The 512,377-nt window shown below is 34.7% G+C and overlaps 9 protein-coding genes, 4 long non-coding RNA genes, 1 other non-coding gene and 1 pseudogene across 19 annotated transcripts; 5 read left to right on the forward strand and 10 right to left on the reverse strand.

Annotated features, from left to right (window-relative positions):
• The first annotated feature begins 2,906 nt into the window (after positions 1 to 2,906).
• On the forward strand, positions 2,907 to 2,978 carry TRNAT-UGU (transfer RNA threonine (anticodon UGU)). Its single transcript has one exon. It is a non-coding gene; the product is annotated as a tRNA-Thr (tRNA).
• Positions 2,979 to 32,851: 29,873 nt separating this feature from the next.
• LOC141481576 (uncharacterized) lies at positions 32,852 to 34,580 on the reverse strand. The gene is made up of 2 exons (XM_074173309.1): positions 34,145 to 34,580; positions 32,852 to 34,081 (listed from the first exon to the last, which is right to left on the reverse strand). The coding sequence occupies exon 2, from the start codon at positions 34,075 to 34,077 to the stop codon at positions 32,956 to 32,958; it is 1,122 nt and encodes a 373-aa protein (XP_074029410.1). The 5' UTR covers positions 34,078 to 34,081; positions 34,145 to 34,580; the 3' UTR covers positions 32,852 to 32,955.
• Positions 34,581 to 53,746: 19,166 nt separating this feature from the next.
• snu (ABC-type transporter snustorr) lies at positions 53,747 to 270,222 on the forward strand. Of its 5 annotated transcripts, none has more exons than XM_074173312.1 (10): positions 129,998 to 130,153; positions 155,921 to 156,028; positions 212,145 to 212,366; positions 244,767 to 245,081; positions 247,827 to 248,028; positions 258,932 to 259,219; positions 263,331 to 263,862; positions 265,729 to 265,915; positions 267,337 to 267,425; positions 269,173 to 270,222. In XM_074173312.1, the coding sequence occupies exons 2-10, from the start codon at positions 156,018 to 156,020 to the stop codon at positions 269,649 to 269,651; spliced, it is 2,325 nt and encodes a 774-aa protein (XP_074029413.1). In that variant the 5' UTR covers positions 129,998 to 130,153; positions 155,921 to 156,017; the 3' UTR covers positions 269,652 to 270,222. The 5 variants fall into 5 exon arrangements, with proteins under 5 accessions (XP_074029412.1, XP_074029413.1, XP_074029414.1 ...); XM_074173313.1 differs by having other exon boundaries at positions 130,067 to 130,274; XM_074173311.1 differs by lacking the exons at positions 129,998 to 130,153; positions 155,921 to 156,028 and adding an exon at positions 53,747 to 54,339.
• Positions 95,934 to 97,191, forward strand: LOC141481577 (uncharacterized). Its single transcript, XR_012465045.1, has 2 exons — positions 95,934 to 96,234; positions 96,561 to 97,191. It is a non-coding gene; the product is annotated as an uncharacterized lncRNA (long non-coding RNA).
• On the reverse strand, positions 97,296 to 98,731 carry LOC111510043 (uncharacterized). Its single transcript, XM_074173310.1, has 2 exons — positions 98,483 to 98,731; positions 97,296 to 98,428 (listed from the first exon to the last, which is right to left on the reverse strand). Exons 1-2 carry the CDS (start codon positions 98,499 to 98,501, stop codon positions 97,614 to 97,616), a joined length of 834 nt encoding a protein of 277 aa, XP_074029411.1. The 5' UTR covers positions 98,502 to 98,731; the 3' UTR covers positions 97,296 to 97,613.
• A 2,533-nt stretch (positions 270,223 to 272,755) lies between the features above and the next one.
• On the reverse strand, positions 272,756 to 280,227 carry LOC111510174 (retinol-binding protein pinta). 2 transcript variants are annotated; one of them, XM_023166062.2, is made up of 2 exons: positions 280,072 to 280,227; positions 272,756 to 273,699 (listed from the first exon to the last, which is right to left on the reverse strand). In XM_023166062.2, the coding sequence occupies exons 1-2, from the start codon at positions 280,091 to 280,093 to the stop codon at positions 272,897 to 272,899; spliced, it is 825 nt and encodes a 274-aa protein (XP_023021830.2). In that variant the 5' UTR covers positions 280,094 to 280,227; the 3' UTR covers positions 272,756 to 272,896. The 2 variants fall into 2 exon arrangements, with proteins under 2 accessions (XP_023021830.2, XP_074029416.1); XM_074173315.1 differs by having other exon boundaries at positions 280,036 to 280,075.
• Positions 280,228 to 317,785, forward strand: LOC141481578 (uncharacterized). The gene is made up of 2 exons (XR_012465047.1): positions 280,228 to 280,578; positions 317,535 to 317,785. It is a non-coding gene; the product is annotated as an uncharacterized lncRNA (long non-coding RNA).
• Positions 284,697 to 290,684, forward strand: LOC111510177 (uncharacterized). Its single transcript, XR_012465046.1, has 3 exons — positions 284,697 to 289,578; positions 289,637 to 289,933; positions 289,985 to 290,684. It is a non-coding gene; the product is annotated as an uncharacterized lncRNA (long non-coding RNA).
• Positions 312,545 to 313,973, reverse strand: LOC111510175 (retinol-binding protein pinta). The gene has a single exon (XM_023166065.2). It carries the CDS (start codon positions 313,860 to 313,862, stop codon positions 313,023 to 313,025), a length of 840 nt encoding a protein of 279 aa, XP_023021833.1. The 5' UTR covers positions 313,863 to 313,973; the 3' UTR covers positions 312,545 to 313,022.
• LOC141481579 (uncharacterized) lies at positions 316,180 to 327,199 on the reverse strand. Its single transcript, XR_012465048.1, has 2 exons — positions 324,488 to 327,199; positions 316,180 to 324,418 (listed from the first exon to the last, which is right to left on the reverse strand). It is a non-coding gene; the product is annotated as an uncharacterized lncRNA (long non-coding RNA).
• A 2,311-nt stretch (positions 327,200 to 329,510) lies between these two features.
• On the reverse strand, positions 329,511 to 343,979 carry LOC111514193 (retinol-binding protein pinta-like). Its single transcript, XM_023170434.2, has 2 exons — positions 343,814 to 343,979; positions 329,511 to 330,525 (listed from the first exon to the last, which is right to left on the reverse strand). The coding sequence occupies exons 1-2, from the start codon at positions 343,833 to 343,835 to the stop codon at positions 329,732 to 329,734; spliced, it is 816 nt and encodes a 271-aa protein (XP_023026202.2). The 5' UTR covers positions 343,836 to 343,979; the 3' UTR covers positions 329,511 to 329,731.
• A 20,661-nt stretch (positions 343,980 to 364,640) lies between these two features.
• On the reverse strand, positions 364,641 to 373,160 carry LOC141481580 (retinol-binding protein pinta-like; annotated as a pseudogene).
• A 138-nt stretch (positions 373,161 to 373,298) lies between these two features.
• LOC111514194 (uncharacterized protein C2orf42 homolog) lies at positions 373,299 to 389,805 on the reverse strand. The gene is made up of 6 exons (XM_023170435.2): positions 388,893 to 389,805; positions 388,193 to 388,333; positions 387,903 to 388,027; positions 381,928 to 382,143; positions 374,014 to 374,136; positions 373,299 to 373,959 (listed from the first exon to the last, which is right to left on the reverse strand). Exons 1-6 carry the CDS (start codon positions 389,638 to 389,640, stop codon positions 373,699 to 373,701), a joined length of 1,614 nt encoding a protein of 537 aa, XP_023026203.2. The 5' UTR covers positions 389,641 to 389,805; the 3' UTR covers positions 373,299 to 373,698.
• A 6,123-nt stretch (positions 389,806 to 395,928) lies between these two features.
• On the reverse strand, positions 395,929 to 420,607 carry LOC111504077 (cilia- and flagella-associated protein 58). The gene is made up of 11 exons (XM_023158565.2): positions 420,410 to 420,607; positions 418,487 to 418,848; positions 414,460 to 414,634; positions 414,089 to 414,403; positions 410,180 to 410,650; positions 409,849 to 410,120; positions 409,697 to 409,793; positions 409,490 to 409,640; positions 405,192 to 405,474; positions 400,946 to 401,117; positions 395,929 to 396,295 (listed from the first exon to the last, which is right to left on the reverse strand). Exons 1-11 carry the CDS (start codon positions 420,524 to 420,526, stop codon positions 396,050 to 396,052), a joined length of 2,661 nt encoding a protein of 886 aa, XP_023014333.2. The 5' UTR covers positions 420,527 to 420,607; the 3' UTR covers positions 395,929 to 396,049.
• A 5,908-nt stretch (positions 420,608 to 426,515) lies between these two features.
• On the reverse strand, positions 426,516 to 443,851 carry LOC111504078 (lateral signaling target protein 2 homolog). Its single transcript, XM_023158566.2, has 4 exons — positions 443,528 to 443,851; positions 439,261 to 439,539; positions 433,072 to 434,492; positions 426,516 to 429,669 (listed from the first exon to the last, which is right to left on the reverse strand). Exons 1-4 carry the CDS (start codon positions 443,564 to 443,566, stop codon positions 428,964 to 428,966), a joined length of 2,445 nt encoding a protein of 814 aa, XP_023014334.2. The 5' UTR covers positions 443,567 to 443,851; the 3' UTR covers positions 426,516 to 428,963.
• Between the last annotated feature and the right edge of the window lie 68,526 nt (positions 443,852 to 512,377).

A 512,377-nucleotide genomic window follows, 5' to 3' on the forward strand; every position in this document is an offset into this window, starting at 1 on the left:
GCACTCTCACATCTCAGAACTATTTAGACACTTTAAGGCAAAATGTTGAACTCCTTGTTGATGAATTGTCGATATGAAAAGGTCATTCACAATTTTTGCCGATGATACCACATTGTTATGGCATGAAAAAAATACTAACAACTTGAAACAAATGATATCATTAGATTTAGAAAAAGTCAAACAGTGGTGTGATTCTAATTTACTCTTCTTCAACGTAGACAAGACCAAAATTGTAAACTTTAAGTTTAGCTATGACAAATTGCTATTAGATGGTAGGAAGATAGAAGAAACGACTCGCACTAAATTTATTGTTCTGCATATTGACAATAAGTTAAAATTTGAATAACATATCACGTCTTTATGCACAACATTGGCTTCAGGATCATTTGCTGTCAGAATTGTCTCCAATTGAATTGATATATTCACTGCTAGATTGACTTACTTTGCCCTAGTAGAGTATCATCTAAGGTATGGCATTGCATTTTGGGGAATCTGTAGTGAGCAACTATTGAATCAGGTCTTCGTGTTACAAAAGAGATCTTTGCGGTTTTAATGTGGGGCAAACCATAGGGATAGCTGTAGACAACTTTTCGTTAAATACCGAATCCCCACTCTATTCAGTATCTTTATTCTCGACGTTGTTTGCCTGATTCATAAAAGATATAACACTGATTCTCCAGATACACATAGAATCCACAACAAAACAGTAGTAATAATATCCATCTGTCAATACCCAGATTGACTCTAACAAAACACTCTAACATGTACGAAGGAAAAAAAAATGTTCCACTATTTACCACAAGTAGTTAGGGATATAATAGAGCAGAGACGTTTCAGGGAGTCTGTCAAAAATATAGTGCTCATGAAAGCTCATGATGACAAATTGTAAATATTTTCAGTGTTCTGCCAAGATAAGCTTAGCAATACCTTGTATGTATTAATGATCATGTTTTCATCATCATTATAATTATACATATGTTCTTGTTTTATTTCACATTAATATGTGTACTCGTATGTGTAAATTAAACTGTGATACAATTGCATTTATAATGGACATGCAAGGTTTGTTTTTTTTTGACAAATATATGTCACATACTTTTTAAGTTACTGTTTTACTTATTGATATTTACATATATATATATATATATATATATATATATATATATAATTTTTTAGCTGCAAATTTTGGTAATAATTGGATAGCCAACCAAGGACCCAACCGTTGGCCGGCCAGGACACTGGACCTAACGCTTATGGACTTTCACCTCCGGGGAAGGTTGAAAAATCTTATCTTTAAATTGCCGACCAGTTCTAGATACGACTTGGAAGTGGCAGTGATGCAAAAATTTGCTTCAATCACTCCTATAGAACTAATTAATTCGACAAAAAACCTTCAGAAAAGGTATCGCCTGTATGTAGGAGAACCTGGAGAAGACATTTCGAACACCTTCTCTGAAAATGTATTTCATTGTTTTTTCTTTATCATTATTATTATTATTGTCAAAATTTCATTTATTAGTAGTAAATATAGTATAAATTGTTGTCAATTTTATTGAAACTATACGTTTTAATTATTGCTGTGAAAAGCTTTCTCAACATTTGATAGCTACTACTGAACAATTTCTTTCTGTTTTATCACCCCGTCGTTCAAAGCCTACTTAATCAAAGTGTGCGTTTCAAAGTCTATATGAAATAAATATAGTTTAGAAAACTAAAAAACACGCTTTTAAAGAACATCGAACTAAAAAGTTGAAAATATTTTTTTAAATAAGCTTAAAACGATAACGAACGAAAAATACTAGTATTATTGTGAAAAAAGCGACGGGCGCTTGATATACAAAAAATATGGCACAAAGCGCCCACGCTTTTTTCACAATAATACTAGTATTTTTCGTTCGTTATTGTTTTAAGCTTATTTTCAAAAAAAAAGTATTTACAACTTTTAAGTTCGATGTTCTTTTAAAGTGTGTTTTTTAGTCTTTTAAAACTATATTTATTTTATCTAAACTTTGGGATCAATCAGCCGTATACTGTTCAGAAAAATGACCATTGATATTTTCCGATTCCGGAGAGGGAGCCTGAAAATCAGGTACCAAGCCCAAGGCAGCAGGCGTGTTAATACAAAAAATACTTTTTTTCAAATGAAGAAATACATATAAAGTGTATGTATATCAAGGAGGTTACGTACATCGCCATCTGCCCGCGAATAGATCAAGCAATAATGTTGATATATGAAGGAGGTTACGTATATCGTCATCTGCCAGCAAATAGATCAAGCAATAATGTCGATAATTCTGTCAAATACAGATCCCGAGTTTTAGAGTTGCAAACAAACAATCATACATACATTCAAGTGAAGCTTATAAAAGCGTATTAAATTAAATAATTGAAAACCTAAACGCTAAGTATTTCAAATATTGACTCTAGCAAAACAAGTGTGCTACATTTTTGGAAAGGTAATTTTAAGCTCAGTTGAAATATGCAGGAATATAGAGGGTGTCTCATTGAGAAAATAGTTTTCTATCAATAACTATTGATATCTCTAGTATTTCAAAGATGAGTCTAGCAAAACATCAAGTGTGCTACATTTCTGAAAAGTTAATTTTAAGCTCTTATTGTGCGAAAACAGTACTTTTACTTTCAAGTGTAATAAGTTAATCCTAATGTAAATGCCAATGGTTGAATGCCAATGGGTTGAATGTTCACACCTTTGGTTTAGAAAATCAAATAAGATAGTTACACAAGTCGCTGTGGCAGGCAATGCATTGATATGTAATCAAGAAAAAAGTTTGCGAAACACGATAATGTTATTTATAGATTCTGAATTTGAAGACTGCTTTTGCTTCGATTCATAACGCTTGTTACACATTTACAACAATCCTAAATGTGAATTTTTTTGGTATGAAGCCTCTTTAGCTCAGTGGCAGAGCACTGGTCTTGTAAACCAGGGGTCGTGAGTTCAATCCTCACAGGAGGCAGTAAAGGCAATTTTTTTTTCAATCAAATATAAATATGGGTTTTGTCATCCAGCATACTGAAAACAGAAAGTCATATGGTTAGCTAAATTTTTTTGAACATTAATGAATGGAGTTATATTCGATGGACCAACTTTATACTATTGAATATCAAATACATGATGCGACATGTATTTCAATTATTTCGAAGTGTTCAGGTTATTATAGATACTTGCAAAATACTTCACAGTTAATTTTTATCTTCTAAATGAAATATCAGCAATAGTAACACTCCACATTAATACATAAGTGATTGAAATGAAGAAATAATAGTAATGTATAAGAAACGGGTGATTTTCATGGGTAGGCAAGCCCAGCAAACACGTTACATTGCTTGGAGGTTGTGGGAGCTCACATATTATACATATATTCCAAAATTATTGGCCGTATTCATTCAAAACTTAATTATTTTGAAACATCTCTTCATTCATAAATATAGAAAGAAACTGAAATTACATGTTTTGTACATATTCCAATAATGTGAATGTGATTCCTGTCGGCCAGTTTCCTCAGTTCTTCTCACCATTTTCAGAACAACCTCGATGTCACTTTTGAGATTAGTGCCTCAAGTGCAACTTGGCTGTCTGGGAAAATATTGATCCGCTTATTTCGTCGAGACTTCAAATTAAGGTTCCTTGCGCATGGCAAGATTGCATACCTTCAGCCTGGAAGACGAATGTGTACTGACCAAGTGGGCAACTGAAATGAAGACCCTTCCCCCCCACAATAAATTACAGCTTCCATCCCATGCTAGGTTTTCGAGCCGTGTGTATACCAGATGTTTCTGCCGAGCATGTTCTCAATATGACTGTTCATTCCCCACTGTTTGCGATTTCAGGCCTTATTGGCGAATATTGTGTTGAACATGTCATATGATTCGTGAACATGTTTGATGTTCGTTTCTTCTCACTTATTCTGAAATTTCTGTTTTGACCGAAGCAATGTAGCTTGGTGAATTTTACAGTTTCAATTGGTCCACCCTTGCTTCCCCCATTAATACTAAATATATAGGAGCAAGATTCCAGAGTGTATCCAATGCAGCTCTAGGAGTGGTTTTCATTGCTCCCGTTAGTCCCAAACATGCAAGTCTTTGCATACTGCTTAGTTTGTTGATATCAGTGGTTCATTCTATCTTTGGCCACCAGACCATAGATGAATATATTATCATGGATTCAATCACCATGGTGTGGAGCCACTACATCATGTTTGGTTTGAGCCCCTATGGCTTTTTGTGGGTGCGCCTTATTTTCAACTCTTCTCATTTGTTAGTTAAAGGTCAGCTTGTGACCTAGAATCATCCCCAGATATTTGATCATCCCCAGATATTTGATCACCCCCAACCGGACAGATCGGACCACATCGGAGTCGATATCATTGGGCCATTAAGTTATAATATTCAGGGCTTGACTAAGTCGTCTGCATAGAATAGTACTTTGTGTACATTATGATCCAGAAGTCATAGTAACTCACCCAAATAAGGTTCCATACTATTTGGGAAGAATTTGTCTCCCGAGGACAACCCTTTGCTTTCCGTGCCACTACTGTCCCTCCCATGATAGATGTGCATACCAATTTTCCTATAAGCATGTAATCATAGACCTGCAGCTTGTGTTGTCGATCCCTTTTCTCGTCGATGCATGGATGATTGTGTTCTAGAAACGCAGATATTATTAAATCGGCTAAAAACACTTTCTTGTTCGTGTAAGCATAACCTTTGTGAGGACCGCCGAAGCCCCCTTACAGTGTAGTAGGATGGCTTGCACGATTACCACTTTTATTGTAAGTCAGCGGAGTCGCTCTGGGACCCCCTTCTTTTGTTTATAGTTGTCGTCCATTTAGTTCCCACGAGTATGGGGAAAAATCTTGTCCACATCCGTGGAGCCCTCTGCAGGGATGTAAGGCTAAATACTCTGAGAGGTCGCTTGGTACATCAGAGGCTCCAGCATTCGTCGCATAACATCACGGCATTAAGCTCCCTTTTTAGTTGCCCCTCCCAAAAGGAAAAAATTACTTCCAGTGCCACAGGGGTGGTACCCTTCTTCGTTTGACTTTTCTCCCTAGACCCACCTGGCTTGAGAGGCTCAATCAGTGTTTGAGCTACCGCCGGAATGGCGTGAAAAATAATATACTTTTCTGGACGCACTTTCGCTGGTTACAAATAAAAAATTGATGTTCCGCTTTGAAGGTGTCGATTCAGATTTAAAATCTCGCAAAATGACCGACTCATAAAATTCAAAAAAAAAATGTTTTCTTGTAATATCCGAGCATGTTTTCCATGTTACAACAGAGTTTCCAGTGTTCTGAAAAACATACTATTTTAATATGTTATTTTTGTAATAATTTCATCTTCCAAAGCCCATATGTTTAATCCTGCTATTAATTTATTTTGCTTTTTGGATAGCAGGTTTGTGTTATAATGAGTATTACAAAATATTGATTAGTTATTAAACGAAAGTCATTTTTTTGTGGAGGAAAATCAGTTTATTTAAAGACTTTTTTGTGTATTTTCACCTTCCACAATCTGAAAATTATAATGGGGAACTTTAGACAGATGTAGAAAGGGCAAACTATTTAGTTCACTCTGATAAGTTACTACGTAAAATCAAAGTATTTTTCCCAAAGAATTTTTTTTGTATTTATCAGTATTCAATAATTTTGCCTATCAAAAAAATAGTTGAGAAATAATACAATACTTATATCTTAACATATTTTTCATATTATAGAAGGTGAAAATACCCAAAAAAGGTCGATAAAAAATATTGATTAGATATGTGACAAGTGTTTCTAGTCAATAATCGAATTAACAGTAAAAACTTCATAAAAACTACTATGCTGCTTGTTCTTCTATTTTAGATATGTACTGGCCATTCATAGAAAGCTGACTCTTACATTTACGTAAATAAATATTACAATGAATAAATGAAACGTTGTATGATTTATAATAAAATTTAGATTAAATTCTCAGACAATGACTAGATGTTGCCAGCTCCGTGATCCTCCCTTTTCAACGATAGAAAACTTCATAAAAATACTCAGCTCTGCTGTTGTCCAATAGATGTCACCTGTTAGTAAATCCGAAATATGAAAGCAAAATATATTTGCTTAATATTATCATATTACAATAATTCAATAATGAATTCAATTGTTATAAGGAACTCATATCAATTCATAATTGAAGAACAGTTTACTTCACCTTGGTCTCTTTCAATTTCATCTTCAGAATTTTTACATACCTATACGTTTTTAGAGTTCAGAATAAGAAAATCATAGCATGTTGTGTGTCACTGACAGTAAACACGTCAATTTCAAATTCGGGGTTCTTAGATACGTTGTTTTTGTTTTAAGAATAAAATTATAATAGTATGCTGAGGATCACGGACAATAAACACTGCGAGTGATTTTTAGCGTGCAAAGTCGCTACGTTAATATTTTTTTTAATGGAGAGCTATTCAAGTGATTTTGAATTTCCAAATACTCCACCTAATATTAAGAAGTAAGCCAGCATAGCGTCATTAACCTTACTACCACAAAATCTGAAGACAGGTATGAAGAACAATATGAGGACAACAAGACAAATAATTATTTAAATAATCCAAAGTTGATTGCATTTTCAAAACCCAAGAACAAGAGAAGAAATATATGAATTCTCAATGGAAGCCACCGAAATTAAATCTCATTCAAATATTTAAATGATGAAAAATGAGAATTATATACCATTTGTATTTGTAACTAACGCTACTGTAGTTTCGTCAAACGAATACAATAAACCGTTTATTGTATTCGTTTGAGAATGTTCTTGTAGGATGAAACTGCAGTAACGTCAGTTACAAACACAAGTGATATGAAACTATACTATACTCGTACTACACTGTATCCAAAGTACCATAAAAATTACAGAATACGAGTATCTTAGGCACAGTTCAAGAAGGACTACAACAAATCTGGTAGTAAACGCTGAAGAAAATACTTTCGTTCTACAACAAAACGGCGCAAATAAAAACAAATTTCTGTTCAAATTATGGGAAATACGGGAGTAAGTGCCTTTTTCTCCCTTGGATGTTTACTGCTCTCCACTTCGCGTTGGGCATCCTGCGAGAGATAAAGAAGGAATTTTCTTCCTGGTAATTGATATTTTGGATGCAATTCAGCAGTAGGGTATTCCGGGAGAGCGAAGTTCTAGGGACGTACCAATGCATAATGTCGGACTGGGCCGGCAAGACTTGGATGTCAGATCGCTTTCCAGGAGCCTTCACTTCGGCTAAAACTATGGTTGGGCCTGATAGATTTTACTATATTGCCTCTATTCTATTTTTACTGTTTTGAATAATATAAAATGATACTCCGAAGCAATCATCAAAATTACTACTTTTTATTATCTGTCATACAACTGACTTTTTACCAACCATACAATTTTACCAACTATACAATACAAAACTAAACTACAATCAGTAGATAACGACAGTATGATTCAGAAATTATTATTTCAGCTTTCTATTTTAACACCTTCTCTTAATAATTACTGAATCATTGGGTCAAATTAACAACATAAAAGTAATTCAACAAAAGGACAAATACATAAAGTTATTCCGGAATACCACACATCAATGTATTCCTGAATCTTTGAAATTTGTTTACATCCAAAGGTTTTGTGAATATATCAGCAGTTTGCATGTCAGTTGAACAATACAAAATACTTATTAAACCTTCTTTGATTTTCTCATTTATGAAATGGAACCTAACGTCTATGTGCTTAGAACGTTTATTGCACTGATTATTTTCAATTATTTTTATAGCACTTTGATTATCCACGTTCAATTTTATTCTCTCTTCAACATTTGTGAGTTCTTCAATTAAATGTTTCAAATATACCAGTTCCTTGACACACTCTGCAGCAGCAATGTATTCTGCTTCAGTACTGGATAGTGATACTATTGGCTGTTTTCTTGAACACCAAGAAATAGGGCCACCACAAAACATGATTACATAGCCTGAGGTGCTTTTTCGTGTTTCAGTGTCGCCCGCAAAGTCACTGTCACTGTAAGCAGTTATTTCATTTATTCCATATGTTTCGCAATATGCAATATCTAGATTTTTTGTTCCTTTCAGGTATCGGAGCACTCTCTTCATATTGGATATATCTTTATTTGTTGGATTTTCCATTCTTCTACTTCCATATCCCACAGCATATGAGATGTCAGGGCGAGTTTTGTTTGAAAGGTAAAGCAAACTTCCTATTAAGTTTCGGTAGGGAAAGTTTGTGTTAAATACACTTTCGTCTTTTGTATCAGTCGCTAGAGGTGTTTTAGCCGGTTTCGCATTTTCCATATCAAATGATTTCAAAACATTATTTACATAATTTTCTTGACTTATGATTATTGAATCTGCTTTCTTTTCAATTTCTAGACCAAGAAAGAATTTCGGATTATCTTCTGAAACAGTTTCGAATTTTTTGTCTAAGTTTTTCAAGAGATCATTCATTTCTTCTTCATTCTGTCCGAACAATATTCCATCGTCCACGTATATGGCAAGCATAAGTGAACCGGTATCATTTAAAAATATGCAGTTCTCACTTTTGAGAATGCGAAGCCCGTTTAGTTTCAAAAAATTGGTAAAAGTTTTATTCCACTCTAAGGGGGCCTGTTTTAGGCCATAAAGGGATTTTTTGAGTTTGCATACCTTGTTTTCTTCGGAATAGCTTTCTGGTATCTTCATATAGATCTCTTCAGACAATTCTCCATAGAGAAATGCAGTTTTTACATCAAATTTTTTGATAATATAGTTGTTGTGAGCTGCTAATGCAAATAAAATTCTCAAAGAGCTCATATTTACCACGGGACTGAATGTTTCTTTGTAATCCAGACCATATTTTTGCTCACAGCCTCGTACAACAAGTCTCGCTTTGTATCTTCCATTTTCTTTTACTTTGAAAACCCATTTACTGGACAAAATCTTCTTATCTTTCACTTCATCTTCATTCACGAACACCCATGTGTTGTTTTTCTTTTGTGATTCTTTTTCGTCTTCTATTGCTTTCAACCATTTGTCTTTTTCTTCACTATTTATTGCTTCTTCATAAGTTAAAAGTACATAATCATCGTATTTTTTTGGTGCTCTTACATCTCTTCCTCTGACAGTTGTTTGGCCTTCTCTGAATCTTAACATTTCATTGTTTTCATAAAATTCTTCTTCAGTCTTTGTTTCTTCTCTATTTTCTGGGTCCGATTCATTTTCTGATTCCAAATCGTTATTCTCATTTATTGGTATTTCTGGATCTGTCAGTTTCTTACATTCATCATCTACCCATTCTATATTTATTTTTGATACATCCTTTTTATCCAGTAAGTTGCTATCAATCTTGTCTTCAAAAATAACATCTCTATGTATAATTATTTTACCTTTTTCATTGTCCCACAAACGGTATCCTGTTGGGGAATATCCAATGAAAATATATTGTTTACTCCTTGCGTCCAGTTTCTTTAAATAACCAAGTACCTTTGCATGTGCTTTACACCCAAATAAGTGCAGATCTGACAAATTTGGTACTTTATTAGTCCATTTTTCAGCTGGTGTTACATTTATCGTTTCAGTTGGACATCTATTCAGCAGATAAACAGCAAATCTTACAGCTTCGCCCCAAAAACCTTTATCAAGGCCAGAGTCAAAGATTAACGCTCTCGCCTTTTCCATAATTGTTCTATTTAATCTCTCTGCTTTTCCATTCAGCTGAGGAGAGTGGGGTATTGTGGTGTCCATGATGATTCCCTTACATTTGTACCAATTTTTGAGGTCTGAGTCAAGATATTCACCTCCATTATCACTTCTTATTTTTGATACTTTAAGATTATGGTAAGCTTCTACTTCAAGTACATATTGTTTCAGATAATCTGAAACTTCACACTTATTTTTCAATAAGTAAACCATAGTGAAGTGGGTAAAGTCATCTAAGTAGGTTAAAATGTACCTTTTATTATCCCAAGTAACAGGATCAATAGGTCCACACAAATCCGTATGAATTATTTCAAGTGGTCTCATTGCTCTTGATCTGATTTTGTTGAATGGAAGTCGTGTTTGTTTTGCTTCCAAACATGTTTTACATGGTTTGCCTATTTTTTCACAGTCTGCTTTACTAATATTTATCCCTGTAGAAAGATCCAAAAGTTTTTTAATATTAATAATACTTAAATGACCCAATTTTTGGTGCCATAGTTCAGCATTTTCTTCTTTCTCAGTAAATAAACTTTCTGAATTATTGTCCAAATTCACTACGTAAAGTCCATTTTCTTTTTTCTGTCCTTCAAGAATTTTTTTGTTGTTTTTATTATGGTTACTTTTTCCTTTTCGAATATTACTTTTCCTTCCTTTTCAGTGATTGCGTTGACTGAAATAAGGTTTTTACCTAGTACTGGGATGTAAAGAACATCATTTAAAACACAGTCAGTTCCTTCAATGGAGCCAATACCAAAACTTTTCATATCTTCACCTTTTTTAGCAACTAATATTTTGGATGTAGTTTCTTCCAAATCATTGAATATTTTTATATCATTACACATGTGACTTGACGACCCTGAATCTACCACAAAATTTTTCAATGTTTCTTTTGTTTTTATTTCGCCTTCGGTCAAAAATGCAACTTTTCTGTCATCTTTCCTTTTTCTAAAAAAACAATCTTCTTCAACATGATTGGTTTTTTTACAGATGGAACAGTTCCTCCGTTGATTTTCAGTATTTTTCGTGCACGATTTTGCAAAGTGCCCAAAATTATTACATTTATAACATTTCACCTTTTCTGTGGTTCTTGTTCTGGAATTGTGTGATTTATATCCTCCTTTCTTTTCTTCATAGGTTTTGAACGCAACTGCCCCTTCTTCTTCGTTATTTTTACTTCTGGCTTCTTCAGCAATCAGTCTTGATGTTAGTTTTGTGAGTGTTCTATCTGAGCTCGGAGAAGAGTCCCAAGCAGTGTTGAAATATTTGTAACGTTCTGGTAGCGTTGATAAAATTTTAGACATTATCATTTCATCGTCAATGTTTTGTTTCAAATTCTTGAGTCGGTATGCCAAGTTTTCAATTTTGCTTATATGAAGTGAAATGTCTGAACCCTTTGTATAGGAGAAGTTGAAGAATTCTCGTAGAAGGGTGCATTTCTGATCTTCTGAGTCCTTTTCATAGATGTTGTGTAGTTTTTAATACATTTCATATGATGTTTTGCAGTTTAATATATGCATTAATATTTTTTTATCGACTGTTGTGATTATTACTCTTTGACCTTTGGCGTCCTTTTTCATCCAATCAGCTTTTTTTTCTGCATCGGTAATATTTTCTGCCAATAATTCTCCATTAACTATTTCCCAAATGCCTTGTGACTTGAAGATTACTGTAGTTTGAAATTTCCATAATTGAAATGATTCACCATCACTCAGTTTTTCAATCGATGACAACTCTTCCATTGTCGTGTTGTTGGCGGCCATTTTTCGATATTATAGTTCTTACTTTTTGTCGTTTTTTACGTTTTAGTTTTTCAGATCGCTTCCACTATTTACTTTTGGAGCATCTGGGCCCATAACCTGATAGATTTTACTATATTGCCTCTATTCTATTTTTACTGTTTTGAATAATATAAAATGATACTCCGAAGCAATCATCAAAATTACTACTTTTTATTATCTGTCATACAACTGACTTTTTACCAACCATACAATTTTACCAACTATACAATACAAAACTAAACTACAATCAGTAGATAACGACAGTATGATTCAGAAATTATTATTTCAGCTTTCTATTTTAACAGGGCCGAGTAGTAGTGTGAGAGGCCCGCCTTACAGACCTGGGATGAAGCCATCTTTCAGGGACTCGCTATCCATCCACTAGACGAGGATAAGTAGAGTCGGAGACCTGCGGTAATTTAAGGAGTCCGACCCATGAGCCTAAGATACAGTCGTCAGCGGGATAGAAGACTTCCACATGCCGAGAAGATCAGGCGGTAGCGTGAGGAACCTGGCTGGCAAATGTCACCCTGACCATATGACCAGCGCGACCACGCCCTGGCCATATCAAAAAGGCAGTCTGCTGGGTCTTATGAAACATTGAAAATTAATGATTATACATATAACTCATCAATACAGTTTACTGTAATTATCACTATGAAAAGTGTACCAAATCGCAAAATCGAATGGGGATGAGAATAACCAGCTTCAATTCAATGCCACAAAAACCCAGACATCGGTTGTCTCCAAAAAGATGAATATCTCCGAAACGAATATGATAATATCAGGAAAATTGCGCATTTCACTTCGATAAGTTTGCCAAGGCACAATCATGTCGCTGGAATTGCAAAGGCTGCTTCTCAAAAGCTTGGAACACTGTTCCGAATCAGAAAACTGTACACACCTCAGCAACTCTCGATGTTTTATAAAGCTCAGATTAGACCTCCTTTGGAGTATTATTCTCATGCATGGAGCTCCGCCCGTTATATTTGCTAGTTATATTTGAGGTTCAAACAACGGTTTATATGGAAAAAATGAACATCGATGGCTATATGTTAGTAACGCTCTTTGAGAAAGCTGGGGAGCCACGACCAATTGCTATTTGACAAGCCCTAATACTGTAAAAGGCATTGGAAATGTCAGGCGCAATTGTATTGAACCAAAGGTTGATGCAACTGTATATAAAATCCCATAATTATAGTCGCCTATGAGGTTGAGGTATTCCAAATATTCAAGAGTAAGTTCATCAGCAACTTCTTTCTCCACAATTTTCGATATCACTGATTGAAAATCAAGTGGTCTATATTTTCTGGCACTTTATCGGTATAGGTTTAACTCCAGAAGTTTATCAACAAGAAGATGCAATTCCTTTTCTAGAACAATGATGCAAGTCCATTGGTGCATTTTTGATTCGAACTCTTTAGTAGGTGAATTAAACATTGGATTGACAAGTGAAAATACCATAGTTACATTTTGCTTATTGCTAAAATGAAATATAAAAATTATTAATGTCCGTAAAATATAAGAATACTTGTATAAAACTACCCATTAGAATTCAAATCGTCAATAGGACTCTGACACCACATCGTGAATTCCTTTATATCATAGAATGCATTCGGAAGAGATTTCAGTTTAGACTTGAATCTGCACAGGTTTGACTGGTTTTTCAATTCATGGGGTAGAAAAATTGTAGAAATTCGCGCCTGCATATTTTGGGGATTTTTTGTAATTGTTTTATGTGACTAGTTCTAGTCTAAACTCATTTTCATTGCGAGTTTGGTAGTTGTGAAATTTTGAATTTTGCATGAGACTGTTTTTGGGAATGTAGGAGTGACTCAGAAGTTTGTATAAATGAATACTCGTGTCTAAATTCATTTTCATTGCGAGTTTGGTAGTTGTGAAATTTTGAATTTTGCATGAGACTGTTTTTGGGAATGTAGGAGTGACTCAGAAGATTGTATAAATACTCGTGAAAGTTAGAAGTTTTTTCTCTTTGAAGATATTTCTGCAGGATTCTCGATAATCCAAATGGAACATCAGGCGAGTTACCCTTTTTTGTGCCAAAAAGACTCTGGTACTATCGGTGGCCAAACCATAAGCTAAAATGTTATAATTTATAGTCGAGTAGACCAATGCATAGTAGACAGAAATTATACCCTCCGCATCAAGGCAACTTATCAGATTTTTTATTGCGAAGTAGTGTTTATTCAATTTGGAGCAGATCATAGTGATGCATTCCTCCCATATGAGATTGCTATCAACAATTGTAACTAGAAATTTGCAACTTTGTTGAAATATTATTTTCTGATTATTGATGTTTAGTTGTTCTGTGAAAAGTTTTCCTGTTTTGGATCTCTGGAATTGAACTGCAATGGTTTTGGAATAATTTATGATCAAACGGTTATTTTTACATCAATTATCAAATTGGAGAATAACGTTATTTGTTTTTCTGAGTAGTTCATTTGTATCTGGATACTATTGTAGTATCCAGCCATATAGTCATATAGTCCTCTCCGTCATTTATGTAATCAGGAAGGTCATTGATGAACAATAAAAAAATTGAGGGGCCGAGAACGCTCCCCTGGGGAATACCAATGTCGATTAAGTAATCATCGAAAGTTTGCTCACTAATTTTCACTATTAGCTTACGACCTTCTAGAAGTGAACGGATTCATTGTGATATGCTTCCATGAATCCCAAGTGCATTTATTTTTGTTACGATTAAATCAAAGTTTTGCGTGTCGAATGCACGTGACAGGTCGAAAAAAAGTCCAATAATGGATTATTTTCTCTCTATATAGTTTTTCGTTTATTATTTGTATGAACTCTATTGTTGCCGTTTCAGTGGAATGACCTTCTCTGAATCAATATTGTTTTTTATTCAGTAGGTATATCAAACTTACATAGAAAGCTATTTATTCTTTTTGATATACCTTTTTCTAGAGCCTTTGATAAAGTGCTCAGAAGCGCAATAGGTCTGTAGTTCATGCGGGACATTTTATTTCCTTTTTTGTAAATAGGTGTCACTAACGATACTGTTCATTTGGGTTCGTTTGGGCACTTTTTAAGTACGATGACGGGCACTTCATCGGGACCAAACGCCTTGTTGATACTGAATTGTTTTAAAATTTGCCTGACTAGACGTTGTCGAAAAGTAATTTTTGGCATTGTAGATTCAAGGGTGGGGATAGTGGGTGGTGTCTCTGCCAGAAAATCGACTGTGGAATGGGAGGCAAATTGTGCGCTTGTGTTAGTGGTGGAATTGTGGATTTCGTAAATTTTTGATTGACAGATCTAGCTACCGACCAGAAGGATCTAGACCCGTTGGGATTGGGAAGCAGTTTATCTCTAATTCTCTGATTTTAGAGTTCTTTGCTTCTAGTATGCAGCTGTTGCGAGCATCAACAAACCTTGTTCGGTTTCTGGCACTGGGATTTTTGCGCCACTGCCGGTAGGCGAGATTTTTGGAGGCGACAGATTGCTCGCAATTTTTGTTGAACCAAGGTTTGCCGTTAGAAGTTCGTTTCATTGAAAAAGGAATACATGCATCCATGGATGATAGAATAACTTCCGTGACTTCAGAAGCACAAGTTGATGGATCATTAGAGCTGAAGCAAACATTAAGCCAGGGAAATTTTCGTTAAATAGTCTTGAAAATCTTCCCACTCGACTGATCTGTAATGCCAAACTTTGCGCGGTTTAGATTGTTTCCCAATATTTATCGGTAATTCACTCAATACAGAAATTAATTTGTGGTCAGAATTACCCAATGGAGATCTTACGGTGACTGTGTAAATTTCTGGATTGGTTGTTAGGTATAGATCCAGAAGACTAGCATATTCTCAATCAGGTCAGGATTCCTGGTTAGTTCACTTATAATCTGAGTTAAGTTAGCTGCTTATTGCCTCAGCTTTGCAAATTGGAAAATTTGAGCCATTTCATATTGTGGACATTGAAGTCGTCGAATATGGAAATTTCGGCAATGGGATCATTGATTTGCAGAACGTGAATGGTGTTTGCAATAAATCACTTTTCTGGTCTCAGGTTGGTGTTTGAGTAATAACGATGACATCCCCCCTTACGAAGTCACCAGATAAACGAGGATCCCCAAGGCAGTCCATTGCATGACCAAACTTCGACCGCCGAACAAGATTCGTCGTTTGTCTGTCACTGCTTTCACTGCAAGGCATTTAGTTGAAACCAGTGCGCAGCGAGCCCAGCGATGGGTCGTTGTTTTTCGGCTATAATTTCAATTCGGTAATTTTCATCTTGTAGTTACACCGGTGGAATCTTCCGAAACTATCACTGTGGACTAGGAATTTATCTGTTGAAAATTGTATTGTAATTTAAGTATTATGTGTGTTAAGTCACGGACTTCAAATGATAATTTGTCGTTAATCGATGTCTGGACTTTTACACCATTCAAAAAATAAATGTCCTAATCAATTTACAATAAGAACTAATGGAACTGAAGATATCTTATAGGACAAATTCATTAACTTTTTAATTATACAATTCCTGTTCGAAGATAAGGTGAAATGAATTTTTTCCAAACCGCTTAGGAAGCTGAGAAAGACATTTTATCCAACTCAAAATTCAAACAGTCTCAAACTCTTTCATAATCCTGGACGTATTCTCATTCTCGGACTTTTACTACATGTGGCTTTTCAAGAGTTTTTAAAAACTATTGCTCTTAATCTTTTTTCTCCTGACACTGTTTTTGCTATTGTTGTCTAACTTTCATTGACTCTGACTCGTTTTTGATTTCCAATGAGATACAACAGCAATTCAGGTCCTCTCATCTATGATGTTTTTACAATTGTCGGCATCGATTTTCTTCCAGCTGGAACAATTTTACAATTATCTTACTTCGTGTTCACGAAAAATTCTCTCCATAATCCTCAGTCGCTTGTCAATTCTTGAATATTTCACATGATTGAAAGCCCCAGTCTGAAACCTTCGAGTTGATTTCATACTTTTACTTCTACTTTATTCAATGTTTCATTGCATTTTATATTTTTTTACATATTATTAATGATTTATATAATTTTCGCACTGTAGATTTTCATGATATTGCTGATGGTATTTTTTGTTTCTTAATTTTTATGGATTGTCATTTGCATTCTCATTTCTGCTCAGTTTCTATACCGGGCAAATAAAAGTGTCTGTAGATTTTCATGATGTTAGTAGTTTTTTTCTGTTTCTTAATTTACATGTAATGATGACCTACTTGTCGTTTGCATTTTAGTTTCTCCTGAATATTTATACCAGGCCAACAAAAGTTTATAGATATTGTGATTTTGGCTTTTTGAAATGAAATCTTTTGTGGTATTTCAATTAATTTTTGTTTGTTTTAGTGGCCTAGCCTTCAATTTTTTATCATAATTACGTTCATAATGATTCAGAAGTATGACTAGTATATGCACGTATACAAAGAACTATTGAAACATACTTTATTAACTTTCAATAAATTGATGGATGTAGCTCTTACTACGTGGCAGGAGACATGAAGAATGAGAAATGAAACTTCCTATGTTTTTATATCATTTGTATTTGTATCTAAAGTTGCTACAGTTTCGTCCTACATGGGTATTTTCAAACTGATTCGTTTGAAAATCAGCAGTCATTTTAGTTACAAATACAAGTGGCATAAAAACATAGGAAGTTTTATTTCTCATTTGCATTTGTTTATTTTTGTTTTTTGTACCTCTCTGGAAAATATTCAGGTGATATTTATTGTAAATTCATATTCTGTAAGTTTTGAATATTGACAGTCTTCAATATCTCATAAGGATATTGCAAGTATATACTTATTGTTAATACGTCACATGGTACATAAGTACATACTGTACTTGTTGTTTCTATACTCGCATTAGAAGTTAGTCCTTTTGCATCGTAATAGGAAGCAACTGTTGTCTCTTAACTACTAGTGAACAATAAATTGCACATCTGCTCAGTGAACATCAAAAGAAGTAACACCGTTTGTTTATAAAATCATAGTAACATTTGGAAATACTGGTTATTCCAAAACGACTCGAATATGGTTATTAAACATGATTCTTAGATATAATCTAACTTATTATGTTTGGAATTAAAATAATTCCACTAACTTTCACTCTGACTTCCAACAAACCTACTTCGCAATTTTTGTTACAAAACGCTTATGCAAGAAAAGAATATTTAAAATACATTGATTGCCTATTTTTCTTCGTAGTTGAACGTTAAAAATGGTTTGATATTATGATATCCCGGATGAAAACTTGAGACTGAATATAATTATTAAAACGTTTGAATAATTTTTTTTGGAAGTGAATTCAATTCACCCCAGACAAGGTTATCGATGGTTCTAGACTGGGGCATTGAAAGTTTCAAGGATGAAAATATTGTGAAAATTTATGGGGGGTAGGAGAAACAGTAAGTGGAGAAGAAGAAGAGCGCCGACAAGAGTAGGGGCCACTTATAGAGGAGAATGAGGTTGAGTTGGTTGTGAACAGGAAAAACAGCGTCAGTAGAAAGATCGATGTCGACCAGCAGGAAGAAGAATGTGGACCAGAAGATTGAAAGTTAATTTGATTATATGTAAAAACAAGAGAAAACAGAAAGGCCATGGAAAAATGCGAAATAGAAGATCATGTTTTATTCATACAGAAATAAAAGAAAAAAATTGCTACTGGAATAGCAGAAGGAAGATGAAAAAAAGAGACACCATCCTTCGCTTGTTTACTCGATGAAAGATTCATCAAATCTCATACATAGACGGATATGAAAATATTTTCATGCGGATAAAAATGAATTATTTTTTTGACATATTTCACTTATTTCTTCATCAAATAAATGTTATTCAGATCAAAAGTTAGAAACTTAAGAAATATGCCTACTATGGTAGGCAGATTCTGATATTGTACCTGCTTCAGACTCGGAAACACTATCCTTAGCAGCCTCACGAAAACCAGGCCACCAAACGCAGATTGCGATTCCAAAAATTGCATTTACCGAACACCCTCAGTGGAAAATCCTATATCGGTGAAACTAAGAGGCCATTGAATGTCCGCATTGCCGAGCACAAGAAACACACACAGCGTGGGAAAATCAGCAGATCAGAAATAGCGGAGTGGTCACAAGCTGAGATCATGCACAGGGAGGAATACTGGTTTAGGAGGAAAATCAAAAAAGCTGCATACATGTTGTCAAACAATATATTCAGCCAAGCTAGCGTAGAGATATGCAGCATATGGAAACCCATAATTAAGTGAAAAATGCCAAATGGTCATCTCCCGCAATACCGGTGAAGCGGAAAGAGGAGACAAGTGAAAGTATTTGAATGACCCATAAATAGTCATCTCTCGGAGGAATTAGTCCAGTCATCACCTGAAGATCTTTTATTTTTATTTCTTGTTTAACTGTTCAATTTTTTACTTGTATTTTATTTCACTGTAATTTTATTACTGGGTTTTTTTGCTAAATTTAATTGTTTTTTTCAGCTATTTTTTTTATTTTCCATTTGTATTGGTTCTTTCAGGGATTTTGAATCATTTTATATAACATTAGAGAATGGAAGTCCGAACTAATGAAACTCATCATGAAACATTGTCAATCAAAACGGACTACCACAAGTTCCTTAATTAGCAAGTTAATTGAAATTCAAGCAATGGATCCATTATCTGTTGATAATCCAATTATTTTAGCGTTTTTAATCCACAGTAGTAGGGTGCTAATGCCGACTGAACGCCTCCCCCCACCCCTTTTGACCTTGAGACGTCACACGACCTTGAATGACGTCACCTAACCTTGAACGTCGTACACGTAGTATGAGCTTGAATGCGGTGTTTGACCTTGAGTGTGGGGTTTGACCTTGACGTTCGACACTTCGACTACCTTGAGCTTGCTCCATGGCATTGAATGTTGACCTTGAATGAAATCGTGACGTGTACAGAATATAACCTTGAACAGTGGGCGTTCGGCGTTGTCCACTCCCTTGTTGGTAATTCCTATATAAGTTCAGAATATCGTATGACGTCACCTAACCTTGAACGTCGTACACATAGTATGAGATTGAATGCGGTGTTTGACTTTGAGTGTGGGGTTTGACCTTGACGTTCGACACTTCGACTACCTTGAGCTTGCTCCATGGCATTGAATGTTGACCTTGAATGAAATCGTGACGTGCACAGAATATAACCTTGAACAGTGGGGTTCGGCGTTGCCCCCTCCCTTGTTGGTAATTCCTATATAAGTTCAGAATATCATGCTTCCACATTCAGTTTAGACACTCTAAAATACCCAAATAGGTAAACAGAAGTATTTGTCGAATTCCAAAGTGAAGACAACGAGTATCAACCCATCCGAGAGGGCGTTTTCGTCAGTGAGGTGAATATATATTTTATTTTAATTAACCGTAATTTCACTATATTTATGAATATGGATAATTTGAAATTTGACATTGAAAAAATTAATTTTTCTATAATTCAACAAAGTGAAGCTTTAGAGCAGAAACCTATAAACGCTCTGGTTATTGATAAAGAATATAAAATTGAAAAAATGTCAATGTATTCCACACGATATGGTAAATCAATTCAAGTAGTTTTATTGGATGAGGAAAGTGATACTCCTTTTAAAGCATGGCTTCCAAAACGTGTCACAGAGCAATTACCAGAAGACTTCATTCGTGAAGTGAATTCATCCAAAGCCAAATTCACACTTACTTATATGGGTCAAAGTTCGCAGGATTATCCTGGTGCTAAAACCCGATCATTGATGAAATTCAATGTTTTAGATTGAACATTTTGAAATTATGAATTTTTTTTTGTAAATAGTGAAAATATGGTAGATTAATATAAAATATGTATCAACTTGGTCACTTCATAGACATAGTCAGATTTCAAGTGAGTATTTTTTTTATATTATTTGCAAACTAATGAATGCCATTTATGAATTTTCAGAACTCACCATTCTATAAATATGTGGATGCAATATTCAGCCCAAGAGTGGCCGGAAGCAGTGGATTTGGATTCCGCCATAAGAAAAATGGCTTGGGAGATGGCTGATCTGAGTTTTGATGCTCTACATTCATCAAATTATGATTTGAGTGTATGTTACGATGCTGAAGAGGTGCGAAAACTTTTGGAGCTTAGTGAGAAGTATGAACTCGGTGTGGCATTGTGTCATAAATATTCATATGGGAGTAGAAATTTGGATGAGTTCTGTGAGTTAATAATTGAAGCAGACTTGAAACATTTTCTTCAAGACATATGCACCTACCTACCGCAAAATATCATAGAGAAATATCAATTGGAACCACAGAGTCCCAACCCGCAACTGGAAGAAGCGATAAATGATGGTGTTGTAAATATTTGAAATCTGTTGTATATGTTTGTGAATAAAATAATGTTTCAATCCATATTTGTTTGTATCTAATTGTTTGGTGAATAAAAGATATAACATAATTATTGAGTGTTTTATTATTCATCAATATCGAATATTTCATAGCATATTACATGTCAATCTTATTACAATCCAGTTTGAACAGAGCCATTAAGAGCATTATATGATAGAACAGCATCGTGGAGGATGAGTGCATATACTTTGGTGTTTGCTGGAAACTTCACCTTGCGTGTTTCGAATTCTATTTTGATGTCGACAGTGGATGACTTCATAGCTTCGGGTTGATGGGAGCAGTCGATAATGAATAGTGGGTTGTTGCGAAAGCTACCAATATCCATCATCGGTTCACTCATAGTTTTATAATAGTAGCTACGTTGGAAGTTTTCATATGCATAGTAAGCTGATGAGTCTAACTTCTTGTCGAAATCCAGATTCCAACGCTCATATGGGTATACTTCAGAGTTCAGAGATAGTCGAATATTATTAATATTCACATGTGTGAATTTCGTTACATCTTTTGACATATTTTCGGATTGGTCGGTGTTTTGAAAGCCGATGATGATATATCGTGGTCTTTCGAGGCTGCTGGTTGTCTTCACCGCCCATATATCCGAGGATGTATCACGAAGTGTGGGTAATTCATAAAGGTCCCACATACGATAAGCCACCTTCACTTTAGCATTATTACCATTTTTATTTATGCGATTCAATAGTTTCAGTTTCTGTCGATCTTCCGGCACAATGTGCCTGATTCTCCATTCTATTTTATTGATTTCCAAATCTGCATCGACTTCCCCAATGAATGAATTTTTGAATGAGCGAGCTATAATCAAAATGAGCTCCTGCTTCACATTCATTATCCCCTTATTGTAATCTTCAGCAAAACCCATGAGATACTTCAAGGGTAATTTACCACTGAATACATTGCTAACGGGATCGAAAATATCTTGTTTATTCACATCGAGTCCCCATCCTATCGGTAGTAGCGAATTTGCATGCGTTTTTCCGAATGATATCATCGTTTTCATTGTGGTAGTTATGCCGGGTTTTCGAACAACAACCACTTGCTCACCACCCATTTCATAGCGAATTTCGTCGAAGAGAAAGGCGAGAGCATTATTGGATAGGTAGCACCGCTTTGTGGCATCAGATGGTGTGAACTTCCCCTCGATATAAATGTAACTATCTGCAATATCGAGTATGAGATCTTGATAATTGATTGGAATTCGTATTTCATCTGAATTTTTGTAATATGGTGAACCATACGGCTTATATGTATGCTCATGAAGGCTGATGAGGGAATGGTCGAACATGGGCTCCTCGAACACTTCCAATTTATCACTTGTGGTGATTGTCGCCATGTTATTACTATTTTTTATATCGCACCTTCAAGCCAATAGATTTGAGAAAGTTCAGGCTACTAGCACTTATTCTATATCTTGACCGTTTGGCAGATATACGTGGAATGAATCGACTGCTGGATTTTCGCTTCTTTAAATGCACATGATCATAGCCTCCACCAAATACATTATGCTGACTCAACTGCTGCCGCTGCGGCAATCGCTGACTATTGAAGCACAACCCCATTTTTAGAAACGATAATCACAGAATTTATAGTTCCATCAATGAATATCACCTGCTCAGCGTTAGGAAGTAACAAATACTGAGTAACAATTTGATCAACTTCAGCTTTATATTGACTTTTTCACAGATGATCATCGCTCACCATCGTTTTTGCTCGATCGTTCGAATGCTTATCGAGGGTTGTTTTTTCAAATCAGATTGCAGCGATTTGATATCCTTATCCATATGCTCATACTTTTTTACAAATTCTACTAATTTCAGTCCAAGCGTAATGAGATCTTCCCTCACTGATACGGAATATTTTTCTACTCCATCTAATTTCAAATTAATTTTGTCAATATCAGTATCTAATTCTCCTCTCATCTTTGAGATGTAAAAACCGACATATCCTCGATTAACACAATCCGTACTCTCTTCAGGCTCTGCTATATTTTTCAAACGTTTATTTTCCATATCAAAGTTTCCATCGGTTGTTAATTTGAAACCAACACCAGGCTGCCCACGCAAAACAGTATTTGAAACTGCCTTACTTCTGCGACCAAACTTATCGATGCTTCCTTTACTCATTTTCTTTATGATACACTAATGACAGTCATCGATGTTCTGAATCAACGTATGAGAAACGATGATTGTTACTAATGACTGTCGTCGATGTTGTGAATAAATATATGAGAAATGATGATTATTATAGCTTTATCAATTCCAATTTGACTATTATTTTTTCACCATTGAAATTGATCAGATTACCATTATCATCCAATATGCGAAGAGTGATATTGTCGAGGTACTGACGACCACCAGGTCGGATTGGCATATAAATAATATTTTGTGGCTCCTTGGTGAGTTTGTAACCGGGCTCTACATCAATATCAAATTCAAAGATGCTATGGATTTCATCGCCATTCGAATATGCTCCAGCTGTGACATTACAATCCACACGAATAATCCTCACCTTATTGATATTCACGGGCAATGTTGATTCATGTATTTCACCACAATTGAAAACATTGTCATCGAATCCTAGAAGTTCAGCAATGCTGTTTTCATGTTTGAGATGAATGTAATATTTCGATCGCATTTCACATTTCAGAGTGTTGTTGTTTGCACGTAGGAGAAATACTTCGTCGATATTTTCTTCAATTCCATTTTCTAGTTGCACTTCTTTGGATTTCATGAATCTTTGAATCACCTTATTAATTTCATCAATTTCATATGCCCCAGGTGGAATTTTTATAATAGTGGGGGGTGAGATAATTGTCTTCGAATAGCCGATAACATTATTCTTAGCATCTACATTGAATATGGAATTGTAGGAGTAGAAACCATGTAATCCCAGACCATAATTACTATTGGTATCCAATTCGATGGGTGGGTAGAAGTTGGCACTCAACTCGCTAGAGTATCCCGACAATGAAAACGTGCGTGACATGACTGACGAATTTTCGATGATTCATGTCTTTTTATTGCTGACAGCAGAAATTGTGGACCAATCGTCGCTTTTTCGGTGGTCTATCCATATCATTATGTGTGACTACATTCACATCATTCACTTTACAATAACAACAAAAAATTTTTCTTGTAGGTGGACCATCATTCATATCGGAATTACTACTGCTACCGCTGGAATCATTGTAATGCTCTTGACAGTACTGATACTTCAAGACATCAATATCATTTTGTAGGTTTTGTGGTAACTTATCCCATACAGATGCAATTTCATGTGATGCACACCCAATCAACACCTCTTTCGGCATATCAGCGAGTTGTTCTTTACTCATTTTTTGTAAAGTGCGTACTCTGGAATATGCGATCAATGAATGACTCATCCTCTTGATACTCTCCCTATCCTGTACTGGTGTTAACTCCATGTCTTGTTCTGAAGAAACTTCAAACACAAATGGCCACACCATACTGTGTTGAATCGTTGTTCACGCTTATAGTTATATGTGATAGTATTGATAGGATTCGAACCCATATAAAAATAGTGAATCAGTTCTTTGGGAGGGGGTAAATCGCCAAAACTATCAAAATATTTTATCGAAGTTCCCCTTTTTCTATATGCTACCCAATGTGTCCCTTGACCATGTCGACTATCCAAATTTACTATGGCAGATTCATATCGGAGTGGTCCTGATTTTGGTAAATCGTCACGCATATATACCCCCCGAAAATATGGAATCGTCATTTTCTTAGCGTAATAGTTGAGGTCGATATTGGAGAGAGCTCTTTTAGGTAGCAAATTTATGAGTTTTTTGAATTTTGAGGTTTCAAATAGACTCCTAATCCTTTGCGGTAAGGCTTCAAGTAGATACCACTTCCTTGTTTACCTATAGCAATTGCCTCCATGTGTTTATTATGGCGATTTGTCTCACTCAACTGCTCCCTACTCGCTTTTGCTGCTTGAACTGCTTTCGTTATACCAGCAGTAGCACCGGCTAAACTACCTAGTGCTGATAAACCAGCAAAAATTGGAATGAGTGGTAGTATTCCACCAATTTTAGGAATCGGTATGATTCGCGGTGTGCGAATTTTCTTTTTCCCACCTGCAGCCCTCATATATTTGCGTGCTGCTTTGAGTGCAATTTCAGCTGCTCTTTTAGAATTTTTGACAACAAATTCACTTCCACCCGCTTTGTGTAGAACATCACGCACTTTCTGAACGATCCCAGAACCAAAAGCTATCACCTTAGAAGCTTTCAATATTTTTTTAACTTTTTTTTTCTTAATAGAACGCTTTTTCTTCGGAATGTGTGACTGCTTGGGGGATGAGTCACAACCCATACCAAATCGGCGTTTCCCTTTCATTATATTCGTAACTAGCCAAGCAGCTCCTTTTTCTCCAATAGTAGCGTCTTTTGCTTTGACACGATTCCAAGCACTTTCTGCAAGCTCCTTATCCGCTATGTGTCTAGCTGCAAGATTATCGGGGTTCTGTGAATATGCAATATCGTGTTTTTTGCATGCAAAATCCAGCTGATTGACACCCGAATCACCTCTCAACAATCTTTTCTGCAATTTGGTGCCCGGACCGCAATACTGATAGCCAGGTAAGTGTAATTCAAATGGTAGATTATTGATGAGGGAATTGATCAATCCTCTACCAGTTTTATTTGAATGAAATTCAGTAGATCTGCATCGACTCATAACCCCTATTTAAATAAAGGAATCGATGTGGAACCCTGCTTATATAGTCTCCAACTGTCATACAATGCGCATATTGAAGCAGAAGCAGCAATTTTCCATCGATAATTTCGATGAAAAAGTGGGTGGTGGATCGGGAAGCGGTGTCAAACAACGTCACGGATCTTTACTTCCACTTTCTATTCGCGGCCTGATTATTGGACCTTCTAACTGTGGCAAGACAAATGTTATGATTTCTTTGCTAACGCATCCTCTAGGATTACGATTCGCAAATGTTTATCTTTATTCAAAGTCTCTTTATCAACCTAAATACGAGTATTTACGTGAAGTATCTCCAATCGAAGGGTTGGGTTTTTACACTTTTGCCAATAATGCAGGTGAAATAGTAGAGCCTTCAGACGCCAAACCTGATTCGATATTCATTTTTGATGATGTTATGTGCGAGAAACAGGATGTTATACGATCATATTTCAGTATGGGTCGTCATAAAAATGTGGATTGTTTCTATTTAGCCCAAACATATTCACGAGTTCCGAAACAATTGATACGAGATAATGCAAATTTTATCGTAATGTTCAAACAAGATGATATGAATCTCAATCATATTTTTTCCGACCATGTATCACCAGATGTAACATATAAGCAATTTCAAGATATGTGTGCGAGATGTTGGGAAGATAAATATGGATTTTTAGTAATTGATAAGGATCGAGAAGTGGTAAATGGACGTTATCGAAAAGGATTCGACGCTTTCATATATCCTTGACGTTCTTGAAGAATTGAATCACTTGAGTGCTAGATAGTGGAGATAACACTTCATTATACAAATTCTTGGAGTGAATTATGGAGGGAAAAAATGATGATGAAATATGTTTAAAAAGAAAGTTAATTGAAGCAACGGATGCCGTTCGGAAGAAATTCAATTATATCAAAAGTAGTCGTCTAGGTGATCAATCAGCACTCGAGAGGATCTATGAGCCAATAATAACACCTTTGAAAGTAATATCTGCCAATACTGAAGGAGCATCTCAAATGAATCAAGTGATGCAGAAAACAAAGCCTGCTACACCATTAACAGCCAAAACTATAATTGAAAGTGAGTGGAAACCGAAATTTGAAGGGGCTTCCTCGAAGGATCTTCAAACCTCTCAATTGACAACTTTAGATTCACAATCACCTAATGTATTCGATGATGGTGATGAAGTGCAAAAGCATATAAAAAAGTTACTATCAGGAAATCCCTCTTACGATACAGTCTTTGGAGTACACATGAACACTGAAACGGGAAATTTACAAATGGGAGTAGCTGATGTGGAATTTATCGATGAGAAAATTGTGTTTATGAAAAATGGTAAAACTATTGGCTCTTATCAGGGCACTCCAAAACTATATAACTTGATATTCATGAAAGTACCATCGAGAAATATCCCCTCTTCCGATATGACCACATATGGTGATATACTCAAATTAACAAAGGCTGCATATAAATACAATGAGAGAAAACAAGGTCTTCTATCGAATAATTGGAAGAAATATAGAGAAATAATCCTACCATTATTATCCAATGGAAACCCTAGTAGAGAAGGTGCTGGCATGATCAAAATACCCACCCAGAAAAAATATATCAGAAATAAGCATACAGATTATGTTTATTGGAATGAACTCGAAGAATTGATTGATCGCCTTCGACTACTTTGGAGTTCACGACTGGCTGGACATACCGGACATGATAATGAAATATTAGCCATAATTGAGGAATTACGTGAAGAAGGATTAGTCTATTGACCGCAATATCATGAACATGATATGTGAAACTGGCTCAGTCGATCACAAACGATCTAACTATGCATACCACAATTGATAAATTTGGTCGTAGAAGAGGTGGTGTTAGTAAACCAATAGTTGGAAGATCTGGTGTTGGATTCATTCTCACACCAAATGGTGATTATGATATTCAGAATAAGCGGTTTCAAAATGTTGGTGAACCTGTAGACAGTAAAGATTCTGTTACTAAAGGATATGTTGACGATCACATTAGAAAAGTCAATGAGACAACTCTGAAGTATTTCCAAGAATTCATTGCATCAACGCTACGTAACATCGGAAAACATATTGATTCAAAACATAATGAGGTGCAAATAATCATTGACAAAAATGCACTCATCACTTCTGCATTAGCTGATCAATTGAATAATGTGGAAAAGCGAACTGACGTAATAGCTAAGTTGGTTGATACTTTTACTGAGCGAGTCATTGAAGTTTAATAGTCAATCGTTACACTTGCACCTGAACAGTAGAAAAGTGATTCCTCAATTTTATCATCTTGAAGAAGTCTTAGAGCAGTAATATGAGTAATGCAAAATGGCAGGTTGTGAAAGAAATACACAAGCCGGCGCGTCGAAATTTCCCCCGTCGGAAGACAATAATAAAGGGTTTTTCTGACTTGTGGCAGATGGATTTGATGGAAATGCAACCATATTCTAAAGAAAATGAGGGATGTAGGTACATCCTTATAGTTATCAACTGTTATTCAAAGTTTGTATGGTCAAGGCCGTTGAAGAATAAAACTGGTGATTCAGTTACTGCAGCTATGGCAAGCGTGTTGAAAGATGCTAAATATACTCCAAAAAATTTACAATCTGATCATGGTACTGAGTTCTATAATTCGAAATTCTCATCGTTAATGAAGAAACACAACATCAATCATTACTCAACATTCAGCACAAAAAAAGCTGCAATTGCAGAACGAGTAATCAGAACATTGAAGAGTTGGCTTTATAAGGAGTTTTCACTTCAAGGTCATTACAAGTGGTTGAACATTCTTCCTAGAATTACTCGTCAGTATAACAACAAAGTTCATCGTACGATTGGTATGAAACCTGCAGATGTGAAACAGTCTACTAAATTGTCAATGTATGCCGAATCTAAGAGTCCACATGTGAAACGTAAAAAAAGTACGTTTAACATTGGGGATAGTGTTCGAATCAGCAAATATAAAAATGCATTCGATAAAGGTTATACAGCAAATTTTACAGCTGAAATATTCAAAGTTGTGAAAGTTAATAATACAGAACCTATAACTTATGCATTAGAAGATGTGAATGGGCAACCAATCAAAGGCTGTTTTTATGGGCTGGAGTTGAATAAAACGAAAGATCCCAATACGTATTTGGTGGAGCGAGTTTTAAAAAGAAAAGGACATCGCCTCTATGTAAAGTGGCTGGGGTTCTCTGAAGATCACAACTCATGGATCGATGAAAATTCTTTAGTGTAATGACATTATCATGATTGTACTCAATATTAGATAAAAAATAAAAAAATAGTGTATTAAAATTGTTTTATTTATTAAAAACTAAATAGAATAATAACCTTAGAAATGATGCAAGTAATATGTAAACTATTGGTTTTATTTTTCATAAATTCAACATATTGAAATCACTTCAAGATGTGTATGTTAGCATAAGATTTCCATGAATCCTCCGTCTCTCTATCCGCTCTTCATGGGTTAGACACCAGCACTCTCGAAAGTGGACATCTCTGTTGGGGTGAAATTGGCCGACATTCTCACACAATTGCCAATCATTTCTACAAGCACTGCATAAATTGTTCCAACAATCCACACTATATTCACCACATTGTAGACATCGCTGGACTAATGTATCGCAAGTCGCTACACAATTTATGCATATATTCCTTGAAATGCCCATATTATTACACATAATCTCTTTCGAACATTCTCTGCACTGCTGGCGGTAGTCACTTACTTCTAGAGTTGAACCATTTATCCTCTTCCGAAGTGGGTCTGGATTCCTTGCCACAACACATCTACGACACAGGCCGGTACATGGGTTGATATATGTTTCAGGCCAATACCCATGGCAGTTGTAACACACTATATGTTTGCCAATTTTGATTGGAAAGCCGCGTATTGTCGGTTTTGTATCCCACTCTTTAGGGAAAGACATATTCACTGATAGATGTACAAATATTCAATCGATGAATTTAACTACACTCTCACGCTCCCATGTTTCCCTCTTATAAACAGGTACTGTGAAGAGTGGGGTAGAGTGGAGGGAGCTACCACCACCACTGTCAAAAATCATATAAAAATCGGTGAGTGATTGTAAACTTCAGTCAGTATTCAAGTATCACCACAAGAATACATTAATATGTCTGCCCAGAGAGCTGCTGTGTTAGCATTATTATCTCAGAGAGATATTAATAACCATGAGCTGGTGGAAGAGTTTGAAGACGTTGGACAGATAGTGGGTGTTGACGAAGAAAATGATGGTGGAGATATGCAGTATGAGGTGAATGAGCAAGGTGCAGAAGGTGGCTTAAATATCGAAGACGATGAGGCAATTGAGCAAGGTGTTGGGGATTTAGACATTGATGATGATGAAGAAGGTCTTGTTGAAGAAGAAGATGAAGGTATCGCAACAGATTCGACTCACGAGATTGACGACAGCGGAGTAGTTATTGGCAATGTTGAGTGGTTGAATATCACTGAGACATTGGATGATCCGTTAGATTTGTATTGTGTAACGGATAGCCATGTCAGGATCAAAACGATTGACGGTGAAATAGAGAAGTTGTGTTGGTGTTGCTTCCGCTTTTATTCTGTGCGGAATAACAATGGAGGGTATTATGAGCACGTCGACATTCATTACACCGCCCGCTTCATGGAGATGGGGCAAACATGGTGTAAAGCATGTGATAGGCCTTTGACCAACTTTAGGAGAATAGCCGTCTGTATCATATGTAACAACACCCCACCTCTGGAGATGTAACCGTGGACCTTCGGGTCAACAAAAAAAAACAGCCCTTTTCAGGGCTACATTATTTAAACAAAGAGTAGATATCTCATAATGAGATTGCAACAACACCCCATCTGCGGAGCAGTTACCGTGGACTTTCGGGTCAACAAAAATACAGCTCTTTTCAGAGCTACAAACAAAGTGTAGATATCTAATAATAAGATTGATCACTCAGTCAAAGAAATAGAATATTTTGAGTGTCACATAATCATACGAAGAGTAGTTTGTAATATATGGATATACCTCTAAAATGTACATCCATATACATATGAGGTATGCACAAATGTGTTATAGAATATGTAAGTTCTCTGAATATCTTATCTTTGTAAAATAAATCACATTGAAAAATGATTGTTTAAGCGTCCGAGTGGATTTGAATCTGTTTGATAACATACTAGCTCTCTCTTATCTGAACAATTGCAGAATTCATGTCAAGATTTGGAAATATAATTTTCATAAGACAATATTTCAAATTCGAGGGGTGTTTATTCAGAGTAGTCAATAAGAGTAATTGGTATTGTAATTCAGAATATTTATTTCAAAGGTGGAAAGGAGAGAGGGAGGTAGACACTGCCCCAACCACGCAGTGTCTCGTGTACACCAACCAAACAAAATGTGTACTCCGAGGAAGGATAAAGGATGGGTGAAATAGGGAAAAAAATAGGGAAAAAAAAGGAAAGGATTTCAAGTCGTCGTCGTCGTCGCTGTCATCGGGTCGGGGGAAGTACTGCCACATCACCGAACCCTCAGAAAACGCCATTTCCTCCGCAAATGCGTCGTCGTCCCAGAGATCGTCATCATCATCATCCGAGCTGCAAGAGTCTTCGGAGTGGTCTTCGGTACTGGTCACATGCAGTACCTGGACCGAAGATGTGGAAGGGTGATGAGGCGTGGTGGTTGAATCGGCCTCCATATCTGGATTCTCCATATCGGAATCCTCCAACTGAAGATCCGGGAGTGGCGCTGTAGGTTCTTCCGCCTGGGGTCCGGTCGTGGAATCGGCTTCCTGGTATGTTGACATGCTGACGATAGCTACTCAACTGAAGATTACATTGAGGAACTCCTACATTTATACTCTTGCACAGGAGGGGGTATAGTGGGAGGCGGAGTGGGGGGGAGGTGGGGGTCGCAAAAAACGCGCCCCGGATGCAAGTGGTGGATGTTGAGCGCCCCAGGCCGCGAAGCGGCCTGCTGAGCGATCGCTTCACGATCGCGAAGCGATCGCTTCGCGATCGCCTATACAACCTTTCCCTTCGTTACTTATCCGAATATACATTGCTTGAAATTTCTTTATGATACGAATTTTTATCAACATTATTGAAATAATGTTCCAAAGATATTCAAAGATAATGATTAACTGTTTCCATTTTCTAATTAGTTAATTTTATAGCGAAACAACTAACGTTTCACCGCAAGGGTGTACCGATATAGCCCTATTTTTTTCACTACTACCAAATAGAGTGGTTAGGTTGAATGCTGCCCCACCCACGCAGCATTCCGTGTGCACCAACCAGGTACTATGTGCACTCCGAGGAAAACCTAACCTAACCTACCTGATCATCATCATCATCATCTATAATGATGATGTCAGGTTCGGGAGAATCAACCACCACGATGATATTTGGTGGAGCGATTTGATGATCTTCAAGCCACAGTTGATCCACAAGTTCTGGGCTGGCAAATTCATCATGTTCAAACTCATCTTCGTCTGAGGTTACATCTTGTTCTTCATTCAGCTCTATTGTTGTATCTGAATACCCATCGAATTCATCATCGGGAGATGTTGAATCAACTACAGCAACTTGAATGTCACCATAGGACCAATTCTCTGGTGGGGCAAAATGAGGTTCACTGGTGGAATCAGCTTCCCGAATAATTGGTGTTGCTTGATTCATGATGAACGAACAAGTTGAAGAATATTGAGAATACAATCTTATTTATATGATTTGAAGAAAGTGGGGTAGAGTAAGGGAAGGGGAATATGTGAAAAATAAAGACCCACTAGGTTATTTATTCAAGTATTGATGTGAGAATTGGGGAATAAATCCAATATAATATTCATTAGATTCATGATTTCATTTTTACACATTCACATAAATGAAATTTGTTTGAATAATGTTGAGAGAAGTAATGATGAGAGAAGTGTCAAAAGGTTTTGGAATTATACTCAGAGCATTACTAGAATCACCTTTATTTATTCTCTAGAAAAAATAACTATTTTACAATTCACACACTTTCAAATGATGGAAATTCTATACAATTATTCTATTTAACTAATTTTATTCTATATACTACATGTGACTAGAAAATGACTAGAATGAAGGAATAAATACTGCCCCAACCACGCAGTATTTTGTGTGCAACAACCAAAATAGATATGCACTCCAATATTCCTTATTTTATTTTTTCATTCATAACATTCATAACCTTAAAATTAACATGCAAGTTTTTATTATATTCCTAAAATTACAATTTTTTTATTCTAAACATACATCTAACTTAAACTAAACAAAAATATATTTACAAAAGGGGTTAGGTATTAAGGAACCCCTGGCACATGGCATCCCATTCCTGAACAAGAGGTCCATATTTTTGGATGTAAGCCAAACTCTTTCCTTGTTGCGAATCTTCTTCTTGAAGTTTCGCCCTAAGCAAAGAGAGTCGCTTCTCTAATTCCAGTTTCTGGGCCTCGATGGTGGAAATATCCGCCATCAAGGCCCTTTTTCTGGAATCAGAACCATCCACAACCTTCTTTTCCCTCAAATATCTCTTTTTCACAGACTGTGCATAGGTAATAGACTCTTTGAGTTCATTACCCTCTACCACAGTCTGTGAAAGGACATTTTCCGGGCCAACCTCTTGTTCGGAATGCTCAACACGTACCTGGGGGGTGACTGGAGGGGGTGACGCATTCCGATGGACCTGGGGGGTGGCTGGAGGGGGTGACGCATCCCGATGGACCTGGGCGACGACTTCCACCAAGTTCTGCACCTCCATCACTGGAAGGGGTGCTGTAGGCCAACCACCGTAAGGTGAGTTCTTTTCACACTTTTTGCGAAAAGCACTCAACTTACCACCCCTCCCACCTTTGGCTTTGGATGCCTTCACAGGTGCGGACTTCTTCACAGGTGCGGACTTCTTCACAGGTGCGGACTTCTTCATCTTCTTGGCCCTCTTCACCGGTTTCTCGAACTCATCCCCTGAATCGATGGGGGATAATGGTTCGATGGGCGATAAGAAGCTTTGAAGATGCGATAAATCCGCCAGAGACTCGTCCAGGTCCGGGTTGTAGACATTCAGTAAATCTTCAATTTGGGGTGCTGACGAAGAAGTTGGTCCACTGAATGTCGACAAAGTTGGTGGGGGGTCAATCTCCTCCTCCTCGGGGGTTGGTTTGAAGTCCTCGAAAAAGAACTTCAAGTCAGGAGCCGCCACTTCCTGGGTGGAAGTCATCCCCGGTGGTGGAATGGGAGTCGCCACTTCCTGGGTGGAAGTCATCCCCGGTGGTGGAATGGGAGCTGCAGCTGGTGTTGCAGCTGGTGGTTGTACCATGATGTCCTGTAGGACAACCACCCTCCTCCGCTCTACATCCTCCAACTGTCTCTCACTGAGAGTGGTAATCGGGGTCATCAGAGCATTCCTCAGAAAAGACATGATTCTAGAAAGAGAAAATGAAAATATTAGACAATATAATATAAATAGTATGGAAGTGTGTACTTACATCAAGCTGCTTGGAATTTTCAACTAAGTTGGCTGGCAGGTATCTCAGGTTGGCTGCTTCTTTCGAAGGAAGACTGCAATCGAATGATGAACTGTGGCCTCCTCCTCATGTTTTATAGCCGTATGCTCCCTACCACTTCGGGTGGGAATGGGAGTGGGGGTGGAAGTGGGGTAGGATAATTCGTTTGAAATATTCGACAAGTATGAATTTTACAATTTGTTGAACAAACCAGGTAATGAGTGAAAAAATTCAATTACTCGATTGCTCTTCCAATAAGGCAATGAGTAAATTTAATTTCTTGTCACTTATACTGTTTTCATCTTTCAGTACATTCAAAAGAATTCTTAAATTTTGTTCGGAACTTGTCTGATAGAATTCAATATCGTTGTGGCCCCAAGGTAATGTCTTGGTGGTATTAGGAATGATGAATCGCTTATCATCATTATGTGATAGCGCGACTTTATTGCACATCAACGTGTAAATATCATGTAAATCACTCCTGAATACATTCATCTTTCTAAATATTATACCGCCTGTTTCAACAATCCTAATGTAATCTTCAATTGAAATTTGATTTTTTATAACGGATTTTTTAATACCTTTTGCTTTCTTTATTTCATCAGACACACTTTGTACATGATATGCTTTCGCACCGGTGCCATGGAAACTGATGATGGGATCACTCGGAAGTTCATCCTTCATATTTCCAATCACCGATTTGCTAACTGGCACATTGAATTTATTACCCAACCTATAGTTAGAAGTGTCAAATTTGTCAACATTTGCAATCATAAAATTATAAAAATTATCCGTCATTATTTTCAGTATCAAAGAATCCGTATCGGTATAGAGAAGAGAAGCTTGTGGTCCGTAATGTTTTTTGATGACATCATAGAAAAAATCATAAATGACTGTTTTCGACATATCCAATATACTGAACCCCAAATACAATGGTTTATTATAACAAACCTTAACTTTATCCATATGTATGACGACAAAGTCTTCCGAAAATATGGATAATGTTTTGAAATTGGGACGAGCTATCAAAGCATTGGCACCCATACCTCTTCTTATGGATTCCCAATGTGTGACAATTCGAATGTCTCTTCTATTGTTTACATTTTCCATCGTTTTGCCAAATATGGAATTTATATTCAATTTGAAGTAACCCTTCTCAAACTTATTGGTAGCCTTATTTCTCAAATTTGTATTTAAATCGATATATTTTTTCAGCCACGGTGACTGATTGAATCTGAGAATTCTATGAGTTTTCATCACCATCAAACCATTACGGACCGCTTGTTTCAAATTCCTATAATGAACGATATATTTCTTTTTATCATTCAAATTAGGAATAAGTTTGGGTATTTTGGACTTTGAACCAGGTGGTATAATACTTTCAACCAAAAATGGTAAATCCGAATGTAGATCGTGTAACTCGACAGGATAATGCACATCTACTTCAAGTATGTATCCTTGGGGGCTATCATCTGGAATACTATTGATATCCAACTGACATATTTCACTGGCGGTCAACCAAGTGAACCCACCAAAAGGTAATGATTGAGACATGCTATGACCATACAGATTTGTTGCATCCAAATACATTATGAAAGATGAAGGTTCTTTGGGATTATAATTTGGAAGAAACTGATTGTTTGCAATATGCTTTCTCTCCGAACACTGGCTTACACCACCACGTATACCGTTTTGGAGAAAATGCACCATATCGATATCAGTTAATAATTCCAAGTTGACACCCGTATACTTCAACATAGCATCCCAAGAAAGACCTGGAGAAGTGAAATAGTGAGCAGGATCCAATTTATATGTATCTAAACTCATATTTCTAAAATTTTCAAAAATATCGCACAACAGTAGAACATCAGATTTTAGGTATATGTCAGAATATTCACCCAAATCTTGACAATTGAATGTGTTCCATACCTGCTTTACTCTATCATAATCCTCATCAGAAACATGTTTTTCATTTAATTTATCATAAAAGTCCACCTTTGATGGTATACTAGAATAATTTAATTTATCTAAAGAATCGATAAAACTGTACGGAAAAACACCTTTCTGCCTCATAAGTTTGAATTTATCCTGTTCCGGAAAATATTTTCTTGTTTCCACAAAATGTTTTTCATCTAAATTGTCACCTAACTCTTGAAGGGAAGCAGCCATAAATTTAAAACTATCGATGAACCTTAATTTCAAAAACTTATTTTTCGTCACTCCATTGTGATCTACTATTCTCTCCATAATTATATGTTTCGTGAAGGAAACATACTTTTCTTTAGTTTGAGCAATGACATCAACTTTTGTTTTGTTTGTGCATAACTCTTTTATGAACAAATGACAGTCATACCCACTGAGATTATGAAAAATTATGGGTATAAAGTTGGGCAATTTGAAATTGAGGTTACAAATACTATGTGCAGCTCCATTTCTTTTTTTCCCCGTTAGATGGCAGTGGTCACGCACCTTAATATCACCATCACCAAATGGTTCTCCACATATACCACATGTGGCGGCAATATTGAAATCATGCTCTTCCTCATCAGTCAATGGACTCATTGGAATGACTTTCTTCAAATATTTGTGATAAATATTGGTGACATCAGCCTCCAAGTTTGACACAAACACTTTAGCTGCATCAGCATCTCTATATAGTACAAATTTAGATATAGAATCATCAAAAGAGCACTTTATGAGGTAAGAAAAAGCATATGGTTCATGAAGATATGTTCGATTTGTATAAGAGTTAGCAGGATTTGGCTCATTAGTATGCACTGGTTTCAGAATAGATTCGAAATCAGCATATACAACGAATGGAACCCTCAACTGTTTCTCGATATTTTCAAATTTCAAAATATTCTCAGGTACCCTTTTACCAAATTTATCAACCCTGAAATTTGTGGATGGTGTCGTTGTCGATATGTGATTACAATCATTCAACTGATGTCGCAATAAAGTTCGTTCATTATCAAAGTACAATAAACAACCATCACAAAAATACTTTTTATGACCACGGGCAGATATTTGTGATGATACTAGTCTCGATAAATCCTTAATCCAACAATAATGACTATTACCAGAATCATCTGTAATAATCAACAGATTAACATGACTATTTAATCTACGTTTAGAATAGTGTAACGGACCCACAACTTCATATTCAATTCTACCATTTTTAAAAACATTTTCCAACCCATAAACATTGATAGAGCAATCGTTCATAACCTCAAACTTAGGAATATCTTTCAACTTAACTGGAAATTCCATACCTGCTACATTCAAGACGGTTGAGAAGTGGGGATATGATGAAATTTCATTAAGTTTCTGACTGGCAGGGTATAAAGCTGAAGTCACAGCCCACGAAAAGCAGGACTGATCTTGATTAAGAACATTCACCACACTTTTCTTCAATTCGATGAACCTTGGCAATTTGATGTATGAAGACCCTCCGAAGGGGCTATACTTGTTGATATTCACCTCCAAGTACAAAATTTTCTCAATGGTCCAACCTGAAAATATGGGTTTTCTCTATAAGTCCATCATCATCAACATTTTGACTAGATCACATACCTGAATCCCGATCTTGAAATTCCGCTGCTTTAACAGTTAAACTATCTGCAAAACTGCTATAAACCACATCCAAATCATTCGATTGATCAATTACTTCATTGGGACTATTAAATGATTTGATGTCTGAAAGATCCTTAGTTTGCAGACTGTACCGCCCAAACACTTCCATGTTCACTTTCATGCATTTATGGATATCCAACACTTCTTCGAGTAGTTTCACTACTTTCTGCTTAATTTCATTGAAGAATGTTGGGTAATCCATGTGGTGGTTTTCACTGTCCACTCGGTAGCTCACAATTCGACACTTGAAAGCTGTATTGACAATTTTCACACCTTCCCCATATTGAACACATGCATTTGTTCTGTGCTGCAACGTCCTCCGATGTACATTCATCTGATCGCTTGCAATAGTCAAATTGCAGCAAACGCATGTTTGCAGTGTTGGAAGTGCTGGGGGTGTCAACCGTTGCCTCTTCGATGTTGGAGGTCCATCACCATTTGCGGGTGTGCAGGAATCCCGCTGATGACGACGTAGGTTGTCACTACGAGTGAAACTTTTTTTACAATCAACGCACGAATACATCTTGTATATAGAAATATATACCGTACGATAAGGAGAATTTGAAATGAGTGAAACGTTCACACCACACTCCTTATAAAAGCCCAACTCCTCCCCCCCACCATAACCCAAATGAGAGCTACAAGGTCAACATTCAATGCCACAGAGCAAGCTCAAGGTAGTCGAAGTGACGAACGTCAATGTCAAACCCCACACTCAAGGTCAAACACCGCAACGCCTAATCCCACTGTATATTCTGTACACGTCACGATTTCATTCAAGGTCAACATTCAATGCCATGGAGCAAGCTCAAGGTAGTCGAAGTGTCGAACGTCAAGGTCAAACCCCACACTCAAGGTCAAACACCGCATTCAATCTCATACTATGTGTACGACGTTCAAGGTTAGGTGACGTCATACGATATTCTGAACTTATATAGGAATTACCAACAAGGGAGTGGACAACGCCGAACGCCCACTGTTCAAGGTTATATTCTGTACACGTCACGATTTCATTCAAGGTCAACATTCAATGCCATGGAGCAAGCTCAAGGTAGTCGAAGTGTCGAACGTCAAGGTCAAACCCCACACTCAAGGTCAAACACCGCATTCAAGCTCATACTACGTGTACGACGTTCAAGGTTAGGTGACGTCATTCAAGGTCGTGTGACGTCTCAAGGTCAAAAGGGGTGGGGGGAGGCGTTCAGTCGGCATTAGCACCCTACTCACAGTCTGCAAAAATGTTATTGAAAGTCAATGGTCACAAAAATCATTTCTACGCGAATATTTCGCGTTTTTCCACTCGGAAATCAATAAAGGTTATTTACGGAATTGTTCGTCGTCCGATTATCTATGAAAAATATCCTCTGCATTTTTTGTGCGATCAACCGTTCTGGAGTAGAGTGCAGAAAAAGCGACTAGAACACATTCACATGACTAATTGATTACCCAACACCAAGGAGTAAACTCTATTGTTTTTTATTCATGTTTTGAGGAAAGTTTCTGCCGGTCAAGAAAAACTTTTATCTCATCGTTTGAACAAAAAAATTATGAGCCTATTCAGAAGTTTGTAGAAATTGGTACAAGACAACCATGTGATGTGCTGTTAATTGTTGAAACAACGAATGGAAATCAATCAATAGTATCACAATTAATCCGAAACATCGAAAACATCTTATTTCGAAACATTTATGTCCGTCATTGAGGATGACAGTGTTCCATGTAAGTGAAATTTCATGTTTTTTGAGAAATAAAACTTCCTATGTTTTATACCACATCTCTATACACCAATGTAGGTGATAACAGATGGTCCTTAATGACTTTATTACCTGTATTTTGCTTTCCTGTGGCAATGTAGACTAAGTAGTCATTCAGTAGGTTACATTCGCATGTCTTATGCTTATGAGTTTCAAACCTTGCTTGCATAGTGCAAATGTTCCGTATCGTTTATATTCGGGAACTTGTGGTTGCATTCCAAGAAATGGTATGAAAACGTAAAATAATTTTTCTCAGACTGAAGGTCCTTTCATATTCAGCATACCGTTTCAAGAAATGTCGGCCACATTGCCCCACACAAACACTATTACAATTTGAACACTAAAACTCATGGCATTCCCACCATTCAGTCATGGCCCATTTGTTTTTCTGACAAACGTAAGTGTAAGTGAGCTAGACTCCAACCTGTCTGAACTGAAAATGATTGATTGGTGGTATCTTTGGCATTAAAACAGAAATTGGATAATCTGGCACATGACCCGAATGCCACTACCACATTGTTTTTTTCTAAAAAATCCCGCAATTGTCTCTGTTCTTTTAGCAAAATTCTTTATTTTTGATTGTTTGATCTGGGGTTATAATAATCTGTACGTGAAGTTGATGCTTTGTTTTCTGACTTACTTCTGGATTGTGTCTGCGTTAAAATCATCATCATGTCCTATCTATATAATTGTTTCAATGTCCCTATCTAGATTGTTAACAGACAAAGGTAAGGAGAATGCTCTGTTCAAGGTTGCTAATTTATGACTGTCACGATGGAAAGAATCACTTGGGATTGTAATGTATGTATAGCTCGAGTTTCTGAATACATTCAACTCAGATTTATGAGTGTGAACTATATGTTTCTATGGACATTATTAATAAATGTCATAAATTGTTTCATCTGTCTCCTAATACCTGTGAAACAGGCGAGAATATAGTCTACATATCTGTACCAAAAATATATATGTTTTTTTACCCAGGTCGGAATTTACTATAGTGGTCTCCAAGCTATTCATGAATATGTCTGCTAAAAGTGGACTAAGGGGTGAGCCCATTGGTAAATCTGAATCCCGTTTATAAAATTTGTTATTGAACTGTAAGTGTCATGGTCTACTCTGACTTGAGCTAATATATTTAAAATGAGAGACCTACATTCGTTGTACGCTATGTTATTGAAATTTTATGTCTTTCATAGACAATATTGTGTAGCAATCTTGTACGTACATTCGTTGTACGCTATGTTATTGAAATTTTATGTCTTTCATAGACAATATTGTGTAGCAATCTTGTGAATGGTAACTGATTCAATTCCATAACGAGTACAAACTAAATAAAAGAGAGTGTTTTTTGTATAATTCAATGCTCATATGAAAGTAGTTGTTTCAAAAGTACTCTTCTTTCATGAAAATCTATGTTTATATGAAATTAGTTGTTTTGAAAAAGCTTTATATTCCAATTCGTGTCTGAAAGTAATTTTCATATATGATATGCACATCTTTGTGGAGAGTTTATTTCGAAATTAATTACTCTTCTATTTTTGCAGTGAAATACAATACAATTTTCTACTCAACAATTACTAACACTTCCAAAATACAAATCATGAAATTATAAAACAACAACAAAATTGAATTGGCGCTCCGGGGCGACTTCATTGATTCCAGTGGCTCATTTGCTTTTTCAGCTGCAGGAAAACCCGGAAAAACCTGCAGCACCACATCATCTGAAAATCTTGATCCGCCAATGTCCTCTCTCATGAAATAAAATGTAGGGTTTCTCCAGAGGCTCCAATAAATTTAATACATCGCCAGAACACATAGTGACATGACTATCGTCAAACTTAAACCAGTCCGTTTCTTTTTTGACCAAGGCGTAAAAATGACCAGTTTCAACGCTAGAACCACAGGTCTTCACATTTTTTGTATGGAGATAGAGAAGTAGAAAGCCAAAACCTTTCTTTTCAAAACATATTCTTTTCTGACAATATATCCATTTCAATTCAGACATAAGAACATTTTTCATTCTATAGTATGAATTTTCTTATAGTATAGTAAAATTGTGAAAGACTCATAAACACGGAACTAGGTTCATATATAAAAAATTCTCTAACAGACTTGCTGTTCTCGATAAAATTATCATCCAGACAACAATATGATATCACAAGTACATGTATATGTCGAAATACTTATCTATGATAAATGTTCATGATTGACTATCAGAATTATCAGTTTAATTTTGAAGTGAAGTATCGAAATTTGGGAAAATGAACACATACGATCGGTGGATAGAGTGATTCAAAAACTTGTAGATTTAACATTCGATGTTTTCATCATCCTTACCTGTTTAATATCATAACTACACCATTTATTGGACTGTAATGGAAGGAACAAAAAATGATTCACATTTATTCAAAATTATTTTGGAACCACCAATTTGTGTGGTTCTTTTTGTCTTCTGTCTTGTCATTCCATCACATCATAACTTCTGCATCATGAAGAGATTGCTTAGGAATTGTAATTTTTCTTACTAACGGATTTCTTGAGATACTGCCCAGCTACTTCTGAGGATTTCCATCATCTAAACTAATTCAATTTTAGGAGGTCGCAATAACCAGTGTAGTTTCAGTTTTTCCAAATAAAAAAAATTGGTAATCACCCGTAGGACGTTTCAAATTTTATGAATTCCTACAGACTCTCGAGTGCATTTATCGTTTCTGAAGGTAATAGAATATGCGGCATATTGAATATTTTCAATAAAAAGTACAACTTTTGGAAGCAGTATCCTCTTCTGTGATGATGAACTAATACCGGTTTCATTCATTTTTCCTATTCTTGTATGCCACAATTATAGATTTGGCGATATTTTGAATATTGTCAATTGTCAGCTCCTCGTGACGGCACGTACCAAAAATTCCAAATAAACCAACGAAACCACTCAGATCTGTAATGAAGTGAGGATATATCTTCATTCTCATTTGCTCTTGATAAACCGAATAGGAATCTTCGGCTCAAAAAGGATTTATTGAAAATATTAACTGGGTTAGCATCATCAGAAGATGATTTAAAGTCATTTTCTGATAGTAACTGCTGGAGATATCAATATTCTCATACAGTTCAAACATGTCTTTATAATGAAAATATTAATTTTCGTTTGAATTCAACAAACGTTCAACAATAAAGAATCTCATGTGTTTTACACAAATCGTCAGCACTGCGTTAGATAAACAGCTATAGCTGGATACAATATAAACATACTTCTCAAAGGTCTTTGATGAATTGAACCATCAAATTCTACTAAATAAACTTTTTTCTGTTGGTCTCGACTGTCAACTGTTGAATTTACTAGTCATATGATCAGAATCTTACGCTATTTGTGGAATACAAAGGACACAAATAACTCGAGTTCACTCCAACTAATGCTGGTCCTCAAGGAAGTAATTTAGCTCCTCTTCCACTTTCATTGTTTTTACAAGATATTATTTCGAATATCTTTAGCTGATGCTGATGACTTGAATATTTTCAGACCCATTGAATCAATAGAGGGCTGTCTTATTCTGCAGAAGGAAGTTAATTCGATACATAAATGGTGAATACTAAACAAGCTTCCACTGAATGTTAAAAAATGTCAATTTATGAAATACACCCTTGAACACAACAATAAACAGTTCCGGCTATGCAATAAATAACGCCGTATTAGAACAAAGCACAGAAACTAAAGATCTGGGCATCATATTCGATAAGAAACTCAGCTTAACGTGACAAATTGATCAAATCACATTTTCTGCTGAAAGACGTCAGGACTAGAGACATTCAAAATCAATAATTTTGCTCGTATATAGTCTGTGGGCATACTTGAAGACTGGCTATAAATCCAATCATCTTAAGGAACAATTCGTTCAGACTAGTCTCAACTCCATACACTGTAGGTTAATAGACTGACACCCACTCCCCTGGCTAATACCATGAAGGGCGTTGGATTATATCCGACAGGTGTCAGTTATTCTTGCATATATTGGATATAATAAATAATAAATAAACCTTCAGTGTTTTCTTTGGGCGTCAGCAATCACATGCAAATGAATGAAAAATGAAAATTTTTGCAACCTGTCTAACAAATATGTTGTTGCTTGTTGTACGCATCTTGGGTTTTCCACCGGCCCTGCAATAATAATTGCAACAAAGTAACAGGTTATTGTGAGTTTTTTACTAAACAGTTTACCAAAACCCAACACGGGTTTGAACACGTCTGGAAAAATTATTGTACAAGGCGGTTTGGTCCAATGTTTAGTGGAAAACTCGAGTGACACCTAAATAATGACAATTGTGGATATTGAATACAATAATGAAAAAGTACAAATGTGCAAAAATATATATTAAATAGACAAATTTTGCCCTAACTGAATCTTATACGAATGTATTCAGTTTATTTTTGGGAAAGAAAGTTTTTGGCTTTCTACTACTCCATCGTGATACAAAAAAGAAGATGAGGGAGTCTCAAGATGGAGTAGTAGAAAGCCAAAAACTTTCTTCCCCAAAAATTAATCACTCCTAAAAAATATAACCCCTTCAATTCATATTTAGTTTAATATTTGCCTTGTACAATTCGTTCTACTTGAGTATTTTTTTAATGTGTATGCCGCGTAGATATAATTTGGCCAAGTATAGACTGTGGAGGCTATCAACTACAAGCTCTTCAGCTTCCTGAAAGAACGTTCCGTGCAAGTGGCCGTTGATGGATATCTCTCGAATACTCTCATACTTTCAAATGACTTGGCACATTTGATTCCACCAGGAGCGGTACATATCAGAAATACGCAACGGACTGTGGCTGCTCATCGTTTTGAGGTTCAAATCAGTACACCTCGTACTTCACTATTTAAGAACTCTTTCATCTGACGAACTGCGTTTATGAGGAATAAACTTCCTGAGAATGCTTTTCCAAATGGATTTAATCTCCAGCGATTCAAATCCAATGTGAATCGCACAGGCACCGCTCTGAAAGCGCCTTAAGGATTTTCCTGTAGTGTAGGATTTGAACATGCATGAAGAAACTATTGTATAATGAAATATGTTTTGCAGTTTCGAGTCCCAGGCACATTGCAGTTTGGGGTGAATCTTTCATGTGATGTGAGAGGTAATTCTTCAAAACCAGTCTGTAGGTGATTTATTAGATTAATATGAGCGTGGCCCTGCTGGTGGATAAATGAGAAACATCTGCAAGACTGACCTCTGTGAGGAATCTTGCACAAATATCTATCAGATATAATTCAATGTCCAGCGTGATATTAGCAGGGTAAAAAGTTGCTCTCCATAACCTACTGTGTATGTAAGTTGGAAGAGATGGATATTTCGGTACAGTTTTCAGACTCGTTTTGAGGTAAAAGAAAATCGTCATTTGTGAAACACTTTGTACATGAATTTGCTTTTGATCATATCAAATCCACTCACTGACTTATCATTTATATCATAAACTAAACCCGGATGTCACGCAGTTAGCTAAAGATGCCTCGTGGCAACTTCAGTGATATCTCGAGGTTCATCAACATTTTTGTTGAAGCTCATGATAATAATTTAAATAACGGCCTACGTACTTCTCATATTCTCCTTTCTATCAAAAAACGCCCATGAAATAACGATGTTCTTGAGCTTCAATTTCCTTCTTTTTATCTAATACATCCAAAAATGCCATAGAGAAGTGAACGTATATGGAAAAATTTGAATGATCTAATATTATTCGAAAAGAGGATAAGAATTAACTTTGTATATAGTGTATGGATAGATAAAAATACAGTTTCTTGATGGGTTCATATTACGTTCATATTAATGAAGAGTAATTATCCCATTATTTTTTATCAAGGAATTTAGACAATCAATTAATGAACAACAGTTCAATCATTCGAAAGAAATTGAAAAGGGATATCATTAAGTCTCATTCAGTCTTCAACACCTATCAATTTGAATATTACTGGAGTTTTATCCAAACCAAAGTGTAAGACCTTGACAAGTGTTTCGATCATCAAGTGATCGTCTTCAAGAGGAAGATTAAAGAGTTTATTCTTTCGTGTAATGACGTGTTTGTAGCTTCATTAAGAATGTTCAACCTAACACTTGTTAAGTCATTCCTTACAACGACTCCGGTTTCTTACAATAATTTGTTCAATAGGCTTCAAATCTCTTGAAAAATCCTCTTATTTTTTCTCGGGCTTCTATTTTCTTTCCATTTCTGTAGCATATTTCTATATCCGCACTACTCATCTTTTTCATCATTTTCGTATTGAACAGTTTGATTGTCTTCTCTTTAAATTTCTGTCTCAGTTGAATATTCGTCCGTTGTTTCACTTTATGCCTTGTTCCATATTATCAATTTTTTTTGTCGATAGATATCCTGACCGCTTTGGCCACACAACCAGTAATAGTTGTCATACATGTCTGGTCTTTCAGGAACTTGGACGTGGGCATGGACCCTTTTCGCCAAGACACACAACTACACCTACACAACTTTCCAGATTTGTTTATCTTAATTTATACGAAATTTCTTATGTTACTGTAGGAGCGATCCAACACACGATTATTCGCAACTCACTATGGTTGCTATACACTTGGAAATATCATAAGATTCTTGTTCATTTTAGTTACCTAATGACGATATTTGTTTCTGTTTTACTTTAGTTCAGAGTTTATCATTAAATGTTGTAAATAATCTGGAACATTGTTGGACAACAATAGATAGTTACAGTGCATAAATATCTTCCACATTCTCAGAAATCCTTTTGGATTTTTAAATTTGTACCTGATCAAGAGTTAAATTTTACGTAACAATTAAAAAAGTGTTTATTTAATGAGTGATTTTGCACTATTTTTAGTTGCTAGTTTGTTGAATTCCTGTCAAGAGTGGAAACTTTTTCAATCAACTCGGTGCCAAAATCAAAACAATTTGCATAGATGATTCTTCAGCATTCAGTGGAATATTCAGTACGATAAAAATACTTTTGGAATGTAGAACTTTGAATCAGTAGGTACGTAATACCTTCACCATAGTAGATAGATCATAAACAACTTAAGCCAGAATAATGTACTTCACGCGTGTTCACAATTAGACATTGTAAGATAACTCGAACAAATTAATCATCAGGACACCAGTAAGGTTGCATTTTTTTATCGTTTCTATTACATTGAAACTCATAATATTCAGAACTGGTTAGTAATTAATTAGGAGACATTGAACTTTGAACTCGAGCACCGCTATTGAATCAATTATTTATGTATTGAAAACCATTCTCATCGGTTCATCGAATAACTATTTTCTCAAAATTAATAATTTACGAAAAAAACTTATCGTACGCCGACCTAAAACTGGAAGACGATTACTAGAAAATATTTTAGTATTCACCCTTTAATGTTAATGAAAATTGTATTCCTTCTATGTATGTATTTTTGAACATTTTCAAATTGAAACTTCATTTAAGTTGAAATATTCAAATTGAGAAAATCTGAACCAAGATTTGAACATTAAGAGGATGTCAAACTGTAGAATAAGTGTAGAATTAAGCTATATACAGGGTAGGTAGGCAGGTATGTGCAAAGAAAATACGTCCCAGCTATTCTTACACGACTAAATAATAATAATAATGAAAGCTAAAACTGGAACATCTGCTGTGGAATGAATCCAAAACAAGCACTGTTCCCAAAGACTAAAACTGCAACACTATTCTCAATGCGCGTTTCGCCAACCAAGTTGGCTTCTTCAAGAGTTGGAGTATAGTAATTCTGGTCTCTATTTATATCTAATATGGTTCACTTTCACTGTGATACACACATCAATTATTTCAGGTAGAAATCAGAGGGGAGTTTTCTCGTGAAAATTCTGGCTGATTCAACAGAGCAATTGATATGAAGATACACAATGGGATGTTTGAAATGGTACTTTTGTCACTGTTCATAGTTTTCTTGCTATACTTTGCTATTTCCGAAATCATCCAAAAATCTAGTATGGGGTACTGATCCCAATAATTTCAGATAGTTTTAAATTATTTTATGTCCGTTTTTCAAGCCGTATTGAGCGACAGTAAATTTTCCTGATTTCCAAAATAGGATATGTAGTGGGTCTTCCAACAGGGACTTCTGAACATTGATAACATGATGTAAATCATCATGGATGAACGATCGACCAACACCCGTACGTCGACGAAACACAAGATCTGCTGAAAACATCACTGCTGTCTGTGAGAATGTGTAGGAGAATTTGAGGCAGTCGATTTCGCGTCGCTCACAAGAACTCGGCCTTTCGCAGACCACAACCACGACTTTTGCATCGTGACCCATACAAAGTCATACACAATTCAATGGACCCAGGAACTGAAGGTAAACGACCATAGACAACGACGTGTGTTCGTTGAATGGGCTTTGGAGCAGTTGGCAACTGACCCTAATTTTCATCTTCAGCGATGAGGCCCATTTGTGGATGAATGGGTACGCGAACAAACAAAATTATCGACTTTAGGACGATACCAATCCACATGAGACCCAAGAGCGTCCAATGCATCCCGAAAAAGTACCTTTTTGGTGTACAATTTAAGCTTTCAACGTCATCGGTCCATTTTTTTTTGAGAACGACGTTGGCCAGAAAATCACTGTCAACGACGAGCCCTAGGGGTCGATGATTACCAACTTCTTTTGAGCTGAATTATATGGTCCGGATACCAACGACATGTGGTTTTAATAGGACGGCGCTACGTGCCACACAGCTCATACCACATTGGATAATCTGCAGAAGATTTGAGGGCATGATTATCTCACGTGGAGGTGATATGAATTGGCCACCGAGATTGTGCGATTTACCTCCGTTAGACTTTTTTTTGTGGGATTTTTTGAGTCGCAGATACATGCGAATGAGTCACAAACCACAGCGGTTCTCAAACTAACATAATCTATGCCATCGATCAAATGCAGACTGATTCATGCGCCAGAGTAATGGAAAATTGGATGTTTCGAATGCGTTTCACCCAGAGAAGCCGTAGCAGATGTTATATTTCACACATAAAGGCATCAATAAGTCTTCGATCAAATCTGCTTGTAATAGTTTGTTTTCCTCGAAACCAAACTTGGGATATAGATTCTTATATACATATTCATTGAAACATCCTATCTGTGTTTCAATATTCAAATGCATACGAATCGTATTTACTGGTATCTCTTTTTCGCATTGTTCACCACCGCTATTGGAATCGCCAAACTGGAAAAAGTCTGCGTTGTTATCACACCCCTTATTACTATTAGTACTTGTCCAAGGACGCCATATTTTAAACACATAACAAAAATTTTAAGTAATTATAACAGCACCAATATCAAATTTCAACGCTCAAATCGCGATCAGTTCCTGAACTGAACACGACGGCGATAACCATCCCCGCATTCCCGATTTCTATTCGTCACCATAACATGACTTCAAATTTAAAACTCTGTTGGTAAAAATTATCCAATACGAACCTCCAAGTCTACAGTCCACGCGGACTAGTTCGCTGCCGGTTCATTTCTATGTATTGGTTTTTTGGCCTTTGAGAGTGCCGCCAACTTCAAGAGTGGCCAATATTGGTTACTTTGACTATACCAACATTTGTTGGAGTGATCAAAAAGATTTGAAGGCTACTTTTAAGTTGAAGTCTTTAAAAATTCGATCTGATCCGTAGTTAGGTTCATACGAAACGACAATGAACTTTGAATCGATGTATTTCGAAAAATTGAAGATTCTTCCTGAATTTCCGCTTCCTAATTAACCTATCTTCTGCATTTGAAAGATATCTGTTGCATTTAGCTAAGTTCCTGATACCATAGTTGAGAAGAGTGTTGCAGTAGTGGTGTTTGGGCATGATGATAAAATTGTATTAACTATGATAGGTATACTAGGTAAATGTGGTATGTCATGATTTCGTTAAAACTACATATTTATATGAATTGGTAAAAAATCAATAATTACAAACGTACTTATATGATTATACATGTTATTTTCTAATATAACATACATTTCTATCACAATAATTGGAAACAAATGACAAACAAATGATAATAAATGATAAGTTCAATTGGTGAGTGATCTTTCAAGTCAGATATCAAAAATGAAACTCTACCAAACACCTAAAACCTTATTCGGTCCGGGTTGCCGACATCACAGAGTATGTGCTCTACTTTTTCATTATATTTCAACAAAGACGCGTCACGCCAAGTATTTTCGTATAATGCTAACGAAAGTGGATTATAATTAGGCCTATTAGACAAGGCCTAATTCACGAAGGTCATTCCTGCTGTGACGTAAAAACTGTTTGGTATCATACTTCGGAGGATTTGTTGATGTTTAGAATGAACGAATCCTGGTAGATTTTCCGGAAGTCCGAAACCGTTTTTGAAATGCAGGTATGCAACCAGCAATCCAGGTCAGAGATAATTTGTTGATACTGGCCAGAAAAATTGATGTTGGAATCGACTTCTATTATTTTTATACATCAAATCAAAGTTGAAACCAACTTCAAAAAATGAAAATTTCAACAATGGCTGCATCTTGTCGAGAACGAATAGCAGGAAGAGTTATCAACTCCTTAACCAAAATTTTCATGGACTCATTATGGACTCATGATAAGACTCATTGAATTTTCACAATAAATTTTATTCATTGTTTTAAATAAATTTATTGTGAAAATTTTATAATTTTTATAATGGATAAATTTTTGAAAGTAAGTAGATTTATAAGAATACATCGTTTTCAAATACTCCAAAACTGGCTGTTGGTCCCAAGATTTTGAATATTTCGACTGTGATGAATTTGACTTATAAATGATTATTACCAACATGCCCATTGTCGTTATCAATATAATGTAACAAACAGAGCGCATTGTTGATATTGGTTCATATACCAGTAACAACGACATAAATCTTCAAAAAAATATGATAGGTGATAGAGACATAACACAAATCTCATAGTGACCTAGGTTCTTTTATAGTCTAGTATAAGCAAGGACGGATCCAGCCAGGGTGCGTCAGGGGAGGCTCCCTTGGACAGTCTTGTCCATTACCAAACCGCAACCGATAACCAGATACCTGCATAAGTCCTTTCAACTTATTTGAAGGAATCATTTGAAACCCTTATCATGTTTACTAAACATCTCAATTTTCATTTATTCATAGTGAAAATGTGATCTCAAGTGCCCCCCCCCCCTCCTAATAAATTCATAGACTCGCTCCTGAGTATAACAAACATTGCACTAGCCAGAATGTCCCCTCATGAGTACCTACCTACTGCTTGTCTAATAGTCTCTCAATCATTTACTTGAGTTGCTGCGGAAGAAGACAAAAACAAGTCATGGCGGGGTCCAAAATAGAGAGTTTTTGTAATTAACAATTGTTTAAAAATTGGGATCCATGGTTGTGATGGTCGTTATATTACAACAACTGTTCTAACTAACCGGAGACTCTTATTATTGGAGAAAAAATTGAAAAGCACGAACAAACCCTGAATTCAAAGATATCGACAAAGGTGCAATCTGGATCTGGAATCCATGAGAGAGATATCTTGATAATTTACTATTCAATTGAAATGCAAACGGGTCCAATTTTATGATTATATTCTGTTATTTTTTTCAGTTCGGTTCATATTCTGTGACAGAATCTTGATTCAGATTACTTGCCCATTTCTTAATTTTTCCCGTGTTGAGATATAAGATGTAAATAGGTGTTTTTTCACACATTCCCTTATTTCTGTAGTAATATTCCCTAATTTTGAATATTGTTCGCTTCCTTTTTTGTTGATACATGCAAAAGCTGTTATTATCGTTTGATACTGTTTTTTGGGTTTATAACCTTCCATAATCTGAGAAAAAAAGCTAAATCAATAAATAATCTGAAGTTCACCCTGAAAAGTTACAGCATATTCTCTATTGATTTAGTTTTTATTTTTAAGATTGTGGAAGGTTATAATCCCAAGAAAACAGTATGAAATATTGAGTCCTCCACAAAAAAAATATCGTTACAAGAATATTTACTGTTGCTATCAATTCTCAAAAGTATCAAACAATCTCCACGACTGTAGGAAAATTAATTGAGCCCATTAAACGCTACTAAGAGATCTGAGTAATTTATACGAGATATGATCTCTATACAGAATCATAAAACTCTTGTGTTTGTCCCCAATGGCATACTGCCCCCCCAACAGACAGTTGGATTTTTTTTTGGTTTTCCACTGAAAAAATATGATCAGAAAAATTCTACTGACTCATGGCCACATATTGTATCGGTCCTATTCTCTCCTGCTAATCAAGGCCGTATCTACATTTTACATGATTTCGAGAATGCCTGTTCCTATAAAAAGAACATTTTTCTTTACGAAGTAACGGATGACGCGATATAGCTGTTACATGCATATATTTCGATCAATCATCTTCATAAAATTTTTATTTTCAGTACGAAGATGAAAAATGGTGCAAAAATGTTCAAACGTTTTTGAGATAATTTTGTTGATACTAAGATAGGTACAGCTTACTTCGTTTCTTATTTTTATTGCCTTCTTGATTTGAAGAATAGTCATACTTTGATGTTTCGATATATTTCACGAATTCTAAATAAAAAATAAGATTTTTTCATCTATATCCTACGGCTGAAGTGATTACTGGATGGATGCTTTCAATGCCAAATAAATTATTATTTTTGAGCCCACTTGATCAGCGAGAACGTTTCAAGAAGCACATTATTTCTTGCTCTTTTCTCTACAAATTTAACTTCTTGTGATTTTATTGAGAACATTGTGTTCAGGACTTTGTATAATGAATAATGAATATATGTTGATGAGTACGAGTTAACGATAATACCACGAGTTTGATTTTTGGGGAAAACAAAGCGAAGGAAAATGGGCTCATATTCATATTATATTTTAACTACTTCACTAACATTGAAAATTACTCATAATCCTATTTCAAAAAACCCTTTTTTAGTATTTCAGGTATATTGTAAAAACTGGAACTGCTTAATATACTTTTATCTCTAGAGGAAGTACGCTGATTCTTTGAATTTACTCATCCTCATCTTATTCACTCACCATTTATTCTCTCTCATCTGAACAAATGTAGTTGTTTTTCATTCGGAATGAATTATTATTCTTATAATTATTATAATTGATTGTCATTATAGGATTTTGAAATTTAAAAATCCTGTAATGCCTACAGGATTGCTCTACCGAGTTAATGTACACCGTCACCATTTTTTTTCAAAATTATGTCGAAAAATCTCAACAAGGTCAATACTAACATTTCAACTACTGTGACTTCATATATGGGTCATACTTATATGATTCAGATAAAAAAAGAATACAAAAAGTGCAAAATTCTTGTTGATGCCTAATTTATGTACTTCGTAAGTATGATTCAATTTCTGAAGCCTTTAAAAACTCCCGCTGACTCAACATGAAAAACTGTATGATTTATCATTTGGGTTGTTTTGTTCATAAATTGATTACCCTGCCCCATTCTTCCTGTTCAATACAAAAACTAATTCTGCCTGAATATATTCACTCAAGAAACATTAGACATAAAAACAAATTAACTATACCACAACATCGCACTGCAAAGTTTCAGAGATCATTTCTTTTTGGTGCTGTAAAACTCTACAATTCATTGCTCGAGCAATTGAAGAGATTCAATATCAGGAGGTTCAAATACGAATATAAAAATTATATCTATGATAGTCAGTAATGTCAACTTTTTCTCATTCAATTATTATCAACTCTCTTTAGAGGATAATCACAAATTATTATTTTTATTTATGTTTCTTATTTCGTGGTACCATTACTGTTAATTGTTTTTTTTATTTCTGTATGTTCCCGTGCATTATGGAGTGGTGTTAGCTAGACTTCTGCAATAAGTACCAGAATCTCCTGTAACTTATTTTCATTTTCAAATGTATCTTTGTATTGTTTTTTTTTGTATTATCAATAAAGCCGATTTATTATTATTATTATCATTATTTGTTATTTGAAACATGCGTGGAAAAACACTTCAAATCAATTTGACATTGAAGAGTTATCACACGTCTGTGATAAATATCGGTGATAATGTATCAATTTGAATAATTTTTGGCGCAAAAACCCACTTCAACTAACAAATAGAACAATTGGGTCGTATCTACTATTAGCGAACTACTGGAAAATATAAACATCGTGCGTGTAGCTCACATACATTTTCGATTACGTTTGCAGTTATATCAGTTCGATACATTAAACATCTGATTGAAACCAAAAGCATTTCCCTCTCTGTCGGCGCGTTGCTAACTTTCTTTTCACTTCAAATAACGTACGTATACTCGACATCCGCAACAACCAATGGAGCTGTAGAAAGGCGTCTTATTCTGGTTTCACTTTCTACTATCGCGACTGAAAGCGACTTAGTAGCGGCCGAAGAAAATCGGAAGTTCCAAGGTTCGTGTACGAAATTGTAACAGCCCCGTGAAAAATCGTACGAAATTACCGGTACAGTGCGTTGACTCTGTGGATAAATACAAAATTGATGAGTCCATATCGATTCTGAATCCGTCGGTTTAAGTGTCTTGTTTCGAGTGCTTCGCTCACATTTATATCCATATCTACGACATGGTCTAACCTTAGAATTTGACTAGTGTTTTTCAGTGTTCCGGGAAAAATTGAGAATATTTTGCAATGAGTGCTGTTGAAGATATTTCTGCTGCAGCTTCTGCTCACAACAACAACAATTCCGATGAAAAAATTAAAAGGATGTTTTCTTGGACCAACAACAAAGTCAGGTTAGTTTCTCTTGAAATATTTTCAACTAAAAACCATATAAATTGAAATCATAAACGCATTTTCAATTAACTCACCAGAAAATTGCCTAGTGGATGTAGGCTGCAGAAAGCAAAAAATGTTTACCTTGAGTAATTCACATTTCCTTCTATTCCTTTCGAACCACAAGGACAAAAATTGTTATGAAAGGAAAGAACTGAATGTATCACCAGTTCTAATTATTTCAATGTACATTTCCTAACAATAAAATCACAAACAGAATGATGTTTTCAAGAAACACTTTATTATGAGGATTTCACTAAACAGTTTTACAAAAACACACCGCGTGTTCCGCCATACAATGGCTTCTTCAGGTGTGTCTTTACTGAAAAAAAAAGATGTTTGATTGATGAGTATACAAAGTATACTGTGAGAAAATTCAGTTGAACCTTCTGCGTTATCACAGGGGTGATGTAAAGAATATAGCAACGTTTGTGAAGTATGGAGCAGTGAAACAGAAGTGGTATCGCAAAATTAAGTAACAAGGTCACAATTGCAATCGCAGTTAGCAATTGGCTTCTTCTGTATTTGATGTACATGATTTTTTAGCGATCGGACGAGACTCTGTAGGGGTTTCTAAACGACTTTTGATGCACGAAAATAACTAAATAGAATTTTTTTATGTTTCATGATGTTGAGTCGTCATAACAAAAATATTTATTTTATTCTCCGAGGCAAATATTTTAGATTGTTTATGAACCGATTTCACATTTACATATTCAAAATTGTACGGGATGCTTCACAATTATTTCAATTACGATACTGAAAAACATATGCTTCTTGAATATTATTTGAATTGAGTTTATATTTATCAAAAACTTTTTTCATAAGTTTTTAATCTGACTTGGTCTGAGTCTCTATCATGAATTAATGGCAGGTTTTTGAAAACTTAATATAATAGCAGCATTCAACATTTAACAAGTGTTAAATGAACCTGAGAACGAGACAATGGGAATTTAAAAATCTCATATTTAATTTTGTATGAACCACTCTCCAGTTACAGAGCTTTCAACTTCGCCTTTGACAGTTAATTTTTACTTTTTGAAAATTAATAAAATTGTTTTTTCTTCTATCAAATCTCTGATGTGAAACATACGCGAATCAATGTGTTTTGACCTTTCGGAAATTTTATTTTTTTCGGCTAGTTCAATCGTACCTTGATTGTTTTGTCGATAAAAATAGGAAAACAATCACCAAAAAATTGTTTCTTGGATATTTCATGAGCCAATGTCTTCAAAAAAAGCAGTTCTTTGGCTGTTTTTGCTCAAGGCGATAAATTCTGATTCTATAGTACTTAGTGCAACACCGTATTGCTTACGGCTTGACCAACTCACAGCTCCTCCTCCAATTTTGAAAACATAGCCCCTGTAGGACTTTCTGTCTGTTTCATTTGATCCCCAATCTGCGTCACTATAGGCATCCATAATAATTTTTCCAGTTTTTGAATAATCTAAACCAATGGTTTTTGTCCCATTTAGATATTGGAGAATATGTTTCATACTCTTCCAATGGTGCTTTGAAGGTCTATGATTGCACTGACTCATAAATGTAGCGGGAAATGCTAAATCCAGTCTTATCGAAACTGCCAAATATAAAAGACTCCCAATAACTCTCTGATATAATTTTGTATCTTCCTCATTTAAGGGTTCATCGTCATCAATTTTAAATTTTTCTCCTACGGGTAGAGGAGTAGATACCTTCTTTGCTTCCAACATGTTCATTTCTCTCAAAAGTTCGATGGCATATAATGACTGGTCTAATCTTATTTTATCCTGATCTCTCATAACTCTGATTGATAAAATATTTTTCACTTCCCCCAAGTCTTTGGTATCAAAATTTTGTTTGAAACTGAACTTCAATTTGGTTATTTCATCTCCAGTTCCAAAAATTAATATATCATCTAGGTAAATGGTGATTACAACTTCTTCTTTACTTTTGAAATAAACACATGGATCAGCAATAGATCTTTCAAAACCTTGGCTTTTGATGAAATTGTCTATTGTTTTATTCCACATCAGTCCTGACTGATGCAATCCATATATACTTTTATTCAGTTTACAAACAAATCCGTCTTCTTTTCTATAATTCAAAACTTTAGTTGGAAATTTATTCTTCAATATATTTTGTACACTATTGTATCCCTCTGGAATTTCTATGAATATTGTCTCTTTGAAGGTCAGCAGATAAATATGCAGCAGTGATGTCCATTTGATGTATTAACCAACTCATCTCAGTGGCAATGGCAAACAGCATCCTCATAGTTTTCTTCTGAACAACTGGTGCATATGTTTGATCGAGATCAATTTCAGGCCTTTGAGTATTTCCTAGTGCAACAACTCTGGCCTTAAATTTTTCTATCCGTCCATTTTCATTATACTTTATTTTAAAAACCCATTTTGTCTTGATTGTTCTAGTTTCGTCTGTCCGCTTTACAAAATTCCATGTATTATTTCTAATGAGATTACCAAATTCTTGAACAATAGCATCTTGCCAATTTAATCGGTTATTTCCAGTTAATGCCTCTGTTAGATTCAGTGGATCATGGTGTCTTTCTTCCATCGTTCTAGAATTTTTAGCTTCAGTACAAAATTTTGATGTACATGCTTCTTCGTCGACTATGTAATCTGACATCCAATTAGGTTTCTTCGATATTCTGCCCGATTTGATAGTTTTTTCTGCATTTTCTCTCTCATTTTTGTTATTTGTGTTGTCCATGTCATTGTGAAGTCTAAAAAGTTCATCCAATTATTGGTTTCTAGTTCTAAGTACTGTTTGTGTGGAGTCGTTCTAAGTACTGTTTCTATGAATATTTGAATTTTTTTAAATAGGCGGCAGATCGAAGACAATAGTTTTTGACTACGAAACTGACAGGTTTACTTCACTAATATGATAGACATGTTTTTTCTATGTTTAGCAGCAAAAATACTTCAACAGCAATAAATGAACTTTGCAGTAGCATATATACAAGCTTCAATAATAACAGGCAAATTCCGGTTGGCTTACCTTAGCTTACTCCTGGAAAAACTGCTTAGAATTGGACTCAGGGGAGTTGCCAATGACTCGGTTGCTTCATATATAAAAATAGGACATAAGTGGTGATGATTGATTCGATGAAGTTCAACCCTGGTGTCAATTCTTTTTATATTATTCATGAGAATATTCAAATATGTCACTACAAAAAATCTATGCAGATGACACAACTCAAATGTTGGCACGAAATGAGTTATCTATTTCCGTAGAAGCAGCAAATGCGGTATCACATTAATTCTCCAAGTGATGTGAAAATAATGGGCTAACAGTCAATGTCACCAAAAAGGTATCTATGATTTTCCAAAATTCCTATGGAAATGGAAAGCAGGTCCATTGAGCTTGTAAGTCACTTCAAATATTTAAGTCTACCCATTGACCAAAACCTAACATGATGGGAAGTACACATAGAAAATATAAGTAACAAAATTGAGCAGCATATGTTTTGTGATAAAACATATGCTGCTGAAATATAATATTTCGCAGGAAAGGTCCACAGTATAAATAATATGTCTAATTCCATATAAAGGGTTAGACAATATAAGTCAATATCAATCGTGAATAATTCAATTCCACTGATGTGTATGCAACTGTTGAAAATAAATTGCTACACGTTTTATTTTAATATACCTCAATATTCAAAGAATGTTTTTATTTTCAGGTAAAATACAATCCATGTAAAATGATTTCAGCTTTGGAAGCATTTTTTTCCCAGACACAAACGTGTCTATGTATTCTTTCTATGCTGAAATCATTTTTGGTATATATAACAAAATCGCAATATTTTTTTTGGTTATGTTCAGTTGTCCTTGGATTTGATTAAAATAATTGATGATTTTTCTTCAACCTAGAATAATTATTGAAATTATAAAAATTAGAAGATATGATTCAAATGAGCAATACCTTATTCCATTATCAATGATCTCATAACACCAGGGGGACTTGTTGTTTTCATCTTTCAATTTTCCGTTGATGGAATATAAACATTCCACTTCGATCAGTCCATCTTCTCCTACTAATCCATCGGGAGAAGCAGCAAGAAATGGATTGTCTTCGTCGATTAATAAACCATAATTATTAACTTTACAATGCATTGCTTCTTCATATATTTTTATTGCTACTTTCTCCTTTTCTCTTCCAAATATAACTGCAACAGTATTCAGTTGTTTTTTCTTATATAAGAGTATTTTGACCAAATTGTGACAGGGTAAGTTTGACTTTCTTTTAATTACCGTTCCAAATGTAGAAGCAGTCAGATAATTTAACCTGAGTTCGTGCCACATCCTGTACTCGTGTTGACCCCTCGTCTGTTCTTCTATTCTTTTCCTTTTATCTTCAGTTGAAATTTTTTCTTTCAACTTTGCCAGAAACTGTTCCTTTTTCAACTTTAACTCTTCTTCGAGAATACCCGGTTGAGCTGCTTCTGGTCCATAATGTATATCGGGTCCAGAAATTCCCTTCTAAGGCTCTTTCATTTTGAGCAGTTTTCCCTCTGTGCCAATAACTTCTTCTGTCGCTTCAAAAACACTCTTTGCATTGCTGTTTTCCAAATTTTGGTATGCCAACTTGGCCCTACTAAATGAGATAATGCAGCCCCGTGAGCTCTGGCAGAAAACGAAACATTTTTTGTATAGTTAACCCTTTTACCACCAGAGAACTTGGCCACCAAACACATATATCGAAAAATCAAATACCATGTTATATTGGACGATATGAAATTGAATGTAAGTATGATATACCTTTCTGCTTGATTTGTAGTCTGATTGTATGACAGTTGATTTGCTTTGCTGACGCTCAAGACATGAATCCTGATTTTGAGTTTCAATTTAAAAGTCCGAACGTAATTTAAAAAATGGTTTGCCCACGATCAACCTGTTTTCTTCGTCTAAGTCCAAGGTATTGTGGACTTATGTTAATTAAAATAAATTAGCATAGTTCATGGTAAACACAGTGAATGGCAGGTATGAATGTTCTATTCAAATAAATTTTCAAGATATACCAATATTTATACCACATATCAATAATAAAATTAATGAGCGACCGTAATGGATTGTTCTTATCGTATTTATCATGTTACATATTATAAGTACGCGGTAGCGATATTAACTCCCCCAATAAATTGGATGATATATCAAATAGTATAATAAATTAAGTAATACCGAGTGGGTAAAAATTGAGTATACATATATTCTGTAATTTCTTTATTTCTTCAGAGCACTTCATTTCATCAAATATAGAAACTGAAACAAAAAGTACTTCCTGTATTGACCTTATTTTCACTTGATTAATTATAAACTGTTCTTAGAAAACAAAAGTCGCTGCATATTGCAAGAATACTCTTGTACTACGTGTTCTATTTCCTCTCACCTTAAACTGAGATAGGTGCATAAATACCAACATAACTAGCAATCAAAAACTTATTTACATACGTGTCCCACTTGGCACAATAAAAAAAGAAACCGGACTCCGTTCAGTTGTCTATTAAACAATGACCGATTACTCGAAAACACTACTCACAAGTAAAATTGAACTCTTAAAGCACTAACCGTGCCTATTCACTACTATTAAACATTTCAATTTCGGCAGTTGTATCGCCTACATCGTATGCAGGAACAACTTCAGTGAAAACTCCTACACTGACACCTGTCGTACATAATCCAACGCCCACCTTGGTATTAGCCAGGGGAGTAGTTGTTTTCTGATAGGTGTCAGTTCATCAACCTATACAGTGTAGGAGTTGAGACTGGCCTGAACGAATTGTTCCTTTAGATGATTTCATTTCAATTGATCTAAGCTGCGTACTATCGTTGCTTTTAATACAGATATAAAGATTATTCACCATTAACAAATTCTGTATATTACCTCAATTAGGTACTCCTTCTCCTTGAAAAAATGTTGATGCATATCTTGATGTATATCTTCTGATCTTTCACTAGCCCATTTTAAAATATAAAAATCAGTTCTACAGTGTGTTCCTTAAACACATGTTAATATTTAAGGAGGTAATTCTTAGACCCATTTTAAGGAAAATACGTCATATGGACGTATGTTCTAAACGTCTTAACTTTTGAGATACAGGGTGGCAAAGTTTTCAAAAATAACCAGTTTTTCAATAATAACTGAGACAATTTTGTAGACATCTTTGGCATATTTGGTACATATGTTCCATGCCTCAAAGCGCATTTTCTGATGTACACAAATTTGTATTTTTTCAAACAGTGGCATCCCAACGGATTTCGCATTGAATATTTTTGGAGAAAAAGTACTACGCCTATGCTTTCTTTTCGAAATAAAATCATTTTTAAAATTCTCATTTATTTTTGAGAAAATTTGATCTCCTGGTATTTCTTTGTCCGACGTATGATTTTCACTCAAAAAATAAAAATCGACAGAAAGCAAATTAAGAAATTAGATCAATTCTAAAATGAATGAGAATCTGAAAATTGCTTCATAACGCATTACTAATCCCCTAATAATATTTGAAAACATAATCTGCAAAAAAATAAATTTTTCATAAAACGCCACTGCTTTATCTTGAATTGAAAATTATTTTTAAAATCTCCATACATTTTTGAGCACATTTGATTTGCTGGGTTTTCTTTGTCCGACGCATGGTTTTCGCTCAAAAAATTAAAAATCGCTTAAAAATCTGATGCGGTATCGGCATCGACTGAAAGCAAACTAAGAGATCAGATTTGTTGCAAAATAATTGAGGATCTAAAAGGTATTTGTTTGTTGTCAGATGCAATGTTCTCAATTAAAATTACGTCATAACGCAGCACCGCTTAATAATTTTTGAAAACATAAATTTTGTTATTCTGGAATAAATGACGTGTAGCAGAATTTATTGACTGCACCTCTTGGAAATATGGAGTTTGTCGATATGTGATTTCTTTTAAAGATTAAAAGCAGAAAAAACAGCGTACCCACCATAGCAATAAAAAACGAATTCTCTGTATGTACAAACGTCAGTAGCTAATATTGATGTTGGTTTAAAGTAAGGTGTTGGTGTTAAAAACTGTCACAGCACGTTTTGATTGATTTTGAAGTGTAATTGAAGTTATTTTGGTAGTCCGCTGTTTTTCTGAATATCAGTAAATATAATATGGTAAATTATACGAATGTGGAAATGGCGCAAATGCATTACGTATATGGCCTTGCCGATGGTAATGCAACAGAAGCCAGGCGAATTTATCAGGAAAGATATTCTAATCGTGCCTTACCAGATAGCCGAACCTTTTCAAATATTCATCGTCGACTTGGGAAAACTGGTAGTTTCAAGAAAGGGACTCCGGAAGTTAGACCTCGTGTAGTAAGAACTTCTGAAATTGAGGAAGTGGTGCTGCTTGAAATTGAGGAACATCCTGAGACGAATACGAGAAAGATCGCTAGAACTCTGGATATTTGTCATCAAATTGTTTGGCGTATTTTGGTTGATTTTTTGTTATACCCATACCATATTTCAAGAGTGCAGGCATTACTCCCCAGAGATTTTCCACAGCGTGTGAACTTCAGTCAGTGGTATATACAAAGTATTGCACTAAATCCGCAGTTTGAGACACACATTTTGTTCACAGACGAAGCAAATTTTTCTCGGAATGCCATTTAAAATTTCCATAACAATCATGTATGGGCTGAAGAAAATCCCCATGCAATAACCGAAACCCATTTCCAACACCAATTTTCGGTTAATGTATGGGCAGGAATTATAGGTGATCATCTAATAGGCCCATTTTTTCTACCAGGACGCCTTGATGGTCGGTCTTAGTTACACTTTGTCGAAGAAGACTTACCTGAGTTATTGGAAGATGTGCCACTTGCGTTAAGGAATTGAATATGGTACATGCACGATGGCGCCCCTGCTCATTTCAGTGTTATTGTCCGAAACCATTTAAATACAGTTTATCCTAATCGTTGGATAGGTCGCGGAGGACCTCAGCAATGGCCAGCAAGATCCCCCGATCTCAACAGTTTAGATTTTTTTTATGGGGTCACCTTAACACTCTTGTGTATAAAACTCCCGTTAATACTTTACAAGATTTAAGAGAGCGAATAGTTGCCTCGTGTGAAACTATACGAAATACGCCGGGAATATTTGAACGGGTGCGTAATTCCATGCGTAGAAGGGCGGAAGCATGCATACTAAGTGCAGGTGGCCACTTCCAACAATTTGTATAATCAGTTTCGATATTATTACTAATTAACAAATTTGTGCTATTCGTTTAGACTTACTGTCACAAAATAAAATAAAACTCGTTTTATGAAAAATTTATTTTTTTGCAGATTATGTTTTCAAATATTATTAGGGGATTAGTAATGCGTTATGAAGCAATTTTCAGATTCTCATTCATTTTAGAATTGATCTAATTTCTTAATTTGCTTTCTGCATGTCGATTTTTATTTTTTTGAGTGAAAATCATACGTCAGACAAAGAAATACCAGGAGATCAAATTTTCTCAAAAATAAATGAGAATTTTAAAAATGATTTTATTTTGAAAAGAAAGCATAGGCGTAGTACTTTTTCCCCATAAATATTCAATGCGAAATCCGTTGGGATGCCACTGTTTGAAAAAATACAAATTTGTGTACATCAGAAAATGCGCCTTGAGGCATGGAACATATGTACTAAATATGCCAAAGATGTCTACAAAATTATCTCAGTTATTATTAAAAAACTGATTATTTTTGAAAACTTTGCCACCCTGTATCTCAAAAGTTGAGGCGTTTAGGACATACGTCCATTGGACGTTTTTTTCTTAAAATGGGTCTAAGAATTATCTCCTTGAATATTAGCATGTGTTCAAGGAACACCCTGTATATACACATTACGTGTACATTAAATAATTGGCACCATGATATTTCCATTCTGCTAATGAATCAATACTAAAGGTGTGTTTCTGTATAGGTTTTGAGCTATGTAGCTCCTATGTAGCTCCCGCTATATTGGATTTAGAATGACGTCACTTGGCTTGTCGAATTACGCTTCTCCAAATTTTTTATTTGATACCCTTATTATAGAGGTTATCTGGAAATTATAAATAAATTGCCGTAACTCATTTAGATTAACAACACATTGCTTGTATTTCTATCACATTCCCTTTCATTTTATATTCATGTTATAGAAGTTATCATGGAAATGATAAATCCCCATATTGCATTGAATACACTTCAGCTATCTCCATAGAAATTAACTGGTTCAAAATTCACACAAAACTTTTTCAAAGGGATAAAAATTGCATCCATCATATTGCTTAGCACTGTAATAAACGAAAATAACTTAAGTTTTACGGTTGAGTATTTGGAAGTAGAGATTTCACATTTGTTGTGGTCCTTTGGATGTGATTTCGATTCAGAATCGGCAGAATCTCCTTCTAATAATAACAATCATAACATTTATTTCCCATAACTCATAAGATATAAACATGTTTTGAAATAGTCGGTATGTGAATACAAAAAGAATGATTCAGTCACATTAAGAAATTTTTGAACGGTATAGAAACTGATATTCAGTAAAAACATTTTCGAATTGCGTTTGAAAATATGAATTCTATCAATCATTCTAAAAGGAAGAGGTAACTTGTTAAACATTTTGTATCCCAAATGAAAAGGGGACTTGGCAGATAGTTTGTATTTATGGGGTTTAACGTAAAAGTTATTATGATTTCTGGTGTCAATACTATGATAGGAGCTATGTCGTATAAACTTTAATTGATTAGTATAAATATAAACGCACATTTCAAATATGAGTACATCCACAAGAGCTAGTATTTTGTATTGCTTGAATAGGTCTCTGCATGATGCTTGTGTGTCAATTCCAATCGTCGAGGAATCGGCAAGTTTTCGATGGCGCGGAAACTCACGATAATCCGTAAGTCAGGGAAGCTATAGATTACGCTGTAGACGACCCCTCCCGATATAGAAGGCCCCGACACTCTGTCGAATGAGGCCCCTATGTCCTCCGTTAATAGATGAATAATATCTTCATCCATCTCACCCCAGCCAAGTAGGGGTACACCGCGAATGGCGGTACTGATGTCTGAGGATAGTCATGCCGCCATCATAAAATCAGTTATGACGCATTTGTCTCTCTGACAAAAGCCAGTTTAAAGGGTAAGGCTCCAATAACCCGAATGAAATCAAGATGTAACAGTGGTCTGATGTAAGCCCTGAAAATTTATATTCACTGATATTTAGAAAGTACAATGTTGTTGGCATTCATTTAAATACCAGAAAAAGTTTTTTGTTTATGACGGAATCGAATAGAAAAGGTTTTTCCAGAATTGAAATATAGATAATTAGAATTACATCATGAGACTAAATTTGTTTCGATTGGCTTTCGGAGTTTGCTGTGGTCTTCTTTGGTTATTATTCCTAAATGTTTCAACTCCAGCTGCGGCAGTCATCTTCAGTGGCCCCAATGAAGTTTGGAGATTATAACCAAAGAAGACCACAGCAAAACCCGGAAGCTTAACAGTAGGATTTCTGACTGGCCACTGTCAACTAAAGAAACACCTCCATAATATGGGGCTAGTGGACACACCTCTATGCAGGATGTGTGAACAGGACGATGAAACTGTCAGGTATGTCATATACGAGTGCCCGGAGTTATCGTTAATAAGAGAGTGTGTGTTCGGCGAGTCTTGGCCTACATTTACCGATATAGAGGAGATGTCCCCCAGTGACCTGTCCACCTTCTTGGAAAGAACAGGATGGACTATGACCTAAGAGGACAACTCCTCGGGAGGATGTACAATGGGTCACTTATGGCCTAAGTGCTGTGGGCTTACACTCACCTTCCCTACTCTACAGATACAGAACCCGGAAGCTAATAAAAACATTGAAGTCTGCCATGAAAGTCTATATTCCTATATGAGCGAGAATTATTTAGTATCCGGTTACACTCCTGCAAAAAATATCGCATTTATTAGATACCAATAATGAAGTGTCATTACAATATAATATAAATAGTATTGGTGCCAAAACAGACCCTTGGGGGACCACAATTTTCAAAATTTGAGTTTCGGATTTGATTGATTTCGATGTTCATTTGTGGTTGACAATACATAAGTATATGAGGAGGTAACCTGTTATAGGCTTATGCCTCTTCAGGGTTGGCTTCTTTCACAAATAATTCAAATTTGAATTATCAGAGTTTGTAGTTGCGTTATTCGTTGGAGTGTCTGGGTCCATGGCTGTGGTCGTTCTTGAGGGTTCAGGTTTTTGTTGAGCCGGGGGAAGTATCCCTGAGACTTCAGGGTCTTCCATGCCGTGCGCTATCCTCTATCTGATCGCCAGTGGGTACTCTTCAAGGATGTCCTGGATTTTCTCCTATGAGTATGGCTGGGGGAACGGTAGCTTCTTCCATGTTATCCTTCTGGGTCCTCCATATGACGTCCAAGGGGTGGTGAGGAAGCTGTTGGCAGCGGTGTTGTTGCTTCTCATGGCGTTCGCAGCGGGTCGTCTTTGTAGTTCCTGAAATCTCTAAAGAATGAGTTTGAGAAGCCGGGACTCGTTCTCACACAGGTAGGTTGTAGGAGGTAATCTTTTCGGTTCAGGTAGCCACTTCACTTAACTATTACTATTTGCTAACACGTCTTATCGGATCGACTGCTGGCACAAGGACTGTCCGGAATTGAATATACTCAAAGAGGTATATCTTCAAATTATTTAATACGAAGTGAATTAGGTAGGCAGTTTCATTAAGTTCTCTAAGGTCATGTTCAAGTGTTTTCCTAGCTTAGATCTATAATAAATTTGTCCACTTAAGGATTTTGTATTTAGAAAATAAAGACTATAGTTATACTATAATATGTAAGTATTGTAGTGTAGAGAGGACTGGATCCTCCGGGAGAAGGAAATAATAAGATCAGATAGTTGTTGGTTCACAGATTGATCAAAAACACCTTCCGGTTCTGGTGCAGGTGTTTTCAGTCGCAGACCCAGGACAAATATATCAACCTGCCTACGAACCTAGGCGACTTTATTTACGCTACTGAATTGTGTGCAAAGAGATTGGAAGAATCCAACCTCATACACAAGTCAACAAAAATATTCTCGGACAGTCACGCGGCGTTGGAAGCTCTTGGCTCCTACCGAGCAACGTCTAAATTGGTAGCAAATTGTCAAAAACGACTCGCCTCGATAGGAAGACAACAGATTGTCTCTGGTCTGGCCACACTGGTCTGAGAGGCAATGAAGCTGCTGACTCCCTTGTAAAGGGGAGTGCTGCAAGCAGTTTCATCGGACTAGAACCTGTCATTGGCATCGCTTTACGTTTTGTCAAACAAACATTGAACACCTGGATGGCAAGAAGATTTATTTACTTCTGGCAGAAATTTCCCGGATTGGCTCACTCCAAGGCGTTCATAGTTGTTATAGGGATGAACTACGATGTCTAACAGGCCTTCTCACAGGTCACTGTGATTTGAATCATCATATGCTGATGAAACAGCAGAGCGCATCATTTGTGCCTGCTCTGCTGGGGTCCGAATCAGGTTTTTAGAGTTCGACAGAGCCGTACTCATATCGTCTGACCTGAAAGACCACTCGCCATAGAAACTAATCGGCTTCATTAAGAAGCTGGGTTTATTTGGTCGAGTGTGAATAGGTGTGAGCCACAATAAACCCTTGCGGGTTTCGGTCGAGATCGGATAGACCCATTCACTTTGGACCTAACCTAACCCAACCTAAGTAGTTGTAGTATTAACTACATTTGACATGGGAGGAATCAAGAATGAATTTTCAGTCAGCAGCAGTAAGAAGTTTTTTAAGAGCAATTTTTATTACGACTCGTTTTGGAAAAATTGAAGTTGATCTGGTGCGCGATTCAAATAAATGCTGGCATATTATTAAGAAGGATTAATCTAATATTGAACAAAAATAATCTTCAATATATATTCTTTTTTCATCCAACATCTCTCTGGTTAAAACAATGTTAAACTACTAGTCATACATTCCGACGATAGTTTGAACTGATGGTATATTGAACAACTTAACGTTGAATTGTCGAAATCGGGAGGGTGGGGGTGGGTGGACCCCTCCTCAGAAAATGTACAAGTTTTGCTGAAATCTTCAAGGATTTCTCTAAGATTTCCAGCGATTTCGTTGAAATCAAATGATATTTCGGAGGATTGCCAAGGGTTTTGTGAAAATCCATGAGTTAGGAAAATTCAGTGAAGAGTTGTTACAAGTCAGTTCATTAAATTAATATGTTTATTTCCAAGATTTTTTTTGTCAATTGGATAGATTTTTTTGAAATAATTAGATTAGTGAAATAGAATTTTATTTGATAAATTTCAGTTGTATTACATATTTCGAAACGATTTTCATAATGTGGAGATTGTACAAAATTTATTTGAAATACATCATCTAGAGGAATAATAACATTGAAAATCTTCTTAAAACAAAAACCTCTTAAGTTAAAACTAGATTCATACAAAAATCCCTGGTTAGTTCAGAATTTGTTTCCAAAGAAATCTTTAATCTCTTCAACATTATTCATGGAGTGATTTTACTCAATTTATAATTGACATCGATTGAAACTCATAACAACACACTTATCTAAATCCAACTCTAAGCAATTTTTCTGCATCTGCATCAAAACATCAATCTTTCGAATCACTCCGTTCTTTGGTGATAACCGTTTGAGAATCCGTTCGGTAGTTTTTGAGTTTATCGACAGCCATACAGACAGGCAGCTAAACGCGGCGTTGGAACTCATAATTTCGTCATATATTATTTGTTTTGACGTTAATAAAATATCTACATGAATTCATTTAAATAAAAATTGTATGAAAGTGAAAAAAATGGCGTTTGAATCATACATTTATGAAAACTTCTAAACACTCTGATGGATATCTTTTAATTTAAGTATAAGGCTGGAGAAAGTTAGTCGCTTTCCTGACTCGCCAAACCTTACATAACTGAGCACACTTCGTGTAGTATAAATATATTCTTCTGAATAGCACGTGCAATAGCAAAGAAAAAAATGCTGATTCGCAGACCAATGTTCGTCGAGATGTAAGAAACAAATCCAATGTATTAGAAAAAATTCTGAGATCTAACCTTACTCATTTATTAGTAGTTCTACACTCTGTTCAAGGGGGCAAGGTTTTTAGAAACGGTAAAATATCGGAAAAATTGCAATTTACTTTTTTTGGCTTTTTGAAAAGCCAAAGGCATTGTTTTTCATAGTCTCATTTAGAGAAAAAAAAATGATTAGACGGTTTATTCCTCATATATTATCTTCAGGTCCATTTTTAACATCGACTTGATTACTTTACCAACATTCTGAAACTTCATGGTCGTTAAATAACTTAGTTAATTTCATTTTAACCAAAATCTGATATTTCGTTCTGAAAATGTGCATTAACGATTAATTTGACGCCATTTTTTTCATCCAGTCCTGCTATAACACTGGACGCCAATCCTCTAACTTTAAGTCTCCGGAAGAAACTGCAGCCACCTGGGTTTATTGCCCTTTCATGCCACCTATCACAAAAATCTCATTTTCTGTACTGGTTTGTACAGATTCTTTGTTAGATATTCGTTGTATTATTTTGGACATAATTTTGGTTCTATAGAAACAATTTTTCTTTATCAGTACAAATATGATGTCTCTCGACGCGCGTTTCGATATCCAAGTAAGCATCATCAAGAGATTTATCGTACGCCAGAGGTTCCAAATTCTACTCATCAAGTTATAATTGTGGATGACGATAAATTGCTTGCTTCCTGTGATCCAGTTCATCCCAAACTCTATAACCTGCAAACGCCTCTAAATCATAGAAGCAAGTTTTGGAGGCTACAATGGGGTTTTTACTAATGAAAACTATTGTGGTTAGTTACTTTCGGAGAGTGGGTCGTGGAAAAATACTCTAAAGTGATAGGAAGTAGATGTATTGTGTGCAAGCTGCAAGTAGACTTAACTACATTGAATCATTCAAATCCACGTGGGGAGAAGAAGGAAATGATCATTTGATACCCCTATGTATATATACAACAGAGTTTACATATATGAACTAGTGATTCAAATCACTGATGAAGAAGTTACTGTGCTAGCGAAACATATCGTGATATATTTTTTCAAATGAAGTTTTATGAAGATCGAATCGTGAGGTGTATGTAGTTTATGAAAAAACTAGTAAGTGGTAAGTAAATATAATTTCAATGAGTTGTCATATTGAGTTAATTGTATTCTTTCTTCCAAAATCACTGGTAGATAAGGCTTCACAGCCGAAAGGTAGCAATCAAAAGTAACCAATAAACAGGATAATTGACAAGCAACATCAGGTGTGATATTAATAAAAGCAAAGCAATAAAAATGATAGAGAGAGCTCGCCAGATCGAGATATTCTCTTCGTTCGAAACCATGTAGAGATCTGGTGTCTTCATAAATGATCTTGAGATTCTTTGGTAAGTGGTGCAGTTGTAATTAATGATCTTCTGATTACCAGAGACTTCTTGTAGTATCGTAACAAAGGTAACGATAAAGCGAATTGTCAAGATGTAACCAGGGAAGCGTACAAAGGAGGGAAAGGAACATAAAGAGAAAAAGAAAAAGGCCTGAAACAAAGAAAGTGAAGCCTTGTAATCAAACATTTCTATGATATGAACGTAACAGAAGTGGTACAGATTGCCATTGTAACTCAACAGTGATGTAAAGTTACATTTTGATGAACTAAATATTAGAATTTTAGGTTATTTATTTCTCGTATTTGTATTTCACAGGAATCTCAGAGTACACTTGAAGCACCAATTATTACAAGGCAATTACAAACATGAACTGATTGATGGTAAGTGATTGAATGATATATAGATGAAATTGAATATACAGAGCGTATTATTTTCAGGGTACAGAAACCTAGAATTTAAACGATCTCATGAAAGCCCTATTTCAAAAATGTCATAACAATAAATAAATAAACATCGAAGTTGTATATAATTTTTTCTAGGAAATTCAACTAAGTATTTAAAAGTAAATTAATACGTTACAACTTATAAAGCCTAACAAAACACTCAATGTTAAAATGTTTTTTGGGGCGGCCGAGGTTAGAGCCTTTATTTATTCAGATGTCACCCAAATGAACAGTGTTCAGTGAGTGGTACAGTAAATGTCTTACAAGTATCCTGATCTGTTAAATCAGTTCTCTAGTTATTTTTTCTCATACAAATTTTCATTCTATGTAAAACTAATCTAATCTGAAAGTCTCTTCTAGTTTACACACCTCTTGTTGATTGAATAATATTTATATCTTCCCACTATTTTATGATTCTTTGTAATATATTCAGATTAAAAAAATCCTTTCAATTTGAGATCTAGAACAGCTACATGACAGTGCATCATTATTATCATTTGCATACTAAAAAACAGACTACTGCGATGTAACGAAATATTAACATTAATTTTCATTCACTACGTAATTGATTTTTCAAAGTAATCACCCGTGCTAACATCATTTATTAAAACGATGTCTTCAGCTCACTTGTTTTGTAGACACAAGGTGGATATTGAGTGACATCGCTCAGTGTGTCACGTTGTGCAATTGTTTTCATTCCTGACTTGGATAGCATGGAAAACTTGCGTGTCGCGCTATTTTTCCTCAAATGTCAATAAAACTCTTCCATTCATTATCACAAAGATACATGTTCACTGGCTTCTTCAAACAAAAATGTATATTCTGAGAAATTCTCACCTACCAGAAATTTAAAAGATTTTTACAACACTCTTTCTCAGAGGTTGTTGACGTTATAAGTCGGTTGCGTCGTTATCTACCATAACTAATTGTATTGGTATTGTCGAATTTCACAAAATGAGGTCAAATTGATGTATTTGAATATTTTAAAATAAACGTGGGGTCAATTTTGACAACAAAATATTATATATCATTTATCATTATTATTATACTGACCAGTTACTTTGATGAAAATTAATAAATCCGTGATAATGGAACAATTTTCATACTATCATCTTTACTGAGGGCGCGTTTCGCTACATATTAGTTTTTTTTCAGTTGAACTTGTACATTAAACTAATCTACAATTGATTTTATCAGTAGTTCCAGAATCTACTTAGTTCATTTATCAGTCGCACAGTTTAGAAATTGAATGTGATGAATTTTTTTCGAGTTAGTGATTTTGAGCAAAATATATTCATTTTACTGGCAACGTTATATTGCATATGCCTGTCTACATACAAAACATAAGTCAGTTTGAGTGAACTTGCTTCATGAATTTTCAGTCAATTATTGAGAATAGTGATGTTGTGAACGTGTTATTTGTATACTATAATAATGTGAATATTACTGGAGTTTTTTCTCAACACCAAAATGTTATTTCAACATCTCGACACGTGTTTCGATCACCAAGTGATCATCTTCAAGAGGAATATCAAACCAATTCTGCCTACAAAGTTATCCTTATTTATACCATAGGTACCTCTTCTAGATACCTGCGTCTTAAGTGTCTTAGATTAATTTCACAATATTGATAACAAGCTATATAGTACACTGTTAGGTATTGGACCACCATCGTTATAATATTATTATAACGATGGCATCTAGGCATCTAGATGATTGTCGTTGTTAACTTGTCCAACTAATCTTAATGAACTGAAGTCTATGGAATGGTTTCGTTGCAAAATATGATGGGCAACTGCTGATTTTTCAGGTCTTCCATATATTAAGTCTGCTAAGTGTTCCTTATATCTTATTCTAATAGATCTTTTTGTCTGTCCATAATATTTTGCATCGCATTCCTTACATTTAGTTTCGTAAATTCCAGACTTTTCCGGATTCTCGACTTTGTCTTTTGGACTTCCTAAAAGGCTCTGTAGTGTATTGGTGGTACGGAACTGAGATATATTTATCTTGGTTTTTGTCGTTTTTAAAAGTCGAGATTTCGTTCATTCTTAAAAAAAAATTTTTCATCCTTATTTTGTGTATATGTCATCCACAATACCTCTCGAGGGGTACTGTAGATGACATACACTTTTAAAATTTTTAAAATTTTAATTATTAGATTTACCTGAATATTACATAAGTACACATTGTGAAATTAATTTAAGACTAGTAGATAAGCCAATATGTGAAATTAATTTTATATAGCTTGTTGAAATGATATTTTAGTTATTAGATTTACCCGACTATTACTCAAGGATATATTGTGAAAATAATATAAGACTGGTAGATGAGGCAATATTGTGTAATTAATTTAAGACACTCAAGACGGAGGTACCTAGAAGAAGTACCTATGGTATAAATAAGGATAACTTTTTAGGGAGGATTAGTTTGATCTTCCTCTTGAAGATGATCAATTGGTGATCGAAACACGTGTCGAGGTGTTAAAATAACGGTTTGGTGTTGGGAAAAACTCCAGTAATATTTATTACTACACCAAAGGTTCCAAACAGTGTATAACAAGTACTATAATAATGTTTTAGATTTTGTGGAACACACAATAGAAATAATGGATGAATCATCGAAATGTTTGGCTGTTTTCTTGATCTTCATCGAAACTATTTGTCACAGAGAACAAAAGGGTAAGATAGGGGAAGAACTCAGCAGTTCAGCAAATATATCTATTCATGTGCCTCAGGGTACGGTTTTGGGTCCGATTCTGGTTCGGATATACATCAACAGTATATCACAAATCAGTGGTTTTCGTGGGCACATTATTTGTTATGCAGAGACGAAACCTGGGAAACTACAGGAAATGATCTTAGAAAAATACTAATTTGGGTGAATAATAACTTTATAAGCTTGGACAATGGTAAAACCAAATTCATGACATTCTCGCTTAGTACTCGGGATAGTCCTTAGATCGATACCCTAAAAATACACAAATCACATCTCCCGTGAAAGTATCTATGAAAGAGAGACAAATCTCCAACCTTTCTTCGATGTTCCAGACTATCAAGGATGCAAGTGATGTTCGAGTCTCCAGTCAGGCGGATGGCTTTTTTCTGGGTGGAATCCAGCAGCTTCAGGGTATGCTTAGAGGCGGAGCTCCATACATACATACAATACTCCAAAGAAGGTTTGATCAGAGCTTAATGAAGCATCAAAAGTGTGTATGATGTGTGTATAGTTTTCTGGTTTGGAACAGTGTTCCAAGCTTTTGAGGAGCAGCCTTTGCAATTCCAGTGACATGATTATGTCAAGACATATTGGTGTCCATTTCAACTCCCAACAAACTCATCGAAGCAGAAAGCGGAATTGGATGTCCTGACATTATTATATCCGGTTCGGAAATATTTATCTTTTTGGAGAAAACCGATGCCTGGGTTTTCGTGGCATTGAATTGAACCTGGTTACTTTCACCCTAATTCAAAATCTCTGTTGAGTTTTATTTTAAATAAGAATCACTTTGTATTTGTTTTGACATTTTGAAAAATAGTTGAATGACAGTTTTTGTAAACGAGAAGAATAAAAAACCGCTTTTGAAGAAAAAGTAGTCAGAAAATCTTGTGATGTCTGGTGAATATTCAATTCTATGTGAAACTGTCAATAATATGAATTCATGTTTAAGTTCGAAGGTTTCTGGATTTTCTTGAATTTCTTCGTCCTTGTCTATTCTTTTTTGTTCCATTGGCCAAAATTCTTGTTTATTGTATAAAAATTCCGGACCTTGAAACCACTGACTGTTTTCTTGTAGATTTATGTCTTTTGTATCTCGAGTAGCTTCATCTGCTATATTCAGATTGGAAGGAATCCAATGCCAATCAGGCATTTTCGTGTTCTCCTGAATCTCGCCCACTCGATGCGTAATAAAAGTTTTGAACATTCTTGGTTCTGATCTCAACCAACACAAAACCGTTTTCGAGTATGTCCAAAAGTGTGTTTGATTCACTTCGAATGAATGTTCTTTCCTTATTGTTATTGCCAATCTGGAACCCATTACAGCGGCTTGAAGTTCCAAACATGGAATTGTTATTGGCTTTAGAGGTGCTACTTGCGTCCTTGCCATCACCAAAGAGACATGAATGTTTTCGTTCTTCTCAAATCTGAAAACGCTTGCTCACTTGCGTCACAGAAGATGTGAAGCTGTAAATTAAAATCATAAATGAAGTTCAATGCATAACACCTAGGTATCTTGAGATCTTCAATAATATTCTGATTATGAGTTATCTCATCATCCCAACCTATGCCACTTCTCCATATATCCTGTAAAAGAATTTTTGCTCTAACGACATAGTGTGCGAGGAGTCCTAGAGGATCATAAATAGACATCACTATTTTGAGGATCTGCCTCTTTGTTGGATTTTTTCCTTTCGAAATTATTTTTTTCATTTTTGAAGAATTCAAAGAAAACGCCAAATGATCGGATGATGGAATCTATTTCAAACCGAGAATTCTCTGCGACAAATTGTTTCTTTCTTGCAGAAGTTTTTCATCACCCCTAAGTTCTTCTGGAATATGTCTATAAACTTCTTTCGAATTGCATACCCAACCTCTCAGTTCAAATCCTCCTTGTCTGTGGATGAAAATGACTTCCTTTATGAGGCGAATAACTTCTTCCTTTGTGTACACACTGTCCAGATAATCATCCATATAATGCCTATTTATTATTCCATTTACAGTTTGAAGATACTTATTCTGGAACTCTAATGCATTTCGATTTTTAATATATTGTGCCGAAAAAGGCGAGCCCACAGAACCAAAAATTAGCACCTTCATTTCATAGGTGCTAGGTTCTTCATTGGAATTATTTCTCCAGAGAAATCGTTGTCCAGCACGATCTTCTTTTCTGATAACTATTCTGTGGAACATATCTCGAATATCTGCTGAGAAAGCTACATCTTTCTCTCTGTATTTGAAAATAACTCCAACAAGAGAATTCAATAAATCAGGTCCTCTCAATAAAAAATCATTCAAACATTTCCCTTCCACCTTGGCAGCCGCATCAAAGACGAACCTCAATTTGCCGGGTTTATTTTCATTTACGACTCCAAAATGTGGCAAATACCATACCTTACTTGATTCTTCATTTCCTTCTATCACTTTCTCTGCATAGTCTTTCTCTAAATATTCTTCTATTTTCTGTTTGTAGGTCATAGCGAATTTCAAATCTCTAGTCATTCTTCTTTCAAGATACTGAAGTCTTTGAAGAGCTTTATACTTACTTTCTGGTAAAGTTGAACTATCATCTCTCCATAACAAACCAGTTTCCCAACGGTCTCCATTCCCTATTCTTCTTGAAACTGATTCTATTATTTGAACTGCTTTTTTGTCTTCCGAATTCATTGATCTATCTTCAGAAATTTTGACGCCAAATGACTCCGTGGAAAACTAATTCTTGATTTTTTCATGTAATTTTTCATCACAGTTCATCTGATTATGGAAAATATGAAAAACAGTATTGCTATCTTGTCTACCTCTGAATTCTCTCAAATTTCCATGTGCTATCCATCCCAATTTAGTTTTTGATAACGCTGGCGAGTTCTTAGGACCTTCAATTACTTCTCGACTTGTGATTAGATCCCAGTTATCTTGTCCTATCATCAATTGCGGTTTTGCTTGAGCCATACTAGCAAAATCTATATATTCCAGATGGCTCCATTTTTCTTTTAGTCTTTTTCCATCAACCGTTTGCCTAGGAAGATCCATGTCTTTCACTGTATATGCATTTTCCATCTGATAAAATGTGGTCCTATTTTTGTCAGCTATTTCAAAACTTACTTTTTTTGAAAATAATCTCTTGCAAGTGTCTTCGTGGGTCCACTTCAAACCTAACTCTGTTTCTTCGCCAACGAGGTTCATCTTGTCTGCTAAATCTTGATCAAGAAGAGTGACCGTTGAAGCTTCGTCAAATAATGCATAAATTTCAAGTTCATTCTGAGAAGATCTTATTATAACCGGAGCGATTTTGAATAAAATTTCTGTACTGAATGATTTTGTGGTATGAGCAACTATTTCTAGACTAACAGTATCATTTTTCTCCTTATTTTTATCAAATGCGTCATTATGAAGACTTTTATGATGTATTTTTTCACAGTCGTTTACCCCACATTTCTTTTTGTTACGACAAAATTTTATTTTGTGAGATGTTCCCAAACAAGAAAAACATATACCATTACTTTTTACGAAATCTGTCTATAGAGAGATCAAAAAATGTTTTGCATTTATCTATTATATGTTTCTCTTCACACATGATACATTTGCGAACTGAAGTACTCTTCTCTTGAGAAGTAACAAGAGTTGTTTTGAATCTCTCTTTATGAGGCTGATTTTGAGAGAACTTACCAGATACCTGATTTGTAGAAGGCTTACCCACATTCATAGATTGAGCGTAGCTTGCTGCTTCCGACTTTCTCCACAGCCACTTTTTAAATTCTTGTAAAGTGCTCTTACCATTCTTCTCAAGTACTTTTTCACCCCATGAAAGCTGCATGTTGTAGGGTAACTTTTGTAGAATTTCCTCCAGAATTTGAGGGCAATCCAAATAGTTCTGCATGTTCATGGTTTCTAGGGTAACCACCAGATTTGATACATTTTCCGCAAAATGTGTCAGAGACCTGAAATCATTATTTTTCATTATAGGAAAATTCTTGGCCTTATTGACCAGACTTTTCACAATCAAATCTGCTCGACCGTATCTACTAATCAAAATGTCGATAATCGGTTTGATTGATGAAATAGATAACAACAATCCCTCCACTGATCGTCTAGCATCCCCTTTCAAAGCTTTGAGGCCAAAAATAAGCAACTCCGCCATTGAAATTGCCAACGTTTGATTTACCATTTTGTCATGAAATATGAAAGCAGCGGTTAGTTTCTTACCATACCTTCAATTATATTCGTGAATTTGTGAAATATATACAGGGTGTCCCTGGACTTCCTCTTTTCCTCTCGGGAATGTATAGATGGGGTCAAAATATCACCAGTACTTCATATAACTTTTTTTCCTAAAATCCTTCGTTACCAAGTAACGGGCCCTCGAAGTTACAAAATGAAAAATGTTTTTCTTTGATAACTTTTCCAGTGAATATTCAAAATCATCCAAATTTTGGTAATTGACTAAACAAATGAATTCCTTCGATGAGCTTTCATGCAGGAGTCAGTTGTTTTGCTACAAAGTCAGGAACGGACTACCCCCGATGGTCCACACCCCAAAACTTTGAAATGACAGATATTTTTCAATATTTTTCAACAAATTAAGGTTACTTGGACAATTTTATGAATAAAAGTACTCGTGTGGAAAGTCGATCGGAGCAACGAGTCTTGATAAAAATGTAGTTTCACTCGACGACATCAAACCCGCTCGTCCACCATTATTTGAAATGAATAATTATCAAAGCAGAAATAATAATGATAACGTTAATTCAAAACCATTTATCCTGAGATGTCTACCATTATTCGAAAATATTAGTTTTTAAGGAAAATGGAAATGATAGGTAAAATGTTCATAACGAATTTTTATAATGCAAACACGTTCAACTAACGAAACTCAAGAGCCTCAAGAGCAAACAGAAATGAAAAATCCGCTACAGAAACTGCTCGATATGACCACCTTCTCTCTCTCTATACATTTTCTTAGTCTGCGAAGACACCCTCTCTGTACTTGAAATAGCATTCCAGGGTTGTTTCGTATGGCTTCACAATGTAATGTTATTCTATTCAACAATGCATCTCTTGTGTGAATAGGTGTAGCGTAAACAAGGTTTTTAGATGCCCCCACAGAAAGAAATCCAATGGATTTAAATCCGGAGACCGCGATGGCCATGAATATGGCCCACCTCTACCAATCCATCTATTGTGGAAAATATGGTTCAGATGGTCACGCACAATCAAACTAAAATGAGGAGGAGCGCCATCATGCATAAACCACATATCTCTTCGGGTTTGCAATGGAACATGTTCCAAAAGTCCTTTCAAATCGTTCTGAATGAACTCCAAATAACGTTCTCCATTCAATCGGTCCTGTAGAACGAATGGTCCTATAAGATGGTTTACTATGATACCAGCCCAAACATTCACGTTGAATTTCCGTTGGTGTTTGGTTTGCAATATCCCATGGGGATTTTCTTCGGCCCATATATGGAGATTATGAGAGTTGATAACTCCATCTCTACTGAAACCTGCTTCATCAGTGAATAAAACTCGATTAATAAAAGTCAGATCCTCTCTTTGCCTATCCATGAACCAATTGGCATATTCCAGTCGTGCTGGAAAATCTTGAGGTGTCATGGCATGTACCTTCTAGATGTGAAATGGGTGGAGCAGTTGTTCCCTAATTATTCTATGAATAGTGGACTTGGATGTATGGAACTGTTCTGATAGATTTCTAATGCTCATTGAAGGACCATCAGCGACGGCTTCCAAAATATTTTCCTCCAATACAACGGTACGTATAGCCCTAGGAGCGCCCTCACCATCTCGTTTTGGCAAAACTGTACCTACAATAATATCGAAATAAAACAACGTGCTCAAATTAATTATCAATTATTACATACCTGTCTCCCTCAAGCTGCGATCGACACGTTCGAATGTTTCTCTTGACGGTACCGTTCGATTGGGAAAATGCTCGGAATACAGACGACGAGCTTCTGCAGCATTACAAAATGCTCGTCCATAAAATACATGCATATCTGCATATTCATTGAATGTAAACTGTTCGGCCATATCAAAAAAATTCAAAATATCCTATAGAATATTGACAATACAATGATAGTCATATGACAACGCACCACTCAACAAAACAAAATCGCATTCCAGTTTCTCATTTTTTATCAAAACTTTCTAAAAGGTTTTTTTGTCAACATCTGTGAAAGAAATGGAACATAATTATTCCCTAGATATTTTCCACCTGATCATGTGCAGCCGTTTTTGTAGTTCATTCGTTTGCTTTTTATTAGTATAGTAAATATTTTTTCCGATGTGCGTTTTTTCAGCTAAATTTAGATTCGTGTTAAAGAATTTCTCCCATAAAATTATAATTATCAGTGAAACTCCTCAACAGTTTAGCTGTGAAGAAGAATTTGAAACATTCGAATGTTGAGTTTCATGAGATTCAGATAACTGATCAACACGAAACGTGATTATTCCACACGTATTATGTACATACAAAATATGGAATGAATTCGATATTTCATAGTAGAGTAGCTTGTTAGTTTAAAAACACCACGAATCTACAGAACTTGATATTTCTTTTGAAAAAATATCTGCTATCACAATTGTGACTTAAACTTCCATATAGGTACTGTACTTTTTGTTTACGACTTCATTTTAGCATACTTTGTATTATTCCTGTTATAAATGTTGTTGAATTAAAGTTATCATTATTATTTCTGCTTTGATAATTATTCATTTCAAATAATGGTGGACGAGCGGGTTTGATGTCGTCGAGTAGAACTACATTTTTATCAAGACTCGTTGCTCCGATCGACTTTCCACACGAGTACTTTTATTCATAAAATTGTCCAAGTAACCTTATTTTGTTGAAAAATATTGAAAAATATCTGTCATTTCAAAGTTTTGGGGTGTGGACCATCGGGGGTAGTCCGTTCCTGACTTTGTAGCAAAACAACTGACTCCTGCATGAAAGCTCATCGACGGAATTCATTTGTTTAGTCAATTACCAAAATTTTGATGATTTTGAATATCCACTTGAAAAGTTATCAAGGAAAAACATTTTTCATTTTGTAACTTCGAGGGCCCGTAACTTGGTTACGAAGACTTTTAGGAAAAAAAGTTATATGAAGTACTGGTGATATTTTGACCCCATCTATACATTCCCGAGAGGAAAAGAGGAAGTCCAGGGACACCCTGTATAGTCTCCCAGGAGTTTTGTTAATAAAATCTAAAGAAATGAACTTCAAAAGTTCAAGCCAGTCTCGAATATACCTACACATTAGGTTGAATGGATTCATGCATATCAGAAAACAACTACTCCCCTGGCTAATACCAATAAGGGCGTTGGATTATATCCGACTGGCGTCAGTGCAGGAATCTTCACAGAAAATTTCCTGCATATGCTATTGGCAATACAACAGAAAGAGCCGACCTTCAATTTTGGAACGGGCACAGTTGCAGACCGGTTTCGGGCTCATTAGCCACTCATCAGTGCGAGATAGCGGCCATCATCGACCTAAAGTCAATGATATTCCATAAGTGAAAATCGGAATTCTTTCAGAGTATTTCATTCCTCTTCCTAATTTGGAGCGAACAACAAAATGTCACTCCATCTAGTGGACGAGGTACTAACCAACTGCATATCAGTAATTTGCCCGATTCCTCTGAATAAAACTTCCTCATTAGTCAATGGGCTATGCTTGAAGACTGGCAGTAAACAAATCTAAAAAAATGAACTTCTAACGTTCAAGCCAGTCTCGAATATACCTACACAGTAGGTTGAATGGACTGACGCCTATCAGAAAACAACTACTCCCCTGGTTAATACCAACTTAGAAAGAGGAATGGAATACTCTGAAAAGAATTCCGATTTTCAATTATGGAATATCATTGACTTTAGGTCGATGATGGTCACTATCTTGCACTGATGAGTAGCTAATGAGTCCGAAACCAGTCTGCAAGTGTGCCCGTTCCAAAATTGAAGGTGGACTCTTTCAGAGTTGTATTGCCAATTGCATATGCAGGAAATTTTCTGTGAAGATTCCTGCACTAACGCCTGTCGGATATAATCCAACGCCCTTCAAGGTATTAGCCAGGGGAGAAGTTGTTTTCTGATAGACGTCAGCCCATTCTACCTACTGTGTAGGTATATTCGAGACTGTCTTGAACGTTTAAAGTTCATTTCTTTAGATTTGTTTACTGCCAGTCTTCAAGCATAGACCACTGACTAATAAGAAAGTTTTGTTAATGTTGAGTTGTTTACGAATTTAGTTATTCAATAACTAGAGAAGTTGATATTGACTGTATATGGATGAAGATATTCGGCTCGAAACGAAAATTGTTTTTAGCAAATGAAATGTATAATTCAGGTAAAGTCAAGTCACGTGACAACGAAGATCAACGGAAGTGTTTTACCACTTGTTCACAAACATCATCGTTGTCAAAGACTACATTTGTTGGATAACATTACTTGAAGAGTTCGCAAAGGATTCTGAGAATTTTTTTCATTATGGAAAGTCGTTTATTAATAATTGATTCCTATGATGTGAATATGGTTCGATAGCTGATCAAAGATTTTAAAATTCTCTATTGAAAAATGTTGTCGCTTTCAATTAAGATAAAACAAATTAAAATCATGTGGTTACCGAAATTCGATAAAATATACTCAAAACTTATTACAAATCCTTTGGAAAACTGTAAATAATTTCCGTGGCAACGTTAGTTTAAAACACCTTGTCAACTTGTTTTGTAGGTTATAGCATTAGTTGTAAGTATTTTAATTTGAGTTTAAAGTTCTTTAACTTCAAGACTGACAAATGGTTAGATTACCGGAAATGCTTTAAATAACAGTTTTACAAATGATTGGGTTAGGGAGATAAAACCCAAACACAACAGGAAGTAGCTCGCGTATTTTATGAGAAATTAAAGGAACAATAATCAAAATAAAGAAGCAGTTTCGCAAGCTACATTCAATGTTAGCCATATATCGATAGTAAACATATTGAAAGAAATTAAAATGCATCCTTATAAAATGATACCTACTCAGGTGCTCATGGAAAACGATTTTGATAGAAGAACTTATTTTTATCAGCAAATGATGTACATGTTGGATAACAATATCATCCAATTGCAAGACATTATGTTTTTTGACGAGTTTACTTTGTCTTTTAACGGTCATGCTAATGGGCCAAATTGCCACTACCGGTCAACGGAAAATCCTCACTGGATGAGAGAAGAACACACGCAATATCCTCAAAATGTTAATGTTTGGGCAGGGATTGTAGGAAACCATACCATTGGTCTCTTTTTCATTGAGGGCAACTTGAATTCTGATAATTAGGTATTTGGCACTACTTCGAAATGATGTCATTCCAAGTTAAGCAAATTTATATCCTTATCTAGAAAACCTTCAAGTTTCAGTGAATACGATATGGTTTCATCAGGATGGAGCACCACCACATTACCAAGGTAATTTCCGGCAATACATACAACATTTCCCAATCGGTGGATAGGGATGCGAGGATCGATTTAATGGCCAGCGCGATCACCTGATTTTCATCATTAGATTTTTTATGGGGCAATGTGTTCAAAACTAAACCTTCAGATTTGAATAACTAAAAGAACGAATAACGCGATTAGGTCGTTCACGCCTGATATGTTAAATAATGTTAAAAGACAGTTTTATTTGAGATTTGGATGCTGCCAAGACGTTCGCGGTGAACATTTTGAACATCTACTTCGTTAACATCTATAGTTCTTTTTCGTATTCTACATTTCGCATTGCATTTTAGTTTTTGGGTGTATTTTATCGAATTTCGATAACCAAATTATTTTAATTTATTTTATCTTAATTGTTGCAATAAACTCGATAGTGATAACATTTTTGAATAAAGAATGAAGAGACCTTTCAAACGATATATCATAAACCAATACTTCCTATTTAAAAAATTGGGGGTTGTACCTGTCATTCGAAGGGGGTTGAAGGTAGAGGTGGCATTTTTACGTTGAAGAATGTCAAAAATTATAATTTACATTTAACGAGTCTCGGAATTTTTTTAAATATGTACAGTAACCGAAATAATGAATTTATTCCATTTGGCTTTTACATACTCGATATGAATAACGAAAACCGGTTACTGAGTTGCTTTTAAATGTATTACCAACAGAATATTACTAGCACAGCGATGAAAATTAATGACGATAATCTGATTTTTTCTAAATGTGTCAAGACATTCACCAATAACACAAACTTATTTCACAAGGACTTCTGAATTCATTTGAATACATGAATATTAGGATGAGTACATATTCCTAAGTAATTTGAATGAGAATTATATTAGTTATACACATATAATTATGTTTTTCCGCAATTTTTTTCATGACAATTCAAAAGTAAAAGTTACTGAAAGTTCAATAACAGAATTTTGAAGTGAAATTAGAGGACACGTCAACGTGTGAAAATTTGATACGTATCAATGTATCACCAATGAATTGCAGGGGCTTGTACTCAATCCACTATAAAAATATTGGAAATACCGAAAAATCCATTAAGACCTGTTACATTTCATAAGGATATGTCCAAAGTGTGATTTATAATTACTGTGTAAAAGATTTTAGAAAATAGAGAGAAATCTATATTTACAAATACTTTGTAACTGTTGATTAACTTCATAATGCTAACAAGAGAAGCTTTTAAAGTTGAGAGATAATTTGGTATATTAATCATAAGTATTGTACGAGTGCGGCGCCCTGGTACATTAAAAGGGACAGGTGTAAGAATTTCGGGACTCTTTAATTTACTATTGATCACCTTGTACAGAAACATAATAGCAGATAGATTTCTTTGTTGGTCTAAAGACATTATTTTGAATTCATTTCTGAACTGTTGATCTAACTGTATTATAGTCAGACCACGATCGGTATTTCCTATAATACAGTATTCTCAAAAATGTATTCTGTACTCTCTATGTAATGAAGACGCATACTCCGAGAACCACAGTAATGATGCAAACTCCAACTTAGACCTTATTATTGCAAAATAGAGTAGTTCCATTGCGGTAATATTTGTGCAGATTTTTGCAGATTTGTGCAGATTGCCTCATCACATATCCTAGTGTTCTGTTAGCGGTTGATACTATATTTCCTTTATGCTCCGCAAATGAAAAACAATATTTTAGGTTACACCAAGATCCTTAATTTCTGTACATCTGATTAGTTTCTCTTCTCCATCTCATAGTTAAAGATAACTGGCTCTTTAGGGCGAGTTACATTCATCACTTTACACTTACTGAGATTGAAATACAGTTTGCTAATCAGACTCTATTCATAAATACTATTTATGTCCTTCTGCAGCATAACACAATGCCGTACTGAGTGCATTTTTTATATACTTCGAGGTCATCTGCAAATATGAGGCATTCTGAGTACTTAATAACCGAAAATCGGTTATGAATATAATGAAGAGGTGAAGTGGGGTGGAAAAAATAAGTTCGTACACCAAACAGAATAATTCGGGTTAAAAAGGTTTTATTCCCAGTTGATCGGTTGTATGACAGATTGCGTTGGAAATACGACTAAGTTTCTATAAAATAAAATCAAGAATATAAATAATATGCCTAAAGTTTAGCTCAATATTTTACATACCTAGACCAGGCAGAAAAGTTCAAATTAATTCCCTTTCCAAATACCGCTAAGGTTCCAGAAAAACTTATTTGCAGTTCCAATACACGAAATCAACTAGAACGAGTCCACTTGCAGATGGATCCAACGTTCCTGAACTTTTTACCACAATACTTTTTCAAATAAAGAAATGTGTAAGAAAAACGAGTTCTAATTATACCGAGAAAGCTACTGACAGCGCCATCTCCGCGCGAATAGGCCAAGCCAAACTTTGTTGATAATTCTGTCAATACAGATCCCTAATCCCTAGCATTTACACAGGAATGAAATGAAAAATAGGTTAACGTCGATAACGAAAAGATGTAAACAAACATGATACACTGAGTATAAATGACAAACGAGGACAAACTAAAAACGAAAACATATTACATTATGAAATCACGAGCGGTAGGGAAGTTACGCTACAGAGGAAAGGCCCCAAATTGGAAACCTGCGGCACTCCAGAGTTTGCATGATATTATCCTGATACATTTCCTTCGTCTCTGACAATATATTCCTCATTTTACGAATAACTCTTCAATAATTCAACAAAATTCTTCGTTAATACGAACCATGTCAACTTCTTCAGAAGTACGTTATGGTTTACACGGTCAAATGTTTTGCGGGAATCGGGAAATACCTTATCCATTTGGGATTTACATCCGAATGTTTCAAATACCCGGCTTCCAAAAATAAATAAATTTGTATTGATCGACTTATTTGCCATGAAACTATGCTGCTCGGATATTAAATAGTTTTCAACATATTTATAATTTACTGTATATGATCTATTCGAACAGTTTGGACGGAGCACACATAATTGAAATGATACATGTTCCAATAATACACTGGTGTTGAATTTTTTTTCGAAAAAATAACTACATCAGCCATTGGCCATTAACGCGATCAACTCGAAAACTATCAAAGCGATTTTCATACAGTTTTCATTAATAGATGAAGTGAATCAAGAGAAAGATTTTTTAGTCTAATCTTTATGAGATATTAAAAAACTATCCACTACATGCATCGAAATACTTTTCTCATACCACAAGAAAATACTGTAATTTTAATTTTGTGCAAGAGGTTCCACAAATGAGTGGTTGAAAATTTGTATCCATCTAATTAATGAAAGAAAGTCGCAAACTCAAAAACGACAGGCCTGAATTTCATGATATTTCATTTGTAGGATTTTTCTCCGCCAGGAAACAATTGAAATATAAAGCATTAAACAAATTGACGACTTTTGGTTTGATAGGTTATAACAGTTGTTGCCATGATGCGCGCAAAGACAATTGAGGCTATAATTTGTTCGCGCATGAATATTTTTTACGTCAAAATACAAGCAAAATCGGTAATATTCATCACAGTATTACTCGTAGTTACAATGCCGCGAGAAAAGAGATTGTTTCTTTCAAAACGAAGCCGTTATGCAATTTGACTACGGAAAATTGAGAATCAGTCCACTGCAGATGAAGAAGAAATCGTACGAAAGGAGCGCAATGTTCAGTGTTGCCAGGTCTATTGTTTTTCCAGTTGATTTTCTGTTCTGGATCCCGAGTTACTGTTCTACTGTTTGGGGGTTAAAATGTACTGATGACTGACTTCACCTAGTACTTAAAATGATAAAAATTACCATGTTTGTAGTATGTATCTGAAAAATAGATTTTCCAATATTTATTGTATCAATCTACTGTCTTTCTGGCACAAAATCGGCTGCTCAACACAGTCCGTGTTAGAATGGCCGACTTTGAGCCTGACAAACACAATATAAAAAATTTAATACAACTCAGCTGAAAACTTTTCACATTTATTTATTCTAACACGGTCCGGATATCGCCTGGTCAGCTAGTTATAAACAAAATATTATATTGGGGGATAATACTTTAGTTATATCAATGCGTAATTTAAGCATTTTGAATTGGGTGGCAAAGATCATAGAAAGAAAATATACGTAAAGGTCAAAAGTAACAATATTACAAGTATTGTTTCGTGGGGGAGGGGGGAGCTTCCCCTAATTTACACCTATGTAACATACTTCTGTTCGAGTAAATACTATCCAGTTATTAGCAGAGGTACCCGCTCTTACCTAGGGAGTTAATATGAAATTGTGTGGTGATTGAAATGAAAGTATGAACTTCGAATTTCAAGAGGTCGACGAATCAGGGGTATATAAAAAGCCCCTCCCTATACAATATTTCCCACCTATACAAAAAAGGATTTGAATGGTACACAATGATGCAGAAAATGACCGGGATGTCCATGAAAATTCTAAGTCTATCCCGTACATTCCACGAAATTTCAGAATGTTCTGGAATGTTGTGGAATTCTATCAAATACTTTAGAATGTTCTGAACTGTTCTCACGTCTAGCCCTCATATGTTCATAAGCACGTCCAATAGGTGGAAATGAAACCTTCTTCATTATAAAACTTCCTTGATGGTTTCACAATGATATGGGGTATTTCAGGACTATTTCTGACTATTCATTGCAGACTATTCCTGAACACTCCAGAATGTTCCAAATTATTTCAGAACGTTGTGGAATTTCCTCGAATATTCTTGGTGTTCTGGAATTTCCTAGGAGATATTTCTAGCCCTAATATCTTATGAAGCACGTACTTGTCATACACTGTTTGGAATCTTTGGTGTAGTAATGAATATAACTGAAGTTTTTTCCAACACCAAACCATTATTTCAACACTCCAACACGTTTTTCTGATACTTGAGCGAAGTAGGGTCGGAATACCTATAGATAATATAAGCACCATCAGATCAGCAGTTATTCACATTATAGTCTGAATAAAACCTTAATTTCTCAAAATCACCTGATAATATTGTTTGTGTTATGAAATGTTTCATTCATATCGGAGGAAATGTTGTTGTTGAGTCTGCCAGTTGAGAAGAGCGGACACTTAAACAATACATGATCAACAGCCATAGACACTTCATACGCAAAACATTCTGGTTGTGGTTCGATTTTAGAAGATATTCATGAATTAAACGAGTGTAATCTGAGTAGTCTAGTAACAATAACTTGAGAAGTTCTGGTCCCAATAATGATTTTATCTTTATAATATCACCGTGGAGAAATGATTTCAAGTAAGAAATGTTTTCATAGTGAGAGTAGATGTTGGAGCTTCTAGAGCTTCTCACATATAAGGGCTAGTTTGTTACCAATTATCCCAGAATATCAAGGAAACCAGAGTCACTGATTTGGTATTTTTCATTTGACCATATTCATTTGACCATATATATTTGACCATATATATATATATATATATATATATATATATATATATATATATATATATATATATATATGTTGACTCGAAGATTCTCACGGATAAAGTATGATGAGCTGTTTTCTCGGGTTTCGCTCCGTGTTCTGTGTATTTTCTCCCCATAAGGATTATGGGGAGAAAATACTGACTGTGTCTCAATTTATAGGGATGGATGTTTCCCTTTACCTGCGTTGCTGCCACTACCTGTGTTTGCTCGACTACCTGTTTTGGTCTTATTACCTGAGCTGCCTCTCCTGTCTCTGTTATTGTACCTGTATTGTCCTGTACCGAGTTTTGCCTCTGGAGTTGAGCAGTCTGATTGCTTGTGCGAAGTGATAAAACGGATCTCCATGTTGATGGTAATCTTTGCGCATCATCCCTCTTGTTCATATTATTAGGTCGTTTTTCAATTTCGATTGCCTCTCTGATTGTTCGTGAGTAAAAGTTTTCGTTGCTTGCTAGCATTTTTGTGTTGTCGAAATTGATGTTATGTCCTGTTTGAAGTACGTGTTGGAAGAGAGAAGACGTGGTGACTTTTCCCTTCACTGCTAGTTTGTGTTCGCAACATTCGCAAAGATGAACACAAACTAGCAGTGAAGGGAAAAGTCACCACGTCTTCTCTCTTCCAACACGTACTTCAAACAGGACATAACATCAATTTCGACAACACAAAAATGCTAGCAAGCAACGAAAACTTTTACTCACCAACAATCAGAGAGGCAATCGAAATTGAAAAACGACCTAATAATATGAACAAGAGGGATGATGCGCAAAGATTACCATCAACATGGAGATCCGTTTTATCACTTCGCACAAGCAATCAGACTGCTCAACTCCAGAGGCAAAACTCGGTACAGGACAATACAGGTACAATAACAGAGACAGGAGAGGCAGCTCAGGTAATAAGACCAAAACAGGTAGTCGAGCAAACACAGGTAGTGGCAGCAACGCAGGTAAAGGGAAACATCCATCCCTATAAATTGAGACACAGAGTTCGAATTAATCAGTCTAGTTGAAAAAACCAGACATCACCAGAAGATGGCAAATGAGACTTTGCCGAAACGTTGTGAAAATAATCCTTATGGGGAGAAAATACACAGAACACGGAGCGAAACCCGAGAAAGCAGCTCATCATATATATATATATATATATATATATATATATATATATATATATATATATATATATATATATATATATATATATATATATATATATATATATATATATATGGTGCAACTAATATTTTCAGTATTTTACTATTGATGTGAGTTACATTATCTATCTGGTCAGAAAGAAGAGTGCCTAGAAGAGGACAGCACGACCACCTGTCGAAAGCGCTCGCAGATAATCAAATATATATATATATATATATATATATAATATATATATATATATATATATATATATATATATATATATATATATATATATATATACAGGGTCCTGCAACAGTGGCGCGGTGTTCCATATCTCTATATAGGAAGCAGATAGGAATCTAATTTTCTATAATATTACCTTATTGCTCGAGCTCGACAAAATAAAAATATTGGCGGTCACACAGGGTGTTCGATTTTTTCTGGGCGAATCCCAACTGTGTCTTTTTAAATGGCAACCTATATTTTTTATCGCTTTTTCGGTTTCTTCATAGAAAATCAAATAAACTTTATGTATATCTGCACTTCGAAAATATTGATGGTTTTCGAGATATCTAGCATGACAGGTTTTTTTTCCAATATTCGTCACTCAGAATATTTGAAATTATAAAGTGGTGCCAAGTCCAGTTGAAATTTTTTTTTAGTCGAATATTCTACATTGGTAACTCTCTCAAACGATATATCTGAAATCGACCTGTGATATACAGGGTATGAAAAACCGCTTGCCAAATATTGTAAATGAAAATTTGCAAAATCTTCCTTATATTAAATGGAACACCCTGTATATTATTGATCCATAAGAAGCGCCAACGAAACCTCTACAAATTTCATTAAGTATTCCCTATGGCTAAGTTCAATAGTTTTTCTTAAAAGAGCATTTCTTTCGAAAAATGGTCATTTTTTCAAAGCGAAATCCATTTGACGACTGATAAGAATATACAAAAAATACCCTTTCCTTAAAATATCGCCCATTCCTAAAATTACCTGTTGCTAGATAAACAAGTTGCGAATTACACCACAAAATGGACGTTCTTGAATAGTTACAATAATTTCAAAAATCTCGGAATTTGTGCCATATTCTTTCGGTCTAAAACAACCTTTCAGCGAATGAAATATTTATTGGAAATCAAGTAGTCTGGCAAATGACAGAACAAAATATTTGGCTGCAAATGAATATTGAAATTTTTAGTCAATCGTGAAGTTGAACTGTCGGTATAATTTCATCAGAATGTTGTTATCAAAAAGTGATTTGATTGATATGATTTTCATATTAGGTGAATCAGACAGGAATTGTTTATTGGCAAGTAGAATTTATTCTCAACGGTATCCAGATAGAAGGCATCCAGATGAAAGATCTTTCCGAAAGGTCTTGGGACGATTCGTTGAAACTGGATCTATTAATTATTCCAAACATGAGCGCATCAAGCCAGCTACTAATGAAGATAATGAATTGCAAGTTCTTCTTGCTGTTGAAGAAGATCCTAGTAGGAGTCAACGACAAATTGGGGAAATAGTGGATATAAGTGAGAGATCAGTGCAACGAGTATTGAAGAAACATCGCTTGCATCCATACCACGTTCAGTTACATCAAGAACTACTGTATGCTGATTTCGAGAAAAGAGTGAGATTTTGCAATTGGGCCATGAACAAAATTCGTCGAAACGAATATTTTTTCAATAATATTTTATGGTCGGATGAATCGACATTCCATAAAAATGGATTTGTAAATCGACATAATTACCATTATTATGCGACAGAAAATCCTCACTTATTGAGACAGGTGGATTATCAACATAGGTGGTCGATAAATGTCTGGGGAGGCATCATTGGAGAATATGTAATTGGTCCATACTTTTTTGAGGGACATATGAATGGTGCAATGTATCTCAATTTCTTACGAAATGATTTACCAGGTTTGTTAGATGATATTCCTCTTGACCTCCGCAATAGAATGTGGTTACAACATGATGGTGCACCTGCTCACTATTCGGCAGAAGTGAGAGATCATCTAAATGAAGTATTTCCCAATAAATGGATAGGACGGAATGGGCCTGTACGGTGGCCCGCTAGATCACCAGATTTGACGAAACTAGATTTTTTCTTATGGGGATACATAAAAAATATGGTTTACGTTAAGCCACCAACTTCTCCCGAAAATATGCGACTTAGAATAACGAATGCTTTTCGCAGCATTACACCAGCTGTCTTGCGCAGGGTAGAACAGTCTTTCAAACATAGACTTCAGCTCTGCATTCAAGAAAATGGAAGACATGTTGAACATATTTTATAAAAGTTTCATTATCAACCTTAATTAAACTCTCCCTTTTGTAGTTTTGTAATTTGCCAGTTGACAAATTTGAATATCTAGAACTCAAGCTCTGAATGAATATAATAACATGAAAAAAATAGTTATTTATAATGTTTCTTTCTTTTAAATTGTTTGGTTTGATATTGCACGATTTATGAGTGAAATTCTGCATCCAATGAAAAAATAATTTTCCATTTAGCAAAAAGTGATAGGTACATACATTTATTTCGTTAAAAAATATTTGTTTGGACACCTTCTAATGTACGAAATTGAAACAAGATATCTTTCGTATATTTTTATCAGTCGTCAAATGGATTTCGCTTTGAAAAAATGACCATTTTTCGAAAGAAATGCTCATTTAAGAAAAACTATTGAACTTAGCCATAGGGAATACTTAATGAAATTTGTAGAGGTTTCGTTGGTGCTTCTTATGGATAAATAATATACAGGGTGTTCCATTTAATATAAAGAAGATTTTGCAAATTTTTATTTACAATATTTGGCAAGCGGTTTTTCATACCCTGTATATCACAGGTCGATTTCAGATATATCGTTTGAAAGAGTTACCAATGTAGAATATTCGACCAAAAAAAAATTTCAACTGGACTTGGCACCACTTTATAATTTCAAATATTCTGAGTGACGAATATTGGAAAAAAAAACCTGTCGTGCTAGATATCTCGAAAACCATCAATATTTTCGAAGTGCAGATATACATAAAGTTTATTTGATTTTCTATGAAGAAACCGAAAAAGCGATAAAAAATATAGGTTGCCATTTAAAAAGACACAGTTGGGATCCGCCCAGAAAAAATCGAACACCCTGTGTGACCGCCAATATTTTTATTTTGTCGAGCTCGAGCAATAAGGTAATATTATAGAAAATTAGATTCCTATCTGCTTCCTATATAGAGATATGGAACACCGCGCCACTGTTGCAGGACCCTGTATATATATATATATATATATATATATATATATATATATATATATATATATATATATATATATATATACAGGGTGTCCCTGGACTTCCTCTTTTCCTCTCGGGAATGTATAGGTGGGGTCAAAATATCACCAGTACTTCATATAACTTTTTTTCCTAAAAGTCTTCGTAACCAAGTTACGGGCCGTCGAAGTTACAAAATGAAAAATGTTTTTCTTTGATAACTTTTCGAGTGAATATTCAAAATCATCCAAATTTTGGTAATTGACTAAACAAATGAATTCCGTCGATGAGCTTTCATGCAGGAGTCAGTTGTTTTGCTACAAAGTCAGGAACGGACTACCCCCGATGGTCCACACCCCAAAACTTTGAAATGACAGATATTTTTCAATATTTTTCAACAAAATGAGGTTACTTGAAAATTTTTCTGAATGAATGTTGTTTATCATTATCAGAAATATTCAAAATTTTGGTCCCATAGAAAACTTAATTGTAATTATGTACATCAATAATTTAAGTTTCCTGGTCACACTTAACTATCGAAATAGAGTATCAATATCTCGATTTCAAAATACAGGTTGCAATTATATTAATAATAACCTAGTAATTATACATAATGATTGTGCTGAATGATTTAGCATAAAATGAAACATTTCACTTTTATTCATAAACAAGCATAAACTATCTATCAGAACAAATTGATTAACATTCACTATTCATGTCCATTCCAACAAATCCAGGAAAAATTTGTGAGTGAATACCGAAAACACAAATAACATTTGAAGAAAAGACAAACATTCCAACACGATTGAAATAATTTACTTCAATCGTGTTGGGTGCTCAGGAAAATAAAGTTTTGCTGCGAACTGGTTCATTTTGTGCAAAAAACCCACGACACATTTTTTTAAAGAATAAAACAGGCTATCGGAAATAGATTTTTAAATGATAAACAAATAATAAGACCAGAAGTTACGTTGGGAATACATTTTAGGGGTTGCGTTTTCCACCCCTTACAACCATAGGGTAAACAAAATAAATTACTGGCTAAGTGTCTCTTTGGTGGTACAAAATGTCATGTCAATTTCAATATTGTAACTTTTTCAGTGACAAGGGATGGTCCAATGAAGTTTCTTTATATGAAAGATACTATCTTTTTTTCGATGAGGAATCACCTCCTTGAATGTTTCACACTCATTCAGTTACACCCTGTATATGTACATAACATATATTCTGTATCTGTAGAGTAGGTGAGTGTAAGCCCACAGCACTTAGGCCATAAGTGACCCATTGTACATCCTCCCGAGGAGTTGTCCTCCTAGGTCGTCGTCCATCCTGTCCTTTCCAGGAAGGTGGACAGGTCACTAGCAGACATCTCCTTTAGGCTGGTGTAGGCCAAGACTCGCCGAACACACACTCTCTTATTGACGATAACTCCGGACATTCGCATATGATATACCTGACAGATTCATATTATTGTTCATACATCCTGCATGGATGTATATCCATTAGCCCCATATTATGGAGGTGTTTCTTTAGTTGACAGTGACCAGTCAGAAACCCTACTGTTCAGCATAGATTTTTCCTGGTCATCGCCAGATATTTGTTCGGCGCCAGCTTCCCAGTATCGCCCAGGGTGATTTTGGCAAAATTGTATCCTTTGATTACACCCCATCTCTTTAAGGATTGAGCATTAGTGTAACGTTTGGCTAGTTCCGCAATTGTCGCAGTCATTAGGCCGTAGGTGCCACTGGGTCCTAAAATTCTTAGTCCAGCCGCTTCTTTGGCTAAAGATTTGGCAATGCGATTACCTTCACTCCTGGCGTGCCCTTCAACCCACCTCAGGATAATGTTATTATCTTCCGTGGCTTTGGCTAAATCTTGGTGACACTCTGGTACTAGCCCTGAGGTAACACGTTGTCTGTTTAAGGCTAATAGGGCTTGTCTGCTATCAGTGCATATTGTTATGTTTTAGCCAGGAATTCTTTTCCTGGTTATTTCTTTTGTGGCGATTGAGATACCACCCAGTTCTGTTTGAACCATGCTGGTATTTTTTCCCATTCTCCACTACATAACATAAATTACATGCCCAAAATTCAAGTGAAAAATACCTACAATTTTGTAGGTACGTGTGGCAGATAGCTGACGGAAAGACAACAACTAACCCAGCTAATTCCGCGCAGAAAGCTGAAGTAAAACCATCAGACACTTGTACAACGTCTTCCATTCTGAAGATTCGTCGCAAGTTACTTCCTACATATGGAAAGCAGAAATTAATTTCACTTGGTACGACCAACCGATAGACCGGTTTTGGGGTATCTATCCTTTGGTCGTACCGACCCAGTGAAATTAATTTCTGATTTTCATATAAAGGAAGTAACTTACGACGAATCTAACAAATGGAAGACGTTGCACAGGTGTCTGATGGTTTTACTTCACCTTTCTGCGCGGCATTAGCTGGGTTAGTTGTTGTCTTTCCGTCGGGTATCTGCTACACGTTCATACAAAATCGTGCAGGGAAAATTCATGGACGAAGCGCTCAAAGTATAAGCAAACCGCAGACACGTGTTTCTAGCTCATTAGCTGTTATCAGTACGGTATAGTCGAGTGCAGGGTTAGGCAACACTTGGTTGCAGAAACAACATAAATGCATGGAGTCATCAACAAGCCAACCGCAGTTTGTGGTTTCAGTCAGGTCATCTCAGGTTAGAGATTTCACTGAAGTCACCACGAGGCAGGTTTAGCTACCTGCATGCCATTCGGGTCCAGTATTCTTCCAATAATTTTCCCTGCTTTCGAATATACCAGATTCATTCATTAAATTATGATCTAGTAGTTGAACTAGTAGTTGAACTTTCGTATAATGAATTTCAAAAATAATCGTTGCCGTTTTTGCAGGTTCTGTGATCTTAATATTGAAGTATCCTTCGGTATAGTTATCACAAGCATACAGGAATATGCGACCTGTAAAAAATTTGTTAAACTAATAATAGGTTTGTTCCAACAACACATCTGATCGGTCATAAACTGTCAGAAGCATGCGCATAACAAATATTCCGTTCCAACAAGAGTCGATTCCGAAATTCTGACTAGGAATGTCATGTTCCAACTAAAACTCTGATCGATTTGCAACTGATTTCCAGCCGCTTGATCAGTCCGAAGATTTTTCTCGGATTGCTGCTGACGGACCTGCGCAGTTGCTTTCTTACGGCAAAGCTGAGCTAAATTCAAAATGTGATGGTATGAAAACAGCGGGTTTTGTTTGGGTTAGGTTTAGGTTAGGTGTTTCTAAAGTTTCTATACACAGTGGTCAGTGGTTAGAAGTGTATCTGTCAGAATGGTAGATATATCATCAAGCTCTGGTTCCAGTGAAGATCTCAATGAATGGACGGATTCATCCGACGATGAAATTATGTTGGTGGAAAATAGGGCAAGGCCCAAAAACCAGGACTTTTTGGAACAAACAGTTTCACAATATAATAATCAAGAATTCATGGAACATTTCAGAATTAGTAGAAGGCTGATGGCTCAAATTGTGGAGCAGTACCAAAATGCAGATTCATATAAACATCACTCTGGAATTTATGGTAAAATCAGTGCATCAAGCCAAATTTTAATTTTCTCATGGTTCTCTGGTCATGCCACAGCTTCTTTTCGAGACGTTGCAGATCGGTTTAACATTTCTATAAGCAGCTTATTCCGTATCATAAAAAGAGTTATCCATGTTTTAAGTAATCTATCTCCCCAAATTATAACGTGGCCATCTCATGAAGAGAAACGAGAAATTGAGATGTTTTTTCTTGAAAAACACTTCCCAGGTGTTATTGGGGCTATTGATGGAACACATATTCGGATTGATAAACCCGAAATCGATCCTGATTCTTATTTAAATAGGAAAAAATATTATTCGTTACACGTAAGTTCAGTATTCAATTATATGAATATTTCATCGTTTTGAAGACATTATTTGAGTTTTTCCTTCTCGAAAATAATATTAAACAAACTTCTATAGTGACTTTTCCATTATTCAACGCCAGACATGCAATAAATATACTTGTCCCATTTGGGTATGAATGAACTGTCTGTGATTGATATAAAAATCCCCCTGAGAGTGTTATTAATATTAATAGTTCTATTTTTTTAAGAAGCTATACTGGTTTATTGGGGAAGAAAAAACCAAAAGTTCTTCAGAACTTTCAACAGAAATATATTTTTTCACTTCTGATTGTATTTTCTTTTCAGATGCAAGCTGTTTGTGACAATAAAATGAAAATTAGAGATATATTTATAGGATACCCAGGATCTGTTCACGATAGCAGAGTTTTCCGAACATCAACACTTGCCGACTCCTTGCCTCAAAAATGTGGTAACAATTATTTCATATTGGGAGACAGTGGATACCCATGTCAACGGCATCTGATAACTCCATTCAAAGATAGAGGCCACCTAACTAGAGCACAGAAGGCCTTCAATAGTAGAATTTCAACAAACAGATATGTGATAGAGCATTGTTTTGGCATACTCAAACAAAAATTCAGACAATTATACCATATTAAGCTGAGAAAAATAGATAACATTGTTCATTTCATTCGAGCATGTTGCGTGCTGCATAACCTTGCACTGGATGATGGTTTTGAAGATGCCGGGGAACCTCTAGGTGCAGCCGATATTCCAATATTGGAAGAAAAAGTAAATATACCAGACATTGAAGAAGATGAAGTAATTAGAGACGATATCAATGGAGTTTTATTTCGAAATCAATTAATGTATGATATACTTTGAAATAAAGACAACACAATGGTATACCATAGCCATACAGTAGAAACAAGGTAGTGTATGGCTATGGTATACTGGGGTAACACCAAAGACAAAATTCTCTATGGGTAACACTAAGAAAAGGATTGTTTTATTTGAAGAAACATCTATTGAATAAATATCGTATTATTTGGCACAAGTTACTAATGAAATTAAAAAATATACCAACCCACTGTACTGAACACTATTTATTTAAGTAAGAATTAACACATGAATATACTCTTCAATACAAATAAATAACTATTGAAAATAATAACAATTGGAATTGATCCCAAAACAAGACAATATAACATTCTTAACTTGAATGAAAAATAATTAGGTTCACAACAATCTTAGTAAGAATAAATAACTACATTGAACATAATACAATTCATAGGAACTACAAAACAAAATCACATTTCAATACCAACAATTGGAATAAACCTGGAAACAAATTAACATTACTGAGAGATAGTCTTCCTAAACCCCTACAAAATCTATTCATATATTCTCATTGGGGAAAGGAATGTTTTTTTCGATACATCGTCTAATTAAAGCATTCCTTTCCTCTATTAGATCATTTTTACGTTTCTTTTCTTCAAATTTTTGTTTCTCTAGTAATATTTTCTCCTTTTCTATACTTAATCGTTCAGTATTATATTTTAGTTTATCACATCTAATTTTTTCTAAAATATCATTTCTAGTGAACTTCACTTTATGCCTTTTTATTTCGAAGCGTTTTTCTTTGGTTTGAGGGTTTGGACTGTTTCCTTGTTTGTCAGATTGATCTTGACAAGTGTTCATAGATTCTTCTTCGTTATCTATAGTTTGCATTGAAACTTCACCTGCTTGTTTTTCCTCTTTGTTTGTTTCTATCAGTCCGCAGACACTTTCTGATGATAACAGCATCAGTGGTTTTACACTTTTTTTGTGTCCTAATATTTCCTCCATCTCTTTTTCAAATTCGAAGTGAATCCTTCCCCTTCCAGTCTTGTTGTTATTGTCAATTAATTTTTTATAATTTCTTTCTAGAACCCTCCACCTGTTTTCACACTGTGATGGGGTTACGTTCACTCCATATTTACTCTTCATTAATTCAGCTAACAACTGCCATAGCCTCCGTAAGCTCTTAACTTCCAGGGTGCCCACTTTCTTTCGATTTTCTTGAAAAATCTCTATTAAATTTAATGTGAACGAGCGTGTCCATATATAAATCTGCGGGTCTTTCGACTTTTCCTCATTTACTGTTACTGCTTGAAAAGGAGGCGAAGAAGCACTATTTGTTATATTTCTCAGAATTATGAATTCTGATAAATCTGAAATTATTAATTACTTATATTACGGCAAATTACAATTTTTTGTTATCTTACCGTCTAGTTGTTCACTCATTTCCAAATTTTCCTAGTTGATCGACAGAAAATCACAATTCAACACCTAGGTAATCTTATTAAAGTTCACAAATTCAGTTTAACCGGTCTGACGTTTGACAATGTGATTTGATAGTTTGGTTCTGGTTGCGTTCCAACAGTCCAGAATCACGGATTAGTTCCCAACTGGTTTCTGATCGAGTATGCGCAATAAAGCAGTTCATCAAACGGTTTGCAAACTGTTTGCAATCGTTTGTTGGAACAAACCTAATGGTACCTATTGTTATGTAGATATTATTTATTTTCATCGAGTGAAAGCTATCATAATTCAGAAAATCAGTCTCTAGGATTTTATGTGATGGAATTGACGAATACTTTCACTAACTTCATACTATTATATTAACAAAGTTTGTATGAAAGTGTAGTAAAACAGATACAGTGGTTTTGTGAACTGTTTTGTTGTGTGTTTTGTGTTAGTATGATCTCGTTCAATAACATTTTCGAAGGGAAGGAGGATTTCTGCGTTTATTGCGCAATGCTTAGATACCAGGCAGGGCAGGTTTTCTTTGATAACACTGATTCAATCAAACAATAACGATAAGCAGAATTTGGAACCTCTGTCACCAGAATAAAAATATTGTCTCTCGACGCACGTTCCGCTAATCAGGTTAACATCATCAGGAGGTGATGTCTCTCGCGCGTCGAGAGACAGTATTTTTGTTATGGTGTGAGTGAAGTGTTTCGAATAGATTTAAACGAGAATATCAAAGTACTTATTATCCAGACCTGTCTTTGACTTGTGATCTTTGAAAAACGATTGGTGCAGTACCTACACGATGGTCTACGAGTATTCTGTCTCAAACGAATTTTGCGTAGAAATAGGGAATATCAAGGAATGCAGTAATCCTGTATAACTGCAATGTCCTGCCAGGCACAGTTTCACAGGTTGGGTCCTTCATAATCCAGTCTCACAATTATTGTTATAACTATTATCAGATTCAGTCTCTCTATCAGTATTAAATGTTTTGAACAATTTTCATTCTCAGAATCCAATTTTATTCTCATCGTCCTTATGCATGCTCTTCAATTTTCCTTTGTAATTTGTTGTTCTTAACCTTCTCTCGGTTAATCGCGAATCGTCCTTTAACTTGGCCAATATCCCAAGAATATGAATATGCGAACTGTGAACCCAAATACGCCTAATATAATATAGGCTCTTCTGACAGGGACTTTAGTATTTTGACAATTGATAGCGGCCAGTTTATTGAAGCCATGTCTGTCAAATTAGTTGTTATTTATTCAGTCTGTTTTGCCAAATAACCATGAGCGGATATATCATTCAACAACACGTGTAAATGATAAAATTGTTTCATCAAAGTGGGTGTTCAGTTCTGGCAACGTACCGCGCGCTTCGCCAATTTACGGTCGCCATAATCGTCTTATCGAGATGACAATTCGCAATGTGGTGGTTGTATTTGAGTCTGGTGGTCCATATTTCTTTGAGAACGACGTTGGCAAGGCTATCACTGATATAGGTCGATGATTACCAACTTCTTTTGGCCTGTGGTTTCAACAGAATGGCACTACATGTCATACCGCTCATGCCACATTGGATATTCTGCACGAGAGATTTGAGGGAATGGTCATTTCACGTGGAGGTGATGTGAACTGGCCACCGAGATCGTACGATTTGACCCCGTCGGACTTTTCCTAATTCGTAGGTACGAATAAGCCAGAAACCACAGCGGTCCTCAAAGCCAACATGACCCATGCTAACGGTCAAATTCAGCCTGATTTATGCCTTAGAGTCATGGAAAATTGGACGTTTCGGATGCGCTCCACCCAGAGAAGCCATGGCGGACATTTGAACGATATTATATCCGACACATAATATCTCACACACACTTTGTTTTATTTGAATTTAAAGATAGGAAGAGGTCGGCTGGTAGCTGGTCGGTTCGACCTGGGTGCTTTGTTCACTCACTCTAATCGACCGCTGTGTTCGTCGGTGGTTCAAGCCCCAGACCTAACGATCGATTTTCACTTGCTATCTTGAAACCCGTGTTAGGAATCACACGTTGAAAGGTAAGACCTCGTTGGTCCTTAGCTCGCACAAGTTTCGACATCTGAGGGTTGTCGTTCGTAGGGGTGCGACAGCAGGTTAACGGAAAATCAGATTTTGAACAGCTTAATGAAATATCCTATATATGAAAGACTCACGATATAAAATTTTATTTGGAACACATCTTCAATGGCGAACTTTGATGTTAGTAAGCACCTATCTGGATAATATTACATTTCATTTATAACTTTACGAATGTATGTTACGGAAGAGACGTATATACTCATATCAGCACGTAAAGACATTCATGCGTTTATTTGATTCAATTCCAGTTACAGGAATCTTGTTTAAAATATTTTGTCATTCATCTCAGTAACTCAATTATATGACCGTTTCTTGTTGTTTGAACAAGCACAGAACACAGACCAGCAAACTCATTACAGTTGTGTTTGAATTATGTTCAATAGCAAGTTGTTGTTGTTCTGGAATTGGCCGCGGTGGTAGTGCGCCCGACTCACGATCGGAAGGCCGTGGGTTCGATCCAGCCTCGACCAGATAAATTTCTCGAGAGAATTTATCTGGTTGAAGATGAGATGATTCTGCTACCGTGTTAGGAATCACACGTCAAAAGGTAAGACCACGTTAGTCCTTAGCTTGCACAAGTTTCTCAACTTCTGAGAAAACAGATTTTAAACAGATTTTTTCAAGTCTTTAGAATTCACATACATCATATTTGTTCTGAAGCACCGAATTCAGAAATCAAATTGATAGTTCGTTTTAAAAAATATATAGTTTCTAACCAAGTGTACCTTACCCCAACAAAAATTTGTAATGTACCGAAGAGATTAATGTTTTTCAAAAGTTGAGCACTTAATAACAGAATTAGAGTATTTAGAAATTTGACTAGTTGTATGTTACACTAATTTATAAATAGTTTAGTGGAGAAATGAGCTTGTGAGTCAATGACTTTGTGTTCACTGATTGCAATTTTTATTATCAACCACTAATATGGTTCACAAATAAATTTCATTTTTAAGTATTCCTGGTACAGTGGGCTTTTCAAAAAATAAAGCGAATTTTCAAATTTCGCAGGCTACGTACAGTCGATCAGCTATTTTTTATTTTTTTATGTTGGTCCACTTGTCTCGAACTTATTTTCACAGCTTCAGCTGTTTAGCATGTTTAGTTTGTTGGTGAGAGGCATGAAAGGTAGAAATGTTTTGCGTGTTCGGCGATTTTCTACTATCGAATAAAATGAATCTAAGAATTTGCATAAACTCTTATGAAAAAAATGGAATTGAGTGCTCAAAAACACTTGCAATGTTGACAGTGGCATACGGTGATTGTTTACAAGTGATACAAGATTTTCACAGAAAGTCGAGAAGATGTGAATGACGACGCTCGCCTTGGACGCCGGAGCACATCAACAACCGACGAAAATGTTAAGAAAGTGAAGAAAATTGCCATGGAGAATAGTCAAATCACTATCAGAGAATTTGCAGAGAATATCGGCATATTGGTTGGCGCGTGCCATGCAATTTTTTTATCAATTTTGGGCATGAAGCATGTGACAGCGAAGTTCGTTCCAAAATTGCTGAATTTTGAACAAAAAAACCGTTGCATGAGCAACACTCAGGAAATGTTGAATGACGTCAACGGCGATCCAGATTTGCCTGAAGGGTAAGATGTGACGAACCATGGGTATACGGTTATGAAATCGAAACAAAAGTCTAATCGTCCCAGTGGAAGAGCCAAGACCAAAATAGGCTCCCAAGTTCGCTAAAATGTCAAGGTTTTGCTCACTGTTTTATTTTATTACCTTGGCGTAGTCCACCAGGAGTTCTTGCCACATGGTCGTACGGTCAATGAGGAGTATTACCTTGAAGTTATGCATTCCTTACGGGAAGCAAAGCGAAGGAAACGTCAGGTATTGGGGAATAATTATTCTTGACTTTTGTATCATCATAATGCATCTTCTCACTTGTCATTGCTTGTTCGTAATTTTTTTTGACAAAAACAACACCGTAATCATGCCTCAGCCACCGTATTCACCAGATTTGTCTCCCTACGCCTTTTTTCTGTTCCCGAAATTGAAGAGATCCATGGAAGGACGGCGTTTTGCGACGATGAAAACCAGAGCTCAAGGACATACCAAAAAGTGCATATCAGAACTGCCTCAAAAGTACATATCAGAACTGCCTCAAGGTTCGGAAAAAACGCTGGCACAAATGTATTATATCTGGAGCGACTACTTTGAAAGGGGCAAAATAGAAATTGTTGAATATATAAATATGTTTTGAACAGAAAAATTAAAACAAACCTAATTTTTTGAACTGAGTAGAAATCATGAAGAAATATAGTATTTTATACCAAAAATTGTAGTTGAACGATTCACCATTATTATTTCAGCACCTTTTCCATTCTCAGAATCCATTAATGAAATACTGCATTTAGCAATGTTCATCTATTCACAAATTGATTACCATATTTCTCAGCCACAATAAACCCTTATGGGTTGCAGTGGAGGGTAGAATAGAACCACTCACTTTAGACTTACCATATTTCTAAAAGGTTAGTAGTCCTGATGATTCTTAATATCGCAATATGCGAACAAAAACTTGATGATTTAAATGAAATATTCACTCTTCCTATTTCCAGTGCCCGCCTACATGAAAACTAGAATCCAGTTATTCGCAACTGATTATGAAAAAATTTTGAAATTTGAAATTCCTCAATACGTTTGTACTCAACGGAAAACAGTGACATAACAAATTGTTGGCAAACTGTGTTGCTACAAGAAAACGTGCTAAAGCACTTTAATGTATGTATTACACTTGAAGCCATACTAATTGAAACAATGTGATGACTAACGAAAACGAGGTTGGAATATTCTGTAATGTTTTGGAACATTTTGAAAAATTTATGCGCAAATATATTGGATATATTTTGATTCGCAGATATGCATGCATGCAAGATCTGCTATTTTTTACAACGAGCAATATTTGGTTCATTTTCTAACTTTATATATTATATATTTATATATTTCAATAATGTATCTAGTATATAAATAGTATAATTTTTCATAATTGACTGTAATCTTTCAGATCATGACAGGGCAACTGTCAACTGTCAACAAAAATATGTTGAAGTGTCATTATAACTCCAACTAACTACAGGTAGTCACTCTGAGAGATGCTTCCATCTATTTTGAATTCCATGCCTCATTGACATAATTTTGACTTGACTTGGGCATGTACTTCATAAAAAAGCCCTCAAAATGTTTTTTTTTATTTCGAAAAAATTATTTCAATTTTATTTGATGTATGATTGTTTCCATGTGTTTACTTCAAATTTTACAATGTAACAAGAAAAACATTTTCATGATGGCTTCATATTCATCACCTCACCTTTTCCAAGAACTATTTTTTACTTGTTTTGCAATTGTTTTTTCTTGTCTCTGACTGCAATACCAATAATCAGGCTATTTTTTTTTGTTGTTCATGTCTAACAAGAAATGGATTTAAATTTCTTTTATAGAACATCAGCGAAAAAAAGTAATGGAAACGAAAGAAAACAGAAAAAAGTAATGGAAACGAAAGAAAACAGAATTTCGAGTTTGTTGTCGAAACTAAAACAAGGTTTTTGTTTATGTTTTTGAAAACGAAACTAAGTCGCAAGCGAGTCCGTTTGGTGAAAATCCGTCGTAAGAACCAACAGCAAGTAATATTTATTGTGATTTTTCTTCATAAACTATATAATTTTTGATTTCTGAAACACTGGACTCTCAAGGTTTATATTCGCAGGATTTTTATAAAGTTTTCATTGATACTGAATTAGTTTTCACTCAAGTCCTCGATCCATCCCTTATATCTTCAAAACACGTATCACAGGTGAAAAAAACCGGAATTTATTCACGTAAAACTCCCCATATCGTTCGAAAAGTATCTGGAATGTTCCAAAATTTTCTCGAACTTTCCATTCTATTCTCGGACATTTCAGAATGTTCCGGGATGTTTTGGTAAATTGTGGAATGTTCTTGAATAGTTTCGACTGTTGTGAACGTTTTAAAAATTTCTGGAAGATAGAAATTCTAGCCCTTATATCTTCAAAAGCATGTCTTTCAGGTGAACGGAAAGTTTTACCACAACACATAACTTCCTTGATCATTCGTCAATGATCATGGATGTTCGTGAATATTCCAGATCATTTCCTAAAATTCCATCACATTCCAGAATACTCCAGGATGTGCTGGAAGGTTATGAAATATTGTGAAAAGTTGTTGACACTTTCAAATTAATATTCTATATTGTTTCAGAACTTTATAGAGGACTAAACTTCCAGCCATTGTTTCCTTCGAATACGCCTTTCAGCGATTCAAATCCGATGTGATTCGCTACTTTCGCACAGGCACCGCTCTAAGAGCCCCTTAAGAATTTCCCTGTAGTGCTTGTGTTTTGTCCTTAAAAAGACACCATATAACTCCCTTGATCATTTCCATGTTCCAGAATTTTTCACAACGTTCCAGATTATTCTCAAACATTCCAGAATATTCCGAGATGTTTCAAAATTACCGTGGAATGCTATCAAATACTTTCAAAAGTTCTGCACTATTCCAGAACTTTCTTATGCCAATATAGAATGATGACTGGTTCGTAGATAGAAGTTTAACTTTAACCTTTTGATTTTATTTTCAGTTAAAATGCTACATACTCGTACACTTCCTAACGAAATTTTTCTGGGGTAGAACTTTCACTACAGGAATTTCTTAGAGAAAAAGAATTTTATGTTTTTGCCATGCGTTGACTGGCAATGTAGTCAATATTTATTTTGAGGTTTCAGCTTTTTCTCCTACTGTGTACTGAAAGAAACCGAAGAGGGTCTAAACTGTTTTCCACATTCGTTCTATGATGAAACATTTTCAAATAATACTCCTTTTGAATCATTTTGTATATTATTTTATTGGTTATTTAAATTCTTAGTGACGCACTTCTTCTGAAAATACTAAGAATTATACCTACATTAAACCTGCATCAAATAGTCGTTTTGATATATTGCTATCGAAAATACCGTTCGTATTCCTGCTATTTCTGCTGAATTAAAATGCAGGTAATAACCTTGCCAGTGGATCTCAATATAAAATCGTACGCAAGTAACTTCGGGTTATGTTCCTTTTTTTGTTTGTTTATCATGTTTGGAACCAGTTTCACGGCCTCGCTGACGTCAAAACGCCCATGATATTCTCTTCATACGACAAGTTAGCTTGATGAAAAATCATGATAACGTATTTAGGTTATCGTGATATTTTTAACTAAATAATTCACAAAACCGCAACATGTCTGTATTAACGGTAGCTATTTCTCTAGTGTAGAAAGAAAAAATGTTTCGAATGAAAATTGTAAAGAAAAATGAAAGCTGGGTTTCGAAAAATATACAAATATATAGAATGCTCAAAAAAGTGTGTTTTTTATTGAAACATTTATGTATTTTCACTTCTGACTAAAGAAATGTTCTCAAAACTATGAGTTTGTTTGAGTTTATATCGGTTATTTAGAAGTGCTGGTGAGATTTATATAATGATAATAATAATATTAATTTTTCTTTTTGACATATAGAATGTTTAGCAATAGTCAGATATAAAATAGAATGAAGTTCATAAAAAAAACAAAAATACCACACAAAAGATTTGTCAAAAAGTACATGAAAATTCGTTAAACAATCACGAATTAATATTGAAACTTTCCTTCAAAATACTCATCAAGTGAGTAAAAATATTTTTCTAATGGAGAGTCATTTGAAGTCTTCGGAGCGAAATGAAATAATGCCTTTGTTGCTTTAATAATTTCGGGAAGTTGATTATGTATCCTAGGTCAAATACAATTAGGAGAATTTCATGTAATATTAACTCTCGCATATGGAACGTGAAAATCATCTTTTTGTCTTGTATGAATATGTATGAATATTGTGAATTGAAGGGGTTATATTTTTAGGAGTGATTCATTTTTGGGAAAGAAAGTTTTTGGCTTTCTACTACTCCATCTTGATACAAATAAAGGATGAGGGAATCTTCCAAAGAATATTGAATTTTTATAAAAGTCCTCAGACGTCTTCAATACTAATTTATTGTTTATTGATTTTATAGAATTTTTTTGAAATCTCCGAAATCAATAAAATCTCTACCATTATTCAAGAAGAAGTGGGTTTTTTGAAACGACTTGAATTGTTATAAACAAGAATCTCGCGTGTCTTGGGTTGAAAATTTTCAAAAAATCTGATAGTACGTTCAGGTGAGGTGGTTTACTGTGAAGTGATGTAAACGTTGCTATCCCATTATCTGAAAAAAAGGATGTTTTTTGAAAATAGGTTACAACCTGCAATCTACCTACCTTTGACTATCTTCCTTTCTGAAGGACGTCTCCGATCTTCTGCTCGTGGTATTCTATTCGTCTGTAGACAGAATCATTATGATGTATCTCTCAGTTTGTTAAGATCCCAATTTTGATTAAAGCGAAGTTTTCTTCACTAAAATATTACTATTGGTGTTTGTTACAGGTATATCCTTATGGCGCACTTGAGCGTTCTGTGTGTATGGAGGTTTATCCAATATTTAAAATATGACGCAGTTTCAGGAGACTGAGCAAACTTTGTCCGCATTTTCTTAAAGCTAACTACTGTTTATAGATGTCGTCGCGTCTCAATAATTCACATAGTTGATTTTTAGGTTAGGTTTGTAGTTTGGAATTTGTTCGTTGTGATTATAAGTTTAATTGTTTGTATTTGTATTATAACGGACGATATAAATAAAGCTGGGCCTACAGGTGTAAAAAGACATGAGACTGTGCGAGTGAGAAATGAACAAAAACCGACTGTTGAGAAAATGAAGCAGTTGTGTGATGTGATGTGGTTTGAAATTAATATTTTTAGTTCGAATTGAAAATGTTTCTGAAAGTGACTCTTCAGGAAGTGATACTGAGGATGATGTACAGAACATAGCGAATAATACTGACTTACAGATTACAGAAAATGAATGGACCGAAACAACTAGCGGTATGAGACAGATTCAGTTTTCAAAAAGAAATGGATTGTTAGTCGATAGTCCTGGTGATTGTACGTACGATTGGTTTAGGATGTTGGTTGACGATGAGCTTTTAAATATGATTGTCTTACAAACTAAGAGTTATGCAGTTGAAGTCCTTTCTACCAGCAGAGGATGTGACCGTTCAATGATTCCTCTTTCGAAGGACCTGACAATACCGGAATCGCTAATATTTATTGGATTAACCTTCCATACTGGAACAGTACAATTGCCTAACATACAAGACTATTGAAAGAAAAATAGACTATTCTCGACTTGTTTTTCTACAGACATGAGTAGGGACCGCTATTTGCTTATAATGAGATGTCTTCATTTTATCAAAAATGAAAATGAACCAGTCCCAGTAGATCGTTTAAATAAAATAAGACCACTGTTAGATCATTTTAACAATAAAATGAAGACAGTATATTACCCAGGCAAATATTTATCTCCTGAGGAGTCTATGATTCTGTGGAAAGGGAAACTGTTATTCAAGCAATATCTCCCTAAGAAACGGCATGAATATGGAGTAAAGCTTTATATGCTGACAGAAGCCGATTCTACAATTTTAGACAACCATATATATCCTGGTACAGGTGATATAACAGGTGGTAAGTCTCACACAGAAAGAGTAGTACTCCACCTAATGCGCAATTTTTTCGACTATGGATATTCGGTCCATATGGACAACTATTACAATAGTTACAACTTGGCAAAATTACTACTGGATAGAAATACTTTTTGTACAGGCATTCTTAGAAAAGATTGAAATGACTGTCCGAGAAACGTCGTAGATGCAAGGTAAAAAAAGGCCAGACCAAAAGTATGTACCGAAACAATGTAATGCTTGGCAAATGGCGAGATAAGAGAGATACAATATACATCTCCACTGAATATAAAAATGAGATGGTAACCGTAAGAAATAGACAAGGGGATGAGAAAGTTGAGCTACTACCAGTCGTTCAATATAATAAATATATGGGCGGAGTAGATCTTCAAGACCAAATGTCTTCTTATTATCCGCCGATAGGCAAAACTTTACGTTGGTATAAAAAAATTGGCATACATATGTTTCAGCTATATTTGCAGAATGCTCATAAATTATATAATAAGCACCATGAAAAGAATAGGAAAATATCATTTCATAAGTTTCGATTGTCACTACGTGAAAAGTTGTTACCAGAAAAATGTCAAGAAGTGGAAACTTTTTTAGGTGTAAACTACATACATTCAAAAATCGAGTTACGTAATGAACATAGAAAAACTTTTAGAAAAAATGTCGGATTTGCAATACAAAGAATATTCGTAAAGATACTATATATCATAGTGTAGAACGTCCCGATAAATCTGGCCTCGGATTAGGCATTTGTTTCAAAGAATATCATGTATCAATATAGAGAGACATCATTTTACAGTTTTAAATTCTTGTTTTTATGAACAAAATTTTAGTTTGCATCAAAAAATTTGTATTTGATTTACAAGAATTTTTATCAAGCACACTAATGCGTCCTTCGCATTTTTAAAAGAAATTCTTCGAAAACTGCGTACATTCAGGATAAATTTATAAGAGTCGGTATTATTACATGTATAAAAAACAATGGTTTAACAAATATCGAGTTTAGTTTTAAAAAACTATTGCCGCAACGGTTAGCGGTATGCATTCATTTGATGCAGCGAAAGGGATATTGGATATTCATTATCAGTCCATTCATATTATGATTCAAAAACTGATATTCTTTGATTAATTACTTCACTTAGTCAACAGATGCCTTTTTTATCTTTTCCACCACTCGTCTCTCAAGGGATAGAATATATTCACCGTTATGTGTCGATATGCAGGTCTATTGAACAGGTATATGAAAAGAGTATTTTTTGGTCAGTCCATTTATGTAATTCTATACTGAAGCAACCAAGACGGTTTTGTGGAAAATATTTTGGTTGTCCACTTCTCTATCTAAATGAAAAAAGTTGTGGGAAACTCCCCAAAGAAAGAAGAAAGCCATATTCAGATCAGAATAAACGTTTCGCAAAGATGTATAGATCTGGTGGAGCAAAAAGCCAGGAAGCTATTTTTACAGACTCTGGATAAAGACCTTACTGGCCTTCTACATATATATTATTATAAAAACTCTTCACAACGATATGAACAAAAAGCTTTCCCAAAACAAAAACTTTCACATGAACATTGAACTATACGTAAAAAATGTTATTTAGAAACAACTAGTTTCATATGGACATTGAATTATATGTCCATTCGTTATGGAACAAAAACAGATATTATTCTTAGGAACGCTACACAATATAATATATGAAAGATGCACGATATAAAATATCACTTACATGGAACACTATCATCCTCAATGGCGAAGTTTCGGAATAAGATACTTGTCTTATTACCTCATCAGCATCTTTTTGGATAACATTACAAGATGTTCGTGTCTCCAATGAGACGGATGGCTCTTCTGGATGGAATACAGCAGCTTCAGGATATGCTTAGGGACGGAGATCCATACATGAGAACAATACTCCAAAAAACGTCTGATCTTAGCTTTATGAAGCATCAAAAATTACTGAGCTGTGTACACTTTTTTGGTTCGAAATAGTGTTCTAAGCTTTTGAGAAACAGCCTTTGCAATTACTGCGACATTATTATACCAAGAAATATTGGTGTCCATTTTGACCCCCAACAAACTAATCGAAGCAGAAAGCGGAATTTTCTGTCCTGAGATTATTATATTTGGTTCGGAGACATGTATCTTTTCGGAGAAAACCGATGTCCGGGTTTTCGTGGCATTGAATAGAACCTGGTTCCTTTCGCCTCAATTGAAATTCCCCTCTATAGATCCCCACTAAAATATGCAACCTCCTGCTGCCGGTGAAGATAAGCAACCGCAGCCGATGTCCTGGAATACAAATCGAAAGACGGGGCAAGTGTGCTGTCATCAGCAAAATAATATATTAGATTCTTGGTTTTTTCCAATAAGTCATTAATACCTATACAATAAAAAGAGAGTTGGAGACAATATGGATCCGTGAGGAACACCAGTGTTGACGGTAAAAATAATCGAGAGATATCCATCGAGAGCCACTTGCAGGAAACGTGAAGCTGGAGAGCTATACACAGAAATGATACGACAAGCCATACAATCGAAGTTTGGCCAGCAAACCCTCATGTCACACACGATCAAATGCTTTAGGAATATCAAGCGCAACAGCTCTTGACTCTACATGTTTCACAATTGCTTCATTCCAAATATGGGTGACATACGATAGAAGGTTTTTGTTGTTGATCTTTGTTTACGAAAGTCATATTGGTGATCGTTCAAGATGTTGAAGACTTTCAAATATTTATAGGGTTTAGGGCTTTCTCCATGATTTTTGATGTCACTGATAGCAATGCGATTGATCTATTTGGAAGACTTTTCTTGCCTTTTTTGGAATATGCTCAACGCTAGAGCAATCTTTCAACACGAAGGAAAAACCTCTTCCTTCTAAGACAGGTTGAAAAGTCTGCAAAATACTGGTGCGAGTTCATTTGCGCACTTTTTGAGTACGATGATGGGCACTCCATTAGGACTAGATGCCTTGTTGATATTATTCTGTTTCAAAATTCGCCTGACTAAAGGTTGTCAAAAAGCATTTTCCGATATTGTGGATTCTATTGTGGAAATATTGGATATTTGTATATAAACAAATTATATCAATTTTCAGATACTACCGAGAATATAAAACTATATTTCTGAATACTGCTATCTATATATCTAACCATTAGAAATACCGTTTCCCATAATTTCAATTTTTTTTAAAGGAGTCTAACTGTTCTGGAGGAGTACAATGACTCATTGAATAAATCATTTTCAATAATCGATTATCAGCAGAAAACAAATCATTCCAAACTAACTTTAAAAACAATTTGGAATGAATGCCACGTCTTGTGTTAGCCATTATCCATATAATAAGTCATAACTGTGTCTGTATAAGTACGCAAACACATAAATTGCAGTTTTTTTGGAGGGTGGTCGTCAATCTAATGGTGTAATTTGGAAATCCATATTGGTGTTGATAACTGAAAAGTCATGAAATGAGTTTTTTGATACTGAACAACAGTTGTGTTCAGAATTGTGATGAGATATTTTTCTGTCAACAACTGATGACGGTTGCTATCCAGAAGTGCGTAGTAGAGGTCCGTTTTGGCATAACTTCCTTCAGTTATCGGAAATTGATTTATGTTTAGTTGAGTTCGTCGACTTTAACTGATTATTTTCGAGGTATGAATTTGAGATATTGTTTCCAGAAACGTTTCCAAGATGCGTTTCCTGATCTAAGGACCCCAATTTTACATTTAATAATGTCAAAGTAGATAATTACCAGATATATGGCAGAGGCATGCATTGTCCAAGCTATATTTTACTTTTACTTCATTCGGTCCAGATCAATTATCGTTTATCTACAGTAATCGACACAGATAAATGTTGCATCAAGCTTTTATATCTCATAAATTGTATAATGTATTAAATTAATGGGTCTGATTTATTTTTCAGTTCATTTTTTTCTTGTTATATAGGAAATGTGGATGTAACCTTGTTATGAAAAATGTTTTAGTGTCAATTTATTTTTTTTAGTTATCGCTGGATATAATTCTCAGTATTCTATTCTCTTCTCTTTTATTTGATACTGATATCATAGAAGTGCACAAAAAACTAGTCCGTTATTTTGGACGGTCTGTCATTTTGAATTTAGAGTGACGTCATGTTCTTTTCCGGATAATTTCCGGAAAACTTTTTCATTTGATACCTATATCATAGAAGTGCATAAATAAATTAGTCCACAATCTTGGGCGGTTCGTCATATTGGATTTAGAATGACGTTACTTAGCTAACCATGTATTGTGGTCCAAACTGAACGTGTATGCAACACTTTAGTTCAATTGTTTGAGGATAACTGTTTCAAAATTCAATTGTATACATAACATATACATTGCAAAGTAGGTAAAATTTTTAACGAATGGAATGTGTGATTCTTTTCAAGCGTTATTCGCTAAAAAAAAATCGAAATTTTGTAAAATTATTCATTTCTCTCGATTCTTCTGTCTGATTTATTTTTACATTCTGAACAGAACGTCATCAATTTTCTGTAAAACAGAAGTGATTATAAATAATCAATAAAATCACCTGAAAAATCGAACTATTTACTTTAACCAGGTCTAGAATTCACCTGCATCAGTTAGAAATGTGTATGGACAATAAACTATATATTTATGGTACTACTTGTGCTACTACTACAAACCATTATAATCAAAATGCACCAGTAAGTAAGAATACATTGACCTGAAAGCGAGTTCAAACATTCGCCAATTGATACGGTTCGATAGATATATTTCATAACAATTTTTTAAATAATCATTTCAATACACAAGTAAGAATTGATTGGACTTGGTAAAGCATGCATATCCACCGACATACCTTTCTTCCTTCATTTTTATGGTTTATGCTTTGGTGATTCGTGAGGTTTCTTTTAGTTTTCCCATCGATATTCAGCAGTACAATATACATATTTCTTCACATTTAACTGAGGTTTCTGAAGCATAATTATTACACCACCATATCCCTAAATATTATGAAGGCTTTCACATCTTGAGCGATCATCAATACGGCTTTTGGAAACAAATATCAACAGGCGACCTTCTATCGTATGTTACCCATATTTGGAATAACGCAATCGAGAAACATGGAGAGTCAAGAGCGGTAGCGCTTGATATTTCTAAGGCCTTTGACCGTGTGTGGCATGAGGGTTTGCTGGCCAAACTTCGATGCTATAGCTTGTCGGATCAATTTTGTGTATGGCTCTTCAGCTTCCTGAAATAACGTTCCCTGCAAGTGGCTGTCGGAGGATATCTCTCGAATACTTTTACTATCAATGCTGGTGTTCTCTAGGGATCTATATTGTCTCCAACCCTCTTTCTATTGTAATACAACCGACTATATTGGCTTCGCTGACGACAGCACATTTGTGTATTTTTGTAAATACTATATAGTCAACATTTTATATATTTTGAACATTTTATGTATTTATAAACATGACACCCTTTGTCGACAAAATGTTTTACATTTTAGACAATAAAAATCTATCTATCTATCTTTTTCTGTTGTTTTTTTGAGGAGGAGGGGAAATCTTCATAGAATCTGTGCCGGATTCCTACCGACTAATACCCCTCCCCCGTTGCTCAGCAATACGTACCGGAAACCGCTCTCGCGTTACTTCGATACGTATGCCCTGGGCAGTGTTTGTGTGAAACACTTGAAGTTATTATCACGAACTTTTGGCAGTTAACTATCACATTTAGTAATCGATTTGTGCTCCGACTGAGCTCAAGTTTTGTTGAGCTTATTAGCCGTGTTTCTTGTCACCTGCTCTCTCTTTCCTCAGTTTCGATGATTTCTCTTATCGTCCTATAGGTTTTGTTCCAAGTCTCCTCTCTATCTATCTATCTATCTATCTATCTATATATATATCAAAAATGAAACAATTCGTGGACACAACACTCCAAAAAAGGTGGGCAAACCGCGGACACGTGTTTCTGGCTATTGGCCTCATCAGCGCGGTGCAGCCAAGTGTAAAGATTGGCAACACTTGTTTGCCGAAAGCAGGAAACAACACATACACACGGAGTCATCTAGTTGCGGTCGATGCCGACGGACCGCTTTTGGGATCCTCTTTTATCGTTGATTTTCGTGGTTTGAGTTCTCTGATGATCTCATAGATCTCCTTCTGCTAAGGAAAAACATTTTTGGGTTTTACATAAAGCCAAGTTGTTGATATTAACGCGAAGGCTGTGTTACTTGGGCAACATACCTGGTATTCAGTAATGAGTAAACCATGTCTCTATTTTTGAATGCGAAATGAAAAAATATTTAAAAACATTCTAATAACGATGTTAATTTTGAAAATCTAGAAGACACCTTTGTGAAGAAATTGAAGAATTATCACACCAGCGTGGTAAAACTAACGTTAAAAAACTTATCACTTTACATACAACGGACATTTTCGACGGTTCAGAAATTTTTGATGTACTACGTATAGTATATATACAAAGTCAATACGAATGGCATAAAAACTGAATAGTTACCGAACGTCAGACCATCTTTGGAGCATTGCTTCCATGTATTTTCTCATGAAGGTCTACTTATTATTTTTATGTGGGAGGTTTCATATGGTATTAACTTGTAAGTTTATCAGACCCGGTACATTACTCTTTTATTTAACTGTTCGGATTGACTTCATATAGACTATATTTTGTGTTCGCAACAGATTTTAATTTAAATTCTGACGAATTTTGTGATACCATTCACCTTCAGTTCTGTATTGAAATAATGATTTGTAATAATACTTTTATCGGTTGATATTTATAACCGACTATTCCATTATCATTCAAATATCTGTTCGATAGTATAATTACGAAGTAGCTATTTTTATTTTCGGAAAATGTGTCCAATGTTCCTTATTGCATCATCAGCTGAGGATATACGATATTGAAACTTTCGATAACAAAGCCAGGTACCAGTTAATTACTATTTATTGTACTTTGCTGAATATTTTGTCGCAACAAAAAATTACTTTTTTGTACTATTTACGTCATGGAAAGGAATATCATCAATGTTAGTGCTACGAGTACACAAAAAATGTTCGTTCATTCGTAATTACGTTCATTGACAAAATTTTATCGCCGGAATGGTTATTCAGATGGAGTTTATTCAGATGGAGTGTCTAGTCTCACTCAGAATGAGTGAGATTAAACAGTTTTTCACAAATATATTTCACTTCTTAATATTTTCTTGAAAATATATCAATTTGTTAACCAAGAATTTTGGAAAGATTAGGATTAATTTGTAACGGAACCCTTGTCTCTGTATGAGAGACTAGACACTCCATCTAAATGAAGTTTCCCATATTGTATCTTCAGGTTTATGGCACCATGTATCGGTCTAAATACTTTAGACACTTTGTATATAAAAAATTTTCCAAACTATGTTCAGCAACACTAGGCTCTTCTAATTCATGAAATCAGATGTGTGCTGTGTTTTTTTAGGGGAGTTTAAATCGGTCGTTAACTTTGACCAGAATATTTTTGTATCGCAATGATCATAAAAAAATTACCTTGGTTTTTACTGAATTGTTTTTCTGATTGCTTAGTACTTGATGAGGTAGTGGAAAGTCACCTAATATGGGGGTAGTGCCTAATATGTGGTAGTTCAATTTTAAGCAAGTACTTGTTCCGACACCTATTGTGAACATTAAAAACTAACCACCGACTTCCTAGAAATCACCCATTCACGTTTTGGAGCAAACTCGTGTTGCGTTTCGATGATTTAGGTTATGGTAATTTTGTGTATGAATAAAAATTTCTGGTGACTGTTGCATTTTAAATATTTAAGGAAACTTAAAGGTAAGTTTTTAAAAACTTAATAATATCATTCAATACAGAATTTGGCGTAGTTTATGGAAATGGTTTTGATTTTTCAAGAAAACATCACAGTTTTTTCAAAAACATTCCCCTTTCAAAAATCTAATTTGTTCGTAATATGAGGTAGGTACCTATCAATTCCTAATATGGGGTACCCCATATTAGGGGACTGTGTACTTTTCCGTATAAAACTAAAGTGTTTTCTTTCAGATGCCTAAAAAATGAGAAGTTTGGAACAAGGAACAAATAAATGATTTCAGATATTTTAGCTGTTCGGCAAGGCGATATGTGCTACAAGAAGAGTGCGCAGACGCACAGTATATCTCAAATGACCTTAGAAAGGTACGTAAAGATGAAGGGAGTGCCTGAAGACATTGTGAATTCTTCGTTAGGAAGGATAGTCTTTCCATAAGAAATAGAGTCAATGCTCGCAAATGACTCCTTAGAAATGGAAAATTTTTTTTTGGAATTACTCGAAAAGACGTGTGCAGATTGGCATACAGCTTATGCAAGGCTAATAATATAAAAAATCCATTAAGCGTAGCAAAAGAAAGTGCTGGGAAAAAATGGTTTTCTGGATTTATTACAAGGCACAAAGAATTGTAATTGACAACGCCCCAAAGAATATCATATGCGCGCATTAAATCATTTACCAGAGAAAATGTTGCAGCATTTTTTTATTTGTATGATCCACTTTTCGAAAAAATAAATCAAAGTCCAGCCAAGATCTTCAACTGTGATGAAACTGGCCTAATCATAGTCCAACACAAGCATATTTAAGTTGTGGGAAGAGAAGGAAAAAAAACAAATTGGTGCAATTACATCAGCAGAGCGCTGATACCCAACATACCCAAAAGAAAAAGAAATAGTCGGTTGCTGAAGAAAAAGCAAACAAACGCAAATTGGTATCCTGGAGTTCTTCTTCACATTTGGCCCCTGAACCCGAATATCAAGATTCAGATTACTAGCAGGTAGAACACTTTGATGATGATTTTGTATTTTTTGCGGAAATCCGTACTCCGAAGATGTCAGAGGCGAAAAATGTGTAATGTGTCAAAGCTGCTTGAAATGGGCTCATGTTGAATGTGCTAATTGTGAAAGAAATCCGTATATTTGTGACTTTTGCATTTCTAAATAATTTGTTGTATGTTATTTTTGGATGAGAATTTTGTTATGTTCATGAGGGACGAAACTTTTCATTAGATGTACTTTTTGCATTTCCATAAATGAATATTTCTCAAAAAAAAACAAATAATACTTACTTTGAAATTTTACATATTAAATTGGGTACCCCATATTGCGAACATAGTGTACCCCATATTAGGATATCATATGCCCCTAATATGGGGTAGTGCACTTTTTTATAAATTCTGCATATTTTCATCTGCTTTTTCAAAAAACACGTTTCTTCTTATTAACTGTTTGATAGTATATCCAACGAAACATGAAATATGGAAATAATACTTTAAACTTCCTCAATTTTTTCATTGCGGTGTTATGAAAAAAACTACCCCATATTAGGAGACTTTCCTCTATACAATTTGATTCGAAATCTCAGATTTTCCCATCCAAAAATTGCTAAAAAATCGATTTTGACCCTACATATCGAATTTCAACGCTAAAATCGAATTTCATATTCAAGTAAAATTTTCAATGAATGGTCCACAATTGGAAGTTACGAAAATAATAAATTCGTTATGATATAGGAATAAGAATGGAAAATCTAATATTCACTATGATTACATTTATTTAATTGATTTTGACAATTTAATCATTTCAGAACCGTTAATTGAAAATCGGTCCTGAATATGAAAATTACAAAAAAATATAATTTCAACTCAGGCGAGTTTGTACAGTGTGAGTATGACCAGGTCTGAGAAAGCTATTGTATAGTGAAATACGTGTTATGGTTTTGGAAATGTTCACTGAAAATCTCACAATAAAGTGTTACTTGAATAACATATTGTTGGAACATATGAATCTGAAAATATGGATTAATCAATGAGTGTAAACTTTTAGGGCCGGATATAACTGTCAAAGATATGGTGTGGTATATGCCTGACATTTCGTCTACTACTGCGGTAGACAGTATAAAATGCACTAAATCAATGAACGAAGTGCTCGGGTTTCCTTATGACAGATACTACAATCGGCAGTATCGTCGGTTTCGTTTCATTGCTAGTGGGCATGGCTTCGTTTCTATTGATTATCATTGATTCAAATTTCTTTTTTGTTCTTATTTTTCTGATAGGGTAACTGAAATTAGAAAAATTCGCCTCTCCTACGGAGTAGGATCTGTCAAATATATGGCACAACGGACATTAAATTATATCAGACAGTTATTTGTACAAGAACAAGTAGTATCTTAAAAAATCTCCTCTGCGGGGATAAGTTGGCAGGATCAAAATCGATATCTGGGCAACTTTTTCAAATAAATTAGTTCGGTATCTCCAACGCGAAGCAAAATATTCAGAATTTGCCCTTTTCTCGGGATTGCAGTAGTCTGGGTTTATGGCAGTCACTCGGGCTGAGTATTGCGAAAAAGTTTTTTTCACAGGCACTACAGAAAAATCCTTAAGGCGCTCTAAGAGCGGTGCCTGTGCGAAAGTAGTGATTCACATTGGATTTGAATCGCTGGAGGTAAAATCCATTTGCAAAATGAAAGAGTTATTGAACAGTGAAGTTCAAAGTGTACTGAGTTGGACCTCAAAACGATGAGTAGCCACAGTTCGTCGCGTATTTCTGATATGTACCGCTCTTGGTGGAATCAATTGTGCCAAGTCACTTGAACACCTCCCGTGAAAGTATCTATAGAAGATAGACAATTCTACAACTTTTCTTCGATGTTCCGGACTATCAAGGTTGCAAGTGATGTTGGCGACTCCAATCAGGCGGATGGCTCTTTTCTGGATGGAATCCAGCAGCTTCAGGGTATGTTAAGGGGCGGAGCTCGAAACAGTGTTCCACGTTTTGAGAAGCACCTTTTGTAATTCCAGCGACATGATTGTGCCAAGACATATTGGTGTCCATTTTAACTCCCAACAAACTTATGGAAGCAGGAAGTGGAATTGTCCAACCTGACATTATTATATCTGGTTCGGATACAATTATCTTTTGTGACGTTGAATTAAACCTGGTTAGTTTCACCCCGATTCGAAACCAGTGTGCTGTCGTCAGAAAAGCAATATATAAGATTCTTGGTTTTTTCCAATGAGTCGTTGTTATTTAATAGAAAGAGGGTTGGAGACAATATAGATTCCCGGGGAACACCAGCGTTGATGGTAAAAATATTCGAAAAATATCCGTCGACGGTCACTTGCAGGAAACGTTTTTTAGGAATCTGAGAAGCCATGCACAAAAATAATCCTACCAGTCATAGCTTCGAAGCTTGGTCAGTAAACCCTCATGCCACACATGGTCGAAGGCCTTAGAAATATCAAGCGCTACAGCTCTTGACTCTCCATGTTTCACGATTGCGTTATTCCAAATATGGGTGACATACGGTAAAAGGTCGCCTATTAATCTCTGTTTCCGAAAGCCATTTTACTGATCGCTCAAGATGTTGAAGCTTTCCAAATATTACAGGATATGGTGGTTTGCGGCTTCCTCCATGATTTTTGATATCACTGATAGCAAAGCGACTGGTCTATAATTATTGGGCAGATTTTTCTTGCCCTTTTTTGGGAATAGGCTGATCGCGAGCAATCTACCAACAAGAAGGATAAATCCCTTTCTTGTAAGACAAGTTAAGAATTCTGCAAAATAATGGTTCTAGTTCATTTGCGCACTTTTCAAGTACAATGACGGGAACCTCATTAGGACCAGCTGTTTCCAAATTCGCCTGACTAGACGCTGTCGGAAAGTAATTTCCGGCGTTGTAGATTCTAGGGTGGAAATAGAGGTACCTTTTCCAGAAAGTCGACTGTGGAATGGGACGCAAATTGTTCAGCTAGTAGATTTGCTTTTTCTGGAAGTATCAGGTTAATAGTGTCCAATGTTCAAAGATTGTATTGAATTTCGTCAGTTTTGAAGTTGGAAACCTGAAGATTTGGGTTGATAAAAAAATATTGTAATTATTTGTTTGAAATGGTCTGTCACGAAACTTAATGTGACAAACCAAATTCTACGCGGCGAAGGCGCGGGCGACAACTAGTCTTACATATTTCTGTTATAGAATATAATGAGGATACTTCAATATACATCTTCAATTTTGTCGATGAATAAACGTAAGTCAACGGCAATTTCGAGAAAACTCCGAGTTATTTTGGGGATTTGCGAGGAAACAATTGGTCGCTTATTTTGCAAGCTTAAAACAAACTGAAAATTTTAGATGTTTCAGGATAACAGATCTGTCATATCCTGTTCACAACCAGTTGAGTAAGTTATTATATTTTTTGAGAGGATACTTTACTTCTGAAACTGTACTAGTCAATAAATAACTTGAAAATTCAGTATGAGGACTGTTTTTAATCAAATTGTCTCGCAGTAATAAGATTTGTACCTTATCGCCGTTGTCTAAGAGGAAACGAAAGGAAATATTTTCTTGCTGAAATTTTTGATAAATTTTTATCTTTTGTCAATTGCTATTATTAACTTATTTCGTGGAATTACTACCAACTTATATTCGAATTTTCCCGAAAAAACATCATCGAGGTGTTTTTTTATAGTGTTTTTGTTGGTTTTCGAGTTTTGCCGTGGTCTTCTTTGGTTATAATCTCCAAAAGATTCAACTGCAACTGCGGCAGTCATCTTCAGTGGCGTGATCGAAGTATTCTTCTAGACTCATCAACTGAAACTGAATTTCAGTTGATACTACTACTTTGATGACTGCCGCAGTTGCAGTTGAAACTTTTGGAGATTATAACTAAAGACCACGACAAAACCAGAAAATCAACCAAAACAATTTCCAAAACAAGTTTTGGAAATTGTTGTACATGAACAAATTACTAGGTACTTTACTGAAAATAACCTGTTTATAGGATTTCAATCCGGATTTAGAGAACACCACTCGTGTGAAACTGCTCTTCGATTAACAGTTTCATAATGGAAGAATGAAATCGATATCGATAAATTTATAGTAGTATTGTTCCTTGATTTCAAGAGAGCATTTAGGCAAATATTACTTCGTAAACTGAGATATTATGGAATACATGGAACAGCCTTAAGTTGGTTCAAAAATTATCTCAATGACAGGTCACAAATAACTAACAATATAGGCGTACCTCAAGGGAGTGTCCTGGGACCACTGCTGGTCCCAGCCTGAATTTACCTGAATGATGTAAATTATATACAAGGTTATGATTTTTTGAATTTATTTGCAGATGACACGTTACTTGCATCGATCGTTGAAGAAAATTGAAATATATCTAAATGAAAATAAACTAAAAATCAATATATATATATATATATATATATATATATATATATATATATATATATATATATATATATATATATATTCTTAATGATTATCATTAATTTCGTTTTCTCTTAGACAACGGCGATAAGGTACAAATCTTATTACTACGAGACAATTTGATTAAAAACAGTCCTCACACTGAATTTTCAAGTTATTTATTGACTATTACAGTTTCAGAAGTAAAATATCCTATCAAAAATTATAATAACTTAATCAACTGGTTGTGAACAGGATATGACAGATCTGTTATCCTGAAACATCTAAAATTTTCAGTTTGTTTTAAGCTTGCAAAATAGGCGACTAATTGTTTCCTCGCAAATCCCCAAAATAACTCGGAGTTTTCTCGAAATTGCCGTTGACTTACATTTATTCATCGACAAAATTGAAGATGTATATTGAAGTATCCTCATTATATTCTATAACAGAAATATGTAAGACTAGTTGTCGCCAGCGCCTTCGCCGCGTAGAATTTGATTTGTCACATTAAGTTTCGTGACAGACCATTTCAAACAAATAATTACAATATTTTTTTATCAACCCAAATCTTCAGGTTTCCAACTTCAAAACTGACGAAATTCAATACAATCTTTGAACATTGGACACTATTAACCTGATACTTCCAGAAAAAGCAAATCTACTAGCTGAACAATTTGCGTCCCATTCCACAGTCGACTTTCTGGGAAAGGTACCTCTATTTCCACACTAGAATCTACAACGCCTGAAATTACTTTCCGACGGCGTCTAGTCAGGCGAATTTGGAAACAGCTCAAAATCAACAAAGCGTCTGGTCCTAATGAGGTTCCCGTCATCGTACTTAAAAAGTGCGCAAATGAACTCGAACCAGTATTTTGCAGAATTCTTAACTTGTCTTACAAGAAAGGGATTTATCCTTCTTGTTGGTAGATTGCTCGCGATCAGCCTATTCCCAAAAAAGGGCAAGAAAAATCTGCCCAATAATTATAGACCAGTCGCTTTGCTATCAGTGATATCAAAAATCATGGAGGAAGCCGCAAACCACCATATCCTGAAATATTTGGAAAGCTTCAACATCTTGAGCGATCAGTAAAATGGCTTTCGGAAACAGAGATTAATAGGCGACCTTTTATCGTATGTCACCCATATTTGGAATAACGCAATCGTGAAACATGGAGAGTCAAGAGCTGCAGCGCTTGATATTTCTAAGGCCTTCGACCGTGTGTGGCATGAGGGTTTACTGACCAAGCTTCGAAGCTATGACTGGTAGAATTATTTTTGTGCATGGCTTCTCAGATTCCTAAAATACGTTTCCTGCAAGTGACCGTCGACTGATATTTTTCGAATATTTTCACCATCAACGCCGGGAATCTATATTGTCTCCAACCCTCTTTCTATTAAATAACAACGACTCATGTCGATGTTTATGATTCACACCATCGAATTGCTTTATTGGCTCGAGCTTTTATGTCTTCTGTACACATTGTGTTACATTGTGATATGTTGAATATTTCATTACCTACCCACCTACCTACCCATTACCTACCTAGGTAGGTAATGTAGGTAATATAGGTATATATATATATATATATATATATATATATATATATATATATATATTATTTGAACATATTTTATTGTTAGTAGAATTTTTGTACTATTTTAATATTTTTTATACAGCATTATATCATTTTATATACCATTATATACCAAATAAATGAATAAATAAAAAAAAATTACAAGACTCCTTTTTTCATCAAAAACTCAATATTTTTTTATGTATTTCACCACCATTTATGAACAGTCGAGATGAAAATCAAGTTTTTTATCAAAACAGTTTCAGAAATGAAAAGTCATTGAAAAATTGTATAATGAATATGTGTCTTGTGAAACGTCTTCCTTCATGAAACATTCAATAATAATATGTGTTTTTTTTATTTTTAGGTATGGAACAGTATTGAAGATTGGTTAACCGATAAAATTGAAACAAGTAAGTGAATATGGATAGAAATTACACATCAAGTAACGAACGTGTTGGACAATCTTATTTTGATTTTCCCAAAACTTATGGACCAAATTCATTATCAAGTAATATAATTTACGAATATCAGTTTTCGAATTTCTCTTAGGGAAACCATAATAATGAAAACTTGTTGAAGTAGAAATGGAACTCCCGGAATGAAATTCAGTGAAATTAAGTAAAATTCAGTGAAAACCCATTTTCTCTCATCAAAAATGTGTCCTTTTTAAGGACATGTGTTTCACTAAGAGATGAATCAAATGATTCAGATCATCTTCTGATGACGCCCATATGGTTGTCCAGAAAAGGTTGAAGATAGACAGAGTTATATTTGATACGAAATGCAATGCAATTCAGCTCAACTATAAACATTTTAATATGTTCTCACAGGTCAACACTCATACCTTGGCGTTACTTGAACCCTTTACCAAAAATTCATTAGGAATGATAATTCACTATGTCTCTTGACTTTTTTGTACTTGTACATGTGATTTATTTACCCAAAATCGTTAGGGAAATTGCAGTATTTTATTTTTCATTCCATTATTTACCGCGTCAATTATTGAATCATAAGTAAATAAAGTTAAAACCCAAAATCAACATGCCACTAAATCAGAGCCTTCATTCTGGAGGAAGATGATGTGGTCAATCGTGATAACCAAAAATAGAAAACATAATTTCCATTGATAAAATCTATGATCAAGTATCATAATTCAATTCTCGAAAGCAATTTTGTTTGGATTAACCTGTCATTATCATATCGGACGTATTTTCACGAAGAACATTTTCCGCTTATCTGATGTATATTAGTATTACTATCAGGTTATTTTTTTCCAATTTGGTTACAGTTTGCTAAGAAAATCATTTGGATTTTCCATTATGCGTGATTGAAATGTAATACATGCTCAGGTTGATGCCCGCGATTAATAATACACTATGTAGCAATGGAACTTCCAGAACAATGAGCTCAGAGAAATTCAAGGTGTGGAAATTCCCGTACGAACCAAATCAATCGGTAATAGTATTTTAGAATTAAATTGCAATGTTATGAAAATGTTTGAATTTTTTCCAAATTTGATATAAAAAATGGATATGAGGAATGGGGTAATATTTGGAAATTGTACCATTGTTCCTACGCTACTTCTTAACTTAGCCTTAACCTATCCACTTCAATATCGAAATTTCGATTTTGAACACGTAATTTTGAATTTGAATCCATAAACAAATGATGAAAAGATAATTTTTTCATTACACTTTCTAAAAGTGCACCTATACTTTTATCTTTCCGAAACTAATAATAATTGAAAAACTGATGCCACATAAATATGTATATTGGGTGTCGCATCTAGAACATGTTACCTTCAATTGTTTTTGTGAATATGTTTTGTACCCAAGAGAAGCGAAATACGTTTAAGATTATATCAAGGGAGGTACTCTATGCGTCACATTAATTTAATCTTTTCACCCTTTGTAGCCACCTTAGCTTTTTTTACTAAAAAAAGGGTCGAAACTTTGACTTTAAAATCTCTATACGACCTTGTTTTGGTTTTGCCTTTTCACGAATATTTTCTCGAGGAATGAAAATGAAGGTGAAAAGTTGAATTATCTATTTCTCCTATTTTTTTTCCTATCATTGAATACTTAAACTAACTCTCGATAAACTTCCTACAGAAATACAATGGGTATTTCATATTACCCAACATTTATCATTATTATCAAACAATACCGGTTATAAATCTATTTCATGAATTTCCACCGGATTGATGCTTTGGTTTTTGAGTGTGTGAAAGAAGTCTACTGGTCTGAGATAGGATAATCCAGGAGAACATCACACGGTACCTCTCCTGTTATTTCGCAAGTGTGTGTGTGAAGGTGCCCTTCCCTTTTTGAACATAAATTCGTTTCTTTTCAGTTATTCTGGAGTTGATTTCATCACGAAAGAGTTGTTGAGGAGTCGAGCTAGGGATTGAGGTTTTACCTTCCAACGTGTCGGTCCAACAATATGATCACCCAAAGATCGAGCATTGCCTTTTTTGAGTTTGCTACGTGCGTGTTCCTCGACATAAATGAGAACTAGCGTTGTTCCATTATCGTTAGTAGTGTCTATCCACTTCATGATGCAAATTAAACAAGCATTAGTCAAGAAAACAGGTGTTGTATATCATATTTCATTCAGATGTATCTGTACTGTTTTATTCAGATTTGTACTCTTCACAAAAAAGCACCCAACGGGACAGTGAGGTGCGAGGTTTTATTTAGAGTTGCTACAAATTTTTTTACGAATGGTACTTTCAAAATACCATATGTGTTAGCGACCATGCTTCTAAAATCTCAATTTGTACCACTTCGCTCCCCATTACGAGCCTGCCTGTAGAAACTTTTTTATCACATCGCCATTGTTCTGATAATAAAAATCCACCAAGTCAATTCTGTCCCATAATGTGGCTCTCCTGGGTTCTTCCATTGGGACGATTGGATTTTGGTTTCGGATGTCTTAACCATATACCTATAATTCGTCACCAGTTATGACCGTTTTGCGCAGATTTGGATCGCCTTCTGGATCCTGAGCGATGCTAATGTAGCGGTTTTTTTTGTCAAAATTAGTCAATTTTGGAACGAACTTCGTTGCCAAAAATTAATAAAAAAATTGCATGGCATGGGCCAACCGATATTCCCAGCAACTTCTCTAATAGTGATTAAGTGATTCTTCATAACCATTTTCTCAACATTTTCATCGGTTGATGATGTGCTTCGACGTCCAGGACGAGCGTGGTCATCCGCATCTTCCCAACCTTCTGTGAATAGCTTTCATCACTTTTTCTTAGATTATTTTTTAGAGTATTTAATTTCATTTTAACAGAAAGTTTAATACAAAGTTTCTGGTCCAATTTTGTCACATAATACTCCTCAAGCTATTATGCCTATTACCAACAAACTAAACAGCTGAAACCGCTAATCGAATGTAAGTAGCCGATGGAATTCACCCTAATTTTTGAACAGACCTTATATAACGTTTTGTATTATTCCAATAAAAGATCTATTTTGAATCAATTACGAATGGTTGAAGTACAAACTGAATAAGAAAGGGTGATTTTTGTGTGACCCTTCTCAGCCTCCGTAGGATTCGACATGATATTTCTCTCGTCACAATGTTTTTAGTTGACGATTGATGTTGTTACGTTGCACAGTTAATCGGACTGTGAAGAACCATAAAGCTTTCTAGGCGGCTTGTGACCATAGTTTTCGACACAAAAATGTTAAAATTTTGCTTAGTATTATTTAAAAATTTTCCCTACACCGTTTTAAATTTTCGTTGTCAACTCTTAGACTGGTAGGTAATCCTATTTACTTTAAATAAATCAGAAATGGAGATTTTTTATTATTTTTTGAATGAAAATCTGATGATGAAAAAAATTTTCTATACTAAATGTTCAAAAACGTTTCCACCAACTTCTATACAATGGTACAAACCAGCTTCCATTGCCGCCTTCACACGGTTGAGAATCTTTGCAGTTATTTCTCTTCAATGCTTCATGCATTGAAATGCACTGGAGCTGCATAATGAGGAATTGAACCATCCTGCTGAAAAACTATTTCGTTTTCGAATACATTTATATCCTTCCTCAATTGCCCAATTGATGCACGGTATTATTCGATTCTTCAACATATTCAAATATTTATTACTAGTCAAATTATCATCGATAAAAAAAGGACCTATGATGTGGTCACCTGAAATTCCTGCCCAAACATTCAGTTTTTGAACTCGTTGGGTATGAACTTGACGGTATAAATCAGGATTCGTATCACTCCAATATTGGCAATTTTGCTGATTCACCTCTCCATTCAAACTAAACGTACATTCATCCGAAAAACAAATTTTATACAAGAAATTCTGATGCAAGTTGATCCGTCTATCGAAATCATCTTAGTTCAATTCAAGAACTAGTCTAATCTTATATGGATGAAATTTTTACTTATGAAGGATCCTGAAAAAATTTGTACGACTGCTTCCATCAATTAGTCCAACGAGCCTTAAAACTACAGTAGATACAAATAGTTTCATCGTTGACAACTCCTGAATGATTATGCTTTTTATTCTTAACAGATCCAGTTTTCATAAATGTTTTCAATAATTCCGAAACGTATTCGTGTCGCTCTAGCACTATTTCGATTCTGGTAGTACAAACTCACTATTTCAATCCGTTCTCGAACAGTATAAACCATTGCTTCTCAAGAATTAACAAAAACAGAAACACCAATTGTAATTTCACCTGGTAGATAGTCGTTATTGTAGAATGAGACAAAAACAAAATGACGAGAATATCGAATTCAAACTTAACTAGGCAAAATAAGACTTTTTTGAAGTATATTCCACAAAAACACCTATGAAACCTAGGTAACAGATTGTACAGAAGTAATTCAGGGTGACTCGTTTTCAACTCAAATAATTTTTAGCTTTCAAACTATGAGCTTCAGACAAAAATGTATTCTACTTTGTTGAAATCTGTTCATCATGAAGCATTTGATAATGCGGAAGAATACAGGGTGATCCATTTAAAAAAATTGGTGACATGCTCTGGGGGTTCGATAGGGGAAGTAACATCAAATATGAATATGTCAAAATGTGTCCCCCTGTATATTATGGTTGACGTGTTTTATTATTTTTCCTGCAAATCATTGTACCAAAAGTTATTCAGGGTGGCTCGTTTAAAATGGAATGCACTGTATAATAACAACTGTGGATATATAAAATTTCGAAATTCCGATCTTCAGGGAAAGGTAAAACGGGAACCTATGGCGTAGAATGAAGGTTATGAAGTAAGCTATTTTTTAAACTGGTAACTATTCATATCTGTTGAAAATATATTCTACGAAAGTAAACTTCCGGAAGTCGAAAATTGTGCGAGCTAAGGATAAACGAAGTCTCACCTTTTACTGTGCGATTCCTAGCACGGAATGGACGATAGCAAGTGAAAATCGAATGTTTGGCCTCGCGGCTTGAACCACCGGTTCACATCGCAGTAGATTGAGTGAGCGGAGCTAACCACCCACGTCAACCCAACCGGCTACCCGCTCACACGGTACACATTTCAAATCACTGATTTCGGTTGGAAATTCGTTGAAAATCTTATCATGAAAGCTCTTGCTAATTTCAACAGAGCGTTCATAGCTCTCATGCCACAATGTGGTATATTTCTAGATTTTCGAAAGCATTTGAAATCCAGTAACAATCTCACAAACTACCGGCAGTTTTCATTTATTTCATGACCATTCTTCAAGGTATGTTGAGCGACACTAAATTTGTCTGGTCTCCGAAATCGGATATATGCCGCGTGTTCTTTGAAACGAGTTTTGATAGCTCGCTTTCTTGCTAAGTCTGACCAATGTATTTTTTGTCATAGTCTGCACATCTTATCTTCAAGATGATGAAAATAGTTTTTTGAACAAATTCTCATTTTCTTTCAATATATCCCACACGTCAACAATTTCATCAATTTGTATAATTCGTTAAAAAAAGTGTGGTCCGCCTTGAGAACTGCGCAGTACTACTCCTGAAACTCGTAATATAATAAAAAGCCCGTGTAAGTTAAATGTGGTGATATTGTAGATTATTTATGTGATTATGAATAGTTATGTGGGTTATATTTCTTTTTTCATTTTTTGGAAACTATTGAAATGTTTACTAATGAATGATGTCGATTCAAATGAATTTTGTTAATGTTGTTATGAAAATACTGAAATTTACTACATTATTTTGGTTTCAAACTTCAGTTCGTTCTCTGGAATTTCTCAAGATTCCGACCGTTAATTTTCCATACCTGAAAAGTCATATGTGAGAGTGTCCAAAAATTGAAAAAGGACTTGAACTGAAGCAGAAGAAAGTACTACTCTGTAGTATAAAAATGTACATGGAAGTTAAATCTGGTAATATTGTAGGCAAGTAGTTGAGATCTATTGTGTGATTCAGAGATGAAATAACTTTGCCTGGCATAACGGCTGTAGAGGATACTCTTCTGATCGATTTCAATTACAGAGAAAGCTGTACAATTACTAATGTTACGCAAAGCCTTGCGAAAAAAATCAAATAAGGTTTAAAATGATATTCTATTTTACTTCATTTCCACTAAAAATTGAAGAAGCGTTCGTAGCGGGTGAATAACAAATAGTTACAAATTTTTTTGTTCTCAATACATTATCATTTGCTTATTTCGAATGGAAAATTTTCAAATTGATTTCCTGTATAGTTGTTCCTATATAAGTTACCATAACTTTTCTTTTGGTTTCTTGCTGACCAATCTACTAAAAATTGTTGTCGACTCAAATTACTCTTGTTAATATTATTACGAAATTACCGAAATTGTCTCCACGACTATGAAACTTCAATTCCGAATAAATGATCCAACCTTCGTTCTCTGTAATTTCTCAACATTCCGACCATGAATTTTCCATACCTGAAGAGTCATATGTGAGAGTGTCTAAAAATTCGGCTGAGGCAAGCCAAGATCGAAAAGGTGCTTACACCGAAGTAGGGGAAGACGAAGCCGTCTTACCACTAAGTGGACTTGGACAGTCAGTTCGACGACTAACCTTCTCACTGACCACCGTAGTGCGTGTGTCGACTGGAGTTTGTTTTTACTTTGTTTTATCTGTGTCGCATGAAACTAAGGTACTTTCAATAAGTGCAAGTGATGCATACAAGTGGATGAATTTGTTTGTTTGACGCGGTTTCAAGGAATACTGGTCGATAGCGAAAAATTTTCCTACTGTCCAGCCGGTCTTTGACATCTGTGAGTTTGGCGTGAGCCTTTGTGTAGAAAAATCAAGAATATTTTTTCGTTGTATTCGATTCTGGTACATTGTAATATCGTGAAGGATCAGTAATTATTATAACAATCACTAGTCGTTTTTCGAATACAATACTTTTGTAGCGAAATGTGAAGAACCCAAAGTATTTCATTCAAACAAGATCTGCTCAAACAATGATTTGGTTCTAATTTCTAAAGTTCATGTAAAATGAGGATATCGCTTTCAACAGCAACATTTTTTAAAACCGTTTCTGTCTCCCTTCATTAATTTTTAATATCACGGCCGTAAACAGAATGTGAAAATAGGAGGAGTGTTCCGGAAAAATATAAAGTTTGGTGTACCCTAAGGTGCGGTGCTTGGGCCACTTCAATTCAACTTATTTAAATTCATCTCATTTCACATAAAAACACACGTTAGATGAGAAGTTTGAGAATGGAAACCGAATTACAAGATATATTCAACTGGTTCAATCATAAATTACTCATAATAAATTTCGAAAAATTCTTTATACCGTTTTTCAGTTATAAGCCAAACCTTCCTGATTTTCAGGAATTGACAATAAATCAGAATGGAGCAGGTGAAATTAGATATTTGGTGGTTACCATTGATTGCTATGCATGAGATGGAATTATCACATTGTTGGAGTAACAAAAAGTTTCAGACCTATGTTGTATAGATTCAAATGTATAAATGAAAATAATTAAAAAATAATCCATAGATAGTCCATAAATAAAATATTAGGTATTTCGCTTTATTATGCTCTCGTAGTCTTAACTACAATCCGGTGTCGTCAGTTGGGAAAGAACCAATCTATATAGTATTCTACAGAAAAAATTTACTCTTTGAAAAAACTTTTTGGGACTTCGATTTGCTGAATCTGAGTAGGTTTTGCTTGCACAGTTGGTACTGTTATATTTTTCATAAAAATAAATCATCCAGTTTTGTCGAAGGAATGAAACAAAGTTATTTGTAAAAGTTAACACGTCAAAAAAAAAGGACGACGATATTTACCTTATTTAGGTAATAAGTTCTTCAACTCTTTGAACGAAATGTATAAATGCCTACTAAATATATTCAAAAAGTATATTTGAATTCAGATACAAATGCTGTTTTGAGTATAATTGAACCTGAATGAACAATTATGATTTTTTGTTTAGCTATTGCCCTTCATTTTGTTATTATTTACTTTTTTCAATTCAAAACTAATTAAAAAAACTAATATTTATCCACTTTCCTTCACATATACTCATATACCTACAAGATTTGCGCGGATAACACCGCCGACCCGAGTTCGCATGGTTTGCAAGCAAGCTAATTTTGTACTCCATTCCAAATTTTGTTCATTTTACGGGGGTAAAATGGGTTCTGCCAGCCTATCTTCAAGATAGCAGAACCCAATCGAATGAAAAACATTTTGTCGAATCGGACTGCAACATTTTAGGCTCTCGTTTTGGGCTCCTCTTCAATTTTCCACAGATTGTTTTGCTTGTTCAACCGATAAACTGGTGGAACCAAATTTAAATCCTTCACTTTTTAGAAGTTTCGAATTTGCAATAATTTTAGGATGATTAAGATCCGTCTATGAGACTATAACATTTTTATTTACCCTCTTTTGAACTTTTCCCCATTTTCCACTTCTACCCAGTTCTCTCTCAATAATTTGGCCTGATGAAATTGAATAAAAATAGGTAAAATTTAAGGTCTCTTCACATTTTTTTTTCTCTTTGGAAGTGGACACCCATTTATCGAGACTGCCGAAGATAGATATTCCAATGACAGGTCTAACAAGTTTTGATCTCGATTTAAATCCTTCACTTTTTAGAAATTTCGCATTTGCAATAATTTCAGGATGATTAAGATCCGTCTATGAGACTATAACATTTTTCTTTACCCTCTTTTGAAATTTTTCCCCATTTTCCACTTCTTCCAATTTCTCTGTCAATGATTTAGGCTGACGAAATTGAAAAAAAAATAGGTAAATTTTAAGCTCTCTTCACATTTTTTTTTCTCTTCGGAAGTGGACACACATTTATCGAGACTGCCGAAGATAGATAATCCAATGACAGGTCCAACAAGTTTTGATCTCGATTTTTACTTCAATTCAAAATGTATATTTCAAACTCAAAATCTGAACTCTGAATTCAGCTTTGTAACGCGAAATTTTTCTCTCAAACAAGGAATTCAATGAAATGTGGATACATAACAAAGAGTTTGTAAGAGAAGCTCGACGGGAACAAGCAATTATTTTTTTTTAATTATTGGTTTAATGATACATGATTTTGAAATTCATCTACATCCATTACATTCAAGACATTGGTGAGTTGAGAGTCTGTTGTGATACACTGCGTATTTGATATTGCCACTTTTTTCATTCCGATTTCGAATTAGTCAATCTATAAAATATTATGCACGATCTGGAAGTAAATTTATAGTCAAAAATGATGAAACTGTGGGAGTGAAACAGCATTTTTAATTTACCCAACATTCATACTTACATTATTATTCGAATTTGAATATGTATTATATTTGTCACTAACAAATAAATTGAATACGCAGTCATTCTATTTTTCCAAAATGATTCTTTGTTGTTTGTTCACCTAGAAACTTTAATAGTTTGAACATATTTTGGCTCGCAGTCTCACCATCTGTCAAAGTGAGAAGACTGCAAAGTAGAACATGGTGAAAAATTTTATCCATTAATTTTTTTGGAAGACGAAATATGCGGAAAGTGTATGCGCAATAAATGAAAAATGTAAATGTTAATGTAGTTTTTAGGGACCTTTTTCTATTCTTTCTAACAACTTGATTGATGCCATTGATGTAACGAAAAGTTTAGAAACTTCAACAAAAACGCTTTCACATATTGAAATTGTAACACTGTTCTCGACGTGCGTAACACCAATCAAGTTGGTGTTAACAAGAGATGATCTACAGGGGTTCCAATTCTACATTTCGTTTTAGTCTTTGTTTTTTTTTTTATAAAAAATGAATATACATTTCACACATCCCTGAATTATCCACCAACTGATCTTCTTTTTAAGTATAATGATGAAGTTATTCTGGCCTTCATATTCGGTATTCTAACAAAAATGAACGATGCATGACTATCTAAATCATGTTACAAAGTTCATATCTTGTTAATTCTCCAGCTTTCTGAATATCGAGCTACAAAACCTAATTCTGGTATTTTTTATAGTTTAATATAAATTACATGAATCTCGAATCCAGTAACTGATCTTTTTTGTGGTAGTTTTTTCGGTTAAGATTTTTCCAATTATAGTATTTTAATAAGAATTTATGATCCATGACCAATGACCATACGTCCTGTTGAATTATGTTATTTACAGAAATGTATAATTTTATATATATATATATATATATATATATATATATATATATATGTGTGTGTGTGTGTGTGTGTGTGTTCATCGTATTGTGTCTATTACACATCTCCAAATAACGCTGATTTTCCAATTTCGAAGATTTTCTGAGGATCACGGAATCGCACCTAATATTCTAAGCATGTTCTAGTTTGTTATTACAATTTTTCCTCTTTTTCGAAAAATATTCGTAACTTTTCTTCAACCAACACAAGTAAACTACTTCAAGAAGCATTTCAACAACAATTTGGGACCTCACTACATTACGACTCTAGCCATCTTTGTTAAAGTGTTTACATATTCACAATGAATATGTCAAAATTTCAAATATGCAATCTGAAAATTCCCGATTGTATATAAAGCAAAATAAGTATTTTGATATATGATGGAATTGACCAATACTTGATGAAAATCCATAACGTATTCGAGTTATACATAATTTCACTGGACAGTTTACAAAACTGCAACACGTGTTTCGCTATACAATAGCTTTAACAGGCGTGTATGAACACGTGATACAATTGATCTTGGAGTCGTTAATTATTTAACAACTCATTAAGTTGTAAAACTTCGTCACTATCCACTATCACCAAGTGATCATCTTCAAGAGGAAGATCAAACTATGTGTCCCATACTCGTTTTTAGTTCAATCTCCATCTTGAAGATGATCACTTGGTGATCGAAACTCGTGTCGAGGTGTTAAAAAAGACGGTTTAGTGTTGGGAGAAAAATCCAGTAATATTCATTACTACACCAAAGGTTCCAAACAGTGCATCACAATCATCTTTCAATTGCTAAGAAAACATTATAACTATGTAGATCAAATAGTCACTCTATGAAATTTGGAGTTGTTCAATTATCCGAATTACTATATGCCTTCTCATTGTCTGTCACGTCTGGTGGTTGAAACAGCGATAAGCTAACATTTCACGTAGGTTAATGTATAATATCAGTTACATGAAGTAACTATATAAAAATAAATATGAACTGAAATGAACTGAATCTAATATAATGAAAACATACAAAAAAATACCGACTCTCGAGGGGCATTTCGCTAACCAAGAATAACCTTTCCAGTTAGAAACAGTCTGTTTTATTTTCATTTGAAATTTTCCATACAATTGAAAGGGATATATTTTTAGAAGAGATAAGTTTTGGGAAAGAAACGGTTTCGGCTTTCTACCTCACCATCTTCATACAAAAAATGTGAGAAACTTCCAAAGGAAGAAAGAAAGCAATTAATTTCATAATAAACTCTTCCCAAAAATGTGTCTTTTATATTTTTTTATAGAAAAGGAGAAGTAGAAAGCCAAAATATTTCTCTCATCATTACTATCTACACTAGGATGTAACTTCAAAATACAAAATCAATATGTTACAACGGTCGGTAGCCAGTCGGTTCGACGTGAGTGCTTTGGTCACTCACTCAAACGACCGTTGTGTTAGTCGGTGGTTCAAGCCGCAGGGCTGAACGAGCAGTTTTCACTTGCTATCACCCAACTCGTGTTAGGAATCACACGTTAAAAGGTAAGACCTCATTAGGGCTCAGCTCGCACAAATTTCGACTTCTGAGAGTTGTCTTTCGTAGAGGTACGACAGCTGGTTAACGAAAAAACATATTTTGCATAGATTTTTTGAACATATCCACCACGACGCACAAAGATTTAAGTGATTTTTCAATTCATTTTGAGGGTTATTTCATTTGGCTATTCATAGTGAAAAGTTGATCATCTGGTCCTGATATCATCTAGATACAGAGTAGGTATTTGCAATATAAAAACGGTTTCTACTATACTTCAATTGGTGTTATCAAAACTGATCTCAATGAAATGTCATGGTTTCTCAGAAACATCGATCTGAAAGCTTTTCATGAATTAATTTTTGCTTCATAGGTTCGAATGTGAACAAACAAATCTGTTCATCACATTTGTTCTAATGAGCGATGATCGATAATTTATCAGCAAAATTGTATACAGCAAAATGATAGTCATACGTTTCAGAAAATCCCGTTCATTAACATTATGAATGATTCAAATATTGAAAACTGTGCTTTTATGGTATTTCCATAACCACTCAAATCTTGGAATATTCAAAACCACTTGGTCTCGTTTGTGTATTCTAGGAATAATGACTGACATTCTACCAATGAATGTGTAATCACAAATGCATTGTCTCATAAATCGATACGATCTAGGTTTTATGCTTTGTGATGAATAAACACAAATCTAATGGGAACCAGCTATTTACCAAAATTAAATTAGGCAAATATGAGTAAAATATCAAATAACTGAGTGATTTAAAAGAAAACAAACATCGATTAGATAATTAACAAGGCATATGAATAGTAATTGTCAGGATCGGTTTCGACAATCCGACTATGAATGATCAGAAAAAATGTAAACCTTATCTTGTTCTTGACTTGAACAGGTGAGATAAATCCAGGAATAATCATATGAAACAGTATCTACCTTCTTTTTGGATTCAAATTTTAAAATGAGTCTTCTAACTGTATACATATGTACAAGAAAATGAATATTGTGATCTGGTAAATGCCTGCCGTGGTATAAGTCAGGAAAATTGTGAACTTTGAAGGATTGTTGGGAGAAGTGAATGTTTCGAGGTTTCATTTCGAAATATTCATTTTCATCTATTCCAGCTTATGATTTTTTCTAGATTGAATATAGTTGTAGTGAAAAAGAATACATGGATTATCAGCTAACCACAAACATACTGATTTGGCAGTACTGGCTCCTCAGTAGTCAGCAATGCACATCAAATCATGAAACATTGAAATAAGGTTTTCAATATACATTTCCAAAAGTTAGTCGAAAAGTGCAGAAATTCATCATATTGAAATAGTGTCAGCTCTATCTAGCTCTAATAAAGCTAAAATTCTAAAAACAAGTACTTTTGCCAATCAACAGAAATACTCACCAACCAAGATTTTGTCTTCATGAAATAAAGAAAAAACCACAATTGGGAAAATATTCTATTTCGACAAAGAAAACATTGAAGATGTCTAAAATTTTCTGCCAAAGGGGCGAAAATGAATAGAAAAGTCCAGTATGATAATTAATATCATTCTTTCGGTTCATGTATCTTATCAGTGAACTACTGTCTTCCGGGTTGAACCGCGTCAATAATTTTCATCTTTTCGACGTTTCGGCATCTACTTGAAGCCACTTTCAGAAACCACTTGGAACTGAAATGCCAGTAGTTTCAGTTCCAATTGAATCTTGAAAATCAAAAATATTGGAACATTTTTTATTAATTTATTTTTATATATTCACAACATGAATTGCGTTTTATATCAAGATATTTTATTCAACTCTAGAAAATAAGCATGAGGTTCTATTTAGTTTTCGAATATTCCAGTATTCAACTATGAATTCCATGAAATTACAAAAACGGTTCATTTCTTGTACAGACATTATATATTGACAAATATTTTGTATCAGTGAAATTGGTTGAAAATCAATAGTGAAATGTGAAATCTTCTATATTCTCAAATTTTACTCATTCATTAAACAATGTTCAGCTCTTCACAAGTTTTAGTATTGATTAAGAAATGTTAAAGAAAAGTCAAGGTTCTTGTCAAGGTTAATATTCCGATTATACAAAAAGTAATGTAAGTAAAATTATTTCTCAAGAGGCAAATAATTGAATGGTACATTTGTTAATAATGATTTAAGAACTAATGGAAGTAACGAGAAAGGCTTACTTTACTAATTTACTTCTTGAAGGAAAAGTTAGTGAAATAGCATTCATAAAGTATGATTCTGAATTCTAATTTCCGGATAATGGAATTATACAGTGCGAGTCTCTAACTCTAATCAATGGTGTTGTTTCTTCCGTATATATGCTCGGACACGTCGATTAGTATTTTAAATTGCCTTTATTTTAATGCAAAAAAAATTATACAGTATGTCTCAAATATGAGATATGACGTCATCGATAATTTTTTCAAATGACAACCCTGTTTTTTAATGACTTTTATTAAAGGGTTCAACAAGTTGCACATGACTGCCAAATTTCAATTTTTTACTCCTTGTCCTTGGAAAGATATTTAACAAATATTATCTAATTCAAAAAATGAATTCAATAGTCTTTCTTCAACAGGTGTTCAAAATGTTGTCAATTTACTAACTGACAATACTCTAAACGTAACTGAAACTCGTTTTGAACATTTCTGATTACTTCGCCGGAAATTAGCCTACACTCCAATAACGACAATTTTGACGATTTACCACACCATTCAACATAAACGTTGATTCGACAGAAAATAGAACGTTTTCTTTTTGTACAACATTCCTGTCTAGTTGATCTATCATTTGTTCGCAAAACTGGAGTCTTCTATCTGCCATGGATCATCTTCGGTGAGTTCCTGGAGGATTGTTATTTTATATGGATGTAATTTTTCAGCTTTAAGAACTCTTGCCACTGAAGACTTGCTAATTTCGAGTTCCCTAGCTATCTGCCTAGTGGAGACATGGATTTTCTGCGACAGAGAGAAGAAAATTTATTTTGACCTCTTCACTGAGCACACTCTGACAATTATTATTTGTTTTTCTCAAATGCCCATTTTCCCGGAACTGTTTTTCGATCTTGCTTACGGTACTTCGCGATATGGGTGGTAAGTCAGGATACTTCTCTCTGAATAAATGGGTAACTTCATTTTGTGTTCTTGTCCTATCTCCGTAGCCAATCATCGTTAGAATTTCAATCTTATGTGTTTCAGTTAAGTACGGCATTTTACTAATGGCGAACAACAAACTGTGAGACGACTAACAGTTTTTGTGCACAAATATGATTGGAATGTGATACTAGATACTCTTCTTACTTTTTTTTTATAACTTTTTTAAGAAAATGTCACTGTCAGGTATCCCTGACATTCTAAGCATTTATTGAAGGAAGACTATTGAATTTAATTCATTTTTTGAGTTAGATAATATCTTTTAAAGGACAAGGAGTAAAAAATTGAAATTTGGCAGGCGTGTGCAACTTGTTGAACACTTTAATAAAAGTCATTAAAAAAACAGGGTTGTTTGTCATTCAAACAAATTATCGATGAAGTCATATCTCATTTTTGAGACACACTTTATAATTTTTTTTTGCATTAAAATAAGGGCACTTTAAAATACTAATCGACGTGTCCGAGCATATTTCCGAAAGGAACAACACCTTTTTATTTAGTGAATTTGTTCCATGTTAGAGACTCGCACTGTATAGTGTTTACTAAAGCCGACTAACGCGGTACTACTGAATAAAAATGGATATTTAGAAGAATTTTCAAATAATTCTAAATCTATACATAGGGCAAAGTTATTATTTCAGGTATTTGTTATAGACAGCGCCCTTACCTAGATTATAAACGTAAAAATGAAATTTCAACCAATCCTGAGTTCTACAGAGTCACCGTATATACCTATATCACGTAAAGTTTGGTACTTCAGATCTTTCAAACAGGAAGATCTATGAGATCAGTTCTGAAATTTCATCCGGCAAGACATTCATTTCAATTCTGATGATCCATTAACATGTGTTCCCAAAGTATTGAGGCTGTTCTATCAGGGATGTTCCTTTCTCGAGAAAGTGATCCTCGAACAAATCACTAAACATAGCAAGCCCTCTATCTCTAAAAATCTGGTTTACTGACAGAGGCGTGAAAATATCGCCGCCAAAAACTAGAAAGTGACTATTTGACCAAGTTCATAATTCCACCACTAACAAAAAGAGGCTGCTTCAATAGAATCAACAGTTACAAAAAAAAAACTTACTGAATAATTTGCACCCTACTTCATTCACAGTTGAGTTTTAAATAAAAACACCACCCACTATTTTACAACAGTTCAACATCAACGAAATTTCTGGTTCTGATGATGGACCTGTCTTACAAAAAACTGTTTTCCTTAAGATCGCTGAAGATCACCTAAAAATCTAAGAAAAATCTGACAAACAATTACTATCAGCGATATCGAGAATCATGAAGGAAGCTGTAAAACATTATACTCAACAATATGCTTCAACAGGTGATCTTCAATACGGTTTCTGGTTACTAATGAAATCTAATGAAATAATAGAAATGAGAAACAGGAATTATCTTAGGCTATTATTTTACTACTTTCAATATCCAAAGACCCCACCAATTTCATCTTAATTTCGAACAGGTTGGAGCCTGGCTCCCTTGCCCTTACGGCTGGTGTTTGCTAGAACGACAAATGGGTCATAACTGATCATGGGATGGCGGCATGAATGTCTTTAGACATCAGAACCGCCCTTCACGGTGAAACCTCTGCCTGGCTGGGGTGTTATGGATGAAGGGATTGCTCATCTGTTAACGGGGGACATGAGGGCCTTATTCAACAGAGTGTCTGGGCCTTCTATATCGGGAGGGATCGTCTACAGCATAATCTATAGCTTCCCTAACTAACGGAGCCAAAGACCCCAGAATCGCTAGACCTAGGTATTTTAGCAGAGCTTATACAACAATAATAAAATTCAATATTCAGTTGAGAATGTGTGAGTAATCGAAAGAGAATCCTTTTTATCGCGCTTTTATTAACTTCACCTGTATATATGTATGTTTTTTTGTTTGTTTGTAATTCTCAAGCTCGTGATCTGTTTTTGACAGAATTATCGCTTTATCTATTCGCGGGCAGATGGCGATGTACGTAACCTCCTTGATATAATTCGAACTCACTTTACATGTATTTCTTGTGAATTATTGTGAAAAAAGCGTGGGCGCTTTGTGCCATATTTTTTGTATATCAAGGGCCCGTCGCTTTTTCACAATATTACTAGTATTTTTCGTTCGTTATTGGTTTGAGCTTATTTAAAAAAATATTTTCAGTTCGATGTTCTTCAAAAGCGTGTTTTCAGTTTTTTTAAACTATATTTATTTTTTACAGACACCAAAAGATCTTTTTTGAATATCTCAACGTATGTTCGCTGTAATAAATATGACATTGTTCCTAGTACTAAAAAAGGAATTATATAACAATAACATTTTTGTCAAATATCGATACCTAGGTACAATCTATTTTCAGTAAAAAATACCTTATATTGTCACATTCTGAGAACAAAATGACATTTATCAATAGCAATGTCTGGTAGATCTTGGTGTTCAAGGCCTTTGTGTCTAGAGTTTACTGAATGAACTTTGGCTATGTAAGATCACTTTTGGTCGTGGTTCTTCAGGTTTCTGAAAAATCATTTATTATAAGTAGCAGCCGATGGTTCTCTAACGGATAGTAGCAACAGATGGTTCTCTAACGGATAACTCTACCATCAACGTTCGTGTTTCCTAGACATATGTGTTGCCCCAAGCCTTTTTCTATCGTTCATCAATGGGCTGTAGGAAAACACCAGAAATCCAAAATACAGCTGTGCTAACAACAATTTTACATTCCCATGTAGATAACACAAAAACAGCTGCCATCAACGACAAGATGTTTCATAGTTGAAGCAAATTTGCTGGCAATTTTGGTAATGAAATAGAATAGAACGTCGGAAAAACTTAGGCGTGAATGTTCTCTAAGAAGGTGAATGTAGCAGAAAATAATAATGCTGCGTCGATATATTTGTTGGGTATCAAATTGGATACCAATACGTCTTAGCATATTCACGTTACTGAATAGCGAAAAGGCTGCTTCTCAGAAACTTGGGACACTATTCCGAACTTAGACAATTCTACATGCCTCGAACCGAATCTTCATTTTTTTTTCATTCCTTGGGAGCTGTCTGACTTGTCCATTCAGTCCAAGTCTCCAGAAAACACTGCAACCTCTTGGGCTTATTGCGTTTATTCTCCCATCTTCTCATGACACCCATTCCATCAGTCTCGTTCCCTGTACTAGTTTGTACAGATTTCGTGTTGGATGTTCGTCATGTTCTGCTGGACGTAATTTCGTACGTCCATATATTGTCTGCCTCCTGTGATTCAGTGTCTCACATTCGCATAAGATGTGTAGACATGTTTCTATTCCTTCGTTGCCTAATCTTCATCTGAGGTCTCCGTTGTACAGCCCCATTTTATTCAGGTATCCTCTAAGCGGACAATGACCGGTTAGTAACCCTGTAATTATTCTGAGCCGATCCCTACAAATTGCAGTAGTGATTTGATTCTTTTCTCGGACGGTTCCCTAATTAAGGTTCTACTGTGTTTGTTGCCAGGTACTTTTGTCCAGTACTCTGTGTGCTCCTTATTGGTCCATGTCCTAATTCGGTTTCGTATCAATGATTTTGGTACCCCCAGAGCTGGTTCAGGACCTATATAAGAAGTTGATGATTCGCGTCTTCATGCTTCAATAAGCTTCATTCATCAGAATGGTGCCGAAGTGGCTGCTAGATTTAATTCAGAGAAGAATCATCCCATTGAAACCCAATCTGACCTATAAAGTTGTTGAACAGCAAACACAGCTCCTCAGAACCGTGTTAGGAATCACACGTTAAAAGGTAAGACCTCGTTAGTCCTTAGCTCACATAAGTTTCTCAACTTCTGAGAGTTGTCGTTCGTATGGAGGCGGAAAAACAGATTTCAAGCAGCGGCTACTAGAGGCACAAGAAACCTTGACAACCTGGTCATATGTACCGACCTCTAATTGCTTTTGCACAAAAAATCTGTACCATTCACAACCCTTAATTGCATTTTATTACCCGTTTGCATTTCTTTTTTCCAAATACTTTCTCTCTCTAACACAGACTATTGTTTGCACAGCCTCCCACCAATCTTTTCTTATTCTGTGTTTTTGTCACCTTTTCTCTCCCTTCACTCTTTTTCTTATTTCATAAATATATAATTTAAAATTTAAATTATTACATTGTCATCCTAAGAGCATCAATGGTGTCTCAAGCACTCTCTCCAGTCAGATTTACAATTTATGATTTGAACCTTCAAATCACTTCGTTGAAGCTCTCCTATTTATTAATTTTCATACCGTATTTGGATGCCTTGAGGTTAAATAACGAATCATGTACTTGAATTGACATGGCGAATCCATCACCAACAGGTTAGTACGTAATGTCCGATATGGTCAGAAATATTACGATGCACTTTTAAGTGTTACAAGTTCATTCGCAAGTGTAACGTTCATAGAAAGTGAATAGTGTAAGCTTTCCAATGACATAATTACGAATCAGAGCCGCAAGGAGAGTTAGATAATGCTGTTTTTATATAATACGAATGAAGAATTTTAAAGTTGATCAATAGGATGATCGTTAAAAGTTGTCATAGGTCTGTGAATAGGTGATTATATTTCCGAGCAGGAGCTGTTTGATATTCATTAATGATATTCTGTGAATACTTTTGTTTGTAGTCTTTTTATTTGAATGTTTTGGTTGGTGGTATAAACCTAGAACAGAAAAAAAGAAATTTAAATCTGTATCATCAGCTACCCCAATGTCCTCCTAAATTAATCATTGAAGAAATTAAGATGAACAATAAAAATATTGTTGTCGTTGTCGAAACAAAAAAAAATGCATTTCAGCATTGTTACCAGTCATATCAATTATAACTCAATCCAAAATTATCCAGACTTGAATTAGTATAAATTGTTGTAGGTCATACAGTTTGCAGCCACTTCATAATGTCTAATGCATCTAGAACTGTCCACTCCTGCTATTATCATTCGGGAGATCGCTAATCAGGTACAAGAATCACATCTGAAAGAAAATAGCCTACTGGTAAATCCCCTCTTCGTATCTTGAGTTCAAATTGTTTCAATGATCTCTGACTGAGTTACAATCTATAGTAGTAACATGAACCCTCTCAAGGACGTTGTTGTTATTATTGAAAATCTGCATTTCATTAGGCAAAACGTAACAGTATTTCTCTTCTTCTCAAAGAATTTGTACAACTGGATATTTTCCGAAACTATTGAAAGTGGGTTTTAGGCGAGAATTCATGAGAAATGAACTGTATTTATGAAATATATATATATATATATATATATATATATATATATATATATATATATATATATAGACAAAGATATATAGTATATATATATAGGTTATTTTTGAGTAGGTATTTCAGTCAAATCTGGCTATAGAAACACTATTTTCTGCTATTCAAGCTTTCAGAAATGTATTTTTTCCTTTATCAAGAATATCTACAAAAAGTATGATGCAAACATTATACAGTAATAAAATATCAAAAAAGGACTCACCAAAGTTAGTTATATATATTTATATAAGTATACAGGGTCCTGCAACAGTGGCGCGGTGTTCCATATCTCTATATAGGAAGCAGATAGGAATCTAATTTTCTATAATATTACCTTATTGCTCGAGCTCGACAAAATAAAAATATTGGCGGTCACACAGGGTGTTCGATTTTTTCTGGGCGGATCCCAACTGTGTCTTTTTAAATGGCAACCTATATTTTTTATCGCTTTTTCGGTTTCTTCATAGAAAATAAAATAAACTTTATGTATATCTGCACTTCGAAAATATTGACGGTTTTCGAGATATAGCATGACATGTTTTTTTTTCCAATATTCGTCACTCAGAATATTTGAAATTATAAAGTGGTGCCAAGTCCAGTTGAAATTTTTTTTAGTCGAATATTCTACATTGGTAACTCTCTCAAACGATATATCTGAAATCGACCTGTGATATACAGGGTATGAAAAACCGCTTGCCAAATATTGTAAATGAAAACTTGCAAAATCTTCCTTATATTAAATGGAACACCCTGTATATTATTGATCCATAAGAAGCGCCAACGAAACCTCTACAAATTTCATTAAGTATTCCCTATGGCTAAGTTCAATAGTTTTTCTTAAATGAGCATTTCTTTCGAAAAATGGTCATTTTTTCAAAGCGAAATCCATTTGACGACTGATAAGAATATACAAAAAATACCCTTTCCTTAAAATATCGCCCATTCCTAAAATTACCTGTTGCTAGATAAACAAGTTGCGAATTACACCACAAAATGGACGTTCTTGAATAGTTACAATAATTTCAAAAATCTCGGAATTTGTGCCATATTCTTTCGGTCTAAAACAACCTTTCAGCGAATGAAATATTTATTGGAAATCAAGTAGTCTGGCAAATGACAGAACAAAATATTTGGCTGCAAATGAATATTGAAATTTTTAGTCAATCGTGAAGTTGAACTGTCGGTATAATTTCATCAGAATGTTGTTATCAAAAAGTGATTTGATTGATATGATTTTCATATTAGGTGAATCAGACAGGAATTGTTTATTGGCAAGTAGAATTTATTCTCAACGGTATCCAGATAGAAGGCATCCAGATGAAAAATCTTTCCGAAAGGTCTTGGGACGATTCGTTGAAACTGGATCTATTAATTATTCCAAACATGAGCGCATCAAGCCAGCTACTAATGAAGATAATGAATTGCAAGTTCTTCTTGCTGTTGAAGAAGATCCTAGTAGGAGTCAACGACAAATTGGGGAAATAGTGGATATAAGTGAGAGATCAGTGCAACGAGTATTGAAGAAACATCGCTTGCATCCATACCACGTTCAGTTACATCAAGAACTACTGTATGCTGATTTCGAGAAAAGAGTGAGATTTTGCAATTGGGCCATGAACAAAATTCGTCGAAACGAATATTTTTTCAATAATATTTTATGGTCGGATGAATCGACATTCCATAAAAATGGATTTGTAAATCGACATAATTACCATTATTATGCGACAGAAAATCCTCACTTATTGAGACAGGTGGATTATCAACATAGGTGGTCGATAAATGTCTGGGGAGGCATCATTGGAAAATATGTAATTGGTCCATACTTTTTTGAGGGACATATGAATGGTGCAATGTATCTCAATTTCTTACGAAATGATTTACCAGGTTTGTTAGATGATATTCCTCTTGACCTCCGCAATAGAATGTGGTTACAACATGATGGTGCACCTGCTCACTATTCGGCAAAAGTGAGAGATCATCTAAATGAAGTATTTCCCAATAAATGGATAGGACGGAATGGGCCTGTACGGTGGCCCGCTAGATCACCAGATTTGACGAAACTAGATTTTTTCTTATGGGGATACATAAAAAATATGGTTTACGTTGAGCCACCAACTTCTCCCGAAAATATGCGACTTAGAATAACGAATGCTTTTCGCAGCATTACACCAGCTGTCTTGCGCAGGGTAGAACAGTCTTTCAAACATAGACTTCAGCTCTGCATTCAAGAAAATGGAAGACATGTTGAACATATTTTATAAAAGTTTCATTATCAACCTTAATTAAACTCTCCCTTTTGTAGTTTTGTAATTTGCTAGTTGACAAATTTGAATATCTAGAACTCAAGCTCTGAATGAATATAATAACATGAAAAAAATAGTTATTTATAATGTTTCTTTCTTTTAACTTGTTTGGTTTGATATTGCACGATTTATGAGTGAAATTCTGCATCCAATGAAAAAATAATTTTCCATTTAGCAAAAAGTGATAGGTACATACATTTATTTCATTAAAAAATATTTGTTTGGACACCTTCTAATGTACAAAATTGAAACAAGATATCTTTCGTATATTTTTATCAGTCGTCAAATGGATTTCGCTTTGAAAAAATGACCATTTTTCGAAAGAAATGCTCATTTAAGAAAAATTATTGAACTTAGCCATAGGGAATACTTAATGAAATTTGTAGAGGTTTCGTTGGCGCTTCTTATGGATCAATAATATACAGGGTGTTCCATTTAATCTAAGGAAGATTTTGCAAATTTTCATTTACAATATTTGGCAAGCGGTTTTTCATACCCTGTATATCACAGGTCGATTTCAGATATATCGTTTGAGAGAGTTACCAATGTAGAATATTCGACCAAAAAAAAATTTCAACTGGACTTGGCACCACTTTATAATTTCAAATATTCTGAGTGACGAATATTGGAAAAAAAAACCTGTCATGCTAGATATCTCGAAAACCGTCAATATTTTCGAAGTGCAGATATACATAAAGTTTATTTTATTTTCTTGAAGAAACCGAAAAAGCGATAAAAAATATAGGTTGCCATTTAAAAAGACACAGTTGGGATCCGCCCAGAAAAAATCGAACACCCTGTGTGACCGCCAATATTTTTATTTTGTCGAGCTCGAGCAATAACATAATATTATAGAAAATTAGATTCCTATCTGCTTCCTATATAGAGATATGGAACACCGCGCCACTGTTGCAGGACCCTGTATATTTTAAACTAACTTTGGTGAGTCCTTTTTTGATATTTTACTACTGTATAATGCTTGCATCATAATTTTTGCAGATATTCTTGATAAAGGAAAAATACACATCTGAAAGCTTGAATAGCAGAAAATAGTGTTTCTATAGCCCACAGAGATTTGACTCAAATATATATATATATATATATATATATATATATATATATATATATATATATATATATATATATAGTGATGTTTTTAGTGATATTAAAGTTTTAAACTTTCTTAAACCCCATATTTAGTGTTTTTGAAGGTTTTTTTACGAATTTCGCATCTTGTAATCTCTAAAGTTTTCTATATTATCTGATCCATCCCCAATTTTTATCAAGACAAGAAACATATTTCAATTTATTTTTTGGATCTTCAGCGTTGCCCCTCTCTACATTTTTGATCAATCTATATTTTTTTGTTGTGCCTATTCCTTGTTTCTACTTTTTCTGTTTAGAATTGGTAAAAGCTAAGAACTGCTTCAAAGAACTTGTAAAATGGATAATAGGAAAATATGAATAAATACAATATTCAAATGAAGTAACTTGAAATGTATTATACTAAAAATCACAAAGTGCAAAGGAAGTATTGATAACAAATTACTTAGATCAGTCTTTCTATCAATTCATATTGACTGTTTCTCATTCATCACAGCATTGTTATTACTACCAAAATCTTCACATTTTTTTCTATAAATGGAAGAATGTTGTTATAAATAATATGTATATCGCTGTCGTAGTATTTCTTTCTTCATACAGCTATCCTTTTTTTGTGAAAGGTGGGATATTTCGAGTATTGGTCATTGTGTACTCGCAATGAATTAGGCACAAGTTAACTTGCCAAATATACAGCGCACTAGATGAAACAACTCCTCTCATTTTCTCTGCATCTTCGTCGATCTTTCCAAAGCCAAAGATAAGCGGTTCATTTGAAAAATCTACCTTTTCGATCGAAAACAAGAAGTGAAAATAGATGGGGTTATCAGCGAAACCCGATTGATTATTTATGGTGTACCACGAGGGGCATTTTTGGTTCCCTTATATTTCCCCATTAACTCAATGTTAATTCAGTTTTTTACAGTAAATCGTTTTCAATTATACATCCATGTATTATCAAATACCGTGTAATACCATGTATTATAAATTCCTTCGGTGTCTACGACATCATTAACAATCTCGTATTCTTGGTAGGTTATATTAATAACTCCCCAGATAACTCAGCTTGATAAATTCCTCATTTTCACTAGAAAATGATTCATTCATCGGAAAGTGACATCAAAATTTTTTCATTTTGAAGAAAAACCGAAATTTCAAAAATGACTGTGTCAAAACCATTGAGACCCCTCTCTTTCAAACCACGTTCCAAAATGATTATGATATTTGCCAAACAAAAACAAATATGCATGAATAACTATACGATATATCTATTCAATTAGAAATACCAAATCGTGATTTGAAATGCTTCTTGATTTCGGAACTAACCATCAAATCGACCATCCACCATCAAATCGACCAAATAATACAATATGAATATCTTTCACGGTGTTGTCAAGTTCATTTCGAATGTGACGTTACGATAATCGTTTTTACTCGATTTTGAAAAACCAATGATCATAAAAATGTAAAAGATATAAAACGGTGGGATCAGTATCTTCGAAACTACAACGTTCAATCCTGAATATCATTGTCAATTCAAGAGCCAACTCATGTTTCGTGAAGTGATATTATTCCCGAGGTTATTCATGATATTTATTCATCTTTATATTCCGGTTCTATAGATATTCACCATTTGAATTCAAATCCACGAAATATTTTAGTGGCCTTCATTCGCGAATAAATACCAAATTCAAATTCGAAAAACTTGACTTCAAAACCACACATATATTAAGGACAGATTTACGTTTCGATAATCCATTCGTATTCCAAAAGTCTGATGATTCATCATAAAAGGAGAAGAACATCTATTCAATGATTAAAGAAATTCAATATGCTAGTCGGAAGCGATTACAACTAAACAAAATTGTATGCCAATATTATTATTAGTGTGGTTCTAGTCGTTCAAAGATCAGCAAGGTTATAGCTTCAATTCTGACTGACGTTAACTGTCGATATTTACTAAAATAAATGTATATTAACGATTAATAACGAGCATTATATACAGGGTGTCAATTTGAAAACTTCCCACCCTTAATATCTCCCTTCCAGTAAATAATATGAGGAATCAAAGAAACAGGTCAATTTTATAGGAGGAACACTTTCAAGAAATATTTGTAGCCCTCATGGTCCAACCCCCAAAGAGGGATAAATGTTACCCTCAGAATCTTGAATGGAAAGGGATTTCATCATTTTGATTGGCGTCCAATTCTGCTTCCAATGATACCCTGAGGTTTTATTTTTTGATGAGCAGTTTCCGACAAATAGCGTTCTAAACTTACGCATGTAATTAGAATTTGCCAGTTTTGAGATGCATTATTGTATTGACTCCTTTTAATGAAATTGGTTAGAAGAGTAGGTGGCACCGTTAAAACCTTTGAATGACAGGAATAAATATATACGCGTGGGATTTTTTATTTGTTGGTTATTGTTCTTTCACAAAATAAAATTCAATTTGCGAAAAAGACATTTCAATCATAAAATATACTTACGATTACTTTATGAACTGTTCGAAATATCATCCATTCTGCTCTTAACGGCAGTAAAGCCTGTTTTAGAACTCTCCTCTAACATAACGGGAAACTTTACTAAAAATTGACTAGCATGCTGCTGTAATTCGTCTTTTAAGTTCTTCGAAATCAGAGGGTTGTGTTTTATAAACAACGGATTCAAGATACCCCAAAAAAAATGTAAGGGTGGTAAATCCGGTGATCTTGAAGGCCATTCAACTGCTCCCCTGTGCCAATTCAACTATCCGGAAATATCTCATTTAACCACTGTCGGACGGGAAGAAAATAAGTGGAGCACCGTCCTGCTGAAAATGTAACAGATCCTTCTGCAGAAGTTCATCCATTTGAGTTTCTATCGCGTCAGTTATAAGAAGATAGATGTTCTCTGCAAGCATTTCGAAGTACAGATTGCCAGTCGAATTTGGTTCCAGGAATAATGAATGAATAATGGCATTTTCAAGTAAACCAGCTCAAACATTAACTTTTTGTGGGTGTTATGTATGCCTTTCCAGAAAAATATGTGGGTTTTCGTCACTCCGGCAGCGACAATTTTGCCTTTTAACATTACCATTCAGAAAAAATGAATACTCATCGCTGAATCAGATGTTTAACTGAAGATTAGAGATGTTATTAACTCGATGAGACATGATTTCACAAAATTATATTCTTCTATCATAATCATCATCGTGGAGCTCTTGAAGAATCTGCATTTATTGAGGATGAAATTTATGGATTTTAAATGCTTTTTTTACAGTCTCGCGAGACATTTCCATCTGTTCTGATACTGATCGTAAAGAGCTCGTGGGCTCTGCAGCAAATGTTGGCAAAACTTCAATTTGAGGTGCTTCATTCAGTACTCTGGGGTTATTTCTGTTTTATTTGTCACTGAACCTCATTCACCAAATCAAACACATACCGGTGACTAACATTACAATTTGGAGGTCTTTCGTTAAAAAGACATGCCGCCCTTTGTGCGCCCTTTCCAACTTCTCCATAAATTACAATCATTTTAATTCTGTTTTTTGTCTGAAAACAGAAACTTTTTACTGCAGAAGTAGCAAAAAAGGATGGCTATCTACACACTTTTTGCGATGAGAATTAAATATTCAATACAACTTCACCACCATCTACGTTTAACCACTAGACTATTTCTTGATATGAATCAATTTGAATACATGACTAATGTTACCCCTAATAAAGGGTTGGAACGGTACCACCCAATATTCTTACCAGTTCTGGTCAAACCATGCATCTCAGTATAGGCGTACTAATAATCGCATGTTAGTTCAGAACGTTATTTATCGGGAAATGCTCATCAAAAAATAATAAATCAGGGTACCATTGAAAGCAGAATTGAACGCCAAATAAAATTATGTGCCACTTGACACTCCTTCCCTTTAAGATTCTAAGGGTAACATCTTCCCTTACTAGGGGTCTGAACCACGAGGGCTACAAATAGTCCCTAAAAGTGCCCCCCTTGATAAAAAAATTGATCTGGTTTTTCAATTTCTTCAATTGTTTACTGAAAGGAAGATATTAAGGGTGAGACGTTTTCAAATTGATAGTCTGTATACGTTTCAAGTCTGAACATATAAATTACTAGGTGGCGAATAGTGATGAGAGAGCTTTGGTCAAATGTCAAGGAATTTTAGTGACCTGATTCTTTGTTATTTGGAAATGAAATAACTTGCTTTAGAGTTTCCGATTTATCTCGGTACGGAGTATGTAGTTTTATGTAGTTCTATGTTATATGTATGTAATCCTCATGAATAGCAAATGTTAATTGTTCAAATAACACAAAACCGCAACAAGTATGAATATGCCTGAGGAAGCTATTGTTTAGCAAACCGCGTGTTGCCGTTTTGTAAAATGTTCAGTTCATCTCACAATGAAGTATTACTAGAATACGTTGTGAAGTTGGCCAATTACATCACATAAATTGGATTTATTTTTTGTTTAGTTCATTAACTCCTATGAGAAAGATAGCTTATTAGTTAGATGTTCATAAAATGGACGGAACTTCTTTTGTGAGACTTTCTATGGGAATTAAATTGATGTGAATTTTTTGAAAACAAAACAGGAATATTACAAGAAAAGCAGTTATGATTCAAAAGAAAAAATAAATAAATAAACTTCTACCTCAGTAGAAAAAATAAATAAATAAACTTCTACCTCAGTACTTTTGGAAACCGGTTTCAGTGACTAGGATAGGTTAGGTCCAAAGTGATTGGGTCTATTCGACTCTCCACCGCAACCACCAAGGTTTTATTGTGGCTCAAACCTATTCACACTCGACCAAATAAACCCATCTTCTCAACGATGCCAATTAGTTTGTATGGTGAGTGGTCTTTCAGGTCAAATGGTAAGATTACGGCTCTGCCGAACTCCAAAAACCTGATTCAGTCCCTAGTGGGGCAGGCACAAAGTATGTGCCCTGCTCTTTCATCATTTCCCAAACAGAGGCGACACACACTGTCTTCCGACAGTCCGAGTCTCTGCCTTTGCTGATTCAAATAACAGTGAGTTGTAAGGAGGCCTGTTAGACATCGTAGTTCGTCCCTACTGTAGTCCGATAACTTTTTGGTATCAAGCTTCGAAGGGTGAATAAACGCCTTGCAGTGAGCCAATCCTGGAAAATTCTGCCAGAAGTTTATAAATCTTCTTGCCATCCAGGTGTTCAATCGACAAAGCCTGAAGCGATGCCAATGGCAGGTTCTGGTCCGATGAGCTGTTTGCAGCACCTTTCTTGCAAGGGAGTCAGCAGCCTCATTGCCTTCCAGGCCAGTATGGCCAGGAATCCAGACCAGAGACAATCTGTTGAGTCTTCCTATCGAGGAGAGTCGTTTTTGGTGATTTGCTACCAATTCAGACGTTGCTCGGTAGGAACCAAAAACTTTCAACGCCGCTTGACTGTCCGAGAATATTTTTATTGACTTGTGTATGAAGTTGGATAGCGTAAATTTCCGCTTGAAATACAGTCGCATAGGTTTCTAGGCAGGTTGATATCTCTGTCCTGGGTCTGCGACTGAAAACACCTGCACCGGAACCGGAAGGTGTTTTTGATCCATCTGTGAACCAACAACTATATGCTCTCAATATTTCCTTCTCCCGGAGGATCCAGTCCTCTCTATTCGGGAACAGTACTTTATATGGCAGTTCGTTCCAAATGGAATGACCTCACCATTGAGCGAAAGTGGCATTAGATCGTCTAATTTTCTCCTCCTGATGAAGGGGATTATCACAGTTTTGCTGTGGTTGACAGACATCTGCTCCCTCAGGCACCAACTGTGAACAACGTCCATCGTGCTTTGGAGGATATTACAAGCTACCCTTTTCGACGTGGACCTTGCCAAGATGACAGATCTACTTCTCTTCTAACGAGGGCATCAAACAGACTATCCATCAGGAGCGACCATAGAAGGGGAGATAGTACCCCACCTTGAGGGCAGCCTCTGTTGACCCTGAACCTAATGGCCTCACCTCGAAGAGTCGTAGTTGCAGTTCTGTATACCAGCATGACATAGATCCAGCCAGTTATTGTCCTAGCCAGAGATGATACTATAGATTTAGGTAGTGCATTGTCAAATGCTCCTTCAATATCGAGAAATACAGTAATAGTAGTGACTAAGTACCTATTTATTTCCGTTAGTAAGAAGGGGTTAAGGTATATCAATGTTTCCAAAATTACCTGTATATTCCTTTAGATTTTTATTTTTAAGTTTAAATCTGCCATGTTGTCATTCCGATGAACGTCCTGAAACTAGCATTTGTGTTTTATCTGTGACAGAATAATTCATAATTAATACGTTAAATATGAAAATAAAAGAAGCACATTCGTACAAAAATTCTCAGAATATTGAATAATATATTTATATTATTTTTTGATTCCATGTTTAGACCACTCTTCATTTTACAAAGCTGTTCTTTTATGATATCATTCTTTTCTTAAAAAATCTGCTGAAATCCATTTTCCGTTAACGAGCCCTCGCCTGTCTTACTTTTCAACCTGCGATTTCTAAATGCTGCATTTATGCAGCATTTAGAAATCGCAGTGTAACGCTTCAAATACTGCGATGCGAAATTTTCAATTTTATCATTATTCCAAGTACAAGACGTATCTCTACTGTCTGTATATTCCACTTCCACCACTATAGACCATGAAATTTTTAATATTCTCGTTACTAGTTTAAATAAGTTTATAATGAACAGACACGGACATGTTAGTTGAACATCCACTTCGATAATAATCATTTCAAAAGTTGTAGACAAAATTAAAGAACTCAAGTTAATGAATACAATATTTTGAAACAAAGATTTGGAATATTGATGGAAAAAAATGGTATTTCAGTAATCAACTAAATTTCCTGGTCACTATTAACTCTGCATTACTTCGGGACTTCAAAAAGGATCTAAATGACATCCATACGAGTATATCGTTTAGCAACATATATTCTAGTTCATCAATTTCAAAAATTCCTTTAAATTCTCGATGAAAGTTTTGACCGAAAGACAATTTTTTATAAACGTAATATTAAAATATAGTATGAATACAGTAATATTGAGTGTTTATAGACGGAATACGTAGTAATTATTCATTAGGAAAAATAAGTACCTGTTTCGAGCCGAAATAACGAATGGAATTTGATGGTCGATATACCGGGTGACAATGAAATCATTGTACATGGCGCCATTGAAATAAGAATATTTATCTGTCAACCCGGAAATGAACACAAGTTAAGTATTTCAAATGGAATTCTGTAAATTTGATTAGAATATTTGATAGAGTTAAAAATTTTCTTTCCAACGTAGAATTACAAGGAATAATTTCCTTTCAAAATGAAGCTGAAGGTGCCATTTTATACTAACTCAGTACGTCGAAACTGTGACGTCGTTCATGGAAATATTGTCAAACAACCTAATATTGTGAGAAACAAAAGACGGTATTCAAATGAAAATTCCACACTTGTAATTTTGAACCAATCAGAATACGTTATTTTGACAAATTACCATGGCAAAGAATGTATTTTAGTGGAAATGTTTTTCTCGTGGGATACCCAACAGCGAATTATACTGGTAATTTTTTGACATTTACAATAGCATACCATTTTTTACAGATTAGTTTTTATTTGTTCACATAATACCTATTTAGTTTTGATACATTTTAATTACAAAGCTAATATGTTTTCTATATTCTTCGGACACCTCCTCTCTTCGCAAAACGCAAAAAAAAACAATTTCATACCACTTGTGGCTACTCAAAACTTATGTAAAATTGAAGAAAATACCATTTTCTATCTTGAAATGGTATTCTCATGCAACTACAACGAGTAGTTACCATGGCAACTCAACAATCAAGTCGACCAACATTTTATGTCTCGCTGGTGACTTGATGAAGAAAATAATTTGCATTGTTGAGAGTGGAAAAAGTAATTTTGAAAATATTTGATTTTCCACCACAATTCGGTTTGGAATTTTCTTTGGAACAATTACATTTATGTGTATCTCTTTGAATTCATGTTTGATTTCAGAAAGCGGGCTATAACAATGGGCCACCCTATAATTCAGATTGATAAATGAGAACCTACTCAAAAACATTTGTGGTGATTTACAAATTATATTGTTATGTAACATATCTATGAATTGAGAGCAGTACTTTTTTTGAAAACGATGATTTCGACGAAAAATTAACATCCGGAATTTTTTGCGAATAATTCCATGGTGAATAAAAAAGTTGACATAATTTATGCTGCCATAGCTATGGTAGTTTTTCAGATTATCTATTTTCATTGCATATAGCGACTATGCATTTTTGAGATACTCTTTTGTGAAGGATAAACAAAAAAAATATATCGAAACAGTGTAGTTCGTTTTATCCTGCAATTGATAGTTCGAGAGAGTAATTGAAAAAACCCTGTTCAAACTTTGACAATGAATTAAAAAAGGACCACTCAAATTTGGGTAGTTTCCAAAGGTTTGAGAAAGGACTCACCCGACTTTAATTTTATCAGCAGATAGCCTCTATTCCAATAATTGCGAAATAAAGATGATTCAACCAATTTTATTGCTTTGATTACTAAATATATTTTAAGAGAATGCTGAGGAAGTTCAAGATAAAGATAATGTTTATACAACGATGAATTAAGTATTTATATTGCTACCGCGGAAATAATGTTATATTGTTTATGAAATTCTTTTAGTACAAACAGATATCTATAGACTTTGTATCTTCCTGCGATATGAATCCATGCAATGTATACATATAAAAAACACTCGTAAAGAAGACAGAGAAACGTGATCGATCAAACAGATTCATTCACTTGTAGACAAGCATTTTTTTTTTTTTCATTTTTTGTCTAAGTGCCGTCTGCATCCTTATCATTATCTAATTTGCAGTAAGAACCATTTTATCAACAGAAGGATGTTTAGTAATCAGTGAAAGTTTGTGTGAAGTCTTCATATCGACCGCGACCTACTAAGATAAAAGTGCGATATGTTGGTAACGTAAGTAATTTTTTACAATTTTCCTTTAACTATTTTATATTATTTTTTCAGCAATTTCAATAGATACTTTCGAAAATTCCTTTCGGAAGAGGTGACAACTCATCAGAAAATGTACATATATTACCAAATTTCGGGAAATTTAGTACAGCTTTCCTGTCATTTGACTTTTTTTTTCCAAAATTCCAAATAGTTGTGAGATAAATTAGAGTGGTATTACATATTTTGAAATAATTCTAATAGTATCATGGAGATAGTATGAAATTTACTTCTAATGGAGTTTCTTGCTCTGATATTGTTATCTGTCCCATTTTTATAATATTCATATGTTCGTTCAGTCACATACTTATAAGGATCATTGATTCTTTCCAATATAACTTTTGTCTGATGAACCAAGTTTAGTATATAGGTGGAGTTATATCATAATTTTCCATTGCCATTTGTGACTCTGGAAGTCACAAATGTCAACAATACTGAATCATGCCTGAAAAATAATGATCGACATTGAACAATAAGTGATGATTATATAGGCCTTTGTTGAAGTTTCCAATATCGAGAGGAAATGAAAATATTTATTACTTATCAAAGTCTTAAAAGGCAGATGATTGTACCGATTGAGTTCCCTGGTTAAGAGAGAGGAACTATTTTGCCGGCTTCATCCAATTATTTGTTTGATGTCAAATTGGATAGCAATACGTCTTGGCACATTTGGATTTCTGGAAAAACAAAAGCAGCTTCTCAGAAACTTGAAACGACTTTCCAAATTTGAAACTTGAACACGTCTCTATAAATTTCAATGGTTTGTGAAGCTCGAGTTAGATATTTGCTCTCAGCTATCTGACCGATTGGAGACAGAAACAACTCTGACAGAGCATGATATCAAAGGAAGGGACTGATTTACTACCTGATTTACGAGAGTTAGAGATTAACCAAAATATCCTTCGAAAAGAAATTTCTTACGATGAATAACCTTGAAACGATAACTTAGTTATATGTATTAATATAGATACTAGACGACAAGAACAAATTAAAATTCAATTTCAAATAAAAGAATTGACTCAAGAACGTCTCACACTCATTCCCAGTGGACATCAAAACTGTAATGTATCTACAAAAACAGTTTTGCCATTATTCTTGACACATTATTGAATCATTTTCACTTGTTATATTGTGTCATGGTAAAACACGTAATCATAATATAACCTGCAATCAATGAATATTCTCGGAAGAATAATTGACACCATTATACCACTTTCTGTAATTCTGATTTTGTTGCCATAAATATAAACTGGTCAAAACTGATTGGGAATATTATGTATAATCATATTCCACGGGTGTGGAAAGCAATCGAGTTGAAGGGTTGAAATGAGAGTATCTAATAATTTATTTATTAATGAAGAACAGAGAATTGAAACTTTCTGTTTTTTACCACTTTTATTTGTAAGTAACGTTAACGCAGATTCGTCCTATAAGGTCTTTTTCAAACTTACACTTTAAACCAACAATGGTTGATTACATTAGCCCGTGTATAGTACCCCTGTAGGTAATAATTGAGGTACTAGCCTTGATTGAGTACCCGAATATTGTTTACTAGTTACAATGCGGATATGCTAACTAGTAAACAAAATTCAGATACTCATTCAAGGCAAGTACCTCTATTATTACCTACAGGGGTGCTGTATAAGGGCTAATCTAATCAACCATTGTTAGTTTAATGTAAGGACGAAACTGCAGTAACGTTAGTTACAAATGAAAGTGGTAAAAAACATAGAAAATTTAAATTCTCTTTTCTTCATTATGATCTCCTACCACGTAGTAATGGCTTCATCCATCAATTTAATGTACATGTATTCTTTGAAACATTGAACACGAAGAAAAATAATCAGTGTTGTGTTCATTCTCCAACTATAGTTAATTTGAGAAGGTGTTACATTAGATTTCATTGGTATCAGATGTGTCTCGGAGTGACACATCTGACAACTACTGAATGAAATTCAGTCCTATTACCAGATCCAAAGAGTTGTTTCAGGTGAAGTTCGAAGATATGATAAATTTTTGGTATCTGTTCATTGGTGCTTAGGTTTATAACAACATGGATACAAAAACAAATGTAGAACATTTCAAAAATGGGCTATGATTCGATCGGTATAAGAAAATTACTCAAAGCATCATAGACAATTTCTCAAAAAAATGATATTTTGATAGTTCCAAAAGAATATATATCAAATTCACTTAGTACGAGTAGTATATACATTATATAATGTTTAAAGCAGCTGACCGACTTACTCAGAGGAAAAATTTTAGAACTCTTCTTCCTGAGTCTAACATTGTGAAGCAGCACTGGCAAACAAAAGATGATCAAACTTTGACATCTGTCACAGTCGAAAGACCAATTTCCGGAATATTTTCTACCGAATCAAAAATGGGAGTGAACAATGAGTTTCTATTGTTATTTCATAACAGTATTAGTGAAAATAATCCGTTACTTGAAGAATAACAGTGAGATAGAGGATTGGTCTGCATTGAAATCCTCTCTTCACGGAGTGATTAACCATGGTGGTATCTCCAACGAATATGGATAGATGGTGTTGTGGCTGCAGTTGTAAAGGAAGTCAGTTATCCTCATTCAAAAGAGTTTTCTTGCGATTTTCTATAAAAGAATATCGCAATAGATATAATATGTGACAACGAATATTTGAATATTCGTAGCTTGGGTTCCTAATGGTAATAATCAATATTTTTCTTAATTCAGACATTCGAATTATAAAACTAGCTGTCGCAAACTCTGTGATCCTCCGGATTATACAGTGCATTTCTTTAATGATCCTCCCTTTTATTTTTTCAACAGGTCAACTCAAAAAACTGAAATTTGGGATAATGAAATTAATGCATGAATACTTTATTTTGAAGTGAAATTGACAGATGAAACTCTCAAGATGGCGACTGGGCGGGAAAGGGGGGGTCTTGTGACACATCTTTTTGAAGCTCCTGACAAATGCTTCACAACTCTTGAATATAATGTCAATATCTTCAACTACTACAATATGACGGAACTTTCAATAATTGCCTGAATACATTAACATATGAGGTAATAAGCTTGTGGTCAATTCAGAAGATGCTCGAAATGGTTTCCTTGAACTGCTTGGCATATGAACAACCTATCCGATATTTCACGGCGAACATTTTCGAACACAGTAACGTCAATATCTCTACAAATATTCATTATTCTCTGGCGTATATCCAATATTGAGGCAGGTTCAGTTTCGTATACTTTTTGATTCAAATAGCCCCATAAAAATGTCCAAAGGTGTCAAATCTGGCGAGCAGGCTGACCATTCTGTAGGACCTCGACGGCCAATCCAACGACCGGAAATAGTAGTATCCAAATAGTTTCTTACTTGTCTGGAGTAATGTGGTGGTGCTTCATCTTGTTCGAATATAATATCCATATCAAATTCATTAGGATTCGCTTCGACGATTTCAGTGATGAGAGAAATACAGTAACCCTGTTAAATTTTGATCAATAAATGAAGGTCCTACGATATGATTTCCCGATATTCCTGCCCAAACGTTAATTTTTTCTGGATATTGGGTATGTGTGTCCAATAACGGCAATTTTGTCTCTGAACATTGCCGTTTAAAAAAAAAGTACATTCGTCACTAAAACAAATATTGTGGAGATGGGTAGAATGCCTTGCAATGGTTTCCGTCATGATTTCGCAGATTTCTGTTCTTCGATCAGAGTCATTTTCAGTTAATTGGTGTATCATTTTAATTTTGTATGAATGATACATATTTCTCTTCAAAAGTCTCCACACAGTAGAAGGAGACACCTCACAAACATTCGCGATGGAATAAGTAGACTGTTCAGGATTTACTACCAGTTCACCAATTATTTACACTTGCTGTTCTTCCGGAATGGACGGATGACCTGGGGGCTTTTTGTTTTGTACACTACCGGTAGTTGTGAATTTGGATACAAGTTCCCTCAAATATTTTCTACAGATAGGACGATTCGGAAAACGTTCATTGAAAATTTTTCGGTCTCGTGAAAGTTACGCGTCGCACTGTAAATAAAAATCGCTTCAATGTTTTTTTCCAATGGACGAGAATTGACCATTTTAGAGATTGTTGACGTGGTACCTTTCTACTAGTAAAACCGAAAACTAAATGAGAATATTCTAACTGAACAATGATGGTCATTGTCGTAGTGACATTTTTTGTCGGTTTTATAAACAAAAAATAACTCAACAAACCTTATCGGGTTGTTGGATATTAGTGTGTTCGTCTTCAGGAAATTATTGAATGTTCAGCCATTTTGTAGTAGGTTGAGCTATTGACTTCATTTTCTAAGGTTGTGAAGTATTCGTCAGGAGCTTCAAAATGATGTGTCAGAAGACCCCCCTTTCCATTTATTTTTTTTTCACTTCAAAATGAAGTATTCATGCATTAATTTCATTATCCGAAATTTCAATTTTTTGAGTTGACCTGTTAAAAAAATAAAAGAGGGGGATGTTTAGGAAATGCACTGAGTAACGGAACTTTGGAGTACCAAAATGTTTGTTCAGATTTGCAGAGAATGAAGTATCCTCAACTCTTTTTGATCAGTTTAGCAGGTTCGTTTAGAATCGCTGATCATTCATCACATATAAATTAACATCCTTACAAAAGGCGTGGAGAAAGATGCGATCATGACGTCAATGCTTCATTTACATACTATCACCGTCTACATCTATAGCTTGAGGCACTCCTCCCAATTGTGAATTTTGAATGAGATGGTCATGGCTTTTTAGATAATGTATACAAGGTAACTAAAATGGTATACAAGGTGGTCAATATGGTGTTGAAACATATCAAATTGAAACCTTCTACTCACTGACACGTAGAAGTATCGAGTTGAATATAATAAATTCTTCTATTCTTGAATTGATGGAATTGATTGACAATCGAAATTGTCTGTATCTGGTGTGAGTGAAGAATACATTCCTAAATATCGGTATTTTAACAAACTTATTAACCGTCAATGATTCAAAATTATCCAAACGAGGTGTGTTGACGTAAAACCCGTGAAACTTTCTTAGATGTCAACAGTCTCAAAGGAGGTGATAGCTTCCTGTCTAAAAAATACCTAAAAATAATTGAGTGGGTGCTGCCAAGAGTTAGTAGCAATTCACGGTAATTTGTATCGAGTTTTAGGGAGGTGAATTTAATAACATCCACAAATTACACCGAGAAAAAAAATATTGAGTTATTATTTTTTCATTTGACGACATTGAAAACACATAACATTTTTCGATATGATACGCTTATTGATTGCGTCAGTGGAAAGAATAACCCTCTCAGCTTTTAAGCTGTTTGAAGGGGTGAAAATAGGGTGGAAATATTTAAAGTATTCGTAACATGAAGAATCAACTCTGTAGACCTCTCAAACAATTTATTTATGATAACAGATTCGATAAAAAATATCACGTCAGAGTTTTCAAGCCCATCTGAGGGGGTGGAAATGGGGTGAAAACTTTAAAAAAATCTTATCGTGGAAAGTAGAATGTGTACACCTACAAGAATGGGATATGTTATTACTGATGACGGATTCGAGAAAAAAAGCTTCACGTGAGAGTTTCCAGGCCGCCTGAGGAGGTGGAAATGGGATGAGAACCTATAAATAACCGTATCATCGAAACTTGCATGTGTACATTCCACCCCCTAAAACGGCTTGGAAAACTATGATATGAAGTTTTTCTTGCCGAATCGGTCATCAAGAATAACATATCCCAATCTTGTAGGTGTACACAATCAATTTTCGGTGATACGATTTTCAAAAGTTTCCACCCCATTTCCGCACCCTCAGACGGCATGGAAAACTATGACGTGTTGTTTTCTTTCGTTGAGTTGGTCATCAGAAATAATATATCTCAATCTTGTAGGTGTACACATTATATTTTCGATGATACGATTTTCAAAAAGTATCCACCCTATTTCCACCTCCTCAAACGACTTCGAAAACTATGACGTGAAGACTTTTGTTTTATGGGGCATCAGGAGTAAAATATCTCAATGTATACATTGAATTTTCGATGATTCGATTTTTAAAAGTTTTCACCCCCTCAAACGGCCTGAAAACTATGACGTGAAATTTTTCCTATTGAATTGATTATCATTAATAACATATATCAATTTGTTAAAAAGCTATGAAAGCTATGACTGTTTTTTCCCACTCAGTCAGTCAATGGGCGTATCTTATTAGAAAATGGTAGGTGCACAAAATCGTTGAATGAAAAATAATTATTTTGTATTTTGATTGGCTTCTTTGGTTATAATCTCCAAACATTTCAACTGCAACTGCGGCAGTCATCTTCAGTGGCGTGGTCGAAGTACTCTTCTTAACGTGTTTGAGTTTCAGTCGATACGTGAAGAAAGTACTTCAACCACGCCAATGAAAATGACTGCCGCAGTTGAAGTTGAAACTTTTGGAGATTATAACTAAAGAAGGCCACGGCAAAACCCGGAAGCCAATCAAAACATTGACGCCAGCCGTGAAAGCTTACATTCCTATAATAATTGATTATTTTTTTCTCACTGAACTTCGTGGATGTGGATAACTGCAAACAAGCAAATAATGAGATCTTTGAACTGGTTGTTCTCCAGTAACTCGCTCGCTTCTAATTCAGATAAAACAGTATTTATTCAATTTTGTAATTATCAAAAATTCCTGATCCACTATACAGGGTGTAACTAAATAAGTGTAATAAAACATTTAGGGAGGTGATTCCTCTTCGAAAAAAAGATAGGATTTTTCATATGAAGAAATTTTATGGGAGCATTCCTTGTTAAGATACAACCCCTTGAAGGGGGTATATAAAATTTGTATAACAAATTTTTTACAAGCACTAAAAAAGTTAAAAAATTGAAATTAACCTGACGTTTTGTACTACCAAAAAGACACTAACCCTGAAATGTATTTGGTTTACCCCATGGTTGTGGAAAACGCAACCCCTAAAATGTATTTCCAATGTAACTTTTTGTCTTATTATTTGTTTACCATTCAAAAATTTATTTCCGATAGCCTGTTTCATTCTAAATAAAAAATGTCTCTTGGGTTTTTTGCTAAAATAAACCAGTTCGCAGCAAAAAATCATTTTACGAACAACTACAGAGATACATCGTCATAAATACGAAACTAATCTATCTAGTAGGTCGCTATTAACGATAGTGACAATTAAAATGGTATGACGCTGTCAGTTTGTGAATTTTCGAAATTGAATTAATACTAATTGTGTGCTGTTGTTCTGTTCTTAATTTGTTACTTTAATAATTCACTTGTTATTGAAATGGCATACACAAATGAGGAAATGGCTGATATGCATTACGTTTACGGTCTGTCGCAGGGGAATGGGTTAGAAGCTTCTAGAAGATATGCTGAAATGTATCCTCAACGGCAGCATCCTTCACATAGAATATTTGCTCAACTTCATCAACGATTACGAGAATATGGTTCATTCGACAAAAGAACACAGGATTGTGGTCGCCATCGAGAAGTACGAACACCACAGGTTGAGGAAGCAGTACTTAATTTGATTGAAAAACAACCTACCACTAGTACTGAAAAGATTGCTTTCCAGGTAGATGTTGATCATGTGACGGTATTTCGAATTTTGAAGGAACAACACTTATACCCTTACCATCTGCAACGAGAACAGGCACTGTTACCGTGAGACTTTCCGAACCGTCTTGAATTTTGCAATTGATAGAAGACGATAGAATTTACAGACGAATGTAGTTTTTCTCGGGACAAGATTATTAATTTTCATAATTACCACATATGGGCTGGTGAAAACCCTCACGCTATTGTCGAAACTAACCATCAAGAACAGTTTTCTCTTCACGTGTAGCTCGGAGTTATTGGGGATGATTTGATTGGGCTTCATTTTCTACCTCCTCGATTAAATGGTGAGGCATACGTTCAATTTTTAAGAGAAGTGCATCCAGTACTGCTGGAGGAAGTTCCTTTGGGCGTCAGAAGGGATATGTTTTTCATGCATGGTAGGGCTCCCGCCCTTTTTAGTCAAGTAGCACGTCAGCATTCAACTGAAACATATACAAATCAGTGGATAGGTCGGGGAGGTCCACAGAACTGGCCCGCTCGATCCCCGGATCTCGATCCTCTCGATTTCTCTGTTTGAGGCCATTTACAGCATTTGTTTTATCGTACTCCTGTTCGCGATGTAGAGGACTTAAGAATCCGCATAATCGATGAGTGCAGGGTAATCAGAGAGACTCCAGGAATATTTGAGCGAATACGTGGCTCAATGCGCCGACGTCCAGACGCATAGGTAATGTCTGAAGGTAGACATATTGAACATTTACTATGATTTCTACATGTTATGTGTTTTGTTATTGATAAATTAGTTTTGTTTATTACCCTTTAATCGTTTAATGCAGGTACTAACTACAAATTAACAATGAATCCAGTTCGCATTTATGACGATGTGTCTCTGTAGTTGTTCGTAAAATAATTTTTTGCTGCGAACTGGTTCATTTTGGGCAAAAAACCCAAGAAACATTTTTTGTTTAGAATGGAACAGGCTATCGGAAATTAATTTTCAAATGATGAACAAATAATAAGACAAAAAGTTACATTGGAAATAAATTTTAGGGGTTGCGTTTTTCACCCCTTACAACCATGGGGTAAACCAAATAAATTACTGGCTTTGTGTCTTTTTGGTAGTTCAAAACGTCAGGTTGATTTCAATATTGTAACTTTTTCAGTGCTTGTGAAAAAAATTGTTATACAAATTTTATGTACCCCCTTTAAGAAGCTGTATCTTAACAAGGGATGCTCCAATGAAATTTCTTTATATGAAAGATCCTATCTTTTTTTCGATGAGGAATCACCTCCTTGAATGTTTTACACTTATTCAGTTACACCCTGTATATTGATGCGGATAATCAGCTGCTTCCATTGTCAAAAAGTACTAAGTTTTTGAGTGTTGAGATTGACAAAAACCTGAATTTTAAAGCACATTGCGATGAATTTATACCAAAATTGCATTCTTCAGCATTCAAGCTGAATATTAGCTATATTCTCAGTCTAGATCAACTAAAAATCATATACTATGCCGAAGTGAAGTCCAGGTTGCGCTATGGTGTCCGTTTCAGGGGTTGGTCAACCAACGCAAGTGAAATTTTTGTGGCTCAATAAAACACCATCAGAAGTATCACCGGTATAAGTTATATTGAGTCCTGTAAACTTTTTTTCAAAAAATTAGAAATATTTACTTCACCCTGCTTGTACATAATGGAAATTTGTGTCTACGTTTTTCAAAATAAAAGTCGATTTTCTTCCGCTAGCTCAAGGGCGGATTGTTCTCAGAGGTCCCAATGTTGCAGTTCCTCGTTTGTGTAATGTTTTATCAACCGAAATAAAAGAAAACGGTTTAAAACAAAAATTGAATGTCTTTTTAGTTTGGAATTCGTGTTACAACGTTAATGATTATTTAACGTAAGTGTATGTGTGGTGTGTGCTTTAGTTTGAGTGTAGTAGTTGTTTTTCTAATACAATTACTTATAAAATTCTCAAAATAAAATAAAAAATAAAAATAAAATAAAAAATAAAATTGATTTGATTTGATTTGATTTGCTTTGAACACCCGTTACTGAATATATCACAGAGTAATGGTGGGACGGTAGCCGGTTGGGTTGACATCCGTGGTTTGTTCTGCTCATTCAGTCGACCACTAGCTGAATGGCCGGTTCGACCCCACAGGCCAGATGATCGATTTTCAATCCTTATCATCCAACCCGTACTAGAAATCGCAAGTTGTTATGCAAGACTTTGTTAACCTTCAGCTAACGCAAGTTTCGATTTCTGAAGGTTGTCGTTCATACGGGGCGACAGCTCGTGAGACAAGTAGGCTACTCTGGAACCGCCCTCGGGCATTTCTTCGGAATAGCAGACTATAGTGGTGGTTCAGGGATCTTCCTTCCTCATCATTATTGATTTAGTTCTTTTCTTTGTCAGGATGGTCTGAGAAAGTTTACTAACGGATTTCCATTGTTTGTCGTCATTTTTGAGTTTCGTCTCTGTTCTTCCCAACGTGTGCATTCAAAGACTATGTACATTTTTTTTCATGTCTATCATTCGGCAATACTTGCACTCTTCTGTGTTACTCACTTCAAACATAAACAGATATGCCTGAAAACACCCATGTCCCGGTAGGACTTGTGTGAGAAAGTCATTCACCTCTATCCATTTTCTGTTCATCCATGATTATATGTCACTTATCAGTTTTCTTGTCCAGTTGGCTTTTCCGTCATCTATCTCCCAAGATTGTTGCCATTTTTTAATAATTCATGACTTCGCTTACCCTTTTGGAACGTTGTTTTGTACCATTGTTCTCTCTTCCACTAGCAGGTTGATGCTGTTCTATATGCACATACTATTTTATTTTTTGGGAAAGAAAGTTTTTGGCGTTCTACCACTCCATCTTAATACAAAAATGTTATGTCTGCTTTTCTCAGGACATTTAGTAATATTCTTCTATATATCTTTTCCAGATTTTTGTGCCATAGAGCATGATCGTTTGGGCGACTGAGCCCCCAACGTTGGACTGTTAGTACTATTAGCTGAAATATAAAAAACAGTGAAAATCTCAAATGGCTCAGAACATCTTAAACTACTAAAAAGGATTCATTCAACTACTTAGGAGTCTCAAGTCCCCATTATGGCACCTATTTCATTCATGTTTGCTCTAAATGAAATAATTCTGAGTCAATTCCTGTTTTCTTGAAGAATTCAGATTGTCCCTTCATGAAAAGTTTCATGTGTTCTCAGATGTAGTTTACCAATACTTTGTTCCTCATAGACCCAATTCCTTGTCTGGTCCCATACCATCTCTTTCGGTACCCACATAGTTGATTCAGGCCACATATGTGAAGTTGATGATTCCATACTCAGCTTTTTTTACTGACTATGATGGCGCCTCGTATAGAATCATTTTATTCAGGTAGGTCTGCCAGTTTCTTCAGTTCTCACGGCTTTCCCAAACCAGTTTTGGAGTAATTTTTGAATTTATCAATGTTCCGAGTACAGTCGCGAATTTAGATTACAAATATTACATCATTGGGTATATGTGCTATCAGTTCCATTTATACATAAGTAACAACATTTTCATTATGAAATTTAACTACGCCCTTGATTACATGCATAGGATATTATTTTTCATAACCCATCATGTAAATTGTGAAAAATATCATACTCGTACGATATCTCTCCTGGTCCATTAGTTACAATTACCGTTGAAGTACCTATTGAATAGATGTGATTTAAATTCAACTAACATTGATACATATCGTACTCTGATGTACAAACAAACACATTCATATTGAATCAACTTGAAGCCAAAAAAGGTATGGCCTGTTCCACAACGATGGTTAACTAATTATCAAGCGACAATTATGCAAATATTGCTTCATATTATTATTAATGTAAGAGATGCAAGGTCTTTCGAATGTTTCCACTTCTAATTATAATTGCAAAAATTATTAACTTTTCGATTGATTTCCAGCAACAATGCAATTAACAATTGAGAGCGTGAAATAATCTATCGGTAAAAAATGATTATCATGTTTGTTTTCATTTTCAATTACATTGCATTAAAAGAAAATATTCCGTGTAGTGCACAAGAAAGACATGGTGATTTCTTAACCGGGTTCTTTCAATAAGAGGGCCCTTCTAAATTATAATATACGGCCCGTTTTTGAAGAGTATGCAGTATTAATTGGGTTATTATTATCTCGTAGATGGACAAATATCTTCTAAAGGCCGCTCTTAAAAAAGCAATCAATCATTAATAAAACCGATGTGGAATGGAAAACACATTCAAGAAGACCTCACTATTGATTTAATAGTATTTCATCTATATTTATAAAATGTTTTTATTTCACATGCCTGAAATGCATGTTTGGAGGCGGAGCAAAAATAATTCCGTTTGGAAGTGATGAAACATTCAAAGTTGCAGATGTGTCTAGTCTGAAATAGCGTTCCACAACATTTGCTACCCAGTGTTCTTAGCTAAAACAGCCACTAGAACAAGATAAATGAATTGGAAGTGGGAAGAGGAATAGGATTATTCCGAGAGCTGAAAATTTACTGAGATCTATGGATCAAGCTATGAAACTACAGTTGAGTTAATACACTATGATTCCGAATACAATCAGTTTCCTTAGAAATATCGAGCTCAATAATTTATGTGTACCAATGACCAGAACCATAGAATTCATCTAGTGCTTATTTCTTAAATGTGAGGAAATTCCAGAAATATACACATCTTACATCGTCTCTTTTCAATACGAATCGTGGCATCGTGTACTCGTTCACCACCATTCAGGGTTTTGAATTAAGAACCCGCAGTCAAGTGGTAGTGAATCCTATATAGTTATTAAAGAATAAAAATTTTGAGGAAACGTGGTCTTTGAGAATAGGGACTCAACCCATTTCCAAGGGCAATAGAAACATTTGAATTATTAAGAATGTTAGTGATCATTGTTGAAACTGCGAAACGGTCCAAAAATCACGTTGATTGATTTTATCCTTCTGGAAGGACACCATCCAATTAGTGGTTTATCCACAATACGTATACGTATTGCAAAGATGTTTATTTCTCAGAACCGTTAACATTAAAATTCTATTAATACATTCGTTGTTGATGATTAGTGGTAGTCTTAAAGTTGAAGTCCAATACTACTGAAATAAGATAAATATCCACAATTTAAAAAAATTATAGATGCCAAGAAACGCTAAAAACATGTGTGGCGTCGGCAGACCGTGAGTCAGTCGAATTGGTATGTTTTTCATACACTCATCTATAGATAAATAGGGTTAACCTTGCAAGTTTTTCCCGTTTAATCTTCCTCTTGAAGATGTTCACTTGGTGATCGAAACACGTGTCGAGGTGTTAAAAATAACGATTTGGTGTTGGAAAAAACTCCAGCAATATTCATTACGACACCAAAGGTTTCAAACAGCGCATCACAAGATCATAGAGATATTGAAATTTGGTGATATGTATGTCTATAATACTGTTTTATCAATCTTCCACGAAATGCTTACAAGAAATCACGTAAAAAAAACTCACAATGAATGTTGTGAAACTTAGGTTTGTCAAAAGTAAATCTGTTTTGGATCAATTTCAGTCTTTATAATAATTTTGTCATTCACCTCACTTTGATGCAATTAACGAAAGCATTAGACGTTGAAAATATTATTTTTCGATCACGCAATCATATCAGGAAGGAGTTTTCATTACCTATCATTTTGCAATTTAGTCATCAGATGTTGTCTTGAGTAAATTATTATACAATACTATAGGTAACGATAACAAATTGTGTCGGTTTGTTTGTACAAGGACCCCAATAATAGTCAAATAAATTGTCAAGTTCCTGTCCCATCAGAAGGTGCGTGATAATTTGCATGCTTTGAAAATTATAAAATAAAAAATGAAGAACATTTCAATAATAGTGTGTCCTCATCTGTAATTCCAAAAATATATAATTTTCAATGCTCAACAGATTTTTTTCATTATATTGACAGTAGACAGGCGATTGACTAGCTGATTATATCTGGTATCTTGATTATTAATTATTATATCTATACGAATAAATAATCATGGGATAAGTATTTTTAACTGTAGTGATATAAAATTGAATTTTCACGAGTAACATCAATACATATAGTAAAATTGTAACTGATCGCTGTCTGTATATGGAAGATATCTGAGAAAATAATTTTTGAAGATTATCAACGCAATTGATTCCAATGCTTTTTAGTATCTCTATCTGTCAGATTGATAGTGCGTTTGTACGCGCTAATCTGAAAAAGGCTTAACCGACTCGGATAAGGTTTGCACTAGACTAATTGCGAGTAAGCTCCACTTTTTTAGAGTCTTGATAGTGATTTAGTATTGGTATTATGATAAGCTTTGCTTAAGATTTAGTGTTTGATTCATTTCAATCGATTCATAAATAAAAAAGTTATGTCAAATTGAAGAATGACTTATATATTTGTTTAAAATAGTGAAAAAATGATAGGCTTAACCGATTTTGGTGAGGTTTTCACAAATGAATTGAGACAAGATTCACTTTTTCAGGATTATGATAGTGTTTTAGTGTCAGTGCTGTGATAAGCTTCACTTAAGATTCAAGGTTTGATTCATTTCAATCGATTAATAAATAAAAAAGTTATGTCGAATTGGAGAATGACGTTATATATTTATTTGAAATAGTATCAAAATACTACTCAGTTGATTTGTTTGGAACTTTCGAATATATGTAGAGTATATAAAACGATTACCTTATTGGCACACGCCAATTATTTGGTGTGTGTACCTAAATCTCAGAAATCATCAGGTATGTCGTCAAAAGCCATTTGGAGGTGGAGTTCCCAACTTGGAGTCAATTTAGATTCCTGGAGAACTCCAGCGTTGATGATGAAGAAGTGACAAGAGGAACAATCTATGAAAAAACCCACAAATACACAAACATAACATAGAAATTTGAGTAAAATATACTTTCAAGCCAAACATGATCAAAGGCTTAAAAAATCAAGCGAACCTTTTCGAAATTTCACTATAACGATGAAATAAGAAAAATTAACTGAAACGCTTCGAATATGAAATAGTTCTAAACACGAAACTGTGTTTTTCTATGACTTTGCAGTTTATTAAACATTAGCTACTGAATGAGAATTAAATAAATGTTTCTATCATTATTTACTAATCAATAAGTGGACTTCGGATTTTTATAAGAAATGTTGACGAGTACGTAATAATCTAAAGCGAAAGTCCTTGCTTTTTATACCATTATAATAAGAATAAAAATACTTCTCATTGCATTCACTGAATAGTAATAGGTTCGCCGTATCACAATGCAATTATCAAGTATCCATTAATGAGTAAACTGAGAACACCTGGTTTGAAAATAATTGAATCTGACTCCATTGTCCTCTTTCCAAGCAAGATATTTTTGAATCGAGCAGTAAAAATTTGATATGTATTGGAGATTATACAACTCACTTCATTTTGTCAATAATTACTGAAGCTAAGATAAGTATATTCAAACAATATCAACTTCGGAAATATTGTAATATTATACAGCGCGGGCGTGAAAAGTCCCCCTCCTCTTAATTTTTGAATGGGACAAGTTATTAAAGTTGGACAAAATTTACGTAAAAAGGTATCATTTTCAGTAAATTTTGATTAGGAGGATAATAGTGTCGCATCACTTATCGCAGAGAGGGTGTTATGAACTTTTTTTTTCAATTGGAAAGGGAGCTCCTGTGGTAGGCATTTCTGTGTCCATTTGATTTCATTCATTTACTTCCTTGACCAATTTAAACATTGTAAAAACAACAAGCTTCTCGGATTGAAAAAAATTCATGAAATAATCCTTTCCAAATCCACGGAATACCTGCTAGACCACAACTGCAAGGTTCTTATGGTAGTAGTAAGATTACTAACAGGCCAGTATCGGCTCATTGAACATATGAGCATTATGATCCTGGCGTAAAAAACTCTATGCGCGTTCTCCTAGGAGGGAGAAGAATCCGCACTGCAAGGCTAAGGCATGGGTATGGCTATATGAAGGAGCCAATATCATGGCTCTACAGTCTCATCAAAGCTAGATAAAGAGATATGATAACCAAAAATCATTATAATAGATCTGCAAAGATTGTAGTCAAACAGGCCGCATGCCAGCTACCCTATCAATTTAATCTAACAACAACATATAGAGTTGTGTGAAGATTTCCCAATTCTATATTTGAATTTCTTGATATTCATCTCGCCCCTCAGTGATAGTAGTAGATGATTGAAGATTTTGAGTGGCAGTATATATGAGCTGCTCGGAGTTTTTGCCACTCTAACACTATATATGAAAAGGTCTTGCCTGGTTTACTCACCTTATGGCATCCCGTAAATCGGATATATGTTTGTGGACATATATTGCGGCTTGGTGACCTCATTGTTGGAAGTGACTGATTCGTTTGAGTTTCACCATAGAAAATACTCAGAACTAGCAGCATTTGTTACGAGACTATTTTTCTGTGATAATTTTAACCAAGGGTGAGGTTTCGAATGTATTGAACTGGGGCATGAGATCTACAAGATTATTTATTGAAATGATAAATAGAAGGGATCTCCTACAGCTGAGAAGTTCATATCTGACACATCTACTATTTCAGTTGAAACAATGTGTTGTCACCTTGAAAGGAACGATTCTGCCCATGTTAGAGATTTACCCCGAATGCCATATCGTTCTGATTTCGCTAAAATCGTAGAAGATACCTGCACGTAATACTTCATTATCGAGAGATTCGAAAATATGAATACATGGAAGTTTATTGCTCTATAAGTGGAGCATCCAGTTATAAAAACAGGTTTTTGTTGAAATATTATTATCTTTGACGTATGCTCTCTCGAATATTGAAAAGTACTTCAGATTGGTTTTTTTTCTGGAAATCGAATCAGCCGTTCCTGAATAATTATTGGTTTCATATTTGTTTTGAAAACCTGAAAATGAACGATAAATATCATAAATAAAACAAAATGTTTTCAAAACCCATTTCTGTTTATTCGAATGAATTTTTAAAATATTCACTTGTGATGCACTGTTTGGAAACTTTGGTGTAGTAATGAATATTACTGGAGTTTTTTCCCAAAACCAAACCGTTATTTTAACACTTTGACACGTGTCTTGATTACCAAGTGATCATTTTCAAGAAGAAGATCAAACTATACATACGTACAAAGTTATCCTTATTTATACCATAGGTACCTCTTATAGGTACCTGTGTCTTAAATTAAGTTCACAATATTGCCTTATCTACTACTCTCAAATTAATTGTACAATGTATCCTTGTGTAATAGTCAGGTGAATCTAATAATTAAAATATTATTTCAACAAGCTATATAATATACTATTAGGTATTGGTCATCATCGTTATTCATAATATTATTTTGTTTACTTATTTTACTTTCAAGAAACTAGGTATGAAGGTGGTTTTTAAAACAAGTCATACACTACAGAGCCTTTCAAGAAATACAAAAAACAAACTCGAGAATTCGGAAAAGTCTGTAATTCACGAAATTAAATGTAAGGACTGCGATGCAAAATATCATGGACAGACAAAAAATCTATTAAAATAAGATATAAGGAACACTTAGCACACTAAAAATATGGAAAACCTGAAAAATCAGCATTCGCCCATCATATTTTCAACAAAACCATTCCATAGACTTTACTTCATTAAGATTAGTTAGACAAGTTAACAACAACAGGCATCTAGATGCCTATGAGAGTGCAGAAATAAGTAAACATTATAATATTATGTTATATTATCAATAACGATGGTGGACCAATTCTTAATAGTATACTGTATAGCTTGTTAAAATAATATTTCAATCATTAGATTTACCTGACTATTACACAAGGACACATTGTAAAATTAAGATAAGGCAATATTGTGAAATTATTTTAAAATACTCATGATGCAGGTATCCAGAAGAGGTATCTATGGTATAAATAATGATAATATTATGAGTATGTTGAGTTTCATCTTCCTCTTGTAAGTGATCACTTGGTGATCGAAACACGTGTCGAGGTGTCAAAATAAAGGTTTGGTGTTGGGAAAAAACTCCAGTAATATTCATTATTCACTCCTCGACAAAAATGAAAACTGTTTACGAATTTATGAAATGTTCCTGAGATAATTTTGCTTCAAAACTCACTTTCAGTAAATATTCTTCGAGTTCTGAAATAAACTGCGGTTGTGTATCTTATACTTAATATATCACTTATCCCTTAGAGGCGTCATATTAGGTGATATAATGGACCCTTCAAAATTACCATGTCTGGCTATCCACCGGTTTGAATAATTGACAAACCCAAATGAGTTCTTCAGTTACGTTTCAATAATATGAGGTACTTCATTATCACGACAGTGACTAGATGACAATTATCCAAACCGATGGATAGTCGAACGTGGTCTCTTACAGCTTGCTTGAACACCTGATATGATGCTCTTAGATTTTTTGGTGAGAATCCGTGAAATCTAAAGTATACCTTACATAACAACGGTTTATTCTAGAGCCTATGGATATAATAACATTTCATAATTTTTGTCAGGTAGAGAATGGTGAAAATTTTAAACATTTATTGAAATGATATCAGAGCCCGAAGACTCAATTTACGAATATCAAAGATAGACGAGGCTTACCAAGGCGGTCCATTGCAAAGCGAAGCTTCGGCATTGACTGCCAAACGAGATTCGTTTTCCGAAGCTTTTCACCGAAGATCAAAGTCTCATCAGCGGTGCCAAATCTGAAGCCTTCTATAGATGGCGTAAGTGGAGATGTCATCACCTTCGGGTTTGTTCTTTAAGGGCAGTTGAGCGGTTCAGCCTAGCACCACCGATGAGATCTTGGAGGGCCAAAATAACACTGTCTGGTGTTAGATCAAGAGCTTCGTGCTCTGGTTTCATCTAGTGTCCTTGCAATGAAAGCTGATCTTGATATCTCGTCTCGTTCAATAGTTAAGAGCGGGGATTTTTTACGACCGCACTGTATATTAATTTTTTTCAAGAGAGTGCGTATACGTTTACACTTCGCCAGAAACTGAAATATGTAAATACTTTCCTGAGAAAACATATGACATATGAAGTATACAATAAAGTAATATAGGTCAAACTGGCAAAAGTCTTCTAAAAATCATATAAATAAATTGAACAAAACCAATATAAGTAAAGACGAAGATGTGAAATAAAGCTATTTGTTATATTAACGATATCCATCGTAATTTCATTTGTGAGGAAGAATAACTTTTTATCAATCTTATTTGATGTTTCCCTTGATCAATAGATATAATGTAAGTAGAGTATGGTTAGTTATGTGTTCAATATGAGTCTCATATAAAACTATCATTCTCGACAGTTTCTCATTGTTTACATTTACACATACCACGATAAATGCTGATAGTGAACTACTGTATGAAACAAGATCACTGTCAAGTAATAACTATGCCAATGACCTATTTTTATATAACCTTAGAGAAAAAAGATCTGAACACCGATTCTACACCGATAGTACCTATCGATAATAATAAAGTCGGCACAACCAGTACACAACTAGACCACACTGGCAATGTTAATATTATTGTAAAAATTAGAAATATCAACATCAAACTGATTATGAAAAAGTCACTTGCAGTGCAACATTGTTGTGCGTTGTCAAATTAAAAAAATATACGCACTCATGAAGCAATTCAATTGAATTTCTTCCTGACGTTTTGCTGGCCGAGTGGCTAGCTTCCTCAGAGGTTTATACATTCTGAGTTACCTCCGATGACTTGATATTACGGCTTAACGCGTATTCATGTTGACTCGGAGGGTAGTGTGGTGTGCTATTACCTGTATCTGGCATAGGTAAATTAAGTAAAAGGTGTTTATATTGATTCAGGTAGTCTGGTGTGAAATACCTGTACCTGAATTTGGTAAATTGGTAATAACCAATTAACAATTTGGTAAATTGGTAATAACGTTCGTTGACCCTGCCGTCATGTCGTTTGCTATTCTTGAACTTCTTAGAAAGGGATTCGATATTCGATTGAGGTTCACTACTTCTTTTTTTCTGTTGAAATCATCCGGGTGTTTGTGGATTTCTTTTGTCTCCCACACCAGTCGGCTATGGCACGAATCTTTTTTTTTTTAGGAAATTTAATTTTGTGTAAATCACGCTACTTTGCGGGATCTGCCTGTCATTATGAAACTTCAGTGATATATGAAGACTCACGATGAATTTCATTAGTTCGGACTTATATGTCTGATATTATATAAAATGATTGGAATCCCTGAAAGAACTAACAAGAAGATTTAAAAATGAATAGCTGAAAAAAACAATTATACAGGGTGTTAATTAAGTATGTACCATAAATTTAACAGACAATTCTTTAGGTAATTTCAAGACAAAATGTTAATATGAACATGGGTCCGCAAATCCTTCGTTCTCAAGATACAGGGAGTTAAAATAAAAATTAAAAAAAAGTTATTCGTAAATATCCTAAATATCCTTTACCTAATTTTGTTGTGATTTGGTAATGCTATTTGTAACATTAAGGAGCTAATTTAGCCCGAACGTGATTGAATTTATTAAGTCCAGTAGCGTCTCGAGCGGGATTTGAACGAATATGTTTGACTTAAATATGTACGCCACTGACTTTAAGTGCAATTTTCATTATTTCTTTGAATTAAGCAATCAGAAATACAACTTTTTTGTCTCTTGAGAAAAAGTCGACCTAATTGCATATCCCTGGACCTCACAAGGAATAATATGAGGAATTAAATGTTTCTTTTGGAAATTATTAATTTTACAATTTTTCATTACTAATTATGTAACAATAACAACAAATATTAAATAACATTAACATCTAGACTAACGAATTGCACTAAATTAAGTGTTGGAAATGGCTTCCTTCGGCTTCAATACAACCTTCTAGCCACCGCATCATTGAATTTCGCACTCTTCTGAAAATACCTGGCGTATTTTTTATTATGTCACATGAACTAATGATTTTATTCTGAATGCTGCAAGACGCATTTACCATAAAAGATTTCCTCAGCGTGTAGTGCCTAATAGAAGAACTTTTGTACGTCTCTATGCACGACTTTCTGAAACAGACAGCTTTAAAAGATCGACGGTTGTCATTGGGAGGCCTGCAACGGTACGAACATTTCAAATTGAAGAAGCTGTTTTAAATGAGATTGAAGTAAATCCTCATACCAGTACTCAGAAAATAGCTGAAGAACTGAATATTACCCAGCATGTCACAGTGTGGCTGATTTTAAGAGCCCAGCAGCTATATCCATATCACATGCAACGTGTACAAGCTGTATTGCCCAGAGATTTGCCTGTAAGACTAGCTTTTTCTGATTGGTTACGCGGTAAAATAAGAAGAAATCTAGGTTTTCTAAGTCGAATATTGTTTACAGATAAAGCTTGTTTTTCTCGCAATTCAATTATTAACTTCCACAACAATCACATTTGAGCCAAAACAATCCACACGCCTTGATAGAAAATAATTTTCAAGAACAGTTTTTTTAATATTTGGGTTGGAATGTCGGTGACCATCTCATTGGGCCTCACTTCCTTCCACCTAGACTTAATGGAGAAGAATACCGAAGCTTTTTAGAATTTGTTTTACCTGGACTTTTAGAAGAAATTCCAGTCATGGAAAGATTCCGTATGTGGTAAATGCACGATGGTGCTCCACCACACTTTAATGTAGTGGCTCGGCAATTTTTGGATGAAAATTACCAAAATCGCTGGATTGGGAGAGCAGGTCCACACCCATGGCCACCTCGCTCGCCCGAAATGAATCCCTTAGATTATTTTCTCTGGGGACACCTTATTCAAAGTGAAGAGGATTTACGGAATAAAATCATTAGTTCATGTGACATAATAAAAAATACGCCAGGTATTTTCAGAAGAGTGCGAAATTCAATGATGCGGCGGCTAGACGGTTGTATTGAAGCCGAAGGAGGCCATTTCCAACACTCAATTGAGTGCAATTTGTTAGTCTAGATGTTAATGTTATTTAATATGTGTTGTTATTGTTACATAATTAGTAATGAAAAATCGTAAAAATAATAATTTCCAAAAGAAACATTCAATTCCCCATATTATTCCTTGTGAGGTCCAGGGATATACAACTAGGTCGACTTTTTTTTCTAAAAACTAAGCAAGATACGAAAAAAATTCAATAGACAAAAAAGTTGTATTTCTAATTGCTCAATCCAAAGAAATAATAAAAATTGCGCAAAAGTCGGTGGCGTAAATTTCTCAAGTCAAAAATATTCGTTCAAATCCCGTTCGAAACGCCACTGACTTAATAAATTGAATCACGTTCGGGCTAAATTAGCTCCTAAACCAATGTTCTTCCTTGTGTATAATAGTTTGGGATCACTCGATGTTATCTTGATGGGTCCAAACATGCTCTGCTATTCCTAATTTGCTGGTTTACCCTCGCTATGTGTGTTTCTTGGGTTCAGCCATGCGCCTCATAGTTTTACCGATATAGTATTTTTCGCACTCACAGAGTATCCACTTAATGCAATTCTTGGAATCGCAGTCCGCGTTTGGTGGTCTGGTTTTCGTTAGGCTGCTACGGATAGCGTTTCCGGATCCGAAGCAGGTTCTGATGTTGTACTTGGATCCAATTCTTCTTATCCTTTTCGATAATCCTCTGATGTAGAAAAGTGCAAGCACTAGTTGTGACCTTGCGAGGCTCCTGCTGTCTTTTAGCCAAAGTATGTTCCACCATCGCTTTGGAGTAGCCATTCCGTTGTAAATAATTTTTGATGATGTCTAGTTCCGATTCGAGACCTTCCTTCGTATTACAGAGCCCCAAAGTACGGTCTAATAGAGTCTTGATGATTCCTCTTTTAGTCGATTGATGGTGGTTGGATTCGTGGTTCAGATACTGTCCCGTATGAGTGGGTTTTCGGTATACAGATGTTTCCCACTTAGTGTCGGTCCTCTTCGCCAACACCAATACGTTTAAGAATGGCAATTCGTTGTGGACTTCCTCCTCCATTGTGAAAGTGGAAGAAAAAGGCGTCTAGTTCAGTATTCCCATGGTTCCATATTATGAAGGTGTCGTCAACGTATCTCAACCAGACACGAGGTATCTTGTGGGCTTCTTCAATGGCCAGAGTTTCAAACCACTCCATATATATATGTTGGCTGTGACTGTTGAAAGTGGCGATCCCATTGACAGTCTCGCATCTTGTGTTGGAAATAACAGTTTCGTACACATCATCCTAGTAATTTCATAAATACTTCTATAGGTGAATTCGTTCTAGCTTTCAGGTCCCCGTCTTCGGGTAGCTTCCTCTGTATGTTTTAGAGTGCTTCTTTGACCACAAAAGACTATCTTTTTCCTTGTAATGGATGTAATTCATATCAGGTTTTTTTGCTTGATATAATTGTTATTTTCAGGTTCTCATTTTTGAATTTCCTTTTTTATTAGTTCTTTCAGAAATTTCAAATCATTTTATATAATATCAGACAATAGAAGTTCGAACTGATGAAATTCATCATGAAACATTGTCAATCACCTTCAAACAAAAGAAGAGTCACTATTATGAAAATTCAGTAAAAAACCCATTTTCGTCATCTCTCACCTATATTATATATTTGTAATAAAAACTACTGAAACTATTTGAAATTTTTCACTAGAAAACTTACTACACTTTCTTCAGTGTAAATAATTATCTATTTGTTTTCTTCGATGAGGTGTGGGTCCGGTGGACTTCGAATGGATGTTACGAAATGTCCAAAAGTGATGAATTACATAAAGTAATGGTTCGTGGTCATAGCTGAAGGCGATCCGACCACTTTCATTATTTAAATCGCCGTAATACGTCTGCACGATTTTCGAGCGAATCACCTTGCCGACTGACATACTTATAACTAGGTATGTATCAGTTTTGGTAGAGGACGATTTAGATATTTGTTGAGTAAATTATAGACAGGTTGATGAAAATTCGATCAATTCTTCGAAAGTAGTGCAGGTAATGTGTAAAAAGGATCAAAACTCAGCATATTCAAAATTATAGATGATCGACAAAAAGGTTAAGGTTTTCGCGGCCAAGGTTTTCAGTGTCACTATTTTTCGGGTTTGAAGTTCGTCGATTTTTTTAATTTCTTCCTGATGTTTCGTTGGCGCGAATGGCCTGCTTCTTCAGACGTTTATACATCCTGAGTTATCTTCGATGACTCTTCAGGTAGTTTGAGTAGTTTGGTGTGCTATTACCTGTGTCTGGTAAATTACGTAAAGCGTGTTTATATGCATTCAGGTAGTCTGGTGTGGTAATACCTGTACATGAATTGGGTAAATTGTCAATTTCCTACCTCCTCATGCTGTTTGTTACTCTTGAACCTCTTAGAATTGAATTCCATATCTGATTGAGGTTCACATCTTCTTCTTTTCTGTTGAAATTATTTGTGTGTTTGTGGATTCACATTGCCTCCCATACCAGTCGGCTATGGTATAACTGGTCGGGGGCAATGAGTTCCGTGTTTTCAAACAGAATCCTGTGGTTTCTTTCACTGAGTGCTGCTTCAGCTCTGTTTCCATGAATCTTTCAGTGGTTCCGATGTATACTTTCCCACAAGTGCACGGTATACGATATACTCCTGCTGCTGATAGTGGATATATTTTGTCTTCAACCGACTTGAGACTTCATTGTACCTTCTTGGTGGGTTTGAAAACCGTTCAAATGTTGTGTTCCCCAAGAGTTTTCCAATTGTAGATGATTAACGATTCCTCAGAAAATTTTCACCTGGCTACCGAATATTATGGAAATTACTTACTAGAATCCTGGAAAATCATCAAGGAAGCTCAGAATGGTTATACTGGCAATGCCATACCTTGTCTACAAAGTGCTGAAGATGGTGACATTCTTTCTGATAATTTTGCTATATGCAACCTTTTCAGTGATTATTTCTCAACTCTCAGTAGTGGCATATCCAAACCAGACACTAGAAATATCAGTTATATGTCATCTGCTCATCAAAATATTTATTTATATCCAGCAACTGAAATGGAAATTGAACAAGTTATCAAAAAAGTTTGTAAGGAAAAATCGTCTGGTATTGATGAAATTCCTGGTCATGTTATTAAAAAGGTTGCCAATGTGATTTCTGAGCCTGTGACTCATATAGTTAACTCCACTTTCATTGAGGGGAGGTTTCCTGATATACTGAAAATATTTTGCCAATATACAAAAATAAGGGCTCTCGATCTGACTGTGCATCTTACAGGCCTATATCGCTACTTAGTCTGTTTTCTAATATTATTGAATACTGTTTCTATCGGCCAGTATTTTATGACGATGTTATGTTTTTTTGTCTAATGTGATTGTGGAGGAAAGATTCATTAAATGTTTGATTGATTGATTACGAAATACAAATGTTATCAAATTTCGCCAGGGTTCACAAAAAACGCAATGGAAATGAAAGCTATCAGATTGGAAAAATTCCACATTGATTTTAATCTTTTTCAACAAAAAAAAATCTTATTCGCATACGTAAAAGGAATCAACAGAATTTCATTAGAGGTATCCAATTTAAGACATATTTCGGTAACGTCAAACCCATTTTTGTAAACCTTATAGAATATATTCCTTTCAGCCTTTACGCGAACTCTTACTTTGCACATGCTGTCATTTGATATAAAAACCCCAGTCCAACAAAGACTGGGGTTTTTTATATCAAATATTCGATGGCCAATGCCATCACGCAAATTTAGCACGCACATTTTTCATTCAATCAAATCATTTGTTTTGTTCATGTTTTCATGACGAAAGTACAATTATTTTTATTTTCAATCAGCAATAAGGATACTTCCGAAGAATTTTAATTGACATTGAGAAAATGAGCAAAATAAAGAACTCAATTAACGTTCCGGAAACAAACAAATTCAGCAATCTTTAATAAACATAAAAAACAGACGACCTTGAATATTTCACATATTGATTCCATCAAAACATGTTATTGATTTTACTTTTTTTAGGTAATATTTGTTTTTTAAGTTTTTGCATGTTTCATGAAGACTAATGCATATAAAATACGCACCACTTGTAACTTCTTATGACGAGAGGAAACTGTTAGATAGCGTAACGTTTTCCCACCCGTGGTAGGAATTACGTATTGAAAAGTTAGATCTCGTTAATCATTAGCTTGGAGAAGATTCACTTTCAAGTGATGTCTGTACCAGATGAGGACATCAGCTAGTAAGTCTATTTCAAACCCCATTCAAACACCGTATATCACAAAATTGGTCTTCTTGGTAGATCTTCGAATATGTCACACCTTTCTTCAATGTTTTTTGTACCCTTTTTGAGTACTTTTCAGCACTATCTTACGTTAAGGTGCGTATTCACCTCAAAAGCGAGCAAGAGCGAACAAAAGTTAACGAGCATTCTGCATCAATAATCGTCTGGTGAGTACGGGCTAGCGAGCGAGCGAATGTATGCTTCTTTGCATTCAGAAAAAATCGAGAAGAAGGCGGTACATCAAAAGATGCTCGCACAAAGTAGATGGATCAACTACGACTACGAACTTGAAGATATCTGCTCTGGTGTGGACGAGACATCAATAAGTCGAGCAAACACGAGCGAACACGAGCAAGCATACACGAATGCTCACTCATGCTCGCTCGTGCTCTCTTTTTTGGTGAATACGCACCTGTAGATAGCTACAAGATATTCAAAACGCAACACCTTGTTCATTTCATGTTTGAAACATCAGCACAAAAAAGGTGAGACGGATAATGTTAGAAAAATTGGGAGGCTACAAAAAAGAGCAACCTATCAGCATGTCACTCGAATAGCAAAGCTCTTTTTGTTCATTTATGATAAATAATACCACCACGTCAAGAGTTACGTTCCCTTTCAATTATGCTTCCTACTTATCAGTATACAATTCGTGTAAAAAGTTGATGGAAGTGATAGCAACTTCTCGCCGTAAATGTGTTATATATAGTGATTATACTTTTGTATATAATTTAAAATTTCTCAAAAGTAGGTAACAATGAGTCCAAAAAGTATAGTTTTTCAATAACCAACTCACTCAATCATTTTTTAACTACTGAATTCATCATGTGAATTCTACAAAAAATCAATATCTTAATCGCAAACTATGATTCAAACTATGACGTTGATGAACATTTTTTTATTGCTTCTGGGAGTAAACAAAAACACTCCATGAATATTTCCTGGTTTTTTGTTATGTTTGAATTATAGTTTTTCAAATATTTTTTAAGATTTTCTGCTCGGACCAAAATTTTTTTTTAAATTGTTGGTGGTAAGTTTTTCAGGAACTATTTCCTTCCGTAACATTATCAAAAATCATTATATCAACTGTAAAACAATCAGGTTTTCAACATAAATGCAAGTTGTTAGACTTTGAACTCTACTGGAAAATGTATATTCACTTTAAAATTTCACCTTGACTGAAATCAAAAATACAATTATATTGTTTCAAAATCAAATCACTATTCACCCTATTTAATACTTCTGAAAGCCAGTGTCAGCAAATGATAGCACTATCAGTGGCACTTTTAAGATTTTTAATTTGAACTGCTTTGAATGTATATTTTTGTTGACTTGTATTCGAAAAATAATAATTATTCAGTTGAAAGTTACAAAAAATGAGGAACCCATTTCAAAAATACGGTCGACGTTGGTACTCGAAAGTATTACTTAATACGTGATAGCCTTTCGTTGCCTGATATCTTGATTTGGACAACCTTGTATAGAATTCTGATATCACAAATCCTAGGTCGAATTTTGAAATTTTCAAGTATTGACGTCGAAAATCCCAGTACTATCAAAACAAACGGTGATATGTTGATGGATAATAACGAAATTATTGCACGAAACGCCAATAAATATATCAATTACGTTTTGTTGCTGAAAGTTTAAAAACGGAAACTGCGTGTAGGATATCTACGTTGATACCAAAACAACGCAAACTGAATCTAACTGTCCTGAATAATATTTCGAAGAGGCAGAGTTTTGCCTGCACCGGAAATTTAGATTCAATTCTATGATTCCATGAAATGATTCCATTGAAAAATGTCAAAAAAAAAATTTTCATATCCTCAACAACTATTTATTCAGCCGACCAATATAACCCATTTCTTAATAAGACAATAATTTTGAAATGGGCTCGACGAAACCCAACTTCTTAACGAAGCCGATTAGTTTGTATGGTGAGTGGTCTTTCAGGTTAGGTGGTAAGAGTACGGCTCTGTCAAACTCTGAAAATCTGATTGAGTCCCCAGCGGGGCAGGCACAAAGAGTATTTGCTCTGCTGTTTCATCAGTTTCCAAACAGAGGCGACACACACTGTCTTCCGACAGTCCGAGTCTCTGTATATGGTGATTCAAATGACAGTGACCTGTAAAAAGGTCTGTTAGACATCGTAGTTCATCCTTACTATAGTCTATCAACTGTTTGGTATCAAGCTTCGAAGGGTGAATAAACACCTGGAAGTGAGCGAATCCTGGAAGATTCTGCCAGAAGTCCATAAATCTTCTTGCCTTCCAGGTGTTTAATGTTTGTTTGGCAAAGCCTGAAGCGATGCCAATGACGGGTTCTGGTCTGATGAAGCTACTTGCAGCACCCTCCTTTGCAGGGGAGTCAGCAAGGGAGTCATCTTCATTGCCTTCCAAGCCAGTATGGCCAGGAATCCAGACCAGAGACAATCTGTTAAGTCTTCCTATCAAGGAGAGTCGTTTTTGGCAATTTGCCCCCATTTTAGACGTTGCTCGGTAGGAGCCAAGAACTTTCAACGCCGTTTGACTGTCCGAGAATATTTTTATTGACTTGTGTATGAAGTTGGATAGCGTAAATTTCCGCTTGAAATACAGTCGCATAGGTTCCTAGGCAGGTTGATATCTCTGTCCTGGGTCTGCGACTGAAAACACCTGCACCGGAACCGGAAGGTGTTTTTGATCCATCTGTAAACCAACAACTATCTGCTCTCAATATTTCCTTCTCCCGGAGGATCCAGTCCTCTCTATTCTGGAACAGTACTTTATATAGCAGTTCGTTACAAATGGAATGACCTCACCATTGAGCGAAAGTGGCGTTAGATCGTCTAATTTTCTCCTCCTGGTGAAGGGGATTATCACAGTTTTGCTGTGGTTGACATACATCTGCTCCATCAGGCTCCACTGTGAACAACGTCCATCGTGCTTTGGAGGATATTACAAGCTGCCTTTCCGACGTGGACCTTGCCAAGATGACAAAGTCATCTGCATAACCTTACTACTTCTCTTCTAACGAGGACATCAAACAGACTATCCATCAGGAGCGACCATAGAAGCGAAGATAGTAATCCATCTTGAGGACAGCCTCTGTTGACCCTGAACCTAATGGCCTCACCTCGAAGAGTCGTAGTTGCAGTTCTGTTTACCAGCATGACATAGATCCAGCCAGTTATGGTCCTAGCCAGAGATAATCCTATAGATTCAGGTAGTGCATTGTCAAATGCCACTTCAATATCGAGAAATACAGTAACAGTAGTGACTAAGTACCTATTTATTTCCGTTAGTGGGAAGGGGTTGAGGTATATCAATGTTTCCAAAATTACCTATATATTCCTATAGATTTTTATTTTCAAGTTTGACGTTGCTTGGTAGGAGAGGAGAATATTTTCATTGGCTTGTGTATGAGGTTGTTTTCTCCAATCTCTCCGCACACAATTCAATAGCGTAAATTTCTGCTTGAAATACAGTTGCATAGGTTCCTAGGGAGGATGATATATCTGTCTTGGGTCTACAACTGAAAACACCTGCACCGGAACCGGAAGGTGTTTTTGAGCCATCTGTGAACCAACAACTATCTGCTCTCAATATTTCCTTCTTCCGGAGAAACAGTTCTCTCTACTAACATGTTACATGTTAATAATATCTTCTTTTGTTATTGAGATCTTTATTATTTAAATTGCATGTATATTAGGATGAGTTTGCTATTCAAGATTCATTCATAAAATCTGCTATTCTGTTTGCCTTTCTTCAGCTCTTGATGATCAAAGAGACCAAACTGATGACATGCTATCTACAAACTAGAAATTGATACTTGATGTATTGTGAAATATACAGCACTGAAAACTAGTCATTTCTCCAATTCAGTGTTTAGTAGGATGAATTACCACTTTTCTTTGATAACCATTTGATACCATAAAAAACATTTGAAAATAAACATGATAAATGGATTTCTCCGGGCTAGATTCATGTTGCAAATAGAGTTCTCTATACTATCCATACAATCACTAACATTTTGTTGAATCATTTCGGTATTACCTTCAATCTAGCAGATAGTTGATTCATTTCAATTACTTCGTAGATGAATTGATTTAATAATCTTATGAATCTTTTGTTTATAGAATGAAAGGTATGAAATGATTATTCCCAGGGAAATAATTTTTTTCAACATTATCGTAAGATGTAAAACTCGCCGTCTTTTGTCTTCTCTTCACTCAATTTTCAGATTAATCACATCCACTCTTGCACAATCATACTTTCCAGTTTTCACTTTCGAGGTGTACTAGTTTGAAAATAATTGTTTCCGATTAAATTCGATATAGCACGCAAACACCTGTTTTCGTGTCTTGCCAATATTGTGCATCTGAATGAGGATTGCTACCATTTTTTGTCAAGTTTTTTTGTTACACTTCACACTACTCTTTTTTTTTGTTTCGCAAAGAATAATCTGTACGAAAAGTTTTAGGAAGGTGTTAACGTTAATTATCCATATAATTTTCATGCAGATACTTAACGGAATGTGTAAAAACTATATGAAAAAATATTATGATCAAAGTAGACTGTGATCCGGAGTATTTGATTTATTGAAGTATTTTTTTTTATAAAATATAATTCCATTCGCCCACGGCCTATTAACCCGAATTTTTTTCTTTAAACGTTACTGCGGCTTTAAAGCTTATATTTCTATAAAGTAAACATAGTCTAAATTTCAAAAAGGTAGGTATTGTTGAGAGAATTGATTATTGGGATCATGGGATCCGACATGGATTAAAAAAACTGAACTGAGTTCAGTTTCATATCGAATTTTTAACCTAGTTCTGTTTTTCATTATACAATATTTTTCAGAAAATTGGGTCATATGAGATCTGTTTGAATTTATAACAATTTTCGTGGATATTTTGGAAAACGTGGCCTCTGACTATCAATAAAATAGGTCAAGTGCCTGAAAAGATATTTAGTATAAAAATATCTGAATTATTTCATTGAACCCTTTCATAACCAAAGAGAAAACTGTATTTATTATAACCTCTCACCTTTCATCAAGTCGGCAGAAAAACTTGACAATTTAAAAATTCAAAGCTGAGATGTTGGAACACAATTTTTCGAAACATTGATTTTCATGTTTTCCTATGTTCAATATTTATGTTGAAAGAAAAATACCAGCGTTTATTTTTAGAATTGATATGAAGTATACGAATCAAAGTAATATACAGTTTTTCCACTAGTAGAAGCGAGAATAATATGTTTTTAGGCGAGTGGTAAACTGATATAACTAGCAGTTCGGTGAAATATTCTACACCAGAAATATTCCGTAAACAACTTTATCAAGGTAACATTGAAAAATTCCGAAACCGAATGAGCACTCATTCAATGTGTGTTCTAAAGTATCTACCCCCTGATTTTGAAAAGATATATCTTCTACAAAAGTTTCAGTTACCAAGTTGAGTGTATTATTATATTTTGATATAGATTAGTATTTCCCTTATAGTGGTTGGTTTGTAGAACTAGACAAACAGAAGTGAAATAGCGAATATTTCAAATGAAATCAGTGGTTCACTTGCAAAAACTGAGCTAAGCTGAACTAGACTTGATTTCTTCAACGATGTAAGAATTTCAAACTGTCTATTACCTCCAGTATGACTCTTCATTGCTTGGTTTACTTCTTGGTATCAGTTAGATGCAACAAATCAAGTCAATTCTTGGTCATTAAGTAGAGGTCTCTGAAGCTTTTAGCAAATTTCCTCTCTCCTCTGATGAACTTAATTTCCTCATTAAAACTTGTGTCAATGACACTCCTCAATTTAATTGGGACAATTGACTCAATAGTTTTGCCTGGTTTGGTGATCCAAAATATTTTCAAAGCCGGTTTTTTCTATTGGTTGGGAAAGGGATCGAAAAATGTTCGTAGATAAACAATTTAGTTTTATGCCAACGTTTCGGACTTTATTAAGTCCATCATCAGGGCTCAAACATTATTTATCCCTGTCAAAAAAAATGTTTAAAATATATGTCGTGTCAGACAACATAGGTACAAACGAAAATGAGAACTAACCAAATGAAAACGCATACACCACAGACACATTAGTATACCCAATAGAACTTTCGATTTCGGGCAAATACACCTTTTGAAGTTGAAATATCCCCATCTATTCTACTGGTCTGCAGCTGGTCTAGTACATCTCCGACCTGTGCCCGTGAAAAGATTGGTGTGGATATATTATAGTTCATGAAGAGTATATAGAACTGAAACCTCTAGCGGAGAATGAATCCAAAACAAGCACTATTCTTAAACACCAGAACTGCAACATTCTTCTCCACACACGTTTCACCAATCGTGTTGGCTTATTCTGCTCCATCTCCTGATGAAGTTTTGCATTTGTTTTCACTGGTTCTCTCTCTAGTAATACAATAAATAGGTCATCGCTCATGTATAGGAAGTACCACTGAATACAATGACTCTGCACATATTTGTAGACTCGCCACATATTTGTAGACTCGCCACCAATCAGACGTGACATTCCAGTCGAGTCGGCTTTTTTTTTAACTATTTCTTGACAAATCCATGATTCGTAGGACAGATCATAACCTTAAACCTATACTGACAGAATAAAGGCCCAAAAGCTTGTTCAAAATGAGCCCACTAAATTCTGTTTCGTCTTGAACTTTCACAAAAATGCACCAAGTTATTTACAGACTAGCTATCAGATGAAAAAACTTAAAACACCTTACTGATACACATAAAACCATACTTACTTTCATAACATTTGAGGTTCTTACCTTAGTTCATTTAATAACATAATGACATATTTTTAACGAGTGCAAAAATATCCATCCTTATTGTATGCAGTCTGGTTTGTTCTTATCATTCCACCTATCTGGTATCTGTAGAGTATGGAGGGTGAGTGTAGATTCACAGCACTTTGGCCACATGTGACCCACTGTACATCCTTCCGAGAAGTTGTCCTCCTTGGTCATCGTCCATCCTGTCCTTTCCAAGAAGGTGATCAGGTCACTAGGAGACATCCTACTATTTGCAGGTGTAGGCCAAGACTCGCCGAACACACACTCTCTTTGGCAACCTTGAGATGTCTCACGGTGGCCTCCGTGAAGGTTTTGGAAGGTGCAGCGATATTACTGTCGTTACGCGGCTTCTTCAACTTTCTTAAGGTTTCCTTCGTGGAGGTGCACAAGTGAGGGACCTTTTCTGCAGGGAAAGCCGGTTCCTTGCCTTCATTCGAAGCAAAGCTCTTGACGCCCGCCTCGAGGAGTTCCCTTGCTGTTGGAGGTGATCTGCTATGTCCAGCTTTATTCGAAACGGTAGATTGGGAGTGGACATTTCTGTTTATCCCCAGCCACCGCCCTAGATTAAGGTGAGCACTTCTGTTCAGCCTCGGGATTGGTTTTTGTTGTTTCTGTTGTTTCATTCATGTATGTTCCCACGATTAGCAAGGGAAGAGTTGGTCACCTCTGGCAGAGCCCCGCATTACCAGAGGTAAGCTGATTACAATGAGGTTTCAACCCAGTTCCCAAAGGGTTTCGTTCTTGACCGCATATCACCCTGCGGCTTTTCACCTGTCGGCTCGATTTCTTACACCTTAGCTTAGGTAAGCTGGTCCCCGGTGGCATGTTTTGCAAAGGCTTTTGGGGTGTTTTATTTCCCCTCACCCTATTTATTTCTGCCACTGACCAGGAGTTTGGCGACCCCGTCCGTAAGACATTGTCTTCCCGGACAGGGCCTTCAGTCTCCTGGTCGTTCCCCTATCCGCCACCTGGGGACGCGCCCGATAGGTAACCCACTCCACGGGATCATTCCACCTATTTCAAATTCATTGTTTTACTGGCAAATGACAAAGGGAGATGATACATGCGGTAACTACTACTTGTTTATTTTCAATTTTATTTAATCAGTTACAATGAACTCATGATTACTCTTTGTTTATCGTATAAATGTTATGCATCTATGAGTAAATCGCATTGAACAAAACTGTATGAAGTATATGCTAGATTGATATCGACTGTCAATAGTACCCGAAAACGATGTAAGCATTTCTTCATTTAAATTTCACTATTCACACAACAAAACAAGTACTTTTCCCAAACACCAGTGCAACTTCAACTTGGTTGCTGAAACGCGTGTCAAGTAGAGTATTGCGGTTCTGGTGTTAGTGAAAAGTGTTTTGGATGTTTTTCACTAGTTCGGACTTCCATTGTCTACTATATAAAATGATTTGAAATCCCTGAAACAAGTAAAAAAGAATAATTAAAAAAGAATAGTTGAAAATAACAATTATATTAAGCAACAATAAACCTGAAATGAAATGATAGTGAAATAACCTACAAATAAAAATACAATAATTGAATAAAAAAATTAAAGGAATGAAAAAATAAAATGATAAAAAAATAAAAAAGTGTAGAGATTCCAAGTCACGTTAGTTCACGACGTTTCGATTGTTGGTATCTACAATCGTCTTCGGGTGATGACTGGACTGATTCCTCCGAGAGATGACTATTTTATAGGTCGTTGAAATACTTTCACTTTCTCTACTTTCCATTTTCCGCTTCACTGATTCCGTGAGAGATGACCGTTTTGGCGGGAGTTGATCGTTTTTCGTTTGATGATGGGTTTCCATATGTTTCGTATATCTACGCTGGCCTGGCTGAATATGTTGTTGGACAACATGTATGCGGCTTCTTTAAATTTTCTCCTGAACCAATGTTCCTCTCTGTGCAAGATCTCAGCTTGGGACCACTCGATGTTGTGTTGATGGGTCCAAACATGGTCTGCTATTCCTGATTTGCTGGTTTCTCCTCGCTGTGTGTGCTTCTTGTGCTCGGCAATGCGAACATTCAATGGCCTCTTAGTTTCACCAATACAGCATCAACTTTGCAGGTGATGTTGAAACCCGTCTCACAATCGATGAAGTAACCGACAGCGATTACTTTGAAGCTTTAAAGAAACTTAAGCCAAAAAAATCTGCAGGAAGTGATAAAATACCACCATATATTATTAAAGGATGTGGAGTATGGCTAAAGCAACCTCTTCTTTATATCTATAATTCATCAATAAAATCAAATACGTTTCCAGACTTATGGAAGGAAGCATTAGTGACACCTATCCATAAGTCTGGCAGGGTTTCTGATATTGAAAACTATAGGCCAATAGGAGTGCTGTGTGCTATTGCGAAACTGTTTGAACAGATCATCTATATAAAAGTGTTAAGGGGTTTTGGCGAAAACATTTGTGATGAACAGCACGGATTTGTACCAAAAAAGTCGACATCAACAAATCTACTAACATTTACTCATCATGTCCTCAACCATCTAGATAACAATAAACAGGTTGATGTTATTTATACAGATTTTCAAAAAGCATTCGATAAAGTTAATCATGATGTGATACAGGAAAAGTTACATAAAAATGGCGCTGATACCCAAGTACTCAAATTGCTGGCATCGTATTTGAATAATCGACACTTCAGAGTCAAATATGAAGGTAATTGTACAGGGAAATTTCGCGCAAACTCTGGAGTTCCTCAAGGATCAAACTTGGGTCCATTACTTTTTCTTGTATTCATTAATGATCTAACTCAAAATATAAAGTACTCTGAGTTTCTCTTATTCGCAGATGATCTTAAATTTTATAGACAGATCGAAAACTTACAAGATTGTGTCAAACTACAAGAGGACATCAATAGTGTTTATCGATGGAGTGTGAAAAATGATCTTCCGTTCAATATATCCAAATGTTCTGTCCTGTCTTGTACCCGAAAACTGAATAAAACACTATACAATTACTTAATGAATGGTATTGAATTATCCAGGGTAGAGACTGTCAAAGATTTAGGTATATACTATAACTCCACACTCTCGTTCAAACCTCATTTGGATTACATAGCATCTCAGGCTCTAAGAATTATGGGATTTGTAATGAGACAAAGTGCACATTTCAATGATATTAAAGTGATTACTACACTTTATAATAGTTTGGTCAGACCTAAACTTGAATATGGGGCTGTAGTATGGCATCCTTCCTATATTGTTCATAAAAATAGATTGGAAAAAATTCAAAACAGATTTCTGAGATTTTTATATTACAAGAAATATAAAGTATACCCGGATTATAATACAATTAGAACAGTAGCACTACGAAATGAATTTAAAATACCCAGTTTAGAAAATAGAAGACAGGCAACTATAGTGTTAATGTGTTATAAAATATATAAAAAAAATTATAACTGTCCCAATCTCAAATCTTTACTGAAAGAGAGAATTCCCAAAAGAACAACAAGACTCATTCAATTCTTTGATGTACCATATGTATCAACAAATAACTGTTCACCTATCATTACAATGATCAAAATAACAAACAACTTCCTGTTAATGTCAGATATGAACTTTGTTCTCCCTCCCAAACAAGTTTATAATGGTGTAAAAAAATACTTTTCAAGTTTAGAATAACTATGTTTCTTCCTTCCATTCGGCTTTATGTAGTAACTGCTCGTAGATACAATGTAACTGTATTCACGTATAAATATTAGAAATATTAGATGATTTAGACTGTATTGACATTTTTATAAGAATAATTATTTTCATGTAATGAGGTTTTTACCTGTTTGAAAATAAATAAATAAATAAATAAATAAATATAGGATTTTCCGCACTCACAGGGTATCCGGTAAATGCAATTCTTATAATCGCAGTCCGCGTTTGGGGGCCTGGTTTTCGTGAGGCTGCTACGGATAGTGTTACCGGATCTGAAACAGGTTCTAATGTTGTACTTGGAACCAATTCTCCTTATCCTCTCCGATAATCCTCTGATGTAGGGAAGTGCAAGCACTGGTTGTGACGGCTTCTCTTCCTTGCGAGGCTCCTGCTGTCTTTTAGCCAAAGTCTTTTCTACCATCGCTTTGGAGTATCCATTCCGCTGAAGATCATTTTTGATGATGTCTAGTTCCTTCTCGAGACCTTCCTTTGTATTACAGAGCCCAAAAGCACGGTCTAATAGAGTCTTGATGATTCCTCTTTTTGTCGATTGATGGTGGTTGGATTCGTGGTTCAGATACTGTCCCGTATGAGTGGGTTTTCGGTATACAGATGTTTCCCACTTAGTGTCGGTCCTCTTCACCAAAACGTCTAAGAATGGCAATTCATTGTGGATTTCCTTCTCCATTGTGAAAGTGATGGAAGGTCTCACGCTGTTGATGTGTTTCAGAAAGGCGTCTAGTTCAGTATTCCCATGGTTCCATATTATGAAGGTGTCGTCAACATATCTCAACCAGACTCGAGGTTTCTTGTGGGCTTCTTCAATGGCCAGAGTTTCAAACCACTCCATATATATGTTGGCTATGACTGGCGAAAGTGACGATCCCATTGGCAGTCCCTCATCTTGTGTAAAGAATTCGTCCTTCAGTTGGAAATAACAGTTTCTTACACAGCATCCTAGTAATTCCATAATTACTTCTATAGGTAGATTCGTTCTCTCTTTCAGGTTCCCGTCTTCGGATAGCTTTCTCTGTATGATTTGGAGTGCTTCTTCGACCGGAACGTTGGTATAAAGGCTTTCCACGTCGAAACTAATCAGTTGATCTTCCTGTGTGACTTCAATTGACCCTAGTAGTTCGACAAAATGCCTTGAATTCTTCACAAAAGACGATGTTTTTCCTTGTAATGGTTGTATTAAGGGAAGTAAAAATCTAGACAAGTTTTGAGTAGCCGAATCTCTGGAGCTAATGATCGGTCTAAGCGGAACGTCCTTCTTGTGGATTTTGGGTAGACCATACAAGTGAGGGGGCTTACTGTGGTGCGGTGTTAGCCATGATCTTTCCTTGTCCGAAAAATAGACTTGGTGTTTTTTCAAAATCTGGTACAACTTCCTTTCGATTGATGCAGTAGGGTCCCGTACGATCTTTGTGTATCGTCCCTTCTGCAGAACCTCTTCGATCTTCTGTTCGTAGAGAACGGTATCCATTACCACAGTAGCGTTTCCTTTATCTGCAGGTAGGATCTTGATGGTGTTGTCTCTACGTAGGCCGTTCAGAGCTCTACGTTCTTCCTTGCTGATGTTAGATGTTGGAACTGGTTCTCGATCCAACTGTTCTCTAAGTTTCCATCTGAACTCTTCTGCCTCGGTCTGGTCAATGAGGGAACTGGTGGATTCAGGGATTTCAAATCATTTTATATAGTAGACAATGGAAGTCCGAACTAGTGAAATTCATTACGAAACATTGTCAATCACCTTCAAACAAATGTTTTGGATGTATTCTACGCCAGATGTCCAAGTTTTACCTTTCATTTCATTCAACCTTCAACCTTTGGACTCAAAGAACACTTATTCCATGGATCACTTCATTCTAGTCGCTGTCTTCCCACGATATTTGTATTCCTTTAAGCAAAGAAAAGGTTTCTGCCGATTTCAAAACTATTGCTTATAGAATCTTCGAGTCACGATACGATAATACTTATATTGATAGATAGGACTGTGCTTGATCTATTCGCAGAAAGATTACTCATTTTCGTCAGAATCCAGCCATATAATTAAATTTTTGTGAAGAAATGGAATACAAATCATTGTCGAAAATATATTAATTCCATCTTCCAATTATTACTAATGAGAGAAGAAATGCTCATTTTACTGCTGCTATAAAGTCAAGGACCACATAGAGAAAGAATCGTTTTTCATTTCCACCACCAATCACAACCCCTACAATTACCACCTGAAAGTCCCAAGCAAACTCATGTGCAGCGAAAGCGAAGGTCTTATCTTTCAACCTGCTACCCCAAGCATATCATCCAAAATATTGTTGAACTTACTGAGAAAAAATGTGTAGATAAAGTATACTATCAGTAGAAAACTCATCAACATTATTTATGATCATTAGATGTTTCCAGTTCTGAGAAATATCAACACGGAAAATTTCGGATATTTCATAGTGGAAAGTCGCCAGAACTTTCGAATTGTCAAACGGAGCTACGTTATAATGAGGTCTTCGAAGTAGAAGTTAATGGTAATTAAATTATCTATGGTATATTAACAATCAAGAACGAATAACAATACAATTTACATGGAAGTTGGAGACGACCGGCAAACTTTCCATTTCAGTTTGTCGAAAAAAGAAATTACCCAATATATAAAGGACCTTTTCATGTACGTCATTTATTGAATGTAAAATATTAATAATTGTCTATGGTTTGCCACTTCCTTGAGTGCTATGTCCGATTAAAAAACTCCTTTATCTATATCAAGACACTCGATAATCTTCGTATTTATATATATATATATATATATATATATATATATATATATATATATATATATATATATATATATATATATATTGATTTCAATTTAAGAGCCACCGGTAGACAGCTGTTTCAGTCTATTGGGCATCGTCAGTAACGGGCAGGTGGTCCCCGATTGAAGACAAAATGTAAGAAACCAAGAAAAGTACTCAATAAAAATAACTGGAAAAATAAGTGAAACCATCTATTGGTGTGCCACCCAAGTCAACTTGCCAAGTTTTTATGAGAGTGTTGGTGGTTTGACCAATCAACCGACAACTGCTGTGGCAGAAATTTGGGAAGCAGTTATTTCTATTGAGTACTTTTCTTGGTTTTTCACATTTTGTCTTCAATCGAGGTACTGCCCGGTACTGACGATGTCCAATAGGTTGAAACAGCTGTTTACCGGTGGCTCTTAAATTGAAATCAATATGGGAATAATCAAAATAGTACATATCTATATGTCTTTTAATTTTCATGGAAAATCGATTGGTGATTGGAAAAAGTGCTTGTTTTGTAAATTTTCCATTCATCACCTTTCAAATTAATAAAAGAGGTCAGATGGAAACATGGCGTAATTTCCTATTGTAACCCTGTAGAATGGCAACATGTTACATGATTGATCACGTTTTTTTCCTCACTATCAGTTAGCCATTCCAAAGTTTAACATGTAAGAAATTATGAAGGATACTAGAAACAGTAATTAGCCATGGACTCCATAATCATTACTGCAAAGAACATGAAAAATTAATTATATTTCGTTGTAAAAGTGTCATTATCGATTTCGATTTATATTTTGTTTTTGGAATCATTTCTATTCTTTGAGAATAGTTAGTTTCGTTCGACACGAGATGAAGGACGTGCGGCGGGTTCCCACTAGTTCTTAGTTGAATTCATGGCTTTCTTATGTGGAGTTTGAACAACCTGTTGAATGTTCTGTTTCGATTAGTAGGATTAAGAGAACCAGTTTGGAGAATGTGAGTCTAACAATTTATTTTCCGAAACTTCTTTAGAAATTTACATTGAAAAATGGGGTTACAATTCAAAAATTCAAACCATGGTTTGCCTGAGTTTTGGGGCACTGCTCGGTTATCTATTTATGAAGTATGTTGTAGCGAAACAATTGATTGAGAATGGTTTTTAACCAAAAACAGAGTCGATTGACATCATCTTTTTTTGTGATTCATAAGAAGAAAGGAGCACTGAAATAGGTATGTCTAATGCCAAAGACAACAAGTCATACATAAATAAGTTTGTTTGAATAACAAAAGTTAATGTACTTATTTCGAAACCAAATGAAAACATTATTTTCTGCCCTTGAAAATTTATATTCAAATAGTTGACTATTTTCTATTTTAAAAATACTTTAAGATTATCGAAATCAAAATTGGAAATACAACATTTCAGGACAGTGACTGTAGATACTTTTTGTGTTGTATTATATTCGTACTCTTCATTTTTTAATCAGCTACTGAAATGAATTTTAGTAAATGAATTCAATTCACATCATCTTGATATCAAAAGCGATATACAGGGTGTTTCCTAACTATAGTGCAAAACTTCAGAGGGTGATTCATTAGGTCGTTTAAAAAAATTCCAATAAACATATGTCTGGAGTTGCTTCGTTTCTGAGCTACAGGGCGTTAAAGTTTTAAAAAACAGTATTTATAAAATATCATGGATATCCTTATACCAAAGCCAACAATATTAAATAAAAAAGAACACTACTAACTTTTTTGTATTTTTGTATTATTTTAGATTAAGCAACTGAAAATACAACTTTTTCGTCACTTGTGTTTTCCTTATATCAAGCTTCGCTTTCGAAAATAAAATCACCTCTTTGATTCGTTAGTATGCAAATTGAACTTTGCACAATAAAATTATACCTGATAAACTTGCTTGAAAAATGTATTTGAAGATAATAAGGACGATATTACTATTACTATTATTATTAAGTACCGGCACTTCTTGTATGGGTAAATAATCTAGCAAAAAGTCCGTGTGGGATTCACCTGTTAATCTTGCCGGTAGAAAGAATGGGCCAATTTAATGGCCATTTGAAATTTCAAAGTTCAGGGTTACCCAAATTGGACTATACCTTGTATAAAATGATGTTATTTTTACATATTCGAAAATAAAGAGTTGACATAATTGATGCAAACTCACCTATCGATAAACAACGTATTATTTATGATTTATTTACTATTTATTCACTATTTACTGTGTGGAACGTCATTTTTTTCATGAAATAACTTTGAACGTGAGAGCAAAATTTTAAAAAATAGGAAAGGAAAAAAGGCTCATTTATTCTGTTTTATCGAATTATTGCAACTGGATACATGGAAAAATAAAAAAAATTAATAGTAGAATAATTAGAGTCAAATTTTTCATGGTCATTTGAAAATAATATTGTTTGTTGATCAAAAAGTTCAACTTAACTCTATTAAATCGATAAGAATAAGGAAGAGCTTAACAAAACAATACAATAGACTTATTCAAAAACTAAATTGAATTTTTGGAAATACCACATTTTGTTTCATTTCTATTGGTATAACAAAAAATTAGATAAAAATATATTGAATGACAAATAAGCTTGGAAGTATTAACTAAAATATTATAACTACATTGGCCAAGAAGTTGGATTGTTTTTCACAAACCCAAGAAAATTTTTAGTCATGGTAAAAACAAGTGTCAAATAGTTAAGACATCATATTTGACAACCAGCTGTCAACCAGCTGTCAAAATGAATCGTAACCTTAATTGATTTTCCTGAAACTTTTACAATCCAACTTGAATACTAGAATACTGATAACTGCAATAAGATCATTAAGTTAATATTCATTCATTCAAGAAGAGAATACCCAAGTTATCAGCATTCTAAAGACTACCTCTAGCATTCCTGATGAGTGCAGTTAAAATAATTAATTACAGGTTACTCAATAAAGCCCAAGGTTGAATTCCAAATGTAAAAAGAATGAATTTGATTAGTGAAACAATGAAAGAATTTTCATTTCAAGACAGTAGCGTTTTTGATGACTTTTAATAACTTGTACAAACAATAAACTGAAATGAAAAATATTCCATAATAATAAATAGTTAAGTGATCTGAAAAAGTATTAGTATGGAGGATATTACAAGGTACCCACTGTTTTGGAAAAAATAACCCACAAAGATGGCTGAAAATTATTGGGCCTGTTCAAACTTGAATTCCGAAATATTTTTCAGCATATCAATGAGTCGTCATATTAATGTCATTATTGTTTTCATTATTTATTTGTTCTGGCCTCGGTTCTACTGATTATAATTTCACAAATACTCCTGAACTATTTTTGGTGGAACTAATAGAGTTGAGAAAAAGTCATTCTGAACTTCATTCTAGAACTTGATTACCCCTTCAGTGTTGGCTATCCTTGTTCATCTTCCACTGCCTGAACCACTGTGCATGCTGTTTTTGGTGAGTGCATTGGCTTGGGATGTGATGGTTGAGCAAACCGGCCATCGGATGTCTGCTTATAAGTAGCCCCGCTGGATTCGGGAATGACAGAATCACTTGTTGTGGAATGGCATCCCAACGATGGCTTAATCCTAAGGTGTTTCTATCTATGCCAAGAGGATGAATGACATTAAGCCTATCAGCTGCCTCTACGGAACCTTCGAGATACCGGACGCCCTCTCGTCGTAGCATCGCCTTGTCACGGCAATGCGGGGCTCTGCCGTGATTAACCTTCTTTCCCTAGCTACTTGTGAGACTTTTATGGACAGAGTAAACCTAAAAGTCTTTCTGACGCTGAATCTATAGAAGAGATGGATGTCGAGCTTACGACTCCAACTGACCTCCCTGTAAATTTAGATCAGGAACGAGTCCACAGAGGAGATGGATGTCGAGTTCACGACTCCAACTAACCTCCCTGTAAATTTAGTTCAGGAGCGAGTCTACAGAAGAGATGGATGTCGAGTTTACGACTCTAACTGACCTCCCTGTGAATTTAGTTCAGGAGTGAGTCTACAGAGGAGTTGGATGTCGAGTTTACGACTCCAACTGTGCTCCCTGTAAATTTAGTTCAGGAGCGAGATCTTTTCAACTACCCAACTACTGATCCAATAACTGAAACTTAAAAAAAATAGGTTTGGTGGTGCAGCCAGGAAACGACTGAGTCGTCTCCTCAAGAGCGGGGTACCTTATAAAACCGCCTTGCACCAAATTCTTGAGCGGCGTGCGCACAATCTGTCTCAGGTGGAGGAAGAAACCCCCCATGAGCAGGTTAGCAAACTTTTGTGCTCAAGTGATGATTCATTAAAACCAGAGGCAGAAAAGCCCTGCACTATTGAATCTAAAGCATCGTCAGGTGTAGCTGACGTGCAAAAAACCCTTATATGGAAAGGTTGTCGCAGGTGTCAAGGAGGGAATCTTGCACCTTGACTATCCTACTACCTCATTAACGGTGAAACAGCAGAGTATATACGTTGTGCCTGCCCCGTTGGGGACCGAATTAGGTTTTTACCATCTGACCTGAAAGATCACTCACCATACAAACTAATCGGCTTCGTTAAGAAGCTGGGTTTATTTGTCCGATTGTGAATATGTGTGAGCCACAATAAACCCTTGCGGGTTGCGGTGGAGGGTCGAATAGACCCACTCACTTTGGACCTAACCTAACGTAACCCCTTTAGTCGTTAAAAGATTTTTTCTGTATCCTCAGTCTCAAATTTTCACGAGAAGTTCTAGGTATTTTTCGTTTTTCATGCTGAACACACTGTGAACCTATTTTCACGCGATCTTCGTGCTTGTTATAATTACTTTACTTCGCAGGGCTCTGCGTCATTTGACTTGTTTCTCCTTTATATTTTTTCAATTACCGCTTTCCAAATTTCATATTTCACTTTGTTCCACTTGCTTTTCTCATTTCTGTTATTCGTTTAGTCTAGCTTTTTTAGCAGAATACTTTGGGTTTTTGGGTTCTTTCTTGATTATGACAAAATTTTAATAGAGGGTAACATGAACCATTAACATTTCGAGTATAATACGAGAGGACATGAAAAATTAGCACTATAAATTAACTAGATCAGTACTAATCCTGATTTGGCATAACGCAACTGAAAAAAAATATTGTGTACCATTCAGAATTTCAGATTAATGTTAAGTCTCATTTCCAACAAACAAAATTTACTTTGAGGATTTTCAGAATTTGATCTCACTGGAAAGCTTTCTCAAAAACACATGACGGCCTATCAGGCGTTTCTTTCTGTTGAGGATTCCTGCTTTCTAATGAAAACAAATGTTATCATTCGATATAATAAACTGTGCACTAGCAAACAAGCTAGCCGTTATCTTGTATGTATAACACTCCATATAAAAATGACAAATTGGAAACAGTTCTACAAACTTTTTTTTCGATAAGGCATTTGAATATTTATTTGAAACTAATCATAAATATAACGAATTAATGATGAGTTAGTTCTATATATTTTTGGCCATTGATTTGAAAATACTCAATGAATTGAGTTCAAATTTTACGTATTAACAACTTTCCACGATTGTCGCATATTGCCAGAAAAACTTACCGAAACATTTTCTAATTGTGTTCGATTCCTGGTCATTTATAAGATTGAAATATCCAGTTATATTCATCACCATGTTGATGATATCACTACCTCATTCGCTTTCTCAACTGATTTGTTCATTCTTATTTGTGCATTTTAAAGTGCATTGTTTAAAAATCATTCATTAGCCATTACAAAATAGAGGAATAATGACGGTGATTGACGTTCTGTAATCACCATTAACTTGTTAGAAAGTAAATCATAAAAATAACACGACGAAAATCCATAATATAAATTTATTGTTATTGTTTGTTGTTGAGTTATTTGACAAGAATATATAAATCTAGTGTAATAGTCCAATTAACGAAGTCCAGTAACGACCAAATCACTAGAATAAATAGAGATAAAGTCAAAATTGATACAAATGGAGTCGTCATATACTTGAATAATTCACATAAAATTGTCTACAAAAAAGATTTTTTGACTCTGATCGCCTTTTCGACTGGGATCTATACTTGGGGATAGGAAAATAGAAAACTTGAAATCGATTTTTGTGATTAAGAAACATCATGTTCGATGTTTTGCATAAGTCAAACTGGAAAGTCATTTACGTGACTCATAAAAAAACAGAAACAATTTTCGGAATGAAAAAAAGACCTCAAGTTACCTACTCACCTTCTTAAAGAGGGTGATGAGTCAAATCATAAATTCAAAATCCTTCACGGAAAGTTTTAAATTCAGCTTTTTAAATGATATGGAAATTAATAAATCAGCTGATTAATAATTCACTCGGAAGTATATTGTTCTACCAATATTTTAAAAATGTATTCAAAAGAAATTAGTAGAATAGTGTTGAGAAATTTGACCAAATTAAAATTGATATATAGGTTGGCCAAACCAAAACGAAACAAAACCGTAATCAGGACCTGCATCAAGTTATTTTGGAAAACTGACTGAAAAAGAACACTATTTTCCTATATTTTTTACTCTTTCACTCTCACCACCAATCGACGATGAAAATCACATCAAAACTTTCAAATTTGAAATTGTCAAAATGCCTACGTATTAAACAGTCCAATAAATGTTTGAATCGATGATCATTAGCCATCGTACAAAAATAAAATAAAATTGAAATGCTCTCCAAGTCACTCGACACTCGCCGAATTTTTACCATTCTGGTAATCCACACAAAACGAAATGAAGAGGGTCCAAATTTGGTGACAGTAAAGGCCATCCAATGAAGGTCTGTAGCGATAGAGGGGAATACTTCTTGCCAGTTAGGTGTCCTCGTACCTAAATGATGACTCACCCTGAGGTGTGTGTATAGGTGCTCAGTCGTGGCAGACCTATTTTCCCTAGCTACTCGTAGAACGCTATGGAACACGAAGAAACCAAAGATTCTGACTCTGCGTCTACAGAGGATATGCAAACGACTCAACAAGTTCTCCCTGTAAGCGGCTAAGCGGCTAACGTCAATGCCCATTATAAAGTGGGTGGCTACACTTAATACGATCAACGTGAATGCCCATGATTGGCGATAAAAACGGCGTTAATTTTACTTGAAAGATGGACGTTGACAGTGACACTGACGTATTGTGCCGCTTTATCGCATTAATTCTCGCGTTAATCTCTTTGATGTACCGCCACTTTAGCTATCGCCTAACGCCAAACGGCAATGTTACTGCCGTTGTCAAATTATCGCGTTAAGTCGTGACTACAGCTAGGGGTAACGTCCATTATCGCGATAATTAATGGTATTTCTCGTTAGTGTGGCCCCAAGAGCTTCGCCGTTCACCAATTCTCAATTCTGCTAGGAGGTTAGGTGATGCAGCCATAAAGCGACTTATCGCCTGCTCAAGGGCAAGGTATCTTCCAAATTTGCCCCGCACCAAATTCTTAAACAGTAAAAGCGGAAACTGCATCAAGAGAGGAGGGTCAGCAAACGTTTACTCTCCAACGATGGTTCACCCAAACCAGAGGCAAAAAACCCTACATGGCCGAATCCCTTTTATATCGTCATGTGAAACTGACATACAGATGCCGTTATTGTAAAGAATTGATGGTGACATTGAGGTGGATATCTTCCATCTTTAACATTCTACAACCTCAATATCGACCAATTGACTCGAATCACTTGCCATAATGGCTAAAATATAAGATATACCAGAAAATTGTCCAGAGGTACGATTCTAGAGCTGCACATTGTGGCCTGGATGCGTCTTCTCGCTGATGGGTGCAATTTGTACACCGCCGTCTCTTCGACATGCATCACAAAAGACCAACATCTCAAGCCAGACATTCGTGTTGCTAGCTCACCTGACGAAGGTGGTCGCAGAATGACCGCCGATTAGGTCCTCATTGGATTCAGGAAAATATATCATGGTCTGGTAGCAAAGCACATACTTTTTGCCGGCTAACCGTAATCGATTTCGTTAAGATGCCGGATTCATTTGATCGAGGATAGCAGTTGAAGGTTGACTATACTCACACACTTTAGACCTACTCACTCTACCCACACATATAGCGTGACAAATGTTGAACCAATTCAACAGTAAGATAAAGGAAATATTATGTTCCTACTACTTGCTTCTTCGCAGTATGACCTGATCAGTAACATTCTTCACAGCGCTAAATTGCAAGAAGTGACATGGTTACTGTGAAGAAAATTTCAACTGCTTTGAAACGACGCGACGTAATACTTAACCCTCATGCTGTTTTAAAGTTTGAGCCTGATTGTGACCGTCACTGGGCGTTGGAAGTGACGAAGTCAATATCGAAGGCAACTGTTTTTCTTCAAAGGAATATCGGTGAAGTCTTGCGTTTTGTTGTTGTTTTGTCGACGCAGATCCTGATAATTATATGTAACCAAAATCTATAATGTATTACAGTTTACAAAATCACAACACGTGTTCTGCTATAAAATGTTATATTGTAATTTATTTTATTTTTCTTTTAAATAAAGAACAATGTTCGCTGTAAATATACCTATGGATTATTCACCGTGAATTCAAGTATTCAAACTCTTGCGAGTGATTTTAGATTTAATGTTTCATAAAACTATAAATCTGGGAGAAGTGAAGCTCAAATGAAAAATAAGGTTAGAACGATTCATGTCACTTTCTTCGAATATCATAACATTGATAGATGTTCCCTTTCACTTTTGATTTCTTACGATGAGTGAAGACGGTTGTTGGTAATTGTATTTGTAAACATTGCATGCACACTATTATAATGCGACTAGAGAATCTGGGCCAGGTGACCTACTTCTAACGAAGAAATTAGGTAACAAACACCATGGTCACTCACACAAGTTATTTTTTATAAAAGTATTATGGACTACTATAACTTGACAAAATCGTGATATTTTTATAAAGGAATAAGATTTTCTAAACTGATTTGAAACTTTTAGGTGCAAATATTTTTTTGGATACTTCATTGGAATGAAGTATTTTCCATATATCAACGTAATTTGTAAAACAATTCGAAATCAATATTATTATTTGATTCAAGTTGGAATTGAAGAGTTTAAGACTTATCGTAATTACAGTTTAACCAGCGTAAGTGGACATTGAAATATATATCTATATCTTTATCAATCAGTTCTCTTTAGGAGAGTTTCTCAACATTGGATGCAATCAATTGACCTTTTAAAGCTACAAATATTATGAAGAAATATAAATGTTCATCTATAGTAATTCGAAATATCAAGACTGAGAATAGAATCAAAATCTTTAGAAGATTTCCCTCATATGACCTGTCTCATTTTCAATTTCGTCATAAATATTAATAAAATACGAAAATTAATATCAAGTGTGTAGATAATATCAGATGTTAATGAAAAAGAACAGGAAAGTTGTGGAGAAGTAATTGAATATCATTTGAAGCGCTAAATTTTTAAAGCACTGTTTGAAACCTTTGGTGTAGTAATGAATATCACTTGAGTTTTTTCCCAATTTCAAACCGTTATTTCAACATCTCGACATCTCAAGAGGAAGATCAAACTTCTCTTGAAGATGATCACTTGGTGATCGAAACACGTGTCGAGGTGTGAAAATAATGGTTTGGGGTTGAGAAAAATCTCCAGTAATATTTATTAGATATACTTCAGCTAATTAACTAATTTTTACAAGTTTTAAATTTACATAAAAACCCTGATAATTCTCCAAACTAAAAACCTCAAGTTTTGTTCACTTCTTGGAGCTTTTCTTGAAAGCTTTCAAAAACGATTTTCGTTGGAAAAATTGAAAAATTTTGATTTTCCACTTTGTTACTGATAATCAAAAACATTAAAAAGTGAAAAATTCAATTGAAAAAATGAAAAAAAATTAATAAAAGAGTGGCGCGCTTAAATTTTACCAATGATAGGCTATATATTTGTCAATAAAATTTCAATCTCAGTTAAAATATCAATCTTCGAAGCACAGTTTTATGAGTACAAAAGTGAAAATATTAAAATTGTCCCAACGTTTGTTTGTTTTCAGTTGCTGACATATCTATTATATTTTCATAGTGTCCAATACAAAATTACTTCTTGCACCTTCCAGAAAACATTTTGAATACTTTTTTATTTTATCGTTATCGTTTTAGGCTACATTATATTTTATAAAGCTTACTTGGAATCACTAAAAAAATGTTATAAAATTGTATTTCGATTATTTTATAATTTTTTGTACAAATAATGTTAGAAAAATTTCATAGTACCTATGCCGAAATGTTTATAAAACTATTTTGTAGTAATTGTAAAAGGCCTTACAAAATATTTTATGAAACGGTGCCAATTTCCTACTTATAGCTGTTTTATAAAGACATCGAAAACATTTTTGGGAGAAATACAGTTTCATGATTTTTTTCTCCGAAACGTTTTCACAACCATTATAAAATATAAAATTGCTAGTTTGGAATAGTAGGGGTTGCTGAGGGAATAAGTGGCTTGACTGGGGATACTGAGCGCTTTTCTTTTTTCAACAAGTTTGTACATAAGATTGATGACAAATTTTAGCTGGGACAAACTGTATTTCTAACCACGTGTATCTAGTTTAACACTCCAGAAACGTTTTCCGAACGTGACCGTCAAAACCGTTCGTGTCAATTCGAATTCAGAACATTTAAAATTAGTTGTATCGTTACACATGCATATCAATTCATAATTAAAATGTGTATACATCTAATTATTTCTGATAAAGGGCACCCCTATTATTGGTGTGAATCTCATTCCTTCGAACGGCTTTTGCATATTCTGTATAACAGTCAAGTTCGAATCATCTCATTGCTTTTCAAAACAAAACAATGGTTCGCCCGTAAATTTGACCCTCCACAATTGAGGGTGAAATTTACAACTATAGTACTAACTACCGAGAAAAATTGCATGTACTTACTCTTGTCCTATAGTTATGAACTGTTTGAAAATGTTAGAAACGGAGAAAATAGATAGCTACCTTGATATAACGGATATGGAGACTATAATTAACTGCACAGCAGTGATAAGTTTCTGATTTTTGGAAATAAGAAATCTTTTGAATTGTCAAACGAATAATATGTTTATGCTCATCAGGATGCAAAAAGCAAAAAAAGAGGGGCAGCATTTTCACCTCGTCTCTTATGGAAATTTTTTCATATCAAAACACGAGTGAAAATTACTTTTATATTCAGCGAGTCCACGAAAATTGCCGTTTTGAAGCCTACTATGATAACTAGCTAGGCGACAATGTCAAGGATTCCAATCTGCCTTACGTGACAGTACATATAATTCTCAAAAACATGAATTCGACTCCCTCATCGAGTAATTCGGACAGTATTGGCAGAACATCCTGAAAGAAAAATTTTTTTTGATCATTGGTGAATACCAATGTTTTATGAACCGATGAAGCCACTTTTTCCAATTTGTTTGTATATGAAAGCAACATTTATGCATGGCCTACATATCTTTGTGAATAATTTATTTTGATTGATTGTTTATATAAATAGTAGAGATAAGTAAAAAGCCAAACAGAATAGCTCACAAATCACCAGATCATAGTGATAATTATTTCAAGCATTGTAATAAGTAGAGTAAGCTGTCCCTAAAAGATAGACATGTGCCATCGGTATTTGACGTAAGAATGCCTAATATACATATAAATATTAATAATTATTATGAACAAGTAATCCTGACTCCACGTCGCAGACCCAGGACAGAGATATCAACCTGCCTAGGAACCTATGCGACTGTATTTCGAGGGGAAATGTACGCCCTTGAATTGTGTGCGGAGAAATTGGAAGAATCCAACCTCATATACACAAGTCAATAAAAATATTCTCAGACAGTCAAGCGGCGTTGGAAGCTCTTGGCTCCTACCGAGCGACGTCTAAATTGGTAGCAAATTTCCAAAAACGACTCTCCTCGATAGGAAGACTTAACAGATTGTCTCTGGTCTAGATTCCTGGCCATATTGGCTTGGAAGGCAATGAGGCTGCTGAATCCTTTGCAAAGGAGGGTGCTGCGAGCAGCTTCATCAGAACAGCACCTGTCATTGGCATCGCTTTAGGCTTTGCCAAACAAACATTCAACACCTGCATGGCAAGAAGATTTATGGACTTCTGGCAAAATCTTCCAGGATTGGCTCACTCCAAGGCTTTTATTCACCGTTCGAAGCTTGATACCAAACAGTTGTTGGACTACAGTAGGGATGAACTACGATGTTTAAGCCTTCTTACAGGTCACTGTCATTTGAATCATCATTTGCAGAGACTCGGACTGTCGGAAGATAGTGTTTGAATCTGTTTAAATCAACGAACAACAACTCTCAGAAGTTGAGAAACTTGTGCGAGCTAAGGACTAACGAGATGTTACCTTTTAACGTGTGATTCCTAACACGGTTGCAGAATCATCCCAGCTTCAACCAGATAAATTCTCTCGAGAAAAATATCTGATCAAGGCAGGAATCGAACCAACGGTCTTCCGATCGTGAGTCGGGCGCACTACCACCACGGCGAATTCCACATGTATCGTCTCTGTTCGGAAAATGATGAAACTTTCTGCCTGCCCTGCTGGGGACTGAATCAGGTTTTTGCAGATCCGTACTTAAGAGTACGGTGGTCTTTCAGGTCAGATGATAAGTCATCTGACCTGAAAAACCACTCATCATGCAAACTAATCGGCCTCTTTAAGAAGCTGGGTTTATTTGGTTGAGAGTGAATAGGTGTGAGCCACAATAAACCCTTGCGGGCTGCGGTGTAGGTCGAATAGGCCCACTCACTTTGGACCTAACCTAACCCAACCCACCTCCACACGGGAGCGTATGTGCCTACATTTTTCTGTTACAGTATCACATCGGCTTGTAACTGATAATAACTCAAATAAAAGTGTGTTCATAACTGTAAATTTTTTTGTAAAATAGGTGAGTATCTAACTACCTAGAGACAATACAAGAGGAAAATGCGACCTCAACTTTCAAAGTGATTCACTATGTAAAACAAAACCAACGCAACTGCATCTCTTCATCACGCCTGCCTCATCGGTGTGTGTAAGACCACTTGAATTTGTTTCCCTGCTCGATAGTTTCAACTTTCCGACAACTACTAAAATTTTAATCAAACTTGTATTGTGTAAAGGACAAAAATAATTTTCATGAAATGCTTATATGTCTAAAGTATTTAATTTGAAAAATATTGCCGTCATATCTTTTTAAATAACTTTCTAATAACCATATCAAGTTCGACTGATTTTTTAAAAGGGGTAATCTATCTTTAACTATTACAGAAAAATCTATCTATATGACATCGCGAACTTTTCTGTACATTTGTGAGAAAAAAACAATATTATATTGCTTTCCTGCTCCGAACGGATAGCCCAGCCGTCCTAACTTCACACCGATTAATTCATCAGACAGACAGAAGCGTTGGGGGGTGAAAGTGTTTCATAATTTAATTCATAGCGATAGTAATGTAGAATGTATCAAATAATATTTTTTCTGAGATATTGAGTTTTACATTGCTCAGTAACATTCCCGAAAAAAGGATTTTGTTGGTTGAAAAGAAGTTGAATTCCTCGAAGACAAACTAGATACAACTAAAACAGGCATTGCGATGATTCAGCTGTAACTGCCAACCAACAATTTTCCATGGATAAATAATTACCCGTCTGATCATCATTATATTTCGATATAATTGGGATCAAAACCTTGGAAGGTGTATTCGTTTATACCGACGCCATTTAGAAAAACTTTACTTTCGTGGAATGAAGTCCAATGATTCATGGAAATTGTTATCTACAGAAGTTTACCGTGATGTGCCTACTATACATTGGTTTTTCCAAAATGATGAAAAACGAATGCTATCATTTAAGTAAGTGCCTCTTCTTGATTTTTGAATTAACATTATGAAATAATCATTCATGTTAATCATAAACTGTTTTTCATTGCCATTCAAGTACCTGAATTATATATTCCTTTACTGTGAATTGAATTCTTCTGGAAAGGTTATGCATCTTTTGAAAAACTTCGATACTCAAGTCCGGAAATACCAATTGACATTACTTCAAAATCTCGGATAATTCACACGCATTCAGTGATTAAATTGTCCATTACTTGCATTCCATCAACATTCCGACATGCCTAATTAAAATTAACATTCCGACATGCCTAATTGAAATTAATGTCATCGATCTCAATTTTTATTGACACTCATAATTTTCCACGTCTAAGGATGAAGTACAGGAAGAACCTATCAGCTGCTCTCCAAAAGCAAACCAAAATTTTTGTGTTTTGATTAACAAAATTGGGTACCAGAATACTCAGGAATCACAGATATCGACATAGTTGATGATTGTGGCATCTTGAAACAACAGCTACATATATTGGTTCTAAACTAGCAGGAGGATACTGAAAATTTTGGTATCTGACCAGATCAGAAAAGGTTCGATACAAAAAAAAGGTCATCTTCATCTAAGAGGATTGCTTGAAAATCAATGCTTTACTAACTTTGTATATCCGCAACAATTGTTGATTCTAAATGCAAAAGATACTTGATATGTTGAGTAATTATATATATCATTAAAAAAAATCCATTCTTGAGCATAGTATTGGAATACAAAAACAGTGGGTTATTGACGTAATAACCTTGATGCATAATTGTGATTCGAATAGTTACTCTTGAATTGAATATCATTCCAAATTATATCGAATCCATTGTTATTATCTCATGATTATATACTTCACTTCTGATCATAACTGTTTCTGTGGAAGAACCATCAGTGAGAGTACTGGGAAAATAAACCTGGAAATACACACGGGAAAATGTTCATATAGGGAATTTTCGCGAAGAGAAATGAGGAAAAGCTTCGACAAAGTCGGGATCAAAACAATTATAAAGCTACTCACTGAGACTTTAGCTATACTTATTATTACAGGCAGTAAACAAATCTAAAGAAATGAACTTTAAATTTTCAAGCCCGTCTCGGGCTTGAACAGTAGGTTGAATGGACTGACGCCTATCAGAAAACAACTACTCCACTGGCTAGTACCACGAACGTCGTTGGATTATATCCGACAGGCGTCAGTGCAGGAATCTTCACAGAATATTTTCTGCATATGCAAATGGCAATGCAACTGAAAGAGTCGACCTTCAATTTTGGAACGGGCACACTTGCAGACCGGTTTCGGGCTCCTTAGCCACTTGTCAATGCAAGATATTGACCATCATCGACCTAAATTCAATGATATTCCATAATTGAAAATCTAAATTCTTTCATCAGAGTATTTCATTCCTCGTTTTAAGTTGGAGCGAACATCAAAAATGTCACTCCATCTAGTGGTCGCGGGACTAACCAACATTAGGTCTATAATCGTCACTATCTTGCACTGACGAGTGGCTAAGGAGTCCGAAACCGGTCTGCAAGTGTGCCCGTTCCAAAATTAAAGGTCAACTCGCTCAGTTGTATTGCCAATTGCATATGCAGGAAATTTTCTGTGAAGATTCCTGCACTGACGCCTGTCGAATATAATCCAACGCCATTCGTGGTATTATCCAGTGGAGTAGTTGTTTTCTGAGAGGTATCAGTTCATTCAACCTACTGTGTAGGTATATCCGAGACGGGCTTGAACATTTAAAATTCATTTCTTTAGATTTACCTTAGCAATAGGCAATACAACAAAAGGCACAGGAGGCGAACTATTTATGGACAACCAGAAACATATGACAAACATCAAACTGGTACGGGAAACTACGGAAAACTTTTGAAATGTGCACTGTGAATGAACTGTAGAGTAACTCAGTAAGCCGTTATGACTACAAAAAAAGTACAATTCAGACAACTACTAAACAACGGTCAAAAAGCATGCCACTGCATAATTTTTTTTCTAATCATTAGGAGCATTTCTAATCTCAGGAAATGTATATTTTGTTATGGAACACGATTTCATATCATGCGGATAGATACTAATACAAATGTTTTTGATGACTCAACAGTTTCCTTTATTTGTATCGCACGAAAGCGAGTCTGATCGTCACTTTATTTGTGGTGAAATTAAATCAATTGAGGTCAGTGTCTGCCGCGATACTCAGAAAAGCCTTATTATAAGAGGTATCATGCTGATAATCAACTATTTCATTACAAAATTCCTTATGCTAAATCTTCTACCGAAAGCGTTTAATTTGCAGTCAATAAAATAAATTACATTTCTCTTAAGATATTAATATATTGAATATCTACTTTTGTTATGTCGGCATTTTAGTATGAACATAACTTACTAGTCGAGAATGTATTATTACTTTTTATTCGCAGACATTCAAACATTCATCATGCATATGTTCTAGTAACGTACTATATTGTTCTAAAATTCCCATTTTAAAGTCTTTTTGAGTAAGTGATGAAACGAATTGTTGAAGAATTTAAATGAAGAACCAACCAGTTGGTTGACTGTTACATAATGTGATTTCGAATTCAATACAGTCTTCTTTTTTGGGAATACATTAAAGCTGTCTCATTGAACTACTTGTTGAATTCTGTTGATGTTCCTTCAATTCATTTTGAAGACTAATAGGGTCAGCATACAAGACACGTCTAGCATAAGTACTTAGGTCATTGGCATAGTTTATTGATGTGAAATGAAAACTCAGTTCCCTCAAATGTATTATCAATAATATCATATTGAATGGCATCGTTGGCTAACAAACTTAATATGAGATTCTTCAAAAGTAAGAGGTGATTAGTAGTATGGAGAAAAATATGCACTCAGATACAAATCCAATCCGCCAACATTTCTAGGAATGGTTTTGAGAGCAATACTGATAGAAAGACTGACTGTGCTGGCAAAAACTGTAAGGTTAAGACTGCAAATCATTCCAAAGTATTTTTTCAATCTGTGCTTTACTCCAGGATATTTAGACTTTCATGTTCAATCTTTATCATTGTGTAAGTAACAATATATTATTTTTGTTTCAGTGAGGGATCCGCAATGGGTGAACGGGTAGAGCCTACCACGCCAGGGCCGGACCTAGTTGGAGTAAACGTCGAGCGACCTCCGCTTGTACATCAGCAATCATCAGTCTGGAACAAAAGGCAGCAGGCCGTCTGCGTGAGGCATGCATATAAATACTATGGCTCGAAAAAAAAACCTAACCATGTTCTGAGCGACTTGAATATGACTGTAGCCAAAGGAACAATGTAAGTGTTCAATTAGGTAATTACCAAATTGCAGATGTCTAAGTATTTGGATCAACTGTCTAATATGATATAAATTGGTTTCAAATCCCTGAAAGAATCTGTAAAAAATTAAAAATATTAGCTGAAAAATTAACAATTCTATTGAGCAAAAAAACTGAAATTACAATGATATAAAATACAAGCAACAATAAAAAAATAAAAAATTGATCTACGAACACGAGATGAAAATTAAAAATTACTAACAAGAAATTAAAATTAAAAGATTCCAAGCCAAGTTACTTCAGGACGTTTCGATTGTTATCGTCTTCGGGTGACAACTGTGATAACAGTTATCAGAGGTATCACAATCGTCTTCGAGTAATAACTGTGATAATAGTTGTCACAGTTATCACCCGAAGACGATTGTGGATACTAACCATCGAAATGTCGTGAAGTAACTTGGCTTGGAATCGTTTAATTTTCATTTTTTGTTAATAACGAAAATCAAAAATTAAAAATTCCAAGCCAAGCTACTTCACGACGTTTCGATTGTTAGTATCCACAATCGTCTTCGGATAATAACTGTGATAACAATTTTTTATTTTTTGATCGTTGCTTGTATTTTATTTCATTGTAATTAATTTTTTTTTGCTTAATATAATTGTTAATTTTTCATACATTCTTTCAGGAATTTCAAACCAATTTATATCATATTAGACAATAGAAATCTGAACTAATGAAATGCAACTGGATCAATATATGGATAACGAAACTTAACCAAAATAGATTCATTTTCATGTGAAGAATATCTGAATAAAGTTTGAGTATCAAAAAAAAAGATTTGATTCTAATACTAATGCATTTTTTAAATGTAAACTTTTGAAGTAAGACACTTGGGTGGTGAGTCAGGAAATGATCTACACCCACTTTGCGATCTATGAACCGTATTGTTTGCATAGTAAATTGTCTATCTAGATAGTTGGAAATCAGGTAATTTCAGTTCCATTGTAGATAGTTCATCAGTGAAGTAATAGTTTTCATAAATTGAATAGGCTGGTGCCGATGGATCATTATTAATTCTATTGTCTAGTCTAGATGATAACCGGGTGAAATAATTTTCATAGAAGAAAAGTCTGGCACATTTTACATAATTCTGAAGACCAGCTTGGGTGGACTTCAGAATTATCACACGGTAACCTAGTTATTTAATCTCTCAATTATAACCTTGTACTTTTTTCAAGTTCAAAGTTTCACGTTTCTCAATAAACATTGAAGTTTGATCAGATTGATCTATTTGTTACACGTATTTAGTTTTGATGAAAATAGAATTTAATACATGCATTTTAATCTGTATCATTGTAAATTCAAGATGGCCGCAGCAACAAAATGGTGGATTACAAATTTTATCACAACTACTATAATATGAGTATCAAATGACAGGACTTGACTAGTAGAATAGTAGTACACTTTGAAAAAGATGCAATTTCAAGATGGCCGACCGCAGCTGCCATGATGGCGGATTGCATATTTCACAACTACCTCAAATGACACTTTGAAAAAAAAAGCAAATTCAAGATGGTCGTAGATACAAAATGGCGTATTACAATTTTTTTTATAACTACCTCAATATGGGTATCAAATGAGAGGGCTTGACTAGTAGGATAGTAGTACACTTTGAAAAATGATGCAAATTCAAGATGGCCACAGCTACCAAATGGCGAACTACATATTTTTTCTCAACTGCCTCAAAATGGGTATCAAATGATACGACTTGACTAGTAAAATAGTAGTACACTTTGAAAAAAAATGCAAATTCAAGATGGCCGCAGCTATGAAACGGCGGATTACATATTACTTTGTGAAACTGAGGCCCTGAATGAACTAAACAGAATGAGAAGAATTGACAAACAAATTAGAAACTAAAAATAAGTGAAAAAAAAAATGGTAAACGGTGTTATTGAAAAAAATATATTAATGATGTAGATAATATACTGAAAATTAATGCGGAAGGTCCTAGGTAGCAGTCAGCACACCACTCTCCTAAGGAATCTACGGTATTGATCAGATAAAAAAATAATAAAATCGTTGACCGCAGCCTAACCTGAGTAAATATGTCAATACTATGCCCAACGATTTCATTATTTTTTATCTGATCAATACCGTAGATTGGCTGAGAAGGATGGTGTGATAACTGCTAACTAAGACGTTCCTAATCATTTTTTAGTTTAAGTACATTATGGACATCATTTTTTTTTGACAGTCAAAATTATCGAATACGACAAATTACTGATGAGTAGAGAGAAGTGTATCCTTTCCATATCTATATTATTTATATTTTTTAAACATCATGAAAAATGAAAAGTCTCAGAAAGTTCAATAAAAACTCGGACATATCCATAAAAATAAATTTTGTTTTATATATTGAATAGATCGTTGAAAGATAACCTGATTTTGTTTAATCATTCTTCCAAACATTAGCATATTGATGATCTAATCAACAAAATTATCTCATATTTTATTCGATTCAATTCTCATTTGTACGTAAGTCGAACTTTTCAAAAATAATTTATAAACCATTAAAAAATAGAGGAGTAATGAGGGTTATGACGTTATGTTACCATCATTAACTTGTTTCAAAGTGAATCGTAAAAGATAACGACAAACATCCATAATATTGATTTAATATTATTTTAAATACCAATTTCATAATTCTCAAATGGAACAGTAATAAAAATACTCAGCCATTCAGCCATTCACAATAATGAGTGAACTGGTATATTCGATAATACAAATCGATATTTAAGCAGTTAAAAAATGAATTAGTTGGTTAACCATCCTATATCCTTGATTTGTCACAAAGTCTGAGAAATAAATTAAGATGTCAACAATTTGATTACCTACTGGTGGAATTTTACAAAATCAATAAAAGAAATAAAGGTTCTGTAATGAACTTTCATACAAAAGTTTAGGTGGTCTTAAGTCAGATTCAACCAACTGTTTATTTTCGGTGCAAGTTCCAGCAAGACAGAAAGCGATTTCCCATTTGTCGGCAGATGCTGAAGTTCAACTTTGCCACACATCGCCATTATGACCCACGTTCATTGTTACTTCATGCCATAGATTGCGTCTTCGTCATTGTCTTCTTTGTGTTAACAAATATTTCACAAAGAACATGGTACCAAACCATCAAAGGTCGGCCGGTGTAATCAATTAAATATTCACCGTTTCAATTTATGTATATCATTAATTACGTCTGTAATTGAATACTTATGACCTCTTATCATCAGAACGACGAAATAATAACTTGAATGGATTCACGAAAATAGAAATATTAATTAGTATTGATGGGAGCAAAAAGCCAAGGACTCCTATAAACGGAGTCTTTCCGTAATCTAATGTATGCAAAAGTCTTCGAAACAAAATTTTACTAATTTATTTCCCTATCTACTGATTTTCAAACAATTTTGTGGACCCCACACTCTTGACAGAAGTAAAAGTTATTTCATTATTGGACTTGAAAAAACGTAGACTGTACAAAGACTTTTCAGTATTTTGCAACCTGTCTTACAAGGAAGGGGTTTTTCCTCCTTGTTGGGAGATTGCTCGGGTTCAGTTTATTGCTAAAAAAGGCAAAAACACACAAATAAGTATAGACCAGTCACTTTGCTATCAGTGATATCAAAATTGATGGAGAAAGCCGTCAACCAACATATCCTTAAATATTTGGAAGGCTTCAACATCTTGAGCGATCATCGATATGGCTTTCGGAAACAAAGATCAACAGGTGACCTTCTATCGTATGTTACCCATATTTGAAATAACGCAATCGAGGCCTTTGACCGTGTGTGGCATGAGGGTTTGTTGACCAAACTTATGGTTCTCCAGAACAATCGAATCCGTAATTTGCGTATCGGACGTGTGTCGTTCCAGACTTTTCGTAATCCCACTGAAAGATTACATTTTGATTCCGAGGAAAGAACCAACCACGTACCTCGTAATTCTACAGAAAAATTCCAATATCGTGTGATCATGGAACAGCTTAATAATATTATAAACAATTTTCATGTTCGCGAGTTCGCTTTAACAACGACCATTGATGAAATTGAGGTACAAAATCAAATTTATTTAGGAAAGTTTGAGATTTCAAGGTTAGTTTTTTGAATCGTACACCATATTAGAGAATTATCTTAAGAAATGGTATTTTCAGATTTGGAAAATTATTTGTGTTCTTGAGATGAAAGCCTGATGAATACACACCAAAGAAATCAAAAATTTTGTCTGAAGAAGAAGTAACTGGATTTTGTTGGAGGCAGGTAATCATACATGGTTGCTTGAAAAAGTTATATAATGTGTGGTATTTTTGGCGCCTGTAGACGTGACGAACTTGTTAAGCTGACTGTGGATGATTATGAAACCACCAATACCAGAGTTTTGGTTACACTGAGGTATACTAAAAACAAAAAGAACAGGGTATTGGTTAATCTTAAAGAAGGACATCCTTTTGATGCCTATGGTAGTAGTTGTTTACAGCTGATTCTCGGCCTCCCCCCACCACTATGACGTATTAATTGCTTTTTTTATTGGTTGTTGTTTGGTGAAGTTTTTTTGTTGTGCAGTGAAGTCAAGGCGTTGTGACCTTGAAGTGTCTGGTGCATGGATCGTTCAGATTTTTTTTCATATGAGATTTTGTGTGTTTATGTGTGTGTGTGTGTGTGTGTGTGTAGGAGAATGCACGGTACAGGGTTTCATCATGTGCTTGTTTGTCTATGTACAAACATACGTCTGCATACTTCGAAGATCCTCCAAGTAATAAATGCTCCATCGGTGTTAGGGCACCAAGTTAGTAGTGGAGTGACGTCAGCAATAACCGTTCAACGGCTAGAGAGCGACATGTTCACTCCACGACGTGTGGCAGAGTAATGCGTATTCATCGGTCTGCCCTCACCTCTCCCGAAGCGATGAAGGTTCGCTCTAGCCCCGCTATCGATGGTGACACAACGGCAGCCGAGGACCGTTTGCCTAGCGTCTACCCTCTCCGAGACCGCAACGACCACTGCTTGCTCGTATATCGACATCTGTTATCGCATTCAGTTGGGAGGTAATCTTGGCGCATGTAGTTGAGAAGTGGGGTTGGCTATGACGTCTTGACGGGTCCTATCAGAGTGTATTTAAGAAGCGTACGAGTGTTGGCTATGTCAGTTTACATCAAGTGAGTTAGTGAGAACTATTATATAAAATGTATTCCTGTGACTGTGGTAAATCTTTCACTCGTAGTGATAATCTTCGTCGGCATCAGCTCCAGAGTTGCCAAGGAGGGCCTGCAGTGAAACGGGTGAGAGTGGATAATGCAACACCTATGTATACGTGCAATTGTTGTAATGTGACAATTCCTATGACCCAAGTGAATTCTCACCGAAGAACCATGAGTCATAAAAATAATGCATGTGTTCAATTGTCTGACGGTGTTCAAATTATAACGAATGCATTCAATTGCCGCATTGCTACATACAGGGTGGAGAGTTCGATTGTAACCAGTGACTACATGTCATTTTTCAATAAGATTAGGCAGAAGGTCATTGAATTACTGGAATCAGCCATCAGGATCCATAAAAGCATCAAGGTGAATATGGAAGTTTTTGGGAATTATATTCTTCAGACTGATGATTCGAGGGACACGAAGTCATTTAATTCCCAAAATAAAATAGTGGACCAATCTTCAGATTTGAATGCTGTTTTTGATGGATTCCGTGATGTAATTGTGGCTCAAACGACTGAGTTCCAGGATCGTGACTCAGGTATTTATTTTTTAAAAATTTCAATAAGATTGAATAGTAATATTTTTTTTTTATAATTCAGGTTGGACTTGTGAAAAAATATTGTTTCTCGAGGTCAACATTAATAAATACAGTCCACTGGAAGGACGTTCATATGTGAAGCTGCCTCAATGTATTCAATGGAAGAAAGCTGTTGTGAATGTTCGTAATGAAGATCAATATTGTTTTGCTTGGGCTATAACATCAGCATTATATCCTGCAGATAGTCGAGTGTCCGAACTTACGTCATATCCACATTTTTCCACTGTTTTAGATGTCACAGGTATGGATTTTCCGGTTAAAGTTAATAATAAGAGTATCGAAATATTCGAAGATAGGAATGATATTTCAATTAATGTTTACGGTTTAGAGAGTACATTTGAGAAGGGTAAAATGAAGTATGAAGTGATTGGTCCATTGCGATACTCACAGAGAAGACTCCGGAGACATGTCAATTTGTTGTTTATAACTGATGACTCCGGTAATGGTCACTATTGTTGGATCAAAGATCTTTCAAGATTAGTTTCTAATCAACTATCAGCTCATAGACAGAAAAAATATTTTTGTGACGGATGTTTGATATATTTTTCTGATGAGAGATTGCTTTTACGTCATAATATGTATGATTGTAATCACATTAGTACCACAACACCAACTACTAATTTAAAGATCAATAAATATGGTAGAATGGTTGCGGAAAATAAACTAATGTTTGAAAACTTTGAGAGGCAAATGAGGGTGCCATTTGTAGTGTATGCTGATTTTGAATCAGTGCTTAAACCGATTCATGTGAATGAGCCAAATCCTGGAAGTTCATACACGATTAAAACATTCAAACATGCCCCATATTCATTTGCTTATTTGATAAAGTGTTCATATAATGATGATTTGACAAAATTTGTTACATATAGGGGTGTAGATGCAGCTCAGAAATTTGTGAGTAGCATTGAAGATGATTTGAAAGAGATACATGAAAATCATCTCAGAAACCCTAAACCAATGGATACACAAACTGTCGAAGAAGAAGAACAGTTTGTTGCAGCCAGAACTTGTGGTATATGTAATAAAGCATTTACTGATGGTGACGTCAAAGTAAGAGATCATTGTCATGTCACAGGAAAGAAAAGATCACATGCCGCTCACTCGAAATGTAATTTAAATTTCAAAATACCAAACTTCATACCTATCATTTTTCATAATTTAAGTGGTTATGATTGTCATTTATTCATAAAAGAATTGTATAGGAATAAAGAGAAAGTTGATGTTATCCCGCAAACTAAAGAGAAATATATATCTTTCACGAAGCATCTCTTTACACACAGCTATACCGATAAAGATGGTGTGGTTAGGAAGAATTATCTCAAAATGAGATTTATCGATAGTTATAAATTTATGACTAATTCGTTGGAGAAGTTGGGTGCAAACTTGACCTCCGATCAATGTTTGGAGATGCACAAACATTTCCCACAAATTGAGAAATTCAATTTGATGAGACAGAAAGGTGTATTTCCATATAGTTTTGTTGATGACATTGACAAATTGAATTATCCATTACTTCCGACAAAAAATCAGTTTTATGACACACTCAATTGTGAACATATATCGGAAACTGATTATGATAGGGCTAGAAATGTTTGGAATTTATTCGAGTGTCAGAATTTGGGGGAATACTCTGATTTGTATTTGAAGTCGGATGTATTGCTACTATGTGATATTTTTGAAAATTTCCGCACCACAAGTTTAGAGATATATAACTTAGATCCGGCACAATATTACACTGCACCTGGATTATCATGGGATGCCATGTTGAAGTTCACTAATGTTGAATTGGAATTACTAACTGACATTGATATGATTCACTTTTTTCAAAAAGGTATACGAGGTGGAATTAGTCAATGTAGCGAGAGGAAACATATAGCAAATAATAGATTTTTACCCAATTATAATCCCAATGAACCTTCCACATTCATTACATATTTAGATGCAACAAATCTATACGGTCACAGTATGTCACAACCTCTACCAACAAGTGAATTTACATGGTTGACACCAAATGAAATTCTTAATCTTGATGTGATGGATGTGAGTACTGATAGTCCGTATGGGTATGTATTTAAAGTGGACATTCATTATCCACAAGAGTTGCATGATAAACATTCTGACCTTCCATTTTTAGTCGAAAAAATAATACCACCTCGTACACAATCGAAAATTCCCAAATTAATTCCAAATTTGAATGATAAAAGAAAATATATTGTTCATTATAGGAATCTACAGCAAGCTGTCAAAAATGGATTGATTGTAATGAATACACATAGAGTATTGAAATTCAAACAATCATGCTGGATGAAACCCTATATAGATCTTAATACTGAAATGCGTAATAGGTCTAACAACAAATCTGTTAAAGATTTCTATAAACTAATGAATAATGCGGTGTATGGAAAGACAATGGAGAATGTAGATAATCGAATTGATGTTAGACTCGTTACACATTGGGAAAATATAAAGAAAAATATAGGTGCCAGCACTCTCATAGCCAAACCAAATTTCAAAAATTGTTCAATTTTCACTGATAATTTCGTTGCCATTCAATTGGGTAGAGTGAAGGTTCATTACGATAAACCATTATATTTGGGATTTTCCATATTAGAATTATCTAAAACAGTCATGTATGACTTTTTCTATGGATGCATCAAACAACACTTTGATGAAAATGTCTCTTTACTTTACACAGATACCGACTCGCTCATTCTTAAAGTAAACACAGAAAATTTTTATGAATTCATAAAAACTAACATAAGTAGATTTGATACATCCAATTACAGTATAGTTAACCAATTCAATATTCCAGTAACAAGTTCAGTCTTGGGTAACTTCAAAGATGAATTTCCAAATGATCCAATCATGAGTTTTTATGGTACAGGTGCTAAAGCATATTATGTGAAATCTGTTGATGGTGAATTTAAGAAAGCCAAAGGGGTTAAACGATCTGTAATAAAGAATGAATTGACATGCGAAGATTATCAAAAAATCGTCGAACAAGGTGGTATGATATTCAGAAAGATGAATTCATTTAGAAGCGTGTTACATGATATGTATACTGAATTAAAAAATAAAGTTGCATTATCATATCACGACGATAAACGATTTATCATTCCGAATACTACCCACACTCTTCCTTGGGGTCATAATGATATTGAATTTTATGAAAACGATCCAAATGAGAACATTCGTTGGATAAGTAATATTATTCAACAATCACAATCTCAGGAGACTCCATTGGATCAATTGATTAATTTATTATCTGCCGAGATCAATGATTGAAATATCATTCAATATCTTCAAAACCGGAAAATTCAATATTGATATTTATGTAGCCATTTATAATTAATAATATATGATAGAAGTAATGTGATATTAATGTATTATGTATGTATGTATATGTATTACTGTAATGAATATAAAATGATTAAAATTTTATTTGTATTATTTCTATTTCCCTAATCAATTACTGCAATATATAGTATAATGTAAATGACAGAAATATCAGTTTGAAGAGAATCATCGTAGAGTGCACAATGTCTAAAACAATCGATAAGTTTGGTAGAAAAAGAAAATGGGGTGGTAATGTCATTCGAGGTCCTCCTGGGAATGGTTTTAAATTAACAAAAGATGGTCATTATGACATGCAAAGGAAAATATTGAAAAATACAAGTGAACCAATTGACAAGAGTGATTGTGTAACTGTATCATATCTTGAGGGGGAAATTAATGGAGCAAAGGAAGTTATACTTCTAGCCCTACAAGCTGCAATACAATCCACAATAGGCAATATTGCTCGGGACGCCCGGCAAGCATTTGACGATAAAATTGCAGAGGCTCGGATAACTTTCACTCGTAAATTTGACAAACTTACAAGTGATGTAGACATAAAAATGTCTGACATAACAGCGTCTACAAATAAAAAATTTGATGCTATGTCAAACATAACAGGGACTACAATGAAAAAGTATGATGTACTGGAACAGAGAGTTGAAGTATTGGAGAAAAACCATAAAGTAAAGAAGTTTTGGAGAGAAACTATAAAGTCAGGCCATCATCATCAGGTGGACTGGGATATCCAGGACTGAACATTAATCCAAATCATAGAATAATACAACCAAAACCAAAACCAACTGATGATGTATTAATGGAACCAACATGGTGAATGTATTCCCTCGTTAGGTTAGGTTAATAGTTACGTTAGGTTAGCTGCATAGTTACGTTAGGTTAGGTGTTAGGTTAGTATTCCCTCGTTAGGTTAGGTTAGGTTAATAGTTACTGTAGGTTAGGTTAGGTTAGGTTAGGTTAGGTTAGGTGTTCGGTTGCATAGCGGTAGGTTAGCGTACTAGGTTAGGTTACGTTAATACATACGATAGGTTAGGTGTTCGGTTGCATAGCGGTAGGTTAGCGTACTAGGTTAGGTTACGTTAATACGTTAGGTTAGGTGTTCGGTTGCATATTATGTTACGAACGCGCGCGAAGAGGGCGTAGATGTCTCTCCAGATGTCCCGCCTACCTGGGGCCGGAGGCCCCACCACCTGGGCGGAGCCCAGGCAGTGGGCGTGGCCCGTTAGGGCCACGCCCCCCCCCGTCGCCACCAACTTTTCGGATACCCCGCCCCTTTCCGAAGCCCCGCCCCTCCCCTCCCCGAAGCCCCGCCCCCCCGACTCCCAACATTTGCGCATGTACACCCCTACCCTCATCGCGCATGTGCGCTCCCACCATTTTCCCACCGCTCACGCATCGAAGTCGATACCCTCCGGAGAGCACTCCACAACATTCAGTTCGAGAAGTCATCTCATCGAGAGCAGTCCACTCCACAACAAGGCAGTACGTTCCAACGACCAACTTGATATTTGAGTAAGTACATTAGGAATGTTATTTTTTATATCAACTAACTTTGTATTATTTCTTCTTTTTCAGAATGGCAACCAATACACAGGAGGTGAATAATGCTGTGGCGTCTATTCTGCCGGTGTCCGCTGACCAGGAGGAGGCAGCACCTTCGAGAGCGGTGACGGTTGACCAGCCAACCACTTCGCGTTCGCGAGTTAGGTGCAGATCTTCTAGCCCTGACTTATTCGAGGAGGAGGAGGAAGTCAGGGCTGTGAAGAAGGTTTGCCAACGACCTGCAGCAAAGGTTGGTCCTATTTCAAAGTACCGAGCTACTTGCAATAGGACTAATCCTTATGCAGGTAGTTTTTCGACCTCTCGTAAGAGGGCCTCCACACCAGCAGCAGCACCAGCAGCAGTGGAAATTCCGAGGAGTCCTTCTCCGGAGTTGGTGATATTGTCGCCGTTGGTGACGCGACTACCACCGCTGCCAGCGACACCGGCGGATCCTGAGGTGTTGGTGCCACAGCCTATCGGAGAGGTTAGTGAAAAGATGAGTGTTTTTCTGCAGAGATGCAAGAAAGCAGAACGAGCTGCCCGATCTAGCGAGGCCGCGTTGGTTACCATGAAGCGACAAATGGCTGAAATGGATAACCGACGGAGGGAACTCCAAAAGGAAATGGCCGAAATAGATCGGAAGTATGCATCTCTGCAGGAAAGGTGTGAAGCAGAGACCTCTTCGATAAAGCTGTACAAAAAAATAGTGACAGTTATGGACACTCTTTTTGTAGATGAAGTGTAAATATAAGATTAGTTTTAGGTTAGTTAGGAGTATTTAATTATGGTAGTTTTAAGTTTATATTTGTTAAGTTTATATTGAATAAAGGAAAAGGAAGTGAAATAAAGGGTGTACACTGTTTTTTGGTTTGGTACACATTGAACAATGCGATGGTTGGAGCATTTTTCTTCACTTCCTCTTATTATTATTATTATTTTTTTTATTTCAATTCCAAGTTCTTCTAGACAAATACCTCACATCAATTTTTGTGTTCTCTAATCACTTGTAAATAATTTCATGTGAAGAAAATTTAAAAAATAAAAAATAGACATGTTTCATAGTGAAATCGACAAGTATATTTCATTTGTATTTTATCCATTCAAGTATCTCTTTCATTAATATGTCTTATGTCACTTTGCAATTTACCCCTACTCATTGAATATGTCTTATGTCACACTACAATTTACCCCTACTCAATGTTCCACTCCTCTCCCACTCCCTCTCGAAAGTATAAAAGTAGAAATCATCTGATGAAACATTCAGTTGATCAGCTAGCATCGAGATGGAACCCGATTCAACCTCCGAACCCTATAGCTGCCCGGATCAGGGGTACAACTTCAATTACTGGGATAACAGCCAGGTACAGGTTGTCTCTTCCACCACGGAACCCCACAGTCCGCCATACGAATACCGGGATCACGACATCAGGATGCAAGTTCAACATGTCACTGGCAGTGACGAAGGACACTTGGATGACTCGGAATATCCAGATCCTGACGGATGGTGGGACCCTGCTTATGATGACATTGTCCCAATGAGTAGCGACGACGACGATGATGACGACGACGACTCTGGTGATGATGCTGATGACGAGCTTGACGTTAGACGTCCTCCACCATCCCCTATCCTCATCGAGGATAGTCCTCCGCCATCCCCAATCCTAATCGATGATGATGTCCTCAATTCCGATGATGACATATAATCATCTACTCGTCCATCATTTCCTTTCCTTTCCTTCCACGGAGTACACACTTTTTGGTTGGTGTACACGAGGCACTGCGAGGCTGGGGCAGTGTCTTCCTCCCTTCCTCTCCCTCTTATTAGTTTTTTTTTCCATAATAATCACTAGAATTTCTCCTAATAATCGCTCAGAGTTTCATTCTTGATGTTTTCGAATCTCAAACACTGTTCTACATTTCACCCCCTCCATTTCATTTCTTCCAATATAAATATAGCAACAATCCCAGTTCTATATCATTCTTCCACAATGTCGAGTACAGGACCCATCCAAGTACATGAAATAGATTCAACGTCTGATCATTTGAGTACAACCTTCGCTCAATTTCTGCAGCGAATCTATGATCTTCCTGATGATTTCGCAGAACGAGTGGAACAAGGTATTCAGGACGACATAGATGCTGTTGACGATAATAATGCGGATGATGTGATTAGTATATCATCTGATTCAGCTGATTATGACGACGACGACATCATGAGTATATCATCTGATTCAGATGACTACTATGAGGATGATATCATTAGTATATCATCTGATTCAGATGACGATACCATAATTATTGTTTCTGATGATGAGGAGCGTTAGTCCATATCATTGCATGGATTAATAAAAAAATAACAGCCCTTTTCAGGGCTACAATTAAAGACTGAAACAATAAAAAAAATAGCTCTTTTCAGAGCTACCATTATACTTTCAAACAGAAACAGATTCATACCATTGTTAACATTATGTTAACATTATAATCTCAAACGAAATATATGTATGTGAAAGTATTCATCATTATATGCATATGAATGATTGACAAATGCCAACTTCAACTTTCATTTAAAGTAGTACTCATCATATGCATAGATATTCAATGACTATCAAATTCCAAATTTCGACTTTTCAGTCAAAGTAGTAATTTATTTGTCATATAATGTATAGATATTCAAAGACTAACAAATAGTAATTTATTTGTCATATAATGTATAGATATTCAAAGACTAACAAATTTCCAACTTAGACTTTTATTAGTCAAAGTATTCATTTGTCACATAATCTATGAATACTAATACAACTAACTACTGTTTGTGTGAATAATGTAGCCCTGAAAAGGGCTGTTGTTTTTTTTTGACCAGTAGGTCCACGGTTATTGTGCCACAGGTTGGACATTATTACATATAATACATGTAGATACTCGGGTGAAGTTTGTTAGTGGCCTCTCGCAAGCTTCACACCAATTCTGTCCCATTTCCATAATTGAGACAGTGTTGTGGGTGTTGACATGGGCATACCACCCTCCATTATTGTTTCTATGCTAATAAAACCGAAAGCAGCACCAACATAGTTTTTTGTTCTCTCCATCTATTGTGCTGATCAATACGTATGCATCCAATGCACAATACAAATCCAAGGGATCTTCCAGTGTCTCACTGACATTGAGTGTTCGCATACCGATCCTCATAGCACCATCACCTTCAGTTGTGTCAGCTTCTATCCCTTCATCATCTCCTTCTTCATCCATGACCCTCTCAAACTCCATCACGTCATCATCTTCGTCGCTTTGGTTGGCCTCGTTTTCAACTTCGTCTATCTCATCTTCATCGACTCCAACATCTTCTGCTTCAACTATTACTTCCTCTAGCGGAACATTGACATCCTCATCATCTGATTCGTCTATCCAATTGTTTTCATCAACAGCAGCTATTCTATTTAATGCAGCATTTATTTTTGCAGAATTCATCTTGTTGTTGTTTGCTCACAGTTGTAGAGAGTGAATGAATGAACTCTAGGTTTGCAAGTCAACTTATATAGGAGGTGATGCGACTCCCACTTGACTCGTTTAGAGTGGAATAGTAGGAGTAGTTATCCCACTATACTTCCACATGATGTTGATTTGTATAAATAGAGATCGTAGGTATAGGAGAGAGTATTCAGAGTTTCTGTAAGTCATCTCTTTATATTTCTAATCGAATTAGTAAAATGCCGTTTCCAAAAGAGTGGAATGAAAAACCAAAAGTGTGTGTCTACCCAATGATGATTGCAGGGGCTATTGTGTGCTACTTTTGTCAAATAAGTAGACCTAAGGATTCAATCAATCCATGTACTGGTATGTGTAGTGATTGCGTGTTGCGGATTCAACTATCGCCTCCTTCTCATCCACCGAAGCGAACAAAATCGGATTATCGTCAACAACAGTTACAGTGTCTGAAGTGTTCCGAACCTATAATATTTAACAATATAGGTATCTGTAGAAATATTTGTGGTACCTGTGCTGCCGTTCCAACTCCACTGCAACGTTGTTTGCGTTGTGATACATATTCCATGAATTGTTGGAATCATGTATGCAATGCATGTAGAAGTACTTGGGATCTGTGTGAGAAGGTTGGTCAACTCTACCCCAATAGGAGAATCCATTTTTTTCAATGTTGGTGTTTGACGCACGAGCAACAACTATTGAGGAATAGAGTCAAAGAACGTTCCACATCCACAGAGACATATTAACATTTTTCATTTTTTATTATCGTTATTGTCCTCTATTATTAATAAATATATATATATTTTGAATTTATTTGTATTATTTTCTAACATTTAAAAATACATGCATGCAACACAAAGTTTTCCTCTTAAATGACAAAGATTGTTACATGCGTGAATAGTTTAGTGAGAGAGCGCATGTGCCAGTTGATGAAAGAGCGCATGCGCTAGTTTATTTTCTTCTATAAATGGTGAGGTCTCAGTAACATCATCACCTTTCCTATCCACATTCTATTGCTATCACATATCATTCCTCAGACCTTAATAATCATGAGCTCTATGCCGCTATTGATTGCTGAAGATGGTTCACCACTTGTTGATATCGATCAGACTGATTTTGAAAATATTCCAGTATTACATTTATCGAGTCAAGATTCGATAAATGATTTTGATATTAACGACTTCGTTAACTTTGCAGATGTGCCAGAACCAAATGAGCAAATTATTATTGAAAATCCGATCGTTTCGCAATTATCATCACTCAAACACTCTTCATCTACCCTTCCTCTTGGTGTTGATAAGAAATCTAGAACAATCAAGAGGAAGGTTACTAAGGCATCTTCATCGATTGTCACTGACTTCAAAGAAAAGAAAGAATCCAAAAGTGTTGTGCGACAGAAAAAACCCGCAACGAAAAGTGACAGATCGAAGAGGAAGCCAAAAGGTACTCCTAAAGAAATGAAGAGTGATTTGAAAGCTGAACCGCTATCTTCTTTCAGTCCCCTCCATCGGTTTGGGGAAATGAAAAGGAAAGCAAAATGCCGTCTTGTAAAGGCACAGATGACTATTGCTGAACTTGAAAAGAGTGAGCGAGCTATTAATGCTAATAATGAAACTCTTGAAGCATTAGATGCCAAGATTGCATTAGCGAAGGTTGAATTGGCTAGAATGTCTAAAGATGCTGATGAACTCCGTTCAAAAATTGGTAAAGATAAGCAATTCCATCAACGTTCGAGAATGCAAGCTCAGGCTGAGCTTGAGGAGTCGACTAAGCTTTATGAGACAGCATTATCAGTGAGAGATAATTGGCAAAAAGAGTTGGATACTGCATTTCAAAGTGACGGCGATTAGTTTTGGGAATGATAATGTGTTTTCAATATCGTGAGTTGAAAAATATAAGCGGGAATGGAGTATACAATTAATTTGGTTTGGTATACACAGAACATTGCGAATGGCTGGGGCAATGTTTACCGCTGCAATATTTTTCAGTTCACATACTTATAATTGAAATGAAAACAATAATGAACTTTAATATTACTTTATTCATAAAAGTCACTATTATATACATTTAAACCATATTTGATTCATCAATCCAAGAATTTTGTTCGCTAGGAAGGCCTAACCACTTTACATATACTTTATTTTTTCTTCTCTTCAACACCTTCTCAATCAGATATACGTCAGGATTCTCGGTTCGTAATAACTCTTCTTCGTAAAAACATCCTCTAATCGGCTGTTCATTCATATCTTCAAGATTATAAGTCGTTGGGATGGTTTTATTAATTTTAACAATCTTGAATAGCTCCGTGGTAAAATTCGCAGTGTAAGACTTTTCAAAAATATGTTTGTATTTACTTATACGTACAATATCATTTAATTGGAATTTGGGTTTACTTTGTCTTCCTCCAATTCCATTGATACCCTTGAATTTTAATTTTGTTGTTGAATCAACATTGATGGGTGCCATACCTATTGTACGATGAACTTTATTATTATATCTACTAGTTATAATTGGAAGAATATCAAGCCATTTGTGGTGACCTCTCATCGAAAATTCCTTGTAGAGCCATGCCTTTATTGTACGAATCACTCTTTCTGCTATAGCTGCCTTCTTTGTGCTAAATGTTGAATAATGATTGATATTATATTCTCGCATGAGAGATGAGAAGCTTTTATTGAAAAATTCTTTCCCTTGATCGCTTTGTATGTGTTTGGGGGAGTATTTGGCTTCTTTCAGTACATGTTTCATTGCATTAGTTACTGTACTACCTGTTTTATCTTTAACTGCTACAGTCCACAGATATTTGGAGTAACAATCTATCACTACAAGTATATATCGGTATCCTTCATTACTTTTTGCATAAGGTTGCAGTTCAGCTAAATCTATTTGCCATAGATCTGCAAAACCTTTGATGGTGGTTATTATTCTACGAAAATTACGTCTTGCAGGTTTATGTAATTCATTAACAACTTGTCGTTTGACATCACTTATTTCATTAGTCATTCTATTTCAATATGATTAAAGAGAAAAGGTGATAATGTTACTGCATTGAATGATGATGTGACAGTGATCATTACATGTGAATATGTTAATATATTATACCTTCTTCACGTAATTCTTCAATTATTGAAATTATTTCATTATCATGTCCGGTATGTCCGGCTGACTTTGAAGCTACCAATAGTCGTAGGCGAGCAACTAACTCTTTCGGTGAATTCCAGTACACATAATTCACAGGTTTAGAATTATATATTTTCTCCATTTTCACTCGTTTGAGTGCTCCACCAATTTTACTTCTACTTCTTATTGGATATTGTCGTGAGTCTAATAGAGGTTTGATAACTTCACGAAATTTTTTAGAATTTGTATTTTTAAAACCATTCTTCAGATGATATTGTTTATATGGAGCATTCGTTATTTTCAATATTTTGGAATATACTTGACGAGTTTCTTCATTATCAACATCTTGTGGATTCTTCAAAAAAATCATATCATACAATTCTGGACTACCTGCGCATTCATATTTTTTCACTTTATTAGCATCCCAAAATGAAATGTTTCCATCTTTGAAATTTACCACTAGACTTCCCATTTTCAGCTTTTGTGTAATTGGATCCATACGTACGCCAAATGTTCCATCATATGCTGGATTTCTAGATTTTATATTATTCAAATGTTTCATCAAAACATCTTCACCACTTTCATTCATAACAGGTGAGATGTCAGGATCCGAGGAATCGATGTGGGACGATGATGGTGTTTCGAATAGAGTTGTTCTCATATCGTCTTGAAGTGTGCTCGTGTCACTATTCACAGATGATACACTACCAAAAGATTGTTTTCTTCCTATTGGAGTACTCATGGGATAATTTGAAGTAGATTGAACAGTTCCATGATTTGGTGATAACACTGGTGATTTAGAAGTAGCGTTTGATGATAAAACATTCAATGGTTTCATTATGGGCTCATACAATCTTTCAAGTGTCGTACGATTTTCAATATTATCATTCTTGATAGAGTTGAATTTCTGCCTGACAGCTTCTGTTGTCTCTACTAGTTGACGTTTCAAATTTATTTCATTGTTTTTATTTACAGGATCTTTTTTTGTATTCATAATGCCCTTTTTTTTGAATTAAAGCTTAATTCGTTGGTGAAGTGACCACTACAATATTCAGTGATCGAATAAGTTCCAAAAACAAGATCATGGGTATATAAAACTATCGAATCCTTTGCGATATCTACCTTCATCTATTTTTCTATCCTTATCAATGACTAGAAATCCATATTGGTCCTCCCAGCATTTAACACACATCAATTGGAATTGTTTGAATGTTACATCGGGTGAAACATGATCTGAATAAATGTGATGTAAATTCGTCTCATCTTGTTTGAACATTATAATGAAATTGGTATTGTCACGCACTAACTGTTTGGGTACCCGTGAATATGTCTGTGCTAGATAAAAACAATCAACATCCTTATGACGTCCCATACAGAAATATGATCTAATAATATCTTGCTTTTCACATATCACATCATCGAAAATGAAAACAGAATTAGGCTTAGCGTCGGAGGGTTCCACTATTTCTGCATTATTGCTGAATGTATAAAAACCTAATCCTTTTATAGGTTCCAAAACACTTCGCAAGTACTGATATTTAGGTTGATTGAGTGATTTCGAATAGAGATACACATTTCTAAATCTCAGTCCTTGTGGATGTGTTAATAGTGATATCATTGCATTCGTCTTTCCATAATTTGAAGGTCCTATAATGAGTCCTCGAACTGATGATGGAAGTAGTGGACCATGTCTGAATACCCTTTGTCCATTCAATCCACAACCAAATTTCTCATCTAGATTATCTACAGCAAACTTTTCTTTCTGTTTTACAATGCGCATCGTGCCGTGGTTGGAGACTATATAAATGTTATTAGCTTATTCATTTCAATGTGTACCATCAAACGATACGGACGTATTGAAAGTGATCGTAAAATTAAAAGAGGTTGTGGTTTTGTTAATGATTTAATAAACAAACTTCCTTTCGAATTACATCTACCCGGAGGTTATCAATACTGTGGACCGGGTACAAAATTGAAACAACGTTTAGCTCGTAACGACCCTGGAATCAATAAATTAGATATTGAATGCAAAAAACACGATATTCAATATTCTAAGCATCCATCCGATCTTGCAGCAAGACATTTAGCCGACAAAGAACTTGAATACAGCGCTTGGGATAGGGTTAAATCGAAGGACGCGAGTATTGGGGAAAGAGCAGCTGCATTACTTGTCACCAACATTATGAAAGCGAAAAGACATATGGGCATGGGTTGTAGTACCAATAAGAAAAAATGTAATAGGAAACAAACGAAGAAAAATAAAATTAAAAAAGTTGCATTTGGTGCTGGGATAGTCCATAAAGTGCGAAATGTATTGAAGAAAGCTGGTGGGAATCAATTTGTGACGAATAATAGCAAAAAAGCTATCACTGTGGCATTGCAGGCGGCACGTAAATACCTTAAAGCTGCCGGTGGAAAGAAGAAAATCCGCACACCACGCATAATTCCTGTTCCCAAGATCGGTGGACTTTTACCATTGATACCAATTTTTGCTGGACTATCCGCACTAGGAAGTTTGGCGGGAGCCGCTGCTGGTATTACCAAGGCCGTGAATTCGGCAAAAGCCAGCAGAGCGGCTTCAATGGAAGCCAATCGTCACAATAAAACCATGGAGGCTGTAGCATTAGGCAAACGCGGAAGTGGAATATATCTCAAACCATACCGTAAAGGTTTAGGACTATATTTAAAACCATACAAAGCCACAAACAAAACAAAAAACTAATTGAACCCCTACCTCAGAGGCCTCTTACTGATCTCGATCTCAGTTATTATGCACAAAAAATGAAAATTCCACATTTTCGTGGTGTTTTTATGCGTGATAGATTACCATCTTCAGGTCCAAAACAAAACGAGACAGCTATTGTTAATTTAGATGGAATAAATGGACCAGGAACACATTGGGTGGCATATAAAAAATGTGGGAAAGAAGTCACATATTTCGATAGTTTTGGAGATCTACCCCCACCATTGGAATTGACTCGATTCTTTCGAAAATGTTCGAATGTAAAAATCAAATATAACTATGATCGACAACAGAAATTTAATACAGTTCTCTGTGGTCACTTGTGCTTGCAGTTTCTCTCTAAATAATTTTCCAAATAAAAATGGATTCAACACCAAAACTGGATCGGGAGGCTATCAAGGGAATGGGGTTTTCACTTAGAATGTTTTCAAAATATGGTACCTTGAAAAAAATGGATAAAGTGATGCTTGCAAATATGCCTAAGGAAGTGATACTTGCATGTGTTGCACATGAGATTGCATATGTTTGGGAAAAGTTGCCTAAGCATCTGCAAGATGACATCGATATAATGAAACATAGATATTGTTATGAGCACCACCACCACGATCAAAATTCAGAATCGGATGTTAATGACGGTCCTATACCTCGGAAATCTATGTGTTGTATTTGTAATATAGAGGATGTGAATATTGGTATCAATAAAAATGATACTTATTACAATACAACACCTTCCAAAAAGTGTAAATTGTCTCAAATGTGCTGTTGCTGTGTACAATAATAAATTGAAATGTGTTTCAAAATATTCATCAGTCATGTCACGAAAGTTCGAGCTACAAGCTGTCGGGACAAGTGTCTTGAGTGCGGATTTTTTTCCACCAATTGAATTGGATAGGAACAGTCGTTATGGATTAGGACTTTTGGGATTCTATGGGTGCAATACAATCAATAATATAACTGAAGCTAATAACTTAGTTAGTTTTAGAATCAGTAATGACAACTCATCGATACCCCAAAAGTTGACAATTGAAATTCCATGTGGTGCTTATGGAATAGAAGAGATCAATGCCGTCATACAGAAACATATCATGTTCAGATTGTTTCATGATAAAAAACCAAATGATGTCGTTGCAGATGATATTTTCTATCTACACGCCAATAATAATACATTCAAATGTGAAATGCGATCCAAATATGAAATTGATCTGACACATCCAAATTCAATAGCAGAAATGATGGGGTTCGCTCATGAAATATTTCCACCAAATCAGATACATGAATCATCATTACCAATAAACATTACAACTGTGAGACTTATCCGCTTAGATTGCAATATAATATCTGGTTCATATATAAATGGTGAAGAATCCCACATTCTTTTCTCATTCGATATTGATGTTGAACCTGGCTACAATCTTACTAAAGAACCACACAGTATTATATATATGCCTGTCAGTCCAGAAGGTCGTCAATTGATTCACAACATTACAGTGCGTATTTTGGATGAAAAAAATAACCTTATCGATTTTGGAAGTGAAGAAGAGATTTTCATTATTTTGGAATTGAAGAAAATCGAATAACTGTTGTTATGGGTTTCATTTATAATAGACAAAATCGCATTGAACAATCCCAAACGAGTTGCACTATCAAAAAGAAAGGTGTGCATAAAAAGAAGCTCATTCCACAAGTGTATGCTAAACAGTTAGCACATAACGCTCTGTCTGTGAGTGATCTTAAATTTTTGAAATCGATTGGATTGAAAGTGAGAAAATAACAATGGTGCTCGAAACAAACAATGAAAAGTTGAATATATTCAATGACCCAGTGCTCGATCATTCTCTCATAAGTTTACATGAGCACACATATAAGCCCTATGGATCACCGCTATTCAGGAATTCGGATGAAATCAGAATTGCAATCAATAATCAAGATGTTATACTAGATATTGCCGAGAGCTTCATTTACATAGAAGGTAAATTCACCCCCAAAGATGTAGCGAAAACATGCTATCTCTCGAATAATGCAATTGCATTTCTCTTTGACGAAATTCGTTATGAAATGGGAGGTGAACAAGTGGCTGTTGTTAGAAAACCTGGGATAACATCTACAATGAAAACCATGATATCATTTGGACAATCTCATGCTAACACATTATTGACATCTGGTTGGGGACTTTCACAATTGAAGCAAGATATCTTGGATACAAACAGTCATGTTTTTAGTGGAAAACTACCACTGAAATATTTGATGGGTTTTGCTGAAGATTACAACAAAAGTATCTTGAATGCCAAACAGGAATTGATTTTGATTATCGCTCGATCATTCAAAAACTCATATATAGGTGAGGTTGATGCTGATTTGGAAATAAATAAAATCGAATGGAAAATAAGGCATATTGTACCAGATGATAAACACAAGCTCAAACTTTTGAGTAGAATAAACAAAAGCGGTCTGAATGCCAAAATCAAGTTGGCGTATCGTATGTGGGACCTCTATGAACTACCATCATTACGTGGGACTTCTTCAGACATATGGGCCATCAAAACAACTAACGCATTGGAAACTCCTCGTTTTGTCATCATCGCATTCCAAAGTACTACCACATCTGAAGATAGAACACAAGATATTACAAAATTCACAACTGCTGATATCAATAGTATTCGAGTATACTTGAATTCTGAAGTTTATCCATATGAGCGTTGGAATTTGAATTTCGATAAAAAACTTGATGCTCCTGCTTATTATGCTTTTGAGAGTTTCCAGCGAAGTTATTATGATAAAGATATGAGTGAACCTCTGATGGACATTGGACAATTTAGAGAGAATCCACTATTCGTCATCGATTGTTCCCATCAACCGAATGCAACAAAATCATCAACTATTGATATAAAGATTGAGTTTGAGACGAGGAAGACCAAGTTTCCAGACAACACTAAAGTATATGCATTAATTTTGCATGATACAGTTTTAACATACAATGCATTGGATGGTTCAGTTCATAGCAGATATTGACACTTTTTTTTTCACTCTATCATGTACTGTTTTATGATCTTTTTTTTTTATTTGTAACTGACTTATATCATGTATTGTATTTTATATCATATTTATTGTTTTGTAATCATTTTCTATTGTATTTCATCAGATTTAAATAAATAAAACATGAAAATAATACAAAGTTTTTTATTTGACATTATTTATGATTCACAGGAACATACAGACTATCTAAAATAACTTCTTCCTCATAATCATCATTTTCGCGACCATCTTCAATTTCCTCTCGATTTTCATCATTCAATTCAAAGTGATGAATAATCCATTCTGGCAAGTATGGTTGGAGGCTATACAGGAATCTTCTTAGGTTCAGTTCAATCATAACCTCACAAAGTTGCCACAATTCCAATTCATTATCCAAAAATTTGTTGCAAACTTCTGCACCACTCCAATAGTTCTCAGCATCACGAAGGCATAATTCGATTTGTTTTTCATCATAGCATACACTCATATCATAAACGCTTGCATGTTCGGCTCCATCACCCAACACCTTCAATTTAGACGACAAATGTTGAACCGATGATTTGAGATCTACAATATCGACCCAATCTTGACTTGCGTACTGCATCCACATCTTTAAATGGTGGAACTGAAATCGAACAAAAAAAAAAACAATGAGCAACCTCCAATTTTTCAGTGATATAATACTCACATTCCCATTTTACTTGTAGTTACAAAGTGAGTGTATTCAACTAAGTTAGTAATGTTTATATTTCCATATAATTATCATCTAATATATGAATATTAATAAAACAATAAGAAATTCATTATAATTACTATTATTATTCAATCATATTGAATTTGACTAGAGTTATCGTTTTCACACCAAAAAAAAACTTTGTAAGCTATGACCTAAAGAAATTCACTATAAATTATTACTATTATTCAATCATATTGAATTCGACTAGAGATCGCGTTTTCATGCCAGCAAAACTTTGTTGGCTCTGTCCTAAATACATCATCGTATATTTACCACCTGATGAGTTGATACAAGATATATCGTCATCACTGAATTGCAACGAAATACGTTTTGGTAGCCATGTTTTAAATAATTTATCATTGCTCACATCTTGCAAAGTTAATAAAATTGATTTACCAAATCGTGTAGAATAAGTTGACATATTTTTAATTATGTACACTTCATCAATTGGCAATGATGATAAGGCCTTTTGCTCTAGTATTTCAACCTCCTGTACAATCAAATTATTAATTTTATTCAAGTCTACTTTTGAAACGGACATGATGAAAATATATATGAAAATATAAACAATTTCCAACAGACAAATACACTCACCGTCTTCCTTCTATTACGAACTGAATAACACTCTACCAATTGCTAACTGCTGCAGATATATTCGTCTACTGATTTCATAGTGTGCCAGGCATTTCTTTTATATTAAACAGTGTGAGTCACCCCCACCATGAAACCGTGAAAGATTCACATTGCTAGTTGCTATCCACTAGAGATGCCTGACGTCACAGCCAAGCCCATCTCCCAACTTGATGCGATAACAGTTGCCGGTACGAGCAAGCAGTGGTCGTTGCGGTCTCGGAGAGGGTAGACGCTAGGCAAACGGTCCTCGGCTGCCGTTGTGTCACCATCGATAGCGGGGCTAGAGCGAACCTTCATCGCTTCGGGAGAGGTGAGGGCAGACCGATGAATACGCATTACTCTGCCACACGTCGTGGAGTGAACATGTCGCTCTCTAGCCGTTGAACGGTTATTGCTGTGACGTCACTCCACTACTAACTTGGTGCCCTAACACCGATGGAGCATTTATTACTTGGAGGATCTTCGAAGTATGCAGACGTATGTTTGTACATAGACAAACAAGCACATGATGAAACCCTGTACCGTGCATTCTCCTACACACACACAGACACACACACACATAAACACACAAAATCTCATATGAAAAAAAAATCTGAACGATCCATGCACCAGACACTTCAAGGTCACAACGCCTTGACTTCACTGCACAACAAAAAAACTTCACCAAACAACAACCAATAAAAAAAGCAATTAATACGTCATAGTGGTGGGGGGAGGCCGAGAATCAGCTGTAAACAACTACTTATGGTTCATACTAAAAATACGTAGATTTGCGGCCTTCTAATTTGGAAAATTGGCCATTCTTCACTGGTTATAGGAATGATAAATGTGTAAAACCAGTTGTGGGCATTTATACTATTGGAGCTGTTCCAAAGAAAATGGCCGCATTCTTAAAATTGAGAAACCCTCAGCTCCACACAGCACACGCGTTTCGCAGATCCTCGGCTACTATGCTTGTAGAAAATGGTAGCGATCTAATATCGGTAAAAGAACTTGGGGGGGTTGGAACTCCTCTGCGGTGGCGAAGTCGTATATGGAGAATTCAGTTTCAAAGATAATGAAGATGAACGGCCGCCGGCCGTTAAAAATTCTTAACGGACCGAGGCTGCTAACATTAACTTTTCAATTGTCTTCAGAATACTGTTGAATCAAAATGACTGTATGGGATTACGAAAAAAGATTCTCCGAAATCAAGTACAAACTCATGAAAAAGCATATCATAGCGAGATTTAAAAACATTAACATTGACAGAAGTATATCACAAAGTAGATTATTCCATAGATGGTGTTTTGCGAAAGGGACCCTTTGATTTCTAATGCTTGGTTGGTCTCCTTGCAAATGCCTGATGATTTCTAGAGTTAGTATATACAAGTATAGGTCCTCTCTCGTTATTCTTGCGAAGAACTATTGTCGTATCAATGACAATTTCTACATCTGTCCCTCGCTCTCCACGTTCAGATTTTCATCTCTCTCATCGAATACCACACAATATTCCCAAACTCGAGAACAAGCTGCACGAAGGTTTACGGACTTCGTAAATAATATTTTCAAAGCATTTGCTAGAGACAAATGCCCATGTATTCACAATGTATGCGCAGTCTTCGCGACAATACATCAGACCGAGGTTATTTTTGCAAAGATCAAAAACTGCACCCTCAAAATATTCAGCGGTACAGATGCCGCATTTAAGTTAATAATACAACTGAGCTATGTAATCAACAAATAATAGTAGGCCCAGCACTGATCTCTGAGGTACCCCAAAATAATACATTTTTCTTCATTGTGCAAGGCACCAATAGCCTTCCTAAATTTTAGATGGCTCAAAAATGATTTAACGAATGATTTTTCAAAAGTAATTTTTTGCTGAGCGTTGAAAGGACTGATACCACTATGGATTCACAATCACGATATTAGGGTAAAGAGACAGATTGTAATAACTTATCCATAATTATGAAAAGAGGTATGGTCAGTACAATGTGCCAGGATTTTAATAGTACGGGAGATAAATTGTCGTTACCAGAAAATTTGTTTGTATTGACTTTTTCAGTAAACTGATTTTGTTTTGATATGGCGAGATATGTTAAACTTGTAAATACTCAAAAAATGCAATGCATACTTTCCTGTGGTGAGCATTTAAAGATACCTATAATAAACAACTCATTAATACAGTTCATTTTATGATTTACACTAAAAATGATTTAACAAAAACCGCTGACGTTTTGTGTAGGACAAACTGGAAGAACATTCAAATCCCGCATAAAGGAACACGAAAATAGTTTCCAGAAGGAAAAAATTAACTGCACATATGCCACTCATTCAAACACGGAGGGGCATGAGTTCAACCATGAATTCAAGCCCCTCAATTTTCATCAAGTATCGGACAGTTGTAATCAATTATAGAATATGAATAATCTAGGAATACTCCAAGATCTAAAAAGATTGGTATTGGATGCTAAAACTCAGTAAAGAATTGATACTACTTGGTTTAGGCGATAACATGTATTCATTGTTACGATTTGTTGATGTAAAGTAAATAATAAACTCAAAATCTTGACATTTATTAGTAGAAGAACAAGTTATATCTGGATATAAGAAGTCATAATAACAGTTTTGTTATTCAAAATGATCTGGTGGCAAGTTTTGTTAATTATCAGAAGTTGGTGGTATTCTCAGAGGCTGGACTTACACATATTTATCATTTTTCTTGATAAAACATTATTTGCATATTTTTCTGCAGAAAGGTGCGGTGTGAGAATTAATGGAATGTACACACATTAGTGAACAAATCGTGAAGAATCTTCAAACTTTGTAACATTATCGAGAATTCTTTTTAACATTTCCGCTGTGTGCAAATATTTGAAACTGAAACAATTCTTTTGTTTGTTGAACATATTAGGAAACATTATAAATGTTCCCTTGAGCTCAACAAATTCAGATACGAGGAACTATGAAGTTATATCAATTCAGATTTGTTTGTCGGAGATTGACATGCACATACAGGCTGATTCAAATTAAGTGGTCCTCATAAGTAACTTTATTGGCATTAGTAGATTTCAACATCCATCAAAACGAATACATTAAACAAATCACTGAACATTTTTAGGACTTCTCCAATTTCTAGTGAAGAATGATAATCCAATTATGAATGGATGTGACAACTTTATGGAATATAAAAAATAAGGTTAATTTAAGTGGTTATTTCAAGACATACATCAACTCAAATATTATAAATCAGTCAAAATGGCAATGTCATCTCAGTAAGTGATCAATAACGCCACCCTTTTCTTCATGATATGTTAACTCGTTTTCAAATATTCGTATACTTTTCAACACGATCCTGCAATCGACATCTTGAAACTTTGTCGTTAGGCGGAATTTACACTATTTGTTTTCACCGGTGCGTTTGAAACATACAGTCAGATCTATTACACTGTAGGTACTGCTGGAAGAGCTGGTAGAAAATTAGTGCCAATTGTCTATTGATTATTTAGCGAAGAAAATGTACTACATGGCCTGAACAGTCTCGAGCCTAAAATATAGATAGCGCTAGTCTCATTGCATTTATAGCTCTTCAGTTAGTATTAAACTTCAAAAGAGAGCCGTTGAAATTTCATGATATTCCACCCATCAGCTTGTGAGTTATTGTGGGAAGAATGACACTACTTTTATTATTCTCAAAACAATGGATCAAAAACAATTTTGTGTTTTAATTTTACACTGCTTTTTGATGGGAAAAAACCGTTCTAGCTAAGCAATACCTTGAAAAGTGTTATAAGGACTTCGCTTCATCAGAAACAATAATTAAAGGTTGGTTTGCTGACTTCAAAGATGGTCGTATGTCATTACACAGAAGTGCATATAAATACATACGTCACATATAATAGATTCAAAAAGTAAAAATGTATAAATGTAAAATATCACAGTGAACAAATAAAAGTAACACAATTTGTCAAATAATAGAACATGTATAGACACACTAGGTACATATGTCTTGTAAATAAATATCTTCCTTACGAATATAACATAGACCTAACAGACAATAATCATTAATAAAAATTAATTACATATAAAAATGGTAAACCTGAGGTATATATAAAAGTCAACATGATGAGTACTGAAATTCAGATATAATATCATAATAGGCGGTTTGAAGGAGGTGATGCTTGAGTACTAGTTTGAATTTAGCTAATGGGGCATCTTTCAGTGGTTGTGGAAGGGAATTGAATCATTTAATTCCTATCAACTGGGTGGATGTCAACCTGGTGTGAGGAATTGCTAAATGAGATCTGGTCCTTGTGGAATAGTTATGGTTATCTCCATTCATCCGGTACTTATGTCTGTGTGTTTTCACATGAATCAAGTTATAATATATTGAAGCTGAGGGAAGTGTCAAGATCTTGAATTTGATATACCATGGTTTACAAGTCTTAGTGTTTGGTATGTTCTATAGAAATGTTATATGTAGTAGGGCTAGAATGATTGTGTGGCTCTTAATGGAGATCACGTTGATGAATGAAGCCAATTTTGAACAAAAAAATGCGTTGTCTTTCTTAGGCCATGGACTTTTCATCCCAGGTGTTATATGATGACGATTCGCTGGGCTGAATAAGTGGTTCCTGACCGTCCCTATATTAGTTGTGAAATTTTTTGTTTATCAGTGCTCAGTTGGATTTTTTCTCATTCATATTTACATGGGTATAACTGTGTAATATTTTTTCGAAATACCCGAATGTTTCGTTATTGTGATACAACTCAAATACCGTGTTGATAAGCTCTGAACAATTCCAGAACGTACTTCAGGAAATCAGGGATAACATATATTTTTTTGAAAACAACATGCATGGGGCTGTACGGAATGAAGTAATAATGAAAATGTTAATAATAATAATGTCTGCAGCATTGACTGCAAGAGTTAATGGATCGAAAATTCAATGAAACTATAATTACCTTGTTATTCATGGCTTTGATGAGGGTAATTCCAATCCATTTGGTATTATTTCGATATATAGACTGGGAAAGAATCCCAAAAATCAATGAAACCTAGAGACCAGTAGTCATTAAGTTCAGCCGTCGTTGTACGAGAAATTAAATATTTGGTAAAAAGAATTTCGAATGAACATCTATTATGATAACAGAGTAGCTTACTACAGAAAGTTTCAATTTATTCAAAAAGGTTTGAGCTCATTTTGATTAATCATGTTGGACGTTTGATTGCCATGTGTATGCTAACTACAAAAGTTATAAAACACTTTTAAGATTTGAATCAAATCTCGAGAAACCCCTAATAGAATCATGAAATGTTTTCATCTGTAGCAATGAAGCAATATTTTTTGTGTCCTTTCATATTTAGGGTCTGTTAACAATCTTCTGTGGGTACTAATTGATTTTTGATTATTTTAGAGCTCTTTCTTGTTGGTGAACGATACTACTGAGTAGTTTTTGTATTTCTCTCTTTTTCTGTGATTTATTTCTGAAATATGTTTTATCTTCATTTGAACTTTTGCTGAATAATTCAAAAATACGTTGAAATCTTGATTCCTCTTTTGGTATTCTCCATATTAATGAGATTACTTTTTGAAACTTTTTTTTTATTCCAACAAAATGAATGGCACTTAATTTGGGTCAGTCCTTTATTATAATCAGTAATATCGCAAAGAATGATATTTTGAATGATATTGCTGACGCAATTTATCAGAAAGTCTACGGTAACATTTTGATTATATTCAAGTACCTTGTTTTTCATTATTTAATCTCTAAAAAAACTTTGACCCGTTTTGTTCACTTACATTTCTGTAGATCAGTCAACATGAATTATCGCCACGTTCTGTTGTTTATGAATAAACAGAAAAATAAATTAAATTGTAATGTCTCGTTTGATAGGTCTTTCAGTCGAACACTTCTCATTTTTTCCAAATGAAACCAGCCATTTCTGAGTGATTAACAGTTTTACATTACGTTTAAGAAACTACAAACAAACAATAAATATCATAACTCAAAAGAAAATTTAATTGGAAAGTCATCCCAGTTTATCCTACTAAATGTTCCCATTCACTTCCTGACAATAATAGAGTGTGTTTATAAATTCATTGGAATGTTTCTAGGGTAATCTCGTTGAAAGCACCTCTTATTCTATCTATGAGTTCTGGAACCGACCATGGATGTATAACTTATACATCAAATTTCACAAATCCCCTCGAAAAATTGAGTGTCATATCAGTTGATCTGGTAGGCCATTCTTAGGGACCATTTCTATCTATTCACCAATTTGAACCATCCATCGAACCAACACGTCATAGTGCACATCTTTTTCAGATGTTACTTCAGTTGAACACTAATTTTTCTGAACTATTTTTTTGTTTTATTTTAAAGAAAGTTGCGCATCAACCGCTAGGGTTATTAGCAACGGCATAATACAAATAATTCAATTAGTATATGATGTTTAAACTTAATTCATATACTCTGCTAGCTTAGAGGTGTAATTGTACCACTGATGTTGCCAATTGTTGATGATCTCTTGTTTGTAGAAATATTTTTGGGTTTAGTATAAGTCAATGGATTTGATATGGCTGCTTTCGCCAATTGATCTGCTCTTTCATTACCTGGGATGCCCACTTGAGATGGGACTCACATGAATCTGATTACTGCTTGCTTTTGTTTGAGTACATGAAGCTCTCGTTTTATGGAAAGTATAATGGGATTTTGGGTGTTTGATTGATTCATTGCCAGAAGAGCACTCATGGAATCTGTTATAATGAGGCATTTTCCATTTTTCAAATATTTATGTACTTCAAGGCTTTCCATGTAGCGTATGTTTCTCCAGTAAATACCGTGCTTTCTCTTGGTAGTTTGTACGAAGCTTGAAAACCTGCGATAGTGAAAGCTGATCCGACTCCGTCTATAGTTTTGGATGCATATGTGAAGAGGAAGTTGAAGACTGCATATTGTTCTAGAAGACGATGAAATTCTAAAATTTTTCATCAATACGATTTTGCAACATATTCAGGTACAGAGGTCCAGTTAAACTTTCTTCCAAAAACCTTTCACAGACTATGTGACCTTCTAGAAATACATGTAGGTTTATGTCAGACCAATAACGTATTGTAACGAATCTGAGTATGTTTTGCAATCTTCTATATGGATCATTTTTGTAGGAGTAAAATTTATGTTTCTCAAACGGTTTTCAGTGGTGCTGAAGAGACCAAACAAACTACATATAACCTAGGTTTTCTTTTCGATGTTTCTAATCTAGATACACAACTAGTAATCTGAAACTTTCTGACGAATTCTCCCAACTATATTTGGGAGATAAAGATTTTGGCTTTCTACTTCTCCATCTTTGTACAAAAAATGTGGGAATTTTCCAAAGAAAAGAAGGAAGCAATGAAATTCAAAACATATTTTTACAAAGATGTGTAGATTATATTCGAAGAAATAACTTTTAGACACGAAAGAAAAAGCCCTCTTAGAAAGTAGTACCATCCAAGGTATGTTAAGTTATTCTCAGGTATTGTCCAATTTCCTAATAATTCTATTTATCTCAATTACTGCTGTTCTGATTTTCAAAAATGAACCAGTACTAGATAGATGATTGGAGAAGACCAATTAAACAAGGTATCGCAAGACTCTTCTTTCCTAGTAAAAGTAGGTAGTGTTCATGGGTGACGAGTGATATCACACAATTAGCTTTTTCATCAAAAAGTACTAAAAATGTTCATCCTGTTCATCTAGTCATGTGTAAAAGTTATGAATACTGCATAGTACCCGTATCTTCATTGAAAAAAATGGATTCTCGGCCACTGTAATTTGTAACATCAGTGAACGCATCACTGAGTTTTTCCCAATTGCAAGAACACAACATGTCTGAAACATTTCTCAGTATAATACCTGCCCGAATTCATGTAACATCAATTACATCAATCGAATTGAGAGTTATTCACTTTCTCTTTCAGATACGGTTTACTGGGTGCATCAGGATGTGGAAAAACCACGCTTCTCTCTTGCATCGTCGGCAGAAGGCGACTCAACACCGGAGAAATTTTTGTGCTGGGCGGAAAACCCGGAAAGAAAGGATCCGGTGTGCCCGGAAAACGAGTCGGGTACATGCCCCAGGAGATAGCCCTCTACGGAGAATTTACCATCAAAGAAACGATGATGTATTTCGGATGGATTTTTGGTATGGAGTCCAAAGAAATCTATGAAAGACTGCAGTTTCTGTTGAACTTTTTGGATTTACCTAGTCAAAATCGTATGGTTAAGAATCTGAGGTAAGTTCAAGCAACACTCGGTGGCATACATTTCACCAAAGATAGCGCTACAAAAGCGACACTTTTTTATCGATGACGGTGAAGACCTACAATTATCATTTATTTTGATATGATCCACTTGAATTTTCCATGTACTGATTTTCCTTGATATGATTGTTTTTTTTTTGTGAAAATTCAATGTTCACTGAGAATACACTATTGTTTTGAAAATAGTGTAATGACCGAAACTAGTCAACAAATATAAAACTATCGTGGAAAATATACAAAATTGTATTTTTATAGTGTATTTTCTGTGAAAATATAGTGATGAAAATAGTTCAATTCTCTTTCCAAATAGATTGAAACTGTTCTCATGAACATAGTAATTGAATTCGAGAAACACAACTTCAGTGAGGTATACCGGGTGTTTCCTAATTGCGGTAAAAATGTAAGGGCATTTCCCCAGGTAATTTTATGCAAAAACAATGCATATGATTAAAACTGTATTCGATTTTGGTGAGATTTGACACTGTGATTTTCGGTAACAAGCCCTGCTCAGATACAAATTTCGAGTCCAGATACAGATAGGAATTCAGTTTATCCAACAATATCGACCAAAAAATGAACGACACTAACATTCAATATTGTCCAAAATAAGCACTTTTCTCAGTCACCAAAAATGAAATCATCTCCTCTTCTCGTTTCGTCAATCAAGTTGGCGTCTTCAGGACATAAAGAAAAACTACAATTTTGATATATTCCACGACAGAAGTTCCAGTTTTACTTTTCATCATTTAATTTTGTGTTGGGTAACACATCCTTTGTTTCATTTTCATAACTGTCTTTGTTTTCTAGAAAAAAAAACATATTTGGAGAATTAGTGTGCTCTGCATTAAAAAAGCCAAACAATTATTAGTTTATGATGATTGCCATTGTCAAGTTACATTTATTTTTGTGACAACGGATATTTACAATATTGATACGGAAAAGGAATCTATTGAAAAAGTTCAACACCGTGTATCTTGGAAACAATGCATTTTCTGATGTACGTTTAATGAACTTTTCTTCATAAAATTAGCTCCTCAACACGGCCATACATTTTTTCACCGCAAACAGGAAATACTCTGTACATTATTTAAGTGACATCTGAATTCTCGACTGAAATAAAGGGGTTCAAATTCAAAGTCATTTTAATGTATAATTTTTGGGGGGAAGATTATGTGATACCTTTGATTGTTTGATTTGTCAAGAGTGAGAACTATTCTTGTGTTCAGTTACAAATATATGAAATATATGACTGAAATATTGCAGTCCTTCCATAGATTGATATAATGCCTATATAATAAATTGCTGTATTGAAACATCATATTTTCCTAGGAAGGGCTCTGTTGGCATATCTCTCCCAAAAAAAATAATCCTAAATCCTTTGCAGATTTTTGAATTATCAGCTTTCTTCCAGCTACATCATCAGAACAACACAACTTGAAACTCAATTCTGAAAAATCCAAATTGTTTTATTTCGGTATGAAAATAATATGAACTTCTTAAAGAATAATACTCCATTATAAATCTGTAATACAGACAGAAAACTTGGTTTAGGTATTAGATACAGACATGCGTTTTTCTTAGCTAATAAAATATCTTATTGGTAAATTTCTGAAACTTATTTACAGTAATCGTCATATTGTCAACTTCGAAATGAAGCGAACGTTGTGTGAATCACTTGTCACTTCAACTATTGTGATTTCCTTTATGGACCATGCCTGACAAAAGTCGATAAGGATAGAACACAAAAAGAGCAAAATAGCTGCGCAAGACTGAATTATGGTATCATAAATTATAAACATATTTCACATAATTGTTGAATGCACCTCAATATGTACAATAGAAGGCAGCTCCACATGGGTACTTTTACTCACAAACTTTTGAATGATCCTTACCCTCCAGCATTGATCAATAGATTCATTTCTCGATTCAAAGTACATTCACAAAGTATCAGACACAAATCTACCTTCAGCATAAAACTGCATTTTTTCAAAGGTGTTATGTCTTCAATGCCTTCAAAATATACAATACTTTGTCTGATGAATTCAAATTATATAATATAAATAAGTTCAAATATAAATTGAAGCCTCATTTACATGGTAAGCAGTAAGCATATTTAAGCTCATTCTTCATTTCAATTTATCATAATTTGTATTTTCAGCTATGTATGCACCCATAATTCACAATCTATAATGTATTCTTTCTTTCATTTTACGTTCTTTTATTTATTCAAAGTTTGTCAGTCAATTTATTAGTATATAAATAGAATAGCTTTGAGCTAGACTTCGCCAACTGTCTATGAATAAACCATTCGTGTACTGTCTCGAATAACAATGAAAGGCGTTTATTATTATTACTATTATTTGTTGTTATTGAATTGAGTTTTGGACGAACTGTTGTTATGTTTAGCCACAACTACTCTGATATTCAATCCGTTGCCCAATTTTTTTCAAAATGTCAACAACAGATAACCGTCTTCCACTATCACAACCTACTTGCAAAAGAAACTTGGATATGTAATCTTCATTGTATTCTGTATAGTGAAATTAATATTGTTGAATACGTTCAAAGAAATAACGAAACTATAGAAGTACCGATTATGATTGAATACAGTCCACTCACAAAAATGAACTGTTTTTTCTGTTTTTCACCTCGGATAACAGAAAATCATTCCATACTAAACTAGAATCATTCTCAGTGCAATGAACGTTATTTTTTCAGTGGTGGTCAACAACGAAGGGTTTCTTTCGCAGTAGCTCTAATGCACGACCCCGAACTCCTTATTCTCGATGAACCGACAGTAGGTGTGGATCCTTTGTTGAGGCAAAGTATATGGAATCACCTCGTACAGATAACGAAAGATGGCAATAAGACTGTTATCATCACGACACATTACATTGAAGAAGCTAGACAAGCACACACGGTAAGCAAATTATTTTTTTAAGTGTGTCTACCATTGTAATTAATGGGGAATTTAGTACGAAGGTGAAAAGGGTCTTTCAGACCTCTTATGCAACTTTACATGAATAAAGGAGAAATAATCGACAGTTCCCTAACTTCTAACGAAACTTGTTTGACCTTTTTAGAAACTCGTCTGATCTGATGAAAGCTAGAACTAGAACCTCTAGCTCAGAATGAATCCAAATCAAGCACTCTTCCCAAACACCAAATCTGCAACACTCTTCTCGACACACGTTTCCCAGCCAAGTTGGCGTCTTCTCGACAAACTCGCCGTTCTGGTGTTTGGGAAAAGTGTTTGTTTTGGATTTATCTGATCTAGTTAGTTCACTAAGATGGTTAGGTTAGGTCCAAAGTGAGTGGGTCTATACGACCCTCCACCGCAACCCGCAAGGGTTTATTGTGGCTCACACATATTCACACTCGGCCAAATAAACCCAGCTTCTTAACAGAGCCTATTAGTTTGTATGGTGAGTGATCTCCGGTTCAAAATAAAAATAGTGTTATCTGAACAAAGTTATTCTAAAATTGGATGTAGAGCTCAAAAATGTTGAAATATACAGGGTGTTCCATTTGAAAAAATTGAGTTCCACTCATTTTTTCATGAGATCAAAATATCTGCATTTTTTGAAGACCCTGTATGAGGCAAATGAAAATATGACTCGGAGTGAAGATTCTCATAGTATCACTCCACTCCATTTCAAATTTGATCGTTTTAGTGCAAGGGAGTTCAAGATTATCAGCATTTAGAAAAGTTCATGTTTGGTAAAAAAAATATCGAAATTAATTTATATCTTCTAAACGGTAATAGATAGGTATAGGAAAATAGTATATGAATTTGTTGACAAAGTGATAATGAATCATAATATGTATGATACGATAATATAATAATATGTATATACGGAGTGTTCCATTTGAAAAATCAAAGAAGCCGCTACTTTATAGTAGAAGCGACAACGCCGCTTTAGTTTGTCAGAAACGGCTAATTAACGCTCATCATGAAAAGCCCTGTATATAGGCCCTGAACCAGTTATGTTTGGTGTCAAATTGGGAAGTTGAACAATAATAAACATAAAGAATACTGGAAAAATATACTCGAGAACACACACGTTCACATCTGTACAAAGGGACTGTTCGAATAGAAAACTACAGAATTTCTCAAATAAAGCTCAGTGGGCACTGTTCAATGGGCCTTACAAGTGAGAACTCAGCTGCAACTAACGGATACGGATAACTAATGGAGACAGCTCGTCATTTTTGCAGATGTGAGGCAAACAATTCATGAACAACTCAAATTATGTCCAGCAAGTAACCTGAAAAGACTAGTATGGGAAGTTAATACACTGATCAGTTATTTATTGAAAATGAATAACACTGTCCATCCTGGTGGAACAATTTATTTATTATCATTGATAGTATTACAGGGAACTAGATTGGTTGGAATGAGTGTTATGAAAAACACAAAGCATGAGACTGATGTGTTTTCCAGATACTTGGAAGAAATGGGGAAGTCCAATGGCTCCCAAATAAAGGGCAAAACAATATTTTCAATTTTTATTTCAAACGACATATTTTTTTGGATACGTCATTAAAATACTATCAATCCTTCCAGATGTAGTTAATATATTCGATTGTCTTTGCGAGAAATCTTTTTTTGGGTCATATATGCATTTTAGCAGGGTTCTTCTATTTGAGGCGATCACTGCCTGAAGATGTTGCATGGTGCAAAACTCAAAAAACGAATATTAGCTTATTTCACAAAAATTCTTTCAAACTTATTGTTGTGAAAGTATTATTTAATAATCCGTTATTTGGAAGGTCAAACTGGACCGGCGGTCCAAAGTGAAGTTTTCAGGGTCAAACGTGATATTTTTGAAATATTGTTGATAAATATTTCTTGTTGAAAGTTCAGCATAGATGGAGAAAAATATTTTAATTTTTTCTGAAATGAAACAATTGAAATCAGCAATTTCTGTTTCGATAGAGAAAACTAAATTTCAATCATCTTCAGAATATAATGTAAGAAACAAAATAAGCAGTTTTTACCTTTTTGCCACCTACTCAACTACTTCTAGGAAACAAATTCAGTGATAATGATAATTTTTTGAATAATTTTCGTCATCATATTGGATGAAGATATATAAATGTTAGTCACTGAATAATGGATTGAGTGTCGACATTTTATGATAAAAATAAATTAAAAAATTTGTTGTCACTTCCTGTTTTCAGAACGTCATGAGTTTGGTTGAGCCATTAAAATATTTTTTTATTTATGAGGACAAGTTTCGCAAAGCTGTAATTATGCAAATATCATTGTCAGCAAAACTATCTGGTAATAATATCTATAAACTTCAACTATATTTGTGGACATTATCAATACGACAAAAAATTATTGCGTATATTTGTGGGATAGATTATCAATTATCTTTCACTAGTGAGATCATAACAATACATTTTATGGCGGGAATAATAATTAGTTTACTATATTTACATTCAGCACAAGTCCAAAGGTATCTTTAACATCGTAAATATTTCCTATAAATGACAGAATTCATGAAAATTTACACAGGTTCACAATTTTGGCAAAAATTTACTGTTTTTTTTATGAAGTCGAACACATCTGATGAAACCAAAATATGTTTGAAAACTGTTTCAAGAAGTGATACTATATACTGAGAAAATAGATATTTAAAAATAAAATTCCAAACTGCCACAGAATGGATGGATCGTGTTTATTTTGAAGTTAACTACTTTCTTCCTTTGTTTGGAAGTTTTTCACATTTTTTCACCATTTGAAAATGGTGAAGTACAAGGGCAAAAAACTCTTTCCTGTTACAATAAATCCATATGATAATTGACAATATGCTACTAGTATATGCCAATTAAACCCCTTTCTTTATCATTACCATAATATGTTCACGTATATCTGTTGAACAAAAATTGACTCATACATAAATTCTACGACTATGAAATTCTCACTTCTTACTCCTTTATCTGTAGAGTAGGGAGGGTGAGTATAGGCCCACAGCACTTAGGCCACATGTGACCCATTGTACATCCTCCCGAAAAGTTGTCCCATATTATGCCCCATATTATGGGGCTAGTGGACACTGGTCATCGCCACATATTTTTTCCAGCTTCCCAAGGTCGCCCATACTGATCCTGGCAAGACTGCATCCTTTGATTCCATCCCATCTCTTTAGGGATTGAGCATAAGTGTGATGTTTGGCTAGTTCCGCAATTGTCGAAGTCATCAAGCCGTAGGTGTCACTGGGTCCTAAAAGTCTTAGTCCAGCCGCTTGCTTAGCTAAAGAGTGGGCAATGCGTGGGCCTTTACTCCTGTCGTGTCCTTCAACCCAACTCAGGATAATGTTATTATCTACCTAGGCTTTGGATAAATCTTGGTGGCACTCTGGTACTAGCTCTGAGGTAACACGTTGTCTGTTCGAGGCTAATATGGATTGTCCACTATTAGTGCAGATTGTTATGTTTTTGCCAGAAACTCCTTTCCTGGTTATTTCTTTTATGGCGATTGATATGACAGCCAGTTTTGTTTGAACCACGTTGGTATTTTTTTCCATTCCCTACTTAATCATTAGGCTTAGTGATCTGGAGTAAACCCCACACCCTGAACCTTCTTCGGTTTTTGAGCCGTTCGTATATATGCGTATTGCATTTGTAGCATCTGATTCTATGTTTTCTTTCATTTGTATTTTGTAGGGTTTATTGAACACGAACCTGGGTTCAATTGCATCACTGGCTGCCTGCGACAGAGGCTGCGCAATAGACGCTTATCGTCATAGACTTAGCCTCAATTGACCCATTCCTATTTCGAGGTTCACACCAGCCGTGGGCAATCATAACATGGTCATCAACGTAACCTCCTTAAGGTACAGGTCCAGAGGGTTCAGACCAGTAATTAATTTCATTGTCGCGGTTGGTGTTGTTCTCATGGCATCTGTGATGTTTAAACAAGCCTCTTGCTTGTAGAACGTTCGGTGCCCATGCGATGGCTCCGTACGTTAACATCGGTCTTATTATTGCAGTGTAGATCCAGATGACTACACGGGGTGAAAGACCCCATGTGCATCGCACTGTCCTCCGACATTGCTCATAAACCACATATGCTCTTTTTGTTCTACTCTATAGGTGAGAGTTCCGTGTTAGCTTCCTGTCGAGGGTAGTACCAAGGTATTTCACCTCTTCAGAGAAGTTTACTTTGCTTTTGGAGATTTCGGGAGGTTTTAGGCCCGATAAACTTTTTTTCCTGGTGAAAAGGACTTCTCAGTCTTCTTGGGATTGATCGACAATGTGTGTTCCTTACACTATGTTTCTATTTATTCGACCCCATCCTGCGCTCTATTGCACATTGTGTTCACAAATTTGCCGGTCTGCAAGATAACTGATTGGTTGGTGACACAACTCTGTTTAGAGCACGCAGTATCATAAACGCATCCATACTTTTACAATACAGCATAATAAAATATATTATTTTTCTAACGAATCTCTTCACAGAAACAGCAAAATCATGTGACTGAATTTTGTCTAATAACTCAAAAGTGACACCCCAGAACACGTATTATATCAACACTCTGAAACATTAAAAAACCCGTCAAAAAGAATACTGCAAACGAGTTATAAATGAAACAAATGAACGCAAACAAGTTGGAGAAAATAATATCAGAATGAAATATATGAATGGAAATCCTACACTGATACATTTTTAGATAGATTACCTAATTAGGTGCTTCATACAATCTTTACTAGCAGCATTTTAATGGTTCAAATTCAGAAATGTCAGAGTTCAACACAGCATAACTGGATCGTCAAAATAATCTAGAAGTCATCTGTTTAAGTGAAACCTGTCTCACTTCAGAAATCTACAATGCCGCATTGTTTCCACAGTGTCTTCAGAAAAGATATATGAACCTAACAAATAAAACCAAGGGCGGAGGTTTCCTTGCATCTGTAAAAAACTTATATGATTTTTATCTCTTGGATCTCTTTGAAGTGACATCGGCAAAACCAAATATATAGACATTGCAGGAGGTAAATTAGGTGTAGACATGCATCTGTGTCTGTAGAGTAGGGAGGGTGAGTGTACCACATGTGACCCATTGTACATCCTCACCAGAAGTTCTCCTCCTGGGTCATCGTCCATCCTGTCCTTTTCAGGAAGGTGAACAGGTCACTAGGAGACATCTCCTTTATATTGGCGGGTGTAGGCCAAGACTCGCCTAACACTCGCCCCACTCTCTTTGGTCCTTGAGGTGTCTCACGGTGGCCTCCATGAAGGTTATGGAAGGTGCAGCGACATTACTGTTGTTGAGCAGCTTCTTCAACCTTTTTGGGATTTCCTTCGTGGAGGTGCATAAGTGAGGGAGATTTCCTGCAGGGGCAGCCGGTTCCTTGCCTTTATTCAAGGCGGAGCTCTTGGCACCCGCCGCAGGAAGTGCCCTTATTGTTGGAGGTGGAGTGGGTGAGGAGGAGGGTGCACTTATAGTTGCTGCCACTCCTGCCTCCTTCGCTCTCTTTCTCCTTTTTGCCTCGGTGCGCCAAATGAGTTTACACCTTGGCCTTTGTATTACATCACGAGCTGATCTGCTATGTCCAGCCTTATTTCAAGCGGTAGATTGGGGTGGACATTTCTGTTCATCCCTAGCCACTGCGCGTTTTTGTTGTTTCTGTTTTTGTGTGTGTTTCATTTCATGTATGTTCCCACGAGTAGCAAGGGGTTGGTCACCTCTGGCAGAGCCCCGCATTACCAGAGGTAGGCTGATTACGAAAAAGTTTCGCCCAGTTCCCCAAGGGGATCGTTAGTAACCTCATATCACCCTGCGGCCATTCAGCTGTCGGCAAGATTCCTTACATCGTGCATATCATGTTCCTTTACGTGATATACATTCCTCCCAGGAGGTTGAATAGGACACCAATATGTCTTGGCACAATCATGTCACTGGAATTGCAAAGGCTGCTTCTCAAAAGCTTGAGAGACTGTTCCGAACCAGAAAACTGTACAAACCCCAGCAAATTTTGATGCTTTATAAACCTCAGATTAAACCTTCTTTAGAGTATTGTTCACATATATGGCATATCCTGAAGCTGGTGGATCCATCCAGAAAAGAGCCATTCACCTGATTGGCGATACGAACATCACTTGCAACCCTGATAATCTGGAACATGAAGGAAAAGTTGGAAATGCATCTCTCTTTTATAGATACTTTCACGGAAGGGGTTCAAGTGACTTGGCACATTTGATTCCACCAAGAGCGGTACCTATCAGAAGTAGGCGACGGCTGCTCATCGTTTTGAGGTTCAACTCAGTACACATCGAACTCTACTGTTTAGGAACTGTTTCATTTGGAGAACTGCCTTTATATGGAACGTTTTCACAAATGAATTTAATCTCCAGCGATTAAAATCCAACGTGAATCGCTACTTTCGCACTGGCTTCGCTCTTAGAGCACCTTAGATTTTCCTGTAGTACTTGTATTTTGTCCTTGAAAAAATACTTGTCAATAACTCACATTACAAGCCTATCATAATAATAGAAGATTTTAAGACTTCGCATTTTGGTTTTATTGAAATTGATTCTAAATATGAATTAACAAAAAATGTTATTGGAAAGTTTGTCGTGAAGCGATATAATACTATTTCAAACCAGAGTAATCGCTTACTAGATTTAATTCTCATTAGCATAGAATGCCACCTACATAGGAATCTTCAACTACATGAAAACGTTCATCATTCATCTTTATCGTTCAGTCTTCCAACCATTATTCACAAACAGGGCAACTTTCATTTCAATTAACAAAGACAGAATATATTCAACTCCAGACAAATTTTCCTCTGATGTATGAATTAGTAACAGCCGTCCACTGGAGAGGGATACTTCAATGCTCGCACTTTAACAATGCTTGCGATGAAATTGAAATTTTGACACGAATTCTTCAAATATCCATTTCTCCCAAAATCATTAATAATATAATCGTCGGTACCCGGTTAGTACAGTGGTGAAATTATAAAAACTATACGTAAGAAGGAACGGGCATTGAAAAACTATAAATACTTCATTACACACTTTTATTTCGATAAGTTTTGCACATCAAGAAAAGAAATAAAAAACACTGTCAAGAATGATCGCAAAACATTTGCTAATGAGGCTGAAAAAATATTTCTCAAGATCCCTTCTAATTCTGGAATTATTAGAAATAAAAAAGGTAACTCTAGGATACCTGGTGAAATGAAAGATGAAGATGAAAAGACATCTTATTCAAACCTGCAGGATATTGCTGATACTTTCAGTTCTTACTCTGCTTCTGTATCAATCGATCAAATACCGAACTCTGTAACAAACTTGAAGTCAAATATAGCAATGTATCTTTTATCGGCCTAACAGAAATCTCCGAGGATATTATCAAAAATAAACTGATTGTAGAACCTGATTAGATTCTTAGCTTTTAGATAAAGGATTGCATTTCTGTTTGAACTGCAACCTTTGAAACATATATTTTACCTCATTCTAACAAGCAGATAATTGGAAGATAGCTTGCTGAAAAAAAGGCGATACGAGAATTGTACAGATTTATCGAGGAATCTTAATATTATGCAATTTGTTATCTTATATTTTATTTATGATTCAACTAAAAACATAGTATCTGAGGAACAACATGGTTTTTAGATAGGAAATCTTGTTTAACAAACCTTTTATGTCTACCCCAGTATGTTTGCGAAGTATTTGAAGAAAGAGGTCAGGTGAATGTGATATACTTGGATATTAAACAAGCGTTTAATCGAATTGACATGTTTATTCTTATTAAGAAGTTATGTGCTTTTTGTTTCTCTGAAAAATTAGGTGAATGGAGATGTTTGATCGCAAGCAGTATGTTGATTAAAAAGAATATGTTCCTTCCAACATCAGATCTACATCTGAAGTTCCTCAAGGATCAAACTTAAGACCTTTGTTATTTCTCCTTTCAATAAATGATCTCTTAATGTGAATAGACTGTTTCGAACTTATACATGCCGATAGTCGTGAAATTTCTCATGAAGTATAAATATCAATATTATTATAACTATTATTTTTTAATATAAGTTTGGGAATGTCAGACCCTATCCTCCAAAGCAGTGTTTTTCAACCTTTCCCATGACACGACCCCCCTAGTAAAAAAAAATATTATGCGACCCTCCGACTCTTTTTTCATGTATGTTATTATTTTATGGTAAAAATATTCAGGAAGTGACACGCGTAATTGTCAGCCGTTCAGTTGTTTAGCGAGCGCAAATCATTGTTTTCCGTTTTTCACGTATTTAGTTGAAGTGATTTGTAATGATTGAAAATGGATAAATTCCAGAAAAGACCAAAAGAACCGTCAACTTCTAGCGGAAGTGATGGATCAAAAAAAATCGTCCTAATGATGACAATTATTTGAAATTCGGGTATACTGTGCATTATTTGCTTTGAAACTTTGTCAAGAGAAAGCATGAAGCCATCGAAGTTAGCACGCCACCCAAACACAAAACATTCAAATGAAAAAGAACCTGTGGAATTTTTTGAGAGAAAATTAAAAGCTCTTCAACATCAAAAAACTACTATAGTACAAATGTCTAATTCAAATGAAAAAGCGATGCTTGCTAGTTATCGAGTAGCTTTTCGTGTGGCTAAAACAGGAAAACCCCCCACACAATTGTCGAAAGTTTGATTTTACCGGCGGCTTTAGATATAGCAGAACTTATGTTTGGCAAACAAGAAGTAAAAAAGCTTAAAAGTATACCTCTCCCAGACAATATCATTCAACGCAGAATAAGCGATATGGCGACATACGTTGGAGACAAAGTCATAGAAAAAATTAAAGAAAGTACTTTTGTGTCCTTGCAATTTGATGAATCTACGAATATTGCGGGTTGTGCGAAGTTTGTCGTTTTTGTGCATTCTGAATCCAATGAAAAATTGATGGAAGAGATATTATTTTGCAGAGCACTTCCCTCAAACACTACAGTCAGTGCTTGCATAACATGTTCCTTGAAACTACCCAAGATATGAATATCGCTTGGGAAGAAAAATGCATTGCTATTTGTAGTGATGGAGCGAAAGCTATGACTGGTGCAAAAAGTGGATTTATTGCTAGAATGAAAGAACAAATGCCAAACGCTTCTTGGATGCATTGCTCCATTGCTCCATCGCCATGCTCTTGCGGCCAAAACCTTGCCACAGGAATACAGCCAAGTTCTAAATATTATTAAAAAAAATTGTGAATTCAATTAAAGGAAAAGCGTTGCAGATACGATTGTTTCAGATTATTTGTGAAGACATGGGGGCACTCCACCAAAATTTACTTTACCATACAGAGGTTAGGTGGTTGTAGTATTGACCATCAGAGTTATGGAACTCCAAGCTGAACTCTCAATATATTTACAGCAGATCAAGTCGGAATACTCTGAATTTATTTGTGACCCGGATTTTCTTTTGAAATCAGCTTTTCTTTCAGAAGTATTTGACCATTTAAATATCTTGAATGGAAGTCTTCAAGGGCAAGATGGAAATGTCATCACTGCAAAAGACAAAATACATGGCTTTACAAAGAAGATTGAAATTGAAGAAGTCGGATGTGAGATAAACATCAAGGAGTATATCTGTGCAAGAGATATCGAAAAACATTAAGCAAAGTTAGATCTTGAATCCATTTTCAAGTGCAGCTATAACAACTAAGCTCAAGCAAATTTAACAACTAAGCTCAAGGAAAATCTGAAAATATATTTAGAATTCAAGTCTGCCAATTTGGATAGCTTTTGGTTAAAAGGAAAAACATAATACCTGGAATTAAGAACTGAGGCCTTGAAGTGTTTGATTCAATTTGACACCTCGTATTTGTGTGAGTTGATATTTTCATCAATGGCCCAAATAAAAAGCAAGCAAAAAAATCGCTTAAATTTAGAAAATGACTTAACCCCCCAGGGGGTCGCGACCAACACGTTGAAAAATGGTGCTCCAAAGCCTCGGAACATTCAGGAGGGACTGCCAGCATTATCGACCAACACAACTTTCTACACCATGGGATAAGTGATCAGTGGGCCTTGAACGCAGTGAGCCAAAAATGACAGTCTTCTCCATTCGGACAGTCGCCCGGCTAAGATTTCTGCCTTAATACGGTCAGCCGGTGAGAGTAGAGGGGACATCATTCCATCAAGAACTACAATAATTAGAACCACCGTCTTGACAGAGTGGTCTAGATAAAGTCTGTGGAGTTCGAAGAGAAACAATATTCGTCTCGCTTCCAACTACGAGCTGCACATCCTTATTATTACATCCAATTACATCCATTATTATTATTATTACTATTATTATTTTTACGAAGATTTCCGCTGGTCAGGCCCCATCCCTAAAGCCATACATTCGGATTTCGCTCCAGCATTATCAGTCAACGACCACTCCCCACACCGTGGGGTAAATAATCTGAGAATCATGTGCCCTGAACACGCGCAATATTATTATTTTTATGACAGTACGGTATGATACAATTTGATCAGAAGTTGCTGATAGGGAGTACAGGTCACAGAAATGTTTTCACCACGTGATCAATTCAGATTTTGACGCTCCTCTAAGTAATCGAAAGTGCACTTATAAGTATTCACACTGGCAACTTATTAAAGCCAACGACTCTCATACATTAATTCTAATGTCGAAAGTGTTGGATGCAATTGTTTTCTACTATATATCTCATTCTATATACATCTAGAATCAAATATAAAGGATTATTATTTGTGACAGATGAACGTTAGGGTTGCAAATGCTAGGATTTTTTTTTTCAGTCAGGATCCAATAAATTCAAAGGAATAAACAAGATTCAATAATGCAAAAAATTTTACAGATTGGCTTGATGAGAAGTGGTAAACTACTGGCAGAAGAATCCCCTCACGTCCTACTCTCCATGTATGGATGCACTTCTTTGGAAGAGGTATTCCTGAAATTGTCCAGAAAACAAGTGCAAGTCGGCGCCTCTCAAGTGGAACAAAACATGTCAAATAACATCAGTTTAGCTACTATGAACTGGGGAAAGAAGGACTCGATTTCTGTGACCGAAGAAAGTGGAGTGGTTGGGTTGAATTTTCATCAAAGTAAAGAAGTTTTGGTTACGGATACTAACGGACATCTAGATGTAAGTAGAAGTATAACATTGATTTTTATTCAGTGGTGTTTTTGATTCACTGGTAATGAGTGAATAATTATAAATTCCTTTCATGAATATTACAAACTATTATAGTGGTTTTCGCAAATTAATCTAATAATTATCCCAATGAGAAAATATAACGGATTCAAATTGATGACTTTAGTAGGGCAATGATTTTGAGATTTTTAATTTTTGACAATATTGATCTGAGTAGAATATGTATATTTCTTTTTCGATAATACTATTTCAATAAGTGACTTAAGTTATGTCCTTTTTCATAAATCGAAATATTCAAGTTGAATCCACTAGAGATTTTTCACCAATGAAAAAGAATTGTGTTTATTCATTACATACATCTGTGCTACTTTCATTAATAAGTCAACACAAAACACTAGGCGTGTATATGAGAAAAACTGATTTCTTTATATCTGCCTATCACAGTGGAAGATAATTATTCGAGAGAAATTTGAATCATCCGGTATCCATCAGTGATATAGACGTAATAACTGCGTAACTAAAACATGGAATGTGAAAATTAACGATACTTAAACTCACTGTCCTCAATAAACTGAAATAAACCTAGATAAATCTCAGGGTCGAATTGAATTTTTCTCATAGCTGTGCCAAATCCCTTTTAATTATCATTACACAGAGATAAACACACGTATAAACCCTAATTTCCGTATATTGTGGATATTGTAATAATTTTTCAACAATAAAAAGTAAATGACTGAACCATAAAATCATTCAGTTATCATGCTGTCAATCAGCAGAATCGTAGAAATATTTTTCTATCAAGGTACGAAAAAATAAAATTAAACTTTTTATTATATTTGAACACTAGAAAATAAATTTCGTAGGAAAATCTCGAAATATTCACCTTTCTCAACTATCTACACTATATGTTCTGGTGAATGCCTGCTAGAAAACAACTACTACCCGGGCTAATACCACGCTGGATATTGAATTATATCCGACAGTCATTTATGCAAGAGGTTAGTCTAGTACGTATTATCTCTTCTCGATACAGTCTTTAGACGTGGTTTGATATCTGTTAAAGTATTGGTACATGGGATGTACACATGGATGTACACATGGGAGTGTTCACGAGATGGAGCTGTTACTAGTTAACAATATTTCTCTTGAACGAAAGTTTCATACATGCAGTTGAGCCGCGTTGAAATTAATCGAGTCCAGGCACTTTGCTGTCTGGCTTGGATCTTTCCTCGAAACCGATCTGTAGGTTATCTACTCGAATAATTTCAACGTGGTCCTGCTGCTAGATGAACGAGAAACATCTGCGAAACTAACATCTATGAGGTTTCTTGCATAAATGTCTGTCGAATATAATTCAACATCCATCGTGGTATTAGCCAGGAAATCAAGTTGTTTTTCGACAAGCATTATCCAGAACCTACGGTTTAGGTAGTTGGGAGAGATGAATATTCGGAAATATTCATTTTCTAGTACGCATGTACTAGAAAATGCTCTGCTATTCCAAATTTGCTAGCAAATCCGGAATAGCAGAGCATATTTGGACTCATCAACATAATATCAAGTGGGCTCGAGCTGAAATCATCCACAAGGAGGAACACTGGTTTAGGAGAAAATTCAAAGAAGCCGCGTATATGTTGTCCAACAACGCATTTAGCCAAGCTAGCGTAGAGATACGTAACATATGGAAACCTCTAATCAAGCGGAAAACGACCAACTCCCGCCAAACGGTCATCTCCCTCTAAAACCAACGAAGAGAAGGAAGAGGGGATAAGTGAAAGCACTCGACCTAAAAATAGTCAGATCTCGGAGAAATAAGTCCAGTCATCACCCGAAGACGATTGTGGATGCTAACAATCGAAACGTCGTGACATAACTTGGTTTGGAATCTTTTAATTTTCATTTGTTGTTGATAACATCTTTTAAATTTCTTACAGATTATTTAGGGGTTTCAAATCAATTTATATTATATTAGACAATGGAAGTCCGAACTGATGAAATATACCACTTTCAAATGTTTCGTTTATTGTTCCTGTCGGCAATCAACTCGACGTTTTCTTCAATTTGAAGTAATTCTCTAATTCACACTCGAATTTATCTTTGCAAATCATCATTTGCAGCACGTAAATATTCCTCTACAAGCTGAAAAGACATTTTTTTAAAACGATCAGCGTCGTAGAGAGTGAACTTTTCATCAACGTTCCCTTCATATAGAACTTGACTACATTTGGCAAATAATAAAAAATAAACATAGTGTCTATAGTGATGTTTTTTCATAGATAGAAACAAACATTCTTATTACAATTTCCTCAGAATCATTTGAAACGCAATATAGACCTTCCGGTTGCTGCCCAACATAAACGTCCATGGCCTCGATGTTGATCATTCGCATTTTCCATGGCAAATATTTTTCTCCCATATTTGCTTGCTTTGGAAGGGAACCTGCAACGTCCTCTAAAAGCATCCAACTTCTCATCGATAGTAACGTATTCCGAGAGGAAATATGATTTTTTACAATTTTCATTTAATATTTCGAATAATTCTCTATTTGGAGACAGTTCATCAGTTTCTAATCTGCCGCTCTTGGGTCTTCGTTATCAAATCTAATGTACTTCAATAAAAATTTAAATCTGTTCATTGCCATCATCGACCTGAAAAGTTCAAAGAGGGCCGCTTTTATCACATATAAGAGCAAAAATTTCAGATGCATTGGTCGACTACACATCTCTCTCTCTCTTTCGAGAATATTGGTGAGCTTTAGGAGTCATAAACGTATTTGTATATTCAACAACTTTAGACATCACTGTATAAATGTTTCCAGCATTCCAGATGACTTCTTTTTCCTTTTGAAATACCAGGAAAGTGGGATACCATATTGTGAAATCTTGTTCTAATATTTTTGTTGAATTGCAGTACTTTCCACTTCATATTCTCTTTAGCTTAAGCTGCCTTGCCAAGTTAACATGATTTTCTTCCGTAGAATTTTCATTACTAGTGTCGTTTCCATTAGATAAATCCTGTGACAGAAGGAGAATTGAAACTTTTCAGTTTTTTACTACATTTATTTGAACCTAACGTTACTGCAGTTTCGTCCTATAAGGACATTTTCAAACTTATACATTAAACTCCTGTTATCGTCGACCTGCTATTCATATGACGCTATTTCATCTATTAGAAAAATAACCCCATCATTCCTGAACTATATCGAATTATAAACACCGAAACCTCACCAAAGCCAACAAAATCTTTATTACTTATACAAGCACTGGTACCCGCAGTGTACCTGACAGATCTAACTAACGTCTAGCCCTAAGACTAGAATTGCTAATACTGTGTTTATTTGTCACCGGTACTTCGACCAATAACAGGAAGCTACCGAGTATACACGAGAAGAGTATTGTGGTCATCTCTCTGATCAGGAGCGGGTACCGAAGGGTTAATTCTAATAATAATAGATATGTAACGTTTATGTAAACTGAATATCCAGCACTAATTTAGATTTGTGACAGTATCACTGATGAGCTCCATGTCTAGTTCTTTCAATATGGTCTATAAACTAGCATTGAACATAGTGTTTTTAACTCTGTCGATTACTCAAAACCATCTCAGATGAAAACACTCATAGAACCCCGAAAATTATTCCACTTCTCTGGCTACAAGAAGATTTGCCAATGCATTGGATTTCCATTAGCAATTTTGAGGATCTTGTTTATCAAAACATCTGATTTTTGTCTCTCTCCTATCGGATGGATTGAAGTGGAAGAGCAAAATGCTTATGATTGGCGTCAGGATTCAAACGAAGCTGAAAAGTGCCAAATTTATCTCAGCTAGCTATGATTCAATGAACCCGATAAAGTTTCTCTTTACCATTGAAGACGATATATGTTAATTTTTTGTCTGCTTACGTTCTCAGAGGAATGATGACACCCCTATTCACCTCTGAGGATCAGAGGCAATTATTGCCGGAAAGTAAAATGAATGTAGTGGACTTAGCTATATTTTCAAAATGTATAGCAAATCATCAGTGAATTAGATAGCTTATCCTGTGTTTTTTCAGATGAACTATTCAGTTTTTATTTGAAAGCAATCATTTATATCATTTCAGATGGGCAAAGCGTCATCATCCACTCTAGGTATCCAAGAAGCATGTGACGACTGTGGCAACTGCACAGAATGGACTACCGTAGGAAAACTCAAAGCTCTGCTACAGAAAAACTTTCTACGAATGTGGCGAAATGTAGGGGTGATGTTATTTATTTTTGCGCTACCCGTTATGCAGGTCATCCTCTTCTGTTTGGCTATAGGAGGTGATCCTAAAAACCTGTATTTAGCTATAGTCAATCACGAAATGATTTACGAAAACCTGACATTCCAAGCATGTAATTTCGACCTGGGCTGTAAATTTGGAAATCTGAGTTGTAGATACCTCAATACCCTTAATACGTCGACTATAGTGAAGCAGTATTATCCGGATCCGGAGTCGGCTAAAATGGCTGTTGAAACTGGAAACGCTTGGGGAGCCTTGTACTTCACTGAGAATTATACTGATGCTTTGGTAGCACGTATGGCTTTGGGAAAAGATGCTGATGCGGAAACTTTGGATCAGAGTGAAATCAGAGTCTGGCTGGATATGTCAAGTGAGTATCTTATGACCATGGCTACACTGCCGTTAAACAATAACTATTGAGCAGGATTATTTATTAATCAGATATTTCCACACCGAAATCTTTAGCACTCATCTCTCCACATTGGAGACTTTCATATTCAATATTTTCACGCTGCTACCGTTTCACACCAGCATATCAAACTATCTGACCAGTAACGTATTACCTCAAGCAATAATTGAACAAATGGCGTGAGGTATCGGAAAAGTACTTTTTTGAACTTTTTCATAATCCAGTAGGATGAAATCAGTCTAATTCTGACGCTAACCAAATTATTATTACTCACATTGAAACACTTCTGCAGGCAATGGAGCTGTTCCCTTGAAGTAAAATATAGCAAGGTTGATAAGGAATTTGAGGTCGGAAATCATGTTTTTGGAATATTTCACACAAATTGATAATGAAGGATTCTTGCTTCAATGTTATGCTTCATGAATCATGCTATTTTTGAATGGTAGGTGGCGTCTTCAAATCTTCTCCATCATTGTTTGATCAAATTTTCACCATTCAAGGCTACAGACACAAGAAGTCGTTTCCACCAGTGCATTGTTCGACAACCACCGCGACAAACCAGAAACATAACAGGCAGCACAGAGACCTACAACCAGATCTGAATTCGAAGATCGTCGTGACTGACTTTGAAATAATTTAAAGAATAACATTACAGGGAGACTTTCCAAACTCGGATAGACGAATTATTTTCTGCAACAAAGTCGATGAAATTATTTCAATACTTTGAGCAAACCTGGATCGAAACAACTATTCGTCGCAGAAATGTAGAAATTGTTTGCTATCTTTCTCTGAAATTTCTTCTAATCTGTATTGCAAGATCTTTTAAAAGCAAATAACCCTTGTGATGTTCATCCAACTATAATACAAACTCATGAATGGATTCAAAGATCAGCCAGCAGGCTCTGATAGAGATGACGATCCAACAGATTGCGAAACACTTGAGAAACACCTAGAGAAAATAGCTGGCATAGATTTTTTACGCAGAATCTCATATTATATTTTACTCAATTTTTTTAAATATGTGAACCGTGGTCCTGGTCCTTTATGTAGGTGACCCCGTCCATACGATTCTCTTGTGGAAATATTTGGGTGTGAAAGTCCCTGTTGTGAATGGATGTGCTCGAGAAGAATCTGATTTTGAAATATGAACCAATAGATGGTTGTGTGAAAGTTGGTGTTGAAATACCTCTTGCCATCATTTTTCCTATAGTAGGAAATTAAATAATATAAAGTTACTTTGTAAAGTTGATTTACCGAAATCATAATCTAAATATTATATTTGTCCTTGTGATATATTGTTTGAAACCTTCAGTGTAGTAATAAATATTACTGGAGTTTTTTCCTGACACCAAACCGTTATTTTAACACCTCGACACGTGTTTCAATCACCAAATGATCATCTTCAAGAGGAAGATTGATCTTCCTCGTGGAGATGATCACTTGGTGGAAGATTAATCTTCCTCTTGAAGATGATCCCTTGATGATTAACACATGTGTCGAGGTGTTAAAAATAATGGTTTTCAATACCTCGACAAGTGTTTCAATCACCAAGTGATCATCTTCAAGAGGAAAACTAATCTTCCTTGGTGGTTGAAACACGTGTCGAGGTGTTGAAAATAATGGTTTGGTGTTGAAATATAACTCCAGTAATATTCATTATATTTGTCCTGTAGCAGGTGATTCCCATCACAAATGAGTCTTTACAAGTAAATCCTAAAATGTCCCTGTATTTATTCGGAAATGGTAAAGTAATCTACCTCCAAAACTTCCTATTCACATTAAATACGAGAATTGAAAAAATGATCATGTAAATTTTTTATATTTCAGATCAACAAATTGGTATAATACTTCAAAGAGATCTTCAACTGGCCTTCCAAAACTTCACGAAAGACATATTCAGGGATTGTGATTACAACGCAGATCTTGCCGAAATTCCTATTTCATTTAAAGAACCTATTTACGGATCTAATGAACCATCTTTCACCGACTTCGTAGCACCTGGAGTAATATTAACGTGGGTTTCAAGTGTAGCTCTTATCAAACTTTTGAATCGATTCCATCATTAGAAAATATCCATGATTTTTTTAAATATGCTTTCTTCGATTGAAGTGTTTTGTGAGGAGAAATTATTTTTCTAAGAATATACTACTCATACTATTATTATTATCATTATCATTCTTTATCGTTTTCAAGATACGCGAGAACACTGAAAAATGTGAAAAATATGATAACAGTAAAAATGGTTACCATACTCACGGTTATCTGCCCCCTATCAATACAAATACAAAAATTCAGACCGTTACCACCGCCAGTCAAACAATATAATGACATGAACATTCTAGATTATACTTCATTAAAATTCATACCAGTAACCCTTGGATGCTTTATTTTTCCGTTGGACTTGTAACATTTCTTTCATGATTCTGGAAATATTGCAATTCCGTGTGGTTATTGCCTTCTCTTCCTTTTCTTTATGACAACCTTTCCAGCATTCTTTTGCTCTGTAACAATTTCTACAGATTTCTACAATTTTTCTACAGATATTTCTTCTGATTTCAGTATTTCTTCAATTATCCTTTAATTAATAATTATTATCTATCTCTTTTGAATTCGTACCTCAAATTCACATAAAGGCATTTCTCGCTCTGTTCCTTTCTAGGACTGTTCTCTCACGAAGGTTTTTTAATTTTTTTCATTTACCCATTTTCTGATATTGTTACAACGATTCATATATCCCCATAGCTAGTTCGAGGCTAAATAACGACTTGATGAACCTGTCATTAACTTTTCATTTCCCATGATTCCAGAGTGTATGAGCACTCGGTATAAAGTCGATCTATTCCTGTCTTTCAGTATTCACTTCTTCATAATCATCGTCCGGGTAGTTTGGATGTAAGCTTACAAGCAGAGAAGCATACCTTGCACGAATATTTATATCTTATCAGTATTTCAAGTCACCAATGTCCTTGTAATTGCCGTATCAATATAGAGAGGGTACCGGGCAATGGTTTTATATCTATCAAAATCTTTCGACTAATAACATCGGGATTATATGGTAGCGTAACAGAGGATTCAGTTTTTGAATCAGCCTTGTTTATTTTTCACAAAAATCGTTTTTTTGATATGATTTTTTTTTCCAATTCCATAGCATGATATTATCCTACTTGGGCGTCCTAGTTTTCGCCATCGATCACCCTTAACGAGAGCTATTTATGCAATTGTGTTGACCTCATTCAGCTGTTACTGTATCAGTATCCAAAAAATCCAAAAAGCTATGCTTTGTTGAAGTGAAATAGGATACGATGATAATCTCACAATAAAGTGCATGAAACTTATTGAAATAATAGGAATAATTTACAAAAATAATATTGTGAGCAAGTACCTGAATATGATATTAAATTTAAACTGAAATTCTGAAACCATATCTGTTTTTAGGATCGTTTTCTTTTTGGCTGTGGCACTGACATCGTCAGCATTGATCATAGAGAGAATGGAAGGATTACTCGATAGATCGTGGGTTGCAGGTAAGTTGCAACACTACAATTCCTCGTTTTCATTAAAATTCCCTGTAATTGGATTGGAAGCAATTTTATTAGAATCGATTAATGAGTTTAACAAATTTTAGCTTTTCATTCGTTACACGTGCTTATGTATCAAACTTCATGCCGAATGATCAACACAAAATATTGGCTAAGGCTGTTCCAATAAATAGATAAATGATAATTCATCCGCAGGTGAAAAATTAATTAGGTAAACCAATCTATTGATGGATGCAGCCGTTACTACGTGAAAGGAGATCATCATGAAAAATGAGAAATAAACCTTTCTATATTTTTTTTTCTAGTTCCATTCAGTATACTGTTTTGAGAAATTTTGACCACATTGTCTCACATAAGTACTCCGGACACTTGAGCTTATAAACTCCAGATTTCTCCATCTTGTCTACTTTATTTTTGACATTGAAGACAAAATTGTCTATGTTCTTTCAGCAAAACATGTTGCTTTCTGGTTGTTTGATCTCGAGATATGTTAATCTGTAAGTAAATTTGAGGCTTTGTTTACTGACTAACTTCTGGATTGTGTCTGCGTTGAAACCATTATGTCCTATCTGTATAATTATTTCAATTTCCCTTTCTAGATTGTTAGCAGATACAGGTAGCGAGAATGTTCTGTGCAACATTGAACTGTAGGCTGTTATTGAGATTATTCATAAATGTTATAATAGAAATATACAGTTCACACTTGAAACGGAGATAGAGAAACAGATACATTTCTTAGACCTGACCATTACATATAATCAGAATGAATTCGAGTTCAATGTATATAGGAAACCGAGCTATACAGACATTACAATCCCAAGTGATTCTTTACATCTAGACAGTCATAACAGCCTTCAATTCAATGTTGCCCAGAACATTCTCGCCACTTTTATCTGCTTACAATCTACATACGGAAAGTGAAATAATTATACACAAAACATAATGATGGTTCCAACGCAGACACAGTTCAGAAGTTAGTCAGAAAACAAAGGATCAAATTTACTTACAGATTAATATATCTCCAGATCATACAACCAGAAATCAAGAAATTCTAACATATTTTGGTAGAAGAACATAGACAATTGCGGGTTTTTTCAGAAAAAAATATGTGGAAGTGGCGTTAACGCTACATGCCAGATGGAGAAATCTAGAGTTTATACGCTCAAGTGACTGGGGTGTTTATGTGGGACACATTTCTCAAAACGGTATGCTGAACATGAAATGTCCTTAAAACTAGGTGAAAATGATTCGGCGTTTTCAGCCTATTCCTTGGAATGCAACCACAGGGTCTCGAATCTAAACGACACGGAAATTTTGCACTATGCAAGCAACACTAAAATGGGAATGAATATTTAATCTTCCTCTTTAAAGATGATCACTTGGTGATCGAAACACGTGTCGAGGTGTTAAAAATAACGATTTGGTGTTGTAAAAAACTCCAGTAATATTCATTACTACACCAAAGGTTCCAAACAGTGCATCATAAGTACTAAAATGAAAGTCGGTGAATCATGAATACGTTTGATGGAACAGGCCCGTTGAAGTGTAATTGGCACTGGCAACATAACCTTTCAATAAATTGATGGATGTAGCTGTTATTAGAGGATAGGAGGTGATCATGAAAAAAGAGAAATAAAACTTTCTATGATTTTCTAGAGTTGTCATTTCTCATGATAACCTTTTAAAATTATTTGTCCAATCACATTAAAATTAATTGATAACTTTTTTCCAGGTGTGACTCCCGGAGAAATTCTGTTTTCCCATGTGATCACCCAGTTCGTCGTCATGTGTGGCCAAACAGCGCTTGTACTAATCTTCATGATATTAGTATTCGAAGTAGAATGTAAAGGCAACCTTATTCTTGTTATTCTCATAACTATTCTCCAAGGGCTGTGTGGTATGTGCTTCGGGTTCGTCATATCGGCAATTTGCGAATTGGAGAGAAACGCAATTCAGTTGGCCTTGGGTAGTTTCTACCCAACCCTGCTGCTGAGCGGCGTAATCTGGCCAATAGAAGGCATGCCTACAGGTCTGAGGTACATTTCGACATTCTTACCTCTCACCTTAGCGACAACATCGCTAAGATCCATGATGACCAGAGGATGGTCTCTGTGGGAGCCAGACGTGTATTACGGTTTCATCGCAACCATCGTTTGGATACTTATTTTCTTGACGATAAGTTTAGTAGTTTTAAAAGTGAAACGGGGTTGAATTATGGTTTTAATAGAAAAAAGGACTATTCTTTTGGGGTGAACTGGAAAATTCATCCCCAATAAATTTTCATTTCTAACAAGTTTATTTTTATATTTGGCATATGGTAGAAAACGTAGATCAAACATCCATTTTAGTGCAATGTAAACCTTCCTGGTTATAGTCAAAACTTGCCCTAAAATTAAATATCTATATTTCTAGTGATAAGAAAAATTAATTTGTGTCTTTTAATCGGGTTATGTGAATTTTTTCACAAACTATATGAAAAATTCCGAGGATTATTAAAAGAGATATTTTCGTTGAAAAAAAAGTAAAGTTTCAGTGTCATGGAATGTACATGATTACTTACAGAACACATTAAAGTACTTGATTCAACTGTCATCGAATTAATATCCGAAATAAGGAAAATAAGGAAATAAAAAAATATTCTTCAACGAAATTTCGTAAATATGAGAAAAGTAAAATATATTAATTGATTTTAATAGTGCTCAAACTTTAATTTAGTAATGTTATCAACTGGTATTGTGATGTATGTTTGTTATATAGTAAAAATAAAAAATCCGAATTAAAATGTGGTTTCAATATTTTTCTTGCTTTTGAAATCGTAAAAAGAACCAACCAAAATCAATCTCACATTGAATATTTACCGAATCATTTTCTGATTCATGTTTGCTCCTAATACAGCTTCATGTTAAACTGGTGGACACTGATCGCTGCCATGCAGTGAGAAGTGTCTTGAATAAAATGTATTGTTTGTATGATGAATAATATCAATAGAAATAGTCTTACCTTACTGTAATTTTGAAGAGATAATTATTTTATGCATGAAAGAATAATGCATGTAACAAAAAAATTGTACGCTTTCAATGCTTTTACGCTTTTTATGATTTTGTAATCTTTATTATTTTGTGCTGTTATGATCATGATAATTTTGCTTGGTAGAACTATAATACAAAAAAAATGATGACTCAACGGTTAGTTGTAATCAACAATTGCAAAATATGATTTTATATATTCCACTTTTGAATCAATATTCATGAATACCTCAAAAAGTTAAAGTTTATTCTGATGATCATGATTATGATGATGATTTTCAAAAATGTTAATCAAATCACCACTACGTGCCCTCTATGTGGAGCCAAGCACAGAAAAGATCTTTTCAAAATTTCATTCTTCACACATTGAATCGGTATCGATTCAAAGTTCAGGCAATGCTACCACCTGCTACATCCGTCCCTTCAACACAAGGAACCCACCGATTCCAAGAATGACATTACTAAAAACAGATATCTCTGTCTGTACCTCACTTCTCACTCTACTTCAATCACTATGAAAAACAACTCCTCTATGACTGAACAAAAGAAGAAGATTACTTGTTGACGTCAATTCATATATCTTACTCTGACATGAATGAAAATGATACAAATACACAATATGGGACAAATCCCAGATCTGCGAATATAGGAATTTTCAAATGATTGGTGAAATATATTTGTTCGGTCTTAAAATGAAACACATACTGCTATGTATCCGTTATATTACTGCGAAAAATGTGTATCGTAAAATACAAGCAAGAAGTCTGCTTTTTTTCACTATTCGGGTCGTGATGGGAAGACATGCGCACACTGCTGATATCATGGCAGCGCCGGGGGCAACTGCCGCACATTAGAATTCATGTACATTACAATTGGTATGTTACAATATACACTTCAAAAATGATAGAAAGCGGTTTATTTGTGTTTAAATTGTCTTTCGAATGGAAAAAGTGGAGATATTACAAGCCACTGAGAGAAATCTTAAACCGTTTGGACTGACATAAAGTTCGTTCTTTGACTGTGCAGTTCTTTATTTCGATTATTTTCAATTTGCTTTTGTACCATTTTATACACAGCGATTTTTGTGCCAATGTCGATAAGTGAAATTTTAAAACCGTGCTTTTTGTTGGACCATGGTTTGTCATTAGAGGAACGATTCATTGAGAAAAGGAATATCTGCACCCAAACCTTCAGTTACTTGAGAAACACAGGTTGGCAGGTAATCGGATTTGAAAATCTTTCCATTTAGCATACCTTTAGTGGTCAACTTGGATTTGGATTGTTCTCCAATACTTATTAGTGATTCACTGAAAACTGAGATAATTTTCTGGTCAGACTACTCCAAAGCAGACTTCACAGTGATTGAGTAAATAGTTCGGGATTGATTGTCGAGCATAGATCTCGATCAGGAATACTATTGTTGGCTCGTCTTCAATCTGAATAAGGCGCTGCTCATTGCAAAAGCAGATAGTAAAAAACGTTTGGAGAAAATAATTCGAACTGGAATAAGTATCAAGAAAACGCACCTATTGTGTAGGAAAGCAGGAAGCTTCTTCGTGGCAGCATTCTTTTTCGTGACGAAACGTGTGTCTCCAGGAAAAATAGACCAAGCCGCACTTTAGAATTTATTCGATTTATTTTGAGTTTCAGTTGTCTATTATATGAATCACAAACTAAAAACAGGTGTGTCGTCATATTACTCCAAATATGGTTGGAACCAAATTTATAATATATTTCCTAAAACTTCTCAAATATTTTTTTGAAAGAAATGTTTACAAATAATTCAATTAAATTGTGTTAGCAAATAATAATAATGAAATAAAAAGATATGAAAATCATTGAATGAAACTATTGTTTGATACAAACACGAATCTTATAAAAAATCAGAAGAGAATACTGTTTTATAGTGAAAAATACAATATAATACTTTTCATATTGAAATAAATGAATTATCCTGAGCAACTGTTCTACATTTGCTTCTCTCCATCTCAATATGAATAATATGTAATACTTTTACAATGTATTTCTATCCAATATAGAAATTTTACAACTGTTTCAAACTCAAAATAGGCCACAAAAATATCTTACTCCTCCAGAAAAATAACTATCATTCAATTGAAAAAACAGTATCTTGGTCCTTTGAAGATTTCCAGAAGTTTGATAATTTCAAAAGTCGAGAATATAAACCCTTTTTTCGTTGAAATAATAAATATAATAGAGTTAGACCATTCCCAATATATAAATCTAGTTTTGTTACTGACCATCAATATGTTATGAATATGCATGAAATGAAGTTCTGGAGAAAAATCTTTTTATTGTTGAATTTCGTACTTTGCAATTTTTTGTATTAGTATGCCAATCATTTTCAGAAGCACCTCACTTTCTCGAAGTAAACACTATTTTGATAAACACATAAAAGTTATATCACCCTCATTCAGCTCTGTATTTTTCGTCTTCTAGAAGCCAATCACGATAACTCAACAACTTTTCGTTCCAATATAGAATCAAACTACTCAAGCTCTCTCCATTGCCGCCATATTCCACAGGTAAAATTGTCTTATCGAAAACTTTATGAAAACTCTCCAGACCTTTGTGCACTCTCACTTTTCTCTTCATCTCTTCGGACATGCAACTCTTGAAAAGATTTATCATCACATTCAAATAAAACGGAGCGTTCACGAATTCAAACTGATCCGGAGGCAGAAGATAATTTGTCCACCCGAACACCGATCTCTTGACAACACTGGGTGTCAGCGGCTTGGCATGCCAAACTGTTACACCTTTCATGTCGAATATCGCTATAATACCATCGATCGTGCTGCAGTCATATTCCAAAAAAGTAATGATATCAGTCAACATCTGGCCGGTTCTGAATACATTGTCTTGCGTATGCTTTTTTGGATCGTGAGCACCAGTTCGTATGATGACCACCAAATGATTTTGATACAACTCTCTCAGAGGTACGTACACCCCTAACTTCACTAGTTCCTGTATTTCATCCAAACTGGGATCCCGTTTTCGGTACCAAACTACTTCGTCCTTTTTCATAGTGTAATAGTTGATCATTTTGGTTTTAGTCTTTTCCAAGTCAAAGTGGCACCCTCGCAAGAAAGTCAATAAATATTTGTCTTCCAAACGTGCATGCAGGTTTTGTTTTTCTTCCCGCAGCCATCTTTTGATTTCTTCTAATGCCACTGCCTCAGTACTAGGTCCATTCAAGTTGTCATCTTCTCCTGAAAAAAACACAACTTTTTGAGACATATTGACGATTTAACGATCATAAACGTTAGATATATAGCAGAGTTGATGAAAGGTCGACTAAATAGCGTAAACAAGATAGAATGAGGACATGAGTTAACTAACACACTGTCGTGAAATCAAAACATTTGTGATCCGACTGAATAAATATTAAAATATCCATGAACAATATTTTTTCACATCGGATAGCAAAGCTATTAGGCATGGGCAGTTAACTTAGTAGTTTGGGTTCTCACAAATTCATATTGGAAACAACAACACTTTTATATACAAGGTGTAATTCATAAAACAATCAAATAACTGTATTCACGTTCGACAGAGAGTACCTACCACTAGCAATTTTTTGTCAATTTGGTTGAAAAATGACTTCTTCATTCAAGAATAGTTTTTGAATCAGCTTACGTTTTTGCTGTGAGGCCAAGTGTGAACAGTTACAACAAACAAAATAAACATGAGAAAATAATATTATTCAGGCTCACATTCATATTCAGCTACAGATTTCAGTATTTTAGTTATTAATCATAATTTCCCCCACCGAAAAAAACCCAAAAATCAACATTTGATACATCGATATGATCAGTTCATAAAGTCATATTTTTGGAAACTTTTAGGTTACGATAATTTATTCGTTTGCTCATAGAAAAAATACTTGTAGCTCATTACATAAAAAAAGTTAATTTTAAAAAATTGTTATTGGAATTATTTGTATTTTTCATAGAAGGGATGCGTTGGACGCTCTTTGATCTCAATTGAATTGGTATCGTCCCAAATTCGACAATTTTGTTTGTTCACGTACCCACCGACTGCCTTGGATTCTCCTGGCAAATGTGAAGTGTTGTAGTGCTTATCTTTTATATCTTTGGAAAGAAAGTTTCTGGCTTTCTACTACTTGTGACGTGTAGATCATGCAAAGAAGTAACTTTCACACAAACTTAAAGAAAAAGCCCTTCTGAAACAGCAACTTCCATATAAACATTAAATTATATGAACACTGAATTATACAAAAAAACACTTTTCTCTACTCAGTTTGTATTCCAAACATTCGTTATGGAACTGAATCAGATATCAAGATGGAGTAGTTGAAAGCCAAAAACTTTTTTTCCCGAAAATTACTTACTCCTAAAAAATAACCCTTTCAATTTTAATTTTATATCTCTTATGAAATTTTACATTGGGTTTTATGAAATTGAATATGTGGATCATACTGAAATATTTCATCAGTTCGGACTTCCATTGTCAAATATAATATAAATTGATTTGAAATCCCTGAAAAAATCTGTAAAAAAATTAAAAAGATTAGCTGAAAAAACAATGTTATTAAACAAAAAACTGAAATTACAATGAAATAACATACAAGCAATAACCAAAAAAAATGAACTATTAACACGAGCTGAAAAATTAAAAAAATTATTAACAAGAAATGAAAATTAAAAATATAAAATTAAAAGGTTCCAAACCAAGTTACTTCACGACCTTTCGATTGTTTGTATCCACAATCGTCTACGAGTGATAACTGGACTTATTCGGTGGAAGTCATCTTGAGTTTAGACAGGTTGGAGCCTGGCTCCCTTATCCTTTAGACTTGGACTTATTCCTTCGAGATCTAACTATTCATAGGTCATTCGACTGCTTTCACCTATACCCCTCTTCCCTCTCTCCGGTTTATTGGTTTTAGCGGTAGCTGACTGTTTGGCGGAAGATGATCGTGTTTCGCTTGATTAGGAGTTTCCATATATTATGTATTTCTACGCTAGCTTGGCTAAATGCGATGTTGGATAACATATATGCGGCTTCTTTGAATTTTATCCGAAACCAGTGTTCCTCCTTGTGGATGATTTCAGCCTGAGCCCACTTGATGTTATGTTGATGAGTCCAAGCATGCTCTGCTATTCCGGATTTGCTGGTTTCTCCTCGCTGTGTGTGTTTTTTGTGCTCGACAATGCGAACTTTCAATGGTCTCTTAGTTTCACCAATGTATGATTCTCCACACTCGCAGGTTATTCGGTAAATGCAATTCTTGGAATCGCAGTCCGCGTTTGTTGGTCTGGTTTTCGTGAGACTGCTACGGATAGTGTTCCCAGATCTGATACAGGTTCTGATGTTATACTTGGACCCAATCCTTCTTATCCTTTCCGACAATTATCTGATGTAGGAAAGTACAAGTACTGGTTGTAGAGCTCTTACTCTTCTGGCTAAAACCTGTTCCACCATCAGTTTGGAATAACCATTTGGTTGAAGGTCATTTTTGATGATGCCTAGTTCTTTTTTGAGACCTTCCTTTGTATTGCAGAGCCCGAAAGCACGGTCTAGTAGAGTCTTGATGATTCCTCTCTTAGTCGATTGATGGTGGTTGGGTTCCTGGTTTAGGTACTGTCCCGTGTAAGTGGGTTTTCGATATGCAGATGTTTCCCATTTGGTGTCGATCCCATTCACCGATACGTCTAAGAATGGCAATTCGTTGTGGACTTCCTTCTCCATTATTAAAGTGATGGAAGGAATTACGTTGTTGATGTGCTTCAGGAAAGTGTCTGGTTCTGCATTCCCATGGTTCCATTTTATGAAGGTGTCGTCCACGTATCTCAACTAGTCTCGGGGCTTCTTGTGGGCTTATTCAATGGCCATAGTTTGATACCACTCTATATATATACAGGGTGTTCCATCTCAGACGAGCCACCCCGTATATTTCTTATCCCATAGTGAGTGGAGAAATTTCTCGAAACACTTCGAATGATTTTGTTTGGGGGACATCTTTTGACGTATATTTTAGGCTTGAACGAGCAACCCCCTAATAAGGGGCTCTTCAACCCCTCAAACTTGAATAGGGGAGAGGGTTTGAGTGCTACTTTATTTGAAAGGTCTTGGAAGCCTCTTTACAACAGTGTATGAAAAACCTAAATTTGATGAACCGTTTTCTCCAAAAATCAATTTTGCAGCTCGAATGAGCCACCTTGAATAATTTGGTTAGTTTTACACATTCTTGAAAAAATCGAATTGTTTCATCATCATGCTTACAATAAAAAAACAAATCTACGTGTTTGAATCAAATGCTCAAATTGTCCTCCATTGACTTCCATACAATAATACAATCTTGATTGAGAACCGTCTCTGACATGGTTCAGCATAATTGGAGTTATTTGACGACACTCATTCACAATTCTTTGGCTTAGTTCGTCCAAATTTTCAGGGTGAGTCACAAAAATCTTGGCCTTGAGATGTTGTTGGGAAGAAGTACAGAGGGTTCAGGTCAGGAGATCGGGCAGGCCACTCCATAGAACATCTTCTTCCAATCCAACAACCGGGTATTGTAAATTGAGGTATTGGCGAACTGGTGCGGCGTAGTGCGGAGGAGCTCCGTGTTGTTGAAAATGCAATTGTTGTTCAAGTAGTAGACGATTGTTCAGTTATTAACCGATCAATCGCATTTTCCAGCATTTCAAGATAACGTTCGCCAGTTAAATTACCAGGAATAAACAGAGGTCCAATTAGGTGGTCTCTCAAAATTCCTACCCACACGTTTAACTTTTCTGGATATTGAGTGTGAGCTTCTCGAAATACATGAGGATTTGTATCGCTCCAAATTCTACAGTTATGCCGGTTAACCTCTCCATTGAGTAAAAAAGTGCATTCGTCAGAAAAGCAAACGTTGTACAAGAAATTTGGGTTATTGTTGATACGCTCGCAAAACTTTTGCCTTCGATCCCAATCATCATCATTTAATTCATGAATTAATTTAATTTTGTATGGATGGAACTTGTGTCTATGTAAAATTCTGAAAACGTTAGATTGACTAATACCGGAAACTGCAGAAAGTTGTCGTACAGATTGCGTGTTTGGCATAAGTCCATTACTGAACCCGTCCCCACAAATTTCGAAATCAATTCCAGAACGTACTTATGGCGAACGCTACGTTCAGGATGGTTTTGGTTAAATATCCTTGCAGCCGCTCGGGCACAATTTTGTTTTTGGTAATAAAGGCTAACCAGCTCAACACGTTCTTGCAATGTGCACACCATATTTTTTGAAATTTTAAACAAATCAGCAGAGTAGTAATTCAACAGATTGATTTCAATTCTGAAATGATCGAAGAAACGTTACGACCAGATAATCACCTTCCAAGCACAAACAAATTAAGGCAAGATAAGGAAATGTTTTGCTGTTTTTTTATTTATTAGTTTAAAAGAAGGTATTATTGTATGGAAGTCAAAGGTGGACAATTTGAACATTGGATTTAAACACGCAGTTGACAACTGATCAAGTGTCAAAGTTCGGAAGTCTCTGTTGGAAGACCCGTTACATAATCTGCAATTAACATCCGAGATCTATTTTAGGAACAACGGAAACAACAATATACCCGAGAGGCCATCATATGATCACATTCCATTTCTTTAAAACATTTCTAAATCTTCATATTCCAGACTCATCATTACGACAATTTCTATGTGATGGAATTGGTCGATACTGGATGAAAATCCATACGGTTTCCTTTATTGACTTGTTTCATGAGTTTTATGTTCTCTGGTGGCATAAAGTTATGTTTGTTTTATATGGCGTGTGTTACGAGGTTTGATTTATATATTATTGAGTTTATGTATGCCTTTTTGTGCTCGTCGTTCCTTTGGATCAGTTTTTTCTTGGTTTGGCCGATATAGAATTTCTTGCAGTACGAGCATTGTATGCTGTACACTCCGTTTAGGTTTTGTCTTCTTCTTTTTTATTTATAGCTGTTTATTTTTTGGATTATTTTCGTGTTTGGATTGTATGTGATGTTCAACTACCTGGACATAACTATCGGATATAACCACAATAAAACACAATTCCAAATGGCAATATACAGGAAACGTACACAAACAAGCTCCACCATACCCGCAAGTTCAAACCACCCACCGTCACACAAAATGGCTGCCTATAACGCATTCATATAGAGTATGTTAAGGATACCATTTAGCAATGAAGCCCGGAACAAGGAAAGGAATATCATATACCAAACAGGGAACGAGAACGGATACACCCAAAAGACAATAGATAAATTAGAAAACAGAATCAAACAAAAAATACAGAACAAGGATCAAACTACTCCAACAGATAAAACAACACAAGATGGACTGCATTCACATACGTAGGTCACCAAACCAAAAAACTAACAAACATCTTCAAACCCCTGAACATCAACATCACATAGGTACAAGCCAAACACGAAAATAACACAAAAAATAAACAGCCATTTTGTGTGACAGTGGGTGGTTTGAACTTGCGGGTATGGTGGAGCTTGTTTGTGTAGGTTTCCTGTATATTGCCATTTGGAATTGTGTTTTATTGTGGTTATATCCGATAGTTATGTCCAGGTAGTTGAACATCACATACAATCCAAACACGAAAATAATCCAAAAAATAAACAGCTATGAAAAAGAAGAAGACAAAAACCTAGACGGAGTGTTCAGCATACAATGCTCGGGCTGCAACAAATTCTATATCACCAAACCAAGAAAAAACTGATCCAAAAGTACGACGAGCACAAAAAGGCATACATAAACCCAATAATATATAAATCAAACCTCGCAACACACGCCATACAAAACAAACAACTTTCCTCCACCAGAGAACATAAAACTCATAAAACAAGTCAATAAAGGAAACTGTATGGACATCTGGGAAAACTTAGACATCCATAAATTCAAAAGTCATAATTCACTTATCACAAATACAAATCAAAACACAACAAGACCTAACATTCTATATACTACACAATACATTACACATTAAACAGTGAACCTAGAGAAAATCCAACACAAAGGATATTACCCAAATACAGCGAAATTTACCTGCAGTACCTGCACTAAGACATTCTAACCCTAATAAAAGAACAAACAAGAGGATGAAACGTTCAGTTTGAGTAGAGCCAAGAAGATGATAGCACGACCAGCTGTCGAAAGCGCTCGCATATAATAAATATCATCACTTTTTTAGATAATATTGAAAATATTTTTGTTTGGATCATTTCAAAATGATTTTTCTTGATAAAAAATGTTGAATTTTTTTTTTCCGGAATCATAAAGTTTTGATCCTAGTTAAATATGTTTTTTCGTTAGCAACTACGTGTTTCAAAGCTCTATCTGAGAACAAAATAATTTTTTAAATGGTTTCAAGCAAAAATTAAATAAGGGTGATCTGAGTTGAAGTCCGACACATTGTATTGTATGTTTTGCACTTCTTCACTTCTTTCACACTACACTTCAAAAACTTCCTTTTTTGACAAAAAGGCAAATATGGAAATTGACCGAACCTAACCCGATTATCAACAAATAGGTATTTACCGACTATTGAAATCGACACAAGCATTCTTATATTACCTGAAGATGAAAGTGACTCCATAACAAGAGAACTAAACTGTGAAGCAAACAATCTAAAAACTCGTAACGTACTTATCTATCTATTAGCAAGTAAAGATAAAACATGTCGAAACGATATAATTCTAAGTGGCCTTCAATATAAACGTAGAGATTTGCACTTTCATTGAAATGCAACATTTTAAAACCCTTGAATACAAATGTAAGTTGTCAGTAGCGTAACTATCAGGAAACATGAAGCGTTTGGGCATTACAAGGCATGATTTTTTCGTTCTCGCTATCATAGAAGATAAGATCTGAATTTGGACTGGGTACTTTATATGGGCCACACCCTAAAATTGTCTAAACTGCAGCTATCATACATCTCCGCATAGTTCAAACTGACTTGGATAACTATCTGAACATTTTGCTCACAATTGAAGGCAACGGTTTGGCCAGAATAAGTGTGTCAAGTAATGGCTGCTGATTTTGCAATTTTGTTCTGAGTTTTTCAAAGTGGATGTTATACAGGTACTTCTTTAATTTATTTCATTCAATTTACATAGTGTGTAGAAAGAACAATGATGATTAACACGCAGTTTCATTTTGCACGCTGATGATGATTTTGAATTATTTTTTCTGCAAATGATGGTTTGTTTGAAATATGGAACGTGGTACATATTAGGACCCTTCGAATAAATTTATCTATAATAATGTTTGTATGTGAAAATGCCAATAATAAATGAACAGAAATATATTTCGAAACATGCAAGTGAGCTGTGAGGAATTGAAACCATGTTTCTTGCCATGAATGCTGTTATAGAAATGACATGACTTGTAGTTAAGGCAACCAAAATATCCAAAGTACCGAGACCTAAGATGCAAAAATCAGTGAGCTAGAACAAAAACTACCTGATTATATTATTAACATGGAAGCTAAATTTTATGGACTGACTAGGAGACACATCAACATGCATACATATTAGCAGTTAGTAACAGAATTAAACATTAATTCAAAGATAGAGTTGCAGTAAAAGCTGGATTGATGATTATTTACGCAGATATAAACAATTTATGTCAGTCAAATAACCGACTGGAGCGTCTTTTGTAAGGACGCTTAACTTAAACAATAACAATACTACTCTTTTCTACAACAACCTTGAAAAACAATATGATAGCCACAATTTGCCAGCATTTAGAATATTTAACGTCGACAAAACAGGCACATCTATTCTCCAAAGCAAAATTCTTCAAATTATTGGTAGAAAAAGCAAAAGGCAAATTGCAGCCATCACATCTACTGAAAGCGAGTCACTAGTGGTTTCGACAATTCGTTAACTTCGTAATACCAACTTCATAAAACATGTTCTTACTAATATTAGATGTCATTACAGCCATACTAGAAATATAGATATCAATAATTTAGCGAGAGAAAACCACGTGTCTATCTTTTCGGTACCAGCGCATGGAAATAGCTTTCACGGGATAATTCGAAGCATACTATAGTGGAGAAATTCATCAATGGATGAGAATAAATGAGTGCGCTGTTACGGTTTTTGATTCAGCTGAACTTCTGGGCAAAGCATGTTTCAATTCACAAACTGCTGAAGTTGCCGTAAATGGATTCAGGCATATTTTTGCAGAAGTTGATTAATTATCCAAAAAAAAGCATCTAAAGGAACATTTCGTTCAGGCCAGTCGCAACTCCCTACACTGTCGGTTAATGGACTGACACCTACCAGAAAAGAACTACTTCCCTGGCTAATACCACGAAGGGCGTTGGATCATAATCGACAGGCGTCAGTGCAGGATTCTTCACTGAAGTTATTCCTGCATATGCTGTTGGCGATACAACTGCCGCAATAGATTTTCAATTATTGGAACACACTAGCAGACCGATTTCGGGCTGTTTGGCCACTTGTCAGTGTGAGGTAGTGTCTATCATCAACATAAAGTCGATGATTTCCGATAATTTAAAATCGAATGCCTTCAAAGCATTATTCCTCGAACTAGGCTGAAACGGACAACAACAGCCGCATATCCGAAATTTACCCAATTACTCGTATAAGGAGTATATATAGTATATATAGTCAGAGGGCATATTTGAAGACTGGCTATAAATCAAATCATCTAAAGGAACAATTCGTTCCATTAACCTACAGTGTAGTAATAGGGGAGCCCAGGCGGGGATTTTGGGATTTGCTGAAGCGCGGCAGATTAATATACAGGTTAAGTACCTCCACCGAATATGATCCCCATATATAAGGCCGCATGTGAGGGATGAAGGATCAGATTAGTAAAAAAAAATGATCATCAGAAATTCTCGAGCGCGTCAGATTGAGGTAGGGTGAGTTAAATACCTGATAAAAAGTCTATATTCCACTAATCTGACAATTTGAGAGTGACGTAAAGAAAGTGGAGGGCAGCAAAGTTGTAAAAAAATAACGTCATTTCGACATTCTCGAGCGTAGCTATTTTTTTTTATTTTGAAGGAAACAATTCAAGGATAACGAAAAATATATAATCTGACGATTTCCGCAAGCCAAAATAACAAAAATTCGTCGATAAAGTTTAATGCGTGCAGCTGTGTGATACCTATATTTCCTTCTCCGAATTTCTATTCCACTATTCACTTTTTCTCTATCTATTACTCTCTCACTCCGTCCCCACTCTGAATTCTGTTGCTATGACGCCATCACAGCTGATCACAGAGACTATTAATAATCAAAAGTGAAAAATTCAATTGAAGCAATGAAAAATTTTTTTCTGATATTCAAATTCATTCGCATTCTTATTATTTAAAGTTACATTAAATTGATTTTTCATAATTTTCAGCTCTATTTGTTTAAAAAATTGTTATAAACAAATTTGAATTTTTTTTGGGGAGATTTTATCAGTGATGAATATTATAATTTTAAAAAACAAACCGTTTCTTCAAAAAAATGTTATTGCTTTAAAACGCATATTCATGTTGATTAAACACGTCAAGTCTATTTGTTCTCCTCTTGATAATTAACAAATAACATTTCAAACAAATGCTCTAACCCTATCATTTATCAACTTTTTTGATAATTATTTCAAAAAAACACTCGAAATCTCATTTATACGACTTTTCAACTCAATTATTTCTTAAACTATTGACATAAAATATTATTTATAATTTCGTAATCTAAAATTCTTTATTAACTACAAGTAATTATAAGATAAAGTATAATTTTCATAATTTTATTAATTTATTACAGATTTAAAATTGACAATTTTTGTTTGCTTCCTCTTTTTTTTCATGATAATCTCTTTGATGTCTTTTGCGGTGGTGACTCGCAATCTTCAGTAAGTTTTTCAATTTCTCTTCCTTCTACTTCTTTCTATTGTATTCCGGTTGCAATTTCTTCGTCTTGTACATCCTCCAGTAATATTTCGACGTACTCTTCAACCAAAAATGGATTTCCAGTTGAACTACATCCATCATCATTGTCTTCAAATGGACTCGTAGGAAGATAATTATGGTTGAAATCATCACTATTATTTGAAAAAAGGATTTTGTGACCCAGACTCCCAGACTATTTATGCTTTTAGGGATAACTTCAATGAAAATCAATAGAATTGGGGGATATATCTTCTTATTCGAAATACGTATGAAAATAACGTCATAAAATGCAGATGTAGAAAGGTTCTAACTCTTAAACAAAACTAAAGTACAAAGGTTGACAACATCTACAGTAAAAGTTGTCTTTTCGTAATTTTTCAGTGCCCAAAAAACGGATGGACGACAATTATACAAATCGGTTGATGAATAATCAGACGCTGGATCTCCTGATATGACTCGCTTAGAATATGTTTTTGTAGATAAATTAAATGTGTACAAATGCGGTGTATAAGCATCTCAATCTTGAATCAACCTAACTCTATAGAACACTTGATTTCACACGTTATTGTATGAACATTACATATTTCAAATGAGGAGTGACATAACTTATTCAATTGGAATTTCAAGGGGATTAGGAGACTTATTGAAAATGAAGTATTTTTAACCAGTTTTTGCGACAGTTCATATGAAATTCAATTGTTTCTTTTACATTCATTATCATCTCAAGGTTCTCTTCGAAAATAATCATTTCAAATACAGATAATTGGCTTTATTATGTGATTGTTTTCGAAAACAAACATTTTTCCAAGAAAAAAACGGCAGTAGCTAGTAACTCGTAAAACCTAGAGTTACAAAGTGAATGTATATTGAAGAGTAATCAATTGACTAATCATAATATTACCTTTGGTTTAATCGGTGATGCTATCAATTCTGTCTTTTATAAAATAGTTCGTATTTTATTTTCCATTATGCAATAAACGAACATTCTCATAAAAAACGACAACCAAGTGTTTGAATAATAGAAATCTAGGAAATGTTTCTATTTAAAATCATCCGCATCAACCTGATGGTTATTAGCGGCGGAGTGTATTTATTACAAATCATTAGGTAGTATTTACAATTTTATAATAAGGTTGAGAGCAGTTAAAAAGCAAATAAATATGTTTCACTTGATGTCGTCCTAGAGCTTCTTTCAAATCTTGAGGTATATTGTAATTGTCTCTTTCTATTTGGAACATCAGACATTCCTTTATGATGTGTTTTACTGTTAGTAAAAGAGATATCAGGTATTCATAAGTAAGCCTTGTATATCCTATTTTGAGTCGAGTCATGATCAGTTGTTCTCTTCTCGGCAGATTTCCATTATCCCACGGTCCTACCGCTGTTTTGATTTCTTTAAGTTTGGATTGTGTATTTTGCCATTTCCTGTTCCAGATGTCCCTCAGATTTTTTTTTTATATATGATTTCAAATCTGTGTAGGGAGTGAGCTGTGAGGCTTTCTGGTTCGGATTTATTATTGCCTCACGTGCGCTTCGGTCGGCTGTTTCGTTGCCTCTTATTCCTATATGGAAGGGGACCCAAAGTAGGACAACTTGCTTATTCAAAATTTGCAAATTATATAGTTAGATAATTTTACCGATTGGATGTCTCACATACATTTTTTCGAGTGTTTGCAGACTATTGATCGAGTCTGAGATTATTATAAATTTATCAGCTTCATCTGATTTTGCATAGAGAAGTGCTTGTAGAATGGCAAAAAGTTCCCCTGTGAGGATTGTTACTGTTTTCGGATGTTTGAAAGTTAAATTCATTCGATCAATTACTACTGCAGCACCTACTCCTACATCAGTTTTTGAGGAATCTGTGTACATTTCTTTGTAGCCCTTATACTTAATGATCAGTTGCCTGAAGTTCTGGATAATGATGTTAGTATTTGTGGCATATTTATTGAACTGGGATAGTTGGTAGTTGAATATGGGTGGGTTTATCAGCCATGGTGGTGGAGTACTAATATTTGTAGGATATATAGATGGAAATTTCTGGATTTGGATTGAGTCAAGATATCGTCTGATCCTTTCGTAATAGGGGGGGTCAGTTCGTGGTCGGTCATATGAGGTAAGAAACCGATTTGCTATCGTGTTCTGGTAAGTTGGAGGGTTTTCATTTGATGCAACTGCTGATGCATATGATAAACTCAACTGCATTCTGCGATGACTCAATGATGGTTCCCCAATTTCGCAATATAAACTTCCTACTGGACTCGTTCTGTATGCTCCTAAAATGATACGTATGGCAGAATTATGTATTGTGTCCAGGGGCTTCAACGTAGTTTTCTTGGCTGAGGCATAAGCAATACTTCCGTAGTCTATTTTTGAATGTATCAGTGATCTGTAAAGTAGAAGTAAAGTTGAGCCTTCCGCCCCCCATTGTCTACCAGCTAAGTGTTTAAGTAAGTTTGAACCCTTTTGGCATGATAAAACTAGGTGGTTAATATGAAGCTTCCAATTCAGTGTTTGGTCGAATATCATTCCCAAAAATCTTATGGTGGTAACAGAAGTCAAAGTTACATTGTTCAGTTTAATAACGGGGATTGTTTCACATGGTTTTTTTGAAAATAATAGGCATTTGGTTTTTTCTGGCAAAAATCTGAGACCCGTGTGTTTGGACCAATTTTCAAAGAGTTTTATTTGCTGTTGTAAAATAGTTCCTAGGTTATTGATGTTCTTTCCTTTTGCAAACAGTATCAAATCATCGGTATATAGCCTCGCCTGAGCCGGTTTTTTAGTGATTGTAACAAATTATTGATTGCTATCAAGAACAAAGTTGGGCTAATAATGGACCCTTGTGGAATGCCATTATATTGATCTTTCTGTTGGGATAGTAATCCATCAACTCCAACTCGATATTTTCTATCTCTTGAGAAGTTTTGAATGAAGGATAATATGTTACCTTGATAGCCCCATTCTTGTAGTTTGGTTAGGATATAGTGACGCCATGCTGTGTCGAAGGCTCTATTAATGTCAAAATAAACAGCCATACATTTTTGTTGATTAGCAAAGGCTTCGTGTATTTGACTTTCTTGATCTACGATATTATCCAGAGTACTTCTGTGTGGTCTGAATTTGGATGGCTCGGGGATGATTTGGTTTTTACTTTCGAGTGTTCACATCAGTCGTTTATTCACGATTTTCTCCAGCAATTTGCACATTGTACATGTCAGAGAAATAGGTCTATATGATTACATTCGTATTGCAGATTTGTTGGGCTTTAAGATGGGAATGATTATTGCTTCTCTCCATATACGAGGAAATTTCTGTTTAGTCCATATCAAATTGAATATTTCTATAAGCATATTTTTCGCGATTCTAGGCAAATTTTTCAAGAATGGTGCCGGAATATCATCTGGGCCTGGTGAGCTGGCTTTTATTATTTTGCGCGTTTTTGCTCTCTGTTTTTTATATTCGATCATGAGTTCCTCTGTTTTGAACCTTTTGAATAATTGCTTAAGAGCATGTTTACTGGCATTTATTGCTGCACAACATTCATTATTCCACCATGGTACTGGTTTATGTTTATGTAAATGTTTTGTTTTACCAATTGCTTCATTTGCAGCCTGTCTTATCAAATTATTGAAGTTCTCTATTGTCAAATCGATGTCATCGGAAATTTCGATTCGGGAAATATTGTCCTCAATGAAGTTGGAGTATCGAAACCAGTTTGCATTTTTCAAATTCCGTTTTGAAGGTGATTTGTAATTCTCAGGTCTAATGTCTCGTTTCGTCATGTCAGTGATTAATATGGGATAATGATCGCTTCCATAGAGATCTTCCATAACTTTCCAGTTCAATTGGCTCAAAAGATTTGGGTCGCATGTTGATAGGTCTAGCACCGAAGAATTTCCGTTGGAGGAGTTGAATCTGGTATTCGATCCATCATTCAAAATGGCAAGGTTTGAATTATTGAAAATATTTTCCAATTTGAAAATTTGAATTTCCAATTTGAATTAAACGCGGTGTCGGAATTTGGCCCAACAATTGTTCCATTTCTTGTTCGTCTAGTTCGATGTTTGGTGGTATATAGATATTACAAATATGAATTTTTCTTGGTGTGAAGATTTCAACTGCAATAGCCTCCACATTTGTTATTAGGTGTATTTGGCTAGCAATCATATTAGATTTGACATATATGGCTGTTCCTCCACTAGCTTTTCCATTGAAAGTGCGATTTTGAAAGAATCCTTTGTACTGTTTTAAGGGTCTTCATCCCTAAAAAAAAAAGGAGTCAGAAACGATTTTTCTTATTCTGATTGAGGAAAGATTGTATGAGTGTATAAAGGAAAAATAATAAAAAAAATATTTTTCGAATATTAGATGAATAAAAAGTATTCTCTCTCTCATTTTTGGGCATTTCTCTTCAATTCCACCATCAAAACTAACGAATATTTTGGTGTTATTCCATTTTGGTATTGAAGCCTATCATTTTCTCAGTTTAACGACTTTCTCATTTTTTTTTAATGTTTCTTTTATTTTGTTATTAATTTAATAAGAATGTGTTATTTATACGAATTTGATTTCCTTGCATTATGCCTTTCGAAATGGGAAATATCAAATTTTATCAAAGTCAACTAATAAAGTTTTGCTTCAGCCGTCGACTAGTGAAAACTAATTATTACTTTTGAATCCGGAGTCAGAATAGTAGATGAATTTCTTTTAAATGACACGCCCGTCAGGTAGCTCCTCCCACACGTCTGGTGAGGGTGAGAGAGAGTATCATAGAGCCATTGTAAAATGTAGCACAGGGTCGGATTGGGAATAGGAAAAGATAAAAGTTATTCTGACCGAACGAAAGATTGAAATATTAAAATTTTTACAATTACCAGATAGTTTTCAACTTACCTATCTGTATGTTTGCGTGTTACACGTTTGTATCAAATGTTGCAAGTCTAATATCTTCCGATTGGCTTGAAATTTTACAGGTACATATTCATTACTAGGGACAAAACTTCATGATATTTTCATATTAAGAAATACTAAGATGGAAGCTCTAGAATGTTGGACGAATTTCCTTATTTTTGATTTGATTACAATCAAAATTGGTAAATAGGAGCTTCTGGGTTGTGATGCCATGCTTTTTTTGACATTTCAGAATTTCACCTGACTCAAAAATCTATTTTAAATTGTGGGAATTGTTGGAGATCATGACTTTTTTGTCGATATGTTCTAAATTGGTTTCCAATAAAACGGTCTTTTCGGCGGCGCCTTTGATATCGCTGTGAAGTGAAAACGTTACAGTGAATTTTCCATCGAGATCTATGTTTGTTCCTTTGGCGGCATTTATATAGAGAATCATAATAATTAGAATTCATTCACTTCAGCTGAGATTTGTATCCACTATTATCACATTGTATTGGCAAAATAGCCAGAGTGAGTTCCTGCGAAATGTGCATTGTTCAATTATTTCCGTTCGTTGTATTCGTTTGAAAATGTCCTTGTAGGTTTTAATTATGATTTTATACTTTATCGAAAGTTACTTTTTCATTTAGTCGACCGTGAATTATCTTCAGTTATGTTTTCAATAGTGTTTGTTTTTCGATTGGTGACCTATGTATTTTGTATAAATCCAGCTTTCATTTATTCTATATTCAAAAGTGTTTCTTGCGATTTAAATTTTTCTGACAAAAAAGTGTAGGGACTTTTCCTACAACTGCTTAAATATAAAAATATGTAATTTTTTTATTGTCAAGCAGTCATCCAAATCGAACACTGTAATGGAACACTCGAAAATCGAGTGGTCGAATTCTCGAAATGTGTGTTGGCTGAACTGAATTTCCGTTTCGCCACCTGGGTATAAATCTAGAGACGAGTCTTTTCTGGTGCAATTTGTCGAACGAATAACATCGATTCTGTTCACTGAGAGTAAGTCCTTCCAAGCCACGTGGCCCCTCATATTTTTCTTGTTATTTTGTCGTACTGTTTTTGTAAATGTGTTTTGTGTTAATAAATGTTATCGTTGAATACGTCTTAACAATAATTTATCTATCACAGCCCCGACAAAAGTGTTTTTTAATCGCGATGCCCAAGTCTACGATACCCTTATCTAGACGTCATAAACGAACTCGACGATCGTTAGCGGTGAAGCGTCAGTTACAAAATCTTCATGAATCGTAGGTATCTTGCTGAAGTTATTTTGCATGGATATAATGGTTTATTTATTATAATTAGGAGAAATAGTGATCAGAATCGCATTGCAGAGGAGATTCATCAGCCCGAAGGGGCACTCGAAGGGTGAGGTATGGTAAATGTGTGTGTATGTTCAGTAACAGAATATATAATTGATTCCGTTCAGATAATTTTTTTAATATATCTGATTATTTCGCACATTCTGCAACAAAAAGAGTACAGAAGTGAACTTGATACCGACAATTGAAGATTTTTTCTCGAGATCAAAAAAATATTGGAGCCACTGGTCAGCAAAGCAAATCAACTGTCATACAATCAGACTACAAATCAAGCAGAAAGGTATATATATTCAATTTTATATCGTCCAATAACATGGTATTTGATTTTTAGATATATGTGTTTGGTGGCCAAGTTCTCTGGTGGTAAAAGGGTTAACTATACAAAAAATGTTTTGTTTTCTGCCAGAGCTCACGGGCTGCATTATCTCATTTAGCAGGGCCAAGTTGGCATACCAAAATTTGAAAAACAGCAATGAAAAAAAAATCCTGGAAGTATTATGCAAAGAGTGTTTTTGAAGCGACAGAAGAAGCTATTGGCACAGAGGAAAAATTGCTCAAAAAGAAAGAGACCTAAGAAGGGAATTTCTGGACCCGATATACATTATGGACCAGAAGCAGCTCAACCGGATATTCCCGAAGAAGAGTTAAAGTTGAAAAAGGAACAGTTTCTGATGAAGTTGAAAGAAAAAATTTCAACTGAAGATAAAAGGAAAAGAATATAAGAACAGACGAGGGGTCAACACAAGAACAGGATGTGGCACGAACTCAGGTTAAATTATCTGACTGCTTCTAGATTTGGAACGGTAATTAAAAGAAAGTCGAATTTACCCTGTCACAATTTGGTCAAAATACTCTTATATAAGAAAAAACAACTAAATACTGTTGCAGTTATATTTGGAAGAGAAAAGGAGAAAGTAGCAATAAAAATATATGAAGAAGCAATGCATTGTAAAGTTAATAATTATGGTTTATTAATCGACGAAGACAATCAATTTCTTGCTGCTTCTCCCGATGGATTAGTAGGAGAAGATGAACTGATCGAAGTGAAATGTTTATATTCCATCAACGGAAAATTGATAGATGAAAACAACAAGTTCACTAGGTGTTATGAGATCATTGATAATGAAATAAAGTATTGCTCATTTGTATCATATCTTCTAATTTTTATAATTTCAATAATTATTCTAGGTTGAAGAAAAACCACAATTATTTTTATCAAATCCAAGGGCAACTGAATATAACCAAAAGAAAATATTGCGATTTTGTTATATATACCAAAAATGATTTCAGCATAGAAGTACACGGAGACATTTGTGTCTGGGAAACAAAAATGCTTCCAAAGCTGATGAAATCATTTTACATGGATTGTATTTTACCTGAAATTTTGGATGGGCGTCTTCCTAGAGGAATGAGAATCAGAGATGCTTCTGATAACATTGAGGCCAGATAAAAAATGCAAAAAAATAACATTCTTTGAATATTGAGGTATATTAAAATAGAACATGTAGCTAAAACATTGTTGGATTTCATTTATTTTCAACAATTGCATACACATCAGCGGAATTGAATTATTCACGATTGGTATTGACTTATATTGTCTAACCCTTTATATGGAATCAGACATATTATTTAAACTGTGGACCTTTCCTGCAAAATATTATATTCAAATCATTCAATTTTAAAAATATATCTGGCAGTATGAATTAATTTTTAGGAAAAATATAAGTAATTTACCCCGGAGAGCCCTATAGATGAATTATTTTTGAGGATCCGACTATGAATCATAAAATCTTTCCGTCATTTCGAACTAATGCTGAAAATTGATATTGTGAAAGGACCCTTACTTGAAAAACAAAATCTGATACTTGATTTTTCAATTTTTTATTCATAAGTATCATCTGATTTTCTGAACACCCTGCTCATATATTCGAAAAAATAAATTTTGAAGAAAACACGACTATAAATCACAAAATAACCCATAGCCATCTTCATGCTGCTATTTTGAATTCTTGAAATTTGATGAAAAACTCATTATCTACAACCTCAAAATACCGGTGTTATATATAATTTGACAATTAATAACAAAAGTCGTTTGCATCTCGAATTTCTGAATTCCAACAGAAAAATAACCATCTTCGAACCTTAAAGCCAGTCTTCCATAGAGCCCGACCATATATCACAAAACTAGTCCGCCCTCTTGAATTTCCGAAATTCAATAGAAAAAATCACGCCTAGAGACTACAAAATACCAATTTTAAATCGAATCGGTCCATAATCGCAATACTCGTCAGACATCTTGAAGCCGCCATCTTGAATTCATTAATTTTAACTAAAGATTCATAATGTGCGACCCCGAAAACCCCATATTGTACCAAATATGAATCGGATAACACAACTTGTTCGTCACCTTGAATTCATTAATTTTGACAATACATTTATACTCTACAAGCCCAAAAAAATCCACATACTAATTTCAAATCGATTCGGACCATAATCACATATCTCGTTCGATATCTTGGAACCGTCATCTTGAATTCGTTAAGTTTGACAAAAGATTCATAATCTCTGACCCCGAAAACTTCCTTATAGCAAGTCAAATCGGTCACTAATCACAAATCTCGTCCGCATCTTGAATTTATCAATTTTGATAAAAGATTCATAATTTTCAAATAATCTGCAATTTTCGTGCAAACTTTGAGATCAACACGGAAACGAACATGTTTTAATCTAAAATGTAATTTGGATGAACAAACACGTCGGCGAATAGAGTTTGGCCCTGGAATGCCCCGGCCTGGTCAAGTTAGTTTGTATTTATTTCATCGGGCGAAATCGCACTGCCATCTGGCGGTATACGTTTTCGTAACTAAAGGCTAAAGACACTTAAGTGGTGAATATTATTTTCATGAAAATGGGTTTCCTGTAGGCAGATAATACCTGGGAAATGTTCTGCTAGCAATATTTGAAGCATACTCAAATGGACATGATTATCCATTCAAGTTCCATTGTAGTATGGTATTGAATATTATTGGAAGAAAACGTTTTTAAAATAGCTGATCTGAGGAGTCACTTTGTGTCTCGTACTTTTCGGATTCGACTTGCCTCTGTAATTTTTTCCTCAATTTCGTGCACCTCCCTTTCAAGTGTCTTGTCTTCAATACTTGGATGGATATCAAGTAACATGTCTATCTGTCCTTGGATGTCATCTGTAAAGTCCTTTGCTATACTCAATACATCTTTCGATCCATTCCATGTGTGTTCTCGAACAGGTCCTTCAGTTGTTCTGAATTTATTACAAACTCTCTTTGTTGCTAGTCAATGTAATCTTTGATAGGTTGAATAAGTACTTGACTTATATTGGTTTCATGTTTTGATTTTTTAGTATTGCCTGTATTCTTGGGTGTTAGGAATTCTTGATCTTCTGACGGAGTCAAGATTTCTGAAAGGTTCCTCTTTTCGGTATTCTTACTATTCTGCTCTGTAGAATTGTCTACATTTTCGTTCGTTTGTTGACTTGTAGATGCTTGATTTGGTATTTCCTCTGAATATTTTCTAGTGTCCAATGGATGTGGTAGGAAGTTATTTTGGGAAGGGGATGTAGTCTGGGTTGTGCATTTGGAGGCGATATGACCTATTTGTTTATATTTGAAATAGGTTTGGTTATCTCTGGATAGAAACACACGATATGTGACATCATCATGAAATATCTCAATTGATTCTGGAATATCCAGATTTTCCGGTGGTGTTATATAAACCTGCCTTCTAAAACTGAGTATATGGCTATATTCAGGATTTGTAGCTCCAATTCTCAGAAGGGTTACTTGTGATATAATTGTGAGTCCAATTTCTTTCAGTTTGGTGATAAGAACGTCGTGTGGTATGGTAGGGCTAATATTGGATATAACTAGTATTTCTGCTGGAGATATTAGTCTCCGAGCTTTAATAATTTCAACATTTATTTTTATAGAGCCATAGTCTTTGAGAAATTTGTCTACAAATTGCTTGTTGGATAGGTATATACAAATTCAGTTATTAGAAATTCTGGACGAGAAAAGTATGTTTCTAGGTTGAACTAATGGACCGAGTTGTAGAAGATAATCTTGTAATTTTGCATTCTCGATAGCGGTGACAATTGCTTGATCTTTTGTAGGGAACTTGATGGGTAAAGATTGACTTAATGCTGAAGAATATGATCGACTGGAAAGGTTTTGACTTGCTTGAACGGTAGGGTTACTTGTGGTTTGGGGTTCTTGCATTATTTCGCTCAATATTTCTTCATTCATCGTTTTCAGCCGTTCGATTTAACCATAATTCCAATAATTATCCCAAGTACGGACTGGTTCCAAAAAAGTAAGGCAGCTGGGTCACTTACTTTCCAAAACCTCCCGAAAAAAAGAACAACTTTTTTGAAACGTATGGAGAAATTCACTGGATGTAAATAAATTCAAATATACAGATACGATAAGGTTTAGAAAAAGCAGTTAACACTTTTTAAAACAACACTGCGGACAGATCGACCGATCAGCACCAAATCTCAACTGTGAATAATCTAGGAAATTGTTCTTGAAGAATTTGACAAACATTTCAGGAAAATTCAATATTATGTTTATTACCGCTATCGTTCAAAACGTGTTCTCTTAAACAATATTTACAGAATATATAACAGATTTGAGAAAGAAAGATTTTGGCTTTCTACTTCTCCATCTATATATAAAACAATGTGAAAATCTTTCAAAAAAATATACAGTGTGTCTCACTTCTCATGGAAACACCCCCGTATCTTCCGTAATATTCGAGGTAGAACGATGAAACTCTCAGGACTGATGGAAATGCTCAAAATGCACCTACCACCTGCATGGGGTTGGCCAAAGTGATATACACTGTCCGCCACTCGCGATGGAACACCCCATTTTTACGGTAAAATATATTAGGGGGCAAAATAGGCTCAAAATTCCTTCAGATTCGTGATCAGGACTACCAACTCACTACGAATACACTTTTCTCTTGAAAAAATTTCAGTCCTGAAAAATTCGAATTTGTCTCACTTTTTATGAAAACACCTCCGTATCTTCCGTAATATTCGAGGTGGAACGATGAAACTCTCAGGACTGATGGAAATGCTCAAAATGCACCTACCATCTGAATGGGGTTGGCCAAAGTGATATACACTGTCCGCCACTCGCGATGGAACACCCCATTTTTACGGTAAAACATATTACGGCGCAAAATAGTTCGCTTCCAATACCTGAACCCCTTCATTCTATCTGGAGAGTACTCTCAGGTATGAAAGATACAGATACTGTGAGATGCTATCATCCATTTTGAGCCTATCTGAAGAAAATGTCACAGCACCACATTCTCAGATTATCGAGATAGTGTGAAGCAGTGTATGAAAAATTATCGATGGCGGCATCTATTATAACTGAAGAAGATTATTCGTAAAACTAATTCTGGTTGCTGAACATCCAAATTCTAACCCAACCAGAAGTTAGAGCTCTCAATTGATGAGCAAAAAATGGAAAAAATCTATATTCAAAGGTTAACATATCAAAAACTACAATTCTGAGCTTTGGCTGTGTACACTTTCAATCAGCACATCAAGAAACATCAAAATTTCGGCAAAATTCAAGGCAAGCCATTTCACATAAGAAATGTGCGGGGTCCTTCATCAAAATATTGAGGAAACATTTTACCATCCGAAACAAATTAATCTTCATACTCATTGCAACACCGAAACAACTGTTAATTTTTAAAGAAAAAATCGCACTCGGTGAACAGGTAGAATTTAGATTATTTTACCTACTTGCTGAATTGTTGTCTGAAATCATTTGAAGGGATTGAATTACATCAGTTTCATTGAATCATACGGTGCCCTGAAATCACCATGGAAAACAGTTGCTCACTGATATTTACTGTCAACCTGACAATATTGTTGAAAAATCTTATTGTATTAACCCCCAGACCAGTTTTCATTGTATTTGTTGTTTCTAGTATTGTTGTTCTTTGAATCACCGTTGTTCCTGTTGTTTCTTCCGTGGTTTTGTTCCTATTGTGTTTATTGTTCCTGTATTTGTGTTGGATATTGTTCCTGTGTTCCAGTTGTTTTCTGTTCGTGAGTACCTGTTCATATTTTAATATTTCTGAAATTCCCATTTTAACTGATATCAGCTCATTTTGATTGACAAAGTTCAACATGGCACGTCTGTCACTTCAAGCAAAAATTGAAATTGTTTTAATTGTTGGTGAAGGGGTGAGGTCTCATCGTGAAGCGGCCGCTAAATTTAATAGAAGACACCCGCTAGAGGTAGCTGTACACCCTGGAACTGTACATAAAATATTCGTGAGCACCGGCCAAGTAACAAAGGACAGAAAAATTGTAAAACATCATATTGATGATGATACGATATTGGCGGTTCATCAAGCTGATCCTAGAATTAGTTTGAGAAAATTATCGCTTCAACTCAATATGAGACGCAGTAAAATATAGAGGTATTTAAAGAGGCATAAAATGCATGCGTTCAAACCCAAATTTTTACACACTTTGCAAGAAGGACGTGAAATCAGCCGTATGGAGTATTGTTTATTGATGCAGAGAAATTATCTCAATGACAGGAATTTTTTAAAGTATATCTTATACAGTTATGGTGTTGTATCTTCCCAGAACATGAGGTTTTGGGCTGAACAAAATCCAAATTGGGTGGTGAATTGTAGAGACCAAATATCTCAGAAACTTAATGTGTGATGTGGAACTACCTTTGGATGTGAGACACAGCATGATTTTTCAGTTAGATGGTTCACCAATTCACAATAGTGGCATAACAAGGGTTTGGTTGAATAGGAATCTACCTATGAAATGGATAGGACCCAATAGCCCTCTCGTAGTATGGCCACCACGATCCCCAGATTCAACTCCACTGGATTTTTATTTATGGGGAAACTTGAAAAATAAGGTTTATAAGGATAGGTCAACAAATAAGGAAGATCTCCGTGCAAGAATTTTACAAGCGTGTGGAGAAATCACACCTAGAGAACTGAGAAGAGTTGGAGGAAATAATAGAAGGCGCATAGAAAAATGTGTTCGATTGGAGGGAAATTTCATAGAAGGCACGAAAATATAAAATTGTCAACAGTTAAATCATTTGAAATTGATTGTTTTGTTTTTTAATTGAAAATGTTATTTTGAAAGTAGTACTTCGAAAGAATTTTGAACTACATAACATTTTTCGCCACGAAATATCCTTGTTTTTTTTAAATAATGGGAAAATGAGAATATGAACTAACGTTAACCATCCTAAACTCTCACTGATTACATGTTTCCGTTCCTCTTACAAAATTGCCATTTTCTCTCTTATTAAGAAGGAATAACTTTCCTGACAAAAAAATTAAAAATAAATTATTTATGTGAAAACAAAAGTCGAGTTTCTCTCAAACAATTTCGTTCATGTTTTGATGTCAAAACCAAAAAAAAAATCTACTTCATTTATTACGGAAGATACGGGGGTGTTTCCATGAGAAGTGAAACAAATTCGGATTTTTCAGGACTGAAATTTTTTCAGGAAAAAAGTGTGAACGTAGTAAGTTGGTGGTCCTGATCACGAATATGAAGGAATTTTGAGCCTATTTTGCCCCCTAATATGTTTTACCGTAAAAATGGGGTTTTCCATCGCGAGTGGCGGACAGTCTATATCACTTTGGCCAACCCCATTCAGGTGGTAGGTGCATTTTGAGCATTTCCATCAGTCCTGAGAGTTTAATCGTTCTACCTCGAATATTACGGAAGATACGGAGGTGTTTCCATAAGAAGTGAGAGAAATTCGGATTTTTCAGGACTGACATTTTTTCAGGAAAAAAGTGTAATTGTAGTAAGTTGGTAGTCCTGATCACGAATCTGAAGGAATTTTGAGCCTATTTTGCCCCCTAATATGTTTTACCGTGAAAATGGGGTGTTCCATCGCGAGTGGCGGACAGTGTATGTCACTTTGGCCAACCCTATTCAGGTGGTAAGTGCATTTTGAGCATTTCCATCAGTCCAGAGAGTTTCATCGTTCTACCTCGAATATTACGGAAGATACGGGAGTGTTTCCATGAGAAGTGAGACACACTGTATCATTTTCAATTAACATAACAGGTATTCTCCAATTGAATACGAAGTCAATCCGAACAGCTAAATGAAAGACTAATGTAGCTGGTCTGATAAATTTACTAGGTAATACCATATAACACATCCTCCCACATAAAAATAATGATTAGACCTCGAATGCATTTCCACGCCTCCCATGCCATACAAAGAAACTGCCGACGTTCGGTAACTATTTAGTTTTTATGCCATTCGAATTGACTTCGTAAATACTATACATCTAAATATTTTCAAAATTATGGAACGTTAAAAACCCAGAAAACTGGGCGAGGGGAACTAAAACTCCCCAAAAGCCTTTGCAAAACATGCCACCGTGGACCAGCCTATCCAAGCTAAGGTGTAAGGAATCGTACCGACAGCTGAATGGCCGCAGGGTGATATAAGGTTACGAACGATCCCCTTGGGGAACTGGGCGAAACCGCATTTTAATCAGCCTACCTCTGGTAATGCGGGGCTCTGCCAGAGGTGACCATCTCTTCCCTTGCTACTCGTGGGAACACATATGAATGAAACAACACAAAAACAGAAACAACAAAAACAAAAACCAATCCCGAGGCTGGACAGAAGTGCTCACCTCAATCTGAGGCGGTGGCTGGGGATGGACAGAAATGTCCACCCCAATCTACCGCTTGTAATGAGGCTGGACATAGCAGATCACCTCGTGATGTAATAGAAAGGCCATGACAAAAGGAGAAAGAGAGCAAAGGAGGCAGGAGTGGCAGCAACTATAAGTACACTCTCCTCCTTCCCCACTCCACCTCCAACAGCACCTCCAAGAGCTCCGCCTTGAATAAAGGCAAGGAACCGGCTGCCCCTGCAGGAAAGCTCCCTCACTTGTGCACCTCCATGGAGGGAACCCCAAGAAGGTTGAAGACAGTAATGTCGCTGCACCTTCCAAAACCTTATCGAAGGCCACCGTGGGACACCTCAAGAGAGTCAGCAGCTTCATTGCCTTCCAGGCCAGTATGGCAAGGAATCCAGACCAGAGACAATCTGTTTAGTCTTTCTATTGAGGAGAGTCTTTTTTGGCAGTTTGCTACCAATTTAGACATTGCTCGGTGGCTAAGAGCTTCCAACGCCGCTTGACTGTCCGGGAATATTTTTATTGATTTGTGAGTGAGGTTGGATTTATCCAATCTCTCCGCACACAATTCAATAGCGTAAATTTTCGCTTGAAATACAGTCGCATAAGTTCCTAGGCTGGTAGATAACTCTGTCCTGGGTCTGCGACTGAAAATAGCTGCACCAGAACCGGAAGGTGTTTTTGATCCATCTTTGAACCAACAACTATCTGCTCTTAATATTTCTTTCTCCCGCAAAATCCATTCCTCTCTACTCGGTAATAGTACTTTATGAGGCCGTTCGTAGTTGTCAGTTGGAGGCATAAAGTCAGAGGTCATTTCCAGAATGTTGTGACTTCCAATGTCAACCAACAGTCTGTTGAAATCTGCATTGAGTTGATTCGTGCAATTGGCAATATGCACAAGTCTGTATGCATCTAGCCTCTCTTTCCAGAAAAATGTGGAGAGGAGGTAGATCTAGAATGATCTTCATGGCCGCTGATGGTGTGGTACTGATGGCACCACTGATAGCCAGACAAGCCTGTCTCTGTAAGCCAGAGAGCTTCGCTTGGGCCGTTTTCTGTAAAGCCTTCGGCCACCAAGTAATTGCACCATACGTGATCATTGGTCTAACAATCATCACATAAATCTAATGGATTTGTTTGGGACCTCAACCCCAAGTTTTACCACAAATCCTTCGACATGTCCATAGAGACACTCTGGCTTTGTGTAAAACTTTTTCCAAATGAGCGTTCCAGGTGAGTCTTTTATCAAGGACAATGCCAAGATATTTCACCTCCGTTCCAAATGGAATGACCACACCATTGAGGGAAAGTGGCGTTAGATCGTCCAATTTCCTTCTCTTGGTGAAGGGGATTAATACAGTTTTGGTGGGGTTGACCTACTACTTGCGTTCCAATTATTCCACCCCACACATTAACCGACCATCTGTGCTAGCGATCAAGGGTTCTAAAAATATTAGGGTTTTCGTCACTGTAGTAGTGAAAGTTGTGAAAAAAGCACTTAATCAAAAAAATTTTCTTCATCACCAAACTTTTGTAAAACCCATAAACGAAAATTCAGTCGTCGATCATAATCTTCTTCAAAAACCTGTTGATGCAGTTGAATGCGATACGGGTGGAATTTGTATTCTTTGGATACTCTGACTGCTTATTCCAGTTGTTTCACATATTTTTCATTGACTTGTGTGAGGGTGTTCAATTAGAGATAACATCACTAAATATCCATTTTCTTTATTTCCAGTAACCGGTTTTTGCCGTTCTTGCATATTATAAGATACACTGCCTGTTCATGGGAAAAGCTGCAACAACTTTTCCAATGAACGCTTGTTAGGATGACACCTGTTAGGAGACCTTTGGGCATATGAGTACTCTTATTTTGATAAATGCTTTTTAATATTTCAGAAATATCAATAAATTTGAGTTTTTACATTTGCCTACATTTTACTTTAGATAAACCTTATTTTCAAAAATTTAAACTTGTTCTTTTAACGAATCTACGTATTCTTTAATAAAAAGGTTTTTGAAACGCTTTTCATCACAATACAGCGTGTTCCATTTCAAAGATAAAAAAATTACTTATAAGCAAAATATAAATACGCCTTTTGTGTAAAAAGCAGAGTAGATAGGTATAACAAACCTCAATATAGTTTTAAAGGAAATCTACTTCTGTGTCAAATTACGCCACTAAATATGGGTGTTCCATCCAACTTTAAGAAGTTATTTAATAAAATGTGTGTCTAAATTTTGAGGCAAATTTTTTCGCCACTCTGAATAATGCATTAAAAATTTCATGTGGTAGTTAACTTTAACCTTTGAGCTAAGCAGTACATTTAATTACGAGCAGCTCGTTACACGTTACAGGCTGAAAAAAATTTTGAAATTATAGTCTGTATTTTTAAATTTCTCAGAAACGGTCAGTTTCAAGTATGGTTGATATAATAGTAACTCACCTTTATTTTGTCTGTAGTATCTAAAAATATAAAAAATATAGGGTGTTCCATAAGAAAAAATATAACTTTGGTATGTAACTTTTTTGGGAGTCACTCTATATATTTCAAAATAATTTTGGGAAATGCTCCTCATGGACCCACATATAACTGTGCTGAGAGTTTTTCCCTAACTCTCTTCATTTCTCGTAGAAATACCGAGGCTATTGTGGTGGGCCACCCTGTATAAAAAAATCAAGCAGTTTTTATAATTGTTAGTTACCTAAATATTTTTTAATTTTTATCAAGAAAAAATGAGTTTACAAAAAACTTTTGTAAACTCATGATATATTCTGTATGATGCAAAGATAATTGAAATATCGTAAAAACTAAATTTCTTTGAATTTTCCATTTCGATAAGAACAATTTATATTTCAGATAGTTTTTTAATTTAGGATCGCTACCTTCTACAGATCTATAAAATAATCAAAATATTGAATTTAAAAATAAGTACAAATGAAGAAAGGGCAAAACATTACTGCATTTGATAAATCAGCTTTTGAAAAAAAATCTATAACTTGAATTTATAAAATTTTACATATAAAAGTAAATTTTTATCATCTGGTGACGTTTCAAAGATTATCCATTTTCTTTATCCAACCTATTCAAATAAAAATCTTATAATTAGTAGTTATAATTCATCTTTTGATGAAAATCAATTTGATATTATCATTTATGACACTGATAATATCAAATTGTTCGACGTTTCGGCTTTCGGCTATTTTCAGTAAGTAGAAAAGTGTGGCTATACTGAGAGACATCATTTTGGGTTTTCATGTTCTAGTCTTTTTATTCTGGACGGATATTGTATTCTTGAAGAATTATGAACATTCATAACAATTGTTTCTTCATTTATACCCATTTAATGCTGACAGTTTCGGACGCTTCACGGTTCCCGAACAACTAGCTTCCATGTTGTATAGTTTTTCATTCATTGCGCTCTCGAAGTAAACTGAAGGTTATCTCTGAGACTAAGATCATGGCCTCCATGATGACCTTCAATATAATATTTTCTTTCTATGGAAAAAGTCAAGTCGGTCCTATTGATGGGTGCAGTGTGTCTGTTGACGGTATAATTCAAAGGAAAATATATCAATGTTTTTTTTCAATTGAATACTTATTTGTTGTAGAATGTCTTGGTTACTACTGGACAAATTTTCACATTTGTAGTAGTTGATTTGTTATTTTGTTTGTTATGAATGAGATTTTTCAAGAATAATATATATTTCTGGGCAGACTATAGTCATAATCTCTATCCTGGATATTTCGATTTTCATGGTCCCTTTTGGATTTTTCAAACGTTGTTCGATGGAAAAGCCAAAAATTGTTACATATACTGTACCGAATTATCTGAGATGTGTCTTTGTCAATAAATGACGAGCCATTTCACGAATTGAACGAAAGGTCAAAGACTAATCAGTGCTGTTAATTTCCCATCATCATTAACCGACGATATGATAGTTGTTTATATTGGTAGAACAAAAAGATATTCTTAATGAATGATATTTAAAAATATTATAAACATTTCTTAAAACGGATAAAGGATAACCATTTAGTATGAATCATTTCATACACAGGTTTTGAAAATATGCATATGTTTGCTACAAATAAATACATACAAAAGAAATGAGAAATCTATCTACAAAATTTCTCAGTTGGCACTGTCTTAAATTGAAGTATTTCGACCTGCGTCGAAATGATATAGAAAAATGAAAGAAGTATAGTTGATTAAATTGAAGGGGTTATATTTTTTACTAGTGATTAATTTTTATAGTTGATTACTTCTATAACAGTCACGGGTATTTATTTGTGTATTTATTCAAAATCTGTTCACAATTAACATTTCCAAAACGAACATTTCTCTCAGTTCTATATACAGTGCATAATGTTTTTGAAACATTACGCGACGATTTTTTCTAATTGTGGACAGTTATCCGATAATTCATTGGTTATCATTATGAATTTCATTAGTTCGGACTTCCATTGTCACAACCAGTGCTTGCACTTCCCTACATCAGAGGATTATCGGAAAAGATACCAAAAATTGCATCCAAATACAACATCAGAACCTGCTTCAGATTCGGAAACACTATCCGTATCCGCCTCACGAAAACCAGGCCACCAAACGAGAACTGTGATTCCAAGAATTTTTTTTAAACAGATTTTAAATCCTGTGAGTGCGGAAAATCATATATCGGTGAAACTAAGAGGCCATTGGATATTCGCATTGTCGAGCACAAGAAACACACACAGCGAGGGGAAACCAGAAAATCAGGAATATCAGATCATGTTTAGACCCATCAACATAACATCGAATGGTCCCAAGCTGAGATCAAATACAAAGAGGAACATTGGTTTAGGAGGAAATTCAAAGATGCGCATACATGTTATCCAACAATGTATTCAGTCAAGCTAGCGTAGAGATACACAACATATAGAAATCCATAATCAAGCGAAAAATCGCCAACTCCCGCCAAACGGTCATCTCCCACTAAACCAGTGAAGCGGAAAAAGAAAAGCAGAGATAAGTAAAAGTACTGAAATAACCTATAAATAGTCAGCTCACGGAGGAATCGGTCCAGTCACCACCAGAAAACGATTGTGGATATTAACAATCGAAACGTCGTGAATTAACTTGGCTTGGAATCTCTTAACTTTTTAATTTAATTTTATTTATTTTCCGTTCAATTTGTTCAATTTTATTTGTATTTTATTCCACTATTATTTCATTTCAGGTTTTTTGCTTAATAAAATTGTTTTTTTCAGCTATTCATTTTTATTATTTTTTTTTTATTTTAATTCTTCTTTTTCAGTAATTTCAGGGATTTCAAATCATTTTATATAATATCAGACAATGGAAGTTCAAACTAATGAAATTCATCATGAAACATTGTCAATCACCTTCAAAAAAACGTTGGTTATCATTACTTTAATCATCAACTATAAAAAAATTGGAAAATACAGTTCACCCAGAAAATGATGAAATTTATTTTATAAAGTTTCGATGTTCATGCCAAATCTAAAATGCTTCTTTCAATTTATTTATTTGAAATTATCATACCTCGATTATATATCGTAAAAAACGTAATTTTATAGTCTAACAAATAGTCTGAAAATTCTTGATTCAGATAAATCAAAATAAGTTTCCGATTGATTTTTCATTCGAATTTACCTTCAGAAAGGTGGTTTGAGTATTTTGTAGGTGTGCAAATTGTTCTCAATAAACATTTCTCTTGTAATCTTGCAGGTCAGCAGAAATTCTTGCAGGTTGGGTCCCCCAGACATGAATCTCGACCAGATTATTCATTTTTGCCCAGAAAAAAGTCAACTCCCACCCTTTGTCTATGAAACATTTTTCATAAAATTGAAAATAAATTTTGCAGGTCGGCAGAAATTCTTGCAGGTCAGGAGTGATTATTCTGGTCGAAAATCATATCTGTGAGAACCGATCTGCTAGAATTTCTGCTGATCTGCAAATTTTACTTTTAATTTTATGGGTAATGTGAAATTTTTTTTCATACACGAAGGGTGGAGGTTGAAATTTTTTGTCGAAAATGGTTGATCTATTCGAGATTTATTTCTGGGAGACCCCACCTACAAGCATTTTTTGTCGTAAATGATTGATCTTCCTACAAGATTACAAGAGCAATGTTTACTGAGAACAATTTGCTAACCTGTACATTTGCTGCAAAATAGTTCGATCCCAAGATAAATTTTGCTCCCGACTTCATCCGCGTGAACTACATAATATAATCAATTCATAGATAATGTACTTTCGACATAATATAACAGCAACGTAGTAACATTGAACACGTAGGTGTTAAACTCGCTGATAGTACTCTGCAGAATATAACACTTCGCTCTGCACGATTTGGACAATTTGTTGAGCATTGGCAATAAGGTGTTGGTAGTGGCGCGAGTAGTACTGCCACAATCGACCTAACGTCAATGGGAGGACTCTGTGGGAATACAACAATATTAAATTCGAGTTTCCAGATGAGCCGACCCACTATCCTTGGAATAGTTCGTTGCTTACCACGATTGACCTTGTCCTCAACAAAAACGTCAAGGACACAGTGGACGAGCTGAGTACTGTCCGGTGCTCTTTAGTCTTACTAGAGATAATCCGAGAGCTAGGAGACTAAGGTGTGACTACCAGAGCACCGACTAGGGGGAGTTCAGATCGATTATAAAAAGCAGCATATCGAGAGATGATCTCAATATGGTCTGTGAGCAGTTCGTGTGAAACATTTAAAAATCTAGGAAAATCATGGTGAAAGGGCATCGAGGTATTTTTCCAATGGACATTGTTGAACTCATGAAGGAGAAAAACCACCAATGTAAATGGTGGACTACCAATAGGCTCAGTTGTTCGGGAAATACTTTGCGGGGTCAACCGTGTAAAATCCGACGATTGTATCGAGCATGAAAATTCCACCAGGATCACCGATATGGTCAGGAATAGACCTGTTCTGACCGTGACGGAGCAGACCCTATTAGAGTGGTTTACTAACTCGCAGTTGACCGAGTTGTTCACGGGATAAAGGAATCTTTCCATCTGGGAAAGAATACAGTTATGATTCTGCTGGACAATCAGAAAGCCTTTGACAACGTATGGATGAAAAAGTTGGTCACCGAAATGTGGTCGGCAGGCATGCCTTCATTCGTTATTAGAATTTTGAATCCTGTCTGAGCAACCAAGCTTTTCGTGTTAGAGTGCACCAAACCACATATGCACACTATCCAATTGAAGCAGGTGTCCGTACTCATTATACAGAGCGGGCCAAATTAGACACTTTAAAAAGGAAACTGATGACTGTGTCTGACGATCAAATTTAATGATCAACTCAATGGTAAAAACCGCATATCGATGTTCATCATCGATTCCGAGTTACAGCACGTTTTTTGAAAAGTTGCTTTAACTTTTTCCATGATGAAAATTTCTTATTTTTATGAAAACAATTTCGAAGCAATTTTTTTGAGTAGAATTCAATGGTGTAAAAAACATATTTTTTCAAATGAGATATCAATAGTTATTGATGGAAAACTATTTTTTCAATGAGACACCTTGTATATTCCTGCATATATCAATAGAGCTTAAAATTACCTTTCCAAAAATGTAGCACCCTTGAAATACAGATCTTTTAGGTTTTTTTATATAGACTTTGAAACGTACACTTTGATCAAGTAGGCTTTGGACGATGGGACGATAAAACAAAATGAAAATCTTTACTAGTTGCTATTAAATTTTGATTCAAGCAGTGAAGACGTTCTTCAATCAGTGGTTTTTGTTGGAAGAAATAGTCATTGTAGGAGCTGTTGAAAATAATCGTAAAACGTCAACGCGAAATTTGGAAATATCAACAGGCCTACCAAGAAGTAACATTAGGAGGATTTTGAACAAAATACAAATTCAAACAATACAGGACAAGAAGAGTTCATCAACTCAGACCAGGAGCTTTTGAACGCCGCATGGCTTTTTGCCAGTGGTTCCTGGAAAGTTGTAACCAAGTGCATGATTTTTCATTAAATCGTATTTGGACAGACGAATCCTCATTCTATTGTGGAGCAGAGAAGTCGAGATGATGGATATCGATATGCGGTTTTCATCATTAAGTTTGTCCTAAAATTTTACCCTCAGAAACAGCCATCAGTTTTCATCTATCTAGTTTGGAAACAGGAGTTTTCCTTCAGAAGTGTCCAATTTGGCCCAATTTGTACACGCAAGATTTTCCCATGTTCTAGGGAACAAATGTAGGTACTGGGTATCTTCGCGGACGATACCGCAATTTAGGCACACTCGTTCTCAAGTGAGGTGGTTAAGAAGCAACTGCAGATCCACCTCGACAGGATGGTCGTGGCGTGCTTTAACATGAACCAAATTGAGATGAACACATCGAAAACTGAGCTCGTCAACTTCACGAAGAAATTTCCAGCGTAAAGATCTTCGAGAAGTTGCGAATCGAAGGCAAAAGCGGAGATGAGCAGAGAAGCGCGCGATATCTGTGTGTTATTCTGGATAGACGCCTGAATTTACAGGAACACTTGAGCGTGGCGATCCAACGAACGGCTGCGCCTGTAAAACGCAAGTATCCGCTCATTGCACGGAACTCCAAGCTCAGTGTTGACAATAAGTTGCTTATTTATAAACAATTAAATAAGACCAGCTATGTTGTACGTCTGTCCCATATTCTGTAGCTACGGAGACTCGACAAGATGCAGAATAAGGTGCTCAGTATTTGCACGAATAGTGAAAGATACATTTCATTGGTTGATCTGTTAGATCTGGCTGAAGTTGAGACAGTCACTGAACATAACAAGAGACTGTCTCAGAAATATTTCAAATTCTTTCTGGCAAAAAGCACGCTGGCAAGCCCCGTAAACACGGGCTGATCTATGATTCATTAGATATCTTCCGCGAATGGCGCGAACGCGATGGCACTTGGTTCATGGAAAAATTTGGATAAGACAATTCACGCCTTAGCGTGATCAACGAATTACTCTTACCTGTTTTTCATTAACTTTTTCCAGGGGGTTCCAGGCAACTCTAACATTAGCGTGGGCATATCGAAATCGAAACGCAAGGATAACTCTCGCGTAAGCTTCGGCAGGAAGCGAGATGGCATAGACAGAGGCTGGAGTGAAACTGTTGAGTAGGGAGCCACCCGCCAACACCAGCAGAGGCGCCTCTTACTGTCCAATCGTGGGACTCTATGATGGCGTGTTTTTTGTCGTCTTTCTGAGCAAAACAGTTGAGTCATCCTTCAGCCATTCCCCCCTTTTCATACCTATCCACCTTTCTACCCTCCCCTGACTTCCGTATGTTTCTGTATTCATTGTAAATAGATTTCACTAGTGTTATAACGAAAATGGAAAATAGAGGAATTTTGGTTTTGTTTTGCATGGAGTCGAGTGGTGGTCTGGCATTCTAGAATCATTAGACACAGTGGCATGCTATATCATTGCAATTTTTGTATATTTTAAGACCATGAGCAGAGCGGATTTTAGCATATATTGTGCGATGTAATAGTTACGTTGTTTTATAGCCTATGGTGATATTTTGGAGGAATCAATGGGCAGATGTGTGGTTATTCCAGTCAAAAATTTATTATTTATGTTTGAGACACTCATACCAAATTTGGATAGATCTGACATAATTGGTGACTTCTTCCAATCTTATCAAGTAAATATTATTTTTCATAATGTCGTGTCCGAGGCAATAATTTTTGAGAGAACTGAAGAGGGAGGAGGAGAAAATATTTTTAATGTTCACAGTTGGGACACCTTATCTATCTTTTTGATATGTATCACTTCAATGGATTGATAGATGTAACCATTGCGGGTGCAACCTGTTAAATGATCAAATCGGTCTAGTTTACTCACCGGTTTTCAAATTAGCGTATCTAGATTGTCACAGATAAATAAAATTCAGGTAATCAATTAGGTTAAATACCTCTGTTATTACCTACACTGGTGTTATATAAGGGCTAATGAAATCGATCATTTTTAGTTTAACGTATGTCCTTATAGGCCGAAACAGCAGTAACGTAATAAATAAATGTGGTAAAAACATAGAAAGTTTCAATTTCCATGTTTCATGATCTATCACTTCATTGATGAAGTAAAAAGTGCAGTTTGTAGTCTGCATCAGGTTGAAATGATTTTCATTAGATTTACTTTAAAACATACAGAGGAGATACTGAAAAGAAATAAAGAATATTCCAAACATATTATCTAAGAATCGAAAGAAATTTGAATTTTATGAACTATGTGTGAATCATTCTCTTTTCTTTAAGGACAAAACACAAACACTACAGGAAAATTCTTAGGGCGCTCTCAGAGCTGTGCCTGTGCCTTGATGTTGATAATGAATCACAATAAAATGTCACATTAGATACCTACTGTATATTTCCAATGAACTGAAAAAAGAATCCTAGGAACACATAAATTCAGCATAACGTCAGAATACAATAATTGAATAAAATGTTGCAATATGATAGAAGTTTTTAAGTTATCGGGTTTCTCATTTGTGATCTACAGGTTTTTTGGCCTGCAACAGCAGCAGACTTTATCGAAAGCGATGCGCAAATGGTTTACGTACGATAGACAAACTGAAAAGTGTTCTTGATATGTTGGTATTCATAATGGGACCGCAAGTCAGACGTTCGCTTGAGTTCCTACCTGCTCGGCCTGATTCGCACGATTTTAAGCATCTTAGCATCCTCTCGTGGTTCCGCTGTAGAAAGAACTACAAGTATACTCCTGGGACTCGATTCTCTAATCACTGACATAAGACCTAAGCTTGTTTTTCCATGATATTTTCCACAGAGATATGGAAACGTTCAATCTCTGAAATACATGGTAATAATAAACACTTACCTATATCCATGTGATTTGAAATATTCTCAAGGGTTTCACCACGAAGCGCATATTATTGTGGTTAACAGTTGCAAAGAATATACTATCCTATGTCGTTTTTTGTATATCTCTTGAGTTTTGTAGAAATTTTGCGCGACGAGAAGAGTATTGCATTTCTGGTGATTAGGAAAAGATTGTTTTGGATTTATTCTACGCCACAAAGGTTTGAGCTTCAGTGAGTATGTACTTCTGTAATATAACAATTATCTTTGTGAAGAAAACAAATCTTGACTTGAAATTTATTACCGAAATACTAAACAAAATTTTCCAAAATTGCCTGAAATCAAATCGTGAATTTCTTTTTCGGAAACAAAAAGATTGAATGAACAAATTCCGGTTACCCCTTCATCTTTCTTCAATATGTTCAACATAGAAATCCAAGATTCACAGTAATTTGATTGGTAAACTTTCGAATTCCAGCTATCTATTTTGAGAGATGTGTAAATTTTTGCTCAATTCCATTTGCATTTGAGAATTTCATCTTGCATTTGTATGGGAAACATAAAACTCTGTGAGAATATTCACATAATACCAATAATAAGGTCCTTTTAGAGAACAACGACGATTTGAACATGGATATATTACATACAGAAAATAAAGGACAAAAATTAAACATTTCTGAAAATCAATAAACATGAACAAAGTTTATCAACATATTGATAAATTACTTGTTTTTCTAGAAGTAATATAGTACTATAATTGGTTTTTCAAAATCTACCCGTTTTACTAAAAATAATCATGCATCCAATTGAGTTTTGTGATAACCTACTGTTATACAAAATACATTATAGAATAAGAGTTTTTGGCTTTCTACTACTCCATCTGATACAAAAAAAAGGGATGAGAGAATCTTCCAAAGAAAGGAAGGAAGTAATCAATTTGAAACTCTATACATGAATGTGTAGATCATGCAAAGAAGTAACTTTCAGACACAAACTGAAAGAAAGTCCTCCTGAAACAGCTACTTTCATATAAACATTGAATTACACGAAAGAAAATAATTCTTTCGAAACAAATACTTCTATATGAACACTGAATTATACAGAAGATACTTTTCTCTACTCAGTTTGTATTTCAAACATTTGTTGTGGAATAAGAATCAGATATCATTCACATGAGTTCTACTTTGAATGAATGGTAATAAATTGTACTCACATAGAATATTGTCACCCTCACTGGTATACACCGATGTTTCGCCTTAAGACACTTGCCCTAAGGCTCTTCAGTACCAAATTGGATAACATTATAGAAAATACACACACTTCATTCATGAATTACGATTTTGAATGTCACGGAATAAGCTTGATCTGCTTATGTCATCGATGACATCGTAATGACATTCATTCACCTATTTGATTTAATCCCAGCCAAGAGGAATCTTATTTGAATTGAAGGGGTTATATTTTTAGGAGTGATTAATTTTTTTTGGGAAAGAAAGTTTTTGGCTTTCTACTACTCCATCTGATACAAAAAAAAAGGATGAGAGAATCTTCCAAAGAAAGGAAGGAAGTAATCAATTTGAAACTCTATACATGAATGTGTAGATCATCAGTTTGTGTCTGAAAGTTACTTCTTTGCATGATCTACACATTCATGTATAGAGTTTCAAATTGATTACTTCCTTCCTTTCTTTGGAAGATTCTCTCATCCCTTTTTTTGTATCAGATGGAGTAGTAGAAAGCCAAAAACTTTCTTTCCCAAAAAAAAAAAATTAATCACTCCTAAAAATATAACCCCTTCAATTCAAATAAGATTCCTCTTGGCTGGGATTAAATCAAATAGGTGAATGAATGTCATTACGATGTCATCGATGACATAAGCAGATCAAGCTTATTCCGTGACATTCAAAATCGTAATTCATGAATGAAGTGTGTGTATTTTCTATAATGTTATCCAATTTGGTACTGAAGAGCCTTAGGGCAAGTGTCTTAAGGCGAAACATCGGTGTATACCAGTGAGGGTGACAATATTCTATGTGAGTACAATTTATTACCATTCATTCAAAGTAGAACTCATGTGAATGATATCTGATTCTTATTCCACAACAAATGTTTGAAATACAAACTGAGTAGAGAAAAGTATCTTCTGTATAATTCAGTGTTCATATAGAAGTATTTGTTTCGAAAGAATTATTTTCTTTCGTGTAATTCAATGTTTATATGAAAGTAGCTGTTTCAGGAGGACTTTCTTTCAGTTTGTGTCTGAAAGTTACTTCTTTGCATGATCTACACATTCATGTATAGTTTCACAAACTACACTTAAACGATTTGATCTCCACTAACTTTATTGAAAATAATCATAACATGTTTCGCTAAAACATTAGCTTTTTCAAATGATTAATACATCCAAGCATCCTTACATTCATATTTATATACTACAGGTAACCACAATCGAGACTACCTGTAAGAAATTACCTGAATCTCTACATCACATACCTGCTCGATTATGCTTACCTAAAGCAAATTGCCTACCATCTACATCAATAATAATTCTTTATGGGTTTTTAAGAAAACAAGTTCAATAATGGTGATCTATTCAAATCTAATTGGTCATTCATTAGAATATTTGAATTTTTAAGTTTATTAATTTCCATTGCTTCTAAATGATTCAGTTTGAAACCTTTATTTTCAATGTGCAAAATTTCGAATTCTTCATTAAAGATGTGATTTTCTTCTAGAAGATGATTTGAATACGTTGAATTTGTTTTCTTGTTTACATAGCTCTTATGATGTTCCTGGATTCGATTCCTAAATGTCCTGCCAGTTTGACCAATATATACCTTAGGGCACGTTCCACACTTTAATTTATATACCCCTGATTTCTCGAATTTAGATGTCTTATCTTTATTATTTTTAACTAGCTTTCCCAACGTATTACTTGTTCTATATGCAATTTTAATATCTCTATTTCTCAAAAATGAAGCCACTTTTTCCGTTGGTTGTCCAAAATAGGTTAAAGCTCTATAATTTTGATTATCTACCTTATCAATGGGAAAAACGTCTCGCATCGCTTTTGTGTAGACTTTCTTGGCAAGTATTTTGTTTATTAATTCGGCTTTAAACCCATTGTTTACCGCAATTTGCTTGATGATATTGAGTTCTTTATCAAAATTATCTATTGAAAGAGGAACATTGACTAATCTATGAATCATGCTATTATAAGCTGATACTTTGTGTTGATACGGATGGGTAGAATCGTAATGTATCGTAATATCCGTATAGGACGGTTTGTGATAAATTGAATAGAGTTTCAAATTAATTACTTCCTTCCTTTCTTCGGAAGATTCTCTCATCCCTTTTTTTGTATCAGATGGAGTAGTAGAAAGCCAAAAACTTTCTTTCCCAAAAAAAAAATATTAATCACTCCTAAAAATATAACCCCTTCAATTCATTATAGAATAGTTTGCCTACCATTTCAACTGATGTACCATGTAGTGGAACACGTCCTAAATAAAATGTAGAGCTTGAGTATCGATAAAATATCGAGCACACATATTCTTCTAATAATTCAAGTTGAGTCAGACCGAGCAGGTACAAAAAGCGGACGTCCGATTTCCGAAATAAATACATTAACTTAAAACCACTTTTCCGTATTGCTGCTGGGTAGATCACTTCAAGCATTGTCTTATCGCCTTTGACAATGTCTGCCGCAGTTGCAGATGAAACGCCAGGTAAAAAACCTGCAGACCACTGATGAGAAATCCGAAATCATCAATTGATTTGCTAGACACCGAAAAGAAAAGATAGGTTTACTCGGCTTTGAATTGTTCATCATTTAGAAACCAGTCTCGATAACTCAAAAACTTGGTGTTCCAGTACTTAATCAATTCTGACATAGTTTCACCATTTCCTCCGTAGTCCACTGGCAAAATATCCTTATCGACAGCTTCATATAAAGACTCAATCCCATTGAAATGTACTCTTACCCTATCTCTCATTTTTTTGGACATGAAACTCTTGAATATATTCAAAACGACTCCTATGAAAACCGGAGCATTGATGAATTCGAGCTGCTTTGGTTTACAATGGTAGTTCTGCCAGCTGAACACGGCCTTTTTTATCATTCCTGGTGTCATCTGTTTGCCATGATTCGAACTTATCCCTGCCATATCGAAAATCGAAACCACTCCATAAATTTGAGCAGAAATGACATTTTCCATTGAGGCGACGTCCAACATCATATTTCCGGCCTTGAAAACGTCATCCTGTTTATGCAGTAATGGATTGTGTGCGGCTACCCTAATAATAACAACTAACATGTTTTTATGGGTCTTTCGCAAGGGAACAAATATTCCCAATTTGATCAACTCTTGCATTGTATCTAGCTGTGGATCTCTATTTTCAAACCATTCTGGAATATCCCTTCGCATTGCATAATAGTTTTTCAACTTCTTCTTTGTTTTTTCCAAATCGAATTTGCAGCCACGCAGAAACGGAAGTAAATATACATCTTCCAGTCGGGCATGTAAATTTTGATTTTCCTCTTGCAACCATTTTTTGATTTCTGAGAGACAATGCTCTCTGATAATTTTCGTTTCGTTCAGGTTCTCTTCTGCAAACTTTTTGTCACCTTCAGACAGATCAAACATGTTTGGAAATGAACCAATAATTTAACGGTGATGAAGCACCTTCTTTCAATGAGCCAACAAACTCTACTGAAATTCAAAATAGATTCAATATACAACCGAACATGTTATCTTATCGAAACCCATAAACAATAACTATGGGTAATGAACATTAATTGGATAACAGTGAGATTGCTTCTTAGTAACCAATCCCAAATAAATAACACATCAAAAATAGTTGATAATTTTTGAGAAAGAAAGTTTTTGGCTTTCTTCTACTCCATCCCCATAAAAAAATGTGGCAATCTTCCAAAGAAAGAAAGGAAGTAATCAATTTGAAAATAAGTAAATATACATGGATGTGTAGATCATGCAAAGAAGCAACTTTCAGACACAAACTGGAAGAAATCCCTCCTGTCACTTTCATATAAACTTTGAATTACACGAAAGAATAAAAAAATTCTTTCGAAACAAATACTTTTATATGAACACTGAATTATACATAAGATACTTTTCTCTACTCAGTTTTTATTCCAAACATTCGTTATGGAATAAAATCAGATATCAATCACAAGAGTTCTACTTTAAATGAATGGTAACAAATTACACTTACATGGAACACTGTCGTCCTCGCTGGTAGACACCGATGTTTCGCCGCATGATCTACACATCCATGTATAGTTACTTATTTTCAAATTGATTGCTTCCTTCCTTCATTTGGAAGATTTCCAGACTTTTTTATCAAGATGGAATAGTAGAAAGCCAAAAACTTTCTTTCTCAAAAATTAATCATTCCTAAAAATATAACACAGTTTTTTCCAACAATGTAGAAAACTTCGGAGAATAAGTATGTGTCGGGACTGGTGGTAGGTGAATTATTAATCAGACGGACACAGCGTTTACAAATAATAAAATTTATATGAACAAACAAAAAATAACAGTATATCCTCGTGGCAAGGAGAATCTGAATTAGGATTAGTTTCCAGCGGAAATCCCTGAACAGACTGCCCGCATCGGCTAAGAACATGTTCACTGTAACTCTTGAAAAATCACCACTGGTCGGGGTCATAAATATAGACAAAAGGGTCAACCACTTGGCTCAGATATCTTTGGGTAAATCGATGAGAGTATTGACGATTAGTATAGTCGAAGTAACTGGTATTGTCCATACTTAAACTGTCGGCGCCCTCAAAGGCCAAAAAAATCAATACAAAGAAATAAAGCTGCTGCCAACTAGTACACGTGGACTGAATAATTGGTGGTTCGTATTGGATGATTTTTACTAACCGTGTTTTATGATTGGCTGAAGAGTCATAAAATTAAATTTTGAAGTCATGTTACGGTGACGAATAGAATACGAGCCGTCGTGTTGTCAATGTTCAGTTCAGGAACTGATCGCGATTTGAATGTTGGAATTCGATAGTGGTGCTGTTATAATTACTTAAAATTTTTGTTATATGTTGGAAATGGTCTATCCTTGGGCAAGTACTAATAGTAATAACGAGTGTGATAAATTCGGATGCATTTGAATATTGAAACACAGAGAGTATGTTTTAACGTATATAAGAATCTACATCTCAAGTTTGGTTTCGAGGAAAACAAACTATTACAAGCAACATCAGATTTGGCCGAAATTCCTTTCTCAACTATATGTAAATTAGTCAAAAACAAACCTTATGAACGCAAGACACGATGTGATACAGGATTACCAAAACTTTTAGATGTTCATCTAATAAAATCATTGAAGAAACAGTATACGACTGTTACAAAAGCGATGAGATTCCTACAATTGAAATCATAAGGAAGAAATGGAATAATTTTGGCCATAACGTGTGCTGCTGTGACAACTCTTCAGAATTGGATAAAGAAACTAGGATTCAGATTTGAATAATAAACAAACGTCAAGCAGTTATGGAAAGCAAAAGAATAGTGGAATTGTGTAACAAATACTTAGAACAAATAACTAAATATAGACAAGAACAACGGAAAATTTTCTATTTGGACGAAACTTGGTATGACACTCACGATATAGTTACGAAAGGGTGGACTGATGGTTCGAGAATGTGTACGCCTAACATGCCTGCAAAAAAAAAGGATCGTGACTAATCATTGTGCATTGCGGAGGAAGTGAAGGATGGGTTCCGAATTCTTTGAAATTTTGTGGAAAAAAACTTGAGGACTGCAATGTTGACTATCATAAGAACATGAAAACTTATATTTTCGAGGAATGGTTTGAAAACCATTGATCCCAAATTTGGATGCGAATAGTGTAATAGTTCTTGACAACGCTTCCTCATTCGTGACTGCTCATCAAAGTACCGAATAAAAATTCGAGGAAAGATGAAATACAAAGTTTTTTAATGGATAACAATTTATATTTTGAAGATTACTATACCAAAAACCAACTACTAAAAGATTTACAGACAAAAACATTTGAAAAAGTGTATGCCCTTGAGAGTATTGTTGAAAAGTAGGGACATACCATACTGAGACTTCCCACTTTCAAAATTGATGTTCTTTTTTTATATATTAGATCAAGCTTTATCCTCTTAGACGGAAGATTCAATTTATTAAATAATCGCAATGACCTGTTCAATTTTTTATTTAAACTAAGTGATGACCAAGATCAAAGTCGATTGAGAAGTAGCTGAAAATGCTTCATTGAATATTAACGCCGATGATTTGTGTGAAGAAATTGTGTTGTGTCAGTCTTTTTTCAAAAAATTTAATAATGATATGGTGAAAATTCTCGAATTTATATATTTGAACAATTTGACAGCTTTTTGCTGTCATTACGAATTTTGCTAACTATGCGAGTTACCGTAGTAAGCGCGAAAACGTCCTTTTCTAAATTAAAACTTATAAAAAATTACTTGCGCTCAACAATGAGCCAGGAAAGATTAACAAATTCAGCAACAATATCCATAGAGGAGGCCATATTAGACCATATAGAGTGGAAATAAGAGTGGAAATATAATTTGAGTATGTTTATATTCTTACATATTTTACTGTTGTTGTTTTTTTTTAAATATCATACGTAATAGTTAAATTAGTATTATTAGAAAAGTAAGCTATTTTGTTATCATTATCTGAATATACAATTAGATATAACATCATAAATAAAGTAGGTAGGTAAAAATTTAATTCATGTTTTATTTTTCTCAGTAATTGGCAAGCTGAAGCTAACTAGTTTTACCTATTTAGGAAAATAAAATCTAGAGAACATTTATTTCGGTCAAAATTAACAAATACACATGCGCTGTGGGGGGTCGGCGCGGCCCTGGTTCTATCCCAACACCAAACCATTATTTTTACCACCTCGACACTTGTTACAATCACCTAGTGATCATCATCTTCCACGAGGAAGATTGATCTTCCTCGTGGAAGATAATCTTCCACCAAGTGAGATGATCACTTGGTGGAAGATTAATCTTCCTCTTGAAGATGATCTCTTGATGATTGTAACACGTGTCGAGGTGTTGAAAATAATGGTTTGGTGTTGAAATATAACTCCAGTAATATTCATTATATTTGTCCTGTAGCAGGTGATCCCCATCACAAATGAGCCTTTACAAGTAAATCCTAAAATGACCTTGTATTTATTCGGAAACGGTAAAGTAATCTACCTCCAAAACTCCATATTCACATTCAATACGAGAATTGAAAAAGTAATCATGTCAATTTTTGATATTTCAGATTAACAAATTGGTATAATACTTCAAAGAGATCTTCATCTGGCCTTCCAAAACTTCACGAAAGACATATTCAGGGATTGTGATTACAACGCAGATCTTGCCGAAATTCATATTTCATTCAAAGAACGGATCTAATCAACCATCTTTCACCGACTTCGTAGCACCTGGAGTAATTGAATGATGACTTGTCATCATGTAAATTGAACTTCGCCTTTTATTTTCATATAATAAATGTTCAGTATTTGTATTCATTATTATTTGTTTACTCTCTCATTTACCTTGTATATAATTATATTTAGTTTATATTTCAGTTGTTGTAACAAAAACAAGGAGAATAAAAAAAAACTTTTTTGACTGACATTGAATTTCAATATTTCGTTCTTCGAGACCGGATTTAACTTAGATATTTCAGGTAAAACACAACATTAATTGATCCTTCTACGCCTTTACCGAATCAACCTATTGAGACATGTCAGAAAGTCGAAGAAGCGAGAGATTAGCGGAAAAGGGGAAATGGAAGCGATTCCCATCAGTAGTGAAAGGGAACAAGACAACATTTCTTCTCGTGGCTTACATTTGGAGCAGAGTAATGACATTGATGACAAAAACTCCACTTGTAGGTACTCACATGCAGACAGCAAGAAGAAAATGTCACGGCAGGGTTCCATTCAAGAAATGAAATCGATTAAGTCCAAAACTAGTAGCGCCCGTTCAGAAAAAGTCAAAAAAGAATTGATGATTCAGGCAGAAATCAAGAAGAAAGAATTGGAGCAGAAATTATTAAAGAAAGAACAAAAGATTCTCGACTTACAATTAGCCTTCAAGTTGTCACAAATAGAATATGAATCTTCGGATGCATCAGTGGAAGATGAGTCTCCATCATGTGGATCAGGGTCAGTGATTAACAATGGTTCGAATGTTCAAAAATGGGTAAACGAGTTCACTTGGAACGGTAATAATGACACAAAAAATTGCACGCCTTGCTGTTCTCAGGTATGTGAACCATTTTCTACATTGTCACACGCAGAAATAGATCCTATTCCTAAAAATGCAAACAACTGTCAAAATGACGTTGGGAAAAATTTCAATTCACGTGAAATGTCTAGTCAATCAATTGACAATAATGACGTAAAGAAAATTTTGACTAGACAGAGTGTTCCGAAAGACTTGCCAATTTTTAATGGGGATCCTATAGAGTGGCCCAATTTCATTCACCAGTTTGAAAATTCTACTGCTTTGTGTGGTTATTCAAAAGAGGATAATCAAAGCAGCAGGATACAGAAATGTCTTGAAAGTCCTGCCAAAAAAATAACACAAGCATTATTAATACTTCCGCAAAATGTTGATAAAGTAATAGAATTATTGAAAAATAGATTTGGTCGATCTGAACATATTATTTCTTTATTACTCGATCGTTTGAGAAAATTTCCAATAATTGAGGAAGACAAATTATATATTTTCATAGCATTTTCAGACGAAGTTAAAAATGTTGTATATATTGTCCAGTCATTGAAGGAGAATGAACACTTATGTAATCCTTTGCTATTACAAGAACTTCAGAATAAATTACCGACTTTTTACAAATTGAAATGGGTAGAATATATTACTGAGAAAACAGTAAAAAATAAACTTATTGAATTTTGTTCATGGTTAGGATCTAAAGCTAATGCAGCTTGTCAACTTCAAATTCCACAAATTTCAGAATTCAAGGTTAATAAAGAAAATTACAGAAATAAAGATATCACTTCAGCTACAAAATTTGTTGGCAAAATATGCATTTGCTGTAAAGATCAATTTCACGGTTTATTTTCATGTCATGTTTTCAAGTCGCTTTCCGATGATGAAAGATGGTCATTTGCGACAAAGAATAGAATTTTCTTTTCCTGTCTGACACCTTTTCATGGTTTGAAAAATTGTAGAAGGAAAAAGATATGTACAGTAGATGGATGTAAGAGAGTAAATCATGAACTTTCACATAAAAAAAATCTGTTTTTTCCGTTAACCAGCTGTCGCACTCCTACGAGCGACAACCATCCGAAGTCGAAACTTGTGCGAGCTAAGGACTAACGAGGTCTTACCTTTTAACGTGTGATTCCTAACACAGGTTGGACGATAGCAAGTGAAGATCGATCGTTCAGACTAGGGCTTGAACCACCGACCAAAGCGGCAGTCAATTCGAGCGAGTGAACAAAGCACCCACGCCGAACCGCTTGGCTACCGACCGACATAAAAATGAAGAGAATAGAAAAACAAATTCTACTTCGCAAGTCACTGATATTGAAACCAGTTGTCATATTTCATCAAATAAACGAGTGTTACTGAAAATGTTAACAGTCTCTATTTCGAATGGCAAAAAAGAAATTGATACATATGCTCTTTTGGACGATGCTGGTACCATAATTTTAATTGATAAAGATCCCGCTGATGATTTGGATCTTGATGGTCCTCAAAAAACTTTGTGTATCCAATGGACGAATAATCAGACAGAAGAGCAGGATGACTCAAGAATTGTTACTTTCAAATTATCGTCAAATTCTAATTAGAATTTTTATTTGAGACATGTACGAACGATCAAAAATCTTTCACGTCCTAAAATTCTGATTGGTCAAGACAATTGGCCATTGTTGGTAAGCAAGAAAATAATTTCGGGGCCTTGGCATGGACCCGCTCTCACGAAAACATTGTTAGGTTGGGTAGTTCACGGAAATCATAGTAACGATGATATGAAGAAGTTTGTTTGTTTTGTGGATTTGAAAGAAAAAGATGAATTATACATTCTCCATGACCTGATTAAAGAACAATGGAAAATGGAATCATTTCCTACTTCAAGACAATCTTTATCCAGAGAAGACATTAGAGAATTTGGTCGAATGTATTGCGAAAAGTTTGAAGACAAGATTAAGAAAAATTATATATCGAAAATTTCTAATGCAGAAGATAACGACGGAAAAATCTGGTTTTTGCCACACTTCGGTGTCATGAATCCAAACAAACCCAATAAATTACGAATCGTATTTGATGCCTTTTCGAAAAGTAATGGTAATTCCTTAAACGACTTTCTGCTGACAGGACCGGATTTGTACAATTCACTTCAGACAATTCTTCTGAATTTTAGAATCAAAAGATATGCTTTTTCAGCAGACATCAAAGAAATGTTTTTGAGAGTAAATGTCCGGAAAGAAAACAGATCAGCACAGAGAATTTTATACATAGGAAAATAAATGTGGCATTTTTTGGTTCATCGTGTGGCCCGTGTTTAGCCCAAGAGGCCAAGAACAAAAATGCCAAAGAATTCCAAGAAGAATATCCTGTAGCGGTCGAAGCCATGATCAGTGATCATTATATGGATGATTATTTTGGGGGAGCAGATAGTGTCCAGGAGGCAAAACAATTGATAAGGGACGTAATATATGTATAAGTAAAGGTGGATTCACTATATGTAATTGGATTTCCAATAACCCGATTTTATTTCAAGACATAGATGACTCACTATTGGCCAATCTTCACAAAAAATTTGACGAAAATTTGAATTCTTCAGAGGAAAGAATTTTGTGTATATGGTGGAACCCCAAAAAAATATATCTTTCAATTCAAAACAAAATTCCATAAAATTGACCAAAATTTATTGGAAGGTAACAGAAGACCGACAAAACGAGAAGTACTCAAGATCGTCATGTCAGTCTTCGATCCCCTCGGATTTCTTGCAAACTTTCTGATACAAGGTAAAATCATATTACAGAATACATGGAGAAGTCAGATAGGATGGGACGACGAAATACCAGACAGATTGATTATCAAATGAGGGAAATTCATACAAGATTTGAGAAAAGTCGATGATTTTAAATTGCCAAGACGATATTGTGAAATGCATAGGTCCGATTCTGAAATTCAGCTTCATATCTTCTGTGATGCCTCTGAAAATGCGTATGCAAGTGTCGCATATTTGAGATGGTCTGGAAAAGATGGCATTAAAGTTTGGTTTTTGAATGCACGAACCAGAGTATCACCAATAAAACCACTATCTATACCAAGACTTGAACTACGGGCAGCATTAATTGGATCACGGCTGGGTTCCAGCTTAAAAAGCGTTTTGAACTTAAAAATTGATGATACAATATATTGGACTGACTCGAAAACAGTATTATATTGGATTCGATCGGAAGCTCGACGCTTCAAAATGTTTGTAGCGCAACATTTAGGAGAAATTCAAGAGCTCACGAATACTTGTGATTGGAGATATGTTGGAACAAAAGAAAACGTGGCAGATGAAGCAACAAAGCAGTACTCGAAGATGGATTTTTCTACTGACTGTAGGTGGTTAAAGGGACCAGAATTTTTGTACATGACTTCAGAATTTTGGCCTGTTGAAGTACAAATAATAATGGACAAAACGAAGACATGGAAGAAAATAATGTACTGGTTCATGTAGATATAAACGATAAAGGAAATGTAGTTACGACTGATTCAAATAAATTCTCTAAGTGGCAAAAATGATTGAGATCAATAACTTGGATATATAGATTCATACAAAATTGTAAAACAAGAACAAAAACTCCAAAAACCGATAATTTTAGACCCGAAACACAAAATTACTAAACAGCTTATATTTTATCATCACGAGAAGTTCAATCACCATGGACAAAACACTGTATTCAATAGCATGAGATAAAAGTTTTGGATACCACGTATGCGACAAGCTATCCGCAGTTGCTGGGCAAACTGCCAAAAGTGTAAGAACAGGAAATCCTTGCCGAAACCTCCGATTATGGGACAGCTTTCAACATGTAGAACATGTGAGACCTTTTATAAAAACCGGAGTTGATTATTTTGGACCACTTGTATGGTGACACGAGCAATTCACTTAGAGATTGCACACGACCTGAGCACGGATGGTTTCATTCATGTTTTTCGACAATTTGGTAGGTTTTCCGCAAGAGATTTATAGTGACAATGGAGGGAATTTTAAAGGAAGTAACAGAGAAGGTTTGGAATCGTTTGACCAAAATAAAATAAAGGAATTTTGTACGCTGAAAAATGTGATGTGGTTTTTCAACCCGCCATTAGCTCCTTTCCTGATTAATTTTCTTTGAATGTATTAGAAGATAATAAAGACGATATTATTATTATTATTATTATTAACGTGAGTTTTAAGTATAACTTTTATCAAACTTTTGATTCAATTTCGACATCAAAAAACATCCATGATCTTTTAAAATATGCTTTCTTCGACTGAAGCGTTGTGTAATTTTATTTTTTTTTTTAGTGATATACTAGTCATACTATTATTATTGTCATTATCATTATTTACTGTTTTCAAGATATGCGAGAACACTGAAAAATGTAAAAAATATGATAACAGAGTAAAAATGGTTAGCAAACTCACGGTTATCTGCCCCCATCAATACAAATACAAAAATGCAAACCATTATCACCGCCAGTCAAACAATATAATAAGGACATGAAAATTCTGGATTATACTTCACTAAAATTCATATCAGTAACTCTTGGATGCTTTATTTTTCCGTTGGAAATTTCTTTCATGATTCTGGAAATATTGCAATTTCATGTGGTTATGCGTTCTCTTCCCTTTCTTCATGACACCCTTTCCAGCATTATTTTTCTCTGTAATAATTTCTAAAAAATTTTGTCTTCTGATTTCAGTTTCAACTATCCTCAAATTATCTATCTCTTTTGAATTGGTACCTCGAATTCTCATAAAGGCGTTTCCCGTTCTGTTATTTTTTAGGACTGTTCTGTCACGAAGATTTTTTAATTTTTTTCATTTACCCATTTTCTGATATTGGTACAACGATTAATATATCCCCACAGCTAGTTCGAGGCCAAATAACGACTTGATGAACCTGTCATTAACTTTTCATTTCCCATGATTCCAGAGTGTATGAGCACTCGGTATAAAGTCTTCAGTCATTTCAGTTTTGCATAATCATCGTACGGGTAGTTTTGATGTGAGCTTACAAGCAGAGAAGCATACCTTGCACGAATATTTATATCTTATCAATATTTCAAGTCACCAATGCCCTTGTAGGTAATTACCGTCTCAATATAGAGACGGTACCCGGCAATGGCTTTATATCTATCAAAATCTTCCGACTAATAACATCGGTATTGTATGGTAGCGTAATAGAGGGTTCAGTTTTTGATTCAGCCCTGTTTATTTTTCACAAAAACCATTTCCTGGGGCGTCCCAGTTTTCGCAATCATCACCCTTAACGCTATTTATGCAATGGGGATGATTACGGGAAACTCATCCGGCAGAGTGCGCTGAGTGTTTGTCACATTGGTCAATAGCTGTCAAAGTTTCCACCGTTATTTATTGATTCATTTGAAAGTTTCTTATTTAAATTGCTTGCAATTCAATATGTATTCTACATGGCGTATCGCTCAGTTGCAGGAGGAGTTGCAGAGGAGAGGTGCAACCCTAGGAGGGAAGAAAGCTGATCTAGTGGAAAGGTTCATAATTTTGCATATTTGAACAACTCTCTCATTATAAAGACAGTTTTTGCATCCAATTTGCTCCCAAGAAATATATTAATGAAAAAAACCCACATATTTTGTGTTTTTTTCACTAATTATCAATGAACATTATTCTAACCTCAAAAACATGCAAGTTTTAAGGTTCAATTTTGTTTTCAGACTAGAGGCTTATGATAGACATTTTAATTTCGACAATATCCCTCAAGAGATACCTGCATAATAAAGAACAGATTTTTTGTTCATTAGAAATTCATCATTGCAAAAAATTCTGAATGAAGTTGTTGTTTGTGTGGACTGGCTGATTAGGTGGCTTTCCTTATCAGGATTATCTTCCTCGGTGGAAAGTAACTTCTGAGGCAATTTCTTGTTGGAGTTCTAGATAATTTATATCTGAAAATCAAATGAAATATAGTGGTGGTTGAGCAGTCAATATAATAAATTTATTTATTGGATACTTACCATTGAGAGGAAGCTGGTTATCTTTATCTTCGAACATTTCAGATGATTCACTACTAGCTGGCTTCAAATCACGTTTACTATTCCTTTTTTCTAATCTCAACATCCGTGGACTAATAGAATTCGAAGTACAGCGAAATATGGAAGGTACAGCTGATTTTTCAAAAAATTTCCTTGGAAGTGAAAATCCTATAAAATTTTATAAAATTAATATCACATATTAGTGCTACTTACCAGTTATCTTTGAAGTAGTCTCAAAATCAGAATCTTTTAAATGTTCACCACATAACCTAGAATGATCAGTACATTTGAACTTTACTATCCTCAAAGATTTTTCCCATTTTCTTTTCTTTTCCCTAAATAAGCACAACGACCCATTTCTCTGAATAAAAACGAAAAATCACAAATGTTCCCATATAACCAATGTATCTTTTGATGACAAACACTTAGCGCCCTCTATGTACAACAAATTGACAGTTTGCTTCCCCATTGACTTAACCTCATTCAGCTGTTATGAAGCTCAACATTACTGTATCAGTATAAAAAAAATCCAGAAAGCTATGCTTTGTTGAAATGAAATAGGATACGATGGACAAACCCCAGATCTGCGAATATAGGAATTTTCAAATGATTGGTATGTTACATTCTACAGTTCATAATGATAAAAAGGGGTTTATTTGTGTTCAAATCGTCTTTCGAATGGAAAAAAGTGAAGATATTACAAGCCACTGAGAGAAATCTTAAACCGTTTGGACTGACATAAAGTTCGTTCTTTGACTGCGCAGTTCATTATTTCGATTTTTTTCAATTTGCATTTGTACGATTTTGAACACAGCGATTTTTGTGCCGATATCGATAAGTGAAATTTTTAGACCGTGATTTTGTTGGACCATGGTTTGTCATTAGAGGAACGATTCATTGAAAATGAAATATCTGCACCCAAACCTTCAGTTACTTCAGAAACACAGGTCGACAGATAATTAGATTTGAAAATATTCCCATTTAGCATATCTGTAGTGCTCAACTAAATCAGGTGAAATGGCCCACCAGTAGATAAGGTAAAGTGACCTGATGAGTCTCCTTGGTGCTTATTTTATCTGCAAACAAATAATGTTTTGTGTTATTTTAGGTATGCCAAATAAATACACACGGACGTCACAGCAGCAAGAATGCAGTTCAAAGGCAATGGATAAAGAAAGCTATACAAGCTGTACGAAAAGGTTGAATGGGCTTCTTGAAAGCAAGCAAAACCTTCGGTGTTCCTCGAACAACGCTCAAACGGCGTGTAAACGGAAAAAACAAAGATGCCGTTGAGAATATAAAAATACTGGGGTCTCGTCGTTCAATTTTTAGTCCAAAATAAGAGGAAGAATTGGTGCAACATAAGTACCCAGATAACACCAGCTCCAGTTACTCCACCAACATCTGATCCTTACTTAAACCCACAACCCAGAACATGGGTTGCCTACACTAGAAATGTTATTAGAAAGAGAGGGTGTACGGTAATTTCAACCAGCAGCCCATATAAAAATGAGATGCAAGAAGAAACAATACAGCAAAAACAAAAAAAGTTACAAATAGTTAAAAAAAGCTACTATTAAACTAATCCCAACTAAAACTGCCAAAAAACTTTAAACTAAAATAAAAAAACGTGGCACGAACGTTGCTAAAAAGAAAAGTGACAAATATACTGACGACGATGATAAGACAGATGATGACTCTGAATGCTTTCACTGTGGCGAAATTTGGTCTAAATCAAAACATGGATACAGTGGATACAGTGTTCTAGTTGTACGCGACGGGCCCATGAAGCGTGCTCGAGTTTTGATGACAACGATGGTAACTTTCATAGTGAATTTTGTTCCTAAGAATAATTTCTATTAGGTACGATTATGAATGAACAAATACAAATGATGAGGTTGTTACTTATATTCTATAGATTAGTAACTAAAAGTTGAATTAATTTGTTATTAATGAATAATTGAGAAGAAGCTAACAAATAATATAACAGGCTGTTAATAAGTAAAAGTAAGTATATTTAGATTAAGAACTATAAAAAACTGTTGATTGTTGTGAATTAATATGTAGAATTAAAATACTTTTTGAATTGAAAACTGTTTTTTAAGTTAAATATTTTTTCGATACAAAATTTCAATTAATCTTTATTAAAAAAATATCTGTTTAGGATATGTCTTTCCGTTAACCAGCGAACGATAACCCTCAGAAGTGCGAGCTAAGAATTAACGAGGTCTTACCTTTCAACGTGTGATTCCTAACACGGATTAAAATAACATAATTTTGATATTTCATTTGAAGTAGGCCACTTTACCTGTTTATGAATTTGTATATGCCATTTTACCCGATCAGGCTAGGTAAAGAGGTCAATTTATGCTATGGTGATATGGTCAAATTATGCTAAATATAATATATAGTGTCACCGATAAAGTCCGCATCAAATGGGAAACTTTTTTATTTATCGTTTTATGTGAAATTTGATTTTGGCAGTAGATTTTGCTTAAGAAATGATGTCAAATGGCGTTTACAAAATAGGTCACGTGATTTCCTTAACCTGTCAAAATTGACATTTAAAAAAATAAACATCGAAAAATGACATTATTCTTCAAAATATCCAAAAATATCAAAGGATGAAAACATTTTCTTTTGTAATTTTATACCCACACACCAATTTTCAAACCCATAATAAGTATTTTATATTTTCACTATTTTTCTGCACTCCTGCTTTTTCTACTTATCAAAATTTAAGCACACCTAGAGTAAATCATTTATTTTAACTAAACTAGTCACCGAATTTCTTTTTTTGTAATATTATAATATTTTAAAAGCCTCTTTGATGTTAAAAACAAATTTTGAAAAATAAAAGTTGTCAAACTTGATGCAAAGTTCATCTAGTTTCAACGGGGCTTTCAAAACTATACAGTACTTGAGTTTTTTAATGAGCAAATGGCCTCACAATATGAATTAGAACAAAACGGAACATTAGGAAACATCATTTCGTGATTCTTGAAGCCCATTCAATAAAAGAAAAAAACTCATAGTATTTACATTTACCTACTCCGCTAACAACACTAATTTAAAAAACTGGGTAGGCTGTGAAAAAATATGAAACTACATAATGTGTTTTAGAAAACGTCACCGTCACTGAATAAATTAATGCCCGTTAGTTCAATGTAATGTATGAAAATTGAAATAATATGTTATCTTTACAAGAAAAAATTGAAATTGTGCTAATTTGTGGTGAAAACACATTGCATCGACAAGTGCCTGATATTTTTAACGCAAGACATCCTGGTAGACATGTACAGCAATCCACTGTAAGTAGGATTTTAAAAAAAATTAAACTGAGTGGTTCAGTTGAAAATACTTTTAAAAAACGTCATAATCCATCACGCAATAATGATGAGGTTCAGTTGGCTGTCTGCCTGGATGTTATCGAACAGGGAAAATCAAGTATTACCAATATTGTAGATAGAACTGGCGTTAAAAGAGAAAGCGTAAGAGCAATTTTACATAAAAATAAATTCAAACCCTACAAACCCAAATTTATAAATACCTTAAATGAAAGAGATTTCGATGTTCGACTAGATTTCTCTTTCTGGTACCAAGGAGAAGTAGAATTAAACGGAAAATTTCCTTACAAAATCCTATGGACCAACGAAGCAACCTTCACATCGAACGGCGTAGTCAGTTCCCAGAATTGTAGGTGGTGGGCTCAGGAAAATCCTCATTTTGTGATAGAATGTCGGGACCAATATTCATTTAAAACAAATGTGTGGTGCGGTGTTTTAAATAATCAGGTAATGGGACCATTCTTTTTTAGACACAATTTAACTTCTCAGGATTATTTGCAATTTCTAAATACTGAGATCAGTGATATAGTGGACAATATGCCGGTTGAAATAAGACACAGTCTGTGGTATCAATGTGACGGGGCTCCTATTCATAGTTCAAGACAAGTCAAAGAGAAACTATTAGAAATGTTTAGGGGCAAAGTTATTGGGCGAAACATGGAGCAAATATGACCGCCTAGGTCGCCAGATTTAACCCCACTAGATTTTTTCTTGTGGGGTTACTTAAAACAAGTCGCTTATAAACAAAGACCTTTTCGTGACGTGAATCACCTAGAAACTGTTATTAGAAACTCTATTTTAAACATAAACCCTGTGACTATCAGCAACTCAATAAAATATATATCAAGAAGGACAATTATCTGCATAGAACGCGATGGAAGACATACAGAAATGTAGTGTATTTAATGTCGTGAGTCTTTTTTTCGTGTTTGTTAGCTATTAGGTATAGGTACATGTTTATTTTCAGTTCCTTTTAATTAAGATTAAATTCCACTGTATTTTTTGTTAAAAAAACAATAAACACTCTAAGATATTGTTTCCTAATGTTCCGTTTTGTTCTAATTCATATTGTGAGGCCATTTGCTCATTAAAAAACTCAAGTACTGTATAGTTTGGAAAGCCCCGTTGAAACTAGATGAACTTTGCATCAAGTTTGACAACTTTTATTTTTCAAAATTTGTTTTTAACATCAAAGAGGCTCTTAAAATATTATTATATTACAAAAAAAGAACTTCGGTGACGAGTTTAGTTAAAATAAATGATTTAGTACAGGTGTGCTTAAATTTTGATAAGTAGAAAAAGCAGGAATGCGGAAAAATAGTGAAAATATAAAATACTTATTATGGGTTTGAAACTTGGTGTGTGGGTATAAAATTACAAAAGAAAATGTTTTTATCCTTTGATATTTTTGGATACTTTGAAGAATAATGTCATTTTTCGATGTTTCTTTTTTTAAATGTCCATTTTGACAGGTTAAGGAAATCACGTGACCTATTCTGTAGACGCCATTTGACATCATTTCTTAAGCAAAATCTACTGCCAAAATCAAATTTCACATAAAACGATAAATAAAAAAGTTTCCCATTTGATGCGGACTTTATCGGTGACACTGTATAATACCGAAACTTAATAATTACATGGATAATAATAAACAAACAAACTGTAAAAAGGTTTACATTTATTCGGTTGGCGTGGGTTCAAAGCTTAGGGTGGCCACTTTACCATACCTTCCCCTATCTATGCCAAATGCCAATCATTTTCAGAAGCACTTCACTTACATGGAAACTCGGCATAAAACCAAAAACAGTTTTTAAAACAATAATTTCAGAGTAAACACTATTTTGATAAACACATAAAAGTTATGATAGTTGTTTACGTCTCATTCAGCTCTGTATTTTTCGTCTTCTAGAAGCCAATCACGATTACCCAACAACTTTTCGTTCCAATAAAGGATCAAACTATTCAAGCTCTCTCCACTGCCGCCATACTCCACAGGTAAGATTGTCTTATCGAAAACTTTATGAAAACTATCCAGACCTTTGTGCACTCTCACTTTTCTCTTCATCTCTTCAGACATAAAACTCTTGAAAAGATTTATCATCACATTCAAATAAAACGGAGCGTTCACGAATTCAAACTGATCCGGGGGCAGAAGATAATTTGTCCATCCGAACACCGATCTCTTGACAACACTGGGTGTCAGTGGCTTAGCATGCCAAGCTGTTACACCTTTCATGTCGAATATCGCTATAATACCATCGATCGTGCTGCAGTCATACTCCAAAAAAGTAGTGATATCGGTCAACATCTGGCCGGCTCTGAATACATTATCTTGCGTATGCTTTTTTGGATCGTGAGCACCAGTTCGTATGATGACCACCAAACGATTTTGATACAACTCTTTTAGAGGCACGAACACCCCTAATTTCACAAGTTCCTGTATTTCATCCAAACTGGGATCCCGGTTTCGGTACCAAACTACTTCGTCCTTTTTCATCGTGTAATAGTTGATCATTTTGGTTTTAGTTTTTTCCAAGTCAAAGTGGCACCCCCGCAAGAAAGTCAATAAATATTTGTCTTCCAAACGTGCATGCAGGTTTTGCTTTTCTTCCCCCAACCATCTCTTGATTTCTTCTAATGCCACTGCCTCAGTATTAAGGCCATTCAAATTTCCTGAAAAAAACACAACTTTTTCAGACATGTTCACGATTTCTAGTTCAGATCATGGACTTTATAAAGCAGAGTTCATGAAAGGACAACCGAATATCGTAGACTAGATAAAATGAAGACATGAGTCAACACACTGCCATAAAATCAAAACATTCGTCATCCGACTGATAAAAGTTTGGGTTCATAACATTTTATTTTGGAAACAACAACAGTTTTATATACAAGGTACAATTCATAAAACAATAAAATAACTGTATTCACTCTTAAAAGAAAGAGTAGCGCTCGCAAATTTTTTGTCAATTGGTTGAAAAACCACTTCTCCATTCACGATTAGTTTCTGTTTAGTCAAATAACTTTTTCGTTGTGAGACCGGGTGTAAACAGTTACAAAAAACGAAATACACATGAGAAGAGAATATTATTTAGAATCACATGCAATCAGTTATAGATTTCAGTATTTTAGTTATTAATCATAATTTCTCCCTCCGGGAATATCCTTAAAATCAACATTTGATACATCGATGACATCAGTTCGAAATATCATCTTTGTTTGATTACACAAGAAATACTTGTAGCTCATTATCGTATTCTAGGTCATTACATGAAAACAATGTAAATATTAAAAAAAAAATTATTAAAGTCATTTGTTTTCTTTTTAGAGACTTTTAAAGGATTTTTTTATTTCAATTGTTTTTGTTTTACGATATTACTATTATACCCACCTAGTTCGTCAGTTGGTACTGATCTGTCACTGAGTTTAGTTGAAGAATAAACAGTCCAGAACCATATTTTTCTTACTTTCTATTAATTCAGTTTTTAATTCATATCATGCAAACGCACTCCCCGTTTCATAAATGAATAACTCCAAGATCTATTGTAGAAACAAAGAAAACGACACTATACTTATCATAAAAAGCATATCCAGAATCAAACTTATCTCTTCTAAATGTAACACGTCGTATTCATGATTGAACTCATTTCCTCCTGCTAAAAGGCGATTTGCACATGTGAAATTTGTCTTTTTATTCAAAAAACTACTTCTTTGCTCCTTAATTCTTCGGTGAAAAGTTCTTCCTGTTTAGCCAATATAAAGTTTTGGGCAAGAGCCACAAGTCAGCTCATATATTCCTGATATATCCAACACCAAAATTTTGTCTTTATTGTTTATAATAAAATTACTTAGACTATTATACATTCGGTAAGCTACGTCTACGCATTTTTTTTTATAAAAAATGGGCGATATTATTGGTGGGTGCACCAAAATATGACAATGTCCTGTAGCGGACGTTATCGTATCTTGAATTTGGGTAGACCTGGTTCATTGCTTGTTTTTGTAGTTTTTTGGAATGAAGGGATTCGATGATATCTACCTTATAACTATTGTGAAGCATAATAGTGAATGCAGCTACTTTAGTAAGGGTGTGTTGAGGAATTATGTATGACAATGTCTGTGTGTAAAGGTTTGTGGAAAATTGCAAAATCATGTTTATTATTTATTTTCGTAATACTCGAGTCAAGGTGATATATTGAATCATGTACCTCCCTTTCAGTGGTGAATTTTATTGACAATACAATACTAGTATATTATGCAACGATCATGTAATGATAGTTATTAAGACACGAGCATTAACCGGGATACGAAACGAGCCGAAGGCTAGTTTCGTATGGTATATGCGAGTGCATTGATAACCATTACATGAGAGTTGCATACGCTATTTTTTCTAAACCCGATAAATAATGAAAAACTATAAAAATAATTATAAAATTAAGAAAGAAATGAAAAAAATGACAATAAAAAGACGGCTTGCAAAGCCGTCAAGATCGAAGTCAACTCCTTAGCTCGCTACGCCACGAGGTACCAAGTTTTGCGAAATTAATAAAATATATCATGCATATGTCAAATAGAAAAAGTAATTATGACAAAATAAGTATTTAAAAATATAATGTTAGGTAGATATGTACTTACTTTTATAAATAAGTATATTTCATGGGGTGCTTCGTCGATAAACGTTTTTAATTGTTCAGGTGAAAATATTTTTGACTTTTTTCCAACATATCCTTCGGACTTTCGTTTTAATAAAGCTTGTAGCTTCTTATATTTTGAAATGTCTATATTATGGTTGATGTTTATCAACGATTTTATTATTGAGTAATGTGTCTATATACTAGATGATTTCATAGTTTCCATCAATCTTGAAAATAGGCAATCAAAACATTTTCCGAGAATGTCGAAATATTATTTGTATTTCTCCAGTCCATAAACCGTTGATATAGTTTTTCGTACACTTTCTTAGATTTTTGGGGTAAAAGATTTTTTGTTGCATTTTCTGCTTTCTCCGATATGTGTGGAGGAGTCGATGGTATTCCTTCTATATCGTTGTTTTCAGAAATTTTGATAATATAGGTAGGTAATATGAAAACTGATTTTGACAAACAAAGCAATTAGTTACTTTGGTTAGAATCTAGAACAAACAAAGGAACAGGATTCTTGATTGAAAAATTATGGGTTTCTATTGGTTGATTATCTGTATCGTTATGAAAAATCTGTATCATAATGGATATCATTATGAAACGGATTATGGTCATATAAGTGTATTGTTAGAGTACGGGTGTAGAAAAAATACTTTATGGGTGAATGGAATTGACATATTCGACAAACTTACCTAATTGCTCATCTGTTCCAGTAAAACAGACTAAGATATCATCTACGTATCTATACCAGTACAAGAATCTGTTATTCAACTGATTACTATGGATTTCATTCTCCATGAAAACTTCAGCTAGCAAAGGACTCAACGGGTTACCCATTATTAGTCCTTCACTGCATAAATAAAACTTTTCGTCAAATCGGAAATAATTTTGAGATAGACAATTAGTAGATGAATATGAAATTTCCTATTTTATTAGTGGATTCACATGGTTTTTGTCTAAGAGACGCTCGACCAGTTAAATTGTTTCAATAAGCGGAATACAATATCCTTTATATCCTTTATTATGACTATAATATTGATGGAAAAGTACTCGACAGGGTAAACGAAATAAGACACCTTGAAATTACTTCAGATCATCAACTGAAATTGAAAAGACACTTCAATAATGTTTCTGCAAAGGGAATCAAAATATTAGGATTTGTTCTTTAGTTAGATCAGCACCGGAATATGCCTCAGTTGCATGGTTCCCATATTACAGATGTGACATTGAAAAAATGGAAAAATATTGAAATTCGATTTCTAAAGTATATATCCTTCGATATAAAGACATATTTCAACTTTAATATTATTCACTGATTGATGAGTATTATTTATCGCGGCTTGATATTGATATAGGTTTGAATTTCAAACGACACCACCGGTGTGGTTTGGTTTTGGAATTATGATCAATACTCCGCATTTTTCTTTCCAGTCATAATTATTGTCTTTTTCTGGTACATACTTGAAGAATCATTCCGCAGAATATCGTAGCTTCCTGAATTAAGGAAAGCTAGTGTTTTGCCTACGTAGCCACTTTTATGTCGGTCGGTAGCCGGGCGATTCGACGTGTGTGCTTTGTTCACTCTGTCAATCGGCCGATATGTGAGTCGATGATCCAGCCCCAGGCTGAACGCTCGATTTTCAATTGCTATCGTCCAACCCGTGTGAGGAGTCACACGTTAAAAGGTAAGAACTCGTTAGTCTGTTTGAAGGTGATTGACAATGTTTCGTGATGAATTTCACTAGTTCGGACTTCCATTGTCTATTATATAAAATGATTTGAAATCCCTGAAACAAGTAAAAAAGAATAATTAAAAAAGAATAGTTGAAAATAACAATTATATTAAGCAACAATAAACCTGAAATGAAATGATAGTAAATGATCGAAACGTCGTGAACTAACGTGACTTGGAATCTCTACACTTTTTTATTTTTATTATTTTCTTTTTGCATTCCTTTAATTTTTATTTATTCAATTATTATATTTTTACTTGTAGGTTATTTTACTATCATTTCATTTCAGGTTTATTGTTGCTTAATATAATTGTTATTTTCAACTATTCTTTTTTAATTATTCTTTTTTACTTGTTTCAGGGATTTCAAATCATTTTATATAATAGACAATGGAAGTCCGAACTAGTGAAACTCGTTAGTCCTTAGCTCGCACAAGTTTCGACTTCTGAGGGTTATCATTCGTAGGGCTGCGATAGCTGATTAACGGGAAAAACATATTTTAAAATATAAACATGTAATGCAATAACCGTTCGACCTTTATATGCTCTCGTAAAAATCACTTCATTATCCTTAGCTTTTTGTTTAATTAATTTTGCAATTTTCATTTCTACATTAGACTGAATTTGATTAACAGGTTCTGATTTCATAATATTTGCCGCGACATGTTCATTATAGTTTCTATACCTAAAGATCCTATATATGGTTTTATGTTATAACTAAGGCATTTTTCTAACAATTTAGTTCCATTTAGTGTGAACTTCGTGTCGGATAGATATACAAATCTATTAAAAAGTTTATGATTAGAATAGTTTTACAAACTTTGGGCTTGTATTCTAGTATTTGCGTATGATTGGCAGATGAGGACTGTTTTTTAGTTTACATGAGAATGAATGAAGTGCTAGCAATATAGAATGAAGAAGAAGAATAATAGGTTAGGTATAAATAACAGTACAGGATGAAACACTTCCCCTTTTTTCTGTTGTCATTTTTATGTTATCAGATGTAAGATAGCATGTATTGTAAACGTAAGCAATTGAATATAGGTAGTGTGAAAAGCAAGAAACGAGTCTTGCTTTATTAAAAAGAAACTATCACGATAAATAACATGATCATGCTTTTTATTCGAGATATATGACCGTATTTCATTTCTTCAAATCATTTCTACAGCTTTCTACTCCAGACTCCTCAGTAGGCCGAAATGACAACTGTTTCATGCCTCACCATTGTATATTCAGACGAGAGAGTGAGAGTACTAAACTGAGAGTGGTATTCGATGCGTCGCGTCGTCTATAACTTGATATACAGGGTGTCCCTGGACTTCCTCTTTTCCTCTCGGGAATGTATAGATGGGGTCAAAATATCACCTGTACTTCATATAACTTTTTTTCCTAAAATCCTTCGTTACCAAGTAACGGGCCCTCGAAGTTACAAAATGAAAAATGTTTTTCTTTGATAACTTTTCAAGTGAATATTCAAAATCATCCAAATTTTGGTAATTGACTAAACAAATGAATTCCTTCGATGAGCTTTCATGCAGGAGTCAGTTGTTTTGCTACAAAGTCAGGAACGGACTACCCCCGATGGTCCACACCCCAAAACTTTGAAATGACAGATATTTTTCAATATTTTTCAACAAATTAAGGTTATTTGGACAATTTTATGAATAAAAGTACTCGTGTGGAAAGTCGATCGGAGCAACGAGTCTTGATAAAAATGTAGTTTCACTCGACGACATCAAACCCGCTCGTCCACCATTATTTGAAATGAATAATTTATCAAATAATTATCACATTGGCTCCCCATTACCAAAATGTCAAGAAATGGAAGTTGTCCTTTATTTTCTAACTCACACGTAAATTTTATTGATAGAAATCTGTTATTTAAAAAAGGAAAAGAAATCCTCAGTATTCGATTTTTTGTTATCGAATATCGCGAATACATCATCCACATACCTCAGACTTTTCTTTGGTTTCCATTTCGAATTTTCTCATGAACAGGTAGGGGGACAAGGGGTCCTCCAACCAGAAGCAACACAACAAAGTTTTTGTTTCGGGGTTGAAATTAGATGATTTTAATGTATTTCCACGTGTTAAAACCGAAAGTGACCATAAAAATGATATATTAGCTCTTGTTTTCAAGATATAGTATCATTATATTATATATATATATATATATATATATATATTGATATATATTGTTAGATCGAAGGTTTTTCACGGACAGGAATATGATGAAATGATTCTTCGGGTTTATTCCGTGTGGTGTATTGTCATCCTCGGTGGGAATGAATTTCGCAACGTTTCGACAAAGTCTCATTTGTCATCCTCTGGCGATTTTTGTTAAGTGTTCGGAAATCATCTGACCCTACTCAGATGACTTCTTACTATGTGGGTATAATGATTCTGTTACATATATACCGTTGGTTATTACCTGAATTTGGTACCTGTATGTTTTGGTACCTGAGTTCTTCTTCTTCTCGATATGACCTCTTCTCCCCGTTAAGGTTTGAAATGTTAGATCGAAGGTTTTTCACGGACAGGAATATGATGAAATGATTCTTCGGGTTTATTCCGTGTGGTGTATTGTCATCCTCGGTGGGAATGAATTTCGCAACGTTTCGACAAAGTCTCATTTGTCATCCTCTGGCGATTTTTGTTAAGTGTTCGGAAATCATCTGACCCTACTCAGATGACTTCTTACTATGTGGGTATAATGATTCTGTTACATATATACCGTTGGTTATTACCTGAATTTGGTACCTGTATGTTTTGGTACCTGAGTTCTTCTTCTTCTCGATATGACCTCTTCTCCCCGTTAAGGTTTGAAATGTTAGATCGAAGGTTTTTCACGGACAGGAATATGATGAAATGATTCTTCGGGTTTATTCCGTGTGGTGTACACTTAACAAAAATCGCCAGAGGATGACAAATGAGACTTTGTCGAAACGTTGCGAAATTCATTCCCACCGAGGATGACAATACACCACACGGAATAAACCCGAGGAATCATTTCATCATATTCCTGTCCGTGAAAAACCTTCGATCTAACATTTCAAACCTTAACGGGGAGAAGAGATCATATCGAGAAGAAGAAGAACTCAGGTACCAAAACATACAGGTACCAAATTCAGGTAATAACCAACGGTATATATGTAACAGAATCATTATACCCACATAGTAAGAAGTCATCTGAGTAGGGTCAGATGATTTCCGAACACTTAACAAAAATCGCCAGAGGATGACAAATGAGACTTTGTCGAAACGTTGCGAAATTCATTCCCACCGAGGATGACAATACACCACACGGAATAAACCCGAAGAATCATTTCATCATATTCCTGTCCGTGAAAAACCTTCGATCTAACATTTCAAACCTTAACGGGGAGAAGAGGTCATATCGAGAAGAAGAAGAACTCAGGTACCAAAACATACAGGTACCAAATTCAGGTAATAACCAACGGTATATATGTAACAGAATCATTATACCCACATAGTAAGAAGTCATCTGAGTAGGGTCAGATGATTTCCGAACACTTAACAAAAATCGCCAGAGGATGACAAATGAGACTTTGTCGAAACGTTGCGAAATTCATTCCCACCGAGGATGACAATACACCACACGGAATAAACCCGAAGAATCATTTCATCATATATATATATATATATATATATATATATATATATATATATATATATATATATATATATATATATATATATATATATATAAATAGATAAGTACTCTTTGATCATTCCCATATTGATTTCAATTTAAGAGCCACCGGTATACAGCTGTTTCAGCCTATTGGGCATCGTCAGTACCGGGCAGGCGGTCCTCGATTGAAGACAAAATGAGAAAAAACCAAGAAAGTACTTGATAAAAATAGCTGCGTAAACGCAAGCGAAACATAAGTGGAACCACCTATTGGTGTGACTGCATTAACCTTTCTAGATTATATATATATATATATATATATATATATATATATATATATATATATATATATATATATGTATATTGAGTTGTCAACAAATGAAATATCTCATCACCAACAGTTGGTACACATGTTTGTTTACATAACACCCCTCTCATCAGCTGTTCTTAAGTAGTAAACATAACCTATGTGAGTTTGTCAATTGTACGCACGTGGTTGCTATTGAAATTATCGTGTGAAGTTGATTTTTAAATTAATTTAGGTGCTGATCTGAAATGCCTCGAAAGTGTGTGAATTCTGTCGATAGCTTTTGCTATATATGTGGTGAAATAACATTTAAGGCTCAGAAACGTAAAATGACACCTATCGTTAAAACAGCCTATGAACATTATTTTGGTGTGAAAGTTGGGGACCAAGATAAATCATGGGCTCCTCATATATGTTGTAATTCTTGTTCCGTCATATTGCGAGAGTGGCTGAAAAATAAAAACCGGGCAATGGCTTTTGCAGTACCTATGGTTTGGCGTGAGCCTACCAATCATACAGACGACTGTTATTTCTGCTTAACTCCTCCCATTAAGCAAGGTTTATCTAGGAAGAAAAGAGGAACGGTTAAATACCCTAATCTCCCATCTGCTCTTCGGCCTGTACCACACTCAGACAATTTGCCAGTCCCTTCTCCACCCCAAAACTATGAAATTTTAGAGAAAGGTGATGAAGACTGTTTAGAAGGAGCAACCCATCCTTCTACATCCTATGACCCTGATTTTGAGATAAGCGATAGGTCTAGTGATCCGCACAGAATTAGTCAAGCAGAGTTGAGTGACCTTATAAGAGATCTTCGCTTGTCTAAGGAAAAGGCTGAGCTGTTAGGGTCAAGACTACAACAGTGGAATCTTCTAAAACATGATGTGAAAATATCTCAGTACAGACAGCGTCAAAAAGATTTGCTTCCTTTTTTTGAGAAAAAAGAAAACCTCGTAGTTTGTCTGATGTTAATGGTTTGATGGACTGCTTGAATTTGGATCACACTCCATCTGAATGGAGACTGTTTATAGACTCTTCAAAACTAAGCTTAAAAGCTGTACTTCTGCATAATGGAAATCAGCTACCCTCTATTCCTATAGGTCATGCAGTTCACATGAAGGAAACGTATATAAATATGAAAACACTTCTCCAATCAATCAAATATGAACAACACAAGTGGCACATCTGTGGTGATCTGAAAGTCATTGCTATACTCCTAGGAATGCAATTAGGGTTCACCAAGTACTGTTGTTTTTTGTGTCTGTGGGACAGTCGGGATAGAAAATCTCACTATAAAAAAATGAACTGGCCTACACGAGACCTAAACCCTAATGAGAAAAATGTAGTTTACGAGCCTCTTATTGGGCCTCAAATCCGTGAAATCGTAAATGATCCTGCTTTTGACATGATTTTAACAGGAAATGAAAAAAGGGCCTGGGAAGCCTTTAAGGGGGTTGTACATGGGTTTTTAGGTAACAAAAGAGATGATAACTTCACAGCATTGGTTAAAGAGCTTCTTCAAGCTTACCACCAACTTGGATGCAACATGTCCTTAAAAATTCATTTTCTTCACTCTCATCTTAATTTCTTCCCACAAAACTGTGGAGCTGTGAGTGACGAACATGGAAAAAGATTCCATCAAGACATTGCCTTAATGGAACAGAGATATCAGGGCCGTTGGAATGAAGCAATGCTTGCAGACTACTGCTGGTCTGTATGTAGGGATGCTCCAGAAGTGTTTTATAAAAGACAAGCTAAACGACAGCGATCTTACAATGAATCGGATGGACTTAATTGAAATTTGGTGGTACAAACTTCTTTTATTTGTCAAAACACTAAGAATAATGTTTTTTTTATTAATTTTGTACTTAAAATATTCTAAAAGAAACATAACAATATTGTTTTATGTACTTTCACTTTTCACGTATAGTATAACTACTCTTTAAGATTAAGTACTGTGTATCTCAAAAACCAGAGCTAATAAAAATTTTTCATTGTTATTTTCGTTTTTATCACCCCAAAATTAGTAGAAATTGACTAATTTAGTGTAGGAAACATTCAAAAAATATTTTTTTGTTGTGTTGTGAATCATCGGATCAAATCGGGGAGGTAGACCTGCTAAAATTATCTCACCGATGAACTCGTCTTTCAACGGATTACTGATATGGGCTAATTTTTGTGATGTTGACAATACTTCTGGTCAAGACTGCTGAAATATTCTAACTTCATGCGAAAGCGGGATTTTAATAATCCTAAACATCGAGTCCCACGCTTCTCTTGCTGATTTCGCTGATATAACATTAATGTGACAATTGATTTTCACATTCAGACAGATGGTGGCTGAAGCTTGTTGATCTTTTTCGAAATCTAATGTAGCGAGGTCATTTAATGGCTCAACCCAATCCCAAAGATCCATTCCAATGAGAGTCATCCTCATCATAAACTTCCAGGTACTGTAGTTGCTCATACCATTAAGTTTTGGTTCTATATTCGGAATTGAACCGGAAAACACCAGATGGAGTACTTGATACATATTCACTTTCGTTGACCATGACTGTTTCACACCTTAACTTTCGAACTTCTCAATTAGTAAACGAACGGTACTATTTATAGATTTCACTTAGTTTTGGAGTACTGTGCCCATAACCTGTTGTAATTTGGGAATAAAGGTCAAGGGTAATTTTCATGTTACAGGTTTTTTTACGTTTTATTTCAACAACTCATCCCATAACAACAGACAAAATATAAAACATATACAGTGCATTTCTTTAATGTCTCCCTCTTTTATTTTTTGAACGGGTCAACTCAAAAAATTGAAATTTGGGATAATGAAATTATTGCATGAATACTTCATTTTGATGTAAAATTGACAGATGAACCTTTCAAGATGGCGACTGACGAATAATTTACAACCCTAGAATATTAAGTTATTATCTCCACCTACTACAAAATGGCAGAACACCATCCTGAAGACAAACACATTAATATCGATATTTCTAGAAATATTCTTTTTAAACTGCCATATGGCAATTCCACCTACACGATAAGGTTAGTTAAGTTATTTTTTGTTCATAAAAACTACAAAAAATGTCAGTACGACAATGAACACCATTGTTCAGTTCCCATTTAGTTTTCTAAATTGACTCTAAAATAGTCAATTCTTGTCCATTGGAAAAAAAAATTGAAGCGATTTTTATTTACGATACGACGCGTAACTTTCACGAGACCGAAAGGATTTTCAATGAACGTTTTACGAATCGTCCTATCTGTAGAAAATATTTGAGGGAACTTGTATCCAAATTCACAACTACCGGTCGTGTATATAACAAAAAGTCCCCAGGTCGTCCGTCCATTCCAGAAGAACAGCAAGTGCAAACAATTGGTGAGATGATAGTAAATCCTGAACAGTCTACTTATTCCGTCGCGAATGTTTGTGAGGTGTCTCTTTCTACTGTGTGGAGACTTAAAATGGTTCACCAATTAACTGAAGATGACCCTGATCGAAGAACAGAATTCTACGAAATCATGACGGAAACCATTGCAAGGCATCCTACCTATCTCCACAATATTTGTTTCAGTGACGAATGTACTTTTTTTCAAACGAAAATATTCACAGACAAAATTGCCGTTATTGGACTGACACCAACCCTCACGTTTTCCGGGAAACACATACCAAATATCCAGAAAAAATTAACGTTTGGACAAGAATATTGGGAAACCATTGTAGGACCTCTATTTATTGATCAAGATTTAACGGGGAACTGTATTTGAATATGCTGGAAACTACTGTTGACCCTCTCAATACTGAAATCGTCGACGTGAATCCTAATGAATTCGATATGATGGAACATGATGGAACACCACCACATCACTCCAGACAAGTAAGAAACTATTTAAATACTACTTTTCCCGGTCCTTGGATTGGCCGTCGAGGTCCTACAGAATGGCCAGCCCGCTCGCCAGATTTGACACCTTTGGACTTTTTTTACAGGGCTATTTGAAACAAAAGGTGTACGAAACTGAAACTGCTTTAATATTGGATATGCGGCAGATAATAATGAATATTTGTAGATATATTGACATTACTGTGTTCGGCGTGAAATATCGGATAGGCTGTTCATATGTCAAAAAGTTCAAGACAACCATTTCGAGCATTTTCTGAACTGACCTCAAGCTTATTGCCTCATATTATGTAGTTAAATGTCAATGTATTCAGGTAATTATTAAAAGTACCGCCATTTTGTAGTAGTTGAAGATATTGACATTATATTCTAGGGCTGTGAAGCATTTGTCAGGAGCTTCAAAAAGATGTTTCACAAGACCTTCCTTTCCATTTAATTTGTTTTCCCCAGATGGCGTCCAGTCGCCATCTTGAAAGTTTCATCTGTCAATTTCACTTCAAAATAAAGTATTCATGAATTAATTTCATTATCCCAACGTTCAATTTTTTAGGTTGACCCGTTCAAAAAAAAAGGGGGTGGGGACATTAAAGAAATGCATTGTATATATATTCATCGGTTTATTGAAAACTGTCTCAAAAAAATTTCTCTCATCTCACATTTAGTGAAATTCATTAAGCTACTCTCTCATCAAACATATGCCAAACAAGTATTTAGAACTCATTAATACAGTTTTTTGTATAGTGTATAGTGGAAATCATAGAATAAACTGTATTAATGAGTTTTATTATAGATTTTCATCAAGTATCGGCCAGTTCTATTCAATTAATAGTAGTTCTTGGTGGTACAGAGTGTTCAAGAATGTATCTACCTCAGTTTATTATCAAACAATAAAATAAGTCACAAATACGAGTAAGCCATTGAGCCATTGACGAATTTATTAGGAGAAATCCGAAGCGTATATCCATACTGGACGACGACGCTTTATGAAGTAAATGAGTTTTTTCGAGAAACTGATTTCGTGAATTGCCAAAAAGGTAGGGGCAAATAGAAAAACTGATAATGAAATATTAACAGCATTTCACAAAGGTATATGATGTACTGTAAGAAATATGTCCAACGATTTAAAGTCCAAAGACAAACGACATGTGTCTAAAATAAACTTTAAAATGTTACGGAGAAGGTGTAAATGATACATCCTGTACATGACCGTTTGGGAATATTCCAAAGAACTTTTTCGAATAAATCATCTGATAAAGATTTGCTGGATAAGAGATATTAATTTGGCTTCAAGCAAAAATATTCAAGAGGATCGTAGTGATACACCCAGTGAACATCACTGTTTTGAATAATATGGAAAATATTGGTGTCTTAGGTTTCGATCAATTCAAAATTATTTTCCTTGATAAAAAATGTTGAATGTGTTTTTCCGGAATCATTGAATTTTGATCCTAGTTAACTATGTTTTTTTCGTTAGCGAATATACGTGTTTCGAAGCTCTATCTGAGAACAAAATAGTTTTTGAAAAGGGCTTCAAGCAAAAAATGAAAAAGGGTGGTCTGAGTTGAAGTCAGACACATTGTATTGTATGTTTTGCACTTATCTCATTCACTTCTTTTACACTACACTTCAAGAACTTCCTTATTTGACAAAAAAGCAAATATGGAAATTGATCGAACCTATACCTATTACCGACTATTGAAATCAATACGAGCATTCTCATATTACCTGAAGATAAAGGTGACTCCATAACAACAGAACTAAACGTTGTATTATTGTACTGTGACTAAACTATGAAACAATCTTAACACGCGTAACGTACTTATCTATTAGGAAGGAGAGATAAAACATGTGGAAACTATAATTCACAGTGACCTTCAATACAAACGGAGAGATTCACACGTACATTGAAATGCAATATTTTAATTTTAAAGCGGTTGAATATAAACGTCAGTTGTCAGTAGCGTAACTATCAGGAAACCTGAAGTGTTTCAGGATTACAAGGCATGACTTCTTCGTTCTCGCTAGTATAAAAGATAAGATCTGAATATGGACTGGGTACTTGATATGGGCCACCCTAAAATTTTCTAAACTACAGCTATCATATATCTCTGCATAGTTCAAACTGAACACTTTGCTCAACTAGCAATTGAAGGCAACGTTTTGGCCACACTAAGTGTGACAAGTAATGGCTGATGATTTTGCAATTTTGTTCTGAGGTGTTCAAAGTGGATGTTACATAGGTACTTCTTCAATTCATTTCGCTCAATTCACTCAGTGTGTAGAAAGAACAATAATGATTAACACGCATCATTTTGCACGCTGATGATGAATATGAAATATTGTTTTCCGTAAATGATGGCTTGTTTGAAATACGGAACGTGGTACATATTAGAACCCTTCGAATAAAACTATCTATAATAATGTTTGTAGGTAAAAATGCCAATAAATCAATACAAATACTTTTAAAACCATGCAAGGAAGCAGTGAAGAATTGAAACCATGTTTCTTGCCATGCATGCTGTTAGAGGTATGTCTTGTAGTTGCAAAGATCAGTGAAGAAAGATGAAGATTCCGAAGAAGTGGAGAAAACTTTTCTTAGTAGAAAAACTGTCTGGGGAGATAAGCATCACGTTTGCTGAATGCTGTTCCACCAAAGTTGATTTATCCTAGAAAGAATAGAAATGACGAACTCATATGTGGCGCTCTGCCAGGCTGGATGCAACAGAATTTAGGTTTTGGTTTCGACAATTCCTTAACTTCGTTAGACCAACTGCAGAAAACCTTTTCTGTCTAACATTAGATGTCAGCCTGTGTGGAGATATAAATATCAATAATTTAGAGAGAGAAAACCACGTGTCCATCTTTTCGTTATCAGCGCATTCTTTCCACAAAATGCAGCTTCTGGAAATGATTTTCATCGCTTATATTGTCTGTAATTTTTACTTGTCCGATGGAGTTAGAGGTAAATTGTGGGTCCGTTGTAGTATGTGCAAAATGTGGGCTCCGGAAGCATGAGCTGACACTGAGAAAGATGAATACATATGTGACTTTTGTAAGTAATATGTCAGATGTAAATTCAGAATTTGTGATTTTTTATTCATTTTCATGGATGAAGTGACTTTTTTCTATATGGTGGCTCATATTTCAAATACTTTTTTCAAATGCACATGGAAAATACTTTTTTGGAATTTGCAAAAAAATTTCAAGAAAGTCGTGTTTTTCCAAAACTAGAAGTCTTAGAATTGGAAGATACACTTGCAATTATCACATCTCGATTGATACAAATTAGCAATGTCAAAGGAGGATTCATTCAAATACCGACGAACCAAATGAGAGTCCATATTTGCACCTTCTCCTCTGTGATAAAAAATCTCTCATATTGATTTTTCCTCTTTTTTTTATTTCTGCTTCATAAATATGAGAGATTTTTCAACTGGCAAGTCAATACTTTTCTTAACGCGGTCCGTGCGTCTATCCTTCTGTAGCATTAATTGATATCCATTTTCTTGAGAACGAGTTGTGATATCGACTCCAAATCTCACACGTTCTCTAAAGAGATCTGAGGATCTTGAATACGTTATGGATTTTCATCAAGTATCAGCATCACATAGATTTTAAATATATATATATATATATATATATATATATATATATATATATATATATATATATATATATATATATCTATTTTAATATTATTATGAGTCACAAAAAGGAACTCCTATTTAATTATATGCGAGCGCTTTCGACAGCTGGTCGTACTGTCATCATCTAGGCTCTACTCAAACTGAACGTGTCAACCTGTTGTTTGGCCTTTTATGCGGTCCGAACGCCTCAGTGCAGGTACTTCAGGTACTTTAGGTGAATTTGCCTGTATTTGGGTTACAGCAGGTAATATTCTTTGTGTTGGATCTTCTCTAGATTTACTGTTTCTAGGAGTGTGTATTGTTTTATTTAATATTTTGAATATTAGGTCTTGTTGTGTTTTGATTTGTATTTGTTCCTCGATAAGTGATTTATGACTGTTAAATTTATGGATGTTTACGTTTTCCCAGATGTCCATACGGTTTTCCTTATTGACCTGTTTTATGAGTTTTATGTTCTCTGGTGGGGAGAAATTATGTTTGTTTTGTATGGCGTGTGTAAATCAAACCTCGCAACATACACCAAGAAAGAATTTTAAGAATGCAAACATGCCGGTAGATCAAAGAAAGCAACATAGTCGTCTTAAGCAAGTGACACTGCAATTGATCCACAAAGTCCTAAGATATTTCTACCCGTTATGCCCCTTGAGGACCCCGCTAAGGAGCCATTCAAATAGTGGCCGTGCTGTTTATCATATTGCGTTAAATATAGGACTAATAGGCGTCGGACTGGGGGTATTAATGTACATTTTTCAATGATATCTTCTCTATCATGCGAAGATAATTGAAATATCGTGAAAACTAATTTTATTTAAATATTTTATTTCGAAAAAAAAAAAACAATTTATATCTCAAATAGTTTTATAATTTAGGATTGTTACGTTCTACAGATCTATAAAATAATCAAAATATTAAATTCAAAAATATAATTAGTGTGAAGTTAGCCACGCTTTTCCATCCACAGTTCCTGACGTGCTGACTGTCGATGTTGGGATAGGGGAGATATTGTAAGCAGTGTTGCCAAGTTTCTCATAAATCTAAGGCTGGTATTTAATTGGGCGATATCATACAAATGAGCCGAACAAATCAAGAAACATTTTCTAAACGTATATACAAAGAGAACTTGAAATGAAATTTGTCACTGATAATTATTCATAACCGTATTGAGTCAGTATAGGAAGCGTATTGACAGTACCGATTTTGACACGCATTATTATTTTTTTTGAAGATGAATACCTACTTCCTATTCTATGACAAAACTTCGTATTTTAAAAATAACGGCAAGAACTTCGTGAAATTTTGTGGAATACCTTTTAGTGAACTAATAGAGTGAATCATTAAATCAGCGTGACGTGCCGTATCGCCTTGATTACAATATTTTATACTTAGGAAAATAAAAAAAATCATATTTTCCTATTTACGATGAGTAACCCCATGGAATTTGGTAGAAAACCATTTGCTGATGTGTACTAACAGGGTGACTCCTCAAATTAGCGTCACCTGCTGTACCAACTCTGATACAAATTTTTATTGGTGGGAGAATAAAAAAGTCATATTTTCCAATCTACGATGAGTACCTCCATGAAATTTTGTGAAAGACAATTCGGAGGGGTGTGCTAACAAGGTGAATCATCAAGTTAGCGTGACATGCCGTACGGACTACCATACGTATTTTTATTGTTTGAAAAATTAAAAATTCGTATTTTCCAATCTACGATGAGTACCCCCATAAAATTTTGTGACAGACCATATAGAGGGGTGTGCTAACAGAGTGAATCATCAAATCAGCGTGACATACCGTACGGACTGCAGTACGAATTTTTATTGTTCGAAAAATAAAAAACTCGTATTTTCCAATCTACGACGAGTACCCCCATGAAATTTCGTGACAGATCAATAAAAGGGGTGTACTAACAGGGTGGATCATCAAATCAGTGTGACATGCCGTACGGACTGCGATACGAATTTTTATTGTTAGGAAAATGAAAAATTCATATTTTCCAATCTACGATGAGTACCCCCATGAAATTTCGTGACAGACCATTCAGAGCAGTGTGCTAACAGGATGAATCATCAAATCAGCGTGCCATGCCGTACGGAGCGCGAAACGAATTTTTATTGTTCGAAAAATAAAAAATTCGTATTTTCCAATCTACGATGAGTACCCCCATGAAATTTTGTGACAGATCAATAAAAGGGGTGTGCTAACAGAGTGGATCATCAAATCAGACCAATAAGAGGTGTGTGCTAACAGGGTGAATCATCGAACCAGCGTGACATGCCGTACGGACTGCGATACGAATTTTTATTGTTAGGAAAATGAAAAATTCATATTTTCCAATCTATGATGAGTACCTCCATGAAATTTTGTGAAAGACAATTCGGAGGGGTGTGCTAACAAGGTGAATCATCAAGTTAGCGTGACATGCCGTACGGACTACCATACGTATTTTTATTGTTTGAAAAATTAAAAATTCGTATTTTCCAATCTACGATGAGTACCCCCATAAAATTTTGTGACAGACCATATAGAGGGGTGTGCTAACAGAGTGAATCATCAAATCAGCGTGACATACCGTACGGACTGCAGTATGAATTTTTATTGTTCGAAAAATAAAAAACTCGTATTTTCCAATCTACGACGAGTACCCCCATGAAATTTCGTTACAAACCAATAAGAGGGGTGTGCTAACAGGGTGAATCATCGAACCAGCGTGACATGCCGTACGGACTGCGATACGAATTTTTATTGTTAGGAAAATGAAAAATTCGTATTTTCCAATCTACGATGAGTACCCCCATAAAATTTTGTGACAGACCATATAGAGGGGTGTGCTAACAGAATGAATCATCAAATCAGCGTGACATACCGTACGGACTGCAGTACGAATTTTTATTGTTCGAAAAATAAAAAACTCGTATTTTCCAATCTACGACGAGTACCCCCATGAAATTTCGTTACAAACCAATAAGAGGGGTGTGCTAACAGGGTGAATCATCGAACCAGCGTGACATGCCGTACGGACTGCGATACGAATTTTTATTGTTAGGAAAATGAAAAATTCATATTTTCCAATCTACGATGAGTACCCCCATGAAATTTTGTGACAGACCATTTAGAGCAGTGTGCTAACAGGATGAATCATCAAATCAGCGTGCCATGCCGTACGGAGCGCGATACGAATTTTTATTGTTCGAAAAATAAAAAATTCGTATTTTCCAATCTACGATGAGTACCCCCATGAAATTTCGTGACAGATCAATAAAAGGGGTGTACTAACAGGATGAATCATCAAATCAGCGTGATATGCCGTATGGACTGCGATACGAATTTTTATTGTTAGGAAAATGAAAAATTCATATTTTCCAATCTACGATGAGTACCCCCATGAAATTTTGTGACAGACCATTCAGAGCAGTGTGCTAACAGGATGAATCATCAAATCAGCGTGCCATGCCGTACGGAGCGCGATGAGAATTTTTATTGTTCGAAAAATAAAAAATTCGTATTTTCCAATCTACGATGAGTACCGCCATGAAATTTCGTGACAGACCAATAAAAGGGGTGTGCTAACAGGATGAATCATCAAATCAGCGTGATATGCCGTATGGACTACGATACGAATTTTTTTTCGAAAAATAAAAAATTCTCATTTTCCAATCTACGATGAGTACCCCCATGAAATTTCGTGACAGACCAATAAGAGGGGTGTGCTAACAGGATGGGTCATCAAATCAGCGTGACATGCCGTACGGACTGCGATACGAATTTTTATTGTTCGAAAAATAAAAAATTCGTATTTTCTTATCTACGATGACATCATGAACCAGTTGAATTTTGTATGAATGCCATTTGTTTCTTTTAGATACTTCCAAATGAAATATTGGCCAAGTTAGTGTTACAATGCATCTTCACGTCTTGGTTATGTGAGAATTTTCTGTTTATAGAACGTCCACTTGATTGTCTTCAGAAATTGCCGTTTGAACTTTTCTGGCGTTATCTTTTATGTAGCCCAACTCTCGTTATTTGTTAGGTACTCAATTGATAGCATAATTGGTCGAACAGGTCCCAAACTTCTTGTTGTGTCTGAAATTTGTCACCGAAACCAATCAGCATTAAATTCAATCTCTCCGTGTTTCACTTGAACGTACAATTTCTCATTTGAGTTACGAAGAGCACATCAGATAAGAGCAAACTTATCAGATAACATCAAATGATAACCTAATCCTAATCCGCTGTGCAAAATTCAGCAAATATCGAAGTATGAAAATATGTAAGTATGAAAATTCGCATCAGAGTCGGTACGGCATGTCACGCTGATTTGAACAATAAAAATTCGTATCGCAGTCCGTACGGCATGTTACGCTGATTTGATGATCCACCCTGTTAGCACACCCCTTTTATTGATCTGTCACGAAATTTCATGGGGGTACTCATCGTAGATTGGAAAATACGAATTTTTTATTTTTCGAATAATAAAAATTCGTATCGCAGTCCGTACGGTATGTCACGCTGATTTGATGATCCACCCTGTTAGCACACACCTCTTATTGGTCTGTCACGAAATTTTATGGGAGTACTCATGGTAGATTGGAAAATACGAATTTTTTATTTTTCGAATAATAAAAATTCGTATCGCAGTCCGTACGGTATGTCACGCTAATTTGAGGAGTCACCCTGTTAGTACCCATCAGCAAATGGTTTTCTACCAAATTCCATGGGGTTACTCATCGTAAATAGGAAAATATGATTTTTTTTATTTTCCTAAGTATAAAATATTGTAATCAAGGCGATACGGCACGTCACGCTGATTTAATGATTCACTCTATTAGTGCACTAAAAGGTATTCCACAAAATTTCACGAAGTTCTTGCCGTTATTTGTAAAATACGAAGTTTTGTCCGAGAATAGGAAGTAGGTATTCATCTTCAAAAAAAATAATAATGCGTGTCAAAATCGGTAATGTTGATACGCTTCCTATGCTTACTCAATACGGTTATGAATAATTATCAGTGACAAATTTCATTTCAAGTTCTATTTGTATATACGTTTAGAAAATGTTTCTTGATTTGTTCGGCTCATTTGTATGATATCGCCCAATTAAATACCAGCCTTAGATTTATGATAAATTTGGCAACACTGCTTACAATATCTCCTCTATCCCAACATCGACAGTCAGCACGTCAGGAACTGTGGATGGAAAAGCGTGGCTAACTTCACACTAATAGAAATATATACAAATGAAGAAAGGGCAAAAAATTACTGCATTTAATAAATTAGCTTTTTGAACAGAAAATCTTCGAGAAAAAAGTTTTCGAAACGTCACCAAATTTTAAAGGCATTTTCAAGAAGTAGAAAAGTGTGATTGTACAGACATAATTTAGGGTTTTGTTGTTCTGGTCTTGCCAAACCTTCGAGAGGGTATGACCCTCATTGACCCATGTTTCATCCAAATAAAAAATAGATTTACCCAGTGTTCTGGCTTTCTTTATTTCTCTTAAATAGTTTTCTCTCCATTCTGAAATCTCTGATTTTTTTATTAACATGCTCTGTCTATCTTGTTTTCCAAAAGTGAAGTTCAGCTCTTGTAATAGATATCTTCCATAATCTAGTTCTTCTCATTTCAGGAAAAAAACTGTCTTCATGAATAACTGACAAAACTTTATTTACTGTAAATATTTCGTTCTTTATATAAAAAGAGTGTACTATTCTCCTAATAGAATTCTTGACTCCTTCGTCGATAACCAAACACTTTCTCTGCCAGTGGATAGTTTCGGCTCCAAAAAGCTGTTGTTTTTCTTGAGTTCCTTGAGAATTCTAAAAATTGACGATCTTTTGAAACCGCTCATACTCGCGCATTTATGCACTACTTCCTTCTTATTTTTTATTTCGGGGGGATATTGTAGGTATTCTCTAAGAATTGTAAACATTCATAACAATTGTTTTTTTATTTATATTTAATGCTGACAGTTTCGGAGGCTTCACGGTTCCCGAACAACTAGCTTTCAACGTATTCAAAAAACAAAAAAGCCAAGTCGGTCCTATTGATGAGTGCAGGGTGTCTGTTGACGGTATAATTCAAAGGAATATCTATTTATACCGCCTTCAAAAAAACAATGTTTTTGCAATGCCCTTCAACTAAATACTTATTTTTTAGAGAATGCCTTGGTTAATACTGGACATAATTTCATATTTATTGTAGTTGATTTATTATTTTGTTTGTTATGAATGAGATTTTTCAAGAATAAATATTCATTTTTTCAATTCGTTGAGAGTTAATGATTTAACTGCAGTACGCCTATGGCACTAATATATTGCTAGACAGACTATAGTAATAATCTCATTCCTGAATATTTCGATTTTCATTGTCTACGTATTTTGGATTTTTCAAGCGTTATTCGATAAAAAATTGTTTTATATACTGTACCAATTATCTAAGATATATCTTTGTCAATAAAGGAAGAACCGTTTCACGAATTGAACGAAAGGTCAAAGACTAATCAGTGCTGTTAATTTCCAATAATGATTAATCGACGGAATAACAGTTGTGTATATTAGAACAAAAAGAAATTCTTAATGAATAATATTTAAAAATATTTTAATTGAATGGGTTATATTTTTAGGAGTGTTTGTGTCTGAAAGTCACTTCTTTGCATGATCTACACATCCATGTATAGAGTTTCTTATTTTCAAATTGATGACTTCCTTTCTTTCTTTGGAAGATTCCCTCATCTTTTTTTGTATCGAGAGGGACTAGTAGAAATCCAAAAACTTTCTTTCCAAAAATTAATCACTCCTAAGAATATAACCGCTTCAATTCAAATATGATTCCTATTGGCTAGGATTAAATCAAATAGGTGAATGAATGTCATTACGATGTCATCGATGACATAAGCAGATCAAGCTTATTCTGTGACATTAAAAATCGTAATTCATGAATGAATTGTGTGTATTCTCTATAATTTTATCCAATTTGGTACTAACGAGCCTTAGGGTAAGTGTCTTACGGCGAAACATCGATGTATACCAGTGAAGATGACAGTGTTCCATGTAAATGCAATTTGTTACCATTCATTTAAAGTAGAACTCATGTGAATGATATCTGATTTTATTCCACAACGAATGTTTGAAATACAAAATGAGTAAAGAAAAGTATCTTCTAATTCAGTGTTCATATAGAAGTATTTGTTTCGAAAGAATTTTTTTCTTTCGTGTAATTCAACGTTTATATGAAAGTAGCTGTTTCGGGAAGGCTTTCTTCCAGTTTGTCTGAAAGTTAGTTCTTTGCATGATCTACACATCCATGTATAGAGTTTCTTATTTTCAAATTGATTACTTCCTTCCTTTCTTTGGAAGATTCCCTCATCTTTTTTTTGTTTCGAGATGGAGTAGTAGAAATTTAAAAATATTATTAACATTTCTCAATATTTTATACACACGTTTAGAACATAGGCATATGTTTGCTTCAAATATATACAAACAAATGAAAAGAGGAATCTATTGTAACGAATTAAAAGTCTTAATCAAATTCATTTTTAACAATATTTCACTATCACAACTAATTTATATACAACTCTTAGTAACTAACGCCTAATTTATCTTCACAATTAGATTCCTTTCTTTAAACGCACGATTTACTTTCTAAGTACAGACTACTCCTCGGGACGGAGAGCGACCTTTTTATATAGTCAACGAACGTTCCGGATTTCTCTGCGGATTTCGGGACCCACCCACACCTTCCCGCTGTTTCGCGGTCAGACATGCGTTTGCTGACTGGGACATCGGTCAGGGCCGGCTTCAGATTCATTACACTATCTACAAAATTCCTTAGTTGGCACTGTATTATATTGAAGTAATTTTTTTCTTCTCGACTTGCGTTACAAATAGATACAGAGAAATGAGAGAAGTACATATAGTTGATTATTATCTATAACCAAAGTTTCTTTCAGTTCTGTATATGGTGCATAAAGTCTTTGAAATATTCCGCGATATTTTTTTCTAATTATGGACACTTATCCGATAGCTCATTGATTATTGTTACTGTAAGGATTGTTTTCTCATCAACTATAGAAAAATTAAAAAATACAATGTGCTCAGAAAATAATCTTTAATGAAATTCATTTTATAAAGTTTCGATGTTCGTGCCAAATCTGAAAAAGGTTCTTTCAATTTCTTTATTTGAAATTATCATAACTCGATCATGATAATTTAATTATATCGTAAAAAACATAATTTTATACTTTATCAAATAGTCTGAAAAATTCGCAGAGTTCTATTTTAAATTCTTGATTTGGAATTGTTTCTGGATAAATTAAAATAAGATTTCGATTGATTTTTGCATTCGAATTCACCTTCAGTTTGAAATTCAGATTTTTGACACAGAAACAACTGAATGGCGTCATGTACAATGATTTCGTGGTTACCAGGTATACCAAGATGAGGGTTCAAGTATTTTGCAGGTCTGCAAATTGTTTTTAGTAAACATTGCTCTTGTAATCTTACAGGTCGGCAGAAATTCTTGCAGGTCCTGTCTCCTAAACATGACCAGATTATTCATTTTAAACAAAAAAATTCAACCACCACCCTTCGTGTATGAAAAAACTTAACAATTCTCATAAAATTGAAAATAAATTTTGCAGGACGGCAGAAGTTCTTGGAAGTCGGGTCTCCCAGACATGATCAGATTATTCATTTTCGAAAAAAAATTCAACTCCCACCCTTCGTGTATAAAAAACTTGACAATGGGCTTGTTTCATGATTTTTGGTTTATAGTTCATTTGATAGTAATTTCAAATTGAAAAATAGTGCACTTTGTTTCAGCTTTCTGAATACCGTTGTTCTCACGTAATTAATTATTAAAAATCGGATTTTCTAGGCCCGTGACGTCAAGTGCCTAGTCCCGCTTCTTGTTTGATTGACCAATAGGAACAATACAAATAATCAACATTGCCAAATCGTAAAATTCACGAAGTGTATAAACAGTTTCGGAGATTCAAAGTAAAATCACAGTCATTATTGACAACTGAATCTCAGATACAAGTACAAGAAATGCATTGGAAGAGAAAATTAATTATACATGGGATCCAAATAACACAAAACGCAATAAAAACGTTATTTCCAAAATATCTCCGGCAGTAGACATTTTCATGTTGATATCACAGGAATTAAAGTGTATATGAATCCGTTAACTTTCAAATTAATGAAAACATTCTCCACATGAAATAAAATGTACTTGAAAACCATGGTTGGAAATGACCTAACCTACGTTTTGTAAAAGGAAACGTTCTTTAATTAGAAAATTGTAACAAACAAATCGTATTATATCAGTCGTATTCACACCGAGTTGACAACAAAAATGGCGTCTGTTAAATCACTATATACTATACTATATCACTATATTTTAGTTCTGTGATTGGATATTAAAAACCAATACACTAGGCAACACCGCTGTAGACACGATAAATTTTATTGGTTAACAGACACGCGGGCAATTCAAACTCTTGCTTCTCGAATTGTTTTTTTTTTTCTTCAAATATGAAGAGATCTTGGTACCGATTAGGCTTGATAAGTATAATATACCAACTAACTCGATCAGTCTATAAGCAAACCGGTATCGTTTTCTATAGCATAAAACAAGCCCATTCTCATAAAATTTCCCCTAGACATTAATCTTGACCAGATTATTCATTTTCGCCAAAAAAATTTCAACTCCTACCCTTTGTGTAAAAAAATTGAAAATAAATTTTGCTGGTCGTGAATGATTAATCTGGTGGAGATTCATATCTGGGAGACCCGATCTGCAATAATTTCTGCCTACCTGCAAATATTATTTTTAATTTTATGAGTAATGTGAAGTTTTTTTCATACACGAGTGGAGGTTGAATTTTTTTTGTCGAAAATGATTAATATATTCCAGATTTATGTCTGGGAGACCCAACCAACAAATTTTTTTTTGTCGTAAATGATTAATCTGGTCGAGATTCGTATTTGGGAGACCCAACCTGAAAGAATTTATGCCTTCCTACTAGATTACATGAGCAACGGTTACTTAGAACAATTCGCTGACCTGCAAAATAATTAGACCCAATGGTACTTTTGCGCACGAGTTCAACCGCGTGAACTACATTATACAACTAATTCATACGCGTAAATCCCGATCCCGTGGGGGTATTGGGTTGGAAAGTAGTCTATGTTATTGGGAAAGAAAGTTTTTGGCTTTCTACTACTCCATCTTGATACAAAAAAAAGGGGGATGAGGGAATCTTCCAAAGAACGGAAGGAAGGAATCAATTTGAAAAGAAGTAACTCTATACATGGATGTGTAGATCATGCAAAGAAGTAACTTTCAGACACAATGTTGTTATTATTATTGTAGGGTTTGGTAAACGTCTATCGGAAAACAACTACTTCCCCGACTAATACCACGCTGGATATTGAATTATTTTCGACAGACATTTCGACAGAGGCTAGTCTCGCAGATGTTTCTCGTTCATCCAGCAGCAAGACCATGCTAAAATTATTTTAGTAGATCACCTGCAGACTGCGGTTTCGAGGTATACCTCGATTTCCTTATTTGTTATATTGTTGTTTAGAGAGTACTCTCACAGAGTCCTCCCGTTGATGTTAGGTTGATTGTGGAAGTTCCACAATCTACACATCCATGTATGAAGTTTCTTATTTTCAAATTGATTACTTCCTTCCTTTCTTTGGAAGATTCCCTCATCCCCTTTTTTGTATCAAGATGGAGTAGTAGAAAGCCAAAAACTTTCTTTCCCAAAAAATAATCACTTCTAAAAATATAACCCCTTCAATTTAGTCTATGTTACTTCTGGATAATGTAAGCTTTCGACAGAATCATTGAATTGCTGTAACTTCAAGATGAGTTGATTTCGAATATAAATCCTGGCTTTGCACATGTAGATATACAGCGTGACTCACGGTCGATGGTAGGTTAGACGTTTCTGGAAAATGCAAAGCATGATTTTTCTGAAAATTTCACCTATCACATTTCCTTACCTGTTCTATCGATTTAAAATATTTTCAGCGTTGCGGCGTTGCCACTTCCCTCCTAAAAGTCCTAGCAACTTTATTTTTTCAAATGGAACACCCCGTACATTAATACATTTTTGGAATCGCTGGTATTTTAATACTTTTTTGTTAATAATGTCCTATACCTATCTCTATCTGTTTTCGAGATAAAAAATAAATTGTGCTAAATATGGTCCAAAACATTTGGTTGAATTTTTTACACATCATTTGATCACTTTGTTCATGTGTATAATAAATAATTTCATAAGAACTTCGTTTGAATTATCGATATTTGCAATCATTTTGGAAAATGATTCGAAACACCGTCGATAACTCTTTGTAAATTACTTATAAAAGTAACCGAACTGCTATAAGCTTGATAATTCCACTGCTACCTAAATCCAAATTCTAAAAAAAAAATAATGTTTCTAGAAGAAGCGACTTTATTGAGAAAACTTGACGATTTTGGTATAGGGACATGATATATTATCTTGAAGCATTTTTCACCATCTTTCAATTTATCGAGTAATATACAGGGGGTTTCATTTGAAAAAATGAACTTTTGACTACTTTTATGCACAATGGAAATAATAGTAATTTTAGCGCGCCCTGTATGATATGGAGTCGATTTCTTGGTGTTATTTGAATATTTCGAGTTTGTCCAAACTATCATCAAAATATCAACTTTTCATGAATTGAGAGTACTAATGTACTTAATTTCAATTAAGGCTATGTTTTGGACCATATTTAGCACAATTTATTTTTTATCTCGAAAACAGATAGAGATAGGTATAGGACATTATTAACAAAAAAGTATTAAAATGCCATAGCGATTTCAAAAATGTATTAATATACGGGGTGTTCCATTTAAAAAACAAAGTTGCTAGGACTTTTTGATGAAAGTGGCAACGCCGCAATGCTGAAAATATTTTAGATCGATAGAACAGGTAAGAAAATGTGAGAGGTGAAATTTTCAGAAAAATCGTGCTTTGCGTTTTCCAGAAACCGTGAGTCACGCTGTATAGAAAGATGAATTATATATCATTTGGACAAATAAAACATTTTTTTTTGTAGCGACCATTCTCATAGGCATCTCTGCAGGGCCAAATATAATAATGTTATTTCACCACTGAAGTTTAAAGGTATAAAGCTTTCCTGTAAACAATATCTGATGTCTTTTAATTTTTTGTAACAAAATAATTGATTTTTGGGAGCTCCTTCCCGCGATTGTCGTATGCGGTAGTCACTCCTCACTAAATCGAAGGTTTGGCTCAAGGACTTGTTAATCGTTAAAGCAAAAATGTTTTCACCGGAAAATGAAATTGACATATGGGTATTCTAGTAATATGAGCTAGCTAACCGACTGCAAGACAAGTGACAATGATCGATTGCTACAATCAAATTTTCCTTCACAAGTAGCCTCATTCCACATTGCACATGCTGGTTGTGGGAGACCTTAACGCCATGTGGCGCGAGTGGAACTTCCACAATCAACCTAACATCAACGGGAGGACTCTGTGAGAGTACTCTCTAAACAACAATATAACAAATAAGGAAATGAATCAAGGAACGAGAAACATCTGCGAGACTAGCCTCTGAGAGGTACCTTGCATAAATGTCTGTCGAAAATAATTCAATAACCAGCATGGTATTAGCCGGGAAAGTAGTTGTTTTCCGACAGACATTTACCAGACCCTACTGTGTAGATAGTTGGGAGAGATTAATATTTCGAAATATTTATCTCCTTATTCGTATATATCTCTCCTCGATAGTTTTCACTTTTGAACAATATTAACATCGAGTTTCCAGATGAGCCGACCCACTATCCTTGGAAGGTTTCGTCGCTCACCACGAATGATCTTGTCCTCAACAAAAACGTCAGAGCTGAGCTCTGAACACTATCCGGTGCTCTTTAGTCTTATTAGAGATCATCCGAAAGCAAGGAGACGAAGTTATGACTACAGGAGACGAAGTTATGACTACGACTAGAGAGAGTTTAGATCGATTATGAACGGATTAATAGAGAAAAAGCAACATATCTAGAGATGATCTCGATATGGTCTGTGGGCAGGTAATAACTGGCTGATAACAGTTATTACCCGAAGACGATTGTGGATACTAACAATCGAAACGTCGTAACGTAACTTGGTTTGGAATATTTTAATTTTAATTTTTCTTTTTTGGTTTATAATATTTTTTTATTTTCAGCTTTTATTAATATTTCAATTTTTATTTTCTGATTGTAGCTTGTATGTTATTTCCTTGAAATTTCAGTTTTTTGTTCGAATAAAATTGTTATTTTCGGGTAATCTTTTATTTTTTTCAGGGATTTCAAATCAATTTATATTATATTAGACAATGGAAGTCCGAACAGATGAAATAGCAGATGTGTGGTTATTCCAGTCAAAAATGATTGTTTTGTTTGAGACATTCGTACCAAATTTGGATAGAGCTGACAACTGACATACTTGATTTCTTCCAATCTTATCAAGTAAATATTATTTTTCATACCGTCGTGTCCGAGACAATAATTTTTAGGATAAATGAAGAGGGAGGAGAAAATAATCAAATTTTTATTGTTCATAGTTGGGACAGCTTATCTATCTTTTTGATATCTACCACTTCATTGTTAAAGTAGAAAGTGCAGTTTGTAGTTTGCATCAGATTAAAATGATTTTCATTATGTTTACTTTGAAACAGACAGAGGAGATACTGAAAAAAAAGAATATTCCAAACCTATTATCGATGAATCGAAAGAAATTTAAATTTTATGAACTAAGTAAATTATTCTCTATGAAATGTTTATCATTATTATACTTGATGTTGAGAGCAGGAATATTTGAATACAAAAAATGTCACATTTGCTACCTACTGTATACAGGCTGATTCACGGTGGATGGCACATTAGACGTTTCTGGTGAACCAGACAACGGATCACTTTGAAAACTTAATGGAGGGCATATTCGGACATTCTCTAGCCAACTAAAATATTTTCGACAATGCGGTGTTGCCGCTTCTATTAGAAAGCAGTAGCAACTTTGATTTTTCAAATGGAACACTCTGTATATAATATTATTTTTGGAATCTCCAACAATTGCCCGACAACTTTTCTTGATATTTCCCTATACCTATCTGTTACCGTTTTCGAAATAAAAATTAATTTCAATTTTTTTCTTCGAAAATCATGACTTCTAAAAATGCCGATATCTTTCAGTTAAGAAGTACTATGATATCGAAATTTGGTTTGGAGTTAGGTGATACTTGGACACTTCCCACACGTCAGCCTAATCTCCGTTACTTCAATAAAGGGTGGTAAAAAAATAGTTTTTTCGTTTGCTTGAAAAAGTTGCTGAAATTTGATTATTTTGAATGGAACACCCTGTATATTATTGAAAATTCGGAAAGCTGCTGAAATTTGCTTTCTTTCTATGTATATCATACCTATACCCAACTAGTCAAGTTTCGGATTTATGAACATTTATTTGTGAAAATGTCCCTTCAGAATGGTATTTCCATTCGGTATTTGGTAAGCAGGCCATGATTACTATTTGACAGTAGCGTTGTGACATTCTCCTAATAATATCGACATTTTCGTCACTTCAGAAGTTGCAAATACCTTCAAAACGATGGAACAAAACTATTCAAACGAAGTTCTTATGAATTTGTTTATTATTTTTGGACAGTGTGACAAAATTATCAGCAGAACATGTAGAAAGTTCAATCAAATGTATCCGAATCTACGTTTTGTCTGCAACAGCAGCAGACTTTATCAAAGGCTATGCGGAAATGGTCGAACTGCGATAGACAAACTGAGAAGAGTTCTTGATATGTTCGTATTTATAATGGGACTGCAAGTCAGACGTCGGCTTGAGTTTCTACCTGTCCGGCCTGATTCGCATGATTTTAAGCATCTGAGCATCTTCTCGTGGTTCCGATGTAGAAAGAACTACCAGATATTCAGTATACTCCTGGGACTTGATTCTCTACATTACTGCCATAGGACCTGAACTTGTTTTTCTATATTTTGCACAGAGATAAGGGAACGTCTTTGGAATCCATGGTAAAAATAAATACTTGCCTATATCCATGTGATTTGAAATATTCTTAACACGTTCAACGCCATGTGTATCTTTTTCGATACACACTGTCCTATCCAATGTGTATCGAAAAAGATACACGACGTTCATCTCGTTCAATGCGTTGTGTGTCGTCAACTCGCACACTTGCCGTGTGTTTAATAGGACGAAAATGAAGTTTTGGCCTACACGGAAGTTTGTGTATGCCTGGGTTGGGATATGGATGTTTATATTTTGAAATATCATAAAAATTATATGGTGGTAGAATAAAACAATGTATTCTCTAAAAAATTGTAATGAAAAAACTTATGAAACTGAACAGCATGGTGAATAAACATTAGTGAGTATTATTGAAACATTTACGGCACAAAAATGTTCCGCAAACAGAACATTTTGTTATAACTTGCGAGGCTATAACAAGTTTTCCGTCAATCTCTTTCCCCTTTCTGCCATATTTTCTGTAGCATTCCGCACATAGTCCACGTACATTCTTCCCCTCCACTTCATTATTTATAAGATAGTGTTTCCCCTTCGTTTTCTTGGATTCAGCTTCCGTCGTAGTACATCGTTCGAGCATTCCTGTGATCACTTGCTCTCTGAATTCTGTTATAGTCAATTTTTTATTAGTAGTTGTTTCATTGTACAAAAAATGGGCATTTACTAAACTAGTTCCCCATATGATCTCAATAGCGAGCTTACGATACCATTTAGTGCAGCGACGCAAAGCTGATCCATACGTTGCCATTTGGTCGCTGAGGTCAATGGATGATTTGCCGCTATTGTATTCTGTAATACATATTGGTTTCATTATGGGTGTATTTGTTCTAGTTGTGCTGGTCACAGTTCTGAGGGCTGACGTTTTAGTTGAAAGCATTCTCACATCGCGCTTATCTCGCCATTTTAGGACAACAATACCACCATCCTTTGTTTGACTTGCAGACATTTCGCCTCTTTTCAGTTTAGCTCCCATAATATTATTTGGCAAATATTTTCTGTTTGCCCTGAGCGTACCCACTAGATGAGTCTTCCTTCGTCTCAAACGATATGCAAGCGGTATGCTTGTGTAAAAGTTATCCGTATACATTGTTCTGCCTTCGTCCAAAAGACCCTCTGCCAGAGACATCACGGTTTTCTCAGAAACCTCACATTCTGGTGTTCTAGATTTACCACAATAAACTATTAGATTCCAGGTATACCCCTTATCAGTGCAAAGCTTGTAGATTTTGATACCATATTTGGCAGCTTTATTAGGTATATACTGCCGGAATATCAATCTTCCTCGCCAAGGTATCAAAGATTCGTCTACGCAAATGTCTTTACCAGGTGTATAAGATTTTTTATAATTTTCAACGAAGTTATTCAACAATTCTCTGACTTTACATAGTCTGTCACTGGGATCAGTAGTGGTATTATCAGAAAAGTGTAGAAACTTCAAAATCAACTCGAATCGATTCCTAGCCATTACAGTTCGTGCTAATGGAATACCGTAAAGTTTGTGCACTCGCCAGTAATCTCTTATCGCTGGTAATTTTACTAAACCCATCCAACCAATTAGGGCTAAGAATTGAGTGATTTCATTCATAGTTACTGGAATCCACGAGTGAGTTCTTGACTGAACTGGAGTGTCGTTCATCATAAGCTGTTGAGTAGCATACAAATTGGTTTGATCTGTAATGAGTACCAAAATATCATGTGTCAAGAATAAATCGAAATAGTCAATAGGATTCGCCTGGGCTAGGATTCCAGAATAAATATCTTTCATTCCCGTGAATGGCGCGGTATACTCAATAGTGGGCGGATCTTCATGAGTAGGCATTTCCCATTCTATATCGTTCAATTTTTGGTTTAGCCATGCAGATTCAGTTACTCCAGAAGAAGTGATACCTGACGTACTTGGTATTTCACCATCAGGCTTCGAAATCGATGATAATAGTGGAGTGTCATGTGATTCTCTCAGTCTATCCTCAGAAAATATAGATGTTCGTCTTTGTTTAGGTGGTGGATTCCAAGGTTCCCCGCCACTTTCACTGTCACTTGATGTACCTCCATTATCATAATCTTCATTGACAGGATCAAAATCCGGATCGTGAATGGAGTCGTCACTATCAAAGTCCATGTTCTTTATTTTAGATTACTTAGTATTTTGCACACAAGAAATATTCACAAACTATATTCAATAAGTAATCTGAAACAAAGAAACAGAATTCAGGAAAAACAAAATTCTTGTTTTTCCCCAATTCAATACAATGAATTTTCGAATTCAATTTTTTTCTCTTCTTTTTCTTGTTTATTCTGCTCGCCAATCTGAAAAGAAAGAGAAAAACATGAAATGATGAAATAAATTGATGTGTATCTTCTTCGATACACATGGCCCATGAATTACGTAACGATTGAAAACTATTTCAAGGGCCACGTGTATCGAAAATGATACACATTCCAAAACGTACGAAAGAATGAAAGGAAAATTTCGAAAATGATTTTTCCATACTCAGAATAACACCAGAGCTCCAAATAAAGTAAAAATAAAAAATAATGAAAAATCGTGGAATCTGATGTAGTACCTTGGCGCTGAACGTGTTAAGGGTTTTACCACAGAAAGCATATTATTGTGGTTAACAGTTGCGAAGAATATACTATCCTATGTCGTTTTTTGTATTTCTCTTGGGTTTTGTAGAAATTTTGCGCGACGAGAAGAGTATTGCATTTCTGGTGATTCGGAAAAGATTGTTTTGGATTTATTATACGCCAGAGGTTCGAACTTCAGTGAGTATGTACTTCTGAAATATAAAAATTATCTTTGTGAAAAAAACAAATCTTGACCTGAACTGTATTAGTATTTTCAGGTATTGCTTGCTACCGAAATACTAAACAAAATTTTCCAAAATTGCCTGGAATGAAATCGTGATTTTTTTTGGAATCAAAAAGATTAAACGAACAAATTCCGGACATTCCTTCATCTTTCTTTAATATATTCAACATAGAAGTCCAAGATTCCCAGTAATTTGATTGGTAGACTTTCAAATTCCAGCCATCTATTTTGAGAGATGTGTAAATTTTTGCTCAATTCCATTTGCATTTGAGAATTTCATCTAGTATTTGTATGGGAATAGGTGTGTGGGGAACATAAAACCCTGTGATAATATTCACATGATACCAATAATAAGGTCATTTTAGAGATCAATCACGATTTCAACATGGACTACAATGTATGTAATATATACAGAAAATAAAGGAAAAAATTTAAACCTGCTGAAATCTCTGGAAATCAATAAACGCGAACATTCAAAGTTTTCTTTCAAGCGTTATTCGCTTACCATTGTTTGACCTGTTTTCATAAAATGTCAATAATCAACATATTGATAAGTTACTTGTTTTTCTAGAAGTAATATGGTACTTTCATTGGTTTTTGAAAATCTACCCGCTTTACTAGAATTAATCATGTATCCAATTCAGTTTTGCAATTACCTACTGTTATACAAAATACATTATAGAATAGTTTGCCTACCATTTCAACTGATGTACCATGTAGCGGAACACGTCCTAAAAATAGAGAGCTTGAGTATCACAATAAAACATCGAACACAGATATTCTTCCAATAATTCAAGTAGAGTCGTACCGAGCAGGTACTAAAAAGGCGGACGTCCGATTTCCATTATAAATACAGTTTCCGTATCGCAGCTGGGTAGATCACTTCAAGCATTGCCTCATCGCCTTTGACAATGTCTGCCGCAGTTGCAGACGAAATGACCAGCCAAAAAAACTTCATACCACTGCTGAGAAATCCGAAAGCATCAATTGATTTGCTAGACACCGGCTTTAAATTGTTCATCATTTAGAAACCAGTCTCGATAACTCAAAAACTTGGTGTTCCAGTACTGAATCAATTCTTTCACCATTTCCTCCGTACTCCACTGGAAAATAATCCTTATCAACAGCTTCATATAAAGACTCAATCCCATTGAAATGTACTCTTACCCTATCTCTTATTTTTTTGGACATGAAACTCTTGAATATATTCAAAACGATTCCAATGAAAACCGGAGCATTGATGAATTCGAGCTGTTTTGGTCTACAATGGTAGTTCTGCCAGCTGAACACGGCCTTTTTTATCATTCCTGGTGTCATCTGCTTGCCATGATTCGAATTGATCCCTGCCATATCGAAAATCGAAACCACTCCATAAATTTGAGCTCAAGAGACATTTTCCATTGAGGCAACGTCCAACTTCATATTTCCGGCCTTGAAAACGTCATCCTGTTTATGCAGTAATGGATTGTGTGCCGCTACTCTAATAATTACAACTAACATATTTTTATGGGTCTTTCGCAAGGGTACAAATATTCCCAATTTGATCAGCTCTTGCATTATATCTAGCTTGGGATCTCTATTTTCGAACCATTCTGGAATATCCCTTCGCATTGTATAGTAGCTTTTCAACTTCTTCTTTGTTTTTTCCAAATCGAATTTGCAGCCACGCAGAAACGGAAGTCATCTTCCAGTCGGGCATGTAAATTTTGATTTCCCTCTTGTAACCATGTTTTGATTTCTGAGAGACATTGCTCTCTCATTATTTTCGTTTCGTTCAGGTTCTCTTCTGCAAACTTTTTGTCACCTTCAGACAGATCAAACATGTTTGGAAATGAACCAATAATTCAACGGTGATAAAGCACCTTCTTTCAATGAGCCAACAAACTCTACTAAAATTTAAAATAAAATAAATATACAACCGAACATTTCATCTTATCAAAATCCATAAAAATTATTTTGGGTAATAAAAATTAATTGGGTAACAGTGATATTGCTTCTTAGTAACCAATCCCAAATGAATATCACATTGAAAAATGTTGATTAATTTTGAATCCAATTTTTTTTTCAACAATGTAGAAAACTTCGAAGAAGTATGAACGCAAAATAATTTGTCATTTATTCGGTAAAATATCTGAAATCATTTCGGTATTATGATTTGATTATATAAGTTATAATTGGATTTTCCAACTTCATATTAAACTTCCTCAAACGAGGTATCTCTGTATCTGTATAGCAGGGAGGGTGAGTGTAAGCCCACAGCACATAGGCCACATGTGACCCATTGTACATCCTCCCATCCTGTCTTTTCCAGGAAGGCAATGCGATTACCTTTACTCCTGTCGTGTCCTTTAACCCACCTCAGGATAATGTTAATATCTACCGAGGCTTTGGCTAAATCTTGGTGACACTCTAGTACCAGTCCTGAGGTTATACATTGTCTGTTCAAGGCTAATAGAGCTTGTCTACTGTCAGTGACGATTGTTATGTTTTTGCCAGAAATTCCTTTCCTGGTTCTTTTGTGGCGATTGAGATACCAGCCAGTTCTGTTTGGACCACGCTGGTATTTCTTCCCATTCCCCACTAAATTCTTAGGCTTAGTGAGGTATTACACGAACGCCATTTTTATGGGAGTTAGCTAGTCACTTCGAGGGCATTGAAATATTCATAACTGAATAAAACCAGCTCCAACACATTGTTTTAGTAAAATATAATAATTACTGAATAATTACTAAATTGAACATACCATACTAACTATTATTTTCATTTTGAATATGCTCTTTATTTAGAATTTTATTCATATCATTCAATCTGGGATTCTACGTGCTTTCGTCTGAGGGGTGCAAAAGATCCATTGCCCGCCTTGGATTCACACCTGGTGCCATTTTATAAATAATAATTGACATGTGTACTTCGGTATTTTCTCTGAGAATTGTCAGTAATGCAGAAGATGAATTCATTTTTTTTAAATCAGATTCAAGGGGTTTACCAGAAGTACCAGTGAAATTAATACGCATGGTACACATAGTAAGCTAAGCTAAGAAATTTTTTGCCCACAAGAAATTTAAAATTTTTTTAGAATGTTCTCCTCATCAAAATTTGACAGGTTTTGAAACATTTTTTGGTTGTTCCATAAGTTTTGGTTTGCGGATAAGTGGGGTTTCCCAAACTACTGATTCAAGTAATATCCAAATTTATAAGAGTCATACAAAATCTTTTGTCAAAATCTACCCCCCGTATTTGAGATGTTGAAACTTTTACAAGATTTTCACCTTCACACCAATTGATGGCATAGAGCTGAAAATCATTTTTTACTTTAGGACTACAAAAATGTAATAGCATCAATGGATGCTATTAACGTTTTAGTAAGCTTGTAAATGCATTTTCAACATTTTTTAAATTTAAAATAAAGGGATTCATTTCATCAGATACATTTTACTGAAACGCACTGTATTGAATAGTGAAAAAAACCTTTATTGAGCAAATAAGTATCTCGAAAGGTACCCCGACGAAATAATAGTAACAAATGATGAGAATAATGAAAAAAGGTTCAACAATATCCATTGGATATACAGTGTGACCCATTTAAGATGGAAGCACCCTCATAAAACTTACATTTTTCAACCGATTGGAATGTTTTTTTTTGTTAGGTAGATATTCAAAAAGTCTATTAGGACACCAAATATCATGAATAAATCTCAATTTCCAGGGCCAACTAATCTTATTTTTCAAGGTCAAAAATCTAAAAAAATTACTAGCGATTTTTTTAGAAAAACTCTGACTACACCACTGGATTTGTGACATTTTCAAATGGGTAACATGTAAATTACGTTGAAATGCGTCAATCAATAAAAAAGTTATAAAGGAATGAAATTTGAAAAATATGCCGTTTAATCAACCCACCAATTCATGTTCAGGAATTTTATGAAAATTCTGAATACACCACTGGATTCAGGATGTCTTGAAATATCACTGGTCACAGTTTCATCGAAATCTGTTCAGTAATAAAAAAGTTATAAGGGAATGAAATTTGAAAAATATGTTGTAAAATGAAATTTTAACAACGTTCTCACTACACCACACCACAATTATTGAAAAAATTATTGGGGTGATTATTGCAATGTCGTACAATTATAACATCTGAAAATCATGATGGTAAAAATAGTCTATAGGTATTTCTCGAAGTGGAGTGGATACATAAACAAGTACAATCAGGAGAGAACTCCTGGTTAATCTTCATGAAAACAATTTCAACAATATAAGACAAGTCTAATGTACTCCCAATTTTAACTGCCTGTTATTCAGAATGCATTAATGAAATAAACAAGTTAGCTGTGACTTACAGTTTCTCATCTATTTATTTGCGCATGAATTGTCATTTTGTTACGCACCATTAGTGAACTGAATAATTTGTGTTTCAAAATAAAAACAGATAATGGCTCAATTGTCAATTCAAGAAAAAATCGAAATTATACGTCTTTCCGGTGATGATTACCGGAGTGAAAGAGAAGTAACTACAATATTCAATGAAAGACACCCAAATCGTCCAGCCATAAGTAACAGCACGGTACATAAAATAAACCAAGTTTTCAATCGGACTGGAGCAGTAACCAGAACAATATACGAAGAAGGAACGAAAATAACCAGACTATATTAGATTACTTCAGAAATAATCCAAATAGTAGTTTGAGGGATGCCAGCTTAGATTTAAACTTACCTAGGGAGAATGTTAGGCGATGTCTGAAGAAAAATAAATTGAGGCCATTTAAACCAAAGTTTTTACATACTCTGGAACTAGGTGATCAAGAAAAACGATTGGAATTCTGCTTATGGGCCCAGGGCGAGTATCTTAATGACAGGCAATTTTTAAAAAAAATTTTATTTAGTGATGAAGCTAGTTTCACAACAAATGGAGTGGTTTCATCACAAAATATTCGCTATTGGGCCACTGAAAATCCTAACTGGGTGATAAACTGTAAAAGGCAGTATTCAGAAAAAGTGAACGTTTAATGTGGAATACTGAATGAAAGGATAATTGGACCATTCTTTTTCGACGGCAACATGAATGGCGCAATTTTCCTACAATTTTTAAGGAATGAATTTTCGGACGCAATAGATGAACTTCCCCTTGCAGAAACAAGAAATTTATATTTTCAGTTAGATGGTTGTTCCATACATAATGCGGGAATTGTGAAGAGTTGGCTGAATCAAAATTACCCTAATCGTTGGATAGGAAGGGGGAGTACATTCATTGGATGGCCACCAAGATCGCCTGACCTTACTTCACTCGATTTTTTCCTTTGGGGTTATGTTACACAAAAGGTTTACAAATCACGACCAAGGAATGGAGTGGAACTGTGCACCAGAATTCAGCAAGCTTGCGATGCAATTACTCCACAACAATTGAGGAATACTTTAAAAAATATTCGTAAGCGATATGATAAATGCATTGAATTGGATGGAAGTTTGGTGGAGGCCACCAGAATATGAATTGCACTCGTTTATTTTTCAATTCGGTATCTTCTTGGTTTCTATTTTTACATTGATTGTGAATAAAAGATTGTTTTCCGCTAGTTTGTAGCAATTAGAAAAATGTACTTACAGTTAGTTTTTTGTAGATTCATTTGAAATTATTGACACTAAAGTTTGTTGTGATAAACTGATTGATTGATATGGTTCGACATACATTATGAAAGGAAATTGATTCTCCCATAAACGTTTCACGAATTTTATTTGAATAAATAATATTTTGTTGAATATTGCCCCTAATCCAGTGGTGTAGTAAGAACGTTGCTAAAATTCCATTGAACAACATATTTTTCAAATTTTATTCCTTTATAACTTTTTTATTACCGAACAGATTTCGATGAAACTGTGATCAGTAATATTTCAAGACATCCTGAATCCAGTGGAGTATACAGAATTTTCATAAAATTCCTGAACATGAATTGGTGGGTTGATTAAACGGCATATTTTTCAAATTTCATTCCTTTATAACTTTTTTATTGATTGACGCATTTCAACGTAATTTACATGTTACCCATTTGAAAATGCCACAAATCCAGTGGTGTAGTCAGAGTTTTTCTAAAAAAGTCGCTAGTAATTTTTTTAGATTTTTGACCTTGAAAAATAAGATTAGTTGGCCCTGGAAATTGAGATTTATTCATGATATTTGGTGTCCTAATAGACTTTTTGAATATCTACCTAACAAAAAAAAATCATTCCAATCGGTTAAAAAAAGTAAGTTTTATAAGGGTGCTTCCATCTTAAATGGGTCACACTGTATGTGATGATTGTCAGACTAAGGATCGTGTATGGAGCAATTGCTTGGTGGTTGAAAGCTTTACAGAGAGAGAGAGAGAGAGTGTGAGGCTAAATGGGCAACAGACTTGTGACTATCACCAGTTGCACAAAACAGGCTTATACGCAAACTATTCATTAGCTGACACTAAAAGTCACAGCATTCTGAGAATTACCTCCGACCTAATTCCTCCAACTAGTAACAGAATCCTGCTTTATATACTCCTATGCCTGAAAGCAGATAGCCGTTAATTATATACAGCCACAGATTAGTGAGAGATTGGCAAGAACCAACCTCACACATATATCAATAAAAATATTTAGCACAGCCAAGTGGCTTTGGATGCAACAGGGAACTTGCAGATTTTTTTTTCATTGTAAATGTGTTCTGCTATGATAACTATTAACTACTGCAAAATATGAGCAGTGAAATATCAATAGTCAGTTTATAAAATATATAAAAAGTTTCTTGCGTTGAACAACCAATTCAAACAAGCGGTTAACGGCGCGAACTGTCATGACGTCACACTGTATCAATCCGGGCGCAGGCATATGGCGCAGGTTGTGACTGCCATACAAATCTACTTATTTAAGCAGCTGCAGCGAAACGCTTTTGTGTCGAATTTGATGAGGTCCTGTTTTTTTAAAAGATTGGTATTATTGAGTTGTATAGTTTCGTGACTTGTGTTTAACCTTGATTCAGCTTTGTTTGTGTATATTACTGGAGTTTTTATTTCCAACACCAAGCCGTTATTTTAACACCTCGACACGTGTTTCGATCACCAAGTGATCATCTTCAAGAGGAAGATCAAACTAATCTTACTCACAAAGCTATCCCTATTTATACTATAGATGGCTAAAATTTACTTTATGGGATACTCACGGATTTTCCCGATTTTTTCTAGGATGATACTACATGATGGTAGGAATTTAGAACACTTTTAATTTTTTGTCGGACTCAATTAGTTTTCGAGATATAGCCTGTCAAAGTTTGTATGACGTCATATTTTACCTTTTTTAAAGCAATAAACGATTGCAATTTACATATTTTTTTATTTAACACAACTTTTTCCATATCATCGCACCTTTTTCTATCCCTTTTCAATCACTTATTGCTGAGTTTCCTGAAATTAGCATGAAATTTCATAATTAGTCAGGTGCACACAAATCACTTTTTATAAATTGTATCAAGTTTCACTATTCGAAAATACGTTCCTTTTAGAATTCGGAGGTCAGGTTAGATGTTGAGGGAAGATAGTTTTTACAAAAGTAAATATTCGAAAATGCGTTCCTTTTAGAGTTTGGAAGTCAGGTTAGATGTTGAGGATACATAGTTTTTTTTAAATTCTAAAGGTTAGACTGAGTTAGGTAAGGTCAGGTTAGGTTAGGTTGAGTTAGCGAGAAACCGTTAGCCGTTAGTGGCTGCTATTTCCTGTATTGTACGTTTTTCTTTTGTAAACCTCTCATATGTTAGAGTAAAAGTCATAAGACGATACACTAAAAAATTCAACCCAGCACGTTTGTGCTGTCCTGCTGTGCAGTGATGTGAACTGTCAGGAATATACCTGTACATGCTCGTTTCTTTTATAAATACATTGTATTATAACCCCCCATATTGGCTCCTCTCCTCATTACCAAAACGTCAAAAAATGAAAATTGTTCTTTATTTTATAACTCATACGTGAATTTTATTGATGGAAATCTATTATTTAAAAAGGAAACAAAGTCCTCAATATTCGATTTTTTGTTATCGAATATCGCGAAAATATCATCCACATACCTTATTCCATATCCTAGGAAAGTACTTTGACTTTTCTTTGGTTTCCATAATCTGCTCATGAACAGGTTTGACAGGCGGGGGGGAGGGGCAAGAGGTTACACATAGCCCTTCCCTCCCGTTGTTCATAAAAGCAACCTTCTACCTGGAACCGGTTTTGTTTCATATACAAATGAGTGAGAGAAACGAATTCATCAATCTCCTCATTATTGAAATTATTTTTCTCTAGTAATTCCTTGAGGTATTGTAAGGTTTGTGGAATTGGGACGCTAGGAAATAAGGAACTAACATCAAAAGAAACCAAAATCTCACCTTCTTGCAGAACGATGTATGTTGTATGAACTCTAAAGAGTTTTTTATAATAAAACCTGGTTCCACAATAGACAAGTCTTCAAATTCCCTAGTGAACCACTTTGCTATTTGGTAGGTAGGAGAGATCCAATAGCTGACACGATGGGGCGCATTGATTTTCCCAGTTTATGGATTTTTGTGAGGCAATATAGTTTTGACATCGTTGGGTTGGAAACTTGTAAGGTCAGTTTCAGTTGGGGGGTTAGTATGTTGTCGCTTTTCTTGAGGACGTCTTTTACTTCGGCAATCATCTTTGATAAAGGGTTCTTGGATAATTTCGCATACGGTCTGTTAGTAATGTTTGTGTGTTCTGTTGAATTCATAAATCTAACAAGGACTTTCAATTTCAAACACAAACAATATTACAAATATTGCATTGTGCCTTTGTGCACAAAACTTCCATTAAATCACCCAATAAAATATTTATAAGAGTACCTAAAGATGATCGTAATCGTCGAACAAAATAGTTAAAGACATGCAGAAGGAATAAAAATGATACTTCACATAACAACAAAGCTCTTCATGTATGTGAAGACCAGTTTAATATTACTATACCAGTTTACATATTACTATACATCTGATTTGTGAGATAATTGCGTTCAGGCTACGTATATCGGTAAATTGGAAACTTAAATAACTTCGAACCAGCAAACGCAAACAGTTCAACATAAATAGAATGTCGACTGCCGAAATACAGTATGACGTCGCATCCAATGGCTGGGCGTTTTTGGTCACGTGATGAATATTATTTAAAATTTCGTTTTTTTTGTAATATATGCTTTATTACAATGACATCTTTTGATTCTCAATGTAATTTTCGTGATTGACTTTTTATGCAAGTTCCCTATTGACTCTCATCGAGCAAGTTGGTAGTAAACAGACAGTAAACAGTAAAAAGACTCTCTTCGATAAGTCTCAACAAATCGTCTTTGACAAAATGGTTGAGACTCTTCCTATCATAATTCCAATAAATTCATTTTATCAATATGTAACTAACGAAAGAACCATGAGAACTGACACACGCCCCTCAGCGCCCTTTCCCGGCAATAATTTTCGTGAATACTCTCATTGTCACATCACGTTGTCCAACATCATATGATGACTGTCGGAAGACAGTGCAGTGCGTATTGTTTCTATTTGAAAGATGTTGAAAAGCAAAGCATACACTCTCTGTTAGCCCCACCGCAAACCAAATCAGGTTTTCAGTGTTCGTCAGACATAAGCTTCGTTAAGAATCTGGATATATTTGGCCTAATTATTTATTCATTTATACAGTTTCACGAAATTACAGTAACATTGTTGAGAGACAGTATTATTGTTCTGTTACAGAAAAAGTGTTTTCACTAGACACATGACTTGAAATGATTTTTGAACATGTCTACTGCCTAGACTTTTGCTCTTTTCATTTATAATATTCTATTATAAAATATTCATCCTCTAAAAATGAAGTCTTTTTGATATAAAGAAGTGTTGTGCTTATTAGACAATAGTGATCTATTTTTCTTGTATTATATGAATACTGTCGGGGTCAAGATTTGAAAAAGTCCACAACAACATATTGACACACATATCCTTCAGATTACATGTTACTCAAACAAGTCAGTTCTTTTTCCAACACAAATGATGATTTATGTGCTCTTCCGCCCATATTTGTACTGAAATTTTAAATGACCAATATTCGTAAAATTCATCAGAGATGGTGTCCACTCAATATAGAAAGAATTATTGGTGTTATCGCTTTCATCTACAGTAGACTGCCCCACATTGAAAAAAAATATAAACTTGCACTGAGAGGCTCCATTTTGCAGTTCAGTCTCATCTTGATCCTTGTACTCAAGATATCCTTCTCCCTCAATGTGCACAAATTTCTTGGATATTTTCAACTTCACCTAAAACATATGTTCATGTACCAGAATTCATTCAAAATTTATAAAATTAATTACCTGAGGTGTGTCAAAAATTTCTTTCAAGTGCAAAATATTCATCACATTGTATATCAGAGAGTCTCCAATCAATGATACATTATAGACCTTGGGAATTCTCTTCATGAAGCATTGAAAGAAGTTCTGCAAATAAGTGTTGCAAACAAAAAAGTTTTATGAAAATATACAAAGGTATTAATGTAAGCAAGAATATTGTTGAACTAAATGAAAGTATGGACTTTATGAAAAGGGAGAATTATTTCGAGAGGTTAGCAGTAAACTATTCTATATGTTTAGAATAGTTTACTGCTAGAATAGAATATATTATTCTGAAAAATGAGAAATGAAACTTTCCTTAGAACATTTCTAAACTAAAACAATTGTATTTATTGTATTAATTTGAAAATGTCCTTATAGGACGAAACTGCAGTAACGTGAGTTACAAATAAAAATGGTAAAAAAACATAGTAAGTTACATTTCTCATTTTTCATGATGATCTTCTACCACGTAATAACGGCTACATCCATCTATTTATTACAATATTACTCACTATGAATTCACTTTTCAACTACGAAGGTGATCAAATGAACTAATTTTAGTAATTTACGACTTCTTATCCAAGTTATCAACATTGAAAAGCTCAAGTCCTCACAAGCAAAACTATTACTAAATAGAGTAAAATATGAAAAGCAAACCTCGGAATTTGTTCATCAACACCTATGTTGAACTATATTTACAACATATAGGTATAAGGAATAATCAAGACATAATATTGATGAAAAATTGTGAAAAACAAATATTCGTCAAGTTTTAGATATATTATTAAGAATTGAAGGTTTTGGCTTTCTATTTCTCCGTCTTTAAACAAAAAAAAAATGTGGGAATGTTCCAAAGAAAGGAAGCAAAAGATGTGCCTCCCGAAACAAATAGTTTTATATGAACATTACATACAAACACTCTCCCATTCACTTTGTACTCCAAACATCCGTTATGGAACTGAATCAGATATCATCAACAGGATTGCTACAAAATATATTATATGAAAGAGGTGAAATTTCACGTACAAGTGAAATGGCGGATATTGACGTTTCGAAATAAGACACTTGTCTTATTACCTCTTCAGCACCAATCTGGATAATATTACAAGATAAAGCACTCGATTCATTCATAATATTACTACTTTATGGAGAAGTAGAAAGCCAAAACCTTTTTTTCCCCAAAAAATTCATCTCTCCTAAAAATACATCCCTTTCAATTTAAACAAGATTCCTATGGCTGGTGATCAATTCAAATAAGCGAATGAAAGCCATTATGTACTGTCACTGATGACATGATTAGATTTAACTCATTCAGGACAAAGTCGTGATTTTATTAAAATTAATCTATTCTAAAAATACACCCCTTTCGATTTAAATTTCAGATATACTACTCAAAATGGAGTCGCATCATTGCCAAACCAAGACTATATTTCAAACAAATACAGGAGAGTGCACATTGAACCAAATAATGCACATTAGAGTTTTCAAAATGAAAAGTTATTTAAACCAAAAAAAACTTTGAGCTATCAACTGGTCTATATTCAAAATATATGACTTGGTCTGACTTGAACTGGCCTGACCCATTACCACAGACACAACTATAAACAACCATTCTTATCACCCACAGCAACATGAATTAGCAGCTTACCACAGTATGCTAATTACCATACAAATGTCCACTGAGAATTTTAATAGAGAAGTGAATCTGATAAAACCAATTGCAGTAACAACTTTAACTCTAAAGTAATTCATCACATCCTTTCGTTTCAAAAATGCTTCTAAACAAATATACCCTTACATAAAATTCAATACTGGCACCTTTAAGACATTCACATATACCGGAAAAACATCAGATAAAATAAAAAGTCTACTAAACTAACAAAATATTTACATATGAGGCACTGTTTGGAACCTTTGGTGTAGTAATGAATATTACTGAGTTTTTTCCACTACCAAATCGTTATTTTTAACACCTTGACACGTGTTTCAATCACCAAGTGAATATCTTCAAGAGGAAGATTGAACTGGAAACTTTGCGAAGCTAACCCTATTTATGCTATACAGGTATACCATTACATAAGGACAAATTGTAAAAATAAATTTAGATAGGCAATATTGTGAAATTATTTTTTTTATATAGATGAAAATTGTTTTATACATATATAGCTATAACATTTAAACATTACATAAGGACATATTGTAAAATAATAGATAAGGCAAATTGTAAAATTAATTTAAGTGTGGTATACCTGTATGTGTGGAATACCTGTATGGTATACCTGTATAGCATAAATAGGGTTAGCTTCGCAAAGTTTCCAGTTTAATCTTCTTCCTGAAGATGATCACTTAAATAATAATAATAACAAGTTCTATACATATAAACATAAAAATGCTTATGTATGTACCATTGAACGAATAGACTGCGAGAGTATAGTATGCTCTTTTCTGAAGTAATATTCTGAGATCCAAGGAAATGTGACTGTATAACCTTTTTCTTTCATGAAGTAGCAAATGTTTTGTTGAGTCTAATACATGTGAGCGACACAATTCCTTCTCTTACAAAAAGTTTTCAACATGATTGAATAAAGCTTGTACAAAATGTATGCATTGGAAAGGTTTCTTACGGATTTTATGACTGTAACAGAAATATCAACCTGGCGGAATGCTTATTCCAGCTTTTTTTATATAGGTATATCTAGCTCCAAAGACATGGACAGAGTAATCAAATGGTGTAATTCAAATTCCTTTTCCTTAATATTCAAAAAATGAGCTTAAACTTCTGAAATTTGAGTACAATTGCCATGCTTTGTTTAAAGCTCACTTGAGTTAAGGTATAGCAATTTTGTAATTTTGAAGTCAACATGTATTCAATTCTGTGTTCATTTTGCAAAAGCAGGAACACGGACTGTATGATTATATAAGGAATATCGTATGTTTGACTTTTCTTGGGGTTGTACATTGAAACGAAAGTCATCTCTGCATGTATTTCTTTGCCATTTAAAACTGAGTACTGACTTTTTCATTTAACAGTGGTGAAATTATTATGATCAGATGTTGAATTAGGAGTTCTCAAAGAAATTGTCATAAATTCAGCATTTTAATTGATGTGGCAAATTTCAATTGGGGTGGCAATGACTACCTCTGGGGATCTACTATAAAATAAGACTGTTTCGAAGTTAGAAAATACAAATATAGGAAACAAGTGACAATAATACAGGTATTCTGAGGGCAACTGCCTCTGCAATTTGCGCCCAAGCTTAAACTAAATTGAAGTGTAAAATTTCAATGATTTTTTTCAAAAGTCACACCATGTTATTGATCACAAAAGATACATTTTCATGCAATTCCTACCAAACAATGAAACACACAAACTATGTCTAATATTGAAATTCCACTTTTGACGAGAAAGCTACTTTCTCAAATGATATGATCACAGATACAGATATGATCACAGATACAGAAGCTGTTAAAAAAGTTCTTGAAAATTTTAATGTAAATAAAAATAATTTGAAACTGTTCAGATTAGGGAAAGCATTAGCAAACAGAACCCGTCCTATCAAAGTTATATTACAATCGCCAGACGATGCAAAATATGTCCTTAAAAATAAGCAACTCTTAACAGTCCCAAGTGTAAAAATATTTAGCGATCAGACTAGAGCTCAGCGAGAGTACTATCAAAGGTTGAAATCAGAATTGCAAAACTTGATTGAAAACGGTGACAACTCAAAAACAATAAAATATATGAATAACAAACCCATGATGTCAACAAAATTTGGAATAATCCTTCAAAAAAGTAGAAAATAATTCTAATATACAATTAAACACTGACATTATATATCTAAATATTCAAAGTCTTCTTAAAAACAAAGATCAATTACAAGGAAGTCTAGTTTGCTACAACCCAAAAATTATATTACTAAGTGAATCCCGAATAACCAATGATATTGAAGAAAGTGAACTGAAAATTTCTAATTACAATATAGTACACTGTGACTCAAAAAGTCGACATACAGGTGGTGTCTTAATATATATAAAAACTGACATTGTGAACTCTGTATATAAAACATATATATTAGAAGGTAATTACTGGTGTAAAATTCTGAAAATTAGACTCAAACGCCCTATTTTAGTGGGATATCTTTATCACTCACCCTCAGGATCTGATGCAAAATTCTTAGAGGATTTTGAAAATATCTGTGATAGTTTATTTTCGACGAAATTTCATTGTATTTTAGTGGGCGACTTCAATCTGAACTACTCTGATAATAGTTTTTATGTTTCTAGATTAAAAAACCTTCTCAATACTTATGTCATCTCGCAAATAATCAATGAACCAACTAGAGTTACTAACCACAGCGAATCGCTTATAGATGATTGTATTAACGAACGTAGATAGATAGATAGATACTTTATTGGTGTTAATATACTTACAGTATTCACACAAGTCAAACAAAGATACAACATAAAATAAGCTTATTAACATTATATTAAAATTACACATTAAAACAATCTCAAATAATTTCACGAAACTACATTTAAAGGTGAATACAATATAAAAATATTATCATGATTTGTCTTGTGTATTTATATACTAAGGTCATCCTGTAAAAATTCATCTATACTGTAGTAAGCTTTAGATACTAAAAACTCTTTTATTTTACGTTTGAATTCGCTAGTAGTTAATTTTTTTGTTTCCTCGTGAAGTTTATTATAAAATTTCACAGCCCAGTACTTCAGTCCATATTGGCCTTTTTTAAGGCGACATGTATTAAAGATATCTTTTTTATTTCTAGTGTCGTATTTGTGTCTATTTTCAAATGATTCATATTGAGGTATATGCGTTTTTATATAGAGTAAATTTTCTAATATGTATAATGATGGGAATGTTAAAATACTCAGTGTTATAAAAGATGTTCTACAATCATCTTTATAATAAACTCCATCTATAATTTTAATTGCCTTTCTTTGTAACCTGAAAATTCTATGCCTTTCCGCAGCGTGCCCCCATGCAATAATGGCATAAGTTATGAGTGAATGACATAAAGCAAAATATGCAGCTCGTACTGTCACATTAGATACACATATTGATAAGTTTCTAAGTACATATAAATTTTTTTGTAATTTCTTTGCTGTATAGTTGATATGTTCATCCCATTTCAATTTTGGATCAAGATACACACCTAGGAATTTCGCACTTTTCAATGAGTTTTCGTAATCTTTAGTATTTTTTAATGTAAAGATCATATTTTGTGTTTTACTTTTGTTAATAAAAAGTTTATTTGCATCGAACGTAAATAGATGTTGAGCGTCGGTGCACTCATATCCAATAATAACAGACCATTCAACAATCACTGTCAACTTTACTAATATTCATAATAACGAAAATCAAACTATAAAAAATATAGAAACTTAAGTGAAAGCAATTTGGACCTTATAAAAATTAACTTAATATCATGTAAATGGTCTTTAAATTCTACTGATGTTCAAGTTATTTATAAAGAAATACTGAATAATTGCAAAGCAGTTATTGATGATATTTCTCCAATACAAAATTGTAGTATTAACAGTCATTTGCCATGGTTTGATAATGAAGTTCACTGTAAAATTAAGAATCGTGATAGGGCATACAGAGCTTTCAGAAACTGTTCAAATCTAGAAAAACAAAATAACTGGGAAACTTTCAAGAAATTGAGAAATGATGTTGTCAATGTGTTGAAAAGAAAAAAAGATAAATATTATTTTGAAAAAATTGATCTGTATAGAAACAACTCTAAACAAATGTGGAAAACTCTCAAAAAACTAGTTGAAGGAGATGACATTGACTTTCCAAATTGTATTCAGTTTGAGAAAACTGGTGAACTTATTTTACTAAAAGATGTTATTGGAATATCAGATAATTTCAACAGTTATTTTGTTGAAAGCATAAATGAAATTGTGGCGAGCATTGACTATTCAGAGTCATGGTGCAATAAAAACTTTAATCTATACAAAACTTTCTCAGAATTCAGATTGCTTTCGTTAAATGACCTACGTAAAATTATAATTTCCTTGGATAATAAGTGCAGTATACATGAAATCCTCAACTTCAAAATATTGAAACAAGTTTTTGAGACTATCGGTCACGTTATATTGCACCTTATCAACACTTCTCTTGAAACTAGCGAAATACCAGAAAGATTGAAAAGTAGTACTATTGTTCCTATACCCAAAATTCCTCATACTATTAAATGTAAAGAATTCAGGCCAATCAACACTTTACCTCCGATTGAGAAGGTACTTGAAACAGCAGTATATAACCAACTAATAGAATATGTGGAAAAAAACGACATTTTAATCAACAATCAATCGGGTTTTCGCAAATTGCATTCGTGTGAGTCATCAGTGCAACTATCTCTAAACAAATTTAAATCTGAGCTGGATAATAATAAGTTTGTTGTAGTCGTGTTCCTTGACCTCAAAAGAGCATTTGAGACCATTGATAGGTCTATACTATTAGCCAAATTGAATATATATGGAATTGAGGGCAAAGTGTATAATTGGTTATCTAATTACTTGACCAACAGAAAACAACGGGTAAGAGTTAAAGACATGTTCTCTTGTGAAATTGACAATTACGTTGGAGTTCCCCAGGGTAGTGTTCTGGGTCCCCTTCTATTCATACTATATTTAAACAACATGCCATTGTTTGTCGACTGTGAATTTATGAACTTTTTTGCTGATGATACTCTATTGGCTTGTAGCGATGTGAATCTTACGATGGCTATACAAAAAATTAATAATCCTCTAGCAAGTGTCAACAAGTATTTAAAAATTAATAAACCCAAGCTGAATGTGATGAAAAGTAAAGCGATGATAATCACCACCAAGTTTAAATACAGCCAAATAGACTCTAAAACTATTAATCTCAATATTAATGATGACAAAATTGAAATAGTGAATTCAACTAAATATCTGGGATTCCAGATAGATAACACTCTATCGTTTGATGAACATTTTGAGTATATTCATAAAAAAATTTCAAAGAAATTATTTTTTTTTTCTAGAATTGCCAATAATCTTTCAACAGAGTCAAGTATCACAGTTTACAAGTCAATTGTTCAGCCACACTTCGACTATTGTTCCTCTATCCTATATCTATTCAATCAGAATAAATTGTTTCAACTCCAAAAACTTCAGAATCGTGGTATGAGAATCATTCTGAAGTGCCGTAGAGATACTCCTATCACTATTATGCTCAATGTTTTAAATTGGCAATCCATTTCCCAAAGACTGCTATACTTCACAATGATCTTCGTATACAAAATATTGAACAATTTAGGACCATCTTATTTTAATCAGTATATTGTCTTTCATCACGATATTCACCACCACTTCACTCGAAATAATAATAACTTATATATTAACAGAACAAAAAACAAAAATACTATGAACTCATTGTTTTTCAAGGGTTTTGATCGGTTCAACAAATTACCTAATGCAATTAAAAATAGCCCATCTCTGAACATGTTCAAAAATGAACTGAAGAAATTTGTTTTAAATGTACAAATATGATATGTATTATGTCTTTGTTACCTGTAACTGTAATTTGTATAATTCCATTCATCTAATGTTCGTTATATATTTCAAATAATTATGTAATTTATCTTTCTACATGTTGCATTGAAATTTTTCGAATGTATAATGTTGCTGTTTTTGTAGTAATGTCTTTAAAAATATTTTATTGAACTTATGTTTGTCATACATTTAAGTCATTTCTATATGTAACACATACCTTTTTTTTTATTTGTACCATTCTAGTTGATTTGTATATTATTAGGATATCCTATTTAAATAAAGATCTATCTATCTATCTATCTACAATATCAAAAGTAGTAATTTATATTTTACAAAACTAACCTCAGGAATTTGGAAACCAAGGGTGTTCAGCAAACCACAATTTTCAAACTTCATAGTTTGGTTTACACATTCTGTTACATATGACAGCCAGTCCATGAATCTCCATGAATCAGCGTCATTACATATTGGCAGGTCACTCAGGATCTTGATTTCGACTGGAATAACTTTTGGCATTATCCTTTGACACTTTCTTGTAAATTCATTACTCTTCAACGCCTGTAATCAAAAACAACTAACGCTCATCCAAATTTACCTAACTTCTTATTAATATTATTTTGTATTCTCGGGAATATTGAACATGTTATGTACAGTGCTTGTTTTGTATTCATTTTGCAAGAATGGTTCCAGCTCTACCTTTCATTTTATTTAGTTCGATTATAAAGATTAATCAACTAGTTTGTTTGAAGGTGATTGACAATGTTTCGTGATGAATTTCACTAGTTCGGACTTCCATTGTCTACTAAATAAAATGTTATTTTCAGCTATCCTTTTTTAATTATTCTTTTTTACTTGTTTCAGGGATTTCAAATCATTTTATACAGTAGACAATGGAAGTCCGAACTAGTGAAATTAATCAACTAGTTGTTACTCAGGAGCGGTGTCAATATTTATTTACACAGTCGTGAAAGAATTATTAAATATTTGTAGTTTTGTTCAAGGCACTACGAGCAATAGAGAGAATTCTTTATAAATTATCAGTGAATAATAATAATAATAATAATAGCATTTATTACCCAACAGTTAAAAACCATTTACAGGGTTAACTGAGTATGTTAAAAAAATTATATTGATCCTTATAATTACAAAGTTACAATTTGAGAAAATGAATGAATATTATGATATAATAAAATAAAATAGAAAAAAAAACTATACCAGAAAATTAAAAATTCTCCATGAAATACTGAGATGCTGTGTCAACAATATATTCTAAGGAATCATAATTGATATCACACAAATTTGAAATTAAATTGAAATTATTGCAAATGCTAAAAATAGGTGGCTTGAGATACAAATTAGTTCTGGCCAGTCGGCTGTAAAAAGTTTTTGTACTTCTAGTTCTGAAATGAGGCACACAGAAAATAATATATTATAGCAATTGTAGAATAGAGACCATAGAACAGAGCCATATTCTAATTTTGACCTTACGTAGGCTACATAAAGAGTCAATAGAGCAGATATGTTTGAAAAAGATCCACAATTGCGAACTATGAAGCGATATACTCTCAAAGCTTCACTTACTTTCGATCTAATATGGTTGGAAAAAGACAAATTTTTATCAAAATATACACCAAGATCTTTAATTGGGTTACTTCGTGACAGTGAAATGGTATCTACTCGATAATTGTACTCGATGACTGACATTTTTCTACTATAAGACACTACTTTATATTTGTATGCATTGAGATATAGTTTGTTTACTTCACAAGTCTGTATATTTTTTAACTGTTGTTGCAATTTATTACAGTCTTCAACAGTTTCTACAGGTAAATATATTTTCAAATCATCTGCAAAAAATAACTTATTACAATGGACATAATTACTGAGGTCATTAATAAATAATAAGAACAGAAGTGGTCCGAGATTCGACCCCAGAGGTACGCCAGATGACGAATTGTAATAAAAAGAATCATAGCCATTATAAGATACAAACTGTTCGCGTTGAAGTAAGTAGGATTTAATGAAAAGTACTGCTGAATTATGGAAACCAAATTGGTGGAGTTTTTGTAGAAGGATCATGTGATCAAGTCGATCAAATGCTTTAGCAAAATCAGTATATATCACATCAACTTGACCACGATTATCTAAGACATCACTAATATTTTGGGTCAATACAATTAAATTTGTTATGGTGGATCTGTGACATAAATCTATGTTGTTGCGGAGATATGATATTACGAACTGAGGAATGTACGCAATTGTAGATGACAATTTCGAGAAGTTTTGCAAAGTTTGATAGGATTGAGATAGGACGATAATTTCGAATATCAGATGGATCTCCAGACTTAAAAATGGGACAAACTCGTGATATCTTCCATAATTCAGGAAAATTATTATTTTTAACTGCAAGATTGAAAAGTGTCAGTAAGGGATATACCATTACACCGATGCAATCTTTTACAAAAAAGGATGGTATCTAATCAGGTACTTCAGAAGTGAACTTATTTTTTAGTTTACGTGCCGCAATTAAGATTTCCTGTTCGTTGATGTTTTCAAAGTTTATATTATTATAAAAACAATTTGAATTTGATAAGCATGAATGCAAAGTATTTTCATCAACTGCAGAGTGTGAATATGTACTGTGAAAAAAATTTGCAAATTTCATCTGGAGAATCAATAGTGAAGCCATCATATTTCATCCTACCTGGAATACAGGAGGTTCTATTCTTGGAATGTACGTATGACCACAATGATTGAAGATTAGATACTACAGATTCTTGTATATAATTTAAATAAATATCATATGCAGCTTTGATTTGGTTTTTGATGACAAGTCTAAGGCTCTTGAATTCATAATTGTACTGCATATTACCAGTTTTCTTGTACTTCTCGCGTAGTTTAGCTTTCTTTTTGATATTGCAAATAATCTCGGATGTATACAATTTGGGATATTTATGTTTGAACATTTTGAAAATAGGAACATGTGAATCAATAATATTATATAAGACATCATAGAAATTACTAACAGCTGAATTCACATCAACACAATTCCGAAGGAAAGACCAGTTCAAGGAAAGTAGCGCATTATATAATGCAGGATAACTGGCTCGTTTGAAATTATAATTTTTTTGGTTTGGGTTATCATTTGAGTTGAAACTAGTTTCGCTAATCAAAAAATTATTAAAATCAATAATTAAAGCTGGATGATGAGGCATATCTTCAGGAACCATTGGAGCTCTGTCTCTTATCACCTCACATTTCATATTGGAAATGATTAGGTCCAAGAGCCTATTCAAGTCATTCAAGATATTATTCCATTGGTTCATATTCAAGAAGTTGATCATATTATAGAGAGCGTGGGACTTGTTATCAAGAGCGGAGACACATACAAAGTTAGGAGCATTGAAGTCACCAATCAAAGCTACATTTTTGGTCTGCAAAATTTCTAGTTGTTCTAATGATTCACAAAATAGTTCGTAAGTCTCAGTGCTTACAGATGGTGAAATATAAATAACACACACATAAAATGTAGTGTGCTTTAGAAAGCATCTACATATAATATGTAGGTAATAAGGTCGTCCTTGTAATTAGACCTATGTGGTCTGTTAGTGTGAATAAATAAATAAATAAGCAAATCAATAATGGGAAAATTATCATCAAATAAATCAACATTTACTATTTCAATCTGAATACTGTTTTTTATAGCTAGTAAAACACCACCGCCACTTTCTCGAGATACAACATATAATTTATGGTCTTTTCTGAACACTGTGTAACTTTCAGAAAAATATTCACTATTGGAGACGTCATACGATAAATTAGTTTCGCGTAAAGCAAAAAGATCGAATTCCTCCTGACTCACAGCAGAATACAAAGCTTCACATTTTGAACGAATTCCGCGAACATTTTGAAAATAGCAGGTGACTCCGGGGATACTGTTGGGCAGTTCTAATTTTTTTTCTGCAAATTAGGTACATCGATATCAAGCGATAATGTCCCATTTAACAAACTAAAATCTCAAGACAAACAACCTCTGGCTACCATTTGAAAAAGTTCGAAAAACTTTGAAATACAACTGTGATTTCATTTGATAAATATATACCATTTATTCAACCCTTGTTTGAAGACAAATTAAAATTAATAGTTTGTTTCGAAATGGAATATAAAGTAAACTGATAATGTGAAAAATATAGCATGCATGACAGATTAGAAATTCTACATTTGTTTAGTTGAACATTCAAAATCTTCGCAACAACTTTCAATATTATATTTCATACAGAACAATTACATTTGGATCATGCAATGAGAAACTATTTTCCAAAACTATAGTAAGGCATAATGAAGGAACAGGGCCAAGCATACCTTTATATCCCCAACTCTTTACCATCGTTTACATTTTTTCATCAGATGTCGTAATAGGAGGATAAAGTTCCCAAGAGTATACTAAGAAAACTACATTTTACTGAGTTAGTGAAATTCGAGTAGACTTGTGGAATCTCAAAAACGATCAGAGTTACAAAGAAAGTGAAATGGGCACAAAGTTACGTGTTATGGAGCCCCTTTCACACTTCTCGTAAAAGTATCTATAGAAGAGAAACAAATCCCCAACCTTTCTTCGATGTTGCAGACTATCAAGGTTGCAAGTGAGGTTTGTGTCTCCAATCAGGCGGATGGATCTTTTTTGGATGGAATCCAGCAGCTTCAGGGTATGCTTGAGGACGGAGCTCCATACATGAGAACAATACTCCAAAGAAGGACCTGAGCTTTATAAAGCATCAAAACTTGCTGAGGTGTGTACAGTTTTCTAGTTCATAACAGTGTTCCAAACTTTTAACCAAACTTTCAAGAAGTAGCGTTTGCTATTCCAGCGATATGATTGTGGCAAGACACATTAGTGTCCATTTTAACCCCCAACAAACTTATTGAAGCAGAAAGCGGAATTGTCTGTCCTGACATTATTATATCAGGTTCGGAGATAAGTATTTATCTTTTTGGAGAAAACCGATGCCTGTGTTTTTGTGGCATTGAATTGAACCGGGTTAGTTACATCCCAATTCAAAATCACTTCTAGATTTTCATTAAGATATGCAACCTCCTGCTGCCGGTGAAGCTGTGCATCCGCAGCCAATGTCTTCGAATCCAAATGGAATGACGAGACAAGTGTACTATCGTCTGCAAAGCAATATATTGGATTCTTCGTTTGTTTCAAAAAGTCGTTGATATACAATAATAACTGGGTTGGAGACGAAATAGATCCCTAGGGAACACCAGCGTTGATAGTAAAAGTATTCGAGAGGTATCCATCGACTGCCACTTGTAGGGAACGTTCTTTCAGGAAGCTGGAGAGCCATATACAAAAATGGTCCGACAAGCCATAGCATCGAATTTTGGCCAGCAAAGGCCTTAGAAATATCAAGCGCAACAGTTCTTGACACTCCATGTTTCTCTATTGAGTTATTCCATATATGGGTGACATATGATAAAAGGTCACCTGTTGATCTTTGTTTCTGAAAGCCATATTGATGATCGCTCAAGATGTTAATGCCTTTCAAATATTTGAGTATATGATGGTTTACGGCTGTCTCCATGATTTTTGATATCACTGATAGCGAAGCAACTGGTCTATAGTTATTTGGGAGATTTTCCTTGCCCTTTTCTTGCCTTATAAAAATTTAATTTGAAAGGGGTATATTTTTAGGATAGATTAATTTTTGGGAAAGGTTTTGGCTTTTCACTTCTTCATATTTATACAAACAATATGAAAAGAAAAAAGCACTTAATTGGTGAAATAGAAAGCCAAAACCTTTCTTTCCCATAATAAGAGTATTTTAAAGGTTTTTGTTTTCTTTAGGTCACTTCAAACTTAGGAATTTTGAGTGCAAACCTGCAATTGTTTCGATATTATTGAATTATCCAATCAAAATTGGAGACTACAAAATTTCTGAAATATGTTTTTCAAGGACTTCTGACATTTAAACATTGGGAAACTTCACAGCTTTTCATAGTTTTTTGTTTAAAATTATTATAACTCATTCAACTTGTGAATTTAATTGTGAATTATTATAGGGTAATTAATTCTCATTATTTGGGGTAGTTTATGTCAGCAAAATAGTTTTATCCAATTCAAATTCCAGTAGATGAAACAAAAAGGGCCATTCAAAAGTACATGAGAAAATCTGTTATAAGATGAAAAAGTAGGTCAAAGACTAATATAAAGGAAATATTATTTAAACAAACCCTTTTTAATAAGTAGTTAGTACATTGGTTATCATTTCACTAAATTATTTGTTAATTCAAGCAAACAATAATAATCTTACTTCGGACTTTTTTTTTGGATTTTTACTTTTCAATTTCACTTCAGGGACTTTTTGCAAAGATGGTTTTGATTTTGTCAATTCATATGACACCGGAACTTCACTAAGTTCACTAACAGAATTACTTTCTGAAATAATACATTTTTAAAAAGAATTTAATATAACCTAAGATGTAAAGATAAGACAAAAAAAGTAGTATGTTTGATTGAACAAATCTCCAAGTAATCATGAAAAGTGGATTCAATGAATATTGTGACTCAATATATAAAACTTCATCACACAAATAATCTTACCTGTGTTGGAAAACTCACATCTACGGAAGTATGAAAAGTCTCCATAATGTTTCGGATCACTTCCTAAGGCCCATATGCAAGCATAATAATGGATACATTTATGACCATCATTTCCATATTTATCACTAACGGGTTCGGAACCTGAAATAGTTATGAACCGTTAAACATTATACTATAATTCCAAAATTATAGGCACTAAATTTTCAGAAATGACTGGCGTTTTTGTGCTAATATGTCTCTTGCAGTGGTGCATTTCAGAGTTATGATTACTGACTGAGTGTAACAAGAAATATCCTAGGTGATTGAACCATAATTCAAAAAACAGGATGCAGAGGATTCAGTAGTCTAATTACAAATAATACTTCTGTCCTAGAAATTTTATATTCACATGAACAGTATGACCAGTGAAAATCTCACAATAAAAAATTACTTAAATATGTTTTCATTTTATATATATCTCAGAGCAATTTATTTAAACTTGACATTGTAATTTTTTCTTTTATTCATTTTTTATCTTTCAAGTTGCTTGTCTTAATGTGCTGTGTAATGTGTTTAGATATCTATTTATATGTACTATGTATACTAGACAATGTCAATATTGCCAGGGGTCATATGACCATAAACATTATTTTAATTATTATTATCAAGTCCCAACAGCCTTGATATAAATACTGATATAGAAAAAAGGGAATTTACTCACCTTTGAAATCTACACAGCTACAAAAATACTTTTCATAAATATCCCTTCCTTTTCCTCGAAAAAATGTAAAATGCAAATAGCCAAGAGGATGTTTGGGGCTAACTTGGCATTTGACGGCCATAATAGATTTTGAAACTCTTTGGACCAGACAACCTTCTTTTTCTGATGCCAATAAATATAATTTCTCTTTTACATCATTCCCAGCCTTCAAAGCATGCAATACATCATCTTTCAATTCTGTTGGGGATGCAGTGCTTTGGCTCTCTAAAGCTGATTTTATGTGGGCACAAATAAGATTTGTGGCATTTTGGTCCTCTTCGTGACATCTCAAAATTGAATTGTGAAATGAATTTTGGCAAGAATCTACAAAACATAGAGCTACTTCTGAACAAACATTACTACTTCCTTCAGAATTTAACTGAAAGATGGGAAGTTGAACAAATCCTCGATAGTCTGGCCCCATATCTCTAACTCTAACAGAAAAAAGTTGCTTTTCCGCGCCAGTAATCAATTTCACAGCATCTAAATCGACTTTTAACTTTTCCTCGGAATCTTTCAATATAACTCCACATTTTTTATTTTTGCACATTGTGCTTCTAGTTCCATTATAAACACCACACTTCCAGCATTTTTTTATCCCTCTTTTGGTAGATTTTCCTATTCCAGGTAATAGTTTTTGAGAAAAATTGAAGACATTGGTGAGGCTAGATCTGGGCAGGCATACCCGTTTTCGACTATTAGAATACATTTGTAATGTATATTTTTTGTTTATAACCTATCAAAACAAAACTTGAATCATTCAAGTTCCACTGTGATGGAAATGCAGCCTAAATTGCCGTAAGTAATAACATCTTCACTAAACAGTTGAAATACCTATTAAATTTAAATTCGAACAATTCGTTTTATGCAACATGAAGTAGTAGAACAAGTAGATCAACTTTCAAAATATCTAAGACATATTCATCTCCGTCACATTAGCATTATACCACAGAATACAGAAATCGGAACTACATATATACAAATATACATAATACTTATGTCACAGAATATTGGACTTGTGTTCTTGGGTCACAGATTAACTTGGTTCTAGTCACAACATAGACACAGCATATGCTGTGACCTCAGAGTAACAAAAGACAATAGAGATGCCTTTTCCATCCTTACATTGAAGGCAGCGTAACTTTGTTTACGGAAAGTAAGTTGGACCATAAAACAGTGGCGGTCGGTTTAGTTGATAACCGGAAGGATATTATATATTTATAAAATAAATCATTTCAGGTGAAAATGTATTCTGTTCAAATAGTTCCTACAGAATATCTGATGTATTATTAATGATTATGGAAATGGGGCCAGTTTTTCTACCACCTACTAGATTTTCATTTAAGTATGGCTCTATAATAAAGCGCATAGTTTACTGGGTTAAAATTAAATTATTCCAAAAAACTAATTCATAACAATGATGAATGTTAATTTCAAAAGTAACGAATTTTGCTTCATAAAATCAGATGAAGGAATTTGTGATTTATTCTCAGATTTTATAAACAAGCGGTACGGTTTGTGAGGTCCTTTATAGAGAATTTTCGATTAGAAATCATGAATATTTATAATTACGGTTGAGGTTTGATATTATTCTGTGATTTCATTCAGAATTGGTATCTAGGGTTTTTTGTAGACCGACAATAATGTCTTTTCATAAGAAAGGGGATATTTTTGATGTTTGTAATGACCGTTTTCTGATATTCTTCTTATAAATGAAGTTTTTGAAACTAGGTTTACATTATTTCATTATTTGACATATCCCAACCAGAAAGAGGTTAAAAAAATGACCACCGTCATTTCTTATTGAATATTGTCTGTATGCAACTCGAAAGCCTCGTGCAAAAAAATAAAAACCAAAACGGAGATCATATTCTTTGTATGACGTAAGCTAGTTGTTAAGTGAGCAATAACAATAACATATAACACCGGTTGCACAAGAATAACTATTTAGTATACAAACTAAACATTGAGCAGAAAGCTTTTTGATATGTTGATCACAGAATGGATATGACCTATGGCACACATATGAAAAACATATTTTTCGTTTTTGAAAATAGTTTTTTTCATTTACATTAATGATTTTTCATAATTATAGAATTCGTCAGCATGAATTATTGAAAAAAAACATAATGTCGGTCCACAAAGACTCCTAGATACCAATTTTCAATGAAATCACATAATAATATCAAACCTCAATCGTAATTATAAATATTCATGATTTCTAATCGAAAATTCTTTATATCGGACCTCACAAACCGTACCGGCTTGTTTATCAAATCTGAGAAAAAATCACAAATTTCCTCTTCTGATTTTATGAAGCAAAGTTCATCACTTTCGAAATTAACATTTATCATTGTTATGAATTAGTTCATTTGGAATAATTTAATTTTAACCCAGTAAACCACGCGCTTTATTATACAACCATACATACATAAAAATCTAATAGGTGGTAGAAAAACTGGCTGGAACAGAATACGTTTTCACCTGAATTATTTTATAAATATATAATATCCCTCCGATTATCAACTAAACCAACCGCCCCTGTTTTATGGTCCCACTTACTTCAAATGTAAACGAACTTTCCAAAACCCTTCATTACCCGCCACTCCCCCTCGCCCATAAGTTGTACAGAAAAGGATAGTACGATACCCGTTTCAAAACACATGTATTATGTATTATTATTACTCTGAGGCTGTGACATAGGTAACAATGTCAGAATACTGAGTTGCTAATCCATATTTTATGTTCAAATTAAAAATTTAAATAATTTAATGATAAATATGTGCGCATATTTTAAGGTCGAATTTTCAGAAGCTTGTTTAAGCTCGTAGAACTAAAATCCATGTTTTATGTCTAGACGGTAAGCGCAGTAATATAATCGAATTATGAAAACATGATATATAATGTGCTCCGACGTAACGAAGTAACAAAAATATCTAATAGTATTTATTAGGTTTATTACGAAAATTATGAAAGTTACAATCCTGACGTTAATTCATTTTCGACCTTTTGCGCATTTTTCTGTGCACTGTTCAATATGATCATTAGTTTGTGTTCTGTCATTCAATGTCACCACGAAAAAAAACAAATAAAGTCAATACACCACCTACGGTCAACGAAATCGGACGTTTCTCTCTGATTTGAAAGTAAACCCAGAGAGGAATGCGATTTTACTTTCTATGTGAGAGGTCACCTGAATTGAAAACAAGGACCCAGGAAGCACTTAAATTTCGATAGACGTCCCTTCGCCAGAATGCTCAAGTACGTTACTGTCAATTGTGAGCAGCACATTTCTAGGCTGCGCCACGCCTTGCTGCTTGGAGCAAATCCACCTTCAATAGAAAAATCTAAAAATCACTGGAAAATCTCAATGTTTGATGTTTTCCTTGTGTTGTTGCGAGTATGGTCCTATGGTCCCAAGCTAAACAAAACCTTTGTTAAGGCGAGTTCATATTAAAACGATTGCGATAATATTTTTGCGATTTCGCAAATTTGCATCAACTGTCAAAATACCCTGTTCATGTTGAAGCGGGCAATATCAAGGGATTTCATTGTTGAATTTTAAATTTTATTACATAAACGAATGATGACATAGGACTCATACGAATTACGACCTTTAAGACCCCATCATACCAGAATATAGGACTAACAATTTTTTCTCAAGTTTTGTTTCATAGGAGCGTGTCCTCAAACCACTTATCTTAACGTTACTGCCTGCAGGGGCGAGGGGTTCTTTTGCAAAATGAGTTTTCTTTAATGAGGGGCCAATAAAATTCAACAATTTATTGAATAATGAGAGAGAGAGCCTGAAATTGTTGAAATATTTCTCTGGATCACTAATTCTCATTATTTCAGCTACAAAATTGTGTTATTCTCCATATTTTCTTCTATTTTTGAAAATATTTTCCACTATAAAGACGGGGTTTTCTCAATGAAGCTTTTTACGGAAAAGTTGATATAATTTGAACAACCTGACACGTTCATCCATTTCGGATTCAATTTCGATGTATGGGCTTGAAAAACGAGAGTCAAAGCAATATAACTACTTTGTATGTTGACGTATAAAATTTTGCGGAAATCGCAGAAAAGGTCAATTTTTTAAACTTTTTTACGATAAACATGACGCCATTTTAAATCGCACTTTTTATACGATGTTCGTTCCAACATGAACTAGCCTTTATGTATTCTAAAACCAACCGCTGCTGTTATATTCATGAAAGAGTGGTTCCATCCGGTCACCGGATTTATTGTCGGTCACCAAATGCTGTCATATTGAGTATAATGGGAGTAAATAATCAAATGTATAGCAAGGTGTAGAATGAATGTAATTCCCCAACTCTGTTTCAGTATAGAAGTTGGTCACTTCGATGACAAAGTTTGGGGCTCAAAACTATTTTAGTTTTTTCAAAAACATCATTCTAGTCACCGGATGTTGACAATACTTTTCGAAAATTTTCCATTTATTTACAAATGCCCTAATGAACTAAAATAATGATCATTTTAATCTATAAATATATATTTGTTTTTGAAATTGAGAATTAAATGTGTCCCAGAAATTACTATCAAGGGTAACCACTATCTACATTTCCGGATAATATCGATCAACATTTGGTTACTTTCGGGGTATACCTTCAGTTTGGTCGTAAATAACATGCCAGAACAAAGATAATTTATCTTTGACACCTGACTTTGATGCAGAAAAGTAATGATATGCTGATATGAATACATTGCAACCATTGACACGTCTTATGAAGTTAATGATTGCAAAAGAAAATAGCCAAAAAGTTGTGAGCTACGGACGGCAGGAGTTTGTTGAAAACATATACATGATTATATGGACTGGGCGTGACGTCACTTTTACATATTTTCCACCTGCGGATCACCCAACGTCTTGGCCACTGCGTCACAGTATCATGAGACAAATCAAATCCTAAAAATCTTCACATGGCACATGGAAATAAGCAACACGTAAAATGTTTGACGCATCTGACTTGAAAGATTGTGATATGGATGAGTGACGTAAATGCAGGGATGTGTACATTATGCCGCTGTACGTTTCTATCTTGTACTATAGCATCAATTGCGATTTCTATCGTTTGACGTTATGATGGAGTAAATTGCTGTGTATTACGATTTCTATCTTGTACATTATGATGTATTAGGTGTCCCCGGATGTGAATCTCTTTATCTTTTTTCAGTTGTTGGAGTCAGTTTTCTCTGTTCAATGGCCAGTCTATATTGCGTCATTGTTGTGTCGTTGAAAGGAATGGCGTCTTTGAACACCTACTGAGGAGAAACTAACCATTTTATCAATAACTCTCTTCTCGTAATCCCATTCGGTTATTTTGATTTAACAGCCTCCGTCCGTTAAGTTTAACGGCCGTCGGCCGTTAACAAATCACTTGTTTAAATATTTTTTCAAAACTTTATTCTGCTTACACTCGACATGATTCTCCCAAAATTTCTGAAGAAATTTGATTTTGTTCCTTAATTTCATCAATGGTTGTTGTTAAAGCGAACTCGTTGACACAAAAAAAACTGACCTTTATAATATTGTGATGTAATCTTTCTGCGGGATTACGAAAAGTCCTGAACGACACACAGCCGATACGCAAATAACGGATTGGGTTGTTGTTGTTATAATCCTTGGCAGCGCCTCGGATTATGTTCAACCTCATCCGTTATTTGCTATATATATATCGTCCTTCTATTGAGCTCCGTCACGCTGGTACCCGCTTTGAAAAAATCCACTTTTTTTTAGCCTACTTTACCTACCTACCTTTACTAATAAATGAAATTATGTTTTGATTCACTACAAATGCAGATGGAAAATAAGTACTCGATTTTATTCCATTCATTTTTATGGTAACTACAAACATCTAATTTCAGCTACAATCAACTTCATCGTTTGTAGTTTGAGAACAATTGTTATTTTATAATATGAAGTCTTGTTATCGTAGCTTTTTTGCTATAGGTACTTCAAAAGAATATAAAATAAATTAATATTGTGTTGTTACTACAATGAACTACAGTCAATTGAGAACCTATTTCAAAACTTTTTAGGGCATTATTAATTGTATTTCGTAGTTTGAATAATATCAATAGTGCTTTCTTAGTAACTGATGAGACTATCAAAAAATGAACTCTACTACAATCATCAGCATCGTTTGTAGTTAAAATTTTGTTCTTGATTCACTACAAATGCACTTGAAAAATACTCGATTTCCTTTCATTCATTTTTGATGTGTTTAATGGTAACTACAAACATCTAATTTCAGCTACAATCAACTTCATCGTTTGTAGTTTGAGGACAATTGTTATTTTATGATTTATAGTCTTGTTATAGTAGCTTTTTTGCTATAGTTCAAAAAAATATAAAATATAGTAATATTTTGTATTTACTACAATAAACTACAATCCATTTAGAACCTATTTCAGAACTTTTTGCCACATTATTACTCGTCCTTCGTAGTTAGAATAATGTCAATAGTGCTTTCTCGGTAACCGATAAAACTACATAAAAATGAACATAACTACATTTATTAATATCGTTTGTAGGTAAAGTAGGCTAAAAAAAGTTGATTTGTTTCAAAGCTAGTTCCAGCGTGACGGAGCTCTTCTATTGTTAATAACTAAATTTTGCACTTTACGGAAAAAATTGAAACATCTACCAGATATATTATATACAAGGTCCCCCATCAGACACGATCATTTCGAATTCGATTCCTTTAAGAGAAGTGAATGAGCCCTTGATAGGTTGAAAATGAACGGTAGATACGAGTTGATTCTGTCGCATGCAACTTTAACTTTAAGATCAATTGGCTACAAAACTCCAGAAAATTGAAAAAAAATGGACGTAATATGCTGTAATGAGGCACGCCTTCAGTTAGATTTCTACAAATAGAAATATTCCCATCACTTTATAGTTTGTAGACTCCGATTGTTGACCTCGACTCCGCACACAAGAAATCATGACAGATGATATAAAATACATGTATATATGGAATGTGTTTTAATGAACTAATTGAAATCATTTCTTCAACTATTTTATTACGAGATCAATGGAACTATCGATATGTATAGTCTAGAGTAATACTATATTTGGCATCTTGTTTTGGCTACTTCGAAGAAATTTGTTGCACAGACATTCGAAAACCACCACCCGTGAATTTCACTTCTCCACTGTCTCCTCGACCATTTTTCAGTTCCCGACTAGCTCCGTACATCAGTCTCATGCTCCTGTTTGCCTTTTTTTCTGCTAGATATTTTTTCTTCAAGTCCGCTAATTCTTCAGTTACTCTTTGTAAGTCCGATTTGTATTCGGTTGATTTTAGTTCTGTCATATTCAGTTCGGAAACCAAGCACTGAGAAAAAAAGTTAAAAATAATAATAATATAATAATAATAATAGATACATGAATAAATTCAAAAATATTTCACGGGACAAGCCCAGTACAGAACATAAATAATTAGATATTGTGACAATTAGAGAGAGATAACTAATATATATATATATATATATATATATATATATAATATAAATATACATTAGATATTTGGTTACACATGTTATATATGCTGTTTATTGACCTTCTCCATTCATATCCAAGGTGACATAAATAAACAAGATCAATGCCAATGCTGACTTTGCTGAATCGACATCTGTCAAAGACTCTTCATTTTCTTTGTTCTATTTTCAAACTATATTATCACCTATTTTACTATAAATACCGTCCTGCGTGACGAAATGAGTTAGGTATACTTACAGTATAATTGCATTCAAGTACACGTTCCTTACATTTGTATTATATTGTGAATTCTGAAAAACTCAAGGGAACATAGTATTGCTTCCCCCCTTCAAAATAAATAATTTTGAAAAATTTATATTTCCAAAGTGAGATATAACAAATTTGCGCAGTTCACGGTAGGATCCCTTATTCAGCTCTAGACGGAACAAAGAGCAGCCTAACCGATAATGGTGGATTCCAATCCTTCAAAGGTAGAACCAACAACCTCCGGCCACAGGACCACAGAAGATCGGTCTCTTCAATACTGGAAGAACACGCGTACGCTAATTTCTCCGGAGCAACGCTTGTGAAGTAGGATTGAAAACCGAATATTTATAAGTCAAATGACTTATAAGTCAAATACCTCTTCTACTGTTAAACATCATGGCTAACGCAAATCCTGCACCTGAACCCTACAAACCCAATAAAATTGTCTCAATCACACCTGAGTACGATGGAGATCAAATTTTCATTAACACATTTTTATATGCTTGTATACTGCTTACCGGTGTACAAGATCAATTTTTTCAAATACAAGTTTGAAGGAAAATCAGCTGAACTCATCAGTTTTCGAAACCTTTAAAAAAGGGTCGGTAGTAAATTACTGTTAATCCAATATTTTGGTGACACACGTGATTTAGCCTCTTTGATACAAGATCTTCAAAGAATTCATCAAATGCCCAATCCCCTTTCACCTTTATAAACAGACATCAAACCCACGATGCAATTCAAAAACACCTGTTTACTCCAGAAGAGAAGCAGACACAACAAAATTTAATACATACCATGACCCTAAATACTCTTTTAGCGGGGTTAGAACCTATCATAGGACAAATAGTGAGAGCTGGAAACCCAGCCTCCACGCTCGAAGCTATTCAAAAACAACAACAACAAAAATTATCATCCTGCACAAAAAACCACAACCCTTCATTCAACAAAAATTTTCCAATCTTTGTAAAAGACAAAGACACAGTCAAAATGAATGTAGAGCAAAACCACAAAACCCCCAAGCTACACAAAATTTCCAAATTTCCAAGATTATAAAATAAAATAAATAAAATATTTATTAATCCTTTCAACTATTGTTAACAATAGATAGGATAAGTCAAAAACAGTGTCATTAAGTTTTAATTGACAAACAGGACGAAACAAGCACAATGATGACTAACATAGACTATGTAAAATACACTTCGATATCATCTCAAAATTGAAAAGTATAATTCAAATTCCTCAACAGTATAGAAACATTCTCTGATAAGGAGTTCCCTAAGTCTATACTTAAAAACCGCCAGGAATCCCGCGTATTTTATTTCTTTCGGAAGACAGTTAAAAAAACGGCAGCCTGCATTGATGGGACATTTTTGGTAATAGGAGTGTTTGGGCTTGTTCAATTTGATATCATTTTTATTTCTGGTGTTGTAAGAATGTGAATCACTATTAATGGGAAATGAATGTTTGTTATTGAAAATATATGATAATAGTTTCATTAAATAAATTGATGTAACCGTGAGGATCCGTTCAGTTTTGAAAACCTGTCTGCATGATTGGCGACTACTAATGTTAAAGATAAGCCTTATAATTCTTTTCTGAGCAACAAAAATTCTTGTTATGTCTGATGCCTGACCTCATACTATAATATTGAAGGAAATTGCGGAATACACAAATGCATAGTAAACCTGTAATAATGAATCTGTGTTCAAAATATTTCTTAGTGTACATACATGTACATACATGTATGTACATCACTTGTGAAATGTACATGCATGTACATTTCACAAGTGATAAGATAAAATAGTACAATTTGCACATTAGCAATAAGATGAAAAGTTCAATAAGCATTATAAAATTATATAAAATTCAATTCAATTATATAAAATTCAATTATAAGGAATAAAATAGGGTTGCATATTGGAAGAACACTTGAGAAGAAAGCCAAAATATTCACGAGACAACTTGCAGGATGATATAGGTAAGTTTTGAACTTGGGCAATGAGATTTTGAAGAAATCTAATTGTTCATGAGCATTATCGAGTTTTCGAATACGAAATAGACAGCTATGGTTTCCATAATTTGACCGATGGAACGGGTCATAAAAAAATTGTTGATTTCTAGTGATGCGTGGAGATATTTGAAAATAAAAAAATGAGGATAGTTCAAATCACTATTTATGATTTTGTAGATGTAGAGTCGGACGGTAGCCGTCGATTCGACGTGGGTGCTTTGTTCACTCACTCAAATCGACCGCCGTTGGTCGCTGCTTTAAGCCCCAGGCTGAATGATCGAATTTCACGTGCTATCGTCCAAACCATGTTAGGAATCACACATTTATAAGCATACCGTTTGAGTGATACCAGTTTGCAATGTGGTCTAGATCAGCTTGAAGATTTAGTGCTTCGCTGGGACAAGTAGGTCTTCGAAAATATTTTGAGATCATTATCAAATGAGACGATTGCCTGCCATCATGTCATTTACGAAACTATTGAAAAGCAGATAGCCCAAGTGAGAACCTTGCGGAACACCGATGCCACCGCTATAATAATATTCGTTTGCATGAATGAATCAATAAAAACCTTGTGAAGTTGAACTAACTGAATAAGTAATTCAATGAAATACGTCATTTCAGAAACATAAAAAGTTCATTATACAACATATGAAGTATTTTTTTAATGGATCATTGATTTATTAAATTTTGAAAAAAATATCGATCAGTTGTTCTTAATCATTCCTTCACTTTATTTTTATCAGAATAGAAGGACTTGGTTGATCTGGAATTGCATAATGTTTATATTTTTAGTATTGTGTATATATGAAATTCCTGATAGGTAACTATTTTCATATTCAATTCATTCATTGAGGTCAAATTATTTTCCGATTGGAGTTCGAGTAAAAAAGATAAATATAAGGTTAATGTACGTAAAAATCAAGGTGTATTATGGAAAATGTTATTGCATAAACTCATGATACACTTTTACCTTCTGAACAATAGTTATAATCAACTTTTTTGTATGGAACGTCATAAATGACGTTCTGGGACACTATTGGTTATGTAAAAGTTGACGATTTTCTTACAATATTATAGTACGAGGACCTATCATTCTCAACTGCTGACTTGAGTTTGTTTCTTTACTCAGTTCTTCTCAGCTTCTTAGCGTTCATTTGAAAGAGAGTTATTTTCTATTACTACATCATTGGGATAATTCTTATCAAAAACAGATATTGTTAAAAAAAACTTCGAAAATACAAGTAATCAATAAATAATGCATTTTTATATTCTGGCTTGTTCAACTTGAAATTCAACATGGTTTCAACTGAACTGCATATTCTTGTCAAGAAACATAATCGTAAATATATTTCGTCTCGTTTTTACACGTGACTCACCCTGTATTTGATGGAATTATATTTTCAAAATTAGTTTCTGAACATTAATTTAAAGTTACATTGTAATTAACAAACGCATAAAAAACTAACATTTCATTGAAAGATCAAAATTATACGCTTGTTGAATTTACTCGTAAAATATACTTAATTTCATTGGTGTATTTATTGAGTTAAACTGCATGTGTTTTGATTATTTTCAGCTTAATAAATAGTAAATTGGAGTTCCATTTTGTCACGCTCTGAAGCAATGTTATCTTCTTCGGAATCAACAAAAGTTCCAAGTTATTTAATTAGTCTGTTTTACTCAGGTGAAACTTAAAATCAGCAGCCATCCAAAATAGAACAAATTTCATAAATAGTCGTTTTTAATATGTCTAACATAACAATAATGATCATTTGAAACAATATAAAGTGTAAAGGCATGTCTTACGAAATTTTCTATACTGTCTTTTTGGGTTTATATTTTTTTACAATCTGAAGAAATAAAAAGTAAATCTGCTGAAGTGTACTTAGTAAAGGGCAAACTGACGCGAAACGTCAACCACGTAAGAAAACTAAGTATCGATATTTAGTTTAGTTTTTTCAATTGATTTTTTCAATTAGTAGGCAAAATTCATCAATACTACAAGTTTAACTTCTCAGTAGTTTATATTACGCAGTAACTTTTCGGGGTAAACTTTACAGTTTGCCTTTTACTACACTTCAGTAGATTCTCTATTGATTTAGTTTCTTTTTTTTTCAGATTGTGGAAGGTTATGAACCCAAAAAACAATATAAAATATTGAGTCCTCCACAAAAAATGTATTTTAGAGAAAATAAGAAAATCCTTAGAAAAGTAATAACTACTAACCTTCAGTTTATTTCCCCGAAGTTTCAAAGCTCTCTGGGTTTTTGACAGTTCTTCGTGAATTCCAGGCCCGGGTTGTTTTGACAGCACTTTTCTGAGGTTGAGGTATAGTCTTTCCGCTTCCTTCAGCTGCCTTTCCCGCTCGACAGCCTCCGAACCCTGCTGCAATAACCGCCTGCGAGGTGTTGCAAATTCATATTTATTGTATTTGAGGCAGAGGTTACATAAGTTTGTGAATACGTGAATAGATTGCAATGATTGCATCGATACCAAGGCGTACCGAGGAATTTTTAGTGGTGGCAGTTCGATATTTATTCATGGAAAATTAGTAATAATCTGATTGTATGATTGCTGACCCCAAAAAACTTTATAAATGTAACGAAGAAGTTAGAACAGTGACTGATGTTTTATTCTAGGGGATTTGGTAGAGATTATTATTTGGTAAAATGGTTCCAGTGTGGTTGTTTGCTGTCTACTTATATATTCTCTAGAAACGAAATCTCTTGTTATTTTTTGCAGACAGTTTCAAATTCATAAAGTAGATATTCCATTACAAAGTCTTCACTCAACTTCATCATAAATGTAAAGTTCTAAATTTGTTTTTCATGATATTTGTTCAATATATACATATAGTATTTTTGAGTTGTGTTTTTCTATTCTAAAAGTGATACCTACTCAATTAAATGTGAAGTTCATAGAATCAATAATAAATTTCTGTAACCAGTTCATTGTCAATCAAGATATTGGGACTGGAAAAAACATGACAGTAGCCTCAAAGCCAAAAACTACAACACTGGAGAAACATGAAAAATACTAATTTAACCCTTCAATCTGTGGTCAAGTAAAAATACGCTGTCTGTTCAAAAAATAGGGTGAATTTTAATTTTTCTTAAAAAAATATTTATTTTGAATTTCATTAGTTCGGACTTCCATTGTCTGATATAAAACAACATGAATCCCTGAAAGAATTAAAAAAGTAGAATTAAAAATGAAGATCTGAAAATAACTATATTAGGCAAAAAAAACCTGAAATGAAATAATAGTGAAATGAAATACAAGTAAAAATAGAAAAATTGAACAAAAATAAAAATTTAAGATATTCCAAGCTAAGTTACTTCACGACGTTTCGATTGTTGGTATCCACTATCGTCTTCGCGGGTGATAACTGGACTAATTCCTCCAAGAGATGACTATTTACGGGTCATTCCAGTACTTTCACTTTCTCCGCTTTCCTTTTTCCGCTTCACTGATTTAGTGAGGAATGACCGTTTGGCGGGATTGGCCATTTTTCGCTTGATGATGGGTTTCCATATGTTGCGTATCTCAACGCTAGCTTGGCTGAATACGTTGTTGGACAACATGTATGCGGCTTCTTTGAATTTCCTCCTAAACCAATGTTCCTCTCTGTGTATGATCTCAGCTTGGGACCACTCGATGTTATGTTGATGTGTCTAAACATGCTCTGCTATTCCTGATTTGCTGGTTTTCCCTTGCTGTGCGTGTTTCTTGTGCTTGGCAATGCGAACATTCAATGGCTACTTAGTTTCACCGATATAGAATTTTTCGCATTCACAGGGTATCCGGTAAATGCAGTCCGCATTTGGTGGCCTGGTTTTCGTGAGGCTGCTACGAATAGTGTTTCCGGATCTAAAGCAGGTTCTGACGTTGTATTTGGAACCAATTCTTCTCATCCTTTCCGATAGACCTCTGATGTAGGGAAGTGCAAGCACTGGTTTTGACGGCTTCTCTTCCTTGCGAGGCTCCTGCTGTATTAGACGTATTAGTGAAGAGGACCGACACTAAGTGGGAAACATCTGTATACCAAAAACCCACTCACATGGGACAATATCTGAACCACGAATCCAACCACCATCAATCGACTAAAAGAGGAATCATCAAGACTTTATTAGATCGTGCTTTTGGGCTCTGTAATACGAAGGAAGGTCTCGAGAAGGAACTAGACATCATCAAAAATGATCTTCAACGGAATGGCTACTCCAAAGCGATGGTAGAACAGAGTTTGGCTAAAAGATAGCAGGAGCCTTGCAAGGAAGAGAAGCCGTCACAATCAGTGCTTGCACTTCCCTACATCAGAGGACTATCGGAAAGGATAAGAAGAATTGGTTCCAAGTACAACATCAGAACCTGCCTTAGATCCGGAACCACTATCCGTAGCAGCCACCAAATGCGGATGGTCTCTTAGTTTCACCGATATAGGATTTTCCGCACTCACAGGGTATCCGGTAAATACAATTTTTAAAATCGTAGTCCGCGTTTGGTGGCCTGGTTTTCGTTAGGGTGCTATGGATAATGTTCCCAGATCTGAAACAGGTTCCGATGTTATACTTGAACCCAATCCTTCTTATCCTTTCCGACAATCCTCTGATGTAAGGAAATACAAGTAGTGGTTGTGGCGGCTTCTCTTCCTTGTGGAGCTCTTGCTGTGTTCTAGCTGTGTTCTGTTCCAACATCACTTTGGAGTAACCATTTCGAGACCTTCCTTTGTATTTCAGAGCACGAAAGCACGGTCTAGTAGAGTCTTGATGATTCCTCTTTTAGTCGATTGATGGTGGTTGGATTCCTGATTCAGATACTGTCCTCTGTGAGTGGGTTTTCGATATACAGATGTTTCCTATTCAGTGTCGGTTCTCTTCACCAATACGTCTAAGAATGGCAATTCGTTGTGGACTTCCTTCTCCATTGTGAAATTGATGGAAGGACTTTTTTTTGATAATCGGCAGTTCAAACTGCCAAGAGTTTTGACTTCATTTCTACTAGCAGAATAAAAGGTGTGGGATATTTCATAAAGTTTCATAAAATAATGTGTTATTCTATGAGGATTATGAATATTGTGACGTGAATATAACCACTCGTTCACAAATATACCTGGCAGAGGCGCTACTGTTTCATAAATTCCAATCATTTCATTTCTCGAAAGTAGTTTTCCTTCCAGCCATCATCTGGGACAAAACGAATAATAAATATTGAGTGAAGTTGAAGACAAGGCTAGTTATAGGTTAAGAATATCGAATTTTTGAACCCGACTTACTCATGTCTATTTCTTTAAATCGATTTATTTCCGGAATCAGTTATGATCAAGAGTGGTTGGGTAATCACCAAGTCGTGGAAGGAGATATTATAATGTGGGTAGGTACATAAGCGATAAAATAAAAGGTAAGTATAAGGTTAATGTACGTAAAAATCAAGGTCGATTATGGAAAATGTTATTGCATAAACTCATATGATACACTTTTACCTTCTGAACAATAGTCATAATTAACTTTTTTGTATAGAACGTCATAAATGACGTTCTGTGACACTATTGGTTATGTAAAAGTTGACGATTTTCTTACAATAGTACAAGGACCTATCATTCTCAACTGCTGACTTGAGTTTGTTTCTTTTACTGTTCTTCTCAGTTTCTTAACATTCATTTGAAAGAGAATTATTTTCTTTCACTACACGTGTTAGGAATCACACGTTAAAAGGTAAGACCTCGTTACTTACATCAGCTTTACTTAGTGTAGTGTTTACTTATAACTTTAATAAATGAATGAACAGCGGAAATAGATTACTCTTTTTCAAAAATATATTTACTTCTGAAGTAGATAGTTGGAAAAGTGATTTTCCAGAAAAAAAAGTTATATGAAGAAATGTGAATTATGTCAATAACATAATTCACATTTCAAAACTCCTTTGACATCTGTCGTATAAGTTCAGAAATAAAAAAATCAGCATTCAGCAAAGGAATAACTGCATATATATTTGCATTTTGTTAATTTCTGAAGACGGAGGCATATTTTGGCCTCCGAAATGTTGAGATAAGTATTGTATTGTTTCTTAGCAATTTGTTTGATAGGCAAAATGATTGAATACGACAAGTTACTGATAAGTAAAACAAATTTCTTTGTGAAAATTACTTTGATTTTACGCAGTAACTTATCGGGGTAAACTGAAAAGTTTGCCCTTTCTACACCTACATAAAATTCTCCATTAAAATTCCCATATTTTTCAGATTGTGGAAGGTGAAAATACCCAAAAAGGTCGATAACAAACTGATTTTCCTCCTCAAAAATGTCTTTCGTTCAAGAAAATGAAATGTTCTGCAAGAAACATATTAGCGGAAGATGTTTTGCAAATTAGCACCCAGTATTCAAAGTAATTTCAAATTGAAATAGATTTTTTCGAAACACCTATACTTTTTTCATTGCAGATTTGGTTCAGCTATGAATATTTTACTTATACTCACTTTTGTAGAATTTGAATCTTTTGAAGTAGATCCAGAACTTCAGGATCAGAACCTTCTAATTTTCTCCAACGGTGAATATTCAAAGGATTTTGAACCTCTTGTTCTAGAGCTTTGCATTTCAGCCTACTCTTCGTCAAGTCGCGTTCTAAATGAAATATTTCTTGACGTAAATCCACCATGTTTGACATCGATCTTGAGATTAGGTTTTTTTCTTGTCTCAACCTTTTCACTTCCAATTTTAATAACCGGATATCGCCTAATCTCTGATCATAATGAGTTTCTCCTAAAAAAGCAAAAGAATTTAAGATAAGTTTTTATATAGCCAATTATAAGTTTTGTTTATTTGATTTCATGTTTTCTATAACCCAAAAAGATATGCAAAAATATGATAGAACTGACCGATACTTGATGAAAATCCATTATAACGTTTGTTTGAAAGTGGTTAACATTGTTTCACCGGTTTAGCGAGAGTTGACAGTTTTCCGCTTGATTGCAGGTTTCCATATGTTGCGTATCTCTCTCTACATTGGCTTAGCTGAATCTGTCGTCAGACAACATATAAGCAGCTTCTTTGAACGTTCTCCTAAACCAGTGTTCCTCCCTATGGATGATCTCAGCTTGGGACCACTTGATGTTATTTTGATGAGTCCAAATGCTCTGCTATTCCCGATTTGCTGTTTTTTTCTCGCTGTGTGTTTCTTTTGTGCTCGGCAATGCGGACTTTCAATTGCCTCTCAGTTTCACCGATATAGGATTTGCCACACTGGTTGTGGCGACTTATTTTCCTTGCGAGGTTTTTGTCTTCCAACCAAAGTCTGTTCCAGACCTGTTCTGTTCGAGTGAGAGTTATGTCTGAGGAACTATGTCTGCCAATGAGTAAGGTGACATATTTTTCTCTAATCGAATCACACCTGCAATATGGTATTGCATTTTGGGGTTATTGCAGCAAGCAATTGTTCGATTCTGTTTTCGTCCTACAGAAACGAGCAGTCAGATTCATGTTCAGAGCTAAATACACCGACCATTGTGAAACGTTATTTATAAAACACAGAATTTCGTCTTTAATTTCCATTTTCATACTTGAAACTCTATGTTTGGAGCATAAGCACAAGTCCAACGTCTCCGATACTGAGCGCACTCGAATTAACGAAAAAAACAATAATGTATGAGTGTAAAAAGATATATAACAATTTGACACCCTATTAGAGAGAAATCTCCATTCACCATATTTTTCGAAAAAAAGTCAAAAAAATACTTTTGCTCAAATCCTATTATACCCTACAGGAGATTTACGATGATGTATTGTGATAAATTTTTGCCTTATTACCTTATTGCCTTATTTTATGTACTATTTACAAATTTAAATATAAATAAATTCATTCTAGATTATAATGAGCTATGTAAATAATTTTCTTTACAATGATGCTCCCTTTTTGTGTTGTGAAAATTTTTGTATTTGTCGACCTGTGGTATATAGAATACTATTTGTCAAATTTAATTATGTACTGACTTCAGATTATAGAAAGCTTTGTCAATGTCAATAAGAATATCTTTTCTTGGACAATAAAGTATATTGATTGATTGAGATCTTCTTTCGTATTACAGATCTTGAGTTTTGATAATTCCTGTTTTGGTAGATTGATGGTGTTTGGATTCGTGATTCAAATACTGGCCCGTGTGAATGGGTTTTCGGTATACAGATGTTTCCCATTTAGTGTTGGTTCTCTTCACTAATAGGTCTATTCGTTGTTGACTTCCTTCTCCATTGTGAAGGTAATGGAAGGTTTTTTTCAGTGTTGATGTGCTTCAGAAATGTGTCTAGTTATGTATTCTTATGGTCCCAAGCTGAGCTCATCCATAGGGAGAAACACTGGTGTGAGAGGAAGTTCAAAGAAGCTGCATATATAATGTCCAACGACGCATTCAGTCGAACTAGCGTAAAGATATGCAACATATGGAAACCTGTTATTATGCGGAAAATGGTCAACTACCGCTAAATCGGTGAAGCGGGCTGAAGAAACAGGTAATAGGCGAGAGCGCTCGAATGACCTATAATCAACTCTCGGAGAAATAGTCCAGTCATCATTCGAAGACGATTGTGGATACTAGCAATCGAAATGAAGTAACTTGGTTTGAAATCTGTTTCAATAACTTTTTCGATTTTCAATTTTTTGCCTAGTTTCATTTTTTTAGTGTGTGGCCATTTTCATCTTTTATCTGGATTATTTTATTCGTTTTATTGTATTTTCATTTCACGTTTCAATGCTTAATATAATTCATATTTTCCCTTTTCAAATTTTATTTGTTCTTTCACAAATTTTGAATCATTTTAGACGATGGAAGTCCAAACTAGTGAAATTCACCATTATAACGTATTCAAAAAATACACTCCAATAAGAGATTTTCTCTTGAAGTTTACAAAACCGCGACACGTGTTTCTCTATACAACAGCATATCCGGGCATCACATAGATTCTATGGTATAGCGAAACACGTTTTGTGAACTTTTCATTGGAAATCACACATTGAATTCTGTTTTTTGAATAAGATTCACAAATTTCTCAAGACTATTGTTATAAAGTTACCTCGATTTTTTCATTTTATTGTATTATATTTTTATTTCACTTTCTTTTTTTTTGTAGGGGAAGGTGGGGGAATCACGGACGCGGGGTAATCGCGGACGTGTATGTTTCACTATGTTGAAAAAAATGAAAGATATTCCTAGTGATGCATCGTGAGTCCATCCCAGAAGTATTGCCGTACAATAAGTGGTGAAGTGACGACGCGCTCGTTTTACAAGGTAGGTATGTTTATTTAAAGATGTAGCAACAATTTCATATATATTTTTTACTAAAATTGAATAAGTGTATAATATTTTAGGTATTACAAAGAAATATCACGTCATTTTTTTCTTAATTATGTATCATTTAACAATGTTTTTAGGGAGTGACCGCGTGCACCACGCTATTCTAAATTTGTGTTGTGTTGGCTGATTGCGGATGATTTTAGCGGGTAATCCCGGCCATCCGCAATTAACCCTACACACCGTATAGTTCATATAGTTTATTTTATATCATTTTTTTATTATATATCGTTGTTTTCTGCCCTGTATCTATATGGAATTGTAAATGATGTATTTTAAAATATACTTATACTTAACTGACTATATGTCACGAAATTACCAAAGAAAGACTGAGACCAAATACAAATTAGAAGACAGAAAAGGCTATTCTGGATATTAAAAGTAAAACACTTTCATTTGGAAAAGCAGCTGCTATTTATTCTATACTGAAAAGTAGTATACACGACTATCTCAAGAAAGAAGTTATAAAGGAGCCAAAAACTGGCAGAAAGGCTATATTTTCTGAAGAACAAGAAAGAGAGTTGGAGGACAATATCATGAAATGCAGTCAATTATTTTATGGTTTGACTATAGAAATGGTACCAAAAATAGCATTCAAATTTACCGAAGTAAATAATTCAAAGCACAATTTTGACAAATGGCAGGAAAAAACTCGTTCTATGGATTTAAGATAGCAGCCGTAAGTGATTCAGGTTGAGTCAACGAGAACTTATTTGTAGATTGGTTACACCACTTCATATCTTTTGCTAATCCATGGATGGAAAGAAAAACGAGTATTATTGCCTAATTTGTAATGGAAATTATGAAGATCCACCTAATGAAGGCTGGATAAAAAGCTACAAATGTAATTTATGGGCCCACGAAAACTGTACGAGTGGTGAAAGTACATCACGAGGCTTTATTTGTGATTTCTGTTCTGTTTAGACTATTTTCGTAATTACCCCACAGACCCACGTCTTGTTGGGTAATCCCGGACTCCAATGTTTTGTTTTTGAATTAGTATTTTATTTTATATGGAACATTTATCTACGTTGATTATGAGAAGATAAGATTGATTAAGTTATAGTTAACTTTTAGTAATAAATAGCATTCATAACCTTAACTGGTTTCGTTTAATTTCAGTTCTTCCTTAGGTGTTCGCAATTACCCCACTCTCTCCTATGTGATTGATATTTCACTTACTGCTTAACCATTATCAATTCATTTTCGTTTCAGATCGTTAGAGTTACAATTTTTGCTATTTTTTGATTACATTCGTTTTTACCTAACTCTGCCAAAATTTCAACATTGAATTCAATTTTATTTAATTTATTCTTCCATAGATTTCGAACCTGTTGACACCCTTTCAAACAATGGAAGTCAGTGCTTGTTATATTTAGTGTCTATACATTTTGTAATTTGAATTACAAGCCATAAATTTCTCACAAAGGACTTACCTCTTGCTAAAGTTGCTTGCAGAATTTTTATTTTTTCATTCAGCAAAACAATTTCGTCGTTTCTTCTCACTAACTGTGACCCAAGTACATCTCGCTCATTCATCAATTGATCAAGATTTTTAGCCTGCTCTCTAATTGTTCTAATATTATTCTGAAAAAAAGTTGAGTTACTTCAGGAAACATATCGTCGTTCGCTGTTTTCTTAACCATTATTGATGTGTGTAACCGTTTTTCTTCTTCCCTCAGCTCCTTAATCTCGACTTTCAACGTTCGTATATTGTCCAACCCTGTCATAACTTCTATTCTGAAAAAAATGAAAAAAATATTTTCGCTGAGTAGTAAATATCATTTGAGAATACTTTAAATTTTCTTTTTCCTTGGTGATCTTTCTCATTATATTCTCGTCTTTAATGAGGAGCTTTTCTTTCATTGAAATGTCCTCTTTCAGCTGTTCGATTTGATGAAAGACTGTTTTTAATTTCTTTCTCAACTCCCAGCATTCTGCACTAGATTCTTGAAGGGATTTTTGCAAGGCATTTCGATCAGCCCTCATAGCTTCGTATAAATTTTGATGTTGCCTGATTTGGTTTTCTTGTTCAGCTGCAGTTTTTTTCAAATCAAAAATATGAGCCTAAAAATAAAATGAAATAATTTCAGTTTCTCTAAAGCAAAGTAACATGATTTAATCACCTTCTTCAGTCTTATATCTTCCATATTTTCTTCGATAGTTTTCGTCAAGTCCAGCTGCTCTTCTGCTAATCTATCCCTTTCTCTTTCAAGTTGATTTATCGTTTTCTTCTGTTTCCCGCTTTCAATGAAAAAACTATCGAGTTCTAGTTCCAATTTCTTTTTGGTCTGTTCATGTATATGTATGAGTTTCGTCTGATCTTTTTGAACAGCTTGCTGGCGTTGCAATGTCTTATTGAGGACGTCTTTTTCCTTGATGAGTACATCAATATTTCTTTTATCTTCGTCGATATATTTTTTGAAATCGTCGATTTCTTTTTCAAATAATGCTATTCTTTGGCGAAGATTGTTGCGGTCTGATATAATATCATCTTTTTCCACGGTCATTGCAAGGACTTTTTTCTCGAGACCTTCTCTAATTTTCACAAGTTTAACAATCTCGTTCTTCAAACGCTGAGTTTCTTCGTGGTAAGACTAAAAGATAGAATATTTTGAATAGAACTGAAAACATAATGAGAATAATGTAAATAGTTATATTTTACCAGAGGAGAAAATCTGAAACGCCAGGAGTTAGGGTAGAAAGGGGTAATGGGGATCACTTAAGCAATAATTGAAATAAAAAAATGAAATTGAACTAAATTTTTATTGCAATCGCGCTTCATAACAAAATCTACTCAATTAGCTATCATTTGAGATCAGTAATCATCAGTTTGATAATCATCTTTGGGAAATATAAAATAAAAAAAACTATTTTGATTCCCATTGCACTGAGGTGGGGTTAATTGTGGTCACCTTGTGGGTAATGAGGATCATTCAAAAATCTAGCACAAATCGCATACATAACTCTTGGCAGATTCCCACCCTATACAATCTGCGTGAGCCCATAAATCTCCTGAAAAAACACTTACTCCGCAAAAACTGCTATAGAAGATTTTTTTGATTAGGAAACTTGAATTTTAAATGGAATATGTAGGCAATATGCTTTTCATGTATATGCGAATTAATGTGTATTTATGTATGTAAACATGTATGTGTATTTATATTTATATTTATGTGAATATTTATAACAATTTTTTCAATCTGTATTGTATTATGTTGTTATATTACCTTTTGACATTTTTCACAATTTTTCTGTATTTTCTCACAAGTTAATTGCTGAAATAAAGAAAAGGAAAAAACCACATGAGGTACACCTGTACCAAACATCATCATTTCGGCCGAGTTCGTACAGATTAAGCACGTAATCCCTGCGTCGTCAGCATCATCTAGCTCATCGTCTTGGCATAAATTATCAGTAGCCGTAGCCACATCTTAAAACAGATGTATCATTTGATTCCTGGAGAACCTTCTTCTTTACAATTTCGGTTCGGTTTTTCTTTTCCCTTATTCTTGACTGGGCAGACGGTTTTACTTTTTTAGTTCTCTTTTTCTATCAAGTTTTCTTTTTCTGTCAAGTTTTCTTTCATTGGCGTGGATTATGAAATTTTGGCATGCTGCTTTTGGCGACTTTATCTAGGATTGGGGGTATTGTTTTCTTTGACAACTTAATTAATTTCGACACAATATCAAGCCTAGAGACTGCTGGAGCAACTTGTTTTGATGTGCCAGGGACTGGTGAAAATACTGGACCAGGTGCTAGTGAAACACTTTCCACTGATGAAATGGTAATTTACGTAATGGGGCGTGTTGCGTACAATATTTCTTTGGCAACCGTGTAGAATAACAAATCAATGAAACACAGTTCTGTATTATTTCTTTCTAGAAAAATTTTTCGAACATTTTAATTCTTCTTCGATTGACGACTTGTTTATTTTGTGGAACACATTTTAATTCTTATTTGTATTAAATAATGACTCTCGAAGAATAGGATATAATACTAACAGAAATATTCTATTTTTTATTTATATTAATATTTATATGAAAATTCCAACAAATGCTGATATTGAAGGGATTTAATTTGTTCGCTGCTACTTTCCATAGTTTACTGCGATAATTGCGATAAATACAATTTCTTTGTAATTAGAAAAAAATGTATTGTCTCAAAGAGCATATGGTGATTAATAAAAGGTACCTTCAATCATCAGGTTTTTTTCAAATTACTACTCAATATTCGGGGTGTCACTGAAAATATTATATTAATATTTGGAATCATTAGCAAAAACGTTCGGTCATTAATATTAGGTATTGTTCAATACTCAACGTTTCGCCCATAACTACGATGTGCATCTTCAGCGGTGGCACCTAACCGCCGCTGAATATGCCCATCATGGTTGAACGAATTTCCATTAGTTCCAGATTCGTCAGAAAACTTCAGATATTGTTTATATATGGTGTCAACCTTTTGCTAGTATTTTTGCTAGTTTATATGGTGCCAACCTTTTGCTAGTATTTGAAAAAAAGCATTTTTTCTTCTCAATCTTTATTCCAAAGATGTGGAAACGGAAGAAAGGAAGAAAGTCATCAAGTTCAAATTGAACTCTTCACAATGATATGTAGATTATGCATCCGATACAACCTAGAAGAGAAAGTTCCCTTAGAACAATTAATTTCATATGAACATTGAATTGCACAAAAATTACTTTTCCCCATTCAGTTTGTATTCCAAACATTCGTTATGGTATTAAAACAGATGTCATTCACAGAAACGCTACACAACATAATATGTGAAATATTATCGACATAGAATTTTCCCTATATGGAAATCTACTATCCTTAAGGTGTATTTCTCGACGTTTCGAGTTGAAAATACTTATTTTCGATACCTCATCAGCACCTTTTTGAACTTTCAACGACGAAAACACACAAAATTAGGACTTTATGTCACCAGAAGGGACAAACCTTCTGATGTTACGATGCGATGATAGTACGTAAAAACATTCATACGGTTATTTGATTTAATCGCAACCATAGAAATTACGTTTGAATCAAAAGAGGGATATTTTCAAGGACTGATCAATTTTTGCGAAAAAAAGATTTTTGGCTTTCTACTTCTCAATTTTAATACGAGAAATATGGGAATCTTCCAAAGAAGAGAAGAAAGTAATTAAGTTCAGAATAAACTCTTCACGAAGGCGTGTAGATGTAAATTGAATACCTATTTTTTATAAAGATGAAGAATTTGATCTTCGACGTATAGATGTAGATTCCATATTTTTTATGAAGATGGAGATTTTGATCTTCGAAAAGTTTTCAATGCGGTTAATCACAGAATTTTCGTGCGCGAAATATAGTGGAAATTCTGCATAGGTTTCCATAAAATGAAAAAATTAAAATTTCAAGAACTCTCTATTGAAATCACTTTTACCTCACCAGAACAAAATTGCTGTCTCTCGACGCACGTTTCGCCAACCAAGTTAACACCATCAGGAGATGAATAAGTCTAGGTGATGCTAACTTAGTCAGTGAAACACGAGTAGATAAATAGCAATTTTGTTCTAGTGAGGAAAAAGTGTTCTCAATAGATTCATTTCACACCAAAAGTTCCAATTTTCACGTATCAAGCTCAAGTACTCCTTAGTAAGTGTATACAGTGTAGTCATACTTTTTAGCTTTCGAAAGGGGCTTCAAAATCGAAGCTGAAACGTCAAACAACCGAAAACTATAGACGTGGTTCAACTTGGACTCTCAAATCTCAGATGAATTCCTGTTTCATCGTTAGAACTATCGGCTTCAATAACCTAGACTTCTGTTCCAAATTTCAAATTTCCCACAAAGAAGTAAATGGCGCCGTATAGGTACAATGATTTCGTTGTCACCCGGTATAGTTAGTTTGCCACTCCATTAATAGGTCGGTCATCTCAAGAAGTTGAACTATCGTCGTGAAGTAATAGTTTTTCCATCCTGCTGATGTATTTAGCAAATGAAAGTAGGAAACTTCAAAATGAACTTACAAACATGCTGTTTAATACGTACTTTGATATCTAACATTTTTTCTTGTAGCTGTTTTTTGGTTTTCTCGGTTTCGAAAAGGGAATTGTTATAGTCATCCTGTAGTTTTGATAGTTTATTTACAGTCACTTCTAGATCTTTCGACACTTTATCGTGAGCTGATTTCACCTCTCTGATATCTTGCTCTAACCGTTGTACCAATTTCATATTTTCAGTTATAATTGAATTCAAGTCTACGGATTGTGCTTCTTTCTCTTCAAGTTTGAATTTCAACTCTATTATATCATTTTCAGCCTTTTCTCTGGCTCTTTTATGACGATTGATTTCACCAGTTTGGTCCTAAGAAATATAGGTTAGAAAATAAGCAGAATAACTATTCTAGTACAGTGATTTACCTCTATCTGACCAGATATTTCGTTAATTCGCATATCAGCTTCAGAGTTTTTCCTTTCTAGTTCTTCTTGATAGCCCAGAGCATTTTGTAACTTCGTATTCAGCTGCGTGACCTCGTTTATAAGGCGATCCCTTTCTCTTTCTAATCCATCTTTGTGTTTACTCAGTTCACCCACTCTGGAAAAGAAGCAGAACATAATTGAGGGTCGTGGTGAGTAGAGATCTAATATATGCCATTTTTACCGACTTCTCCAAAGCATTGTTTGATAATATCAAAAATAGTTTCAATAATTGTCAATTCCTAATGCGCATTTTATTGCGAGATTTCAACTGAACAGTTTACAAAACCGCAACACGTGTTTCACTATAAAATAGCGGTTTTGTAAACTGTTCAGCGAAAATCTAACAAAAAATGTTACTTGAATATATTATTGACTTTCAAGTATCGGCTAACTTTATCACATAAGTTTCTAATGTTTGCCGTTGATGTAAAGCTGTCCTATGACGATCAGAAACTCGTTTAACAAGATTTTGGCTTTCACTTTGAAAAGTTAAAAGGAACTTTGATATAGCATATAGTGTGAATAATTAACCGTTGAAACACAAGCCTTCTGTGAAAGATCTGGGAGTACCTTTGGATGAACAAATCTTATTAAAAATATCATTATTGAATCCTTAAAAGTATTATGTATGTTTATTCGCAATTGTTGAGATTTCTTGGTGGAAGCATTTTAGTCTAAGATCCCAGTATAAAACGACCTTCACCGAGCTAGTAAATGGATGAAAAGTATTTTATATGAAATGAAATATGTCAATGAATATATTGTAAATGGGCTGACTGAAAAATTTCGGTCCAGAATATGATTAGTCAACAATTTTTTTTTAACATTTCACTGATTTGGTGAACAGGCAAACTCCATATAACAATGGAAAGTATGAAGCTTATAGAATATGCATATGTCAAGTTCACTAATTTTGCACCGTCACAATTTTCAGGTAGACAGGTATAAATAGGTAAATCGATGCTAGTAACGTGCACTGGTCTGGTTAATGAATTGAAGTTTTGTTAAAATAAAGATTATTTCATTACAAACACGGTGGAATGGGGTTGTATGCGAAAAATCAGTCCTGAATTCCGGTTGTCGAGTTTTTGAAAGTGAAATATTGCTGCGAGGGAATACGTGCTCCCAGCCACCGTATAGAAGTAAACTTTTTACGAATGGAAAAAACGTGCTACTATTTTTTGTTGTTGAAAACTGGCCAAGAAGTGTTTTTTGTGTTATTCGGATGATGTAATTGATTTGAATGATGAAACTTTTAAATAATGTTCATTAATAATTGAATGGAACTGGCCGATACTTGATGATGATGAAAATCCATATTAAAAAACTAATTAATGTGTGATTTTCACTATAGAGGGTTTATGCTTGAGAAAGCTATTCGAAACACGTGTCGCGGTTTTTGTGAAATCCTTTATAGTGAAAATCATATAATAAATAAAATATATATATATATATATATATATATATATATATATATAATTGATAGTGTAACGACCGTATGTATATATAGAATAGTAGTTTTTCGGGGATTGGGTCTGATTAGAATAAATATTTACTCTTTTTAGCTACCCGAGCTTTCGCTAATGTTTATTAGCTTTATCGGGGGCTGTAATATAAAAAGAACATAATAAATATATATACATATATATATACATATATATATATATATATATATATATATATATATATATATATATATATAAAACATAATAACGAATAAAACAGAATACCTGTGCTATGTGAGAATATTCAATTTGGCAATTTGGAAATTTCAATTTCAACATCAAAATGACAACTTTTTGACATTGAATAATGTGAAATACTTTTTCAATTTTTTTATTATCGTTTATCATGGTGATTTATACTGTGTTAATATTACAGGATGTATTCAGATTTATATTTTTTGTTGGTAAAAATGAATAAATTTTGCTGAGGTTGTCGATGTCTGTCTTTTTGTTGATATTGTTTTCTTTAATTTTGATTTCAGCCATTTCCAGAAATTGCCTTTTATTTGAATCTGGTTCGAAATGGAGAATTTTGGTGTTAGTATAATTGGCTGAATGATCATTATCTAGAACGTGTTGTGTGAGTGCACAAGAATTTCGTTTTAAATTTTTACAATTAAGTACTTTTATGAAGAGCTATGCGGGTGAAGATTTGGTAGAGAATATCATGAGGCATTGCAGAGAAATAACTCCCGAGATTCTCAACCACGTGAGAGCGGCAATGGAAGCTCGTTTGTACCATTGTATGGAAGATGGTGGAAACGTTTTTGAACATTTACTATAGAATTTTTTTTCTTCTCATTGTCCAGCCATCAGATTTTCATTCAAGAATTTAAAAAATCTCTTTTTCCGATTTACTGCTTCCATATTTGTCTCTAGAACGAATATTTCAAAATGTGGCCTCCTGTATAATTGATGACCTGTTTTTTTTTAATTTTTCTTGCAAAACATTGTTTCAAAAGTTAGTCAGGGGGGCTCGTTTTCAACTCAAATAATTCGTAGCTTCCGAACCATAAGCTTCAGACCATATATGTTTTATACTTTGTTGAAATCTGCCCATCATGGAGCATCTAATAATGCGAAACACTATACGGTGATCCATTTAAAAAAATTGGTAACATGCTCTGGTGGTGCGATAGGGGAAGTAACATCATATATGAATATGTCAAAATGTGTTCCCTGTATACTATGGTTAATGTGTTTTTTTATTTTTCCTGAAAATCATTGTACCATAAGTTATTAAGGGTGGCTCGGTTTGAATGGAATGCACTGTATCTGTTTCTGTTGTTGTTTCAATTTGATTAGGACAGTGACAGTCATTGAAATTGTGAGAGTGGTACATAACTCGTATGACTCAAGAATATTTACACGAAAAATCGTAGCAAAAAAAATTACGATTTGACTTTTGCATTGCTTGTCATTTCTTTCAATGGTACTGATTCTAGTTGTTTTGTTAGGTAACTCTGTTCACAAAACATTTGGAAGAAGAGAATTACTTAGTTTGCAATTAAAATGCTGTGAACGTTCAACATTGAATGCGAGTTTCATACGTGTCCAAAATAACGGGCTAGCATGTGAAAATCGGATAACGTAAGTACTACACGGTTGTTGGAATACGGAAAAAGTTTCCTATTTTAAAGCTTATTCAAATGACTTTTAAAATTGAGCTAATCCCGATTTGTGTGATATACTAGTGAAGCAAAAAAGGCTAACTTATACCGGCTAATTCTATTTGCCGAAACATTAGAAAAATTACAACTGGTGATGAGTTTTTAGGAGATCTAACGTCGAATTGAAAATCTGTAAACGTCATCTAGTACAGTTCAATGAGCACTGATTTTTTGTTTGTCAATATCCTCATTAACGACGCCAAAAAAACTTTGAAAAGAAATTAGCTAATATAGTTATCGCGAATATCTCCGAAAATAATGGGAATTTCCTAAATTTTCAAACGTCATTCAAATAAGCTCTAAAATGTTTGTTTGAAGATACCTAGGTGACAATGTTTCATGGTGCATTTCATTAGTTTGTACTTCCATTGTCTAATATGATATAAAATGATTTGACATCCCTAAAATAATAATTTTTTTAGCCAATCTTTTTAACTCAATTGATTCTTTCAGGGATTTCAAATCGTTTTATATCATATTAGACAATGGAAGTACTAACTAATGAAATGCAAGCTCCAAAATGGACAACTTTTTTCTAATTCAACGAATATTTATCTCTCACGGTTTCTACTTGCTGATCCACCTTTGGACAGTGTCGGGGAATCACATGTGACATTTTCCTCGCAGTTGATTCCTTAATAACTGCTCAAATTGATACTGCCCGGTATTTGCTGGAACGACTCAATATCTAACGTCATTGTCGTTATAAGAAATTATTATGTTTGGTCTTTGTTTGATTGAAACTCAGTAAAATTCAAAAGACATATAGATGAAAATAAGTAAACCACTTACTCATCGGTATCTTGATTCATTTTATTCTTGAATTCAATTTCAGCATTCAAATTTTCCACTTGTTTTCTCAAATTGTCGATTATTTCTTGTGCTAGTTGTTCTCTAGCGTGAGCGCTATCTGCTAATTTCCATGCCTCATTAATTTGGATTTTCAATTCTTTGATGGTTTTTGCATCTTCTTCGACAATTTTTGACATTATCGACACTTTGTTGTTTTTATTTTCAATTTCTGAAGCTAGGTTTTCAGTTTTCTGTTCCAAATCTTGTTTTTTTGTGTACGTTTGGTAGAAATTTTCGAATAAATTGTTGTAGTCATCGGCAAATTGGGCAGCCTCAGGATTCTGTTCCATTTCTGCCAGAGTCTGAAACAATTTACTGAACCTGATGATTCCAAAAACGAAAAGTTTTCCAATATATGAAACTCTTTATCGCCGAGAGGTTGCTACCATCACAGAGATTTTGTGATACCCATAGTTTGATAGACATTTCACTTGTCTGTGCAACACTGGTTCATTTTTGGATATCGTATCGGATGCTAACCATTCGCTTATTAATTTCTTACTATATGAAATGATTCTGGGGTAAATTTGTTAGAATCACTTCTCATTTCATCCGTGAGCTCTACAATAGACTGTGGTTGTATAAATTATACTTCGAAAGTCCCCACAAGAAATCTGAGACACCTAAAGTGTATGATACACAATACCGCAGTTCATTTCAGAAGAGAGAAAAAGATTACTTGCAACAATATTTTTCCAGGAATAGTTCATAATGTAAGAAATGAATTTGTAAACAGACTTCATTATTGTCAAGAAGTGAGTGGTTTTGATCATTTATTGGCATAAATTGGAGTGAGTTTTGATTTATTTTTTCTTGAAATTATAATATTCGAGGCATCATAAGACCTTTATTTATATTTTAAAAAAAATGGTAGCACCCTCTCGGCCACGAGTAACGTAACACCATTGTATTTCTTTTTGAAAGTTATTAGAAGTTATGCCTTTTTGAGTAAATTTTGTCCGATCTTGATATTTTTTCCCATTCAATAGTAAAAAGGGGATGCTTACATCCGCACTGTATACAGTGCGGATGTAAGCACTGCAAAACAAAACCAAACAGGGTCATATTATTAGAAACTGCGTCAACATTTTAGGCAAGCGCAGAATCCTTCATTCGATTTTTTACGAAAGACTACTATTCCAGTGTCTCTGACTCCACTAATGGCTCTAACCCTTATAATTTTCTTTAGTGTCGTTAACTGCGCTACTGGCACCAACTTGAAGTCTTGTGGGATGTCGTTCAAAAACCCTTGTGTTCCATAAACTTAACGCCTTAATCTTCTCTCACAAAGAAATCATGGGACGACCATTCAGTGCTACCTTTTCTTCCACTTCTGTTGTGATTAAGGTCATTTTATGTTTCAAAACGATGATGTTCTGCATTCTGTTTTGATTATTCGTCATTATTTAGATTTTCATCAACATGTTCCACATTGGATTTGAGGCAGAGGCCTCTAGGAGATCCAGATTTGTCGCTCCAAAAGGCCAATATGATATATATTCATTTTGAATAATGAGAAATAAAAATTCCTATGATTTTTTACCACTTGTATTTGTAACTAACGTTACTGCAGTTTCGTCCTATAAGGACATTTTCAAACTAATTATTGTATTAGTTTCATGATCTCTTACCATGTAGTAACCGCTACATATATCAATTTACATATTTATTTGATCATCAATCAGTATCAATAACTATATTAAATATTGTTTGAAAATAATTTGCTAGTATATACTTATTTGATTATGAACTATTAGGAAGGTAGGTACTCTAAGGATTAAGCATCAATGGGAAAACCGACCAAAAATATTGTGTATACTGAGTTTCAATAATGTTTCTATTTAAATAGGTGAATGTACGTACCTTATTGAATTTTCTTTCAATAATAGGAAAAAAGTGATCAGGATTCTCAGGATCGAGAGTTTCTTCTTTTCCCTCATCTCCCTCTTCATTTCCTTCCCTGAAATCACTTTCATCCATTTTTATAATTTAGAAGAGCAAACCAATCTTTGTTGTGAAAATAAATAATTGCTAATATGTCAATTCTCTTCAAAGTGGATTGACATAAACGACCATTTATTTCCATGGAATCCATTTCAAATATATACACATTCTCTTATAATGTATATGTGGGTACGACAGACAACGTATTATTGATCAAACTTGATATATTCAAAGTGCACAAATATTTATATAGAGGTTCTTACGTTCGTAACAGAGTAAGTTTGAGAACCGGTTCTTTTCTCTAAAGCAATTAGAATTGGTTGTGAAATAATATTTATATTTAAAACGGAAAATATTTTAGCTGATATCAACAAGAATTCTTGGCAGAAATAGGGATACAGCGTTCTTTGAACATGAATATCACATTAAAATATCTGATAGGGAACGTTTGATAAAATCAATTAGGTACAGGAAAAAACATAAAAATTAAAAACAAAATTTTCGTAACCCCAAGCTCTCTTTTGGGTCCTGTTATATACTGTTTAGTTGGGTTAGGTTAGGTTCAAAGTGAGTGGGTCTATTCGACCCTCCACCGCAACCCGCAAGGGTTTATTGTGGCTCAAACCTATTCAAACTCGACCAAATAAAACCAGCTACTAAACGAAAAGGATTAGTTTGTATTGTGAGTGGTCTTTCAGGTCTAAGAGTACAGCTCTGCCGAAGCTTCGAAGGGTGAATAAACGCCTTGGAATAAGCCAATCCTGAAAGATTCTGCCAGAAGTCCATAAATCTTCTTGCCATCCAGGTGTTCAATCTTTGTTTGGAAAAACATAAAGCAATGCCAATAACAGGTTCTGGTCCGATGAAGCTGCTTGCAACACCCTCCTTTGTATTAGAGTCAGCAGCCTCATTGCCTTCCAGATCAGTATGGCCAGGAATGCAGACCAGAGACAATCTGTTAAGTCTTCCTACTGAAGAGAGTCGTTTTTGGTAGACGTTGCTCGGTAGGAGCCAAGAGCTTCCAACGCCGCTTGACTGTCCGAGAATATTTTTATTGACTTGTGTATGAGGTTGAATTCTTCCAATCTCTACGCACACAATTCAATAGCGTAAATTTCCGCTTGAAATACAGTCGCATAGGTTCCTAGGCAGATTAATATCCCTGTCCTGGGTTTGCGACTGAAAACACCTGCACCGGAAGGTGTTTTTGATCCATCTGTGAACCAACAACTATCTGCTCGTTGCCCGCGGCAACAACTGTACGGTACTATGTTGCTGTATCGCTTCTGTTCCAATGTTTTGACAGAATCATAATCAACGAATCTAGGCGTGCGCGGAGTTATAGAACAGTGCTTTCAAAAAATTGTTCTACAGCGCCATCTAGCGGCGAGTTACAGAAAAATTGATAGCCTAAAAACCTTTATGAAAAATTATTTATACATGTCAAGTTTCATCACGATCGGTTGAGCGATGTAGAAGTTTATCACTTACCAACCAACCAACAAACATCCATTTTTATATATTAGATTTCTTCAATACTCATACTCGTGAATCTCAATCAGGGAATAAAGATAAAGGTCATCTTCAGTTCATTGACTTACCAAAATAAAATAAAAAATAGCCAAAAAACACGTTGAATTATGGTAGTGCCCAATTAATTTCCAATAGAATCAAACGGTTTTTATTTTGATCTTTTTCTTTATGGAGAAATATATTGGGTTGAGGTTGACCTTTATATCTTACTCAACTCAAAACTTTTATCAGTAACTTGTCGTGTCTAACAATATTGCCTATCAAAAAAATTACTAAGAAATAATACACTACTTATCTTGACGTTTCGAAGGTCAAAATCTGTCTCCGTTTTCAGAAATGGACAAAAAAATTAAAAATATTTGCAGTTATTCCTCTGCTGATTATTTATTTCTTTGACATCTGTCGAAGGTGAAAATACCCAGGAAAGGTCGATAAAAAACTTATTTTCCTCCACAAAAAATGACTTTCATTCAATAAATCTAATGATATATCTTTTTTTTAATAATAATAACGAAGTATTTGCTCAAGAATCATACAATGTTTATAGCAGGGAAAAAAACAATAATTCAAAAAACTAACTATAACATAACTAAGTACGAACAGAGCCCACAAAAAAAGTTAAATCAGAACTGAAACTTGAAAAAAAAGTATGCATACAAATACACTCATATACATACCTATATGTACTCATCAGATAATATATCTAAACAAACAATAATTTTTTTTTCTCACAAAATATTTATTTATTCATGTTTCCCCTCAGATATAATAGTATTGTACCAGCGTTTTTTCCTACCCTCGAAGCAATTCTGATATGCACTTTATGGTATGTCCTTGAGCTCTCTCAGCGATTCGGTTTTGATCCACTCAATCGTCGTCCTTTCATGGGTCTTTTTGAACTTGGGAACAGGAAAACGTCGCAGGGAGCCAAATCTAGTGATACGGTGGCTGAGGCATGATTATGGTGTTGTTTTAAGTCTAAAATTTACTAACAAGCAATGACGAGTGAGCAGGAAAAAACTCCTGATTCACTACGCCACAGTAATCTAAGAAAAAAGTGAGCAAAACCTTGACATTTGATCAAACTTAGCGTGCTTTTTTTGGTCCCGGACTCTTCCATTGGGACGATTGGACTTTGGTGTCGATGTCAGTAATTATTGAACGGACTTCGCTACCACACGCTTCATGCCCAAAATTTTCGAAAAAATTGCATGGCATGAACCACCCGATATACCGACATCATCAGCAACTTCTCTGATAGTGATTCGACAATTCTCCATAACAATGTTCTTCATTTTCTCAACATTTTCATCGGTTGTTGATGTGCTGGGGCGTCCAGGGCGAGCGTCGTCATTCACATCTTCTCGACCTTCTCTACCACTTGTAAACATTTTCTGTCTGGAGTACAATCACCGTATGCCACTGTCAACATTTCAAGAGTTTTTGAGCAAAATTTAATGAAAATTTTTCAATTTATTTTTTCGAAAACAGAAAATCTCCGAATACGCATGTTACTTCTAACTTTTATGCCTCTCACCAATAAACTAAACATGCTCATAAGCTGAAACTGTGAACATATGTTCGAGACGAGGGTACCAATATGAAAACAATCGCTAATCGAATGTACGTAGCACGCGAAATTTGAACATTCACCTAATTTTTTTGAACAGTTCACGTATACTACAGCACAAATGAATTCCTTGAGGATGATCTTCAACCTTTTGAATATGATATAATCATATTTTTTCAATGTATGATATATATTTAATTGAATATTTCCATATTAAAATTATACTATTTTTTCCTTTTCATTGTACACTTCACAGCTCAATTTATTCCCGTCAGATATAGGTATCCTGAGTGTATTTCCACTTGCATCCCAATGAACCCAGTCTAGTTCTAGTATATGTAAACCTTCTACCGACTTATAATAACATGTCTACACACATCTCAACAATGGTGAGGTCGTAGCTGCAGTAATCTGCGATTTCTCCAAAGTTTTTGATTGTGTATATCATGAACTACTTTTGCAAAAGTTGAACTACTATGGCTTTAGAGGAGCGTGTAATGACTGGTTCAGGTCTTACTCAAGTGATAGAAAACAGTAAGATCAAACGAAAAACTATCACACACCAAGGATATCTTATGGGGCGTTCCACAAGGATCAGTACTGGGCCCGATTCTTTTCCTTATATATGTAAATGACCTTGTTACTCTCCCAATTCAAGGAATTTTTACGATCTTTGCGGATGACACCACGCTCCTTTGACATGGAAAAAATACTTCTAATTTTAGATTTATAAGTTGTGAAAAAATGGTGCGATGCAAACTACTTGTGCTTTAGTATTAAAAAGCAAACCTACTCACCTTCGGCTGTGATATTAACAATTTATACTTGAATGGACAAATTCTTGAGAATAAAAACTAATCCAAATTCCTAGGAATGTTCTTTGATAACAAATTAAAATTTTATCAACATATTTCAGCTTTGAATAAAAAATTAGCATTAGGATATTATGCACTTCATCCACAACAAAAATGGTATATCATTCCCTGATTGAGTCCTAACTGAGATATGGTGTTGCCTTCTGGGGATTTTGCAGTCAACAACTTTTTCATTCAGTGTTTGTTTTGCAAAAGCGAGCAATTAGATACTTATGCAAGGTGGGAGTGCGTGAGTCATGCAGACCATTATTTTTGAGAGAAAACATTCTCACTGTTATTTGTATTTCCATAGTGGAACCTGTTTGCCTGATTTCAAAAAACATAATATGGTTGGAACTCCGGCACATATAAATTACATAAACCAGCACGTAACAGAAAATAAAATACATCTTTCTATTCCAAGAACAAGTCAAAGTATTCTTCAACTTATGAGAGTGAAAAGCTGTAAAATCACATACCTTACGAAATTAGGGACGAAAAAAGCTATAAAAAGTCTAGAAATCTTGTTAAAGATGCCCTTGCAACAAAGGCGTACTATAATCTTGATGAATATTACAATGGAACTTTGCTGTGATTTAATATATGACTTTTTTGTGTTGTTTATGTTGACACGTATACTTTAAATTATATTTTATACTGGGATATATCTTATTTTATTGCCATGACATTTGAACTTATGTTCAAATTGTGTATATTTGTTTTTTATATTTTTTTAAAGGGACAAGACAAACTATTTTGTCAACAAACTTTATTAAATTTGTGAACTTATTTTTGCTCAAATTGTGTTTCTGGGTATTTGTATTTTTGAATTGTTTCTTTTCTTTTATCCTTTGAAGTGCCATACGTACCAGATTTTTTAACAAGCATATAGATTAAAATACGTGAGACCATACCTACAAACAGCCCAGATGCGAATGCTATACTATGCATTGTTCGAAACCCACCTTACATACGGAATAATTGCTTGGGGAGCAGCAAACACAACTTTTCTGAAACACCTAGAACAGACACAAAAATCAGTATTGAAAATTATCCACCTCAAAAAAAGAACCTACCCGACCGACTCATTATAAAAAAAACATCAATTCTAGACATAAGACAACTCTACTTTCTCTAAACTATAATAAGACAACATAATAATAGACATGAATTAAGGATAATAGAACACCAATATGAAACTCGACAAAAAAATAATGCATATGTCCCGAATTCAAGGAAACATCCTTCAAAGGTCTTACTCATACCTAGCTCCTCGGTTATATAATCTCGTCCCACATCATATAAAAAATATCAGGAGTGATAATTCATTTAAGAATAAACTCAAAACCTGGGTCTTAGGCTTGCCAAGGCTTCAGATACACCAACACGTTGATATGAAAAATGTTTACTATCATAGTGACATGCATAGAAACTGATTCACATATTCATACAAGAAGATTGATGATATAATTAAAATAATATGTCTGATAATTTTAAAACGTCTTACCTTTTATTTATTTACTCATACCACTTTATATTTCAAATTTTAAATTGTATTCATTAGTATTCAAATTTCTGCAGACCCCACGCACAGGTATATCCTTCTGTGGGAATTCTATATTTATTTGGAAATTGACTCGTACAATTTGTATCATTGGACAATGTATCCTTGCCAATAAATATTATTATTATTATTTGTCAATAAGATTGTATTTTCTTGGACAATAAAGTATATGTCTATCTATCTATATTATTTTGCAATCCTAGTTTTTGGTCAACTTTTTCAACAGAGTTTTGTATTCTTCTACAATAAAGCATTTTTTGATTGATTGACAATTCAACCACTATCTCGTATAATATTTGTTTCCTCATTCGAATCTAAATTGGATAGAGATTGGAAAAAGAGAACTCAAAAGATCCCTGAGTAACATCACAAATGACTCTCTCATATGAATATTATCCATAATACTGACAATTTGTTCTCCGCCCGAAAAAACATTTTGGAACCAGGTATGGACAATTTTTATTTATGAGTTATATGAGAGGTCAACTTGAATTAAAAAAAAACTGGTCAAAAATAATCTTTATTGGACATATTATCCCATGAACCATATTATAAATAAATATACAAGTTTATCACAAAAGATTTCAGTACAATAATTAAAAACACTGCAAAAATTCATTAGCGAGCTTTAATTTTTGTACTTACTCAAGATTTCAGGAATTTTAAACAAATATCCTTGAATAAATTGAAACTTTATTGAAGGAAATTATGTATGTAAGATATATTATCATAAAAAAGGTGTTATTGTGTATTTTCAGTCTGCATTCATGTGTCAAGTGAAACAGCGATGATGATTAGTTTCGACCTTAGAGGTATAGAGCATCTTCAGTACTCATGCAAAATTTGCAAATCTGAAACAGACCTGAAAATATATGTTATCCAAGAAATGAAAAGTTTGTAATATGTATATTGAAATAAATGTTATTCATTGTATAAATAATACTGAAAACTAAAATGTATTCATTTTTTGCAAAATAAAGGGGATGTAAAAACAAATTTCTTAAAGACTCAAAAAATGCTCTACACATAAGGTTTTAGTAGATCCAAAATATTAAATAAAACAACTGCAGTTGACAAGCACAATATATGATAGATATAAAATTAAATATATAGTTGTAGTCAGTCTCGGTAACTTTATCCATCTCTTCAGGAACCAAAAAACAAAACTGAAATGATAGACAGATTTTACATTTGATATCAATTCATATGGTGTAGAAAAATAAACAACTTCTGTAATGGAAAAAGTTATCAGTGTAATAGCAAACAAGACACACTTTGATTCACAAGTACCAAAAGTAAATAAAATGACAGTAATATTTAGTAACACATGATACTTCAATTTTTTTTGTTGAAAAAATAGCAATCATTCTCAGAGACAAAACAGTTTTTCCAAGATATTTCAACCTTCAGAATAATTTGAAGCATAAAAATCAAACGCAGTTACTGCCAGCTTAGACAAAGGAAATTCCATATGTAGTTAGTGAAGACAACATAATTTTGAGAAAATAAATATTTCCTGACAGGAAGAATTGGAACTTCTGGCGTAAAATTAATCTACTGAAAGCATTTTCTCCAGATCAAAACAAAAATAATGTTTCTCAACGAGCATTTTGCTAACCAAGTTACCATTAGTTGTAGTCATTTCCTAATGATGCTAAATTAGTTGGGTTCGGTCACTAACTTAGAGAAACATGGATCAAGAGACAGACTTTTTTTCGGTGTGGAAACAGTGTTTTCAATAGGTAAATATTTCCTATTTATTATATATTAGATAGAAAAGTGGCATATTAAAATTTATATTTGAAAGAGTAATCCCAGAAATAATCGATTTTTTGACATTAGCCTTATCTCTAAAAATAGAAACAAACTTGGCTTCAGATTTGCTATCAACTTCAAAAATAATTGAATTATAAGAAATGCACATTCAAATCACAATATTATTTAGCATTGTTTGTTGGGGTTTGCTGATCGAAATATGAAAAAATATGATTTCGCCAACAGTCCTAACTCTGTCAAGTTCATCATCAGGATTCAACAGAAATAATTGTTTCAGTTTCAACTTGCATATTCATACTTGTAAATACATATGTAGATATATGTTACTCTGTTTGAGACGAAAGTATCTCAAACTGTATTTCAACATTAAAATAATACAGAGATTAACCTTTGTCTCAAATCTGCATATGTATTGGCAAATATGATCTATTAGAATATACGAACATATTTTTGTAGATCCCTATGGAGGAACTTGATGAAATTCAAAACCATTCTGATATCTAAAGTATTTTATGAGTTGGTATAAGAGAAGTTGTTAGATCCAATTTCACAATTTTGAAACCAGGAATTGTTTGCTAAACCTCACTTGAAGAAAGATCAGATTACTCCTTTGTACATATTTCTATTATCAAAATTTCAAAATAATTATTGTTAGCTCACCAGAATTTCATAAGGTTTGAGATTTTGCCGAAAAATTTTCCAAGTGATAGTGTTTTTTCTTGGATCTTTCGTTGTAAAAAATATTATAGAAGAACCCTTTTGTCAGTTATTTGAGACTAAGCAGGTTCTAAGTTACCGTAAAAAAACAAGTTGGATTGTTTCAATTCATTTCCAAAAATAAATGTATATATACATCAAAATCGAGAAGGTAAATAAAAAAAACATGAAGGTCACTTATTAAAAAAACTTCCAATAAAGTAATCCCCGGAAGGTTTCTAATAGTCATTTTTTGCATATCACTCATTCACAACCTAATCAATCTCTTAATATACAAAATTATGCAATGAAAAAAGTATCAAGTGATAAATTCGATTATTGGATAAATGTCATAATGAGAGAGAAATATTGCAAGTCTTCATGGAAACGCACACCAAGCAAAATTGCGAAAAACATTTGGTATTTTTCGAACAATATTTATGTCTTAAAGTTAAGTACATTATTGAACAACCTTAACCCTTACATCGTGAAAGGGGTTAAGTTGTATATGAAACATTTATTACACACTCTAACAGGCTTTATGTGACCAAACTTAGGGAGCGGAACACTATTGGACGAACATCTGGCACAAAATACCTTTCCGCAATTTCTGCAATGGTGCCGACGTTTCACAACAGTGAAGTTGGCTCCACAACTCATACATTTAGGGGCTTCAACGTCGGGGATCCAGACGGGAGGTCGCGAGAAGTCATGTTCCTCGTACTGTTCCCTACTGCCATTGGTTTCGTTAGCTTGGGAAATGATGCTGGTTGCCAAGTTAGCAATATCCTCTCGTAAGGATGCATACCTATTCAGGTCTGAAGATAAAGAACTTAAACTGCGCTCATCACTTTGAAGTTGCCTGGGGTGGTTGGAATATTCTGAAGGACACTCTTCTGAATCCAGATGAAAGAAAACATTAGTGTCGAATAAAGCTTCTTGGGCCAGAATATTGGGGTCAACAGAAAATTCATGATTTTCAATAACATCTCCTTCAGGTGGGTGATATTCAATAGAGACGTCTAAACTGGGAGATTCGAGAGTTTTTGCTGACTCAGGACTAGAAGTGTTGATCAAAAAAACTGATTTCAAAATATTTCTCAGGTCACAAGCAAAATTTGTTTGAAGCTGATCTGCCACACCAGCAATACAGACAAATAACCGATGAAGTAGATCTTCACTCGACCTGTAACCAATAATTTATTAATTTATAAGTCCTCAAGACTAATTTCTGAAAATAATATATTATAAGAATGATGTACATATGTGAACAGACTCATGAAAATTAGTATGGTGAATATTTTCTTGAAAAATAGTTTTATTATCCATGTTTCTTTATGTTTGATGCTCAAGGTGAATAGGAGCTGTGGACAACAAACTTAACAGAATATCTGAATACAGGAAGATCGCAGGGCCACAAAACCTATTTATTTTCGGAGAAACAAAAATTATGGAATAGAGAAGTATCAGTATGTAATATGAAAATATGCATATCTGCTAGCTTGAGCCAACAACCGATTTATAGCCACCAGGTAAAAACGTTATGTAAAAATATTGCACACTTTTCTTTAAGTTCGAGTGTCGATTTTTGTTTACATTTCATAGAATGTTGTTAAAAATTTAAAGTTAACGCTGCTAAATGACTATACAAGAATAACTTGATACTCAAGAACCAAAATTGATAATGTTTTTACAAATGTACAGGTGATCTCTTCAGTAGTAGACACACCTATTTCTGATCACAGACTTATTATTAATTCCGTTAATAAATCACTGTTGAACCTCACTCCGACAGAAAAATCTTTTAGGTACAAAAGAATATTTTCCAAAAACAATAAGCAGCACATGGCAGAATTACTTGATTCTGAAAAGTGGGTCTCTGTTTATGATGCAAAATCCTGCAATGACAAATATAAAAACTTTCATCAATATTCTGGCATCTCACTTCAATGTAGCATTTCCCTTGAAACACTTCCAAAACAAAAGTAAAGCTAGCAGCACCTGGGTCTCGGAGGAAATAAAAGCCTCTAGTTCATTATTAAAGGATCTATATATTCTTCAAAAATACCACCCTGATTTAAAACCTATATACAAGCAAAGGCTTGCTGAATATAAACAACTTATTGAGAACGTTAAAGAGTTACACTTCAGTGATGTAATACAACATTCAGAAAACAAAAAAAAGGCCTCCTGGTCAATCATCAATAAACTTAAAAATTCAATGCGACCTAATATACAAATTCTGCAGGGGAATTAATAAATTACAGACCCTGGTAAAGTTGCAAATATATTCAACAACTTCTTTATATCAGCCCCCAAAAAAATCAATAATGACATTCCAAAAATCCCCCTTGAAGATTCTGCAGATATGCCCAATAGAACCTTACAATCCATGGTGCAACTGCCATTCACAGAAAATGTTATGATCCACATCTTTGCGAAACTCAAAAACAAACACTCTGCGGGACCTGACGACCTCCCTTGCAATGTTATCAAAGAATTCAGCTCATTTCTATTATCATCGGTCACCTATATTGTGAACTTTTCTTTCGAGACAGGCACAGTCCCTACTCAACTCAAAACTTCAAAAGTTACACCTGTGCACAAAAAAACTGTAGAAAAAAATTGGATAATTATAGGGTAGTCTCTTTAACACCATCATTTTCCGAAGTGTTTGAATATTGCATGCTAGAAAGACTCAATCCTTTCATAGAGAAATTATATCTAATACCAACCGAACAGCATGGATTCAGAAAAGCACAGTCAACTACTACAGCTACAACTGAGTCTATAAACAATATTCTGGAAGAGTTCGACAAAAGAAAATGTCCAATTGGAGTATTCTGTGACTTGAGCAAAGCCTTTGATTGTTTACCACACAATCGGCTATTAGACAAACTCTGGGCACTCGGCATTAGAGGAAGAGCACATGATTGGTTCAGCTCGTTTCTTGCAAATAGAAATCAATATATATCATTATCTCATAACATGAAAGGTCTTATCACTACACACTACTCCAGTACACTACCTGTGAAAGTAGGTGTTCTTCAAGGAAGTGTAGTAGCTCCAATTCTGTTCTCCCTATATCTGGTAGACATCGTGAATTATTTATCAGAATTCAAAGTTATCTTGTATGCTGATGATCTACCAATCTTGGTATCTAAAGAATCTTATGATTCAAATGAACAAGCTGCTGCATAAAATTGCAAAATGGTTTTCAAAAAATAAGCTGTATATGAACCCAGCAAAAACTGAATTTCTTATCTTCCATACAAGACAAAAACAAATTGAAAATATCAACCTGACCTTAAACAACACTAACGTGAACCGTAATATCTATGTTAAGTTCTTAGGTCTGAATATAGATGATACATTAAATTGGGAAACCCACGTATCTACTCTAATGAAAAATATTAACACCAAAATATTTCAAATACGCTGTATGCATAAAGTCCTGACAACTCCAGTAATGAAAAATTTCTATTTTGCAGAAATTCAGTCGAGACTGGCATACGGAATCATAGTATGGGGATAATCACCTACTGCCAAACGTCTCTTCATTAGATAGAAAAATGGCATTCGTGCTATGTTTTACAAACCCCAAACTGAATCTAGTAGACCTCTCTTTAGAAAGCTACAAGTATTACCTCTTATTTCTCTTTACATATTGGAAACTGCTTGTTACATTTACAAACATAGAAATACTTTGCTCTGTCGCAATGACATTCACGGTAGTTCTACCAGGAATCGGCATTTGCTGAATACTCCTCTAAACAGATTAAACCTATCACAAAACGGTCCTCTAAGCATCGGAATTTGAATTTTTAATAAAATTACTCAAAACATTAAAGATGAACCTACCTATTTCAGATTCAAAAAGTCACTGAAAAAAGAACTAATTGAGGGTGCATTCTATACTTTGGAACAATTTTTTAGTATATAAATCACTGATAGTATATTCTGTCATACTCTGTGTGTAATTGCATATTTTACCTTGATATTTAAATTGTAGTGTACCTACTCTGTCTGTACTTGTATTTTAACTTTTTACTCTGTAATTTTGCTTTTTGTCTCTATAATCCAAATTTTTGACATGTCTTATACCACTTGTGGTCTTCAGATTAATAATAAATTTGATTTGATTTGATTGAAATACTTCCTGTTAGCAATAATGTCTGCCAGATGCTTTGAAGCTACGAAAAATTGAACTTACTTATAGTCTGAATACAGATTTTCATTAATGATATGTAATCATTTCAATTTCATCATCATTGTTTGTTTTTTCTCATTTTAGTTCAATTTCTTTTTTTTAATACCCATCCCAAAATTTAGTCCCTATATTTTTAGTATTTGAATAATTAATTTTTTCTTGCCAAAGATTTAATCTGTTAACAATAAGACAATGGAATTCGGAACCTCTAACATTCATCAAGAATCATTATCCATTATTGGACAGATTATCAAGTTAAATATACATTAATGAGTATGTAACTAATAGTATAGGGAATTGTGAATCATAAATATTTTTTTACCTTATTGCATGCAAAATTGATTTTCTGTATTTTGTTAAGTAAATAATACTTCTCACCTAAATTTTGCTCTAACTTCATTCCTACTAGCCAACTCAGCAGCTTGCATGGCGAGCGCTATTTCTTCATCATCAGCACAAATGCTGTGGAAAGAGGAAGTTTCAGAGCTTTCTGAGCTTGGAGAATCTTCATCGGTTATTCCACTTGCAGCCCTATCATTCATTTTCTTCTTATTCATAGAAAACGATGATGAATTGCTTGTTCCCGGTGAGTGGCAAGATTTTGCTCGTAGTGAATTCTTGACAACTATGACGGGCCGCTGAGGTGCAGATTTTTTACAAGGACAAGTTGCCGAAGCAAAGTTACCAGAACAATTGCACTTTTTAGACTCGTTCAGCTCCAAGCTAGGAGATCTGTCCAAACTGGTAGTTTCAGTACAAATACCGGAGTCATTGGGAGATTCAAGGTCTTCGAGATGTGTCGTGGGTTTTGAATCTTTCTGATTGGACAGTACATCAGTAGTAGTGAGAATGGAAGAAAGTGTGGCAGCCGCTACCGAAATCACTTCCAATGAATCATGATCAGGAGGTGATTCATGTCGGATTCTGTGAGAAGGAGACACAGATGATGCTGCAATGATGGTGTGATGGAACACAGTTTTAGGTATCAAATGTCCAGAAGTTGAGGGTATATCTATGATGTTGGCATAATTTCGTTGAGGAGACTTTTGAACACTTTCTTGTTTACTAGCACTTCCAACATTATTGGCACTTGTCGAAACGGAATTTAAAAGAGAGTCTTCACAAAGATGGTAATCAGTATAAAATTGGTTGATAAAATCATCCAAATTGCTATCAACACCTACATTACTAACCGATTTTAAGTCACTAATCTGTTCGTTATCACATAATAATTTTTCCAACATATACAATTCTCTTTTGTTCAAAATCCACAGCAATTCCCGAATTTTATGCAAAAGAGTTCGGAAAGGTCGGAACATTTCACTCATTTCTTCGACAGGTTTGTCAATGAATAAAGGTCCATTTGGAAAAATTAGAAGGCCACTGACAATAGCTAGACGAGGAATGGTGAACATTAAAGCAGGATCACAGTCGTCCACCATTTCTTGGGTCAAAAGTTTCATTTTCAGAGCTCTCTGCAAGGTTTCTGAAAACAGAACCCCTATGAGCTCTTGCAACTCATACTCCAGAGTTGATTTTACAGGCACCATGGCACTCACATATGCTAATTCGAATTCAGCAAAGAGTCTGTCGAATATTTTGAGGCTCTCTAGTAGCATTTCAGTAACAAGCTCATTGGAATCGAGCTTTATTGGACCGTTCGGAGTGTTGTTTCGAAGACACGCATCTCTAAGAAGGTTTCTCACGTTTTCTAGACTTTTTGTCACTGCTTTCGCCAATGGTCGCATCACAGTACTTTCTGATTCCCTATTCATAATCGATGAACCAGCGGCCAGGCACTGAAATTAATTCATACGATTTCTTTAATTGTATTAGCTGAGTAAGTAAATTATTGTTTCAAGTTCGGACTTTCATTGTCTAAAATGGCGTTAACAGATGTGACATCTATGGAAAAGCAAATAAAATGAAAATGAAATGAATGAAAAATTATTGAAAATACTGAAAATAATAATCTGTCTGAAATATTTGGTTGCGTTAGTTAAAAAAGCAAAGTTAAATAGCAACAGTTGTAAGAATGCTAAATAAAACAAAATATTTTGACCTGAAATGGAAATCAATTAATAATGGGTTACACAATAAGTTAAACATCAATTATATACAAAAAATAAAAAAGTTAAATAAAAATGCAGTAAAATAAAATAACCAATATAAATGGTGAAAATATACCAAAAAAACTTTAAAATTAGAAAAGGGTTTGAAACCAAGTTACTTCAAGATTTTTTTGATTGCTAGTATCCACAATCGTCTTTGGGTTACAACTGGACTGTTCTTCTCCCCACTTTCTCTATAGACTGTTTTCTAGCTTGATTAGTTGTTTTTATATGTTGCGTATCTCCACATCGCAGTCCACATTTGGTGGTTGATTTTTATGAGCCTGTATAGATTACAATGTAGCCTTCTTAAAAGTTTTGCTATTCAACTTTGCTGTTCTTTTAACATATTTTGGTCCAATTATTTGTATTTTCAAACAATATTCGAGTAACAATGAAAAGAGATAGGAAAATTTGTGTTTTTTACCACTTTCATTTGTAACTAACGTTACTGCAGTTTCGTCCTATAAGGACATTTTCAAACTTATACAATAAACTAACAATGATTCATTACATTCGCTATTATATACATTACATATAATGGCGAATGTAATAAATCATCTACACCAACACTTTCATGTGGGTTTTTAAACGATCAAAGTTGGGTTTTTGAGTGGTAACAAGTGAAAATTATTATATGGAAGTGGTATCGGTCTATTGGTGGAAATGTGAGCCTTCTAATGATCGCATTGTCTGAACAAATGAAATCATAAATCAGGTGAAAATCATTTGAAAAACCTCGTTAGTCCTTAGCACGCACAAGTTTCAACTTTTGAGAGTTGTTACTGCAGTTTCGTCCTATAAGGACATTTTCAAACTAACATAATAAACAGATTGGTTTATAGTATTAGTTTGAAAATGTTCTTTTAGGACGAAATTGCAGTAACTTTATTTACAAATAAAAGTTGTAAAAAATCATGAAGTTTCATTTCTCATTTTTCATTAAAAAAAAAACGATACTGATAACTATTAAAATGATAATAACTACACAAACAAAACACAAAATTAACAGCAGGATATTTTGTGGAATTGTAAATACACTCAGAAAATGAAAATAGAAGGAGCGTTTCATTGGTTTTGTATGGAAAGGTACCGAATCAAAACATTTTTCAAAGATACTTAGATGGTTCCGTGTGTTTCATTACTGTGTTATAAATTCATTGAAGTGGAATACTTTGTTGCATAAAAAAGAAAAATTAAAAACATGTAAAATGTGTATCAAACAATGTATCTAATGGCTCTGCACGTGTACCAATGAGTTACTCAATTTATTTTAGTTCTGGATTGGTATTTCATTTTCAGTTTTAATTTTCTTCAGTTTTCACTTTGTCTAAAAATATCTTACGTGTTGTCTTCATTAATACCGACGTCGTCTACCATCAACACATTCACTTTCATCAGTCACGGAGACTACCATGCTTTTTTACATAGATACCATTTGTGAAATAATATGGCGACCTCCATGACAGATTTTCTACTAACGTAACCCCTTAGTAAAATGAAACTATTATTTACGAACGAAAACGGAAACGTTAAAGCTGGTATAAAAATCCACTGGATTGGGATTTGAAGGGGAAGGACTTTGAACACGATTGATTAAAATTTTCGTACAGTTGAAATTAAGTAAAAATCAATACAAAAGAATTAATTTTAAAATGTATTTATTATGTTTATACAATTTTGTAACAAATGAGTATATTACAAAGTTATTAGTAAATAACATGTGACACTTAAACTTATGCATGAGGTAGGTAGGGCAGAGAGTCTTAAATATTTCACAATGATATTTATTATTTTGAATTATAAATACTTTCAATTTAAATTAGCACTAATCGGTGGACAATATTTTTGGTTAACCTGTCTTTAGTTAACACAAATATATTCGACGGTTTCCCTACACGTGAACATGCAACATATAGTTGCCCATGAGAAAAACATGGATTTTCCAAATCTAAACCACAAATGGACATTGTTTGGCCTCGAGACTTATTTATAGACATGGCAAAAGCTAAACGAATAGGAAACTGTAGCCTTCTGAAGGGTATGGTAGAATCTGATGGTATCATTGGAATACGTGGCAACAGGACCACTTTTCCTTTAAACTTCCCAGTTAAAATGGTTGCTCCAAGAATATATCCAGTGATTTTTTGATGACCAAAAGCGTACCGTTGCATAATTGAGGTGCATTCAAATTACATAGGAGAATAAAGTGGGGAACTAATCTTTAATCGAAGATTATGTGATGGCATTCCAGGCATATCTAGTGATTTTAAAAATTCAATTGGATAATTTACACTTGTATGTTTAACATAGCAGCGTCATCTATTGATTACTTACTCAATCCAGTCAACAGATATCGCATCTGTTTTGAAATCATTTGGAGTTAACAGATAATTGTGAATAATATTGCGACTATTAATTAAGATGTAAGCTATCCTATCTTTCAAGTTGGATCAAATTGCGAACAGTGTGCAAATTTGATTGAAATCGGTTAAGTAGTTCAGGAGTCCATCGCGGATAAACAACGTGACACGTAATTTATATATGTTAGATATTACTACCATATATAAACTGAGAATGAAGGGACTGTTCGAGAAGAGAAGTGAGGAACTGCTTCAACAAAGCAGACTACATAGTTTCCTGGAAACTTGGGAGAAATGAACAATTCAGACACCTCCAAAGTAGTAGAAAAAAATAACCTTCCAATTTAAATTACCAAAATTATCCTCATGATATCCTAAACCAAATATTATAAGCATCCAATAATGAGAATCAGTGTAATCTAAATTTGTATTGTATGAAGAATTCTCAATTTATTTTTCTGAGATTAATACTTTTTGTTTAGATAAATATTTTGAGGATGGATAAGCATTGTCCTAATATCTGAAGATAGAAAAATATCAATAAACAATTAAAAGTACATTAGGCAATGTTGTATGGAAATCTATTTTAGAAAATATCAATAAAGCATTTTGTGTAGGAACAATAAAATGTATTGTATGAAGAATTCTCAATTTATTTTTCTGAGATTAATACTTTTTGTTTAGATAAATATTTTGAGGATGGATAAGCATTGTTCTAATATCTGAAGATAGAAAAATATCAATAAACAATTAAAAGTACATTAGGCAATGTTGTATGGAAATCTATTTTAGAAAATATCAATAAAGAATTTTGTGTAGGAACAATAAAATGTTTAGTTATGGAAGGAAGATATGTGCAAATTTAAGCATTTAGTGATTGATTATTCAGGTTTCTGAAAGCTTTTGTAATTAGGTTTTCGTTTAGGACTACCCTATGAGGTAACACTACGATTAAAGGGATTGTAAACTTACAGATCTGTATTACTTAATTGTTTAGCATTAATTAATTTAGTCAATTATTTCTTAACATTAAATCATACTCATAGTTATTATGGACATACATACAGAGTTAAATATCACTTTTGCACCAAAAATTTAAACCATTTTCAACAAAATTCTATATACTAGTTCGAATAATAAACTGGACTGAATTTCGCATTGAAATATTATTATAGTAATATGGGGGAGCCGCCTAAGGTGTATATGAGATACTAGCACTCTATGAGGCTAGAGCCATAAAAAAATGGATTTATTTGTTTCGTTACGTAGGTGGGTGTGATTTGAAATCTGAGTATTGTTTTCAAATTTAAACAACTTTTCTAAATAAACTTTTTATTATGTTGAAAATAAGAGTAGTTTCCTCTTAATCAAAATTTCTATTTTTTTGTTCTCCCTTCAAATCCAAGTTTCCCGCACTGCACCAATTTTTATCAAGAATAAAATTTTTTGACAAATGGATAATAAAAAAATTTCCCATATGGTGCAAACTTTTTGAAACTCACTGTTTTTGTCACTGCAATAACATAGAATATTCCTAATAAAATAAACTCATTCATTAGTTTCAAAAATTACTAGCTTAGAAAGATTCAGACTTTAAGTATTTTACATTGCAATTTCGGAGTTATGGGATTTAGTAAGTGATCCTTGGTCAACTTTTACTTTAACATTAAATGTCAATATTGTGATACAAGGAGTCCATCCATCACCATCCACTCTTCGACACAGAGATCAACACTTCCTTTCAACAAAAAAACTATTTTCCAGACAATCATACTCATATGTTTAAAAAAAATATGTTTAAAATATTTCCGTTAACCAGCTGTGGCATCCCTGTGAACGACAACCCTCAGAAATCGAAACTTGTGCGAGCTAAGGACTAAGGAGGTCTTACCTTTTAACGTGTGATTCCTAACACAAGTCCAAATTGATCACTCAGCCTGCGGCTTGAACCACCGACCAACACGGCGGTAGGTATGAGTGAGTGAACAAAGCGCCTACCGGCTACCGACTTGTTAATTTGTAAATGTTCAAACCAACAGGTTAGTTGAAAATATAATTTAAGAAAAAACAAAAAAATCTCTGTTAGTAATTACCTCTGCCCCAAACCACAATTGGCCAGCAAGATTGTCCTGGAGCACATCTTCAGGAAATTTGACCCTAAAATCTCTGTCGGCCCTTTCGTCTCCAATCAAAACGTCCATGATGGAATTGGTAATTGTTAATACTTTGTCTTGTGCCTGCCGCAATTGATTGACTAAGGTGGTGCATCTTTCCGGGTCCTTTCTACCGTCAAAGCTATCTAACTCATTGGCGACAATGTTGAGATCTTCATCAGCATAAAAAAATTGTGCCAATAGTGACTTGTCATCTTTCTGCAAGATTATAAATACCAATATCATACAAAAATAACAAAAGTAAAATATTGTAGTCTAATGACACGAAAGCAGATTTGAAAAATATCGTAAAAATGTATATTTTTTTTAGAAATAAAAACACATGAAACTAAACGAGTCTCCAATAGTATTTTTTATAGTGATTCAAGAAAACATCAATCAAAAACCCTGCTATTAGCTCCCAATTATACAAAACTTTCCGAAGTATGATCCATTCTTACGTTTGAACTGCAATATATAATTGAATTTTATCAGTTTCTTACAAAACACCCAAAGAATACATACGTTGAACCAAACAAATTTACAAAAAATGTAATAATGGATCTTTCTGCGAATAAGGGATAATTTCTAGATAATCTACTGAAACGGTCGAAGTAAGGCTGATTGTTTCATTATTGGCTTTGACAGCTGAGCTTCTGAATGGTTGAAATGATACCTAGAAAATCGAAAACAGTTCGTAAAAATGACAACATCCTCCAAATTGAATAACATAAAGTCAGGTGTTCCTCAAAGGTCAGTTTCCAGTTCTATATAAATGACATCACCCAGCCAGATACCTCTGGAAATCTCTCTTTGCAGACGACACAACTATTTTTTGACATGGTAAAGATCTTGAAAGACTGAGATTGGAAATTAACACTGATCTAATGAAAGTCAAGAACTGGTGTGATGCAAATCTCCCAACCTAAAATATTACTCAGGGAAGATCTTGTGAAAAATAAAACAACTACATTCTTAGAGGTTGACATTGATGATACTTTAAAATTATTTGATCACATTATTATGTATAGTAAAATAATAATAATAATAATAATGATATAACAAGGTTATAGGCCCAACCAAGCCCATTACGATGATTTGCCTACCGATGACAACCCTGACAACAGACGCATGAGCTGAGAAATAGTCTTATGCATACTCTGTGACAAGAATACATGCTCTGTGGTGTGAAACACATCCGGAGTTTGCCGCCATTTCCGCCCATAACCTATATAGCTCCTTCCCAGCCTGCTAACGAAGTGGAAGTAACAATTCTACCACCCATTGACATGGCTGGAGAGGAGACTCGCATCATATCATCAATGGAGATAATTAGGCACCTGAAGCCACAAGAACTGACATGTTTGGATTCAGAGGTTCATAGTGTTCTAAGAGAAGAGGCTGACATCTGGCAAATTAACACCGCCGTGCCCAATCGCTTTCCGAATCCAAGGACGAAATTCCGGTCTTGCGGTTTGGAAGATTGAACGACGGGTACATTAGATGAAGGCTAAGATCACGTTGGCGAGACAACAAGCGTCTCGTATCCAATGTGTGACGGATTACAAGGCGGCCAACAGGTCTTTCACGCCCACAGTACGTCAAATAGCGCCGAACTACGACGTATTCATAACACTTTGAGTCGAAGCGTGCTGCTGACCACCAAACAGCACTGCCTTGATAGGATATAAATGCTAGTGGCTGCTAAGAAGTCACTAGTGAGGCGAGCGAGAAGTATCGGGGAAAATCTCAAATTCCAACAGAAACTTTCTCGCTTATTTCAAGAGCCTCTGTGTGTTATAGACAATCCGCCGACCGCTGATCAGGTAGAACTCTTCTAGAAGGACATCTATGAACACTACTCAACTCAGACACTAAAGTCCTAGCGCAGTTCAAAGCTTTCAGCCGGGAGCTTAGACAGCCTGAGCTCAATGAACTGCACAACCCGAAAACCCAAGATGATATTCGAAGAGCCCTCGTAGATTCCAAGAACTTTGCTGCTCCAGGCCCCTTGGTTTGGTGGAAAAAAACATCAAGCAACCACCGCCACCTGGCCAGAGTTTTCAACTCACGGCTGGACGGATAACAGCCGATTCTGAATTGGTTTGTCGAGAGGCATCTCCAAAAGCAGAGATTTGTTGATGCCTAAAAATTACAGACCGATAACATGCTCAAATTCGTATTGTGAGTTATTTACGTGCACGAATACTCTCCGCAGTTGACCAAGTATTCGAACGAATATATGAGAAAACCGGGTCGAAGAGAGGAGCCACTAGATGTAAAGGGAACCCGCTTATCGATAGATATGTAACCCAGCAGTCGATTCAGTATAAGCGTAACCTCTCTATGGGTCAGATCAATTACCGCAAGGGATTTGATACAACATTGCATGAGTTCATGCTTTGCGGTACCCGACTAAATAGTGAGATGACTTGAACAAATAGGGTGGGTCACTTTAAGAAGGGGTGTATTTCAGGGCGATTCTCTCAGTCCGCATCTCTAATGCATCTCACTATTGCAATTATCCTTTGCGCTCAGAAATATTCAAGGGTACAACTGGTGGCACCTCTGAAAACGGGAGGCACAAGGTCCCCCTTTTGTTATATATAGATGATCTCAAGCATTATGCCTCTGGAGAAAAGGATCTCCATCAGTCCTTGAGGTTGGTGGAACAGTACAGGCATGCTATAGGTATGAAATTCAGTATAGACAAGTTCGTTCCAAAATTACTGAATTTTCACAAAAAAAAAACGTCGCACGAGCAACTCTCAGAAATTGTAGAATGATGTCAACGGTGACCTAGATTGACTTAAAATGGTCATAACTGATGACGAATCATTGGTATATGGTTATGACATAGAAAACAAAGTCCAATCGTCCCAATGGAAGAGCTCAGGAGAGCCAAGACCAAAAAAATCACGCCAAGTTCGATCAAATGTCAAGGTTTTGCTCAACGTTTTCTCTAATTACTGTGGCTTAGTGCATCAGGAGTTCTGGTAATTTTATAAGCTAATAAAATATTTTGAATTTACTGACAATGATGTTAATAATCAAAGGTAATACTAAACAGTATATAAAATCAGAGATTCGACTACCAAAATTTTCTGTGAAATGTAAATTCCAAGCAAAAAATTATCATTATCCAAAATTTATGAAAACCAATATCATCATTTGATCGCCAGACATAATGTATAAATAATAACATGTATGCATTTGGCAACAGGGTAACTAATCATTTTGATTATGTATATGCATAAGCAAAAGTCTAAAGTATTCTAATATGAATGGATACGTTCACAAGAAAAATTCAATTTATGTGATGTGATCATTGGGTAGAACAAAATTTTCTTAAATAAAACTATGTGGAGAGCAAAATTTGAAAGACATTTTTCATGTGACTACATTTGTAGTACATGTATTTGTGTGTTGAAATAGATGCACTCATTTTTATTTTTTTACAAACAAATGTGTAAACAACATCCAATGTTTTGTTTTTCATTCAATGTGTTCGCATATATTTTTATGTATCTACTGATTCAAATAAAATGGAAGTAATGACCTTGTAATGCCTTCCTATGACATTAATTTAAGGTGATCATTATTTTTTCTTGATAGCTTGGATCTCCTTCAGAAGTGGATTGAAACTATTTCTATTAGATAATCTAGATTTTCAATCGAGTTTTTGAGTGAATCAAAGCTGTCGATATGAATGTAATCAAAGTGATTTGAGAATTCAAAGAACTCAAATACTAAAAATTAATGAAATAATTGCATCAATTTTGAAATTCCCTATCAGTATAATCTTGAAGTGTTAACATACTTATGTAAATATCTTTATATTATTCAAATGAAATGAATTTGAATTTTTTTATAATTCTTGTTTCTTACTTATATATCAAAAATTACTTTGATGCTAGTGAAACCAGCATAATGGGTGACTTAATCGATTGTTTTAGTCATAAATGAATTTAACAAGGGCTTCGTTCACTTTCAAATATTCTAGTAATTATTTATATGAAGTTTAAAAAATATATGAACGTAGAAGGAATGAGGGTTTCACTCACACACAAACAAATTATTACAATTGGAAGCCAACAATAGAACTGAATAAGTTATCAGGAAAAAATATAATAATTTCACTCAATACCAAAGCAGTGGCTAGGCTTTTGTAAAACAAGTTTTCACATATATCAATTCAAGTACTAACCTTAGGTTTATACAACCACTTTCGAATGGATTCCATCATACCACATTACTTCACAATAGGATTATCACAAACATAACTTTTCCATATTGTTCAAATAGAATTTATAAAATTGTTTTTGATTCATAAACTGGAGCACGTGAAAGTTCCATGGTGACATCTTTAAAAAATTATTACCAGTTTCTTATTGAATTCAGTAAATTCCGGTGACTGAATTAATAATGTTTATGAAGAATGTTTGCTTTTGTTGTAGAATAACTTATAGATAATCTAATAAAAGAAAGTTTGACTTAACAAATCATGTTCTGAAAAATGACAAGTAACTTGACAATCTGAATCTGAATAGTTATCTTCTTCTTTTATTTGTTCATTTAGAAAATGCTGATTTAACTGAAGTCTGAGTGACTGAAATCGGCTGCAGTGACAAAATCTGGGTCACACAGAAGTTTTTATTCTCTAAGAAGTTATTGGGTACGAAGTAATTCAAGTATGAATTCCGTTAAAAAAGAAATACAGTGGCATAAAAGAGAATGGCTACGTCCAGGAATTCGTGAATCAACTGAACCAAGATGCAAACAATCATGAAAATATCATGGTGTTATTACTTGGATCTCTCACTGAACAAAATCATATTTTAACAAAAAACTAGATCTATGGCACTCTTGATTCTTCAATAAAGAAAGAGATCGAATGCAGAGTTGTTCCTACTGGTAAGAGTTCGATAGAGTAACGTAATAAACATTGCATTGCAGAAAATGAGAATGGATATTTAATCCGCTTTCTTTCGGAGACGGATCATCGGAATATAACACGTTTTGTTCAATTTTCCCAATTTATGAAACATCATCATCATCAATCATCAAATGGTTATAAGGAAAATATATTTATCGTATATTGAATAAACAAATAAATAAGCATTCCAAAATCATCACAAATTAAAACTCTTTGTTCTTTTACAACACAACTATAGAATACCTTACAAAAGAGCACAGAACAATGAACTTTATTGACAGACGACAATTGCCGAGATTATTCAATAGTAATTGAATTATTTATCCGATTAGTTTAAAATAATTAACCGCGAAAAGTCACATCGAACACCAGCAACACAGAATATAGGCCATAGAAATTTGACCCTCAAAATCAAATTTCCGCCAGATGTGTGTCTCTTCTGCATTGTAGTCTATGATTCCGTGACAGAAATTATGTCATGTCCCAGATGAAAATCTGGGGAATACACACGATACATTTTTTTTCTATAATTATGAAATTTAGGAACTGAAATATCTTTAGAAGCAAATACAAAAGGTAAAAAAATATTTAGTAAACTGGTCGGTCAAAAGGTAACATTTTTATTAGAGTAATATAATACAACGTACTTCGGCATTCCATTCACAGAAGCGCTAAGCGCACAGATCCTGTACATTATCCAAGAAAATAAATCTTAAAGCGTAAGTTGATTTTGTTTATTCATGAGCCTAATTAAAAAAATTATTTCATCTCAAATATAAATGAAACATTTTTCTACTTGATCATGTCAAACCTTGAGTTTGCTGTATACAGAGATGACTGCTCCTTTGTAAAGGAGAACGGACCATCAACACTGAACTCTGCATTTTCTTTGAAATAGGTGAAATTCAATAAAAAAAATCTGTTTTGAAATGTGATTTTCCGTTAATCAGCTTTCGCCCCCATACGAACAACTCTCAGAAGTTGAGAAACTTATGCGAGCTAAGAACTAACGAGATCTTACATTTTAACGTGTGATTCCTAACATGTTAGGAATTACGTAATATAACTCTAAAAATCTCAAATACAATTTCAAACGGCCAAATTTTCCAGTAATGCTGAATATTACTGAAAACCGATTGGCCAACTGTAAATGAATTACCTAACACGGATGAGGCTTGTTATGAATTTTATCGGATTCTTGATGGCGTAGTTTTACATTGTATACCATTTTTCAAAATAAAAAGTCAAAAATATCCTATATGGCACATTAAGAAAATATCAAATATCAAAGTTGGGTCATTATCAGGTCATTATTTGGAAAGTTCTGACTGTATATATTTGATAATGGTGGTTTGGTGAACATAGTTTCGATTCAGTAGTAGCAGAAGTACGTTCCAACTGATGTTTCTTATATTCTGTCATGTAAAACAGGATGATTCAATCAGCGTCACATTTTTTCCAGGATTTTGTCTGTAGTTGGAAAGCGGATGAGCCATCTGGAGAATGACGCAATGTATTCATCTATATACATTACTGTTTCCAATATTTGTTATTCATACAATTTTCAAATCAAGTGAAGTCGAGAGAAAATCACCTGAATTTGAAATAAGGCCCCTGTTGATTATTGTAAAACTTTTCTATAAATTTGAGGTTAGTGATTTCGATATTTATATAACGATTTCGAGATTATTACCAAGAAGAGTAAAAATTTCAGATTGTCTTTCCTGGAAACAAAAATGAAATCATTATTCCTTTGGTTGGGATTCAATCAAATAACCTAATGATGTTATTTACGTACTGTCAAGATGACATGGGTGGATTCGACCTATTCCGTGACGAAAAGTGATGCGTGATTTTATGAACGAATTGAGTGTTTTTTTTCAATGTTATCCGTATTTGGTATTGAAGAGCCAACAAGGCAAGCGTCTAATAGCGAAACATCAAGATATCTACCAGTGTTGATGACATTGTTCCATGTGAGTGAAATTTGCTTCTTTCATTAATTATATTGTGTAGGAATCCTGTGAATGATATCTGATTCAATTCCAAAATGACTGTTTGCAATACAAATGGAAAAGAAATAATATTTTTTTGTATAATTCAGCGGTCATATTGAAGTATTTGTTTCGAAAGTATTTTTCTCTTGTGTAATTCAATGTTTATATGCCCGGTCGGTAGCCGGGCGGTTCGACTTGGGTGCTTTGTTCACTTAGTCAATCTGCCGATGTGTGAGTAGATGGTTCAAGCCGCAGGCAGAACGCTCGATATTCATTCGCTATCGTCCAACCCGTGTTAGGAATCACACGTTAAAAGGTAAGACCTCGTTACTCCTTAGCTCGCACAAGTTTCGACTTCTGAGGGTTTTCGTTCGTAGGGGTGCGATAGCTAGTTAACGGAAAAGAACTGTTTCTAGATAATTTTTTCTTTCAGTTTGTGCCTGAAAGTTACTTCTTTGCATGATTTATAAATCTTCATATAGTGTTAATTTTTGAAATTGAACATTTCCACATTTTTTTATCAAGAAAAGTAGATAGCCAAAACCTTTCTTTCCCATGAAATCATCAAGTTCTTACCTCTTATTTACACGGTCATAGCGAAGTCGAATATCTTTATTGGGCGCTCCAGGGTCTGATGCTAGCTTCATACTTCAAGATTAATAGAAACCTTGGTGTTTAAACCGATTCGTTTTTTTTTGTCAAAATCTCATCTCGACGCGAGAAATCAGATTAACCCAGCTTTGTACACATGCTGATAGATGGAACAACAGTCATTTCCAAATGTAAACATTGGTGTGCACTTATCGTCTCTGAATGGAATGCCAAAGTACATCGGATCTTTTATGAAGAATCAAGGATGCTGTAGAGAGAGCACTTCAGTATCAAAATTTAAATATTAAAGTTGAGTTTTAAAGTCATAATATCCAAGAAATAAATAAACATATGTAGCCCTTCTGCGCCTCCATATTTAATGGATTACACCATTGTATTTCTATCCACTTGGCAAGGAATTTTTATCCACCTTGCTTTAGGTGCCAGGTAGGTACCATTCTTTCTCCTCTTATTGTGTTTGCTATTTTGAAAAACGTTAGGGATATTATTATATTAGTACTTAATAAGGGTTTCAAACATAACATGAAAACACCTAACTTGACAAAAAACCTGTAAATCTCAGGTATCGAAACAGGAGTTGGACTCAAATCCATAACTCACCCAGAATGAAGTGATTGGTCCATATCGATGCAAAAATTCCGATTTGTTATATTTGAACATGGCTAAACACTGCTCAGAATCATCAAGACGTTCTTGTTTTTGGTCAACAGTGAGCTAGCGCAGCACTCACTTTGAACAGAACTTTCTCATAGTCAAGTGCTCATTCAATATAAAGCCGACACGTTTTTTTGATATCTTTACAATAACACCTTACTCACGCAATTTCACTTTTCGGCAATTCAAAACAATTTTGGGGATTTTTTTATGTTTTCTGGTCTAACTGCCTCATTTGCTGCACGTCCACTGCGTTCTATATCATTGGATCGGTGTCTCTATGAACGTTTGAAGTCAGCAAACGTTGTTTCTAATGGAGCGGAGTCCATTGCTTCGCTTGTACAGTATTTTTTCCATTGAGAAGCAGTGTAAAATTAAAACACAAAACTGTTTTTGATAATTTGTTTTGAAATGAACCTAAGTAGTGTCACTTTAGCACAATAACTCACAAACTTATGAGTAGAATATCACGAAATATCAAGAGTTCTCTTTTGCAGGTTAGTACTAACTGAAAAAGCGGCGACTACATGAAAATGCGGCAATAAAACTAGCGCCATATATGTGCTGGGCCCGAGACGTTTCAGGCCAGGTAGTATATAATGTCGTTTAACCATTTTCGGGCATTTTTTTACGACGAATTCAAATTGAAACAAACTGCTGCCGAAAAAGCCCGAAAAATCAACCAGGCATTTAGCAATAATAGTGTTAATGAACGCACTATTCGACGTCGGTTTGCAAAATTGCGTTCCAGTGATTTTAGCCTCGAAGCCCCGAAGCTGTTGACCTACAGTCTACAGTAATCCAGGACGAGGGTTTGGGGACCCTGGTGGAAACTTATCCATCATCACAAATGGTGCGTGAGATGACGGAAGGACTAGGCATCAGTTCTCATGCGGTTTTTGATGGATTAAAATATATTGGATAGGTCAAAAAACTCGAAAAGTGGTTGCCCCACGACTTGAGCGATTGTCGTTTCGAAGTCTGTTTTCCGTTGCTTTTGCGCAACTAAAACGATCCTTTTTTTGGATAGGATCGTTACATGTGATGAAAAGTGGATCATCTACCACAACGGGAGACGTTTAGGACAGTGGTTGGAAACCGATAAGCCACCCAGGCACTTCTCAAAAAAAACCTATAACTCTCTACAACCAGGCCAAACCACCATCACGGCAGAGACCTATTGTGAGAAAATCGACTAAAGCCCTGTTTTCCTAGCGACGCATTTTTCGCGTCGCGTGCGACGTGTTACGCTCAGCTTAATACGTCACCTACTCCTCTATAGAGATTCAATAGGACTGTTTTCCTAAAGAGCGCAACACGTTCCACGCCGACGTGATGCACTCAACGTGTTAGACCGACTGCTTGGACAGGAGTCTATTCGGTTTTCGGTTTCACGCAGCGCAATAGTCAGGTTCTGTTCGTCTCGAAACGTTTATTTTGTTGTGTGTAGTGTTTGTGATTAGGCTGAAACTCACGAAAATAAATGTTATGGTTTCTTTCTTAATTTTATTGATCTGTCCACTCACTTCAGAGTTAAAGCCAATTTTTCTGCAGGTGTAATTGGTATCTTGACTCGGTTACAGGAAGAAATTCTCATTTCCTCTTCTACAAGGTTTAAAACGTATGCGGGAAACACTAAAATACCTTCTGAACTGTTATTCTTTATCAATGAGATGACTATCGATTGAAAGTTTGAAAAATCCCTCGTTTTCCCGATTTTTATAAAAATCACTTTTTTCTTTTCTAAATTTCGCCTGTTTCCAGAAAATATGGTCCTCTTCATCATTTTTCATTTGTTTGAGAATAATCATTACAATAATTTTCTTTCTTCTTTGGATTCGTTCCATAATGACACACCCGAGACACTGTCCGTTGTCCGTCAGTACGCCAACTGAACAGATAAACACGCTTTGCTAGTTCCTGCTGCGTAAAAAAACACCTCGCTAGGAAAACCTACCTTAAATGTACTGAAAATTGCGCCAGCAGCAGCCGGCACTGGTCAACAGAAGATATCCTGCTCCATGACAACGCCCGCCCGCATGTTTCACAAATCACCTTCCGAAAATTAAACGATTTAAGCGATAAAGTTCTACCCACCCACCATACTCCCCAGATCTCTCGCCAATCTACTACCATTTTTTCAAGCACATCGATAACTTATTTCTCACCGGTAGAACGTTCGCCAATCAGGACCTGCAAAAACGGCTTGAGTCGACTTCATCGAAACTCAAGCACACTATTTTTATGCTGGCTGAATTATTCAACTTATGTTACGTTGGCAAAAGTGTACTGATTCAAATGGCGCTAATTTCGATAAAATTTAATGAGTATTCACTGAGATATCACCGTTTGAACTAGATTCATAAAAACAGACATCTAGTGACATCTGTAATGTAAAAGCCAAACTGGGACAAATTTGAATGCCCATTCGGAAAGTTTAGCTTTCAATAATATCTGCTAGATAGAGGCACCTATGGTAGTATATGAAATTGTTCTACAGTCCAAACAAAATATTTAACAGATTTTGAAATTTTCTTGAAACATCAAAGTAAAATTTCCAGACGATGGTGGAATTCCACTAGAAAAATGGAAAATATACTCGTATAAATCTTAAGAGAAATTTATTTATTTTTTTCAATATACATCTACCAAGTAAGGAATGTAGTATTCTCCCAGTGACAGTGTGTCTAGAGGTGAGTCCGTAAAGTCCGTATACAGTGTGTAACAACGAAATTTAACAGAGCCGTTTTTGAATATAAAAAGTAAGATTTTTGAAAAAAAGCTGGGACACGTCGATTTCTAATTAAAGGGGGACACCTTTCAGACTAATCAGATTTTTTGTAGTACGCACCCCCTCGGAGGGATGCGTCCGACGACCCTTATTTAGATAGGGAAAGTAGGTCGAGTGGCACCTTGTTTTAAAGGTCTTTCGAATACCTTTACATCTCTGTTAAAAGAAAATGTTTGTAACGATTAGTTTTCGAGATAATTTGAAGATTTAAAGGTATTTTTATTGAGTTCAACTCTTTTTAAAATAAATCAAATTGTTTTTAAGGTACAATTTACGTTCAGAACGTTCAGAAAAATAAATTTTTACTTTTTATGACAACCTGCTAATACGTGTCCATTTGATTTCGTAAAAAAGTAAGAATTAAGAAGTAAGAATGTCGGATATAATCCAACGCCCTTCGTGGTATTAGCCAGGGGAGTAGTTGTTTTCTGATAGGTGTCAGTCCATCAACCTACTGTGTATAGGGAGATGAGACTGGCCTGAACGAATTGTTCTTAGATAATTTAAGAATTATTTGTTTATTACGAGGATATTTTTTCGGGGGATGGGGTTGGTTACCATCCTTACATTTTAGGTAAATTGAGTGGCACCTCCTTATGAAGGTTGCCTTTTGACGTGGATATTTTATGCTTCTGATAAAAAAGTGAATCACCTGCTGATTTCCTTGAATGCTGATGACACAGAAAAGTTTAAAAAACTGTTTTAGGGTTAATAAATCTCAATAATTGTTTTTAAAGCTCACACAAAAAAAGTAACACCTAATAAGGGTAACTCACATAGGAAATTTAGAGTAAATGTTCAAAATTTTTGCTCCATGCAACAATAAAGATTTTGTTCGAATTTTGCTCTTACATTATTCAACATCTCAGGTTATAGCTCGGCATTTATCAATAATTCTACGACGTAATTCATCCAAATTGGCATGAACTTTAGACTTTAAATATCCCCACAAAAAGTAGTCCAGTGGTGTTAAATCTGGTGATCGTGCTGGCCATTCAATTGGACCTCTTCTGCCAATCTATTGTCCTTCAAAATGATTATTCAAAAAATTTCGAACCTGCTGGGCATAATAGGGTGGTGCACCGTCTTGTTGAAAATGGATAAATTCATCTTGACATCTTGGATCCTGTTCAATTATTTCAACTATACGAGGTTGTATTGCCTCTTTAAGAAGTTGTAAATAAGAATCACCGGTTAAATTTCCATCAATGAAAAATGGACCTATAATATGATTGCCTAATATTCCGGCCTAGACATTCAACTTTTGGGGATGTTGGGTATGTATTTCTGCGAATTGTCTTGGGTTTTCATCCGACCAATAACGGCAATTGTGACGGTTCACGCAACCATTAAAATAAAATGAGCTTTCGTCCGAAAAACAGATGTTATAGAGCAGCTCGGGATTTTGCGTTAATCTCTCACTCATGCCCTCACAAAACTCCTGTCTTCGGTCAAAATCATCCTCATTGAGTTCATGAACAAGTTTAATTTTGTAAGGATGGAATTTGTGGTTTTTAAGGATTCTCCATGCGCTCATATGGCTTATTCCGGCCATTACTGATAAACCTCTGGTACTTAACCTGGGATTGGCGATGACTTGACCAATCACTCCAATCGCATTATCGTCATTCACTACCCTTCTCTGAACATTTCTTTTCTTATTTAAAACCGAACCTGTCTCCCTGAATTTTGTGACCAAATCCGGAACGTGATTTCTGCTTAGGTGTTTACCAGGGTTTTGCTCGTTAAATAAAATTGATGTTCTATTAGCATTTTGGTCGTTGCCAAAAAATAAAGCAATAACTGAAACCCTTTCAGCAGTAATGTAAGGCATTCTTAAACAAATAACAATACACGACCCGTTTAAATAAAACAATCGAACGATGTACTAATGAAAACTGGAAGAAGAGGAGTAGGTATTGATTTTAAAAAAGGGATTTTATTTAATAAAAAACTGATAAGAAGAACTGCTCGAAAAATTTTTCATTTAGGCATACAAGTTACCGAGTGGTCTGTCTAATGTATTATTAACATGGCAATTTTAACTTCAAATTATCTCGAAAACTAATCGTTACAAAAATTTTCTTTTAAAAGAGATGTAAAGGTATTCGAAAGACCTTTTAAACAAGGTGCCACTCGACCTACTTTCCCTATCTAAATAAGGGTCGTCGGACGCACCCCTCTGAGGGGGTGCGTACTACAAAAAATCTGATTAGTCTGAAAGGTGTCCTCCTTTAATTAGAAATCGAAGTGTCCGAGCTTTTTTTAAAAATCTTACTTTTTATATTCAAAAACGCATATTTTAAGTTTTCGTTGTTACACACTGTATATTTTTCAAAGATCCTAACAATGTAAGAACATTCATACACGTACTAATTCATCAAAAAGGCAAAGTGAGGTCCATTAAACGTTGCCGAGTTTTGTGCATGTGAAACGGTTAGGTGTAAGGTGAATAAGATATATGTAGGTATATTAGCGAAGATTTATAAAAGTTTGATTTTGCGTCGTATTCAGGAATATTTTGTGGAAACTACTGCTTAATTAGGATTAGTTTTGATCAAAATAAACAGAAAAATACATGGTAATGTTTTGAATACTTCAGTTTCTCAAATAAACCCGAAAACAAGAAATAATCTATCGACATACTTTGGCAGTTATTCTGTTGATTAATTATTTATCAGAGCTTGACGGGATAGAGTGGACCCCTGGTATCAAGTGTTTGAAATAACAAAAAAATCTTTAATACTACATTAATACAACGATGATGATCAATGAAAAGAGGAACTCTCAAAAAATTCTTTTCTATTTTTAAATAAAGCAGCTGAGGATAAAAACCGTTCATCTCGAAATTAAATGAATCTATTCAAATATCAAGAGCAATAAATAAAAACGATAGAGTAACTACCTCTTTACATTAGTAGACGTCCTTTTCCAAATACTATCACCAGAGTTAGCTACATTTACAAGCTATTTTAAAGGTATTCCATCTTATTTCGGGCCCTATCTCTACTTATATTGATTACAGCACAAGAGGCTCAGATTGTCTTTTATTTTTTATTTTTCAGTCTGGCGACAGGTATTTGTCACGCGATAAAAGTCAGACGGGGAAATTGGTTTGTTGTAGCTACAAAAAACGTAATTGTTTCCAAAAAATGTATTAATTGGGCATTGGCTGAGTTTATTGCTGACCGCTGTCATGAGTATCTTGAATTTCTACTCGAAATCCTATTTCGTCGATTATTTTTTTAAAATTGCTCCTATTTCATCTAGCATTGCTTCCGGGCGTTACTCTTCGTGATGTGGGTGATATTATAAAGAATTATAGAATTTGTGATAATAATAAGTTGTTTCGTAGAAAAAATATTAAATAGCTATATAGTCAATAGAAATGGTCGTCTTAAGGAAAATATAACGATATGAACTGAAAGGGAGGTATTTCCAGGAGAAATTCGTTTTTTGATAACACATTCTTTGACTTACTACTTCTCCATGTTCATAAAAAATGTGGGAAACTTCCGGAAGAAGAAAGATAGCCATAACACTTTTTTCCCCAAAACTATTATCTTCAAGATATATACGCCTTTCAATTGAAACAACGGCTCTTCTACTTTACCACCTTCAGTCAATTCGAAAATAATCCGACTTGCCCATCATTGAACAAACGGAAATTTGTAGTACACACTGACTGGAAACAAAAATGTTTTTAAGTACAAAACACAACCACTACAGGAAAATCCTTAAAGCTCTCTAAGAGCGGTATCTACCTGTGCGAGAGTAGCGATTCACGTTGGATTTGAATAGCTGGAGATTAAATTCATTTGGAAAAACGTTCTCAGGAAGTTTATTCCATATGAACGCAGTTCTCCAAATGGAAGAACTCTTGAACAGTGAAGTTAGAGGTGTACTGAGTTGAGCCTCAAAACGATGAGCAGCCACAGTCCATCGCGTATTTCTGATATGTATCTCTCTTGCATGGTGGAATCAAATGTGCCAAGTCACTTGAACACCTTTCGTGAAAGTAATCTATAAAAGAGAGACAAGTCTCCAACCTTTCTTCGATGTTCCAGACTATCAAGGTTGCAAGTTATGTTCCTGTCTCCAATCAGACGGATGGCTCATTTCTGGATGGAACCCAGCAGCTTCAGGGTATGCTTAAGGGCGGAGCTCCACACATGTGAAAAATACTCCAAAGATGGTCTGATCTGAGCTATATAAAGCATCGAAAGTTAATGTATTTTGTAAAGTTTTCTGGTGTTTCAAGATTCTGAGAAGTAACCTTTGCAAGTCCAGCGACATGAATGTGCCAAGACATATTCAGTCCATTTTAACCCCTCAACAAACTTATCGAAGCAGAGAGCGGAATTGTCTGTCCTAACATCATTATATTCATTTCGGAGACATTTATCTTCGTGGAGAAAACTGATGCTTGGGTTTTTGTGGTATTGAATTGAACCTGGTTATTTTCACCCTAATTCGAAATCACCTCTAGATCCTCATTAAGATAGGCAACCTCCTGCTGCCGGAGAAGATGTGCATCCGAAAGCCATAATGATGTTCGCTCAAGATATTAAAGCGTTCCAAATATTTAAGGATATGGTGATTTACGGCTTCCTTTTCATGATTTTTCATATCACTGATAGCAAAGCGACTGGTCCATAGTTATTTGGAAGATTTTCTTGCCTTTTTTGGTGATAGGAAGAACGCGAGCAATCTTTTAACAAGAGGGAAACCCCCTTCCTTGTTAGATAGGTTGAAAAGTCTGCAAAATACTGGTGCGAGTTTATTGGCGCACTTTTTAAGTACTTCAACAGTTATTCAACTGGTTATTTTCACCCTAATTCGAAATCACCTCTAGATCCTCATTAAGATAGGGAACCTCCTGCTGCCGGAGAAGATGTGCATCCGAAAGCCATAATGATGTTCGCTCAAGATATTAAAGCGTTACAAATATTTAAGGATATGGTGATTTACGGCTTCCTTTTCATGATTTTTCATATCACTGATAGCAAAGCGACTGGTCTATAGTTATTTGGAAGATTTTTTTGCCTTTTTTGGTGATAGGAAGAACGCGAGCAATCTTCTAACAAGAGGGAAACCCCCTTCCTTGTTAGATAGGTTGAAAAGTCTGCAAAATACTGGTGCGAGTTTATTGGCGCACTTTTTAAGTACTTCAACAGTTATTCAACTGGTTATTTTCACCCTAATTCGAAATCACCTCTAGATCCTCATTAAGATAGGGAACCTCCTGCTGCCGGAGAAGATGTGCATCCGAAAGCCATAATGATGTTCGCTCAAGATATTAAAGCGTTCCAAATATTTAAGGATATGGTGATTTACGGCTTCCTTTTCATGATTTTTCATATCACTGATAGCAAAGCGACTGGTCTATAGTTATTTGGAAGATTTTCTTGCCTTTTTTGGTGATAGGAAGAACGCGAGCAATCTTCTAACAAGAGGGAAACCCCCTTCCTTGTTAGATAGGTTGAAAAGTCTGCAAAATACTGGTGCGAGTTTATTGGCGCACTTTTTAAGTACTTCAACAGGACTAGACGCCTTGTTGACATTAAGCTGTTTCATGATTCGCCTGACTAGACGTTGTCAAAAAGTAATTTCTGGCAATGTGGATTCTAGTGTGGGAATAGTAAATGGTGCCTTTCCCAGAAAATCGACTATAACTGTTGTTACAATTGTGTTAATGGTGGGATTGTGGATTTTGTAAAGTTCTGATTAACAGCTTTAGCTACCAATCAGAAGGATCTAAACCCGTTGGAATTGGAAAGCAGTTTATTTCTAATACTCTGATTGGGAAATTCTTTGCTTTTATTCAACAGTTTGCAGCTGTTACAAGCTTTAACAGACTTAATTCAGTATTCGGCACTGAGATTTTTGCACCACTGCCGGTAGGCGAGATTTTTGGAGTTCCTCTAATGTAATTCAAGGTTCAAGTGAATATAGTTTTTTTAAAAGGGTTTTTTCATCCCATACGTACCTATCTGTGTAGGAATAACATATTTTTATGAGAGTTTTCATTGCGGTAATTTTCTCCTACTTTCTTTGGGAGTTCCCCACACTTTTTGTTCAATGATGAAAAAAGAGAAAGCCAAGAAGCGTTTTCAGAAAAATATATATAGTAATATGTTATGAAAAAAATGGATCTTTCGAATTAAAAATTCAGTTTTACAACAGACAATAAGTAGTTGAAGCTACTCTAAATATTATAGAAACTATAGCGTCAAATTGTGGGCGAGGCAGCTACTAACGCTTTATTAGTGTGAAGCAGTGATAATACCAAGACATTTTCCGAAATATCAACCCGATGCATACGTTTGATAATTCAAATCCTGGTACAAACGTTTGAAATATAGTTGAAAAATAAGAAACATGAATTATAATTATAGCTCCAATTTTAACCATAAAATCAAGTTTTTCTGAATATAGGTTTCTGGTAAAAAACTCTGCCAATGGGCTGATATCTACATCGTCACACCTTTGTCTCGATACATATTCACCGCAAGAGGCATCCTAGGATCTCCCCTTTTCGTTTTATACCTACTTCAATAATATCTACCTATTCATCGAATGTATCGAATCGAATTTATCGAATCGAGTTTTAGATAAATTGGATACAATCCTAAATGACAAACAGAGAAATGATTGTAATCTGCAAAGGATCGACATCTGAGTCAAAGACGGTAAAACTCGGTGCCACAGGGATCTGTTCTAGAACCTCTACTGTTTCTTCTCTATGTCAAAATGATCTTCCTCAACATATAAAGAGAGACTACGTCACAATGTTTGCTGATTATGCAACGATAACTATAGCAGGCAATAATGCTAAGAAACTTATCAGCAAATCTAAACACATTACTGATCAGTTCAGTACCTGGTGCCGAAGAAATAAGCACATTCTAAATATTTCAAAATCGATCAGCGTTAAACTTCCACTTCAGAAGAAATATTCCAATTGGTCGACGCTCTATAATATTGAAATTCCTGAAGAAATAAAATTTTTAGGAACCTACTTAGACGCCAATCTAAATTGGGATAGGTAGGTGGACTATATATATGTGCTAAGCTAAATAGAGTATATTATGCCATAAAACAGCTGAGATCCTGTTTGGATGATACTGGCTTACTCAGCATGTATTATGCCATGGCTTACCCTCATATAAGTTTGAATATTATGGCTTGGGGCACAGCAAGGGATTTTTCCAGAGTCTTTATAGCACAGAAACGCATCATGAGGCTTATCTTCAATATGGACATCCGGGATAGCTGCCGGTCCGTTTTATAGACAAAAAAATATTGACAGCCCCCTCCATCTTCATTCTTGAATGCATTTTATTTGTTAGGCAAAACCATAAATTATATGGTGAGACTGCTTCAGAACACAGTCATAATACAAGAAATGGTGATCTTCTAAAAATCCCACAGCATCTCATGACAAACTATAAAAAATCCTCTCAGTATAATGCCATTACGTGCTTCAATAAGCTGCAGTGACGGCTCGTGCATTGGAGAACAGGGGAGGCGAAAGTCATAAAGACTATATACACACAGAAAAGCCCGCCGGAGGCGCGAAAATTTTTGTGTTGTTGCACGCTTTGCTTAATACTAAAATTAAGGCATGGGTATGACAATGCGTAAAAAGTGCATGAGGAGCTATGGATTTTATTTTAGTTGTAAACCATTTAAATGGCCGGCCATGACCGCAGCCCCATCATAGGTTTGCGCAATTAACTTTTGCCTGAAATTATAGGTGTCACACGTACGAATTAAAAAATTAAACAAATCGTCAGCTGTGTGCCCAGATGAAACATTATGAAAACCCATAAAACGTTCTACCACATTACTATCTTTGACATATCTAAAAACGATTGAAAGTTTTGATGTACGGGCAGGGCCGTAGCGAAAAGAAAAACCAGGGGGGAGAGGGAATCCAAATTTTTCCCAACTCCACCAGCAAAATTTCCCAACTTTCGAAGAAATGAAAGTCGAGGGATTAGTTACTACTATAATATATTAGATTGGCTGAATGATAGTGTCCGTTAGGCTATGCACAAACAAAAATAAATTTTGGTGATTATAAAAATAATAATGGAAATTATTCGACTTCGGACCAAGGGCCTTGGTCTCCCACCATATCCACCATGTATAGGAATATTCAATACAAATGAAAGTAAACAACACTTAAATAATATTGTGCCTATTGTTTTCTGCGATTATCTTCTCGGCCAGAAATTCCCCAACTTTTCCAATTCGGAAAAACAGCGAAAAGTTGGGAATTTTGTAAAATTGTACGTCAAAATTTGTGGACTCTTCAGGACTGTTCTCATACTTGGGAGAAATTAAACTTTTTTGAAGATTTCAAATAACTCAGAATTCTCTTCAAGTTATGCATTTTGGGAAATCCCAACCTTCTCCTGGTTCTTTCCCTTTTCTTATTACCTCTGCTTTTCTTTTCTCTCATTTTTATTTTTAAAAATTTTTATTCATTTTTTTACTATTATTTTTTCTATTTTCATGGCCTAAAATTTCCCAACTTTTCTCAACTTTTTCCCAAGTCGAAAAAGCAGGGGGGGAGGCTCCCCCCCATCCCCCCATGGCGACGGCCCTGTGTACAAGTAATATCGGTAGTTTCATCAATTTCCCATGCAAAAAGAGAAACACTTTCAATCTCCTTGCTTATATTTTCCTTAATAATATATGCCACACTGTCTATAAGCTCATTGTGTATGGTTTTTGAGGTGCCCGAAAAAACGCTACCGTTTAAAAAAGTGCCAAATTGTGAATCATATTTGCCCCATAACATTAAAAGTTCCTTGTAATTGCCGCGATTAATCGAATCTTCGGTTTCATCGTGTCCGCGAAAAGCTGATTCTTGGGAACCCAAATAAATCGTAATATCGATAAGTCTTTTTAAATTCGACCGATTTTCCCTAACCTGATTATTAAAAGAAATTATGGCCTCTTTTTGAGCTGTATCTAAAGCTGTTGCTATATTTTATTTGCTAAACAATTTTAATTTACAAGACGAAAATATATGCTCCCTAGATTTAAAATGTCTTTCTGTAGAACGAGGTAAATTTTTCAAATCGGAGTATCCTATTTCAAACCACGTTTGGTATTCGGTTTGTACGGAAAATAAAACACAGGGCCAACAAAAAAGTATTTCTCGTTTAATTGAGTACCAACTAATATTAAATCCTCGATTTCGTCGATTATCTGACGCTTTAATTGAAATCAAATTTGGTTGAGGTCTTCCCAGCCAGAGTTTTAATAATGTAAAATTTATTATCATAAGATAAAGACTTAAAATTATTTGTCAGCAACCAATCGACTATATCGTCAGATTTTTTAATTTCGTCCAACTTATCCATAATAAATGAAAAAAAAATTTACCGAAAAGTGAAAACCTGAAAACACCTTGAAATTGAAAGAAAACACTTTAAAAACACATTAAAAATATTACCAAAAAGCACTGCTATAATACAATACTGCCTGTTTTATACACAAATTACAAATATTATCAAGAAACACTAAAACGATTTACCGAAATATTTTTCAGCCCCGGCCCGTCACGGCATCCCGTCCGAATAATTAAATAAAAAACAAACGCAATCATACACTAACGGAGACCAACTGGAGGCTAACCTCCACTAACGCTATAATTTCTGCAACTGAAATTATAAATCGGGAAGTATGTCGCTGGTTGGATCTGTCTTGTGGAGCCTGTTTTTCAAAGCGGTCGGAGGCTTGGCTCCCTTGCAACGTATGGCATTTATTATATCGGGTTGATGATTTATTCGTTATTCGTTCATGGGCGGTGCGTTTGAGTTTTGTTGATGCAGGATACAGTGTGGTACGTACTAAGTAGTGAGTGATAGTGTTTTTTCGGGCATATTATGTATTTGTATTAAAAATTAATGGTAAAGTAATGATACCCAAGCATTTTTAGGAAAAAATAATCATAATTATCTGTCAATATCTTTTAATTTATTGCGATGAATAGCCTCAAATTTTATGGGGAGGCTAAGCCTCCCTTGCCTCCTCTGACGAGCCGCCGCTGATAAGCTGCCAAATGTAGTTAAAAAAATCACAAGTAACGAAGTATTTCATGATTTTGTTAAAACTATGCTTTTAGAAAGATGCTATTACAGTTATAAAAATTTTTTAAATGACAATCTCACAAACAATCAAATTCATAGTGGAGTAATTTTGTTTAGATTAAATTGTGTGAATGGTGTAAAATGTTCGCTAAATTATGGGCATATATGCTTATTTGTATATGTGTATATATGTGTATGTGTATGTATGTGTATATATGAATATATGTGTATATACAGGGTATTTCATATTCCATGGTCTATTAGACGTATCTAGAGAACAAAAAAAGATGAGAGTTTTAAATTTTGGTTACCGATGTAAATGGTTGTGATCTATCGTTTGGAAATATTTCCATTACCGCAATGTTGCCACATCTACATGTATCAGATATCAACTTGGAACTTGGAAATTTCAAATGGAACACCCTCTATATTATATCATTTTTGAATTCTGCATCAAAATCCAAATTACTTTTGTTGAATATGTTCTATACTCATCTCCCTTAGTTTTCAAAATATTAATTATTTTGTAATTTTATTTAGCGAAAACATGATATTTTTAATATTCAATATCGCATGAATTAACTGATGCATGTAGCATTTAGATAGGTGTCAATAAGTATCTCAAAATTATTGAACTGAAATTAAATGTGTCCAAAAACCAAAGCGATGATAGTTGCTATAATGCACTAAAATTATTTTTTTAAACTTTCTCATGCACTTCCACTCAAACTTCTATTATATACGAATAAATAATACATCACCTCAACAATGCCGTCACAATGAAATCAAACAACACAATAGAACACTTGCATCGACTCTTGTCATCTGGACGTGTGAGAATTGATAGGGAACTGTTAATATAATAGAGATGTATACCAGATTATATCCCCCGAGATTCAACAGCTTAATTGATCCCTGATGATTGGGGCGGGTGCGAAACGTCTGCGAAAGGTTCTATGCAACAGCAGCAAGCTTTTACCAGTGTCGTATCAAATATAATGTTTTCAAACTTGGTTGAAAATTAGCAAGATATTTTCAGTGCCTTCTTCATTGGGTACACAAAAAATATTATCCCTCAGGTTGAGGTGATCTCTATATGGGACTTTGTTGAATTATGAAGTTTTCTTGATTTTCTGTAAGTTAGGTTAGATAAAAAAAGTTTTTAATAAGCCTGTAGAACATGTGGTGGACAAGACTTTCAGAAAAAATGTACGTAATCCATCAAAAAGTGTACGCATCTGAAATTTTGGAATTTAGGTATACATCTACTGTCTACCATTTTACTCCCACCCCATTTTCTACTAGGTTAGAAAGTTCCCTGAGGTGTGTGTACGATCGTAGAGTTGTTGAATATAAAGTACTTTGACCATGATTCTTGAGTCCCTTTCGGGCCATTGATGCCTGTTACTATTCTCGTAGAAATGTGGTTACTTTTGCTATTAGATTTATTCACTTTTTGGTGCAGATCTTCCAGTAGATATCTCATGAACTTTCGTCTGATGCAATCAGCACATATAGCTGATAATTTACCTACTAGATTTATCAAAGGTTCGTGAGCTTATATTTCTGTGTCTTTAATGACACACTGTAGCAAACACTTGGTATCAATTAGATGAACAATGTATGATGCTATTCATAAAACAAGTCTGCATGATATTTTACAATCCTTTAATTACGACATATTCTAATTTTTTTCTGTCAGAAGTAATAATTGAATCATTTCATTAATTGTTGAAATCAATACGGAAACCCTCCACTTGTGAATTTAAATAACAATGGTATTTATTAGAACTGAAATTTGCCGTATATTTGTGGTTTCAGCCAGACGGCTCAGTTTGTGATATCAACTAACTTCACGAATTTATAATTAGCTACCTGTTTATGGATGAAACACTCATAATTAAAACCAGAGAAACTTGTTTTTGACTTAGTGACCGTCATTAAAAACACATAAATGATAAACCCTTTTAGAGAAAACCAATGCAGGGATTTTCGTAGTATTATATTCTATTATATTTCCTTCATATTTTGGTATTCGGGCATTCTAGTGGAAAAGAGAAACAATTGAGCTGCCAACAGCAAATCAAAATATTCATCGTCTTCTGAATGAGTTTTGTCGTTTGTTTTTCACTGCAAGTTTCAATGCAGGGCAACTAGTTGAAACCAGAGCCCAAAACAAAGCATTCGTGATGCAGACGACGCTATTTCAACCCGCTTTAAGCCCCATCAGTAGAGCTGAGCTGAAACGCGACTGCTCATGTACTCTGTGGAGATCATATGAATGAATTTTAATTTAAACTGTGAGAATCCCACCAAAATTCAGTGAGACCGATAATGTCGTTCTTTTCAGAGGCCATTCAATTCTCGACATTATTGAAAATCCAGTGGAGACCGATCCTACGTTCAAACAAGGAGATTTCAACTGTCCTCAAAGGACAAGCCTGCATAAGTAGAGGCCTCCTACGAAGACACTGTCTATGGAATTGACAGAAGACGCATTCTACGAATATCAAAGATAAACTAGGTTGCTCTGGTTGCAAAGTTATGTTTCGACATCGACTGCAGAACGAGATTCGTCCTCAGTCTTTCGCTGCAGCTAGCACTGCGAAGCAATTAATTGAAATCGAATTCTATAAAACAAGCTTGACTTGTCTGCCACGGGGAGCTTCGTTTATCTTTGACTTTCATGTATTAATGATGTCTTTTTACTCAGACTTGTCATTTAAGGACAGTTGAGTCTAGCAATGCATTAGTGAGATGATAGCCAGTTGGGCTGGCGTGAGTTGTTCATTCTACTAATTTATTCGACCGCTATATAGAACGGTGCTTCGAGTGGCCGCCCGACTAATTTTATCTGCGCATCGTCCAAATCGTGCTAGGATTTGCACGTTAAAAAAGTAAAACATCCCAATCCTCAGCTCACATCAATTTTGACTTCAGACAATTGTCGTCCGTGAGATGCCGAGAGCTGGTTACTGGAAAAACAGATTTTTTTTCAGCTTAGCACCACTGATGAGACACTGGCAGACCAAAACAGAGTTGTCTGGTTTCATTCAAGTTCAGATGACTGATTGTCAGATCACTGGTTTACAAATATTCGGGAGATGTTTCTTCCTTTTTAGTGTGGGTGGACTCGAAAGAGAAATGATTTCCTTTTTGTATAACAGGTTGAAAAATCTACCTAGTACTGGTTCAAGTTCATTGGTGTATTTTCCAAGTACGGAAAAAGTAGTTTTCTATTTTAGTACATCCACTGTAGAACAAGGGTCTGCTTATTGAACAAAAGTCATTTGTTTTGGAGGAAAATCAGTTTTTTATCGACCTTCTTTGGGCATTTTCACCTCCACAATCCGAAAAATTGTGTTTCTTCAAGGTCGTGGCGGGATGTGAAAGTTAAAAGCAATGATATGTGATAAGTTTTATATTATAAGGTACCACGTAATTTGGGCACAAGTTAGAGAAAACTGGCTAATCAAAGAAGTTTCCTTTTTTGGCAATTCCTGAATTCTAACCTAACCAATCCAAAAATAAATATTACTGGAGTTTTTTCTCAACACCAAATCGTTATTTTTAACACCTCGACACGTGTTTCGAACACCAAGTGATCATCTTCAAAGAGGAAGAAGGAGGATATTTTAATCTTCCTCTTTGAAGATGATCACTTGGTGATCGAAACACGTGTAGAGGTGTTAAAAATAAAGTTTTGGTGTTAGAAAAACACTCCAGTAATATTCATTACTACACCAAAGGTTCCCAACAGTGCGTCATAAATCCAAATATACGTTTGTAAATACCTATATTAATACTGTATTGCGCAAGATCCGGATCTTGCATTTCATCGGGGATCCTAAATTTCCTTAGATAGTTATAAGCAACAAGAATGCATTTTCCGAACTTTTATTACGTTTTTCTTATCACCTGTGCTCTAATACTTCATTCTGTGTTGGACCATCTGACTACATGCAACGAACTGTTCGTTATTACTTCTCTCACTTATCTTTTATATCTTGTAACCTGTAACTTTGTATTCCGTAACTGCCTTCACGTTGAGTTGTTAGGTTAGGTTAATTCATGTAAATTGAAATGATGAAATAAAATGGATTCGTGTACATTTATTATTTATCAGTTATTGCCAGGCAGTCACCTGACAAACAAGTCATTCGAATCGAACGACACGATTCGATGAGTTTAATTTGAAGCAATCGAGCAATCCGTTGCCGTTTCTGCGTTCGATTGTTATGGCTCATTTATGTGGGCAACCGCCCACATCACCCAACCCTGCCTACGTCTCTGCTCCACCCTCTCGGTTCACTCACGAGTATTTAGTTACAAAGCCTCTCTCGAGTACCGGCGCTATGGGTGGGAACGTATCATCGTGTTTGTTGGATTAATATTTCATATCATTTGAATATGTCATACACCGAATACAATGACGGTAGCAGGTTTTTTAAGATGATGATATTGTTAACGATACATAAGTGTTTATTAAGAGAGGTGCAGGGTTTTATCACTAGTGGCTACTGGAATTTTGTGGAAGTAGTTGGAACTTGTTGACATTGGAAGCGACGGTTTTTTCTTTGAATTTATTTTAAACTTTTAGGTACTGGGGAACTAAAAAAAGTTTAGGAATATCGTTTGAATCATCGGCTTACAAACGAAAGGTCCCATACATCGATTATATATTATTAAACTCCCTCAAACTCGAAGTCTTCAAGTAAGAAGTGATGAAACAAATAAAAAATGCCTTTAAAACTCATTATTACCGTTTACTGTATAATTTTCACTACAAAGGATCTGAAAGGATCACTGAAAGAATCTGTAAAAAAATAAAAAAGATTAGCTGAAAAATTACAATCAAGCAAAAAAACTGAAATGACAATGAAATAAAAAACAAGTAACAACCGAAAAATAAAAAAAAAAACTATTGACACGAGATGAAAATTGAAAACATTATTAACAAGAAATGAAAATTAAAAGATTCCAAACCAAGTTACTTCACGACGTTTCAATTGTTAGTGTCCACAATCGTCTTCGGGTGATAACTGGACTTATTCCTCCGGGATATGACTATTTATAGGTCATTCGAGTGCTTTCACCTAACCACTCTTCCCTCTCTCCGCTTCATTGGTTCCGCTTGATTAGAGATATATAGATATGTTGCGTATCTCTACGCTAGCTTGACTAAATGCGTTGTTGGACAACGTATATGTGGCTTCTTTGAAATTTCTCCTAAGCCAGTGTTCTTTCTTGTGGACGATTTCCGCTTGAGCCCACTTGGTGTTATGTTGATGAGTCTAAACGTGCGCTGCTATTCCTGATTTGCTGGTTTCTCCTCGCTGGGTGTGTGTTTTATGCTCGGCAATGGGAACTTTCAATGGCCTCGTAGTTTCACCGATATATGATTCTTCGCACTCGCAGGGTATCCGGTAAATGCAATTCTTGGAGACGCAGTCCGCGTTTGGTGGCCTGGTTTTTGTAAGGCTGCTACTGATAGTGTTCCCAGATCTGAAGCACGTTCTGATGTTATACTTGGACCCAATCCTTCTTATTCTTTCCTACAATCTTCTGATGTAGGGAAGTACGAGTACTGGTTGTGGCGGCTTTTCTTCCTCGTGGAGCTCTTGCTGTCTTCTAGCTAAAGCCTGTCCACCATCACTTTGGAGTATTTCCTTGAAGGTCATTAATTTTCAGCTAATCTTTTATATTTTTTTTTAAAGATCCTTTCAGGTAATTTAAATCAATTTATATCATATTAGACAATGAAAGTCCGAAGTAATGAAATGCATGAACGTTATTAATAAGTTTTAATTTGGATTTTCATCAAGTATCGGCCAGTTCTATTCAAAAATGCCTTTAATGGTACAACGGAATCAGATATATGGGATCAATTCAAAAAGCCCCTAACTAAACTATTACCCTTTCTTTGTTTCACTTATTTTTGATGATTGCTTGATTGCTTCTCCATAGCCAACGGCAATCGATATATTGGAAGACTAGTGGTCTTAGGTTTTATTTATTTTGTTGAACAATCTTTTTTTGGATGAGACGCCACTAGATTTGATTTTGTTACAATTTGCTACAAAACTTTAAAAAATATGGTATTAGAGGCATAGCGTATGGCTTGACATATAGGCTGCAATAAATATTATACAGCGTGACTCACGTTCGATGGTAGGTTAGACGTTTCTGGAAAACGCAAACCATGATTTGCCTGAAAATTTCACCTCTCACATTTTCTTACCTGTTCTATCGATTTGAAATCTTTTCAGCATTGCGGCGTTGCCACTTCCATCAAAAAGTCCTAGCAACTTAATTTTTTTAAATGGAACACCCCATATATTAATACATTTTTGGAATCGCTCTGGTATTTTAATACTTTTTTGTTAATAATGTCCTATACCTATCTCTATCTGTTTTCGAGATAAAAAATAAATTGTGCTAAATATGGTCCAAAACATAGCCTTAATTGAAATTAAGTACATCAGTACTCTCAATTCATGAAAAGTTGATATTTTGATGATAGTTTGGACAAACTCGAAATATTCAGATAACACCAAGAAATCGACTCCATGTCATACAGGGCGTGCTAAAATTACAATTATTTCCATTATGCATAAAAGTAGTCAAAAGTTCATTTTTTCAAATGAAACCCCCGGTATATTACTCGGTAAATTGAAAGATGGTGCAAAAATGCTTCAAAATGATATATCATGATCCTACACCTAAATCGTCAAGTTTTCTCAATAAAGTCGCTTCTTCTAGAAACATAATTTTTTTTAGAATTTGGATTTAGGTAGCAGTGGAATTATCAAGCTTATAGCAGTTCGGTTACTTTTATGAGTAATTTACAAAGAGTTATCGACGGTGTTTCGAATCATTTTCCAAAATGAATGCAAATATCGATTATTCAAACGAAGTTCTTATGAAATTATTTATTATACACATGAACAAAGTGATCAAATCATTGTCAGAACGTGTAAAAAATTCAACCAAATGTATCCTGAATTAACACCAATGAACGAGAGGAAGTTTGTAAGGTTACACAATAATTTCCTTACCTATGGCTCAAAGTTTCCAGGGAACAACTGTACCAAAAATCAGTCATTTCTAGGTAAAAAGTACGATTTTGTGGGCTAAAGCATGTGAAAGTACAGACAATAACAGAATAGGATGATTCAAAATAAAAAAATTGAAAACAAAATATCACATTTTCACAATAAATGCTAAAAATGTTTTCCATTACATTCTGAACACTTTAAAATGTTTTTTTGTACGCGACTTGTGATTGCTTTTTCAATTTCCTGGGGATCCAGATCTTCAATACTCCGCACTATTCGCCGTTGCAATTCTTCTTTGGTAGGCACTGGAGTACTGTATACCCTTTCTTTTAAAACACCCCATAAAAAAAGTCAAGTGGCGTGAGATCGGATGATCTCGGTGGCCAATCCCACGGCCTTAAACGCCTAAACCAACGATCGTCGAAGAGTTCGTCAAGTTTCCTGGAAACTTCCTGAGTGGAATGAGCTGGCGCTCCGTCCAGTTGAAACCATGAATTCCTATATTCCTCTCAAGGCAAATTTTCAAAAAAATCGGTTACAGTCTTCCTTAATATTTGGAGATATCTATCTGCATTCAGTGTGTCTTCATAAATAAAAATGCTAATTTTATTGTTCTTCAGAATACAGAAAACATTCAGGTCCAATTTTTCTTGAAAACCCATTTCTTTTGTAACATGAGGATTATGATCAGCCCAAAAATGTTTATTTCTTCTATTGAAAATACCATCCGTCGTAAATTTTGATTCGTCGCTCCAAATTATTTTTGATAAAAATTTCCGATCTTCCTGTGTATGAATCAAAATGGAATCACAAAAATGCATTCTACGTTCGAAGTCTTCTGCTTTTGGAGCTTGAACTTTGGTAAATTTATACGGATGCATTAAGTGATTTTTCAAAATTCGTTGTACTGAAGCATGTGATACACCTAAATCTTTTTCTGCACTGCGAATGGAAGCTTCTGGATATGCATAAAAATATGCCATAACGTTAACAATATTGTCCTCATTTGAAGTAACAGGTTTTGGAAATGTTGAAGGCGCTTTCAACGTGGAGCCATAGTTAAGGAAATTATTTTGTAATCTTACAAACTTCCTCTCGTTCATTGGTGTTAATTCAGGATACATTTGGTTGAATTTTCTACAAGTTCTGGCAATGATTTGATCACACTGTCCGTGTATAATACATAATTTCATAAGAACTTCGTTTGAATAATCAATATTTGCATTCATTTTTGGCGATTTTTGACTTCAATAACCATTTATCAATTACTTATAAACGTCACCAAACTGTCATAAGCTTGATATTTCCACGGCTACCTAGAAATCAAATTCTTTAAAAATTATTTTTTGTACAACTGTTATTGAAAATCTCTCTGATAGAAACACTTCAATCAGAACACCTACCAAAAATCATTTAGAAAAGTTCACACATGCAGTTCGTGCTATTGGTAATATTAAATCCCTGTGACGTTACTGACGATGACGAAGTAGTATTCAGTAAAACTGTAGAAAGTCCTTCATGACTAACCAATAATCCTCCTTAAAATAACGTGAGTTGACGTATGTAGTTGTAACATATGCCTTGTATTCCAAAGATCGTGTGTCCAAATCCCATGGACCCTATAATCTTTTTTATTATCAGCAGTAACGTTATACAAAAAAATTTGTATGATACATTTGTTAAAAGTGATTTTATTTTGCTCGCGAGTTTGCTCCACTTACTGACGCTCGTTTTGCAATAATCCCCACTCACAAAATAAAATGCCACTTTCAACACTTGTAGGTAAAACGTGAATAACTATTTTTCTACAAAAACGGCTTTATTAAGAAAACTTGACAATTTAGGTATAGGGACATGTATATCATATTGAAGCATTTTTCACCATCTTTCAATTTATCGAGTAATATACAGGGGGTTTCATTTGAAAAAATGAACTTTCGACTACTTTCATGCACAATGGAAATAATAGTAATTTTAGCACGCCCTGTATGATATGGAGTCGATTTCTTGGTGTTATTTGAATATTTCGAGTTTGTCCAAACTATCATCAAAATATCAACTTTTCATGAATTGAGAGTAATGATGTACTTAATTTCAATGAAGGCTATGTTTTGGACCATATTTAGCACAATTTATTTTTTATCTCGAAAACAGATAGAGATAAGTATAGGACATTATCAACAAAAAAGTATTAAAATACTAGAGCAATCCAAAAAATGTATTAATATATGGGGTGTTCCATTTAAAAAAAATATAATTGCTAGAACTTTTTGATAGAAGTGGCAATGCTGCAATGCTGAAAACATTTCAGATCGATAGAACAGGTAAGGAAATGTGACAGGTGAAATTTTCAGAAAAATCATGCTTTGCGTTTTCCAGAAACGTCTAACCTACCATCGACCGTGAGTCACGCTTTATAACAATGTGAGATCTGATACCAAAATTGTCAAGCATGGAGTACCTTTTATTTATTATCTATATAGTTTTTTAAGGACAAAACACAAGCACTACAGGAAAATCCTTAAGGTGCTCTCAGAGCGGTGACTGTGAGAAAGTAGCGATTCACATTGGATTTGAATTGATGGAGATTAAATTCATTTGGAAAAACGTTCTCAGGAAGTTTATTCCACACAAACGCAGTTCTCTAGATGAAAGAGTTCTCAAACAGTGAAGTTCGAGGTGTACTAAATTGAACCTTAAAACGATGAAAAGCCACTGTCCGTCCCGTATTTCTGATATTTACCTCTCTTGGTGGAATCAAATGTGCCAAGTCACTTGAACACTTTCCGTGAAAGTATCTATAGAAGAGAGACAAATCTCCCACCTTTCTCCGATGTTCCAGGTTATCAAGATTGCACGTGATGAACGCTATTTTCTGGATAGAATCCAGCAACTTCAGGGTATGTTTGGGGACAGAGCTGCATACATGAGAAAAATACTCCAAAGAAGGTCTAATCTGAACTTTATAAACAATCAAAAGTTGCTGAGGTGTGTACAGTTTTCTGGTTCGGAACATTGTTCCAACCTTTTGAGAAGCAGCTTTTGCAATTCCAGCGACATGATTGTGCTAAGACACATTGGTGTCCATTTCAACCCCCAGCAAACTTTCATCCCAATTCGAAATTACTTCTAGATTCTCATTGAGATATGCAACTTCCTGCTCCCGGTGAAGAAGTGCCTCCGTAGCCGATGTCCAGGAATCCAAATGGAATGACGAGACAAGTGTGCTGACGTCAGCAAATCAATATATTGGATTATTGGTTTTTTCCAATAAGTCGTCGATATACAATAAAAAGAGGGCTGAAGACAATATGGATTCCTGGGGAACATTAGCGTTGATGGTGGAAGTATTCGAGAGATATCCATCGACAGCCACTTGCAGGGAACGCTTTTCCAGGAAGCTGAAGAGCCATACACAAAAATGATGTGAAAAGCCATAGCATCGAAGTTTAGCCAGCAAACCCTCATGCCGCACACGGTCAAAGGCCTTAGAAATATCAAGCGCAACAGCTCTTGATTCTCCATGTTTCTCGATTGTGTTATTCCAAATACGGATGGCATATGATAGAATATAGAAGGTCGCCTGTTGATCTTTGTTTCCGAAAGCCATATTGATGACCGCTCAAGATATTGAAGCCTTCCAAATACTTGAGGATATGGTCTATAGTTATTCGGAAGATTTTTCTTGTCCTTTTTGAAATAGGTTGAACGCAAGCAATCTTCCAACAAGGAGAAAAAACCCCTTTCTTGTAAGACAGGTTGAAAAGTCTGAAGGCAATTACTGGTGCGAGTTCATTTTCGCACTTTCTAAGTACAATGACGGACACTCCATCTTGTTGATATTGAGCGTTGTTGATATTGAGCTGTTTCAAAATTCGCCTGACTAGACGTAATTTCCGGCATTGTGGATTCTAGTGAGGGAAAAGTGGGTGGTGCCTTTCCCAGAAAATCGACTGTGGAGTAGGACGCAAATTGTTCAGCTAGTAAATTTGCTTTTTCTATGGTTGTTGTTGCGATTGAACCATCCGCTTGTGGTAGTGGTGGACTTGTGAATTTTGTAAAGTTCTGAATAACAGCTTCAGCTACCGACCAGAAGGATCTAGACCGGTTGGGATTGGCAAGCAGTTTATCCCTAATTCTCTGCCGATATGCCGAAATCCACAACAACTTCCTTAATAGTGATTCGACGATTCTCCGAACAGTTTTCTTCACTTTCTCAACATTTTCATCGATTGTTGATATGCTGAGGCGTCTAGAACGAGCGTAGTCATTCACATCTCATATCGACCTACTGTGAAAAGCTTGTACCACGTGAAACATTTTTCTGACTTAGAGTATAATCACCGTATGCAAATCACAACATTTTGTTTATGAGCACAGAATTCAATTTTTACAACATACAAAAATTGCTAATCGAATGTAGCCCCCGAAATTTGAACATTTACCTTATATTTGAATAGACCTCGTATACATAACATATTTGAAATCGGTATATTTTTTCAATTTTCCTCAAAACATATTGTTCCATTTTCAAAGCTCTAAAGCTTCTAAACTAGTATAAACATTTTTTGAAATAAAGCAACAACAAATGAGGACTTTTAAGCTCTTTTCAATGAGGTATCACTTGGTTCCTATTTCCGTTTGAAAAAATATCTGGGGTGACACCCCTAGTTAGAGAGTTGTTAGTTTTGCTACGGTTTTCAGATCAAAGCATTTCCCTTCAAAAATAAGCTTGAAATGTTAATGGATATTTGCGAAAAATTCTTTCCCTGGCGATCATGCCTAGCGGTACATCTTCGATGGCCAACCCTGTATATATGGATGAATTAATAAATTGAAGAAGTAGTGAATACTTCAAATGATAATGTTCATACTTTTATGAAATGTAAAAAAAGATTTCACTCATCTGAAACATTATTTTTTTTTCAAATTATTAATTTATTTCAAACACTATTCTACAGGATGAACTCAATTACAGAATAGGTGGCATTTACAAATATGTAGGTACTAACATAATATAATTTGTGAATCTATACAAAAAAATTAAAAACAGATGTGTCAGCTAAGAAATGTCTTTTGAGTTGTATGATCTGGTAGTTGAATAATATCTAGCTGAATATACATTGGTATTGGTTTCATATATAATTGAATGATAGTGAAAGATGAACATTGGAATCTTGCTTTTTATCCGAAAGCTATTTCAATTTGATCGTTAACATCTGATTTGTTTTCATAACTAGTTTTTAAATCTGAAAGTAATAAATACGTCATTTGTTTCAAACTAATTTCACTTTACTCTGCATCATTTGTTATGTGAATGAGTAGGTCTTTGACTATTTGAGACAGGAAATCAAAACCGCAAATTCAGACGGATTCCCTCTTCAACCGCAATTATCTCTGGGAAAACGTTTTTATATCATTATTTGCTTTACCAACCTATCAATAGTCGTAGGAAAGTGACTCCTACATCACGAAACTGACACCGACCCTATAATTTGACCTAAAATGACAAAATTTGTCTTAAATTGTCCTTTTGTTGCGTGTGACGTCTTGGAAAAGGTAATATCCTGCTATATGTTGTGATTGTATTTAATCTGTACCTGTTCCGATGACCTTCGTTTTTTGTTGACGTAATTTGAAAACACATAAAGAAAAATATCATTTGGAATCAGATTCATTGGAGCTAAGTATAGTAATGATTCATCTGTGGCTCATTTTTTCGGTGATGTTTATCTTCCAAACTCGAATGTATGAAGAATGTTTCTTTAACAAAATCGTCCAATGCACCTTACTGATCCTTTGCATTCTAAGGACCAACCTGAAATTTTATGATTTTTTTTTTGTGGTTTCAGGTACCTAATTATGTTGATTTTTTTACTGAATATTGAAAATGTTTTAGTTACCGAAATTGCGTGATGAAATTAACGTTATTGAAAAATTGCGGGTGCTAGAGGAAAAAAGGATTTAATGTTTTTGGTAACTTTTAGCGAATTCAGTGTACCGCTTCTTCAACGGCGAAAACAAAAATTATCTAATGCTCTTGAAACAAAACACAATTTCACACCAACACTTACATTTAAAAAAAATGTTGCATTGTGTCAAAGAAATTATACAATGTAAAAAGTCCTTTCACTCTCAACTTTTGAACGGGCCAAGATATCAAAGTCAGAAAAAATTTACTCAGAAAAGCATTATTTTTGTGAACTTTTCAGCAAGAAAAACAATAATGTTGCATCTCTCGTGGCCGCGACGATCCCAACAACTTTTTTAAAATGAAAGGGGTATCTTATATAAACCATTTGATAGGTAAGTATATAAATTATCTATCCGATGAATTTTGGAAATCAAATTAGCCGTTCCTGAATAATTAGCAGGTTAGGAAGTGAAGAAGACACATGTAAGACTGCATGTGTCATTGCTTTTATTATTGTGAAAACAAATACAATCAGGAATTAATCAACATGGGCTGCTTGCGTATCTCGCTATTTTTACCCAAATACCAATAAAACCCTACTATTCATTATTATAAGAATACCTGTTGACTTGCTTCTTAAAACAAAAAAGTTTATACTGCAAAATTCTTACTTAAAATTCAACATATTTTACGTCACATCAAAACGCTTTCCTTGAAGTTTTTGCCATCACAAGTCGCCGTAACTAGTGATATTTCAAAGAACTGACTTTGTCATATATATTTCAATATTTAAAAAGAAATAAAGATTGAATATTATTGGAGTTTTTTCCCAACACCAAATCGTAATTTTTAACACTTTGACACGTGTTTCGATCTCCAAGTGATCAACTTCGAAGAGGAAGTTTTAATCTTCCTCTTCGAAGATGATCACTTGATGATCGAAACCCGTGTCGAGGTGTTAAAAATAACGATTTGGTGTTGGGAAAAAAAACTCCAGTAATATTCATTACTACACAAAAGGTTCCAAACAGTGCATCATAAGAAATAAAGATATCTTGAAGCTGTCTGACAAAATATCAAATGAAAATATTAAGTTTCCTCAATTTTCAACCATATCTTTTGAATGTAGCAAATGAAGAGACCGAATTGCATTTGTAAGAATTTGCATTCGTCTGTCAGATTGCCATTTACAAATACTAACCTAAGTTTTGATAGAACTCATTTGTGGATTTCGGTTAGTAATAGTGACAATGTGAATGACTTTAGACCATTGGTTCTCAACCGGTGGTCCGCGGACCAGTGATGGTCCCTGGAAGCATCCCAAGTGGTCCGCGGAGCCATCCTAATAATTATGTTAGGTTAGGTTAGGTAAGGAGTCAGAATTTAGTAAAGAGTATGCAATCACAAAAATCGCATTAATTTATAATGCAATTTTTGTTACAGTTACAGATTATACCTAATGATTAATGAATATTAAATAATTTTATGCGTATTTTATTTATAGATGAATTAGAACAACCATTTCATTTATTTACTGTACTGTACTTCATTTATTTGTAGTTATAGTAAGGTACTTTATATTAACTACAAACTAATTAACCAACTTGGTGGTCCATGTTAAATGGTCCCGCATGACTATAAGGTTAAGAACCACTGCTGTAGACAATAATAATAATTGAAAAAGGGTTCGTAGAAAATTATTTTTTATAAACATATATGATTTTCTAGGAAATGAAATATAAGTAACTAGAAAATCCATAGTATGATAGCATAACAAAATTCTTGATATCTATGAAATTGCTGTACACACTTAATGAATGAATAGTGCTTCGGCGACATCTCCCGAAGAAGACAACTTGGTTGGATGAAACGCGCGTCGAGTTATTGGTTATTGATTATTGGGAAAAGTGCTTGTTCTGAATAGGATATCAATAACTCAATTATGTTCAAGTTCTAGGAAAATATTGGTTTTTACAAAATCGTTACAAATTTCACCTACATTGAAATGGTCTTCACAAATAAAAAAGTGGTCTTTATCGATAACTTTCTGGAATCATATGTTACTTCGGACTAAATCTTCAGTTAATTACACTCACGTGAAACCTTTAAAAAAGACGTTTTGGACTAAGCTGCGGTCGTGCTTTTGCATTATAGTACCACACAATATTTGTGAACCGTCATAGGTATTTCTTCAATGAACCTTTTCACATTATCTATTATCTGATGATGCAAAATTATCTTTTCCTACCCTGACCATAAGTGCGCTATTTTTAGTCGTTCTATAGTAAAATTGCATCAGCACTGTTCTGCTTAAATTCACAACTGTAGAATTTTCTCTGAACCAGTTTGTGAATTCAAATGACAATACGTTTAGCTTTTTTTGAAGTTCCTCGGGGTTATTAGCATCAATTGCTAAAGTTATATCATCGGTATATAAATACAATTTGTACTTATATAATTCGGCTTATCAATAATATAAATTAAAAAAAATAGAAGTCCCAAAATAAAGCCTTGATGAACTCCTAAGGCCATGCCATACGATTGAGAGTAACAGTTATCAATTTCAATACGTATTTTTTTAGAGTCAAGTACGACCTGAGCCACAGTAAAAGGATATCTCTGAAAGCCATACTTTACTGCAAAAAATATCGGCGTCAATAATGTCAAAAGCTGTCGATAGGCCAAAGAAAAGGGCACCATATAGCATTTCATGGTTTCAAAATATTGAGTAACTAATACTGTGATTGTATATAGGTTTGTTCTGGTTCTGCGAAATTCAGGTTCTAGGACGTCAGGATCATGCGCAGTTGATATAGAGCGTTCTGGTTCATTGAGGATATTTTCGGAGTGATGACTCCTCTGTTCTGGTTTGACTGCGAAATGATCCTAAACTGTTTTGAACCGTCCCGAATCGTTCTTGCTCTCGAGGTTGAACTGTTGAGAACTGTTCCCGTTGCTCATGCGTATTCATGTGGAAATTTGTTTGGGCTATTTGCTAGGATGTTTTTTTATTTATTTGATTTGAATAATTGATGATTGAGGGTAGATAACATTTGAGCAGACTATAGGGATACGCTACGTAACAAAATGGACATGATTAATAGTATTTTCTCGTCTTCATCTCTTCATATATACGATAGGTGGCACAGTGGCCTCCTCAAAAGCGTTCTGGTTTGAACAAGTGTCCGAGACTATTTCGGACTGTTTGAGATTTTTTGTTTGTACGCACCATGTCTTGCGCAGTTTCCAAACGTTTTGGGATGTTAGAACCAGAACAAACCTTATATGTGTTAGAATTGACCGATATGATTCAAGTAACACTTTGTTGCGATATTTTCATTGGACAGTTTTCACATCACGTGTTACGCTATATAATAGTTTCCTGAGGCGGGTTAATTCTGACTCAATTCTACCTAATTAGTGCTTAATATAATATTTTGAAACATATGTCCTGCCTAAATGATGACTAATATTTTCCTTGGTTCAGCCATAAGCTGAATGCATTTTCTTGAAAACATTACAAAAGAAATTTTACCAACTCATTAAATGGACATATAATGAACTAAATTCCACATTAGAAAACAGATTCAACAGAGGATGACTTAGCAATAGGAAATATTTCAATTATGTTTGGTAATTCAGTGAATATTCATTCATTTAGAAGCATTCCAAAAGATTCAGTTTCAAACCTTTCTCTATCAAATGTGATACGTCATAGCCGTGCTTGAACTCATGTATCTCTGCCAAAAGATGGTTTGCGAATGAGGAGTTGGTCTGCACATTCAAGAAACTACTCACATGTTCTTTTATTATTTGGGAATATGTTCTACCTGTTTTGGTCAAGAACCAGAGGTCAACTTTTATACTACCAACACTGAAGTTTTGTATTTATTGACTTTAATAATCAAATAATTTATTTTCAATATTATATACAACATGATTATTATATTTCGATTATCTTGAATGGATAACTTTTAGGCATTGGAATGTCTGTATTGTCTGGGTAAGAGTTCTATAGGTATGTATATTTTATATTAACAATATGACAATTCCAAGACAATGAACTATAATAATATAATTACCAAAAATAAAATTCAAAACTCATAGAGGAAACAGAAAAAGTAGGTATGAGTTGAGAACATGCCTGTGTAAGAAAAGATACAGATGGTATAGGAACCGTTATACAATGTAGGAAATTCTTTTCTTTTTCAGTATATGTCGAACTTTTTTGAGTTTTCGATTATGAATCGTTTGATGTCATATTTGAATTTATTAATTTTTTTCATTGTTTTCAGTTCTAATGGGAGAAGGTTGTACAATTTTGGACCATAATAGAACACAAATCTTTGTGTAAAGCTTTTATTGTAGAGGGGCATTTTAATATTGTTATTCTCGGCTGCTCCAGTTTTTACTGTTGTACGAGTTACGTAGTTGTTCGAGAACATCCATGCTACACACTGGTAACTATATAATGATTTTATGTTAGGTAGATTATTCTCTTGATATAGATGATCTGCACTATTTGTAAGCTATGATTGTGGTTGTTGAAAGTAGCACCCCATGCTATCAGTGGCGGTTCAAGATCTAAATTTAATGTGGGCAACGTACATTTCGCGAGGACCTCTGATGGTGGAAGAAGAAGGGATCATAAAATAAAGAAACAATTGAAATTATACAATTTTTTATTCATAAAGAAACACTAACCAGAATTTTTAATTATGTAGTTTTTTGGAACATTGTACAAGACAATTAAAAATTTATTCATTTACTTTACTTCAGTTAAATAAACAAAAATCTCATTTTTCTCTCTGCTGAACCAGATTTCCATTATACTTAAGTATATAATCAAAAAAAGAGGATTGCTCAGAAGCGAAAAACTTCCGACAAATTTCCATTTCAACATCTTTCTCAAAGATAATTGAATATGCCATTTACACACAACTTATTGAATTTTTAGAAGTCAATGATATTTTGAGTCCACATCAATTTGGCGTCAGAAGAGGTAAATCAACCTCTGATGCAATCAACTCTCTCACAAATTACATAAAAGATGCATTTGACAATAAAGATACATATATTGGTGTATTCACTGATCTTACTTCGGCGTTTAATTGTGTGAATCATAAAATCCTCTTAGACAAATTATACTGGTATGGTATTAGAGGTGTGTGCCTGAAAATGATAGAATCATACTTGACTGAGAGATTTCAAGTGGTAGAATGCGGAGAATCTCGTAGTCAAAAAATTAAATTGATAAGAGGAGTTTCTCAGGGCTCCATATTAGGTCCACTTCTCTTTCTTATATATATATATATATATATATATATATATATATATATATATATATATATATATATATTAATGATCCACCACATTTCTTGAATTCATCAGATATTAAGACTACCATGTATGCCGATGATGCAACTTTGAGCAGAGCAGTGGATGAACTTGAAACTCCTCAACGTACCCTAAATAATATCCTAGACAAATCACGATCTTGGTTTGGATCAAATGAACTGATTTTAAATGAACAGAATGTAGTAACTTTTGAAACAAGAAACTCAAACCAAGCTGATAAAACTGCAGTTAAATTTTTAGGGGTTAATATTGACACACATTTATCGTGGATAGAACATATAAATAACATATGTACTAGAACCAGAACGCAGCTCTCAATATGTATCATTCTTTTTTCACTCAGTTCTAAGATATGGAATAATATCCTGGGGCAGTGCATCAAAATGTCATCTGGAAAAAGTGTTTATCCTGCAGAAATTCGCTGTAAGAGGTATAACCTCTGCCAGATGGGATAAAACTTGCAGTCCAATATTTAAAAATCTCAAAATAATGACACTGTATTCAGTCAATGTTTATGAAAACCTATACTACATATTCGACTAAATATAAATAATCATACCTATCGTACAGACATACACCATCATGATACTAGAAATAAATCAGACCTCGTCATGCAAGCAAATAGACTGAAAAGGACTGACAATATTGGCCTTAAGCTATACAATACTCTGCCACTAGACTTTCGCAGTTTGTCATTCAATAGATTTAAGTACTTTCTGAAGTGTTTCCTAACTGAAAATCCTTTGTATGATATCAATGAATTTTATGGAAGTTTCCAACTAAATAGAGATGCCTTCAATGTGGACACCTAAATAATAGGTATGCTCCCAGTTGACTAATTTCTATGTGTATTGTAATTTAAATCAAATGTTTGTACTGAACTTCTTAACGATCTTGATATTCTTGAATGTCTGGATATCATTTTTTTAACATTATGATTACCGTCTAATTCTCAAATTCCATCATGTAATGTAATTTGTTTTAATGAGTATGTCTTGGTATTTTTTATTTCTCAATTCATGACCAACATTGATTGTGGAATCTTAAAATGTATATAGCCTGATTTTAATTGCACCTTGTGTTTCTCAAGACGAATAAATATATTAGTATTATTATTTTTGAGTGGATTAATTCGTTTGAATAAAAATTGAATTAATATAATACATAATGATATTTCTTTGTAAATTGCCTACTTTGGTATTTCACTAACGTTATATAAATATGTTTATTACAATATAATATGCATACCTATGAAAAAAAAAGAAGGTGGATTCTAGTGCAACAAATCGAAGATATGAACAAATAATAGACATAATTGTGAATCGTGTAAAGAAAACTATAAAAAATATGAGTGTGAGCATAATAAATACTTTCTACCTTATTCTTGATAAATGAAAAAATTGTAGGTGTTATTTTTCTTCTTCACGACCCAATCCGAATTTCTACTTATTGAACACGTATTATCGTTTCAAAACTATGTAACACTGTTATTTATTTTCACATCGAATACTTTTAGAAATTATAATATAGGAACATGAAGCGAGACTGCATCTGCATGCAATACTTTGATTGGCTTTCTATCGAGGGAAAGTCCCGAGGTCTCCTACCGGGGATTTTCCGTGATAGCAGCTTAAGGCCAAGTAATATTGCCAGAGTGAATAATTAATTATTAGCAATTAATTTATAGCATATCTTCAAGTATGCCCACTGTGAATATGAATATTTCCGAGAAATTTGGTTGTTACAATGTTTTTTTTATTTCCAATATGTATCTAATGTATCTGATGGTTTTTGACATAGTAATATTATCAACATGAAAAAACTACTTTTCGAGCCCTAAAGAATAATTTAATTAAATTCGAAACGTCGGCAAGAAAACAATTGTTTTTTTAAGAAAAATTTGATCCTGTTACCCAACCAAACTTTTTTCAGAAACATTATTGGATCACCAAACTAGTTAACTGAATATACGTTTGTATTTTTCACGCTTTATATTAGCTTCACATGTATGTATGTATGTTTGTTTGTAACTCTCCTTTTCATTTCATATCGGGATCTGTATTTGACAGAATTATCGACATAATTGCTTGATCTATTCGCGGGCAGATGGCGTTGTACTTAACTTCCTTGATATATCGACATTATTGCTTCATCTATTCGCGGGCAGATGACGCTGTACGTAACCTCCTTGATATAATTCGTACACTTTACATGTATTTCTTCAAGTGCCCGTCGCTTTTTTCACAATAATACTAGTATTTTTCGTTCGTTAGTGTCTTAAGCTTATTAAAAAAAATACTTTTCAGTTCGATGTTCTTTAAAAGAGTGTTTTTTAGTTTTTTAAACTATATTTATTATATTGTAATTACTTATTTATGTAAGGGCTTGACAGCTAGATAACTACAATATTTCCTACAGAATACAAGTCATACTTCCGACCTGAACCCAAAAGACTGAGGTACGGGTAGTGTTATTGCAAATGACGAGAAAATGTTACAAGCTCTTTAGGATTACATGTAGTTGATGTATTTCTATATTCGAAATGTATTGGCACAGACGCCAACGACGCATACATCCCTTCTGACGTCAAAAATACTTTCATGGTGCATATTTTTCTCTGCCAAAATTATAGTATTCATAACTTTCATACGATGAACAAATATAGAGTGGCCACAAAAAGTGGCTTATTGTGTACAGTCAATAAACTATATCCTCATGCATCCTCGAAGTATGCAGTCTAATATCTGCAACTTGTCTCGTCGATACGTCTTCTCCTGGATTCCACGACTATAAGAACTATTATCGATATTAAGAAAGCAGCCTAAAGTACTCCATTTTTCTGATAAGCATATTCTGTTTTTCCGTGACAAGACTAAAGCCATTTCGTTGCTTCAGTGAAAGACTGGATAAATTCCGTTCAGCGGTCGATGTTGATATTCTGACTGAAATCGGGTAATCAAACGACATTAAAGTCACCAACATAGGTATATTGTGCGTTCGCCAAATGCCAAATATCAATATTGTCACATAGAATATAAGAAAAGTTAGAAATCAATTGAAGGGCCAAAGACAGAGTGACTGTAATATTTCAACTTTGCTTCAGTAAAGAAATCGGAAAAATCAGTGACGTTTCATTTTGGGGCTCAAAATATAATTTCTGTTTCAATAACATCTTTCTGTTCATATATCGTTGACCGTTTTTCAAAAAAAAAATCGGCAAATTCTCCATTCATTCACAAATTACCCCAGTGAACAGACATAAAAAACAACTTGATTTATAAATAAATAATCAAATTTGATTTGAAAAACGAATGCGTTTCAATAATAACCACTAATCAATGATTGATAATCAATGATCTTGAAAATGTATGCTAATAATTCAATGAGTGAACAAAAATCACTACTTTCCAATTCTTTTTCCTTTCAGTGTTATATCACGTCACCAAAACAATGTAGGTATACCTACCTATATTTTACTCAGCCGTCACTTTAGAACACCACTAATAGAGAAAAGAACATTTTCACGCAATTAGCACCAAACAAACTAATAACAATAAATTTGTTAATCTTATCTTGGTCCATTTTATGATATCGAACAAATGACTTAGAGCAATCAGGAGGTCGTCACTCGGTGGTCGTTTTTTTGTCTAGACAAAGCAGTGCTCACTTCCGTTGCTACCTGTAATCTCGGTTTCTTCTTCTTCCGCCGACCAACATTACTACAACTACCTGACTCCATTCAGAAATCCGCAAAAGTGTACTATAAAATTCATTCTGGGCTGAACAAATTATATGTCATTTGGGTTATTTGTGTTTATGAAATACCGAGATTAGTCATCGTCAACTTGGTCGTCGTAAAAGCCGTAATTTACAGTCTCTGCTTTCGAAAAAAAAAAACCTTGGAACGGATACAGTTTCATTTCGATCTCGTGATTCGTCATGAACATGATACTTTTGAACAATTGATAAAGTCAAGTTACCCACAGGGCAAACTGGATGATCGTTATGAATTCATAGATGAATTGTATTCGACATTGTTTATAATAAAATAAAGTCTTGGTGTGAGTCAATGTAGAAATAAATGAAGTAAAAGATCATGCATATAAAAACATATTGGAACAATTTGAAAACTCTTTATGTAATATATACCACTAACATTTCAGGTATTTCAGGAAAATACGAAGTTGTTCCAAGAAACCCACTTACATGTCAAATTCCAACAAACATGGAAGTTGCCTAACAAAATGACTCCGAATAGTTTGATGCTGGTGTTTTCTATATTACAAAAATTTGAAGAGGGAATTATAGTTTACTTTTGTCCCTGTTCAGCTTTGCTAAAAACCAAGAGAAAATTTTTCATTCTGTAATGTTGGATGTCAAATGCAGCTATAAAATGGTTTTTCTCTTTTGTTATAAAAAAATTGAGGTGATCAAGAAAAATTACGGACCCAAGATCTCAACTCATGCTCAACGATGTTAATAGAAGATATGTTAATTTCGTCGAAGATACCTTGCTTGCGTTTACATAAATACGAGTTGATCAGCAATTCCTCCACTTATCGTAATTTCAACTTTTTCTTTTCTCCCAGGGCTCTCCTCTCTGTAACCTTTTTCAGAATGTTTTCTTTAGTAGAAACGGCTAATCTGATACCGAACTGTTCACAGTCCAGATATTTTTCATTACAATCTCCAGAAGTTTTCCTAGTAGTTACATTATTGAAATTGAACAGCACTGTTGAAAAAAAATTGTAAATTTACATAACATTACGTTAGCCATAAATAACCAACGTAATATAATGTGAAAATACAACAGTGATTGTAATGAAGACAGTCCATTATAAATTATGTAGAACAAAAACCGTTGATATAATGGAAAATAACACGACAACTTTTGTGTTTTCCCACAAATACTAATGAAACAGTAAAATATGAATTGGAATAATTCTGCAGATGTAATGTAATTTTAAATAATATTTTAAGTAAATTTCCTCAAAAGTAACTCAATTTTGCAGATGAACTTAGGTAATATTTACCTAATTAATGATGTATTTTCACATTGTATATTTCCATTTTCACTGTATTTTTACAATGTATTATAATAATGTATTTTCACATATTTCATTGTCATTTTACAATGGACATATTTCACTTTTGCCTATATGTTAATTTGAAAGTTGAGTGTTATATATCAAAGGGAAAGTTTTATCAAGCATATAGCACTGAAATAAAAGCAAAGTATGTCCGATAAATCTGTTTCTTGGATTTATATATCAGAATCCTATTGTTACCTATTGTTACCATTTCCGGATAGAAAATTCCACGTAAGTAGCTATAGCTGCCTTTTGTGAATACTAGATCTTCTTAAGAAAATCACAGATGTGCTACTGACTTCTGTTGATGACTGCATATAGTTGAGCTTTTATTTGTAACCCCGTAATTGCCCAATCTGTGCCATTTGACTACACCATATTGATAAGGGCCAACTAGTCCAAAACACATGTCTTTTCGAATCCAATTATATGTTATTATGTGAAGGTCAAATCCAAATATATATTTCAATGTATAACAGAATTATCATATCTCACTGAGGAATGTGTACATAAACTTGAATCATTATTTCAAGGAGTTGTATCATATCAGAATACTATAAGTCAAGAATGTGTGCCAAATTTATTAGAATTCAATAAATTCAAGTTCAACTGATCTTTTGAACATGAATTTTAAAACATACTGAGAAATGTAACATATGGCATCTAACAATAATAACCAACTAGAAAGTAAAATTTAAAAAATGTTGTTGAAACTCAACTACCTATAATTTAATTCAACATCATCAGTGCAGCATATATTGCATGAACATTAGAAAAAAATACATTTCAAACATAAAAACACATTAAATTAGGTTTCTGTTACAATGAATCTCAAAGAGTATTATCAACTGTAAGTTATAAGTAAATAAATATTACTGGAGTTTTTTCTCAACACCACATCTTCAAGTTCTGATCTTCCTCTTGAAGATGATCACTTGGTGATTGAAACACGTGTCGAGGTGTTAAAGATAACGGTTTGGTGTTGAGAAAAAACTCCAGCAATATTTATTACTACAACAAAGGTTCCAAACAGTGCATCACAAATAAGTACATAAGTTAATTTCAAGCACATTATTTTATAAAATCTTCACTTTTGAAGTTGAACAAATTTGTTTATAAAATTGAAAACTATTTCCCCTTCACCGGATTCAGCCTTTTATATTTGGAACCGAAATCTGCTGAATTTTCAAAATTAGACGCTGTAACAACTCTAATATTATTGAAAAACCTTTTGGATATTCAATATTGAGGATGAAGTATAAAGCAGAAGCCTTCCAGGCCTTCAATGCTTCTAGGAAATTTACAAATCCTTCTACATTAACTTCATCCTGCTCGACGTATATCTACATATTAAACGGAATTCGTGGTTGCTGCAAGAAAAGTGAATATTGTTATTATGTGATATTTTTATATACTTAATTTCAGAAAAACTTTCACTTGATTTATCTGTCATTCATTTGAAAACAAAAATTGAAATTTTCTATAAGATTTCGGGAATATGGTGTTCGCTGTTATCACCCGAAGTAATCTATCTATCTGCCTATCATACCTCAAGTCGCATAAATCTCCTGAAGTTCTGCTTTTAGCGGGAAACTGGTTGGTTGTTGAGTAATATGGGGGTTGGATAATATGGTTGTTCTGTATCATTTTATAATTCTCAATTTCCTTCTAAAGATTTTCCTAATAAATATATATTTATATTCACATTGACAATAAGCTCAAATTTATTTGAACATATCAAACAACTTACAAGATAAAATTTGTTCTGGAGGTTATGCAGTGAGAGTTACTTCAATAAATTTGGGAATCAAAACTGCCATCAGAACGGTGTATTACGCCCTCATTGAATCCCACCTACGTTCCACCGCGTTGAAATTGACAATTTCTGTAACAAATTTGGTCAAAAATTCTATTTATTACAATGGGGTCAAGATGTTTAATCACTTGCCCTCAGATGAATGACCGGCAAATTTGACCAACAAAATGTTTAGAATAAGAGTAAAAACATTATTGACTGATAGACCAATTTGCAAGAGTTCTATAATGATACATTTACGTGACAAAATGTGCATATTTGGATTTACTTAGGTTATATAAGATTGTTGTTTATATTCTTGTTTGGATATAAGTGTTTGATTGTCTGATGCCATGGGTGTGTTTATTTATGTAATATTCTGTATAAGGATATAATAATAATAATAATAATAATAATAATAATAGGGGGTATAGAGGTTCCTGACACAAGATGCAGGGCCTGCCGCGAGGCGCCCGAGACCCTAATGCACTTGCTATCAGCATGTCCAGCATATGCGGTCTCGGCCTATATCCATCGACATAACGCGGCCCTAAGAGTGCTATATTACCATCTACGGCACTCTTACGGTATTGACGAGACACCGGTGTTGCCCTACGCTCCGGGGGATATTGAATCCGTTGTGGGGAACGAGAAGTGCCGAATTTATTGGAACTATTCGTTCCCCACCCTCAGGCTCATACAAGCTAATAAGCCTGATGTAGTCCTTCTCGACCACCAGACCAAAATGATATTTGTCGTGGAGTTTTCAGCTCCTGGCGAGACGAATATCGTCAGAAAAGAGGAGGAAAAACGGATAAAATATCGAGATTTTCTCTTCGAACTCCGCAGACTCTATCCAGATCACTCTGTCAAGATGGTCGTTCTGTTTATTGGAGTCCTTGGTGGAATGACGTCTTCTCTACTCTCGAATCTCAAAATCATACCGGCTTGCCGCACTAAGGCAGAAATCTTAGCCGCACAGATGCAGAAGGCTGTCATTCTTGGCTCACTGCGTTTGCTCAGGGCACATGATTCTCGGACCCAATGATCACTTACCCCACGGTGTGGGGAGTGGTCATTGGTTGATTATGCTGGCGCGCCCTCCCGAATGTATCGGGGCTTCGGGGGATAGGGCCTGACCAGCGCACACTACGGTGGAAAAAAAAAAAAAAAAATAAAAAAAAAAAAAAAAATAATAATAGCCTTTATTGTCCAACAGTTTCCCATTTACAGGACAATATTAAAGAATAACAAAACATAAAATGGTGTGTATGAGTAAATTAATAATAATATTTAGTAGATTAAACAATGATTAAAATAACATATCAAAAATTAACGAAATATCGATATAACAATGCTGTTTAATTTTTCATCACCGAGATGAGTTCCTTGATGGAACACGAATGAATGTCAATTCGATTGCTAATTTTATTGAATTCACTACACATTATATAAAGTGGAGATTTCAATTGCATATTTGTTCTTATTCTTGGAAGTTTGAAAGTTGCATGATTTCGAGAAAAATATGAAGGAACATTGATATTAATCAGGCTGAGCAGGCTGGGAGAGTCAATAAGGCCATTCAAGATTTTATACAAAAATATAACAAATGCACAATTTCTTCTGCACTCTAAGCTGTCAATATTGACCCTCATGCATAATTCCTCATTGTTTGTTCCCCTATTTTGAAGATGAGAAATTTCAAAAATCTTTTTTGAACGCCCTCAATGGTTGTTTTATGACACTCGTAAAAAGGGGACCAGACAATACTAGCATATTCAAGTTTTGATCGTACATTAGAAAAATACAGTAGTTTCAATGCTTTGATGTTGGTGAAATTTCTACAATTTCTCATTATGAAACCGTATGTCTTCAGTGTTTGGGAGACTTTTAAGGTTGTGTTTTCTATTAAATTCAACTCTTTGTCAAAAATAACAACTAAATCCTTGATTTTGGTACATCGTTCCAGTTGAGTATTCTCAACCTTGTAAGAATATTGTATTGATGTAATTTTTCTAGTATAACTCAGAACTTTGCATTTTCTAACGTTAAGACATAACTTGTTAATATTGCACCAATTTTGAATATAATCCAGTTGTTTCTGCAGATTTAAGCAGTCATTCGTATCATTCACAATAGAAAAAATCTTCAAATCATCAGCAAAGCACAACCTTTCACATATTAAATTGTTACATAGATCATTCACAAATATTAAAAGTAGAAGTGGTCCCAAATTTGATCCTTGAGGAACGCCAGATGATGCTAGTTAAATGTCGGAATTGAATCCGTTATATGAAACATACTGCTTTCTGTTTGATAAATAAGATTCTATAAAATCTCTTGCATTTTCAGTAAAGCCAATTGCACTCAATTTATTTAATAGAATGGTGTGATCCACTCTGTCGAATGCTTTTGCAAAATCTGTATAGATGACATCTACTTGACTATGGTCATCTAGCACCTCTGCGATATATTGAGTGATAAATATCAGATTTGACACTGTTGAGCGATTATTGACAAATCCATGCTGATTTTGAGATATCATATTTCGGATACAGGAATATATACGATTATACAAAATGATTTCAAAAACTTTTGCAAAGTTACAGAGCAATGAAATACCTCTGTAGTTTTCGATTTTATCTTCATCGCCATTCTTGAATATCGGGCAAACTCTAGCCTCTTTCCATCTCTCAGGAAATGTTCTCATTTTTAAACATAAATTAAAGATCTTAGTTAAAACAACAGTGAGACAACCAGAACAGTCCCTGATGAAGAAAGAAGGTATGTTATCTGGACCAGATGTCATTTTGTCCTTCATTTTCTTCAGAGCACTCACAACCTCACCTTCTTCAATTGGATAGAAATTAATACAAACGTGATTCTGGTCATTATATTTGGCAATTGTATTCCGTTCTGGAGGTTGAAATATATGTTTATATGTCTATTATATAAGTGTTGATAATATTTTAAAACAAGTCTGTTTACAACCATGTTTTTACAAAATTTCGGCGTTGAACTATAGTGTATATTAAAACTTTACTTTTTTGTAGGTGTTTTTATAATCCTATTTTATATTTCTATATTAACATTTGTATTTATTTTTCACAAGCTTTGTCCACAAGATTTAATCTTAATGACAATAAAGTATATTATTATTATTATTTCCACGCTTATGTATGCATTTATATTTGCTCAAAATTCCTAATTTTCCAAATGTAATTCTTCCAAATGTCTCCGTAAAAAAGAACTGAAGTTAATACTTGGACATGCTTAATCGGTGATATTTTTCACAAACTCACTGCAAACACTGGCTTGTCGGAAGTAACTCATGAAAAGTTGGTGAAAACACCATATCCTTGCCTCACATGTGAACCTATGACTCTGTAGATAGGTGTGGTAGATACCCAACGGAAAAACAACAACAGCTAATCCAGCTAATGCCGCGCAGAAAGCTGGAGTGAAACCATCATAAACCTTTTCAACAATTCCATTTGGAAGATTCATCGCAATGAATTTTCTATATATGAAAAGCAGAAATTAATTTCATTTGATCGGGATGACCACCGATGATAGACCGGTTTCGGAGTACTGGCTCCTCATCAGTCAGGAAAGGTCATTTCAGACAGAGTATTCCGAACGAACGAAATTCATTCCAACTAGTCATAAGCTCTATCTGCAGTTGATTCAGTAGGATGTCCACAGCAGCTCCAGGAAAGTCCGGAAACAACTCCACAAACACATACTCCGGGGTGGGAGTCAGAATGACAATTGAATCTTTCAAATAGAAGACGTTGCACAGGTGCCTGATGGTTTATTTCAGTTTTCTGCTCGACATAATCAAAATCCATAATACAAAGAGAGGTCCCTTTTTCACTACATTGAATTACGCTACTAAAAACTGGTGAGTCTGTCTATATCTAATTTTTACACTCTCTCGAAATTTCCTTCTTTCGATTTCTATTCCAAAATACCTAAACCACTCAGAAAACCACTTTATTGAACCGAAATAAATCACTATAATCGAAAATGAAACATACTGTTCTGTTCTTTTTCAATGATCATTCCATATATGTATTCCATAACTTGAAATCTCCGCTAACACAAAAACTCTTTTGTTTCAGTGGGCCACACTGACGCCCCACAGTTTTCTGGCAAAATATCCAGATGAAATAATATCCTACGTGCCGACCATATGCGAAAATATCACCATAAAAGGAAGAAGGATAGGATCATGGATGAAATCCAGAAAAGTTATAGTGACAGTTAACTTAATCGGAACCGAAAAGAGCTGATAGCCACCGTAATCGCTTGTCCACCATCGTTTACTTTCTAATAATTCACTCTACGGCGTTACTGACTTCGATTTCCTTCTCCTGGTCAGTTGGGCATTTTCCTTTGACAAAAACATTTCATAAAGCCGACTGATTGGGAACACTGCAGTAAAATTTCCTCTTTGACATCGTGTTGATTGAACATGCATTTTCATCAAAAACTTACGTGATATTATCTATTTGATTGGTTAGAAACCTAGGGAAGATTTCATAATCTTAACTGATTATTGCTTCTCCAGTGGCATAGCTGGACCAGCCAGTAACAAAATACCGTTGAAATCATTGCAAATTTTTAAAACGTCAAATATAACAATGTCTTGAAACAATAACATTTTGAAGCACCTGAAATTATTTTAGAGAACAAAATCCGGGTTAAAACCATTGTCAGTTCTGCATATTCATCGAGTGGTGCCACTGATAAAATGATAGATTGATATGTTGTTGGAAACAAAGGAGAATAGATTGGATGGATTTGAATAAAATTGAATATTATTTTAGTTGCTCTCGCTTTTGAAATAATATGAAACAGTCACATAAAATAATAATAGGTTATAGAAGTGTACAACATGTGAAAAATTCGATTATTTTGGAACCAATATCACATCTGTTTAAATCTGTTTAAAAAAAAATCTGTTTTTCCGATAACCAGCTGTCACACTCCTACGAACGACAACCCTCAGAAGTAGAAACTTGTGCGAGCTAAGGAATAACAAGCCTGGGGCTTGAACCACCGACCAACACGGTGGCCGATTTGAGTGAGTGAACAAAGCACCCACGTCGAACCGACCTGCTACCGACCGACCAAAACAAAGACGATGGGAGAGCACCAAAAGAATTATTGCGGGAAAGATATTGTATTTTATTAAGATGAAATTAAAAAAAATATTTATGTTTGGAAAATATAATATAACTTTAAAAGCTGATACTTGACCAATGGTTTTATTAGAAAACGTTGCTCGCTAAGTCTCAGATACAGAGTATCACCAACTTGACACCGGTGGAAGTAATATTAAAGATATAATTAAAAACATTAAATTCCATAGAGCCCTTAAATTCGGCGAATTATCTGTAATAGTTACAAGTCAGATATGCCCAGGAAACTATTTAATACAATATTTGAACGAACCATAAACTGCTTCAACTAGGGAACACAAAAGTTAATTATAAGAAATCGGACACTTCTGAAAAAATTTTACACATTTTAGAAATACAAGAGAAGAAAAAAGAATGAAAGAAATTTCAAAAATATCAGAATTGAAAGATGATGAGAACTGTAAGAGATGCAAAACCGGTTGAATCAGGATGGAGTTGCTTGTTTTAGTTAGAGCTTATATGAGTGACGTTTTACAATTTATGAAAAGTCTCATTATTTTCGAAAATAGTCGAAAAGAACCAAAAATCTTCAGTTTCGTTTTAAATTTCTCAACGTTATTCAGATATTAAAAAACAAGAACACTTTTTTTGCTATTTTTCAAGCTGAAGCAGATAGCGTTGACAGATTTCGATGAGAAAACATAACGAATTTTATTTTTTATTTGTTCCGAAAAACATAGTAATCAATTTTAAGTTAGTCTTTTCGGCAATAACTTCACTGATGTAACACACTCAAAACGTCTTTTGAATACGCTTTAAAATAGGCAACATTAATCAAATTTGTTCTTTAACAGATTCCTATTTTCCCATTTTGACCCCTCTATCTTGGACACAGTGTTGATCAAATTTAAAATTATAAAACCCGTAATTTGTGAAGGGAAAAAAGAATTGTAACTTGGAATGAAAATTAATTAATCAACGGGTTGCACACTAAATCAAATTTGTGATGCACTGTTTGTAACCTTTAATGTAGTAATGAATATTACTGGAGTTTTATCTCAGTTAAATCTTCCTCTTGAAAATGATCACTTGGTGATTGAAACACGTGTCGATGTGTTAAAAATAACGGTTTGGTGTTGTGATAAAACTGCAGTAATATTCAGTAATTGAAATGCTAATAATATAAAATAATAAAATAAAAACTGAAGACTAATGATCATCATTCGAAAACGATCGTAGGTATATAATGACAATCGAAAAATACTAATTTTATGTGTGTTGAATATGACTTAAACATCATTTGAATATTGTTTCAAGACATTGTTATTGATATTTTATATTGAACCATGCTATGAATACGGAAACGAAGAGACAAATTAGCATTTGTTTCTAGCATGAGCAGTCTCAGTTTATATTTTATGCGTGACTGAGCGATGTACTTTCGTGCAGCTATGGATATTGGTGCTTTTGTGGGAAATAAGAAGTGACGAATTTATTGGAACCAATCATTCTCCAACCTCAAACATATAAAAAGGAGTGAGTCCTATATACCGACCTCTACCATGAAAGTAAAAAGATATTCGTTATGAAATTTTTGGTTTCGTATGAAACGAATATTGGCCGAAAAGACAGGAACCTTATCATATAACCTACTTGCCTTGAAAATAATCCGTTAATTCTGCATTCCAAGGCAATACAAACTGAGTTCACAAATATAGTTTCCCACTATTGTCAAATAAAACAATTTTCAACATGAAGAAGTTTTCAGCACTTTGAATTATGAATGCTTGGTTTTTAGGCTATGGTTTCATCAAGAAGAATAATGTCTTTTCATTCTCAGAGAAAAATAAAATAAATTGTACCTCTTTTCTAGGGGTAAACTTACCATGTACTCGAAGAACTCTTTATAAAAGCATCGTACAGAATGCTGCTTCTTGTGCTACTTAATTGTATTCATTTGACTTTAACAAGTCATCGGCACTGCAAAAACTGCAAAATCTTGGTATGATATTTGAATGAGAGTGAATAGATATCCCATTATTTTTTTTCATATTAGACTTTCCACAATGGGTATATGTCTCCCAAAAGTTATATCAAATAGCTATGATTTTCGTATTCAAATTATCACAAAATTTATTACCAAGTTCTCTTGAGGATTTTTCTACCTCTAGATCTGAAGAACTCGCCTATTAAACAAGAACAAATACTCAAAAAAATATTCATAATCAATTTGATATACCAAATACCAAAGTGACTGGTACAATGAAATCAGTGTTTCAAAACGACCTAAAAAGTATAATAAACTTAGAGAACCTTTTAAAGATTGTAGTAGTGTTCCTTAAATCAAAAATATTTATAGATTCTATGTACATCTTTTCATTAAATCTTATTGTTAATTTATAGTGTACGATATAGTATTAATGATATTATGGTGGATATTATTATTACGTTCAGATATACTCTATTTAATAACTCTTTGTATATTAGGATGTTTCTATTTGAAATGAACAAATGTTTGCACTGAAAGATGAGGGAAACGAATTGAATAATTTATGAATTTTTTGAATCTATACAGACCATACTATTATTAGCTCTCATCGTTGCATCTACTTACGGAACATAATTCTCAGATTTCAGTCACCTCACGATATGGGATATGATCATTAATTAATGGCAGGAGTCTCCACAACTGACCAACTCGAAGGGGTCAAAAGCAAGGTAGTGCTGACTGACGAAACAGAAGAAGTAAAATTTCTACCTCGTTTTGGTACTATCAGACAGAATGTTTCGATTATGTCCATCCACTTGGAATGCGAAGGGCGCTTCATAGTATAAGGCTTCCTGAAGCCAATCTATTGAAAACACTTCCACAACACCAGAACACAAATTACGGTACGAACTATCAAGTGCCTGAAGCCACCTCAACTGGATTCAGGCTTATGATGTTTAAACTATCCCAACCAATTGAATAGAATCAAGTCAGAGAGACACGTGTCTTATATCCAATGTAGACTGCTTGTGAGCCTACTCTTATTGGTGGCAGAATAAAACACTTTCTGCCGTGAGTATGTCATCCAAACTCACGACATACATGATGGTCGTCAGAACTGCCAAGAAAGAAAGCAAGGTTACCAAAGTTGTTCCAATTTCACCATACTCATTTAGTGCAGTAAAGTGACCTCGATAGAAGCTATACCAACTCAACGTAAATACCAAAAAAATGTATTAAATTGTCGTCATAGTAGTTTTCAAGCTAAATCATACCCTCCACTATTATATATTTTTTTACAAGTGAGAGGTCATGGACTTTCGAATTTTCAATGTCTAACATAACAGGATGGTTTTGGCTAGAAAAAAATTCAGTGGATTAGTAACGTCTACAGTCTTTTCTATAACAAAAATCCTTTCTCCAGTATGGGGCTATCCAAGGAATCATTCAAGATCTGTTCTGCCAAAATATCTTCAGAACCTGACACATTGTTCTGCCAAGAGTGTATTTAATTGATACTAACGAACCGAACCAGATGAGATTTTCATCCAGCAAACAAATAAAACAATAAAATCGAAATACAAAGCCAAAATATTCGGTTTGCGTTCAGTACATTTTCCGGTAGCTATATTAGATTACATTTTAATCAGCAGCAACTCGGTCGGTATAGAGGGGCGTTGGGTTACCGGCCATTACTCAAACTTGACGTTAAATGGCTAATCCAATTGTTACCCCAACGATATGTGGTTATCGCTCGATCTAGCCAGCTTTGTATGCTGCGCGATGCTCGAATGTTAGGCCTCCCCCGTCGCCGAGCGCCGTTCAAATCATTGCATTTTGATATTTTAATTCGATATCCGCCGATCGACCCTACCTATTTGAATTGGAAATAATTGCTCCGTTTTCGTTTGGCGAATGAAATTTTTAATCTGCTCGTTGTGTCACATATCGTTAATTTCTTTTCTTTGGATTAGTTGACAATAGTCTTTCCTGAATATGAATTTAACAAAAACAATCCGCTACGATTGAATATGCATCATCTACACTAATTTATGAAATTCGATTGTCTGAAAATGGAAGTGAACAATAATGGGTATTTTTTGTATTAGATATTTTTTGTATTTTGTTCCGGAATAGTCGCAGGACGTTAGCTTGACGGGTACCCACACCGAAAAATTTTTTAAGGACAAAACACAAGCACTACAAGAAAATCCTTAAGGCGCTCTCAGAGCGGTGCCTGTGCGAAAGTAGCGATTCACATTGGATTTGAATCCAGATTAAAGAGTACTTGAGTTGAACCTCAAAACGATGAACAGCCACAGTCCGTCGCGTATTTCTGATATGTACCGCTCTTTGTGGAATCAAATGTACTTGAACACCTCCCATGAAAATATCTATAGAAGAGAAACAAATCTACAACCTTTTTTCGATGTTCCAAGCTATCAAGGTTGCACGTGATGTTCGTGTCTGCGATCAGGCAGATGGCTCTTTTCTAGATGAAATCCAGCAACTCCAATATACGTTAGGGGGCAGATATTTATACATGAGAACAATACTCCAAAGAAAGTCTGATCTCAGCTTTATAAAGCATCAAAAGTGGTTGAGGTGTGTACCGTTTTCTGGTTCGGAACAGTGTTCCGAGATTTTGAGAAGCAGCCTTTGCAATTCCAGCGACATGATTGTGTCAAGACATATTGATGTCCATTTTAACCCCCAGCAAACTTATCGAAGCAAAAAGCGGAATTATCTGACCTGATATTGTTATATCCGGTTCGGAGACATTCATCTTCTTGGAGAAAACCGATACCTGGGTTTTTGTGGCATTGAATCGAACCTGGTTACTTTCACCCCAATTTGAAATCACTTCTAGATCATCATTAAGATATGCAATCTCCTGCTGCTGATGAAGATGTACTTCCGTAGCCAATGTCCTGGAATCCAAATGGAATGACGAGACAAGTGTTCTGTCGTAAGCAAAACAATATATTGGATTCTTGTTTTTTTCCACCACTCGAGAGATATCCATCGACGGCCACTTGCAGGGAACGTTCTTTCAGGAAGCTGAAGAGTCATACACAAAAATAATTGGTCAGTCGGTAGCCAAGCGGTTCGGTGTGGGTGCTTTGTTCACTCACTCGAATTGACTGCCGTGCTGGTCGGTGGTTCAAGCCCTAGTCTGAACGATCGATCTTCACTTGCTACCGACAACTCGTGTTAAGAATCACACGTTAAAAGGTAAGACCTCGTTAATCCTTGGCTCGCACAAGTTTCGACTTCTGAGGGTTGTCGTTCGTAGGGGTGCGACAGCTGGTTAACGGAAAAACAGATTTTAAAACAGATTTTAAGTCATAGCATCGAAGTTTGACCAGCAAACCCTCAAGCCACACACGGTCAAATGCCCTAGAAATATCAAGCGCATCAGCTCTTGAGTCTTCATGTTTCTCCATTGCGTTATTCCAAATATGGGTGACATAGGATATAAGGCCACCTGTTGAGCTTTGTTTCCAAAAGCCATATTGATGATCGCTCAAGATGTTGAAGCCGGCCAAATATTTAAGGATATGCTTAAATATTTTAGTTATTAGTTATTTGAAAGATTTTTCTTGCCCTTTTTGGGAATGGGCTCACCGCGAGCAATCTTCCAACAAGAAGGTTGAAAATTCAGCAAAATACTTTATTTGCGATGTCGAAAAGTTATATCCGGCATTGTGGATTCTAGTATGGGAATGGTGGGTGGTGCCTTTCCCAGAAAATCGACTGTGGAGTGGGCTAGTAGATTTGCTTTTCCTATAGATATTGTTGCAATTGAACCATCCGCTCCTGTTAGTGGTGGAATTGTGGATTTTGTAAAGTTCTGATCGACAGCTTTTGCTACCGACCAGAAGGATCTAGATCAGTTTTCTCTCAATTTTGCGTACTTCACCACATACGAGTATACAAATTTTTTTCGATGGAGATTACAGAAGCACTTCAGTGGTATTCAAATCTCTAACCTTCGTTTGATGTTCCAGGCTATCAAGAATGCTATGATGATTGGGTTTCCAATCTGATGGATATTCTTTTTCTGAATAGGAATATTCCAAAAAAGTTTCAATTTAAGCTGTATCGATCATAAAGAATTGCTGTTATACATTGCTCTACATCTTTCAGGCTCGAAATTTCCTGAGAAGCTGACTCATACTCAATAAATTAATCGACTCAGTAGATATCGAGTTCGCAGCTGGACACAAAAGTGTCCAGCTCCGAACTCGATATCTTTCTTGAAGGAAACTGCTACTTGGGTTTTCATAATATTCAGTTGATACTTTTCAAGATCTTTATTGAGATATAGATCCCTGGGGGCTTATCGGAATCACCAGATATCTCTGGGAACAAGGATGAAGAAGCATGAAAGAAACTGCAGACTAGGCCAATCGAACAAGTCGGCTGTAGCGGAACATGCACTCAGTGAAGGAATTCACAGGATTCTGTTTGATTCAGGGAGATCACTGATTTCAAATCTTCCCACACCATACTAAATTCTGTAGTACTGACAAAGAAACACACTGACGTCAAGAACATGTTTCCAAATATTCCAATAGATGAATGACTTCCCCTGATAAAAAACATATTAGATAGACATAATACCAACCCATATGTCAACAGTGAACTCTGTGAACTGTTCAACACGTATTTAAAACAAAGCTATTTTAAATTGAATAATAGGTACATTTTATATACAAAACTCGGGCCTACCGATGGAATCACCTCCAAGTCCATTAATAGCGGATCTTCCTAAATATCTTCCCAAAAATATATTGTGTACTGGTTTAGATATGTAGATGATACATTAGTGTGCTTCGATGGTTCAACTAGAAAATAACTCATTACTTGAAATTCCTCAATAGTCTACACGATAAAATCAAATTCATCGTAGAGATAGAAGAAAACAGTGAGATAAATTGAAATATCAACAAAAATCAGAAATGAAATAACTTTATTCAATTTCCATATGACCAGAACACAAATATGTTAGTATCAATTATGCATATAGAATCTCCGGGAATATTAAAAATTATCTTTCAAAACTCAATCTACGAACATCCTACACATCCAACGGAAATTTAGGAAACAGATTATTTAATACCAAACCTGAATTATACAAAGGGAAGATATCTCGTATATATCGACTAGAATGTCCCGCCATATATACAGGCCAAACTGGTAGAAATGTTGATCTGTCTGTTTGTTTAAAATCTGTTTTTCCGTTAACCAGTGACAGCTGGTTAACGGAACGACAACCCTCAGAGGGTTGTCGAGCTAAGGATTAACTAGGTCGTACCATTTAACGTGTGATTCCTAACACAGGTGTTAGGTATCAAATGTAGGTATCAAATTATTTATGACAAGTATAGGCAATGTAGGTATAAATACTCAGATTTGAATGTAATCTAGTTAGTTTTGAAAATGGTGTAATGGCCGAAACTATTCAACTAATATAAAACTATCGAGAAAAACAGACTTCATTAGCTTCACCTGTATGTATATTTGTCAGTTTGTTTGTTTGTAACACCAGAATTATCGACATTATTGCTTGATGTATTTGCGGGCAGATGACGCTGTACGTCACCTCCTTGATATAATTCGAATTCACTTTACATGTATTTCCTTAATTGAAAAAAGTAAATTTTTTTATTACCACGCTTTCATTAGCTCCACCTGTATGTGTGTATGTTTTTTTGTTTGTTTGTTTGTAACTCTCCTTTTCATTTCATATTTATTCCCGTTCGAATGCTCGAGATCTGTATTGACAGAATTATCGGCATTATTGTTTGATCTATTCGCGTGCAGATGGCGCTGTACGTAACCTCCTTGATATAATTCGAATTCACTTTACATATATTTATTCATTTGAAAAAAATATATAATTTTTTAGTTTAAAAAGACTTCAAAACACGCTTTTATAGCATACGAAACTAAAAAATGAAAAATAAATATAGTTTAAAAAACTAAAAAACACGCTATTAAAGAACATCGAACAGGAAGAAATTTTGGATATCGACGGCCTTCAAACTCGAAAATTATTGACACTGATACTTATTCTCTTGGTTTTCGTGGAAATTTCTTGTCATGGCTGATGTCATGCATGTACTTCAGGAAAATCTCAGTTAAAATCGGAGAGCATGAATCTGAATATTATGAGATGGGCCTGCGAGTTCCTTAGGGGTCGATTTTGGGGCAGCAGTTCAGATTCAGCAGCAGAAGAATTCATAAACTGGCGTGAAAGAAATTTTTTGATAATGTATCCATTTCCATTCTAGGTGGAGATCTGTGACTGATATTCAAGTGGATGTCAAAAATAATACTATCCATATTCTTGAAGTTACGAAATACCTTGGAACTTATATAGATAGTGGAATGAGTTGGGAAAATAATATTGATGCCTTAAGCAAAAAAGTGAACACGGGTTTGTATGCTATATTGCAATTAAAAAATATATTCTATAACATCTACATCTGACGATGCTCCAGTAACTTAAGCAGAATATTTGTTTCCCAAAAAAGAATTATTCGACTCATTTTCAATCTAAACCCGATGAATCGTGTCGAACATATTTTGAAAAATATAAAATTTCAACAGTTCCATGTATTTATGTTTTCAAATGTATACTGTTATTCATGCAACATGTTGTGATGTATCAAACAATTTCTCATTGGCCAACTAGAAATGAAGACCTCATCAGAATTCCTGCACACAGCTCATCATTCTATGGAAAAAGCCCCTCATATAGAGGTATAAAGTTTTTCAATCATCTTCCCGCACATCTGAGAGAGCAAGGGAATAAAAACTTCTTCAAATCAAAATTGAAAGTATATTTGCAAGACAAATGTTACTATAGTATCAAAGAATTTCTTGATGAAAAATTAAAATGTGTTTGCTCATATGCATGAGTAGACATGTAATAAATGTATATGTTTACAAATCTATTAAATAGTGATATTTTAATATTGTTGATTGTGTGATTGTGATTTATTTGTGACGTATTCTATATTATGCTGTATGTGATCTGTAAGGATTGAATAAAGATTATTATTATTATTACTTATTATATCACATTTAAGCACTTCAGGTATCTGTTCTTCTCAAATTGAAATATTGTACTGTGTCTTGTACTGTGTCTATCAAATAAGATGAGGATGATTTTATTCGACTTACATTTATGAAGGTGTTATAGATTTTTTTCCTTACTCCCCACTTATTGAATCCTTTTTGTATTGGGCTATTAAGTTGAAACAGAATATACTGATAATAATTTATTGAATATCTCCTCTTTGCTGGGAAGTAAAACCTTCCACTCATTCTCCGTCACATCCCTCAAAATACAATTCAATCTATTTCATCTGTGAATGCAGGGGTGAAACTAATTTTATGGTTGTAGGGCCCTCGAGGATTAAGGACACCATAAGTTCATTAGAAGTCAATCAACTAACACAGATATAAACTCACTTGCCTTTGTGAATTGTTTGTCGTTACCCACAGTGTTCACATTACATGTGAGCACCCTCTGTAATATCTTTTTATACGGTTGGAGCTTATTGAATCTCATTCAAGTACTTCGGTCTTCAATTGAGATTTTGCAGAAATCAATTTACTCAATGATATCGCCTAAATTGTATGTAAAATGTATGTATGTAAAATGTATGTCTGTCAGGGACAATCAATGAATATCCGGTGAATATTCAAGACGTATCTTTTGGACGTCCAATTGAGATGTATTTTGAAAGTTTGGAGTATACAATCAGTGCCGATGAAAAAACTGAAGGATATTAAAAAAGTATCAAACCATTACTTGCATATAGTTGGAAATCACATATCATCGAAGTCAAAGACATCTGTCAATTTCATATTTCGTGTTCGTTGGTTAGGGTATTGGTTAGGGTCACCGGTTTGGTACTCCATTGGTGGCGGATGTGACTTTATACACATAACATAAACATACTGATGCATGTCTGAATACCTTGTTTTTCCAGGTTATTGGCTGATGTGGTAGAGTAACTCTGATAATTAGATGATATTTCATAGGATAGTATATTTTTATGAATATCCGAAATGAAGTAGTATTTATACATTTATGATGGAGGTGTAATACAGAAATTTCTTAGTAGAAATTAGCAATATCCCCTCAATTATTCTAACAAATTTTTTAGGCTTTATATTTTAGCAGCTACAGTTACTTGAGTTAACGCTAAATACTATATCGTTGTTGACTGATACTTGAAAGTTGATCAGTCACTTAGTTATTCTAGAGGAAAGGTATAAAAACACTGTTGTCAACTAAGCACAATAATTCTGGAATTTCTAAACAACAAATGACTAAGATAAATTCGAAACAATTCCATTGTGTTTCTTCGAGGGTGGTTAGGCAGGCTTTTATGAGATATTTCTCATTCTGTACCATATCAGTATCACTAACAATTTCATCATTTGTTTGAAGGTGATTGACAATGTTTCATGATGAATTTCACTAGTTCGGACTTCCATTGTCTACTATATAAAATGATTTGAAATCCCTGAAACAACTAAAAAAGAAGAATTAAAAATGAATAGCTGAAAGAGAAAAAAGAAAATAAAAATAAAAAGTGGAGAGATTCCAAGTCACGTTAGTTCACGACGTTTCGATTGTTAGTATCTACAATCGTCTTCGGGTGATGACTGGACTGATTCCTCCGAGAGATGACTATTTATAGGTCGTTCGAGTACTTTCACTTATCCCCGCTTTCCATTTTCCGCTTCACTGGTTCCGTGGGAGATGACCGTTTTGGCGGGAGTTGGCCATTTTTCGCTTGATGATGGGTTTCCGTATGTTGCGTATTTCTACGCTGGCTTGGCTGAATATGTTGTTGGACAACATGTATGCGGCTTCCTTGAGTTTTCTCCTAAACCAATGTTCCTCTCTGTGCAAGATCTCAGCTTGGGACCACTCGATGTTGTGTTGATGGGTCCAAACATGGTCTGCTATTCCTGATTTGCTGGTTTCCCCTCGCTGTGTGTGTTTCTTGTACTCGGCAATGCGAACATTTTTTGGCCTCTTAGTTTCACCAATATAGGATTTTCCGCACTCACAGGGTATCCGGTAAATGCAATTCTTGGAATTGCAGTCCGCGTTTGGTGGCCTGGTTTTCGTGAGGCTGCTACGGATAGTGTTACCGGATCTGAAGCAGGTTGTGATGTTGTACTTGGAACCAATTCTTCTTATCCTCTCCGATAATCCTCTGATGTAGGGAAGTGCAAGCACTGGTTGTGACGGCTTCTCTTCCTTGCGAGGCTCCTGCTGTCTTCTAGCCAAAGTCTTTTCTACCATCGCTTTGGAGTAGCCATTCCGTTGAAGATCATTTTTGATGATGTCTAGTTCCTTCTCGAGACCTTCCTTCGTATTACAAAGCCCAAAAGCACGGTCTAATAGAGTCTTGATGATTTCTCTTTTAGTCGATTGATGGTGGTTGGATTCGTGGTTCAGATACTGTCCCGTATGATTGGGTTTTCGGTATATCGATTGATGGTGGTTGGATTCGTGGTTCAGATACTGTCCCGTATGATTGGGTTTTCGGTATACAGATGTTTCCCACTTAGTGTCGGTCCTCTTTACCAAAACGTCTAAGAATGGCAATTCGTTGTGGATTTCCTTCTCCATTGTGAAATTGATGGAAGGTCTCACGCTGTTGATGTGTTTCAGGAAGGCGTCTAGTTCAGTATTCCCATGGTTCCATATTATGAAGGTGTCGTCAACATATCTCAACCAGACTCGAGGTTTCTTGTGGGCTTCTTCAATGGCCAGAGTTTCAAACCACTCCATATATATGTTGGCTATGACTGGTGGAAGTGGCGATCCCATTGGCAATCCCTCATCTTGTGTGAAGAATTCGTCCTTCAGTTGGAAATAACAGTTTCGTACACAGCATCCTAATAATTCCATGATTACTTCTATAGGTAGATTCGTTCTCTCTTTTAGGTTCCCGTCTTCGGAAAGCTTTCTCTGTATGATTTGGAGTGCTTCTTCGACCGGAACGTTGGTGTAAAGGCTTTCCACTTCGAAACTAATTAGTTGATCTTGCTGTGTGACCTCAATTGACCCTAGTAGTTCGACAAAATGCCTTGAATTCTTCACAAAAGACGATGTTTTTCCTTGTAATGGTTGTATTAAGGGAAGTAAAAATCTAGACAAGTATAGAGTAGCCGAATCTCTGGAGCTAATGATCGGTCTAAGCGGAACGTCCTTCTTGTGGATTTTGGCTAGTCCATACAAGTGAGGGGGCTTACTGTGGTGCAGTGTTAGCGATGATCTTTCCTTGTCCGAAAAATAGACTTGGTGTTTTTTCAAAATCTGGTACAACTTCCTTTCGATTGATGCAGTAGGGTCCCGTACGATCTTTGTGTATCGTCCCTTCTGAAGAACCTCTTCGATCTTCTGTTCGTAGAGGACGGTATCCATTACCACAGTAGCGTTTCCTTTATCTGCAGGTAGGATCTTGATGGTGTTGTCTCTACGTAGGCCGTTCAGAGCTCTACGTTCTTCATTGCTGATGTTAGATGTTGGAACTGGTTCTCGATCCAGCTGTTCTCTAATTTTCCATCTGAACTCTTCTGCCTCGGTCTGGTCAATAAGGGAACTGGTGGATTCCACTGCAGTAATTATCTCCAAAGTGGGCACAGATGTTGGCGTAATGTTTTCATATAGTAGACAATGGAAGTCCGAACTAGTGAAAAATCAAAATTTTATCAATTCTTCCTGCAGTTCAAACACAGCTTTCATATAATAATTTTATACTACAATTTTATGAGCGAAGAGGAAAGGATGATGGGATTTTTTCCTAACATCATGGTGATATTATATGCACTTAAAAATGAGAAATAGATTTATTTTACTATCATTAAGAATCACCAATCACAAAGTTCAATGGGACATATTACATTTATTTGACAGGGAAGATATTTCTTTCTGATCCAAATAGAATGAACAATAATTTTATTATCCATGATGATAAAACAATTTTCACACTTTTAACTTGATAAATTCCGAAAATCGCTACTGTAGTAGACACTACTACAGTAGCTACTGTAGTAGCTACTGTAGTAGTGTCTCGCTAAACAGTAGCTTCATCAATCAAACTGAACTCTTCTAAAATACATATTAAACAACAATAGTGACAGAACATTTAGTCAATAATGGTTATTTTTGGTAAACAGGTAAACTTAAAGAAAAAGTAATTACTATTCAATATAAATTCTAGGTAAATATGTTGAATTTGATCAATGAAGAATAAATCTCGGAATTTTATGAAAATAAGTTTTTTTCTATTTGATAGAATCGGTCGACACTGAAAATCCATAACGTTTGTTTAGTGAAAATCTCACAATAAAGTGTTTATTGAATATAAAATGAGTTCAATGAAGATCAGTGATTAACTTCTAGTTGGTCCTTAGATGCAGAATACTATACAGGCCGTTTCTTTTATCTTGTGGTACCATTACTATATTCTAAACTGTACCAGATACGAAGACGATCAAATGGGAAAAAAGGAGACTCTCGTCCTCGTTTTTTTTAATGGAATTGTTATTTCGGAGAATATAAAAAAAGGAAAAGGAAAATATTATTTTATACAAAGTGTACTATGACGATGTATTCGATAAAACGTTTCGTGTCAACATGGCCACCATCAACTTTTTTTAAAACACGGACCTGTCTTTTTTATTACAGATATTGATAAAGTAATAAATTCACAATCCAAAGGTGTATCACATTCGATTATTATTTCACGTTTCACTCGAAATAACTAACATCATCAGTGACAACAATTTTAAATTACGGTACTGTCTTTACTTCTTTTGTAAATTGTTTCAATTTCTTCAAAATATAATTCAGACAACCCAATAAATTCGACAGGTAGGTACCCTAACACAATGAAAATTCGTACTTTTTCATTTTGGAAATGTTTGTATTGCCATAATCCTTCTTTCAAGGTTTATTTCTCCCTAATAAATTATAACTCGTAATTTTCTATAAATCTCAATCCTAGAAGTGACAAAAATATCAGTTTTTGGTCAATATACGATTGTTGTATAATTTGGTATAATTAGAATTTGATAGAAAGAAAACAAGAAAATGTGTGGTTACTGGAAGTGTTAGGAATGAAATAAATGTTATGGCTAAACAAATACTTGTATTACCACATACAAATTTACACAGTGAAAACATCTTTTTTAAATTTAAAATTAGCCAGTTACAAAAATTATGTTAATCAAGATTGTTCTTTACGAGAAATTGCCCACGAAATGCGAATTTCTGTAAAATCCACCACTACTTTGAAAAACTATTTTGAAAAAGTACAAATATAAATGCAACAGGATAGAAATAGGAAAGTTGAAAATTTTTGTAAAAAAATAATATGGACAGACGAATCAAAATTCACCAACAATAGTTGGTTTAACAGAAATATCCATTATAGGTGGAATAATACAAATGAACACTGGTTGGGAATTGTGGAAACAAACATCCTTGGCCCTTTCTTTTACGATGATCATTTGAATAGTGAAATGTATCTTAATTTTCTATTCAATGCATTTGATGGCTATATACTCAAATGAATTGCCACTGAATATCCGCCATGAAATACAATATTTTCAACAGGACGGCGCTTCTCCCCATAATGCAGCTATAGTAAGGGAACATTCAGATACAATATTCCCAAGAAAATGGATTTGAAAAACTGGACCAATCAACTGGCCAGCTCGATCCCCAGATCTCACTCCTTTAAATTTATTTATCTGGGGATACATAAAGGATGAAGTTTTTTCAACACCAAGTACAGATATCGACCATCTCATACAAAAAATAAAAGATGCATGTTTTAGTATTATACCTATTATGCTAGAAAATTGCCACAGAAATTGTCTGAACCGACAATTTATGTGCGTTCAACAAAGAGGTCGTCAATTCGAGCATTTGATGTAGATTGCCATGTTGCTTTAATTTTCCGTATTGGTTTCATTTCTTCCAAAAATTCATGATAAAATAAATTGTTTTTCTCTTTGATTGTTGCCACTGATGATAGTAGTTATTTCAGATGAAACGCTATAAAAATATCAAATGTGATATTCCCTTGGCGAGAGTCACCGTAAATTTTCTTCGACCATTGTATTGTTCCCGATGACAGTTACCTTTTTTTTATTCAATCGTCTTCGTATCTGTTACGGTTTAGAATATAGCAATATTACCACATGATAAAAGAAACGGTCTGTATATAATGAAAATACAATAGAAAATAGCTTGAAAATGGACAATATTTGAATTGAGTTCAAATCGTTTTATAGTTAATAATTATGTAGTGTCCTAAAGAAGTATCAATTCTGAGACGATATTATAAAGTGTGTTTGACCTAAATCAAAACGGGAAAATTTCGCAAACAAAAACCCAAAAAAAAATGGCAAACCGCTTACACATTTCGTTCAAGACACCTATGAAATGAATTCGATTTGAAAAGTAGAGAACTATTGCTCTGAAATGAAAATTAGGAAAACAAAAAAAAAACGGTGGTATTGGACGGATGCTATTATACAAACATATATGTATTTTTTTTGAAAGATGAGTTGTCATGAAAGAATGTTTTAAGGAGAGGATTTTATCGATATCTTCTGGAGAATTGGAAATAAAACAGAATATTTTTGTTGTGATGGGTCGCTTTAATGATGCATGATAGATTGTTATCGGTCACATTATCAATAAAAATAAATTTAATTTGCCTATTATAAATTAACGTCAGTTTATTAATGTTGTTTTTGCTTCGTTTATTCGCGAATGTTTTATTATTAATTCGAATCGAATATAAAGTTTGTTTTTACACAGGCAGTATCTCAAAATGTTTCTAATTAATAATAATTACCATAGAGACTTCTGAGAAACACAGCATCATTATTGTTATATGTATCCAGATAACAGAGAGTCAGCGGTAGGTAATAAAATGGCAATAAAACCCACTTTGGGTTACACCACGAAAAGTATAACAAAGGCAAGGAGAAGTAACATACCGGATGTACGAAAGACAAATTTTGTCCAAGATATTTTACCTTGTCGAGGATCAAAAAGTCTCCCTTACTGCTAATTCCGGGACTTGATATCAAATTGACAAAATTAACACGGTTAGGGATAGTTTGTTTGAATGTTGTTTGCCATGTTTCTTATTAGGTGTCACAAGTTAGACTTCCATTGTGTTAACAGATTTGAAATTTCTAAACCTTCAAAGAAAAAATTAAATGAAGAATAACGACATTTTGAAAATATCAATAATACTGAAAATAATAGGAAACAAATAATCAGATGAAAAAATTATTATTTCTTTTTTGTTGAGGAGCCAATGTTTATTACTGTTTTTCGGGTTTATTACCTGAAAATAAACAAAGCGTACTCAACCATAACATCGAGAAGAGACAAATCAATTATGAGTATGAAATTCAAGACAACACTAATTGTGAAAAAATAAACGTTTGTGACCTGAAAAGAAAAAAAATAATAAATCGTTTCAACAACAAGCAAATAATAAAATAAATCAACAAGACAGAAAAAATCGGGAATAACGGAGCATGTTAGGACTTACCAGAATATCAAGTATTTCGAAGATGGAATTATATAAAGGGGGGAAACTTGCTTCAAAAGAAAGTTCGTTGAAGCTGTGTACAAGGTGAACAACGAACCATTCAGCCAAGCTAGTGTGGAAAAACTACACCGCAACTCATGAAAACCTCTGAACAAATGGAAAAACAATAATTTCAAATAATCAAGAAAAAGCTGATTTATATAGCTTCGTTCATGGTTCATGGTTTCCAGGTTGAACTAAGGGTTATTTTACTTCATCTCCTGAAGTAGCCAACTTGGTTGATGAAAGCGTGTCGAGAAGAGTATTGCAGTTCTGGTATTTGAAAAAGTTGTTCATTCTGAATTTATTCCATATCAGAGGTTCCAGTTTCACATTATATTAACTAGTCAATAGTTTCTTATTAGTCAGTGGGCTATGCTTGAAGACTGGCAGTAAACAAATCTAAAGAAATATGTTTTCAAGGCACACTTGCAGACTGGTTTCGGGCTCATTAGCCACTCATCAGTGCAAGATAGGTACTGTCGCAAAAAAATCTGTCATTGTGTACAAGGACGGCAAACTTTCAACTTTTGTTGAATGAATGTATATCGTTAAACATTTGCCAGTATGTGGAAGGCTAAAACTGAGTCTAAAATGACAATACTCATTAATAGATATAGACAATATCCTACTACGTTATACGCAGTAGAAACTGAGTATTTAAGCTGTCTTTTTGACGTAAGTTCGAATGCCGAATTTTCATGTTTTTTACTTGAAGCAAATAAGGCCGGGGGTTTGAAAAGCCCCACATCTGAAAACTTGCGTATAAATACGCAAAGATAGGCTTTCACAGCCGGGGTCACGATAACGGGAACAAAATCCGCATGGTGAGCCGTGGTCGAATGAACCTGAAATACCAAAGTTCCGTCTGCTTCTGCGGCAGACATCATCAGTGGTATGTGCAGTGGACAAAGGTTATATTTTGAAGTCTCAGCTGAGACTTCGATACATAACCTGATGTCTGCCGAAGAATTTCAAGTTATATTCGACCACGGCCTATCAGCCCTAATTTATTTCTATTCGACTGTGTTCAAGTGATTATGAACGGAAAATAAGTTTACACACATACACTTAAAATAAATACTTCTACGTGGTCAGCTATCACTGGCGCTGCCATCTTAACGATACGAATACTTGGATTTATAACTTTTAGTAATTCAAAATGGTTTTTTGTTCAATTATTGTTTTGTAGATAAGTAAAGTAGTAAAACGTTACAAGGTATAATTTTTTAATTTGTTTTGCAGTTTATCTCCTCATTGGATTATTTTCAAATTAATCATTAGAAGTTTTCTGAGAATAGGTTGCGTCGGTGATAACGCCTACGAAAACTGTCTCCACATTATTACCCTACTAAACTTATTTCAAAAGTCAATCAACGAAAAACGCACCTGCAGATCGTCATAATTATATACAATGACGGATTCTAAGAAACAAGAAACCACTTGCAGTTGGACAGCGTTGAAAAACGTTTGGGAAGTTTTTTCAGAATAAGGAAATTGATTTTGGTGCACTTTTGGAGAAGAACGTACATATTTCTGACAAAATGTATTTAGCTGACAAAAATGTAATAGAGATGAAATGAGTAACATTATATATTTGACTAGTTGTTGCCCGCGGCTTCGCCCGTGTAGAATTTGGCAGTTGTAGTCTAATTAGTACTATGTTGCTGTATCGCTGCTGTTCCAATGTTTTGGCAGAATCAGAATCAAAGAACTTAGCCCTGCGCAGCGTTATAGAACAGTGATTTCAAAAAATTGTTCTACAGCGCCATCTAGTGGCGAGTTACAGATAAATTGATAGCCTAAAAACCTTCTCTATGAAAAATTACTTATACATGTCAAGTTTCATCACGATCGGTTGAGCGATGTAGAAGTTTATCACTTACCAACCAACCAACCAACCAACAAACATCCATTTTCATATATTAGATATATTTATGAACTTCGACGAGCAATAAGGTCCATCATCATTCGTATGAGACATAATTTCATTTGTTTTTAGAATTAATGAAACCAAACATTCAACTTTAAGTTGAGTAGGCCCTGCTACCTGTACCTTTTTATATAAGTCGTTATTTTCCAGAAATGAATATTTTTTGGAAACATGAGATATGGAGAAGTCACAGGGCTCTCAAATAGTAGAAAAAATGTAGAAACGGTTTTTTATTATTGGTAAAATAGCCAAAAAAAGTGTAATATTTTTTTCTCTTAGACCTATCTTCCTTCTTAGTCGTGCCCTTCACACTATGTCATGGATAATGAATCTAATCAAATTCGAAGCATTTGTTACCTCATTATGTTTTTGTTCGAAACATTCTTATGTGATTAACTTACAAAAACAGCGGTTTGTCACGAGACTAGAAAAATATGCCGCTCTTATTATGGCAACAAAAATTATTTCTCAAAATCAAAATAATTATCGTCAGACGGCTTCCGCATCGAATCTGTCCCGACTATTTATTTTTCGCGCCTCCCCTGTAAGATAACTGCCAGTGTTTGACTTATTCCATACACGCAATACGCAATATTCCTATAAATTAAGTAGCAGCAGCGGAGATGAACAGAAGCTTTCAAAATAATTACCGAAAGAAGATCTGCCCTTATAAATAATAAATATCCGAGTTGTTAGTCACTTGGCGACGAACACCCCTCTTTTGATGGGCCTGTTACCGAACTTATTGTATGAGAGTTGATCTCAACGATCGTACGTCGCACGATCTCTTCTCATCCCCCTTTCAAAAACACACATTGTTCTGCTCTTTACCGAGGGTGCTAATTCAATTGATCAGAAAGCGGAGTAGAGTTGGAAACTTTCGGTAATCTATAAAAGTATAATAAACTTTAAATTTTTGGAAGTTTTAAAATGGAGAGAGTAAGTGGTAAGGAATTAGGACAGACAGCTGTGGGCGTTTTGCAGCTTGTTCAGTTCATAGGATGAAATTCTTATACTTGGAGAAAAAAGTTTATCCCAATATTATCTTCAATTTTTGAAGACACTAATCGATAATGTTCAACAGGCATGACATATACATTAGTTAGGTTAGAATCACTCAAGCGTGTTTATTTAAAGCATGTGAAAAAATGTAACAGGCTTGAACAGTGGTTGATCATGTATTTTTTGATAATATGAACACAAATCTACAAAATCGTTGGCCTCATCAATACCACACAATTTGGTTAGGACTTGTCTCATCTTCCTTTGGACGATCGATGTTAAGAACCAGGATTTTACAAAAATTCGCGGCCGCAATTGTTGGTTCATTTTGTGTTTCCCTTCCGTTGTAAAAAACTTTTCGATACATCAACGATGACCAAAAGCGGTAAATTGGCATAGTGGTAATGTGCCGACTCACGGCTGGATCGTGGTGAGTTCGATCCCAACTTCGACCAGGTGGCTCCCTAGGTGGCTCGGGGAGTTATTAATTGCCTACCCAGGACACGAGGCTAATGACCAATCTAGTCGATGCCGATGACACCAGGAAAAAAAAACAATGAGCAAAACTCTTCTATCATTTTGATCGTAAATAACTTTTTTATTTTCAGCCCAAATTTGATATTTTTTCCAGAATTCATTCCAGATTGATTCACATCAAATAGATCCCCTAATAATATATATATATATATATATATATATATATATATATATATATATATATATATATATATATATATATATATATACGAAGTAAAACAAAGTTATGTTTCTATCATCTAGGTTTAAGACACCCTGTTGTGAAATACAGCTTTTGAATAACACTCAATACTATTCTGTAAGTAAGCTTGGTTCATTGTCTATAAAGTGCTTAAATATTACTGGAGTTTTCCCAACACCAAACCGTTATTTTAACACATCGACACGTGTTTCGATCACCAAGTGATCATCTTCAAGAGGAAGATCAAACTAATCCTATGTGTCGAGGTGTTAAAATAACGGTTTGGTGTTATGGGAAAAAACTCCAGTAATATTAATTCCTACACCAAAGGTTCCATACAGTGCATCACAAGTATAAAGTGCTTTTTTATTAATTTTGATATCATGATTCATTTCAAATTCGTCAAATAATGCATGAAGCATTGCCTTTTCTCTAAGTATTCACCATGTGCAACGATCAAGCATATTCCCCGGTTGCAAATCCTATTGAGTATATCTGGGACTACATTGGATGTGTTAGAAAGAGGAGTGTAATAATGGCTCGAAGCGAGGTTCCACCAAAATATTATATTTTTAGGAGTGATTAATTTTTGTGAAAGAAAGTTTTTGGCTTTCTACTACTCCATCTTGATACAAAAAAAGGGATGAGGGAATCTTCCAAAGAAAGGGAGGAAGTAATCAATTTGAAAAATAAGTAACTCTATACATGGATGTGTAGATCAGGCAAAGATGTAACTTTCAGACACACACTGAAAGAAAGTCCTCCTGAAACAGCTACTTTCATATAAACATTGAATTACACGAAAGAAAAAAAATCTTTGGAAACAAATACTTCTATATGAACACTGAATTATACAGAAGATGCTTTTCTCTTTTCAAGATGGAGTAGTAGAAAGCCAAAAACTTTCTTTCCCAAAAATTATATAGTTCTTCTGATGATGGAAGTTAATTGAATTAAGCAGTCTTGGTGAGCGTTTTACAAAAACGCAACACGTGTTTCGCCATACAATGGCTTCATCTGGCGTGTCTTTCAACTAATTCTACACATTCAATACTAAATATATATATAGTTTATGGAGTACCTGAAATCAAAGTACCTGTAAACGAAGTACCTGAATTTTAAGTAGCTGATATTTTACCTGAGTTTCTAACGAATTAAATTACCTGCACTTATGTTCCATTTTCACATTTGAAAGAATATATTCAGTAACGGAGAGTTATTGAGTTCTAATTGATCATTCAGTAAATTACCCGAATTCCTGAATCTATTGATTTCTAAACATTCTAG

The sequence above is a fragment of the Leptinotarsa decemlineata genome, unplaced genomic scaffold (genome assembly GCF_025532065.1).
Source record: "Leptinotarsa decemlineata unplaced genomic scaffold, Ldec_3_MD MMD2_tig00000218_RagTag_RagTag, whole genome shotgun sequence".
Taxonomy (NCBI): domain Eukaryota; kingdom Metazoa; phylum Arthropoda; class Insecta; order Coleoptera; family Chrysomelidae; genus Leptinotarsa; species Leptinotarsa decemlineata.

Excerpts from the sequence above, each read along its gene's own strand:
- LOC111504077 (XM_023158565.2), bottom strand. The coding sequence starts at position 420,526 with ATGGATGAAAGTGATTTCAGGGAAGGAAATGAAGAGGGAGATGAGGGA. Across the intron at positions 410,121-410,179 it reads AAGATATAAGACTGAAGAAG|GCTCATATTTTTGATTTGAA; the intron begins GTGATTAAATCA and ends TTTTATTTTTAG. Across the intron at positions 409,794-409,848 it reads AAGGAAAAAGAAAATTTAAA|AATAGAAGTTATGACAGGGT; the intron begins GTATTCTCAAAT and ends CATTTTTTTCAG.
- LOC111510174 (XM_074173315.1), bottom strand. The coding sequence starts at position 280,060 with ATGCTTGTGTCGATTTCAATAGTCG. Across the intron at positions 273,700-280,035 it reads TGTGTCGATTTCAATAGTCG|GAGAAGATGACAACTTGAAT; the intron begins GTAAATACCTAT and ends TGTTTTTTTCAG.
- LOC111504078 (XM_023158566.2), bottom strand. The coding sequence starts at position 443,566 with ATGATGGAATCCATTCGAAAGTGGTTGTATAAACCTAAG. Across the intron at positions 439,540-443,527 it reads AGTGGTTGTATAAACCTAAG|AAAGATGACAAGTCACTATT; the intron begins GTTAGTACTTGA and ends ATAATCTTGCAG. Across the intron at positions 434,493-439,260 it reads AATTGTGGTTTGGGGCAGAG|TGCCTGGCCGCTGGTTCATC; the intron begins GTAATTACTAAC and ends AATTAATTTCAG.
- LOC111514194 (XM_023170435.2), bottom strand. The coding sequence starts at position 389,640 with ATGTATTCTAATAGTCGAAAACGGGTATGCCTGCCCAGATCTAGCCTC. Across the intron at positions 388,028-388,192 it reads ATGTGAGTTTTCCAACACAG|AAAGTAATTCTGTTAGTGAA; the intron begins GTAAGATTATTT and ends GTATTATTTCAG. Across the intron at positions 373,960-374,013 it reads AAATTTTTGACACACCTCAG|GTGAAGTTGAAAATATCCAA; the intron begins GTAATTAATTTT and ends CATATGTTTTAG.
- LOC111514193 (XM_023170434.2), bottom strand. The coding sequence starts at position 343,835 with ATGGAGTCACCTTTATCTTCAG. Across the intron at positions 330,526-343,813 it reads GGAGTCACCTTTATCTTCAG|GAAATTTGAATGGCCTTAAT; the intron begins GTAATATGAGAA and ends TGTTTTTTTCAG.
- LOC141481576 (XM_074173309.1), bottom strand. The coding sequence starts at position 34,077 with ATGTCTTTTCTGAGGAATGCTCTGATGACCCCGATTACCACTCTCAGT.
- snu (XM_074173311.1), top strand. The coding sequence starts at position 54,236 with ATGAGTGCTGTTGAAGATATTTCTGCTGCAGCTTCTGCTCACAACAAC. Across the intron at positions 245,082-247,826 it reads CGTATGGTTAAGAATCTGAG|TGGTGGTCAACAACGAAGGG; the intron begins GTAAGTTCAAGC and ends TTATTTTTTCAG. Across the intron at positions 265,916-267,336 it reads GCACCTGGAGTAATATTAAC|GATCGTTTTCTTTTTGGCTG; the intron begins GTGGGTTTCAAG and ends ATCTGTTTTTAG.
- LOC111510175 (XM_023166065.2), bottom strand. The coding sequence starts at position 313,862 with ATGTTTGATCTGTCTGAAGGTGACAAAAAGTTTGCAGAAGAGAACCTG.